The sequence below is a fragment of the Myripristis murdjan genome, chromosome 7 (genome assembly GCF_902150065.1).
Source record: "Myripristis murdjan chromosome 7, fMyrMur1.1, whole genome shotgun sequence".
Classification (NCBI taxonomy): Eukaryota; Metazoa; Chordata; class Actinopteri; order Holocentriformes; family Holocentridae; genus Myripristis; species Myripristis murdjan.
In genome coordinates, this window is record NC_043986.1 from 32288388 (window position 1) to 32865103 (window position 576716).

The window sequence follows — 576716 nt, forward strand, 5'->3', positions numbered from 1 at the left end:
ATAACATTGCATTACCTTCTGATAGACCTACTACTACTACAATACTACTACTATTACTACTGCTTATTATTATTATGATTATTATGATTATTATCACTATTATGTACATTTATGTTTTATAAAAAAATAAAATAAATAAATAAAGATAAAATAAATAAAAATAAAAATAAAATAAATGCAGAAATACAGAAACATAAAAAGTGCCTCTGTTTTTCCCAGCAAACAGTGTGATGGAGCAGAACTTGTCATTGTGTTGGCCTGGATGCTTTGATTCATCAGGTGTCTGTGTGTGTCCCTGTGTGTCTCTGTGTGGGGCTGTCCCGCTGTGCAGAGCCCTCCTCCTCCTCCTCCTCCTCCTCCTCCTCCTCCTCCTCTTCCTGTTCCTGGAGAGGATGTTGGTGCTGAAGTGCTGAGTCATCGGCCAAAGCCCTCTGTAAGACAATTAGGACTAAGAAGTGGCACACAGCAGCATTTAGGTGGAGGCAGCACGGCTCCCCAGCCGCACCGCCACCCCGCTGCCCACTCCAGCCCAGCACTGTGTGTTTCTACACAGCACTGGTTCTCAAAGTGAGGGCCGGGGACCCTCGGTGGTCCTTGAGGTACTTCCAGGCCAAATGGGGTCATTTTATTGTAGTTTTATCCCTTGAAACCTGTTTTTCCTTCTTTTCAAAAATCTATATTTTAAAAATTGCTCCTTTGGCCAGTGAAGATACATTTATTTATTTATGTATTTTTATTTATTCATTTACTTATTTGGGTCAGACAGTAGACTATAACAACACTATTTACCCCTACTTTTTACTTTTCTCTTCTTTTTTGTAAAAATTGTTTTATATGTTTAGTCATTTTCATTTCTCTATATTTTGTCATGGAGATATTATTTATATTATTTCTTTCTTACTTTGTCCCAAAATTAAAATAAAATAATAATAATTAAAAAAAAACTGTACAAGGTAACTGCAAGAAAATCACCATAAAAATGCCACAAAATTACCAAAAAAAAAAAAGCTTGAACTTGAAAAAAATGATCAAAAAAATTTAGAAATAATATAAGATAGTAACCTGAAAAATGACAAATATTATTTGTTGTAGACAAGACTCTCCAGACCACCCATGGGCTCCAGTGTTGGAGGTGCAGCATGTAGAACATTAATAAATCACTGGCATGTTCATTTTGGATTGGGTGTGGGAGGTTTCCAGGTAGGAAAAGGTCAGGAGGGCGCTGCTCCTCTGAGGCTGAAGCTCTCCGAGCCGTCAGGATGGAGGGAAAGGCTGATGGAAAGAACACTTCCTTCCACTGATCCTCTTTAGTAAAGCTGGAGAGTCCGGGCAAGGAGGCGCGGGGGGTGAAATGTGCTCTTCACTTTGACAAACAGCAACATTAACATAAAGGCTGCTGCTGGTCTCCAGCCTGCAAGCAGTAGTCACCCAGATATATGGACATATAGATCTATATGCTGATGTTTATCCCTTTGAAACCTGCACAAATTCACTGATTGATTAAAAAAATAATTACCACAAAATCAGCCTAAAAAAGTAAAAATTACAAAACATTGTCATAAAATGCCACCAAATTTCTAAAAAATGAAAACAATTTGCAAGAAAATTAATAATTAAAATGAATGACTCAAAATGAACAATTAATGAAAAAGTAACAAAAAAAAAAACATAAAAATGCCATAAAATTTTGAAAAAAAAATCTTTAAAATTATATTTATAATTAAGAAAAAAGTAAAATAAAGTAACCAAAAAAATGACTGGAATGTTATTTTAAAAATCTTTTTAAAATCATATTCAAAAAATTAAGAAAAAAGTAAAGACAGTAACCAAAAAATGGATACAATATTATTTTAACAAAAATCTTAAAACTTATTATTAGAAGTATTAGTATTAGTAGAAGTATTAGAAAAACAAAAAAAATGACCACAATTATCTATCTATCTATATATATATACACACATATACACACACACACACATATATATATATATACACACACATTATTAGTAAGAGCTGGAACTGCAGGCGAACAAATGAGATGACAATTATTGAGCATAAGAGAACATTTGAGCATGAAAAACACTCGACAGCAAGTCATTAGAAAATGGTTCCATATTTATTGCAAAATATTTTGTACAGAATACAACTGAAAAAAAAAAAAAAACATCAACAGAGGAGAAATGGACAGTAAGGCCAACATCAGAACTCCGAGAGCTGGACTGTACAAACACCAATAGTAACATTTGCTGCTCTGTTGCTTTAATAGTGTTTCTATACATAACCCCCCCACCCCCACCCCCTCTGGCCCCGGCCCTCATTGCAACCTTCCAGGGAAAAAGAAAAAAAAATATTCCCAATTTTTCTAAATGTTATTGCCTTTGCCTGTGAAGCCGCCAACACAGAACACCAACAATCTTTAAAACCTTGTAATTTCTGTCTGAAATTTGTCCTTTGATAGTGTTTCATATATATAGATAGATATATATATCTGTATTTGGAACCAAGTGTAGTGTCAGCTCTCATTCCAGAGAAGAGCAGATTCAGGGCACTACAGCTATAGGACAAAGTTATGAAGCTAATCTTATCACATTGTCGTACAAGCTCCACATCTCAAACCAGGAATGTGCTGCTGTGATGTCTTGGTTGAGCGGACGCCGCTCAGAGACCTTAAACGTCACATCAGCCTGGCTGGCTTGAGCGTACGGTATCTAGAGGAACTAGGGCGCGCACTCCCATGCACCTCCTCATGCGATTTGGCACTGATGTAGTTTCCTCAAAGTAAACCTCGTGGTAAAAACAACATCTCTTTTTCTCCGTCTCCTTCTCTTTAAACATCTTTACAACCTTTGCGCATAAAAAGGCAGAGTGAGACAGGATAAATTTTTCTCCCCACCCCGTGACATTCAAATGTACATTGTAACATTGGCTCTCCCAAAATTTGGGATCTACAGTGGAAAAAAAAAAAACAAAAAAAAAAAAAAAACTTCTGTCTCTGGAAGTTTTTATTATAGAAAAAAATTAAATTAAGATTAAAATAGATAGGATTTTTTTTTTCTTATATGCATAAGCCCTTCAAGAAAACACACCGAAACATTACAAAGGATGAAGATGATTTACAATCCAGAATGGTTGCTGTAACTCCAGACAAGGAAAAGGGGGGCGTCTCCTAAACGGACTTGACTAGGATGGTCGACGGCTAGCTACAGATGCGACACGACAAGTTTTTGCCCTTCTAATTCAACATCTTACAATACATTTGAGGATAAATAACAGAATGCGAGCATCTTCCATTAAACTGATGAGTCCAGTGTCAGTTTTCGCCTCCAGATGAGTTTGAAGGTCGACGGTGCGAGGTTTTCAGCGAAAAAGAGGCAGGTCACCGTCCGACTTTCTGCACAAATTCAACACAACGCTGACTGACCAGGGCTGTCCGGGTCAAGGAACATTTTTACTTTTTTTTTTTTTTTATTTTCAGCTGCAGAAACGGCTTTGAAAGCGCGATGACTCCTTTGAAGAAACATTCATTTCAGAGATGACAATTAGATTTGCGGGCTAAAAGCGCATCGAGTGTTTCTTCTGTTGTCTTGATCTGTTATCGATGACCTTCCCTTTTCAGTGAGCGCACACCAAAAACGGTCTGTTACAGCTCTAAAACGCTGGGTGTGAGGGCTCTTCAATCTTTTGTGGATATCACAAGTGCTTTTAAATGATTTGATACCCTGAGTAGAGGACATAGGCTTGGGGTGAATTTCAGTAGAAACAATTTTTTTTTTTTTTTTTGCCAAGCAAACATCAAATGGAAAAAAAAAAGACATTACTAAGTAATAACACCTTTCACACATAAATAAAAATCTGTACTAATTACCGGTACATTAAAAACCACAAATGTAACCAAAAAGAAACAAAAAACCAAACAAAAAAAGAATAAATCACCCATGACAACACAGTCTTTTTCAGCTTTACAATATGCATATACTCATGCATATATAGTGTGTATTTCCCCTTGCATACAGACGAGTGGTGGGGGACTATATAGAGAGCCTGTAGTTATACCAACACCCTCTCCAGAGACTAACACTGATTACAAAGAGATTGATACAAATGATAGAGCAAATATAATTCACAGCGGGTCGGGGGGTGGGACTGTTTTCTCTGCAGCCTTGTAAACGGGGAGGCAAGACAGGCAGAAAGGATGGGGGAGTGGGGGGGTGGGGGTAACAGACATCCACTTAAAGCAGCAAAGAGAGGGAGGATTGTAAGAAGGGGCGGGGCGTGGAGCGGGGGCAGCCCCCCCCCCCCATTATTAAGCTTCTGTTTCCAAATACTTTCCCCTGGCTCGCCATTTAGAGTTTAGCAAGGCGGCGGTGTCGTGCGCTCATCCGCCATCCGTCCTCGCCGCTTCGCCTCACCTTCTTCCTGTCGGGCTGGAAATGAGACATCAAGAGGAACGTAAACATGATTTTCCCGCCCTGCGCTGCCAGGGAGGGAGACGACTCACACTGGAACGACACTCTCTCTGCGGTGTAACTGTAGCACGGCGTCATGTAGTGAAGCGATCGATAGGTCAGGTGATGTGGGGGGAAAAATAAGCGGGAGGGTGTCGGGGGTCAGTGTCACACGGCGCCCCCCCCCACCCCGCCCCTCCCAGCCTTCTCTCCCTCCAGAGCCCTCCGGGATCCTCTTGGTGGAGCTGTCATCCGAGACGAGGGGCGGCTCACACGAAGAGCTGGATGCGCTCGCGGATGGTCTGCCGGCAGATGGGGCAGGTTTTGAGTGCGGCGCTGCAGTCGATGCAGGAGGCGTGTCCGCACTGGAAGACCAGCTTGATGTGGTTGTCGATGCAGATGGGGCAGGTGATCCGCTCCTCCATCTGACGGTAGCGCGACTGCAGCTGCTCCAGCAGGTTGTGCTGCTCCGAGTTCTCGGTGCCGGGGCTGCAGTCCACCTCCGTTTGGTCTGGGGAGGAGAAATCAGGCGCATGAGAGCAATGAAGCAAAGGAATGAATGAATGAATCCACCTTACACTCCTCCACTTTGTGCTGTTATCTGGCTTTTGGATCTGCCTCCAAACATTTATTAAACTCCTAAAAACTAATCATCTCTGCTCATCAATATTACGTAGAGGTTCTTCTAGGAAAAAAATATCCCTTAGTTCCTTGAATGTAACTCTAACCATTGCCCTCATTAAATGTGCAGATCTCTGAATATGCAAATAGATATTAGGGTCATGCACACAGTAGATTGTGAAAACACCTGTCTAGTGACAAACGTGGCACAGATACAAGTCAGTATAGTCAAAGTCAGACATTTTAGGAGACAGAAACAAAAGAAAAACATATTTTTGACTGGAGGGGGGCTTTCACTTGTTGAGATTGGGGTAGAGTCTTGTACAAATTGTCGCTAGACCAGGCCCCCTTCCTTTCACCATTAGAGGTCAGGCTGCACAAAGATTTGGGTTTGGTCTTTAGTTCCTCTTTAAGGTCAATTTCAACCAGCAGTAACAGCAACAGTCACGTCAAACACTTAATACAAAGTTACAAAGTAACACTAAACCATTGAAACAGTGCATGTAGATCATAAATGCTTATGTTTTTCTCAGTTCAAAAGTTCAGTGAATCTAGAAATAAAAGCTATTAAGCTACTATTAGTTTCATCATGGCTATTCAATGCATTGCAGATATTCTAGTGATTCTTTTGAACCTGTGAGTGAGAGTACACTCAAATAGAACCAAACTGTGGTTATGGGGGGGTCAATAACATCAACAGACCCTTTTTAACAAATAAACAAATAAATAAATACATACATACGTACATAAATAAAGACCCGCCTGTTGCCTTGTCGAGGCCAATTGACCCCAAAAGCCCCTGCTAGACATTTCATCTCCTGAGTGAAGGTATTAACAATCAGAACACCAACAACAATATTACTACTACAACAAATGTTAATAAAGGGTTACCTTGTCTGATCTTCTTGGTAATTGTGACCTGGCATTTGATGCATTTCTTCATTCGATGGGCACACTCTGTCAGGACAAGGATCAAGTCAGTAAACACACACCGGACACACACTTCCTTCCACAGCAGTGCAGCGTGGCAGCACACAGACCAAACACACATCAATAAAAAGCACAGCAGGCTTTCATGTGCCTGTATAAACTTGACAGTCAGGCACCTCCACACATACAGAAAAGGAAAACACTTGCACATTGTGTAACACCCCATGAAGAGATAAAAAAAGGCAACGTTTTTGTCACAGCTTTATTTTCGGAGCAAAGTAAAAACTTAAAGCTGCAGGAAAGGTGTAGAAATTTTTAACTAATTTATTACCTGACTTAGTATTAATGGGGAGCAGTGAGCTAGGTGTACGAGTGTTGATCAACTTTCAGCTTTCAGGGTCTAGTCTTTTCTGTAGCTCCATCTTTATTTTTGGCATGTATTAAAAATGTATTTAAAAAACATCATTGTTCCCCATTTGTTCCAATCCATATGCTGGATGCTACACGGTGTGTATTTTCTTTCTGGATGACACGCAGAAAAAAGGATTTCATCTGCCGACTGTAAACAGTGCAGCCTGTTCTACCCTTGGACAACCTGAATCCCACCCCGGGAAAACAAAGAGCCCTGTGCTCTCAGTTGTCATGTCCCCACCCACCTTCACAGGCCACGCTGTGCTGGCAGGGGCAGAAGAGAACGAGCAAAGCCAGCTCCGAGCAGATGAGGCATTCGCTGGGCCCCGGCGGGGTGGGAAGAACCAGGTTGGTCATGGTGTTCGGCGTTGTGTGCACCCGCCGCAGGCTGGCGCTGCTGAGACCCTGCCCACACGTGATGGCCTGCAGACGCTGCAATCTGAGGGACACCAAACACACATAATGACCCACCAAACAAAGACATGGACAGCATCTACTGAGGATGGGAAAGGTGCTCAGGAGGGGGAACGAAAGATCTAAAACACTATTCTGCCTTTTTAAAGGGATAGCTGACCCATTTCGAAAAATCTGATATGGCTTTCAGGCGCCTGCCAGCTACCATTGTCACTGCTGACAAGAGCGTAGACCAACACAAGTCTACCACTGATTTTTTTTTTTTTTGTTTAAACTGTCAACATTTTTTTTAATGCCATTACAGGCTGTAAAAATTCTGCTACACATCATCAGACTCAAACTTTGAGCGTTAGCCGGGGGAACTCACACATAACTCAAACAAATATCTCAACAACACAGTACAGTCGACATACTGACTCTTTACAATCAAAGAAAACTACAACCAACTTCTCTCCTCTTCCTTGTTTAAGCTATGTATGCCCATGTAGCATCACATCACACTTCTTCCATATGATCTCCTCTACAAAGCTGTGTTTAATTTAAAAAAAAAAAAAAAAAAGATGTGTCTGAAAATATACACAGCTTTAGAACTCTACGTTTTTGGTTTACCACAATAAAATGATTAGCAATAATTTCTGAAGGCATCCCTGAAACTGACGAGAGAAAATACTATCAGTTTGAGATACTGCCTTTGTGACCAAGTACCTGTGCTTCTCGGAGAAGCTCTTGATGAGCTGCAACACGGCGCTGTCCGCCACAAGGTCCAGGGGACTCTTGCCCTTGTGGTTGGCGTAGTTAATGTCAGCCCCTTCCTGCGCTAGAAAACAGGCGATGGCCGAACCGACGCTCAGCTCGGTATTCCCCAGGAGACCTGTGCCACTCAGCTGTAGGTGCAGAGTGATGGAGAGAGAGCATGGGAAAGATGAAGAAAGAGAGATTAAGTCGGAGTTAGAGCAAACAAGATTACTAGGGAGCGTTGTACTACAATCACCTCTGATCCCACTGACGGGAAAACAACATGGCAGTGGTACCTGGAATAACCATTAATTCTGTGACTCGACTATCGTTAAAGCTAAGGACCAATCCTTCCATGGAAATGGTAGTTCAGGATACCTTGTTGGAGTCAAGGACACCGTCGCTGGTAAACAACCAAAAGATAATTGAACTTAACCCTGTGCACTGTGCTTCAGGCTCATGTACAAAACCAAATCTAATCAGCACTGCAGAACTCCCCCAGTAACCCATCTGCAGACACTGGCCAAAACAGACTTTAGCACTTAAGTCTGGCCACGTCCATGGGTGCATGTGCCTGGCTTGGCAGGTGCCCATGCTGTTGAGGGGAGCTGCAGACTTTGCGGTCATGTCGGCTCTAAAGGACGCTCTTCAGCAGTGCCATCACATCGGCACCGACCGCAGAAGAATCACACGTAACAGTAATCAAACTGCTCGTAAAGCAGAGAGTCAAGGCCTGTTCATGAGGAAAATTGAATTTTGTGTTGCCTGGCTCATTGAGAGGCAGGAGTGTATAAGTGTGAATCTGACTTAATTGGCCCCGGGAGAAAGAGATGTTGTGGCATTTTGAATTTTAATCTGTTAATTTCCTCGCTAGGTGTTTTGCTACACTTAAAAGTCATATTTATTCTTCAGCTATTCTAAAATGGTTTGGTGAGCAGTTTTAGCATTCATTAAAATTCATTAAAATAATGAATGCTGCAAGGTAAAACCCCGCTCATTGTCAGTGCCCATTTCTTTACGTGATGAATGCCAACAATGCTGCGTTTTGGTTGGCTGAGGTGCCAATATGTGATCTTTTCCTCCAGAAAATGGGAGGTGCTTTTAACAGAAAAACTAATTTCAAAAAGTCAGCATGTCCCTTTATGGTATCAGTATACAGGGAAGACTGGTAGCTCAACCCTCTTTGGATTAACCCTACATGACTTCTTTCAGAATACTTGACCTAATGTAGGGTGGCCCAATCAAAATCGTCAAGATTACCATGCTGCAAGACATCCTCTGGGGAAAAAATATGTGTGCATTTACACAAAATTGCTACATTTATCACGGACAGGGATCATCTTTTCCAAATCCTTTTCCCTTTCCCCTTCTCCTTCATTTCTTCGTCACACTCTCTTTCCATTCACTATACCATCATCCTCAATCTCTTGCTCGTGCTCCCTCATAAAGCCGCAATATGCGATTAAAGGCGAAAAAAGATCCAGTAATCTTTGGCCGTTAGAATATAAATCCTAATTGTTGAGAAATGATCTTAGAGCTCAGCTAAAATCCAGAAATTCATGCCGGCTGTATAATACTTTTTTAATAGTTTTCTGCAGAGGACGTCATTGCAACTGTAATCTGCGCTTTATCTTTCTTCTCTGCTGCCCCAACTCAACATCTCCTCATTTAACCCCTTTTGAACCCCATCTGTCTTGGACTATCTTCACAGTGAAGACCAGTTCTTTCTCCTCAGATACCCTCTCACTCTGCGTAATCACCTCCAGCTTTATTTACTACTTCCCTTTCACGTTCATCTGATCCTTTCTATGGCAAAGGATCAGGCCACCACCCCTCCTCTCCTCAATTAACCCCCTCACTATACCCAAACGCCTTTATGTTTACTTGAAATACAGCCAACTTCTTTCTCCTCAATTAACCCCCTTCACTATATACACCTGCACGTTCACATGGAATAAGGCCAAGTCCTTTCTCCTCAACTAACCCTGCCACTTTAAAAGACACCTGTATGTTTATTTGAAAAAAAAAAAAGCCAAGTCCTTTCTCCTCAGTTAACCACCTGTTACAATACCCTAACACCTTTACGTCTACATGCCCTGCCCTCTCTTCTGCTTTCCTCCTGCTTCCCCTTTCCCTCCTCATTAATTCTTCCTTTGACCTGTTTTTACCCCAATGTCCAACATTCATTTTATACTTCACCCTGTCTCCAGAATTATTTTGCAATCTTTCTCTTACTATTAATTTAACTGTCCCTATTCAGTCGACACTGACCTCATCCCTCTGACTTAACTCATCAGTTTTTCTTTACACTTCTTTCCCACATTCAGTCTCTCGTGACCCTTAAATTTCAATTTAATCAACTATTTTAGTTGACTTTTTCCAACCATAACAGTTCTGGTTCTTGAGCTAGTTCCACTTGAATTCTTGGAACCGAGGTGCTAACTAGCGAACCGGCCCACATTTGCACCAATTTGGTGTGGAACCACGGTGACAGAGGTGCCACCAGGTCTCTGGCCACTGCCTCATGAAATGTTGTGGCTGAATTCAGCCCATCCACTGGTTTGCTGCTCCAGTATGCCATTTAGGAGTTCATAATACTTGCCCACTGTCTAGTGCCACTTTTCACTGAGTCCTTTTTGGAGTCTATGTACTCCTCCTTCAGTTTTTTTTTTTTTTTTTTTTTTTTTAATTTAATCCTGGGTCCTATCGAAACAACCTTCACCAACCCTTCGATATACAATTAATTTTATAAATACAATTTATTTTCTCTAGTACTCCTTTACATCTTTTCCTGAAATTCAGTAAATGTCAAAATTGAAAGCAGCAGTTTTGCTTCTTTGGCAAGCCACTGCACACTCTTCACCTTCTCCATCATCTCCATCTTTCCCTGTAGAATAATACATGCTCACTCTTGTCATAATAGTTCCCACTAGGGTTGTACTATTTCTTGGTTCCAGCTGGGAACCAACTTTTCAGGTTCCAAATCAATCTATTTTTGAAAGAAAGAAAAAATTAATTTGTGTATCAAGCCCTGTAAATTCAGACTGATACTGAATCATCCAAAAACCTTAGGGATAGTGAAGTTGCTCTTCTAGAGGTATTGCAGGTGCCAATACAGAGAAACAAATATTACAGATATTACTGTTTCTGAGTAACGAGTCACCACCATCCCTCCCTCCCTCCCTCCCTGCCTGGCTCTCCGTGCTCACCCTGCAGTAGAGTGATGAGGGAGAGGAGGAGGATCCCTCGCCCCCTTCCTCGGTGCTGCTGGTTCCCACGGCAGGGCTGAGCATGGTGTTGGCTAGCTGAGGGCGGCTGAGAGCCACGTGCATGGCCGTGTCACCGTCCTCGTCCTCCATGTTGACGTCGGCGCCCTCGGCCACAAGCAGCTGCACCAGGTCGCCGTGGCCCTGCGTCACTGCCAGCTGCAGCGGCGTCTGGTTGCGGTTGTTGCGGATGTTGATGTCACAGCGTCCCTGAGGGAGAGGAGGGCAAAGCGAGAAAACAATAGGAGAAACGACGCTGTTACATGGAGTGTCTGAAACCTCTGGAATCACAGGGATGGGTACAACTCTGTATGTTTTTCTTGTTGTTGTTCTCTAAAACAATGGAGAGTTGGGGAAAGCTGGTGAGAAAGCTGGCTTGGATCCTAAAGTTTGCTTCCTGGTGCAACATGAAGTGCCCAGTTTATTCTAGGAATAGAAAAAAAATCCACATCACTGATCATATGTGTAATTAATTTGTGTATTCTCTTTCAACGATCAAACTTCAATCAACAAGGCTTTAGAATAAAAACTGGAAGACACGCCCTGTTGTCTAAGGCAAATGCAAATGAAGCTGTGCCAATTAGCTTGTTTCATACACAGATCTGTTTGATGGATCATTTGTCATTTGGTAAATTGACCCTCAACTACTAGGCGTAAATTCCTTTCAAAATCAGGGTGGCAGTCAGACAGTGAGGAGACTGGATGCTATTGAAATGACAGGAAATCAGTCTACAGCCAAAGTTAAGATTTCAAGACTTTATTAATGCTATCTGACCAACTTAAAAGCCAAACAAAGCTGGAAAATCCATCCAATTTATAAGTGAAGCGAGATGAAATTAGATTGTAACGAAGCCCCTTAACTACAAAATGGCAATATGAGAAAAAGATCAACTTCAGATGATGAAGTCAGTCGACTGTGTAAGAGAGAATGAGGCATATTGTACCACTACCAATGCTGTTGTGAATTAATCTTCAAGCGGACATGCAGTGGAAGGAAACCGGTCATTGCATGGTGAAATAAAAAAAATCCAAAACCTTTAATGGCTGCCATTTATTACATGCTAATGCCTTTTAACAAGCTGTTGGTGCTCTGATTTCATCCTGTCCTCAGCTCACCTCCTTGATGAGGATCTCGGCGACGTCACGGTGGTTGTTGAGGGCGGCCAAATGCAGCGCAGAGAAGCCGTCCTCCTTCTTAACATCGACTAGCTGCCGCGCCCTGGCCAGGATCTTCTCTGTGGCCCTGCGAGGGGACAAGCAGCACAGAACACAGTGTGATCAACACTAGATAAAGAATAACTATCTATGATCATTAACCGCAGGCTTTTATCTGTGCAACATCTCACCCTGTTGCAGGCTGCTGAATACAGCCTGATATGCAGCATAACCAAATGTGAAGAACACTAAACATATAAATTCTTGTACCTTCTCATGTAAGATTGAGACAGAATCATTTTCTGTGGGCTGATAAGTGACATTTTTAGACAGAAACTGGCAGCAGATCTTCTGTGCTGATATTTGTCTTTAAATGTGATCACTGTCAAAATGTGTGACAAAGCATCCCAGCAAAAATGACACCATCATCATTTTAATAGCTTTTTCAGTGAAAATGCAAATTAGAATGCAAAAATGATCAGTCCTATTAAAATCGTGACTCATACTGCAATCTCTGCAAAATTAATTGCAATATTATTTTTTTTTATCATATCATCGAGCCCTGGTTGACACACCATAATGTAATTTACCCAAATAACAAAGCACACAGTGTAAAATGAGCAAAGCCAGGGAAGGCACATGGAAAGTAGCTAGTAGCTCTGGTGCAAAGCAGTTTTTCCTCCTTATTTGAGATCACATATAGCAACACAGTACGATCCCTGTGCCATTTTTTTCCCTGTGTCATGTTGCACAGAAGCTTTATGTGCTGCTATACAGCTGCTGGAACAAGAGAGAAGACGCCTGGCTACAACATGGCAGGCCAGCGCTGTGCCATTAGCCACCCTCAAGCTTTTACCAACAACTAACCTTGATATTGGCCTAACAGATGTATCGATGTTGGCGTATATACTTATTACTTACTAACATCAGTGCGCTTGTGTCATTTTGGATATTAAAGTTTACTGCTGAACTGTAAAATATCCTGTCTCCATTACATATGTGTTTAAAAGTTTAAAAAAAATGTGTGTTTAAGTATGTATCAGCTGATAAATTGATATCGGAATTTTTTTACTCCCCCTAGTATTGATGTTGCTCTAATGCCAGCCTAACCTACATTAAAGGATTGGCCCTTGATTTTACATCCCCTCACCCCCTTCATGGTGTTATACATTACTGCATTCTCAAACCCTCCACAATCATAAATCACTATAATCCATGCAGCATGGCCACTTTAATGCGGCTCGAGCTCCTCTTCCTACATATGATACTGGGCCAAAAAGGGATACTGCAATTGCTGCACAGGTTATGACACTATTCAGAATAGATCAAGCTCAAAAATTTCAGCCAGCCTCTCTTGCATCTATCTAATTTTGTTATACTACAAGACGTCAGCTCTGATTTGAAGAGAAGATGTCCAGTTGCAGGATGAGGTCATTTCTATGAAATCAGACTAACAGAACTTTTTTTTTTAGGCTGATACTGTGGTACGGGGCTGGGCTGCACAGTCGAGCTGTCCTCTGCGCCGTGACCAGGCCTGCTTTATGATGTGTGAAATTGAGGCCGACAGCCTTAGTGAGCGCCCGGGAAGCTGCATGTCACTGAGGAAGGTTTTGGTGCGAAGTGACCCAAGCCGTTCGATGGCTGTTAGCCAGACTAATGTTGATGTTAGCTCTGCTGTATTTCACCTTTTGGAAAACTGCTGGATGCTTGTGTCCCTTGTGGAGCTGGGTGCCAAACAAGGGATGCATACAATGCTTTGCTGTAGCTTCTCCCTCGACATTCAGTTTTTGTCTTAAGCCATAATCACAACGAAATGAAAAATAACATTCCACCGTTTGCTCATTCATACCAAAACATCACGATTCATGATCTCTGCCACCAGACAGAAAGAGAGAGCACATCAGCACTGGCTCCCTGTGTCTTTTAGGACTGATTTTAAAGTTCTTCTACTTGTGTATAAGGCTCTCAATGGGTTAAGACCGGACTACATTGCTAATTCTTTGCCATTTTATAATCCTTCATGGTCTCTTAGATCAAACTATCATATAAATAAGAAAATCAGCAGTTCAGCCTTTTTTAATTATGCACCAAAATTATGGAATTCCCTCCCTGAGGCAATAAGAGATTCAGACTGTGAACATTTTAAAAGACAACTGAAAACTTATTTATTAAACACTGCTGTTAACCAACGCTTCCTTTGTTTTATTCTTTTATTTTGTTCTTTTACATATTTTATTGTTTTTATGTCCTCCTTTGTTTTACATTTTTGTCTTCCTTTGTTTCTACCTATTTTACTGTTTCTATATCTTAATTTACATCATTTCCAATTTCCAATTCTCTACATTTTATGTATCTTGTATGTAACATGTAATGGCATTTGTTTTGCTGTCTCTACTCTTTGTTTTTCAAATGATCGCCTGGTTTTATTGCGCAGTATTTGCACTTGTTTTAAATTGCCTGTTTTATGCTCTAGTTTTTTCACTTCATTGTAAAGCACTTTGAGCTACACCCCCCATATGAAAGGTGCTATATAAATAAACTATTATTAGTAGTATTATTATTTTCTTCAGCTATCAAACAAATTAAAACACCACTGATAAGACTTAAGTTTGTTATGCACTGTCAATATGAATTATGAACCATCTTTAGTTATTTACACGCCAGTTCTCTTATTTCCTCCATCTAGCTGCTGTTTACCTTGTTTCTCAGTGTAAAAGCTCCTTGTACTGTGGCGCCAAGTGGAGCGATGCAATTATTTCTGCATGCGAGCAACACGGTTCGCTTTCATTTATGACAGCAAACAAATTACAGAGTTCACAGGCTCATTAGCAGCACCTTTCAGATGCATTACTGGGGCACAGGCTGGCGAGAGTATAGGATGCTGTGTTACATGTGTGTTCACATATGATCAGGATGCCCTCTAGGCTGCCTTGTTAAGGATGAATGCTGTTGGGGAGACATGGAGGTCATTAGTACCTGCAATGCAGCTGACTTGGGAGAACACTTGTGTGTGAGTGAGTGTGTGTTTCATGTCTTTTTAATTACAACTGCGTCACCCAAACGCCTCCTCCATAGCCTATATACCCCGCCCTCTTCGGTCTGATGTAGCTCCAGTGATTGGATTAGAACTCTGCTAGTTTTCACTTACCTCTGTCTCCCACTTTGCCTCACGTCCCACAATAATTTCCATAATTGCTACTCCTGCGTGTTCATAAATATTCAAACCTGCGCTGACGTTTCCGAGGCGGCCCTGTGCTAACAAGTCTTCCTACATAACAGCTTCAGGGCATCTGGGGTGAGCTGCTGATGACTTTTGCTGGAGACCGAATTTATCATTTGGTTATTTCTGGGATGTCGAGTCATTCCTTTTTTTGGAACTTATGTCTTAATTAAAGCTTCATAAAGGCAAAAGAAACAGTGCCGCGACTGAGAGTAATTTTCACTTTGAAAATGAAAGTGAGAGAAGTGCTTTTTGAGAAATCGTATAATTAGCTCTGTGTGTGTGTGTGTGTGTGTGTGTGTGTGTGCTGCAAGGTCTAGTTGGTGTGTGTCAGTTAGGCCTTTGGCTGGTAGCCTGGGGGAGTTGGGCTGTTTACATTATACAAGGAGGACAGAGTCACAGACACAATGTGACCCACAGAGGGAAAGAGGAAATAAGGAGAGGAGGAGGAGGAGGTTGCCAGAAAAAAAAAACAACCTGGTTAAAGAAAGAAACCACGGAAAAGAGCAGGCAATATGATGGCAAAGACAGAGAAATATGGCCATGGGCATGTAGTTTTCATTCTATGCTAGTAAATAACAATCGAACTTGCCACCCTCTTCAGCTGCTTGTCTATTCCATCAAGCAGAAAATTCCAGAAGAAAATTGGCCATCTGCCTTGCCTCCCCCTCCTCCTTCCCAGGATAGTTGGTGAGCTCGGCCTAGAGCCCTCTTTTTCCATTTCCTCACAAACTAAATAAATACCCTAATAAACAAAACAGGCTCATCTTTCTATCACAAAAAACAAAGGAATGCAGTGGCTGGAGAGGAATTCCAAACACAAGCAAACTAAGAATCCACTTTTATGGATGCAAACTAATTTCAGGGCTACACACAGAAAACCCCCCCTAGCTGTTGTGTAGGACAGTAGTGGTGCTCTCTTCCTCTCATTGTTACTGAGTGCTGGATACTGGCTGGATGCTCCAAATGCTAACTGTTAGCCTCCTGCCATTGAGTTGGACTTCCCCCCAGCTAACACTCTACTCAAAAAAGGTTTAACATAACTTGACAAGTGTCGCTTTCCTAAACTAAAATGCATATATGACTATTGAGTGCATATAGATAACAGTACTGCATAAAACAGTTTTGTTGCTGTTGTTGTTTTTATCCGGTTATCAACATCCAGAAAGATCACACAACCTCTGCACTTCCTGTCTCACTCCATGTCAGAGCAGCAGCAGCTACTGAAGAGAGGGAAGCTTGAGTCTGCCATCGCTCTTCTTCATTTAACACATGCAGTACAAAAAGTACTATAAGATAGCTGACAAGTAATGTTGTGGCTAGCCTCTTGTTCTCCTCTGCTCCCCCCATCACATGTTTCATGTACTTTTCAGGCACATGATGTCCAAAAAACAAAAAATAACTTATAACACTTAACACTTAAAAACTGACACTGGTAAGGTTTAGGCCAGGTTTAAAATGTGGGAAAAAACAATTCCACAAATAAAATGAAGGCTAAACTGAGAATTTTCCTGCACTACATCCCTTGGTTTGTATTAAAAAAAAAAAAAAAAAAAAAAAAAAAAAGTCCTGGTGGCTGGATTGTATCAATGTACTAAGGGCCTGCTGGTGATATATGAGTGAACTGGTGAACTGAACTAATCTTGAACACTGTTAATCTTCAGTGTTACTGCCTTCGGTGCAGCGGCGATGTCAGGCTAAATGAATGCTGGGGAGAGCTGCCTGAACTCTCAGCACTGCACATATGACGCTTGCCAGAACAGATCTGCCATTTATTAAATGACTGTCTGCTGCAGTCCCAACTACCCTTCTTTTTCCTCTCTCTTGTGCTGTATTACTTGTCGACTGTATGCTCTCTGTGCTCAGTCAACACTCACACCCATAAACCATACGAGTAAGGGACTATCAATGTGTGGAGAATGATTTATTTTTTAATTTTTTTCTTTCTTTTTTTTTTGGCGGGTAGCTACAATTTGAGCGAGTCCCTACATCCGTGAGAAAGGGGATCGTTGTGGTGATGAGCAAATATAAGTCACTTTTATAAGAAAGCTGGATAGGGAGGGACTAAATAAGTTCTGAACTTTGAGGCGTTTCTATCAGGAGAAAGATATAGCTCACTTATGGTTACGCATGGAAATTTTTAGCTTTCAGTCAAAATTGTGAGTGAAAATCTTAAGGAGATGATGGAGATTTCAGGCAAACAACGCTGTAGTAACAGGGCTTAAAATCCTCAACTTCAGGCTATGGTAATCTACTCTTCTCTGATGGTAATAACAGGGCTCCACACTCCAAGGAATAGAATTTTCCAGGATATTATCCATCTAATTACATAAGACACTTGACCTGAAAAGTCTCTCCCTGAAAACTGAATGAAATGGAATCGTTCCAAGGTAGAAAGTTACTGTGAGGTTGGCATTTTTCAGCGACCATTTTCCTTTACATGGTTTTGGTGTTACAGTTTGAGAATGGATAATTGAAATGGTTCGTTCATATGGGGATATAAAACCTGTGCATGAAGACACAGGATTATTGCCACTAGATTTGGTGGACAGCAAAAAAATATATATCTTACCATATCTATATCCAGATAGCACACACACATTGCCCGATGTAGTCTATAGGTCTAAGACTGTAAACTGGCTGAGAGTTGTAAAAGGCATCATGTCACAGTAGGTCCGATGTATAGGCCTTCCACTGGGATTATTACCACGGAGGCCCGGCATTGAAATGCTCTCCAGACTACATCAGAATAATGCAGGGAAGACGTCAGAAGCTGATACATCAATTTGACAGTGGGCTGACTATTGTTTCTAGAGAATGCATAAAGGAAACTGCACTAGAAACATGAGGCACAATCTTACCAAACTGGCTGAATTTTTCACTTTATCCAACTGGTTAAGTTTTCAGCTCTTAATATTAGTATGTTTCCATTTAAATGGTTTTCTGAGGGCATTGTAAGACAGCAAAGGACTTTGAAAATTATGTCTCAGCACATATGCACAACAGTACAGATTGGTTTAAAGTCATGGATAAATGATACCAAATGGACCAAAAGTAATATTTTTCTTAAAATATTTGGATTTCTTTTTTTTTTTTTTTTTTACAAAAATGTTACAAGTTATGCTTATTATTAATATATAATTATCTACATATTTTGTGAATAATTTCTGTTGAATGTTTACAGCATGAATACACTTTATAATACAAGTAATATGTGTAGTAATATAGAATTATATATAGGATGATGTATATATTTAATTGCTTCTAAGTAGAACCTGTATCCATTTGATTTTTTCATTCTGTATTTTCTTGCTTTCCTTATCAAACACTAAAACATTTCTCTGTAACTTTCCAGGCATTTCAGGACATGTGGGAATGTGGGATGATGTGATGCAACACGGACAGAGGACGACAGTGGCATACCAAAAAGGGGCCACAGATAACAGTCACATTTTAAGGATGAAACCTTATCATCATGAGAACATTCGGCCATGTGCTGCTTGTGTTGCTGTCCTGGTCACTGCCCAGTCAGGGCTCAGCTGGTGATTAAGTGCCTCCAGTGTCACCTAGCCTCAGCACCCAGTCAGAAGAGACTGGAGCCTTTGTGACAAGCGTCAGTCAGGCTGCCGAGATATGTGGCCTCCGGCGCTTCATTAGACACCAAAACAAACTAACCTATCTTCCACTTGCTCAAAGGGTTTCAATGAGGAGCACCTACAACAATACAAAAGGCTATAATAACCTGCAAATTTTCATATAAATAAATGTCTGTCTGCTACTCTCAATCACCACTTGCTATAACACAATAGTGACTCAATGCAGGCTATATCCAGTTCATGAACGCTGGTCCATTTGTAAATCTTTGATGAGACAAATGCTACGGCATACAGAAAAAGGGCTTGGAATTAACATTGTCCTGGTGTGCCATGGATGAAAAAATGATTTCGGGATGCAGTGAATTATCACACCAGCCATTTTCAGAAATATAAGACTGCGGTCTGCTGGTGTTAAGCAAACTTTGCACTAATTTATCTGACATCAAAAATCATTAGAGGCTAATTACAAAAATGTTCCTCACCTTGAGTACACATTTCCTTGTCTTGGCTCTATTCTTCAATGATTAATGAGACAGGGTATGTTTGTTGTCTGTGTGAAAGTGGCATTGTGGCAGTTGTTGATAGGTTGATGAATGTTGGACCTACTGATGAATTTACAAATGAAAAATGAAAAAAACTGCAGTGGCTCACTAGGGCAGTGATACGTTCATATCTTTTATGTTTGTTTGAAATAAACAAAATAAGAACTGGTTAGTTAGCATGGTGGTATCTGGAACGTGTAACACTCATTGTGATGATAAAACCTGCTAAGTCTTGAAAATGAAAAATACGTAGAACAAATTACTCCTCTAAAGGTATTGTCAACAACTGGTGTCAGGAAAAAAATTATTTATGTCCCCCTCATGAATCAAAAAGTGGAGATTTTTCTTGGTCATCTACTGCATCTATTGCAGTTTTGGGAAAACGGTCAAAAGACAAATCAATGTGTAGGAAGAGAGAACGAGGGAGAGAGATGACTGACATGGTGTTCCTGACTGTTTTAAGATACCAGACTCCTGACAGCAGAAGCTGTGTGGGACATGAGCTCTTAACTGTTGACCTTGCAGTCCTCATTCTAGCACATGGGGGAGTTTCTTACACACTCAAAACAGTCATTTCCAGCAAACACATACTCAGACACACGCACGTCAACTCTCAAAAAGCACTTCTCGATGGCTGGGGACACACTACGCAACTGCACAGGGTGTGAAAAGAGTGGAAAGAGTGAAAAGACACACTTCAGCCACTTGCTTTTGCAGATTCCTGTCTTGCATCGTCGAGGCACAGACACTTGACAAGCTGTTGGGTTTTGTGGAACACGCCTCTCACGACCAGCTGGATTTGGGGAACGCACACTTGGCAACCATGCCTACTGCCAGTCTCTGCTCAGATCGAGTGGCTGACCGGCTCAAGTTCAAACTCATCCAGATTTGAGTGATAAAATTTGAGCATGTTTCAAATCAGTGTAATGTCTCTAAAGCTGAATCTGTACTCACAGTTTGTTCCCTTTGAGGGCGGCATGATGCAGTAAGTTGAAGCCACGGTTGTTCTGCTGGGTGAAGTCGATGTTGGGCACCACAGCCAGGATCTCAATGATGTTGCGAAAGTCTTTGGCAATGGCGTCATGGAGCGGCGTGTCCCCATACGAGTCCTAATGGGGTGAAGGAGAAAGAAAGGGGTTTATGCTACAACAGTTTACTAAAATGTGCTACAAAGTAAGGCAGCATAGATTATCAAGTTGCAAACTTGTTACATGGGTTTCTGGGCTGTGTCTTGAGGTGCACTAAGATATGATGCAGCAAAATTCACAAGATCCTGAGCAATTAATGACTGCAATTGTATGAGCCAAGTCAGAGCATGCTGGTGCAGGAGAAGCAGTGGTTCCTTTTTCATGTGATATTTAATGAATCTAGAGTAAGTACACTGACTTTAGACCAATTGTCAAAGTATGATGGATGTAATAGTGATGGTGGTGATGTATGGTCAAGATCAACACACAAAAACCAACATCACAGAAAAAAAAATCTCTATGCTTCCATTCCATCTCAGTTGAGTAACCACACTGGTCAAGCAGAAAAAAAATGTTAGTGCATTTATGGCCCAGTTGGAGGCAAGTTCGTCAGTTTGGAAAATGCCCTGAAAGAGGTACTAAATCGTATTTATGAGGCCAAGAGCCGAATTCAAATAGGCAGAAGCCTTGGTCAAAACACTATTTAAGAATTTGTGTGTTTGTGTCTGTGTATGTGTGTTTAGTACTGCTTGTAAGAAAGTGTGGGACTTGTGTATGATGTGTGTATGGCAAATGACAGTGAATTAGGCTGATGTTTGATGTACAAGTCAATGATTTTGGCCCAAATGGCTGGAGAAAAGACTTGTATGCTTATATTTTGCACCAGTATTTATATTTCTTTCTTTAAGTCTGTCTCTTGTCGTCTCCCCAGAATTAATAGGATTCCCATGGATTTGTATTCTTGTCTAGGTGGAAAAGCCTCTGAAACAACATTTAGACCATCATAGCTCTAAACTCTATTGTGGGTGGTTTAGCAGTTTCTTAAAACTGAATGAGACAGGTGTCATAACAGGTTTTACACAATGACATTCACAAAGCTGTGGAAGACATCCTCTCATCACACCGAGTGCCTCTATTAAAAAGGAGTTACTGCATCATACCGTATTTTCAAGAAAATGCACACATCAGACCAATAAATAGGCCCAACACTAGGCCTCTCACCTGAAGGTTGACGTCGGCAGAGTGCTCGGACAGCACCCGCACCACATCTGTGAAGCCCTTGTTAACGGCAATGTGGAGTGCCGTGCACATGGAGTTGTTCAGCAGGTTGACACTGGCCCCCTTACTCAACAGCAGCCGCGCGATCTCTGCCTGATTGCTAAACCCAAACACAACCCAAACACACAAAGACAAACACAAACGTGTACATTTAGCATTTTCATTTCTGCTGTTTGAACATCCAGGTGATTCACCTCATTCTTAACAGCATGTGTTTTGAAATAAGCTCATTTAAATCGGTATATAAAATGCACCAAAACCTTTTGTGAACCTTTTTTTGTGAAAAAAAGAAAACTTCTGGTGGGAACTACACATAACTACAGTTGCATGGCAACAACACAGTCATGGAAAACTTTTATTTTCATTAATATACAATGAATCTTGTTCCCAGGCTATCTCCTCCGTCGAGAATAGAAAGCTTGAAAGGGGGTCCCTAATTATTGTGGAAAATGGGCGGGAACAAGTGTAAGACCCAACCACCATCCTCTTATTGGTCTCTTGAGTTGTCCAATCTGAACTTGAACCAGAAAGCACAACTTCTTAATCATCCCAGTGATTGGTAGGTCCCTCTCCAATAGCAGGAATGAAGATAGCCTCTGAGAGATTCATATTTCACTCATTTTTCATCTTCACTCTTCCCCTGAGGCAATATATTTGGCAGTGTGGGCAGAAGCAGTAATGGAAACCCAAAATCTCTCTCCATACAGTAAAACCACAAGTCAATAAAACAGGGACGCTTCATCAAAGCTAATCTAAAGCCAATCAGATCAACAGGAGTGAGAAATACATCACTGTAGCATGGTAGTAGTCACTCTAGCACTGCGGAGGAACTTTGTCTACCTGAGATATAAACAGGGATGAAGTGGAAGGTAAACCCATCTAAACTAAAATCTGTCCCACTCATTTTCAGAATAGAGTTTACCGATGTCCCAGTTTCTTTGTATGTTTTATGTTAAGTGGTATCAATCTAAGTTACACATGGACAGCTTCTCTAAAGATAAATTATATCATAAAGTCATGCTTTTCTGAAAATTGGTGGCTGTTCATAATGATCACCAACTGGAGATCATGGATTACCCACTTTTTTTTTTTTTTTTTTTTTACCACTACATCATGAATTCAAGTGTATGTTAGTTCTGTATCTCTGTAAGCTCAAATATGTATGTGGCCAACATTTGTCTCACCCAAAGGCAGTGTAGTGCAGCGCCGTGTCTCCATCCTCATCCTTCACCTCAATGGAGCTGTTGGCCTGCAGCAGTGCTTTCACTACCTCCATGTGTCCTTGGTGAGCTGCAACCTGCAGTGCCGTCTTGCCTTGGTTCTTGATATCCACCTGCCGATAACACGAACATGGCCACTAATACATACGAGGGCAGCAGTGGCACAACCCTTAGACATGCTGTAATCGAACTGCTTGGAATGAATCTAGGTAAGGGAGAGGAACTACTGCCATCATATCCTTGAGCAATCTACTTCACCAGAAATTGCACGGCTCCATATGTACAATGTAGCATAATACAATTTAATCTTTGTAATATAATCTAATAGAAAACAATTTAAGAACACAAAACACTACTTTTCTTAATAATGTTTGAGAAGGAAAAAAAAAGTCAGGACATTTTTTTTAATCATACATAGCAGTCAATAAAATAATCAGGTAATACTTCTAGCAATAGTGTGTAACCAGCCATATTAGGCCATATTTAGCTATAAATTACATTAAATTTTAAATTTAAGAATTTAGTAAAGTGAAAAAGAACAGGTTAATTGTATACACCGGATGCTTCAGAATAATTCATGACTAATCTGAGCAGGTTTACTTAAGTTAGTATGATTGATATTAACTTAATTTAAATTAATTTCAAACATGCTTATTCTTAAAACACCTGCGTTCTTTTCAGATTCTGGTTCTGGCTTTGACTTTCATCTTTGGTTTTTCGGATGATCAGACACTCCCACTCCCCCATCATCCTTCAAATTTCTGATCTGAATAGTAAAAACCCGGATCCAGATTTGCATTTAAATGCTTAGATCTCATGCCAACTGCACGCTAAATGACAAAAGCCTATTTTGATGCAGTCCTTGATTGGAAACTCCAAATTGTTTTCCTCCCATTAACAAATTCAAATTCAGAATCCTCAGTGAAACAGAAACGCCTAGAAACCAAACCAGTTTGTCACTAGTGAAATTAGAAAAACGTGGTGAAAAACCTCATCAAGAGACAATATTCCATAGTTAGCCAGGTAACTGAAAAAGAACGATATGATATGATACCATACAAATGATTTTGAGAATAATTTGTCTAATTTTATTTGGACACAGGTTTACACCATGGTTTTGCTTGTGTTATGACATCCTGGTTGGAAAAAATATTATCAGTCTAAATCTCTGAATTGAGGAATTGAGGAATTATAATTCCTGCTCCACCCTGATATTGCTGATCATAATGTTGACTGATGACAGAAACATTTTAGAACAGTTAACTTTTATTAATGCTCATTATTTTTGGGCTAATAGTGAGGTCAATACTGTGCACAACTGGCTGCTTTCCTTTGACTTTTTATAATGTTGGCCTGTCAGGCTTTTATGTCCTTCATCTCTTTGGTTTTGTGTTGTAGTTGTGTTTTCCCAGAGATCTGGGAGTTTGTAGAGTGAGAACTCAGATAATGCGTTACCTCTGTCTTGACCTTGTCTTCGGTGTGTGATCGCCAAAATTTGCTGATATTGCTCATTAAGTCTGTGATGTTCAGTGTTCTCATAGTCTGTTCAGCTATGTAGTGTGTACCCAGTCTTATCTGGCTAAGTCAAGGCATTCTACCTCTTGAACCCCCACCCCCCTGTTGTTCTCCTGGTGGAAAGAGCTCTTGGAACAGACAGCAGACTGCAGCAAAGGAAAGGAGTGCCGCACTAACCTTGTCGGGATACTTCTGCACCAACTCCCGCACTTTGCTGGCACTGCCGTGAGCTGCCTCAATGACCAACCGGCTGGGGTTGTCCTGTTCTGTGGACTGAGCCAGCAGCTTCTCTAGCACTGAAATGACAGTACCTGGACAGAGAGACAGAGCGAGAAATAAAAAAGAGAGGGGGAAAGGACAAAAGGTAAAAGAAAATTAGTTCTAGACATTCTGACTTGAAAATCATGCTTGGGAATGGTGTTGCAGAGACTTCCAAAGGGCCCACACAGCATCACAAACAAAGACATGCTGGTTAATTGGTTTGTTGAAGCCTAGCTTAATGCAAAACCAGTGGAATGAGTCAAAATGTCCCTCCATGCAGTTCAACCAAACCACACGCACATGCACGCAAACACACAGTCATCATTCCCTTATCAATCTTCCATCCACTGAGGTGAAATGCATGCATAGAATGGGTTTAGTCATGAGAGAGAGATTGGTGAGAACTTTGGACATGATGACAAATGCCTGATGTGCAGCCAAAGCGTCCCACTGCCAGCATGCAAGATCACAACATACTAAGGGAAAGAACATTTCAACAGAGTGAAATGGACAACCTGTCCACATGCTGCTGGAAAGACCAACAAAACAAAAAAGCCTCTGCGTTTGCTTATGCCACATTCACAACCTGTACGTAATGTGCATACATGACAGAGAGAGAAGCTGGAATAATGGCAGACGAGAATGAACGACAGAAACAGTGGAGGGGAAAATGGAGCTGGCTGGCTTGACTGTTAGAGATGAGCCCCCTCGTCCTGGCAGAGGCCTTACTTCCGGATTCGTTGGGGTTCTCGGCCGTCATGAGGTTGGCGTCCACCTCCACAGGCTGGGCCGAGAGGCATGCTGGATTGAACGTCCATGTCTGGCCTCCAAATGCCACCCGTAGGTCACCGTCCGCATACACTTTCAACACCTTCCCAACCTGGCCAAGGGCCTGGGGACAAAAGAGGAACAACAGAAGTAAGTAAGTAAGTAAGTAAGTGAGAACCAGAGGGGCAAACAAAACAAGGTAGAATGTTGATAGAGGCATATGAAGAAATGGTTGAATGGCAAAACTAATTTAACAGTTGTAGTCTTAAAGGGATGGTGAACCTAGTAAAAATCTACCTACACCTGAGCATTTCTGAAAGTCAACAATAAGGATGGACATTCTCCTAAGGGTATGCCCGTCCTTTGGTAGGAGACTTTGGTAGGAGCCACAGAAAGTTCATAATTGACAGATCTTTTTCTCACATTTACCTCTACTGATACAATCCTTGGCGTGCTCTGCTAACATGCTGCTGTTACTGTCTCAACCATTTGTTGAAGCTAAAGGGGCACAGTAGGAGTAGCTGAACGCTGTCAATCAACCAAGGGCGAGAGGAATAATAACTGAGGTCGTCTTCTGATTGAACTGCCCACACTCCTATGTGTGAAGGTAATTTTTAGTCCCTCACCTACAAAGCTGCTCATTTGAGTCAGGAGAAATCAACTAATAGGCCTCTTGTGGCATAGAGAGGACTTATGATTCTCTGTTTCATAATTTTAACAGCCAATGATGACAATAAAAACATTTTAATGAAAAACTGCATAGCTTAGCTTACCAACCCTTTAAGTAACAAGGATGTATTCGTGGTTTATACATGACAAAACTCCTGTCTCTTCAATTACAGGTAAATAGTCAGAGCATATCCAAGGAAACAGCTCTAAGATGGATTACTTCCTTGTGTTAAGGGTGTTTTTTCACTTTTAATTCAGTGGGATGTCTGCTAAATTAAGGCTTTAATACAGTGGGGCAAATGACACAAAAGAAAAGATGACAACCTTAAGTTGCATGAGCTCAGATGCAACTAGCACCAAGCTAAATGACTGATACCATGTAGTTAGCATCATCAGGCTACCAGTTAGGCTAAATGAGCATACAGGAGCCATGCTGTCTGTCCACTCTCCATGGCCAGCCTGAAGTCTCTTGACACTTTCGATGTCCTCCAGCACTCGTACTAGTTCGCCCACTCCAAAAGTGTTCACCTAGGGGAAAAAAGATGACAGACTGAATGTTTTGAAGAGCTCCCATTAGCAATATACAATGATAGTATGAAGCTGTTAATTATAAATCTCTGGTTATAGTATTAAAAAATTAGCTAGAGACCATGCTAACACACCAGTTGCACTAATGTTGAGCTTAAAAAAGTTCTGTCCTTCCTGGTGCAGTGAGTTACTGGTAACTCAGTACCTTGGTGAGGGCCCCAGGGTGAAAAGTCCAGCGGATGTTGTTGCTGTACTGGACTCTGACATCGCCCCGGTCAGTGATTCTGTGGACAGTCCCGATCCGACAGATGTACTGCAAACACAAAGAGGTTGTTTCAGCCTGGGTCACTCTCTGCATGGCTGTGACCTTAATGTTCCCTTTAGCAGCTGTAATTTGAAAGTAATATGCTCTGTTTCCTTTCGCTCTGTTGCACGCCAGTGTCCATCTGAGCCAGTTACATAAATCTACTGTATGCCAGGTTTGAGAGAAAATATTGCTAGGACGAGTGTGTGTTTATTCTGAGACCGTGTTTGTCAAAAGCATGAGCAATGTACGCATCACTCCTAGTGCCAAAATTGTACATAGTAACTCATTATGGTGGAAGAAACAAGAGAAAGTTATTTGGGACAATTGTATGAAGCTCTGCCTCTTATAAATATGGCTGCTGTCCATCCATCTGGAATACCTCTGCCATTTTGGGGTTCCACCCTCCGTGGCCCTCCTGCATTTGTCGGAGAATGTCCACCTCCAAGAGACACTTGACCTTATCGCCCTGTTGGAAGGAGTGGCCATCAGCACTCTCCTGGCGCTGCAGCTCTGCATGCTCTCCTGTACAGATGGGAATCAAACATATATAAACATCAACAACTAGAAGACAAAAGCTAATATGGGTTTTCAATGCAAATGACAACAACAATACACCAGTGGTTTGTGTTTATATTCAATGTCCTCAAATGTAGCCATGTCAGTGCTTCCCCAAGGGCTGTCAGAAAGTCTGAAGCCTCTGAAAGTTCAATTTCATATTGTAGTTTAATGAAGGGAAACCTATGGTATTGGAGTTCTAAAATACGACTGCTTGTTTTGGGCAAATATTAGCAGAAAAGCATATACATTTTATAGATACTGTGGAAGTCTTCCTATTATTGTTCCATTAAGGCTGGTTCATACTTCATGTAACCCAAGCAAAGAAAAGCATGTGTTTAAAATCTCAGAATTGTGACCAAAACAGCAAGATGCAACTGGAGTTGCATGTGATATTGTGCACCAGCTTAAATTTGAGACAATGTGGACAGCTGGTGACGAGCACCATTAGCTTTCAAGTGTGTGGTCGTCATGAGATGCTGCAAGAAGCATAAACACCGCGGTAGACAAACGGCACCTCTGCAGCTCCCACACGTAATGCCATGCATGAAGCAAGAACCAGCTTTTAGTTGGTCACTCCCACACTACAGGGAATTATTTCTATAGTGGATTTGAGGTGGAGGGGTGGTCTCCATTATATTGTTATGACATGACAAGTCAAAATCTAATTTTTTAGACCAGGCCAAAATTGACCCATTACATTGCAACTTGATCTGATGACCTGAGAAAGTAATGACATATAGCAGATTTTTCTGGAAATTCCACAACTGTGTCAAAACTAAGGAATGGAATGCATGTCTAAGGAATGCATGTTTTGAAACTCCTCTTACCGAGCTTTGGTAGGTGGTCTTTGTAGTAGAAGCCTCCTTGGACGTCGGACACATATTTGAGGTCTACTTTGCCCTTGTGGCCCATTCGGTAGACATTGGTAGTGCCGTTGGACCAGGTGACACTAGCCACGCTGCGGCCAGACTCTGTGTCCCAGCCACGAATGTCCACTACCTTCCCAACCTTACCCTCCCCGCCTACACACATGAGTGCACACAAACACACACAAATATGCAAAAGATCAAAATGCAACAGAGCAAAAGAAAAATCGGCTTACTAAGGAAAAGAGAAAGTATTATTTCAAGGTGGATTGGTTATGAACAAGTCAGAAATGTCTTGATCAGAAAACATGAAAATATTCAAAGGAGAATGAATAAAGATCATCCGTTGTGAAAATTCCTCATGCATAAGATCCAAAAGCCTGCTATGAATGGAAGGTGGTGAATATGAGATATGTTAGACAGGGAAGAGGAAAGAAACAGAAGTGTGTGAGAAAGGAAAAGTTTTCCCCATTGGCACATAAGCTGCAAAGTGTCAAAGTCATGATCCAATTACATTTTCTAGAGCTAGTTAAGAATCAAATTCTCTCCAAATTCAATTTTGAAACCAAGACAAAAAATAAACACTGACACAACTCTGTAGCCTCTATACAGAGCAGACAGATGCACATATAAGTTTGTTATTGACTTCATCAGTAAAAGGTCCTATGGAAAGTATGCCTCCATCCACCACATTTCTGTATACGTCAAACACCAGACAAAATTCCACTTTTGTGCTGAACAACAAAAATCAAAACTACAAAATAAACATCACTGGTCAAAAATAAACATTCACAAGCCACCTTACTAATGTGCAAATCCCAAGATTTGCGGTTAATTTCTTTCACCTTGGAAAACCTGTGTTAACCCTTGCATCAAAAGATTACTAAGTCATCAGCTTGCCTAATGCCTGGCCACAGCAACTACATCAGCGACCTACAAGAGTAGGGGGTAGGCAGTAATGAGCATGCCTGTTACTGTGTGCACTTACCGCATACACCATTCAAGCCTGATGAGTGACTTAACCAAACCCCAGGGCCTTGATTTCAAAGACACCAAAAGGACATTTTGACTCATTCTCTCTAGCCCAGAAAAGGGAGTGATACTATTCTCAGAGACAAAGATGACCCCAGACCAGGAAACAACAAAGAGCTAATAACATTTTATCCTTCCCTTAAGGAAAACATTTAAGGGGTTTAATTTAGCCCACAGATGTGACAAACTGTTTTCAACATCTATTGAAATGTATTGAAGCACCAACCAGGGAATGCTATTTATATCTGACAGAAAGGGCATTTTTCAGATCAGCAAAACAAAAAACAAAAATGCACTGCTGTTTAGTTCTTAATGGTTTTCAACAGTGAAACACATTCCCTGGACCCCCTCGTTTATAACGTAATATGAACCTGCAGACATTAAAGGCATGGTAGCCACAAAAACCCAGATCAAATTAGTAGGTAACCCACAAAGACTGCCATTCTCTCCATCCTCAACAGCTGCAGCACAGACAACAGGGCTGCACAACATAGACAAAATCAAAAATCACAGTATGTTTAAGTGAATACCTCGATATCAATATTATATATGATGACCAAGCAGGTAGAGGCACATAATAGAACAGCTGCAACAGTCTGTAATGCAGCCTCTCAAACCAGGAAAAAACACTTATGCCATATGACAATATTACAATATCTATAGTCCCAGACGATATCCAGTGTTATATTAAGATATCAACATAAAAACAATATATTGCCCAACCCTAATAGACAACATTTTGAGTAATCTTATATCTCTGTATATTCCGCTACATGTGACTGGAGGAAGAACAACAAAAAAAGTAAATGTTGACCCAGGTCTCTAAACACAGGAACATCTGTGAAACAGACTACAGAGTGCAACATAAGTGCATGCAGACACATCAGTTATCACAAAGACATTTCATGGGTTAATGAGATGTGAGGTTAGAGTGTTATTACAGATTGTAAGTGGTAACACTTTGAAGAGGTACAGCTCCATGCTGAAGAGCGCAGGGGGGGCCTGCTGAGTTGGCAGTGCCAGGTTAGTGTTATGAACAGTCCCAGGGATGTAGGTTCACTCACACCGCTCCCCACTCACCATCTTGGTTGCCCCAGTCCCAGTCAGGTCCACGAACCACTTTAACCCCCTGGAAGATTCCTTTGAGGATGATCCGCGGGAGGTTCTGTCTTGGTGCCAAGCTCACTCTGTGACGGGAAAAACGTAGTATAACAGCATGGAAACAGAGCCTGACAAACAGCCCTACGGACCATCTTATAATGAAACCAATGTTGACACTGAGTATGGAATCTAAGACTGTCTGTGGAACATCTTTTATGTATATTACACAAAGACTAACGACTGAAAAAAATATACAAAATATCTAATTAGTGCATAAAATGCTAATTAGTGCAGAAAAGTTGATGTGAATTCTTCTCTAGAAAAGCAAGAGAAAAAACTAAAACTTGAGGATTGAATTGGTAAACAAACAGCCTGGCCTACATAATAAACCCATTAAGCAGCACACAGCAGAGCATGTCACACTTAACATCTTTAGCTCTGAGACATGCAAAGCCACACATAGGCCCCATAGGTCAGAGCAATTTGATTGTATATCAAATTAAGACAAGATTTCAGGACTATGGTATGATAAACTGAAAACATAGGGAGGAAATCTATACTATACATTCTAATCTCAAATACAACATCCAACCCTCAAGACCGCAATGACAGCGTCATTCTTAAAAGCTGACGTACCTTATGGTAAAGATTTGATCAGATCTTGGTGCAAAGGAGCTGCCTATTCCCATACTTTCTTGATGAGGTCACACACTAGCTTCCATTTCGACTAAACCACTTTTCTGAATAGAGTCAAATTCGTGCCAAATCCAGAGTGATCAAAAGTAACAGCCTTGTGTGGGCAGTCTTCCTCTGAGAGCCTCGGGGAGGCTTTGCTACTTCTACACGTCTCTCTAACACCGTGGCTTTGCCTTGCTGTCCATAAATGCTTGAAGCTATCCCCGGTTATCATCCCCTGTCATCGGTCAGGGTTTTCAGGTTCCTGGGTCCCACCAGAAGAACTGCTAGTATCCTTGGGTCTTGGATGCCTTACTGCCGACTAACAGTAGATCTTACTGTGGCACCGTCTGAGCTGGGCAGAGACTGTGCCGAGGTCAGGTGCGTGTCTAAAAACAGGTCTTCAGGTTTAATCCCTGGAGAGCAGAGCAATCAGAAAGCAGGCCATCAGAGGGCAAAGCTAAGTGAATGTGTGTGGGTGTCACTCCCTGCTGGTCTACCTGATCACAGGCCAAAACATATGTCCTCAGTTGCCTGCATCTTGTCCCGCGAGGATATGGGTATGTACTTATGCCTACACACAGACATACGTGTATGCCTACAGTCAATATAGTGTTGCTTCAATGCATTTGTTGTGCAATCATGAAACGTTCTAGAGCTTTTCAGAGAATCCAGGAAAAAAGATGGTGAGGCTCTGATAAGGCAAGCTCAAACAATGACAGCCAACAGATTTCCTGACCTGGTGAATTGGGACTTGCGGTGAGAATGTATCAAACTGTGCCAATAACAGTAACACAGGACAGATTTAACACAAAGTATTTTTCCATGCAGCTTGGAAAATACTTCAGAAAGAAAAAGAACAATACTTAAACCGTAACGTGACAATATTTTATAAGTAAGAGGGATGTCAAGTACAGTGGATTTCCTGAAAAAAGCATGGCTTCAGTTTTTGACTTCTTGTTGCTCAGTCAAGCTACTTTGGACATCCAAGAGAAAACAACTCTTTAAGGGATCAAGATTTCTAATCCTGCCAGACCAAATGTCATCTCTCCTCCCAGACCAGATAAGGGTCAGAGACTTGGACCTGTTGACATTATGACAGGGTTCACAGTCACCCAAGGGTAAAGTGTACACTTCTAAACTACTGGATCAAAGGTCACGGACCACACAGAACCGCAATTTGTTAAAGATATTAAATGCATCCACAAAGTCACACATTCTCTATGAGCAACAATGGCTAGGAAAATACACCAAATCCATATATCTAATGACAGTGGCAATATTCTTTTTCCACTCAAAATTATATACAAATATTCTGTAAACTCTGATTTGTAAAGTAAACCACAGTTTTTCATGTCTCAGAATTCATGGAAAGGCATAACATAAAACTTGCTCATTAAAAACATTTCCCTCTAGGTGACTATTCAACTGACTTTTATGGTATTAAGTGTTAAAATGCAAATCCAGACAAGAGCTAAGTCTATCTCAACATGCTGCTGTCTGCCTGTTAGGTTTGCGAGCAAGTGGGAGATGAGGAAGCAAGACAGTCTCTGGTGGTTCAGCTCCAGATATTTCAGGAAAAAAATGCCCAGAGAAATTCCAATTAGCCTACCAGAATCTAATCTGAGCTGAAATTCCAGGAAATTGTGCCTAGAAGAGAGGAAATGAGAGCAGACGTGTCCTGGCAGCTAGAGGGCGGTGGTGGTGGTGGATTTGGAATGGCTGTGCCTTAAACGTGACTGCCAGGTGAGGAGTGGAGGAGGTCAGGTGGAGCTGGGTAACCCAATGTGCGAGGGAAGGATTAGGCACTGAGTCAATCTGATTGGCTCCCTGAAACTACTTGTGTGCGTTTGTGTGTGTTGGGGAGCCGATTAACCAACCACGAACCAAGCCTCCCTCCCGTAAACATATGGTACACGCATATGCTGTCCTAAGCACTGTCAGCATGCCGTTACCTACACACGTCTTGATGCACAACAACATGAGAGACTTAACTACATGCAAGTCATTATAAGCCATTCAGAACAATGAGCATGGTACAATAACAGCAATCTCATAAGACAACAATTGCATCACCAAAGTAATTGAATCAAAGCTGTATCCTGGGTGTTCATAGCAGAAAATGCCTTTCATTTAGTGTTCAACAAAAACTGATTGTTTGATAGTCACTTCCGCAAAGCTACAATGGGAATATTTACATTTGCAGGCAGAGATGACATAACTCGTAGCACATCTTTTGCACCTCAATTTGTTCCACATGCCACCACTAATTACCTAGTACAGCTCTTCTAGGAAGCTGAAAATGCTAACATGCTAATCCGCACAGGTAGCGTGCTAATCCAGTTAAGTCTGTTGTAATTGTAATGGAAAACCTCTGGACTGTACATCCAGCTCAGACGCCTCTGACCCCATGTTTGTGATGGTGCTGCTTGAGTATCAACTAACTGTCCAGTGTTTATGGGGCTGATAACTTCCCACTTTCTCCTGAGGATACCAGCAGTTTCCTTCAATCTTTCTCTGCACATTAAAAATTGCCATCTAGCTTGGTTAACTCTGTTGTTGGGAAAACATCATCATGTTTGGTCCTCATGAAATGAACTCTGCTGGCTATGATGAGTCTAGACTCCATCTTTTCACACAATGCTATAATACCAGTGTAGACCCCTCTGACTGAGAAAGCATGCTAAATCTGCGTTTAAATGCAAATATCAGTTTGCCCCGTCTGACCTTTTATAAATGATCAGAATAGGGGTAAATGAAGTCTGGAGATAGAGCAGTGCTGTGTGCTTGGCACCGTGTATAATCAGCATAAAGCCACTGATAGAGGACATGACTTCCATGTGATGCTTTCCTTTTTGCGCACTGTCCCAGGGCTGGGCAAAAATCACAACTTCATTTTGGCTCAGATTATGGTTCTTTGATAAAAGAATGATGGGAAGGCAATCTCTGATGGTTATGAAAGGATAATATCAGTTAAGTGTTACAGATGAGACGTGTTCCTATAGACCATCACTGCTTTTGTATTAATAAAAATCTCTTACTTACTTAACTAACATAATCTGCATTCCCTTGTTTCAGGTTCTCATTATTGCTAGGCTTTATCAATGCTGATTAAATACTGACACAAAAGTTCTTAAGAGTAGCATATGTTTTAAATTGCTACATAATTTAGAATGGATGTAGCATTACAAGGTGTGCATCCTGGAAAATTTTCAAACCCAAATATGGTCCAAAACCCAGATAAATTCATGATCATCAAAATACTGAGATCTCTTGAGCGTTTCTAAAGACCAGCAACACAATGTACAATGTGCTGGAGAAAACCTGTTTTGTCAAGCAATGATGTCACCATGATGGAAATTTCAATACAACTCAAAATGAAAAAGATTAAACTTAATATTGAGAATATTATTATATTTGGTTATACATTTTTAAATTAGATATTGGATTCTCCAATGATAGACTTCAATACTTTCACTAAAGGTGTTTTGCAAAATTTCCTTAGGATTGCTAAATGACTTGGAAAAGTTAAAAGATAAGTTTCCATAGACAAAATGCAGTTGGTATCAGCATCTAACAGTGCACCAGGTCTTGAAATGAATTCCACTTCACCTAAACTGGTTGTAAAATTGGTACCAGGAACCAACAGAACTATTTTACTTCAGTTTTTTTACTTCAAAGATGACCTAACCAAACTTGATTGATGGTTTTCCTTGTTTGTAATGTAGTATGACCAAATTTAGATACCAAAATTAGTAGTATACTGAAGCTTAAGTTCTGGCTGTGTGACAGAACTAGTCTCAGTTGATAAAAGACCAATATTTGAAAGATAGTGAACTGGGTGTTCTCCTGGTACCATCTAGAATTCTCCATTATTATGTGTCCTCTTCAGCCAAGGCCAGAGATGTCTAAAGGCTCCATTCACATCATTGCTGGCTGACTGATTTCAGCTGAGTCACAGTCTCTTATGCCCCTTTTAGAAGTCAATATTCCATTCATGCTTCAGATGTCTCTGAAAAAATAATCTCCCTGAGACTCATAAGGAAGTTATGTCCAATGTGTTTTCAGCGTGACGTGGATCCATTCAGAGGTAATGGAAAACAATTATTGGCATGTCTTTGTTGTAGAGGGCAATACTCCTCCCTTTATAGCAGACTTGCATCAGCCTTTTGAAATGTCCCCACTATTTACATTTTATTTCTGTTTTTTGCCCCCAATTTTCTCTGTAGAGGCAACTTTTGGGGTAAAAGTACATATATTTAGGTCCGTAAGTATTTAGACAATGGCGCAATATTTATAATTCTGCCCTTGTACACCACCATTGGATCAGAAATGGAGTAATCAAGACATGATTTAAGTGCAGATTTTCAGTTTTAATTTAAGGGGTTGAACAAAAATATGGCATGTACCGTTTAGGAATTACAGCCAGTTTTATACATTGTCACCCCATCTTCAGAGGCGCTAAAGTAATTGGACACTTGGTGTCACAACTGGTGTCACTCAAGAACAGCAAGGCCAGATTAGACTTTGCAAGAAAACATATCTATCTATCTATCTATCTATATATCTATCTATGTTCTGCAGACGAGCGAATACTTTTGGCAATATAGTGTATATATATAGATAGATAGATAGATACAGATATAGATATAGATATATTTATTTATTTATTTATCGCTTTTTGAGCCTAATAATGGCCTCCTTCACCTGCATGGACACTTCTTTGGATTGTATGTTGAGGGTTCTGATAAACATTTAGTCAAGTGTCCAATGACTTCTGAGCCTCTGAAAATGGGGTGACTTTGTATAAAACTGGCTGTAATTCCTAAATGGTTAATGTCATATTTTTGTTCAACCCCTTAAATTAAAGCTGAAAGTCTGCACTTAAATTACATTTTGATTACTCTATTTTAAATCCAATGTGATAGTGTACAAGAGCAAATTCTGAATATTGTGTCACTGTCCAAAAACTTATGGACTTAACTGTATATTCAATCTGTAATGAGTGAAGGAATGAAGTTACAAAGTGGCTGTCTAAGCAATCTGTTTCAAACTAGTTTGTGCTTTCCAAAAAATAAAGAAAATGCACTGAGTAGCTGCAATTTGAGCTACATTTTCCCTCTCAGTTTACTGTGTCCTCTTTGAATGTCACAGCCAAACAATCTCACCTGTAAAATGATTCCCAAGGTATAAAACAGCCAAGCGACAGCAAGTTGTAAGAGAACCTTCAGGGAACCATGCTACAACATTCTTGCACATCTCATTTTTCACAGGTCTTGATGACCATGGCAAGTTTGTGGCCTTTTTCTGCTGTTTTTATTCAGCCTTGGTTTTGCTATTTTACATTTAGATTAAGGATTGATCCATTAGAAAATATTGTGGCTGGGGTGTATGTAGCATAATAACAGACTGCTTAAAACTGCAATTTTAAATGCAGTGAATCATATAAAATTGTCTCAAACTTAAATCACTGGTGGGGAATCTCCGCTGAGTATATTTTAATTTCTACCAGTGGGGAAGCTCTGATGAGTCTAATTAAGTTTTTACAATTTTTTGTTCATCTCACTTAGTTGTTCAGTCATACAGGATTGTAACCAATCTCTAAATAAATCGAGGATTAGAGGATTGACTGTTAATAGCAGTGCTCCTGGACAAATTAATCAATTAGGAAAGGCGCTTAAGTGTTACAACAATATCTGTCGTACCTCAGGTCAGTACTGATCAACCAAATTACATCTTCATTTTTCAGTGCATCAAGGAATTTATTTATTCCAGGAATACTAAAATGAAATTATAGATTTTACAATATTGGAAGTTATTATTATTCCTATTACCATGTCTGACCATCTTTTCCCCAATTCAATATGATGACAAATGAAGCCTGACAGTGAGAATGTAGTGGTGATTTTCTGAGTGTCTGTTGACAGAGGTGAGTGATTTATCCACAGGACATTTTGAAGGGTCATAGAAAGGTGTTTGTTCCGCCAAAAGCCACTGGCTTAATGAAGGACATTGCTGAGCCAAACAACATTCCGACCCCAATGAGAAATCAATACCAGTGAAGAGAAACTGAGGTGGGAGACGAGGCGAGACAAGGGTCCAACCCCTGCCAGAGCGCTGAATGATAACTGCACTATTTGGCCTCAGTGGAACTGGCCAGGTCAGGTTTCACTTAATACACAGCTTTCTCATGTGTTGTGCAAAAATGTACACATAAAACTCATCCTACAGGCCAAGAGAAACTCCAAAAATCAACCCCCAAAGCACCCCAAATATTGTCTTGTTCAACATATTAATGCTAACTTTGTAATGAAGCCTATTAACAGCTATATTTAATAGGAAAATAACACTACAAAGCCAGCTAACTGACTAAAAGTTATCCATCATGGCCAAGAAGATTTGCAACACTCATTACAAAACGTCTGTGCAAATAGACGGAACTGTGAAGAACCAGGACAGATCTAAAATACAGAAGAATCCTCTGTTCTTTTTAGTGTGTCACACTTATCACCCCACTATAAAAATGGGAACAGGCTGGCCAGCTGACATTCAGACAGTGCCTGAAGCGGCTGGGAGCTTTACTGTGAACTGATGCAGAAGAGTGGATTCTGAAGGGAGGAGTAACTCTAGTAAATATGGATACATTCGACACTTGGAATCAGCTCAAAGGCCATTCATCCACAGCAGGGCCAAGTGTGGTTTACCAAAGCCGACTCAAAATGTTCACACGCATAATCGTCGGCACATTTCGCTTATTAGAGTCCCTGTAAAACTCCCTAATGGGTCCTGCTCTTACTTTGGGAACAGATTCATTTGGAAATGTGTGTCTAATTGTTCAATGTACTGTACTTGCACATTTATTGTAATTATATTCACACAGACGAATGTTGCAATGTTCAATGGAGTTAGACTGGAGAGGTTGCTGAGGACACAAATTATTCTAAATTAAGATACATGGTTGATTTCCTGTGATGCTGTATTTTTTCCCCTCAGAAAATATGAAGTAAAGTATGAAATGCATGGTGGGAACTGGACAGTGTATTTCCATTGGTCATTTACAATTCACATCAAGGCAACAAGTTGCATCCTAGGTCATGTTTGAGGAAATGTATCTATCTTTATCTCAATTAATGAGTGTAAGACAACGCGTACTCTAGCATGTGTATTAAAGCACACTGCTCTTTCACCAAATTCTCTTTCTGTGTATTTCATGTTGTAAACTGTGTGCTGATAGTTAAACATTAACTAGCCCTAATGTTACTTAGTTCTACACTGAAGAGAGGGAGGCAGCTAATCAACTGGTGAATAGGAGCTGAGATCACATTCAAATAAACTGATAAATAATTAATATCATGAGTAATGGTCATGCTTATGTTTTCAAACAATAAATTTTAATTTAAGCATGGAAATGCTTGTTGTCAGTATGCAAAGTGGATGGGGAAGAGCATCTACAGCCAGTAATTCTGCAGTAATTTGGCTCTAACATGCACCCAGATCAAGCACCAAAATATTTTTTTTATTTATTGACTGGTTGTGTTATCAAAGTATAGTTTTGCACAGTTAGTCCCAAAGATATATAGAGATATGTAAATATTCATATGTTTCTTGAGGTGTATCAGACATAGTTCAAGTACACAATTATAATGTAAATGGACAAAAACATCCTCTGTTATTACTTTTTAAAGCTTAGGCTACGTCTGTCTTTCTGTTACCTGACCCCTTGCTTTTCAGTTCCTCAACTTTATTTTTTTTCCTCAAATCACAATCAGCTGTATATTTTAAGGGTCCTATCCTACAGCACTGTGAAGGCTCCTTGTTTTCTTATAGCAACAATGTTTTTACCTGGCTAGCCATCCAACAGAAACCATACTAATCACAGATAACTACAAGACACGACACTAACAAGATTATCTTTTCTAAGAATCGAGTGGATTCAAACTGAGCAAGCAAGTCATATTAAAGACATTCATATGAAAGAGAGCACAATTAGAAGTGATTCACATGAGGATGGGAAGTGGCGGTATAGTAGTACTCACGGCTGGGAGTGTGCCGTCTCGTAACGCTCAAAAGCGTGGCTCAAGTCATGCTTGTTGTTCATGTAACACTGGGTACACAGGTCATAGTCGAAGCACACCTTGCACTTCCAGCGCATTCCCATGATGCCGTGCTTCTTGCAGCTGTCACAGATGATGTTGGAGTGACGCACCCCTGGGTGGGCAAGGAGAGGTGGATGGATGATCAAGAACAGGCCCGGAGAAAAATGACCAAGGTCATAAATTCAACAAGCCTACCACAGCAGCTTCATATTTCAGCTCCTAGAGGGAAATGACACACTGTACTCGCTAAAAAACACTAATATTACTATGAACAGCTTGTCAAAAACCTAGCATGGAGAATAAAATAATAACATATGAGCCAACAGGGCTAGAAATTAGGACTAGCCACCTGCTAAACGCTGGCTAGTTTTGGCTGTGGAAAGCCAATGTGGCAGTTATTTCGCCTGTGGTGAATCAGTCGTTTCTATTTTAAAATCTATTTTCATTGCTACTAAAGTGAAGTTGGTGAAAGTTTAATTTGCATTACACTAATATGTAAATATTATACTACTGTGCACTAATAATATAATAGCTAATGTCATTGGATGTGGAGGAATTGAGGCGCAAACAACGAATGACAAAAAGACCCCCCTCACCCACCCACCCCTTAGCTCTTCATCCCCTCCTCTGTCCTTCTATTCTTTCGCTCCATTAATTGAAGGCCAAGCTTCTGAGGCAGAAAAATGTCGCTTTTAATGGAGCAAAATGAAAATGAATCCTGCATTAGACTGTGTGTCATTCAAGCCCAAGACATTGTGAGATGACTGATGGGTGAGAGTTGGCTGATACTGTGTCATGGTTACTAAAATGGGCATTGGAAAGGCTGCTTGAGCCTCCACAAAAACAAACCAAAAATAATTATAAAAAATAAAAAACAAGATTAAATATGTAAGATAAACAGGTAGACACAGATTTCCACCGGAACACCTCACCTCCTAACCTTCAGCACAGCTGATTATTATAATGAAAATTGTGAAATGTGTTATTTCACTTGGTGGTGCTCTCTTCCTCTCATTGTTACTGAGTGCTGGATACTGGCTGGATGCTCCAAATGTTAACTGTTAGCCTCCTGCCATTGAGCTAGACTTCCCCCCAGCTAACATTCTGAAACATAACCATCTTAATCAGCTGAAAGAAGGTTCAACACCACTTAGTTAGCATTTGGAGCATCCAGCCACTTAGCACCTCTACTGTCCTATAGAACAGCAAGGGGGAGGTGAAATAATATCACATTTTTCAAAAGGGGTGAACTGTCCCTTTAACCTGATTAATTAATTAACTGAACTAGACTGGACGGAATCAAAAATCCAAAACAAAATCCAAACTGCACTGGCCGCATGTATCAGTCTAGCACGTGGACAGGGGTGCTCACCGACTTGAGCGTTGTCATAGAGCAGCAGGTCGTAGGCACCCTGGTAGCCTGTGCGGTAGTTGGTTCGAGTGCCGCTGTCCCATTGCACCACTACCGTTTTGTCTGGCGTGGTGGTACTGCCTTGCCGCCCGATCTCCACTACGGTGCCCACATGGCCCTCGCCATCGTCTTGGTTCCCCCATTTCCAGTCAAGGCCGCGCACCACACGCATGCCCACCTCCATGCTGCCTCTGCTTGGGCCCGGCCCAGATGCTGAGCGCGACAGCCGGGGCCTGGCGGCGCTGTCGCTGCTGCTCCGCCTCCGGGGCCTCTGAGGAGCAGGACCGGCCCGCCCCGATGACAGGGAGGGCAGAGACGGCAGCAGGGGCGTCTCCGGGAACAGATCAGGGGTAACTGAAGGAAAGAGAAGATTAAAACTTTAATGACACCTGTGCCACTGCAGCAGCAAAATGGGTAATTTTTTTCTCTTACTGCAGCCAAACAATAAGAAAATCTGACTAGGAAAGGATAAAAGTAGAGTACTCAAATAAAAATGACATGAAAAGTGACATTTTCACCTTATTTACCAATTTTCTATATATCATAATATACACTTTTTTAACAATGATGTCAAATAATATAATATATTTCTATTTTCTCATACATTTTGTGACAAAATCCCCACACTTTAGTGGCTACTTCATGGCATACCAGCAGCCAAACATAAAAATTCTTATCAATGACACAATCAGATTTCTGTAAGCAAGAGACCATCAAAATACTACTCCCTAAGACTTTAAACATAATGCAACATCAACATCAATTCCAATGTGTCAAGTAGAGATGCATGAAAAGTATGGGGAAAATGTGACTGAACAATAGCTGCTGAACAGACTGACAGAAAAAACATGAAAATACATGTTTGTTTTGCGAATACTCCAAAACCTGAAATATGTGCAGTATGAGATAACTGAGTGACTAGAAAAATAACAATATGCAATATGTGACAAATGAGAAAGAACATGTATATGAAGAACAGCATACAGGATATACAGGATGTGCTAACTGGAGATACCTGGAGAGTGGAAAACAAAGCACACGACTGATCAATATCTTTTATACCTAACATTTAAAAAATGTTGTCCAACTGCCCCAAAGGTTTTTGCCGGTGTGTGTGTGAAAAACTTGCACTTCTGTATTTTCTTTGTGCCAACAAAGTCACACAACCTGTGTGTTGTCCGACTACATGGCTGCATGAAGCAGCACACCTCATGTCTCACTGACTTCAGAGCAGCGTTTTTCTCTCTGCTGCTGGATCATCCATTGGAAGCCTTGCTGTGTGTTGTGGCACACTTCTGGGGGGAGCAGCTGGACGCCACCGCTACGCCCCACTGCGCTAATCAAGCCCTGACCTGACACACACACACACACACACACACACACACACACACACACACTCACTCTTGAATCGATATGAGGACAATACACTGACTTCATCATTCCCTAAATATTAAATGTAACCCAAACCTAATCATATTTCTAACTTTAACAACTAAAACTATGTCATGATGTTAAAATAAATGCATTGGTAACTTACATGAATACTTCACCCATTTTGAAAAATGCTTTATTATTTTACTTCCCCCCCCCAGCTGTTCTGTAGGACAGTATTGGTGCTCTCTTCCTCTCATTGTTACTGAGTGCTGGATACTGGCTGGATGCTCCAAATGCTAACTGTTAGCCTCCTGTCACCAGCTGTTAGCCACCACAGAGACGACAGTAGATTGTTTGAGTTTGCTAACATTTCCAAAGATAGCTGGCAGGTAATGTTGTGGCTAGCTTCTTTTTTCCTCCACTTCTCACTATCACACGTTTCACATACCTGTCAGGCACCTGCCAGCCACCACTGTAACTGAGAATCAACACAGAGAGCTTAGACCACACAAGAAAGTAGTTCTACCATTGAAAAACAATTTTGTATTTGTATTTTTTATGCATTTTTGGGCTGTAAAAATTCTGTGACACATCAAATTCAAACTATCCCTTGAAGATTTCCTTTTGGTGGGCATCTAAAAAACACTATCACTGATATAAAGAGAAGAGAAATTAATTCTACAGTTATAAAAGCATTCATTTACGCTTTTCCCTTATATTCTCATGTAATTAACTTTTAAAATATGACATAATCCTAATTTTAATCTTGACCCTAAATCCAAGCACTATCCATAAACTAGACCCCAACAAGAAGTGAGAACTGGCCAAAAGGTCATCACTTCAAAGTTCTAACCACAAAACCGGTTCTCACAAGGATGTGAATATGACAATACAGACACACACACACACACACACACACACAGCCTTGACTGGTGATTGGCATTTTGAATTCAAGCTGCCACTAGAAACAAGAACAAACACAGGAAACAATGTTGGTGTCGAGGTCTGAGTCAGCAAAACAGACAGGAACCATTGCAGGGCAGCTGGCCAATCAGACTGCATGAATGGCAAACATCAGTGGCATGCGATTTGATGGGAAATATTCAGCTTGTGTTGGTGTCGATCCAACACAAAAGTACAACAACGACAAGACCGGTCTAGGTAAGGCTGCAGAGAGGAAAACCTGCAGGCTTGTGAAACTGGAGGGCAGTATATCAAGTCTGTCTATATGTACTGCCAACCTCACAACTGCAGCCTTTACGTAACAGCCTACAGAATGCACAATGTGTGTGTGTGTGTGTGTTTGGTTACAGGTCTCAGGTCTGAGAGGGCAGACAGAGCTCTGACACACTACATGAGAGAAGTAAAAGATGTGAAATAATCACTCAGCTAAGTGCTGTTAAAACCAACCAAGCTGTACTTGGTCCTTCAAGAGACAAACACACACACACACACCCTAAATGTTAGTGCTTTTCACTTCAAAGCCATGTTCACACTCACAGGCCAAAAACCCAGTGAGAACCTGCAGCTTATTAGCAGCCCATACACACACGACTTAGGAGGGCTCACACTTATGCAAAACATTCATCCATTTGAACCCAGTGTGATTCTGCCAACTGCCAACTCACATGCAGAGTTCACCCATTTTTGAAAAATTTGATGTTATTTCATGTCCCCCCTAACTGTTAGGTAGAACAGCAAAAAATTGAATTGTTAAATAAATAAAGTTTGAGTTTGATGACGCATAGCTGAATTTTACCGTCTGAATTGGCATAACAAATGCTGACTGTTTTCTGAAAATGTATAAATAAATAAAACAAAGACAGAACTATTTTCTTGTGTGGTCTAAGCTCTCTGTGGTGGTCCTCGGTTACAACAGTGAAAGGTTTGTGAAACGTGTGATAGAGGAAAGCGGAGGGAAAAAAAAAAAAAGAAGCCAGCCACATTACCTGCCAGCTATCTTTGGAAATGTTAGCAAACTCTACTGTAGGGGGGGAAGGGAAATAAATAATATCAAATTTTGCAAAATGGGTGAGCTTTACCTATTAGCTTGCAAGATACCTTTCCATCTATTTGGTCATTTTCATATAATTTGTTTTTAATTCAATCTGATATTCAGCCATGGAGTTTACTTAATAACGGGTCAGACCGACGTCTGTAGTGTGGCTGAGATCTGAGATGACACTTGCATGCTTGTCAAGATTAAAAAGTCATTTTAGTATGAAAGGCATCTGCTGCAGCATGAAAACATATGGGACACAAGGAATCAAAAGTGGGAAAGCAGACTGCTAATAGCCTACTCCATTTTCTGGCTAAAATGACAGCTTAGTCTCTTTATGCTGGATTAATAACCCAGCCAGTCAAGTGACATTTCAGCATGCAAACTCTGGGTGTGAGTGTTAGGGTTTGTGTGTCTGTGATACCATTAAGAAAAGCTGAATTACGCCTGAGTGGTAGGCCATACTAAATATGCACTGATGCTGATTATGATTATCAATCTCTCACCTGGTCTCTGTCTACCTACTGGCAGTTAATGACGCGTGGGATTGGAATTAAAGAACCCAGTCACAGAATATCATGGATGTATGACCAAAAAAAAAAGAAAGAAAAGAAAAGAAAAACACCTGATTAGCATTTGCATTGTTATTTGTGAAAATTAAATGCTGCAGACCATTAATTTTCAAAACATTGCTTTTTGCTCATTTTCAGCATCAACTTAGCAGCTGAACATTTAGACAAATAGCTTTAGTTCTCCGATGTGCGATAAGCAGAAACGGTTGGATAGCTGTTCATTTCCTTGCACTGTCTGGAACACAATTACAGGACTCAAGTGGTAAATGTTCATGTGTTCATGTGGTTTTGTAGTACCACTGGCCAGCCCTATGCTCACTCCATCTCCAATTACTGAGGCGTATAAAGTGTGTGTGCTTTGGGGTACAGCTATTTTTGAACTCAATAACAAATATAAGCTATAAAAATCTGCTACGGTCATTGAAAATTTTAAATTGGCTTTTTAAATTGATTCACATTTCATTTTAGGGAATTTGGACATTTTGCATTTACTTGCATATGGCCAGCAAGGGACCCCCTGCATAACATGGGAAAAAATATCTAGGCAGCCCATTTAATAGGCCTACCCTTAGCCTTACCTTTGCTAATTTTTGACTTATTCAGTATTAACTGACAAAATGGTATAAACTGACAAAATGGTATATGTCTATTTTCTACACTGACCAAATGGACTAATAGAGTAGGATGCTGTGAATTTCTGGGCATTCATTGATTCACTGATTACATTGTTTACACCAATATTCTGAACCCTATTTTCCTCTCAAAACTTGGATCATGGCTTCAAAAACAGGTTCACATTTGCCCGGTTAGGCTGAAAAAACATCCACGCTTTGTAGGAGTGGATCACTGGCCTGTGCCACATGCAGCTCTTTTTGTATTGTCATGTTTACCTGAGCAGATGCAGGCAAACACAGCCATGACACAAATAACAACTGGGACTTCTGGGACCTCCATAAATAACAGCCAATCTCCCCATGCAGAGCTCAAAAACCCTTGAGAGGCTCCCAGCTAATATTTGTTGAAATGAAAGGCTCTCCCTCAGAGATCTCCAGCACATCAGTCAACTTGCAATGTTATGATGGGTAGAGAGACCAAGGCCATCTTTGCGTTCAGCAGATGTTCTAGATGTGAAAAGAGGAAACAGTGACACACTAATGATTACATAAAGACTTTCTTTTGCTCGCTCAAAAGAATATATATATATTTTTTTATGTGTGAATGGATCAAGGCCCAAACACATTGCCCAAACACAATGCAACTTTTTCACACACCTCAGTTGATGCTTCTATGGAGCACCGCAAGCAAGCACATTTTACCTAAGCAATGGGTAATGTAATTTATCATAACATAAATTCTATCAACTGGTATTTCATTGCACCGATGCTGCATTTGTATCAGGGCTCAAAGCAGGCTAAAAGTACTCCTGGCCTTGGTGCAGTGACCTGATGCCAGCAGATCAGACCTTGGAGGTTGTGCGAGCCGGGGCCATGTGTATTTAAAATGTTTTAAGTACCAAAATGTCAGAACAATTCAATCTAATTGAGACCACAAAGTGCGTGTTTGGCCCTTGAAGACAACTGGTGCTTTTTGAAAAACACACATCTGACACTTCCAGGGCATTTGTGGCGTTAAGCACAGCCGTTACATTGAAAAGCAGAGCCTGCTTCGAACATTCTTTTATGAGAAACCTTCCTGAAGACATGGAAAGAAGAAACTAGCCTACCACCCACATTGAAAACTGTCCTGACTGCCCACACATACACCCCCCACCCCCACGCTGTGCGTTCCACTGGGATTTCAGCCTGAGCACACTGATATCTTATCAGTATTAAAGGGCTACAACTGGCTGTGCCAAGTAGAGTCACAGCATGGGGGATTCAGGGGCCGACTCTACCTACACAACAGGCTCTTATCCCAGATTTACAGGGACATCATTCTTGTCTGTGAGCTTTATCTCGGGCCAGTGCGATATACTTGCAATGCAAAAACATTTACATATTCATTATGCACTGGTTACAACAATGAAAGCGTGAACAGGCAGCAAAAGCTCCGCTAGGCAAGATTTTTATGTAAAAAATACACCAATTTTATTAGCCTAAATCCCAAACTGTGGCTTCAACAGAGAGGACCATGCCATGCACTCCATGTAGGCACCACAGATTCACCTTATTTGCCAATTAATTTTATTATTTTGGTATGGGCACTGGCAGGAAATCTCCTGGAGGTGACAAATCAAAACTAAAGTGTGTAATTACTAAGTGTCTCCTAAGAATGAGCAAGCAAGAGCTCCAGACACAAAACTTCTAAACTTCTGCACATCTAAAACAACCACCATTCCTGATGTTGACACCTTTACATGACCTCTAGGTGCTGAAATTCTTAAAATTCAAACCACTCCCTCTCGTTGACATTTGGGGCCACCATTGTGCAACACTGACTAATGCACGTTGAAAGAAAGATCGTCAAAAATCAGATGAGAAGATTTGTAGGTGCCAGGTAAAACAGTTATCAAACTGTAGGAGTCCGAAAATAAAAATAAGAATGTAATTGTAACATCAAACTAGCATGGCCGTACTATAGCCCTTTCTTTGCTCCATTTCTGACTTCATTATGAAAATAACAAGGCACAAAGACATTGTTAGATAATATATTATCCATAAAAAGGTATATGTCAAATCTTGTGGTTACTGAAAAAGGTGCATCCTGATTTCAGATTTTACATTCATGTCTGTTTATTTGGGCATTTCCATATCTTCGTAATGCTAGCTGCAGTGGCCACCAGGCCAAACTGCAGGTCCGTGACATGGAGTGCTGTGCCAAATACCATTATTTGGGTCCACAGCGGGTCTTGGAAGCTACTAGACCGACTAGGCTTAATTTTTTGTGCAGTTACGTCTCTCTCTCTCAGGTCCCTCATTGCATTTCACTTTATAACTCGCTCAACCACACAACTCTCTTCCCCCTCTGTTTTCTCAAACTACTGGCTCGCTATGTTGCTTTCTTACCTCATTCACTGTCTAGCTTGCTTGGTTTTTATATCCTATTGTGGTCGTGCTTGCTCCAATCGTGGATGAGAAAAACCTGACGTGTGTTTAGTTGTTTGGGCAAGTTTACCCACTGCAAGTCAACAGCAGATCTGACATTAGAGGAACACTACACTGTAAAAAAAAAATTCAGAGGCTGACATTTCACCACTGTGAAAAATGACAAGTAAAGTGGGGCGCCCCGCTGGCTTACCATGTAAAACTGAGATGAAACCACAGAGGCCTGGGTCGAATCCGGCCCAGACCCTTTGCTGCATGACATCCCCTCTCTCTGCCCTGTCTTTCCTGTCTCTCTCCACTGTGACTGTCTAATAAAGTAGAAATGCCCAAAAATATGAATATTCAAATCCCAAAATTGAAAACTGAATACCTACCCAATGAAAGAATATCCAAAGACTGTAAGTAACAAAAACATGAAAATAGTAAAAATAGCAAAATTCCAAACAGCAAATACAGTAATAATTTAAAAAAAAAAAAAAAAAAAAAACAGACTTGGACTTCACTCTCAACTGGCTTAGGTCAGTCCTTGATTGCAGTGGCAGCCAATGTAGTGAAGCTATAGTGGGGGTAATATATGGTCTCCTCTTAGTTTCTGCTGGGAGTCTGCATGCATCATTTTGGACGAATCATAATCTAAATATAATTTGCAGGTCAATACGGCAGTAAAAGAGAGCAGATAAACCTTTTAAAAAGTAATAATAATAACAATTATAATAATAATAATAATAATAATAAATTCTAATTTTATTATTATTATTATTATTGTTGTTATTATTATTATTATTATTATCATTGCTATAATTATTAATAATGATGATGATGATGATGATGATGATGATTATTATTATTATTATTATTATTATTATTATTATTTAAAACATACGTTTTTCAATATAAATCAAGTTTGTGGTGACTTGCCACATGTCATGGGAATAGGATTAAGGCTAAATATCATTAGTCTACTTAATCATATGCAGAACAGAGGTGCTACTGTTTTGCAGAAAATACATGAGACAGCCAATCAGGAGCGCATTTGACACAGAACCATTTTGCTTTGATTTGATTGTCTGAAAGTCAGAGAGTATAAGGTGCTCAGCAGTGACACAGTTTAAAGACAGGCAAAGTTCACTTTGGTGGGTGACTTTTACTGCTTTATCCAACAAAAACAGATCTTACTATAATTTAGAAATTGGCACTTGATCATTTCAGACTCTGAATTCTAACCCACTATAATCTGGATATGCTCTGCTGGGTTAGATGACTGCACAAAGTAAAAGCTGGGATTACAGTTCCCAGGATGATTAAAAGAGGAAATCTAATTTTGGAATCGCTACTGAGTAAGTATGGACTTACAACGGCAATATTTCCTGTGGGGTCAGGTGTCTATCTGTTTAAGCAGCATAGGTTCTGCTGCTCCAGGGGTTGTGGCTGTCCAGGGCCAGTATGCATTTGTTCTACTTTCCTAGGAGGGGCGGTTCATGGGGTGGAGGGGTGGAGGCAGCCCTGGCCAGGCCACCTGTGTTGTTGAAATGTCGCTGCCAATCTGTGTCTGAGGTCTAAGACAGCCAGGATAAGCAGCTCTCTTCCTCCAACAACAGATGGGCTGGCTTCCGTCATACACAGTGCTGAGGGCCAATCTGGGAGGCCAACGTCAACCTCCTTCTCTCTCTCACACACACACACACACACACACGCGCGCGCGCACACACACACAACCAGACAGACGCGTGGCCGTTACACACACAAACAACCACATACATGCAAATACACACACTTGTGTAGGAACATGGAGAGTAGCCTTTCATGAAGATTTCTTAGGTGTTACATGTATTTTTAAACATCAGTATGTCATTACCATATTACCATAGAGTAGTCACTAGTAGAGATGACTGGTAGCTCACACCAGTGGCACTGTTGCTGGAATGGTTTCTCTCAATTAAGACCCCATTCTCCAGACACAATGGTGCTTCCTGTCACAAATAGGCCTTTTCAACCAACAAGGAAATAGTTCAGTTCCAGTTCACAAACCTATTTTTGTAGTTTTGAGCATTTCAACCAAAAATAAACTGGTCTGGAACCCAGAAAGTTGATTCCCAGCCGGAAACAAATAACAGTAGGACCTGACGACAACAAGAGTGGGCATGTATCATTCTAGAGGGAAAAATGAGGACAGCAGAAAAACTAAAGAGCATGCAATGGTCTGCCGAAGAAACAAAAGTACAGGTTTCAATTTGGACAACTGCTGAATTTCAGGAAAAAGATGGAAGGGGGTATTAGGAAAACTAAATTGTGAATTGCTGAAGACTTGGCCCCCAAATTATCAACAAGATGAACAAAAAAAAAATTATGCTAGATAGGGTAATAAGGGGGAGAGTTTCAAACTCCATGTCATGCTGGGTCACCGACCAGTACACCAGCAGACTGGGACGCTGAATTCAGCCACAACAAAGCTGAGTCAGTGGCCAAGGACCTGGCAACACCAAACTGGTGCAAACACGGGACAGTTTGCTAGTTAGCCCCTTGATTCCAAGAGCCCAAACACAACAGGTTCAAGAGCAAGAACTGTTTTGGTCAAAAAGATGATACAGAGGATGGTGCCTCTGCTAGAAAGAGATGTGGTATGTGGTAAAGAAAAACCCTTCGTGCTGTAAAGTAATACAGCAGATTTCCTGCCAAATCAACCTGGACTTGCATAATGTGAAATGCAGTGTACAGGCTAATAAAGGCTGCCAATTTTCACAGGGATGGTCTCATCTCATGTCTCACAATTAATGTAGCAAAGGTTTATTGATATTCAAACATTTCACATGACACCTTTAACCTAACACTTTAACATACAGTCTCACTTTACAGTTGTCCCTGCTTTGAGTCTAAAAACCAGTGTTACATAAGACTAACAGGCCTGGACCAATGATATACAACATATAAACAGACACTGATGGTTTCACTAAGCACATATGGCATATTTCTAATTCCAAGCCAACCAACAGAAAAAGGCAGCTCCACGCTGAGCAATTTCAAAATGAAAAATATGAGTCATTAGTATTATTGTGGGCAGACACAGTGACTGTGTGTGAGGTAACTATGGCCTACCTGGGCAGCATGACACGTGATCTGACTTGCCTATGCTCATCATAATGTCAAAATAGCATAAGCCTGTTCGTTAGTGATGGGTTTTGTTTTTAACACTGTATGATTTACAGTCTGCACACATAGGCACTTTGCCTCAAGGTCTGTGGCGTTTCATCGGGTTTCACAGCGGCCAGTATCAGAAGTGAGTAACAGCCTGCTGGAACTGGTGTATGTCAGAAACATCTGGTGGTCAAAGGATTTTCGAAAATCAATATGGATTCTGAGTAAACAGCACATTTGCAAAGATTTCACCAGAGAGTGCAAAAGGTCTCAGACAAGACCCTCCATTCTTGGATTTCTATTTCAGGATTCTGAATAGCCAAGGTTCTTTTGATGAATCTCACTCAGACAACTGCTATCTGCTTATTTAGACCCTTGAACTAAACTATTATGCATTTACAAAATACGAAGCCAGCACCACGTAAAAAGACAAACAACCCAGAGCCACTCAAAATCCAACAATACTGTCCATGTACACTGACAGGGACACTGCAATTACTTTTTGAAAGAACCAAATTTCAGCATTTTAACATCCTCAGATACTTCTTATACTGGCAACTGTTTCTTGATGCTCGCAGAACTGTTCATCATCACCATCAGCAAACTTTCTCCCTGCACAGAACCGCTTCCAAAAACGACTACAGCAAACCAGGATCCCTAAGACGGCTTCAAGGTTCGAATTACAGCGGCGATGCACATGATTACTGAACTCCTTTATTGATCAGTGTCATCAGGATACGACACTGTCTCAATTAAACCACTTGCATCCAAATTGTTATACTCACTCCCGATGATCTTCAGCCCACTTTTGAACATGTTTGGCAGTTGGATTCCAGTGTGCCTTGCACTGCTGTTATCCCCAGCTGGTCAGCAGGACCATCTGAGATCCTGAGCCTGAGACGTCATCCTGCTAACAGGGGAGTGAACCCTTTCCGGCACTTTCTCAGTATTTGTTCCCCTGTGAACTTTGCTCTTTGTTTTGGAACGAGCAGGATTTTTTTCACTCTACTTTTTGCTCTTTTTTTTTTTACCTCTAACAGATGTTGCTCAAGGACTGGATGTGCCTGACGCTTTATCTTTGACTGAAAAAAAAAAACAAAAAAAAAACAAGCTGGCTTCATAATGTTAAGAAATAACTGACAAGAGAGCTGTGCTGATCCGACAAAAGCTGACTGTTACAGGTAAATACATTTAAACTTTGAGTAATGGGGGATGATCATGTTATGTAATAAGTGCTAAGGGAGAGCTTTGATCATTCGCTGAGTGTTTGCAAAGCTTGACTCTTAAAAGAATGGGCCACAGTCACACAACTTAAAGTCAAAGCTGTTAAGTCTATAACTCAACATTTCAAATGTCAATAGTGGGTCACATGTTGCTGCTTGTGTGTAAGGGTTAGTTCTCTAACCCACGTTGCACTAACTTCACCAGAACAAACAGAAGATACAGTCGTATCTAAGCTGTGTGTTAATCAAGATAAAATGTCATTCAGTGCGTGAATGATGACGGTCGCCAATATCTTGGGAGCACAATCACCCTCCCTAAATTAATCATATTCCTTCCCTGCACAGTAAACAACTGTTCAACTCTGATCCTCTCACTAGCTTTGAGCTTTATAATATATGTAATTCAGCACCTACTTGATCTTGTTTTAGCTGCTTCGACTGACTCAAAAATAAATAAATAAATAAAACTCCTGTGTATCAAACAGGAGGCTATCAAGCTGCCTGCATCCAAAAATCCAAACCCAAACAATTAAAACCCTGAATTACACCAGCACAATTTGAAAGCCATTATTGACAGGCAGTTTCTGCAGCTCCAAAGCAAAATGTGCCGGTGTTTAATCGTCACCAGCCTGTTACACAACAACTGTAGCAGCCAGCCGAGCCGGATGCCTGCCTGCCTGCCTGCCTAGCATGTCTGCTGGCTTTACTACAGTTTGCAATGACATGTGGCACAATTGTAGTTGCGTAGCCATGGTTGCAAGCTGAATCATGCTAATTTTACTGATCTGGGACATAAACGTAGAAAACAGGTCATTTATAAATTAATACAGCCTCAAGAATATACAAGCAGCTATATTTTATTCAAAACGGAGAGATGTTGTATGATTCACAGATATCTTTCTTCTGAGAGGCCGACCTTATTTACAATGGGTTAAAACTGATAATGAAGAATACGCACTGCCACTGTGATTAAATAAAATGATGAGATGGCACCAGTGCACAGATAGCACTGGCTTACATAAACAGCAAGATGTCTGTAATTCTACCTTACTTCTATTAAAACAGGCATGAGTGATACTGGCTCACTGCATAAACAAACCATGTCTTGCTTAGGAGGTTTACCTGTTGGATTAGCGACGTGCAGCAGGGTGACTGGAGACCAACAAAGAGACAGAAAAGGGAATGAGAGGAATCAGGTCCTGAAATGGTGAAAGAACACAAGCGACCAGCGGTCACACCAGCTTCTAGCAAGAGGAAAAAAAAAAAAACACCTCCTGCGGGCTGAAGGATGGAGCCCTGATCTGATGCACTCCTTGAATGAACCAGTCGAGGAGGAGGAGAAGGAAGAGGAGGAGAAAGAGGGGGAGGAGGAAGGCAGTCAGGCCGGAATTCCAGCGATGTGGTATATAGTAGCAAGCGGTGATACAGCAACGGCGTCCTGCTGCACAGGCTGGCAACCTGGCTGTGGAGGATCAGAGCTGGAGGAGAGGGAGGAGAAAGCCGCGCTGCCGCTTCTGCTTCTGCTGCTGCTGCTGCTGCTGGAGGATGCAACCAGCATTTAGTCCTTTGTGCGCCGTGTCAGCAAGGATTACCACCAGGGAGGAGGAGACGGAGGAGGAGGAGGAGGATGGCAGGGAAAGCGGCTGCCTGATGAGGGCTGCATTCAGGTCGACGTTCCTTCCTCTTGTATAAAAACAGGCCAGCGGGCTTCGGTCTACCTCCTCGGATGCTATTTTCCATCACTGGGAAGGGGGGGGGGGGGGGCGGTGATGTGTGTGAAGCTGTCGCGCCGCTGTGTTTACTGGTCGATATGTACAAACACACAACCACATGAGTATCAAGCTCCACATATACGACCGCACAGCATCCCTTTTTCATAGCCTGCAGGGACTCCATTTGTTCTGCTGCCAATGAACAGGCGAGCAAAGGACGGAGGGAGGAGGGGGGAGGGGCGATGTGTTTAGGGGGGAGGGTCTGGGTGTTTTGAGGGTGGGCAGGTGGGGGTGTGATCCTCAACGAGAAGAAAAGGGGTGTGGATGGAGGAAATATTTGATGAATGGGCACCTGCCACGATTCCTCTTTTCAAGCAGTTTGTGCTTGGTGAGCTGGCAAAACCAACCTACAATCTCCTCCCGGTTCACACCAAAAAAAAAAAAAAAAAAAAAAAAAAAAGGGTTCAGACAGGGTAGTTTGTGTGTGTATTTTCCATAGCCTAGGTCCTCTTTAATGTGGCCACAGCTGTGGGAGACATGAACAATATGGTTCCCAGCCAGCCAAAACAGCATTCTGTTGATGATGGCACACACATATGAATGTACAGCTGGCATCGCCGGGCCCTGAATGGCCAATGAAACAACGGTGAATGATTGAGGGTGGGGGGGCGGCGGGGGGGCAGCACAGACAGACTCTTATAGTGAAGTCTGCTGCCTGCTTTCCTCATAAACAAAGCCAGTTCTGTCCATGTGATGCACTCAGCCGTCCAGATGCTATAGAAAAGAAGCTTTCATTCACACTGCTCTTCCTCTGGAGGATGCTGATGTACAGACATAACCATGGACTCATCAGACTGGAGGTGTCTGCTGAAATATGGGCTTGTTGCAGCCCAGCTGGGAAACACCCTCATAGATGCTGGCTTTTGTACGAGCCGCTGAGGCAGCCAACCAAACGTCAATTCAAAGCTGTGGTCTATTCTGAAAGCGTTTTCCTGGCAAAATGCTGGAAATTTTTATGACTGTGGGCAAGTTGCAAAATCATCAAATTACAAAGTGGGAAGTCCTTTCATGGGAAGGAAAACTGTGCACCGTTAGCTACTTGCCACAATCCTACCACTGTCAAAGAAAGCAATTCCTCAATTCTATTCTAGTCCAGTGGAGACTGACTTGAGCAAGGCATATTCGTGACTCAGTAGAGTCAAGTGCATACTATATTTTGGCTGTAGAGTCAGATCTGACGACTACTCATAGTGGCCTGTCGTCTCTCATCTCTCACATATGTATAATCTATCACCACTGTAGAACGCAAGGAGACAGAAATGCACTGATATTAAATCTTGGAGGGAAAAAGCCCAGTGTGAACCATGCTCCTTTACCTGGACCTACTGCTACAGTCCATTCTCTTGCAAACTAGTGCCATGAGCACTGAGTTTTCCCATGGAAATAATAATAAAAAAAAAGTTTATCTATCTAGTTCTCTTAGCATCCCATAATGGTCTCGGTGTTGCTTCAGATGCTTCTCCAAAAATTCTTGGGGAAATCCCAACAGTTATACCCCACATGTGAATGTCACACAAGATTAAGTGTCAACTACACAAATTAGACAAAATTAAGATTAACTAAAGATTAATACAAGATTATGATTTCTCTATTACTCTGCTGCCAGTTAACTCCAGTTCTATAAGGCACCCCTGATAAAACTGCACCTTGTGAGTCAGCGTATGACAGCTAGCATTGCCTTGGTTTTTATTTGTTTCTAATGTGTTATTCTTTTATTTAGCATGCACTTGTCACATGGTGTGACATAAGTTTCAAAGTAGCTCCTGACAGCCACTAGCTGGCTTGTTAACTTCCATCCAGTGGCCAAAAGTAAATAATAATAATAATAATAATACTGTCCCGTAATGTCCCATAATGTGGCAAGTACCTGTGAAATGCCACAACAGAATATTCCTCATAGAAAAACGTGCCTTTGTGCCTTAAAATGTTTAAGGAAAACTAATAAATGAGTTTGATAAATGAGTCTGTACAGACACCCAAGCATTAAAATGCAAAGATAATATCAAACAGACAAACAAACAAACAAAAACACCATCACCAAATAGGCTACTTCTGATAAAACTGCCCTAAAACAGCCAACAAGGAGCAATTTCTCCCATAACTTTAAAATATCTTACCTTCAGAATTTCTGCACTGTAACTTCCCCATTCGGTCTCAAATGCAATGCAGTGATCATTAGGCAAGTTTGTTCTTTTTTTTTCCCTCGCTAACAACTAATCAAGACGATGACTTCACCAGGGCCTTTGGACAGCCAGACGTCCCATTGTTGGGCTTTACATTTATTGAGCCAAAATAGGATAAAGACAAAGAAACACTGAAACTTTGCTCCCAACTTCCCGAGTAGGTGTGGCTGACAGCAGTCCTCACCATGTATCTCCTGTTGCAGCGACAGTATGTGACAGCTGCACATGGAATCTTTAGCTCTTGATCCCCAACAAATGATCAGAAAGACGACAGGTGTGCATGGATTGGTGTCATGCACTAAATTCAAAATGCTATGATCCCAGCAGCCACAGCCTGTCCAGTGCACGGTCTCAACAGTGCGAGTTAGGGGGGATTCATAATGCCCTGATGGCCACCGCTATTTCAAAGTAAACACGCAATGTTCAGAGTAAGTGGGTCATTATTTTGACCAGTTCTTTTCATGCCTTAAAGGGTTCACTAGCCTTCACAGTATATGAATGCTGTCTGTTACTGCTACCCGACACAATTACCAATGCAAAGTAATGACTTGGATAACCAGTGCTGACAGAAACTACTGACAACACAACCCATTAGCAAGCTAGCCCGACGTTAGCTCCAAACGCCAGCTAATTGCCCCGATACTGTTTATTGTACCACACTGCATTAACATTCTGGCAATTTAACACTGCCTTAAGTATCAGGCAAAATACCTTTGTTATAAACAAGAGTGAAAACCCTTAACGAGTTACTCAGGCAAAAGTCGTAAATTCGGAATTCAGCTAAGCCTCCAAGCAGCATTTATTATAATAATATGTAATTCGTTTAGAGTTGGTTCTGCTCGCCTTGCTCCACCGCTTTTTGTCTTGACAGGAACAGCTCGGAGATTTAACAGGCAAGTCAAATATAAAGATGATTGCATGTCTTAGATATGCACTGTTTCGCGAATCATATGTATGCCGAATTTATCATAAGCCACTGAGAAATCTGAAAAGGTCTTAGGTTATTTTTTCTGAAGTATGTAACGTCATATATCATCACGGTCATGTTAATTTAGCAGATTTTTTTTTTTTAAAAAGACTTTCTGAGTATCATTCTCCACAAATAGATCATTGGGTGGCTGCTAATTTATCCAACGTTAGCTAGCTAACTGATGCTTGGCCAACCTTGACTCGTAAAAAAAAAAAAAAAAACATTTCTGTCACGGCGTGGCGACTTACCGGACCAGTTTGCGGAGAAGTTCACACTTTGTACTTGAAATTATGTCCATGTCGCTGTAGCCCACCGCCGGTGACATGTAATGTGAAACGTTTGTTTTGAGATAGAAAGTATTTAGTAAACTGCTAGGGGTTTTGCAGCCCGCAGCCATGACAGACACGCCCATGCATTGCGTCACTGCTGTGGTGCTTTCAAGTGCTACTCGTTTAGCACCTTTATCTTGTGTGACTGAAACCACTGGCAAGATATCCCCCATCAGGAGAACTACTGATGCAAAGTACTGGCGTGAAACTTACCTTTTGATACAAAAAGCAACAGATTCATATAGCATATGATGCAAACTTCCTTGATATAATGTGACCCTTTCAGTGAAGAAAAATAAACATTTACATATAATGTTACTTTTTCTGTTCAGTGTTCAATTTTGACAAGAGCAGTTACACATGATGACACTTTATTCATGCAATTCTAAAATGACAAGACAACACAACCCAGAATTCAGCCTTAATACTTAACATCACGGCCACCCATAATGGGGGAAGATGGGAAAGCTTTGTGGGGCCCAGCCGTTGGGGGGGCCCATGGGAGATGACCCCTTTTTCCTCACACAGCTGACAAGCAGGTCTTGGTCACCTGGGGATTTGAACCCTGAACCTCTGTATCCCCAGAGAAGGTGACTCGCTGACTGTACCACCAGGGAGACAGGGTTTTTTCACACAACTTCTTACAACTGGGGTATTTTGTCTGTTTAAACTTAAAAGGTTTACAACAATCAAATGTTGGTGATAACATTCTAAAAATATACTGAATTTATATGTATATCTTTCCTATTATTCTGCTGGTTTCAGGCATATTGTCAAATAAATGGGTCAAGTTTGATACAACACTAGGTGAAAAAGATATGTATGTTGTGTATACAGTACAAATTACAGACAGATATTGAATATGCAGACTCACTGATTGACAGACCTGAACACCGTCTGAAACACTTGATATGTAGCATGTACAAAATCTGTGTCAGTTTTGGTGGCATTTGAATGAAAACTTTTCAAGATATAGATGTTAATTGATTTTGCAAATTTAAAAAATATATAGAGTGACAGACTTGTGAATTGACCATAGGCTGCAGTGTAGCAAATTTTTCTTACATTTGAGTGGACGTGCTGGAAAAATCAGCCCTCTAGAACCTATGGGGTACTTTAAATGGCTTTTTGAAATTTGGAGTGTGAAATGTTTCAAAAACAATACTCGCTGTTATAAGCCAAACCCATTTTCATCAGTCATAACTAGATGTGTTACATTGACTGAGATGTGAACCTAGATCGTGTCTGTCAAATTTTGTATGAATCCATGAAGCCATTTGCATGATATAAACTTTTCACTTTTGTAGCGCCCCCTAGTGATGAAAGACCACACAGTTGGATACAGGGGTTCAGTAAACACTTCTGAATGGGCATCTCAAATTTCAGATTGATAACTTCATGTGCTCATGAGTTACATTTCTAATATAGTTGTACAGGGCATGCTTGGAATCCACATAGTGGTTCCCATTGGCAGCTCATCGAGCTTGAGTTTTATAGAATAGAGTATAAACAAGGTTAGGGATATATATCAATACTAGGTTTCCCCATAGGGCATTTGTACAGCAGCTTATAGTTACAGTTTAAAGTTAAGCGACCTCTAGTGGTCCTGTAAATAATGACACTGTGGTGCAGTGTTAAGGGAGCAACAGAACCTGCGTAAGGAGGATGGAGGGATGGTGGATGATGGATGTTGGATTTCAACATGCCCTTCACTCAGCCACCCCAAGTTCAGTCCAAGCTAGAACAGTTTGAATCCAAGTGACAGCCGTGTTCATTTTTAGGTGGCTTAAGTTTTGTAAACCTTAACAGTGACCTTTTCCTAACCTTAACCATAACAACAAACCTTTCCATAACCTTAACAATATCCTTACCCTAAACCTAACCAAGTGTTTCTAGTGACTAACAAGCAGGGTTTAGGATTAACGAAATACATGCCAATAACGGTGTAGCGCTCTCTCTGTCTCACTCGCTCAGCCACACACATTACACATGCACATTACACATTGCCCTGTTCTGAAAAGCCTACTCTTGTAACAAGTGCCCAGAAAAAATTCACTTTTGTGTACTTGCACTGTTTCTCTGAAGCCAGTAAGAAAGTGTTATTTCGACTGACTCCAAAGTATAATCCAAAGTATTTAGAATATGTTACTGAACTTGAGTAGTGTAATGGAACAAGTTACATTTTACAGCATGTATTCAGTGACCTGTAGTGAAACACGTTTCAAAAGAAACTCTCCCAACACTGCATTAGTGGGTTAATTGCCATGTCTTGGTCTCTGTTGGCTTGTGAGCAGAGCCTGTTTTAGTTGAATTGTGAATCACCTCATCCTGTAACCCCCACTGAGCAGCCAGCCACTAGCGCATGGCACAGCAATGATGAGATCTGAAAAATATGACCTCATTTTAAGAGTCTGGTTAAACGCAGAGTCCCCTTTACCTGCCGGGTATATCTACACATTTTACAAATAAAGGCCAGTCTCAGTTAGAGGCCAGGTCTGAATTAAGTGTTTTTGCAGTTACCACAGATGTAGTTTTGTTTTTTTTTTTCTTATCATAATTTGCAACTGATGAATTGATATGTTATTAGGTAGCCTAATTTTTATACAGTTTAATATTCATACTTACTGGTTCATCATACTCATTTGATAGTATTTCCAATCTTTTGCTGAGCAAGGGTTTTGTCCTAAAGGCATTACAGGCAGATCTGTCCCATATGTATGCCGGTTGTATTCAGACTGCAGTGAATAAATGTTAAATGAAGTCAGCCAGAACACAAGGCACAACTATTCTTCTGAAAACTGTCGTAAAAGGCATATAGCTCTCTCATACATTCACAATGCCTAATTTTTGCATGTGATGTAAGGCACGACTAAGAGGCAGCAGTGAAAACGGCTTTCATCATGTCCAAAATGGTTCATATTTCAGCAGCATGGACAGAGAGCCGAGGACTAATCAACAGTAGACATTTGTTTAAATTCCAAAGAAATTAAAAAAAAAAAAAAATGCATTGAATTTCACACTAATTTCTGGCAGGGAACCAAGGACTGTTCAAAACAAAGCAAAACAAAATGTAAATTTGGCACAAAATAAGCAAATTTACTGTAGTTTCATAGAACAAAGGTCCCACCATGCAGGCTGATTTCAGTCTTCAATATTTGCAATAATTCCCTTCAAGAAGAAACACACAACATTGCAGACATTATTTGTGCTGTTGGCTGTTAGGCTCTTATCTAAAGCAGCTGGGGAAAATGCTTCCAGAGCACACTGTCAAAAATCATGGAGGAACATTCAAGTTCACCAACTGACAATCATTCACTATCAGAGTGCCCACCAGAGGTCTATTTTTTCCTCGTAGCCAGTGTATACTGAGTGTATGAGTGTATGAGTGTGTATAATGAGTGTGTGTATAAACCTGATTCCAAGGCATGGCAGCTGCCATGCCTTGCCATACCTAACTGACACCTGCAGAGGCTGCTGAGCCCCCTGAAGGACTGACTCAGCGGTAGACTGCCACCTGCTGGCACATAACAAAACACACAGCCCTGTTTGTTGACATTTGAGTCCACAGAAAGGACAGTTATTGTTCAGTTAAGTGAATTTTGAATTTGAATTTGAGATGCACTGAGTAATTAGTGACCTCTATTGACCTCCATCGGCAACAAGTGAATTGTGCAAAGAAAAAAAACAGATGGAGTTTGTCTGAAGTTCATATCTACACCAGGTTTCCAAAAAGAAAAAAAAATGAACACATTGTTTCCACAAAAGAATGTAACCTATAACCTTAATATTCCATTTTCATCATGATATGACTCTAAGATGAGACAAATGTAGAATACCATTTCAACAGTGTTTATGTCTAACCACACAATTGCTGTTTATTTCACACACACAACTGAATGTGATAAAGCTTCTAGTTATACAGAGATAAAATATTGGACAGTGTTGTATTTTTTTGAATTTGTATTTTTTTTTTTTTTATTGGGTGGAGGGAGGGTGGGGGGTGTTGGGGTGGTGGGTTGGAGATGAAGGTGTCTCAGGAGGAAACAGAAGAACTTAGAGTCCTTTTGGCATTGGAACTCGTTCTACTTCTGCTTGGTCTCCTTGTCGTGTTTTTTGCTGGCCCTGAAGGGCCGTGTGATCCTCTTCCATAGCGAGGACTTTTTAGCCACATGCTGGCTTTTCTCTTTCTCCAGCTCGGCTATCCTGTCCTGCAGGCTGGCCTCTCTCTCAGCCCACTCGCTCTCTTTCTTCTCCAGGGTTTGCTCCAGGTCAGCTGTGGTTTGGAGAAGGGAGATCTTCTCTTTGTTGTGCTGGATCTGCAGCTCCTCACATTTGATGTGGTGTTCAGCACCTGCGCCCTGCTGATTCTGGTGATCTGCCTTGAGCTTTTCCTGCATCTCCTGTCTGTCACGCCTCAGGTTTTTGAGGGTATCCTGCAGCTGTGTGGCTTTGAGTGTAGCTTCTCTCTCACTGAGGTCCTTCTTCATGAGCTCCATCTGAAGCTCCTGGATTTTTTCCTGAGTTTTGGCCGCATTCCCACTGTTGGTGGCCTGCTGCTTGAGGACAGATCCTTTCAGCTCTATCACTTTTTGATGAAGAGCTGCTGTCTGTTCCTCAAATGCCTTGATCGTTGTGGTTTGCTGGTCAACAACACTGAGAGCTTTCTGCAGGTCAAGCTGGAGCTCTTTAACGCCTTTCTTTCCAGCCTGGCTCTTCTGGCAGAGCTTGTCCTCCTGAGTGGTCTTCACCTTCTCAGCTGTGTCAGTGGGTTTCAGCTGAGAGGGAGCCGTCTGGAGGTCAGGCTGGAGCTCTTCAAGGCATGTTCCTGCAGCCTGGCTCTTCTGGTGGAGCTTGTCCTCCTCAGCAGCGTTTACCTTCTCAGCTGTTTCACTGGGATTCAGCTGAGGGGGAGCTGTCTGGGGGTCAGGCTGGAGCTCTTTGGTGCATTTTTCTTCAGCCTGGCTCTTCTGGCAGAGCTTGTCCTCCTCGGCAGCATCTACCTTCTCAGCTGTTTCACTGGGATTCAGCTGAGGGGGAGCTGTCTGGGGGTCAGACTGGAGCTCTTTGGTGCATGTCCCTGCAGCCTGGCTCTTCTGGGAAAGTTTGCCTTCCTGAGAGCTGTTCAGTTTCTTAGCTGTTCTAATGCTCTTCAGTGTCACATCTCTCAGCGCCTTCGCAAAGATAGACACAGATTTTTTCTGGATGTGCACGTTGTCATAGAGATGACTGATCAGCACCTCGGGGTGATCGACAACATGCACTCTTGGCATGTCTTTGCTGTATTTGAGGATTCTCTCATTGACTGCTTTTATGGTCTGTGGGTCAGCATCCAACCTTGGTAGTATGGTAGAGATCACAATTTGAGAGGCAGGAAAGGTGTCGTAAGCCTTCTCAATGACCCATATCAGAGCTGATGCCACCTGCAGCCCTTGTGCACGCAGGTCATCTGTGCCTGTGTGTATCACAATGTGGCTGGGTGATCCCAGGCTAGCCTCGGTCAGCATGTCCAAGGCTGCCTGTATATTTGGACACAACAGCTTTGCAACCTTGTGCCCAGGAAGGAGTTCTTCCTCCTGGATGTATTTCCCGTTTGCATCCAGAAGCAGAACAATGTCTGCCATGGATGGCGGGACTGCTGTTGTGTCTTTCTTTGTGACCCTGCAGTCTGTCTGCCCGGCAGCGTGCTGGGCCCCGGCGTTCTGCTCTGGGGCCTCAGCTTTTGCCGAGGCTTTGGACTTTGAGGTCTTTTTTTCTTGTGACTGTGGGCCAGCCGCCTTCGCCGCCGGCTGGTGGGAGCCAGTCGCCTTTGAGGCGGCCTTGTCTGTGAACTTGCCTAGTTTGTCTTTTTTCTTAGACATGTTGTAGGTTGTGTTTGTGGTTGTGAGGGGGAAAGTTGTAGGGGGCACCTGAAGAGGCCTGCTGCAGTCGATTTATGCAACTACAACCACGTCATCAAACACGACAGGTGACGTCACGATCGGACCTTACATCAAATTCCATGTCGGGGAAGTCCCCTGGGAGACAAACAGTTGATGACGTCATCGGCTTGGTGTCAAATCGGAATCCGGTTCGCATGCTTGCGCGTGCGTCCGTTTGAAGAGGCTTCCCTCGTGCTGTGGCTGACTGCTGTGAGCCCTGCAGCAGGTCGCCACAGCAGCGAACACTGAGAGACAGCGCAGGTCCAACAGGACGATAAATGTCTTGTTGTTTTCTGAGCTTCACGGCATGGAGACTGCAGCAGCAACGTCGGAGAGGTTTTTGCCTAACTCGAGCACACAGGGCTTTCAAGAAATCTGACTGCATGAAGATTTTTGGCTTTTCAGTTTGAAGCCTGTCGGCTTGTTTCTGCTCCCCCTGGCTCTTCCAGAAACTCTGTAGTGTCAGGAAACAGCTGAATTTGAAGGGAAGTTTTCTCTTATGACTCACCTGCTTTCTCCAGGCTTTGTCAGGTGAGTGATCTGAGCCCTTCCAAGAATTTTAGTTAAGGTAGACAGAAAAATGGCAATTACACAGTCAAATCAAATTCTTAAAGTATTAGACCATCTTTTATCGAATATCAATTACACTCAGTGCTTCATTTGTTCCTAAAAAACATATCAAAAATAGATGTCAAAATATATCAAATTATCGTTTGTTTTGTTCACAAATAAAAATTCAGCAGTATGAAAACTCCTGTTAGTTATTCCACTAACAATAGCAAATTACACTGCCAGACAATCTCAATTTCAATCAAGTTTTGTTGTCCTTCGGTTATGAATAGTTGACTTTATTGTTGTCCAACAGCGCCCTCTTCTGACAACCCAAGTGCGCAAATCCCGTGATCCCTGCATTATCAATTGCGTGTCCAGAGGCCCGTTGAAAAATATGACATTTTCATATTGTCTTGCTTATCGTGAAACGCACACACTCTAAATAGAGGGTCTATTTAGAGTTGATAGGGTGCAGTCTTTAATCCGGCGTACATATAACCCACTAAAAAGTATTTCAGCATTAAGTATATCAGTACTATTCCTATTTAAAGAACTTTACCCTTCACTCCAACAGTCTTCATTGGAAGGACACCATGGATGGCAGTAGGCAACTCAGCAGCCTGAACCAATTCTATATTGCTTTTGCACTAGAGGCTCATTTCCAATATTCTTCCATATTTATCCAAAAGCAAAATATAAAAGTTAATCCACATAGATTTAAAATGAGATTTTTCCCTCATGTAAATACATTGTCAGCTGGGCCGCAAGGTCTCTTTGTCATGGAAACATTTTATATTACAGATGAACTGCTAACATAATTGCCATGAACTCCCTCTCAATTATTCATCATATATTACATCATTTAAAGAAATCTGAAATAAAGATAGCCAATGAAGTTCAATGAGTTTTATTAGAATCCAATGAATACATTGCGGCTCTCCCAATTAATCAAAAATGACGCACAAAAAAAAAAAAAAAAAAAAAATTCACATTGTGTGAGAGAGTACAATGTTAAAACTTGGTTTCTTGATATTCCAGGTATCAGTGTGTTGTGTCTTGAGGAGCTAAGAATATGGCAACTGTTCCTTTATTGTCTGTCCATATATAATGAAAACATTAGGCTTACCTCTATTTTTAACAAAATGACACTGACACCTCTGTCTTAAACCTGCGCACATTAATGTGGGCGTGATACTGAAAAAAACCCTTTGATTGTATCTTCAGTGTGGCAGAAGAGGAACTAAACTAACAAATTTTGTTCAACGTATAAATTAGACAATAAATTAAAGCCAGTGAAACTGCTCAGATAATCTGGTTCAAATACAAAGACATACATAAACTAGTCTGTATTAAAACAAGAACTAAAAAGGAGAAAAAAAAGAAGATAAAACACAGCTATTGAATCACAGGTAGGGCAACTTGTCACGAGGCGCCAGGATGATGCCGAAGACGTAGAAAAGTCCCATGAGAAGGTTGAGCTTGGCCGTCTTCTGCGGGATCTTGGCGTAGTATCGGCTGCGGAACTGCTTCTCCAGGGGGAAGGCCATGGGCAGACTGAGCAGAGGCAGGGCCATGCTGATGGTGTAATGCGTGGCCAGGATGCAAAAGAGCACGTAGGGGACAAAGAGCAGGAGGTTGTAGAGCACGTAGGACAGCGTGGGCCCTATGAGGATGGCCAGCGTGACGATGCCCGCCTGCTTGTCAGAGTCCATGTCTCTGGTGTTGTTGCTGTGCAGGATGGCCTCCGTGTTGAGGGCCAGCGGGACGGCGTACACCAGCGGCAGCACCGACAGGTAGCCCACCTGCACCGCATGGGCGAACATGACCGCCAGCGGGCCGAAAGTGATCAGGATGACCACGTCACCCAGGGCCACATACTTCAGCCCGATGCCTGGAGGGGGACAGAGAGAGCAGTGGGCACACACCAGCTTTGGTATAGCAAGATCTAACAGTCACAATATCACAAACTGAATCCGAATCAAGTAAAACCTACACGATTCAAAGTCACTTCTTCAACTTAAGATTCAAATGTCCAACACACTACAAACAGGGATTTAGGAGGAGCAGCGGAGCACAGATTCAACTTATTCTCATTTCAGCCTATCAGTACAACATACTGCTACTGCCATGCTGTACGATGTTACCATCACCAAAATCCTAACTGCCAACTGGCTGAAATCAAGATCAATCTGAATTAATTGGATTTGTGTTAATGTGTATAATGCTTATTTTTTGGCTCCACAGTTTTCAGATTCAAATTATGAAATTTAGCTTATCAAAGGCCTATCTGTATTGGATTTAAGAACATGAAATTATTTCTAAATGTGACAAAAAAAAATCAAATGTATGAAATTTAACATGTTTATTTGATCAAGTTTATATGACGACAATAAATTTAGTCTAAGTGTAATTCCAGTGACTTGCACTACTGGTCACAGTTTGTCTGCAGGCAAAGCACTGCATTTTGAAATTTGTTTTGTTTTGGTGAGTATTTAACATTTATTTTATTATCACATATATTTATGTATTTTTTATTTTTGCTTTTACTGGGAGATCTCTGGAAAAAAAAAAAAAAAAAAGTTAATTAAACATTTGTTAACTCAAAGCAAAGTTTCTGTTGACATTTGCAATAATGTACATTTTGACACAGCACTTTTCACATTTACTGCCAGTGAATGCAAAGCCAAAGTTTTTCCAGGGACTATTTCCATTCAACAGTTTCAAGTCCTCAAAACCCAACAGTGCTGCTGCTTTTAGGAAAACTAATGTCAACGGCATTATTATGGTGATGTACTGTTGTGAAGAAAGTCTGAAGTCTGTTCATTTTCATATCACAGTGGAAAAAAGAATAATTTTCTAAGACTGGACCATGAACTATGTCAAATCAACCATTTAAGATGCAACCAACTATTATACCAATTATTGATTAATCTGTTGATTATTTTTTTGATTCATCAATTAGTTGTTTGGTCCATAAAATGTCAAAAAAATGGTGAAAAATGTTCATCACAAGCACAAGGTGATGTCCTCAAATGTCCTTTTTGTCCCAGCTCTCCACAACCCAAAGATATTTAGTTTATAGTCAAATACTCACATCTGAGAAGCTGCAATCACAGAATTTGGAAATATTCTTCTTAAAAATGGCTCAAAACGATTCATTTAATAGTTGGCAACTAACTGATTATTATTATTATAATTATATATTATTATAATTATGAACCGTTGCAGCTCTACACTGAATGTGGATATAATCTGCCACTCCAACAGGTGAGATGAAATCCACATATACTTGACTCTAAATTCAACGTTACTCAGTGTAAATAAGTGGTTTGCATCATATCTCTGTTAGTGCAGCATTAAAAGTGAAACAGTCTCATAGAGCAGTGAGCGAGTACCGTCCAGAGAAAAGCTAGACTCATCATTGCACTTCTCTCATCCCTTTGGTATATCAGTGTAATCATGAGCATGCTTTGTGCTAATTACTGATGGTTTGTGATGTGATTTCTAGGTACTGAAGTTCAAATTTTTCAAGCAGTTACTTGTTGTGATGTGGTGATGCCAAAGTTGCCAGGTGCAGCAATAAAGTAAGGCATTGTGTGTGTTTTTGTATTTTTGGTCACTGCCAGTACTGATAATTAGTTCCACTGCAGTCCAAGAGAATGAAGTTAATATTTCACCCACCTCCGGTGTATAGAAAGGAGCTGGAAAGGCCCCCAAAGTAAATAAGGGCGAGGTGCTCCAGCCTCAGCGTGGACAGAAAGTACAGCAGAGTGGCACACAAGCACCCTAAAGAATATAACACTGCTCCAAACATAACCACGTCCTGTGGCGCCAGGATTTCATCCACAAGAGTCCTATCATCACTCTTCTTATGGTCGATTCCTTTGGAGAAATCATAGTAGGTGTTCACGAGGTTTCCCGCCCCGTGAACTACCAGGACGGCCACTGCACACACCATTAGTATGACCAAGTCCACAGAACCATCCTGTTTGTAGGCCAGAGCACTGCCCAGAGCCACCGGCGTGAGCGATGTGCTGAAGCTCCATGGCCTCAGCGCCAGCACGTAGGCGGCGCACTTTTGCCTCATGTCAGACGTGACCCGGGCCATCCTCGACATGTGGTGGCTGCCCGGGTGGTTGTTCTGCACCATGCTATTCAAACCTGTCTGCCATTGCTGGCCACTGTGACCGTTAGACCCCGCCACAACAAATGTGTCCGCCCGGCTTGGCTTCTGCTCTTTGGCCATTCCTCTGCAAGGGCTGCACGGTGCCAGCAATGCTCCCAAACGCCACAGGTGTCTGGGTGTCCCTGTATCAATAAAAATAGATCAGCAAAATGGCAAGCGACACAGTTGGCAGAGCACAGAAGTCCTACAGACGCAATACACTACTCACAAAAAGTTAGGGATATTTGGCTTTTGGGTGAAATTTATGGAAAATGTAAAATGTTCACGCTACAGTGATATTATATCATGAAAGTAGGGCATTTAAGTAGAAGCATACACTGGTGATTTCCTCATCTCAAACAATTTCTTGAAACAAAAGCCAACAACAGTGGTGGATATACCACAACAAAAAATGTCAATGTCTCAATAACTTGTCATGTGCCCTTGAGCATCAATTACAGCTTGACAGTGACGTCTCATGCTGTTCACAAGTCGACTTATTGTCTGCTGAGGCATGGCATCCCACTCTTCTTGAAGGGCGGCCCTCAGGACATTGAGGTTCTGGGGTACAGAGCTCCGAGCCTCTACACGGCGACTCAGCTGATCCCATAGGTTTTCTATGGGATTCAGGTCTGGAGAAAGTGCAGGCCACTCCATCTGAGGTACCCCAGTCTCCAGCAGCCGTTCCCTAATGATACGACCTCGATGAGCTGGAGCATCAAACACCTGATGTGAATTTTGCCGTTAAACTCCTTGTTAGAGAACAGCAACTTGTGCAAAAAGTACTGAAACATTGAACAGTTGGACATGTGCATTCAAAAGTTTACAGAAGGTCACATTAAGGTCACCTGTAAAGGTTATAATGCATTTTAGGTTCATCCTGAAATTTCACCCGAAAGCCAAATATCCCTAACTTTTTGTGAGTAGTGTATATGGAGAGAACATCCCACCAAACTCCACTCAAAAAAATCGGTCAGTTGGATGCTGCAGGGCTATGTTTTAACCCCTTTCACAAACAGTTAAGGCCTTCGGGAAAAATTGACACACAAATGATCCACAAGGCATGGGCTCATTTCAATATAATCCACAGGTTTGGATGTTTCACAGTCCTTGCTTCCACTGGGCTCTATTTATTTTGGTGGAGGGTGACAGTGGGAATATGAAGCTATAAACACTGAGCATAGCTCTTAAAGGATGTTCTGCCAACATCTGTCTATAAAAAAAAAGGCAAAATAGTCAGATTTTAATGGAATGGAATTGGCGTGAGGTTCTCCCCATGTGAGAGACAAGGACTTATCAAGGCTACCAAAGTAATATTGCATAATTTCAACAGTTCTGGCTAAGAGTATAAAGCACTTCCATAGGGCAATGGATATAGTCAAGAATCTTAGTGGCGAAATAGAGACAATAACACGGCTTCAGATGGAGCTAACTGTGTTGCAGGCGGTTACATAAGGCAGTGCTGCAGCTCGCTAACTTTGACTTCACATTGGCAAGGCTGGATTTGAACCTGAAATTAACACTCGCTAGCTCCTCGGTTAGCCCACAAACATGGCATTTCTCCCGCAGAACAGCCAGCCACACGTTATGGGAAGATAGTTTGTGTGTGTGAACCCCAGACAAGTCCCCACTAACCGCTGAGGTGAGACAAATAACAAGCTAACTACAGACTGAGATTATGGGATTAAAGCTAACTGGCTAGCTAGCAGGCTAACGCTCAGTGTGGCAGAGGGGGTGAAATGTCCGACAGCAGCTCATACCTCTTATGTCTTTGTTTTCCAAGATAAACTATTTTTCACGCCGTGTAAGAGCATATTTCTGTGAGCGCCGCCGACACGCCACGGTGAGCTCGGTCCGGTGAGAGGGCAGTTAGGCTACGTGTCAGTTTCCAGGGTCTTTCACTGGTTGGCCACTATGAACTCTGCTGCACCTGACGGGCGCCATTTCCTCTGACTACCAGAAGTGCAACACCGCGTAGAGGTCGGGGGAAACGCGCATCATACGAAAAGTTCCACCGTTTACTTTTAAATAAGTTATTTTTTAAATTTATTTTATTTATTTATTTTTAAACATATATTTCTGAACGTGCGTGTCCTCTACAATTCTTGTCGAGAACACATACAAACAATGCATCACAAGATTAACGTTAATTAAAAAAAATAATAAACTAAATGAAGATAAAGAAGAATGAATGAAGTATGGGGGTTTATACACAAAATATATGCAAAAATGTCTAATTGGCGGAGTTAAAAAAAAAAAAAATTTTGCAGGAGCAAAAACTTCACAAAATAGGCATGAATCAAAATAACAAGAATATCCCCACAAATCTCTCTTGCTTTTTTTTTTTTTTTTTTTTAATTATTATTATTATTTACAAGAGAACATTTTTAAGTGAAAAGAAAAAATAATTTGAAATCATTTATAAACCAAGCAAGCTATTCCTCCACTTACTACAATGAATATGATATTTACCCATAAGAAGGTTTATATTAATCATGTAAGAAACTGTAATTCATGTTTTTTCTAGCATTGGATTGTCAAAATTGAGACTGATCTTTTTCCAACACGGCACTACATAACAAAACAACCAGCTCCAATGAAACTTACATTAATAAATGAATAAAAGCACCCTATGCCCGGCAGATTTATTTGCACTGAATAACAGAATGGGCCCAGTAACCAGGGGTTAAGGTCAAAGGTTGTAGGGGGTGGGAGAGCATCATCCTCAGGGAGAACATTTCTTGAATTTCATGCATTAAAGCAAAATTGTACTTTGGGAGATAGTTGGTGGTGAAATCTCCTCATCAGTTGCTCTGTGCTCCACTGGGCTACTTTCCTGTTCAAAATAACAAGGAAAAAAGACATTTGATTTCCTTTAAAATGGGTAGCAAGAGGAAATGTAGTCAAAATGTTGTTGGAGAAAACACAAATCACATCTTAAAATCCCTTGAAATTGCAGGGAACTAGGTCTGTCTTGGCTAATTTTAACAAATGAAGAATACAAAAAACAAGATATAAGTGCAAATAAAAATGTATTACCTGAATATCTGCAGAACTGTCACTTTGTACAAGTACAAATGCAAACATGGTATTGTCAGTGTTAAAGAAACTCTGACTGAAGAAAGGAACATCCCAAGTGGACAAGTGGGTGTAATTTCCTCAAAGACTGGAAGTTTAAAAATGGGAAAATCAGTTTTGCAGCATCAGTGAACCTGTGAGCAGCAGCAGAGCTCTGTGGATGTGTACAAGACAATGTGTTATCATAAATGCTAAATAAATCATGTTAGAAAGCATGGTTTGCACCCTCTTTGGGAAGACAAGTTCAGGACTGTATTGTGAGTTTCCCAGTTTCCTGCGGCCAAAAGCAGCAGGCTGTGGAGGCCTGTGCTGAGGTCACTGTAGTGCTCCTTGTTCACTGACTGCAGGTGTAGCTGTACACTCACAATAATGACTGAGACAAAGCAGGGGCTGGCCACTGCTAACAGTATTTCCAACAGCACTTGAAGGCAGCAACTTAACAGGACCAAAATAACTTCTAGCCAATAAAATGTGGCTTGAGTCTCTATCAGTAAGGTAATCCACCTATCTTTCATCTGTGTTTAGTCCCAAAAACTAATTTTTAAAAATTGCACAGGAATTAGTTGTCTGCTAATTGAGAAAAACTGAAAATTTGCAAGTTTTATCTATGAAGACAGCAAATTGTTTTGTAACATTCAGATTGGACATCATGGAGGCTTTAGTGTCAGTCTACAGTGGCAGCATCAGGTACATTTACATTTTCATGCACTGTGGACTCAGTTGTTGATGCAGTGAAATTTTTTGATTAAACGAAAAACCTCACAATTGTGTAGGTCTGAGGATGTTCTGTAGTGATTTCTGTGAGATTTGTGAAAACTATGGGGAGTAGTTAGACTTAATTATTTCAAGAGTTTTGAATAAAAACCTAATAAAGGACTTCATAATTAAATACACGTACCAGGGTATGAAGGTTTCCTCCTGTCTGGCCCAACAATCTTGATGAATAAACAAACAAACACACAAAATCAAATAAAAATGTATAAAATCAGATCTGCAATGATTTTTTTTTTTTTTTTTTTTGTTTTGTTTTGTTTTAAACTTTACACCCCTGCTATAGCGCTTCCATCAGGGGTACTTGCCCCAAACATGTGCATGCATCAGTTTTAGGAAGAAAGAAAGAAAGAAAGAAAGAATAATACATGGAAACAAGGGGTACTGGCAGCCCCTATTAATATCAGTAACACAGCATGCGTACTTTGAAATCAAATCAAAATGTCTAAGCAGTGCAAGCTGTCGTGAGCAGGGCTGACCTGAGGATCCAGCCTCCCATCAGATCAGATTACAGGTGTAGACGACTTAAGTCCATCAGTGAGGCAGCAGGTAAGTAGGTTTAGTAAGGAAGTTGAAGTAAGTATAAGTCAGTAAAGTAATTACAGTAACCCACTATGACGACAACCAGCAGGCTGCATGACAGCCAGTGGCCATTCATATTAGGTGTCACAAATTCTGTGACACGGGTTTATATACACTGATATACTGGCCTTATATACTGGTCTTATCTTCTATTTTCAGAAAAAATAGGTCTGTACCATCTGAGAGCTGGGGCAGATCATGTCCCATCTGGTGGGCAGCCATGTTTCCCATGTGACCTGAATGCAGCATTATAGACTAACCATTCACAAAGGCTTGTGTGGCATGCAATGTAATTAGCCCTGATCTTCAGTTCTGATTGTCTAAGTCACACTGCAAACTGTGTAAATTATCAAATAAATGCATGCGCTGCATCGCACATGATCCAAATACTGAGATCAGGATATGACCCTGTGATTGTGCAACACTTAGTTTAAATTTTAAAAAGTGCTGTTTTGCAGTGGCAGTTTGATCATTACTGACTGAAAAAAAAAAAAAAGGTTTGGCTGTACTATATGTGGAGCACAAAGTATACATTTGGATGTAAGCCATTAGCCACAGTTCTGATACATGCACAGTGGCCCTTCCCAACCACCATACACTGGAGAGCAGAGAGCAGACAGTGTACAAAAAATGCATTTGGAAACCATTAAACATCCAATAGGTCGCCTATCAAATCCTCAGCACGTATATCATTGTCGTGAGGGACCCAGACCCCTGGTGTTGCCTTTTTGACTTTTATGATAGGTTAGGCTAATTGTTGTCTTTTGAGTGTTTACACTTGTCCCCGTGTGATTATTGTGGCAGAGACTGAAATAAAATAGATGAGATGTGATTATTGAAAGAAAAGTCATTCTGGCGTAAAATCTAACTTTTTGTTCAGTTTCATTGGGTTGGGTTGTGTGTGGGTCCTTGAACAGCCACTGCTTAAAACATTTTCTTTGCCATTAATCGTTATTCTAGTTTGTCTAAATATAATCTTGGTTTTGGTGGCGCAGGGCCAAGCAGTCTCCAGATGGAGGGACTTGGTCAGAGTGGTTTTGTGGAGTGACACTCCTCACGTATTCTAGGTTATCCTTTTTTTCCCCAGCCGCCTCTCCTCAAACTTTGAAAATTCGTCTCGAAATAAGCCAGCCAGTTGTTGCATTAACCGAGAGCCGGAGGCTGCACCGCAGCTGATGGACAGAGTAAGCTTGGTTTTCATTAAATTGTCTCGACTCTGACCCCATGCCCCATCCAAAGTAATGTGAAACCGAGCCTGTGCAGAGTGCAGACGCACTGTGCGGAAGAGAGCCGAGCGGAGCTGCACACTTGGATGCATTGTGCAGCGCGTCCACAACCCGGTCCGCAGGCTGCACTGCGCTGCCGCAAAGCGCCAGAGCAGCAGCAGTTAGTAGCAGCAGACCCGCGGAAGATGCAATGGACAAGCATTGATGCTAAATCTGTCTAGTATTTCGCTGAGGGATTGTTTTTGTTTTCCTGGAGGTGTGATATCGCAGCAATGGTGTGCTATCAGACTGCCAGAGGTTTCCAGAGAGGCGACTGGGGCTCCGCTGCGCTGCTCGCTGCAGCGCTGCTCGGCTGTCTGCTTTCTGCAGGGATGCACCAAACCACAGCGTTTTCCACCTGGAGATTAGAGGTATGCTGTGACTGCAGCCTTGCACACCATCATGTTGTCTGTTATGTGATAATTAACTGCTATAAATGGACTTGCTACGATATGCTGTCCTGTCTTAGAAAGAACTTCATATAAAACTCCACTCAAAGTTGTGGTAGTTGCGCACCGGTAAATATTTGACTTAAAACCGCGTCTTGATCCTCAAAAGCCACTTTTCTATTTGGCTTATATTCCATTAACGAAACTGCACTTATTATTGTAATAAAATGTCAACTTTTCATGTGGCTCAACCGCAATCCCACAGTGTCCCTAAATACACAGTGGAGGACTGCAGCGAACACTGCGAGCTGATTTTAAAGTTTAGTTTGAAGAAATAAAGTGCTGCATACTAGATCATATAATTGACTTTATATGCCGCATTTACTTGAAGACCCCAGTGATCAAGAATCCGTCTTACTTTGTGCTCTACTACGTGCGCACATTAGCTTAAGAACAAGGCAACGTGAAATTGTGAGATATTTGAATGGAGTTTGGTGTGTGCGGACCAGAACTTTTGTGGGCAGAATGAATGACCTCTGTTCCGTTAATTTTACAGTTTTACCTTTCAGTAATTAGTATGCTGACAATCCCACCTTGACACATGGGGAGTATTGGTCCATGCAAATTCAGTAATCTCTTTGGCTTCTGAAAACCTCATTAACTTGACATAATCCAATAAAACTACCAACAGTTATAGCCTGGTGTTCTTATGCATATGTTTTGGAATATAAAGTTAGGTTACTTAAGACAGTTTAGATTATCCATAAAGCTATAGCACAGCTCCCCGTACAATGATGCCTTCAGTGGACTGGATACTTGTGTCTCCTGCCTCCCACCCACAGTGCTCCAGAGCGGGATGGATGGTTTTATGTCATTTCCGTTGACACACACACTTATTATACGTCATTCAAGAAGACTAGGTGGTGGGGATTACATAACTGCTCAGCTAAGCTCTTGTAAGAGGATTAAATATAGTTTATACATAAAATAACTCAATCATGAAACTAGAACATAAACTGGTTCATCTGGTTATAGTTTCTCAATCAGTATGGTGAGATAATATTACATATTAAGTGTATTCCTTTTTGCTCATACTGCAGAAACATACATGCAGAGTTCATATGTATATTTAGAGATCAAAATACCTGAAAATAGACAAAAGGTATTTGTGTGAGTAGATGACAGCTATGCAATATAGATTTTGGGCACTGGAAAAAAAATGTTATGTTGATGGCATACATGGTATATCTGATATATTCATGATATATTCTAAGAATATTCAGAATATTCAGAATATTCTCTTTTTCCATCATTGCAAAAGGATGTTCATCTCAAGTGACATAAATACACTCTAAAAGTAGTTCTTCAATCCTGTTTTAAATTCCGTTTCATGAAGCATTCCTGAGAGGTAATTAAAGTAAAAATGAAATTAATCTTTTATACCTCCATACATCTTAAAGGCCACGATTAGCTCGTGTACACTATTTGCATGAATCAGTTTGAGGATGAAATAGTTTGTTTTGTTACTCTGTGACTTATAAATGGCTACAACCACAATTTGAGCCTTAAACCTTTGTGAAAGTAACAAAATATAAAAATCCTTCACTCTGTTAAAAGTTCCTAGGCATGAGATTTCGAAAGCATTATTCTTGACCTAAGCGTGACCCTAGACTCCCTTTAGGATCCTCGGGGATGTTTCATCCTGGTTTCACCCTTTGAGTCAGAGCGCACCATTGCATTTTGTCTAGCCTGCTTGTTTCGGCTGCATGATTCAAGGCTCATCTTTATTTGTGCCAAGAGTGAGACTTGATTTGCAGTGAATTTAGCAAGACATGACACATAATGAACTGTGCTGGACCTTCAACATCAAGCACCTCATACATCTTTGAGCACAAGAATCCAGTGCGTCGTCTGGGGTCAGAGAAGCAAGCGTTGTGCAAAACATTGTATAATGCAACACAGAGACATTATCATTACCATCAGCACCGGAATCAAGCCGCATACGTAGAGCAGTCTGCCTGTCTAGACGCCTTGCTCTCAGTAAAGAAATCAAAGGAAGGAAATTCTGTCTTGACTGGGAGTATCAGAGGCAGGAAGCAGAGGTTAAGGTGTGGAATACAGAATGTAGGGACTGGCTTTGATTTGTGCTTTCCATCCTTGGTAGTCTTCCCCAATAAGAAAGTACAGTTGCACGCTGCTAAGGCTGAAACTTTAAAGAATCTGTAAAGAAATCAAAATGCGTGCAGTGTGGGTAGATGTTCATGAAGCTTCAGCAGTGTCTGCTCCAGTATCAACAGTCTCCTCTATGCTTCCTTAAATCACTTATCAGTAAAGAACAGGAAGTCTTCATTCTCTCGACAAAGAATGTGCCTCTTTTTTTCTCTCCTTATTTTCTGGAAGTATTTCATTAGTGTTTTTGTTTGATATCAGCCAAGGTCAGAATCATCAGCCAACTGCAAGTGTCGGAAAGTGCATTTATCACTTAAACCCATTTCCATAAAAAAGTATATATTTTATAAACTGGTGCAATCGCTAGTATGAAACATCTCAGCCAAAGCAAACCAAAACTTCGATTTAACTCGCGCAGCCACAGCGTATTTATGATAGCACTAAAATGCAAAGCACCCATAGATGGCCTTTCAAAGCTATAAAAAGTAGAGTAGAATCCAGGTGTTATTATTTGGAGTCTTATTTGCCCCTCCCCGAAGGGACATCAGACACAACCTATCTGTGAAATGTATCATACTTAACGTTTGGAGAGCACTTTTACTGCTGACCACTTCCTTTTTCCATGAGATGGAATGCCCCTCGCATGAAAATGCAATACGTAACATTCACATGCAAGACACTGAAATAACCGCAGAGTTATGTGCAGTAGTAACTGTAAAATCACAACAGTTTAATGTCCACAGCTAGAAATGTCCAAAACGTTCTCCCGTCTGCAGTATACATGTATACTTTTGCTGAAATCCTGTGGAACTCTAACCGGGGATGAGGTATGCAGTCAAATGGTATTGCCTTTCGACTGAAACCTAAGCATGGCCTCTTAGGCTTCAAGGAACAAGCCATTCACCATCCACTGGACAAAAGCTGTTAGAGTTATCAAGTCTCTCTTGTAGCTGTCCAATTGACAGGGTGAATCCAATGTAAGGTGGTTAATCAAAGGTTTTTATTTGTCCAAGGAAGAAGCTCACACCAGTGTGTTGCTCATTGGGATCCGCAAAGATGCCCGCTCGCAAGTGCTTCACCTCTCCAGGAACAAGCGCTACACCCTCACCCCGGAGATGCTCAAATGGGACAAGTTCAAGCTGACATACAAGTAATATTATTCAATTCTTATCCTGGTAAACTGAAAGATCTGTCTTTGTTTTGAAGTTGAATCATTGTGTACTAAAATGGGAAAAAAGGCAAACAAATCCTGATGAAACCATGGATCGTTAATCGTCAATACTGAGATGAGGGTTAGACTGATATGGGCTTTTGAATGCTGACATTTTTGAAGTTCCCAATAGCTGATTTTGCCTGCATGAAAGACCTTAAGCAGCTCCTTAAAGGAATAGTTGATAAAATGAAAATTCAGTCATGATAGATTATGACCTCCCTGCCAGTGGAAACTCAACTGAGGTTACCAAACGTTAAGAAGTTACCACCTGTGGTTCCATCTATGCCCCCTACCAAACTATTGAAGTTAATGGGACCACCTGGCAAAGGTTGTTGCTGTTGATGCAGTGCAGACCAAAGCGTGGCCAGCAGGAAAATCAAGGATATAAAAGGGTAAATGCTATAATTTTGGACCCCACAGTGCAATCGTTTGGCTTTGAAACACTTGGATTGTGCTGCATAAGCTGTTTGGAGAAATTTGATGGACACTTTATACTTTTTTGGAGCTGTAAAAAGACAGTCCTGCCAACTTCAGCTGAGTTTTCACTGACATGGCGGTGAGGAGATAATGGCTGAATTTTCAGTTTGCGGTGAACTGTTCTTTTAAGTCTGGATAAGGCAGGTTTGACTGCACATTGTACGGACCTGCCATCCCTGAAGCTGTTGCAGGCCTATCCTCGCCTCCATCATACTGACTCTGGATGATATCTGATTTTTTTGTTTTCCAAGGCCAACATGAGCTCAATGTATCAGCAAACCGATATGGATCTAAGCTGAGATAGCAGAATACCAAGTCTCAGAAATGTAGCTTGTATTGCTTGTGGGACTTCTGGTCTGTCTGAACAGTAGCCATTGTTTCTTGGCAGGCTTTTCTTCTGCTCTAGAAAAATGTGTGTAGACACCAGTATTAACTACATGATGGTATTGTTTCTGAGCAGGTTGCTTTCCTTTCCAACAAATTTGATAAATGCCAGTGACACACGTAGAGGCATTGCCAAGGCTTTTGGCATGTGGAGCGACGTCTCACCATTCAGCTTCAGAGAGGTGCCAGCTGACCAAGAGGCAGACATTAAGATAGGTGGGCACTCTGCATGCGGATCTATCAATCCCAAACAGATGTTCCTTAGCTCAGAGCTCTAGCCCTGTACTTTGTCGTTGCTGTTTTTCTCTCTGCGCTGTCATCACTGAAATGCCTTTGCCTCCAACCTCGTTAAATCACAGCACCGTGACTATATTACTAAGCTTATATTCAGCATGATTCATACTTCTGTTTGTATGAAAAAGAAAATGCTTAACAACTTCCATACATGTCAGCCCATGGTGAAGCGACCTAAATTATGCTTTATCTGTCCCTTTGGGTGCAAGCTCCAGGGTCCTGCATAAATTCTCAGTGACAGTGAGAAAAATGGTTGTCATCCTGTGGGTTGAAGGCTGGAAGAAAAAGTCCTGTTCTTTGTAATTAATCATCTCCAGGCTGTACTGTACACAGAGTAGAAATCCTGGAGAGAGGGGGTCCCCTCCTCGCCTCTGAGGTATGTGTCTCTCTCTGTATTGGCAGGCTTCTATCCCATCAACCACACGGACTGCCTGCAATCCCACTTGCACCATTGTTTCGACGGCATCACCGGAGAACTGGCCCATGCTTTCTTCCCACCTACAGGCGAGATCCACTTTGACGACCATGAGTACTGGATTCTGGGAAATATGCGCTTCAGCTGGAAAAAAGGCATGTGTATCTATCATGTTTGTTGAAACTGTTAATATTTAATCGGTAGTGTGATGGATGCAGTAGACGCCGAATTGGACCGCTGGAGAAGCTGAAATATAAAGTAATCAATAGTATCTTTCTGCAGGGGTTTGGCTGACGGACCTGGTCCACGTGGCAGCTCATGAGATCGGCCATGTCCTGGGACTCATGCACTCCCTGAACCCCAAGGCAATAATGCACCTGAATGCAACTCTGACAGGGCGCAAGCTCATCACACAAGATGAGGTGTGGGGTTTGCACCGACTCTATGGTACGATCACAATCTTTATTCTGTCACAGAGATGTATAACAGGGCTTGACAGAATGTAAAACGTCTTAGCCCAGGACTCAGTTGAGAATTCTCTCCTCCTGGTCTAGGACCCACACTGATTTAGCTTCTTTACACACGGAGAACCAACATTAAGACAGCGAGATGTAGAACATACTTTAGGTCTGCGACAATTTGCCAACCAATTCTGAAAGCCAACGTGGCATTAATGAATATTGTAGAAACTCTACTCATGACTCATCATTAGTGTGTGTTATGGTGAGTCATTCTCATTGGAACTAAAAGCAGATCAGTGGTCCAAATTCCTTTGCAGCAGACAGAAAAAGTTGCTCTCTGATCCTCTTCCTCCTCACTCCATCTCCCTTTTTTCCTCCAGGATGTTTGGACCGATTATTTATCTGTCCAGCCTGGGCTCGGAAAGGCTATTGCGACAGCAAACGCAAGCTGATGCAGAAGCACTGCCCCTCCAGCTGTGATTTTTGTTACGGTAAGACAGAGCAGTAGTCCAGAGGAAAAAGATTTCTCTCAATTGAGCGGTGCAGGGAGCTGCTGTGAACCGTTTGCCAATGGAGCAACGGGAGCCAACAGGTCCAGCCATGCAGAACTGTGATGGGGGTTTTCAAACATCTGATTTTAAGGGAGATTAGCGCTTACTGCTGGAGGAGACGTCTTGAATTATTTAGTCCTGGGGAACTACAGTCCCCAGGGAAGGCAATTTGTGCTTCAGCACAGAGCAGAAAAGGTACCTGTTGATGGCTGCTCCTGGATAAGCGCTGCTCCACCAATCAAGTACCAATTATGTTTCAGCACTCAGTCAGCCTGGCTTGTCTTTAAGATCTATAGTAGGAGACACTAGTGCTGAGGTCTGCAGTTGCACAACAGGAAATGGCTCCTCCTCACCATCACAGCACATAGATTGTTGTGGGTTTCTGAGATTTTTGTCCGCAACAAGGGACAGTGTGGAGAAAGGCAAGAGGATACGAGTCCTGGCTCACAGTAATCTGTTCCTCATTGCTGATTGGGAGACGTTGTACGGCTGTGGAAAATTCCTGAGTGACTCCAAACCGCTGGAATTTCAGACTGTGGCTTGAGGGTTAGAGACACACAAGGTCAATTTGGATTTTTGCGGCATTAACGAGAGCGACTGTTTCTTAAGCAGACTTTCAGCTGATCACGAGGCGCCCTGTTGTGTTTGTCAAAAAACAGATGTTAAAGATTACACTGATAAGACGAGCGTACGGCGCCGGCAGCAGGTCAGGGGTTATAATAAGCTCAGTAAGTGTCTGACATGTGATAACATTTGTATCAAATATTTTGGAGATCATCAAAAAAAAAAAGTCTGGCAAGGCGCTTGTGAGGAAAAGTTGTGACAGCTCTAAAAAGCTTTAAGACAGCAGGATTATGAAACAGCAAACAAAATGTATTGTTTGACAAAATAATCTCCTCTGTCTCTTTCCTTGGCTCTTACTCGATTTCTTGTCCTAGCTCTTGGCTCTTACAAAACTGCTTGATGGTTGTAGGAATGTTTCAAGACCGCCATGATCTTTGCACTCTTCGATTTTGGTTATTTGTCATCCTAAAGGTTGGAGGGTATTCGTGCTTATTGTAAGTATTTCTGAATAGGTGCATCAACTGAATGCCAAAATCTAAATGTGGCCCTTCTTTTTTTCTCTTTAGAATTTCCTTTCCCCACGGTGGCCCCCACCCCAACCCCCCCAAGAACCAAACACAAGCTGGTAGCCGAGGGCAAGAAGCTCACTTTCCGGTGTGGGAAGAAAATTGCATCCAAGAAAGGCAAAGTTTAGTAAGTATAGCTTTTTTTTTTTTTTTAAATTATACCACCTAATTTTGATGACATTTTCATTGAGAACTCCCATTTCAGCTGGTACAAGGACGGGGAGCTGCTGGAGTTCTCGCGCCCGGGCTACATCTCCCTGACAGATGACCACATCAGTATAGTGGCAAACGCCATCAACGAAGGCACATATACCTGCATTGTGAGGAAAAAAAACAAAGTCCTCACCAACTACTCCTGGAGGGTACGTGTGCGCTTCTGAAGGCCATATCAGCCCCCTGCACACTGGCTAGTCAAACAGGACACACACACACACACACATACACACACACGGTCAAAAGGAGACCTCATTCACCAGGGCACATATTTCTACATAATTTTTGTTTTTCTTGAACTTCCAACTGTCTTCCAACAGCTGTCTTATTGTTCATTATGTGTTGTTTTGTAAATCCATTTTCATATGTGCAAAAAATAAACGTTTCGTGACTAGTAGTAGTATTTTTGCGAAAATACTACCTGGGTGTGAAAAGCTGTTTGTTAAAGAACCTTGCATTTTTATTTTGAGCTGAGTTGGTCTCGGATAAGTGGGCTTCACCGATTGCCTGTCTGACCTGTTTGGCATAATAATGACTACTCTGGAAACATTAAGTCTAGAATTTTTCCAAAGGGACCCGTCTTTAATTTTGTTGACTAAAACTAGGACAAAAGTATTCAACAACACTTTTTCCAGGGCGAAGCAGAGACAAAAACTAAACAAAAAGTAAGCTTTGTTGACAGTGACTATGATTCGGAAGGGCATTAGTCATTAGTTTGCAAGAAGCACAAAGGTGCTGGCCACTGGGTAATATTTGCAGATCTGTCTATATGTAAATATCATGAATAAATAATTGAATGAGTAACTGATAGAGGGGAAAACATGTGGAAGGTGAGTCGGTTTAGACAAACTTGTCTTTTTCTTCAACAGAATCTAGACTAAAACCACCTCAAATCAAATTGACTAAAATGAATTTGAGTTAAAAACACTAAAACTAAATCAGAATTGGCCGTCAAGATTAACCCTAGACTTGAAGGGGTGTTTGAGAAAGGAGGATAGTTTGATTCCATCATAATTTAACCGAAGAGTTAGAGATTGTTGAAGAATTTCACTCATCTCTGTTATCTCCGTACCACGTGCAGAGGAACTGAAGACTATTACACAATTCAGCATTGGACCAGTGACAGTAAATCTTCCCATATGGGTCCCTGGGAAAAATGTTACCCAGTGATGGTCCATGGCCCTAATGGCTTTCTGTTTGGGCGTCTGTGACATGAACAAGTTCGAGAAACCTTTGCTCTAATGCAGGCCGTTTCAGTGATTTACACACTGACCAAACTGAGCGACTAAGGCCAGAATAAGCAATGTTGTCTACAGTCCTTGTTGGAACTGTTTGGACCTTTATCCACATATGGAACACCTCAGACGTCGAGCTTACTTTACTAGCCTCGCAGTGAGGCCAACACTCTGCCTCCGGAGACTGAGCAGTCAGTTCCACTACCAGCTCTCTTTCCAAGCTTATTCAACACATCAGGTGTAATAATCCACAGAAGGGCTTAGGAGGGGGGAGGAGGGGAGAGAGGAGGGAAGTGGGAGGAGGGGGGGCATAGATAAAACTGATTAATGCACATTTCCATTTTACACTGCTCCTAAAGAGTCCCGAGACGAGAGAACTTTTCTGTGCCCCGTTCCAGTGAAAGCAGCGAGCTGTCTATGCAGGCATGAAACTATACTGTTTGTTTTTTTGTCGGCTAAAAATCAAAGAATTTATTGGTTTAATTCTGAAGTTGCGGAACCACTTTAACAACAAAGACAGAGCAAAGTCTGGGCCTCTTTTCCCTGAAAGAACAAAGTACTGAGACAAAGTGTGCAGTGCAAAGAATGACATCACTTTTGGACAGCTACTGCCGAGCTGGGTTCAAGGCCGGATTTTTTTTTTTTTTTTTTTTAAGGCTTGACTTCCCTTCATTTTTTTTCCTCTGGCAGTGTGTGGCTGTGTTTGCATAGCTTGGACAGAGTTTATAAATACGGTGAAAATGGCAGACAAAATAAAGTTTCAAACTTTATTTCTAGCAAAAACTTTGTCCCCTGTCAGCAGGTAAGCTGACAGCGCTTAAGTAAATATTCATACATTATGCTGGATGGAAAACGCAGCCAATGCTACATCATTATACAGTAGCCCCAGCAGTCAGGAAATACCAACCATTTATAAAATCTGGTCCTCTCTCATGTAGTAGAAAAAGGAAAATTTAACACAAAAAAAAAAAACCATGAGAACAAAACTACAAACAGACAGGAGGACCTACGGTTGCTCTTCTCATTTAAGAGCTAAAATTTCTGCACTTGTGAAATGGCTTCAAAATAATACCGGTACAGTTGAGAAACAGCCATGTAACACAGGGCGTAAAACAAAATGAAAAATCTGTCAATTCAAACACCGTCAAGCCACCAAACCTTGTGTGACAGTCTTGACCATTTGGTAGCAGTTGTAATTTTACCCAGCGATGTCGCGGGACAGTCTTACAACAAGTCCAGTTCTGAGAGAGCGACAAATCCCATGATTCTTTGCTCTCTTGCTTTCAGTTAACCAGTTTTGTGTCCTTCAGTTTGCTCCAGTTCCGCCTCAGAATTTGAGGCTGAATCCTGGACCGACTGCTGAAGCTCCCTGGTTGCTGGTTGTCAGGTGGAAGCCGGTGTCCTTTAGGTCATCATCGCCCTAGATAGACAATGACAAAATGTTAACTTAAGTCGATTAGAAAACCACTTTCACAAAGACAAGGCTTAAGTATTGGGTCACTATATTAAAAATGCAAATATCTTGGGTTTCAGTGGAGAGTGTTAGAGTCCTGTTCTCTAAATGCTGTTTGAGGAATTCCTATCTTCAAAAGAATAAAACAATAAATAAATAGTTGCAGTTTAATGGAAAACTCGAGCATAGGAATAGTCAAATTTAAAAATATTGAAAACCAGCACAAACTATTGTCAGCCTCCATCTAAAACTATCAGTAGGGGCTTGCAAAAAGCTGCATTGGTCATTCAGAGTGGGGAGATACACTGCTGAAAACATCAGGACCTAAAGGGTGTTCATCATGGAAAACACAAGGAGGAAGTAACCGGACACAAAGCAGAAGCCTGTAGGTCTGTAATCTATTTAACACAGACAGCATTCGGAAAGCCTGGTAGCTGTATGTAATGGAGAAAATGGAGCCTAATGTCCTTACCAGCTGACTGTAGCCCAGGCCTCCCTCGGGGGGACGAGGACTGGTGCCTCTCTTCACCCTCTGCTGCTCGCTCTTGGCTGGCCAGGTGGGGAACATGGATGGATCGATGGGCAACGGCGTTTCACGGAAGTATTCGTGCTTTAGCGCCTCGTCCGATATGATCCTCTTACTGGGGCAGTAGGTGAGGAACCTGGGGAAACGGCCGAAGACGTAATTTGTGAGGAAACAGAAAAGAACTTGAACGCACAGATTCAACAAAGAGGTGCACGCATATCAAACAGCAGGCGGCTCTTGGGAATCTCCAAGTGAGTGTCAGTTACAATTCCATGCTGTAAAATACAACGGGGGACAATCAATTTGAAGCAGTTTCTATTAAAAACAGCCAACTAGAGAGCTTGTGCAAGAGACACACTGAATATAGATATTTTGTCAGACTTTTACTAATCAATCAGCTACTTATGGATGGGAAACAAGCCATTTTAAGTTTAGTGTTAATTGGAAAGGATGCAAATTTTACCACACCAAGTGCCATGTGTCGCAACTTGTTTGGGCCAGGGAAAGAAAATGTTTTGAATGTGTGGATACTAGACGCACTTTTTATATCAATGTGATCCAACTAACCCATATCGAGACACAATCTGGATACAAAACATGCCTGGTATGAAGGGTCAGGGGGTTTACACAAGCAATCCTAATTGTATATGACAGGATCAACAGAGCATAGTGGAGTGCACCTCAATTGTGATAATTGGCTTACTGACCTCGTCTGATTTGAAACCTCCATGTCCATGAAGGCAACGAGTGAACACAGTGTGACCTTGTAATTGGTCCTTGTTAGGTAAAGCAGGTAGAGGAAGCCCTGGCAAACTTTACTAAGTGTGGTTATGCCATTACATTGGTTTGCACTGGGGTATTTCATTCAAAATCAGATATTGGCCACTCAATGTCGCTCACCTCCTAAATATGGTGGTTATGATGTAGTTTGTGATCATGGCTGCTAAAACCGATTGCAGTTATATGAAACATCCTTTATAAGACCTGTGACTAAATTTTAATTTCTTTGCACATTACTCATTTGACTATGCAATGTTTTGGAAATCATTTTGTCCATTTCAAGCCCTAATGTGAGTTTTGCCTTCTATGGATAGTACTAACATGATAGGTGAGGTGGGTTGGGTCACCCTACAACAGGAGACTAGGGAAAAACTGAAAAGGCCCTATAAGTGGGCCAAAGGAAATGGACAAAAATCAGATATCCTGATATTGTTGATGGAATCCTTTGATTTTGCTATTGTAACAATATTGTAGGGATGAGCACTGGTGCTTTCAAAATATTTGCACAATGTTTTTCTAATAAACAATCAATAGTAATGTGGATGAGATGACCAAGTAGGTAAATGTTAAAAAAAGAAGAGCTAGGACAGTCTAATAAGTGAAGAAAATTGCACCCCTGTAACGTCTACAGCCTTTAAAACCGAGAAAAACAACACTTCTGCCATACCACAATATTATGACAGCCAAAATCCCAGATGATGTATCACGAAAATGATACAATATCAAAATATTGCCCAGCCCTAAGGTGCAATCCTGTTATTCCAATGCCAACTGCTGAAAGGAGTAAATGAAGTGGCTTGAGAAATCGCTTGCATGTCCTAGGCTCTCCACAGGTTGAGCACTGAAGGCCTTGACCTTCAAACATTCTCTTGGACACAGCAGTGTGATATTCCAAACAGCTGTGATATTTGTCAAATTACACGTCTTGAATTCTACTATGCTGCACTGATTGGACGGTTGAACGCAGCATTTCTCTAAGCACTGACCTCCTGCGGTCTGAACCGGTCCCAGGGTCAACGCCTCACTGTGTCTTATGATTGCTGTAAAGTTTCACAGAGCTGGACAGGCACCACAGCTCCAGTGAGGCGCGATCCCTTGGGCAGCACAGCGGACACTGTTACCACCCACTGCAGCTGTGCGGTAACTCAGCAGTATGGTTTTGTCATTCACAGGTGGAGGCAAAAACTCTGTGGGTGGGTAAAGATCTGAGAGAGGAGGGCTGTGAAGTGGCTGCTCGGCTTGGCTCCTCACAGCCGCAAAACAATGCTCGCCTTAGGAATGCGCGAGAAAAAATTATGGAGCCATTACTCGTTGTGTGTGAAAATGATTTTCCATATTAAATGTGTTTTCTCAAAACTCTCCCTGTAGTTTGGAGCATCACCATGGTGAGTATGTCTGTGAAACTGAACACAGGGATGGAACGGAGCTGCTACTGAGGCACTTTGATGAATTACCAGTCCGCTACCGTTGTCATGTTTTAAGTCCGCTTGCCAGAAATGCACTGACTGAATCAAAAGACCTGGAAAGCAGAACAGCATTTGACAGGGCAGCAGTGTGTTCATCCAAGTATGACAATTTCCACTGAAGGAGTCATGTTCATTGTTAGTGGTATTAGTGGCTGATATTCACCTTTCAGTGACATCAAGATTAGCGTAAACAGATTTTAACACAGTGACTTCATGGTTAATCCCAAAATATATCAAATCATGTTGACTAATATGTTACCACAAGAATAAATCATTCTTGGCAGATGTACTGAGTCCTGGTAATTTTTTCCTCCAAATATTTAAACAAGGACCTAACAATTCTGTATTGGTCATGCCTTCATAGCTATAGTGGTCTGTAAAGTGTCCACACACGCTCAGACACTGCGATGCATCTGCATGGTCACATGCAAACACAGATTTGGTAAAATGTCAAAGTAAGGCTGGTTGTGTTAGTTGAGCAAATATGCAGTGCAGAGTGTGAAGTCTAATGCTGCGTCTTGTGTGTGGAGTCAGTCAGTCTCCAAGAGTCTTACTTGTTCATGAGGTCAAAGCCTTGGTCTGAGAGCAGCGCTCCAAAGCGTTTTCGCAGGTTGTTGTAGGGATACTCTGTGAAAGTCATCTTCTTCACAGCAGGGAGTTCGCTGTAGCCGGGCCAAATCTTCTCACTTGGAGACCCCAAATCCTGGAGTCAACACACAGAAGTCGACAGACATATAGAACTGTTAAGTGGAGAGAGATGGGTATGAGATTTTCCCACTTTGGCTGATGTATTTCATCAGCTGGAGACAAGAGGCATTACAGAGATCCAAAATATATTTCAATACTTGAATTCATCATTGTTATGTAACTGGCTGCTGGTAAAGACAGCCATGTTTGGCTATGGGAGCATGTGCGTGAGAAATGTCTCATGGTCATTCCCATCCCAGTATATCCCAAAGAAGAATCCTGGTTCAGAGAACTTTTTCTAAACTGGAAATAGTAAACACTGAATGAGTGCCATCACACTACACATGGCTGGCATGCTTTAAGCTACAGTGAATATTAGAATCAGGCAACGTTAGTGAGATAATGAGTTTCAAACTAACAGCACCAGCTGGACTAACTTTGACCAACTCTTCCACCCTGTGGCGCAATACAGAACTGCATTCAGACATACTCTGGCACACCAGGATTTATGGGCTATAAACAGAAGGGTTTTACCCTTTTACTGCAAGAAATTACTTCATTTTATAGGGGCAGATGAGGGCATTTACCTTAAAAATCTTGTTAATTTGGTCAATTTCAGATTTTCCAGGGAAAAGAGGTTTCTGGGTGAGGAGCTCGCCAAATATGCAGCCCACTGACCACATGTCCACAGCTGTGGAGTACTCCTGCGGAGAGAAGAACAAACACCGTGGTCACTCCCCAGAAAAATAAAGTACACAGTCTGCCTGGCATGTTTCTAGCTTCAAGTCTGTCTTGTATCTGAATGTGGATGTGTGTTGACTGAGTGCTGGGCCTGTGCCATCTAGCTGTGGAGCCAATATAAAACTAAAACAGTGTTTCAGATTTAGTTTAGAAGTGTTAAAGAACAAATGCTGCATAGATTTCTCTTGAAAATGTATTTTTGTTTAGCAATGTCTCAGATGCAGATGTTCTAACCAGCTCTATGAAGGTACATCACCAAGAATTTTTTGTTTTGTGTCTGCATCCTATGATATGTGATGTAATGTGTGCTGTGAAACTGTACGTTGAGTTGTGAGCTGGACTCCCACCTTGGCTCCCAGTAGCAGCTCTGGAGAACGGTACCACAGGGTCACCACTACAGGCGTGTAAGGCTTCAGAGGAGAACCATATTCACGGGCCAAACCAAAGTCGCCAATCTGTGGTATGACAAGAAAGAAAGGAGCATGCTTTTCAAATTTGGCCTACAGAAAGACTTTACACTCTGCAAAACTTTTTGGGGGGCAAATAAACACTGCTTTGACCTGAAAACTTTCTAAGAGTGTTCACTACATGATGCCATGACCTTCCAGGTGACCATGTTCTTAGCACTGGCACAGTGTTATTTTCAGCTTGTGTAAAATTCACACTCACTGAGATAAATCCCTCAAGTTTCCACATATTAAGTTTGTCTTACATTTTACCCAAAAATCATGATCCACATGACTTAAAGTAACCATGTGCTCTGTTTGTGCAACTGTGCTGTTTGGCTGCTTGTATGCAAGAGAAGGGAAAGTTGTGCGTCAGCTAAATGTTCAACACAGAAATCACTTTTTGGAGGTTCTGTTGCCCTTGTTTAAACCAATAACAAATGGATTTTTGAGAGTAAATAACATTTTCTTTACATTTAATTTTTTATCATATCTTTATTGTATCATAGTATTAAGTAAGAATCAAAACTATGTTTCCAGTCTTGATCTTTTGATTACCCTAGCATGTCATGTGATTACCATGTGCCTTAATCAACACACATTGCAGTCTGGTCTACTGAGGCCACCTCCAGTGGAGATGCAAAAATTTCTAAATTTATCTTTTTGCACAGATATCATCCATCAAAAATGGGGAATCTAGAAAGAAGCCCTTGCTCTTTCATTGTGAAGGACACACCAGGGTCCCCTGGGTCAAGTTCACTAAAGGAAAGATTTTAACTGATGATGGGTTAACGCCAAATTATCAACACAGTATGTGGGGAGAAGGCAGTGAGAGCAAAACCTGTGATAACGATTCTAGAGTCATTCCTAATGAATTCCAGTTGAATTCAACTATTTCTCATTTTCTATTTCTCTCATGAGACCCTGGACACCACTTTAAGAGCCACAGTCCGAACATACCTTGAGGATTCCCTTGTGGCTAAGCAGCAGATTGGACGTCTTCAGGTCGCGGTGAAGGATCCAGTTATCGTGGAGATGGCGGACACCTCTCAGCAGCTGAATCATCAGAGTCTTTACTTCGCCTATGCAGGATGAAATTGTAACAGAGGAAAAACAGAAATTGTGCATGTTGTGGGGCACAGAGGACACACATTCACTGCCAAGGCCAGGCTATCCTGTTGAATGAGGCATATAAACCCACTGTGGCAGCATTACTGCTACAGAAAAATCTTAGCTTGGGAAAATGAAGACAAATTGCTCAGTAATTTCTTTCTAGTAGAAACAGGAGGCGTTTTTCCCAAATTACTTATTATACAGAGAGAAATGGACCAAAGCCAAACATCATATTGCATTACCTGGCAAGAAGGGCTGCTTCATGGTCTCCATCAAACTCTTCAGGTCATGTTCTACATAGTTCATCACAATATAAATCTTGTCCATATTGCTTCCAACAACAATTTCCTAAGACAGTGAAAAGGGAAAAGAATTAGATTCCTCTAACGTGCTTTAGCGGGACACAATTTCCAGCAGAGTTCTTTAGTTCTCTCACCCTGACTGTGACAATGTTCGGGTGCTGAGCTTTCAGAATTGTATTGATTTCTCTTAGAGAGGTGATAGGGAAGCCCTCCTTCTCCTTCTCCATCTTCAGCCTTTTCAAGGCCACAATCTCATCTGTAATACCAAGTCAAGAGTTAGGCCTTCAAAATTATAAAGGTCTCAGAAGCAAACAATGAAAGGATGTGCTGTATATTTTCTTTAGTACCTGTCTTTTTGTCCTTGGCTCTGTACACCACACCGTAGGTACCCTCCTCTATCCGGTTTAGACACTGAAATTCCTCTACACTTCGACAACCCTGAAAAAAAAATATGCAGCCGTTTGACTCAAGTGTTGTGGGTACCTGCAGCTTTAAATATATGACAATAGTCAAAGTATTTAACATGTTTGACTATTGGACACAGTTACTAGCACAACTCAAAACTGACCCACCTCTTTAACTATTTTCTAGCCAATTACATTTTTAGAATAAAGAAAGCTATTTTGAGTGGTTACTTGGAGCAGTGCAGAAACCTGCCATCAAATGCCACTACTCGGTTTACTGGCACAGTAAACACAGAAGTTTTACACCACATTAAGTGAAAATAAGTGGACATGTATGAATAAAGCATAATATCACTAAAGTATGAGTTACAGTATTTTGCCAAACATACCAGTGATACATGCATGCGACACATGCAATGAATACAAATTACAGAGATATTGGAGTTTTAAAAAAAATTGAATGTACACCAAATGTTGGTACTAACCTGCAGAGCAGGGAGATATTTGGGCAGCTCCTTCTTCAACTCCACAGGTGAGATGGGCGGGGAGTCAGGGATGTAGTTCTCTTCAGGAGTGGGAGAGCGAGAATGAGTCTGAGAATGAGGCGTAGGGTCGGCATCGCCTGCCTCCTCCTCCTCCTCCTCTTCCTCGTCCTCCATATCTTCACCACTCTCCTCAGTGTCGTGGTCGAAACGTGACTCTGGCACTGAGAGGCAGAGGTTGCTGTTTGTTAAGCATCGCTAACAAGGTTACGCTGATGTATTTGGCTGGTAGACGAAAGTTATTAAAAACACCCTGTGATTCTGAGGTACACAACTGACGATGTGTCCCGGGGGTAAAGCCCTATAGCAGCCGTCTCTCAAGACTCCCCATGGAATCAGAAGTGGTGCAAACACTAGGGATTGTAACATCTAGTCCTTTCATCAAATCTTGCATGTATCAATAACACACCAGTAATTCCATGAAACATTCTGATCAGATTCAACACAAGAATGCATAAATATCTTTCAATTATTTCAATGAAGAGTTAAGTGTCCTGTGGTCTACATGCTGCTTTTTCAGCTGGACAAAATGTCATTCTAGGCAATGAACTCAATTTTTGGGGAAAAAAAAAGGTCATATTTAAAGATAATGAATAAACACTAAAGATCAGTTATAGGCAACTTTATTCCAAAAATACTTGGATCAGCCCTCTTAAAATCCATTACCTGATGATGACACTGACTAGAAATAACAGTCATAACCATAAAAACATTTATCATTTTAAGTGACAACTAATTAAGTCTTTTTATCCCTGTCTTTCCCTCTCAGCTTCCATTCACACAAACCATACATCTCTCTCTCTCTCTCTGTCTCTCTCTCACTCACTCTCACACACACACACACACAGGATCATCCTAAGAAGCATTCCGCCAAGACTCTTGGCAATGCATTTTATCAACATTCATTTTCATGAGGTGAGGTATGAATAAAAGCTCCAGATGTTCAGAAGAAACAGCCAAACTTTTTCTGATCCCAATACAATTCTTCACCCTGCTCTTCCAGCTAAAATAACCTCCAAATGAAAACAAGTAACTTCAATATTAAAATCATCAGTCACATTCTCACTAATACATGTCAGAGAGACCAAGAATCAACAGCAGTATGACAGATTTTAAAATCATAGAAGTAATTGATTTTGATGTACATTCCACGTAAAACATGTCAAGAAAACATCCAGCTAGTAATGTAAACAAATGTGTGAGCAAAATGGTCTATTAACACTGAATTGTTGCGATAATTGTGACAATCAGAGCTACCGGTATTTAATCAATTTTTCTTGAGTTCAAGGCCTGGAGATTACACTGGTCCTGTATGTGTACATTGACCAGTCGCATTTCCAGCAAGTTAAGGCTACATCAAATGCTACTGGGAATGTAAATCATGTAATAATTTACACATTCAATTGTATCAGAACAGCTAGGAAAATACTAGGGATGCAGTGATACCAATTCTGATGTCAGTGGTGATTCAGATGTAATTCACTGATAATGGACTGATGTTCCTGATCAAAATACCAATATATGATAGATGCACACACACAATGCCACCTCTAGCATTTCTATAATATTTCTGTAGTTAATCTACCCATACTGTCTCCACAACAGACTGTTAGCCTGGCTGTAGCTAGTGAACACAGGGCTTTTCTTCTTCTTCAGCAGTGCCTTCTCAGATGCACTGTGCTGATTACAGTATAGTGCCGTAGTGGTGTGTGTAGGTATTGTAGTGAAATTAGAAAATAATATTAATTCTATTGTGAGCCAAATCTACTTAATAGTTGATGATAATGCACAAGGAGCTGCCACAGCAATTTGCAATCCTACACTTGTAATTTAAATTTAATGCATTTTTGTATCATTTGCTCTCATAATTGGATGGTTTATGACAGCTTCATGTAACCTTGTACATAACACTAACGACAACAGCAGTAATGATGATGATGATAACAATAATAACAACAATAATGGCAGTAAAAGATAACAATAGTAATAATTTTGATAAAATTGTCAGCGTAATGCCCACCTGTGGGGATGTGATTTCCATTTTCCCTCTCTTCTTCAAACTCTTCCTCCGACTGCTCATCTTCACTTACATCCTCTAAAACACAGAAAGCCAATGTGTGTCTACATGTATAGTTGTAACATAGTTATACTCTAACTGAAAAGCCACGGTGACATGAATCATAGTGGTACAGCAGTTTCAAACAGTTCTACCTGCGCTCTGCTCAGACCTTCCCGAGCCTGAGCCGGACTCCTCCTCCTCCTCTTCTTCTTCCTCTCCCTCACTTTGGCTGCTGGACTCCTCTTCCTCCTCCTCCCCTTCCGAGCCTGATCCTGAGGCTGGACAAGAGAGTTTTGCCCAAAGAAAGGAATTCTTTAAAAGCAATCCAAAAGATATGCAACAGCAATACAAATGTCCAAACTACTGTTAAAGCAGATCACAAGTCTAGTATGATGTAACTTGACAGATTATAGACTAAACTGAAAATCCAAAGCCTTTCCAGTCAGTGTTAGCACCCTTCCTGCCATTGTTATGATACATCTATATCTGACTTAGGTTCAATGCTACTATCATCACATATGAGCCAAATGGAGTACTTCTTGGAAACAGTGAATTTGAGGACCATGATACCAGTGAGTTTGAATGTTTGGCCCATTTACTCCAATTTCCCCATTGTCCACTGCAACAAACCATTTTGCAAATCCTGTGGGCATACTAAAGATTGCATAACATATAATCGGAATCCCTCAACTTTTAATTCCAAAATTTGAATTTTTGGCTGAGATGCCCATGCCTTGTGAAGCTGGTGAATTCTCATCCTGTGAGACGCGGGTTTCATCAGTAAAGAAATGAGGGTGACTTCTGAGAGCCCTTATGTTAGTTGGGATTAAGACAAATGGTTCATTATCATAACTTGTTGGAACCACAGGGAAAGTAAGATTATGTCTTAGACAAGAATTAAAAGTGGGTTTTAAGATACGGAGGGCACTTGACGTTTTTGGCTAAAAGATAAATTTGCAAACTTTTACTATACGTGTTGTATATCCAGTTCTAACAGGCTGGTACGATAGCATCTTCTCCTGAGTCTCCATTCCCTGACTATCAAAGGAAATGTGTTCCTTCTCAAAAAACTTTCACTGTGGAAGGACAGTACATTGCTATCTCCATTCATTTCTGCCCATGCTCTTTAGAGCCGTCTGTATGTCTATAGAAGTTGAGTGTCCAGTACTAGGAGGTGTTCATCATTTTTGTTTGGCGTGGCGTACAGTTTAAACATAACTACGACTCAACTTATGATTGCCACAAATCATTGCTTGCATCATCCTGGGAGTTCCACAGGGTGGCGATAAAGCATTGCACAAACAACACTGCAGAGTGGTTTTTGAAATTCCCTCCACTCCATTGCTTATTCCGTGCTCCAGCTTTAACCAGCAGGTAAATGACCGTGACTGACAAAAAACTATAATCCGTTTGTTAAGATAATGAGACGATTGTGTGGAAAAAGGAAGCTCAGCAGACGAAATATGCAAACAAAAAAGTAGAAAATGAGCCACTTGGAGGCTGAGTTAAGCCCCCTACTTGTTCAGCTACAGAAACTGGTACCCGAAGACAGTCTTCTACTTTGAGGGACAGGAGATTAAGATCCTCGCTCATGGACTCAACAGACCTTATTTCACAGCAGTCATTTTGACATGAAATGACATTAATTAAGATTCTCTTCCAACATGGAAAGGAACCTAATTGGTGTCATTAGTGACACCTGTGTTTACCTGCTATTTCATGTCAAACAGCTGCTGTGAAAAGGGTCAATATACCACTCTAATATTTTCCACTACATCTGATAATTGGCCTATGACTGCTTGATAGCTGGTCAGTGATAGTTTCAAATTGGCTTTTGCTAAAAGCTGTACATATAGTCATATGTTCAAAAGACAGTTTTAGTTAATTTCACTGTGCCACTCATGGTGTTTGTATGTACTGTCTACTGGTTGGGTTGTGTGTAAGTTGTAATACCATCCATTACCCATAGAGGACTCTGCTGTACTGGTCTTCCTTTCACTGTCACTGATGTCTTGGAGGTCTGCAAGCAGGTCCTTGTCCTCAGGCTTCTCTTCCTTTGATGCTGAAAAGACACATTAGTTAATATAAGAAACTGGGTCTTTTCAAAAGCACATAATAATGGGGTACAGCAAAGAAAATAAATATAAATGTCAGTTAAGTAAATGGGGATTATTTAAACATAAAGCAAGTTAAAATTTCAACCCAAAAGTGAGTGGTACAAAATGTTTGTTGACGATCACCACGTGTGATGTCATGGTAAACTAACTTGCAGTTTTTCGTGGTTCACTGTGGTCTGATCTGTCCCGTGGAAGCCGGGCTGGACTGCGGCTGCGGTGACTTTGTTTTGGTTTGTCGTCATACTCGTCTGGTAGCGCTCGATGGTGGGATGGCACTGTTGACAGCAAAGTCTGTTATTAATGTATCAGTGTAGCGGATTTAGCTTCACACACCACAAGCAGATCTAACCACTGGAGGAGAACCAGGATCTGAATGCAATGATTTGATTTCAGGGGGATAATATTCTCTGCAGGCTGTGGTCTGAAAATAGGGTGAATCTCTGGCTTATAAATTAGTCTTCTGCAGTTCTACTGCAGCCTATTTTTGTACTTTAGGTTAATAAGACTTTTTTTTCTTTTACAAAGCGACACCCAAAACATTACATTTATCCACTCAGTTACTGAAACTGATACTGAGAGCTAAAGCATGGTGCCTGTTTTTTATCTGCCTAACATCAGCAGTTTATATTGATTATACTGATTATATTGCTGACCTTCTCGTCGAACGTCTCGCTCTTTGCGTCGCTCCTCAGCTCTCCTCTCCCGCTCCTTCAGCTCCCGCTGTTCCTTCTGTTGCTGTTCACGGATTTTACGGTCCCGTTCCCGCTGGCGCTCTAGCTGCTCCAGCCGATCTCTATAATCCAAAAACACAGGGAACCAGTCAATTGTCCAACTCTGATATGGTCAAATTTTAAGATATTGGATTTCAGTACAAAATATCAAATATCAATATCAGAAGCTTAAAAAATATTGGCCTCAGCCTTAAGGAAACACATACATCAAATCCAGTTATTATACTACCATCAATAATCACATAGAATGACTTTCATGTCAACTTTGCTTTCCCGCTATTCTTACAAGGTCTTTGTGGGCTGAACATAGTTACAGAGTACAATAGTTAATAGATGGTTTAGAAGATTGTGTGTCTGTGTTACTGTATGGTTATGGGTTGTCTGTGTCTCTCTGGAGCTAGAGGCCACCTCTCTCGGCGTGAATGGGCTCTGGCCTGCTCCCTTCTCTTCTGCCTCTCCCAGTCTCGCCGGGCTTTGTCTTCTTCCCACTGTCGCTTCCTGCGGTCACTCTCTCGCTCTTTCTCTTTATCTTTGGCCCGTGCATGTTTCCCTGCTGTAAAGGCAAAAACGTGAGTACTTGCAAAGAAGCAAATACCTGTAGTACACAGCTGTAAAACACAAAATTGTATCTAAGTTGCGTTTAACAAAGCTCTGCAGACAAAAGCATCTATCGGGTAGCAGACCCACACCTCCTTCTGCAGAGTGACTGCGATGGCGCCTTTTATCTTTTCTCTTCTCCTCCTTTCTGTGGTGAGATTTGTCTTTCCTCGCCATTTGCTGAGGAGGCTTGATTGCTAGTGATTCATCTTCCTCTCCCCTGCATAAATGAACAGCAAATATTGTCATCAGTAACAACGATTTGAACAGACACTGATATACACTCCTCCCCCCTTTCTCTCTTTTTGAGGAGAGAACATGACATCAAACTACATGTCAGAGCTCCAGACAAAACAAAATCTTTAGAAGTCACTGGTACCTAGACCCCAAGTATTTAAAATCCAAATAATTTTTTCAGAAACCAAAATGTGTGTAGGATTGCAAATTGCTGTGTCAAACATGAAATGAATGTACTGCCCTTATAAGAAATTACAACAGTAGAAATAAATAACATATAGAAATATGAATAATGATATTGATTTAAAGTAAAGATGTTAGTATGAAAGTCCTATGAAACTAGACGACTGTAGGAATTCGTTGGTACCAAGCATGCCATGCTAGGTTGTCGGCAAGGGGACTAAATACCACTCCAAAGTTAGGCTTAATTTTGGCAAGGGAAAAACTATCCTTTTCAATGGGATGCCTTGACCTCTGACCTCCAGATCTGAATGAAAATGGGTTCTTTGGGCAGCCACGGCTCTCCCCTTTGCAGACATGCCCACCTCATGCTAATTCCATGCAGTTTGGGCCACAAACCCTGCAGTCCACATGTGTTCTTTTGGCCAGACTGGGGCCTAAACAACCTTTGAGTTGCATCAGTTGACTGGAAAGCTGAGACAGTATCATGATAGTATTCAATTGTGAGATAAACATATCATCCCAGCCTAACTAAAAGTAACAATAAGAGAAGGGACGCTCAGCTGAAGTCAGCGGTCTCTATTGAGCGTTCTCTATCTCAGTCATTCCAATTTGTCATTTTCTAACTGATAGGCAAATATTTTTACTGTTACTTGTTGCTTCTGTGCATCCAGGTAGGCTTCTGTCACTATGGACAGAGCAGGACAGTACAGGAGTGCATGGGATAGCGTTTCAAGGCAGGCAGACACAGAAGATGAGGGAGTTCAGCACAGAATTAAAGCCTGTTGCTGTGCATGTCTTTACAATTATTATTAATAGTTGTTGTTTTTTTTGCCTGCTGGGGACGGTCACCATTGGCGACTGTCTCTGGACAAGTAGTCACCAAACAAGTTTGGCGCACTGGTGACCATTTCAGCTGACATGTAGAGCCCTGCATGTTGCACTCTGTTAGAACATGACTTCAGACCTTTTCCAAAATGTTATGATCCAAGTGCAGTGCGATACTGACTCACCTAAAACAGCTACCTGCACACTGAAAACACACATATTCAGTGATATTTCCCATAATCCAACTACCTGTCTTCTGTAGAGTCTTCCCGGGTGTACGGGGAATTCCGAATTGTTATTTCCATCCTTTGATCCCGTAGTTCTCCTTCCTCCGGAGTGTCTCGTTTGGCTTCCCGATCATCCGCCTGTGGAACAGGACACGGTGTGAACTGTCAAAAACAAGAGGTGGAGAGGAGAACATGATTAAAGCTAAAGAAAAATGTTCAGTCAGTCAGTGTAGTCTAGAGGAGGGACAAGTGAAAGCCCCAGACTTCCATACAAGGGTTTGCTTGCACAAAAGGTTTCACAACAGTATACAGAGTAGTGTAAAGCTTATATAGCTAGCAATGTCCCAAGTAAATGTGTAGAAGCACTGAAACAGAAAATCAATAAAAACAAATTTAATTTATCACAGATTACAGCTCAACTGAGACAGGGTTTTGGAAGCTATTACTCCAGTGTTTAACTGAAGTTTCCATTATACATTATCTATGAACTTAACCATTCCTTTAATTAAAAAATAGCAGTATTCAGTGTTTCCCTCAGAACTGTGTTCCTGTCAGGAGAGGAAAGACTCTGACACACCATTTACACCATGGGACACTAGAACTCCATTTAAACTAGGGATGATGATGATGATAATAAAAGCAACATTTTTATTATCAGCAACATTAAAATAGCATGAGTTGCTATTACAATTTGAACATAACTAAAAATTAACTATGCCTACTTTAGACCTAATTTTAGTCTATACTATGTTTCAGCTATTTAGTATACAAATTACCATGCAGTGTTTCCTCTGTATTCATTTAGCAGTGGTGCACCACGACGGCAAGGAATTACCACCACTGCAAGACAAAATGTGAAATTAAAATAAATAATTTAGTCTAACCCGTACAATTATCTAAAACTAAAGTAAGTGTAATCCATATGTTTTAGAGGTAATGACTATATTATGATTTTAAAAAAACATGCTGAGCCCTACTCAACTTAGACCTAAACAGCAACAGATACAGAACATCATCACAGAGGAAACACTGTACCATGATAAGGTTGGATGAAAAGATTCTTAAAGGAATGAAAGTGATAGCTAGAATCAGAGCTAGCAACGAACAATTATATAATCAGTTGTAACACAGTATCAACAATTTATTTGATGCCTTGGGGCTCTTATAGAAGATATGAGATACATTACATTTTTCTGGCGCTGGGGCTCTGTCCTCTCCTCTAATTCTCTTCTGCGTTTTTTCTCTAGTAGAATTTCATCAAGGGTTTTCACTTTCCAGGTCTCCTTTTCGTCCCCCATCAGCGCCCACTCACCACCGGCTGCAACAGAAACACACACACACACACACACACACACACACACACAAAAGCATGCCAGCCTTTATTAAGTATCACATGATTTCAGCTTGATTTCATCATCAAGAATATCATGTAAGAGGGAACTATCATCTACACTGTCTGATAATATGAATGCCTAGTTAGGACAAAACAAGAACATGCATTCCTCTTCAGAATATACTTACACAGACACAATAGGCAGGTTACTTAAAACACGAAGAGGAACACTGATATGTACCTAAGACAGAGAAGGTCTCATCTTTTACCAATATTATTAGGCATGCACAATAATATCTGCATGACATTGGTATCGGCCCATACCGGCTTTAGAAATTAAACATCGACATTGGCCCGAAACAAAGATTTCTGACAGTATGACATGCCAGTAAGTGAAAAGGGTCAAATCTGCCCTTGTTGTGTCTGTTGTCATCATTTTCTCAGGGAGAGCATCATCCAACAATTTGCTTAGTTATTGTGATTTTTTTTTAGGATCTTTTCAATCAATTTTTTGACTCATGGATCAATGTCATGCTACATTGCTGGCAATGGGGCAAAATATTACTCCAAAATTAAGTTTTGGCAAGGGAAAATCTGGCATGTCTTTTTTCAGCGGGGTCCCTTGACCTCTGACCTCTAGATATCTGAATGAAAATGGGTTATCTAGGCAGCCACTGCTCTCCCCTTTGCAAACAGGATTCAATGAGCCACATTTGATTCATGTATAATGTTAGCCCCCAGAGGAGTTATTTCATTGTAGTCAGACATATACTGGCAATAATGGAGAGTTTTGGAGAGCAGAAGGGAAAAAAAGCAAAACAAAAACACGCATTAAATCGTAATGCGGAATCGCGATACTTATAGAATCAAGTACCGTTTTAGTATTGAACTGGGAGATAAGCATATCGTCCCAGCTCTAATGTCTAGCTAATGAAGCCTATTATTGATCAGAACAGACCGATCACTGTCTAAGGCTGCATTAAAATACATGTTAAAATTTTTAAATCAAACGTTTTGCTGCAATCTCTATTTCAACACAACGCTTCAACAATATTTTGGGTGCAGCAACGGTGAAATCTGAGCATTCTTAAGTCAAACAAACAAAAACAGCATAGTAAATGGCACCATCAATTGCAAAACAAAATAAGTGATTATCCCCTCTCACATCGGCAGTAATACACACACAGCAGCACTCGGATTAAGGCTGTTATATATTGTTTTTTGAGAATTCGCTGGTCATTTCGTCATGTACCAAACAGACTAAAGGTTACAGTAAATACGAACCAATAAAACTTCAACAACCTTTAGATTTCATTCAATATATGAGCCTACATTACACACGGCGTGAAACAAATCTGGAAACTGAAGTAAAGTGCCGCTAAGCGGAAGACAGCGGAAGACTGAAATCAAATTTGACGTTAGCAGCGGATCGATGCTATGCTAATGTTGAACTGATCTGCTCAGGCCAGGCGGCGAGACGCACGCTGTGGTCAGTCCTCCTGTTATATTTCACTGAGCTCTGCCTCTCAGCTGGACACGCCGGGTGAAGTGCCAAGTGACAGCATATGACAAGCTGTCAAGCACAACAACGGCCGATGTATTAGCGACTTCCTCGCTGTTGTTGTGGATAAAATGCTGGCTATAGCTAGCTCAATAGCTAGCTAAAACGTTTTGCTTACGCGCCAACTAGCACGAGCGAATGCTGCTAAACAACTTTTGTATAAATTATAAAATACGTTGTAAGAATACCTAAGGAATTTGAATTGTGACTGTTAGTCTTGCTGAGGAAAAATGCGTATTAATTTATGAACACTGACTATCAGACAGTTTTAATGGTTAAACACACCTGAAATATGCTGCTCCGCGGTATTATGGAACACCGGAAGTCTGACCCAGAACGCACCAGTTTCACTCACTTCCGGTGTCAAACAATTGCTTCCTGCAGGAGATACGCGCAAACATGGAAATAATAGAATGCTATTTATTTATTAAATCTTTATTTCAAGTAATGACCAAAGAAGATAACAACATTGCTTACAACTAGATTAGTATTAGTATAGTATTGCAAAAGAGAGGGATACCGCAAAACGAAACAAACTTAACAAAATTTTGGTACTAAAAAATGAATAAACAAGCAAACAAAAAAACAAACTTGAGTGTATGACAATAAACTCACTTACAGACATTGAAAATATTGCAGATATTAATTGTTTTTATGATACTTTAGTACTGACCATTGACAGTAACCCTGAAAAAGTCTGATTAGTCATTTCACAGGGCGGGGATCCAAAGTAATTTTTTTGGACAATTCTGTGTTTCAGATTCATAATACAAAACAGACAATCGGTGTTAATCATTTAAGAATCTGACAATTATTACATTGCAAATGAGTAACATCAAAAACGTAGGCTACAAGAAAAAATGTCAAGGAGTTGTAGGAGAAACAAAAGAGCTCAGTGTTACATGAATTAAACAAAACCAGCCCCTCATTTATACTGATGATTTTGCTGAAAGTAGAAAAAATAGCAGCCAACTACAGGGTCGTACTGCACAGAAGCTTTTATCATGTGCCCTCCTACTTCTAATTAGTAATTCTAATTAAATCTGCCAATTTTAATAACAACTTCTTCATACCTACATAAATTATCTTGAGTGTCCATTAAGTCACATACAAACACAATGCCTTTGTCAGCCCATGCCTTCAGAAAGAATTTGTTCCTGTGCTCTGGTCATTCCATTTAACACAGGTGTGAGGTGAAACATCATGTTTAAAAGCCTCTGTAGCTTCTTTGTAGAAATCTGCTAATTGAAGGGAGAGTTTGCTATAATTGAAATGGCAAGATAATAAAAAACCTAGACTGACACATTTCTCAAAAATTTGCTTGGGTCAGTATAACCTGGGAGCATCCTGTTCACACAGATAATAGCTAATCAAAGAAATTTTAAAGATAGTGGTCAAATCAAGCAGACTAAATCCACCATCTGCTTATTTTCTTATAGGCTAGAGGTTTTCCTTTTCACCAACTCTGTTTTATTCTTCCAGATAAACTTGAGTAGGAGTCAGTCAGTGGATGTACTTTTTTGTGTGTGTCAACATATGAAGATGAGGTGGGGTATAGTATTGAAATACTCCCAGCTTTCTCGAGCAGAACAACCACCTTAAATGGTAAGATCCCTTTGTGTCATGTCCTCTGCTTCTACACAGCAGGGGCCTCCCTCTCTCTCTCTCTCTCTCTCTCTCTCTCTCTCTCTCTCTCTCTCTCTCTCTCTCCCTCTCTCTCTCTCTCCCTCTCTCTCCCTCTCTCTCTCTGTGTATGTGTTTGTGTTTGATTACATACAGGTGTGGGATCAGGTGTGCAGGAGTTGGGTGGGAGCTGCTGATCATCATCTACTCAGCTATAGAAATCAGGCCTACCTCCATCACGCTGCCAGATCGGCTCACCCCCTCTGCAAAAAACTTTAAGTATCATTACAATAAATTCCTTTCTCGCACCTGTTCCCTGTCTCAGTGTTCTGTGTTCTGCAATTGGGTTCAAATTCAGTGCTCATGCCAAACACTTTGAGGCTAGCAATGAAAGATTTTTAGCTTTTTTCAACTCTGATTATATATCATAGTGCGTAAAAGTGGCCAATGCTCTGCTGACTCAATAACTACAGAGCTCCAAACCTCCTCTGGCATCAACATCAACACAGAAACTGAGTGCCGGGAGCTTCATGGCTGAGCTGCCATATGCAAGCCTTACATCACCAAGCACAACGCCAAGTGTCAGATGAAGTGGGGTAAAGCACGCCACCACTGGACTCTGTAGCGGTGAAAATGTGTTCTGTGGAGCGACCAATCACGCTTCTCAATGTGGCGGTCTGATGGACAAGTCTGGGTTTGGTGAACACCAGGAGAACTTTCCCTGCAAGCTCCATAAAGGCATGGCTGGCTGAGTTTGGTGTGGAAGAACTTGACTGGCCCGCACAGAGCCCTGACCTCAACCCCATCCAACACCTTTGGGATCAACTAGAACAGAGACTGAGAGCCAGGTCCTCTCATCCAACACCAGAGTCTGACCCCACAAATGCTTTTCTGGATGAATGGATAAAATTTCCACAGACACACTCCAAAATCTGGTAGAAAGCCTTCCCAGAAGAGTGGAAGCTGTTGTAGCTGCAAAGGGGGACCAACTCCATATTAATGTCTATGGATTTAGAATGGGAGGTCAGAAAAGCTCCTGCAGGTGGACCAATACTTTTGTCCATATCGTGTACATCCAATAAAATTTTAAATGGGTGAATTATCATTATGTCAAATAAGGACAAGAATTTCTCACATGATAAAGTTTCATTATGTTGACCAATTTGGCAATGTGATGACAGCATGTTAAAGATATGTCATTTTTAGATGTATGTAATGTTGATGTAAGATGTGCCATAACCCTCACCAGGTTTTCAGCAACTTGGTTACCCATGAGGGGGCAGCAGTGCGGAAGAGAAAAACTTCATGGGCTGCAAGCCACCAGCTGCCACTGGCATTTACAGCCTCAAGGCAGCAATCATGGAGACAGTGCTTACCACAGCTGCTTGGTCTCCTGGACTTTTTGTCTCCCGCTGGCCTCTTTGATCTGACCTCTAAACTCTTGGAAAAATTTCAGAGGTCCAGACCCAATCATATTTTTATGCAGAAAAGGAAAAACTGACAATAAATCACAAAAGTACTTGTAAATTGTTAAATTAGTTCAGTTCATTTTATCTGAAAAGTTGAGATGTGGAGCAATTGTGCTTGAGAATAAACACCAATAAAAGAGACTGTGTCACTCTGACTCTTGTGGCCTTGGAGAGATGTGATTTCACTGGATGCACAGAACTGGCTGTCTACTATCTGCACAGGATCTGTTGAAACCGGAAACTAACTTTGCACCGAGAGCTTAAATTGCCCTTTATCACCAAGAAAGAGTCATATAAGGAAGTTTCCTTGAAGAGCAGGAATACAACCGACCGGTGGATTTATGACATGCTGACCTCCGTGAACCTCCGGACTATGTCCCTTCATAATGGGCAAGAGGCATGGCTCTCAGCCACACTTTGTCTTTAAACCGCTGGAGAACACAACACTCTTGGCAGGTCGTTTGGTTCCAGACTGATACTGGTGAGCACATATTCATTAGAGTATAATGATATAAACTAAACATTGCTTTTTGACTAAGTGGCATTCCATAAATCACTGCTATATTAACTTGATTATTCTCGAATCGATTAACTAAAGCAAACACAAGTGATACTGAAACATTCATTTGCATAATTTTTTTTAATGTCGTCTGTATCGAGAGAAGAAAAAGTAAAACCCCTTAAACTGCACTGTGATGCATTACCAACAGATTATATGCCAATTAGAGGCTAGGTTAACTTTTCTTACAAACTAATCATTTGACAAATATCAGACAATTACATTCGTCATTGTCAACTACATAGTTACCTCCTAAACTATTTAACCTCATACATTTTTGTACATTTTCCATTATGTCATGCTTTGATTAAATTTAAGCAAGTTCTAATCCATGAGCACCACTTGAAGTTATGTGTGACCTGATATTTTGCAGTACATTTACAAATATCGAAATTGAAATATATCATATTGCACAACCACACCCCCAGCCTGCAGGCCTACACCAGAAGGAGTGAGTGAAAGGTGATTACTGAAGACAAACTCTGTTAAGAAAGGAGGGAATTCCAAATGGAATCCAACGGTGACGGCAGGGTGCAGTATGATCGTTGGAATGAGGACAACATCAACATGGATGTGGCTGCATCACAATCTGGTACTATGGGGTAAGAGAAAACAAATGAAACTAAAAGATTTCTGTCTTTTTCTCAGGCTATGACTTCATCCTCTTGAGGTTATTAAGAGCTGTCTATAGAGGTGTAGGCAGATATATGAGCTATAGAAATTGAATTGAATTCTATATGCTACTTCAGGGGCTTTCCATCCTGTCAAGGATAAAATGCTTGGGGAAACACGGAATACTTTCCAGTCTTGGAATGGTTTGGTATGAAAACTGTCAAATTTCAGTGAAAATATCAGTATCAGTCATCAAAAACCTAGATCTGTACAAAAAAAGGGCATTTGCAGATCTTATAGTCAGTTTTCAACACTAGCAGTCTATACTGACAGATGTTCTAGCAAAGTGAAACTGAGACATTAATGTTATTGGTCTGTTATAAAGATGTTTTGCCTGACTCGATTTCCCCTGTTTTTGCATTCAAAGGCTCTACAACAGAGTGTGCACCGGCAACACTGGAATAGTGGTGAAGGTGGCAGGAGCTTTGGCTGCACTGGTGTCCATTTACATCATAGGATACGTCACTGGATACTACGTCCATAGGTGTTGACTGTGGAGCCCAGCTAAGACGGAAAAAGCTTGCATCTGGACATTTTGAATGAGCCAAAATCAAAAGGTAGCTTGTCATAACATTCACCACAAAGAGCCATGAATGTAACACCTGAAGAGAACATCATTTTAGAAGTCAGGTGGGCAATTTACGTCTTATGAGAAATTGTTAAGTTATTGCAAGGACCGCAAGATCTACTGTTCAGCATTGTTTAGTCAGACTATTTCAACAATTTTGATACAAGACTATAGCATAATTATGTTTGTAAGAGCTTGTAAATAATGTCCCTGTACTCTGTACTCACCACATAAATGGAATCATTCAATTACACTGAATCATTTAACAATTCTACGTCTGCGTGTACTCTGTGTTTAATCTCTGTTGTTACAATAAAGCTTGACTATTGCAATGTCAAAGAGCAAAGGTACCAAAAGTAATTAAACCAGTATTTCTCAACCTGAGGTCTGGGGACCCCCAGGGTTCCTTGATGGAGTTCCAAGGGGGCCCTAGATAAATAGGGATTCTTTTAATTTCACTATTATTTCATTGACTAGAAATTAGTTCAAGAGAGAGAAGAAGAGAAGATTGACTATTCGGTTAATAAGTTTCACTCTTCACTGTTAATCTGCCAATATATAGACAGTTCTGGAACAACTAACTGTTATCAGATGGGGATCCCTGAGACTACATCTTATCAAATAGGCATGATGTTGGTCTATTTAGGGGTCCTTGACACTAAACAGGTTGAGAATCAGTGACTTAAAGTATCCTAACAACCACAGGTGCCCTTGAAGACCAGGGACAGTACTTAAAAGAAGTAATTATTATTACCATTAATATGCTTGTAGATCATGAAAAATCTATAAAGCCTTTTCTTGGAGAAGGCCATGACATTAAACACCTATCTATGTTGCAACACTCGCATGAAAACGTAGGTGGGGTATGTGTTTTTAAGTCCTTGGACTAATTAACACCAAGAGCCTTTTTTATTTTCAATCCAACACAAGTGCCTGAGCTTAAGCATTTTTATGATATGATAGCACATTTGAGATCACGTTTCTTTTCTTTCTTTCCAGTGACTAGCTTAGACTGTAGATTAATACACATACTGTAATTTATACTTGCAATCTGTATTACGTTTGGATGATGTGATGCACTCAAAAATGCAACAGCAAAAACAATACTCATTTATTGAATCAATCTCCATCGTAGACAATCTTAATGGTGGCCACATCTTGCTCCTCTGCGGGATTTGAGCTAATCAGTTTATCATTTGATGTAGAGAAGAGAGTGGAGTTCACTTCCAGGACCCATTCTGTGATCCTCTGATCCGTGTAGTACTCATTGTCCTCGTCAAAGCAAAGTGGGGTCCTGCCAGTCTTTGGGCGACCTTTATCTTCAGAGCACTGAGATTCTGTTTCAATAGCTGAGTCATCAGAGCAGAAATCTCTTTGTTGCCTTGCTCCGCAGAGACTGGCGTCATGTTTAAACCTGACTGGCATCATCACACCGCTGTCATTGGCACTGGGATCACTGGAGACATTCTTCGTTTGCCTTAGTGTAGGGTCCAATGGAGCTGGAGTCAATGTCACAGCTGGCTGGGAATCAAAAGTCCTTTTTATAGGTCTGGGACAAGTTTCTGAATTCTGCTGGACTGCTTTATTTCGTGCTGCAAGATTGCTTTTATTGATTTTATTTGACATTTGAAGTCCTTTCCAACAATTGGCAACCACCTCAAGGAAAACTGTATTTTCATCCATCGCTCTAGAAACTGAAAGTTGGGCATTGCTTCCATTTCGTAGAGTTGATCCCTTCATGTGCAGTGGTACAGAAGTGTGTCCTGCCTTCCCAGAGATGATTCTTGATCCACTGATAGGTGGTAAAAGGATGTCGCGGTGGACCACAGCTGTAGCTTGTCTCAGTTTCGTCTGAACCATGTAGCGTCTTGATTGAGTCTGGAGGTGCGCAGGGCTTGCTGGCTTTGCAGCTGATTCAAAGTTTGTGGGTGTTCGTGCAGTCTTGATAGCTGTAGCACTCGGCTTTTCAATCCGTCGGGCATTAATCTCTAAGCACTGACTCTTCCTCTCAGTAATGCTCAATCCCCATCGGCCAAACCTTCTATTCCTGTTTGAGTCTGACAATGCCTGTTTATTCTGAAGTACTCCACGCGTACTTTTCATGGTTTCGACAGCTTTTTAATTGAAAATCTGTATCTTTTGTCCGGCAAACTCATCCATCTCTGATGCACATGAACACACCTGCCTGTCAACTTTCTTTTATACTGTCTTTCTCCTCAAGACGCCTCCCACACACACGAACACACACATACGTGCACATGCATACACACAGACCCGGCGCAGTCACTTGATCTGTAACAGTACCCATACGCTTTCTACTTTACCTGTGAATACCCAAGCTCTTTCACAGTTGACAGAGAGCCATGCTTCCTGGATCACGACCGCCAAATGAAACCTTTGAAAAGTCATGTCAGCATTTACATACTAATGCATTTAATTTATCAAATAAATATGTGCCAGTTTTGCTATGGTCTTTCTGGCTGATGTAATACAGCAGTGACAAAACCTGTATCCACTTTATCACAGCTCCTCCATTTTCGGCTCTCAACAACTGGTATCTGGCTGGTGTTTTCCTGGGAAAAATTCTCTAGCACACAGGAAGTGATGGGTAGCTAGGCAGTCAACATGAACAGCACTAATCACCATGGTTTACAGCAAAATTGAACTTTGGTAGAGTGTTGGGTTGTAGAGTTACCCAGATATGATATGAGTCCACATGTGGTGAAATATCCTCATTAGCTGCTCTGTGCTAACCTGGACTGCTAGTCCTCAACACTGTATTTCTATCTCTCCATTCATTTTTATAGTGCAGCAAAACTGATCCCAAAATGACACTTGGAGCACATGAATGAGCACACACAAATCAGATTATGCCAATATAAAATACAGTATCCTGGATTTGCAGCCTAGAGGAGCATGAAGCAACTAATAAGGATATTTCACCACCCTGTGGACTGTATCACCTCCAGGTAACTATATAACCTAATACTCTACCAAAGTTCAGTTTTTCTTTAATAGACAAAAGAGTACTGGCTACAGAAACTAATAGAAAACAGTAGGAAAAGGACACCATTGCACCAGATCACACTGGTTGCCTGATGAATTGGCAAATTAACTAAATAGGTAACAGTAAATAAACACCACAGTAATGAATGCTTAGTAATACAAATGTAGTTAAAAAAAAAAAAAAAAAAAAAAAGGTACTGAAGAATTCGCATTTTTGGAAATTCACATTTGAGAATAAATAAGAAGCACTGTATGTGTTGTATAAAAAAATGACAAATGAAAACTACCTGTACATCTGGCCTTTTGGAGGAAATTTTATTTTTGAGACTCAGGTTTCATCATTGTGGCCATCAGGATAAATGAAAATACTCTGAGATTACAAACCATAAGTTTGTCATACAAATTCTCCACTACTTTATATTAGTGCCCAGTCCATGTCATACTTCATGTCAAATAATAATAATAAAAAAAAAAGACAAACTAGTCAAAACATGAGTTGCCTTCAGTTTGGAAGTAATACAAAAATAATTGTACAAAAAAAAAAAAAATCCTAGTTTGTGTGTACTATATAAATGTTTAATCCGTGTAATCTTAAGTATCTTAGTAGTTCTAAGGAAGTGCCAACAGGATCCAAACTGTCAAACTATTACCCTACACAGGCCTGTATGTGGCAAATTAATTACAGTTTAACATTTGTTAGCAGTAAGCACCTACTAACATTTACCAAAATCAAAACTTTGCAATATGTTGCATAAATCACACAAACAATCTCAGGGTCAGATTTTCTTAGTTCCCTCAAGTGAACAGAGTTCCTCATTTCTGGATGATGTCAAATAGTTTTACCAATAGTCAAATAATTTTTCTAATGCATGTCAACAATCATTAGATGTCATGTATTAGTAAAACTATTTGACAGCCATAAATACCCAAAATGTCATTTGGGACCTGTCTAGGATATAGCACATGAATGAGTGTAAACATCAGAGGTTAGCAGTTACAGCTACCAGATGACTGTTAGGTTACTGATGTCTTTGGAGAGGTCGGTCTTTGATGGGTAGACAACCTTGAGGTTCCCGTCTTGGTCGACGGTTCGAATTTGCTGGATGATCAGTTCGCTTGATGTCTCGCTGGCAGTCTCGCCGTCGGCAGCCGGTTCAGGAGGGGTGTCTCCTTCCCCGTCTGACCCAACCTCCTCCTTGTGCTCTGCTGTGAATTTGTTCAACTCCACCATTTTCTGTCACGAAAAAGGGAAAAGCCTGTCAAATGTCTGTGTGTGATTTTCCCGGTGTTTGAAACAATCTCTGAGCTCCGAAGTTGGAAAGGATTCTCCCAACCATCCTCAAGACAAAATACATTCGTATGCCTGTGATCATTAGATTATGGCTTCTGAGTTATCAGAACAGCAACAGGTGAGACTAACAACACTTAGAATAGCCTTAGGCTGATATAGGTGTTTAAAGGCTGACATGATACAGTATTTTTGGACTGAAGCTTCCAATACATGATATTCAGTAGCTTCACATTTGAAGCAAAGGATAAACATAGGTTACCATTACTGTGTGGAATATGACCAAAATGTCCTAAGAATAAGGTCAGGTTAAGGGGTTCCCACAGAACAAGTATAGAGTTCATCAAGTGTAGAATAAATACATAATCAAAAGTACATCATACCGATAATGCTAGATATGCCAGAGATGGATGACACTGAGTGGACCATATCTGATACATTGTATAACTCTATATGACAAAAAACGGTTCCAGATGAGTCCTTATGTTTAGTGTGCTGATCAAATATTCAGCAGCAGGGTACCTGATCCACCTCTGAGATTGCGTTAAAATGCGACAAGTTCTTGAGGAGGAAATTAGTTGTGAGTCCTGCAACCCAAAACCCGAGGTTGCGATTTCAAGTCACGTTCTCTGCTTAAGAGCTCCTCAGCCACTCTGTCTAATTTCACTTCCTGGTAATTAAATTAAAGCGCTATTCAATTGGGACAAGCTATTAAGACGGCATTAGTTAAACTGCTTCCTCAGTGCTGCCTGAAGTCATTGTTGTCACTGTACTTAAATCAGTGACTTAAGGCTGGGGGTAATTTGAGGTTTCCTCCAGCTTAAACTGGCTAGATAAAAAGAAACAAACAAACAAAAGAAAAAGTTAAATTACATCTAGATAATAAGCCACAAAATGTCACCGGTTTCAACAAAAGAATCCCCCAAACTTTAAAGAGACGTTGGTGCATCCTGGTCATTTTCGGACTTCCAACCAAACCAAAGTGATTGCTATTTAGTCCAGGTAATATCGCTCTCCTTCTCTTTGTTTAGACGTATACATGTCACCCTAACACGTCAACAGTATGTGCAACAATGCACCGGACGGCTGGCTGCAGCTCTAGAGTTGCAGTGAACGTATTGTGAGCTGTGTGTTTCAGTCGGTGACACAGTACACCGCTGGGACGGCTTGGCCTGCCGTGGTGAGCTCATTTCTTCCACTGACAGGAGCAGTGGTGTGTGTACTTGTGTGTGGTCATGTGAAAATCCTTTTGCAAGGATTCTGAATTGGTGTGTTTCTAAAATTAAGAAGGATGTTCGGGTTAGAGTGATGTGACAGGGAATTTTGGATTCAAACTGATGATAGTGGCTATTCAGATCTTTGAGTCAATCCAAAAAAGTACATAAAAAATTTCAAGTATGAAGTGTTTTTATGTGATTATTTTTTATTTTATTTTGATTTTGTTTTTTAAAATGTGTTTGAACTCCTAATTAGGCTTTATGTTATTTATTTATTTACTTTTTCCATTTACATAATTTCTATGTACTTTTTATTTACTTATTTATTCACTTTTTTTTTTTTTTTTTTTCTTTCTAACCGAGACTGTTGTGTTATTGTGGGGTTATGGGATGTTTCTTTGTTAATGTTTGTTTTGTCTATATAAAATGAACAAAAGCCAATAAACATAATATTGAAAAAAAAAAAAAAAAGTATGAAGTGTTTTACAGAATTTTGTTCTTGTCAGTGTGGACAAGCCACTGTAACAGCAGTCAGACAGTAAAACACTACACTGAAACACAGGGTAGCAATACTACTACAACAACTACTACAATGAAGAAACCCGTTCATGTAGGCTACAATACAATCAATTCAGGTTAAGGGATACAGACATCCATAAATATGCAATCACTCAAAGTGCATCATATCAGTGGTGGACCCCACCACTGACCAGATCTGATTTAATGAGAAGCCATTATCAACCGCTCTATTGGTTTGAATCCAATGCCAATGAAGTCATTCATCAGGTGTTACTAATGACATTAATTACAGTTCAGTTGCATTCAGATCTTACAGAGCCAGAGCCCTGCTATTTTTCATGCTGGCTCACTGGAAACACTCTGCGACCCTTAAATGGAACAGGCCATGCCATTACTAACACCTGTGTTTACCTGCTATTTCATGTCAAAATGGCTGCTGTGAAAAAGCTCCACTGCTCTAATTGAGTCTCCAGGTATGTCCCGATCACAGATCAGGTGTCCTTGTGAGCAGAGAAAAATTGACGCTTACCAGAATGAGAGCATCCATGACGTCTTTACAGGTCTGCAGGCTGGTGGAGCTCGTCACCTCCAAGAACAGCTCTTTGGTTGTCTTCCTTATCTACAGAGCACAATCAGCTTATCATGTCAATATGTGATCACAGAAATGACTTGGGTTACAATACCCCCAATGCATTATCAGAAGAAGAAACACTGACTTGCATGTTTGTTGTTGGTTTTGTCCACATCAGCTCAACTGTATCCTGTTCAAATCTCTATGCCAACACTTAAATTGACATCCCCTCTTATCTGAGCAAGCAATTATGATAAGTAGGAAGGAAGCATGATTCCTGTATAGCAATAAAAATAATATGTACGTTTGCTACCGGTGTAAATCACTGAGTGGACAAAGCCCTATTATAAAAAACAAAGTCTATCAGCCAAAAGTCAGTGGGGTGTATTGATATTTTTGGATGTCATTATGCATGGCCTGCTTTAGATAGTGTTGTCTCAAAAACAGATGCAGTTCCAGATTTGGCTGCTGAATTGTTGAGAATGACTTAAGCAGTGACCTGTGACAAAGACAACTGTCTGTGGTCAGATTAACATCAAACAGATCAAACAAACACACACACACACACACACACCTTTGTCTTCTCACTGTTGGTGATTGGTGGAAATGAGATCACATTTCCATCTGCATCCAGCAGGCAGGGGTAGAGTGCTTTTCCATCCAGGAGCTGCAGATACCTGCAGCACAAAAAGTACAAGAACACTGACTGTTGATGTTGCTGTCATTGTGCATTTTATTTATATGGCAATTATCCAACAGTGGAATTTACACAATGCTTCACAAAAAAAAAAATCAAACATGATATACTAAAATATAACAACTGATAACAATTGAGAATCACATTCAAAAACAACTGGTACATAAATACATAAATAAATGAGTAAAGTAAATGAAGGAAAACTGAGTAACAAAACAATATTAAAGGTGGGAGAAATTAAAAATATGATACAGATGATGATAATTAAATAGTTCCTCAAGCAGGAGTTCCACAGTCTGGGAGCCCTGGAGCCAAAGTCCGACCTCCGACCTCTTAAGTCTGTTACGTAGCTTTACTGTACCTAGACTAACTTTATACACCATTGGTAAAAGTAACTCAAAATCTAACTGAGAGCCAGTATGACGATGCTAAAATTAGGGATATCCACTCTCTTCATATGTGATATTCATGTGTATGTTCATGTGTAAGCAAAGACTGGGATTTATCAATTTATACCTATACTAAGCAACTGAAAAGTAATAACCAGGAGAAACAAAGTTGAATGAATATGCTCCTTCATAATTAACATAGACACCGTTTGCCTACAGCAATTGAGAATAAGATTGCAAATTATAAACAAGTTGGACTGTGTATACTATCCAGCTTTATCTGCCATTTACACATGATAACTTAACATGACTAATTGACATTGCTCCATTAATTCTGCATGGAGGAGGCTTTTCAGAGAGCACACCAGCTTTATAAGAGACTGACAAATGGCTACTCCGAATATTTTGTTTTCCACTGCCTATTTTATTGGACCTCTGCTCTATTCTTCCCCCTCATCCTGGAGATGCAGATGGATTGCTTTGATTAATGTAGCTTTTGCAACATTTGCATACAGCAGACATAAAGAAATTCAAATGCTAATTATTTGTCGATACAAGAGGCAAGAGGTTGGTCCAAAGTGGCTGCTCCACATTTGACAGGCTCTCTTGGTTAACAATTATTCTTTTCTTTGGGCAAATACCTGCAGACTTTTTCTTTCTGCCACCGCTCAGCATGTAAATGAAACAGTATTAATTGCAGATCCAGTGACTGCCAAACCTGTTTTTTTTTGTTTGTTTGTTTGTTTGTTTGTTTGTTTGTTTGTTTTTGTTTATGTCTTTGCCTGATCAATAATCAGCACATTTCATGTTTCAAGTTACTGAGTGGGTGTGCACAAGAATGATGGTGGTTTAGAAAGTCTAATATTTATCAAGACAGATTACTAACACTTGTGTGCACACATTTGATACATGCCACCTGCAAATAAATACATGCAGTACATGCAAATATTCTTCATTATATTTGTAAGAGAAAATTTATAACCATTTCCACGCATTGATTGCATGGAGCCCTCAGTATGTGAGACTTCTGAATGGGAAAAACGAATCTAAATCTAATCTAAACCAGATTTGCCATTCTCTGGAAGATAAAACGGCTTAGGAAAAAGCGTTCAATGGCAAGACTAACCTTTGAGAAATGAAAGGAGTGAGCATTCAGCTGTAAACCAAAATGAGGTTGTCTTGATTTGCAGTGTGTGTAGAATGACAACAGCCTGTCAAAGAGTCCCTTTAACCGCATTCATCTTTGGTTCATTTTGTTGAACTGGCAGGACCTCAAAAAACATCAGCAGCACCTTACGTCAAGTACACTGTGATGCATTACAAGCAGATTGGGAAAGTATTACGAGTATAGATTCATTTCTCCTGCAATAAGATCAACACTGGCAGATTATTTTCAAAAGACCTTTTTCATAGCAGCATTTTGACATGCAATAGCAGGATAAACACAGGTGCTACTAATGACATTAATGAAGGTTGTGTTTCACTGAAGTGTAGCAGAGTGTTTCCAGTGAGCCAGCATGAACAAAAACAGCTCTCTTTGTCAGACCTAAATGGAGCAGAACCTCCATTAATGTCATCACTAACACCTGTGTTTATCCCACTGGTTCCTGTCAGAACGGCTGTGGTGAAAAAGATCGATTGGAAATCATGTCATTAACCACATAGCGGGCCAAGTCCGTATTCGGCCTCAATTTTTGCATTTTAGGTGTATGAAATCATACTCTCAATTATATAATAATCATGCATTCACAATGTGCTTTTAGCTATCTTTGTGAAGTTGAATCTCAAAGGTTCATAAATAGTGACAGATGATGTGACAGCAGGGGGCCCAACCACACTAACATATTACAAATGAAGGTAAAACTAAGTATGACTAACTGTAACTCCAGCTGCTGTGGCATCTTTGTATTTACAAAGTGTAACACTGCCCTCATGTGTTTAAGGCCAAAAGAACATCCTGCTTAGGACACAAGCTGCTGCCTGGTGTTTTCAAAGTGGGGTCCAGGAACCCCCAGGGATCCTTGATGGGCTTCCAGGGGGTCCCCAGTAAAATGTTGATGTGAATTTAACTTTCTCACTGGAAACTGTTACAGTGTAGAAAATGTATGAGTGATCATTTTCACATTTTGTGTCTTTCTTCAAAAAAACAAATACAGGAACATGAGGGAAAAATAGGGAAATGGTTACCAGAAAACAAACAAACTAACTAACAAGAAAACTATAATTATTAAAATGATATATTTCACGGTCAGGTTCATGATGCTGGATTTACGTCACATTTCTTGTGTGGAAATGCTTGTGAGCATTTACACAAGCCTCACCCTTCAGCTGTTTGTAGTGAGTATTGAGGCTTTTTAACACTTAATTCAAGGACTTGTGAATTATTTTAGGGCAGTTAATGTCAAGTCATAGCAATCACCTCTCATACATTTATAAAATATACACATTGGAGTTATACACTAGACTGATTAACATGATGCGGCGTACCTATAAAGCATCATGTAAACAATGCTTTATAACATTGACATTTACATGACATTGAATAAAGCTTCATTAATAATTTTAGTGTCTATATATTTACAGATTTTTGAAGTGGGTTGATGTCAGGACTCAATACATGGGGATAATACAACAGGAATATTATAGACATTGTACAAGATTGCAAACATTACAATTAACAGGCTTAGCTCACAAAAGTCATTTTCAGTTTAAGATATTTATTAAACATGTAATTCTTACAAGAGTTGCATTGTGTGGCTCTGTTCTGATCCATAGTTTTGTTAAGGCTCCCCGAGTAAGCATTAGGATTGCTTTACTATAACAAAGACTATATAAAATCACTTCAAAAGGCATCCCCTGATGTCGTGGATAATTAGGTATTTTTCCCCAGTTCTCATTATTACATGATAATTTAGGGCACTGTGTCATTTCTAGGCTAAGGAAAAATAACTGCAATATCCCGGTATTATTCCGAAGGGGACTTAAAGTGTCTGCATGGCACCTAGTAAGATTATAGTTATCTTACCCTTTTTAATACTGTAATGAAAAGGTACCTAATTTAATCTCCAGGAGTGTCATTAGACTATTATAATACCACTACAGGATCTTCGGTCGGCTGTTAGCCTAGTGAGTTTACGGCCTAAGTACTTATTAATAATATGTTTTATCTGTATAACACTCCAATGAGGCCTCGTTGTATGCCTGCAGTTCATCTTTGTTGTTGCTCTGTGACACAAAATCCAGGTTTTTTTTTCTAGAACCACATCTAGACACAAGGTGTGCATTGGGTGGAGAGTGGTGACCAGATATGATCAGAGAAATATCAAAAATCAGATTAAATTTAATATCATGCCATTGACTATAAAGCTTCCCCATGTGGAATCCATCCTTTTATCATGCTCTGAATATCATAATTATCACACACTTTCAGTGTGCCTTTAATGCAACTGTTTCACCTCAAGTTAAGGGTTAGCAGTTTGTTTTGACCTTTGTGGATATATTGTATCGGTGTTGCTTTTCATAATTTCATTGACAACACTTTCTGCAACTCTTTGATGGAATAATTTATCATCGTGATCCCTGCCTACATTAAACAACAGCTTTCAAAGTTTACAGAGACCTTTTCCCCCCCAACACAATGAGATAAAATGACTGTTATACTGAGAGCTGTGTGTTGTACTGACTTGTGCAGGCCTGAGACGTTTTGCCTCTTCTTCTGCTTCCTCTGCTCGTCGGCCTCCAGCTGAAGCTGCCTCATCAGCTCCACGGCCGTCACCTCCTTGCGGCCCAGTGGCACGATCTAACACACAGTTTAATCAAATTAGATTTGAAGGCATTTTAAGCATTTTTCAGTGGCAATTTGAATGAAACCTACATCAACATTCAGCAAAAATGAAAACAACTCTAGTCCCATTAGAATATGTCAGGCTTGATATGGCTGATGTCTTACTCGAAATACAGCGCACAACAAAACACGACATTTAACAGATCTAAAACCTTGCTATATCTAATGTAATCAGTACTTTTAATACTAAAAAAGCCAGGCGTGGTTGGTTGACAGCTGTTTTGAATTTTAGAATTCTATTTTAAATTGTGCAAAATGATTTGAGAATATTCTATAATACACGATGACTGTAATAAATATAATATTACATTAGGGGTGTAGCATTGCATTCTAGTATATTCTTATCAATCATTTTACACACACACACACACACATGCACACAAATATCTATATAGGCTACACTGTATGGACAAAAGTATTAGTCCACCTCCAGATTCCACCTGCAGGACCTTTTCTGACCTCCCATTCTAAATCCATAGGCATTAATATGAAGTTGGTCCCCCTTTGCAGCGACAACAGCTTCCACTCTTCTGGGAAGGCTTTCTACCAGATGTTGGAGTATGTCTGTGGGATTTTTTGCCCATTCATCCAGAAGAGCATTTGTGAGGTCAAACACTGATGTTGGACCAGAGGGCCTGGCTCTCAGTCTCTGTTCTAGTTGATCCCAAAGGTGTTGGATGGGGTTGAGGTCAGGGCTCTGTGTGAGCCGGTCAGGTTCTTCCACACCAAACTCACCCTAACCCTAGCCCTTATGGGGCTTGCTTTGTGCACTGGTTATTAGTCATGCTGGAACCAACCAAAACCTCTACCAGGTGATTTCACTATGTGATGAGTTCCTCCTCTCTGCTTGAAGGTGAGCTAATCAGTGAAATCACCTGGTGTAATGTTTGGTTGGAATGAAAACGTGCAGCCTCTTGGCCCTCCATGGCACATGGTTTGACACCCCTGGTGTCTGTCTGTCTATCTGTCTACCTATCTATCTATCTATCTATCTATCTATGCACACACACACAGATATTTTGCAGCTATATTTCATTATACATATAAACTAAGCAAAGATTTGAAGGTATTGAAGGTGAAAGGTTTACTGATATTCTTATATGTATTTTGGTATATTTTATTTTTTTTACTCTTATAGGGTATTCAAATGCATTTTCTTATATTCTTTACATTGAACTACTTTATTTATTTTATTATTTTGTTATAGTGTTGAGAGTTATATTTTGTGCAGTCTACTATTGTTCCTGTGCAACATCTAGGTAACCTGCTGCTGGAACACCAATTTGTCAATTTGGGGTCAATAAAGAACATCTATTTATCTATAAGTCACCTGGGAGGATATGTAATGTCCTTCTACCAACACTGATAAAACAGTAAACCAGTGTATCACGATGTGTCATATTTGGTTGCATGCGTCTTAAAACCAACATAACTATGAACAGCAACAATCTGTGAGACACCAAGGCACGTTATTTTGCAAAGCTTTAAAAAGTGATTTAAAGTGATTTAAGAAACAAACAAAAAACTACCTGAGATTCTCCTGACTGAATCTTAAGTACACTGCTGTTAGACGAGGCTGCAGATACCTTTAGCTGAGCCGGGGGTTTGGCGCCATACACCAAGGGACCTTTGAGAAACTGCGTGTCATGAGTTGCGATGGTTGCCGTGGTCCTTTTCCCACATAAATCCTCGTGAAGCTTGGTCTAGAAAAACAACAGCAGAGTGTTACTGACATCACTGAGGCGGTTATTTTTCAGAATATTAGCTGGGGGGAGGTCCAGCTCAATACTAGGAAGCTAACAGTTAGCATTCGGAGCATCCAGCCAGTATCCAGCACAATGAGAGGAAGATAGAGCCACTACTGTCCTATAGAACAACTTTGGGGAAAATGAAATAATATCACATTTTTCAAAATGAGTGAACTATCTCTTTAAGATATTCATGATCAATAGAGAAAGTAAAAATGGAGCAGTGTGAAGATTGTGACTTTACCTGGGCCATCAGAAACCTCTTGAGGGCGTTCCCAGGCTTCAGGTTCATGCCCCTGACCATGCAACACACCAAGTACGGCCGAATGTCCTTCATCTCCTCGCTTACTTTGACCGTGAGCGCTGTGGGGGCGTCGGAAACATGGAGAACCCTCACCACCATCTTATCTAATTCCTCTACCTCATCCTCTTCGTCCACCTTTTTCTTCTTCTTCCTCTGTTGCTGCCTCTTCCTCTTGTCTGCATTTCGTCCTCCCGCCTCAGCATCATCTCCATCCTCCCCTTGTTTTCCCTTTCCTTTCCCTCTGCTGCCGGCACGAATGTAGTCCAGAATGGACTTGGTCTGGCAGCCGTTGACCATCTTCTCCAGACGCTTGTCTTTGAATTTGTTGCCTCGGAGGTTGATCTCTTTGAGCTTGGAGCAGTCACTCAGATCTGAGGGAATCTCGCTCAGCATGTTGTTGGACAGATCCAGCATCTGAGGGGACAGACATAAGGACAACTAAACCATGGCCATTGGGTACAGCATGGTAAAGCACACTTGTTTTTATCAACATTCAAACTGTAAGCGAAGACAAAGCAAAAATTCCAAGTCTATACAGAAGCCATATTTTTAAAAATTACAACTGGGGAGCTTTCAGGACCAGGTTGGGGTCAGTGCTATGATGGTCTGCTGACCTGTGGCTACACTCACATCCACCTACCTACCTACATGTGCTTTGGCACACTGATCAAACAGAAATATCTTGTCAGCTATGAGTTGCTACACTTTAATCTGTCGATACTGACAGGTTGTTAAGTTTTCTTGTGTAATAACAGGTATTTTGCCATAACTTAGGGTTTAGCCAAGCAACACCCCGAACTAAATTATCTGCATGCATTATCTAATACTTATAATGTGGGAAGAAGGCGTATTTATCATCATCATCAGGTGGGTGTAAGTCTCCATTGGAGTGCTGGCCTCATATTTCCACTTCTCAAGTTTGGAGGGAAAAGCAAAACTTCCATAATATGACTGTGTAATGTAGTTTTGTGCATGTGAAAACATATGAATATATACTTTAAGACATTTAAATCAACAGACCAACAGATTGCTCCTTGACACCTAATAAAATAATGATTATTAAATCTCCATCTCTATAATCAATATGAATATATTAATCAGATGAGATTCTTATTGAAATCAGGAACCAAATGTGATTACATGACAATAACAACGATCAGTGAAAGTACATTTGCATATTCAGTAAGAACATACTGATCAGGTCAGATCAATAAAGAGTATATAGTTATGTCATGACATAAGAAGCCTAATAATGAATTCTTGCCAGCACATAGGCCTACATCTCTAGGCCTATGGCCTAAAATGACGTCATGAAGACCTGGTTCGCCACTGCCCTCGGTCAAGAAGTTAAAACTGTAATAAACTGTATTTGAAACTGTTACTTGGTTTATTAGCTGTGAGCCGAATTTAAGAGGAGGTCGTATCTGTTCAGAAAAAGCACTGAATGGTGTTCTATGTGGTGTACATATGTGCCGAAACTTGCCAAAGCAAAGCGCCGCCAGATATTTGAACGGAGTCTGGTAAGAGTTCGGCCTACCTTCAGAGCTGACAACTTGTGCACATCGGCACTCAGCTCCTGGATGGAGTTGTCAGAAGCTATCACGGTGCTGAGCAGATCCAGCCGCTCTGAGTAGAAGTCATCGGGGAAGGCGGTGATGTGATTCTTGGAGATGTTGATGGTAGAGAGCTTGGTGCACTGGCTCAGCCCTTCCGGCAGAGCCTCCAGGCTGTTGCAGCTCACATTCAGCGTGTTGAGCTCCGCCAGCCGAGTGATCTCCTCCGGCAAAACCCTGAGGTTGTTAACCGAGAGGTCCAGGACCTTCACGGAGCCCAGACCACCGATGGCTCGCGGGATGGAGACAAGCTTATTCCTGCAAAGGATGAGGCTCTGGAGGTTTGTCAGATGTTTGATGTCGTCGTGGATCTCTGTCAAGCTCGGACACTGGCTGATTTCCAGATAATTCAGCAGTGTGAGGGAATAGATGGCAGGGTTGAGTCCTCCATTAGAGGAAATTCTCTTGTCGACCGCTGCGCCTTGTAAAACCAGCTCACGTCTCCTCTCTTTTCCTGCTTTTTCTACCTCTGGCCATTCCTTGCTGTCATCCATGCTGCCCAACAACAACACCTGACAACTGCTTCCGCTTCCTCTTCTTCGTTGTTTTACCGGCGGATGGCAAACCAACTTTAGGGTGCATATCGCCACCTGCTGTATTGGAGTGTATAATATCGCACCAAATTATTACGAGGCATAAAACCCACAGTTCGGTTTGAATGGCAGTTTTGGGGGTCACGATTTCGGTTTCGGTTTCGGTTTCGGGTTTTTTTTTTTTTTTTTTTTTTTTTTTTGATTGTGGAGAAAAAAAATAGAACAATTCTTAATTACCTCTGACCTTTGCACATTATAATAACTTCTACCCTTCCTATATTTATCCCACATGTTCTGGCAGATCTCTGTCCACTTATTTTTGATCAGCGCCTTTCCTTCCCCCTTTCTGAAAGTAAGTGGCATTGCTTCTTTTTGAAGAGCTTCTTTTTATCTGCATATTCATTCCCTCTTATTCCCTCATCCATCAACAGGGGACATCTACACCTCTTCTATTGATTCTCAAATGTAATCAACATCAACTGCATCACAAAGTATTGAAGTGAAACAAACAAATCAATAAATGTATTGAAAGTGTTTATGAATGGATGACTTGATGGATGATATATTCATAGCAATACATGCCTGTGAAAGGGCTGCAGAATTAAAGCAAGGAATCAGTCATAAAAACCAAGCAAGTCTTTCATATAGAAATATCATGCCCCATTGCATTTACTTCTTATTTGCTGTAATTTGTAACATACTCTTCAACACACACTCACACTCGCACTCACACACACACACACACACACACACACACACACACACACACACACACACACACACACACACACATATGTGTGTGTGTGTGTGTGTGTGTGTGTGTGTGTGTGTGTGTGTGTATACATATATGTGTGTGTGAGTGCGAGTGTGAGTGTGTGTCTGTGCTCAAACACATATGCATGTGGGGTTCTGGGAGAGGAGTGTGTTGAAGGGTAATGCCTTTTCTAGCAATTTTCTTGCAAACACAAATAAAAAATAAAAAACTGATGTCAATCCAACATCACTCATCTGACCTTTAAATAAAGAACTTTCATAATTTTAAATATAGTTTTCTTGTATTTTTTTTATTTTACGTTGATTTTTCAGGATGTTTTTTTCAGATTTTCTCTTTTTTCATTCTCTCTCTCTCTCTCTCTCTTTCTCTCTCTCTCTCTCTCTCTCTCTCTCTCTTTCTCTGTCTGTCGGTATCTCTAAACTGACATTCTGATCATTTTGTTGGCTTTTTCCCATCTTCCTGTCACGTTTTTTCTTGTGTATGAAAGAAATGAAGTGAATTTGCTCTGGTATCAAAGGTTTAAATTGTTTATGTCATACTTGACCACTGACAAATCACGGCGAGATTAAACCAGAGAGGACGAATTTTGAAATGCTCCCTCATACATTTTCTGTGTTTTAACAGTCTGTACTGAACCTAAACATATCTCTAATTTTGCTGAGGTGGTCCTACAAGCCCCGGCCCGAGCCCTGTTCTTAGCACCCCTGCAATACCAACATCCCCTGCTGGGATTCACCAGTCAATATTTATTTTTAGCGACGTTCTTATTTTGAAGAAAATCGTCTAACTTCTGGTAGTATCTTCGCTTGCTCCACCAGACCACTAGGAAGACGTAGTTAAAACACATATAAACGTATTTTTGTGAACCTCACTGATTCGGGTATTTGTATGCAATGTCACACAAAATTATAATGCAGCCAAAAGAAGCTCTTATTGTGAAATGTCTGTTGGCACACATTGGCACACTAAGAAAACTCCATTGACCACAAACACTTGCAGCTGCCGACGAGACCGCCAGTGAGCATGCGCGCGCTGGTTGTTGTCAGCGGTGGTTATGGAGATAGGATGGCGTCGCGAGCTGTCAGCCTCTCGGTGATATTAGAGGTGAGAGAATGAACTCGAGACACACGCAGGTAAACTTTCTGTCGGTTTCAGCCGCCGACCAGTGACACTTTGTTATAATGCATGTTATTTTGTCGGGACATTTAGTGGAGTTCAGGTGCTCCACAAAACACCTCTCGAGTACAAGTTGAGAAGCAGCTAGCTGTCGGGCGGAGGGGTTAGCTAATGCCGCGGTGTGTCATCCTCAGTCCAGCCGGGGCTGCGGGCTCCTGCTGCGACATGTGCTCTTCCGTACGGTAACAACACACAGCTGCTCGGTACTTCTCATTTAGTCTCTCTTATCCGCCGGCATACGCCCCTCAATTATCATGACATGACGTGAGAACTTTTACACATCGTCAAGACCCTCCCACACACACACACACACACACACACACACACACACACACACACACACACACACACACACACACACCAGGCTAGTTGTTTCAGTCTGGCTTTAATGTTAAAGCCATAGCTTTTCAGTGTAATCACTGGTTTTCATATTTAGGACCCTCGCCTCTCTGGTTATTTTTACTCTTGTGCTTATTTAGTTTTTTTTTTTTTTTTTTAAATTAATTAATTAATTAATTAATTAATTAATTAATTAATTAATTTTGTGTTGGCCTTTATTTATTTGTTTTTAACATTTTAACATTTTAAAGTGTTTATTGTTTATTTTACTGTTTATTTAAGTTTTTAGTCTAGCAGACTTTTTATTGTTTACATTTAAATGAACAGCGAGCAGCAGTGCGACCCAGGTTCTAAAAGCTGACTTAAATTGGTAACACTTTGCTAATTTGTAACAATTTGCCAAATTAGATTGTTACAGCACAGGCCCTCTGATTGGTAAAGACAAGGCAAGGCAAGCTTGTCTCTGTAGCACCATTCATACGCAAATTCAAAGTGTTACAGAGGCATAGAAACACATTAAGAAAACTAACACAGTGAAAAAACATGAAAGGCTAAAATTAATCAAAGCAGAAAAAAATAAAGCAAGAAAAGTGTAAACAACGATGAAAGCAGAAACCCAACCAGAATAAGCAAAAACTACTTCATGACTAGAAGTTGGTAGTGTATGTGTTTTATTGGTAAATATCAAGCCTATGACTTTGACATACCAACTTAAGGTATGAACATCTACAACAGGGCTACTCAACTTAAGATGGCTCAGGGGCCACTCAGCAAAATTCAGATGTGTCCAAGGGCCGCAAGCTAAAAATGTCTGTCCTATTTTAAACATTTCAACAATAATTTTGTCACAGGCTACATGACTAGTCTAAAAATTAATGAAACATACAGGAAACAGGAAATTTCCATCCAAGGCCAAACTTCACTGAATAAAAGATTGTCATGCAATTATTAATGATGAAATGATCAAGTTACAACAAAATGAGGCTTTATTCCCAAAATGTGAACAGAATGGGCAGCTTGCCTAGAGGTTAATATTGAACAGGCTTCATTCACAAAATGTTAGTGATAGAAATGAATTGTCCACAGACTGAAAGTCAGTAATTAGATGGAATAGTATTTTTATTATATGACAGTGGCGGGCTGCATAAAAATGGTTGAGTAGCCTTGATCTACGGCCCTGATCAACAAACTGCTTTGGCAGTGTCGAAGTTGACTTGTCATGATGTTTGATAGTGGGGAGTCAGCCATATCCAGCCTGTAGTAAGATAAATGTTCATTTTTGTGGTGAAATCTTCATTAAAACAAGTGTAGTGATGTAATATGGCCTGGAAAATAATCTCGAAATAAACGGTGGGTGTCATCCAACAGCATCTTGTAACAGATCCCTCGTGATGGAAAATAAACGAGATTCCTGTCAACTCTCAGAGTGAAGGAGATCTCAGGAGACTGCGATCTTATGCAAAAGATGTTTATTAATGTTCAGCTGAGGAGGAGAGAGTATGAGCACGGCGAGTGTGAACAGTGTGTAGTACCACAACAATTCTGGGGGTTGCTCACTGGCATGCCTTATTTTTAAGGAGAATTCTTATCTAAGTATGTTAGATGTCAACAGCCCTGTGGTCATGAAAGGCACCAGTCTGCCTGGCCTTGTCTTAGTAGCCTATATCTTGTATGGCGTGCCCCAGACTTATGGCCTTGGTGGTGTGGAGACAGTACGTCTTATCAATGCAGCTCAAAAGCCAGTTACAGAGAAAATCCCTTCACAATCCTGTAACACTTAGAGTATGTGGCTGGTGAATGGTGCTGTCCTGTAAATCCTGCAGATTTACAATAAATATAATAATAATTATAACAATAATAATACTACTGCTAATGATAATACTTCATTTATATAACACCTTTCATACAAGCAGTGTTGCCCAAAGTGCTTAACAATATAAAAAAAAAAAACAAGACTAAAATAAAAACAGGCAGTTTAAAACCTTTTAATACTGCAAATACTGTGCGATAAAACCAGGTGATCAGTTGAAAAACAAACAGAGGCAGCAAAAACAAATGTCAATAAGATAAAAATAAAAATATGGAGATAAACAAAAAGAAGATAGAAACAGTAAAATATTTAGAAACAAAAGAAGTCAAAACAATAAAATACACTGGACATTTTATGTGGAGCTTGAATCTTTCAACCAGTTATTTTCCCAAGAGTTCTGTATATTTATAGTGACAAATGTGTAAGGTAACATCCTTTTTGATAGACGCCTAATTTCTATTCCAACGTAGGAAAAAAGGTATATATAATGTCACAAAATTGTAAATTAATGCATGGATCAAGTGAAAAGAATACACCCTTCTCATTTGTCTGTGTTGTGTCAGTGTCGACCAGAGGGATGACCAGAAAGATTGGATTCATCGTGGTCAGCTCTTCTGGACACGAGGACAACTTCAGTGCCACAGAACTGATGGTCCATGCACCTTCTGTCAGTGGCTGGAGATCCACCAGGTACTTCAACATTGTGCTTTATTTTGAAGTCGACATTAGCTGTATTATTTCGACAAGAATATACACATTCTCCAACTCTCTAGTGGACTCTGAACTGCTTGATTTAAAACAGCCTTTTCCATTGCCATTTCCAAATCACAGCAGGATGCATCTTTTTTTGGCCATGGGAAATGTCTTGCAGTGGTGTTTTGGTGCTAGTTGGTATTCTTGACCTTTAAGCCACAATGTCCCTCATGAAATTTAAACCATGAGCTTTTAATCAAAAGCTGTGTCTTGCATAGCGAGTCATATTACAGTTCTAATTTTCAGCCTGAAATTTCATTTCATCTGATATGCTGCAAGGTCATTTGCCAGTGGCTAAAATAAATCAGAGTGATTCCATTTCACGTTTTAAGTACTGAACAGGCTTATTATTGTTTTGTAAGAACAATGATCTTGTTTAATCCTTTCTGAAAATCAGAATACAGATGTAACTGGAGGCTTAATGAATTTACAGCACTCCACAAGGTCAACCAAGAGGTGAAGCCACTGGTTTCCCTTCTTGATAGGCACATCCAGTACTAAAGGACAAAATTCACAAATAGCCTAATACTAATTTGCCACTGTCTGGGGAAATTGAGTTAAATGAAACATGAGCTACTAATTACATCAGAAACATATTTAAACAATCTCATTGTACAATTGCAAATTCGATCCTACAATTACAAATCCAAACATATATTTGCTATTGCCTGTCCCAGCATGCATTCGCAGGAAAGCAATGAGACAATGAGAGGTGTACCAGAGCCAGGGTCCTGTTATTGTTCATTCTGGCTCACTGGAAAGGCTCTGGTGCACTTAAATAGAACAGAACCTTCATTAATATAATTTGAAACACCTGTGTTTACCTGCTATTGGTACTGCTATGTGTCAAAAATGAGTGCTCTGAATTTGCATGATCTGCATGCCTTTGGACTGTGGGCAGAGACCAGAGCACCTGGAGGAAAACCCACGCAAATATAGGGAGAAAATGCAAACCCCACACAACAGTACACAACAGTGATATTTGTGTCTTCCATAGGTTATGCTCCTACCCTCAGCAGATCACCATTCAGCTGGTGGAGCGCTGCAGGGTGAGGAAGCTGCAGCTGCTGGCCCACCAGTACCTCATCCCAACCAAGGTGGAGTTCCACATCGGAGACACCCTCCCTGATGCCAGCACCCCGGGGCTCGCTGGGCATTTCCGCAGACTGGGGTGAGACTGCAGATCAGCCTGTGGACAGTTTTGATTTGCAGCTCTTTGCATCTTTTAATCAGTAATATGAATTTAGGTTAAGATAACATGAAACTTCAGTGATCCATCTGGGGAAATTAGGTTATTGCAGCAGAATGCTATTGGAAACAGCAATGAAGAGCATGTATTAAATAAACAGAGGATATTAAACACCAAAAATCTGCTGCTCTAGACCTAACTGCTGACTGACAGAGTGACTGCTGAGTCTGAAGTGGAGCAAACATGCCAGTGGAAGGCAAAAATTAACACAATCCACGCTCCATCCTGTTTTTAAAATCCTGATTGCCTCCAAACTGTTGTAGTTATTTCTGAGCAGCTAACATTGGCACAACATTAACATCAAACCATTAAGCCTAGCTGAGCCATTTTTGTGTAGATTTTTTTTTTTTTTGGCATTCCTGCTTAATTTGACAGTCACGGTAGAGAGAGACAGGATGGGCAGGGGAGAAAGAGGGTATGACATGCTGTAAGGTGCCTGAGGTTGGATTTGAACCCAGGACATTGCGATCGGACTGTGATACAGAATCAGTTACAAAGTGGCTTCTTGATTATTACTACGATGGTGTTGGGATTACATAGTATATTGTCAGGGATGGTGCATTTTCATGCTTTGCTTCATTTTTTGCTGTGTGGCTACAAGTTTTTGTGATTTTATGTACTTTGAATTTTTTTTATTTTCGGTTTTCCTTCTGCTTCTTGACAAGCAAGTTTAGATTATGTAAATATGTTGCTTATATTGTTTAATAAACTCAAACTTATTGTACCCACTTTTAAAGTACTTTTGTAACTTTTGTTTAATAAAAGTATACAAGTAAAGATCATATATGATTACTTTTACCACAGGTATGTCTGTTTATCGGACAATGAGAAGACAGGCTTCAAAGCCCGGGAGCTGAAGTCCATCCACGTAGATGCCATCGGATTGTACTTGAGAATAACCTTCCACAGAAACCATGTCAACCGCTACAACCTCTACAATCAGGTACTCTGTAGGATAAGCTTTATTTGAAAAACAGTGTTCACAAAGTACTTTACTCAGAATAAAAGACACAGAGACAGCAACCTAAAGTACTACAATTAAATCAAACCAATTAAGACAAAAGTATGGAGAATGAATTGAAGAAAAGTAGTAGAAGAAACCAACCAACAGCCATGAGTTGCATAACTGGGGAGAATTTCGCAAAGCTGGATTAACAAGTTAGCTAGATATCTGTGTAAAAGGATTATGCCATCCTGGTGATACTGACTCTATAAAGCAGAGGCTGAATCTATAAAGCAGAAGCTGAATAGTTGCTTTTGGAATATGGTTAAATCATGCATGTTGATGATGCTAGTAATAAACAAAATTTCAGAAGATGTTGCATAACATTTTTTTTTTTTACAGTTATCCGGCTTACTTGCTAATCCTGCTTTCTGAAATACCCTCCTGGACACCCAGAGCACATGTTCACCCATTAGCCACCAATGAACATGCTGCACAAGTAAACAGTCAGCTTTCTTTCTTTCACTGCACGTCCAGAAGAACATCCACAGCAGACTTCCATACTCAAGCCCCACATCGCTCAAATGTGGGTGCGCGTACCTCTAGTGGTACTTTGAGCCACCATAGGGGTATGTGGGAGAAGTCTGAAAATAGAAAAATATAAGAATAAATCATAAATATATTACAGTACTTTAAAAGTATACATTTTCTACGACAGCATACAAGGGTCGCTGTAGGGACAAAAAAAATTGCTTGATTGATGCGTGATTTGAGCCCAGAATCACAATATTTTCATCAGCATCCAAACTTTGAAGAGATGTTGCTGTGACTTGGGCCTGTTCAGAAGAAAACAACATACTGTTACTGACTGCAAAGTAGAATTTGATGAGGTCACCAGCTGCAGGCCTGATACACAGCGAGCAGCAGCGTCTGCAGCGTGTGGCTGATTCAACCTCGCAAAGTCAAGCCATGTGCTTTCTTTATAAGTGTAAGAAAGATAAGTAGAACAAAAAGTATTTTCCCCAGTTTTTTTCTTGTAAATTTGTGACTTTACAATCTCAGAATTTTTAAGCATTTTTCTCACAAATTTATGATTTTTTTCTTGTGAATTTACCACTTGAAACTCAGAGGATATCCAAGGTTTTTTCTTGTAAATTTACAACTTTAATCTAAAAAATTCTGAGTATAACCCCCCTCCCCAGGCTGTGTAATTTTTTTTCTCCCTACAGTGACTAGGACTCCTTTGGAATTTTCAGATAATAATAGTAAGATTAAAACATGAAACAGAACTATACTTATAAGAAAAAAAATACTATTTTTTGAATGTTGTGGCAAGCAGTGCAGAAGACATCAGAAGTGCACTTTAGCCATTTGAACTTGAAGGCTAGCTAGCAATGAAGTCAGTAAAAGATGAAGTGGCTCTTAAAATGAGAACCTCCTGCAAACAACCCAGAAGAACCAGTTCAAAAGAAAATACCTTAACCTTGAGTTACTGAAATGTTATGGCCACAGTTTTCAAATAAACCTGCTCAGGAGGCACTAATTACAAGTCTTTCACCCCATTTCTTATTTGAAATGTTATATTCTTCAAAAAGTGGGTTAATTTTCATTCATTGAAAGACAGCTATGGTTTTCTGTTGCAGTTTTCTAAGCAAAGTATTGAAGTCAGGTAAAGGGGATACTTGGATTGAGAAATCAAGGAAAGGGGGTACTGAAGCCAAAAACGTTTGAGAACCACTGCGCTAGCCACTCTGCACATCTGTGATCTTTAAGAAGTGATCTGCAAATAGAAATAGTCTGATTTTGTCAGCTTTCTGTCTTTATATTGGTTGTCAAATTTATCTGAAATTCCAGATCGTTGTAAAACAGGCAACTGCAATTTGCTAGTTGTGATATGGTGAAAGGGAGGCCACACATTTAATAATCCACCTTTCATATGCATTGATTTTTACTTTTCCACTTTCACTCACACTTCTGTTTCATTCAGCCACCTCACCAACATCTGTTTATAATTTCAGGTTGCTTTGGTTGCCATCAATGTTCTGGGAGATTCTTTGGATGGCAATGCTTTTAACACAATTGTAAGTGAGCACTCTTGAACGTTTGTCCCTTATGTCTGGTTCATCTGTATTTTGACACCCATTGCTGAACTTGCATTTGCACAACAGCAGGTGGTGCTGTTGTGTTGTGATTCTGTGAAGAAACGTCCCTGTCATGAGTCACTTTTGAATTGAGTTGACTTTATTCCCACAAGTTTTTAGCTTTCACCATCATAAAATGTGAAACATGCTAAATGAAGGTTAATTATATGATGCACTGTCATGTGGCGTAGCATAATTTTATAAAAGCCAGAGTCACATGTGATTTAGTCCATCAATGTATTGTCTCATAACACCAGAAATGGAGTTTCTTGGAGAGAAAAATGGTGTAATGATATTATCATTTGTAGTTTAAATGTATGTCTAAGACCACACAAAATCCCCAAATATACTTCTGAGTAGAATCAACACTTGACCAAAGCACAGGACATTTCCTTGTGATTGCCCAGCCATTTTTTTGCTTCCAACTGGATTCGAAAGAGCCTGTTTTCCTCTTGGGGCACTTTTTGGTCCTTACAAAAAATGTGAAAAGAGTTTCAAAAAGTTCAGTACCAATAATGATACTATTATTTACATTTATCTGCGGTAATCCAGAGATACAACATAAGCATGCATACGTGCACGTGTGTTTACCTTGACTGTGTGTGTGTGTGTGTGTGTGTGAGTGTGTGCATGTGTGAGGAATGTAGTAATGAGACAGAGAGGGAAGGCAGTGTGTAATCGCACAGGAGGCCTTTAGTTAGCTGGTGTAATCAGATAGACCTGCAGACGGACAGCTCCTGGAGGAAAGAGAGCACCTTAAAGCAAACACACACACAACACACACACACACACAGACATACAAAGACACATACACACACTCTCACACAGATTCCAGTGAACAAGCTGTGCATTGTTGTTCTGTTAATCTGACTGTGAGCACCTCGACCACAGCAGTGATCCTGCCCAGTGGGTTGGTTACATCTTGTTCTCTTATGTCTGCTCTATGGATGGAAGTCGGGTTCACTGTGACACTGAGTCTTATGGAGGGACACTGAGTCGCTTCAAAAGGCACTGGATAAGATATGCATGCAAGGGGCAGGCCTTTTGGTGACGACACACTTTCCATAACTGTGTGATGGTTTAAAACACACACACACACACACTCTCACACACACAATGACCCTAATGAGTCAGTTCCATTTTCAGTTCAAAGGTGCTTTATTGGCTCAACAACCAGAACTCCACATGTTTCCACTTTCAGTTACCAGTGAAAATGTGACAATACTTTCACTACAAATTATTGTTATTATTATTGTTGTTGTTATTAGTATTATTTGTATAGCACATTTCCAAACATACTTATACAGTGCGTCACAACAGCAAAATAAAATACAGAATTTGATAAAATGACAATAGAAACTACTGAAGAGGATTAGAGCCACACAAAATAAAAAAACATTTAAAAAAGCGTTCTTAAGTTAATCTCAGAATTCTGAAAATAACCTCAGAATGCATTTTTAAATCTCAGAATTTTGAGAATAAAGGTTTCTTACTTTAATCTCAAAATTCTCAAAATTCAAAATAAATTTTTTTTCCCCTCAGAATTCAGATTAATCTCAACAGAATTATTCTCATTTTTTGTGTGGCCCTAACCCTCTTCCATAATACCAGACTAACAATAACAGAAGAATAAATTAAAATAAAGTATATGATAAGAAATAAAATGATTTAAGGAGATTATTCTTTTAGACATAAAAAGTGCAAATTGTAGACACGTAGGAATTAATTTAGGTAAAAGCGCATTTAAAATCTTTTCCTGATTTTCCTGAATATTAATAGCATCAAAAATTCTACCCATGAACCAAAAGATATGTTTATTTAACGACATAAAATCAGCATTCACAACATTTATTTCTTCATTGTACCAGTCAGAAATTGTGGCAGGTTAATACATATTTTTCTACCTTTTCTCTTCCACAGTATTTCATAGGTTTTACTTTGATGAGGAGTCTTTTTAAAATGACTACATCTAATTTTGATTTCAGGAAAATGTCTTTTTTCATACTTCCCTCTTTCTAGTTGTTAATGGGCTGGCAAAGGTGGCGCTATGCCCCCTCCAGGATGTTTGTTTCTCATAATTTCAAATGTATTTTTAAGCTTGGTGCTTTCTAGGTAATGTCAGCATGACATCATCAACATGTGCCATTTTTTGTTCTCATTACCTGGTGATTCTTTACGTTCTCATGATTGTGGTTTCCACAGTAATTGACAGATATCAGCATATGGCTGTAGCCAGGGGGTGTTGAGATAGGTATAACAGTGTGTGTGGCTGTGTGTGAGTGAGGAAGTGGGATTGTACTACCATTGTGAGGAGCAGTTTGACATAAAGCCATTTTGCCACTTTTAAAAAGGGCTGTTTTATGGATAGTGTTAAGTTAAGGCTGGGTTGTGGGTGAGGTCAATGAATAGCTGATGTTATAATGTTAAGAAATAAGTGCAGTTAATGGAAGGTCGCTTTTAAGACAGCATACAAGTATATATGTGTGTGTGTGTGTGTGTGTGTGTGTGTGTAATTTGTCCATCTGTTTACCCCCAGCCAAGCAGAGAGCAGCTGATCGAGCACTACCTCAACACTACCCAGCTGGATGCGACCTTGGACACGACCTACATGGGGTGAGGCTCGGCCATTGAACCCCAGTTTCTTTGTCTTGTGACAATAACATTGTTCAGCAAAGCCATTTAGTCTGGAAGCTAACCAATAAGGCACTCAAGGTCACTTGCATTTTTAAGTCAAAGCAGGTGGCGGCCAAAGGAGCCCATGCAAAGAGGAAAACACATTTCGAAATAGTTGTTATTTATTTTAATCAGAGGGACATTTCACCTCAGGGTTTCACTCCCGGGGTTGGTCCGTGTTTTTCCTCTCAGATCTGTAATTGCACAACACCTAGCCTGGATCTTACCCATTTATTCGATAATGAGGCATGCATTTCTATACCTGCATCTAAACCTAAAGCACTATCTCATTAAATTAGAGTCTTTTTTAATCATTTACTTCAGTTTTCTCAAATTCTACACTGCAGCAAGCCATTTTGCAAATGATAGCATATAATCAAATCCCCTGATTTTCAATTTTGAATTTTTGATTGAAACAGCCACCTTATAATCTGTGGCAACCAAGGTCATCGCTATTATTAAACACAGAACTGATAATTGGCTGTGTAAAAACAAACATTTTCCCAGTGACTATTTTCTGGTGGAGGAACCATTTCACTCCGTCCCATTTCATCGCAAAACATCAAAACACAACAGTGGAAAACTAATGTGGATGACTTTATTACAGTGATGGAATACTGGTGTGTGTGTGAGGTCTAAAATACCTCGCTTTGGGAAAATGTTAGCGGAAATATTAGCAGAAACGTGGAGTATGCACATTTTGTAGATATTAAACTAAACATGCAAAATGATATGGTATGGCTTTTATTTTTAAAGGTTTCATTTCAACCTGTGAGCCATCACTTTCTTTCTTTCTTTCTTTCTTTTTTGTAGTTTTTTGGGGGGGTGGGGTTTGTTATGAAATTGTAAGTTTTTTCTTTTTTGATTTTGTTTTTTTTTTGTCATTTTCATGTTGCTGTTTTTTGTGCTAATTTATTTATTTATTTTACAAATTTGCTCATCACCTTTTCCCCATGTTTGTGAAAGAAATCAAGTTAATTTGCTCAGCTTTCAAAGGGTTAAAATGTATCTGATTGAGTCAGTTAATGGCCACTATGGATTTTAGGCACCAGATTGTGTTTTTTATATTTAACGTAATAATTGTCACAAACTCAGACCTCATGTTATCCCTTTGTACAAATGATCACTGTAGTGCATGTGTATAAATTGAATTATACTTAAAGCCAAGCTAAGACAGAATTTTAAGATTTTTCAGAAGGGAAAACACAGTGGAAAACATCCACCCTACTTAAAATGAGGTAACCCTGAATCTGCCCCCCCCCCATCCCAGTAAGTGTGAGTCCATCTCTCCCCTGGACGACCTGGCCTTTGACATGTACCAGGATCCTGAAGTTGCCCACATCATCCGGCTTCTGGACCAGAGGAAGCAGGACATGGTTCGCCAAGAAAAATTTGAGCTGGCCAAGAGTCTGAAGCAGGCCATTGCCGACCTACAGAAGGTAAGCAGTATGTGCTACAAATACCAGTGTCTCCCCGAGGATTTTTTTTAGTAGCAGTGGCACGATGGAAAAGTTTCAATCAGTGAATCCCTGCAAACTCTTAAAAACTCTTATTTAAATGTAAGGATATGAAAAAGATTTAGATATGTTACAGCGTATTTAGTGTATAAAATCATTTTCACTGAGTGTAATTCATGTGCTTTTTAATCAAGAAGACATGTGAAACCTGTGAAATATCTTTGCATCTGCTTTAATACACACAGTTGGACGTCATACCTGTGAACACTGTCCTGTCCATTTTCTTAAACTATACTTTGATAGTTTCAAAACTGCAAATGGGATGTTTTTGCCAGTTTTTTGTTTCTTTCTCTTGGTTGTTAAGTTGGTCATAAATTCCAGGTAGCATTAATAAGGACTTTAAAAGTCATAAAAAGTCTTATATTTGACCCTAACCTGCAGATGTGCTGATTTTGATTTTTGGTCTGAAACCCTGTTTTCAGATCCAGTATGGTTCTTTTTTTGGATTACACTCTGCTAATACTGACTACTGCTTAACAGTGACTCTGCATTCAGTAGCAATGAATAATACCTTGTATATTTCTAGCAGTGGGAGCTAATTTGCAGCACTGAAGAGGCTCTACTCCTGACTAGCACAGTGTATAGCATTTTAACATCAATAAATTATTGGCAAATTGATTTTGAGACATTTGTATAATTGCTGTGTGAGTATTGCCAAGAATACTGGCAGCCTCTGTGGCCTCTACATTGCGGATTTCAGTGTGCACCAACTATATTCTATATTCACAAGTATCATAACTGCACTTTCAACTTCATGTTCGCTTACCTGGTCAGAATGCATATTGGCTGTTAGAAAGAGCCGTTATTGGTACTTGTTTTTCTCTCTGCTTCAAAACAAACAGAGAATTGCCATCAGGAATAGTGTAAACAAGCTGCAGCAGCATCTTTGAAACTGGAAACAATGCAGATTATGGAAAGGTGGTCCTCATTTTTAGAAAGGCGCTATGTATGGTACTTTTTAATGTCAGGGCAGGACTGAACTAGTTGCCTGAATAACATTACTTCCAGAATGACTTATTCCCAACCCCCCTTTGTATGTAGTTTACCACATTACAAACTACAAATATTCCCGTACAGTCTTGGATTATGCTTGTAGGTAGATAAAGTAGAATTGTTTGCATTTGATGAGTTAAATAAATAGGAAGCTTTATATAGACTATAAAATCTATGATTGATGTTTAATTTGGTTAAAGAAATTGTTTAGTTCGAGACATCACTGCAAACCAGTAGCCCCCGCTACTAATATTAATATATCTTTTGCAAATCTCACCTTTGTAAAGGCTTAGTTTTTTTGTTACTGTTCTCCACTGTCTCCAGTTGTTGTAACTGTAGTCTTTAAACATTGCTCAGATTCCTGTTACCAACCACCTTTGTATAGACCGTTACCATGCTGACCATGAATTCTTAATAAGCTCAACAGCTGCAGTGGTGGCCTTAGAGTAGTCGCTTTCCCTTTGTTACCTCCAACCACGAACGTCCCTGTAACCAAATAATGAGCAAATGTACACACACACACACACACACACACACAATAACACCTTGTTACCGTGGGAAATTATCATGTCAGACAAAGCAGTTGCCAAGGTGGTCATGCTGAAAATCCCTTGTCATTGCACATTAGGATTATGTCAAAGGATCATTTATGGTGTTATATGTCCTTTGGAAATACCCGACTGATAGAGAAGACTGAGAAAAGGTCAGAGTGGATTTCTTGCACTGAATTTAGTCTTAGAGGAAGCTGAGAGGCTCAACGAGATGGTATCACAGATCAGAATGTGCTGCATTTGGGAGTTCAATTGCGAGATTGAGAGAGAGAGTAGGGAATCACGCGGCATTATCCAAAATCATTCAGTCACATTATTTGCAACTGCATTGCTTGGCATCAAGTTAACAACTGAATTCAGCTTAATGGAATTTCCCCATAAAGAAATGACCTGTCTGACTTACTGGAAGTTGCAGTCAGATTTCCAGCCTGTAAATGATTCACTCTGTGGCATAGGATTATGTTGAACAGGAGCTGCCTTTTTCCACACAGAGCTTACGTTACTGTGCGGAGCTGTAAGTCAAGCCCAAGTCTATTCCAAAATCATGCCCAACAGAGTTCAAGACAAGACCAGGTTAAAAGAGGTTGTCGAGACCAAGGACAGAACAAATCAAGTTAATTTCAGGAAGAGAATGAGCAATAAACATCTCTTTCCAAATGAAAAAAAGCAATGATTGTAGATTTTCTTGAGGATTTACTACGGTTAGATCGAGGTATAGATCTGTGTGCAGCAGCTCTGCTACACACAACTAATCAATGCATAGTGGACAATCCCTTTTTTACTCAGGTGGAATCTGTAAAACTTGAAATTTAATGAATTAATGAAAGTAGAACAGGTGGAGAAAAATGCAACATTGAAAATGTTTGGACAGGCAGGAAAAAGTAAACATTCAGTCGCAGGGGGAACCAAGAGTTTTAATCAAAACGGGCAGATGACAGAAACAAGTCCAAGATGTCCAAAAAGTGGCCTTGAAACCACTCTCAATACTGACAGGTATTGAGTGTGGTTTGATTACAACAGCCCTGCTTCCATGTTCACTTCTACTCGTCTGTCTGTCATTGTTCTTGACTCTTTCAGGTCGGGGAGCATTTGGCTCGCTATGATGTGGAGAAGCGCTGTGCCATAGAGAAGGAAGACTATGACCTGGCCAAGAGGAAGAAGGAGCAGATGGAGGAGTACAGGAAGACAGTTTATCAGCAGCTGGAGGTCCACAACCTGCTGGACATGGCAACAGTCAGTCACTGGCCACTGATGGCATTTCTTAACCCTTGGAATGCCAGTTGGACTGTTGTGTCAATAGGGGTGCTGACGGTTGATGGTGATACTAATATTTTCAGATTGAGGCTGTCAGTAGCAGATATTTTGTACTGATCTTCAGTATTGTTAAATACATATATGAAGTTTTATTCCTAAAAAGTCCATAAAAATACAGTTTAAAGGTTTCTGCAGAATTTTTTTCTTCTCACAATGGAAAAGTCTCTCAAATGGCATTTAGACCATTTATGGGACACTAAAATGCTCCATTGAAAGACACGCTAATAAAATTCTTTTAGTTGAGTTATCTGCTCCTTAAGGCAGGGTGAGGCAGGTTTCACTGCAGGTTTTACAGACTGTTGACTAACATCCTCCCACACCACACCGGAGTGATTCCTGTAGTCAGCCATCTGATTAAAAATAGCATTCATAAAAACATTTGCTGCTTGCAGCCAGGGACAAGCTTCCATTATGTGAGAGGTGGAGGACACTGAGTGGCCTATAGGGCAGCTGCTTTATTTGTCTAATATATTAATTTGACTCTAGCTGAAACCCTTGACATCAAGGACAAGAACTGTATGTTCATTGCAAATCCTCTTTTTTTTCCCCACCACATCAACAGATCACCAAGACAGCAGAATCTTCCTCAACCAAGGACCCTCCATCCCTCCTGCCTTCTCCAGGCCACCATTCAGTCGTCACCAAGCCCCATATTTCCTCAGAAACCAACAGGAGAGGGAGGAAATCAAACCTTCCACAGGAACCAGTACCTGAGCCAGTCACTGTTACCCCCAAACCTACCAACCAGTCAGCAACACCCTGTTCCCACGCAGCTCTACCCAGGATAGATGTTAGTACAACCCCATCAAATGTGCATTAAGATGCACAAGTCGCACAAAAATAGCTCAGATTTGATGGATGATAGGGAATCATACCAGGAAAGCACTTGCTGTGGTGTTGACCTCTGGGCAGCAGCTTGCATTTATATTTTGAAAGGGAGCAAGAGGGACCTGTATTTGAATCTTTATTTCACAGGAACTAGTCAAAAAAAAACAAGAGCCGACTCTCACCAAAAGTTTGCTATGCTGTCATGAGGCAGAAAAGGTTGTTCTTGATTTAAAAAAGTGATAAAAAATAAATAAATAAATAAATAAAAAATAACACAATCGCAACATATCTGTGGAATAAGTAATGGTCATGAGTAGCTGACCATTAGTTGCATTATGTGCATTTGTTTGTTTTGATTTTATATACCAGGCATGAAACATGGCCAGTACTGGCTGACACTAAAGAAAAGTAACACCTTGCTTAATTAAAGGACCATACCAGTGATTTTGAATGTTTGACACAAATAATACAGTTTACCCACATTTTACATTGGAACAAACCATTATGCAAATCATGCGGGCATACGAAAGATCTCACAACATGTAATCAAAATCAAATTAATTAATTAAAATAAAATTACAATTTTTGGTTGAAGCACACACCTTAACATGTTCTGCTCCTATGGCTAACAAAATCATCACCTTTTAGAAACGATGGGACTTATTATGGCCTGTGTAAAACAAATGTTTCTGCAGGGACTTTTTTTCTGGTGGGGTAAGCGTTTCACTCTGCCAATTTCAGGTCATCAAAACACAACAGTGCTGCTGCTTTTAGCAAAACTAATATGGATGACTTTATTATGGTGATGGAATACTGGTGGGAAGAAAGTTTGAAGTCTCTGAAAGTTCATTTTCTTATCATAGTGGAATGAATGGAAACCAGGGCCTGGATAGAAGGTAGAAGAAATGATTTTGAGTTTATACATTTTATTAATATTAACACTAAACATGCAAATTCACTGGTATCACTTCAACTCACCTGATGGAAATACAGTTTACATATTTTGTATGTGTGTGTTTTTTTTTGTTTTTTTTTTACATTTCACTGTAAGTTTATTTTAATTTTATATGACAGTTGTATTGGCAGTCTTTGATGAGAAACCCAGCAAAGTGTGAAGAAAGATATTGCATTACCTGTAGCTTGTAGTGCTCGCACAAATCATGTTATCGTTTGAGAAATAATCCAGCCCACTGTAGCAACTTGGGAACACATGTCCCCTGCATTAATCCTCTGTGGTGTTGGAGCATAGAGCACATAGGGAGATTATGACCAGCAGGGGCTTTTATACTATACTCACCACCCAGTGAGACCAGCCCTACTACAGGTTTGGGTTTCACTATTTAATTAAAAGCGTGCAACAGTTGGCTGACTCTAGCGGCTGCCAACCTGGCCTGAAGGCAGGGCTTTGAGCCTTGTAAGTCAGCAGGGTGCCAGTTGGCCCAGGGACACAGGAGACTGAGCTGGGTGAAGGGAGCATGGGTTTGCATAGAGGGGTTAAATGTTCATAGCCATCATGATGTTAAATGATCAGCCTATTCAGTCCTAAAATGCCAGTTACGAGTAGTTACCAGTTCACCAATTTTTTATTCATCTCACATAAGGGACTGACACCCTGACATTAAGCTTGAAAGTATAGATCATTTATTTTCTAGCCTTTTAACTAAGGGAGTATCTGTGTTGTTGAAATGATATTTGTTTTTCTGTTGAAATGTAGACCTATAATGTAAAAAGCTGTATTGACAACAGCATACAGTAGAAAATCTATTTCCAAAAATATCAAATTTTGTTTACTAATGCCCAGTGCTTTCAGGTCAACAGTGTGCCTTATGATGAGAGGCCACTACCAACCCTCCAGAGGAAAGACCGGCCAGAGGAGGCCACCCCCAGCCCTGCTGAGGAGCACTCTGATACCCAAGGGAGTCCATACAGCTCCAGGACACCTGGAGAGCTGGAGCCTCTGACAGAGAAGGCCCAGAGAGAGGCTAGTCTTCCTATAGAGGTGTATGGAGATGGCCTGGTAAGATATGATGCAAAAAGGTGTCTTAAGGCATAATTGAACTTTGGTAGAGTGCTGGGTTGTATGGTTACCTGGGTGTGATATGAGGCGACATGGCAGTGAAATGTCTTCATTAGTTGTTCCATCCTCCCCTGGGCTTTAATACAGAATACTATGCTTGTGTCTCTCCATTCACTTCCATAGCGCATGAAAACTAGTCACAAAACAATACTTTTAACACATAAAAAATGCAAACAGATTATGCTAATATAAAAAGAATAAAATCTCAGTACCATTTTTGAAGATATTAAACAGCTCCTTTTGTTGTTGTTTTCCTTTTTGAACTGAAAAGTAGATCTGGAAGGTATTGTCTGGAGGAACCTTTTGTATAGTAGCCTTGTACCAGGAAGAAGCAGTTGGATAGTTTTGACAAATAATCATAATTACACACAAAGAAAAAATAATAAATAAAAAAATTCCTTGACTTGGTGTTTTTTATATTGGCATAATCTGCTTTGGGGGCATTTATTTATACACTGAAAGTGTTATTTTTGGAGCTGTTTTGCTGTGAAAGTCAATGGAGAGCAACCCAGGGGACCACAGAGCAACTAATGAGGCAATTTCACCACCATGTGGATTTGTATCACATCCAGGTAACTACACAACCCAGCACTCTACCAAAGTTCAGCTTTACGTTAATACAAATGTATTGCTTTGAGACCTTCCATCTGAGAATCTAGCCAAAATAGCAAAGAATTCAAACCAGTTAAGGATGTATTGTATTTCTGCTGATAATTCTCAGAAAACATGACCAGCTATGCTTTTTTTTTGTCTGCTACACCAACTGTTAACATAACCAGGAAGCCAGTTAGCTGACTTTTTGGATATCTGATACTTTTTCTATGCAAATTATTTTCAGTTTTCAGATAGCATGCACGCAAACAGTTGCATAAAAGCTTCACTATCCTTGAGGACATTATTTAGTTTGATTGAGTACTTTGGTGCTGCTGATACATACCTGTAAGCTGACAAATCTATTCTTTCTACAGCCACACCTCTGTCCTACTTTGCTGAGGTGTAATATCAAAATTGATATGCATGGTATCACATCCTGCCCCTTGTCTATTTTCCGTCCTGCCACCTAGAAAGGAACAGAATGGGAAGCAGCAGACAAAGGACAGGTATGTGATATCATGCATATCAATTTAGATATTACACCTCAGCAGAGTTGGGCTGCCACACTTCTACTGAGCTGTAATATCTAAATTGATATGCATCATATCACAGCGTGTTCCTTTTCTGCTGCTTCCCATACTGTTCCTTTCAAGGTGGCCGGGGCTTATTCGAAATCCTGGTCCCACAGAGAAGATGCCCTGCTGGCTGTTTACAAGAAGCTAATGGAGGTATTACCCGCTACTCCCAAAGAAGAGCTGAGAAAAATTATAAGAGCTGCGGTCTTCCTGGTTAAGAGGGGACTCCCGGATAAAGTGTCATCTGTGAGTAGTTTTCTGTAGTTGACTGTCTTGAGGAGGTGACACTATGAAAGATGTAATGGCTTAACTGAAAAGAAGTGGCAAACAGTAATGCACCCCAGTCAAAGCCAACAGATATGCCGACCTATATGTGTCAGAGTCAGAGTCATTTGTCAGTCATGTTATCTAGAATCCTGTTACCACAGAAATAACATTCATACACACAACCCACACTCACACCTACACAGAAACCATTTACAATGATCCTGCTGTCCCATGCGCAGTCCCAGCTCTCTCTCTCTCTCACAGCCGGCTCCCTTAAACAAACAGTTTTGACAAGGATGGCCTTGTAACACTTCCCTGAAAGTTTTATACAGCTTGTATGGTAATGAAAAAAAGGTAGTCCGGCAGTAATTACATGATTTATTTTCTTAGCCACACTGATATGAGGTTCTATTAAGTTTTTAACTGGTTGATTTGTTGTTCCATTAAAGTGTCTCAATTGAGTTCATGTTAAATATACTCTCCTAATTGCTTGATATGTTAGAACCACGTCAGCAACAGTAACACTTATATTTCGCTGTGTAAGCCATACAGGTTGTTATTTTGTGGATTTCATTAGACTGGTCAATGCTTTCTAGTCAGCACCAAATAAAAGGGAAGCCTCATTCTCAAGTCCTGTTTGCTGCCATCACTCTACATTTGCATTTCCTGACCAGCTCCATAGCACTCAAACCAAATGTTGCCAGATCTTACCCCCCTGCTAATTGACTTCACCCTAGTGTGAGCTTTTCCTGGAAAGTCTGTTGCGTGTCCAACAAATTCTCCCCACTCTAACCCCCCACTCTCAGGTTTTCCAGGCCTCTTTGAAGCTGTTGCGTCTGCTGCTGAGCCAGCTGATCCCAGGCCTGGGGCTGGGACGGGCTGAGGTGGCCCACTGCCTGGAACAGACCTGGCCTAATCTGTTGGCCAGGACTGGAGACTCATCCAGCCGCATCAGGGCAACAGCAACTGCCTTTATACAGGTATTTTGCTACACTGGAGTGGCCTGTTGGTGATGTAATAAATTGAAGGTGCTGCTTGTGTTATTTTCTAAACTCAGTAAATTATTCTGAAAAATATTGTATGGTATAATTTTGGGAGCAAATGAGTCCACAGCTGAGGAGACTGGTGGGCTCTGTCTTATTAATTTGTCATTAATTATGTTTACTTGCACTCCAGAAACCAGTAATTGCTCAAAATCTGCCCAAATTGATAAAAAAAAAGCCTAAGTATCTTGAATAATAAACAACACAAATTGATTCAGAAACAATAGCAGCAGTGTCATGGCATAATATAACAACAATATTACAAACACCACCGCAAGAGTGAGCAGAATCCCTGCTCACCTTCACCAAATCTTAGAACCAGTGGCAGTGGCGTCATGAGTTTTATGCTGTTAATTTGGTGTCAGTGGAGCTGAAGATAACGTTTGATCAAGAAAGAATATAGCAGTGAACTGAGATAGGGTAATTAAAATTTAGGGATCACACTTTTAATTTCGTTGTACATTGTACAGTGACAATAAAGACATTCTATTCTATTCTATTCTATTCTATTCTAAAGTGGCAGCAATGAACCTGTTCAAATATTGTGCATACTTGGATATGTTCTTATACGCTATGTGCAGCAGGCTTTTGGACATGTTAAAATGTGCGTATTTGCATTCAGTCTTGTGTAATGTGCAATGTGTAACAGGCTTTTGCATAATATCTGGCAAAGCTGGCCTAGTGACACTGTTGTGTTACATGGAATTCTTCTGCTTCCAGACATCAACATGCTATGTAAAATCACGTACTAGGGCAGCATCATGCCGCCTTAGGACAGCTCTTTCAGCAGTATTGCAGAATTGCAGAATCTCTGTGTAAAAAAGGCTTTTGATTATGGCTGTGTCCCATTACCTAGTGCTGTATATCTGCTGTGTATATAATCTGGTGCTCCCAGATTGTAAACTTCAACATAAACAACAAGCAGCCTGGATCACGTTGAGGCAGGGATAGTTACAGATGTTAGTTATAGAAATGAATCTGTTTTGAATAATTCCTGTTGATATGTTTGCTAATGCCTCTACCATTGCTTATACTGCTGCTGCTATTCAAATATTCCTCTTTGCCTACTCTTGATGTCACATCCAGATTCAGTGTAATGTGCAAAAAATATCTCTGGACTGAATATACAGTAAATCTGACTGCACCATTTGGCAAGCATGTGTTGCATTACTCTGATTACTCAAAAACCCTGTTTGCAAGTGCTAGGTCAATAATCATGTCCCCCACCCACTCCTGACGTTCCCTGGACTGTTTTTTATTGCTGACTTGGGAGGAGCATATAAACTCACATGAGAAGACGTTCAGAAATCTGAGTGAAGGTCTACATGGGCCAGTAAATGGGTTTCTCTAGAACAAATCTAGCTGTAGTAACCAGGTTTCTCTTAAACTGTTAACCTGATTTTGGAAACAGAGTTTCTGTTTTTCATGGCATTTCAGAATCGGATACGTATTGTATGTGAGGAATAACCCAATCATTAAAATGCATGTAAACATGCTTATTGTTCGTTATTGTTTGTTAATGCTATTATTTTTGAAAATGAGAATATATGCCTCTTAAACCACTTTGCTTTCTGCAAACTTCAACTTAGTATTAACTTCAACCTAACCCTATCACTAACCTTAAAGTGATAATTTGGATTCTTATCCATGTAGTGGTATTTGCTACTTCATGCAAGAGTAATAGATCCTCCAATTTTGACCTGTCAGCTGCTTCCCTCTTGTGAGAACAAGCAAGTCTCACTGGGAGTATCCAAAATGAATGATATCACATTGGTAGAAAATTAAGTATTTATATTTACTCAGTTGTGGAACTCAGTTTCTACAAAGGTAATACTAAGCTGAATATTACCTTTGGACAGTCCAAATAAAGTATTACCAAAACCTTTTCATGTGACTACACGAAGATGGTTTGAATAGAGCAGTATGTATCGAGGAGAGAACAGGTAGGTCTTTGATGTAGATCAGGTTTAAGGGCCTATGAATAGAGTTCTGCCAGACGCCAAGGTATTGTCAGCAATAACATCAGTGGCTTTGTTCCCATTAGGTTGATCAAACCTCACTAAAGAAGGGCTCATTTTATATTATTTGAGGTAAAGACATCTAAAGACTCAACTACACTGAGAGGATAAAATTCAAAGGGTAAGGCCGAGACCATCTTCCAACAAATTTCAACCCTAACCTGCAGATGCCTTTTTGTTGTTTTAAGGCTGAGCAGTTACTTTCACTGTTGTTTTGGTACAGTTAGTCTTCACTGAACTAGCAAACCACTTAATACGCACATGTGGCTGTTGTTAAACTAAGGCTTCAGTTATCCAGCAGTTTGTGTGCATATATTAGTGGTGTGTATACACACACACACACACACCACATATTATAATAGCTGATTTTGGATCAGCTCAACAGATACCACTTTTATGTTAATTGTTTTCAAATGTAAGTTGTCTCCTTGTTCTCCCAACATATTAGATGCCACATTTAGTACATGCAAGAGAGTAGACAACATAACTGGAGCTGCATGTTGTGGCGTTGTCCAGACGTCCTTGGCAGATGGGGGTTTTGTGTGTCTGCATACACCAGTGTCTCACCAGCATTCTTTGTTCTAGAAAAAGTGAAAAGTGGAGTTGAAGATCTCTTTGCCAATTTTGCCAACAGATAAAATGTTCCAGTGTTTTTTCATAGCATTACATACCTCCGGTCAAGTTGCAAACAGGTAGTATTGAATACATAAGATAATGTTTTTTGCTTTTTGGGTTTAAATTTGATGGGCTCATTTCTGTTTTTCTCATAACCCTTTGCAAATGCCTGATCTAGGACATCTTGTGGATATCCTCTCATCAGAAACTGATCAATGAGTTCGTGGGCTTCTGTTTGGAAATCATCATCCATTGTGCAGATGTTTGGCCCTAAGGAACTGACTAGGGGGCAAACATTTTTTTTTTTTTTAAAGATTTCTGCTTTACTTGACAGTCACAGTGGAGATAGACAGGAAAGGCAGGGGAGAGAGAGGGAATGACGTGCAGCAACGGACCTGAGGTCGGATTCGAATCCCAGTCGCTGCAATCGGGACTAAGCCCTGGTACATGGTGCGCGCTCCCAACCAGTGAGCCACCGGGGCGCCCCCGGGGCAAACATTTTTTGAGGGTGATTTCATGATAGCTTTAATTGTGCAAAAGACTACTTCTGTCTTTGGGTTTGGTGAAGAGCGTGGTGTAAATGTCTCACATTGTAGGTAACCCACTTTTCTTAAAAAAACTACTTGGTCACTGTACATTCACATTCAAAACTGTTCTGCCCCCTTTATCAGCAGGTTTCATATTTTAACATCAGCGTTCTTAGATAGGGAAGATGAAGTGGCCAGTTCATCTGCCTTACAGTTGAGTCTCAAACAGGGTTTAGGCATCTGCAAAAGTTCTCCTACATCCTTTTAAACTAGCTTACAGAATGTTTCGTTGCTAGCACAATTAACCCAACGTTTCTAGCATCAACTTTGGCCTCTTCTCCTTGTCTTTGATGTTTTTGTGTCTGATGGGCTGACCTCTAAAATAAACGTACTTACCAAATTTCATGGAAATCTGCCCAATAGGTGTTTAGAAATTGTGTACGAGCCACATTTCTGCCTGATGTTGTCATGGGGTGCAAAGAGGCTTGAAGTCCAAAACTGACAGGGTTCATCCTCTAGGGAGTGCATCCTTTGAGTATGCTCACCAAACTTCATGGCAATCCACCCCATGGATTTTGAGATATGTTGCCTTGGAGTAAAGTGTTGAACAGACGGACATATTGACAGAGCTTTACGAGCTTCAGTGTTCCTAGTTATGCTTCAATTCTCAGACAAACTAATATTCATTATAATTCATTTTGTATGACTTATGAAAGTATGTAAGGTTAATTGATGTGAGAAAATTCACCAAAATCTAAATACAATCTTATCATTATCAGTATGAAAGCTAAAGAGAGCAGTGTCTATGTCTTAGAAAGACAGAAAAAGTCTTAAATGATCTCAATTACAGACCTGAATGATTCTGATGTCTTAAGTAATTTTTAATGGTGTGTTTTTCACCATGAAAAAACATAATACAGTGGTGAAAAAAAGTTTTCGGACACCCTTAAAATTTTACACAATCTCAAATATTATCATGAAATATTTGTGGAAAAATCTTTTTTGTGTTTCACAAGGTGTGGCTGCATTAGACAGATACAAACAAATACAAATTATATTTTTTTTTGTTTATTGTTTATAAGAAAAACTAACAAAACTAAATTCTTGACAAATTCTTCTGACCACAGAATCTTCTTCCAGTTCCTGGCTGTCCAGTTCTTGTGTGCCTGGGCCCAATGACGCCGGGCTAGCCTCTGTCTCTTATTGATCAGGGGCTTCTTGATAGCCTTGTAGGACCTTAAGCCATGATCTAAAAGTCGGCCACGTACAGTGCGGGTGGAACACTGGACACCAGTTTGGTTTGACCACTGCTGCTGAAGCTCCTGTGATGTAATTCGGCGGTTTTGCCTGCACATGCGGATCAGGATGCGGTCATTTCTTGCTGAAGAAACCCTTGAACGCCCAGATGTTGGTTTGTCTTCCAAGCTGTTGGTTCGTCTGTATTTCTGCAGAGTGGATCCAACTGCTGAAGGACTGCATCTGCACTTCCTGGCTATCTGGCGGCAGCTGTACCCTTCCTGGCTGAGAATCTATATCTTCAGGCGTGTTTCCTGCGTCAGGTTCCTTGTTTTAGCCATTTTTGTGTCTGAAGAACTTTCAGATGTGCTGGCTTTATATAGACACGAAGCTTGGCAACAAAAATTGTGTCTTTTAATAAAAAGAACAACCTTCATCACTGGTACCAAAATGACCCAATACTCAAAATTTCTAATGTATTTTTATGGAACCAATCAATTTTTAAGTTTTTAATGACTTTTTTAGGATTTGTTTAATATTTTGGCTGTGACTGTACTAAAAGAAATTACACTTGAAGACCTAAGAGTGATTCTTAATGCAATATTTCACAAATGCATGGGGTGTCCGAAAACTTTTTTCCACCACTGTATATTGCACTTCATGTTCACACTTCCATTTATCCAGAACAGAAGCCCTTTTTTAGTTTGACAACTTTCATATGTTCAGTCAAGTTGGGTTGGGTTTTTGATTTTGTTTTGTGTTGTTTTGCTTTGTTTCGTTTTGTTTTTAAATCGGTAGCATTATGAAGGATTTGAAAAATCTCCTATTTGGCACACCCTGGGTAATATGAGATTGATTCAGTGACTCTGTAAGACTTCAGCTGCAGTGTGAGTGTGCCATACTGCAGCTAGAACTATAGAAGGTGAGTTAGGAGGTGTCTGACGTGTTGTCATGCTCTGCCCCAGCCCTTCAACAAGCCCCATGTTGTAGTCACCCTGGGCTGTTTGGACTGCCTCCGCTGAGCCTGTTAATGGAACACAGCCATTGGTGTGTGAAACAGCAAAGCCTGTGTGTGTGTTGCTTGCACATAGTACCTGAGTGTGACCCTTCAACATGTATAGGCGAGTGAGACTGGAAAGTGTTGTCTGGGCTGGTGGATGAAGTGATGAAGAATGTATGAGGGTACAATACGTTGCTTGCTTACTTGTGTCTGCGCTCATGCATGGGTGTGTATTTTGTGTTGATGTCAGAAAGGAGGATGTGTTTTTGTGCTAGAGTTGCTGCTGATTCAATGGCAAAGTTAGGCCAGAAATGTGTTAGCCTTTTCCAAGGGAACTTGGCCCTCGTAAATCAATGCCCATCCCCTCTGGACTTTTTAAGGGCTACGATTAACTGTCCAAAGCACTGAATGAATGGCCCTTTGTATTTGAAGGCCAAATTACATTTGATCATCACACATGAAAATATTTCTTCTCTCCAACCATTCAGTGATTTAAGAAAAGGGAAGAAAGACCTTCAGCATAAATGTTTTTATTTATTACTTCTTTGGTTTGTTTTTTTGTTGTTTCCCATTTTCCCAGCACACATTTCACTCACCTCGTGTGACTAAAATGGCAAATGGCTGAGAGAAGATTTTCCCTCTCGGCCTCACTTGAATTGCTCACTTGTAACACTCTTTGTCATGACTTGTCTCTCTGCCCCGTGCTCATGTTGAATGACAAATCACCATGTATAGCATAAGACCGATTTGGCTGACAGGTGATAGGCATGTTGCTTAGATTAATGGTACATAATTCTGTGTTGGTTGGACTAACAACAAAGACAATGCAGCATCTAACCTCAGTTTTTGTCAAATACTGTTTATTTTTTGGCTCACTGAAGTAAATGATTTTAAAGGCATTGTATCCCTGATGTTTCTCATTTAGGAAATTGCTGCTTTGAAGGAGGTGCGGGTCTTGCAAGTAATCCCCAGTGAGTTGGTCAAGCCCTTCAAATCAAACTTCCCCACCCGGCTGGCCCAGAGCCGGACTGAACTGCTGGAGAAGTTGCTTGCTGATCTGGGCACAGAAAGCTCTGGCTTTACTCTGGACAATGTCATGACGGTAAAAGACCTAGCATCGTGCTACCTATGTCTATCCATTCTTTTCAGTGACATGAATTTCTTTTATTTGTGGAAGGCAGGTGTATTGTTAAAATCAAATATGAACAGATACAATTACTATACTGTAAAATACAGTAGTATTACTACTAATATGTGTATTAGCATTAATATTACTATTAGCTTGGATTTCAATGAAGAGTTTGAAAAACACTGAAAAACTTTTTTTTCTGTCTTGAAAATGGTGAAATGTAAAGATAACTAGAAAATGTACCCAGTAGAGTGCAGATCTCCTCCAGGTTAGTCTGGTGGCATGTGGGTAGTGAACAGGAACTGCAGGGTCGGCTGTTGATCATGTTGACCAAAAAATTGCCCAGTGTATTGCCACCATAAGTGATAAGTTAACTGACAAAGGCATATCAGCAGCTGGCAGACATTATTGATTTTTTTTCCTAAATGGCCGCAATGCTGTAATTTCTGTTTGAATGAATACAAGCCACAGTGTTTTTTTAACTGGGCGTGCACAACTGGACAGGAACAATTACAAATTGACTAGCAATGTAAAATGTCAACAAAAAAATCCAGAAGCTTTTGAATGTCTTGCAAGAAGACACAATAATAATCATGTTTGAATCTGTGGCATTAAGACATGATTGGTTGTCCTTAGGGTAAAGAATTGACAGAGAAAAAAAAAAGATTTGAACCTGAAGCAATTGTTGATCACCGGTTAAGAGTAGTGAGGAGTGAGCACTCATTTGTGGTATAAAACAGGTTTTTCAAAGGTTTTGAATCACCACAACCATGAGAGGCTCTTGATCATACAGTCATAGCTATGCACAAAAATGTAAGGTTGATAGGCCTAGTATTCTGTGAGATTAGTGGCAGACAGACACTCACGACTGAATGCTTGATTCCCTCCCGGCTACTGCCTGGTGGAGATCATTAACACTGGCACGAAATATCAACTGTTTGCATGGTGTCAAATCTTTATTTCAGTATTGGTATCAGCCTTCAAAACACCTATGTCAGTCCAACTGGGGTCCTTTAAAGGGATAGTTCACCCATAACATTCTTTTTAAGACTGTTATCTTGGGGGAAGTCCAGCTCAACGGCAGTAGGCTAACAGTTAGAATTTGGAGCATCCAGACAGTATCCAGCACTCAGTAACATTTTTGGTAATAATACCAAAAATACATAATACCAAATTTCAAAATGGATGAACTCCCATTTTTCTATAGCATAATATGCCTTTCCATTATCCACAGGAAGTACTGTGATCATACACAAGATGTTTGAATTGATAATTTGTGTTCCACATCAGCATCTGTGGTACTCAAGCCGTTCATGTGACCTGACCCTCCTGAGTCTGACAAATCCATCTTGACAGCTGATCCCTCACAGTATTACCAACAGGATTGAGAAAGAACATTTTACAGTGCGTGGCATTCCTCTTAAATAGATGTATAGAGTAATGCTGGTGGCAAACACCCTGGCGATCGCTTTTTGGCAAAGCGCCATCTTCACTCGCCAGTAGTACCGTTTCCACTCTGTCATAATTCATCAGTTATAATTATTCAGTCATAATTATCACAAACCACCTGTGGCTGGGTAGGACATGCCATACAGATACATAAAATTATAGCTGTATTATTCCATTTTCCAGGTGGGCATCTGTCATGAATAATAGCAGTTTGTTTGAGATGTAACAGAAAGGGATGCAGTCAGCATTCAGTTTACCCAAACAGGCTGTCAGTAGTCTCCAGACAGCTGAGTCAATGTTGTCACCATTGGCACCCACTCTGCATCTCCTTTACTCCTCTGGCTTCCAACAGTGACCTAGTATCTACGTGCAAACTATCCACTGTTGACAGGGCTGGGCAGGCCATCGAGCTGTCCTTTCCTCCCTCTGTAGTTTATGACAGGCCCTCCACCCGTACATCTATTCAGCCCTCCTCTTGGCTCTGCACAGCCCTCGGGAGTGAGGACAAATTGTTAGGTTTGCCCTCTGAGTTCCCCACCTCTCTGAAGCTGAAACCACACAGGTGGAATTGGGTGGCCCATGTTTGCATGTTTGTGCATGCTTGCTAGCCTTGGCCCCTTTGTGTCGGCTGCCTCTCATGTTTGCTTGGGAAACATTTTCAGTCTGGATTGAGAAGTGACACTAGGGCTCTGCTTTGTTCCATAGCCCCGGCTTCTCTCCTGGCTGTCACATTAGTTTAACAGCTCAATTAGAAACCAGAGAGAATTCCACGACTTGAAATTAAAAGTAGTCTTGAAGTAAAAATGACTCTCATTTAAGAATGAAGAAAGACTTATTCAATAACTATTTTCTCTTTTTCTGTTCTTTTTAATTACTTTGTTTTTGATGTACTGTATTTAATTTAATTCAAGACATTATGTGCATCTTCTTGCCCTGTATTATACAGTATATTTGAGCAACTGTAACAGAAATGCAAAGTTACAAATACAAAGACTGTCTACTGTCTCTAAACATGTCACAGATTCTCATTTTCTCCTACTCTATTTCAACCCCTTAAGGAGGTGGTTCGGTTTGATCTAATCTTGGCATAGCAGTATGACTATAAAGATATGCTCCATCTTGCAAGTGAAAATGGAATGTGTTTTTGTGTGTGTGTGTGTGTGTGTGTTTTGTTTTGTTTGGTTTGTTTGTTTGTTTGTTTTTTAACTTCTGTGGTAAACAAGGTCTGTTCCAAAATCTGAAGTGAGGTCTCAAACAGGATTACATGCTGCCACATGTAGTTACGTGCTAACAAACAATACTTCTCTCAATGACTCTAATAGGCACAAACACATAATTACAGGGTCTGCGTTCTAACATCAGAGTAAAAGCCTGTAGTCTAAGCCTGGTGCCATTTAAATAAAACATCCATTGGTATGTGTCATCTGTTTTCTTGTTAGCTTATTTGGATAGATCTTTTGATAGCTCTGGAGTGTTTGCCTAGCTATGGCTTGTACATTTTTCCTTTTCCCTCCTCTGTTACCTGGGTGATTTGCTGGGAGGCGGGAGCCAGAGTAAAAGAAGGGTGATTGAATTTCCTGTAATTAAAATGAGGAGCGGTCAGTGGAGACAACAGAGAATAATGGCTGCCTGTCCCCCGGTCTGCTGAGTGAGGGATGGGTGCCCTTTGTACACAGTTTACCTCAGGATGTTAACGCTCTCCATTTCTAGGATGGTCATTGTACTGTTCCTCTTTTCACAGAGATTACATTGCATAATAGTCTCTTCATACATCATGATGTGTTTGGCTCTCAAGGGACTTCCTCCATAATGTCACGTTTGTGTACATGGCAGTCAGTTAACAGCCAGGACAAAATATTAGGCTTCTTGATGAACTGTTACCTTTAATGTGCAATTGAAGAACGTGTATCCCTCTGAAATCTGAGCAAATTCCCTGATTTCATTCAAGAACATTGGGAGAAAAGGCAAGTAGCATATTACCAAAAAATTAAAGAAACATAAGTAAAAAAAAAAAAAAAAAAAAGGAAACAAAATTTCAAGAAAAAGTATATATTTAAATGTCCTATGAGTGATGCTGTATTGATATCAGATTTCTTGTGTTTAGATGCTTGCAGCTATCACTAGCATTTAAACCATTGAAAGCAACAAATTTTATATATATATTTATGCAAAAACAAAACAGATTTTTTAAACACTACAAAATTATGAATCATTATATTATAGTTAATAAATATATGTAATATGAGATATAATATATACATAAAATTCAGATATGAGAAAATGAGCATGAAATTACCAAAAAAAAATCAATCAAATATACAAGAAAACTATGAAAAACAGAACCCAAGAATTAGAAATAAAAAGAAATAAGAAAATTTTGTTTCAAATTGTAATATTTAATCTCAATACTTGTAATACTTTCAATACTTAAGCGCTTAAATATTAAAATACTTTTTTGGAGGGGATCAGCTACTCTTCCTGAGGTCCACATTTATTGATTTACATTGTGTTGTAAATATGACTCATGATGGTCACATGATAATGGGACACCTGTTTTCCTGTCAGTTCTGTACAGGGGCACTGGAGCACAATGCATCGGTGGTTAGAGAGCTGGCAGTCCGCATTGTCTTATCCATGTACCAGCAGCACAGAAACGCTGTCCTCAGCTTCCTTCCAGCCAATGATGCTGCAACACGGAAGAACATCCTCTACAAAAATCTTTTCGATAGCTTTGCCAGGATCGACGGGAGGCTGGTGGAGACCCAGGCAAGAAGCATTTTTGTCTTTGTTGCAGCTGGACAGCTCACTAATATTTCACTTTTTCATGTTCTTCACTTATACAAGGGGACTTTCAAATTAGTTCAAGCATTCCCTCAACTACCTAAACGCCTTAAACTTCCTGTTGATGCGATATTAGTTGGTTGAAATTTTGCCAGGTTAACAACATGTCCACATTATTCAGCTTTTTTTTACAAAACTAGGTGTTGTTTTTTGTGTGTTACATTTAAAGCTAATTTAAAGGAATAACACTGATGTGGATGGAGAAAGTATTGCAACTTGTTTTGTTTTTAGGTAGATGGGAGCACTTCCTAAAGTTGAGAAAAGTGCAGCTTTTTAGATGAGCTCACATGATGTCAACTCAAACACCCAAAAAGACCAGTGAGACATGGAACATGCATGCATGTTTTTTTTTTATTGGTTTAAATAACATAGATAACATTGTATTCTCAAAATCAACACAATACTTACATTTATTGTGTTTCACATCATCATTACAGAATGTGAATGTGAATGTGTAAATGTGAATACACCCTACTGCAGCCAGCAAGAAAGTCAGGCAATGTACCAAAGCCTGGTGCTGGCATATTTATTGAATTAATTAATTTTTGAGTGCGGTGTTTTTCTGAATCATCCAGTGATGACCAGCCTCATTTCTCACAGGCATTTTAAAGGTCTGGCCTTCCACTTAGGTAATGCCTGTGCTGTTGAGTGGAACTCAACACTCATAACGTCTGGTCATGCTCTCATCTGGTTGAGATTTTGCCACACCACACCACACTACTGAAATCTGCAGAACTTTATAATTCATGCACCTTTAAAAGAAAAGAAGAGAGGAAGATGAGAAAAATTTGATGAGCAAACAACAAACATGATGCTGAAATGGCAGTAACAATTAGTGAGAGTTGGACAAAAGAATTGGACAAAGAGAGAGGAAAGGCAGAGCAGAGAGGGAACAATTGAATAGTGATGTTGATTATGGTGCTAACATCTTGCCACAATGTATCGATTAATGCAGACTCAGAAGAAGAGAGATGGCCAGCAAGATGGACAACAGGAAAAGGAGGAGATCCGATCTCTGCAGGAGCAGCTGGCTGCTTTGAAGGAGATCAGTGTAGGTGGAGCTGTCAACGCCAGTGCCATTACATCATCCCAACATGTCCACATAGACTTTGTGGAATTTATACTCTGGAGATGTTCACAAACTAGCTTGTTCAAATACAGTACACAGGAACACAGGTTCCATTACTAAGTTACAGTTGTATGTCTAAGTCACTTTAAAAGTTGTTAAGGGCTTTCCTTGTGTGAATGCATCTGTCTTGCAATCTGTACCTCCTGACATAGATTTGTACTTCTCTGTTTCCTTATAAAGGAAAAGGGCAATGAAAGGACCAAAGCACAAACACGGGGGAAAGAAGCTCCCATGGTTGAGAAAGAGTCTCCTAAGGCTGGCAAAACAGGTATACTGTACATGGATGTTCAAAAATGAATGAGCAGAAAAAAGCACTTCAGTGCCTCTCATGCTTAGTAAGGCACTCTTTGATACCTGCTAAAACAGGACCCATCTTAAAGTGACAAACTAAAAAGCATCTTGTATTTATATGACAGCACACCTGTGCAGCAGCAAGATATCAGTTTTAAGGACAGAAGAAATATATACCAAATAATCCTGAGCTTCATCATCTTGATTACATCATGTATACTTGAAATATGTACGCAATTATATCTCGACTAGACCATCACAAAAATTGCACACAAACTCACAGGTTTTTCTGTGGCCACACCTGCACCTAATTATTTCTGATTACCTGTGGTCGTCAGTCCTATAAATACATGTGTATTTAAATACTTGTGTATTTGTGTCTTCAAAACCCTGAAGACTCTAAAATGTTACTCGTTGTTTAAAATAAACCCAAGTGAGTTGCAGTGTGCGGCTTTCTTAGTGGCTGAGTTGTATCTGCTTTATGGCCTGCGCCATTCTCTCCCTTCATTTTTGTTTTATGAAAAATTGCCCCTGAAGTTCCAGCAGGAACTTTGGGCTTCCTTTGTGCCTCCCACTGCGTATCCTACATACACCAGCAACACCAGCAGATAGTCCCTGGAGCATTCAGTCACCCTAATTAAAATGCAAAATATATTGCCAAAATACCGATTTACTAGACAATTTTACTATTTTAAAGATCTACATTTATGGTCACACATCATCTAAGTCATTAGGCAACTTCCATCCCAAAGCACCGCAAGTAACAGTTACAAATAACCCTAAAATAACACTGACTCATAAAACATCTTGACCCCAAGGTCCAAGCACGGAATCCTTTGAGTAAGAATATTTGGATTTTACCACATCATTTGACGAGGTAAATTCTGGGCAAATTCCAGGAAGTGTTTTGTGCCTATACTGTCTGTCAGAACAGTCGCTCTTCAGCGGGACGCAGGTGGTTGGCCTTAACTGAGATATGTAATGTGAGACATTATGCTTATTTAAGTGTTTATGATTTTGTGACCCTAAAACCCAGACGTACTCACAACATTAAACATGTTGTGAGGTTACAAAGCCATAGGGTTACCATGCAATTGAACCCTAGCGGAACACTGATGCAAATAATGTGTTGGTGCATTGCATTAGTGTGTACCTTTGTTTTTACCTACAGGTCAGCATGAGAGCTACTACCTAGTTGGCACACTATCAAATGCGTATATTTAAAGTTTTACCATGACCATATTGTTTTTCTCTCTGTGCAAACATGCTTTCATTATACTTGGAAGGTACTGACAAGGCTGGTCATGCAATGCCTCTTATTTGTGCAGTAGAGTGACAATAAGTTCTCCCTTTTTGATGTCCAGGTGTCACTCAGGAATGTGAAAGCAAGTTATCAGCTACAGAATATGACCAGCCATCAGTTGTCAACTATCTGGACAAGTAAGTAACTCCCAACCAATTGGGAGGAACTTAAGAACATGGGAATAAAGTGAAGATGCAAAACAAAGAATTCTTTGTAAATGAATAAGCGGATGACTGCAGACATTGCCTCAACTTTCATTTTGGCACTATGTTAACATGTGTTTTCAGCAGTGGTGCCCTATCAACTGCCTTGTTGAACACCAAATCTTTTCTGGGTAGTTTACAGACTTTTACTTCTTTCTCAGTTAAGTATTTGTTACGTTATCGTTTATTATGTTAATCTAATTTCAGTTTACAAAATTTTATGCTTCAGTTGTTAGGCCACCGAGTGTGGGTAGGATCTGATGTCTGGAGAATGTGTGTAGTGGTATGTTGATGGTAGTTCAAGGCCCTGTGAGTACTAGAAAATTTATGTTTCTGTTGCTATACAGTCGGTATATCTTTCAATGCTCTATTTGCACTCTGTATTTTTCTGTATTTTAGTTTGTGCATATTCTGCGGTAAAAAGGATGAGTCATTCACAGAGGATGGATTGGACCTTCACTATTGGAAGCATTGTCCAATGCTCCGACGCTGCGACGAATGTAGACAGGTACCTTGTTAGATAAGGGGTTAGTACATTATTATTAGTACATCTGTGGACTATGAAACAAGAGCACAACACTGTTTCAGAAAACAAGTATGTGACTCTTCTTATCCCTGGCATACAGTGCACTTTCTCTGCTGTACTTAACAACAGTTAACCAATGACAATGTGACGTCACTGTGTGGGGATGGGTTTTGAAGACAGGGGTACATTACGGAGATAAAAGCATGACTCTACTCTGCGATGTTTGTTGCCAAAATCCATGGTGGACTCAAGCTCCTCCCGCTTCCCCTATAGTTAATAAGTGATCTTCCCCTCCCATTGCTGGAAATTCGTCATGGTGAAACCATGCAAGTGAGCACAACAAACAAGGAAAGCGGTGGCACAAAACCAAAAAGGCCGCTTTAAGAGTCAGAAAGATAAGACATTTAACAAAATACGTCACAGAGCTTATCAAAGTTTGTCCTTGGTTGGGCTCTGTATTGTCTGATATATCCTTTTTAAGGCGGGGGTAAGTCAATGCAGGACATTGAAAGGAGTGGCTTTGTCCAGAGTTTATATACAAAGTTGCTGCTGCTGCTTTTGGTATCCTTAAGGCCCATTTATGCTCCCTTAAGTACGAAAATGTATAGTCCGTTTCAAACGATGTTACCGTCACTGCCCACATACTTCCATGCATCCTTTACGTTGGCATGGATGTTAACCAATATATCCACCAGGGAGCAGACCTCCACTTCTCTTTCGCTACCGCCCAACTCACATTTAATTCCCTTCCAGTCTCCTCCCAGCTGTTCTGTATCATTTGTTTATCCCAGTGTAAGAAGTAACATCGTAGAGATGTTTATAGTTTCTAACCAACTCGCACAGCCTTTCCTCAAAAAGTTCCGCCATCCTTATTTCTTCTTTGTGTCTCACTAGAGCTACGTATCGGATAGTGACAGCAACACTGCCCCCACGGTTTCCGGTGGTACTGCTCTGTTTGGCCCGTATCCGTAAGCTTTATGGAATCGTGCAGAAATCGGACGAAATGAATGCGGAGCACGGACAGAAGGCTCCGTCCGTATCCGGATCCGTATTTAATGTTGAGAATAAATGGGCCTTAAGTGGTCAGATGAAATCGAATGGTGCACATTAACGTGAGATCCTGGAGAAGCGGAGGCAGGAAATGAGCAGAGGGTATCTTCCACCAATGGACCATCACCTTTGGTTCGTAAGAAAACGCTGGGGGGATACAAGGGCCACTCATAGTGTCCCACTGAGGGCAGCTTTCTCCACCCAAGGCTGCAGTATGAGAGCTGACCTCGGCAGGAGGCTCCAATTCCCCAGCGAGATCACCAGCTCAAATCTGTGCCCAGACATAGTGATGTGGTCCAGCAGCTCCAGGACTGTGGTCCTCATTGAGCTAACCATTCCATGGGAGGCAGGATTAAAAGCGGCTTCGGAAAGGAAGAGGCTGAAGTATGCGGACCTCACTGCTGAGTGCAGAGTGGTCGGGTTGGAGAACCATCAGCTACCTGGGGGGATGGGGTGCCACGGCTTTGTCAAAACATCAACTGTTTGCCTCATGAGGGACATGGGGGTGGAGCAAACCAATGAAAAGTCCTCAAAGACCTTGCTGAAGAGGCTGAGAGTGGCAGCTTTTGGCTCTGGTTAAAGGCTAGTGTCAGCTAGTGTCAAATGCTGAAAATTTGAGGAAACTACTCAAAATCCATACTTTGAACCTTTGGATTTATCTAGGGAACAACAACTAATCAAATATGCTCTTTTCGGGGCGCCCCGGTGGCTCACTGGTAAAGTGCGTGCACCATGTACCAGGGCTTAGTCCCGATCGCAGCGACCGGGGTTCGAATCCAACCTCAAGTCCTTTGCTGCATGTCATCCCCTCTCTCTCCCCTGCCTTTCCTGTCTATCTCTACTGTGAGCCCCAACTTGTTCTATATTGCCATGTGTGAACACATTCACAGCTTGGACCTGTCCAGCACACAAACTATCACTGTGGTAACAATGAATTGGCCATCTTGCAACAACAAGCCCACCTCTTTTAACTCAAGACCACTTTCACCTCAATAAATATAAATAAATGATTAAACAAAGGACAATTATCTTGATAAATTTCTCTTTGGAGCTTAAAGTATTTGTGTGTTGTGTACTCAGGTAGTTGAGATTGCCAGCCTCACAGAGCACCTACTGGGTGAGTGTGAGAGCAGGTCCAAGTTCAGCCAATGCCCACGATGTTCAGAAGCTGTGGCCACTGATGACCTGGCACGTCACACGCAGGGACCTGCCTGCAACCGTAAGTCTCCAGCTGTTTTCTCCTAATTAGTGCTAACCCCATCCTAGCACTGAAGTCATGTCACATGGTAACAAGCCTCACAACAACTTGACAGCACAAAATGACGTTGAAGTGTCCTTGGAAGCCATCAAGCTGCCAGTAAAGTTTTTTGTAGGCTGTAGTGGCTCCCGATAAACTTAATGATGATACATGTGAGTTCATGTTTTTGAACAAATGAACCATTGCAGTGTCAACCACAAATCAATCAATCCTATATGCAGCTGTGTACTGCCATGGTATTTTAAACTCACGAAATGGCTTTTGTGATAAATATCCTTAATTTCGTGCAGTTTGTTTTGTAAATGAATATAATTTTTTTCCTATGCTTTGTGTATTTCCTTTTTGGTGATGTTAGAATTCAGGAAATGGAAGAAACCAGGATTCATCATGATGTTTACCATCTGAAAGCTGAGTTTAATGGACCATACCAGTGATTTTGAATGTTTGGCCCATTAACTAGAATTTACCTACATTTAAATTCGTATGGTCGTTAAAGTCCTTTAGGTAGTATTATGTAGAAGGGAGCTTGCATCTACAATCTTTCCATGGAAGATAAATGCATCATAAATACTAAAACAGTACACTGCCAGCTCCTGACCACTGAACGATTGAGACTAACTGGTTAAATGCCAGTTACACTGATACTGAGAGGGCCGACTGCTTTCAGTGCTAACTCTTTGTAGAGTTTGGGATGCTAACTTTCAAATCACCAGCCATATGCTTGCATGAATAACACATGAGTCTTTTGTATCACCGTAAAGTACTATTCTCTCTTACCTCTACCTTTTGAAACCTGCAGTAGATAGATTAGTAAACAGACACACCAGTGAAATACAGTACTTATTGTAGATTTGTTTGTGGTTACTTTAATTTCATCACTCTTCAGTGGCATATTTTTACATTTAAACCCACTCTTTTTCAGTAGTGTCATTTTGTCATTTTCTGGGGAGCATTTAATGGACCACGGCAGCTTAAAGGTGTCATGTTTCTGTCTCTTTCAGCCCCTGTCTCGGGTAAAGGCTCCAACCACTGTCCTTTGTGTCACAACAACTTCAGGCCTGGAGAGGAGGTGAAATTCTGTACATGCAACTTATATAACCAGACCCATCTATACTGGTTTTGTAATGTCCTTAAGCTATGCTTAGCTATGTGATATATGCAACACTAGCAAGGTGCGAAGTTGCTGGAATAATATGTCAGCACTGGAAAAACATCTGTCCCTTCAATTAGATTTGGCAATTTTGGCAAGTTTGAATATTCTTAAAGCTGAATTTAGCTGTAAAACGTCCCTTCCATTTAGTCAGTGAATTAGCTTTTTACATGAAGCACACACTGTTTTATGGACATTGCCCTCCTAGACTACCTGTACATTTTACAGGAACGGCCTTCTAGCTGAGAAAGTCACCTTAATGAGATGGGGTAAAAATACAAGGTGGAAGAAGTTAGGGTTTGGGATGTGTTAAAGCTTTTATGGCCTTGGGACAAAAACTTGTTGTACCGTGCTTTTTGCTTCCTCCTTTGTCTCATCAGAGAACTTATATTATATAACTAATATCAGGCTTGCCCAGCAAACAGGTGTGGGCAAACACTATTCTTGGCTATTAAACACTTCAAAAGAGGAGAGGCATATGTGCGTACTGGACCTTTTCATGTAGCTCAAAACAAAGAAAATATGATCACAGTCCTTAGATGCGGAATAGTTTAAAGGAACGAAAGAAGACATTTTTAGATTGTTGGACAGTTTATAGCTAAGACCAATGTAGATGTTTGACCCAAACCAAGCTTTGATTGTATTCTAGTTTTGACTGATCAAGTGTGGGTTCCAGTCGCAGAACTTGAATTGAGTAGAATGGACATCAGATGGCTTGCTGTGGCCTTTTGGCTAGTTCAGAATAAAATGGCATTTGTGTCATTTGCTATGGTAACAATGCACCTATAGGCCATTAAAGTGTGACACTAATAGTCTGACTTTAAAATATCAGCAAGCCTGCTATCTGAATGGAATGTGAGTATTGAATATAACTTGAATATTATATAACTCGCCCACAGGGATGAGTAAAGTCTCATCTTATCTTACATAAACCACGTCCATCCTCCTGCTCCTGATCGCATATCAGCAGCCTTTAGAAATCAAGACTTTGGAGCTGCTCATTCATTACTAATCCGTCGGATCTGTTCACTTGTGGTTGAAAAGGTCAAAATGGATGTGTGATATGCATAGTTCTCTGCCCTACTTAGAAATGTAACAATGGTGTCACCTTCTGCTTTCTGGCATTTCTGTGACTTCTGTCTAATCAATCAAGCAGGTCAACTTTCAGACAGCCATTCCTCCCAGTGCTGGGATCAGCCTTACCACTGTTTCACCTGCCCTACTTAGCTACACCACTTTGGAAATGAGACTTCAGCCAACATCAGCAATCAAGAATCTGAGCAAGCATTTGAACTCTTATATTAGATAAGCCTTGCTGAGCTTACCAGTGCATTCCTTCTTTTTCAGGATATACCAAATCATTGATTTGGCTACTCCTCAAGTTGTTGCTATCTGTCTGATAGATTTTTTTCTTTTTGAGCCTAATAACGGCCTCCTTCACCTGCATAGACACCTCTTTGGATCACATGTCGAGGATTCCGATAAACAGCTACCAAATGCAAATGCAAACAACTCCAGACCTTTGATTTTCTTAATTTGTCATGGAATAACGAGGAGAAAGGCCACACCTGGCCATGAAACTGCTTTTTAGTCAAGTGTCCAATTACTTTTGAGCCTCTGATAAAGGGGGTGACAATGTATAAAACTGGCTGTAATTCCTAATGCCATGTTTTTGTTCAACCCCTTAAATTAAAGCGTAAAGTTTGCACTTGAATCACATCTTGATGGCTCCATTTTAAATCCACTGTGGTTGTGTACAAGGGCAAAATTAGGAACATTGTGTCACTGTCCAAATACTTGTGGACCTAACTGTACATGGAGCTAATGCTTCTGACATACCCGTGTCATTTACCTGTAAGGTTTGTTTACTGCCCCACAGGATTAGGTCAGTGGAGTTGTTGGTTAACACCGGTGACCAACAAGTACTTTGCCAAGGGCTTTTAAACCTCACCATCTATTGTGAAATGGACACTTGTGTCTCAATTACTGGACACTATAGCTAAGGGGGGTGGGGGACAGATGGAGAGAACAGGGACTTTCAGGGGAAATGAGTTCAGCTGATGTTATACAACTTATGTTGCTCACTGGTAGATTCATTAGGTACCTTTACCATGTTGACACGTTTAATACCACTAGTTGTGGTTGTCTAAGTCACAGAGGAAGCAAATATGTGGAATATCATGCACTAACCAGAAAGTATCATTCCAGCTGCTACTTACCACTTAAGCAGTCATGTTGTTTGACCAATAGCTGCATCGGACAAGCTATTTGACATCCACTTAGCTCTTATGTCGCACAGTAGTGGTGCTATCTTCTCTCATTGTTATTGAGTGCTGGATACAGGCTAGATGAAGAAGTCCACCTCAGTGGCAGGAGGCTAACAGTTAGCATTTGGAGCATCCAGCCAGTATCCAGCACTCAGTAACAATGAGAGGAAGAGAGCACCACTACTGTCCTACAGAACAGCTAAGGGGGAAGTGAAATAATATCACATTTTTAAAAATGGGTGATGTATCCTTTTAATAATTAATGCTAATAACATAGGACAAAAAGTAAAGGAGTTCTCAAATACAGTACATTTTATTGCAATGGTTTGTTGCCTCATAGTTTTTATAAATCACCATTAACTACTTGAACAACGTCAGTTATAACTCCTCTGTGCCGTCCCTATTAAAAACACTGTTGGACATTTCAGATCTACTGTGTGCAGCACTCCCTCCCTCTCTCTCACCTCACACACACTTCATAACTTCAGCTAGGGAAAACTCACACTCTCAAGGCCAGAGCTCTCAGCACAGACCAAATGAAAGACTACAGTGTTAGTGGGAGGGAGGGCAGCCATTCGGGCCCTGACTGGGACTATAGTCGCCTCTGGTTCTCCCTGTCGAGAAGAAACTGAGAGAGGAACTGACTTACTGAGCTACTTTGTCCTTCTCTCAGGCCTGGAAGGCTCACCTCATGGGCAGGGAGGGCTGTAAACAAAACTCACGGAGGACTGCGGTGTGCCAGAGAACCCAGCCAGCACAAGGTAAAGCATTCATTCACTCTCTGCTTACCACCACCTCTCCCAAGCCCCATGCTTGTTGGTCAAATTCAAGCTGCAGCTTTTCCACTACAGTGTCCTGGCTTGCAACACACAGTGGTTCACACAGAAGTAGTGACAGATTTCGAACTCAGTCTCGTGTATATTTATGAATTTATTAGGAATGATGTCTCAAGATCATAACACCGGTTTTCGTTTCATTGCTCATTTTTGTTAAACCTGATGCTGCATTCATCAGAAGAAAAAGAATGGGTTGCTACGATGTGGAAGCACTCACATGTTTAACTTGTTGGAACACCCACATCCCAGATGACTCTTTGAAGGTCAACTGCTGGTGTCAGCAAATTAACTTTAAAATCAAGCACAAATGAGCTGCGACAGATATGTTTTTTGTAAATATTATATTAGTGTGAAGATAATTTTTTAGATTTTTATTACTTCTCAGTTGGCAGTTTGCATTCTCGCGTGAATGTGACATCGTTCATTTTAATATCAAAGGACATCAACACTTCTCAGCAAGAAGCTGCGTCACCACTTACTGACACTTCCCTGTTTACACTGACATCACCGATAATGCAGGCTGCTTTGTTTAGTTGTAATCAACACACAAAATCACTCAGTTCTCCACGACGTAAAAGTGCTTATGGTTACAGTACTTCAAGGTCATTCTCTGTGTGCTTGTGTCCAGGTAAAGCCGTTGGCGGAGCGAGGTTGAAGCAGGCCTGGTCGGTGGGGGCCAGAGCCAAGCCCTTGGGCAGAGGCAGTCGTATCCCGGCCCTTGCACCACGGGCTAGCAGGCACACCCCAGGCAAGCACTGAGGCTGCCTTGAGGCACCTCGGGGACCCGTACCCACCCAGAGGAGGAGCCCAGCGGCTTTATAGAGCAACATTTCCTGCATATACTGTAGGCACTGCTTTAAAAAAACTGATAGATTTGGAGATATTTGCCCCAAGATTCTTAAATGAAAAGCTGACCAAAACCTTCACAGTGGGCAAGAACCACCCCTCCCACTACCCCAAAACAAACAGGCAAACATGCAAATAAATCAATGAATAACCCCAAATGATAGCTTAAATAACAAAATGGAACTAGAGCAGAGAAGGGCATCCCAGCCCCACAAATTTCCTACTGCATTTTTAATCTAATGCCAAAGGGCATGAGCACGCTACGGGCATGGAAGTGATGTCATATTGTGGAGAGGGTTGAATTAGGGACCACAGACCCTCAGATAGCCCGCATCTTTATTGATAAAATAAAGAGGAACACAACCGAGTTTGGGAAATCAGAGAAACCAAATCTTAATCATGATGTCGAGAGGAGACACCGTGACAACAGTGGAGAAACATTTGATCAGTGGAGAAAGGTGAAGCTAGAGGAAGCATTTTATAGTGCTTACTCAGCTGGTAAGTTAGCTTGCTAGTGAGTCTAGGTGTGTTATTTGTAGTAAATGATGTGGCAGTGGTGAAGTGGTTGGTATAGTCACCTAAAATGCCGCCAACTTACAGGATTTTTTCATTGTCACTTTTGGCTAGGCTGAGTCAAACCGTGCCGCGCTGATTTGCATTTCCATACCAGTTTAAGCATGTCGAGTTGGCACACCCGAGATGGACCATCTCCAAAGTAGGGCCAACTACCGAGTCAAACTGAGCCAGGCCAGCACGTGTGTATGGAAAAATAGCATTAGGCTGCCAATCAAACAAAGGAGTAGGAATACTAAAAGCACACTGCCCCCATGCGCACTGCGGACTGGGCCTTTAACTGCGTGTTGTTCCGTGCACTTTGATGCACATAGATCAAATCAAATCAAATCAAACTTAATTTGTAGAGCACTTTTCATACATGCAATGTAGCACAAAGTGCTTTACATGTTTAAAAACACCCCTCGCCCCCCCTCCCCACCCCAACGATGAGGCCTAAGACTTTACAGATGTCTTTGAAGGCAAAAAAATGTATGTATGAGTGAAATGAGGAACGCATCCACAGTGTTTACATGGAAAACGCCATTGTTCATTTTTTAGGTTGGGTATTGGGTATGATTTCTGGGAAATCTCCCTCACACAGGAAGTGATGAATTTAAGCAGAAAACAAAACAAAACAAAAAAACAACAGAATAAAATCTCCTCAACAGTAGCGAGTGAGCGCTCTGTCCAGAGAAAGCCGGGCTCACCAACATTAGATGGTTTGGTGTAAAGCATCCCAGACCAGCCAAGCTGGTAACACGAGTTACAGACAGACCTGACACCTGACACAATTTCTCAGGTAGCTTTCACGGAGTTACACCTGGTGCATGGAGCTACATGTGTACCTTGTGTAGTTGTTTCCATTGGCTGAACGAATCGCTGCCCTTTAACTTGTGGGTGGAGTAACAGAAGGTTTTAGGTTTTAGGTTTTGGCTTATAGAAGAGCATGCACGTGTACCAGAAAAGGTGCTGGGAAGGCATGCATCAAAACATGAAGGCAAACAGTACCTGCACACATCAGCCAGTCCTGCTAGCGGAACTCCACTCCATTCTCCAGGACACAGCCAAGAGCCCGGCTTTCTGGGTTGTCTGGCTCATTTTCTGGGTTCTCATGCCAAAATATTAGAGGTGTCTGGCGTTTACTCTTGAATTTAAAAATTTGCAGGTTAGATGAATTGCTCAATGTGCATTTAGACCATGCCACACTAAAACTTTGTATGAAACCTTTGATAGTAATAACACTAAATTAGAATTGTATGGAATCAAATCAAAACATCTCAGAAGAATCATTACAGGGTAAGGACTACCCATAAGAAATCCGAGTACTGATCAGTTGTGCAATCTAACTAACTCCATCTCCAGGAGTGGGGGATGGTGACTATCACACACCTGATTTTTGATTAAAGCATCACTCCTAATCACTGATACCTACAATCACGCCTTCACATTCATAAGGGGAGGGGAGGGATGAAGGGGACTGCCAGTAGCTGTCAGAAACTTTCCACCCTTGGAAAACATTTCAGCAGGCAACAACTTCCTGAATGCACAGAGGAAAAGAGGGACGCTGAACGCTTCTCTAAAGCCATCAACAAACTGAGTGTAGCTTTACTGTGAGCTTGATGCTTCGCAACCTGTTTACATTGTTCTGTTCTTTTTATTGATCTTATTTCCTGCTATTGTGAATACTGCAGTCTGTAATTCAGAAGGCATAAGGTAGCACTTTGCCAAAGTGATGATGCTTCACTGCTGATTTGTCATACACACACACACACACACACATATACGTACATATATACATATATGTGTGTGTGTGTGTGTGTGTGTGTGTGTGTGTGTGTATACATATATACAACAGACTGCATTAGATGGCAGTTTCTTTATGCACTAGTCCGGTGAAAGAAACAGAGCACATTTTGTTTAACAAAGTTATATGTATGAAAAAGAGTGAGAGAATAGACTTTAATGGAGAGGAACATATAAAATTGACATAGCCCCTATTTTTCCTGCAAATGTTAGTTTTAGCATTGTTCCAGCAAAGCATTTCAAGCACTTCAGACACTTTCAATTCTGCCTCGGATCAACACAAAATAAATCATTTATATGGTAATGCATCTGCTTTTATTGTGCTACACAGTGTTATAGACTTTGATCCTAATAAATTGTGAGTCATCTTTAAAACATATTTTTATACATCTCTGCATTTAACAGCTTCTTTTAATAGAAGCATCTAGAAAACAGTCCTCTCCTTTCATTATTAAATATCCTTATGTAGATTTGAATGTTATTAGGATGAGACCATTAATAATGAGTATGTGATTGTACTCAGTGTGGCCTTTATTAATGGATACTGTGTAAACATTGCCACATTTTAGTGAAGAAACAATTTGGCTGTTCTTATAAATTACTATAGTGATCAATATATAAAGAAGATATGACTTGGCCTCTAATTTTGTTCTTGGAATCTCCGTATGTGTAGACTTTGGAACAGTAAATTTTTCATTGTGCTTTTGTAAGTCCGCATTTTCTGTACATTCATTTTGAAACCAAAATGATTCAGCTATTTTGTCTTTGCAATTGCTTCTATATTTGCTTAAATAAAGCTTAAATAAGCTGTGTATTGCAGGTGTTGCTGTGTTTGTGTTTTTGTGTAACAAAGAGGGTTCCTGTTACAGTTCATACCAGTAGCAATAACTGTTGAGGTTCTCACATGTCAGCACCCCCATCAGCCCTCTACTCAGCAATGAGGTCAAGTCAAATACCATATAAAGACACATTTATTGAAAATCTGCTGAACAAAATAGCCTCTTTTATTGTATTGCAGAACTTGACACATATTTTCTGTAATCTGATTCTCTGAATTCCTGGTGAATATGTGCTGCTCTATTAATTTTATCGCTAGTCACACACTGATATGAAGCGGAAGCACATTATTATGCGTAACAAACTGAAACTGCCTTTCCTTGCCAAATGGTGCAGTATTCATTATTTACAAAGTTGACAGAGAGGTCCTGTTTTATTTACACTATCATACATACATCTACAATATTTAGCTCTTTAGCTTCTTTGGTTTTTGACCTGCCTCTGCAAATCACATTGTATACAAACAATTAAAACTAAAAAAATATATTAAATTAAAAAACAACAACCAAAAAAAAAAAAAAAAAAAAGCCACCACATAACATTTTTTACTGTTTCAACCCCCTACAAAAACACCATCTAAATAAGAATTAATCTGTTTTCTTCTATGCAATGTAACTTCACAGGTATGTGCAGTGAGTTCCTGCTGCAGCTCCTTTTGACAGTCATGCAGAGGTTCTGAAATGAAATCCAAAAAATCAACTGTGCTGAAAATCAACTGTGAAAGGGGACCACTGGGATGTTAGAACTCCAGTATTGCCAGTGATCTTGCATCGAGGCACTAGGGAAAACTTGTCCTTTTCTCATTGACAACCATGAAATGACTAGGCTGTTTAGAATGGCATCATTGCTGATCTGTCTAGACCACAGGGACATAAAGCCTTTTTTACCTGTTAGCTCTTGGACATCCATCTGAAAAACATGCTGTCTGTTTCTGTGTAGAAGTTTAATCAGCTTTTGTAATGAGCAACTATCTCCCAGATGTCTTACATGTTCTTATATGATTTTATTTCTCAGGGAGTGTTAATGGAATTCCGTCATAAAGTTGACTGACCTTCAATATAATAACAATAAAAACTACTTGAACTTGAACTTGATTAGGAAACTAGAGAACTAAGGCTCTTCTCTTCTCCTGAAATGTCATCAGGATGAACAGTCGGGCAGAGGGGCAACACAGAATCATGTTTCTTTCGAGTTTTTAGCAATGACTAAATAATAATTACCAACATTTTTAAGACCGAGCCACAGAAACCTTCCCTTGGTGCTAGCTAGTCACTTTTTTTCTGACATTACCCCTCTCCATGGAGCTGTATACTTGTGATTTCATGAAATAGGAACGTTCTGTGGCAATACATTACCCTTGAGTGTAGGAAAAACACCTTTTGGCTTTCAGTAGCACCAGGGGTGGAGTGGGCACTCCTAAACTTAATGACCCACCTTACATTTTGGAGAAAATAGTGTATGAAAACACACTTTCAAGGACCATTTCAGTGATTTTGAATGTTTGTCCCATTTCCGGCAATTTCTCTGTATTTTTCACTGCAACAAACTATTTTGTAAATCTTGCAGGGGTCCTCAAGATTTCACCACATATAATCACAATCCCTTGCTATTCAAATTTGAATTTTTAGTTAAAAAAAAAAAGCCGCCTTATAATGTACTGCTTCTGCAACTAACAAAGTTGTCACCATTCATAAACCACAGAACTGAGAATTGGCTGTGGAAAGCAAAAGTTTCCCCAGGGACTGTTTTCCCTGATGGATGGAGCCAAATTTCAAGTCAGTGCTGCTGCTTTTAGGAAAATTAATGTGGACAACTTTATTACAATGATGGAACACCGGTGTAAAGAAAGTTTGAAGTCTCTGAAAGTTCATTTTCATCATAGTGGAATGAATGGAAACCAATGGCTGGATAAAAAGGAGGAAAATGATATCAGAGTTCTAAAATATGACTGCTTGCTTTGGGAAAAGATTAGCCTAGAAAAGTTACATTTTGTAGGTACAATGCTAAACATGCAGAATCACTGGTATGGTCCTTTAATATACTATTATTGTTATTTCTATTGCCTGATGATGAAGGCCAGCTCAGGTCAGCCCATTTCCCATCACATCACTGAACATGTTGCCAAGAGTTTCTGGTGATTTATCTTTAGTTTTGCACATGATCATCACAGTGAGGTCCTTTTTGCGCACACTAGGTCCTCGTTTTGCACCACACTCCACATCCTGAGCAGCTCCTGTGCGCTCAGCTTGTGCACCACGATGAGGTTTTTATAAAAGCATGGCTCACTGTTCATGGGGCTCACCCTGCGCCTGGTGATGCCGAAGGTCCTGAAGCCCGGGTGCATCTCCGGGGCCAGGTGGAGCCTCTGCAGGCACATCCCCAAAAACACATCGTCGATGGGGTACAACTCCAAGTCCTCCGAGACCACGAACAGCCTCCTGGCCAGCTGGGAGGACATGAGAAACCCCCCGCCCCCGACATACGGCGGATATGGCTTATCATACAACTCTTTGGGAATGTAGTATTTGCTCTGGCGGTTTCTGATGGGGATCGCCTTGGAGATGGTGTCGCCCACAAACAAGTCGGCTACTTTGCGCTCCTCTACCTTGAACCCAATGAGATCCAGGAGGTTGTTGGTATTCACAAACACATCATCATCCCCCTTGAATATGAACTGCACGCCGGCGCAGTAGATGTCGAACCATTTGAGAAAGTTGACCTCCTTCAAAGTCAGGTTGAAGAAAGTGTCCATGAAGTCCCACTGCAGGATGTCCCCGTAGATCATGTCCTCGTACTCGATCAGCTTCTGGAGGTTCTTGGTGTCTTTGCCATTCGTCGGGCTTCCAAGCAGAAATAAAGTTTTGATTTTCTTCCCGTCCACGGTGTGCTCCCTGCCCCAGGTTTTGCGCACCGCCTCCCGCCGGTCGTGCTGTTCTATGACGGACTTGACCACCATGAGGAGGTGCGCCTCGCCGTCCCTGCATTTCTCCGGGTGGTTGATGAGCATCGGGAAATACCTGCAGTGTCTGTGCAACACAAACTGGTGAAATCTGGAGTCCAAACGCCGGAACCAGTCCTTGGTCCTCACCGTCGAGTCTTCGCTGCAGTTGAGAACCTGCGCGTCCCATGTAGCCGGAGTCCCGTTGGAGACGCGCGCCCGTTGCGCATCCGATTCGTCGCCAAGCACCGGAGAGGACGAGCTCCCCAAACTACTTTTCACGACTCCCTTCTTGAATGAAAAACAGTCTGACCCACACCAGCTGGTATCCCTCACATGTTTAACTCCCACGTCGTCCTTATCTGCCACTTTCAGTTTATGGATCATGACAAAAGACGCAAAGACGAGACACAAACTCAGCAGGGTTTTCAGCAGACCGACCCGCTTCCTTCTGAAAAAATGTTCCATGTTTTCGCAGCGCAGAGGGACCCTCAGATGTTGGACCTTTTGCCGTCATTGCGCTTCATATTTGTGTGTACAAGTGGAAACCAGCGCCGCCGTCCCTCTGCGTTTGGACACCCAAGGGTGCGTCGTCGGCTACATGAGAGCGTCGATACTAAAGTGGCCCCAGGGCCCAGTTTTGCCATAGTGGCGTTCAGTGGAGCCGCACGGCTCCTCTGTGTGCGGGAGAAAGCTGTGTGATGTGCAGCATGGCCCCTGTCCTCCTCGGTCCTCTGTCTCTCAGCAGACTGACTGCAGGAGTGCTGGACGCCTCTCTCCTAGTCCTCCCGCCTCCCCTCCCCTCCCTTCCCCTCCAGCCCCTGAACTGATCTGGGAGCAGGAGGTTTCTCCTTTCTCACACACACATCAGCCAGACGTCCACCATATCACAACGCACATCAGGCCGAAAGCTAGAATTTGATATTTGTGGCATTCTGTTAAGTGATCATAATGAAGGCTAAGGTTGAGAGCTCAGGCAATACACTTTAATAAGGAATATGGGAATGAATTTTAACATTGAATAAGGGAATTCATTTTATTATTATTTCAAAAAATGAAAAGATAGCCTTATTACTTTCAACTAGGCCTTCGCAGATTGTTAAATATTATTTTCATCTGTATAAACCCCCATATAACGAATAAATCCCAGCAAACTTAATAATGCCAAACACCACACCGTAATAGGCCTTCGAAAATGAACAAACAAAAAGATTTAGTCTTATAAAATGTATACTCCCGAATGTTTAAAAATGTGTTTCAGTCTATAGGCTTAAATAATTAACCTTCAATAATAAACCAAAACAAAATGTGTTTGCATATCTACACACACTAATATTGACCATTTTTTGACCATGGAAACATATTTCCCTTCTACGTGTTTTTGTTGCTAACACTTAACTAATGCCATCATCATTAATGCCGTCAAAAATGTGCATTTACATTTTACATGTAGATACAGTGTGAAGTTCTGTGACATGTACTGAGTTTCTGGACAGGACTGCGCATGGTGAGGAGCAGAAGCATGAGGTGGCCTGTAGCACCGCCTTGTGGACATTTCCTGGAAGTGCAAATATGTGGCAGCACAGCACTCGGCCAACTAACTGCAAAAATTATTCCACTACCCAAGAATTCTACTGTATCTTTTTGTGGCTCGAACAGTAGACCAATAAGCTTGTTGCCTGCTCTTAGTAAAATCATGGAGAAAATCGCGTTTAAACAAGTACAGCACTATTTTGCATCTAATGATTTGAGCACTGATTATCAACATACATACAGGGAAGAGCACTCCACTGTCACTGCTCTTACTCAAATGGTGGATGAGTGGCTATATGAAATTGACAATAAACATCTAGTAGGAGCAGTATTATTGGATTTCAGTGCTGCCTTCGATGTCATTGATCACAATTTGTTGTTGCAGAAATTAGCATGTTACAGTTTTAGTTGGACTGCAAACCGATGGCTAGAAAGTTACTTGAAAAACAGAAAACAAACAGTCTTATTTAATGGAAGTTTGTCTGAAGCAAAAGTAATTAACTGTGGAGTCCCACAGGGAAGTAGTCTAGGTCCATTGTTATATTCAATATTTACCAATGATCTACCACTGACCCTAAAGAACGCTAAAATTTCGATGTATGCAGATGATTCCACAGTATACACAGCAAAACCCACAATGGATGAACTAAGTGGTGTTTTAAATCAGGAACTTCAAGCAGTAGTAGAATGGATAACTAACAATAAACTGGTTCTTAATATCTCTAAAACAAATTGCATTATGTTTGGGTCAAAAAATATGCTAATGAATGAACCGAAACTAAAGCTATATGTAAATGATGTGGCGGTAGAACAAGTGCAAGAAACCAAACTTCTAGGAATACTATTTGATAGTAAGTTAACATGGTCTAAACACATAGAGAAAGTAATAAATAAAATGGGCAGAAGTCTTGCAACAATAAGGAGATGCTGTGATTTTTTTACCTTTAAATTTAAGGAGAAGTGTCATTAAAAGTCTTGTTTTATCACACTTAGACTATTGCTCAGAGGATTGGTCGTGCGCTGCCACATCATCGATAAAGAAACTGCAAATTGCTCAGAATAAAGCAGCACGATGTTTACTTCAATGTCCATATTGAACAAATGTCAGGGCAATGCATAACGGTCTTGCTTGGTTGAATGTAAAGAACAGATTTATTGCCTCATTACTTACTTTTATTTGGAAAATATCAGTGACTAAATTGCCAAGAGTTCTATATAAACGTCTGTCTTTTAGTTCTGATGAACATGTATATAACACCAGGCATGCTACTGAAGGTAGATTTACTCTACCTAAAGTGAAAACAAACAAGATGAAAAGTACAGTAATGTTAAGAGCTATGGTGATATGGAATGCTCTGCCGGGACGTATCATTCAAGAAAAAAACAAATATAGATTTAGAGAATTATTGAAAGAGTATTTATTAGCAAAACAGTTCTCGGGGGTTTGCTGATGTTTAGTTGTGGCTACTGAGTACAAGTAATTAGTGTCAGTTTGATGAGCTTTATGAAATCCAAATTACGTTTTATGTAAATGCAATATAATGGAATCACACCTAAAGTAGGTTGATATATACCTGACCATCTGACCATTTATGATTTAGGTTAACAGCTACACTTCAGAGGTACAGTTAATGTGAACTAGGTCCTGTACTGTATATATGGTTTTTGTTGTTGTTGTTGTTGTTGTTGTTGTTTTTGTAGATTGGTGTGAGTTGTTTTTGGTTGTTGTTTGTGTCTTGTTGTGTGGTGTGTTTATTGTAATATACTGTAATGTAAAGATAATTGTGTTGGGTGTGGACTCCAGGAAGAATAGCAATGGCCTTAGCCAAAGCTAATGGAGATCCAAATAAAGATAAAGATAAAGATAAACTAACTAACTAACCAAATAAATAAATGAATAAATAAAGCTTATTATTTTAGCTCATTTCACATAAAGGATGCAGCTCAAAGAGCTTTACAGTAAAATCGAATGCTCTATATTAAATTTCGTCCATAACATGCAATATTTTTCATTGTTAAAGATTGATTACAGCTCAGCACCTTGCTAGTTGCCGACTGGGCTACTGCTTCTCTATCTACTCATCCTGAGATCAGAGTCTCTGTGCTCACATGAATGAAGGTTTGCTGTGAGAGATATGCCTAAAGAAGGATATGGTATGATATGTGAAATGATTGCTCCTATTGTCTAACAGTCTTACAACCCTTTGTGCAGCTTGGTGGGGCCTCTCCAACGTTGCTGCTGCACTCTCCCTGCCGTGAAGCTCAGAAAACAGCAAGACATTTATCGTCCTGTTGCTCCTGCGCTGTCTCTCAGTGTTCGCTGCTGTGGCGACCTGCTGCAGGGCTCACGGCAGTCAGCCACAGCACGAGGGAAGCCTCTTCAAACGGAGCGCACGCGTAAGCATGCGCACCAGATTCCGATTCTGGTGCGCATGCTTGCGCACCCCTGTCTCCCAGGGGACTTCCCCGGGAGACAAACAGTTGATGACGTCATCGGATCGGTGTCGAATCGTGACGTCATCAACTGTTTGTCTCCCAGGGGACTTCCCCGGGAATCTGTCGCAAGGTCCGATTGTGACGTCACATGACGTGTTTGATGACGTAGTTGTAGTTTTGCATAAATTGACTGCAGCAGGCCTCTTCAGGTGCCCCCTACAACTTTCCCCCTCACAACCACAAACACAACCTACAACATGTCTAAGAAAAAAGACAAACTAGGCAAGTTCACAGACAAGGCCGCCTCAAAGGCGACTGGCTCCCACCAGCCGGCGGCGAAGGCGGCTGGCCCTAAACAGTCACAAGAAAAAAAGACCTCAAAGTCCAAAGCCTCGGCAAAAGCTGAGGCCCCAGAGCAGAACGACGGGGCCCAGCAGGCTGCCAGGCAGACAGACTGCAGGGTCACAAAGAAAGACACAACAGCAGTCCCGCCATCCATGGCAGACATTGTTCTGCTTCTGGATGCAAACGGGAAATACATCCAGGAGGAAGAACTCCTTCCTGGGCACAAGGTTGCAAAGCTGTTGTGTCCAAATATACAGGCAGCCTTGGACACGCTGACCGAGGCTAGCCTGGGATCACCCAGCCACATTGTGATACACACAGGCACAGATGACCTGCGTGCACAAGGGCTGCAGGTGGCATCAGCTCTGATATGGGTCATTGAGAAGGCTTACGACACCTTTCCTGCCTCTCAAATTGTGATCTCTACCATACTACCAAGGTTGGATGCTGACCCACAGACCATAAAAGCAGTCAATGAGAGAATCCTCAAATACTGCAAAGACATGCCAAGAGTGCATGTTGTCGATCACCCCGAGGTGCTGATCAGTCATCTCTATGACAACGTGCACATCCAGAAAAAATCTGTTTCTATCTTTGCGAAGGCGCTGAGAGATGTGACACTGAAGAGCATTAGAACAGCTAAGAAACTGAACAGCTCTCAGGAAGGCAAACTTTCCCAGAAGAGCCAGGCTGCAGGGACATGCACCAAAGAGCTCCAGCCTGACCCCCAGACAGCTCCCCCTCAGCTGAATCCCAGTGAAACAGCTGAGAAGGTAGATGCTGCTGAGGAGGACAAGCTCTGCCAGAAGAACCAGGCTGAAGAAAAATGCACCAAAGAGCTCCAGCCTGACCCCCAGACAGCCCCCCCTCAGCTGAATCCCAGTGAAACAGCTGAGAAGGTAAACGCTGCTGAGGAGGACAAGCTCCACCAGAAGAGCCAGGCTGCAGGAACATGCCTTGAAGAGCTCCAGCCTGACCTCCAGACGGCTCCCTCTCAGCTGAAACCCACTGACACAGCTGAGAAGGTGAAGACCACTCAGGAGGACAAGCTCTGCCAGAAGAGCCAGGCTGGAAAGAAAGGCGTTCAAGAGCTCCAGCTTGACCTGCAGAAAGCTCTCAGTGTTGTTGACCAGCAAACCGCAACGATCAAGGCATTTGAGGAACAGACAGCAGCACTTCATCAAAAAGTGATAGAGCTGAAAGGATCTGTCCTCAAGCAGCAGGCCACCAACAGTGGGAATGCAGCCAAAACTCAGAAAATCCAGGAGCTTCAGATGGAGCTCATGAAGAAGGACCTCAGTGAGAGAGAAGCTACGCTCAAAGCCACACAGCTGCAGGATACCCTCAAAAACCTGAGGCGTGACAGACAGGAGATGCAGGAAAAGCTCAAGGCAGATCACCAGAATCAGCAGGGCGCAGGTGCTGAACACCACATCAAATGTGAGGAGCTGCAGATCCAGCACAACAAAGAGAAGATCTCCCTTCTCCAAACCACAGCTGACCTGGAGCAAGCCCTGGAGAAGAAAGAGAGCGAGTGGGCTGAGAGAGAGGCCAGCCTGCAGGACAGGATAGCCGAGCTGGAGAAAGAGAAAAGCCAGCATGTGGCTAAAAAGTCCTCGCTATGGAAGAGGATCACACGCCCCTTCAGAGCCAGCAAAAAACACGACAAGGAGACCAAGCAGAAGTAGAACGAGTTCCAATGCCAAAAGGACTCTAAGTTCTTCTGTTTCCTCCTGAGACACCTTCATCTCCAACCCACCACCCCCACCACCCCTCCCCACCCTCTTTCCACCCAATAAAAAAAAAAAAAAATCAAAAAAATACAACACTGTCCAATATTTTATCTCTGTATAACTAGAAGCTTTATCACATTCAGTTGTGTGTGTGAAATAAACAGCAATTGTGTGGTTAGACATAAACACTGTTGAAATGGTTTGTCTCATCTTAGAGTCATATCATGATGAAAATGGAATATTAAGGTTATAGGTTACATTCTTTTGTGGAAACAATGTGTTCATTTTTTTTTTCTTTTTGGAAACCTGGTGTAGATATGAACTTCAGACAAACTACCACCATTATTACCAAAAATTATTATTACCAATATATAACAACAACAACAACAATAATAAAAGTATTATTATCATTATTATTATTATTGTTGTTGTTGTTGTAGTAATAATAATAATAATAATAATAAATAATAAATAATATAATTATGGAAGTTTTTTTTTTTAATCATGCCAATTCTATCAAAACAGGTACACCCCATCTATCATTACAGCATTCAGTCTAAAAAACTGAGATATGGAAAGAAATCCTAGTTCTTAAATAGTTCTACAGATGATTTATAACACTGTGCAATATAACAGGATAATGTTGCTGTGTTGTGTTGATGAACTGTTATGTGATGTGTTGTTGTGATGTGTCGTGCTGTTGTTGTTGTGGTGGTGGTGTCGTGTTGCAGGGCTGTGTGTCCTCGCGAGCAGGCCCTCTAGCGGCGCGCAGCCTCAAAGCCGAGCCGACCTCTGTGTGAACCTCACGGCTTCATTTTACGAGGCGGGCAGGAAACACCGCGGCGGCTCGACTCGAGCAGACGCGACGACGCCACATCGGAAACTTAGTTGTTTGTCGGATACACACATTTATATTGTAGCCTAATCGCGCAGAAAACAACCGAAAGTCCCCGGTTCATCTTGGGGCCAGTGAGGGAGAAAACGGGAAATGAGACACAAGGTGAGTGCTGCTTCAACTCGCTGACAGTCTGGCCAGCTAACTAGTCGACCGTCTGTGGCTAGCTAAGTAGCTAGCTTAATTAGCTAATCGCCAGCGTTTCGAGGTCTATTATCGGACGCAGATTTGTTAGCGCTGGTTTGAACCTCGCATAAAACCGCATCCAAGTAGTGCTGCCGTTGTTGCCAGCTGTGTGCATGTGGCTGGTATATGTTACCTGTGTGTGTCTTTTATGTGGCGGATACCGACGCCGCGTATAAAACTTGACAGGACGGACAGGTAACATGAAACCAGACCGCGGTCAATGCCCCACAGCATTTGGGCCTTTACATATATTGTTGACAGTTTGTCTCACCGCTAGCCTATTTGTAGGCGTAAGGCTACAGACACTGATACAAAGCATAGGCAGCCTCGCAAACATACGAAACCACTTGGTGCAGATTCACCCAGAGACTCCCCTTGGCCTTGGTTGGAGTTTTGCTAAAACTCATTAAACATCTCGCACTTTAATGTTGCCTGCACGCAAGCACCTAAACTTCGCAAACCGTGTCTTAACACCTTACACGAATAACCAGTGTTCACACTAAAGTTCGGCATATAAAATAATCTACCAAGCAACAATTTCTTGAAGAAATTCTCAACTTTTAGCCATAGTTAGAGAGTTATTCCTTAGAGTTTCCGTCATCAAAACAACAGCTCGGAGGGCGTTAACAGCGCCAGTCACCCTCTTTTACCGCTGATAGTTTTGGTCAAAATAGATTTTAGTCAAAGCGACACTTTATGAATCAACAATACACCAAATTCTCAATAACTTTGAAGTTATTGTTTATAAGATGTGTCTGGCAAAGACGCATCTTGGCAAGATTGTAAGGATTTTTATGACATTCCACAAACTAGGGATCTGTAGTGCACACAGGAGAGAGAGAGAGAGAGAGACTCAGTATTTCGTGTGTTCACAGTTTATCTTAATCCCAGATTGCACTCTGTGTCTGGTATTGATTCTGAATTATTCTGGCTGTCTTTGAGAGCTTTGTGTTGTGTGATGTTAGTATATGTTTCTCATTTTCCCCTTGTCAAATGTTTCCTAAGACACTGAGTGGTTTTTCTGCTCTGTTGCATTAACCTCTCAAGTAGCCATCTCTTCACATACACTCTCAAATCACAACTGAACAGTTTTAAAAATTTGATTAAACTGTAGGTTAGACTTTCCTCCTGTCTTAAACAGTGGAATTTTGTGTTGTTCGGTCTGTGTTAAGTTGAAGAAGTGGTTTGCAACTTCTCCCTGTTAGGAGTGCAGCTTGCCAGTTGTCTGTTGACTGTACTGCTTTGTAGCTTGGATGTTTTTCTGACCCATGAAGATGTGAGCTTGATATACTGGTCTTCACAGGTCTGCCCGCTCTTAGTTGGATGAAAAAGGAGGATGAAAATCTGTCTAGCATTTGCTGCACTTTCTTCTTAGAAACTCTTTTTAGCTGTAATTTGATGCTGGGATTGTTTTCCAGCTATGAGTGACAGTAACTCTCAGAGGACCATATTCAGTCATTATCTGGTAATAGTTGTCAAAAGGCCAAAGCTTTTCCCGCAGTGCATTAGGGGAATGCGTGTGTGAATTTGGAGCATGCATGTGTTAATAGTCTTAATAGGCATTGAGTTTATTAACCTAAAAATAAGGACTTAAATGGTGTTAAAATGTCTTAAATCAATCTTTCGAAAGTCTTGTAAAATGCTAAGACGTGGGAAAGTAGGATTTATGAATGTTTTATTACTTTATTTGATATCGTAAATAATGTTTTCTTGACGAAGCATTACGTGTGAATGGGTAAAAAAGATGTTTTTGAAGAAACAATTCTTGTTAGTGGACTTTTATAGTTCATTTTCTGCAGCCTATATTTAAAAAACGCATCAACGCGTCTGGTGCAGTATGACATGAACATATAGGTGTAAATGAAGCAACATGATAAACACTGAACAGCAGTGTGCACAGGCTAATATCATGTGATGTCTGTCGCGTCTGCTGCTCTCTCTTCTCCTTCAGAAGTCTTCTCTTGCCTGCTCTCATTTCTCTCCTCTCCATCTCTTCATCTATATACTCTTCTTTTTTTGTTGCTCAGTTCAGGTTATTGAAAACAAACAGATATAAATGAATATATAAAACTTTGAAGTCTACACTATGTGCTCATCACTCCTCAACTGTTTCTTTATTGTAAAAACAGTAAATCTAATCCTAATCCTGTGGGTTATAGGCCCATTTAACTGAAAGTTGTTTAACCAACTCTGGCTATATTACAAATTAATAGTAAACTACACTACAGTAAGCTACAGTCTGTAGAGCTGCAGTAATTTGCTGAATAATCCATCTGTTGCTAACTATTAAACGAATAGCTAATTCATTAATTGAGTAATTTTTAGAGGGCAACTCAACACCAGCAGAAAACCTCTGCTGTGCTGCCATCTAGGGGTTGAAACTTTGAGCCATGTTGCACTTCTGGCCACACCCAATCAGCGATGGAGCTGCAGCTACTTGGCTGCTAGAAATACCTGCTGCCACATCACTGATCGGCTGTGGTCAGAAGTGTGACACACCTGAAGGTTTCAACCTCTAGACAGCAGTGCAGCAAAAAAAAAAAATTCTGCTGGTGTTGAGTCACTCTCTCATTCCAGATTGTCAAATGTGAATATTTTCTAGTTTCTTTAATCCTCTGTGACAGTAAACTAAATATCCTTGGATTGTTGACTGTGGACAAAACAAGACATTTTAGGATGACATCTTGGGCTGTGGGAAATTTTGATAAACATTTCTCACCATTTTCAACAACTAAGTGATTAATCAAGAAAATAATCGATACATGAAGTGACAAGGAAAATAATCATTGGTTGCAGCTCCACTGGTCTGTTTATTTGAGAAGGAAACTTAATGTTAACCATGAGTTATTTAAAGATGCAAATGACTTCACCTGTTATCTACCTCCGTTGATATGAAGTGATATGTTTTCCATGCTACATGATTTTGCTGTAGAAACACATAACATTATTATTATTATGTTGTTTTTTTTTTGCAGATGCCCGGTCAGCTTCGCAACTTGAAGCGCAGAAAGGGGAAGAGCGGCTCTGAGACCAAAAGTTCCAGTAAGGTTAGTATGGAACAGAATACAGCAACCTGTACACAGCACAAGCAGTAGCCCCCCCCCAAAAAAAGGAAGAAAAAAAAGACAATAATAAATCTTTAGGGAATTGATGTTGTTGTTGACCAGTATCAGTGACTGAACCGTTACTTCAGCAGCTGGTGAGATTTATAGCTCACGAAGCTTATTTACCTCTGTCCATCTTTTTATACTTACTTTTTACTTCTACTGTACGTGTACAACAGAGTACACAACCTACTGGAGTTTGAAGATGTTTTTGTGAGCAAGGTAGTGGGGTTGGGGGTGATAGGGGTATGGCTGTAGACCTGAGTAGGAAGACATACAGGGTTCCTGCAGATCCTTAAACAGTCTTATTAGGTATTGAACTTATTAATCAAATTAATTAAAATAAGGACTTAAATGATATTTAACACGTCTCAAATCAAGCTTTCAAAAGTCGTGAAAATGGTAAGGCATGGGAAGTAGGTTTTTATTAATGTTTTTTCTGGCATTGCAATTTAGAATGTCAAAATCATCTATTTTTAAAAATAATAATTAAAAAGTCTTAAATCTAACTTGCGTTAAGCTATGGAAACCCTGGACATAAGTTTTAACTATGTGGTTGGACTTCCTACTGGTCGTTGATAAAGGTCGATGCCCCTTTAAGGTTGCTGTTGGTTTATGAAGCAGTGCATGGTCTTCGGAGTGTTTCTGAACTTGGGTGTGTGTTTTACTTGGATTAGAATGATGGGCCATTTCTGATATACCAGTATAACCTTAGCCTTCGCTCTCCAACACAGGCCTCTGCTACAAAGAGAAAAGATATCAAAAGACCAAAGACAGACCCAGCAGCTGGCTTTCAGAAGAGGAACTCAGCGGTGTGTGGTTACAGCACACCAGCCAGTCCTCTGGAGAGGTTTTCTCACATCACCTGCGAGTGCCACCAGGTTCCTGACAGAAAACGATGCCTGGCTTCACCACAACTGGAAGAGCAGGAGGGTAAAGAGAACGAGGTGAGGATGAGGTTGGAGTTAGACGGCTGCAGAGCGTACGGTTTCCTGGACACCGAGGAGGCTGAGTACATGGATTATGCAAGCTCCGGCAAGAGCATCTTCCCCGATGACGACAGCAACCAGATTCTTCCTGTGGAGCAGTTCTTTGGAAACTTGGACACTGTACAGGTGAGGTGCTTTGGCAGACTGCCATACTTTGGACAAAATCTGACTGTAGGTAGATTATGCAAGAGATAGTGTAAAGAGAGGTGGTTATTATCACAAAAAAACCCTAACAGGGTAACGAAGACCATAAGGAGAGGCAGATGGGTCCTGATCTCTATATTGTCCCACTGTACATGTACAGTACAGTGCTGCTTACTATACTGCTACTTAAGAAAGCAGGCAAACATTTGGTACAGAATCTAATTTTTTAAAAGATTTTGCTAGCCTTCAAGACTTCAATACAACAGATAGTCCACAGATTCTTCTTTTATCCAAACGAATTAGTAACTCTGCAGCTACTCTGCTCCATCTTTGTTTTGTACAGGTTTTCTTTTCCGGCGATAGTTCAGCCTGCTTCAAGAAAGAGAAAAGAACAGTATCTTACAAAGATCAAAAATGTAACCAAAAAACAAAGCCATATTTTATTGTTCAGACACCGTTTTTAATTCTAAAGAACTAGTTAATAATATTATTTTATCATTCTAGTACCTGATTAAAAAGTTGTCTTAAAGGCTACTAATTCAGATTGATCTCCAGTATCTGCATCAGTGCATGAGAAACCTTCATTTGAGGGCATCTTTATTTTATGGAAAGGTGTTTTAACCATGTCATGTTTATGGGCCATACAGCCTTTTCAAGTGACCTATTGATCTGGAAGTGAAAGTTTTTCTAATGACTTCTGTGGGAACAAATATGAAGAAATGTAAACATGTTATATGTTCTCAGCCCAGGCCAGTTTTATTCTTTTAATAGCTTCTCATAGTAATAGTGTTTTAAACTTACTTCATTCCTAATTTAAAACAGGCCTAGATTGATAGATAGATACTTTATTCATCCCGAAGGAAATTCGCATGTATAAACTGGCTGGATGAATGGTCTGAAAGCTACTAGGCTGAAGTGTTAGCATGTTTTTTGACATGGCCAGAATAAGTTTTTGAAACTGACATTAATCTCCTTTCTTCCTGAAGATCTGTTGTTATTCAGTGCTGACCTGTATAAAGTATTTTTTAAATTTACCTGGTTTAGTAATGTGTACAAACGTCTGAGGGAAGGAACTCTACAACAGAAGCCTTAAAAATTCTGATTTGTGATCATACTGAACTGACTGGAGGGGGGAAACAAGCACACGCTTTGTTGAAATACTGCAGAAACCAGCAAACAGTCTTCTAACTGGATGAACGTGATGTTATTGCACATTGCCCATAACCATTTCAGCCTTGAGTGATGTAACCAGTTCTAATCTGATTTAAAACTTGAAAGCAATTGGGATTTTCTTGCCTGTATAAGCAAGAAAACCTTCTCCCGAGCGGCAGCAGCTTTCCCCATGGAGTGGTGAGCCCACCTGGTCGCCGCCTTTAATGATTGTCCCTTTTGCCTCTATCCATACAGGATTTTCCTCAAAGATCAGCAACATCGTCCATCTGGGTCCACAGGGAGAGCAGGAGGCGACATTTCTACGCCAAAGAGGACAGTGATGAGGAGGAGGCAGGTTACACCGACATGCAGCAAGATGACAGAGGGGGCAGTTAGTGAATAGTAACCACACCGATGGCTCCGTGGAACTGTACAGTAATTTGCGCCTCTGGAGGGGCATAAAACCTCTTTATGCTTTGGCAAGAAGAAGCCAAGTGAAACTGGCAAGAGCTAGTCCAAGAAAAAAGCCACATGCCAAGTTGTTTTCGCCCCATTAAAGCATCACTGGGTCTGACCCAGGAACATTTTTTCATATTGTAAACGCTTGTCATTTTTTAAAAGAGTGATGGTTACATTTATGGGGTTAAGGAACGCTATAGCTCTGTTTATGCTTGTACTGCTTCTAGTTTTGTCTTAACTGATGTTATTTGAAGGGTGTTTACACTATCACACCCGGCAACGATTCCTGTGTTTGACAGATCTAGACTTTTGCTGAGTCATGCTAGGGTTTGTTATGATTGGATTCTGTCATGGATCATGAAGCATACTTTTCCAGTAAAGCCACTTTAAATACCCATTTTGCAACATGCTCTAATAGCTTTATGCTCTTAAGACAATGAAAGCAATCATGCAAAATATGCCTCTAGTGTGAGAAAACACAGGGGTGATCATAAGAGAATTTGAAAGATTAACAGGGATGAGATAGAAATGATGGCAAGATCAGTCATTCGACATGACATATTGGCTCAAACAGGTTTTTGTTATTTTAGGCACGAGGTCAGATTAAATATTCTTTAATGAAGATTACATTACATAACAGAGACCAGTGCCATGATTTGCTGAAAGCGGTAATGAATAAATAGCATTTTGTGGCTTTGCAACAGCTTTGAATCATAAACCGTTATGAATGACATGATAACCAGTTACAGTAAATGCATAAGGAAAAAAACTCACTTTATAAAATTGTATAAAGATGATGACTGTTGGGAGGGTGCGTACACACCAAAGGGCAGTTTCAAAAATTAAGATCACAGCTTTCTCTTTACTTGGTTTTTGAGATGAATTGTATGCACAGACATTTTGCATGTTGCTTAATATCCACAGTGTCTTCATGTTCCTCCTTAAAACAAAATCAAACTGTGTGAGTGTTGGATTGTATGTTACCTGGATATTTTAGGAGTCCACATGGTGGTGAAATCTCCTCATTAGTTGCTCTGTGCTCCTCTGGGCTGCTAACCACAATACTGGATTTCTGTTTCCATTCACTTCCATAGTAAAACAGTTGCCAAATGACACTTTTAGCACAGAAACATAAGGTAGATTGTGCCAGTTTAAAAAAATAACCCTGGTACCCATCATTTTCTGTGTAATTACCGTTATTTGTTAAAGTACCATCAGGTTGGTCCTTCTTAGCACAAGGTTACTGTGTGGAAGTTTCCTGCAGACGTTACTTGCCAGATCTACTTTCCAAGTCATGTGTACATGTTCATTTATGTGCTGAACGTGTTATCTGTGGAGCTGCTTTGCTATGGAAGTGAATGAAGAAACCCAACTCCAGTATTGTGGATTAGCAGCTCAGAGGAACACAGAGCAACCGATGAAGATATTTCACCACCATGTGGACCCAAAACACCAAGGTAACTATAGAACCCAACAAGCTACCAAAGTTCAATTTTGTTTGAACATCTTTCAGTGTTGCTCGACTCACAGCAGCCACATACACCATGTCTGTCTACATGTCAGTGCAGCTCATTTATCCTACTGAATTAAATATTGTGTACATTTTTAACACCATATAAAAATGTTGTACGATAAGACATGGACTAAAAGTAAATCTGAAACTGTTCTCAGTGTGAATTGACTGAGGATGATTTAAGTGATTGCTTGTAAAAAAATCAAACCATTATGTACCTTTTTACCCACTGAGATTGAAAATAATTGCACTAACAAAATGCTCAGTTCATATCTGCAGTAATCTTGTATATTTTGTTGACTGTACTGATCAGATGTTATATTTTGATTTTTCATTATGCTGCCTGTTAACTCATGCCTTATTTATGCACAGTGGTTTTCATATTTTTCTATGCAACTGCTTGACTGAATGAACGACTCATTAATCCAGCAATCATTGTAGTCAAATGATGAATTTTATATTACCGTGCCAACACAAGAACAAATAAATGTTTTCTTGATTTCAGGGCTTTGTTTATTTAAAGCTGTTTGCATCTCAATCATATTTTCAGTGTGGTAAAAGAATAATGTCAACTTGGCGTTTTCCTGTCACAACTTCTGAGCTCCAAGGACATCAACCTGTCCTTGAAATATTTATTTTTATACTCTTCATGACAGCTTTATAATTTGTAGTTCAGCCTACATACATTTATACAAATACTGACTTATAAAAGTAAAAATAATAATACAAAAAACATAAAATTCATGATCTACAAAGCCGCTTTGCTTTGGCATTTTTTTCTGCCTTGCCTGTGTATAAGACTCGTTTGAATATCTTTTTGTTATCACAAACAAGATTGTGAGCTCCTTTCTTATGGCACACAATGTGAACCAGTTTCAAGTTTTCCCTGGTGAACAGCAGCTGGTAGAAATAATTCAGGTTGATGTCGCTGCTCTTGTGATTTTGTACAGCCTCCAGCAGGGCAGGAATGACCGTCCTCTTCTTCTCAATCCTGGACACAAGTCAGGTAGAACAGGGAGCATGGATTATGGTATATGGTTATGTGCATTTTCTGAAAAGGGTACTGAAACTGACTTGGTGTGGATGAATATAGACAATTTACACATGAACTGACACAGTAATCCTTATGTTCCAACTGGTACATGTGCATAATCCTAACTTTAATTTGAGTTTTAATGCAGTTCAATACGTTTACCCAGAGACAATGTGAGTGAAGATACAAAAGTTAAGGCTATGATTGAGAAATCACAAAAAGGAAGACAGGAAATCTCATTTAGATGCAGAGGTGTATATCCAGGGTATCTGCAGGTTTCACCTAATAAAATTTAAGACTTTTTAAGACCTTTAAGACCATTATGAATGAAATTTAATATCTATGTCACGACATAAAAAACATAATAAATGCAGAGTCACAAAATTACTTGAAAACAAAATAAAATAAAAATTTGATTTTCTAATTTAAGACTTTTTTTTAGACTTTTTAAGACACCCTGATATCAAAAATCTATTTTGAAATAAATAACTAAGATTAGTTTTGCATTTGTGCATTTAAATATATAACCAGGCTTGTCTCACTGTTTTGCGACAATAGAAACGCCTTGACTTGAATAAAGCCTCTAACCTGTGGTCCAGATTCCATGTGCTGAAGACCACCCTGCTCTCTCGGTTGCCATAGGGGTTGATGGAGTGCAGAGATGAGCACAGGTCCTGGTCAAATGCTCCCTGAGGTAGAAGAGGCAGCAAAGAGGAAGAGTCATGAACAGGGACAACACCAGCATGCTGTTTTTGAAAAGGGGAGGGCTTACAGACTTAAGCAGCTGTCCTGTGGGACTGTTGGAGCCCAGTGAGGAGATGCAGTGCAGTTCCTCAATACTAAAATGAGCGGCGAAGTGGTGCTCTCTGCCATTCTAATTGAAGCCAGACATGGTTTTAATGAGGTCTGGCTTCAAAGAAAACAAACATATCCCTTAAGGAGCTGTTGCCTTGGAAACGAGTTGGGCTCCATTTTGAGTTTGCTTCAAGGAACAGAAAATTCTCAGCTGATGTCAAATTGTCAACAAAATCATCCAGCTAAGTCATGAACAAGGAATGGCTCTCTGCTGGCACAGGATGTAAAATGCAGCTCAGAGGCTGCCAAGTGCCTAGGTGACCGTCATTTGTCTATGGTAATTATATTATGGAAAAAAAAAAAAAAAAAAGACTTGTAATGATGCAAAATGGTCGGTGTAATCCAGTGTATCTGTAAATAAATCATCTACCACATATATTTATCAAGCATTGTGGTTCAGGAGTGCCCGAGCCCTAATAACTGCCTGTATAACTGAGTGAGTGTGTGGCACCTGGCAGGTGAACCAGCCTTCGGGGGTACACAGGCGATTTGCCTCCTTTTCCGTCCTGTCGAAGTAACAGCCGTTGTAATTGGCTGATTTCAACATGTCCATCAGGCACTTCTTCGTTTTCACAAACTCCGCCATGACTTTGGGTTTCTGTATGCTTTTGGTGACGCCGTCCACCTGAGAACAGAGACAGAAAATTGTGGCAGACGTCTGTTCGAGGAGCATTATTCAAGTGTTAAATCATACTTCAACTTTGGTCTTGGGTGGTATAGCTACCTTGGTCCACATTGTGGTGAAATCTCATTAGCTGCTCTGTGCTCCCCTGGGCTGCTAATCCACAATACTGGACTTGTGTCTCTCCATTCACTTCCGTAACAAAACACTTCAAAATAAAAATAACACTTGTAGCGCATAAAAGAACACGTACAAAGCTTATTATGCTACTATTAAAAAAAGAAGAACCAGTACCCATTTTTTGAAGACACTGAACATCCCTATTCTTGTTTTTCCCTGTTTTAAATGGAATGTAGATCCAGTGTCTGCAGGAGGTAACCTTGCCCGAGAAAGAAACGACCTCATAGTACTTACATAATTGTAATGGCATGAAAAAGGGGTACTGGGATTTGCTGTTTTTAATATTGGCATAATCTGCTTTGTCTGTTTTTGTTTATATGCTAAAACTGTTATTTGGGGAGCTGTATTTGCTGCACTATGGAAGTTAATGGAGAGACACAAATTCAACATTGTGGATTAGCAGCCCAGGGGAGCACAGAACAACTAATGAGGAGATTTCACCACCATGTGGACTCATATCGCACCCGGGTAATCATACAACCCAACACTCTACCAAAGATCAATTTTGCCTTAAATACCAGCAGGCTTGCTAAATGTTACCTCCTTGACGTAGCCTCGTATCCTGTTTTCACAGTTGTACCTCATGTAGGCAGACTTCGTCTTGAATCGAGTATCAACACCTGGGATGAAAAAGGACTTAACAGTGAACCCAGTGACAGATTAATCTAAACTGTCATGAAGTGATTAGTGGAGCAAGTCTGATGAATCACACTCTTGCACAAAAGTCAAACTTTGTCCCACTGCTTAGAGATTTGCAAGGCTGGATTTTATCCTTTTAGTTTTAAAATGTACCCAATGCAGTTTGTGGCCACCAGTGACGCTGTAATGCTCACAACCAAATCACCGTATTCACATATGTTCTTCCAGCAGGCCAGCAGTATGGGGGCCACAAAGTAACTTTAAAAATATTCACTGTGCACCTTTAAACATGAGTGGCAGTCTGGCAGAGTGAGGTATGGATGCTTGCCATGCCTCAGCCTAAGTGAGCCTAAACCCCAGTGTCTAATAATTTATCACACTGTCCAAGGAGATAGAATTTTGTTAGTTATCAGTCACTGTTCCTTTTCGTTTTCAGGAAACACATTTTGGACATTTTCGATGGGAAACAGTGAGAGATACATGTGCTGTGCCACAAATTGACACTCAAAACTGTGTGTTCACATAGTTGGGAACAAGATCAACAAGTCACTGGAAATCCAATCATTTCCTACACTAGTTATCAACAGTCAATCTTGTTGCAAAGCTTCCAGATGTAATTCGGTTCCAAGAAAAATATCTCTACCAGGCAAAAAAGCAGTATCAGATGAATGACTGAAATATAGGTATACACATCTCAGAACACATTCCTGGAGAACTGTCGCATCCATCTTTGATATCAATGGCAAATTGTAAAGTCAAAGGAGTTTTTTTTCTTGTTATTTGAAGTAATGCTTCCTAATTACTGCTTGCCTGCTAGGTTAACACATTAAAAACTATGTTATCACAAGCACCACCAGTGCAATGCAATGAAAACTGTGTAACTGCAGACACTAGTGTAGCCTCTCAAACTTCCCACAGTCATTCAGAGTACAGCCATCCATCAACCAAGACACACAGTATGGAGGCCCTGTGCACCTTTGAACCAGTCTTCATCGTCCTCCCTGCTCTCCAGCTCAGAGCTGTCCTCCAGGCTCAGCAGCAGGTCAGCCAGCAGTTTCCGTCTTTTGGGAGACTGCTCATCAGAGAGGAGACCCTTGGCTGCTTGAATGAGTTGATCAGAGTGCCGGTCTGCACTCAGTACCAGGTCAATGTCACACACAACTGAAAACACAGGAACAGGAGATTATAAAGGTGAGAAACACACACTCATCCTAATCTTAACATGATCGTGATATGAAAAAACTGTTGTCAACTGTATGTTTTGTGTGGACAGGGCCTGGTCCCGCACCCTCACTGCCATTACAAATACTCAACACTGTGAGGCTGAAATGAATATAGTACACTATACCAAACCACCTAGTGTAAGACAAGAAGTCAGGAAATACTGCCTCTAAAATACAAGTGTAAAATTTGCCGGTGTTAAAAAGAATGGAGTATTGTAGTGGTCACAATAATATGATTAAAAATACATAAATCAAATAAATAATAATGAAATACATTTTTCATATACACTGATGTCAGTAACATCCCCAAATTAAACACTTCCTTTTGCCGCCTTTCAACCAAGGTTATTACAGCAAACAAAAACTAAAAGTAGGTATGGGGAAAAAACACTTTAGTGAACTGAAATTAAACACAAACAAACTGAAACTTTAGTGAACTGAAATTAAAAACAAACAAACAAACAAACAACAGTATTGTGCACTTACAAAACTAACTAAAATAAAATAAAAATCTAAAGAATCACTGTTTAATTTGAGTGTTTGTCAGTTTGGTCAAAAGTGTGAGCACATGGGTTTCAACCTAGTTGTCTGCCCCTGACCAAATCTGACAGCTGGCATCTCAAAGTGGCTTTTGCTGAGACATTTGAATTATTTGCCTTGTGAAACCAAACCGAGCCAAATGAACAGTACAACACAGTAAACAGAACACAGGTGTGACACACAGTCCTCTTCAGAAACATCCTTGGCTTTCATTTTGGTACTTGGCACAGGTCAAAATGGACTGCAAAAGTTAATCAGTTAGGCTTTTGTTTAGAAAGTTTTGAACGGAAGTGTGATGTTTAGTCTGCGTGCCTTGCTGGGTCTGTAGCGCCCCCCAGCGGACGAGTTTCACCCACCTCCGCTCCATGTCTGCGGTCCGGACAGCAGCACCAGCTCGGTGTTGTCCGGCAGAGCGTGGAAGTACTCCTCTGTCACCTCCGTCCCGTCCGCATACACACACACACGGGAGCCACCGAGCGGCACCTGCGACAAACACACACTGGCGCTTACTTTGTGGTTCACTCGCCGCAAACACACAGGACTGCGTATTTCTGACATAAAATTACGACGTCGGTTTGATTCAGATACAATTTGGGAGGCATATAAACCCAAAATGCACGCTCGAGGACATAAAACAACACTGGCAGCCACCGGTACAGCTAGCTTACAAAACGTCAACACAGTCCATTCCAACTTTGGACTATTTAAACCTGCCTTTGTTTTCAGTAAGTGAAGACACCTCAGTCTCCAAGCCGCCGAGAGAGTCACCAAACCAGGGCTAGGCAACCATGTGCCGTAGTGAGCCGAGAGACTGCAGGTTGTTATTCCCACCAAAACCTCCAGGTGAGTTCGCTGATTAGCTCACCTTCAATTAGAGAGGAGAAGCTAACCCGAGAAATCACCTGGTGGAGGTTTCGGTTGGAGTGGAAAAGTTGAACAATAAAGGCAACACGACTTTCGGTTTCCTGCGTGAGGAAGGTGACAGCGTGTACGTCTGCTGCCGCGACATTTCACATTAGGCTTACCGATTTAGGTGAAAGACAAGTCTCTAATGTCAAATGTCACGGCAGCAGACATATACACTGCCGTACAGAACTCCTTTAATTCAATATGAGTAATTTCAGTATTTAAACAGGACCCGCGGAAACTGGGCGCACAGAGAATGGACTGTACTGTAAACATCCGTAAGACAGGAAGAAAGTGAAAGAAACATTCTTACTTTTAATAATTTGCAGCCTTTTTTCAGCAACTCTGCCAGGTTTTTGGCAGCAATTCCGTACTTTTTTGTTTCATTAAGACCCCTAAGTTTCACAGGCTTACTTTTCTTGAATAGCCCAGACATTGCACTACTATTGATGCCGCTTCCGCTGTAGAGTATCAAATTGTGGAAACTAACATTGTCAAACTGGTCAGAATGACTTCCTGCTCTTAACTTTCAAAATAAAACATTGTATTATTATTATTATTATTATTATTATTATTATTATTATTATCATCATCATCATCATCATTATTATTATTGTATTTTTGTTGTAATGACAATAATAAAGTGGAGTCACAGGGTGGCATCAGTTGCTGTGGCCGTTATTTCCTTCAGACACTGCTCTCCTTCAATAAAAAAGTTTGATTTTTTTTTTTTGCAATGGGGCAGCAGAAGTTAAATTCATTTAATTATTAAATTAAATTATTAAAATTAAAAATTAAAATAAAAACATAAAATAGATAAACACACCAATTTTAAAAATCAATAAAAATAAAAAAATAAAGCATGCATTCAATGGGGAATCGGTAGTAAATGAAAATATGATTGATGTTTTTTGTAAGCATAACAATAACAAAGTGGAGTCAGAGGGGGGCGTTACTTGCTGTGGTCGTTACTTCCTCCAGACGCTGAAATCTTTCAGTTAAAAAAAAAAAAAGTTGAGACGCTGCATAGCAACCAATAGCAACGTGACCATAACCATAGCAACTGATGCAACGCGATGGGACAGACCATTTGTGAGGGGTCGGAGATTTTGGGTTACAACTGCAACGTTAATTTATAATCTCAATTGTTGTTTATAACAATACGAAACAAAAAATATAAAATCATTTTTCCTGTTTGTTTGCTAAATTTGATCTGTAATTATAAACTCTGTTAAAGAAATAATCATGTTTTTCTTCCGGTACCTGTTTACAAAGTAGTGGAATCAGACTTCAATATGGCGGCCGCGGGTTTGAAAGTCTGAGTAGAGGCAAAAAGCAGTTTTTCAGATTAACTGCTGTTGGTTTAGAAAACTTTTGGGAACTTTTTGTAATGTTACGTTAATTTATCGTGAATATACGTGGAAAGAAGACATGAGCTCCGTGACGGCCGGCTGGAGAGCAGTGTTTGAGAGAGGCCGGCTGGTCCCCCCGCACAGCCACACAGTCCGACTGGCTGCAGACACACACCTGAGTCAGTCACACGGCCTGCAGCTCAGCCTCAGCCGGCTGACCGCGCCTCACCTCCAGCAGGTGACTGTCCACCCCCAGCCGCTTTTAGCTCGCCATTAAAGTCAGCAAAGACTGGGGCGAAACCCAGCCTGCTATAGCTAGCTGTGGTGTAATATAAGCTGTACTGTAGAGGATATTTATTCATCTCACCCAACTTCAGTGTCAGTGCCCCGGTCCTGTTAATATGTTTACCCAACACTGTGTTGAGATAAAGATGTACATTGTACACCAAGGCTTAAAACCTTTTAAAAATCTTTAGGACTGTGTGGGCATTTCGGCATAGGGTTACCTAACCAAATAGCGCTTCACTTTTTAAAATGTTAGCTTTTAAAAGTGGTTTGCGCTGTATGCTTCCTCCACCCATTGCTGATTTTAGTTAGTGTATGAAAATTAGAGACTAAACAACACCAAATTCCCTCCAAAAGTCTGCCAGTTTAATTTGACCTTGCTCATTACCAAGCGTGCACATATTGTAGATGGAGACATAAGAATTTATAAGAACCAAATAGTGCTTTTTTTTTTTTTTTTTTTTAAAGATGTCAGAATGAAAAAGTGTTTCACCCTGTATGCTGCCTCCATCCATTGCTGATTTTGGTGAGATTGTGAAAATAAGCAAAACAATTGACATTCTATTTAAACAGCTTGTTGGGTTTCCTAGATATATGCTGAATTTAGGAGTCAATACTATTCTTTTATTAAGGTCTTAAGGTTACATTCTATTAATTATGCATCGGGCAACATTAAATTGCCAGATATTTGAAAGTTAGATTTTACTGTTTCGACAAGTCATTAGAGTGAAGGACATCTATCAAGGCCAATGTATTTTCTGATCTGGGTGCCTCTCCTTTTTGCACACAGGAGACTTCAGAGGGGGAACACGGTGTGACATATCAGCTGCGAGTAACTCTTTTTGATAGGAATCACCAGCACTTTTTTGGAAAAACATGGAAGAGCACACCCCAGAGGATGAAAGCCAACCACAAGATACTGTTCAACGAGGTATGTGCAGATGATGCAGTGGTGGTCAAACCATTGCTTTACCTGTGATATCTGTTTGTTAAACTCTGTTGCATAAATGTACAATGATGTAGGTTGGCTATTTAAGTAGAGTCAAGTCACAAGCAACACCAGTCAGTGTTTTGAATTAGTAGTCACAGTTTAACTTAATTGAACAGGCAGTTCTAAATGATAGCAGCCTGATTTGTGAAAAATGCCATTTGCATCAAAACTCCCATATATACAGGTGTTTTTAGCTCCTTTTCCTGCCCTGCAAGCTGCTGTAGAACCCAATATTATGTAAACCAACAATGTAACTGCACCTTCATTTTATCTGCAAATTGTATCCCGACCACCAGTCACTAAATTTATATTTTCATCAAACATTTTTTTTCACACACCCTCTAAAAACCCTGCTTTCCAAATCAACATGCAGTAGGTACAAGGATTTAGCATATAACTGTAATTCTGGATGTTATTCTTCTCAAAATGTTCCCACAGTTACAACTCATTAATTCTTGGATCAACTGTACAGGTGAACAATAAACAAACACTTTGCCAGCTCGCTGTCCTGCTGGGGTCAAGTCCCTCATCCAGGTCAGCAGTCCTGCTAAGAACTCAGTATCAGTGTGTTAGCAGCAGGGGTGCAAAAACCTTCGATAAGCCCAATGAATTCAAAAGGGATCATTTGGCTTAATTGCCTCCATCAATCACCTTAAACGTCACAACTAACCTTGTGTGGGGCATTTTTCCATGCTGTCTTTCTGCTGTCGGCTGGATTGCACCGTACCGCATTTAGGCAGGCATCCCAATAAAACGCTTCAATTTGTTCACTTAAAAAGCAAAGAATTTCAATGGTTTCCCACCATCAGTTGGAAACAACAGGTGACAGATGTGGGCTCTGTTTCCACCAGGCATAAAAAAGGGACTTTGGTGGTCTGATCACAGGTGGACAGCTCTCAGTACGTCCGTTAACATCTGGCGTTAGAATGTGTCTCCACATGCGGCTCACTAGTGTCAAATTTTATTGTCATATGCCAGTAAAACAGGTGGTTACAACTTAAAATGATTTTTTTTTACTTTACTAGTTCTCCGTCCATGCAAAAAATAAAAAAGTAAAAATAAAATGGCATTTAAGAGGCAACAGGCATTTAACAAAAAGAGACATCCTTGCTCACTCCAGCCTCATTTTAATGTGCTGTAAATTACAAATTTTACGTCCGTAAGTAAGCTGACTGGGCTGGACCAGAGCTTAAAACAGGGGATATCCGGTGAGATTGCGGTCCTTCAATGTGTCCTGGGACACAAGATCTCAAAATGTGTTGAGGATGCATTGGGTGCCTGTAATTAGCGCTGTCCACCTGTGATCAGCCAGAACAATGGCCATGCCAGGTAGAAACAGGGCTTTTCAGTGTCCACTCTTTATCTCAGCTTCTATGTAATGCCACTCCAGTCGCTATGCAATCCATTTACATGTACATTTTTGGCACTCAGCAGGCACGCCTGTTTAGAATGATGTTGGACAGCTGACATACAGCTGACATGACTGAATGCACTTAGCCACAGCCATAATACAGTGGCAATACCATGAAATGTCCAGTGCACCGGTGGCACACATCATCCTGGGATCTCTGTTGTGTTCCCTGAGGAATGTAGGCTCTTTAGACGGTGTAATCAAAATACACTGATTGAATAAAATGGCTGCCATTCTATTATCAGTCCTGCTGTGATTAGTCTCCTTCTTCTTCTTCTCCTTCTTCTCCTTCTTCTTCCTCTTATTATTATTATTATCGCTGTTAATATTACCATACATCTCTATGTGGAACTTGCCTTGTACTGTGTTCTGCATTGTACTCCTTCCTCCTGCTTTCTCTCTCTTTACCCTTCTGGTCAAGGCAGATGGCTGCCCACCCAGAGCCAGGTTCTGCTTGAGGTTTTTTCCCCATTAAAAAGGCTTTTTCCTCGCCACTGTCGCCATGTGCTTGTTCATGGTGGAGATTTTGGTTTGTGGGATGAGCCAAAATCTGTTGGGTCTTTGTAAACCACCTTGAGATAACTTCTGTTATGATTTGGTGCTATACAAATAAAATTGAAATGAATTGAACTGAATTGAATATGCGAGCTCAGGACATATTTGTGTAAGATAGCCTGCTTTTAGATGCTTGGAACAACTGTGATGTTTGACAGTGGCTTTCAACCAAGGTTTTTGTGTTGGCTTTGACTTGCATGAATAATCTGCAAAGTTTTTCACCTTGCTTTGATGTTGAGAGCAGGAAAAATACAGTTATAAACAGTGATTTGAGCACAACTGTTGCATGGGTTCACTCAGTAAATGGATGTATAATGTAGTTTGGGAAAGCAACACTTGTAAAGTGATGCTAGCTGGGGAAGTTCATCTCAATGTCATGAGGCTAACAGTTAGCATAATGTGGAGCATCCAGCCAGTATCCAGCACTCAGTAACAATGAGAGGAAGATAGCACCACTACTGTCCTACAGAACAGCTAGGCTTTAAAAGGCTAGACACTTTGTCACATGATGAATGTGAGATAGTTATCAGTCTATTCATCGATCAGGCATCCACATTTCATCTCAGAGAAGTTAGGATAACATTTATGCTAAGTCAAGGGTTACTGTGGATTTTTTTTTCTTTTTCTGGTTTTCTTTTCTTGTGTTTTTATGTAGCTGTCAATTTTTATTTTAATTTCAGTTTTGTTTCAGTTTGTTTGCTGTCTGAGTTTTGTGGTATTACTTTTGTTTTAATTAGAAAAAATGTTGAGTGTTCCATGTAATTTCAGTCATGGATAAAGTTTTCATATTTGTAGGTACTATGTAACACAAACAATCAATCAGGAATGTTTTTGAAAAAATAACTAATTTAAAGTGGGGACCACTTGGTCTGATACTGCACAAATGACTCTCAAACAATAGATCCATTAGCTCTCAATATCCCTTAACAGGACTTGGCATATTTTCAATAGAATTGGTAACACTGACAGTTCAGCTAGAGATGCAAATTATTTGCCTAAAATTTAGTGTCTCTCTTTTTATACTATCCTTATCCTATACATAAAGATAAACAAAAAGCAAACAAACAAATTAACAAATAAACAAAAAACAACTAAACAGTAAATTTAGATATTTGCATATATATTAGGCTATATTTATTGGTAATTTGGTCATTTTTCATTGGCATTCATTTCATGGCATTTATGGCAGATATGATGTGTCTCTGCAAGACCTTTTAAAATGAATGAAAACCTACAGAGTTTCAATATTGAGTATGCTGATTATAATTTTAGTGAAGGAAATATCCTTTTCTTCTGATGGGAGAAGTTGAGTCTGTCTTTAATCCTTATAGCACGATCAGTCAGTCAGGACACTTCACAACAAAGCAGCGTTTCCTCTGAGGCTTAGTGGTAATTTTAGTTTTGTTTTCTCATTTGCCCATTTTCTAGCCCATGTTAGGATTCATGGCTTAAAGCATTGTTCTTTTGATGCCTCACCATTAAAAAAAAAAAAAAAAAAAAACTCCCAACATTATTATACTTTGTAGTTTAGAGAGACATTTGGCAAAAAATGATATGTGCTTTATTTTGGAGTGGTGTTCATATTTTTGCTGTGGTGGAGCTCCATGGCTGAATGTCTCCAGAGAAAAGGCTGAAGACTTATGAAGTGATTTTGTCTGTTTTCTTAGTGCAGTTTAGTCACCACTGAGGCCAGTTTCAGTGATATATGCAATAACCAATGACTGTGTGTTGAAAGTCAGCAAATAAACCACGTTATAGGTCTGGGGATTGGAATCGTAATGCGCTTTATCTACTGAATCCGTGTGGATAAGATTGGCCTGCAGTTTAGGCCTAATGTGGTTTGGAGCTCAGCGCTGCACAAAAAGCCTGCTGGCATATTCTGTTGTATTTTTTTCCCATGTCTTCACTATGCCACATGTTGTTCTTTTGTTCTTTTGTCCTCTCCAACCGTTAGTAGATAGAAGAGGCAAAAAAAGTAACATTTTTTTGATGTCAAAATGTGTGATGTTACTCTCAGATATGTGCTTTGATGATGAAATTTCCAATTATGTCTTGAAAAACCAAAAGAGAATGTCATATCCTCGCAGGACATGAGACACAAAAGACAAATTTGAGACACTGGTGTTGAAATGTGCCGCAAGTCACACTGTCTTTGTGGTATCAAGTGGACTTTAAAGGAATTTGTTGTTTGGGTACTTTACATTGTGACAGTTTGGGGCAGTTTGGGGTTTGATGGCTTTTGTTTGCTATCTGAAAAGCTAGACACCCCTGGACAACTGTATGCTGTAACTGTGCAATCTACTGCTTTTCAAAGGATATCTCAATGGCTGCACTTACAGCAGAGCACCACCAGTCAGTTAAAGCAATGCATATTATTTCCATGGTCTTCCCTAGGCCATCCAATAAATAGCTGCAATTATGAGCAACTCTCTTAAAGCCATAAAATGAATCTATAGTGAATGAATCAGTAGCCAGTCAATTTAAGGTATTAAGAATTTTCAAGAAGGTATATTGTTACTGGCCATTGATTGCCTGGAAAATCCATGCTTTTTCTCAGACTGAAGTGTAGCTGATAAGGTGTACTATAGATATGCCAATTCTGTACCTCAGTAGCATTTGTGTGTGAAATTAGTTTGATAAAACACTACAGTGCTAAATTCTTCTGCAATTGCAATGACAATATATATCCATGACAAACAGGTTGCTCTTGTGATCATTATTTATTTATTTATTAAAGCTGTTGGCTTAGTCAGTTACCTTGCTTTTCTTGCTACATAGAGCACTGATAATGTTCCATTTCCATTTGCTACAATGCTGACTGAACATTGATGAAGCATTTGGACCATTTTAATTAGATTGAACCTGCAGCAACAGCTTTTAATTGAGATTTAATATCATATTTAAAATCAGAATTGACAGTTTGCTGCCGGCCAGTTAGGATGTAAGATGTGTTGTGATGTAAGATGGATAAAAGTGAGAGAAGACGGAGTTTTCAGTGAGGATGTTTCTGTATGTTGAACCTCGCCAGTGTGAATTTTGTGCCAAAGTGAGAGGTAGTGTTAAACGACATGGTCATATGGATGACATCAAATGTTATATCTTTGACCCAACCCTGATACCTTGATATAGATGTTGTGATGATACTGCAGGAATGACTGTTGGTGCCTTTGTAACATGGTGAATAATGGAACAGCTACAACAGTCTAATAAATCCAGGATATTGCATCCCTTTTCTATTAATTCAGCCTGTAAAAACATGCAAAAGACAACATTTAGCTGATGATGCTCCCCTGGGCTGCTATTCCACAATACTGTATTTCTATCTCTGTATTAACTTCCATAGCAAAACCCAAAATGACACTTTTAGCACATAAACAAAAGCAAACAAAGCAGAATATGCCCATGCCCAGTACACATTTTTGGGGGAAATAAAACTGCTCTTTTGTTATTATTCTCCTATTTGAATTGGAAAGTAGAGCTGGCACATAGTGTACTTAGTGTAGGAAATGTCTGCAACATAGCCTTGTGCCAGGAAGAAACAACCTGATAGTGTTTTCACAAGTTATTGTAATCACACAAAAATATGGGTACCAGGACTTGTTGTTTTTAGATTTTCATAATCCACTTTGTTCATGCTTGTTTATGTGTTAAAATTGTTAATTTGGCAGCTGTTTTGTCACACTGTGGAAGTGAATGGAGGGACACAAATACAGTTTTCTAGATTATCAGCCCAGCGGAGCACAAAGCAACTAATGAGAATATTTCACCACCATGTGGACTCATCAAGTCAAAGGAGCTGAAAAACCCAACACTCTACCAAAGCTCAATTTTGCTTTAAGACTTACAATGATATTATGACATCCAAAATTCCACATGGTATCTAGTCTCATATAACAATATTGATAAAATATTGTATAAATTGCCCAGTGCTAGTAATGTTATAATGTAAGCAGTAGGAGTATCTTAGCCAATACATGGCTTGAACTTGATAGTTTCGCCTGTCAGAGAATTTTCTGCAGATAAGGGGACATTATTATGTGTAAACCTGAAAACTGAGTATTATTCTCCATGTTTTCCCAAATCATTCTCCATTATTTTTTTTAACAAACATTTGGCTTAGAGTTTTCTCTTTCTGTGTGTCTATGTGTGAGACATTTGGCGAGTTTTTCTGTGGCTTTCAACGTCAGACCCATCGGACACTTAACAGTGCGAGATACCGTACATGATGTAATGACGAGTGCTTGTCACTGAAAGTATACATTGAGCAAAGAAGGGGGTTAGTAAATGCAGAGTGTTATACAACCCCTAGTCTTTTTAAGGAGACTCCAGTGAGTCACAGCTATGGTAGATTCGAATTTTCAGTTTTGTCGCATCTGTTTTCTCCCCTTTTCTCTGTTTGATGTTCTTTTGATCAGACCATCTTTCACTGTGTATGGTCTTACTTTGATCCACCATAATAGTCGGAGCCTATATAAAAACCTACTTGGTATCCCAATAAGCATCCAAATCCCATTAGCCATCCAGGGTAATAATATAAACCACATCATATCCTATCAGGATGATAAAGTGGGCCTGGCCTGCTCTGTGTCGTGCCGCAAGAGCTGCACCAGCTTTTTTATTGGATTTGGCCCGATGCACTCGTATTCATGCTGGTGTTTATGAGTGGCAAATTGCTGTTTGATATCCAAATAATGTCGGAGGGGGGATTCTCCCCTGAGTAACGGGAGTGCGGTGAAAATTGCGAGCCCCCCCCATCAGCCATGATGGATTGGTTTTAATATCGAGTGAAAAGGAGAGATGCACAAAAACAACCAGGGTGATTAAAGAGCGAAAGAGAGAGGTCTTACTAAATCTGTTTTCTCGCTTTGTCTCCGCGTCTCTCTCTTCCCAGGCGGAGGAAGGATGTCTTGACAATGAGGATGCCTGCCGCCTTTTGAGCCATTTATTTTATGAGTTGTTTTTGAGTTGTCAAGTTTAACTTATGAAGCCTCATAAGATGTCGTAAGTAGAGAGTGCTTTTTGAGGCCAGTTTGATTGTTTGGCAATGCTTTAACGACTTCCACATGTTTTGAAAGCTTTTTGCTTTTTTAAATGACATGTGGCATTCACAGCCCACCAATGAAAAATTAACACACAGGATTCTTGTTTTTAGTTTGCTGCTTGCTTGCAGGCACGAAAGGATATTTCAGTTATTTGGCAATGATGGGGTTTTGATTATTGGATAAGACACAGTCCTTTTGTCATGCCATGCGTTGGCACCTCTGTGTCAACGCTCATCAGCTCTCTAATTTGTGCTTTTAAATATGACTCCCCAAAGTAAAACTCTAGGCCTATTTCACCAATGTTAGTTATTTTCTCTTTCTTTTTTTTCTTCTCACATAACATATTGATGTGTTCAACAGCTGTTATAATAATTCCTAGTTTGTACAGTAGCTCTCTCGACAACCCTTCAGTCTGTGCCAGTGCAAGCTACAGACAGCAGAGGGCAATATTGTGCCACAGGAAGCCCACATGGAAGAGCTGTGAGACTGTGGAGGAGGCAGAGAGAAATGTGCATCTATCTACATTGTCTCTCACTGTGATCACTCCATTTTAACTCCCTGCCTACACAGGGAGCCAGTGGTTTGTTCTCATATGCATGTGCAGCGCTATCAGGCAGACAGCTGGGCTTTAGAAAAAAGGCCAAGTTATGTTTTTGTGTTGGTGCAACCTCTGTTTTTCCAGGTCTCCGAACACTGCTTCATGTGATGTTGGTAGTGTTGCACAGAATAAGCTAGGGGGTAACACACACACACAGACACACACGCACATACGTGCACGCACACAGAGCCTTATTACATGACTTCAAAGCAGTGAACAGCATGAGAAGACAGCGCCTCACCAATGGGAAAACATTTGAACATCAGTCGTACAATTCCTCTGCTTTTGTTTCTTGAACAGTTGCTCTCCGAAGAGCAGACTGGTTTCACAGGGAAGAATCCCATCTGGCTCAAACTTGGGCTCAGAGTAGTGAATGTGTGGCAGCAGACATCAAACTCACTCCTCAAAGCATAAGTTGCTCCTTAAAGGTTAGGTTGCAAAATATAAGTTGTGAGTGGTATGAAGAAACCACAGTTAAAGCCTCTGTTAAGGCGGACACATCCTCCAGAAAGGCTTGGTTCAGCTGGAAAAAAAGAAAGTTCACAACTTCTTTTTGGACTTCTTTTTTGATGTGTTTGTTGTTGTATGCTGTGCAAAAGTTTGTTGCAGCCTACCTCCCCTGACTGCACCAGTGATTCACATCTACTCAAGCATGTTCATAAACAGACGCTTGACAAATTAAAGGAAAAAGCAACACAGAGTGTGTTAGGAAGGTGCTGGCCTACCATGGACTACAAGAACAGCTTCAATGCACCTTGCCATAGTTTCTCTCAGTCTCTGGAACTCCACCAGAGGAATGGAGCTCCATTCTTTTAAAAGATCCTGTACATCAATAAGGATATCATAGTAGGGCTGTAATGCATAAAGCTCCCATTACAAGGACAAATGCACATTTGAGAGTTGAGTGAAACTGGCCTACAGAGATGTGGAAAAAACTGATGTGGTCAGATGATCATCCTTCACAATATTCTGGACAAGTGGACGAGTCCACCAAGACAACACTACAGGCCCAAATGCAGGGTCCCTACAGTGATGGGGTCCGCAGGCTCTGTCATGCTGTGGGGGGCATTTTCCATGTGTCCCCTAAGAGGAAGACTCATTACAAATCAATAAAAAGTTATTAGTGATCATCTTAGTGATCATCTTTACCCGGTGATGAAACATTTCTAAGTGATGGGTGTGGTCTGGTCTCTTCCAGCATGACAAAGGCCCCATCCACAGGACTCGAGGGCTCACTGAATGGTTTGATGCGGATGAAAATGATGTAAATCATTTGCTATGGCCCTTGTACTCAAGACATATGGTATATCTTGGACCGATGTGTTAGACAGCGCCTACCATGACCACCATCAAAACACCAAGTGAGAGAATATCTTTTTGAAGAGTTCCAGAGACTGAATGTGTTCTGGTTCTGGTGGTTCATGATGGCCAACACCTTGCTTAGACAATTTATGTTGGTTTTTCCTTTATTTTGTTACCCTGCAGCTGTCATGTAAGATGAACCGTTCTATTGTTTAACTATGTCCATTTCTGTAGTGATTAGAATAATGTGAGGTGTGCAAAAATCATGGCGTGTAGACTTCTTGTGCAAAACAATTATAGACAGCAGACTGTGTCCCTCCCTGTTGCTCCTGGTGGATGAGTCGTGGTCCTGATTAAAGTAAACATCTGTGATTGGAAGGGCCCACTTAATAACCACAATGACACTTACACTAGTTACAATTGGTGGTTTGTAAATGGAGCTGTCCTGTAAGGCAGCCATTCCCAAACTTCAGTAACTGCTAAATAGATGCACTTTAGTCCCATGGACACATCCGTGAAAGCACCCCTATTGCAGGATATTTTTGTTTGTAGAGATGACCTCATGTCTTACATACCTATGCACATGTAGTTTGGTTAGGGAGCTAAGAATAGAGTGGGAAAGTTATAAACAAAAGAGTCATTATTCTACTTAATTATGCTAAATATGTGCTGGAACCCCCTGGAACACTCATGGACCCCTGGTGGTCCCCTGACCCCACTTTGAGAAGCTTTGCTCAACAGTAACCACGTCAGGGTTGATAAATTCCTAATTCTTTGTTCTGATCATGGGTTCTTTCTTTGTTTCGTTCCATTTTTGTTTTGCTGGTCAGCATGGTTTATGAGATTTAAGTATTCCAGACGAGCAGATAATGGACACATTTTAAATAAGCTAGAATAAATTCAAACAGCAAAATAGTGCAAACCAAATGTCATCCAGCAAATGCATTTTTTTTAATAGTTGAGACACACTTATGAATTTGAAGTATGAACTTTTTGTGTATTCAACAACTTTTTATGTATTCAAACTTTTCAGCCAAATATATCAACACTGACCCTGGAACAAAAGTAGTTTCTCTGAGTACTTTAGAAATCAAGTATGCAGATTTCCTCTGTGCTGTAACAGCAATTTGCATCAGTTGTGTAACTGATATTTCAATAATATGTTTATTGGCCTAAAGATGTTGTTATATACTGTGTGTGTAACAGGTGAAAGTTCAAGGATAAGTAATATGTTTTTGAAGTTAGGCTGTATTTTTTACTTCTCTGTCATGATGATATTTAACTACAATTTTGCTGATTACACTATTAATAAGAAACTTACCGCAAAATACTGGGTTCCAGTTTAACTATATGGGGGAATTTAGGCCTCCTCAAAATGAAAAACACGCACAGATCTCCTTTTTGGATTCAAAACCTCCAGTCTCTAGTCCAGTAGCCTTGCTGCTACAGGTTGTCTCTCCTCTGTTTCTCTCTCCTTGCTCTGTCCTCGTCCATCTGTTGCCGTTCCGAGTCGTTGTACTCCAGTTCACGGAGCCTAGATAAGGTCGGCCAAGAAAAATCAAACCAGTCCTTGTCATTTTCAAAATTTGGAACATAGGTAGATGTTATAACATGTGATGTGATTATAGTAGGGTGCTCGTTGCATTGAAAAATGCCTGGCGTCTGTAGACTAGGGCAAACTTTTTTTTTATCATTATTTTGGTAAAACAGCTGATAATGGCTACCTTCCAGATTTTGATTGATTTTTTAATCGATTTTTAAGACTATTTTTATTTATTTATTTATTTTGGCTGGTCCTACTGAGGCTGCATGAACCTGAGTACAGTGATTAGGAAATACAACAGATGGACAAGGACAGAACAAGGAGAGAGAAGCAGAGGAGACCCAATCTATAACAGTAAGGTTATTAGACTAAAGGCTCAATGTTTTGAATCTACGGCCACTTCTTCTTGTGCATGAGCCATGGTAAAGAAGTCAGAAATATAGCCTAATATAGCCAAAAATGCTGAAATTGTCCTTACAAAAAACAAGAATATCACATCATGGCATCATGGGCAAAATGTGAAATAAACTTTCCCATTTGTATTTACTACTTTAATGGGGGAGTTCAAGCATGTTCTGCATTTGACAGCAGCATCTATTCGCTACTGTAGTGGTGGTCTGGCACGTCACACAACAAGTGCAGAAAATCAAGAAAAGTAATACAATTTTTGGACTTGCAGCGCAGTTGTTTGACTTGGATTATGCAGCACAAAGTGAAATTTTATGATCATTTTGCCTCCTCATTTAATGCTAGGATTCCTTTACACGGATAACTCATACCAACATAAAACTGAAAAAAACAAACAAAACAAAACAAAAAACAAACAAGACGATTAAAAGCAAAAATGATGATGATTTATTGAGTGTAAAATAAAGCTGGAGAAATGCAGGTGCAAATGCCATGATACTCATTATACCCCATTAAAAACTGTCTATGAGAATTACCTTGTAACCTGCTGACCCACCTCGTGACCAGGAGAAACATCTGACCCAAACCTAGCTGGAGAATGCCTGCACAGATGCCGTGGTAACCATGGTAGCCTTTTTTGCCAGCAAGTACATAGACAGGTCACGCAACACCATTTAAATTGATCATTTTGTTTGTCATATTTTCTGCCGAACATTCTAGCAGCCAGTATTTTTATTTGTCAGACAGCTGTATATTTTACCAGCCAAAAGCTGACATATGCCAGCTAACGGAAAGTGTGATTCAGATCCCCATTAGCTGACACCTGGCCACAAGTATTCATAGGTATATGCAATTTAATTCAGAAAGGGCCTGAAATTGAATGGGCATCCTCCTTTCTGTGAGGCAACAGTGCTAACCACTGAGTCACTGTGCTGTACTATGTCATTTTTAGCCCATAGTAAATCTGCAATAGATAGGAGCTGCAATAGATAACAGCAACTCATCCCTACCAAGACGCTGTACATTCACCCTATTTGCCTTAATTCATTTCTGGTGTCGCATCTTCCACTTCACCTTAAAGTTAGCTTTGCCCCTGCACTGCCACCAGAAGTAAGTAAGAGTGTGCAATAATGCAATAAAAAGCTTCCTCTCATCTTGACGATGAGAGAAGGATAGCATTACTCCTGTCCTACATAACAGCTGAGTGCAAGTGAAATAATATAATTGTTTTCAAAATAGATGACCTACCCCTTTAATGTGTTTATCAGAACAGTAGGAGCCCATGAATTCCTAGATGAGGGTCAAACTCACAGTGCAATAGATACCAGTTGCTTTTGACTGTGGCAAAGAACTCATTGGATTTAGGCTTTCCATGGGCAGTAATGACAGTAGGAAAAATCTGAAATTACAGCAGTTTTACCAGTTTTGTGTCAGCTGGGCTCCTGTATGAATGCTCACCCAGGATTATAGCCTTAATGTCCCATAATGTGTATTTTAAACTCTCAGATGAACGACACATCAATAAAAAGCAAGCCTAGTTCACATCTTGCCATGTGTCTGTCCTCCATTTCTCCATCTTCATTTGCCACGTATGGCTTTCCCCACTTCCCACTGTAAATGTAGTTGGCCTGTGAAACCCTGCTGTGTGAAAAGCTGTGTGATTGATGGACAAAGGAGCTGCCATGGCAGTGCAGACAGGCCCTCAGTTTTACCTCGGTGCTTAATTCCTTCTCCCAACTGGCATGCCACACTAAGAGATATATACTTCAATTATATATGGGGACAGTGGGGGTGCAGGCTGCGCTGCCTTGCCTGGGAACTGATCAATATTTCAGCTCCAGGGGGACCAAACATCTAGCAGAGCAGCTGCTGCTTAACAGCTTTACACACTGGAGTGCCGCACCCTGTAACACACAACCATATATGGTATGTGTGTGTGTATGTGTGTGATCGAGGGAATTCAAGAGCCATAAGAGCCAAGGTGACAGTGGGAAGAGATCAGAGTGTGTGGGTGGGCGTGTCTGTTGTGTGTGTGTGTTGACCTGTTTCCTGTGTGTGTGTGTGTGTGTGTGTGTTGATTCATGTCTTGTGTGTGTCGTGTGTATTGACTTGTTTCTCACTTGACTCGTTTCTTCCTCCATCCCTCTCTCATTTCTCTTTCCCTGTCTTTTCTGCCTGTTATGGTTCACACAAGTGTGCGTGCTCACACACACACACACACACACACACACACACACACAGTGATCTCGTCCTTATAATTCTGCTATCACTTCTCCCTGGGAGATGCCCTGCCTATGTGTGGGGAAAGCGAAAGAGAAGGGAGAGGGACATAGTATAGAGCTAGAAGAGAGAGAGGGAAGAGAGAGAGAGAAATACTCATTTTCTGTCTGTTACTATCACTCCAAATGTGTCTTTTTCTCCAGCTTTGACATGTCGCTTCCAACTCTACCTCTCTTGAATCTGAAGATTGACACACAGTAACACCTCCAATCCTCCCATCCTCTCATGTTCCCCCTCTATTCCTCCGCTTTTTTTATGCATCTCTAGCATCCACATAAGTGCCCCCCAGTTTGTCTGCAAGGCATTTCAAACAGGATTTAGAAAATGTCAGGAGACCAAAACCTGGGTGACACACTAACGCCTCACCCAACCAGCGCTCAGGTGCATTGTTGGCAGAGAGGAGTGTTGGATTCTCTTGGAGTCAGGGACAAGGCAGCAAACGCCACAGGTACTTAAGTTAAAAGAGAAAAGAAAAAGCTATGGGAGCTGTGCTGATTAGGAGGTTTTCCTTGAGTGAAGGCGTGTTTTATGGGGGCTGTTGAGTTGGCGTTGATGCTGACAATAGGTTTAGACCGTCACTGAAGCGAGTTTAGCTTGAAGGAAAATGTCATGAGCCGCATTTTCCTCTCATCTTGTTAATTTCTCAGCTGCTTCAGACTGGCCTTGACTGTGGTTCAGGGCATATAGCCTGTCAGGAGACATGTAATTCAAAGTCAGCTTGCCTTCTGCTTATAGGATCGCAGTCAGTTTTGAACTTCATCAGTTGTCCTCGAGTCAGTTTGAGGCCATGATCCATCTTTCTCAATGTCTGTCTTCCCCACATTGTATAGATGGAGAAATAGCTTCCTTGTTCCTTTCAGGTAAGAACTGACAGCAAGTTTCCAGATGAGTAGTGTTTGGATTAAAATTTAGAGAACAGCAACATAGCTGGAATTGTGATCTTCAAAATTTCGCTCTAGTCATATTAACAATACAAAGTGCAGTGTGTGCGCCTTGGTTTTTGCACATTGCTATTTGACCTGATATTAAAGGCCACTAAAAGGAGTGCTAACTGGCAATAATTTAGCTCAAATTACTGTTCATACTTGTATTTTTTAGCTGGCAAATAATGTTGTGGCTAGCTTCTTCTTGAGGAGTGAAGTAATATATTTCTCAAATGGGTGAATTTTCCCTTTAAATGCAAAGCCATGAATTGGGGCATGATGCATATTAAATTTAAGAGGTGTAATGTATAAAGGAAATGACCAAAATGGTAAACAAGTGCAAATATACACAGTATTGTGTGACTTGATGTGTGATCGATGTTGCAGTGTAACAAGATAGTGATTCATGACAGTAACCATAGAGCCAATGTAGCAAAATAGCAATCTGTCACTGCTGCAGTCCATCCAGCCAGGAGCAGTAACAATTAGAACTCAGGCATTTTGTGTTAGGCATAGGCGTAGGCATTGCTCCTTAAAAGTGGAAATTTTTGGAGTTTAGTTTGTGTACATTATTTAAATGGACATTTTGAATACCTCACAAACCTTTTTCCCCGAGCACTCAGGCTATTAGTTATAAATGGAATGTGGCTTATCTAATAATAGTTGGCTTCATTCCATCATTATATTATGGTGGAGGACAGAGTCTGAATACTCTCACGCTGGAAATCATTTACCTGTCACAGCTCATCATTTCTGCATTTGCACGAATTTCACGACGTTCACGGCAGCCCAGGTAACCTGCACAGAGTAAAATGCTTCGTTCCCTCTCTTCTGCCTGTCACGTGTGTGTGTGTGTGTGTGGCAGTGTTGTTGCTGTGTATGTGTCTGCATTCCTAGTGAGTCATGCATGCCAACGCCCTCCAAATCAAGGGAAGTCATTTTTATGCAGTGCATTAAACAGGGCCATGATCTTATGCCAGGCCCTGGACCGCTGGCAATTTCAGAACATTAATAAAGGAAACCAGACCCCAGATGAGGGGATGTGACTTTGATTAGGAAGCATAGGGCACTTTAGCAAATCCTCCCCCTGCTCATGTATCAGGATAGCCCAGGCTAATTGGTTAGGGTTCAACAACATATTGGATTTCCAATGAATATGGCTATGACTATTTATTAAAAAGCAGAAACTGGTTAGTCAATATCATCCACCTCTGATGTGATGGAAGTTCCTGTGACAACAGCTTGCCAATGTGGTTTTATTTTTATATTTATATATCAGATGGCTGACCAGAAAAATCATTCCAGTATAGTGTGGGAGGAATTCCTCAACAACTACATGGCCTTAAGTTAATGTTTCTTGATGGTCTGAATGCTGTTTTGAATATATTACCACCCTGCAAGCAATAAAACACTAAGGCTGCTTCTGTAATGAGACGAATTTTTTAAAAACACAACTTTTTCTTTCCATTTTGGTCTTCTGTCCACATGAAAATGGTATTTCTGCGCACCAAAAATGCAACTTTTGGAATTTTTTTGAAAATGCTGTTCTCCTTTTGTCATGTGAACAATGAAAACAAAACAATTCGAAAACACTGATGTCAGCGGTGCTGCTTCTTTGCACTTGCTCACAGTGGGATACTGACCTCCCACAGGAATTACTTTGATCAAGCATTTATATTCAACAGCTTGTAGACATTTGTGACTTTTAGGACAAGCTTGACCTCCTCCTCTGTCCATAAAGCCTTGTTTTTATCATGCAAATTCATTATCTGTAGACATTTTAGACATCAGTCAAGGCAGCAGTATGTTTCTGTGAGCTGCTTCTGTGAGTCATTTTAACAGTATTTGCACTAGAATTTGTAGCTAACTCTGGGGTATGAACAAATTACAGCAGTCACGTCTTTGCACATGCTCATATTGTGCTCATGTAGCATTCTCATGTGTACAAAGGAATTTTTGAAGGTGCTTCTGTGTTGACAGTTTGCAAAATCACTGGCATGGTCCTTTTAGTCCTTGTCTTTCTTTAAAAATGGTGACTATAGCAGCCTCAGTCCAAAAATGTCTGTGCCTTCATTGGTCTTCAAAAACACGTGTGGCTGGACTCTAATCTGGCTTATGTGTTGATTGGCCAGCATTTATTTGTTATTTTCCTCTCATGTCAAGAGTTCTGATTAGGCTGTGCCTGAACGTCCATTGACTCATCTGTGTTCACTGCTGAAAGTCTACTCAAATCAACACTCCACATCACACACGTGGCTACACAGGCCCGCCTTTCCCCAGCTATTACACAGTGACATTATCGCCCATAAGGATATCTGGAGCCGTCATATCCTCCATCCCTGTGATTTTCTCTGCCTCTCTATCCACACTGCCATCTCCCCTATGCAAGTGACAGCCGCAGAATTTCACACCGAGAGGATTTGTGGCGCTGATACCCGCTGGTTCTGTGTCTGTCAAATGACTTATCTCCCCCCACCCCTCCCCACCCCCGCCGCCACCCCAAAGGTGTTGGCTATGCTGCCAAAACTAGTATCAAAACATTACAGCCAAGCATTTGCCTGAGTGCATGTGCTTGCTTGGCTTCACAGGATTAAACGCGCTGCGCTGTGACTTTGCCTTTAAGTTGTTGCCTGTAACGACAAAGTCCCAGGGAGAAGGCGCATAGCATGTGGCAAACACACACACACACACACACACACACACACACACCAGTTAGAAGAGCAGTTGCATAATGTTTACCAATACATTTCCAGCCATGCTGCCGTCAAAATGCAATCCTGATTGCGTATCGGGGCGTTTCATAGGACTGCAGCGTATCCACTTGCTCATTCAGGTCACAATGCCGGTGTTTTATTGCTTTTAATGTTCAGAACAGCATGTGAACAGATGATACCTGACCCCATTTTAATCATCGTTCATGCACCCATGCGTGCTTACAGGTACATGCATACATATCAATAGTAATACACGCATGCAAACATGTGGAGCTGGGCTATCATCTTCATCCCACGTAGCTCACACTGGTGCTCCCAGCATCCCAAGCCAGTGTGTTCACTGAATGGAAATGGCCTGTTCGTCTTTCTTTCGGGAAGCCTCGGGGGGCCTAACAACAAGGCTCTGCCAATTACACCCCAGTTGCTCTGGAGCTCACTGTGCACAACCACAGCTCATTTGCAGCCTTTTGGTTTCCTACAATGCCCTGATTCCCCCCACTAGCGCTTGCCCAGGCGCACACAAGTCGAGCATTTGAATGACCACCTCAAGGGTGTACGAAGAATTAGCCTCGCCTTTTTGCACTGACACCAGTATGAGTGGTTCATAATTGCTTCTTTAGGACAAGCAGCCATCAATGGTAGGCCCAAAGAAATGTATAAACTGTTTAACTGTGAAGGAATTTTTTGTTCATATTTTCCAGAGATAGGTTATGCATACATATTTAAAGGACCAGTGATTTCGCATATTAAGCATTATATCTACAAAATGTATAAATTTCACGTTTCTGCAAATCTTTTCCCAAAGCAACCAGTCGTATTTAGAATTCAGATATCACTTTCCTACCTTGTATACAGGCATCGGTTTCCATTCATTCCACTACTACATGAACATGGACTTTCAGAGACTTAATTATTTTTCACACCAGCATTCCATCACTGTAATAAAATGGTCCATGTTTTCCTAAAAGCAGCAGCACTGTTGTGAAACTGGGTGCAGTGAAATGGTCTCTCTGCCAGAAAACAGTTCCCGGGGAAACGTTTGCTTTACAGAGCCAATTATCAGTTACACAGTTTATGAATGGTGACAACTTTGTTAGCCGCAGAAGCAGAATATTATAAGGTGGGTGTTTCAATCTTTAGTACCCCCGCATGATTTGAAAAATCATTTTTTGCAATGTAAAATGTGGCTAATTGTAGTAAATGCAGCAAATATTTAAAATCACTGATATGGTCCTTTGCGTCTTCTCACTTTTGCTGAACAACACCTGCTATCCAAGTTTTGTCATCCTAACATCTTCCTGTAGACAAATTTATTTTTCAGTATTTATTCTTTTTGATGACTGTTAGGACTGATGCAATGGAGATGAGCTTAAATCAGAAGTTGGTGAATAAGAACTTAAGCAAAACATTTCATGCATCAGAAACAGCAGATTCAATGTTTAACATCAAAATTGCACAAACACACACAGTCGTCATGCAGAAAGCCTCCAATCCACAGCACTGCTCAGAACTTAAGGTGAAAATGACTACAGTGATCAAGCTCTTCATAGCCCTACTATAGAAAATACAGGTGCCTATAACCTACTTTTTTTGACCATTAACTTCATGTATGGAAAAACACAGTTACATAACAATACATAAACCTATATGGTCTGGCTGCGCTTTTGTGCGCTCATGAAAATGGAAATTTCCTGGAGAAAATCATCCTGTAACAAACCCACATGGAATTTGAGATGTGCACACAGCAACCTAGAAAGACCACACTGCTCCATAAACATGTGACTGCCATAGATACACCTGCCAGTTTATATTTCTGTGATGAAAATATACAATATAAATATCTTGACATTTTTGAGCTTGCAACTGCAAGTTTCTGTCATTAACAAGAAAAAAAGATTAATTCACATATTAATCTTTGAACCTTACTTAATGTTTATTTGGTGTTATTTTTTAAAACAGCATTTTAAGATTGAAGATGAAAAAGATAAGTGTATCTATCTCAGAATATGCACTTTGGCCCAATAAGTTTGCATTTCCAATCCAATAACAGCATAAGGCTGTTCCACTTTTTCATTATAATGACAGGGTAAGTGAGGGTTTTGGGTCTAATCAAAGGTAATTGCAGGTGTAACACTCTCTTTTAGATGTCCTAGTTAGCACTCCATAGCAAAGTGTCGTTACAAAGCCTAATATCAAATGGCCTTGAACCATTTTTTTGTTACTTCTCTTTCTATATGGATGAATGTAGGTTTCATATTTAACCCTAACCATATCCCGTCCAGTCCCAGTTTATGTGCCAAAACAGTATTGCTTTGGCACGTAAAATGCTTACTGATTGGGTGTTGAATGAATATTCTTCCGCAAAGCACTGTGTGAAGATGTTTAGATTATATATTGAGTTTGTATTTGTAATGACAGGTTGAGAGAGCAGCACAGGCGAGTGAGACAGAGAACAGAGGAGCGGTGAGAAAGACTGAAGCAGATTAACAGGAGAATGTCAGAGAGGAGTGAGACATATGAACAGAGAGCAGCAACCACATCCAGTTAATGGAGGAACAAGGGAGAAACAAAGACAAAGAGTTTCTGGGATCCGAGGGGGAAAAAGACCATGAAGAGGATGGCCAATCCATCCTCATTGAATTCTGTAAGATACAAACAACAGTGTTCTGCGACTCCTGCAAAATAATGCCCAGAAAATGAGATTATCTTACTCTGGAGCACTCTCACACAACTCTCACACAGACAGTGGCATGCTGATATACTGAATATGTTAGCATATCATTAATTATTACAGATGTTGCAAATTGTTTTAATATTTTAATGTTCAAAGCATTGTGTGTTATTCAAGAGCATAAAGCAAGTGTGTCACTGAAAGCAAAATTGAACTTTGTTAGGTTGTTGTCACCTGGATGTGATATGAGTTCACATAGTGGTGAAATATCCTCATTAGTTGCTCGGTGTCTCCTTGGCAGGTAGTCTAGAATACAGTATTTCTCTCTATTCACTTCCATAGTGTGTCAAAACAGTTCCCAAAATAATAACTCTCACAAAGCAGAATATGCGATTATTACCAAAGTATTGGTACAGTTATCATTTGCAGTTGTTTTATTAGCCTGCAAAATTTTGCCAACAAGAAAATAGTTGATATCATTAATTTATGGAGCTGAAAACATAATAAAAATGTCACTAGGATGGGCGGTGCAGTCTTGTTTATGTTTCAGCCAAGTAGAATACGTCACACCAACCCTGTTTCATAAAAATTGCATTCTCATACAACTACACTGCACACTCAACAGTTACGTTCTGAGGGAAACGTATTTTCTTGTGGATTGTGTTGACTCATAATGTGTCACAAATGCATTTCGAATCAACACATTTTCTATATCTTGTCAGGCCGCATATTTCAGGAGGCTTCAGGTATCTTTTGTTACCTTTAGCCATCAAAACTACTTGGTTAATGTTAGGAAAATGTCATGGTTAATATTAGGAAAAGGTCAAGGCTAAGGTTAAGAAGTTTTACCGTTCAGTTTAACGTTCACAAACTTTAGCAAGCTAAAAATGAATACCACTCTCACTTAACTTTGGAGTCAAACTCTGCTCTCTTGAGTGAACGTCATATCTTTGTTTGACCCATCCACCTTCCCACCTTCCTCCTAACACAGACTTTATCGGACGGTTGTAATATGTTGATTACAAACCTATTTGTCATATTTCACAAACAAATGCAAAATATGTTTACCTTGAAACGTAATTGAGAATGCAGTTTAGTTTCATGTGAACATCAGTTTCAGGAGACCAGGCTGGACAGGCAGGCAGCTAGCTAGGAGAGGCCCTAATTTGCTGTTGTCGAGTCTCGCCAGTTAGCTACTGAACTGCACTGACTTTTTTCTATTCAGAAATAACAGACTGCATAATGCCTTGATTAATCAGAATCCAGTATTCAACATACTGTAGCTGTGTAATAATTCAGATATTTAAAACTATTCCTGAGTTTTGTCTTAATGTGCTTGAAAATGGACTAAATCATATTCAGAGTTTCCAAACAAAACTGGAATTACCTCATAGAACCAAAGCCAAAATCATCTTAAAAAAATTCAATTTGTAATTGTACTATAGGATTTTGATATTTGACATTCAAAGTACAATTAGGAAGAGGGCCTTGTTGAGCCACAAACATAATTTTCACTGTATCCAGTCCAACAGATACTATGGATCATTACATGTTCTCTGCATCTGTAGATATTTTCTTGTGAATTCTCCCGAGGCTATTGACTGATTCTTTCAGCATCTGTATGGACAAGCATTGTGGTTAGGCCACAACATTGATTTTACCATGGCAACAGTATAGCCTGAATAGTGTATTGTAGTTTTGTGTTGAAAACTATATCTCGACAGACTAGAAAAGTGGTTCTCAAATGAGGGTACATGTACCCCTAGGGTTACGTTGGACTACTGCAGGGGATATTGGGATATTTTTTGAAAAATTTTATTTAAAAAATATCAGTCATATATAATTCCCAAAATAATTACCCTATGCTATAACAAGTTAAATTAAAAATGTACACATGTAAATGTGGGTTATCAGTCTTGATAAACCACATTTTATATTGAGAAAGAAGTGAAAAAGAGGCAAAAACAGAGCCGACAAAATATCCTCAGTATCAGGTTATTGTTTCAGATGCTGATGGAGCTGACCTGGACATCTTTATACAGGTTTTTTAATTTTTTTTTTTATTATTTTTTTTTTTTACCTTTTTTTGCTCTTGGCTGAAAAACTATTTCAAAAGGGGTGCATTATTGAAGTTTGGGAAGCACTGATCTAGAAGTCACAATTTGATTTTTATTAATTAATTTATTTATTTACTTTTTGGCTACATGTCCACCTTCTCACCTTTGCTGAGATATAATTTGGCTAAATCTCCTGGGTGTTAAAAATTTGGATGAAAACTACTTTGGCGAAAGCTCGGAAATTCATCCAGGGAATACAGCCACACGCTCGTGATTGACAGAATATTCTACTTTCATGAGTTTTGCCAGCTGGGATGTCAAAACCTTTAATTTTCCACCCAATATCCCAGAACTACACTCTACCCAGAGAGAATCTTATTATTCTAAGGTTACAGTTTCTCGAACAATTTCCCAAGGCCTTGTTATTTGGTGGCCCTCCATTTTTAAAACCCACATTCTGTGATTTCCTCTGATTTCCCCAAAGTGAAACTGTTGTGGCCTTACAGCACTACCAAGAGCCAAAATGGGCTGGTAGATATCATTATATACCAACGACACTGTCACTTCCTACTGAAGAGATCCAACAATTTAATGTCCTTTGATCTCAAAGAATTTCTATGTCGCAGTTTTCATTAAGTCGAATATCTTCCAAATGTCAACAACAAGGTACGCTGACGAAATGGTGTCAACCCAGCCTCAAGGAGTCAAGCTGAGGATTTATTCTGTCCTAAAGCTCCCATTTACTGCGTTGACAGATGCCACACACCATCGTCCTACACAGCCATAAAAACCACTGGGGTTGTTTAACTCCTGCAGGGACACTCGATGATACGTGCTCAATGTTGTATACCAGACAGTCTCCACTTGGTTTATTGTTCTTCCTCTATCTTTCTGGCCTTTTGCATCCCACAGCCTTGATGCCTCACTCTTTTGTTAGTCCCCCCTCTCCTGATTTGAACACAGCTGATTTATCTTACACCCACAAAGGAGTCCCACATATGATCCCTACAGTAGAGCAGCTGACAGTTTGCTTGCTGCTAGCCACAGTAACTCCAGGTTGCATGCTTCTGCTCTGATGATGTTTTAATGTTGCCCCATTGTGGCTCTCTTTTGTTGTTACAGGGTGAAATATTTACCCCGCGACAATCGATTGGTGTTTTGTTGACAGTCGCTGCGGAGAATAACCTCTCATTAGGTCCAACATATGTTGCGCCCGGCTTTGCAAGCTGTTTTCTCATTGACATCCCCTTGTGCTCCTGTGGTGTCGGGAAAGAGCAAAATGTCAGAACAGAGTTTTTAGATAAAGCTGTGTTGATCTTACTGCTTGAAATTTCAAGTTGTGTTGCGGCAAACTGAGATAGGAAATGCTGAATCCAGTGAGCCCCCTAACAAAAACTGAAACAGAAGGGAATATGTGATAAAGAGCGAGAGCACTCCCCTCAAAAAATGCAGTTTAAATGTAGTTAGCTAAAAATAGTCATTGAGAAGGCTATTTATCCTTGCTTTTTCTGCTCTAAAATATTTATAACTGATTGTAAGCGTTTTTACATCCTCCTGTAAATCTTTATTGCAAATTAAGGGAGATGTTTTTTTCTTTGTCTTTTTTCTCCTTTTTTTTATTTATTTTTTTTTTTGCAAGAGATTGGAACAGAATCAATTTGGAGGTGTATCAAAGTAGTGAGGCAGACAAAGAAGGAAGCCTACTTTTGAATTGGAAATCCATCATGAACAATGTCCACGTCTGGATTGCTCTGAGACTGAGGGACTATGTCTTCGACCACAATGCAAATTCTGTATTATTGCATGGGGAAGAAACTTGGGTGAGCATGACAGAAAATGTGGATCGCCCCTATCCCTTGTTTATTCAGCTTGGGAGAGGTTCAAGAGAAGTTCACTTGAACACGAGGCTTTGATTTCAGAGTTTAGGTGGTGGTGGGAAAATAAATAAATAAACTCTGAGAGTAAAGTTTTCAGTCTATGAATATTGAATGACATGCATTTTGGGATGGAGGGTATTTTTTTTCTCAAAGCCAGTGTTTGCTGCTACCAGAACAGCTGAGTTACAGCTCAACGCACACAGAGTAAATACTCAATACTTTGAGAGAAGCTGTGTGTTACCATTACTGAAAAATGAGTCAGAGGTCAGATTAGACCTGGGAAAATATCCATCTAAATGTATTTAGTTTCCCTGAAACATTTTTCCCTCAAAGTTTCACCACAGAAACCTCAGTGATGAAGCTTTTCTCAGTAATTCAGAGCTTCTATGTTCAAATACCAGGCATTGTCACTCATTCCGTCTCTACTCGGCCCCCGTTGACAAGGTCATGCGCATGAATTTGTTAATGCTGAATCACTTCCAGGAGGAGACTTTCATCTTTCATCAAACACACCTGTTTGCCAGGCCTGTTTTGTGAATAGCAGCATCCTTGTCAGCATGGCAACGTCCCACACACATAAAAAAAAAAAAAAAAAACAGTAAGAAACTGAAAAAACTAAGGCTAGTTGAGTCTCTCTGCCTCCTGCCTCTTCCATTTGTATTCAGCGGCGTTTTCATTTTGAAAACTTTGGGGTAGTAATTGAAACACACCGTGCGCCAAGATAAAAGACTGATGTGGCCAAAATGGGAATGCCTCAAAGGTTTTGAATTTGAATATATGGCTCTGTGGAGGCTGATAGTCAGGTATAGAGATGAACAGGCCCTGCCACACTGGGCTGGGAGAAATTGGCTCTGTATTTCAAGGTAGCTCATGTCAGCTCATGCCTTTTTTTCTGTTGACACCGTCATGTTTTTTTTTTATATTGAAAAAAAAAACCAAAAAGGCTTTGTTGTGCTCAGGGACCTATAGATCATAGAGAATTTGTTGGTCTCTTTATCATATTCAGCCCTTTGTGCATGTAAATCAGTGTAGCCCCGCTGCAGATATGGTATTATTTCCAATTTGAATGGCAGAGCAGAGTCTGTAAACAATTGTACTTACCTGGCATGGACTGCAAACAGGCTCCCAGACGGCCTGGCTGTCTTTCTCTGAACTTGAGTAAGAATAGCAAGGCCAACCCCCCCCACACACATAATCCTAAAGCTCTCCTCACCAGGGGACATACCTGCCTCTTGAATGTGAGATGTGTATTTGATGTCCACATCCTCGCCATTCAAGGGATCTTGTCAACCCTGGCTTTTGGCTCTTTGCTTTGAGAGACTGGCAATATGGAGATCGACACCACTGGGCTTGGCATGACCACAGACAATCTCAAGCAACAGGACAATTGGAGGAAAAAAGAGGTTTTTGTATTTACTTCTGAAAAAACAAAAACAAATAAACAGAAGAAAATCACGTTTGCTAAGCCTCTGTTGTTTTGTGGAAAATGGTTCCTCAGTAATAAAAGCTTAAACAATTTACAGAGTTTCAGAAATATATATATGTATATATATATATATATATATATATATATATATATGCAACTCTTGGGAAACGCTAATTAAACATTTAGGCAAACAGGCTACCGTGTTTTGACTCTGAAAGCAAAACTGAACTTTGGTAGAGTGTTGTTTAGTTCCCTGGGCATGATAGTTCACATGGTGGTGAAATCTCCTCATTAGTTGCTCCGTGCTCCCTCGGGCTTCTAATACACAGTACAGTATTTGTATCTCTTCATTCACTTCCATAGCAAAACAGCTCCCAAAATAACACTTCTATCACATAAATGAACATAAACAAAGTGGATTATGCCAATATAAGAAGCAACAATTCCCGGTACCCATTTTTTAAGGAAATTAACCATTTCTTTGCTTGTTATTTTCCTATTTGAACTGGAATGTAGATCCGTCAGGCATCTCATTTCTGTATTGTAGACAATATAATGTGCTTTCTCAAATAATTGTCATCATACAAAGAAAAAAAAAAAGAGTACCGGGACTTGTTCTTTTTTGTATTAGCATAATCCACTTTGTGTTTGTTGATGTGCTAAAAGTGATATTTTGGGTACTTGTTTAATGCGCTATCGAAGTGAATGTGGAAATAGAAATACAGTCTTCTGTATTAGCAGCCCCAGGGTGCATGGAGTAACTATTGAAGAAATTTAGCCACCATGTGAAATCAAATCACATCAAGGTAACAACTTTTGGTTTTCTTTAATAACGTGTCTATTCCTATTCACAAATACATGAGTGAATAATGTGTTTCTCCTGATTATTCCAGGACTGCAGTAAATTCAACGACAGCAACAATTGATGGGTTTGTGATTATGATTATCATAGTTGTTTATGCCATGTACGCATCTTGACCTCAGTACATGTTGACATGGATTTATGTTTAATTTTCAGTTGTTAAAATATTGACTTTTTCTACATGCTTTGGTTGGCCCTTGATAGTCAGTATATCCCAGCTTGCTCCTGTCATTACAGGATATAACTCTCCGCTAGATTGGTCAAGTCATTTCTAGTTGGAGTTCTTCGAATAATCACCTCTACTGGGAAACAGATATGGTAATATAGGACATTAAAATCTCCTGCATGTCATAATGTTCTCCCTGACCTTGTTTATTCATCATTGCCTTCTCCTGTGTGCACATGTGATCTGCTTCTTTGTGGAGTTTTGTTTTCACCCCTTCTGTTGTGTGGTGCACGAAAGCACATACATTTTTAAAACGCATACTTTAAAAGCGGAATTTACAAAGTACTTTTCAAAAAAAAAAAAAAAAAAAAAGGCATGAAATTAAGGAATAGCAAAATACATTACAAACTGGGATATGCATTCAAAGGAGAGGTGATTAAAAATAAACATAAAAGCATTAAGAAGAAGACTAAATGAAGTGGGCATTACATAAAATCAGCTCTAAAAGTGTGTTTAATTAGCAGTTTGAGATCCTCAGACAGACCTTCCACAATGTAGGAAATCACCTTTTAGTCTTGAGTCCAGACAGAGGACAGTCAGAATCAATCACATTCAGACAGAGGGGCTCATAAGGAAATAAAAGGCAGGCTTTAGAGGTGAATTTATAATATATTAAAACTAATCTAACTGGTGACAGCAACTAAATAAACTGTAGTTTGTCTGTATTGTATTTGACAACATAATTTGTATTAGCAAAGTTGTGTGCTAATTAAGGCTGCAAGCAATGCACAATGCAAATGTCTTGGTTTTGACTGGCATGAAAAAATATTTTGATTCTTTCATCGCTTTGCAATGTCATGGATGTCACACAGATTGGCCTCATTTAAAATAAATGCATAGAACAATTTTGGATTTTTTTTTCCAGGTTTTTCCACTTAAGGGTCGTGTCCATGTGGCTGGCCTAAACAATAAAGTGCTGCAGGAGGCCGATCTCTCTGTTGGCACCAGATAAAATCCAACCCACAGTGTTCTGTGCTAACTGGAGACAAAAGAGCAGTATTGCCGTCTTCACACCATGTGTTATGTGACCTCTCCAGGTCCTGTACTTCCATACGTCTCTCCGGTTGCCCAGCATGATGGCGGTTCTGGAGCTGGTGGCATTGTCAGTCAGGCCAGACGGCACCCAGCAGGCCCTGGGGCGAGGCTTCACCATCCTGGAGCTTTTCCCCAACAAGCCAGAAGCTCGGGCCACTGACGGGGACAGAAGGTGATTAGCTGTTTCTTAATTACACCAGTCAGGGGTTAATGAGGTTTCTCATGAAGAGACAGGTGAAGGACAGGTATGGTCACAACAAATGGGTGACTGACAGAAACGCAGGGGTTTTCAGTTTGTGGCAGTCGCTGTTTGCGTGCTTGTTTCTTTGGCAAGGTCTTTTCAATATAGAAGTTATTGGGCCTGGTATGTTAGTTATATGGTTAAGAGACACTTGAGTTTTTGTTGCTATGTATTAATCTCACTCTACAAAATAATGTTACCTGCAGTTTTAATGTGGACAGATGCAGGTAGATTCATTGTGGGGGACTTCTACAATACCTACCACCATATATGTACTAATGCAGAAAAAAGGTGTCACAAATACATGAAGGAGGACCCCTATAAATGCTACCAATGGACGCATATAGTAGAAATGCAGGATAAATGCTTTAGAGAGCTCTTCTGCAGTGGCTTCCACTGTATACATTTTGGATGTAAGATAGATGCAGGATATACACATGAAGGGAGACTTTTAAGTTAGGAAAATTACATGAATTTTTGATTGAGTAAAGTCTTGAAATGTATCATAACTATAAACTCTTAGTTCTGTAAATAAACATTCATAGCATTTCCACCCATTTGGTCATTCATTTTGGTTTCAATTTGTTTTCCAGGCTGAATCTGCACAATGGATCACCGAGGAGCCTTCTCCATCCTCTGCTGAAGGATTCTGTTGAATGTAAGCATTAAATTACCTATCCTTTGTATAATCTTTTTGGCTACCTCCTTTTTGATTATTTTTCTCTTTACTGAGGCAACAGAGGAGATGAGAGGGTCAAAGTGTTGAAGTTTCTTTTTATTTGAGATTTCCTCCCAGACCACTAAGATTACATGTGCTTCTAGAGATGATGATCTTGACAACTACACCCTCTCTGGGCTCACCTGAGGATAACGTTAAAATCAGCCACAAAATGATGCAATGCCATTCCTTGGTCCTATTACTTGGCATGTCATAACATACTGAGCTACTTCACTGTGCCATACCACGGTGGAATACCATGAAGGGTTTCACTAACACTTCACACAGTTTTACAGGATTATGTAATCAAAAGAAACTTTTGGAGATACTAAACCATGGGGGTGTGGACCTCCACTATTGTCAACTTGAGAATTACCAGTTGCCTGCATGAAAATGAGCAAAAATGTTTAGGGAAACTATTTACTTTTAATCGAATACCCTTCTTTAATAAGCTACTCTAATTACTCAAAAAAAAAAAAATCTTGATAAGATATCCAAGGAACCGTGCCATGAGAACAGCAGTAATTTTTTTTTATCTTTGTCTCCATAAACTTTGATTGAAGTTTCAAAATTGGCTTTTAGACACCACATTCATGTTGTCAAGGCTTGAATGAAAAAAGCCCTTATTGAGAGGAAGCCGTAAACTGAAGCACCTGAACTCTGCCAAGCAACACTGGAACTATAATTGGAATTGTTGTGTTGTGAATTGTTGCGTGATGAAACCAAATTGAACATGTTGGCTGTGCACACCATCAGGGTGTTTGGTGATAAAAGATGACTGCATAGAAGGAAAGGCACCTGATACCCGCAGAAAGACAGGTTGGTGGCTCATTGATGCTTTGAGCTGTTCTGCTGCTCGTTGCTCAGGGGCTCTTGTTAAGATTGATGACATAATGAATTTCACCAAGTGCCACGATATTATTGCCCAAAATGCAGTTGCCTCTGCCGGGGGGTTGGGACTTGGCTGTAGATAGGCTTTTCAAGAAGTCAATTAGCTCAAACTTCAGATGCCTCCTGTGACCCCCAAAACTCCATCCCAGTCTCTGCTTGTAAACCCTATTTAAAACCTGTGGTCTTTGAAGACCACACCTGCATGTAAGAATATTGAGGGAGGTGTCCAGTCTTATCAGACATTACAGGCTGAGTGCTGCTCTTCTCTCCATGTGAAGCTTCATCCAGTATTCATGGTATGGGTGTCAGTACCTTTGAAAACTATGTCTATATAGTATCTAATATATAGCATTTAATACATCTTTTTATGTTTGAAAAATGATTGTGTTGAAATAAAAGTATTTGGTTCCTACATATATTTGAGCCCATTATCTGGTTCATTGTATTGAGTTTTTGCTCATTTTCAAGTGTGCCAGGTCTCGAGATGACAATATGGTGACTGTAATTGCACCAGGTTTTTGTGTTTATCTGCAACTTGCAATAAAGACAGGAGAGGGTAAAAGTGCAAGTCATGATGTTCAAAAGGTGGATATCTCATTTTGGAACAATGTTTTTTTTTTTTTTTTGTATGCTGTTCCCAGGCCAGGGGCCTAAACAGAGAAATTCCACTTTTAAGAAATCATACGGTCTCATACAGTCCCTTCAGTATCTGTGAACATCTCTTCCTCCCAGTTCCAACCACCAGACAACTAAATCTCTCACTTGTCATGTAAAAAGATGTTTAATCTGGAGCAGTTTCATAGACAGAGAGTGGGGGAGAGTGGTTGTAGGTGAGTTTTTATGCTTAAATGAGCTTCATCCTTTTGTGGTGAAGAAGAACTAATCCAGAAAATGTACCCATAAACCCTTAAAGTCCTGTCGGTTCTCGCCATCACATTTACCATCTTTATTGTCTATGTAATATGTCCAGATTTTACATGCTAATGAGGTCACAGGATTAAGTGTTTGTTCTGTGGTCGCTAGCTTGGGTGAGTTAATTGAATTTATAAATTTTATTATCCTTGACCATAGGAATAATTTCTATTTTGCATATGAGAGCAAGTTAATTATTGAATTGCATACTAAATGTCTGTGTTGGTGATATGTCTTCACTTGGCCTAAAACCAAGGCTATGAATTACAAAATAGAGTAGCGCCTCACAGTATGAATAACACAGTGCCCAGCGAGAGCCAGAGTTCCTGTCTTGGCTATCATGTCACATGAATATTAGAAAACCTTCTCTCAAACGAACTCTTACGCCTGCTGAATTATTAACCTTATGCCTGTTGTTTAGTGGGATGTTGCTTTTCTGTTTTCTGGGCCATATTGCTTCTACTCATGCTGTTACACTCTTTTGTTCAAAATCGTTTTTTCCCTCTCTCAGTATAAATGTAACAAAGTTACATTGTGACAGCAGAACCACTCAATCCTTGAATCTATTTATAGAAGTAAACCATGATAATTTATGCAGTGAAGTAACTTGTTTCTCTGTCAGTGCATAGTCTTTGCACAGCAATGAGAAAGACTTCCTCGTCGTGGCCAATATAGGTTTCTGAGAATAATTGTAATGAGAATAAATAGAGGCTATCTCTAGAGACTCTGACAATTTTTCTATCCTTCATTCATTAAAGGCCCCAAATTATGCAATTTTCTTCTACTTTTTTTTCCAAACCTGCCATGGTTTCAAACCATAATAACACTTATGATGTTCTGCAAATAAATGTAGTATCAATGCAGATTTGAAGACTATTGTCTGGAGGCCCCTATGGCCACCATTTTCAGGTGGTGGTGAGTATCACTGACAGCCGTCAGCACAATGGAGCAAAAAAAATCAGACTTTAGAATGTAACTACATTTTTATGAATTCTGGATGACTGCCAGAAGCACTGTTTAATAATAGAAAAACATGTATGTGTAGGTCAGGAAATTCTAAGAAGGTCTGAGGAACTTGGGGCAAGACCCAGTTGAGAAGTTGCCAAGTACCCAGTAGGGATTGGCTTGGTACTGGAGCTCCCATGGTGGATTATGTGATGTGAGGTCAGGCAACACTGTTGAGGTGTTGCTTAATCTTGCCAGAATGTGTTTGGCCCTCTCAGGAATGGAAAGAAATGTTGCTTAGCTCCAGGACTTCAGGGTGTTCCAGGCTTTCCTTGGCATCCTAGTGCCTGGTCACTGATCTGTGTTGTCATACAGCTTCCCAACACCAAAGTGATGTCAGTGGTGACCACCTTCTGGTAAAGCATGAGATATTCTTTCTCATCTCACTGCTCTAGATAGAGGAGTCACTATTATGTCCCCTTCAGACCAAACCTGGTTCAACCAAACCTGTAAAGGTTGGATGGCCAGAAGGTCCAGCAGAATGACTGGAGTGGCAGCAACCAGTTTAGCTGTAGGGCAACTTCCTGCACAACTGAAGGATTTTGCAACCTTCGTTTGGAATAATTTTGAATTTACAATATTGCCAGCTGTGGGAATTTTGCTGTAGACAGAGTGATCCATATTATCCCAAATAAATCCATCTGGTCGGGTGCAAGGACCCTCTCCTCAAAGTTGACTTTGACGCCGAGCCAGATATATGGGATATGATGACGGACTCTTCCTGAGTTGCATGATTGTGCAAAGGGGAAAGACCCAGCCCATTATCCAAATATGAGTTCCCCTGCTTGTAGAATCCGTGAATCTGGTATAGAACTTTGTTGTGAGGGAGTCAGCAAAGGGAAAAACCCTAAAACGGAGGAGCTTGGCCTTTAAAAGAAAAGAGAAGGAACCATCTGTATTTGGGGACCACCAGAACATGAAAATTGTGATGACCCATTACACACGACCTGAGCTATAATGATTCTCCTCCTCTTAATACTTTTGTTGTCATCCTGGAATAGAGACAACAGATCAGCCAAAGAAACAGACATGGTGGCTAGCAAGCCAAGTATTTTTTGTAGCTCAGCAATGAGCTAGAATGATTCTAGTTGTAATTTGTTGGGACAAAGCCACTTACACAACAGCCAGCCATGTGTTAAATGTACAACACATTGTTAGTTTTTTGTTAACAAAATAATGATTTGGATGGAAAAGCGGGAGCAAAATCTAGTCCCACTTAAGAGAGCAGATAAAACGGTTAAGTTTTAAAAACAATCTTAAATCACAGACAGGATGATTACATGAAAACCCAATGGATTTTCCCTTAGAGAAAATGGTTGGATGCCGAATTCCATATTTGGGCAAAGGCTTATAGTCAATGTTATGTCTGACTTCTTTGTCCTCTCTCTTGACTGTAAAGATTTGTAACCCTGCCAACAAAATAATTGACAGCAAAGACTGTGCAAACTACCTAGTTTGATACACTGCTACTTTGATCGCTGTGGTTGCTCAGTGGTAGGCTATTGGTAAACCCTGCCTGCTGCTCCTCAGTTTTTCACTCCCTCTATAATAAAACAAGGTTTAGAGAGCAAACCCTCTCAGTGTCTGGTAGAGGTGGAGGTGGTGCAGAGGTTGAGCCATTGTTGGTGAGTCCAAATCTTTTCTGGACCGACCACTCACTTGCTGCTGTTTAGATGACACTTTTGAATTTAGCTCCTATGTTTTGATTTTTCTCTTTTTGTGTGCAGAGATTTCACAGCAGTGGTCATACTTAGCACCAGACTACTTTGTGATGTTGGCTAAGATGTACGTTGTTTGTACATTTAAAAATGGTCTACTTGCTGCTTTAGATTAATACTGTAATACTGTAACATTTGTGACGCTGAATTGATTCTCAAAACCACTGATAACATATGGATTCATTACTACAATGATGTAACCCAAAATGTTGGCATCTGTTGCCTGGGCCACTGTGAATTCTATTCTTTATTCACACACCACATGCACACATACATATACATAAACACGTACTGTATGTGCACACGAACATATATGGACCATGTAATGCTGTTGTTCTCTGGTGCGCTGGGATAAGAAAGGCAAACAAAGCTGAGTTCCATCCATTTTCACAATGGGGCTTATTTTCTGTTCCAAAGCCAGTAATTGTACTCTGTCCTCTGGAGTACACAGGTAGGTCAGAATTCTGTCCACTGTTTGCAGGGCAAATTGTAGTGTTTGTCTTTACACTCCACTGAGAGTTGTGTTTACTGCATGAGGACATCCAAAAAAAAAAAAGCAAAGTGAAGAAAGAGACAACAGAGAGGAGACTCTATGGTGGCATTGGCATCACATTTTTCCCCTTGCATACTCTTTGTGGTCAACAGACCGGAGGGTATAATCTCATGTTATTTTTTGTCTCAACATGCCTGTTCACTGGGCACCCCTCACACTAGAAATAAAGATAAATGGAAACAATGTGTCTGTCTTTGTAGCTGTGCAAATAGGCATTTTCCCTTGAAGGCAAAAGTAACAACCCTTTCTGCTCAGTGTTAGTTTGTTCCTATGAACACATCGCCAGCCAACCAAGAAGTAAAAAAACAGTTTTTTAGTCTAAATGTTGGAATTGCAGCTCAGGCATCAGTGAACTCAAGAAGGCTGCACCTCATGGCACCAACCACTCATGCTTCTTTACCACAGCGTTTCCCATTTAGCCTTAGAGAAATAAATTACTTGGCAAGGTATACTGGAGTTGTGAATGTTTTGTATATAAAAAATACACATTTTCCACAGTTATGTCAATGTGTTTTGGCTCTATGGGAGTTAGAGGACGTTGTGTTCTTTTGCAGACTCTAAATGTCTACCTGGAAATCGTGCTTTGTCACTGCGGAAACCTTTAAACTGAAGTGCTTTGGTTGAAGAAAACTTTCACATTTTGAAGAGTACATTCTGAATGCTGTCTGCTCGCTGTGTATAATGTCAACTGTCTAACAGTAAAGTAAGCAAGGGCGTTAAGTTTGTATGGAAAACGTGGCATTGTCGGACTTCTTTTCGACTCACCTCCTAGGTAAAGTGAATACAAATATGATTTTGTTACTTCTCATCATTATTATTCTTGTGCGCTCACATGGGCAGCATCTTTGTCATTAAGTTACCATTTGTCATTGATTTAAAGAATAGCTTAACCCCAAACCCAAATCTCTTTGATGCCTGATCTCTAATGGTGAAAAGTAGGGTGCCTGATCTTTGGTGGCAGGTGATGTGTCACCACCCATAGAGAACAACAAGTACTAATATCACCTGCCACCAAAGACCTAGCACCTTATTTTTCACCATTAGAGGTCAGGCTTCAGACAGGTTAGGGTTTGGGATTTAGTTACTCTTTAAAATAGAGGTGGGAGACTCTGGGTGACAGAAGGTGTGGTGACATCTGGTGGCAAGATCTCATCAACTACATGACACAGAAAAGAAAAACTGAGCAACTTTCAAATTTATGCAAATGTGAAGTGATGTGGTATAGCAAGTGCCCTACAGAAGATAGATGTGTTCATCGTATGATCCCTCTGTAAAACTGGCCACCTATAGAGGACTTTTGAGGGCATCCCATCTAAACAGCCCAGTAAATAGTGAATAGTACTATAATCGTTGCCTGCTAGCTATGTTGGGGCTTCTCAAGTGTGGGTTTACTAAGCCTAACATTACCTAAACTGCTAATGCAATTAACTTTACAGAAGTGTAGAAATGCAAAAGGCAGACTATGACAAAAGAAACCACAACGAAAATTCGGGACTAAATGGAAGTAGGAGCTCAAGTGACACATCTAAGAACGTGGTGTTTCTATGTTTTTTTGGGCGGGCATTTCAGCTTTATTTGACAGTCACAGTAGAGAGAGGGACAGGAAAGGCAGGAGACAGAGAAGGGAATGACATGCAGCAAATGGCCTGAGGTCTGATTTGAACCCAGGACGCAGCGATCAGGACTCAGCCTTAACAAGCTGTACGCACTCTACCAGGTGAGCAACTGGGGTGCCCTACCGTGGTGTGTGTGCCGGCAGTTTCCTCAACTAGCTGAGACCAGCTTGGTTTTCATCGGAAACAGTGCCTTCGGAAAACACCATGTCCACACTTACGATGCATAGCTGCGCATATTGCGGTTACATTACCTGAAAATAAACCCATGGAGAGACAAATGCATCAGCTGGAGAGTGGACAGCAGGAGAAAATGATTAAGATCAACTACTACTACCGGGCCACCAAGTTTAGGGGTTTGGTGGCCCATGGGAACAGTACTTAAAAATATCAGCGTCTATCCCAGAGTAGTGATTAGAACTCGGATATTTTTATGCTGTGAGTTAAAAATTCACATCTCGGGATTGTTGAGGACCAAGAATCCAGCATTCATTCTCTCTAAGCTCTCATTATCATATTAAACAAGTATGCTGTCATTCAGCAGTCAATGCCTCATTTTGTTCTGGGGAGTTTATATTTGTTGAGCGGAAGCAGGGCTGTTGATGAACCAATGAATTAAGGTCTGATATACACATCCCACCCACCCATGACACCAGTCTTAAAACATGAAATGAGGAAAAACTGATGACTCAAGTCACAAAGGGTTTGTGCAAGTGAGTTAGTGGCTTAGGATTGTTGTTAATATATGAATTTGCAAAACAAAAATTTGAGACTCAGTACACTCAGTAAACAGCTCACCAATTGCTTTTTTTCTCAGTTAAAAATTGAGTTATTGGGGATGCTGGCAGTAGATTCTTTTTGTGATTCAGTAATGTGCCTTTGCAGTGTGAAACAGAAGCTTGCAGTTATATTGTGCAGAAGACAAAAGCCCACAAACCTCACCATCAAAGTACCCACTGGTTGTTTAGCAATACCCATTCTTTGGGCTGTAATACCTGTTCTTTGGGTTGTACAATTTTGATTATAATTTCACTTCATACTCATGCCAGCCTGCAGAGAAGTGCTGCTGCCAGTGTGTGTGTGTGTGTGTGTGTGTGTGTGTGTGTGTCTGTCTATGTGTTTCTATGTGTGTGTCTGTGTGTGTGTGTGTAGTGGCGATGCAACTCTGTGCCAGGAGGAGGAGCAGGGACAGGCAGGGTATCGGTGGCTGCCAGCACTATCTGTTTCTATGTTCTGCTGCCCAGCCAGGTCCTCTCCCACTGGCCAATCACAGCTACAACCACCCCCCTACACCTGCCCCCCACCCTCTTGTAAGACTGACCTAGAGGCAAAGAGATGTACGAGTGGGTGGGATGCATGGTCGTACAGGATATCCCTGCAAAGAAACCCTCATAACTCAAATTTTGAGGATTAAATTTAGGACTGGATGGTCTTCTCTTTTTTAAGAAAATCCCTACAACTTTGGGCTGATGAAATACTTTCATAAACCCCAACAGATAAGCTCAAAAATCCACAGTGGTCAAACCTAAAACAAGCAGCAGCAAATATGGGTAAGATTGCATCTTATGTTAAACACCCCCTTTTTTTAAACTTTGGGACTACAACCAGGACTAGATAGATGTAGAAAAACTGAATGAGGAAGCATCAAATGGGGGGTGGGGGGTGTAACTATGTTTGGCAAAAACAGTAGCGATGGCAGAGAAGTAAAAACTTTCCTGAACAGGAGTTTGGGTCAGGAGGGAAGAATGAAAAGGAGAGACGATAGTGGAGAGACAGTTGCCTTGGGGCTTCCTAAAGTCTTTTAAAGAGAGGGAAGGTGAAAAGAAGAGGAGGGAACTAGGAGGAAGGGAGGCAGTAAGCTCATGGGCTTGATCTAAGCTTCTCCTCAATGAGCTGGAAATGGAGGGGAAAAAACAGAGTGAGGGAAAAAGGCGATGAGGGAGACAGAGGGCTGCTCAGGGGCCCACTTAGGGTGATGAGAGGACAAACAGATGGAACATTGTGTTCACATTAGCATGTTTTGATCTGAAGCAGCACCGCTATGCATCAATTTATCATGTGTATGTTTGCGTATGTGAGACAGAACGATAGTGTGAGCAAATTTTCTATTGTCAGTATATCAGAAAAATCACTGTGATTTAAGAAAAGGTCCATTGAAAGTGTATCTCCAATTTTATGATTTTAATGATTGATTTTTATGTTCTGACTTGATTTGAGTGCTTACATGCTCCCTTATGGTTTCAGAAAGTTCTACAACCCTTGGGGTTATGAAGCCTTGACCAAACTACTTATATAAACTGAAAAAAAATTACAGCTGTGAAGCTAAACGCAGGACTTTTTTTTGAAAAGCTGGCATCATGTAGGTACATGGTTTTCATTGGACAGCAGCAATTTGCTGTTCCAAATACCTGCTGTTGAATATGTCTTTCTTGGAAAAATCTCACACATAAAGGAAGTGATGTGGTTTAAAGCTACATTAAGCAATATTAACATAGTTTTTTAAACAGTAAAATGATCCCTTGCAATGTGAGGGACATTACTGTGGGTGTTTGCTCCACCGTGCAGTTTACAGATAGTCTGTTGTTATTGGCTGGTTTGAGCTTTCTAAATTTCTGTAGCGGCCTAAGAATAAGCTCCTCCTCTGCCCTCCTCCACCCATTCGCCATGTCAACTTCATTCAAAGCATCTGTGAAACGAAAATCAATTGTGCGAGTGCCTACATTGCTGCAGTCAGCAATGTAGGTATTGCTGCCTACATTGCCTACATTGCTGCAGTCAGCAATGTAGGCACTCACTGAAAATCTGCAGCTTCACCAGATTTTCAAATTAGAGGTCAGAGACAAAATAATCCAGGTAATTCCACAGCCTCGTGGGAATGAAATTTCCATCTCAAAAAATAAATTTTCCCCCTTTTGGTTTTGCACAAGCGATTTACCATGAACTGATGTGAGCAGGACTGACTCTACTGACAAACAGTTTGAGCTCTCAGCACCCTCTCGTAGTCAGAAATCACTTTGTGTAGCTGTAAAATCTTGTTAAATAACTCTGCAGTTTGCTGTGATAGCCACCATGGCTGAACAGATAAAGAGCAATACTGGCCTTACTGCTTGATTGACAAGCAATCTCTGGAAAGTGCAGTGCAAAATACCACATTAATGTCTACTTAATGCACAAGATGGAGACAAAAGAACATTGCAAAACACCACTTTTAAGTCCCATCACTTTTACGTAACTTGGCTATAAACCTCTCTTTTCAAATTCACCCCATCTGTATTCATCTTCATTATGGTCTTATTTCCCACTCAGCCTTCTCCCAAATCCGTATGATGCTGAGCCACTTTTTGCACCCCCCCCCCCCACCCCCCTTCTTTCTCGGTTTCACATCTCTTGCCAAGTCGCTGCTCACCCGACTCTGAGGTACCATGCTACTGCTGGAAGGAAATTTTTGCGGTACTTTTCTAATCCATGCACAGCATCTGAAACCCAAGCTTGATGCATAATGAATAACAAGAAATAAATGATGAAAAAGTTACTGACACCTGGGCACCATCTGTGTCACGCAAGTTGCATGAATGTTTGATTCCCCCCCTCTTACTTCTCCCCCCCTGCTCCCGTGCTCCCCATCCTACATTTTTCTGTGTTTCATGGTGAAACACCTTGTCAGTGAAAGCTGGCACTGCTACTGAAAAGGGGCTGTGCTGCAACCTCAGAGATTTCCTCAAACCATGTTCCCATTTGACTTTGGTGCATTTCAGTGCTCAGTGAGGTAAGCAGGTATCATTAATTAATTAATTAATTAATTTATTGAGGGAGGGGGTTTAGCAAGGTAACTGTTGTAGGGTTTGGATGGGATGAGTCATTGACAGGGAGGGGAGCAGAATGGAGGGATACACTCTGAGTCTGACTCTCCTGTCTTTGGCTTTGAAGGTAAAAGCACTGGCTACGGCTTGCAAATGGGCAAAAAGCTCAATCAGTCAATCAGACTTTACTTGTCTACCACTTTTCATATAGACAAATATAACCCAAAGGAATTCACACCATAAAACAGATCATAATATAAACAGAGGAAACTGTAGTGAATCACCCAATAAAACAGGAACATAATAAAACATGAAACACTGTAATAAATCACAATTAGAACTGAAGAAACACTACAGGCAAGATTAAGAATAATAAAAAGTAGATAACAGCTTAAAATAGCAAAATATAAAATGGGTGAAGTATGACAAAACTGTAAAAAGTAGGAAAAAAGTTTTTTAAAAAGTGTCAAAATTATATAAAAAATTAAAATGAAAGATGAAAGACAAAATGGTGAAACCAACCACAATAAATAAATGGAAATTAGGTCAATAAATAAAGTATATTTTAATCAAAAGCCAGATGAAAAAGGCAGGTCTTCAGGTTGCTTTTAACATTAACATCAACATTCTCATCTGCCCTGGCTTGAGGTAGATGCTACATACATATTATGATCTGATTACCCTTTTCTATTATTACAGGCGCTCCAATCCTTTTTTAGTTTTTGGTTTTAGGTTTGTCTTCATCTTCTTCTGAAAAAGGTCTTAACCTCAGAGACCACAAGTCCTAGGGCATTCATTCTGGTGGATTGGCTGGCAAATCTCCCCACTACTCAGGCCAAAACTCAGCAACAACAGCAATAACAACCATTAGGACTCAGATTAAAAATAATTTCCACAGATTTTTTTGGCTCTATAGGCAAATGTGTTGCATATACTTGTTTTCCTTTCCATTGTGATAGTTTTTCTGCTATTTCTGCCAGAAAAAAAAAAAAAAAACATTCAGTGAGATGGGAAAAGGTGTCAATGTGTCAATCAGCCAGTGTGGGGGCATTTCGTTGCTGATGCTCAACACCCACGGGAACGTTTCCATTCTGCTCCAGAGTTGAAGGCAAACCATTTTAGAGTAGTGTGACAGTCTACATTTTTGCACACTTCGCAGCGCCACCATAAGGCTATCCTTGAAACAGAACCTTTATTCAGTTTTTCCTAAATCTCTACTTCAATTGAAGCCTATTTTTATACACAGTGTATTTCAGCTGCCTGCACTATCTTTGCATTGTAGAGTTTTGATACTTGTAGCCATCAAAAGAAGTTTGACCTTACACAGAAAGGCAGAGATGCATAATTCCTTAATGCATAAATGTTCAAGCATCCAAATTTTCACACAACTGTTTGTCAAGGTCCTTAAAACTGTGGCAGACTCCAGTGGTTGTGTTTTCTCTTTTCCCCATGAGGCCAGAATTTGTGTTTTTTCACATGGCAAAATGTCAGGCACCATTTCAAGCAGTTTCAATTTATTATTTGAAAGGAAAAAACAACAAAAAACTTCCATACCTAAAATGGAGAGAATGGGATACCAACTGTGATGGAACAAAGCACCGGAGCAAAGAGAAGAAAAGAAAAGAAAAATGGAAAAACTAACACTGCCAGAAAGCATCATCTGAGCAGAATCAAAGCCTGCATGGCCATCAGGTCCTTTTCTCCCTTCTAACATTTCCCATATTATACAATACGTACAGCACTAAGACAGACCGAACACATAATTCATTTTCTTTCAAACTGTTTAATTTAGCAGATGACAAAGTGATCCACTTGTTCCCAAACTTCCTGGCTTTTATTGTAATGTTGAAAAATCCTGAGAGTCTCTTTCATTGCAGACATTCTGGGTTTCTTGTTCCGTAAAATGCTTTGAAACTGTAATAGTGATTACAGGCTCAAAATAAACCTGAACATGTTGTTAAAATAAACCAACAGGATAAGAAAAAAGGCACTCATTTGCACATAGACCTTCGCCATGGTTGTAGCTGGAAGTTAAGACCCTGTTTGTGCTAAATCATGCCTCATACTTGAAAAGTCATGTCCACTGGAGGGGAAACAATCAGTGCAGCCAAATGTGAAACAGCTACCAAAATACCTGTAGCTGCGAGTTTCAGGCAGTAGAAAAATTATTTGGCACGCTATGTCCACTAGAGAGGATAATTTATTTATAAAAGTTCAATACTGTTGGTCTCATATCCAGTGAAAGAGAGGAAACCTTAATAACTGAAATGATGAGTCTGTTTAAATTCCACAGATGTTTCAGTAACCTTAAGGGTTACTTTTGACTCAAGCAGCTCAAATGGGACCCACCTGAGATTCAGCACCTAGTCCAAGATTTCAAGGAGACATGGTCGCACAATATAAAGTCAATGGAGAACGTCAGAACACTTTCCCGTCATTGGTGCATTGACTTATTTGTGCACTGTCTCCATGCTGTTACCATAGGACACGCCGTTTCTGGTCAAACAGCAGTCAAATTTGGCCAGTGCCACCGACCGATGCCCAACCTCGCCACTGGGTTTCAGGATGTTCCAGTGCTTGGATGCATTTAGAATCCACAGCCCTGTTTGTGCTAAACCCCACCTGTTGCCAACCAACCCTTCTTCCTACAAACCCCTCAGACTGATTGGTCTGAAAAGTTAACCACTTCTTTGCTGGCTCATGACCAAACTTCTCCCCAAGTTTGGTGCAACTATGTCCATTACGTTTTGAGTTATCAGGCGGATGGACAGATGAATGGCAGGGGTGAGCTTATAACCCTCTTCTGGGGGTTTCACCGCCTTGGTGGGTGTAATTTTAGGTATGGATTTGCCAGCTGTCTATACACCTCTACCATTAAGTCTATCAAACAATTTTTTTCATGTCATATACTTTTTCTAACTGAATCGAGAGGGAAATTACCATATACCTCACCAAATTGTTTTTTCCATATACAGAGTTTGTAAGCAATCGGAACTGGATGAAATGCACTGATGTATCAAAAGTTACATCCCACATTTCCTCTTATGTGGGATGTCATGTGGGATGATTACCAACTTTATTGACTCTAAATAGAAATGTGGCACACTTTTTTATGTTTTCAGGCAGATATATTTTTCAATATGAGGTTGACAAAACCATATCCTTCTCTTATGACTCACAGTTTCCTTTTTTCTTTTAGAGGTTATTGCTGCTGTAATTTGATTGAAACTCTACTGGGAACAGTTCTGCAAATCCGGCTCTAAGAGTATCACTTATCTTCACTATGTTTCTCATAAGTTTAAAGCAATTTCAAAGTCTGTCCTTGAAAATGTAGTTTTATTTTTGGACTCTGCATCCCAACAAGTGGACACACTGTGCTCTGGGGATCGGTGAAAATGATAATATTAATGCACAGAGTTAGTTGTAACTCTGTACTAGTGCTGCTTGTTTTGATGACTGTCAAAGATTTCTTTGTTTTGTTGCCATGCCAAATCAAGTCAAATTTATTCATAAAACGCTTTTTGACAAAATAGGTTTTCACAGTGATTTACAATAGAGATCAGAGGTCAAGTTTAAAAAAGAGAGAACAAACATGACAAATTTTAAGATATGACACCAGATGTTTTTCTTTTGTGTTTGTGTGTGTAGGTTTCTGTTTGAGGATTGAAGCTACAATGAACTGTCTTCACTTCTCTGTGCCCCTACAGTAATTATAAATCCAAACATATCTATCATTTAACCCTCTGTCACATGGCCACGATGTCACTCCCCTACAATGTCTTCTCCTCAGATTCATCTCACTCTGATGAAAGAGTCTGTGAGACTGAAAGGAGCTTCCTGCAATGACTGTCACTGTTGGTTTTGAAGGTGTAATTATTAAACCTGTCAAAATGAATGATTGTTCCTCTGCTCAGGTCTGGACGAAGCCAACATGTATAGTGCATCAAACACCATTTTACTTGGCATCCAAATACTCCCCTTCCCTTGTGTTGATGACAGGAATTGCGGGTCGACACCTGTCATTGGATGACCTGTTTGAACGATGACCGTGTCCCCCTCATTGCTCACACTGCGCCTCATACAGCACAGCACTCTGCTGTAGCAGCGTGTTTTCCGACTTGAACGGTTGTCATTTTGGTTCAGGCCTGGAAAACGACACTCCCAGCGTAATGGAACATTGCACCTAGGTTGCCGACAGCTAAATGGAATATTGAAAGATGGAAGTGTCTGTGTGTTGTGTGTCATGCTGCCGAGTGACACACTGCTTTCATGGAAATATTAGCCGACAGCACACCAGGTAGATGGATGACATGTTTGGTAAGGTCGAGGACAGTGGAATACCAAGTCCTCCACATCCAGGCCGTTTGCCTCAATATGCCTCTGATATAGAGAGGCAGGTGAGATAATGACGTAATAATTGTAATGCAGTATGCCGTGCTTTATTTTTTGTAGATGACAGCGTCCTGAAGACGATTGATGGAGCTCATTTGGACTGTGTGATAAAAGGCCACCCTGCACTGGTTTCAATGATGCATCTCCTTCCAGAGAACGTCCTCGTGTCTGGGGATGAAAACATTCCTGGGCTGGCTGCTTCTCCAACAGGTAAAAATACGTTATAGCCACTAAGCCTTGGTCTAGGCATCTGTTCAAATCCCAGTCTGGCTGTGACAAAGCAGAAAGAGAGAGTAACATTCTCACTTTTAACAAGTGTTAAAGGGACAGTAGAGTGGTGCTTCCTCTCATTGTTACTGAGAGCTGGATACTTGGCTGGATGCTCCAAACTCTAACTGTTAGCCTCCTGCCATTGAAGTGACTTCCCCCTGGTTAACATTCTTCAAATTAATACCTTATCCACTCAAAGAATGTTTAACGTCACTTTACAAGTGTTGCTATCTGAAACTAAAATGCACACAGGATCACAGAGTGCACACAGGCAATGATTTTGCTCAAATTACTGTTCATAACTGTATTTTTCCTGTTATCAAGATCCAGAAAGATGAGGTAGCTTCTGCACTTCCTGTGTTACTCATTGGCCTATTTTTCAGGCACCTGCCAGCCACCCTTGTAACCGATGACCAGCACAGAGAGCGTAGACCACAGTTCTACCGGAAGGCACTAATTTTTAAGAATGTTAGCTGGGGGGAAGTCCACCTCAATGACAGGAGGCTAACAGTTAGCATTTGGAGTATCCAGCCAGTATCCAGCACGAGAGGAAGATAGCACCACCACTGTCTTACAGAACAAAAAATGGGTGAACTATCCCTTTAAGATGCTCATAAATATGATATTTAACACCCTATTATCTCAGTGGATTTCTTTTATTGATTTACCACAGTAGAAGGTCTGTATAACTCCTAGGTGTGAATGTGTGAAACTGAATGTGAGGCAGGCAAGGGCTGGAAAAGAACGCCTGTGTTCATCAATCATGCTCTCCTCAGTCGGTTGATGAATAGATGGATGCAATAGATAGATAGATAGATAGATAGATTTACTTTATTGATCCCAAACTGGGGAATTCTTATGTTACAGTAGCATCAATAGAAACATAAAATAAAATTAAATAGAATGAATGCAGAAATATATACAATAAAGACTATATACGGTAAAAAATATAAACATCTAACAATATGAGATATGAGATATGCAGATGGAAAAGTGTGTGAGCGTCAGTGGGAAACAGAAGACTGCACCACTAAATAAGGATAAAGAAAAATGACAAAAGGTAAAATAAATAAATTTTTTTAAAAAATTACAGACAATGACAACAATAATACAAGCAAAGATGAAACAGCATTTACTGAAAGCATCATCCCACAAGTATAATCTAGGTCAATTGGCTTAGCATTAAGATGTTTTTAGGCAGTTATGAGATTATGTGCATGGCCTACACGTTATAGCTCCTATTCCTCTATCTTGCAGAATTTCTTTTGTTGTGACAAACATGGATAATGTGGATCACAATGGTTGCCTTCTGGACCAGACAAGAGCATTTTTTAATGCTTGACACTCACATATTTCCTCTGACCCTTTCCACTTAGCAGCCCCTTGCCTACTGACTGTGTGCATCTATTTATGCAGTGCAGTCTTTCTAAATGTGTTGTTATGTGGGTGAAAAGACAGTTCACTTCACTGTTAAACATCCTTTGATTTTGATTTTGTTTTAATTTAATGCACAGATAGGTCTGGGTTGAGTGTGTATGTGTGTTTTTCTTAATATTGTGCAACATACAAGGCAAGGTTTTGCTTGTGGGATTTTGAAATGTAATGCAATATGCCATCCCACATTGATAGGAGTGTCTAACTGAGAGGCAACATCACCTCAGGGGCTATTGAAAAATCCCATAGTGCAGTCTGGAGCTAATCCTCTCTTCTTCTGCTTGGCTTTGCGGCACTGCTCATCTTGCAATTGAAAACAAATTAGAATGGGTTTGCTAATGTAAACATGTAAGGGAATCAGCTGCATTCATTTGTGTGTTAATTGAAAGCGACAGTATCCAAGGGAATTTATTTTATATGCTGTTTTCCCTCCTGATTTCTTATAGTAGGCCGATATTTTATAAGGATTTAAAATGTACCTTTATGGGCATTCTGGTGGCCCATTGATTTATCTGCATACCAGAAGAACCACTCATTTAACCACACAGCTAACCCAATTAACAGTCATACTGCCCAATATGTGTATATTATAAAACAAGGAACAATATGCATTGAAAATTGTATAGCTATTATCCATCAAATAAATAAACAAACTACAACTGCTACTAACAATTTTATGTTGGCTCACCTACCAATGTCAAGCTAACCGGAGTATTTATTTATTTATTTATTTAAGGTTTATTTGATAGGGACAGGTACATTTCATAAATATTCTGCTGCCATGTATCATAAAATTTATAGCTCAAATGACCATATCTGTAATTTTGCATGTTTAGCATAATATCTACAACATTTTTATTCTTGATGTTTCAGCTAATCTTTTCCCTGAACAAGCAGTCATATTTTAGAATTATTTTTCCTCCCTTTTATCCAGCCATCGGTTTCCATTCATTCCACCACGATATGAAAATGAACTTTCAGAGACTTCAAACTTTCTTCACACCAGTACTCACACATCACTGTAATAAAGTCGTTCACATTAGTTTTCCTAAAAGCAGCAGCACTGTTGTGTTTTGATGACTTGAAATTAGGCGGAATGAAACGCTTCCTCCGCCCTGGCAAATAGTCCGTGGAGAAACATTGGCTTTCCAAAGCCAATCATCAGTTCCATGGTTTATGAATGTGGACAACTTTGTTTGCTGCAGAAGCAGAACAAAAATTCAAATTTGAAAATTGAGGGATTTTGATTTTAAGTTGTGAGATCATTAATATGCTTGCATGATTTGCAAAAACATTCAGAGTCACTTGTAAGGTCCTTTTAAGAAAAAAATGCTGAGCTGTAAAAATAAAAGAAAATACCACTCTTGTCATCAAACTATCAGAATAAAGTTCATGTTGATGATCAAACTAAGTGAATATCTATAGGGTGAATCTAGACAATTAAAATATTTTTTAGTTTGTCATAGACAATTTTTTTTTTTTTTTACTGTGGAAGGCAGAAACGCTTCATGTCAGTGTTATTCTGTCTCTTCTGGCTTGCAGTCGCTCATGCTTGGCTGCTTCCGCTCTCCTCCTCTCTCAACACTGGCAGACACCTTAACTTGGCACAGATGGCACTTTGCTTCACTGAGATCAAAGAGTCGCCTCACTGCAGATATTTTTCCTCAGTCCTGAAAAGTATTTTATTTCGCCAAAGTGCAGCTCATTAAAGTATCACCATCAGGGCACCTTCAGTTGCTGATCCGAGTACAAATACTGGGGAGCTGGATCGACACCAATTCTAATACTACAGATACTACTAATGCACCTTTTTTGTCTTGGTCCAAATGTCCAGCAAATTTGAATCCACAGCAAATTTTTCAAAATGTTGCAAAAAGTAAAACCCAAGTTAGATGCATTTCCAACAGAAAGACTGAACTAAATGACTGGGTTTGCTGAATGTGGGATAGAGCTACTGCATGTCTGAATAAAACACATCCACGAGAAAAAGGGGAAGTCATTGTGTTGTGTCAATTATTCAACAAATACCACATGTTTCTGTCACCATTTATTGCCTCACTTCTTTGGTGAGAAAAAGTAATTCTGCCTGAAGCAGTGTGTTAAAGTATTTCAAATACCGAGGGAACTTTATCCATGTCTGCCATTTCTATTCACGGATCATAATTCTTTATGTGACAATACACAGAAATCCTTGAATGGAGACCCAGTTGCTGTGATCTTTTATGTCAGCTTGATCAAACTGTTTTATCACTGCACATGCCTTCAGACATGCTACCTTTGATGTATTTTGGGTGATTCTGTACAAAGACATGCTCTTTTTTTAGCCTTCGTGGAGACTTTGAAAAACATAATATAAGGGTAAACTTTAAAGGGATAGTGCAGCCATTTTGTAAAATCTGATATGATATCACATCCCCTCTAGTTATAATGTAGAGCAGTAATGGTGCTATGTTCCTATCATCATTACTTAGTGCTGGATGCACCAAATGCTACCTGTTAGCCTCCTGCTATTGACGTGGACTTCCCCCCGGTTAATATTAAAGAAAAAAAAATCACTCAAATCCACTCAGATTGTTAAATAGACATAGTTTGAGTTTGATGGTGTCAGCAGCAGCAGCAGAATTTTAAAGCCTGAAATAGTATAACAAATGTTGACCATTTTCGCAAATAAGGAAATAAAAAATATCAACAGTAGAACTACTTTCTTGTGCAGTATAAGCTCTCTGTGCTGCTCCTCAGTTACAATGGTAGCTGAGAGTTGTCTGAAATGTGAAATGTGTGTGCCACAACTAGGGATGCGCATTTAGATTAATTTTATAACCGAGTAACCTAGCCTGGGCCTACTCGAGTACCCGAGTAATTAGGTTAAATGGGGACACATAAAATCGTTCATATACAGCGCATCAATATACCCCTGTTTAATCGAGGAGAAAACTTTTTTCACAGTCATTGTTATCTTGGTGGTAGACTGCTTTCATGTTTTATCCATGTCCGAGTAGGCTAAATAAAATAAACATGTATAAATGCTCCCTGGTGTGCGTGGTTGAATCCATTTATTAAATAAATCGGTCTCAACCAGTGTTCACGAAGCTGACGGAATAAGTAGTCTTCGGTGTGGATGCGCATAGCTAAGTAGGTACCCTCTCTCTGAAAATTGAAAATGTATATCTATCTAGATGTTAGACTAAATTATTTATTTGCTAGCTCAATCATGTTGTTACTATAGAATATCCGCTGGAATTTTTTTTTTTTCATGGACCGATAGTTATAGCCTACTTCTGCCGACTTCTCAGTCATTTTTAATCTAACAGGTGCCGTGACAGCGACACAGCTGATCTTTATCTACAACCAACTTATATTAACAGTTATATTTAAATACAGGCTACTGCTTTCCAGTGTCAGCACCACAACAAACATCTGTCTTTTCATAAACTCACCGGCCGATGTTTTATTTCAGCTGGGGCTGCGTTACTCCAATTTAACGTCAGCTCCGATTAATGTGGCTAAGCAGCAAAAGTAACAGTAAGCAGTCACATTAAGGCTGAACAGAGTTATATAATTTCAACCCCACCTTTCGGAGGCTTTTGCTAATTACCTTTTCAGGCTGTTATCAATTTACCTCTGAAATAAAGACGACAGTTTTCTCAGATGTGTCGATTTATTAAATGTTCACGTCAGTGTACAGATGCAAACGAATTGACAAATTAATTAAATCAATGGTCTTGGCAACTCATAAAGACTAAACAAATTAATAACGATTAGTAGGCTGATTAATAACTGATTACATTAGCACATTAATAACAAGAAAAAAGTTATAGCCGCACATCTCCGTGGAAAATCTTACAGGTAGCCTACTGTCCGTGGTGCTGACTCCGCATTTCATTCTCTATTATAGCCTAGAAATTAAAGCTCCATAAAATTCACGGAGGATCTGGTTTAGCTCTTCTTTCTTTACAGGTGAGAAATCAGCTGTTTGCCCGGTGTTTGTCAGGTAGTCTTGTAGACATTTGACGGCCCAAGACGTTGACCGGGCCGTACCGGCTTCATTTCCTGACCTCTCCAGCTGATCCAGCTCTTCACTCGTCACTCTCGCGTATCTCTCCTTTTTCTCTTCTGTCTTTTCTTCCTCGCTCAGCCGTTTATCCAAACTTAGGTCGCCAAACAAATCAAAATTGACAACCAAACGGTCCAATATGCAGGCGAACAAAGCTGACAGCGGCTTTTGATGCGGGTTTCAGTGAAACGTTTTGCGTTGCCATGGAAACCACACAGACTCAGGAAATAGCTAATATTGCGGGAGGAGTAATATGTTCAGTGATTAGGTTTTTTTTTTTTTCCATTTAAGCACGGCTAGCCGTACTCAATTGCTCATTTGAGCACATTCTAAACGTCTGATTGACCAATCAGATTGCTCGGTCGGATCTACCTGTTGTATAAATGTAGTTTGATCCTAAGCTGGACTGGGCACTTTTATATGCCGCGGATAACCGAGTAGTAATTTGTAACCGAGTAGCAAATTCTCCCCTCGGATAGTCGGGTACCCGGTTAACCCCGCCCATCCCTAGCCACAACCTTATTGTCGGCTATCTTTTACATGTTATTTTTCCCTCCAACATGCATACATGTGTTCAAAGCTTAAGTACTGGATCTCTCCGGAGGTTGATAATAGGAGAAATATATTTTTAAACAGTAATTTGAGCAACACTGTTGTTGGTGTGTACTCAGTAATTATATGTACATTTTAGATTGGGAAAAGAACACTGGTAAGGTGATGTCAAACTTTCTGTGAGTAGACTGAGGTGATTATTTTTGAGAATGTTAGCTGGGGGGAAGTCCACCTCAATGGCAGGAGGCTAACAGTTAGCATTTGGAGCATCCAGCCAGTATCCAGCACTCAGTAACAATGAGAGGAAGATAGCACCACTACTGTGCTACAGAAAAGCTACGGGGGAAGTGAAATAATATTACACTATTCAAAATAAGTGAACTATCCCTTTAATTAGACTTGCTTCACTATACACTTTTTCTGGGACACAACATGATGAGGTATTTCTTATAGAAGACGGATCACCATGATACTCACTTTTCTCTCCCTAGTTGTTCAAATTAAAAATATACAGGGCGTTCAATATTGGTTGGCCTTTTTGGGGAGGGGCTTAGGTGTATCAGAAGTTGAAATGTCTGCAGTACTTAGGAAGTAAGTTTCTAAGGGGGATGTAATGAAGTCTGACAGAGCAGAGCCATAATCATTGGGAGTCAGTGGGAGGTACGGTAGCGGGCTAATCCTCTTCATGTTCTGGGGCTGTGAGCAGCAGAGACCTAAGCTGCCTTTTAAGACCACAGTCACTGGCTTGATATTCACACTGCATTCAGAGCAGACCAACTCTGCTCCAGAGACAAGGGCCGCAATGAAACGCTTGATAGCTGCATTACTCTATAAGAGATTACAATCACACTGGCTATTTTCTCTCTGTTGTGTCTGAAAGGGTTTGATTGTGGGCTTTCAGTGGGCCCCGCTTCACAGGCCATCCCGCTTCATCCGCTGGCAGGGGTACTCTCTGAATCGATTCTGATTTAATTTACGGCAAGTATCTAAATGGAAACTGTTTTTTGGGTTGTTTGACACAAGTGCTTGTATCTCCCCCTGTCTTATAAATATTTCAGTGAAAGGCTTTGGGCAGTGCACCATAAATCAGTGGAGCAAAGATTCGGATTGACTTGCTGTGTCTCACTGTAACTCTGAGTGGCACAAATTCTGTTTAAAAACATTCATGATGAAAATGAGCTAGGGTTGGTCCACTAAACATTTGAAGCCATCCAACTCTTAAAGGAAGCCGTGTGAAAGTTGATTATTGATTATTGAATATGAAAATGAATGTTTGATGGAGCATCAATCTTTTGTGTGAGGGTTAAAAATATTAAAATGAATAGTTTGAGCAAGACATTTGCATTTTGTCAAGAGAACCAGAGAAATAATGATAGCTTCACTTCAGTATAATTTTTTTTTTTTTTTCAACTGGTGATACACAAATGTTGGTATTAGCTGTTTTTATTTGTTACTCATTCTGGCCGAGATTTGCTGAAAACAATAGAGGGTTCTAAAATATTTTCAGTGTTGAGCATTAAGATGAGCATTTTGACAGTCAGGGGTTGTGTTGGCTTTGCACACACAAAAGGTTTTTATGCTCATTTAAGTCTTTAGTAAATTTTGGCCACTGTGTAATTATTGGAGCAGTACTGTTTTGTGGTCCTTTTAAAAGGTAGGTTTGCCTGTTTAGAATTATAAAACAAAGAATTGAATACACTCTCCAGCTACAGAACAATCAGCTCGAGAATTATTGGCACCCTTCATGAAATTGAGCAAAAATATCTGCCAAAAAGAACATACATACAGTACATGAGTCATATTTGGGCTCAGATATATAGTTTATTGCAATCATTTTTCAAACACAAAAAACTTTCATTGAATATTTCATTTTTTTTTCCTGCAAAAAAGTTTCAAACTCTTGGCACTTGTACAATTAATATTTGGTGAAGCCTCACGGAGAAGAAAACAACACTGAGCCTCTTCCTATAATGTCTGACGAGGTTGGGAAACACTTTTGGACAGATTTTTGATTGCTCCTCCATGCAGAAAATTTTGGGATCTTTCATAGTCTTAGATTGGCTCTTGTGCTCTGCCCTCTTCAATTCAGACCACAGCTTTTCAGTAGGTTTCAAGAGTGGAGACTGAGATGTCACTGCAAAACATTGATGCTGTGTTCGCAAAACCATTTGTGTTGATTTTGATATATGTTCGGAGTCATTGTCTTGTTGAAAAGTCCATTTATAGCCGAGTCACAGCCTCCTGGCAGAGGAAAAACAGTTTTGGGGCTAAAATATCGTGGCACTTGGTGGAATTCATCATGCCATCAATCTTAACAAGAAACAAAAGCCCCTGAGCAACGAGCAGTAGAACAGCTCAAAGCAACAATGAGCCACCACTTTTTTTTTTTTTTTTTTTAGTGGCTAGAAGGTGCTTTTCATTTTTGTCGCCAAAAAGTTCAATTTGGTTTCATCGGAACACAACAATTCCAATCACAGTTCCAGTGATGCTTGTCAGAGTTCAGGTGCATATTAATGTGAAATTAAGTGGTTTCTTTAAATGTTTGAGCAGGAAATTAGAATCATTATGTGTATTATTTTATGAAATCACTTTTGCTCATTTACAAAAAACTTGCCAATAATTCTCCAGTTGACTGATGGAATTTGTCTTGCCTGTGGAGTCCAGGGTGAGGTAAACATGCTGATGTGGCATGAGTAAAACTGATGTAGCAGTGTGAAACAGTGAGTGTTTTGGGAAACTAGCCCTTTGGCACTGAGTCAACACTGTTGTCTTACTGATATCGAAATGTTGAGAAATTCAGCTCATATTTCAAGGTAAATAAGAATCTGCTGTGTGCGGTGTGAAGCAATGTTACATTAAGCTTACTACAGCAGGAGTGAGTGGTTTGCTACACACACACACACACACACACACACACACACACACACACACACACACACACACACACAGATACAGCGAAATAAAACAACTGCACTGTTACATATCAAAAAGTGCATTTTTGTCTTTACCTGTTTTTCAGGACTCATCCTGGCCATGTCTTTTCTGGAATATCATGATAGAATCTTTAGGGAAGTAAGGGAATTTTACAATTGGGTCACTTCATGGTAATAAACCAGCATGTATTTTTCAACTTGTTTCACACATTCATCGCATTAGACGGCAGTTTTCAGCTGTTTTTCTCCTCAGCAATCCCAATAGTTGTGGAAGCAGACTGTTTACCCCTTTAGAACTTCTCCGAGCTGAAAGAACAACATTAACAAACCAGGGGGAATCCGATTTTAGGTCATGGGAGCGTTCCAACTTAGTTCCAAAAAGTAATGGAATTTTATATTTTACAGGGGCTTCAGCAGGAACCCTGTTTTTTTTCTCTTTAATTTGATGTTGTGTTGATTTTGTCTCCAGGAGATGCGCTGTTGAGGCCTCAGCTGCTCAATATGCTGCCCTACACCCTGGACAGACTGACCGTCTCCCTCCAGCCGTCCCTGGAGAAGTTTGAGAGCCAGCTACTGCAGCTGATCAATGCTGACTGCCACAACACGGTAAGGCTGGGCTCCCATAACTGACTGACAATCCCGACAGCCCACTGAGATAAAACCTGTGGCACGATGACAGAGCCCGCTGTGAGAGATCTGCATCACAAGGAAAGGCAAGGCCTCCGAGCCACGCCTAGGCTTTTGCAAGTGCATTCCTGATCCATACTTCTCACACGGGGGTCTGAAATGTGAGCATTTTGTGGTAAAAAGAGGTGGATATTTTAGGAAATAGAAAGGCATACATATACATGAGGTACCAAATTGTCTAGTTTATATGTAGAATTTTTTTTTATTTTATTTTTTATTTGAATAGGGACAGAATAGGTTTGTGCAGCAACATTATTTTGGTGGATGTAGCTGATGTTCTCCATGTAGAGATTGTTAGTGCAAGATTTCAACCCCCATTCTCAGTTGAACTTTTAAGAAAGCGCATTAAAAAAGAGTGGAATGGTAGAATAACATGGCAAAATAAATATTCCAGCACATAGACACTAAGGGTGCAAAACAGAACCGTAAAAAAACGAACTATTCAATACCCAATAGACCCTACAAAGTGCAGAATTATGAGCACAGCCACTGTATGAGAGCTGTCTGACCACACACTGAGCTGATGAATTAATCAGTTTACTGAAAGTATTTTTATGTTTGTTTGAAATAGTTTAAGTAGATTTGTTGGGGTCATATTATTATCCCAAATCTCTCAGTTAAAAAAGCTATTTTTGCAAGACAAAATACAGAGAACATTAGAAATGGTAGTTTTGTCTCTGATGTACAAAACAAACCAAGCCCAAAAAGTGACCCAAAAACTGCAATACAAACCAAATCATAGGCTAATAGACACATAATGAATCAATAATGCAGTGTATCGTAATGCTTCCTCTTGTGAGATGTTATTGATACACTTACCAAGTTTGGATATTTGAGTTTCAAGTCAGTTATGCACGATGCACATTTGACCCTAACCCTATGTCTGTGTGCAGATGTGCAGATTAAAACACTGAAAAAAATGATTGATTCCTGCTTATTTAAAAATTTAAAAATTATTTTAAAAAATATTATTTATTATTTTTCCTTTTCCAGGGTATTTTATCCTCTTCAGCTCTAGATATTGTGATTTGCCATAGCTGATTATTTTACAATACATTGCAAAATCGTCTGTATCGTGATACCATCGTTAGCTTTGGTAAAATATTGTGATAGTATCATATCACAAGTTAACCGGTAATTCCCACTCTTAATATGCATGTGTGCGCGCACACACACACACACAAATATTTATAGATCATAATATAGAAAAATACACAGCTGTTAAATATTTAGCCTTGTATGCATTTACTTAAACATTAAATTCATTCATTCCTTACTCTTAAAGACACAGGAAGCAAACATTTTTTACACAATTTGCAAAAAACATTGAGAACCAAGCAATGCAAAGTGTATGCACTTCTAAAACTTTATAAAGTTCTGCTTTTGTTTCAGCATCATTTGGCCTGTGAGTTAGTGTTTCATATCCTTACTTAATTTTATCTCCATTGGCAATAAATTCCACAGATGAGATGAGCTGCACTGTCTACTATGTGATCCTGTTACTATTCTACCTACTGATTAATTTACTTAATATATGTGAAGCTAGACATTTTACGCTTTTAAAAACAGGTTTCAAGCAAGAAAACTGTGAAACTTTCAAATAAATAAATTATAGTATTTTAATATATGACAGTGGTGCCATTGCATAGGTAGTTTTTAATTTATTATTCTTAAGGCTTGGTTATACAACTATGCAAATGGTTTAATAGCATTACAGGCTTGACTCCACACTGTGATGCAGTAAGATATATGGGAAAATCATTGCAGGAATGTATAGTTGTGCAGATTTTTTAGGAATATAGTATCTCTATTTGAAAAATATTTAAATTAGTTTTTACTGTCTTTGATATCTTTTTACATATTTATCCAATTTAATATCCAGTGTTGGCATGATTCATGATTCTTAAGAAAAAAAAATCACTGCACACTTTTGTGATATACAGTCTAATGCTAGGCAGTGATGACAGAGTAGTTTTGTTTTGTTTTTTGGGATCACTTTACACTTAAGACACAATCCTGATAGCGTTTCATCCCCTTTGAGGCAGTTGTTTGCTTTACTCTTCAAACTATAGATGGCCAAGCAGCAGGCCATCCTTGGCAATGATCGCTTTGACACACCTCTGCCAAGATTATTTTCCCCAGCCTGATATTTTCCTTTATCTCACTTTCCGTTACTTCGGCCCAGTCTGCAAGCACAAGCTCCTTTACAGCTGCCACTGCAACTTAAGGCACACTGCCTCCCAAACTAAATGGAGCTTATCTATTCTTTCTCCTTTTCTCGTCTAAGGAGACCCAAACGGTTAACCATATTTGACAGGTGCTGGCAATTATTTGTACAGTGGTATTGCATGGGCTCTCTCTAGTCACTTCAGCCTGTGCAAGATTTTTCTGCAGAAGGTATGAGAGTTGATATGGCGTCGCTGTAACTGCTTATCTGTGTCCCACTGCTCTTTGATACTACTGGGCTGGGTCGTCTAACTTAAACTCAGGGGATTGATTGAGTTTATTAAAGCTGTAACCAGGCGACCTCCTGAGTCTGGCTGTGGTAATGTTTTCTCTGCCTCAAAGACGACGAACCACTTATTAACCCCCTCCGTGGATGGCACAGAGAAGACAAATGTGTGCATAAGAGGTGATTTGAGAGTGTCATGCTGCAAAATGAATAATGTAGTTGGAATCAGCTTGTGTAATGAGGTGAGTTATTCCACCCCCCCGACATGTTCAGCGGGAGCCAATTTCAGGTCAGTCGGTCGATCAGTCAGTCAGACTGTCGTCTTTCCCCTCATATTAAAGGGATAGTTCACCCATTTTGAAAGATTTGATATTTTTTCATGTGAGGCAATTATTTTTCAGGGTGTTAGCTGGGCGGAAGTCCAGCTCAATGGCAGGAGGCTAACAGTTAGCATTTGGAGCATCCAGCCAGTATCCAGCACTCAGTAATAATGAGAGGAAGATAATACCACTACTGTCCTATAGAACAATGAGGGAAGAAGTGAAATAATGTCAAATTTTTCAAAATGTGTTGAGTGTTACCTTAATTCTATGGTTTATTAGTCTTTGCTTGAACCTAAGGTGTTTTATCCTTCCTCAGCTTCATCCTTAACATTAGTAAACAAAGTGTTGTGCCCTCCCATTTCAAACTGCATAGTCTATCCCTTTAAGTGATGCTTGCAGTATTCAGTGCGGTGTTACTGCACTGAAATCACACTTTGGGTGCACTGTTGAGGAGCATAAAGCTGTAAAGTGAAGAGAGTGCTGAAAGATTCAACACAATCAATCATCATGATGGCAATAACTAGAAAAATAAAGCCTAGACTGAAAACAGCCCTATTATGCCTATTATCTTTTAAATTAGCCCAGTGCCAATGAAATGGTGCTCTCTCTCACCATGTATTGAGTCAGTGCTTGCTTGCTCAGAGTTTGTATCACTGTTTTTATGTTTGTAACTGTGGCAGCTAATCTGCATGTGGCAATGGTAAACTCACACCAGTAAAAAGGCCCTGGCATGACAGTGTCCTCAATCAAAAAGAGTAGAATAGCCACACACACACAGTCAAATTCCATCATTTAATGAATCAATGTTTCGACCAAGAGGTCTTCTTCAAGATTGATTGTCCAGTCAAGCACAAAGTTAGGCAGTTGGATACATAGACATTATCTGGGGGAAATCAGTAATTTGTGACACCATCAATTGAAACATTAGTATATATGTAGGAAATCTATCCTGCTTCAATAAACAAATGCATACACAATCATCGTATGAAACAGCATAATTAAGCAATATCACACTGGGGGGAGTGCTGTTATGTAGAATATCAGCATGGATGTGATTTGGTGCTGAAGATAATCGCACTCCCTGATGACCGAGAAGGGCATTTCAAAGTGAGCTCTTTCCCTTTTGGTGATCCCTTTGCCAAAAGTCAGTCCATATTTTGCACCAAATCATTCTTTACAACAACAAAATATACACACAGACAGCATCTCAAAGCATAAACCAAGATGGTCTAATTTTTCTAAAGTCATACTATGCTATTAAAATAGACTTGAGAATGATATAAAAAATCTACACATAAGTGCTTTAAACAGGGAATATGTATGGGCCCCATACTCTATCCACTTGATAAGGTTTACAGCAAGAATCCATAAGATGGAGGAACTGCTTAAAAGTGTTCTTTCATGCACTGCAGGTGGCTTTCCCCTGGCTTCTGGATGGGCTTACATTGTAAATTTTCCCTGAGTGTGATTGGGATGGAAGAGTGAAGAATCTCAAGGCATATCTTTATGACATTTCTGCTTTACTGGACAGTACACTTGAGACAGACAGGAAAATGGAAAGAGACAGGGAAATGACCCAAGATAAATGTCCCAGGCTGATTCAAATCTAGGATGTTGTTGTCATATGTTATGTGTTAAAGCCTGAAGAGCCACCAGGTTGCCCAGGATACTTATGTGCTTTTTGTAAGGGCAAGACATAATTGCCTAAGGTGCTCAGCAAAAATAGTGCAAATGAGCATATGCAGAGAAAGATCTGGTTTAAGAAAAGTGCGTCTAGTGTCTTCGCTTTCATACTTTAGGCCAGAAGTATGTTACATGACCAAATGTTGCAGGACATCTCACATTTGCCAAACTATCAAGCAAACAAATCCTATCTTTCATCAAAACGACGTGCATGCTTTGAGGATGTGGTAACAACAATGCACATTACAAGAATTTGCACATTACAAGACTGAATGATTGAGTGTTTCTTCAGAGCTGATGAGACATTGAGGTATTGTAGGTCTGGCCTTGCGGGATTAGACCCCACAAGTCAGAGTGCTAACTGGCTCATTAGTGTAGATGTTTGCAAGTTAGTGACCAATAAAGACAACAACAACTGGCTGCAAAACAAATCCAACAATAAAGATACTTGATAGCTAAAGGCATGTCCTCTTTGATTCCATTGGAATTTACACACTTGGAATCTGCATCTTGTCTCTTAACAGTGAGGGTCAGCAGTGTTGAAACAACATGACACAAATACAGGAAGTGACTTGAAGCTTAGGTCCACAGTCTCTGATGATGACTTTTGGGGATTTGCATGATCAGGTCAACTGGAATGGCGTCAGAGTGGCAACCCTTCACTTTGTTACACAATCCATGTCTGTGCGCTGCTGCAGTCTGGAAATCCTCTTTGCCTTTGCCAGACATACGTTCATATTCCACACAAAACAGCATTTCATTCAAATTGTCAAATTCTGCAATATTCCGTGTTAAAAACAGATTCCATTTTATTTGGCTAATTCCGCGATTCTGCCCGTGATTCTGTGATCGTGGAAATTATAGGGCCCTACCACTGTTATAAAAAATAGCGGCGCAACTTGGTGGGCGTTATCCTGGTAATTTCTCTTTGTGAGAAATACAAGGTGTGGCGTGTGAGCGTGTGAACGGGTTGAAATGCGTCCCAAGTCTCACGCCCATTGCGTGAGACTTGAGAGCCCTGGTGTTACATTGCGTTGTTTAATGTGGTTTTAGATAGATAGATAGATAGATAGATAGATAGATTTACTTTATTGATCCCAAACTGGGAAATTCCCACTACATGGCAACACCAGACATGAATTGTACACACGGTAGTATTTTTGTATAGCTATATCAATTTAAATGCCTCAAATACAATACATTTGGTTCCACAATAAAAACACTTCCACCATACAGATACATTGTCATCTACTAGTTTGCCCATGAAATCACTGTTAGCAGAATGAAATGATGGAGTTGCTGCAGTTCCTAGCCATGATCATCTTGCAGTCTCCCGCCCGACGCATCTGCGCGCTGCACGTATCGTCTGCGCATGCATCAGTGCGTATGACGAAATCACGTTGGGGCAAGCCCTCCCAGGGCCCACAGAAAAGAATTGTAGGGTCCAAAATGTGAAAAAAAAATCTCAACATGTAAGTCTATGAGAGTGCCTAGGTCGATTTTCAATCTGACTGAGATCGCCCCAAGCGGGTGGGGCTGCTGGTTGGAAAGTGACATTCAGGCTGCTGATGTCACAGCGATATACGGGCTGCTGATTGGACAATAATATTAAGACCTAGACCGGCAAAATAAACTCTTTTTTCTCTCTTTTTTTCGTTTGGCTTAAGGAGGGTGATGCACTATCGCCCACTATGGGCCAGCCGCCCCTGAGGGGTAGTAGATGATATTGATTTAAAAGATGTGGCAATTAAAATTTTTTGCAGAGAATTTTACATAACATAACAAATTCTTTGTTGTAGCTACTTACTGACCTCAAAAGCTCAGGGGTATAAATTCCCAGTGATCACTGTAACCTTACACTTAATTCATCTCAATTAGATGACAAAGTATCATTTGAGCTCTGGTGGTGTCACTCAATAAACACCTCCTGGGTGTGCGTGCTACATTGCTTTGAACCTGTCAAAAAGACTTCAGCCAGGGATGTCTGAGGAAAATCAAAGGATTACTGCGTTTGGTATAAGTGTAATTCATGGGAACTGAACCACATGAATACGCTCCACAGTAGCTGCCAATGTGTCATTCCATTCTTCTATTGTAGTCCAGCTGCCATACCGTGGTGGTCAACATGAATCAAAAGACATGGGTAGATTTTTCATTGATGTCCCTTGAGGGCTGCCGCCTTGCTAACTATTGTTGCACAAATGACACACACAGGAATGCCTTTGGAAAGGTTAACATGCATAATAACAAGATTGATTGGACATTCACTTGGGACTGTAGTGCCTGTGGGTGGTTGTATTAATTTTATTACCTGTTGTGTTGACCTGCTGATTTCATTATACATGTGCACAAGTCTAATTATGTACAAACAGGCTTGTTTTTTTTTTTTTTTTTTTTAAAAGCAGTAGTGGATTTAGACATGTTTTGGATTGAATTTTTAAAAACTTGGAGCAAAAGTAGTGGCCTACTTTTGCTTCCTTTCCTGTTGTGAGGTAGGTGACATGTTAGCATGAATCACTTTTCTCATTTTTGGAGTTCACACTTTTTTTTTGGCAGAATGTGCTTTGAAGGTCTTCACAACCAGCCCAAGATGTGTGGATTAGTTAAGTCTTCCAGATTGACTGAATGTCTCCTGTGTAACTTCAGGGGTATGACGACATTCTCACGTCTGTCAGAGGTGTTAATACATGCAGCAGTCTGCTTGATTGCAACTTTTAATTAAAGTGCATGCGTGTGTGTTACAGAGAGAGAAGACGCAGAAAAAGACAGCGAGCGTGTGATTTGTGTGTGACCTTTAAAAGTGTGACTACAGCTGGATTGTCATCAAGCTTTCTCTGAAGTGATGCTGACACCACAGCTGACACCTCAGCCACACGTGTGTATTTGTGTGTGCACATGCTTGCAAGCGTGCATGAATGTGTCTGTGGATACATACTAGTGAGTCTCAAACAGGTTTAGAGGCAGATGTGGAGTGATAAAGAGTAAGACGAATGAAGTAGCAGATGAATGTACAGTGCAGCACGAGAAGAATCTTTTATTCTGGCTGCAAGTCTGACATACGTCTTCACATAATCTCCCCATGAGTATGTCTATTTTTAGCTCCACAAACTATCACAGAATATAGGCTTCTTTTGACAGTCCCGTTTTCCATATATTATACAGGCAGTGCCCTAGTTGGTACACTTTTCATGTGAACCACTGTAGCTACTTTCCATAGTTTTAGAGTATGCTTTAATGAGCACTAAGCCAATTTGGAGAGTGGTCTTGAAGCACTTCAAATCAGCCCTGACCTCAAGTTTAAAAACGTAAAACCATTTAACCTCAGGGTTTTCTACAGCTGCTTGAACATACCCGCCTTCCCCCCAGTTTGAGTGAAGGCAGAAGCCACATCGACTTCAGTGACCCTTTGCAACCCTTCACATACATCTTAAATGAATTTTACTACTGGTTGATGAAAGGGCCCGGAATGTTGTTGTCAGAAATTATGTAACATCTTGGCTCACGATCAAAAGATGAGGGAGAAAAAAAGAATAAGAGGAGGAGCAGATCAGGCACAGGACCAACGCCATGCCGCAGGCAGAACAGCATGCCTTAGGCTGATTTAATGAATGGAAAAAGACTTCAGCAACAAAAGCTCGTGGAAGTTTTCATTTGTCCTAAAAGAAGGAAGCTCACTCAAAGTAGGACTGCCCCTACGGACGTGGTACAATATAACCGACAAAGGAGGTTGAACATTTTTGGAATAGGCAGCATCTCTCACATTGCTCTCTAAGGATAGTGGCTGCACCTCCACATGTTCTTCTTATCATAATTAGGCCTGCCACCAGTGTAGCCAATGTGGTGCGAAGGAGTGTGATTTGATGCACTTTACTCGCATCACATATTCATGAAATGCAGGTCTTCACACTGATTGACGATCAAATGATTAGGCGAGTGAAGTTCTGAGTGCAAGTGTAGTTATAGAGCCTATAAGTCACACTTGACGGAGAGAATGTTCAGCAGCTGAATGAGGAAAGATAGATCCATAATCTTGAGAAGCTCAAGTTTTTTTGTTTTTTTTTTACTCCTCTGATGTACTTCCCCTGAGGTAATAACGTATAATGAGAGTTTTAACAAACTGAACAAAGTGACCTTCAGAGAAACTTTGAAAAGCTTCATCAGTGCATTGCAAGCTTTAATTGCATACAAAGGCCTGACAGGGTCCTTACATTATCAGAAGCTCGCTGCCAAATATTAAAATATCTGCTTTATCATTACATCACATACCTAGTTGTGCTGTGTATTGTGTACTTTGTTAAAGTGGATTGCTGCTGGATTGCACCTCTTGAGGCTGAAAATTTAAGAAATGTTTACTCAGGACCTCATTTTGCAAATGTAATCACAGGATAAGGGCTGAAAACATAGTAATAAATCTGTGTATTTCATAATTTAAATGTATTTTTTGTTTTCCATAAATCATGAATAATGTTTCAAATTCCCAGGTGAAGAACCTTAGACCTCAGAAAGGTCAGTCTGGGGAAGGGAAGCACTGCCAAAACATAAAACTTGCTGGAATGTAAGAGACAATTTTTTTTTTTTTTTTTTTGGGATACTCCTTTATATTCACAAACTAGTTATTTGGACTGTCCTACCTCGGTTATATGAAGGACATATTCAGTGAAGTTCACACAAAAACTGCAAGAGACTGCCACCTTTAATTTGTGCTATGCCTTATTGAATCTTCTCTCCATATCATACTAATTTAATATTTACTATCATACTTTTTGCATAGGGTCCTGCAATTTTAGGGTGCTCAAAAGTACAAATGAATCAAGATAAGCTTCATATTCACAGTTGGCCAACTTAATTAATGTGCAGATCTTCAGGTAAGTCAGGAGATATGCAGAGAAAGCTTTTCTTATTCAGACTATGGCTTTTATGCCTGGTTACCTTTGTTTTTGGCAGCCCTTGTAAAATATTGAAATCAGCCATTTGCAGCATCTGTCACCTGTATTGCCAAGTTTTTGTCAGAGGATTTGTTGGGGGATGGGGGTGGAGGCAATAGTCTTTTGATTGTCTTCTCTATGCCCTTAACTCTAAGGGAGTGAATGGCTGCGGGCCGCTGGCATTGCCCAGACAAATTAGAATGTAGATTTCATTGAAAAAGATGAGCCACATCTGAATGTTTGGCTACACAGGCAGTGCTGTGTGTGCAGTATGGCTGTCCTAATGTTCATGTGTAATTATATCCCTGAAACAAAGGTGTCGGGGATGTTATAGATTTACCCCAACCACTGTTGTGTCCCCTGCCTCAGATCCTGGCAGTGAATGTGATTACTCAATACCATTCATTGTAATCTTTTCAAATTTGCTGTGCACATTCATGACCCCCAGTGGAAGAACTCAATTGATTTTGGTGACCCCAAGGCCAGCTCTCTAGCAATGCCGTGAAGCCAAACAGGTCATTTAGGGTGTCATTGCTGTCATTCACTGACAGCACATGTCTTGTTTCTAACTGTAGTCAATTTCCTTGGCTTTGGACTACTGGGGATTAATGGGTGCAGTGTTTTGTTTTGTTTTTTGAGATTATCTCTAACCCATCGAGGGACATTGAACATCACAACTGAGACTATAGGAGGCTTTGATAGGTATCGAGGCCAAGTTTTATCTATTGGCTTGCCTTGCTTGTTTCAGTTCAGTACAAAGACAGGCCAATACATTTGATCTGTCTCTATTGGCAGTAATTTCCTTACACCAACCACTTGTTTGGATACAGTAGCTTTACACTATTAGCCATTGCTGGATGATAATTATATCTAAATATAACTTTCTTTTATACAGGCAGGAATCTACACCAGAGCAATGGATTGACGTTAGTATAACTGATGACTATAATCATCACAAATCAACCAAATTGGTCTATCCACACAGTCACGGTAGGCATGGTTGTTTTACAATAGGACCAATAATCACTAAAAAAGCAGCACTAATTGCCTTTCATTTACAAACTTCGTCCTCTCTCAGAAGCATATGTTATTGGACATCCAAAAAGAACTGAGATGCTCAGTGGCTGGCTAGTACAAAAGTTGCTGCAAGTGAAGGCTAAATGCCAGTGGATGAAGTTTCAGTATTGAACACTCACTGTGTGGACTTTGAACTGCAAACAAAACATTTGCCTTTAGCAAGCAGCCAGACATTGTTTTGTGCAGTGGAGACTGCAGTATAAATACCACCAAAAATATCCTCTTTCTAGACAGTGATTAGTTTGAAATTGCACTGTGGCAGTATGGGATACCTGGTTGGTTGAATCAGTATAAATCAGGGTCTTAGCTCTGAAATCATCTCATTGTCATGCTTCTATTATAAAAATTATAGATACTAATTTGCTAATTTCTTCATGTAGTTCCATGAAGAAATTTGCAGGAAAAAAACCCCAATACATTCACGTTTGTCCTTAAGTTTTTCTGCATGATAATGTCACTTTTGATAAATAAACACTTTGCTCACTTATTTATTTAGCCTGCCATGTACTACATACTGCCTCTGAGTAATTTGGAGCCAAGCATAATTGCAGCTGAATTTTTAGATACAATAAAATGCAAAAACAAAACAAGCAACACACAGCTGCAGCTGATAATGGCTGAAAATATTCTTAGAATAAAGACTGTATTTGAACAGTTGTCATTGTGTGATTAGACCTGCAAAGTGGTAACAGCATGCAGCCAAAACGTCAAACAATTTCCGGCTGTTGAAATGTGTTTGACATTTACTGGAAGGATACTCTTCATTTAAGCGTACATGAAAGCTTTTGTTGGGTTGAGTTTTGATTTGTTTTATCTGATAGAGTAAGTGTGCTGTCCAAACTAATACAATTCTGGAGACAAAAAAGATGTTTATATGCATGCAGTATCTGTGAGTTGAAATGTCAAGGTTCCTGAACCAAAAATACGCTGCATATCAGCATTTAGTCAATGTGGTTGAGCGTGAGTGAATGTGACATGACTGTTAATGTTCACGCATGCACAAATGCTAACTAACATTAGCTTGTTAGTTATTCAAGCCACTTTCTTTTGCTTTTTTAGCCTCCAAAAGAACTTGGTTGAGGTTAGGAAAATGTTTGTCTTCATAGTTAAAGGTTAGGAAAAGTGTTTGAAAAGTCATGTTTAACATTATAAAACATTAGCTAACGCTAACATTTGCTAATATATTCTAGCAAATGGTAGCTAACTAATGTTAGCTAAAAATGCACATGGCTTTCACTTGAAATGGTACTTGAACCCCAGTCTGCAGCAGCAAAGTCCTGTTGATTGTGCCATCCACCACTCCACATACCTCCTATCACAAAATTTCAAAACAAAACTCCTTACTTTGCAGAAACATAAAATGCCAACACATCCTGGCCACTGGGCTTCCAAAATAACACTTTTATCACATAAGAAAACATAAACAAAGTACATTATGCCAATAGAAAAAAAATAAGTCAGTACCAGTACCATTTTTTCTGTTTAATCATAATCATTTGTGAAAGTATTATCTGGTTGTTTCTTCCTGGCATAAGGTTACTTTATAGAGGGTACCTGCAGACGCTACCTGCCGAATCTAGTTTCCAGTACAAATAGTAAAATAACACAAAAAGAGCCATTTCATTTCCTTAAAAAATGGGTACCAGGACTTGTTGTTTATATTGGCATATAAAGTGGTTTTTTGGAGTTGTTTTGCTGTGCTGTAGAAGTGAATGGAGAGATACAAATACAATATTGGACTAGAAGCCCAGGGGAGCACAGAGCAACTAATGAGGATATTTCACCAGTATGTGGACTCTCATCAAGGCCAGGTAACTATGCAACCCTACACTGTACCAAGGTTCAACTTTGCTTTAAGGGTCTGGTGTAATGAAAATTACATTTTGTAGTCTCATTGTGTTGTTTAACAAAAGGAAGTAAGATACTCAAAACAATGTAACTATTAATGGAAATTTAATGACTGCCCTTTTGGTTGCCAAAAGAATAAAAGCCTCAAACTTAATTTGACATGATTAATTTTGACATGCTTTCATGATGCCAAGAACGTCTTTCTGCTATTAAACTCAACTTGGAGATGTGTACAGTTTGTATACAGCAAACATTTTTGTTGCTGTAATTCATTAGAGGTGTCAGTCCCATTGGAGCCACTTGTGCTAAATACATGTATGTACTCATAGGGCTGTAAAATGCGCTTCAGATACAAGTGGTCACTGGTTGGCGTGAGTTATGTTTAGTGAAAACTGCTATGAAATGGTAAAGGGAATGTTTTAAAGTCGACAATATCAGTCTGTGTTTGACTTAATATTTTTGGCTGTGAATTGTGGGAGTGTTTCACCAGCAGAGCAACAGAGATTTATCAGCGGAAGCGCTGTGCCTGTTAAAATCTGTTAAGGAGTAGGGGAGTGGGAGGATGAGAGCGGCATGCTAATGATGCTGCCACTGTTTCCTGCTATGGATGACTCACTCTCAATATGGGGGAGCTAACATCCACTGTGTGGGCAGCAACACACACACACACACACACACACACACACACACACACACACACACACACACAAACACACTTGAAGACATGGATGCACACTAACAAAATTCAGGCACATATGTGACTTAACTCCAACACTGAAACATGCTGTCCTCTCTTTCAAACACACAAACATTTTCTGTCATACAGACACTCACACACACCCAGGTATGCATACAGCCGCTCTCAGACTCATGAATGCACTCACACACATTTGAGCACAAGACCCCACAAACACAAGCACAGATAATCAGCAGTGAAAGAGAGTCTCCCATTGTTTTGTCAAGATAAGTGAGGAAAAAATAATTAGCCTCAGAGTCACAGGAGCAATTAAATTATTTTGCTGATTACACATTTCAGCCGAACTCTGCTCTGCCGTCTGTGAGCACTGCTCAGCCTTCACATGAACGCCGAATAAATGATGAGATCACACTGATAACACTTTCATTCATGTATGTTACAGCCAAATGTTTTGATCCCATATTTATTATTCCTTTTCAGGTTTTTCCTTTTTATCTTACTCTGTGCTATCTTACATCAGATATAAGAATTGCGGTTTGGCTGAAATAATAGGCCGTTGGACTTTTATTGCTCAGAATCAGTATTGCAGTTTACTTTTTTAATGTGCCTGCTTTCCCTCAAGCTGACTCATCTATATCTATTGAAGTTTTTGACTCTGTACATTTCCTAAAATAACTTTTGGCAACCTTCAGAGAAAGGGTATAAACTGCTCGCTTTCAAACAAAGGTGGGCATTTGGGTCCATTGACAATAAGTGTTTTCATGTGATTTCCCTGTAGTGGTGACACAATTCTTTAAATTCATTTATTGGTATATCAGTTAGTTTTTTTTTTTTTTTTTTTTTTAATCAAGTAAACATAGCAAATATTTTCTGGTTACAGCTTTGCAAATGCTGAGATTTGCTTGCCCTTCCTCTTTAAGACTTTTTGCTCACTATAGTCTGCTCATCATGGTAAACAGTTTTAGGAATCTATTTTGGCCTGGTAACTTGTGATGGGCATTTCTTGATACTGACCTCTGATAGTGGAAATGATTCATTGTTAAATTAAAAAAAGGAGAATTGACAGTAAGAATAATTGCTAGCTGCAGCCCCATTTTTCTTGAAGGAGCTGCCACCTCAAAGAACTTCTGTCAAAAGCTCTACTGCAGTGTGTTTGCATGCACTTTAGTAATTGGGCTGAGCTCTGATTGGTTGTCACATTTATCAATCATCCTGTTTCTATCGCGTCAAGAGTGTGCATGATTGAAAAGACTGCAGAGGCATAATCATTAACTGCCCAATCCACATTTATTACATTTCCTATTGAACAGAACCAGAGGCTGAAGCAGGGAAAATTCCTGCTTCACTGAGGTTCTGTTTTTATCCCCAGAAGGTGGTGCTGTTTCACACAAGAACTTGACCGACATGTGTTTAAACCCCAACTCCTTTGCTTATTTGTTGGCAGTTGAAACATTTACTTTGATGATATCTGACATATTATGATATACTAAAACATATTATATAATGGAAATAAAGAAAAATCTTTTCTTTTCCCTCCGTTTTTTGGCGATGCACTGCTGCTTTGGTGAAAACCCTTACACAGGTTTGTAATCTTCATTTGTGCATGAAAATGGTCAAATATATAGCTATTGAATATTCACATAAAATTGACAATTAGCAGCTTCAGTACAAAAATCTTTCATCAGTCACTATTAGAAAGTCCCCTCATGACCGCCGTGCTGACCTCCCACCCAGTGATTATAGAGTCGAGACCCATCTGCTGTCTCCAAGCTCCCCACTGGCGTGATTAAACAGAGCTTGCACTCTCACTTCATCTCCCGCCCTTTGAGCACAAAGAAATAACCTTCAGAAACCAATTTATCCCCTTCTAAAAATCTACCCTCATTTTGCTCAAAACCGGATCGCACAATGAGGCGGCTGCCGCCTCCTCTCTGTTTCTCTCCCCCAGCTGCTATTATTTCTAAATTTGGTCTAAATGACTTTCTTTTTTCACCAATTCCATGTTGTTCAACTGACAATGTTCCCAGCAAAATCGATTTTGTTTACCGATACACCCACCACCCTGCCCTTCAAACCCACACACATTTCCTACCTTAACAGTTACACTGGTAAATGGAATCCCAGTGAATCTATGTCGCTAATGTGCGACAATGATAACGCCATTTTCAGGTGCTGAGGAAATAATCCTCCACGGTGTGTTCCAAATCCTCTTTTTTCTCTTTGTGGATTGTAATTCAGAAGAAAAAAACCTGCACAGACTCCTTCCTCCATGCTGCGTCCGAGGTAATACTATTCACATGGTGTGGAATCTAATACAAACCTCTTCAGCAAACATTATGCACTACAGCCCTCAACAAAAATTTACTGCCAGGGTTTTCCCTTCCAGTGAGAGATCTTTTTCCCAGCAGAGATATTTTCGACTTGTTGCAGCGCACTTAAACCCAACACTGATTTCAAAGGAATATACTCTTTCCTCTCCTTGCGATTGCAGACACTTTAGAAATGTGGATTTTGCAGTGTTAAGAAGCATTCCCATTGAGCCCTCAAGGCCATATCAGCATAAGGTCAGCTTTGGCTCGCTCTTTATGGACTGCAGCTCGGCAGCCATGTGAAAAACCCTTGCAAATAATATATTTTCCCCTTGTTGAACTTAGTTTCTACTTTCTTTTAACAGGAAATGGATGGTTAAGCAGAACGTTTAATTTCCATTTTACAACACCCACACTAGGGCGACTCCTCTAATTGGGAGGCAAAAACAAAAAAATATTAAAAAAAAAAAAACCCGACTCCTCTCTTGCAACGCCTCTCTTTTGTTTACCCTGTTCACAAAGCTGCCTCCCCCTCCTTTTCTTTTAATGAGCCAAATAGCATTTTTAATGACGAGGACGTTCTCTGAAGAACTTCCGCTCTGGCTCACTCAGGTGTCAAGTGTACAGTAAGCGACCTTGGAACGGCCTCTTGGTTAAATGATTCACAAAGTAAGATCATGTGGAATATCACAAGTGTGACATGAAAGCAGGGTAAAGGGTGTGTGTGTGTGTGTGTGTGTGTGTGTGTGTCAGAGAAAGAGAGAGCGAGACATGCCCACGTGGCCCCTGCGCGCTCATCACTCAGACAAGTCCCTCTTCTGTGACACTGGAAATGGAGTATAATTTAACTTGGGGGCCATTTCATTGTTCCCTTTAAGCTTCTTAGCTCTAAAATATTCATATTTCAGGCGAGGGAGGAAGAAATCTGTGACGGCAATAGACAGAAGCGAGAGAGAGAGGGAGAAGAAAGAGGATAGTGAGCAAAAGAGGTGGAGAGAGAAACTGATGGAGTGAGAAAAAGGGGTAAAAGGCATAAATGAAAGTGAAAGTTGGAGGGTGGGGGGGGGGGTTGTGTGCAAGGAGAGAGATGCAGAGAACAGAGAGCACTGCTTCAAACTGATGTTCCTCTTTTAGAAACACCCAAACAGCATAACAGCATGCGCTCTCTCTCTCTCTCTGTCTCTCTCTCTTTTTCTCTCCTTTTCCCCTCTCTCCTTCTCAATTACTTCATTACAGGCCTGTCCTAACAAGAGACAATGCTGTGCTGCAGTTGGGGGTGCGGGGTGTGGGGGCTGGCACAATCCATAGTTAAAAAAAAAAAAAAGGTACAATTGTAATTATAATCTGGATGTTACTGAAAGCAATTATTTGTCTCACTTTCCACCGCTACTGCCACTCCGCCCCAAAAGCGATATGAAAGAGTCACAAGGCTTCTCTTGAGGCGAGGCACCAAAGGCAGAAATGGTGATTTTGGATGGATCGGTCAATTTATTCAAATACTTTCTGGAGATTGGAGCTGTTAGAATATTTTGCTACTATAATCTCATAAAATAAGCTGTGCCTGATTGGCATATTTATTTTTTCATGAAATACTGGATACTGGTTTTGGGTATTTGTTAATACTTTGAAATAGGGATGCACAATATTGTTTTTATATATCCAATTTCTGATATGCTGATATTTTCCAGCTCTTTTGCTAACGCCGATACCGCTATATGCACATGTTATTTTTCCACCTTATTACAGAGAACATCAAGTCTCTCCTGTACTGGAGTTAACATTTTATTATGCCTACTCCTTTTGTGAAGGCCCACTGGCAGATGCAGACATAAAATACAGTGCTTTTCAAAATGCACACATTTCACTGGGCAAAATAAGAAAACTACTTCAACTTAGGTAAAACATGTCATATTTACTTTTAATGTAACATTTTCTTTCAAACACAGCTGTAAGATTCATCCAGCTGAAACAGGCTTGGATGATGCTCCTCCTGAGATGACCCTGATAACAGCCACAACCAGGGCAGATTTGACCTGTTTCACATGTTATACTGGCAAAAATTTTCATTTTGGGCCAATACCAATATTTATTTTAAAGCTGATATCGTCTGATACCGATTACATGCTGATATTATTGTGCATTCGTACTTTGACTGGTCGGCGCAGGCATACAACTAGGAGGCAGCATTGCTAGTTTTTCCAGTATCTAAAATTTTGTTTTGCTGGAATGAAAGTATTTTTTCCATATGCACCTGTGGTACCTCATGTTAACCACTTAAGCCAAGGTAAGATGATGGATGGATGTGGGATGGACGTTGTTTGCGCTGCACATTGAGCCACTAGCCAGGCATGTTGATGGATGTTGTGCGTTTTTCATCATTTTCTCTGGTAATTGATTATTATGCTGGTAATGATGCACACGCGGTACATCCAGTGCAGTCTAGGATTGAGATGCGTGATGGATATTTCTGTCCTGTAAGTCTTTGCGCCGAGGCACCGAACGTAACCGCATGGACCGCTAGCCCGTGAGATCCAGCTGGAAGGCAGTTATGTAACGCTTCCGAGCCAAATGAGACCCGACGGAAAATTCTCACACATTTACATTCCTGACTTCCCACAACATCCTCCTATATACAGTAACTAGAAAACTTTCATAATCCACATCACAGTGGCCCTATAGAATACACCTGCTGGGTCTTAATTATGAAAACTCCACATATCAACTTTTCTTTTCTTTTCTTTCCTTTTCTTTTCTCTCCCTCTTTTATTTTTTTAATGTTGCCAGTGTTGTACAAGCCTGTGGTTCTTGCACCAGCCAAATCCTCCCAGGGGAGACACTCTCAGGTCTTAAGTGGAGCGCTTTCAGATGTTTAACATGGCTGTTTTCCCACAGAGGACAAACACCCATCTGAAAACACTTGAGATGAGAGCAGAGGCTTTGCTGGAGATATGTTTACTGTTTGAGGGGGACGGCGCGGGGAGGGGAACATTTGGGGGAATACAAAGAGAGATTGGAGGGGTTAGGAAACAAAGGAGGGAAGAGAAAAGGAAAAAAGAGAAACTGTATGGGTACAACAGCATATAGTGGCTGTTGCTTGTAAGTGAGAGAATGAACGACAATGATTACAAGAGGAGTGTAGATAGTAGACATTAGCCAGAGGAAGAGAGAGGGATTGTCAGTCAGCAGAGAGAAGACATAAAATGAGGAGAATAGCAGCAATGGTGTATGTGGGCTGTACAGTAACCAGGCAGGTTGGGCTGCTGCTGCATTTAAAAAAACCAAAGCTCAATTGATATGCTAATTGGATTGAGAAGAAGTGGGTGGATACGGAGACGGGTTTAAACGGTTAGAGGGACTGAAAGAGAGAATGGCGGAGGAAGAGAGACAGAAAGGGAGAGTGGGAGTGAGAGATGTGAAAGGAGGGAATGGGCAGATAGGTATAGGAGGGGGAAAAGATTGGAACGAGACGAGAGGTGAGCTCAGCATGGCCCAGTGCTCAGGGTTAGCGGGTTTGCAGTCAATCATGGAGCACTTGTCAAAGAACAGCACATTAGGCGGCAGCTGCCTGGGAAACAGCAGTCACTGTGCTGCAGCGTGCTCTCAGAGAGGGCCCATTGCCTCATGAAACACTTGTTTCCAATTTGCTTATTGCATTAGAGTGTGGATCAGACACATAAATAAATAACTATATATATATATATATATATATATATATATCACTGGCTGGAAAAGGCTGTACTGAAAGACAGCACACAAGCACTGATCATGGCAGCACAAGATCAGGCACAAGATCCATAGGGTCCAGGTTCTACCATACCAGGCAGGATCCCAGGTGCAGGCTGTGATGCCCCTGAGACAGAACAGTACATCACAGCAGGGTGCAAGATGCTGGCAGGTACAGCGTTCATGGAGCACCATAACCAAGTGACTGCCATAGCGTACAGGAACATCTGCTTGGAATTGGGGCTGGAAGTCCCAGGGTCAAGACCCTGTGGGACTTCCAGATCCAGACGGATAAGCTGGAGGTGGCTGATCATTCAGACGTCGTGCTGGTCGACAAACAGCAGAAGAAGAGAGTAGTGATAGATATAGCAATCCCGAACGACAGCGGCATCAGGAAGAAGGAACACGAGAAGCTCAAAAACATACCAAGGGCTGAGAGAGGAGCTAGAGGAGATGTGGGGAGTGAAGGCAGCAGTGGTGCCGGTGGTAATCAGAGCTCCTGGGGCTGTGACCCCCAAACTGGGAGAGTGGCTCCAGCAGATTCCAGGAACAAGATGTGAGATCTCTGTCCAGAGGAACGCAGTCCTCAGAACAGCCAAGATACTGAGCAGAACCCTCAGGCTCCCAGGCCTCTGGGAGAGGACCCGAGCTTGAAGGAGACACAACCATATGTACATTTTTTTGGCATTTCTACTTTATTTGACAGTCACAGTACCGAGAGACAGGAAAGGGGAGAGAGAGGGGATGACATGCAGCAAAGTGTCCTGAAGTTGGATTCAGGACTCAGCCTTAACAAGTGGTTCACACTCTTATCCAGTGAGCTTCCAGGGCGTGGGCTGCATACTTTTGTCCGAACCCGAACACGACAAACATTCTGCTTTTTGTGTCCAAACCTGACCCGAGCCTGAGATTTTTTTCATCCTCCATAGCTAGGTTACGTTTACCGCATGAAATAGCCTCTGTGTTTTACTTCAGTGTTGTCACGTAAACTCCAGCATTATACAGAAAGTTGCCCAGTACAGACAGTAGGTCCATCATTTTTATTTATTTACACTAGAATTTCACAAAAATAACCCAGATATGAGCCAACCCGACCAGAACTCAAGCATAATTTCTAACTTTTTCTATTTTTTTCCCTCTGTTTTTGAAGTATATTTGAGGAGGTGTATTTGCTCATGGTTGATATACAATGTATGGCTATAAATATGACTATCTTTATGCTAGAAGGGAAAAACCAGCATCAATAACAGACTAATATCAACCCGTCTGATGCATCGCTCCAGCTTTGTGGTTTTTGCACAGAAAATCTCTTAGGAAGGTGTCCAGGCTTGTCATCTTGTCTTAAGTGGCTATAAGCGCCAGAATAGCATGGAAAGTAGTGCAAGAGCTGTGGAAGAGTGCCACTTGACCACTGATTGTCAGTCAGTCTCATCAGGGTGCAGGACTGCGGGAGGAGGAGGAGATGCTGGAGCCAGGAGAAAGGCATCCCATGAAGCCACACTGCTGGTGTCCTGGGGTTAGTGTGAAGGGATAATTGGGACGAGCTGCCACTGAGTCTCTGAGAGCCTCATAAAAGATCCATATAGGAGATGCACTCATTTTTTTTTTTACTAAAATATGTATCTTGGTATTTCATTTTAGGAATCGGGTAATAGAGCAAGGGATAAGGTGTTAAAAACACTTCCAGTGGGCATCGTAGAGCACTAAAACTGGGCTAAACAGTGGAATGAACAGTGGTCAATGGGACTAAATATTGGGCCGGGCAACAATGACAGTAATAGTCCAGTTAATGCTAAATGGGGCTAAACGCTAAATCATTTAGGTAAATCATTGACAGCCATATACTCCACTCTGTTTAAAGTTTTTTTTTTTTGGCATTTCTGCTGTATTTGACAGTCACAGTAGAGATAGACAGGAAAGGCAGGGGAGAGAGAGGGAATGACGTGTAGCAAAGGACCTGAGGTCGGATTCGAACCCCGGTCGCTGCGATCGGGACTAAAGGCCGGATTATGCTTCTGCGTAAGCAGAGCGTACGGGGTTTGTGCGAAGCTTACAGGGGTTGTGCGACCACCACAGAGCCTTGCCGCGCACCTCCGAAAAATTGTAACTACGCAGACCCCATGTAGCCCCCAACGCAGGCCCCACACTTACAACAAGAGCTGTGATTGGTCCGCCGAGCTACAGCATTTCCGGCATTTCGCCCCTCCGGAGTCACGTCCTATTGTTGTGCCGGCAGCGTCATTTTTAAAAGAACTGCTGTTGTGATTGCATCTCGACTCGTCGGTTGATTTCAATTTGTTTGGAAAGTTTGGATCATGCTGGATCTGGATCTACTGCTGCTCCTTTTAAAAATGGCGCTGCCGGCACAACAACAGGAAGAGCAGCGACCATACGCCACAGGGTCTAGTAGGTCTACAGAAAAAAAACGCACCCCATAGAGTTGTGGCGGAGAATTGCTTAGCATTTAATGCAGAGGTATGTGGACATGGTGGACATGGAGCGTGCTCATGGTGCGCGCTCTTAACCGGTGAGCCACCAGGGTGCCCCTACGCCACTCTGTTTATCAAGTGCTCATTACTGCCCCTGATGGACAAAACTCTGTACTGCAGTCTTTTTCTGTCAGACAGCAGCCAGTGGCCGTGGCTCAGCTGTCTCTCTCTACATTCTTTGGTAGAGCCTATTTATTACAAAAAATGGATTTGGTAGTTTCAGTGTCATACAAACTGCTTTGATGGATGTGATGTACACTTCAGATTTCGAGTTCCTTTGTCATTGTTGTAAAATGAAATTGTGTTTGCAATTCCTGAGATGCTTGAAAAACAAAAATGAATAGAAACAGATAATACATTATATCCTAAGCAATATAGATGTGTTATACTTGAAGTGAGCAACAAAATAATGTCTAATTTGCATTGTCTGATGTAATTTAAGTGATTGCACATTGTTTGTACAGTGGGTAACACTGGTTATCAATGGGATTGACTTGAATTGATTCTAATGTTTATTATTATTTTTGTTGTTGTTTTTGTCAGTTTTAATAATAATAATAATGATGATAATTATTATCATTTTTTTGTCCCTTCATTTTTTCTTGTTTCTTTTCTTCTCCATTCAGGGCCATTGTGGCTACGAGTAGTTAGGCAGGACCTATTAACATATGGGTCATATTCATCCACCAAGCCTCGCTCCATCTCCTCCATGTCTAAGCCTGTGGTGCACATCGCTTTGGTTTATTAATAGAAAACAATGAGCACGCTGCATGATTGCTACATATCCATTGTCTCTCCGACTTTGATGTCTCACTTGCCTGCGTCTTACATCATGCAAGAACACATTCTGGACTGAAATCTTCCTCTCTGGAGTCCATGTGTCTCTGACAGTGTTAGAGTGCCTCGACACAGAGGTTATATGAAGTTTGTCTTTATTTTTGGTCCACATGATCTACAGTGAAATACCACATCCTGCCTGCGTTGGCATAGCATTTTGAGATGGATGAAACTCCAAATAATCGCTTAATTATTAGGTTATTGCAGCAGCAAAATAATAGGATGCAGCAGTTACAAAATCTGAATAGGAAATAGGTAGAATACAGACAAGAGTATAGCAAATTTAAAATTTTAACGGGATGAAAAGTTTGATATTATTTTACTTTGAACCTGTTCTGTAGGACAGTAGTGGTGCTCTCTTCCTCTCATTGTTACTGAGTGCTGGATACTGGCTGGATGCTCCAAATGCTAACTGTTAGCCTCCTGCCATTGAGCTGGACTTCCCCTCAGCTAACAGTCTTCAAAATGTCGGCCTTCCGGTAGCACTGTTTTCTTGTGTGGTCTTATCTCTCTGTGTTGTTCCTTAGCTGCAGTGGTGTCTGGCAGGTGCCTGAAAGATAAGTCTATGTGAAACATGGTAAATTGTTACATAATCAGTGCTTCTGTTTGATGATGTCTACCACAATTTTTACTGTCAAAATGCCATAAAAATTTTGACCATAAAAAACACTGAGGCCATTTTTTTTGGTGCATCCAACCAGTATCCAGCAGTCTGAGCAGTCACAACTGATATAATATCAAGTTTTTCAAAATGGGTGATATATCCCTTTAAAAACACATGTAGCTTGCAATCTTAATCACAATGGGAATCTGAAGAAAGCAGCTGTGCTTTGAATGATATTTCATGTTTGAGTGGTAACTCTCAAATCATTTCCTTCTCACTGATCTCCAGAAGCAGCCAGGATCAGAGGGCACAGCGAGGACGGTTGTCATCCAGGAAAGGAGGCTCCATGTCGGGATCCACAACGGCTGGTGTTTCCTGGAGAAGCCCCAGGTGGTGGTGCTGGAGCCCGAGGCCTCGGGGTTCAGGGCCCGGTCAGGAAGCACCTCCAACAAAAGCAGGCTAGCCAAGGACAGGTGAGTAGAGCACATTTGCGTGTAAACAGTGTGGGCATTAGACTTTGGATTGCACCAGAGCTGGTGAGGCTTAACTCTGTTGACAGATGGAAAAAAAAACCCAAAAAAAAACATCTGCAAAAAGTTTCTCAAGAATGCTTATTTTCATGGTATTTCATCACCGTCTCCAGGCATTGGTCCTTTTGCTGATAGGCAAGCGACTGAAAGTTTAGCCAGTAAAGTCAGCAAAAACAGTGTTCTTTAAAAAGCCGGTTGGGTATGGATTTCATTTATGTATCATATTTATTGGGAGATATCTGGACAAAGTGAAATATGCAGACTGGCATTTTTTCTTTGCTTTCTATTCTCTCTCTTTCAGCTTCACTCTCTCCTACTCATCACGATTTCTGAATATATTCTGTGCCCTCTGTCCTTTGCCCTCGCCATCACACTCAGTTGGTTTAGAGCAGTTATGTATAAAACTGGCTGTAATTCCTAAATGGTTAGTGCCATATTTTTGTTCAACCCCTTAAACTAAAGCTGAAAGTCTGCACTTCAGTCACGTGTTGATTACTCCATTTCAAATCCACTGTGGTGGTGCACAATGGCAAAATCAGGAATATTGTGTCACTGTCCAAATACGTATGGGCACAAACTGTGTGTACAAGAATGTAAACAAGAAGTTTTCCTTTTTCTTTCTGTTTCTTCCTGATGTGGATGTCAGCACTCTTGCTTTCTGTCAACACACAGGTCAAGTGCAACCAGCACACCAGTACAGAACAAAATCCTATGACCTGCAATATCACAATGGGAAAAAAAAAAATGTCTTTATTACATTCAGCTGTCTCAATAAAGAACTAATGGAGCATGGGTTAGACTGTAATACAGTCTTTTATTAAAAATTGGATTTTGTACAGTCAGTGTCATCCATCTGAGCTATAATGGATATCATGTGGTTATGATGGAAGGTAGACCTTTTCTCTTGTCTGTTCTTTCCTCATGGGCTGGATGTCAGCAGTGTTAATTTAAGTCAACACACGGGTCAGGTGTAATTGTTACACCACAGCAGAACAAAAACCTTTCACCTGTAATAGTGGTCTACATTTTTAGCAAAGTAGTATGTGGTGTGAATTATATCTTGGCGACCATTTGTTGTTACAGGGCGTGTCGACATCTAATAAAACGTCCAGTCCAGGCAGGTCAATTAATTAACAACGACTTTAAAGGGGTACTTCACCCATTTTGAAAAATGTCATGTTATGTTTCTCACTCGCCGGCCCCGCAGTTTCCTCAATGTCATCCAACACAACTAAAAGAAATTTGTGTAAAATGTTGATATTTCTTATGTTTTAATCAGCTAAAAAAACAGCCTGAGGTCCCCAAAGAAACGCAGATGCATACAAAATGTGTCCAAGATATTGAAAACATATCATAATATTTGAGATGTTAAACACTGAATAGCGTTACTTTGACTCCAGAGGTAAGAGGGTTAAAAACAATCGCCTTAATCTGTTCAAATTGTTCAAAAATAAAGTTTGAGTTTGATGATGTGTAGCAGAAGACAAATGTTGACCATATTCAAAAATAGCTGGCAAGAGGAAGATAGCACCACTGCTGCCCTACATGACAGCAAGGGGAAGTGAAGTAATATAACATTTTTCAGAATGGGTGAACCATCCCTTTAATTTGTGCAAATGACAAAGTCACAAGGATGTTGGAGGACAGCAGAGAATCATGGACTGAATTAAAGAACACAACCAAGCAACTTCAAAACAAGACACATAATTATAGCTATGGCTTTTGCTTTTGTATAATCTGGCAAACTGAGTATGACTCTCCTATTCCAACTGCAAATAAAGTCTATGAACTAGAAGGCACTCGGTAGAGAGCAAGAAAGAGGATATGAAAACACAGACTTCTCCCGGTTCGCCATAGGAGGTAAACACACATTTACATTTAATATGGTGCAACCTTGCGTTTACATTTTTTACATCTCTTTTGGAGCATCCCATTGACCTTGCTCAAAGAACAAATATGTCAGATAACGCCCCCCACACCCCAACCTCATAATTTACACAGCATCCCCCAGCCTGTGCTTTACAAACCTGTCCTCATAAACCAGCCTTGCTATTGCGATGTGTGTTTTTACTTCATAGCCAATCAAGGAGATATGGCTCCTGCTGCCTTTGCCCCTGGGTTTTATTGAAAACACTGTGACACCCAGCGTTAACCCTGTCAAACTGAATCTGCTCATGTGCGGTCAGCAGACTCTCTGCCTTAGATCAGCAGTAAAAGCATGGATTGGATGACTTTAGCACATCAAAAGCGAGGCAGACAGTATGTCAAGCAAAGGCAGGTTTTTGGCGTGAATGGGTTGTAGGGTATGAGGGGCTTTGGGAGGCGAGGTCACTGCTTGGCCCGGGGATGCTTCAGTGAGGCTGTGTGGATAAACCTGGAGGTACAGTGGGAGCAGTTTACAAGACAGATAGGTTTTTGGTACATTTTATACTAGTGTATCTATATGTTATAATTTAGTCAATAATAAAGCTAATACCAAAATCATGTGAGCAAAGTAAGTTGCCTTTCTGCATTTATCACAAAAGTTTACCTCTGGGAAGTTTACCTATCAGCCCCTTAAACCAGACATTTCAGCTAGAAAGCTGTTCTCCAACCAAAAAAAAGCAAAATGACAAAGCGATAATGTTTTTTCCAGTGTTCAGCATGGTGATTTATTACCTCTATACCAGACGTTTGTCTTGGATCTCTGCTCTCATTAGCTAGCTTACTCAACTATTGCAAAAGTGGGACTTAATTGTTTGTGTCAATTCCTGGCCACAGGATCTCAAAGTATGTGTGTCTCTTTGGGAGAGGATACTTTCTGCCAACTTTTTTGCAGTTCCTACTGGTTTCTACTTTATGCTGCCAATACATGACAAAGATGAATTTATACCCCTTTAAGTGATCTGCATCTGCAAAGTGGTATCTGTATCAATAAGCATAACTTAGGCCAAGTCCATAGCTTGGAACAGTCACAAAGTCAAACTAATTTGACTCACAAAACAGGTCTGACCAAAAAATGATTGGAGCAATCAGTGTCTATTGAGGGACTACAGGCATGGTTTAGGTGATGCCCACTTGGGAAGCCAAAGTGCACTGAAGTGAGAAACACAAACAACAGGACAGCAACGCAGACTTTCTGTACAGCGACAGTAAGAAACATATACCAACAAGCTGGCATAATGCTTGCCAGTTTGTTTGTCCACTTTCACTGTAACAGTTGCTGAGTTGCTGCCGTGTGCTGTATGACGTTTGTTGGATTGGTAATTGGTCATGATTGACAGATGGTTGATCCAATCGCCTGCCACGTATTTTTGTAAATGCCTGTTGCTGCCACTCCTTTCTCCTAGTGGTTTGAATCCGGCAGTGCCCAGACTGTGTTTCATGTAGACAACAGCGTTAATGAAATCATACTAATCTGGAGAAATTTGAAAATGGTGGCTTCATGTCAAATTGTTTTCTATCCATTCTAGCATTTTAGTGTTTCATGTTCAAGTTTTTGAAAAGTTGGCCATCCACACCAAAAATACTTCAATTTCTTCAATAGACATGTACAGAGTAATACTTGTATTACTTCCTCCACCGTATCAACTGTTTTGGTTCCAGCCAGGATCACATGACAATCATAATTTATACATCATACACCACTAACCCCTCCATTTTACCTGTTTTTGCTGCTACACCACAATGCCAAACTGGCATTTTCAAATTAGTCCACTTGGGAGAACGTTTTGGAAAAGCTCAATTTTTGGTGGACAGAAGCACTGTTCTGATGTGGACGGAAGGGCAAAACTGAGAAATAAAGAAGCGTCTTCAGATTTCTCAGGATTAGTGTGGACTTTGCATTCATTTTCTTGAACCTCAGGCCTCAAACACAGACAATCACCACTACAAGCTGACCTGAGGTCAACAGGACCTGGTTCATTGTCTAATAAAGACGTTGGGCTGGGTAGCTTTTTCAGGCAAAAATACACAGTGTGCATGTAGGCTGTGTATTTTATTTCTGACATAAGCCTAAGTATATGCACCTACACAGTGGGGGCTGCAGAGTGCTCCTTTTTAAGCTACTTGAACTGAACAAGTGTCAGCTTAGGGTCAGGTTCAGCTAGGCCTTTACAGGGCTCTAATTACCACAGTTTTCATGACTGCAATTGTGAAACATACTCAGTTGACTGAGTGTATTTCTTCATAGATTAAGTAAAACTACAAATACAATAAAAGAAACCCATGCAGAGCATATATGTATGCAGGCATGTGCACACCACATATTTTAAGCTTTAGTCCACATTCTAATACATTACAATGTTCTGCAGATGTCTCTTCCCTTAATGATGTCCATCCCCTGGGGTTTGGAGAATTGTGGTTGTGCTGGACTGCTACCTGCAAAATACATAATTGGTTGAAAGCATAATGGCCTGCATAGACTGAGGACTTCCACAGTAGTTGGCACCAGTGACATGTGTTTTATATTCTTCCACAGATCCGTAATTGACAGGCTGTCTGCATGTCCTTAAAAAGTTTAAAAATGTCTTAGATTCAGTTTTGTAAATATTAGTCCTTAAAAGTCATTGAGTAGTTTAAAATTTCTATTTATGTGTTGTTTTCTAACTTAACATCTTATCAGATTTCATTTATCCATCTTTTATTTTCTTTTGGTCCAAATTAGCAAAAGCCTACAGCCTCAAAGTCAACATTTCTGATGTTACAAAACTCTAGACCTAGCACTGAGCCTTATACTGTTTTTATGCTGACGTGCTGCACTTAATCTGTTGTTGCCTGTTGTAGATTAACCTAACACACTTTTCCACTCTCACATGCTACATTTACATGCACACAAGAAACTTTAGCATCTGACAAAAAAAAAAAAAAAAAAAATCCACCAAACTCTTTGGACTTACCTGTCCCAAGTTTTGTTTAAAAAAAAAAAAAAAAAAAAAACAATCCTGCATTTATTCCAGCAGCAGCTTGCTATATTATTGCAACATATTCTCATTCCCAGGTTGTTCAACCCTGCAGCTTTGTCACGCCTCTTTCATGCCTGATATCAACGCCTAAGGCACCCTTTAGTGTCAAGATGAGATGTGTCAGGCGTTTTCACCAAATATGATCACTTTCTTGTAATTTAGTTTGAAGTATATTATGTTTTTGTCAAAGTTGGTGTTGAAAAGGTATTTAAAAGCATTCAAGTTAACTCTCTAGACGCCCTGAATTCAGTCAGTCTGCTAGTTGATATACTTTGCCGTTTATACTGAGAGGTGCCATTCTTGTCAGTGCAAGGGCAAGCAGGGTCACATACACTGTAGCTGATTGACTGGGATGTTTTTGCTTGTTTGCTGTACAGTCGCATACAGTAGCTCTGTGGAGGACCTCTGAGTTACAGGAATAGTCATATCAAACTCCAAACGCCTACTTGCGAACAAATGGGAGACAGATGACAACTGATCCCTCTTGTCAGCGCGCATCTGAATTGAAGTGTGCAGCGTTTGCCACTTGTGTGAGATGCTACCACATATGGTAATTATGTTTGCGATTATGTAGGCGTGTTGAAAACAAGCTTGAAAACATGCACACACACACACACACATTAACCAACGATCAGAACACCTCCGCGCTCAATTACCATATTATATGAATAACCATAATCATCATCCAAATAATACCTAACATTATATTGCCTGTGGTTGGTTAAGCATCTGAGAGCTTCGGAAAAACGCAGCCTGGTATGATGACATATGTGTAGGCAATAATTATGCTCTTTGCCTGCTTTTGGTTGGTGCTGGTGAAAGCCGACAGCCTGTCTTGCTTGTGCTGCGCTTGGTGTTTTTTTTTTTTTTTTTTTCAGACAGCAGAGAGAGGAAGAGAGAGAAAATGGAAAAAAAAAAAAAAAAAAAAAAAAAAAACAACTGAAGTGCTCGCTTGTGCCATTCTCCAGGGGGAGTCCGTGAAGCGAAAAAAGAAAAGGCACTCGGGCCGACCTTGTGACACGCCAGCGCTCCACAGTATGCTCCCGCCTATGGTGTATGCAAACTGTGAATGACGAATACCAAGTGTGCTGTTGCATTGCTCACACAGGAGGCCAGCGCTCGCCAGGGAAGATTTAGCAATCGAGTGCAAATCCTCCAACACACTCTGGATCACACTGGCACAGACATACAGTAGTGTTTTGTTTTGGGTTTTTTTCTTTGCTTCTCAGAAAAGCCACTAAAATAGGAAAGAAGGTGATCGGGTACTTCTTAGTGCAGTAAAGGTGCTACACTTGAGGGAGACGGACTGCTTGTAGGTATTTCTGGAACGGAGACTTTGGGTTGCAAAACTTTTCTTCCCCTCCAACATTGTCTGAGATTTGTTCACTCTACTTTTGTGTTTTATCTTACTTTTGTGTACTCCCCAGCTGCTTCGCCTCCTATTTTGCTTATTTCCTCCTGTCCTCGTCTCCAGCTCAGTGTAGCAGTGCAAAAAACACTATAGAACTGTATTGTTGCATAATGCATTGTTATTGATTGTCGAGTATTGTTGTTTGTTGCAATACTGTACTGATTCAGCAGCACTTTGTGGTGATATGTAGCATTTCTACACTACATTTATATATATATGATCTATATTTTAGTGCATTGTGCTTATTCTGTTTTAACAAATTGGAATGGGAATTTTGAATTAACTCTGAGACTGTTTTATTTCACCCTCTGAACAAAATTTACTTTTTTTTTTTTTTTTTTTTTTTTTTTTTTTTTTACTTTTGTTTTCTTTGTTATTTATACTATTTTAGTAGACTAAATGATGGGCAATACACCAACAATCCTATTAGACTCAATGGGAAAACAAACTGAACAACAATGAACCGGGGTTAGACAACAGTCCATTGTCCCAGGGCATGCTGGGTAGCTCCGTCCATCTATCCCCAACCCACTACAAAAATATACATTTCCAACTGCTCTAATTTCATAAATTCAACAATATAACCATGCTATATTCAACATTTTCCTGTCACTGCGGCTGTCTCAGTCAAACTGTATTTTGGAGTAACGTAAGTGCCACAAGATGGCGGTGGTCATTTTCCACAACACAGTCCTGCAAATATTTCGCAGTAAAGGTCTTGTTAATAAAAGAAGGGATTCTTGTCACAAAAATGCCATCTTTTAATTTGGAACAGATGCAGGAAGTGTTGAGTTTGTATTAATGGCATATGGAAGCGGGTCAGAAAAAAGGAGTTTTGTACTAACATATAAGCAAATATACTTATCAGATGCAGAGAATTAGAGAAAAGGGCCTCTCTCAAATAAAAGCCTGCCTCCAATAAAGGCTGGTGCCCTCTGCAGTTGAGATAAATAAAGGCCCTGACCACTATTTTAGGAAATATGGTAATTTTGTGGTAGTTTTCTTGTAATTAAATTTTACATATAATTGTAATAATTATAAATTTAGCTTTCATGCATTTCTTTTACTTTTTCCTAAACCTTTATTGATTTGGGTTTGCAGTTCAGTTTATCAATGAGTTTATTGGGGTAACTGGTTATGAGAAACAGTGTTGCCAAAGCAAAATAACAAATGTACATATTCAGAAAAACTGTGGTGAGATGATCAGTTGTTTGACTTAAAACAGCCATACAATAGCACATAATCATCAGTATCATCAGAGTGTTTGCCCTCTCTTAGCTTCTTTCTTGTGTTCCTCTTTCTTGGCACACCCCTCATTCCTCCTGTGTGTGTGTGTGCATGCATGTGTTTGTGTGTGTGTGTGTGTGTGTGTGTGTGTTTCCTTAGCCTGGCAGTGGCATCCCTCCCTCAGGTCTTGGGGCTTCGCAGCAGCCTGGAGCTGAGGTTGACCAATGACAAGGCTTTGGCCATTATCTTCCAGCTGGAGTACGTCTTCTCTGCTCCGATTGGCCGAGAGACCACAGTAAGAGAGACACACACACAAACACACACACATACACATGCGCCAAACCTCAACCCTAAACTAACCTTAAATATCTTTACATGTAAGCATTTTTATACCACAAACTCCACTGAAATCCAGGATGATAAAAATAATATAATAAATGCATCCTTGTGCTGAGTCCAAAATGTTTACGCAGAAACAGATTAAAAGTGAAACAGAAATTTAGCAAAACCTGCGCCCATTCTAGTACATCTGGTTCACTGGATTTACTTTCTAGATCCTCCAGATCACCGGATCTACTTTCTCATTCAAATGGTTATATTATGAAAATTCAGCAGTCAGAGCTCAAAAACAGTTAGACCACCGCTTCCTTATTTGAAACTCTTTGAGTTAGATTTGTATATTTGTAGTTAGAACTATGTTTTTTTAGAGCCACACAATACCACACACACAATATCTTTGTTTAAAATATGTATTTACAATATGCAGTATTTTTTTCCATATAAAATTTGGTGGTGGCCGCCTTAGTTAAATTTTGTGCCATGAAATTCACAATTAAACACATTACTATAGGAATACTATAGAAATATACTTTAGAAATATTACAGGCAAACATCTATGTGAATGTCTACATTTTAGTTGTTTTGTATCCATGAGCTGTAACTGAAAATTGCTGCATATGGAACAAGGAGACCTGCAAAAAGTGAATGAGTCTTTCTTGTCCGCGTCCAAGCTTGTTTGCAGATGGTTTGCACATGTGTGTTAGGGCTGATTGAAATCAAACTTGACAGCTAACAAAACAAGCTTAAAGGAGGGGAAAAAATACAATAGTAGCATTAGAGATCAGAGTATGTGGGAGGCACACTGAGAATATTTAAACAGAAATTCTACCTTTAGACCTTTGGTTATTCTTGCACTGAAATGCATCATCGATCGGTGATGTTCAGTGCGTTTTGCGGAGTTGGTTTTGTGTTGGCATTTTCTACATTTCCCAGAATGCCTTTCAAAAACGTGCCTGAAGTTTTTGCCTTTGGTCTGTGCAGAGGTGGATCTAGACAAATATTCATGGGGGGGCCTAAAGGGTGGTATGGACATTTTACAGGGTAGATAGATAGACAGACAGATAAAGAAAGAGAGAAGGAAATAAAGAAGCCATCATTTTTGCTAATGAGCAAACACCAGAAACTGTTGGAATCCAGACCCACTAACCTGACACAGTTGTGATTATTCTAAGCTCCTCAGAGTGTAAAAGTCAAAATGAGTGTATTCTGGTTGTATCAGTGTTTATCTTTCTATCACTGGTGAAATCGCTCTGAAAAATGGGAGGAATGGGACCTGCTGCTGTGGTTATGCCACATTCACCTGCACTCAGACAGTGGATTTTCAGTCTTGTAAATATTCAACCAGCAACAACCTGCCCCTGGGCCTGTGGGCTTTACCTGTAGCTGGATAGAGCAAAAGTGAAAACAGATTCACAGATAGCCACAGATGCCGAACAGTATAAGGTGGCTGTTTCAACCAAAAAATTCAAATATGAACCTGGAGGGATGTGGGAAATATGTTGTGAAATTTTGAATCTTGTGAAAACACCCCCTCATGATCTGCAAAATGTGTTGTTGCCATGTAGTTAAATTGTCACAGGAGAACAACTTGTGGATTGTTGAACTGGAAACATTTGAAGGCTTTTTGAGGACTTGCAGACTTGGTGGTGCCGTGTTGGGAGCTTTGTGTGCGCATAAACACAAGAGGCCACGCTGTAGGCGTCGATGAGCCTCCATATGGCCAAACGTGTAGGTAAGCTGTAAGAAGCAAGCTGCAAGGCCATCTCAATACGCCCAGACTGATTCTGTTCTCCGCTTCTGTCCTCCAAACCCACACTTCCATCCTGCCATCCATTCTCTGCTCAGCATTGTTTGCTTGCAGAGGTTGTCTGGCCAAGGATGGCTTCTGTAATTTCCTCAGGGAGACAAAGGCAGGAGATGGAGTGAGTGATACTCTGAGGACAAGGAACATGTGGGTGAGGGGACAGAGGTGGGATGGAGGGAGGATGGCAGTGCAGGTGTGTGCATTTGAGAGGGTGTGTGTTTGTCATTCTTCCTCTGTCCTTCCATCTCCAAGGCGTTGGTTGAGTGTCAAGATTTAATGTGGACATGGGTTGAGTTGAACTGTTGGAGACCCTGGAGTCTATGATCGTCTCAATAATATTAATATTAATAATATTCTTTTTTTTAATTAGGGAATTATTTTGTCAATTTCTTTTAATTTTCCTGCAGTTTTATTCTGCTTTAGTTGTAAGTTATATTTAAATAATAATTAATTAATGTATATTAATTATATATGTAATGTAACATAACTTTCTCAATTTTGTTTTGTTATTTTTATTCATTTTTCCCATGGTCCTTTTTACTAATTATGTCCTGATTTTGTCTTTTAATACTTTTTTAAAATCCTTTTTTGTAATTTCCTTGGATTTTTTTAGGGTCATTTATTGACCTTTTTTTAAAAAAAAAAAAAAAAAAAAAGTTACAATTTTTATTGTAATTTAGTGGTAATTTTCTGGTCGTTCATTATTTCTTGTCACAATAAATCTGATTTCTATCCAGCATCACTGATTTGATATTAAATTTTAATAATAATATATTTTTAGATTTTTTTACCATATTTTTTGCTAATTATATCATAATTTTCTTTGTTTTTTCTTTGTTTTTTCTAGTGTTAAAGTAATTTTTTTTTGGCAAATTGTTCATCAACTTTTTCTCCAGTTTTTTTTTTTTTTTTTTTTTGGAAAGAAATCAAGTGAATTTCCTCAGGTTTCAAAGGCTTAATTTTGAGCTTTGCAGCTTCAATCCAAAAAAAAAAAAAAGAAAAAAATCCCACAGTTGAGCTCTAACGACGTCCTCTAATGCCTTACCTCTATACGTATCAGTCACATACACAAGTCGCTGGCAGTTGTAGCCAAGCTGTGAAACGACCCGAGCCAAATGTCAGCATTTCCACAGCTTGATAAGGAAGGCAGTCCTCTGGGGACGCAATCAAAAGTGATAAAACACTAATACGCACACTTAATTAAATTCAAACCTTTTTTTCATTCCAAGGTTCCCAAAGTAAAAGGGTGGGAGTGCTTTGCATGCAAGAAAAGGACATTCTTTACAACACGGGCATAAATATAGAAAGAAGGGCTTTTAATGCGAGAAAATGGCAGAGGAAGAGAGATACAAGCCGGCAGAATCAACACATCCCCGGGGAAGACATTTTCCAAATTCAACCTGCACCACTTACAGCCAGCGATGGCACGGTAAAGAGCAGAAACATCTCACTAATTATGTGTGTGGGCAGGCCTTCGCCACTTAACGTATGCCGAGGCTGGAGCGGCTTTGCGTGCCTGTGTGTTGTCCCTTTTCCACAAGAAGGGGTTACAAGATCACTAATTAAAAGCAGCAGAAAACAAGCAGCCACAGGGTCATCATGCTCCATGGACCATTTGCGTTTTGTGTGCTAATTCATTCATTCTTACCAATCCAACTGTTACTGTAAATAGCTGTTTTGTTGTTTTGCTTTTTCACTAAAACAACACTGATTATTCTACATGATTTGCAAAGAAAAATTGGAACTCTGTGTTGAATTTGATACCAATTTAGACTTTGTCGTTTGACTTAAGCTTACTGCATTTCAGTCTTAGTTACATTTTAGTCATTTTATTAGTTTTACTCTAATTTTTGGCCACAAAACTTAAATGGTTTTCGCTGATGCAAACAATATTCTACTAACTTACTTTCACATTTTCTTCTCTGTAAATCCATCATTATATTATTTGCCAGTGACCTTCATACACAGATCGATCTGCTTTCCTCATTATAGCTTGGTGTGTTTTGTATCTTGCTTTTGTTTTTGTACTTAATACCAAATGTAAAGTTTGTCCAGATATCTCTTCCCTTCCAAACTGAGGTCAGGAGCTGTTTCCATTCATCTGTTCCTATCATTTTTACCTAATTTATTTGTTGTTTTATTTGTTTATTTGTTTATTTATTGATTAATACTTTTGACGTAGTTTTAGTCAGCAAAATTAACACAAGTGAATATGATGGAGAAAATGATTGGTGTAGGTAATTGATCAGTTTTTTTTACAAAATAAATGGATCCCATTTTACATCATATCTCACTTGAGTGACAGCTCAACCTTGTGGGTAATTTTCATCATGATCATTTAATTTTAGATATATAATTATAATATTCTGAATATACTTTTCTTGTATTTTTTATTTTAATTTTATTTTTTCCCCCTTAATTTTACAATCATTTCTTGCTATTGTCATTTTCTTTATTATCATTATTATTATTATTTTTAAACAAATTTCCTGGTATTTTTTTTGCTGATCAGCTTATCGACTTTTTGCTATGTTTTTGCTCAAAATACAGTGACTGAAATCTGACAGCTGTTAAATCGGTGACTGCATCATCCCAGTTCAAAAACTATGAGAGTAACCAAAGAAAAAGAAAAAGGAAAAAAAAAAAGACCACACCCCACTTCATCACCTTTGCCTTCTCTGGCATGAAGGTTTGATTAGGCGAGAGTAATTTTGCAGGTGGGAAGTGAGACACTAATTGCTGTCTGTGTGTGCGCATGTGTTTGTGTGTGTGTGTAGAGGGTATATTTAGAGCTTGGTGAAGCAGGGTGTCATGATGTGTCTTGCGTATTGAGTAATGAGGGTTAGAGGAGGATGCTGCCTCCTGTGGACCACCCAGCCAGCCACCTATCACAGCCCGGGCAGGCCTGCATGCTGGAGAAGAAGCCTCTGTGTCTGGGGCTATCCAGGAGGAGGAAGGGAGCAAAGGGGGCGTCGTACTCCTCTTTTCACCGTGTCAGAGCTGTCAAAGATGTGATGCTTTTGAGGTGTTATGTCTGTGTTGTGCTGAGGTGTGCCTTCAGGGCAGGCAGCTGTACACTGTCAACAGTACTTCACACCCCTTGACATTCTTCCCCCGTGATCCACAAACGTGAAGGTTTCGTGTCTCATCGCTGCCGCACCCACTTCCAAGGCATTTTATCCCCTGAAGAACAACAGAGTGACGCCAGCGCCATCACTTAACCCTGCTAAAATCAATCCAGTTGCATTGACTGGAATTTGACCCACTGCTTTTGCTGCAGTTTAATAGCGCTTCTGGCACTTGTTTTAACAGGGTTCCCATGCATCCTGGAAAACATGGAAAATCATAGGCTGGTTTTACAGTCATAAAGAACACCTGGAAAATCTGAAAAACTGATAAAATGCCCTGGATATATTAGTGAGATCCTAAGATTACATATTGCAACCTTTTCCTCAGTGCGCATTGCACATATTTAGCCACCGATGCCCAGGCTCAGCACCCGTTCATACCTAGCTATCAATGTCACATATATGGAAACCTAAATGGGCCAAAAACACATGAAACCAACATGTGTTGTTGATGTGTTCATTCTTTTTACACAGAAACATGTTGTACAATAAACCAGCGGATCTCAGCCTGAGGTCGGGGGACCCTTGAGAAGGTTACCTTGGGGCCCCCAGAAAAATGGGGAATATTTTAATTTCTAAAAGGTAGATTGCCCTGCACAGCTCAGAACTTCACATTGGTGCTGGTGGTGTCAGGAAAGAAGTCCATAATAGAAAGAAGGGTTTCCACCGCTAATACTCTACTAATATTTTAATTTCTCCATTATTTCAATGACCAGATGTTATCCCAGTGAGAGAATGTGTAAAAATAAATATTCTATTCATAGATTTCACACTCTTCACTGTTAACATGCCAGTCTACAGTATACTCTGCTCTGGAATAACTAAATCTTACCAGACAGGGATGCCTGGGACTACATCTGATCAAATACAGGTTTGCCTGATGTGTATCAATTTGGGTGTCCTTGAAACCAAAAGGGTTGAGAACTACTGCGATAAACAAATATTGTGATCACAATTTCTAATTTGAGATGTTAATTTTGGAGCTATTAGGCCACTTGGTCCAATTTTGAATCAGTCTAAGATGACTATCTGTGAGCAGCAGCTAATATGGACATGCATGTGTCTTTGAAAAATCCTGGAAAATGATTTCCTGAAATGGGTCGGATACCTGTTCAACTTTTGAGCTCTGCATCTGTTCCGGTGCCTTTCATTCAAAAAAAACTGGTTTGAATGCCACTTTTGACATATCAGTTCCTCTGCAACAAGCAACGTGTACATTGTGAAGAAAAACCTTGAAGGCTCTCACTACAGTGGGGACAATGGCATTGGGGTCCCACATGAAAAGTCAAAAACATGTCATTTGCCAAAATGTGACAATGTAAAGACACTTTTTACAAGTTGCATGTTAAACCAACTCACACTCTTGCGAATGAATACTCTTTCTATCAAGAGCTCTTATTGTCAACAAATTTGTTTATTTAAAACAGTTCCCTTGTTTGACCATGTGGCTTTGTGAAGTCCTGTGAAATCAGAATTAAATGATATTCTAACTGGTATTGAATAGGTCTTAGAAAGTCTTAATTACAGATACCCTGTATGTGGAATAATAGTATATCACTAGCCTATATTATTATTATTGTTTTTTTATCTTTGTCTCATGGGGGTGTTTTGTGTTAATTTATTACTTCACAGAATAGATCATTCCTCTGGGAACTGCTTCATGCATCTTTGAAAAAAAAAATAGTAATGACAAACCAGACTTAAGTATTAGGATTTTTGTGTTAAATAGCAAAGGATGGAGACTTTGATGCCCTAAAATAGCGGAGCTCTCATCAACCTGCCTTGCTTTTTCATCATGCCCTTTTGGCTGAGTGCCTACAGCGCCACTAGATGGTGCTGTGTAGTGCAGCTTGAGGCACTTCTTTATAAGGGCTGTGCTTGCAGGGGTGGAGGGCAAGTATATGCAATCTGACTTGCTGTTGTTCTTTCCTCTGATTAAATAGAATTATGTCTTTTGATGTATTCTGAGGGGGCTAAGGTGGGTGAAAAGGAGTAAAACAATTTTGCTGAAATCCCTTCACTCTCAAAACATTAACACCGCAAGATCCAGAGCCAAGCACTCGGTGCTCTGAGACTGCCTACATCTCTCATCGTCTGTATTGAAAAGCCAGCCTGCCTCTCACTGTAAGAGAAAGAAAGAAAGAAAGATGACCTCCTTTTTATAAAATTGCATCGCCCTCATTGCTTTTACTTACGAAGAAAGAGAATTGTGCAGCTCCGTTGATGTACTTTTTATTTTTTATTGCAGTTATGGGTTGCTCTTTCTGTCTTTTGTCTCTCTCTGTGGAGTGTGGACTTGCTCTCTGAGAGCATTTGAGCTTTTGATCTTCGTCTCCACCAGCAGTCAGAGTGCATGGAGATAGGATTCAAGTGAAGGAGGCGAGGGAGAGGAGAGGAACTGAGAGTTAAATGTGATTGGCTCTTCTTCCGGGGTGGCTGGGGTTGACGAACTTAAAACAACCAACTTTGCCTGCAGTCAAATAGATCAAATGCCCACTCTCTGCCGCTCCCTCTCTTCCTCTGTCTCATATTCCTTCCTTCGTCCATTTTTCATTTCTTTCTTTTGCTCTCCGTCTCTCTCCCCACCATCATCAAGGAGGGAAGCCGCGGTCTTACTCAGCATTCCTCTTAAGTGCCTGGGCCTTGATGGGCTTTACACGCAAGGGAACTGTGTCCTTCCTCCATGTCTACTCCACCCCCACCCCCCCTTCGCCACATTTCTTCTCTGCCTATCGAAGAAGAAACCCCGAGAACCCAAATAAGGAAAAGAAAGGCAAGGTGAAAGTACATTTGAGAGCTGCAATGATTCTCCCCATACACTGGCATGCTCGGTAATTAAAGAAGCCCAAAATATTAAGACGATTGTAGACTTAATTTGTGCTTCTGCCACCATATTATCAGTATAATTGCTCCTTTAACTAGTCTAGTGTTTTGTGATATGAAATACTGCAGTCATTGGCCATGATAGGGTAATGAGGTGACCAGATGTTTGGGACCAAATGACAGTGATTTGCTGATAAATACTAAACACAGTAGATTTTCCAGACAGAAATGATACTCCCTAGTAACCCAGGAGCCTGTGGACAGCATTTTGAAGTGCTCTGTTTCACCCTCTGAACCCAATTTCTTCTCTTTTTTCTTTTTCTCTCTTTTTGGCAGGGAATTTTGTTGGTAATTATGTTTTTTGGATGAGGCTGGGGTAATGTTATTATTTATTTATTTATTTATGTATTTATTTGTTAATTTTTGAGCTAAGTTTTTGCTTTTTTGTACTTCATTGCTAATACCAGTGCAGAGGTGGGGTCCTAGGGACATTCCAGTTGGGACAAAGCATCAAATCAGGGGACTGTCCACTGAAAATGGGGATGTCTGGTCATCCTATGAAGTATAATATTACAGTTTGAGACATAAATATGGCTCAGTCCTCACTGAATATTAAGCTTTTTTAAAAAAGCATTTTAATGTTGAATTCTACTCATATCATACTGCAGCACAGTAATGACCCATTCTTTATAAAAGTCAGTGCTCTTATCAACAGCATGGATGAGAATAAACAATTCTGTGGAAGAAACATTTTAACTGTTTCAACTGTTCATCTTCCAGCTGCTCTAAGCATTCTTATCTCTTTCATGTGAAGTGAAAAAATGATATCCCTCGTAGCGCATCATGCTGTCAGTTACCCACTCAAAGGTAGAAGTAGACACTATCTACAGTACATGATTTACTCACCGTGAAAATACTTGGGTCACTGACAACTTACGCGAGGCAGCGACGGCTCCCCTAATTGTGGTCTGTCAACACCAATTTAGCTTGGCTGTAACTCCATCCGAGACATCTTTGCCCCAGCTCTTGCTTTGCGATCGCTTTTTTTTTTTTTTTTTTTTTTTAACCACTGTTAGTCGGGCGCAGTTTATCAATTGAGCCATGTAATACATTCACATAAAGCTTAATGCAAGTAGATGGGGCTTATTGTTGTCTGCCTTCCTCTGCTGACAAGCACTAGCTCATCCCTAATGGAGGGGCTGATCTAGGGGAAATCAAGGCAGGAGGCACCGCCGGCCCATGTGTCTTTTGTCCTTTCGCCAGGAAACAATTTGTTGGAAGGCGTGACAGCTGCAGTCATCCAAAACACTGACACTGGGAATGAGTGACTGCTCATGGGTCACAACCTTGGAAGGAGAGAAGCAGGGGAGATAGATGGGTAGGAGTGAGGAGAAGTAAGGAAAGATACTGTGTTCCATCCAGTCACAAGACCACCGTTACACTCCGGAGAGGGTCTCAGAAGTAAATCCTCGGAACAGTAATTAGCGACTCGCCCGAGCTGTTGCGTGACAGTAAACTTGGCATTGGGGGAAGAGAACGCTGACAGTTTTGACACATGTCCTGCACTGAAATGGCGTCTCCTGTTTGAGAAATGGGGTCAAAGCATGAGCTGTAATGAATGCGTCATCCGCATGGCGCCTTGATTTCACATCACCTTTGACCCTGGCTGGGCTTGGTTGACTGGCACGCTTGATTACTGAGTGTCTGAGGGAGTGGAACTATTAATGCATGACCTTTCTCATTTCCTCCGTAAGCGATTTAAACATATGCACTGATTTGCCCTTTAAAGAGCTTTCATCTGGGTATATGCACACACTGGGCTGAATTTGGCTGCATGCCTATATAAAGCATTCATCTAGATTGAAGAAAACGTGGTCACCCGTTACCAACAATGTCATAGATGTTATACAGGGTATAGTAATATTCTAAAATGTCCCAGCCTACAGTAATATTGTTATCCAGCGCAGTGGTTTTCAAAGTGGGTCCTTGAGGAGCTTCCAGGGGGCCTTCAGCAAAATGAGGAATAGTTTAATTTCCTGTTATTTAATTCACTAGAAGCTGTTACAGTGCAGAAAATGTATGAGGGATCATGTTAACATTTTCTTCTTTCAGATTTAATGTCACCATTTGTCATTGTTCACGCATGACATCTAAACAGTTTACGGCTTTGAAGCTTGAATAGTTTCACTTGATTTTTATGAAAAACATGGCAAGAAGGTGATAAACAGCCAAAAAACACTGCAATTTTTTTTTCAAAAAATAAAGAAAAACAACAAACAAATCAACAAAAATAAACAAACAAGAAAATCACCAGAAATTTTTCAAAATATTATCAGAAAATTCACATAAAAATACATAAGTTAATACATTGGAAATGACCAAAAAAAAAAAAACAAAACAAAAAAAAAACAACAAGAAAACTGTATGTCTAATTATCAATGTGAAGGCATTTATCATTTATAATAGGGCTAGCTGGGGGAAGTCCAGCTCAGTGGCAGGAGGCTAACAGTTAGCATTTGGAGCATCCAGCCAGTATCCAGCACTCAGTAACACTGAGAGGAAGAGAGCACCACTGTCCTACAGAACAGCTAGAAGAGAAGAGGGAAGAGAAGTAATATAAAATTTTTCAAAATGGGTGAACCGTCCCTTTAATTACATTTCAAACAGCCTGAATGCCTACACATGCATTCACTGTTTTAGTTGAGATATTTAGCAATTTTGCTTTCTTAATTGTGTATTTTTTCCTTCCCCTGCCTTAGATTTCATCGCCAAGGGATATAAGATAAGCAGTTTGCAGAATAGAAGCCAATGACATGGCTGGTGACTTGGTTTATTGAAGGTTTGCAGCGTCTGTTCTGTGTCACAGAGACTCTTGTTTGGATTTTAATTGGCTCACAAACAAGAACATGGTGCAAAGATTGGTGTGTGTTTTCTTTGACTTCCTGTAAGTGTGTGTTTTTGTGTAGCTATGTAGAGTACGTGTCTGTGTGGTTGCCCAGTTACTGTGAGCCCCTGTAGGTTTTAATGATGTTTGCTGATTGAAAAGCATCTTGCAATCTTGCAACTCCCCATTCACTTGCTCATTAAAACTGTCTCTCAACTATGACACCCTCCCCTGTACTTGCGTCCCACTCCCTCACTCTTGGTCTCTCTGCTTGCATTATGACGTGCAATAAAATGTCCTCCCATTTCTGTGGGCCTCATCCTCAAAGAAACAAGTTATATTTTTGTTTTGTTCTGATCTGAAATGTCACACAAATGTTAATTAAATGTTAATCAAACATCTTAAGCATAGTAATGTCATCAGGATTGGGAAGTGATATATTTAGCTGATTTGTGGCCTATTCTGGAGGTCATTTCTCCCCGGAGGTCCTTCTCCTTTCTCATGACGAGAAGAGAAGTTGAGGATAAGGCAGAAAGGCTACATGCCGCAGAGACAATATTTCGTTCGCCTAATTAAAATGAATGTCAGCTCTTCCCCCACTGAGAAGTGCATCAATCTCCCCCTGCGATGGGCCCAGAGTGAGTCTTACCCTGTCAGTGCCTGCCAGCAGTGCCATCCTTCTCCAGACGGATGCATCGCCTTGGCAGGGAGAGGGGGAGTGGAGATGATGTTTGCACATCTAATGGTTGCCATGTGGCTGGGCACCTCAGACTGAGGCCCTGCTGCCATTATAGAAGAGGTGCAACCCTGTCTGGAATGTTTCTCAAGTCAAACAGCAGTTGCATGAAGTGGTCAGTGCCCTTTGGAGCCATTTGCTGCCCGAGCAGCTGTAGAAAATTCAGTTTTAGTTTTACATTTTCAGAAACCGACTGCCCTTTTATTACATCCAAATACAGAGCAGGGAATACCCACACACACACACACAACAGAGACATAAAAAATGAAAAATAAGTGAATCAATGACTAATACACATGCCAAAAACAAAAGTATACAGAGACAAAATTGCTTTGTTTCAATTTGCATCACAGTCAGCATCTAATATTGGTTGTGCCTTTTTTAATATCCAGTACCCTGTAAAAAATACTTTGTCATTTGCCTTTTGGTAGCAGCACAGTCCTCTCTGCCCTTGAACGTCTGCTATATCCAAACGAGAGCAGTGCAACTTAAAAGGTTTGCATTTCAGGCCTCAAGACAGTAAAAACTAGACCATTTAGTACAGTTCAGAACTTGTTTAATTGAAAGAATTTAATTTAAAGAATTTAATTTAAGTTTAATTAAAAGTTTAATTGAACGCATAAAATAAAACCTTTTGATATCCATGTATATATATGGTGAGTTTCTTTGTATTCACCCAGGAACTGGTTCCTACCTACTTTCTTGTTGCCTCTTAGGCCATGTCTGATGCTGTTTTGGCCTTCCATCCACAATGGACCCCACTAGTGTTTTACAGGTTTCCAAAAGCCCACCATCCACACTGAAGCACCAGACAATGCACAATGTCCCCTACTGCACATGCATGGGCTTTCGCAATTCCGTCCCTATAAAACCTCTGCTCAAGGCAACCAGGGAGATTATAAAGATCTTTCTGTGTTCCTGGAACACAACATGGCAGCTTTCGTAAACTCCAACTCCAGCTTTTTCAAATTTACCCTGCTGCTTAATGTGGACATAGCATTAGCCTACACCTAGGTTTTAAATTGAATCAGACATTATATTGTATCTCAAGTGTGATTTTGTATGGACCAGGTAAACAGCTTGCAAACTCCCAAGTGTGACAGATCCTTTTGATGAAATCGCTTAATGCATCAAAAATGAAAATACTGTCCCAAGATTAATTTGAGAATATACTGACACAGTGCCAAGTTGAACATTTATTTATTTTATTTTTTTTAGCAGAAAAAGGCATTCCTTGCTGCACAGATCACATCTACACATGCTTCCCTTTATGTACATCATCAGATTTGACAGTTATTTGTCATTACTTGTCTTTATCCCCAGCTGATTTTTAGTTTGATCTCAGGAGGTGTGCATTCCCTGCAGCAGCGATGATGGGGAATGATAAACATACCACATGCTTTATATTCCTACAGTCAGATAAATGTATCCCTTCAAATAAGATTGATTTTAAATGAGAGTAATAGTGGTGACGTTCCCCTTCACCAGGCTTTAAGCTGTGCTGATTTCATTATGTGTTCGTTTAAAGGTGCATCTATCATCTTGTTTTTGGTAGCACAGCCCGACGCACATTCATTAGACATCATCAAGAAACAATACCCAACCTCAGACAGCCACCGTGGCTGTGAACATCTCCTGTCTGCATTCATCTTGAGGTGAATATGCGATTTGCTTAATTTGTTAGAAGAATAAGAGCACCTGACTCCTGATATGTAAGGTTCGCATTCGTGGTAAATTGGCTTGAGCTGTGCACATGCCTTTCATGAGCATCTCCTTGAAGATTTGCAATCAACGAAGGCTAGATCTGAGACTGAACACAATTCTCCCGAAGCCTTATTTGGCCTTGGTTAGCTGAATGGAACACAGTAGCCTGCTGGGTTCATTTGGACTACTTGTGCAGATGGATGAAAATGTGAGTGGTTTAGTGCTCTTAAGTTAATGATCTCGGTGCATGTTCCCTCACTTCCTCCAGGCTTCTCATTGTGGAGAATAAGTAGCAAGAGCTGTGGGCCGGTGCCTGTCACAGGGTCTTGGCTGAAATAATGACTTGAACAGCCCAACAGACTGCAGTAATAGTAATAACTGTCAGACTCCGTCTCCCATCAATGCTTACATCCCCTTAATTTAGGATTAATTCCTGCCATACTCTAAAAAGCCCTGAGTTGCTGAAAGTCTTGCCTTTTCCTTTTAGCTTCCCCCAAAACTATGTTCCTGCAAACAGCTTTATCTCAAGTTCTCACAAATTTTGGCTTTCGTATATGCTGGCAAATTGGGAATAACTCTGAACTGGCCACTGTTTCTTAACTTACTGGTGTTTAAACTTTATGTATAAAGGAAAATGTCTCTACTACAGTTTTCGTTGTCAACTTTGGTAAGTTTTGAGATGGCATGGGCTTTGGTTCCTTTCTTCCACCGGGAAACGGAGTGTCAGTGTTTTTTGATGTGAAACACTCACAACACTGTCACACAATGCTTGTCACCTTTTGGCATATCTGCATTTCAAGTTGACGCAGATAATTTGGTGTTTTTCCCTCCTTTTTACCCAACTCTCCTTAGTGTCCCCTAAAGTTTGATGATTACTTTTGTTGCTCCAGGTTACAGACATGAGATCTTTATTTCCACCCAATTGTATATTTGACACTGAAATACTTTTTTTTTGTCTGGAGATGCTGCAGCATTACTTCTAAACAAGGTTGATGGATTCTTCCCTTAGAAAATGCTTTGCCAGTTGGAGCAATTATGTGTGCAGTGACATTGCCTGTTATTGTTTTCTGTACAACTTGATGAAAAAAGTTTCCTGCTTCCTTGTTTTTGCCTCAGGCAAATATTATTCTGTTTCTGTGTTTTTTTTTTCACCCAACTGCACCATTGTAACAATAGCTTAGTTGTACTCCCAAGTGCAAGGTACAGTAATTGCATCTATTTTAAAGGACCATACCTGTGATTTTGCATGTTAACCATAATATCTACAAAATCTATACACTTCACATTTCTTTTCTCAAAGCAAGCCGTATTTTAGAACTTTTTTCCTGCGTGTCATCCAGCCATTAGTTTCCATTTATTCCACTACTACATGAAAATGAACTTCAGAGACTGCAAACTTTCTTCACACCAGTATTCCATCACCGTAAGTGCTCCAATGTTTTGGGCAAAACACCCTTTTTCTGACTTATCCACCTGATTCGACTGTTATCACACTGTTGGATGGACATTATCAGTCATAATCCCCCCGCAGGTATGGGTCAGTAGGTCCCCACTGTATCTTCTAGTTGCTCAGAGGCTGTTATCATCTCTTCCTATCCTGTCAGTCTGTCTTCACCGGTCAATTGGGACCCTGGAGCCAGACGTACCGTGACGTAGCATTAAAGACAGATGAAGTCGGTCACAGACGGAGGTATGTGGATGGGTCAGTTACACAAATGTCACTCCAGAGCCTCCAGAGTGTTAATTTTCTTAACCTTAGCCATTACCTTTTCCTAAACGTCCTAAACCATCACGACAAAGCCTTTCCTAACCATTACCAAATGGTAACAAAAGCGGCTAACGTGAATATTTGACTGGATACGAGTGACTGACAATAGGGATGGATGATTACAGCTTTCTGACCTACTACTGGGTAACAATTTGGGTAAGACAGATAACCGATAGGAATACATATTAACAGCCTTCTTCAGCAACCTTCGGTGCTGTAGGGCCTAATAACCCATACTCTGTGGGGGTGATTACGACTAATAACATCCATTCAATGCTGTGATAACAGTCGGATCAGGTGACTTACCCAGACTGACACATGATGTTTGATACCATTTTCACTTCTGTACGTCCACTGGTTCGGTTCCTATGGGTATCATTTTGTGTTAGCTTAGCATAAAGACTTGAGCTGAGTTCCGATCCACAGTGTACTGCGACAGAGCTCCCTACTCTCTACTCCCTGCACAGGTAATGTCGGCTTAGGGAACTTCACTTCACGAATGTACTCCAGTCGGAACACCCTGCAACGCCACAGCTGTTTCCGGCCGAGTTTCCAAAACACGCCCAGGTGAAATGTCTTGTGAAATGTTATTTCATTCATTCACATTACCGCTGTCATTTGCAAGATGTACGGTTGTCATTCCTAAATAACTGTCACGTCTCGTGCATCCCGTTCTTGTCAGCGTAATCAACTTAGCTTAACAAGCAAAAACTTATAAATAAATGTGATTTCATTGCAAGATGTACAGTGTCATTCCTGAAGAGATTCGTATCACATCATTTACAAATTGTGTGTCATATTATATGCTGATCACTGACAGATTATTTTAAAATCCTTAATAATGACGGTGGTGAGAGAAATAACCGCTGCGTCTCGAGCACCCGGTTGTTGTTGCCATAAACAACGAGTTAACAGTTGGTTCGACTCGCCGGCGTGCAATGACTGATGGGTAATATCCGTTGGCAAACTGAGCGAAGTGAGCAACCGTTGTTCACTTGTTCCCTGCACAGTTCACAGTGCCCTTCGAACTGCTCCCTGTGGTTTGGAATCACACTGAACATGGCGGCACACCCTGTGTAGTCCACTGCGCAGGGAACTACAGGGCGATTGCAACGCACCTTTGAAGTCTAGGAGTAATTAGCCTAGCTTTGTCAAAGTGAAATAACTCTGAAACAACTCTGAAGCTGTCTTATTTACACAGTGCATTGTGAATTTGAAATACATGTCTTGGAATTTTTTTTTTTTTTTTTAAACGTGTTGTTTAGGAGAAGTTCAATGGTTGGAACTATGAACTCTGCAAACAGATTTTTGGTTTGGTTTTGGTTCTGGAACATTGTCTGTCCAGAGAAAATCAGACCTGTATTTCAAATACCCATGAACACAAAATGCTGTCTTTATGCACTGAACCAGTGGACCTACAGAGGTGAAAATGCTATTGAACATCCCCTTTAATACTCTTTTAATAAAGTCATCCACATTCATTTTCCCTAAAAGCAGCCTCACTATTATCTGGGCAGAGTGAAACAGTCTCTCCTAAGATAATCACACAGCAAATTATGCAGTCATGGTTAATGAATGGGGACAACTTTGTTAGCAACATAAGCAGAACATTACAAGTTGGCTGTGTCACCCAAAAATTTAAAAAATTAAGGGATTTTGATTATATGTTGTGAAATCTTTAGCACTCCTGCATAATTTTCAAAATGGCTTGTTCAAATGTAAAATCTAAATGCCCCAAACATTCAAAATTACTGGTATGGTCCTTAGTAAATAAAACCTTTAATACTCAAGGAACAGGTTAATCACGCTTTGAGGAAATTGGCTATTGATCACTCTGCCTTGTCCTACATAATAACTATAGCAAACACTTCTACAAACAACTTTTAGTGCAAGTTGCTTGATTAGGCCACATTTTTCCTCAGATGTAAAGAGTAATGTAGCATTTTCCCTGAAATATAATGCCATTGATTGGATGTCGCTCGGCTGTCACCGCCAGGCTTTACAATTGATCAAGACTCACTGAATTACAACACTGTAGTGCTCAGAGTGAGTCGATATGTCTGACCCTCAAGGCATTACCAGCGTTTTCTCACTGGAGGTCTTCAGCGCATACGTCAGCTAACTACCTCCTACAGTACCGTCTCCTTAAGGCAAAACAATTAAGCCGCCTACACAACCAGGCTCATGTATCACTGATCTTCACTGTCATATAAATAAGGCAAAACCCAGTTCTTAAGCTCATGTTTACCTCGGAATGTTGCGGACTGTTTGTATACAGTGTGCTTATGTACAAGGATTACCTGCATAATGTGAATTTTCCACACGGCTTCGAATGAAACTATTATCCCTGTTTGTTTACTCAAATCACAACTGAAGAGCCACGTTGAGATTCCCTGCAATCCTATTGTTTGCCAGCCCAAGCTGTCAGCGCGCTGTGCAGTTCATATGTAGATCACACTGCTTTGAAAGCACTTTGAAGTGCTCTAAAACCACCACATTGAAATCATGTCTGTGATTCAGGTCGCTATCAGCTTTATTGTCTTTCAAAGGGAATTACTTTTTTTTTTGTTTGGTGTGCGTGGTTTAAGGTGCAAGTGCCAAATTGCACTTTCTTGAAATCTCTTTGAAAGAGCTCTCATTATGGCAGTTAATAATTGTGTTATTACTCGTATCATCGCAATCATGAATGTTCCAGTAATCTGTTTGGAGATAGCTGTTGAGAGACATGCTATGTTTCAATGAGTCATTCGCCTACAGCTTTTGCCTTCCTTTTTTTATTCTTGCTAACAGTTATGCGGTGCAATTTTGAATACAGAGTGGTTCTTAGTTTTCTATGATTTGAAGACTTTGAAAGTGTGTGATAAGCGCTGAGTGTTGGACAGATAAAAGCTTTCTCTAGGCTGTAGGCGTCCCTGTAGAAAAGGCCCCGGATTGGTCCTTTGTCTCTCTCACGTTCTCTCAGAGCTCAGCCAGCGTTTCTGCTCTCTGATCATCCCTGCACCCACATATATTCATTAAACATTACAAGAACGGAGTGTTCGGCCATGTGGTAGACACTCATTTTGCTCCTTCTCTCTTACTCTGTAAGAGAGCACAGACATGGGAGAGAGAGCACTTGAAAAAAGAGACACATTAGATAAATTGTCCTATATTTTTTTTACTGGCCACTCCCCCCAGTGCCATAAAATGATCTTTCTCTAGTTAGATCATTTTCACAAAATCATCACTTTAAAAATGGACTTACTTGATTTAACATTTCATATGAAGCATCTTATTAATTCGACCCCATAAGATGGAAAAACAGGCAATGCCGCTGAGGGATTATACTGCTATCTGTTTTACGGCTGCCATATATTTCGTGGAGTTACAATTCAAAGAAATAGCAGTTAATGTCTGCTCTAGTTGGGGGATAAAAATATAGTCCTCAACAAACTCCCTCTTGAGAGGAATGGAATATTGATCTGGGTCTGGGGCAGTCCTGCAAGGCTTGTCTGGGAGGTGAAATGTGTGAAGCTTAGGCAAGATCCTCTGAGATCAACATAATAGACATATAATGATAATATTTATTGCTCCACTCCTTGTCCACCCTACCCTCTGTCTTCAACGCAGGCAATAGCAATACAGTTTATCTGATCGCCCCATATATTGAGGCTTTGCAGTTATGGTACAAATCCACAAGCAACCATGGCTTTTCTTTACTTTACCAGTGATCAATTCTGGACACACAAACTGTGATATCTATTTTTTATTCCAAGTTGAAGTTGAACTTCATGTTTATTTAGAGACCAAATCACTGTCTACAGTGTCAAACGGCTTTGCTGGCCCACATGTTTACAAGTAACAAAACAAGACAACACCCCCTGACTTAATCCTCATAGTGGGAAAGAAAAGACTCCCCAAAAAACTCACAGATGAAGAGCACAAAACGGAGGAAATCTTGAGGAGTACACCACAAAGACAGGGGACCCCATCCTGGCCAGTCAGGTGCGCAATAGGTGCCGACCAGGTGGGTAATTTATCAAATCAAATTAGCTGATTACACCACCAAATCGGGGAAAAAAAAAACAAAAAACAAATCAATGTGCAAAAATTACTAAATTTAATTTCCTAAATTATGCCTGATTTCATGTCACTTCTCTTTTTGCAGAAAACTCTCAAAAAAGGGCACTAAAACAATATAAACTTCATCAAATAGTGTTTGTATTCAGCATTGCCCACTGGTTACTTGTCTAACCACATATAGTTTGCTAGCTGCTAGCTGCAGCAAGATAACATTACCTTAAAACAAAAACCTTGATGTGTCAGTAATCAAATTATCACTTCTCAGTCAAAAATAGTACAGACTCCAACTGTGTTTATGCAGAACTGTTGAGATGGCTAAATTCTATGTTTACAAATTCAACAGTGACGTGTAAATATTAACTAGCTTGCTGGTATTCACTTTGGTATTCACTTTTGCAGTATTTTTGATTACATACATATAACATTTTCTTCCCAATATCCTCAGAGAGTCAAATCGGGTCTGTGTGTTCACTGGAAAACTGTGAGAGCTCCTGCAAGGTGTTGTTGCATAGTGCATATATATACATGACACGCTGTAATAACCAGCGTAGTTTGGAAGATGATCAAAGCGACAGTCTTGCAAAATGCTTCAGTCCAGACAGATGCCGCATGACATTTATGAGAGGGAAGATATTTACATGAACGATGACCTATTAAATTATGGTGTTACAAGTTGAAAGCCCTCTCAGGGGGATTGTAACCACTGAATGGACCATTATAATGCTCTATTTTCTCTTGAAATGATGTGGACAGACAAGGTCCTTGTGTATTTGGTACTGTCCTGCCGATGATTGATTACTATAGTCTGAGCCTGACCGGCTTATTAATCGATTCAGCTGAACCCACAAGTCCCCTGGGATGATAAATTAAAGCAAGAGGCGGTTTTACTTTTCCTAGGATGGCTGAAATAGAGGTGCCATGGGACTGATTATAAATCATGTTTAAGCACAACAAATCTGTCCCTAAACTGTACGTGTGACCTGGTATTTACACCCCTATTTTATAGACCATACATACTGTATGTACCATACTGCTGTAGAGATCTATGTATATCATTATACCATTGTTTTCATTACCATTTCCTACAATTTAAAACCCACACTTTGTTTTATCACGTGTCTTTGGTGATCTGATAACAAGTGCACAGTTGTAAATACCAGTGTGAACGGGTTGCAGTGCTTCTTGGGGAAGAATGCCAAGAGTGTGCAAAGCAGTAATCAGAGCAAAGGGTGGCTATTTTGAAGAAACTAGAATATAAAACATGTTTTCAGTTATTTCACCTTTTTTTGTTAAGTACATAACTCCACATGTGTTCATTCATAGTTTTGATTCCTTCAGTTAGAATCTACAATGTAAATAGTCATGAAAATAAAGAAAACGCATTGAATGAGAAGGTGTGTCCAAACTTTTGGCCTGTACTGTATATGTAATTTTCACTGAAAAAGCTACTGAAATGATGATGGAGTGATTTTTGCTGGGGTCTTTACTAAACAGAGAGAGCAGCAGAGATCATTCTAACAGCTGATATGCAATTCCACCATAGAAACCATTGCATTTAGGAGAAATTGACTTTAAACAGCTGTCCACTGTAGTGACCGCTATGCGCCAAAGGGTTCATTTACAAAAATGTTTTGGAACATATTTTGCATTCATTAAAAAATTGCAGACTCCTTTATTTGGATATTTCACTCGGCTGTATTGCAATTTTGATAAAGTTTCATGTAATTGTTTAGCCTTAGTGATTAGAGACGCATTTCACCACGCAGAATTTGTAATGTGTATGTTAATGCATTCTAATGCATCTCCAACAACTCTGGATGGCTGTCTATTAGGCAGCCTTCTGGTGGATATGAACAGAATCAAATATGACAATATCTTTGACAGAATTCCTTGATATTGATATTATGACGATATTGTAGCATTTGCTTTATACAGCCAATCACCACTTCTGTGGTTTATGAATGGCAATGACTTTGTTTTGTTGCAGATGCAGAACATTATAAGGTAGCTTTTTCAATTGAAAATTCAAATTTGAATATATATTTTTTTGAATATATGCTGTGAAATCTTTAGTGCATGTGCATGATTTGCCAAATGGTTTGTTGCCATGTAAAATGTGGGGAAGTTGTAGTAAATGGGCCAAACATTCAAAATCACTCATATGGTCCTTTAAGCTTCTTTCTAAGTAACAACATGAGAGAGCTGTAGAGCTGGTGTTCTTTCAAGAGGTGGAGTTGACAGTTGACAGTTCAGTTATAAAATACCATGGCTTCATTAGGCTTTCTGATGATGCCGTAAGAAAATACAGACAAACATCTTTAACAGTCTGTCTTTATTATTGTTCTACTTTTTTTTTTTTTTGGCAAGACGTTTTACTGGCATTGTGATGATCCTAATTATAGTCTGGTTATAGCCTTTGGCACTAAGGTTGTTATCATCACTGATTGTATGTGTGTGTGTGTGTGTGTGTGTGTGTGTGTGTGTGTGTTTTGTTGTGATGCTTTTTTTAATGAAAGTTTGCACATCAAAGTAAATGAAGACTTAACATTTCAGAGGCATAAATGTCATAAAACATCACCTTTGCCGGACCAAAAAGGCAATAAAAACTATAAACAATAACAAAACATTTTTCATCCTCCAGTAGAAGCTTCCCATAAATATTTCTGCCACTATAGGCATATTAGGGCAGCATGGTGGCCAGAATATGAGAACAGAAAATGAGAATCAAGTCTGTGTGTGGCTTTGCTCTTTATTTATGACTTGGAAATCTTGCAGCAGCAAGTGCTGCTCTCTCATGTCCCCAGTAGCCACTACCCCTGTAATTTAAAGAAATGTGGTTCAAAAACATCAAGATTGATTTTGAAATACTAAAGGTTGTTTTGTGGTATAAACCATCACAGATATATTTGCAGGAAACAGTTATCGAGAAAATGTTATGTGGGTGTTAATCAGAGATGTTTTGCCAGCTGAGAAAAGATTTAAATGATCATTTCAGTCTCCAAATGGCCTTTACCCTCAAATATTTTTCCATTACACAGTTGTCGGTCACCTCAACATCCCGTGCGGCCTTCATGCAGTGCCTTCGCTGGGGCATTTGGTGCCCCTTCCAGGGGTCTGCTGACTGGAGAGGTGAAGAGATTCAGCTTGCCCTGCATGGAGGTGCAATGCCAAACCCTCATGGAGTCATGGTCTATAGCACAGAAATGTCTACAAAAGCTCAGAGTCCTGTGCCACAGTCGACTCCCAGCACAGCCCAGGTAACACAGCAGTTGGAGAGGAATGTTTCTCAGCCAGAGCTGTTTCCCTGAAGACAAAAACTTCAATTGATATTCAGCATTATCTTAACTGTCATTTTGTGTGAAGTAGTACATTTCTAGCAACGTCTTAGCAAAATGTCTTGCTGTCCTTCATGCCTAAAGAGGACTTCTCAATGATAATGGAGTATTTTTTAAATGCAAAAAGATATGCTATCTTTTTGCCATCCAGTGTCATCTAAAATCAAGTTCAGGTCAGTTAGTCATGCTGAAACGTCTCTATAGCTGTACACTCTCAAAGTACATCACTCCTTTATCACTTCTGGACACTAACCTCAAACCTCAGTATCTAATGAATAACAAGATGTAAAAAGTTGTAACATTGTGAAAACTTTGACAAAATCTTCACACTTAAGCTGTGAATTTTCACACAGCTACTTGGAAAGAACCACAGTCATCGCTAGAAATGTCCTTATGGTGTGTGCCTTCCCATTTATTCCGGTGGCGAACTTGTTCATCCTCAAATTAAGAATTGTCTTACATGATAATGAAACCTTACACTTATTCCGTTTGTGGGCGACTTTCAGGAGAGAGATGCGATAAGGTTTCACCTGTGGTCCAGTCTGGAGAAGAAGGCGTCCAGCCCAAAGGCATCTCTGAAGACCAAGCAGGAGGATCTATCGCGGCAGAGAAGACCCCCCTTATCACCCTTGCAAGGTAAATATCTTAGGTATCATATCTTTATCTGCCACTGGAGCAAAGGGACCTATCTCCTTTTTCAAACCTCACTTCAAAACTTTTCACACAAAAGTTTGAATGAAGGTTTGAATAAAGAAAGTGTTCCTTAAAGGTCAATCTTTGTACTTCATATTTGATACTGAAGCCATTTTTTAAATGGACCCAAGTCTTTGTTTCCCTACCAAAGAGGTGTTATTTACTGGACCAGAACAAGAGTGGTCTGTTTCTGCGAACGGCTTTGGCGAGCATACCTCAAGTGTGCACTAGCACCCAGGAGAAAGCAGCCAAAGTTCTAAGCAACAGCCATCAAACTCAGGCTGTCCTCCGTGCATAATGCAGCCCCCACCTCTGCAGTGTTATCTCAATGGCACCACCTGCTCTCTGCATGATTAGAATGCTCCATGATTGGAGTCTGGGGGGATAAAGGGATAAACTCAAAGTGGTACGAATGTCTGGAGAAGACTTTGGCCGGCCGTTATGGCCCCTTGATCTTGAGGAATCCTTACATTGCTATCTCGTGCTAGCTTCTGCTCTGAAAGAGGAATTGTAGCCTGAACACAGACAGCTACATACAATATTTGCTATTTGTTGCAGAGACATATTTCCAACTTCTACCCTGTATGAACGAGGGTTTGGCTGAAATGGGTTTTTAAAGCCGTTAGTGATCTGTTTAGACTGAGGGCATCCATGGCTGGAATTTCCTAACAATTCCCCAAAATATCTTCAATTTTGACTATTTTTGTACCAAAAATGAAAAGCACTCATTGTTTCCCCAAAAACATCTCTGAAACAGAATTTAGACCACCGTGTGGAAGAAAGACTCACCAAGTGCAGTAGCGTACGGAAACTCTCTTACATTAAAATGAAAACAGTGAAAACTTATTCACATGACTGAATAATTTTACTGAGAAAAATATGTTCAAAGAAAAGTACATTTCTTATAGCTGTGTTGACGATGTAACTTCCCTTATATTGGCAGCCGATGACACTGACTGTCCAAACTCTGATATTTAAAGCTGTGCTAAGTGATTTCTGACCACTAGGGGGCGTTGAGTGCACAAACACACAAAGCCATGCCTCCCCCTGTGGGATTGCTTGTAGAAACTAAAGTAAGAAAGTAAAGAAAAAATGTCTTTTTTGATGGACATGAGGAACGCATTTTACTCTTGCAATGCTCCTCACAGTGCAGTTTCAGAGAAGCTTTGAATGATATTGACAGAAGTGGGGGGGTGAAGAGGAAGGCAGAGGAGCAGCTTGGCGTCAGGCTGATACAGTAATTTAGAAAGTTCAAACCAGGAAATATCTACCGGCTATAAATTGTATGCTGGAGAGAGATATGCAATGATGACTCTCAAATAGCAGCAATCATTTTACCCGGAAAAGAATGCTGATGGTTTGCTTAATGTCACTATAATAAAAGGTAATTATGATTGAACACTGATATGTATAGAAGTGCTGCTGGCCAGGTGTTTCTCCCAAATACAGAGACATTTTAGATTTCAGTATTTTACCACAGTCTATTCCATAGTCACCCAAAAACAATAGATTTACTATTTGCCACTGCTTTCTGTGATAATAAGTTTTTCACAGTGGGGGAAGCTTCAAGATGCTTCCCAGTGAAACAAAGTTTTGATTAAATATGCCACATCCTGCAAGCAGCCAGAGATAAATGATGTGCCACAGTGTGCATCTCTTATTGAAACCCAAACTGCTGATTTGTTCTGTGTCTGTCATTGAATTGATTAAAAGCGTAGTAAACACTACACACAAGCCACTCAATCCCATCGACAGCAGAAATAACTTGAGTGGACCCTCGCCGTATACTTGATGATTTCCATCCTAATGATGCTGTTAACTTATCTTTTGAGAGGAGAATGGTGTTGATCAGGGCCTGCTTCATGGGTGGGTAGGGACCGCTTTTGACAAAGTCTATTAATGACATTTCAATCAGTGCTGAAGCATCCTAAAAGGACTGCCCAAAGTAGCCCAGATGATTTCAAGGGCTTGTGTTTAAAGTAGAATGATATCATGGATCTCTGTCACTCTTTTGTTTTAGTTGCTTAATCATTCTTGACTCCCTGTTTTTTCCAAGATTGTGTGTGCACGAGGGGGGGGGGGCACACTGCTTGTGAAAGTGTTTCTCTCCGAGGCAGATAGACACATCGGCTCATTTACAAGCGTAAATGTGTAATGCATGTCTTTAATTCCCATGGCTACATTTGTATGAGCAAAGGATCAAACGTGGAAGAGGCTCTTTGCATCCCTTAACCCTTGAGTCAGTTATTTCTCAGCAGGAAAGTAAGACACAGTTTCTCCATTTTCAGAATGAACCCATAATTTATTTATGATGGACACTGGCATGACTTCCAGTAAAGAGGCGGATATTCTCATCAAGTCTATACATTTTAATAAATCAAGGCTATATCCACAGAATCTCATTGCTGTTTATGTCACCATCATTGCTTTCTGCTGGCATAAATAAGTAGAGAGACGGAAAACATGGACGAAATCTTGCTGTGTCGACATAGATGCTCAGTAATTTATTTTAATGAGACATATTTACCTATTTGAGTGTATTCCTCCCAAATCCCCAGCGTCTTGTGAGTGTATACCGTGCACTCACACTGCTACTTTCCTCAGCTGTCAAGAGGCACCTCAGTGATCACAGACAGCAGCCAATTGCATTCCAGTCCACTTAATGAGGCAAAACATATATTCTGCCAGCTCAAGAGTAAAAAACGGAGAAAGCAGAAAGTCTGAAAACAAAATGGCTGCCAGGGGGGATGCCAGAGCACATTTGTGACAGAGAGCCAGCCAGTCCTGCACCATGTCCAGTCTATGTGCATGTAGCTTGAGCAGATGGGAGCTACAGTAAGACACCCCAGGCAACTGAGGCAATTTCCAAAAGGCCAGTCAAGCCCAGCACAGAGAGCAAGAAAGAGTGGGAGAGAGGGACAAAGAGATGTTGGAAAGCCTTTCATTTCAGTATCACCATGGCTACCAACCAGCCAGCTTAGGCAGCATTACATTAGGCTCTAAATTCACTGTAGCTCTGCCTAATTCCAACAATGTCTCATATTCTGTGTGAAATAAAAGATTTTCTGCTAAATATTTTTAGTATCACAGTGTTTGTGCAAAGTTGAGTCATGAACTTTGCTGAAATAATTCAGGCCACACAATTATACTGTCTGCAGCTCAGGTTGTCACCTGACTCCAAATTAAATCAACAGCAAGGCAATTGAAATGCACAGCAAATTTTACAGTTAACTTTCTCTCCTTGAAGCTGGCTAATATTCCATTATATGTGTAACCTGGCTGTGAAATGAACGGTGCCCCCGGGTGTACAGACCACTGGGAAGATGCGACAATGTTGTTAACTGTGTTTGGAAGGAAATAATGCGCAGGAATTGTGTGTATACAGCCAAGTGAATGGCAGATCAGAACCAGAAAAAGAACAATAGAGGGAGAAATAAAAGGGACAGTCTTACATGCTGCTGTTTTGTCATTCCTTCACTTTCTCTTGTCTTATTTTTGTTTTTCAGATCAGAAACACACTCCACTAGCTTCTCCTCCAGGATCACCACGAGGCCCAGGGGTAAGACTGTCTCACACCTTGTGACCTATTCAACCATACAGCTGATTGAAAGAGGCGCAACAACAAGCACTGACCCAAACAACTAGTGCCATATGACAAAAAGGTTCTGTCTGATGGTCCAACTAAGGCAGGGTCAAATAAGTTAAAATAACATGCTATTTGATTGTCATTTTGCATTTCTATTGAACTCAAAACAAGTGTGTAGAGCGCCAACAAAAGTTTAGAGGAGGAAATAAACAACATAGATATTACATTCTGCACTCTAAATGTAGAATGCATGTTCCTGACACTGGTAATGGCCTAGTGCAAAAGCATTTGTCTGTTCTGCTGGTCTCCCCTGAATGATTAAAGAACGGGAAGAAGGAACATGCATCCTGTTTTTGAGTGCAGACCAGTTCTTTAATTAACTTATGCTCTGGCAAACTTAACAGAAGTAATGGGAAACCTGGGATTTGCAGTTTTAAAAAGCGCGACTAGATCAAGTCTTGGTCAGTCACTATGGTGACTTACAGTCTGAAGCTAACCAGTTCGCTCCCAATTTTATGACCTAACCTCCAGTTTTTGGTCAGGAAACCCATCCAGCGTGCAGCGTACCACCTGGCAGATAGTTGTTGGACATGGCGTGCTGGTTTCTTGTCGGGCCCTTCCACACTGAAGCCCAAATTATTCACAGTAACCAGTTTCTTAGTGGAAAATTGTTATTAAGTCTGGCTGTGTTACTTGGCCAGAAAGTGACAACTCTGGTGTTTCCAAGGAATTAGAGAATAATTTTTGATTAGCTTTGCTGTTGAAATAGCTTTTCATACTTTCCTCTGTGGACCCTTTTGTGAGTCTGCAATAAAGTTTTGAATTTTAGTTTGATTAATTTCATCTCTCATTTTGTTTATTCCTCTGGCATATTAATACATATTAATCCTCTTTCCCCATGTTTTATCTGCCTGGTCTTTCTCTCTTTATGGAGAAAAAGGAGGACAGTTGAGACAGTCCTCTTCTACACAGAGAGTCAAAGGCGCCCCTTTTTGCTAAATCCTGTGCACCAACACTTGCATTTAGCGAGCGTCCGATTCAAAAGGCGTGGAATATGACACTCTGGTTTTGTTGTTGGTTTCCATGGGGAATTCTTTTTGTTGTATTTTTGTGATTTCTTTCATTGACACTGCCTTTCTATTTTCACCGTGAACATGCCTCAATCAGCTTTAACCAACTCTTAGTTGACTGAACACATTGGAATGAACCGCTCTGAGATCGAAAACCTGGGGTATGCCATGTTGGGTTTGTTCAACTTGGACTTCAGAGTTACGTCTAGGGCTCTTGAACCATGTTTCTGTAATACACCCCTATCTTGAATCACCTAAACTTGAGTATACTATGACTTACTGCAGATACTGGTGCTCACCTGTACCTTTCATGGTAAAATCATACTAACTGACTCCAGGTTCCTTGTACTGGTTCTTGTCTGGATGAGAGGACCGGGGAGACCCAGTTGAAGCACCCACTACATTGACATTCACTTTCTATGTTGAATTAGTGCCAGGATTATGTTGACCATAACAGGAAAAAAATCCATTGTCAGTACCACAGTCTCTTTTGTTTTTTACCTCTTGACAAAATATGACTGTGAAGCATAATTCTGCCATCTTTGCAAAGAAACATTCAGAGGCAAGTACGGACACCATTTTATGTGAGCTTGATGAGATTCCAGAAAGATTGGATCTATCAAAATATCCTCTGGCAATAGTTTTGCAGAATATGTATGCAGCTGGCTTGGCAAGGGTAAAATGGGAATTTGTGTATGTGTGTCTTTTTTTTTTTTGTCTGAATCAAACTGTGTATGCAAGCATTTGCATTCATGTTGGTTGTTTATGCTAGGGTTTGACCCATGTGGGGTTTTCAAGACTGATATTGACATCTTTTAATTGAAGCAGACAATATTTGGGGCGCATTTACAATTTCTTTATTTTGAGTATCTTCATACCACAAAATTAATATCCTGTGTGTTTGCCTGAAAATGTTATGAAAATATTGCCGTTGTGAGAAAACCTTTGATACACCATTTAGACCATCACACTACAACTCTTCTTTAAAACCCAAATAATCCCTTTTTTGGTAAAAGGCCAACATGCATACATGAAGCAAGTTAGACACATCGAGAGAGCCACTGAGCACAGGAGTAGAGATATGCTGTTTTAGGGTTGTTTTTTCTTTTTGGCTATAATGAGTCATGCATTGCAGCCTCATTTTGAATAAGCCAACAGAGGATGTGAGCTGTTTGAGCACTGGGAGCAGTGGACCCATGAACTCAACAAATCAGCCCTTTTTCTGATAAAACAGTGAGGGTGGTGGTACCTAGTGGGCAGTTCCTAAAGTGGTCAATAGTAAAACGCTGCTGTGCAGCTGTATGAGTGTGACATGTGACATTAAAGGGATGGGAAATAAATATCTCATTGAAACAAATTTTATTGGGTCATCATTGCGTGTAGAAAACCATCATAAAACAAGAGTCTCAGAAAACGAGAGTCTCAGAATCAGAACACAGTCTTAGTCTTGTGTTTTGCACTGTTCCAGTTTTACCAATCTCACTGAAAAGGTGCCTGCTAGCAAAGTGTTTCAAGTGTTTTTAGTAAGTGAGCTCTACAGCAATGTTAGCTCAAAAAAATATTTGCTAACATATTGGCCTTGTTCCCACCTGGCATTAGCAACCTGAGAAATGCATATACAACCTGACACCTAGTACAGGTGTAAACAGCAGAAATGCATCGTAAAGCATCCTTAGTGATCGGATCTCAAGACGCATTCAGAGGCGGCCTGCTTGTGTCTGCATCGCATTAGAGGTGTAAACAGATGTGTGTCCCAGGATGGAGTTCCCATAAGAACGTGATGCAAGAAATGTAATCTAATTCTAGATGCAATAGAGTGACTATAGGAATACTCCATAAATATTATAGCCGGCTGTGCATTGCGCGTTGCAGGTACTACAGGTTGATTTATCCACGTAAGCAGAGAAGCCTCTAAAACCTGCTGGAATAATTAAATAATCTGAGCCTGAAAGTGACCTGGTCAAGCCTGTAGCAGATGAAATGCGTCTTAAGTAATTGGGAGCACATGAAAATGAGGCTGGAGTGAGCAAGGATGACTCTCTCTCTCTCTCTCTCTCTCTCTCTCTCTCTCTCTCTCTCTCTCTCTCTCTCTCTCTCGCGCTCTCTCTCTCTCTCTCTCTGAAATGATGCGTGTTTATTTGCATATAGAGCGGGAAAGTGAGATCCGCTCACAAGTGGGACTGACAGGTGTCCACTTATATTTGGATTACCATAGATGCATTTTAATACCCGGTGGGAACAGAGCCATTGTTGCAGCGCTAAGACCCACAGCTATTTGAGTTCCAACAAGCAGGATATTTTCACTTTGCTAGAGAGTTGGTTGGTCTTTATTCATGTATTTATATTCATTTAATCTTTATTTTACCAGGTAAGTCTAATTGAGGATCTCTTTTGCAAAAGAGACCTGCACAACGCAGCAGGTATTCGGCATTAAAAACAGCATTACCAGTAACACATCCAAACACTCTAAGCATATTCACACAGCAAAGAAAAAAACCATCATGTCTGATTTTTTTTTTTTTTTTTTTTTTTTTTTTTTTAAAGCAAATGTATTGACATTGGGATTTAGAGATACAGCACTTTAGGCACTTCAATAGATTGTTTCCAAATCTTTTAAAATGTTGGTTGAGATGATCTCACTACAGGCAAGACTCACCTATTGTAGAAAGAGCAGTTTTTGAAATATAGATAAATAGATAAATAAATAAATAAATAAATAAATAAATAAATGAATAAATATTGGAAATGAATGAAAAACCTGAAAAAGAAAATACCTTGTTTAAGCCCTTTTTTGTGTTGTCACAACAAACTGGACCATAAAGAGTGTTCCTGCATTCATTCCATATTTCCAAGGTTAACAGGTTTTATAACACATAAACACGGCCGACTTGGTGAACATGTGTATATAATAAACATCAGTGAATTTTGCATTCCCTCATACAGCAGTACTCCAGAGAGGTTTATGTAAGTGAATGTTCTACTGTACTGTTCTGTAAAGCAGCTGTCATTAGTGCCCTTGCCCAACTAAGTGAGCCCTGGTGTCCATGTCTATCTGATGGCAATCCAGGAATCTAGGTACAAAAATGAAACAGAAAAAAAAAAAAATCGTTGTGAAGCCATGCCACGGGTGTTGGCAATCACCGTAATTCATCACAGCGCCAACACTGCTGCAAAATACCTCAAGTGTGGTCTCCATTGCTCTCCCGTGCCCTTTCAAATCCACCATTATCAACATACACTCTTACTTTATTCCAAAATTGTTCTCCCTGTTCAACAATGTTTCCCTTTCCTCTTCTCTATTACTGTCAAGTCCTCTTTAATCAATGGCACCCTTCTCTGAAATAGCTCTGTAAACAAGCTGTACGCTCCAGCTCTGTCTGTAGGCATTGTTGGATCTGACAACTTTCTCTTGCACGCATAAATTATTGATCCATGACACTTTTGGTTCGCTGCAGTGCAGAATGCTAAGGATCTTGTGATATTTATAGCCGGCGTTTTGGGAGAGCAGCTGAGTTTGTTTGCCTATGTTGATGACGATTTCTGGCATCGGGCTGTGGTCGTGTTTCAGGGTCGTGTTTGTGTTCTATTGACCCAGTTGCTCTTATACTCGGCGGGTTGGAGGTGAGGCCATGTTTCAGTTTGTTGCTGGCAAAGGGCTTTTTTGGCAGCTGATACTGGGTCAATCAGCCCACATTTTTGCACCCGTCTTCTCACAGTTTGCCAGCAGGCCACTGCACACAGACTGGTCGGTCCATTATCCTTGCATCAAATATCTATTCAAAAGGAGACACTTGAAGACAAGGTTATTTTTGAGCACTGTGTATTTTGTGATGGAAAAAAAATGTTCAGCACTCCAGCCTTTTTGTTGTCTGGTGATAAGAGGTGTACTTTCACTAGAAAGGACTGTATATTTTTCAAGGTAGTAAATAAGTCATGTCAAACGTATATGTATATGTGTGTGTGTGTGTGTGTGTGTGTGTGTGTGTGTGTGTGTGTGTGTGTGTGTTGGATACATGTAGAGGATGTGAGCGAGCTGGCTCTGCCACAGACAGAAGACCAGCTAAGCACCGAGTTAAGACAGTGTCTCCCCCTCCTGCCTTAAAGCCTGTATTGACCAACGAACTCCAGTTAGTTGGTCAATACATCTCTGTGCAGATATTTAACAGATCCGTGGAGTGTGTGTGTGCTTCACTATCATTCTGGTGCCCAATAAACCCTCAATCACAGGCCCGAATGACTACAGGTCTGTTGCTCTGACGTTTGTGGCCATGAAGTCCTTTGAACAGCTGGTGTGGGCCCACCTGAAGAACATGACACGACACCTGCTGGACCCACTGCAGTTTTCCTACTGGGTACACAGGTCAATGAATCACACAGTCAACATGGGACTGCACTGCATCTTGCAACACCTTGGGGGTCTGCATATTGGCCAAGACTGAATGGCTGCTGCTCTGGTGCAGTGACAAACATTGGAGCTTAACAGGCATAAGACGATAGTGGATTTTAGGAAACACCCCTTAGCACTGCTTCCCCTCACAATATCCAACAGCCCTGTTGGAAACACCATTTCCCAAGACCTGAAGTGGGAGACCAACATCAGCGCCATCCTCAAAGAAACCCAGCAGAGCATGTACTCTCTATGTCAATTGAGGACATTTGGTCTTCCACAGCAGCTGTTGAGTCAGTTCTACACCACAGTGATTGAATCCCTGCACCTGTAACTCCATCACGGTCTGGTTTAGAATGGCCACAAAACAGGGTAGGAACAGATGGCAGCGAACAGTAAGGACAGCTGAAAAAAATCATTGGTGATCCCCTGCCCTCCCTGCAGGATGTCAGAAATGGGCGGGCAGAATCATCACAGACCCTACATACCCAGCACTCCGTCTGTTTGAACTACTCTCTAGCAAATGCTGCAGAGCAGTGTGCACCAAAACCACCAGGCACAGGAACTTTGTTTTCCCTACAGGCCATCTCTCCCTCATGAATATTTAACAGCATGGTGCAATAATGGACACTTGTTATATAAACGTGACACTTTGTAAATAGCCCCCTCTCCCTTATGTAGTGTTATTATAGATAGCCTTGTGTCCCAGCCTAGGGGAACAGACTGTCAGTAACCCCCACCACCACCCACCCTCCCTCCCACCCACTATCTTAACACTTCGATACCTCATATGTAGAATATCATGCACACTTAAACTTGTAGCCCACTACCATGAGACTGTCCTCTCTCGCTTGCGTATCTGTGATGTGCACTACCTCTTGTCAAATCAGATATGCAGTATAACCATACTTACCTGCTGTGTTCTATTTATTATTCCTCTTTAATTCGGTTTCTTTTTTGGTGCCCTCTTTTTTGTTCTTATTTGTATCTTAATGTCAGTACTTAAAGCTACTGTAAACTGGAGTTAAAATCCATGTATCCATAATCACAATGATTCAGATTCTCATTGGGTCTTTTACTTATTTAGGTCTTTTCCATGCTATTGATGGCTTTCTTTATGATGATCATAGCCACTATATTATCTCCTTAATTTATTATAGTAGTTATTTCCTTGTGAGATTAAAAAAAATGTCAATGGTTTGTGCAGAAACAGAAAATAGGAAAAATCAGGCAGACTGAGATATTTGAATTCCAAAATTAAATGCAGAAGTCAGTTGACTGTGGCCTTTTTAGTGTTGAACTGAGTGTTTGTATGTCACATATTCCAGTCAAATCTTTGTCATATCAGGTGGGTTACATTAATACATGTTAATTGTGTGCACGACTAATTATATAGTCAGAAATTAAGTATAAGTCTATATAACATTTTAAATAGACACTAGAGATCAGTATGCTATTTATACTCAGTGCTGACTTCATTACGTACACATTCATCTTTTCATCAGCTCACTCCTTCAGACACCGAATCAAGTAGCTATGATTCAGTATGTAAACCTTGCAGAGAAGGTCAAGAGGTTCAGCGATTGTTTGACTAAGTTGAGATGACTTGTGCAGCTCCGAACATGATTTCAACATTGGTACCAGACACAAGAGTTCCAGCATCACAGAATCAGCTGCCCTCCTGGGATTCTGGCGCTACCAAGTCTACACTTGGAACGGATAAAAGCAAATACATCATTGAAATAAAGCAAGCAAATTAAACAATGCAAAAATGAAATTGACAGAAATCAAATTAACAATAAAACAGAGGACTGCATCAGTAGAGGACCACGTCTGTTTCCACTCCTGTCAAACGGGTAAGGAGATGAAGCTGTAGTGATCGCCATGCCAGATGACTGGAGAGTGGAAAAACATCATCTGATCTGACAAATCCCTGTTTCTGCTGCGATGTGCTGCGAGCAGGCTCAGAATTTGGCATGAAGAACATGTATCCATGGATATCAGCAGTACAGCTGGTGGTAGATGACAGGGGTGTGGAGTATTTTTTGACCCTCAGTACAAACTGAGCTGTTTTTGGACACCGCAGTGCACTTAAATGTTGTGGGCCTCTGCTTCTCCTCATGCTCCCTACACACATAGAGGTCAACGCAACATGTGTTTTTTTCTGCCTTAATCTACAATCACCTGCACCGAAACAGTGATTTTCTTATTTAGTGTTATTCTTGAGTGCTGTCTTCACCATCCATCAAGATTTTAGAGTTCCTAAAAGTCACTAACTGTAATAAAATTAACTTTTAGGGGCTGGATTTTCAATTGTAATCATTAACTCCTTTTCACTGCAGCCATGAATAGCAGGGTAAACACAGGCGTCACTAATGACATTAATCAAGGTCCTGTCCCAATTAGATCTAATGGAGCCAGGGTCTTGGGATTGTTCATACTGACTCACTGGAAAGGTTCTGGTACTCTTCATTGGAACAGAGTTTATTAATGTCATTAGTAACACCTGTCTTTGTCTACTATTTCATGTCAGAATCTCTGATGTGAAAAAGGTATATTCAGCCGGGCTGGGTAGTCCTTCCCCTGGGGAAAAAAATATTGTCATGACCTTGGTCAGACCAATTGGTCAGTGAACCAACTGATGTGAGTATGTCCTGCTTGTTGGAACTGAAGTAGCTACAGGTCTTACAGTATGTTGTCAAATATTTTCCTAGCTGACACTGCTGAAAACTTTGGAGGCTTTTAGTAGTAGAATTGATGTGAGAGGTCCATGCCTGGTACCTTTGCTAGCTAAAGCTCCATATTTACATCGAAGCCTTGTGTCTTCTGATATAACGTTGCACTGGTTGGATTTTCCTCAGCATGCCATGCTAACAAGCTAACAGCCAGTGTTACTGTAGCCCGGCGGGGGATAACACCTGTGGTTGAAGAGTCAATCAAACAGGGGCGGGGTGAAGAAAAACTTGCGGTCGTGTTCTGATTGGATCGCTTTGCTTTTATGTGTGAAAGTAACTTTTAATCCTCAGCAAAACAGATGGTTTGATCTCACAGAAATCAGCGGATAGGCCTCTCTCTGTATGCAAAGAACTTTGGATTCTCACATTTTTCTTTTTTTTTTTTCATTAACAAGTTGAGCAGATGACGCACTTCACATCTGCTTCAACAGGTTTGCTCTAAATATAACAATTGAAAACAGGTGCATTAATTGCCATTTAATGCAATGAAATGAAGACTTTTTAGTGTACTGTTAATTTAGTACTTGTGGATATTACTCATTCCCATTTGCTGAATTTACATACTGCACACTGAACAGTATCCCACAGATCGTAAAGTTTCATATTACACTCATCAAAAACCTCCTTATCTTCTCCTTTTTTGCTTCTTTTGTCTTTCATTCCCAAGCTAGATTTTCCTAACTACTGTAACCCTAAATTTTACCCCCCTCACACCCCAGTAGTTGACAGTTAACCTTGGTTCCCCCCTTCCTCGTGCATCTCTAATTTTTTCCACTCATCCATCACACTCATCCACCTTTTCTTCTCAGTATTTCATTCCAATAATCTCTCTTTTTTCACTGGATCTGACTCTTTATCCACCACACCCCTCCTCCACTCTTATACCATCCCTGTCTGTCACCATCTTTCTGGGAGACATATGAGGGGCTTAACTCCATCACACACATGCACACACACCAGCATGTGATCTCACATCGAGTCACCACAGCCAGCCTGCTATAAGTGGGTGCGAAAGACACCAGACTCACTCTGCATGTGAGGATCACACACACACACACACACACACGCACACACACACACAAACATGCACAGAGACGCACAAACTAGGAGAATATGCAGAGCAAAGCAATTAGTAGTGTCGCTGTGACTGCCAACGTTCTGAACTCAGCCTGTTTGCCCTGACAGCCAAGCAGATCATCTGTTCACACACTGGCTTCATCTGATGTGTGTCCGTGTGTGTGTGTGTTTGACTGTACACGTTTGTGTTCATGTGACATTCTCCTGTCAGTGTGAGTATGCGTCTGTGTGAATGGTCAGTTGGCTGCTGTCTGTTTGTGTGTGCACGTGTGTGTGTGTTTGTGTGAATGTTTGCCCATTTGGCTGTTGCCCAGTTGTACGTGTATACGTCTGTGTGTCTATGGGTGGGTCTGTTTTCTAAAGAACTGGTAAAAACTTGATGTGTATGAGTGCATGACTCCTTCCTGATTGTGTGTGTGCATGCACATGTGTGTGTGTGTCTGTGTGACCATTCAAGTGTTTCTCCACAGATCAATGAGGAATTTGACATCTCCCCTTTCACTGTTTGATGTGGTTCAATACAGTATCTTCATTGTCTCCCAGAGGGCCATTTGTTTTGAGCAGAGCAAATTCAATAATGCTCACAAACAGACTGCTAGATGAGGCCAGTTGGAAGACACGCCTTGAGTCACTGAGGCAGATTGGCGCAATCCACCAGAGTCCAGTGATATTGTTTTTACCATTGTTCCCTTTGTTGCTTTGCTTCCTATCAGAGTTTAACCCATTTGCTACAGTTTCTCCACATTTTACATTCCAGCAAACCACTTTGCAAATCTTATGGGGTTACTAAAGATTTCACAACATAGCATGAAAATCCATTGATTTTCAAATTTGCATTTTTGGTTGAAACAGCCACCTTAGCTTGTGCGGCTAACAAAGATCTCACCATACATAAACCACAAAACTGGTAACTGTCTTTGTAAAGCAAATAGGACTATTTTGTGGCGGAGAGACTGTTTCACTCCACCTAATTTCACGTCATCAAAACACAACAGTGCTGCTGGTTTTAGGAAAACTAATGTCAACGACTTTATTATGATGATGGAATACACGTGTGAAGAAAGTTTATCTTGCAAGGTTACTATTTATATCACAGTGGAATGAATGGAAATCAATGGCTGGATAAAAGGTGGGAAATATGTTGTGAGAGTTTCATAAATACGAGTACTTGATTTGTGAAAAGCAACCTTATAAATGTTTAGTATATACGTTTTGTAGATATTGCACTAAACATGCAGGATCACTGGTATGGTTGTTTAAAAAAATCTTAAAATGTCTAAAATTAAATTTTACAAATATTACGTCTTACCTACCACTGTCATTTGGGGCAGCAACGTGTTTTCAAAAGGCGTGGAATCATAGGGAAACCACCAGCTAAACAAGTGTGAAAACTGCTGGTCAGCATCGGATCAGACTGAGCACTTCCAAGATCAAAGGAATTCACAGGTGAAAATTCCGCTTCAGGGGAAGACTTACGCTTTTAAGTCAAAGATTGAAGGTGACATTAGGTAGACATATTTTAATACATTTGCAGCTAGCATTTTGCAGGTGTCTCATCATGTCACGATAGTCATAAAAAGCAAGTGCATCTGTCACATCACAAGTTAGTCGTGTTTAGAGACAGGTTTTTGAAGTCCAATACTTTTTTGATTGGGCTGCTAGTAGCTGTAGATGTTTTGTGATGATATTCAGTATTCTCCCACAAAAATCCTCACAAATTGCAAGGATTCAATGTTTCTTGCAAAAGTGATTTCTTGCCATGGTGGAAGAAGATGGTGACACATCATTTGATGACAGCATATAAAGGACTTTCTAACAATGTTGTGATATGGCCCAAACTCAGTCGAGTCAGTCCACAAACCCCTGGCTCATTTTAGACAGATGTTACAGCTGTGACAGACTCTGACCAATTCTTTTTCTCTCTGTTTTGCCCTTAATTTCAGTCTGTTCCTCCTCAATCTGGCAAATTAACACCACTCAGCACTCAACATTTTGGCTTTTTTTTTTTTTTTTTTTTTAAAGAACCGATTTAAAGTCTTTGAGGTCTTCATTATATTGTCCTTGAAGAGCACAAATTCAGTTAAAATTAATGAAACAATCTTTAATATGACCTTTCACAGTTTTTCTTCAAAAAATTGTTTTTGCAAAAAATAAGTTTCAGAAGTCTTTTTAACCTGCTATACAGCAACCTACACCCACAAATTTCTCCTTTAAACAAACGGAGCCCATTTAATCACAGTTTTGTGCCAAAAACAAAATTTTGCAAGACTACATTTGAACACAGCCTGATAACATAATAATATATCTTTGCTCGATTGTCATTTTTACTGAATACAACATGACTCCATGCAACCTTTAATAATAACAAGAAGCCGACAGGAGAGAGCTGAGACTCGGGTCTGTGGAAATTGTGACCCTGTTCTGCCTTGGACTCAAATATCGATCCTTATCCCTCCTCAGTCCTGACGTGTAGGATGACTCAGATCTGAAGATGCAATTCCCTGGTATTGGTCGCTTGGTTTGTGTTTCACTTTCAACTGCGGCAGTGCCTTTTCTCTCTCTCTAAATAGTGCAACATGTTTGTTTCGCTTGACAGGGGTAATGGTCAGTGCTCCAGGAACATTTTGAAATCATCATTTTTTTCACAGGTCTCACACCTCAGTCAACTAAGGGGACAGCCAGTGATTACCCACAGCAACAGAAAGAGATGCTCAGTTGTAGTCAGCGTCCGATAGTGGGACACATCAACCGTGGTCACTATAGATGTGCAGTTGATCCAATTTATTACCTTCAAAGTAATAAATTCTAATTCTAAAAATCTGCAAAAATCCCCTTTAGTCCCCTTTAGGCATCCTTTGGAAGATGTTTGTCCATTCCAAACAGATTTTTTTTTCATTAAGGGAGAAGTCTTAAGCCCTAGAAAAAATGGATGGATACATATCAGCCACTGCCATTGATTAATGCTGTCTTATTGGTCGATAGGCCAATGGCAGTCAACAAGGCCAGTATTGGCCAGGACCAATATACAACCAATGAACTGATGCATCCCTGCTTTTCAGTCAGCAGTTAATGCTAACTTTATGTTGTACCTTTTGTGTGACTGCATATGACTACATAACAGTTTAATAACCTTGGTGTGTCAGTGTTGACAATTGTGCCCATCTTATTTGACTTTAACAAAAACATGTCCTGTTTACCGGGAAATCTCTTGGTGGGAGGCTCTTTAAAAATATTTTTCAGTGCTCTCCAGAGAATCTGTCATGAATCAAGGCTGAACTCAAATGCAGACACCAGGCAAGCATGTAAGGTGACAAAGGCTTTTCATTGTTCAGACAGGCAGGGAGGGAGAGATGGTGGCTGGCTGGTGTTTGGGCAGAGGTTAGGGGGCTTGATCCGGGTGGAGGCTTGGCAGAGGTCAGGAGTGAGAGGGGAATCCAGGGCGAAGGAGAGAACAGAGGGAATGGAAATGACGAGCAGGTGAATGAGGATGGCACAACAACCTGGCGGGGACTGGCTGCTGGTGCAGGGTTCTCATAGGGAGGTGGTGATGGCTTGATGGCAGGCAGGTGTGCTGATTCAGGATGATGGGCAGGTGTGCAGGGAGGGAGGCAGAGGACAGTCAGGGAAAGGGGAACAGACAGAGAGAGGCCAAACCAAAACACACCAAGCATACATCACTCATACTAAACACGCTCTCAACAGGCAGGCAAGTGTCCCAGAGGAGGGGTCGTGACCGAATCAAACTGGAAATAGATTCAACTGAGTGGAACCAGCAATAACAACCAAAACTAATGTTGCAGTAGCTGAAACGAGCAATCTAAATAATTGGTGGTTGTGGGTTATAATTGAGCTGAACTACTTGAAGCTACATAAAGAAACTTGTTTAAAACGGCCAATGGTATAATTTAAAGTGACAGTTATTTAGAAATTTTTGATATTATTTCACTTAACCCCCTTAAAATTCTTAAAAATCAGCATCTTAAGTAGTAGCATTATTTTTTCAGTGTTAGCTGGGGGGAAGTCCAGCTCAATGGCAGGAGGCTAACAGTTAGCATTTGGAGCATCCAGCCAGTATCCAGCACTCAGTAACAATGAGAGGAAGAGAGCACCACTACTGTCCTACACAACAGCTGGGGGTGAAGTGAAATAATATTTTTTTTTCAAAATGTGTGACTCTGTCCCTTTAACACTAACTCTTCTGTTGAAGTGATATACGTGGTGAGGGCAGTGGACGCATTACAAGCCGTCTGATTATATCCCTCCCTGGTAAATATTCAGCACACATCTCACAGCAACTATTGGCTGTGGCACGGCTTGCAAGTCAGGCCGGAACAAGACTGAATCTTGTGTCTAGGGCCTGTGTGGGACGTCAAGGTGAGCGTCCACTCTGCTCGGCTGTGTGTGAAGAGTTCAGCCATCGCATTGACCACACAGGTTAAACCCTTGAACTCTGATTTTCCCTTAAAATTTCCCTTTCATACTTCAAATACTTTTTTTTTTTTTTTTGCATCCATATTCTGTATTTCTTGGCTGCAGTGCTTCATTGAACCTACATCACACTTTATTTCACATTTAGTGAAATATTCAAACACAACATACCATTGTTTTATGGCTACAACATGACATCAAACAGAAAATATCTACATGTTGTGTGCATCATTTTATTTCAACATTTCCCTGTAATTCAGCAGGACATGTTTGATACCTTTGGAAACCTTGGGATTGCCAATAGAGTTTAAAATAAATTTCTGAGGTTTTGAACCTGCCAGACAGCAATGATGAATCCACTGATACGACCAGCAGGGATTTAAGGAAATAGCCTGGCAGAGGAACCAATATATTGTCTAGTAACATTACATGGGAAACACTGTACAACAAATGTATAGAAATGAATCCGTCTACAAGAATTTATGGTTTCACCTTCAGGGGGCAATAGCAAGTGCTAAAAACTCGGCTAAACAGAGTCAAATGACCAGTGGTCAGCGGTTTTCTAAAAAAAAAAAAAAAAAAAAGCTCTCTAAATGCCTTTTTTTTCTGCACAGTGGTGAAAATGACCAGATGCTGGATAAGAAGATACCCATTTCTGTATGCTTAGATGCATAAAATCTTGAACCCGCTAGCTATGCACATACCCTCAATGCTAGTGGAAATTGTATGAACTTGTCAAAATTTTACAAGCATCAGTTTTCCAGCAGTCAGATGTAGTGATCATTTTATATACTTTAGTGCCACTGACCACCGTTTAGTCTGCTTTGTTTCGGAAGTGCTCAGCACTTCCCCTGATGGACAACAGACTGTACTGCACTCTTTTATTCTGTATTGGGATCCAATGGCCGTGGTTCGTCTTTCTCTCTCTACAGGCTCTACAGACTGGTTCTAAGCTGACTTTTTTTAAAAGGAGGCCAGTATGTGCCTCATGTATCTGTTTGTCTCCCTCGCTTAGCCCTTCTAACACTCAAGAGGAAGAACAACAACTCTGAAACTGGAGTCTCCATTGCGATGTTTCCAGTCAAATGTAGCTCATAAGGAGGAAGGGAGCAGGCGAACTGTTTGGAATCAAACCCACCGGGGGATGATGGCGGTGGGGGGGTGGAGGGTTTGTGCCACAGCCGTGTGATGAGCGAATGTTTAAAATGAAACAGGCCTGTCATCTGAGACAGCGCGTGTGTTTCAGCGGTGGAACGCTTATTCCTGCGCACTGTTGTTCATAATAATAAGGATAACAATAATAATAATCCCGTTGATTCATTTGCATTGTTTCTCTGCAGCTCTCACTGTCTCAGCTGGCAGCTACTTCACGCTACCCGACCATCAGCCACTCCAGCTCCGCGTTGCCGTGGCAACAGCCGTTTTCCTCTCTGCTCCATCCTTCCCCGTTGGCATCGGCCCACCAGCTGTCACATGTCGTAAGATTTCCACCCCTGTACCTTCACCCACACAACACACACACACACATACACACACATACATACACACACTTAGACACACACACACACACACACACACACACACACACACACACACACACACACATACTGTACATACCAAGGATAATAAACAAGTGGAAACAAGGGAAGATATAGATGTGTGTATGTGTATACAAAGACAGAAATGTGAATAGATGCACACACACACACACACACACACACACACACACACACACACACACACACAAACATAAACCAAGCAAAACATGGTAAGTAAGTGGTCATATATTCTCAAGGATTTACAGACAGTCATTGACTGTTCAAAGACCCACTCACCGTCAGCCTCTTACCCATGGAGACACATATACATGCACACACGCACACACATACACACACAGCCTCAAAAGTGAACTCCAACCCTGCACGCTCATTGTCTTTGGAGCTGCAGGAGGTGTTGTAGCAGCTCCTTTTCATCTTCATAATCAAAAGAAACATTATTCTTTGACTTGGCTTTTCAAATCTTTGTACAAAGGCTGCTTCAATTTTCTTAAGGTATCCAGTATTCTCTGTAACCCTGTGTTTTGCCTTCTGGGAGAGCGTTTAATCAGCCTTGTTGAGGGGTGTTTTTATGAACCCTTTTTTGGCCCTTTTTTTCCACATGTAGCTGTCTCGTTTCAGTATCAGTCCCGGTTGTAAAGTTCAAGATAACATGTGGATCACAGCCCCAGCCATTTATCAGTTGGTGAAGTAGTAGTTGCTTCTAAATGCTAGAGTTTGTTTTGAGCTTGCCACAGACGACAATGCAGTGATCACAAAAAGATTTTAGCAAGGTTTTTGAAAAACAGGTTTTTCTTTTCTGTGACTGAAACCCTGCCCATTTGCTACTCCAAGGAGGTCACAAGTAATGCAAATTAGCAAATGTTGTTTCATCCCGTTCTGTGTGTGTAATGTGATTGAAACTGTTATTTGTACAGCACAATACATATGGTACAGTGATAATAGAGATATTAAAAGGGAGACGTATGTATATATTTTCCTATTCGTGTTGTGCTTGTGAACAAGCTTTTTGCATCTTGAACAAAATCCTTTTGTTGGAGCCAGGGGATAACAGAAGTGAGGAAGTCAGCTATACTGTGCTGGTTTTAATAGCTCTGCTGAATAATTTCCTGAAATGACGCGAGGGTAACCTGCTCCCTGCAGTTGTGGGTGTTTGCTGCTGAGAGGCAGCAGGCGTAGTCATTTTGCCATAGAAAGCTGCCTTGTGTTTGCTAATTTAGACCATTTGCACCCACAAGGATGCATACATTTGGGAACCAGCATGCTCCACAAAAGAAACAATGTAGAAACTAGATGGAATGAAGTTATTCTGCTGTAATCTTGGGATTTTCCCCCCAAACCTTTTTCATGCTTCTTTGAATCTGTTTGCACCTACACATACAGTCTGTGTTCTGATATGTCTCTTTGATTTAGACACAGCATCACAACAGCAGGAGCAGGGAGTTTAGCACTCCTAATTCTAAACATGGCTGCGGTGGAAACCTTATCTAAAGGGATCTGTTGGCCAGTCGGTGTGACACATTTAATCCAAAGCAGCTCACATCCTCTCGAAGTGGCCGACAAATTTGCCCATCAGTTGTACTCACTTATTACACAGTGGTATGATTGTTTTGGGGCTGAGCAACATAGAAAAAATGCAATATCATGATATTTTATCATATCAATATGGTGATGATATTATGGAACAAACTCTTGGTACTTTTACAAAATATTTACACAGTGAAATTTTTGACATAATCATCAGTCATGCCCATGCAAGTGCGTAAAGGCAAACAATAGAACAGTTCAGGAAATTACATCACTTTACTGTAGTGCAGCCTTCAAAACAAGGAAAAGACAACAGTTATGTTATATCATGATATTATTATTTAAAGCAAACATTTATTGTGTGGTATTTGGTTTTCAGTTATTTTCGGTCACTTTTGATATCAGAGTGGGTATTGGGGCCTTTTCAGTGCTGTCCAGGCCAAACCTCCTACTTGCACACCTCAGCTGCATGCAGAGGAGTCTACACATGTTCCAAAAGCATAGCAGTAGCTATAAAAAAAAAATTTCTCACAAATTTTAATGCTCCAAATCCAGATATCTGAGGCTGTGAATCATAGTTTAGCAGTAATCTGTGAATTGCTGATCAGGCTTACTGGAGATCACAATAAAAACAGAAACACAATATGGCTGGAAAGAGGTGCAATTCAATTTGCTATTGAAACACTGACTAGGTCATGGAGCTGAAAAACTGTCAGAACAGCTTTATCTGATGGAGATGTCTGTAGCTGCATCTGCTCATGTTTAAACGTTGCCTTTATCAGGATTTGGAGGATTTATTTCCACATGTATAGCACATTTAATTCCACATTTGGCAACGCTCTGTCATATTAGATCCCTCAGTCAGATAGTGGGTTTCAGGCCTAGAGCCGTGGCCACAATATAGACTGGTATTTTTACTTCTTTGCACTTTTCCCATATGACATTATAACCTTAGATATGATCATTGTTCATAATATAACATGGATTTGGTTGTAAAGTCATAGTACATTTATAATAGTGTTAGTTTGACACACTATCATTTTAGAGTATCACAGTTTAACTTATTTTATTATGAAGCAATTTGTAGTTTGACAAACTAGTTTCCCCAAAAATGAGAGTTGCACAACACAGACCTGCTGTATCCACTAAACCAAAAGCCAGGAATATCAGCACCTGGCCAAGTAAACACTGAGTCATTGGTATTGATCAACTACCCTGTCAATCCCCTGCAGATGCTTTATATTATGGGCATTTTTTGCTGTGCAGCAGGAAAAAAATCATACCTAATGTACATTGAAATGCTTAAAACCTGCAGTATTGCAGCGTTGTTTGTTTCAGCGTCATCTAAGACGACTTCAGTTAAATCCAGTCAATTCTAAGCAGTTTCATTGTTCTGCACTGAGGTAGCTGACTGTAATATGAGACAGCAGATCAGGAGTTGAAACAAAATTTAACTTCGGTAGAGTGTTGGGTTGTCTTGTTCCCTGGGTGTGATATGAGTCCACATGGTGGCGAAATCTCCTCATTAGTTGCTCTGCGCCCCCCTGGGCTGCTAATCCACAACATTGTATTTCTGTTTTTCCATTCACTTCCATAGTGCAGCAAAAACAGCTCCCATAATAATATTTTTAGCACACAAACCAATACCAATAAAGCTGATTATGTCAATGTAAAAAACAAGTCCCAGTACCCATTTTTTAAGGAAATTAAGTAGCCCTTTTCTTGCTATTTTCCTGTTTGAACTGGAAAATAGGTCCGGCACATAGTGTCTATAAGAAACTTCTGCATAGTAGTCTTGCGCCTGGTAGAAATGAGCTAATACTTTCACAAATAATTGTAATCACACACGCAAAAAAGGGTACCGTGACTTGTTGTTTTTTTTATATTGGCATAATCCACTTTGTTTGCATTCTTTTATGCACTAAAAGTGCTATTTTTGGAACCTGCTTTACCGCTATATTGAGGTGAATGGAGATTCACAAATCCAGTATTGTGGATTAGCAGCCCAGGGGAGCACAGAGCAACTAATGAGCATATTTCACAACCATGTGGACTCATATGAAGTCCAGGGAACTGTACACCTTCCATCACACACTCTACAACCCTAAACCAAAGTTCAATTTTGCTTTAATCTGCAGAATTTAGTAGTTCCAGTAATGTTGGTGGCAGAGTAACATAGTTTTTCTGCTACAAGGTTGTGTTGTGCAGTGCCACGGAATTCACATGAATTCTATTACCCCCGCCTGCTTGGGATCCAGGTCCCAATCATGAAATATTTCATCCCAGTTTGATATCTGGCATTGGCCCGTTTAGAACGGGGCTGTGTGGGTGGGCTGTTGTGTTGTCACTAAGCACAGAGTAACATCATCAATATTTAACAGTTTTTCAGAGACGGGCCAGCTTTGATATATTGTTAAAACAGGCAAAACAAACATACTTAAATACATACATAAATAGAGCAGCTGACAGCTGATACCAGCGTCCCAGCAGTGCTGTCTTAGCAACGCCATAGCAACAAACAGAGCTCATCTCATGTGTAGTGGAAACGCATTCAGGCCTAACTGGGCTTTACTGCGCTCACATGGCATGGCCTCTCACAGCACAGACCTGACAGTGACAATTAAATAACACTGTTAAACTCTGCAAAGGAGTTCAATCTTTATTGTTCCTTTAATTCTGAAATCTGTAGGCATTTTTGATTTGTTGCATTGCCTTATTCTATAGTTGTCACAGCGAACTGCTTAGAAATCAGTAGTGTCAACACAGCGAGTCATGATTAGTTACAGTATGCTATACCCTGTAACATGCACAGCTGCCAATCATTTTGTTCCCTGAAGTTTCCAACACAATGTAAACCAATTACTTTCAGTCCTTTAAACATGCTAGTGCCTCTACACATTGCCGTGGCATCATGACTCACCAGATTATCATATCACAGTTTATTTTATCACAAGAGGAACCTTGTATGTTGTAGCCATGTTCCAGCATGACTTTGGCTGAGGTTATTACCCGTTTGTTTGATGGAAGGCCATGCAATGTAATGCACAGCCTTGCATCTGCACTGATAGGCCACTGCCAACTGAACCAAGCCCACACATCAAAGAGCAGGGGAAACACTCGACTACCAAATGATATTTTGAGCTCTTCTCAACTAATTATCTGTGCTAATACCCCCCAGCCGTGCATATGTCAGCGACAACAAAGAGGGGATTAAGGTTTGCCAAAAAAAAAAGTTAAATTGATCCATAATCAGATTATTATTGCCATTATTATCCTTTCCTTTTCTTTGCTTTCCCCCCTTTCTAAGTTGCCTGTTTTGTGAGGAAAGCTATTTTTCCTTTATGTAAGAGCTCTGTACATAGAAACAACAACCTTTGACAAGCAGTAATTATTGATACTGTTTAACAGCATAATGTGAATAACAGAATTACGGGTGAAACACGAGGATGCCCCAAAGTTAAAACACAAACATGAAGTCATGTCTCGCATCACTTAGGATGAACATTGTGGAGGTTAACTCAATCCTGCTGCAATAAACAAAATCAAAATGAGAAACAGGCTGTGAAGGAGATGCTGATTTTGAAAGTTATTATAGTTCATTGTCTGTCATTCATTCAAGGCAGGGCCACTGTATAGTTTCAGAAAATCACATGTCCTTCACATTGCAAAATGAAATATTTCAAATGCTAGTTCAAGTTCATTTTTAAGCACCCTGGTATCAAACTATAAAAAGCGGACGGCCTTCACCCTGCTGGGCTAGGATCCCTTACTTTAGTTTAGGAACAGTGGTAGCAGCTTGAGACAGGCATGACACATAGCCTTAAAGCAAGCAGCCTGCTAGGCATATACTTAATGAGGGTTTGATGTCTGGCAGTTCAGATAGCATAGTATATCAGATTTAGATTGGGTCCCTCCCCTGCTGCACTGTTAATTATACTCCTAGTACGGTTAAGCTCAATCAGAATAATCTAACATTCAGTTACTCAACCAACAGCAGCCGTAACCAGACTTGTGATGTCCTAAAAAAAAAAGCCAAAACAAAACATTAACATGGAACACAAATGCAGACTATCTAATATGTACTTATGTTTAGACCCTTCCTTCATTTTTTATCCCTCCGTTCCTCCTTTCAAGCTACTTCTACATTTAAGCTGTTCCCATAAAGTTAATTTTTGCTTTAAAGTCAGCAGTATGTCACTTACCCCGTAAAACTATGATGGAAATAAATAATATTCATGCTGTTTACAAAACAACTAAAGTTTGCCATTGTTTGGCCCTACAGCTGGCAGCACATATACAGGGACAATGATCTTTTTGGTCATTTATCTCACACTTCCATCTTACAATGTGTAGTTTTAAAGTTATTTGTTACCAAAATATATTGTGTGTGTCCTTGAGGTGGAATAAACACACTGAATGCATTTCCAACATCAAAAAACATTTGCAAAGCCTTATTTTGGAATAATATGAAAGTTGCATAACAACAAACATTAAGTTTCTATTCCATGCATTAGCAAATATTACTTAAAAACCCTTCCTCTGTCAGATTCCTACACTGTGCTTTGGTTACTGCAAACAATTTTGTAACATTTTTAATCACACGATTAGAGATGTGATTATTAGTATGCCTCACAACGTACTGCCCCTGATATTAGGACCCCCACTGCTGAAAGTCATTAAATCTTCACACTCTGTTGGCACTGTGCCCTCCACCTTTAAAGCAGTCATGATTAAACCTTTGCCTAAAAACTCTGTCGGTAATAATTGTAGACCAATTTCAAATCGTTCCTTTCTTTCTGAAGTTCTGAAAAGAATAGCAGCTCTCCAATTAGATCTCCAGTAACGGCTGTTTGAACTGTTTCAATCTGGGCTCAGTTTGTTTCATACAGCACTGAGGCTGCAGTCACCAAGGTGGTGAATAAACTACTGCTCCGATTCTGATTCTTCCTTTTAGTTCTGCTTGATTTGAGCTCAGCCTTTGATACAACAGTCTATCACAATTTTAATGATAGTCAAAATTGCCTTGCAAGCTACATTAGTATTCAAGGCTCTGCGTGTTTCAGGTTTAAGTCTTATCTGTCAGATGGAACACTCAGTGTACCTCACAACAGCAGCTTTAAATGCTCCAAAGTTTTCTAAAAAAGAATTGCTACTCAAGTAGAAGTTTTGTTGCTTTACTGACATTTTACTTAAATAGCGGTATATGTGAGTTACTTTTACAAAGTTACTGTTAGAAACAGTAGCTTTGTTAGATGACGCCTTTTTTCATTGAGGCACTCTAAAGGTGTACAAAGTTTGTTTTAAATTCTTTTAATTGGAAATTTGGAAATTCCAAAGAAGAAATCTTCCAACAAAGGAAAGCCAGATTGTTCGTCTCAAGTCAATTTTTCAATTTATGATTCAGTATTTATAGAGAACAAACCAAATTTGTGCTGTGTAATGGATGGGATTTAAAATTTACATAAGGTAAGACTAACTTTAAAAAATAATCAAGAACATGCAGATACACAAACAAGCTACTCAGTTACACTAACATGAGTAAATGTAATTAGCTACTTTCATCCCTGTATTTGACCAACCATAACTGTTAACTGGACCGGGGCTCACAGTTTCTTCTTTTAGTGTAGACCGCATTAATATAGGAACCAGGCAGTGGGAGCCCAAACTAGCATGCTGTTTGGTCTGTCTGCATCATTTCCCAGCCTGTCTGTCTGCTCTCTGTATGAGTGTATATGTTGCTGAATCGGCCTCCTCTCAGTGTGTAGGTTGTGCTTAGCACAGCCGTGTGGTTGCAGCTCTCTGTTTCTCTTTTCCCACATTCAGGCACCTTTCACACACAGTGCCTTTACCTGGCAGTCAACAGCAGCAGCTGACTGAAAACCCATCTTGCAGTGATTTCACTTGGCAGTGGACAGGGGTGCTGGCACTGCCCTGGCTGCCAAACTCCCACCACTCCACTTTGTCATATTTCTCTCTTAAATATTGTCTTATTTGCTTTGTTGTCTGCTTATATTGTTTCATCCCGCCGCTTATTACACGCTTAGCCATCCTGGTGGGGGATCCCTTTTTGGTTTGGCTCACTATAGGTTTCTCCCATTGTTTTTCTAATATTTTATTGGAATTTTTTGTCTTTTGTTTGTCTTTGTCTGTCCTCACTTTGGTTTAAGATTGTTTCTGTTGGGTAGGCTAAACTACAACTACCTATTGTGTTTCTTGTTTTTTTTTTGTTTCCTTGTGTTTTACAAGAAACATGTAAAGAAGGAAGGGACAATATGTCACAGCGACAGCGTTCCAAATTTGCACTGGTGCCTGGTTTTGATATTGAAGTCACTTACACGGGTCTGGAAAATCCCACTATAACCCACTAGACCTACATTGTTTGACTCTTCATGCTGCATAAAGTCCAGCATGAAGCTCAGTTTTTGCTAAATAATGCTGATGTTAGCCACATACAAGATAAAAATGTACAATACCATACATCAGATATAATTTGGACCCGTGGCTGGGTGCTAACCTGTTAAATGCGGCATAAACAGAGGGGCAGCAAAGCCATCTAAACAATACAAACTGCACCAACATTTTTCTACACTCGGCACTTTGGACTTGCGCTACTCAGTGACGTACTGTCCTTGGTGTTTTATATAGGTTTGTGCTATGTATCATCATCATTTTGTTTTGCGAGAGACTCTCTATTACGTAGATTTGGAAGGGCTTATTATTTGTCAAGTACTTTAAAATGCACTTTTGATAAAGAGAACAAACTAGCATAATTAATCAAACATAGAGGATCTGATGTGACTGTACCTTGTGCTATTTTGCACTAGGACCTACTGTATGTAAAAAGCTGGCTCGGGTGTCAGGGGGAAAAAAGATGTGAGCAGGTATGTCACTTTGAATTAGACCCACAACACCTGCAGAAAGACCAACAGGAAGTCTCAGAGGACACAAGCATAGCCCACACTCTATATTCTTTATTCCAGAGTATTTTTTTCCCTCCACTCCCAACTAAACTTATTCCTCTCTACACCCAGCTACACTGTCCCTGCTTAGCTTGAGAAACTGCACCGGCACACATTGCCACTTCCTCCTGGCAATCTACTGGCTCCAAGTCAACAAGTCAAGTTTAGTATTTATGGAATACCTTTAACAAACATGTTTGTCACAGAGGTGTTTACTGAAAGCTAGGGACACAAAAAGAGATAAAAACAATTATAGTAGGATAGCAGCAGTAGAATAGTACAACAGAATCGCTGAGAAATAGGACCAAGGCTTGTGTATCTGTGTATCTGTGTGTGTGTGTGTGTGTGTGTACGTGCGTGCGTGCGTGCGTGCGTGCGTGCGTGCGTGCGTGCGTGTGTGTGTGGACCTTGCTGTGCCATACCAGGACAGTGAAGGAGGTGAGTGACAGACTGCAGCTGGGAGCTGCAATAAGGTAGATTGGAAGTGGTGCTGAATAAATTGTTCTTGAGTCTGGAGTTAAATACTGAGACTGTGTCTGATTGCCTGATAATGTCAAGAGACTTGTTCTAGAAGAAGGGGGCATTATTAAGGCGATGGCCAGACTAGGGAATAGTGAGGGATCTTTGAGGAGGACAGTTCAACCGGGCTCATAGGGAGTACACAAATCAGTGATACATTGAAGGACAAGGTCACACTAGGCCTTGTAAGTTAAAAATAGGCTCTTAGAAAAATATAAGTGCATTTAATACTTTGACACCTGAGCAAATTCACTAAATTTCATTCAAAAACATGGGAAAAAGGTCATGAGCAAAAGAGCAAAAAGTAGATTACAACCAAATTCATAAAACATTACCAGAAAGTTAGCAAAAACTTACCAAATTACAAGAAAACGGTTTATTAGAAATGCATATTTAAAATTAAATGCTGAGAAAGTTACTGTAAAATCACCACTAAATTCACCCAACAAATTAGAAAATAAAAAGAAATACAGTGAATTTTGTTTAAGGGGGTGAAATAAAATAAGACCAAAAATGGCATGATTGGTATATTTTTATATTTTCTGGTTTGCATAAGCCTTTGGGCTGCAAAATTTTGATAAAGTAGTATAAATAAGTCTGGAGTTGGAAAAGCTAAATTATTAATGCATTGTAGGAATCCAATTTGGAGGACATAAATCCACCACTACCTTTTCCAGCTGTGTTGCTTTGTTCTATGCAGATTTTCTTGATGGAACAAAGGCTGCCTTCATGACACTACTGCACTTGCCATATAATATCCGTGTCCAATTGGCAATTATGCTTGATGCACCGCTTCTTTAGAGTCCCTTTCTACCCATTTGCTTGTGTAGACACTACACTTCATACTGTTACATCTTCGTACCCAGTGCCCACACTAATATGTTGGCAATTTGTAATTTTCCACAAGCATTATAAAACCTTGGCTCAGTGCCATAAATATACACATATGCACTGAGGAGGGCTTTTGCTAATGTTTTTTTGAACAAGTTGTAGTATGGAGTACTGCCATTCCCGTGCTTTCCGTGGATTTATTGGGTGTCTTTGGACCCTGTTCTGTCTTACTTTTGCACATCTGAACTCCTTTGTTAACATAATATGCATATTTCATACACCATCAATTGTGATTTTCGAGCTTGCCTGGTAAAACCAACCTGTCTAAGCGCAATAAACCTTTTATCACTGCCCTGTCTAATCCCTGACATTGCTTTCTTTGCCTGTAAGAGTTAGTGTTAAACCAGCTGTCTAAAGCTGTGACACCTTCAATATTGTTGGAATTGCATCTTCATTAATATTAAATCTTTTGTCTGACAGTTTCCCCCTTAACAGTGGAGCTAATTTCATCCTAGCCCATTTTAGGTTATCATTGAACTTGCCAGGCAATGTGCTGCTTTTGTCACACTGCACATATGTAAATCCCTCTGTGCCACCTTTCCCCACCCACCATACATTTTAATTAAAACTAACAATAGTTATAACAACAACAGTAGATTAATATGTATTCGTAAATGGCGTTGAGGGTTCTCTTTGTAGCATTTTATCACCAGCAAATCATTAAGCACATTAATCAATTTTAAGCCATTTGTATAATTACTGTAAACAAACAAGGCCATAACTGAGAAGCATGTCAGCGGCTGCCAACCTCTACATTGCATTTTACATCTGGTGCCACCAGTTTGGATGTGCTGGGAAGTCTGATGCAGTGTTTTACACACACAGGGGTTGCACAAAACAAGAATTTCTGTCAAGTAATAGACAGTTTTACTTAGAATTTGAACTGAGCAAGTCTTTCGCATTCAAATCAACATACCAGGATGGTAAGAGTGCCAGCCATTTCTCAGTGCACTGGGCTAGACTCCACGTCAAAACTAAAGCAGTGGAAAGACATCTTGCTTTTTAGCTGGTGGCCATTAGCCATCTAACATTAACACACGTTTCTATTCCGCTAAAATGCGGCTAAACTAGTTATATTAGATAAAAGGTACATTATATGTACAAAAGTACTGGGGCACACCTCTTAATCATTGAATTCAGGTGTTTCATTCAGTCCCTTTGCCACAGGTGTATAAACTCCAGCAGCTAGCCATGCAGTCTGCCTTTACAAACATTTGTGAAAGAACGTCTGGTTCTAAAGAGCTCACTAAGTTCCAGCGTACTGCTGTAATAGTGATGTATTAGGATGCCACCGCTGCAACAAGTCACCTGGTGAAGTTTCTTCCCTCCTAGATATTCCACCATCAGCTGGAAGTGGGATTATTGCGAAGTGGAAGTGTTTAGAACAACAGCAACACAGCCACCAGGGGGCAGCACCACATAAAGTTACAGAGCGGGGTTGCAGAGCGCTGTGGCTCATAATGCGTAAAAGTGACCAACGCTCTGTTGCCTCAGTAATTGCAGAGCTCCAAACCTTTAACCGCTAATGTCAGACTTAAGTCAGGTTTTGACAGTTCTTTAAGTACTTATGTAATGCAGCAAGACACAAGACATCAATTGTTGGCAATTCTTGGAGTCATTTCTGCTTTCAGGCTATAGCTGCAGAACAACCTATCTGCACAGTCCACCAAAGCAATGAACTATAATCACCATTTTATTCTGTATCAGCCAAAAGACCCTGGCAGACAATACAATGACTGTTCTACTCCATTCAAGTTCTCTGGTTTTATTGCAGTGCCACTATTATAACTGTCGTTTCAACTTGATGTGAGCTTACCTGATCAGAATGCATTGTGACTGTTATTCAGTCCCATCCTTCTTCATGCTCTTCAAAACAAATGGGGCAGGACAGCTGACAAGTAACATCTTTGCAGGAAACAACAGAGTTTATTCGATATGTGATTTGAATTTTAGATGTGCAAACTTATTTTTCATTTAACTGTTAGGAAGGCCTCACTTGATTTACAAGATCTCTTCTACAATAGGGACCTGGCTAAGAATAGCAGCATAAAGGTGACAAACTTACAACATCCAGCAATATAAATTATAAAATAATAAGGTTAACAAGTTAGGAGTAACAGAAGAAATCTGTTGAAGTCTGTAAAGTCCTTGTGAAAAATAAGTCCAAACCAAGGCATTTGGTCACGCATACCGGCAGCAATGTCTTATAGAGTCAGCCTCTAAGCCTCTCAACAGTTTTAAATTCTCCCACAGAGAGATCAGATCACGTAAATCAAAATCAAACTGCAAAGAGTTCCAGGTAGGGGGAGCACAATATTTAAAGGATTTTTACCTAATTCTGGCAGCACATTAGAGATAGACAGCAAATCACTAGAATGTAAAATGTAACTCCCAACTTTCCATTTTAGTGTCCTGTTCTTGCTCTTTTGGCACATAAAGCACCTTTAAAACACAGTTCCTGTCACTCCCACTGTTTCACTGGGATATGGATATTACAGTATTGTAAAAATGATGTGCAACTGGATGATAATGTTCTTTATCAACCTCTTTTGCTCCAGGCATGCTCAGCTGCCAGCAACATTGCCCATCTGGAGATGAGCTTTCAGCGGGACGGGAATGTGTCACCTACAGTTCAAGATGATGGTGACCAACTCCAGGAGCTGCCGTTCACCCCTGTCCATGCCCCTGTCATAACTTTGGGGATGAACGTACCCAGGTAAGATTCAAACTAAATACACCGCCTGTTGATTTCACTGATTTGTTCACCCCCAATCAAGAGGAGGAACTAATCAGTCTACTTGATGTAGTGTTTGTTTGGAATGAAAACCTGTAGACTCTCAGCCCTCCATGGCACTTGATTGAAAATCCCTGGTTTACTGCTTTCACCCTCCAGTCTCCAGCGCTGGCTTAAGCTGTCTTTGCAGAGTCCCTAACATTACTGCCATGAAAAAACTAACAAAAACAACAACAACAAAAAATTAATTAATTAATTTTTGACTCATACCAATGAATAAAGGGATGCATTAAAACATACATATATTTTGTATTATTTTAACAAAACTCTTGATAAAAAAAAATCCTCAATTTCTGAAGTGTCTCCACGAAGCTGAATGTTCAAAGCCCCCTGAGTTGATCATTCTGTGTATGTAATCAACAGGATGCATTATAAGCTGATCATTAGAAAATCAAATCAGAGCAGTCAGAATAAATCAAAACAGTATTTCCCTATTCATTTCCCTGTTTCCCTTGTGGTGACATTAAGATCCCCATCGATTACAATGTACGGATGTTTTTGAAAAAGCTATAAATCTTTCATATGATATTTCTACATGTGTAAGTAATATAATATGTAATGTTTACTTTATACACACTTTAAAAGCAAACTATGTACTTTAGCAATATGATCAACAAATGAAGTTGTACCTTAGGTAAAAGTGGTTGTGGCTCTACCGCAGTCCACTTTAGATGATGCAGAGCACTGTGATTGGCTAGATTTTCTTTGTAAACTCGGGCGGAGTCAGATGACAATAATCATAGATATAGACATAACTAGAAAAATGATGTCCATGGAAATGGACAGAAGTTCTGAATGGGTTAAATAGGAACATTGACTCAAGATCTGTTCATCTGTCTTGACTATTTTCCTAAATCAGGTCCTGACCCTAATTACCATGGTTACCAGACCGTTAAGATAGGATTTGCAAGTCATGAAGTCTTTATAATATGACACATCTGTGTACGACACAGCTTTAGAACTTTAATTAGCTGTTTTTCCAATTTATCTTAAAGCCAGTTTCCAGAAGCATGAAACGTCCTTGGATAGTCATTTTGAAACCTGCGTATGTCCTGATACTGTACCACACACAAGGAACACCAATCAATGTCACTGATAAATTCCATTGTTCCAGTAAATTCCATGGTTCCTGTTTTGTTTTCAGATTTTAGAGCTAGGTTCCCTTGTTGTTTAAGGCCACTGGCTGCTTACTAACTTGAGTGGATTGGTTGTTTAACATTTACAACTGACACCACTGTTACTCATGTGATTAAAAGCACTATTGAATGCAGAAGCGTTAAACATGCGTTTAACATGTTTTTTTTTTGTTTTTTTTTACCCGGGCTGGTATCTCAGTGCAAAGCCTTGTGCAGTCTTCCATTACCATGGTTGTTCACTGTCTGGCTATTTACCAAAGGATCGATCTGCTGAGTAATTGGCAGCATGTGCACTGGGCAGTATCGTGGCGTAGTCAATAGGTTAGAAAATTCAGCAAAGAGCTGAAGAGACTTAAAGAAATCTTTTTCCTGCTGTCATATTTCACTTTGAATAATGGTCTTATAATTGGTTGTTACTGTAAAAATCCACTCTTAAATTCATCTGTAAGCAATGCCTCTTGGAGCAGAATGCAGCGGAATGAATTGACAGTTTACATCCCAGCTGATAATGAGGTTTAGATACAGTATCCTAATAGTAGTGGCGGCGCAGGCAGGTTGTTGACGTGGGACACTAAATAAGATAGCATACCGTGCAAATAACGGGTGCGTTGACTCAGAAACAAGAGATTACATTAGTACAGAGAATCTGTAAAAAAAGTGGCTGGCAAGGAAACTGTTTCCCAATCCCAGAGTTTGGATCCAGACGCGATGCTGTTCAGTTCATTGGTCTGAAACATCTCTGCCTCTTCACTTGGAGCCAAAACAGAGACGATTTTTGATGCTTTTGGTGTGGAATGACCCACTTAACTGAGAAGAACAATGAAGTCTACAGAACTTCAATTTAATTTAAGTTGCAGTGCATATCTGATGGAACCCCTTTTGAAATTAAAATGATGGCTTGAATATTAATCGAGTGGGGCTCAATTAAGATATAACTTTCAGCGAGGGAGAGGGAAGCATGAAATTGACACAGCCACAGCGGAAAACTCACTTAGTCAATAATGGCGTCTTTGCTATTGTTGCCTTAAAAAGCCCAAACTCTAATTAGTTTGATGAAGGCTTAATTCTTTCTCAAGTATAACATTTGGGGGCTAGTCTGTTTACCAATTGGACATTGTCATTATTGGTATTAGCGTAAGCACAAACATTTCTGCTCATTTTCCTGTGCTTGCACTTTAGTCAGCCATCTGCGCATGGTATTTATCATGCAAAAGTATTTGGTTTCGGCTTTGAAAGTATAAGTTATGGATGTTACCATGGTTTCAGAAAACAGGTGGCCACTATGATTAGAGATAACTGCCAATTATGCTAGAAAATCCTGAGGGAGTGATTTGGCACTCGTTCTCTCCCCCCATAAGCATTCTCTCCCTGCCACTGCTTGACAGATACTGCAGACATCCTTATGCTATCCTAATTATTGTTTCACCAGATTTTGAAAAGTCCATCCATATATTGGAATGCCTGTTCAGTTCAACAGGATGAAGTGAAAAAATTGTTATCTCCCCGAATGTAAACATCTTGAGCTCGAGTGGATTTGATCCAAAGTAGACTGAGCTGGGCATGAGTGCATTCCTATCACAGCAGTTCTTGTCTCTCACTTGCATTCACATATTATGTGTTGTCAGTGTACCATGGACTTGGACACAAGAAGTCATGAATTGTATTTATGTTATGCTTAAAGGGATGGTTTACCCATATTGAAAACTTTAATGTTATTTCACTCCCCCCCAGCTGTTCTGTAGGACAGTAGTGGTGCTATCTTCCTCTCATTGTTACTGAGTGCTGGATACTGGCTGGATGCTCCAAATGCTAACTGTTAGCTCTCTGACATTGAGGTGGACTACTCCCCAGCTAGCAATCTCAGTCTCAATCTTGCACTCAATAAGAATAGAATGAGAGGAAGATAGCTCTGCTACTGTCCTACATAACAGCTGTGGTGGGAAACAGAACAAATATCTTTTTTTTTTCAAAATGGGTGAACTATCCCTTTAACATATTACCTTGTTTTGCTCCTAAAACATTACCAACCGCAGTCACTGAAGTCTTTTAAGCTTACTAAAAAAGTGATGTGTTTGTGTGACTGTGGAACATGCCTCTGCCTTACTATCCACTGGATTCTCCTCCAGCTCTTGCTCAGTCAGCTCCAGGAGCTCCCTGGCCCACCTGTATTCTGCCGGCTTCCCAGACATCTTGGACTGTAGCGGGCAAGTGGCTGAAGTACTGGACCCCACGGAGCCCATGCACTTTGACCCCCAGCGTGAGGAGGCCGAACTCCTGCAGGGTAACCTGCTGGTGTTCCAGTTCCTGGCATTTTCCAGGTTAGCCCACAAAGCCAGGTTACATTAAGCTTCAGTGTTGTTGCTGCCTTCCCTGTGTTGGTATTGATCGAAAGCATACAAAGGACGGAGCTTTGGCCATGTTATTTAGATGAGAATATATTTGGCTTACATAGCAAGTAGAAATGTCAGGTTATGATCTCAAAAGGTATGACTGTAAATATATTTATTGGTGGCTTGAGAAATGTCATGCATGTTGTGTCGCCAAAAGACAGCAGTCTTAAATTTGACAGCAGTGTGCCCACATCTTATTTTACACTGAGCCAAGTGTCCATTTAACTGTATGCAGGAATAGCTATATCCTTTGTGCAGCTTGGTTGACAGCCAAGGACACTGCCCTTCCTTGATTTTTTCCCCTTTCTTTTTCTTTTTGACACAAAGCCAAGACTTCAATGCACTTACACTAGCCATAAAGTCCTGCCAGTCATTCTTTACGTGCATGTCAAGTACATATCCATACACAGCGCACATAGAAAAACTCACAATTGCAGACTAACACATCCACACATTTCCCATCTCCACACACTGAATAGCACCCCTGTCAGCAACCCATCACAAAAACCCTGGAGCCGCCGTCCCCTCTGTCAAAGCCTGACACCAGAGGGGTCTGCTGAAGAATAGATAGATGCACTCCCTTTTTCTGTCCCTCCATCTTGTCATCAGTACTGTCAGAAATTTGATAAAACCAGCTCACATATGTCATGTTCATCATAGACTCATAGACCACCGTGCTGACAAGTTCCTGTGCGCAAAACTCAGCCATTTTTGTTGCGATAACCACAGTATTTGATGGACTGTGTATTTATGACGCACTTTTCATGTTTTACAGAACTGGATATATCTATGTTTGTTTCCCATAAGAGAAAAAATGGGAAATTAGAGCAGTTTAATGGCCATGCCAATCATTTTGTATGTTTAACGTAACATCTACAAAATATGTGTAATTCATGTTCCTGCCAATTTTTCCCTAAAGCAAGCAGTTGAATTTTGATACTTGATCTTTGATATCATCTTTCCTACCTTTGATCCAGTCACTGATTTCCACTCATTTCAGTACAATATGAAAATGAACTTTCAGAGACTTCAAACTTTCTTCACACCAGTATTCCATCACTGTAATAAAGTCGTCCACATTAGTTTTCCTTAAAGCAGCAGCACTGACCTTGACCTTGTTAATTGTGATAGTAGAACATTATTGGGTCGGTGTTTCATCTAAAAATTCAAATTTGAAAATCAAGGCAATTTTATTGTATGTTGTGGAATGTTTTGAACCCCCGCATCATTGGCAAAATGGTTTGTTGCCAAGGTGGTTTGTTGAGCTGCATAGAGGTCGACTCACTTTAAAGCTAAAGGTTTGAAGTTCTCAGGTGATCTATTTTAGATTCATGAAATTATCAATTGTATCCTCTGGACACAGGTGATGGATACGATGGATTTCAATCATCATGTGTCCACCTCATCTGTTGAGATTTTCTTATGAATATACCTAAGGCTACAATTATTGACCAGTTCTTTCATTCAATATTTGTTAAAGGACATTGGTTGCAGTCGGGCATTAACATCTATTGATTTACATTGCCATGTATACAGTATTACCTGAATAGAGTGCAGTTTTGTGCTGAAGACAATAATGATGTACGCTCTAGCAGTCACAATTTTTTTTGGCCAAATGTCAGCATAAATATGGCAAAAACTCCAAGGTGTTAAGAATTTTGTCAAAAAATACTTTTGCAAAAACTATTTTTTCCTGAAATTATTTGTGGAATACACTAAAGCTTTCGTGAGTGACCGAACATTCTAGTGGAATGCAATGTATACATTTCCTTCTGAACAACTTTTCAGGCTGAGAAAATTTCCTTTCCTTAAGCCCTGATAATTAGTCATTCACTGGTGATTGCCTAATCCTAGACTGACTCAGTATCATGTTAGCATAGACATTTGGACAAATATTTGTTGCCTAGAATATTTGTTGGCCGAGAAAACTCTTAACAGAGGAAATTTCTGTTTGTTTGCCTTATCACTGCAAGTTGTTGTACTTCCTGACAGCATTTGGTTACTCATTGGTTTCTCTTCAAAGCTGCCTCAAAGTAACTCAAAGTACAACCTCAGATTATATACTACACCACAAATTGGGCAACACTGGGATGTCAGGGGGAAAATTTGGACAGAATTACCCAATAAACATGACTAACAGGTATGGTGGGCAGGGGTTGCAGCAGTGGCAATGGCACTTATGGCAAGCAGGGAGCCCTTGGATCAGCAGTGTAATTTCTGCCTCTCACCCGGGCGCCATAATTATCAATCTTGTCTGTTTACAGAATGAATATTAATGCAGGCTCCTCTGTGAAGATGGAACACGGCAGCGTCTTTAACAGTGGAATATCAGAGCGTGTGACTGACTGGGAGGTCACACTCTGCTCTTATTAGATTCCACTTTGAAATCTCTGGCTCTGTCGACGTGTTGATGCTGCAGAGGACTCCCAGTAGTCTCTGTTTGTCTTCAGATGCCTTTTCCTCCTCTCCTTATCGAATACTCACTGATTGATTGCTGATCTATTCATCAGAGGGAAATGGAGGGGGAAAATTAGGTGTTCTCATCCTTAAACTTTCTCAGTGTTTAATTTATGCTGTACTGAATTTAGGGCTGGCTGGCTCACTGAGAATTTTTTTTGGGCCAACCTCAGTTTGAAGTGAGTGCATTTTGATCTGTGTGTGTGTGTGTGTGTGTGTGTGTGTGTGTGTGTGTGTGTGTGTGTGAAATCACACTCAGAAGGTGGTGTTTATGTGAAAAGCAATACACACCACCAGGAGGCTATTCTTTTTTCTCTCCATAGGAGTCCTAGTCAACAAATATTCCAATGTGATTCTCATTGTGTACAAAGATCATGTGGGACACAAATACAGTTATGCTCCTTTGCCACATAAACAGAATTGGATATCCTGTCTGCCACAGATTTAGTGACAGGGTTTCATGCCGTCTTTAATTTTTAATAAGAACCCAAGCTAACCACTTATGATGAATCAAAGGTGTAATGCTGAGTTAGCACCTTCTTAATCAGCTGCCTGATGCATCGCTTAAAACGTGATTTACCTGCTTAGATCGTAAAATCCATTTTTATTATTGGTTTATTGCTCTTACGTAGCTGTAAAACTGACTTACTGGCCTGGGTGTGATGTGCAAAGACATACACATTTAATTTTTTTGTTTCTTGGAATTGTCAAAGCCGAATCATTGACTGAATTTACCCTCCCTGATTTTTAAGGACATTGTCAGCCTTCCATTTTGACTACGCTTGCCACTTTTCATCTCACATAGATTTTGTAATAAAAGCATCACACTTAGCATCTCAACAATAACATTCAGAGTAATAAATCTCGCTCCTCATTTATTTTATGTGGCGTGTTGCACTTGCTGTGTGTCTGATGGAAGCGCGGTGTGAAGGGTCTGACATCTTGTCAGTGCATCTTGAGAAACAACATTAAAAGTGTCACCCGCAGCAGCAATTCAGTTGGAAAACAGCCTTTGTTTCTTCTGAATTTTGCACCATGTGAAGTCATTTCACTGTGAATAATCACTGATCTCTGTGTTTTGACAGGATCCCAACAGCGGGAGTTAGTCCTGATTGGCCTGATAACATCTACTTCACCTTCCAGTTCTATCGCTTCCCACCGGTCACGTCTCAGCAGCTCAAACTACTGACCAGTGACAAGGTCCAGCAGAAAGCCAGTGATCCACTTCCCTGTGTCCTGGCCTCAATCAACAAGGACGGCACTGTCAACTCAGGTAAGGACAGCCTGCTGGACATCATGCTGTTCATTTCTCCCCTGATAGAAAGGGAGAGTCATTGCTCAAACTGGCAGCCGCATATCACCCATGTGAGCACTAAATATCGTTGGCAGATGACACTGTCCTCTCTGTTAACTCTAACGTTACTAATGTCTTCCACAGATTGATGGAGGCATGTATGTGATATTGTTTTTGGACTGTTTCGGGTCCTGCATATAGCTGAACTGCTCATTGCATTCAAATGTAGGATTAACAATCAATCAAAATATTATCAAAGCTGCAGTAAGTGCAACATCCAAATCGCAGGAGCTGCTATTTTTTGATAAAGGTAAAATGTATTTCTTTTACGAGATGCCCTGGCCTACCAATTGCACTCTCCAGCCAGAAGAAAAATTATATCATCATTTTAATAGTAAGAGTAATAATTTTAGCATAATAATTTTATTTCTTTTTTAGTTAATCACTTCATTTATGAAATGTTTGAAAATATTTTTGTAATCATTTATAGAGTGGAGGTAGTCCCACACACTGCTAGAACTTGCAAAACTTTCTGCTTTTATTCACAAAAGACCTGCAACATTTCAGTGACCTTTGTCAGGCAAACATGGAATAAGACTGACCCAATGATAAATGCGACATGGCATACCCAATCAAAAAATCATACATGGACACAAGACAATACGTCATTTACCTTGCAAAAGCTGATGTTATAACAGCTGATCATTTGCATGGTAAATAACATGTTGCAAATTCTTTTCGATATTTGATCTATTTGGTTCCTATACACCTGAATAAATGACTGAGGTGTGAAAAAAATGTTTTTTTCCAGTTTGTAATGCTATGAAACTGAGAAGAGCAAGTCATTCTTAGCATTTGTGAAACGATAACCAGCAAACATTTGATTTACTCAATAAATTGCATAATGATTTATTTATTTTCAAAATTAAAATCACGTAATTTTCTGTTGATCAACTGTTGACTAATTGTTTCAGCTTTTAATTCCCACTAAAAATCACAAATCACATTGCAATTGCATTAACTGTCAAAACAATTATATTGTTCAGGCTATATATAATTTGTGAAACTTGTTATCATTAATTGATTCATTTTTTGCTAATAGCAGTAACTGTAGTAGTAATAATTACAATAATATAAAAGTAGTAGTACCAGTAGCAATTGTAGTTGTAGTGATATTTGTTGTAATTGTAGTAGTAATAGTAGAATCAATTTGTTGATTTTTCTCAGGGTCAAAACTAAAAACGGGGAGGCAATGTTCTTTTATTATGCTATTCAAAACTTAAAACTTACATGTTGTATGATTGTATGTCCTCTCCTTTTTCTGTCTTAACGTAAAACACTTTGTATTGCATTGTGTATAAAAGGTGCTATTCACATAAAAGTGCTTGCTTGCTACTACCAGTGTGTTGCACTTAAGCCAAGATAAGCTCCAAACAGCAGTGGGCATCAAACGCATATTTACCAAGCGGCTGGTTTCTACACTCACAGCAATGATGAGATTTTTTTAAGACATTTCAATAATATTGATAATCAAGATAGAGAAAATATCTTACACTGCTAGTATGGGATCAGTTACAGATTCTGCATGCAAGGCGGGCTGTGATTGACTTTGTTCGCCTCCACATTAATATTGCGCAATCAGTAGCTACAAACTGCGGGCCTGTTCCATAATGCTCCATGATTTTCCATGACACTGAGGCATTTCTCTTTCAATCAACCGAGCGGGCACTGATTGATGCCAAGTCGATTCATGTAGCAGTTAATGAAATGGAAGAGATATTACAGCTTTTGACGGAGCGTGATATTGAACACACAAATACCCCCTCCTCCATCTCTATGCCTGCCCATACCCTCCATCCCTCAACACACTCCTTTGTCTAACCCTGTCTATATTTCTCTGTCTGTCTCAGTTTCCTTCTCACTCTGTATCAGCCCATATGCGCTTCCAGTAAACCCACCCACATACAGAAGCCCCCATATATTTCATGTCTCAGAGCCTTTCTGTGTCTTTACTGACAAGTGCTAAAGCTGCCCCTGCTCATTTGACAGCTCATCTTACCTGTTCTGAGCTTTTCCCCGATGTTTTCCAAGGTAATTGTTGCCTCAGATATCTTTTGGACACACCTTTGTTGGTGAAAACCCCTGTGGTTTCACAGTCTCATTTTTTGTGTGTGCTCTAATCACTGAACCCCAAAGTTATGTTTCTGTACATCAGAGCTGCAATACGACAGGCCATTTTGTGGTGATGTTATTATAGAGCATCATTAAAATTACAACACAATTACAACACACTGTTTGCTCACTGTTTCCTGCAACACACTGTTTTCTCACTGTTTCCTACAATGCACTGTTTTCAGCAGCAGCAGAACTGATGACTCACAAGGAGACATCAGTTCCGCTGCTGCTGACTTAACCGATGTTGGTTGTAGCTTTGCGATTTTGGTGGCTGATTGATTATTTATGATTGACAAAGAATATCTTTCACCTGCAAATATTGGCTATTCAGTGACGCCTGGTTAGTTCTCAAAAGCCAGCACTCAGTAACACTGAGAGGAAGACAGCACCACTACTGTCCTACAGAACAGAATGAATGAACTATCCCATTAACTACAACCTTCCATAGTACAGTATAATGTGTGAATACTGAGGAGCCTATAGCCAGTGATTGTCCGAACTTATGGAAAAGTGGATTTGCTTGAAACAACACTGCCATGCATGTAGTATCGTTACTAGTGCTGTTACTAGTGCCAGTTCAAAGTCGATTCAACTTGCGAACCTTTTAAGAATCGTTTTGCTTTTCCATGACCTAGAGCTGGCTAGAGCCATGTCATTAAGTCACTGTGTATGAAGGAGGCACAATCTCCTCACGTGCTGGGAGAGCTGCCCACTGTGCTTTCATGAGAAAAACACTGTAAAAAGTGTCAGAGGCTGATGTAATCTTTCAACATTTAGCAATTATTATTTAGCAATTGCATGGAAAAAGTAGAGGCTACTTTTGTGAAGGTTTTCAGGGATGCTGAACTTGCCAGTCTTGGTCCCGCATTTCTGCAACCTTTCAGTTTGGGAATATTAAAAAAAAAAAAAATTACATTGGTCATTACCAAAGTCAAACTCAGAGTAAAAAGATGGGGCTGTCATGCACAGGTAGTTAACCAGTCTGGCCCATGTGTAACAGAAAGAAAGTTTCAGTCTTTATCTCTTTACTGTGTTTTTTAATATGGAGCAGTGTTTCAGCATGGTTAGGGTTAATGAAGGCATTTGTGTTAATGTGTTAATGTAAAGAATTTTTGACTTCTTAGACTTGTTGATTGAGGAAGTCTATATATATATATACATATATCTATATATATATATGTATATGTGTGTGTGTATATATATATATGTATATGTGTGTGTGTGTGTGTGTGTGTGTGTGTGTGTGTGTGTGTGTGTGTGTGTGTGTGTGTGTGTATATATATATATATATATGTAGACTTTTTCTTCTTAACACCAACAATGAATGTATAAAATTTTTAAATTGAACACCTTATTTCCAGAGTGGGGTGACTTGGAGAAAAAGAGAGAACTGGACAAGATCTTTCAACTATTCAGGGTTCGTACGGGTGCTTGAAAACCTTGAAAATGCTTGGATTTTAATGTTATGTTTTCAAGGTTTGAAAAATGCTTGAATTTTGGGTAACGTGCTTGTAAATGCTTGAATGCTTGAAATTGTTACCATATTTCTGGTCTGACTAAATGGACCACTTATTAAATGGAGAGAAATAAAATAAGTCGGATTAAAAATGACGCCTTCACAGCTCACGCTCTGATGGGTTTCACAAGAGCTGGATTGATTGTCATGTGTCACGCCCCCAACAAGAGGGCAGTGCAGCAGCATGCGACCAACGTGCCGGGAGGTTGCCGTTTTAATGAACGTTGGCTGGGTAATGAAAAGCAGAAACAGTGGATAAAACGTGGACCAAATCCACGTGTAGCATGCTGCAAAATATGCAAAAAGAAGCTTCAACTTTTCGCTATGGGAGAGTCAGCACTCTCGAGTCATGAAAAGTAAGTCACAGAGATGACTAGCCCTACATGTGTGATTTGTTGGCTAACCAGTGGTGTAGTCTACGTGATACGCAGGTATACTGCGTATACCCACTAGAAAAGGTCCCGCATTTCCGTATAACCACTTAAAAATGCGCAAAGATACGTATCAGTATGTTTTTTTGACATAACGTTCACTTTCCCGTTCATAAAGTCGCCTTCTCTGTGTTACGAAGCGGCTCTTTTTGACCATTTTTCGGGGGACACTACAGCTGGAGCTAACGTTAACATTTCAGAAAGGGAGCCTGTGTGTGTGTGCGTGCGCGCGTGCGCGCGCGTGCGCGTGCGCGTATACCCACTAGAATAAACTAGACTACACCACTGTGGCTAACCATTAGCTGCATGCTAGACCTAAATCTAGAAGCACTATGTGATGTGTCTGAATGGCAGTATCAATTAGTGACAATTATTAAGGGCTAAGTTAAGAACAAAGCCTGCGTTTCTCAACAGTAAACTGCAGGAACTTCCCACAACTTAAAATTGAAGCACAGCTGATGTTAGCCCATAAGATGATAGACATAAGAGTAGACACCGCTTGGCTACTGGAGCGCAAGACGTATACCAAAGCAGCAAGCTCTCTCTCTCTCTCTCTCTCTCTCTCTCTCTCTCTCTCTCTCTCTCTCTCTCTCTCTCTCTCTCTCTCTCTCTCTCTCTCTATTTTTATGCTATCTATGAACCATATTGATACAGTATATTAATAATATATATGAATTATATTGACATATTTATTATTATTATTATTATTATTATATAATATTCTTAGATGGTTTTCTTGTTCATTTAATGTAATCTATTTTTTTAATCTTATTTTACTTATGCAATTGTTATGTCAATTTTGAATTTTCCCTTAGGGGGATCTACCTATACCCTACATCTACTGTATAAGGAGAGGGCAGACTAAATACTTCTAGCTGTAGAAGCTGTTTTCTTTTTTCCCTCTGTTTTTTTTTTTCTGTTTTTCTGATTTTTAATACTGCATACCTGTATTTCCTGTATGCAGTATTAAAAAAAAAACCAGTAGGATATATATATACCGGATTTCTCCTTTAATGGTACTGGAAAACCTGAAAAAATTTACCTTGAAAGTCCTTGAAAAGTGCTTGAATTTGACCATGAAAAAAGTGTACGAACCCTGACTATTGTATAGACTCCATGATCCAGTTGCCCCGAGGTTTTTTCCTGGCTCAAAAAGAGGCTTAGGTGGTGCCTCAGCATGGCTGGCCCAGCTTTGTCATCACAACTCATCTAACAACCAGACCTCTCTATTCCAATTTTACATTTTTACTGTTTAGACATCACTTTTTCCATAGATGAACAGTACACTGTCATTGTCGAGCAGTTCTTTAGCTTTTTAAGTCCAATTCACATTTCCCTGGCACATCTGGCACACATGTTCCAGTATTAATTCACTTCACTGAGTCTTAACGGGGATTTGAGGAAATAGCTGGGATCTCTTGCTTTAATCTGATGAAAGACAATTGCCTTTGCCATCACAATTTATGTTACAAATGAATTGCCCAGTTTGTTATTGTTATGATTTTCCCCCCAATTGAATCAGATGTCATTATGGCATTGTAAGCCAAATTAATAAAATGAAATTGAATAAATTTTCTCCCCCCCAAATGTTAGATTTTTATTTCAAAAACAATAAATATATAATAATTGAAGAAAGTCATTCGTGTGATTAGTGCAAGCAGTACACAAATTACCCAGCTGTGTACCTAGAAAATACAACAGACAACAGATTCCTCAGGTGTTGGGTACATGTTCATCAAGCAGTGTCAAGTGGTTCTCCTCATTATCCTTGTGATGAACACATCAATCATATGAAAAATAAATAAGAGCAACAGAATCGGTTATTTTCAGGCCACCTTGTATTTGTTGTGTGTTAGTTTGCTCAGTTTATTGTCTCTTGACTGCTTAGTTTGTCATAGTGCTCATAAGAGAGTCTACACACGAGAAAGATCCCTTTGCACCACATTGTAAACGTTTATTGGACACGAGAAGTCATGAATTGTATGTATGTTATGCTTAAAGTGATAGTTCACCCATTTTGAAAAATTTGATATTATTTCATTATTTCTCCCTTTAATACAGCTGATACTTTGACCTGTGCCCTGTGTGAGCAGAAGACAGAAAGTGTCTCCTGTTTCAATTCAGTTTATTCAATGTTACTTCTGCATCTCATAATTATGTTTCAGTGTCTCGCGTAATGTTGTGCAATTCAGAAAAAACCTTGGCTCTCTGTGGTCATTCAGAATGTATGTCTCTGTGTGTGTGGGGAGGGGGGGCAGCGTTGGTGTATATCCATGAGAGCAAGTGAGAAAAAGAGTTTATATAGAAACTGGCTTTCAGCTTCACCCCTGCTCAGTCGTTCAGTGTTATGTGCTATGTTTCTGCGGCCTGCTGTGTGGAGGCTCTCCAGAAGCCCATTGAATTCCTGAAGACTATTTAGGCAGTGGGTGGACAGCTTACTCATGTCTGTTCATGCACTCCTTAGTTCTCACTAGCTATATTTCTATCAACTGTCATGTGAATTTTTAAGCTACACTAGACAAGGATTTTTGGTTTAAAAAATGTACCCAAGTCAAGTTAAGATGTTATAGATTTGTGCTTTTTGCCCAAATTAACCTCTGGTCTTGGGTAAGGTCATGTGCAGGAAATCTTCTTTGCCCATATGATGTAACCAATCAAAATGTAAAAGCAAAATCCAAAACTGTCCTTTATACAGCAGCAAGCTCAGCTGTCTCTGAGCACTTACTCACACAGTGTGTGAAGTTTACTTAAATAACAAAACTCACACAGTTACATTTTGCTGCCATTGAACACCACCCATGTGAATTTGCATTGTGCTGCTTTTTGGAATGTTTCCAAAAAGCAGACCCCACACATCTGCTGGGATGCAGCAACAAAGGAATTCTGAATTTAGAAAAATAGGGGAAAAAACAACAGAAGTCTTCCAAGAAATGGCTAATCTTGAAAATACAACTATAGTGGGGACCTTATAAACACGAGTGAGAGCAGATAATGCCTTCTGGGTGGACCTTCATTTTACAGTCTTTCCAAAATATTCTTTCAGTTGTTTACAACATCCACCATTTCCATTCACCTTTTCCAATCCAATACATTATGCTTAGCATTAAAATAGTTAGATGGAAAGCCAGCTACATACAGTGGAACCAAATGCTTTGTATGTACAATTCAGTGAAACATTTATATGTAAAAAAAAAAAAATAAAAAAAATACATCCAATTTCCAACATTTTAAGTCTTGGACTCCTGTGCAGAAACATATTATGCCATGAAACTGCATTTGATTTTTTTCTCAGGCACACCCAGCTGAGAGCAGTTATGCCTCTTAGATTTGATTTAGTGGACAATCCCACAACTGTTTATCTACATGTTAATCTTGTGGCATAGAATATAATAATTCCAAGCATGTGGGTTTGAAAATTCAAGAGCTGTTAATTTACAAAGGCTAAGACATTAAAAAAAAAAAAAAATAGGTGTGTTGGCCTATGCCTTCTTCATATTGGGACTATAACAGTGGAGATACTGCTGAAATCAAAATATTTCTAATTTTGACGGAAACCTTCTGAAATCCCCTCAAGGACACCCGGAGGCCCCTGCAAGCCATTTTGTGAACCACGGAGTTAAAGGAGAAAACTGATTATCCAGACCTTGAACTTCTGAAGCAAGCACCATACCCAACAGGGCTGATGATCAAAAATATATTACATCCATACTGGTGAAATGTTGCTACCTGAAATTCATCAGTTAGTTTTTCAAAAGCATTGATGATTTTATTCAGAAACTGTGATTACTGAGCTCTTGCAATGACTCACAGCCTCAATTAGATCCATAGAAATCTGGAATGTGTCATTTCTCTGCGCCCCACAAGTCACACGCACAACAGTTTGCACACAACATGAGGTGTGGACTGTTGCCCAAATATGGATTTCCATGTCAAATGCATTTTCTCTACAGGGAAAATCCATGGGGTGTCCACATAATCATCCCTTTCACAATCTGTGATTTGAAATGACATTTCAAATTTTTAAGTTATCTGCGTGTTTCTCTCGTCCATGGACTGGATTCACTGGATTCTGCTTCCGTTTTCCAAAGGAAATGCTAATGAAAAGCTATCACTGCTGCACTTATTACACACATCATAAAATTTTATATTACAGTGTTTCTTGCTCACTATTGAGACATAAAAATAACTGCTCTATAGGTATATAAAATGGTAAACGTATCGAGCAATATAAAATGACACTAACAGGTGGATTTATATGCTGCTGGATGTGCCCAGTGTGTGGCATCAGAATTGCTCCATGGTCATCACAGATGGCTAACCTCGTATCCATTAGCAATTTGGTTTTTAAAATTATACCGATCACCCGATTATAAAAGAATGGGACAAAGTCTTTACTTTTTCACATAGAAACAAATATCCACATGTTCTAAATTATTTTAAAGGCTCTGGGAAAACTGCATTCATTTCTCTGGTAGATAACAGCTGTTATAATCTGGAAGTCTTAAATATTAATAAATCAGATACAGATGACAGCAGGACTTCTGAGGCCTGTAAAGCTGAGATAGAAAATTAAAATCTCTTTCTTCAGCTCATCCTGAATATAACACCTGGCCTTTGTTTTGCCTTATTTACCTCATGGGTGACTGCTCCTGCCATGTTTTAAATAGAGTTCAAATTAGAGGTGAAAACTAGCGCACCCCCTCATGTTAACAGAGCAAATCCATTGTTTCAACAACATCATGATTTATTTTTCTATCAAGAATATCCGTGAAGAATTGTTTTTCATGTCGGTATGCCCGAATAGGGAATAAATAACAGCGAATACTGTAATTCTACGCCCGCCCCGGCCAGCTTCACACCCTTCAGGTTCCTCTCCAAAAAAAAAAAAAAAAAAGAGTCTAGATCCAGTGAACGTCTCTCTGCTCTTTCAAACCTTGCCAGATTTCAAGAAAAAAATATTCTTTGACATGACAGGAAAATGAAGCCTATTTAATTCTACTTTCCCAGGACTTTGCTGTCATAATTTGCTTTACTTCCATACCAACATTGATTTTGTGAGAGAGTCGGATTAATGTATGCCATTGATCATGGACAGATGTTTTATTTGTGAAAAAAGTATGTGACTTACTTACTAACAAAGTTCTACATATCATGAAATAGAGGTTGCAATTTTCTAATAGCCTGGAATATGTTCATTTAACAGAAATTCATAATGATAGATAGATATGATATGCTTTTCCTAAATCTGTCAGCACTCTTTCAGTTTGATATCAGTTCCTCTTTCTATAAATCTGTTGTCCAAAGCTGACACGGATTAATCCGCCTGTTTTTCTGTGCTTGCTCTGCGTCCTGTATATGGTGAGCTGGTCGAGTAGCATCAACCCAACTGGAGATGGAGTGAACCTGCATATTGCGAGCATGAAATAAGAGTCCATCCATATACTGTCCATGAGTTCTCAGCTGTGTGTGTGGGTGCCTGTGTGTGTCTGTGATGATTTATGTAAAAGAGAAACACTGTGATGAGACTCCAGGACCGTTTGCTTTGATCCTCAGTTAAGCTGTTGCTGTGTACAGATGGATCTTTCAATACGGTCTACCATCAGCACAGCAGAAATCAGATTTTCTCACCTTCCTCGTCAGTATAATACGTCAGTGGTCGGAAATGCAACACTGAATACTTGCCTCCGGTGGGCGAGCCTGTCCTTGAAATGTATAGACAGAAATATATGAATATTGAGCAAATTCACTTAACACATATGGCACTTAAACTGCTGTTTATGTAACTAGGCTGGGAGTTTTGAAACTTTTTCACGGTCTGGATATTCATGAGGTCTTGATTTTGATGTTGCCCTGATTTTGATGTTGCCCTGAGGATCCTGAAGTGTAACAGTAATTTGCTTTGACAAAACAGAACTTTGACAAATTCAAAGTAGTGAGACTAAAACCAAAATGTTAAAATACCACAAATGTTTATCTATCTATCTATCTATCTATCTATCTATCTAGTATCCTAACTATTTCTAGTAAATTAAATTATAGTGAAATGAAAACTGCACATGCAAAAAATGGTTTGATTTAACATCCTTTAGTCTCAACTAAAAAAATAATAATTTTTCCAGTGAGAACCTTGTTTTTGCATGCCTATTCCATGTTTTTTTTTTTTTTTTGTCACTGAAGTCTGAAGGGTCTTCACTTAAATAAACCCTCAATTAATTTGCATATAGTGCACTGTTTGACTGGTCTTTTTATGCTGATGTCAACACCCTTCCCACCTGCAAGGCCCCTAGGGAAGACCGGACCCCTCTTTGAAATCCACTGTACTCAGAAAAATGTCATCATGCTTGACAAAACCTGACTCTACTACCATTTCCTCATGTTTTTTTTTCTCAGTGTGTTTTCCATAAGAGTATCCATGCAGGGTGTGGGCAATATGGAGACAACTGCTAATGTGATCATTTATTGATTTCTGCAAAGAAATTCTCTTTCACGTATCCCACCCACCAGGGAGGTCAGAGGTCAGCCTTATAAAACAGCACCCCTGGAGCTGGTTTTTAGTGTCCTGCACACTAAAAATACAGTTCAGCAGGCTGGATACTTGCAGATCCTCTAGTAAAAGTGGATTATCACGATATAAAAACAAGTCATGCCCCCCCCCCCCCCCCCCCCCTTTTTTTTTTTTTTTTTTAAATTTATTTATGTAATTACAGTTATTTTTGAAAGTACTATCAGGCCATTTCTTCCAGGTGCAAGGTGCAAGTTTCCCTTGCACATTACCTGCCAGATCTACTTTCCAATTTAAATAGGAAGATGGAAAACAGGTTCTGAAATAACACTTAATGCAAATAAACAAACACAAACAAAGCATATTATGTGAACATAAAAAACTACAAGCCCCGGTACGCATTTTTTGAGGGTATTGAATGGCTCTTCTCTTGTTATTCTCCTACTGTTACCTCTACAGTTGAAGGACTGCCTCTCCATCAACAAGCCTACCTTGCAATCAGGGATGTGCTACTCACCCAATATGGGTTCTGGAGGTCAATAGCAACATTTTGTGTGGGATTCATTTAAAAGGTTGCCTTAAAGTAAAAATGAACTTTGGTAGAGTGTTGGGTTGCTAAATATCCTCATTAGCTGCTCTGTGCTCCCCTGGGCTGCTAATCCAGAATATTGTATTTGTGTCTCTCCATTCACTTCCATAGCAATATAGCTCCCAAAATATCACTTTTGATACATTAATGAATGCAAATAAAGGTGTATTATGCCAATTTAAAAAAACAAGTTCTGGTACTCATTTTTGGCCGTAATTACAATTATTTGTGAAACTCCTGCAGATGCTACCTGCTGAATCTACTTTCCTATATTTAAAAAGAGACATTTCATTTCCTCAAAAAATGGATTAAAATGGAAGAAAATGGTCACCAGGTCTCGTTGTTTTTTTATGTTGGTATAATCCTCTTTTTTCGCATTTGCTTATCCACCAGAAGTGTTATTTTGCAGGCTGTTTTGCTCTGGAAGTGAATGGAGAGACATAAATACAGTATCATGGATTAGCAGTGCAGGGGATCACAAAGCAGCTAATGAGGACATGATACTCATAATTTTGCTTTAATTTTCAATCATTTTTTCAATCAATTTTGCTTAAAAGTTTTTTTTTTTTTCAGCCTTACAATTATACCCATATTTTGGAACTGAAGCGGCTGATAACTGATATTTTGTGCTGATATGAAATACTCGACCATTTATATACCCCAAGATTGCAAGCATTCATTGTTTCTTTCTAGTTTTACAGCTTTGTCAGGGTGGAAAAGCCTGAGAAACAGAATTTAAACCATCAGAAGACACTACAAGACTCTATTAAAACCGACTGAAGCCAATAAATGATAAATGGTCTGAATCAAAATGTTGCTGCAACCTGTGTTGTTGCGCTGCGGAAATGAATGGAAAGATAGAAATTCAGTGATGAAGATTAGCAGCCCAGGGAAGCACAGAGCAGCAAATGAGATTTCACCACTTCATACAACCCAACACGCTACCAGTTTCTACTCATATACTTTCAAATGAGTTCAGGTTAAAGTATTTGTTTGTTTGTTTGTTTGTTTAGTCTCTATCTTCAGTGCTTAGCACTCAGTGCTGTGCTGCTTCTGCACTGCATTTCCCACAGATCACAGCGTGGGTGGTCCTTGACATCTTTTTTCTTGGATGTTTTCATGATGACAATTGAGTTTCTATCACCAGCAAACGGAAATTATTACTTTAAATGGCTTTTCCGCAAGCAACCATCATCGCTTTCATGCAATACACAACACCTTATCTAACAAACTGCATCATATCTCTCATATTGCCAAATTCCTGCCATCTATCTGCAGCCAATATCTGATTTTCAATAAAAGGACAGTTTTGTTCTGATATATTGGCAAATGTAGCCCCAGTCTAATGTGGCGTTAGTGTTTCATCACTCTCTACCACCTATCTATACTCTTTGCATCCTTGGTGCTTTTCTTTTTCTTTCTTTTTGCCTGCAGCCTCCTCGGTGTTGTTGAGAGTTGTTGATCCCCAGCAGGATTTTCAGCCTGCCTGGCCCGCTGTGTACACACCAGGCTAGCCATCCAGGTTAGAGGGGAGTCTGCTGGATACCGCTCCCTGTCTGCCGACCTTGCTACACACACACACACACACACACACAAACACACACACACATGCATGCATGTGCACACACAACATATATACCCATACAACCCCGGGGCCAGATTTGTCAGCTCTTCCCTACTAGCAAGCACAAACACACACACCATATTCTCTCTCCTTCCCTCCCTCTCTCTCTCTCTCTCTCAGTCTCTCTCTCTCTCTTTTTCTCTGTCTCCCTCTGTGCTCTCATTGCCACCCGCCCACTGCACATAGGCCCAAAGCATGCTGGGAGAATTAATGGGCCAAGCGGAGAGAGTCGGCGGGTGGTTAGGGAGAAAGGAAGGAGGGAGGGAGGTGAAAGAGTGTGCAGAGGGTAGGTTAAAGAAAAAGGAGTTCTGAAGCAGCACGGAGATATCAAGACTGCTTTGGTCTTTCTGTCTTTCTCTCTTTTTTTCCCTCTTTCTCCGTCAATACTTTGAGTCTCTCCCCTGCTTCCCCATGCCAATGTCCCATTCGTCAGAAGCTCTTAGGTGTAATAATGATGCACCGTATAGCAAGGCAGTTATATCAAAGATGTCCATATTTGCCTTCTGTTAAAAGTCTTATATCATCCGGTCCACCTCCGATATGACGGAGGCTCCTGCATGACCACAGCCAGTGAATAGGTTTTATTATTATTTTTATATCTGATGTCTTACCAAAGAAATCATTCCAGTGTGGTGTGGGAGGATTTTACTGAACAGTCTGTAAAATCTGCAATGAAACCTGCCTCACACTGCTTTAGGGAGCTGCTAACCCACCAAAAAAACATTCATTTAAAGCTGATTTATTGTTCTGCATTGAAGCAGTTGCTGTGCTATACCATAGTTGTCTAGGGTGGTGAATGCATATTTCTGCGTGGGTGGGTCTGTGTAGACCACGGAAGTGCTAGACAATGTCAGGTTTTTATTGATGTGTTAATAAAGCACAGATAGAAACTAAAGCAATCAGGTTTACATTTTCTGAAAAATTCTCTGTCGAACATATTGGACATGTACAAACTGATGATTTGGAGCATTTTTCACCATAGATTTAGCCATAATCTTTGTAATTTGGGGATGAGGTTTTGTAAAAATGAGTATATGTGCAAACTCCCTCAGCTCATCTCTATAAAGCCAGCTCTGTGTTGATGTTTTTACTGTGAGTGGAAATCAACCTGGAACACCAACCAAGTTCAAAGCAGCTGTGGGTGGACCAATCACAGTTCTGATGCAGTTACACTTTGTTGGAGATGTGGGATTTGAGCAGCTTCCTTTAGGAACCAGGAACCACAGACACCCACTGTGTAGCCACAGCAACATTTTGATGCAGACCATCTATCATTTATTGGCTTCTGTCTGTTTTAATAGAGTCTTGTAGTGTCCTCTGAGGGGCTAAATTCTGTTGCTTTTCCAACCTGATGAAGATGAAAATCTCAGTGGAAACAAGTCATGCTTGCAATTTTGGGGTACAAAAATGGTCAAATATTTCATATCTGCACAAAATATCAGTTTTCCGCAGCTTCAGTCCCAAAATACAAGTATAATTATTAGTCTGAAAAAACCTTTAAAGTGATTTTTTTTTTTTTTTTAAATTAAAGCAAAATTAGTGAGTTTGAGTTTGAGTCCACATGGTGGTTAAATATCATCATTAGTTGCTCTGTGCTCCTCTGGGCTGCTAATCCACGATTCTGGATTCCTGTTTCTGCATTCACTTCCCTAGTGCAGCAAAACAGCTCCCCAAGTAACACTTTTGGTGGATAAGCAAACACTAACAAAGAAGATTATGCCAATGTAAAAAAAAGTCCCGGTACCCATTTTTGAGGAAGTCAAAAAGCTCTGTTTTTGTTATTTTCCTATTTGAATTGGAAAGTAGATCCAGCAGGTAGCATCTGTAGGACATTCCCACATAATAACCTTGTGCCAGGGGGGAAAAAAACTTGATAGCATTTTCACAAATAATTGTAATTACACAAAAAAGTGGGTACCAGGACTTGCTTTTTGCATTGGCATAATCCACTTTGTTGGCATTCGTTTATGTGCTAAAAGTGATATTTTGCCACCTGTTTTGCCACGCTATGCAAGTAAATGGAGAGACACAAATACAATATTGTGAATTGGCAGTCCAGGGGAGGACAGAGCAGCTAATCAGGAGATTCCACCTCCATGTAGACGCATAACACCCAGGGCACTATACAGGCTAGAGGCCCTATCTTGTGCCACCTGCTACCCGTTGCTGCTACCCGTGAATTGCGCATTTAGCAGCTTCCGCTATCCCTAAATGGTATCTTGCAGCCACACTACCCGCTATACATTATGCCAACTCCGTTATTTGCATCTGGAGGTGTGTCCATAGGCGTGTTTTATGCGCTTTCCCAACAATTGCTATCTTGAGCACACACTTTAGGGAAAGCGGATAGCGGGTGCTCAGGATATATATATATGTATATATATATATATATATATATATATATATATGTATATAAAAATATTAAGCCAACTTGCTTTAGCCGCTGTCAAACCCCTGAGAAAATCTACCTTCCTCTCTCCATCACGGGTTTCGGTTTGCGGTTTTGGGATAGTGCAGCCTGCTCTAAAAGGTAATGGCAGCTGGCACAGTGATTGGTTTAACTGGCGTAACGCCCAAACCACACCTATGCATAATATAACGGGTAGCGCAGGTGTTTTACGGATAACGGCAGGTGCGCAAGATAGCAACTTTTGCGGGGGAACGCCTCTTGCGCAATGCTAAATCCCCAAATAATGGGTTTAGGGAGTCTGGCACAAGATAGGGCCCTAACACTCCTAAGTTCAATTATGCTTCAGGCCTAATGGTTGAACCTTACGAAAATTTAGCTGGCAGCACTGGTAGCACTGACTGGGGCAGTACAGTCCATCTAAGGACATGCATCATGAGAATATTGTGAGGCTGTATGCTCAGCAGAAACAGAGAGAAAAACTGGACTGTAATTACATATGGGTGTGCATAAAAAAAGAGACAAAATTGTCTGCATTTTGAGTGTTGAGGGGGGGTGGGTGGTTGGACATAGCAGGACTGTCACCAAAGGTCCTCATTACTTCACTTCTATCCAGCTTGCTGCTTCTCTGCACATTCAACTTGTGGGAATAAAAACACCGTGGGGACTTGAACTCGGAGGTGGAGGGATGCTGTGGAGGGATTTCTGGGACTCTTGCCTTTAGTGCACACATGCATACACAATAACACCCCAGAATGCTTTTAAGGGTTAGGTTTGCTTTGCAGCTGATTTTGCTGCATGCAGACTCACGCAGTGTACCCACTCACTAGCTTAGTTGTATCACAGATAGCGCTGATTTTGCTTCAGCAGAGGATGAGCCAGTCAAATCCATACATTTCAAGGTCCTCATCAGAGAATCATTTGGCAGTTGTTTTACATTCTCACACTGAATCCGGGCTCTGTCACCTTTGCTTGACTGAACACATTGTGAGCAAGCGAATATAGGGGTGACATGAAAAAACAAATAGAAACCATTAGTTTCAGTGGAGATGTCCAAAGTTGCAGTAAGCATCATTAAGTGAGGCTGCAGTGAACGTCCATGAGTTCCTGGTGGAAGATGGATGATCTTTACAATAAAAAAAAAAGTGTCTGCCTCTCTATGTTGTTTCCAGCACAAGTTGTGAGGACCTGAACAAAAGATGAGTGGAAACTGTAAAAAATTTAAATTCAAGTGAATAATGCTACTCACCATAAATAGGTGCTCACTCATTTTTGTCAGAAAAAGGTGGGAAAAGTACACAAAATAAGAAAACTCCCACTCTCGAAAGTAATTGGTTGCTGTTGGATCCTATCAGGACGCTTCCCAAGACAATGTCATCAGCTCACTTGCTTTTGGTGTGGAAAAAGTGTTACTTAATGCTCCTTCAAAAAACGACTCCTGAGTTTTTTAAAATGTAGGGCTGCATTATTATCTTGGAATACAGGACCAGCGTTCACACCCTGGGGTGCTCCTGATCTTGCTGTATGTAAGCTCCTGTACTACCATGCAGAACAGTCATCAGACTTAATGACTCCCAGTAGATAGCTGCCATACCAGTACATCTACTACCATGTTGAACAGATGGCAGCAGTCACTGTGGGTTGAAGGATTTCTTTGTCTTAAATACATAAACCCGTCTGGACGGATGAAAAATGTTGAAAGACATGTTATCACAAAATCATCACACCAGATTACTTTTTCTGTTGTTCAGCGCTCCAGGTTTGTGCTCCTTGCACCAGGTTATACATCTTTGTGTCTTTGCCATGGATACAAATGGTTTGTGAACAGCAAGCCTGCCATAAAAATGAGCTTTGTGAGCTGCACAACATGGAGTTTTTGTTAAGGCTGTGTTACAAATGGGTCATTTCTGTGGTTTGAGGTTGTACATTTGTGGTGCTCCAGTTTTGCTGCTATCCTGATAAGTGTCTGTCTAACTCTGGTGGTTCAGTTTTGCTATTGCTGTTACTCTTTGCCAACTCTGTCTGTCATGTTTGGTATGTACTGTCACGGTTTTCCAGACTGTTCCTCTTGACGCATGAGTTTTGCAGTTTTCTGTCCAATACTCCAACAAGTCAGACACTTTCTATTTGTCCTTTTTGAAAAACATATTTGCCTCATGTTTCTTTAAAATTATAGAAGTGATGATTGGTGATTGAAGCTGACACTAACAGCTAATTATTATTCACATGTGTGGCTGTAACTGACTTAAGTCAAAGTTAAAGTTCTTTCTCGTGTTGATTCTGTTGTTTTGGTCACTCTGTGTAGACTGATGTGCACGTTTGTGCCATCACTCGGATTGATGTGTGTGTGTGTGCATGCTCTCCATTCCTCCATGCTGATTTCCTTCCTCTCATCACTCAGGCTCCCCAGGGCTACAGATTCAGTTCAGGGTGGATGAGGGTTTCCTTCGGCCAGGTGAGAAGCGGTGGTTCCTGCGCTACCTGGCCCTCCATAGCATGCAGATTGACATCTGGGACAGCGACTCACTGCTCCTTATTGGATCCACTGCCATCGAGCTCAAGGTAAAATCCTCATATTCCCCACAGTATATATTTTCTAGTGTTTCTAGTGTTCTAGTGCCACCATACTGTAGACTTGAACTGATGGAGCTTTCCACTGAACCTGGAAACAGGTTAATCTGACTTCCTACATGGAAAAGTGCAAGGATCACAAGTTAAGTCAGAATTATGGAGAAGATATGAAAGTTCAGAGTTTGCCAAAATACGTATTTTGTTGACATCACAACAAAATGGCGCACAAAACAGTCAACATTAAAAACTTCTTTCCTGACTGAATTTTTATTTGAAAACACATTCAACTTCCATTTAGTGTTTGCTCTAGTCTTTATTTTATAATGTTTATTAATATTATGATGAATCTATGAATTGTTTTACTTTGATGAATGGATCCAGCACTCGCATTGAGGATGACTAACTGTAGTTAGCCTAGCTAATGTTGGTGTCTAGTTATCGTCATTGACTCTCGTGAGCGTCATTTGCTATCAATGGACCAGTCCATGTTCTCTGATATCTTGTGGGCATCCATGTCTATTTCAATGGAATGCGTTCGACATGGAGGTGGAAATTTCAATTTGTGAGTTGCAACATCCGATAGTCAGTGGAAAGCCCCATGAATCCATAAAGCATCTCTGCTGCTGCTGACTGTTTGCTCACATCAGCACATTGAACCAGTGATTCAAATATGTTGAGATAAAAGTAATTAAATGTAGCTATTGTTTAGAAAATTAAAAGTCAAACTTCTGATGTAAATCTGAAAGTTTGCAGACAGTCCAGCTCTTGTACTGGACTACATTATATTGAGAGCTCTTTCTATTTTTTTGTCCTCCCGTATTTATATACATAAGGGGGACAGAATATTAGAAACAGCTGTCAATAAAATAAATGCAGTCCAGTCCAACAGCAGCACTAACTATGAGCTCAGTGCCAAACATAGAAGTGTATGAACACCTCTATTACTGTGACAACAAGAAAACCTGAGCATTATAGGCAGCAGAAAAGGAAACTTTATTGCACAACAGTTGGATTGGATTGGATTGGATTAGATTATACAGGTGGAGCTGATAAAGTGGCCACTGAGTGTACATACTGGAGAGTAGATTGACTCAGGACTGCAGGAGCTGTGTGTGGCAGACTTGTCCAGTCATCTGCTTCAGTGTGGCTGTCCATGGTGCTGAACAGCCTCTCTGCAGCCAGCAGCATATCTGTTTTATGGCTCAATCTCCACACACTACCCAAAGCAGAGGAGTTTTACTGCTACAAGATGCAGCGGAGCCATAACAGGAAGAGATGCAGAACCAAACCAATATGATTTTATGTTTTAGAAACATACAAATATTGTGGTGGGTTTCCCAAAGAAAAAAAAATGAATGCATTAAAATGTAAAACAAACAGCCCTGGAGAGAAACTCATGATTCCAGCCAGCACATTTGGTGTTTTTTCACATGTTGTAACCCTTGACCAAGGATAAAGTTGAAAGATTTCCTCCTATTTTAACCTCTTCACAAACACAAGACAGAGATTAAAGGCTTTTTAATTTTAGTCTTCTCAACTGCTTTTTATTGATTGGAAAGAAACCATCTTCACCAGCCTTGATGCGGCATTGATTTTAGCACAACTTCAATTTGTGAAATTTGTAAAGCCTTTAATGAGAAAAAAAAGTAAGGGAATAGTTTTCAACAGGGCACATCTGTGTTTAACTTGACCTTCCTTCTTGATGCTGTTCATTTAGCAGCAACCCCCCCACCCCCCACCCCCAACTGAGCCACAGACACTTGTATTTTGTTTTTATGTTACCCTATCTTGCCTTTGTTTTAGCCTTTCACATTTTCTTCTTCATTTCTTCACATTTCCTTTGCTTGTCTTTTGGGTGTTTTTGTGGATGCTCATATCCATTTTTGGTTTCCCCAGTATATGCTGCGTCAGGGTCGATCAGCTGTGCAGGCCCTCCATGAGGTGGAGGTGCTAACCACTGACTACGTAGGAGAGGACACCCTGCTGACGAGCACTGAAGCGGGCAGACGCTCGGCCTCTTCTTCTATGATCGTCCACACAATCCTCAGGGGCAGGTTGCACGTACGCACCGGCAATATCGGTAAGCACAGGAAGCACTTTCCTTAGCACTATGAATGGCTTCAACTGCCACTTTGCTTATCAAATGCTGGAGACACACAGCAGCCATTAGTCAAATTATAGCCACAATTTAACCATCACAACTATGTTTGAAGATTTGAGTGAGCGATCACTGGTGGTGCACATTTGGCGCAGCTGTACATGATCTTGTAGTATGTGGGAGTTTAGGACTTAAGTCTCTTGCCTACTGATCTAAAAGGGGGGGCGACAAAGCCTTGAGTTGCCCAGGATTCAAATAACTTTTTGAGGTGCAGTTTATATAATGAAGGACGATGTAGACAGTAGTCTCATTTATTATTTTCTTCTCTGTTTTATTTATTACTTGTCAAATGCTTGTGTGCTTGTTTTGTGCTTAATGCATGCATTTAATATTGTGCACATTGATTCTTTGGGCTGATGACTGAGCTTAATATGTTGTATGTTTAATACACTCGAATGGAAAGCTGACAGTCAATCAGCCAGATTGTTATGCAGTGCTTTTTTGTGGTTTATTTATTGTGCAGTCAAACAGAGTAGATTAATCAAAAAAACAGATCTGAGAGCCAAACTATTGACACTGCAGTCAAAAAGTGTTTCATTGCAAATAAACTTAATTTGTGATGAAAATGTGAGACAAAAAAGACACTCCCTAGCTTGTTGCCTCATAAGTTAACACCTCCATTTCAAGGACAGCAAAGTTATGTACCAGAGCTGGAGCTGTCCCACACTGGGACACAGAGGATGGTGGAAAGTAGATGCAAGGAATGAAACGTGAATGTATAAACACACAAAACTGTATTCCCTAAACATGAAACTATATGTTCAAATGCACGTTAAACCTGAAAAAAAAAAAAAAGCTTGCATTTTACGTAGCTTTCAGTGATACTTCACTTGTGTGGATGATTTTCTTTTCTTTTCTTTTTTTTTTTTTTTTTTTAACACACATAGCTCTTCAATAGCTCAAAGAAAACCCACATATATAACGGCTTCTAAAACCTTTGCAAACAAGAAACAGTAGCTTCATGACTGATGACTTGATTTGGTGCAACAGATCATGAAGAAATGTTGTCTGTTTGCAGCTAGTGATGCCGGGAGTCAGGGAATGACAGTGAATCCCCAAGGTTGCTAATGTTACAAGTTGCCAGTTATTTTGAGGAGTGTCTCTCTGTGTGTGTGTGTGTGTGTGTGTGTGTGTGTGTGTGTGTGTGTGTGAAAAGCAAACGCTGTGCCAAAGTGATATATCTCGATATGATAGTTCTACTCCCTCTAAACAAGTGAGCATCCTCTCCTCTTGCCTTGCAGTCATCCAATTTGGGCCTGGTGTGCCCTACGGTGCAATAACAGCTGTCGATAGCCTCCTCGCCATTAATAAACCGCAGAAACGATACTCCCTCTCATAAACAATGCATCATTCTCCAGGCCTCCACAAATCTACCGAGTGCCTTTGTTTGAGCTAAATATGCCAGCACTTTCTCATTGCACTTATCGCTCAAAGCGGGTTGAGAGTGCAGTGAGTTATTGGCTGTGCTAGTGTATGTGTGTGTGCGTGCCTTGCAGGGAGGGTTCTGGCATGTAAATTCCAATCAAGACTCAGATATCCATCAGGCACCCCAGCTGACAGTCAGAATCAATTTGCCTGTGGAGGGAAGACTCGCAAGCACTTTTTGTTTCTGTCTCCGTCTGTCGCTGCCTTTCTCAAATTCACCCTCGCTTGCAGCTCTCTCCTTCTGCCTCTTTATCACTCTCTCTGTTCTCTCCTATTCCTCCAATTTTTTCCTCCCCCCCTCCTGTTCTCACGCTCTGTCTTTCAACCTGTCTTTGCCTGTTTATTTCAATCTCTCACCTTCCCTACGTTTTCTCGGCTGCTCCCCTCTCTGTCTCTGTCATCAAGCTGTAATGAATCGGTGCTCTTATTGGGCGGGGTGGTAAAGGACGTGAAGGATGGTCATCAGTGTTTTGGTGAAGGAGGGCATCGAGAATCAGACGCAGTCAGACAGATGGATATATGAAGTCTCTGACGGGGATTTGTGGGATGGACACGCACGCACACACATGTATATCAAATCACTTGCACATGCCAACCACGAATGCACTCATGCATACACACATATAGACAGACAGACAGGTCTAGCCAAGCGTGGACAGATTGTGTGATGAAAAAGAGGCAGAAGACTGGATGGATGGCAGATAGGAGAGGTAGGCTGAATCACTGTCGTCAACTAAAAACCACGTAACTCCCGGGCTGGGAAAATTCCACAACCTCTACACTCCCTGTTGGATAGACGCACATGTTGACAAGTTAAACTGAACTATTTTTCTTAGATGAAATTTTGGAGATACATTATGGCTGGGTTGCACCAACAAAGATGAATTGGTCACTCTATTTTCGGGTTAGCCCTAAACTATAGATATTCAGCATAACATTAATTGATGTATAAGTTAAATACTAACAAGAGTTCAGTAGAATATCAGTCAGCCACAAATTACATTTCAACAACATATTGACATATCCATTGACGTTCTGTTGAATGTGTTTTCTGAATTTTAACAAACACAGATGCTTCGTTGACATTGCTGGACCCTCCACTGCATTACTATGAAACTCGCCAGAGTTCTGGGCACAATCTGCCCTCTTGGTCAAGGTGAGGGCCAGGTTGTCACAATACCAGAAATTCAGTAGTCGATACCAATACCAGTGAATTTCCATGATTCTCAATACCCGTTTTGATACCACGGTAAGAAGAAACAAACAAAAAAACACCTTAAAGTATCTAAAACAAACAATAAGTCAACTATGCTTAAGTAACAACTTTTTAGATTGCACAGAATTTCAATTGCAGTATCCAGCAGAGACATGAGAAGAATATGGAAATAATAAGTAGGTTTATACATAATTAGGAAAAGAAAGAGCTATTAAACAACCGTTTGCATATTTTGTTTTTTGAATTTATTATTAATCGTACGTCTACTGCCACTGTCAGTTCCGGGGGAATATGTTACGGCCCGCTGAGGGCTAAATCTAAATAACTACTAAGTCTAATTAAATTCATCCGGCACCTACGGTTCCTACAGTGCCATAGAAAACGAGTAGCGTCGTATTTTTGGAGTATTGGCATCAACATGATACCTGGTTTAGTAAATCCATGTTTAGTCTTTTAAATTGATATTAAATACTTAAAGTAAAAAAAAACAAAAAAAAAACACTTTTCCTTAGTCCATTTCACCTCCTCCAGTCAAGTACAAAGTTAATTTCACATCATAATTTAAATTGGACTTCAAAGTTGTGGTGCAGCTGGATTAGATTAGATTAAATTTGATATTATATTTAATTAGATTTATAGATAAACAGATCTAAATAGCTTCAAATTTAATCCTTCCTAATTTTAAACCAGTTTAAAAGTTTGCTGCAACACAGTTTAATGGTAAACCATGATTTAATCTTGTTTAAAAATGCATCCTTGTTGGTGCAACCTGGGCAATGAGTTGTTCAGGTTGAGAGCTGGAGGAAGAGAAAGGGATGATGAGAAAGATGAGAAGAAGCAGGGTGGTAGAAAGAGAGGGCCACTTACATGTAAACAGCATGAGCAGTAGGTTTCAGTTATGGCTGGAATTACATTTCAGTATTGCAGATAGTGTTTATTGTCAGCAGTGTATTATCACATGATTGGGATAATAACTACTCTTAAGTGCAGTTTTATACCATCCTGCTGTAGTTTATTCTAAATGCCTACTTCCCCCTGTGCCATTGTAATTCACCAGTAATGCAGGACCGGCTACCTACGGCTCTCTCCCTTTTCTAATTTTATGTGTTTCAGTCATGCGTGCTATTAATCATGTCTTTACTTTGCCCCGTTGGGAATTCATCAGAATTAGCCTTTATTGGAAACAGTGAGTGGCAGATTGTCATTTCCAAATGAAAAAGAGTGAAACACCAAATGATATCCTTTTTAATTATCACAAGGTGGGATTGACAAGTAATTAATTAAATGGTAATGATATATGCTGTCAGGCCCATTCAATCATTTTATAAAGCTGCTTTTATTAATAGCCTGAAAGGCCAAAAGGAAGCAGCTTCGTCAGAATAATAGAGAGTTGTGGGATTGCAGATGGAACGAGGCTAGTTGAGCTGTGCTGTGGTATGAGGTCTGCTCAAAGGAGAAAACCACTCAGCTTAAGAATTCCCATACACAAAACAGTAGGAGTGGATGAGGAGTTTATAAACCATGACGACCACCTGCTCTTTCCACGAAACTGATTGACTGGTGAATCCAGGGGAAAGCTATGATGCTTTACTGATTTCATCTATTAAATCCACATGAGCCATGAAGGGAAGATGAAGATGTAATAGATGGAAGACATCCGTTAAAAAAGAGACAACTGAGGGCTGTGCAAAGGAGGATTGCAGTTCAGTATCTGGAATCCTTTGGCCCAGTGGAGCCTAATAATCAGTATTTGTGGACATGAGCGAAAGCCCCAAAGCTAGAAAACAGAGATCAATGAATCTAATCTGTGTAATCCATGATGTCATCAAGATATAAAACCTGGAGCTTTTTCAGGGACTGATATTGTGGACTAATAAATTGCTTGTGGAGCTCTTACTCCCAAATGATCTTTAGTTCATTATTGTGTCACGGTAACTGACCTGAACCGTAAACCTTTTTATTTTGCTTTAAACCTGTAACGTTCCAACGGCCCGCCAGTGAGCCCGGCCGACTTACTGTCTTGTAGGGGATATAAGTGGTTTTAAAGCTACAGTGAAGATACTGGTATCAAATGAAACCAGGTGACCTAAGGAATCAGTTGATGTCAAGCATGTCCTGCTAGGGTGCTGGCAAGGAGGCTAAGTATTGCTGCAGAGTTGGGCTAAATTTTGGCACGGGAAAATCTGGCATGGCTATTTTCAGCCGGGTCCCTTGACCTCTGACCTCCAGATGTCTGAATGAAAATGGATTCTCTGGGCAGCCACGGCTCTCCCCTTTGCAGACATGCCCACCTTCTGCTAATCCCATGCAGTTCGGGCCACAAACCCTGCAGTCCACATGTGTTCTTGTGGCCTGTTGTAAAATGGTGTGTTTGTGCAGACTGGGGCCTAAACAGTCTTGGAGCTGCATCAGTTGGCTTTGACTGGAAAGCTGAGACTCTTGTGGATTCAATTGAGCCACATTTGATTCATGTGTGATGATGCTGGCCCCCATAGCAGCCATTTCACTGCAGTCAGAGCATTTTTTCAGTGACTTGACGTCACTGTATAAAATGACCTATAGTGACCTCTAGGATGATCACAGTCTCATCAAACTTTACAGCCACAAACTAGAGACTGAGGCTGTTCAGAGGATATGTGGCTTTCCTATGTGTAATGACAGTAAGAGGGAGTTTCTGAGCAATGTCCAGATCAGAATGCTCACTGAAAAATGCAATAATTACAGAAATATCCAAATGTCAAACATTTTGGATACCAAATCAAAACATGAATTTTTCTATGGTGTTCCTCAAGGTTTTGGTGTCTCAGTGTGGGATTTTGGAGGGATTTTTAAACCATTTTTATTTACTCTTGAGTGATCAAAAATGTTCAAATCTTGCACCACATACTGTATGTATAAGAAATCATATCAACATAAAAACTGCTCCAACAGCTTATGACAATGCTTATGCTCCTATCATAATGTCCTAACCCTTATACACTCTAAATAAATAAATAAATAAATAGGCACCTCACCAAAACAGTGTTTGTTACAGATTTACAGAATAACTTCACACACAGAGCTGAGCTGCATCTCAAACTAATCTTCACGTTCCCAGCTTTCAGATGTTTACCACTTCTACTGTGGACCTTTTATTTCCCCCTTTCTTTAGAGCCTAAAATGGATCTAATCTAAAGAATGGTAAGGGGTTAATGGCTAATGTGATACCAAGAGGTAGATGTTGACTAACACTAGCATGCTGTAATCAACAGTAATATTGATTACTGTGCACCACCATAAAATGGACTGTTTTCAGTATAGTCTTTTACATATTTGCCAGGTTTAATGACGATTAGACAAACTGTCATTTTGTCATGAGCTGTAAATGCAACAGTGACACTTTAATTGATTAATAACAGCCAGGTAAAATACTGATACTGTCATTGTTTTAGAAATGACAGAATGAAAGAAGCCTATAAACAACTATTTAAAAAAACTAAAAAATGGCAGAAAATCAACTAATGCTAATTAACACAATCTAAAACTGCTGTGTAATAATTGATTTCAAATTAGAATTTAATGTAAAAATTTGTATCATAGTATGTCTATTTAATAGATATTTATTAAAGAAAATCAAGAAAATCATCTTCTAGGGGAAAAAAAAGTTGAACATTTATCCTTTTGCATTGCAGGTCCTGAAACCACAAGTCATCTGTTTTGGTCCATGAAAAGCAGCTGATGCATTTGAAATCCTTCATGTGTTAGGCTTATTGCGCATTTCTGGCTTAACAAATCATGGCTCGATCAGGTGATAAATGTTGAATTGAAAGTGTACCTAACTAGCCAAAGTTCTCTTACATTAAATGTGTTTTGTTTTCTTTGCTTTTACGTGTTTGCCGATGATTGCTCTTGTCAATGCTGCTGTCTTTCCCAGATTTCTATTGTACAAGAAAAGTTGTATCCCAAGAGACTTTCTGGTCAAACAAGTCAAATGAATATAAAAATTTCAAATGAAAGACACTTTAACACAAACATCTTGGCATCTCTTGTTTTGGCTAGAATGAACTCCATAACGCAAGATTGACTTATTCCCTGACTACATGACTGGAGCCAAATGGCTGGGGCTATGGAGACCTTGCACAGTGTGTCATACTTGAAAAGCCACGCCCATTAGAGGGGAAGACAATCCATGCCGATGCATGAATGCAACCAAATTATCATTGTTGGGCAAATTTCCTTTTTATATCTTTTATCTTATTCTTTAAGTAATTGCAACACTAGATTCTCCAGTTGGATTCATTTAATTCTTTCAAAAGTGCCGTCAGGTATCAGTAAGACTGCCTTTTCTCTACATGAACCTTGGGTTTGGAATGAACTGCAAAATAAAATGAAATAAAAGGAAATTTGCTCCTCTCTCAGATAGCCCTGGCCTGGCACTGCCTTGATGTGATGTGTTATGGACTTTGATAATACCCTTGACACCCTCTCCATTGTTTTGTGTAAGTGAATGTATTTTTCCAATGTGTGACTTCGAGCTCTGTGTTGACCAGGACTCTTTGGAAGAAGAGATATTGTGTCTCAGTGGGACCCTCCTGGCTAAATAAAGGATGAATAAAATGTGAAACTGCTATCAAAATACCAGTAGCGAGCTAGTTTCAGCATGACTAGGGATTATTTTGGCATTCGAGAGGAAGAGGTGTTTAGAAAAGCTCAATGTTGTTGGTCTCACACTGACTAAAAGAAAGGAAACCGGACCTAAAATGATACAGCCTGGTTCAATTCCAATATTTTTCTCAGTAACCTCCAGGGTTACTGTTGCCACACCGCAGCAGTGAGGAAAAACTACATTTACTCACCTCTGTGCCATGTTTAAATCACTGAATTAACTGTTAAAGCTCCGCTATAATGGTCTTCTCAGATGGTAAGTGACACGCCGCCTGCGTACCCGCTCGAATCAACGGGGTCTCAGTGCACTCCTCATGTGAACAGACAGGCAGACAAGCGTTCTGCGAGTAAATGCCAGGCGCTCTACATGTTGTAACCATGGAAACGGCCTCTGTGCACTGCTGTATCCCCACCGGTACAACTATATTGTCTTTAGTAACATATTAGTAACATACCATCTTTCAAGTTATTCAGTGAACTTAGGAGCTGAGTTGAGTTAGTTAGTTCTCTGCCTGGTGTTTAGACTAGCGGTGTTGAAGAGTGCTGCTCTCACAAGGCAAGGAGTCCATTTTGTGGGGTGACACTGCACGTCACATAGAGAAAAGTTCAAAACAATTCAACTCTGGCAGCGGGTGGGTGTGTGTGTGTGAAACGAGCATGACCACAACAGTTTCACGGGATTGCGCCCGCCTGTCGCTCTGTCTGACAGATTGCCTGCGTCTCCCTACCTGCCCGCTCACCTCTCATTGAAAATGAATTACTTAGGTGCGTCAATATAGCTCCCCGTCTGCAAAGACCATAAAAATAGTATTTCAAGAGTTGTACTGAATGACTCACTATCACGCTACCATAATTTCAAAGCCAGTATTAAAAGACTTCAAATGTGTTTATCCATCATGGTTCTCATGATAGAAAATGAGTGGAGGCAAGTGGCTGCTCTGCTGTTCGACTTTCATTCATTCGAAAGCAATTAAAGATTTTTAAGAAAACAGGAATGTTTTATTGCAGCTACTGAGATGATTTCCAGCTGTGACTGTGAATAATATGTATTTTCTAGCAGAGTTTTAACGTTGGAGTCAATGGCACTACTGCATCAAATCCCCCTCATGACGTCGTTTAATCAAACATGGCGCTGAGGTGCATAAGGCCAGTAGTCACATGAAGTCAGTGTGCTGTCGATAACGTTAATTAGCTAATGAGCTGGGGTGAGTGTTAATGGGACAGGCTACCATTAGGCAATGTCTAAGTAAGCTAACTTTCAGATAATCACATTATACTACAACACCAGTTTTGAGACAATATACGTACTATTTTTCTAAGTAAAACTGACAATTGGATATCTGACTTACCAGTGAAAAAATGCTGCTACATTATGCTTATTTGTGCACTGTCTATATGCTAGTACAGTTTGTATGATGGCTTCTGCCTCACTGTCAAACAGTCTCTTGAAGTTTATACTTCCTGGCCAAGGGCTTCAGTTTAGCTTCATAGCAATAGCTACATTGCCAAAACATGCTGTGTGCTCTTTTATTATCCACTTGGCATCTAAAATATGTCATTCATATTATTTTGCTGACAGTAACAGGAACCATAGATGAGAGACGTGAAGGTCAGCTTATGCTAACTAAACTGAGTTAGGGCATTGTTAGAGTATAAGAACAATTTTACAGCTAAGGTTCCAAGGGCTAAATTCTGCTGATTGGGGTTGTGTCTGTATCCTTTCTCTTCCTTTCCTCTAGCTCTCTTCTCTGTTCTTTCTCTTTCCCTTGCCCCCTTTTTCTCTATCAACACAAACACACACACAGACATGCACATGCAAACATGTCATACCTGCCAACACGCATGCCTTGCATGTGGAAAATCCACACAAAGACACCATCAAGTGCACATAATGTGCACACAAACATATTCACACATATCCACAAATGCACAGCCGTACACATGCTTTCTTTTTCACACGCACACACATCCACACAGAAAACATGTATCTGGTCCAGCCCGGTAGAGAAGACAGATTAGGGCCTTCTCCAAACCTCACAGTGCTCCTCATCTGCAGCGGCCTGATAAGCCCTGGAGAGACTGACAGTTGCAGCAGGAGAAAGAGGAAACTCCTGCTTAAACCTGCATCAACTGGAGCAAAATATCAGCAAAATTTATCTAACAATTAGGTGAATTAAGCTTGTTTTGTGCTGTCCCCGAAGGACGCGTGCATGCAGTACATCTCAGTCCTTAAAAGCACTTGCTGTCAATAGCCCGGACTTCATCAAGCCTCGCTTCTACCCCCGAGGTGAGAGAGAATCTGCTTATTTGGAAAGGTCGGTGGCCTGGAACAGGAAGGCTGGAGAAATCGAATATCCTAAGACTAGATTTTGAAACCCCCTTGGTGCTTGCTCCCATTTGTTCTGGGGGCAGTAAATCAGCAGTTTGTTGTGGCCTTAACCTTAAGAACTGCCGGCGGAGCAGAGAGGGCCAGCAGGTTGGGGTTGTGCAGGGTGGGGTTATTGTCATGCAATGTGTGCGAGGTACTCAATAAATCTGATAGAGTTCAGCCCCCCTGGCACTTTCTTCACAATTAGTCTCCTCTCCGCAGACAGCTTAGAGCACCAAATGCTGCGCTGGGTTTCCTTTCCGCAACCCAAACCCAGAGTATTAGCTCCCATTTCAGCAGGGAGGATCATCGGCCTTGTCTTGCTAATCTGTCAGCGTGATCGAGACAGTTCGAGAGTGATATATGACCGAGAGCAAAGCACCCACGTCAACCTGGATTATCGCTATAGTAGATATTATCTGATGACTCTAATAATGATTCTAGTGATAGCAGATTAATTAAAGTGATTGAATAATAAAGCCAATCAGGTCATATGTGCGTTCATCAATAGGCCATTTGTTTACTTGTGGGTGCGTAGCAGCGGGTGTTCATCTTATCACGTCCTTGCAGGCTTATTGTATGAATCAATCATCAAAGTATTTTTCTGTCCAAAGAAAAAAGGCTGAACAGCTCATCATGAAGCAGTGGGAATGAGATCTCCATGGCTTTGTTATCGACTGGAGATGTTTATACGGTGGCAGAAGTAATGCCTTCACAGTAATATTGGGGAAGTATAACTCAAACAAATGTGACGTTTATATTTGGCTGAATTCAGTGGCCGGGGATGGGTGATGGATGAGGAGGGAAATGCATAGGGAAGGCAGACACCTCACCCATTAATCTGCAGAACTGCGCTGTCTGTGTCTGTTTGCATGGCAACACCAGCTCCCCATTACTCATTGAGCTGCCGCCTATTATCAGTTTGTTGATGAAGGAGTTTGCCTCTAAAAGATGTGGAGGGTTCTTTTGGCTCCCCTTCTCAAACTCCCACAAGCCTGCATAGGTGTCACTTCTGCGCAATAAAGCCACTTAATTGCTGCACTTACAATATTTCACACGAAAATATCCCTTATGAAGTATTTTAAAGCCTCTCGGAAAATGCTAAAACTTCTTACACTGCAATTAAGCGCCTCGATTTTCTATGCTGAGATTTTCCAAAAGCCCAGAAAGCTTAATGAACTTGGAGCATTGTGGCAGAGTGCAATGTGTTTTGTAACCTTTTGTTTTAATTACCACTTCAGTCATCGGTTGAAAATTCTATCTAAAGTCTGCCAAGTGCTGGCCTCTATATACCCGTAAATTACAAAAACAGGTCTGTTTGACCTCTGGTATTTGAAAATGCATTTGCGACGATAGGTGGGAATCTGCAAGCCCAGGCTCTGGTAGTAACTCTCTGTGAGCAATTATCTCTGTCACACTTCCATTACCAGGTGTTTTGTGTGTGTACTGCATTACTCAGCAGTGCAAGCAAGCCTCTCCCACTACGCAGCTACTGTAGGGGCTCCGCATTGAATGAATTAATGTTAGTTCGCCGGCAGAGAGGAAAACCTGGTATCGATCATCATTCACATTCTTAGCGCAAGCACACCCTGGAGTGTTTACTCATCCACTTGCCTGTAAAACGGAGAGGAAACAAATGATGATTCTGCTATTTAGGAACAGAAATAGGAGACAAAAGAGGTTGAAAGCCAATAGCAGTCTGGTTGCCAAGAGGCCGGTTTTTGCCAGATAAGCCGTAAACTGACAGCTTGTCTCCTCAAACGATGACACAAAGCGTCTGTGATAGGAGGATAAGTGACGTGTAGTACGTTTCAAAAATCAAATTGATAATTTGCAAGAGGGACCTCCAGTGAGATGCTGTCAATGTAGATATGTGACTCAAAGTATCTAACATGCTTGTTTCTGATGTGCTCAAACTGATCTACAGAATTAATGCCAGTCAACCAAGCCATATTTAGCAGCTTCTTATTGAATTGACTTTCAGTGTCTTCGATACCCAGAACACAAACTCCAACTATCAATCAGCCTGACATTCAGCATGTCGCCAGCTGTCTGTGTCCAGACCTTTCTGGCACTTTCAGGCCGCTAATTAATAGCTGTAGGCTTGGCTGCATAGATTGATCCTGTCCAGTGTCTTTGAAGCCATTGCTTAACCTGGACGTTGTTGATTTTGGCGCTGTCTACAGTGAAAAATGTATCTTTTCACATCTGGCTTCAAAGAAGGCTTTAGCCAAAAAGAGATTTTTTTTTTTTTTATTGGCAAACTGGCAGAATCTAGCTTCAGATCTCCCTTTGGCATGTGGCTTCCCTCAGGAGGTGGCAGATCCTGAAGTCTCAAGCCAGTGGTAGAGTTACACAGGCTTGGCCTTTATACAGAAATGAAATCAATGGTTATAGAGATAACTGTGGTTCTGTGAATTATAATCCTGATCTGGGAGGCAAATGTACCTTTTGCTTAACATTACTGATTCAGTGCCAGCTTACTATGCAGCAAAAGCACTCAACAGTAAACTAGGCTAGTATCACTATCAAAATAAGAACAAAGGCAGCAACAGTTGGATTTGCGTGCAGGGCCAAAAGCACTTTGTACTGAAGCCCTTGAAATAAGACGAGTTTGATTTTTTAAATTAGCAACAAAAAAAAAAAAAAAAAAAAAAAACAACAACAACAACAACTGAAAATTAGCACAAGAGATACAGATTTTCAACAGATGTACTCAGCTTTTAACTTTAGTACCTCTATTTGGAAAGAATTAGACCAGAAATTAGTCATTTGTCATGTCAAAACATGCCCAAAACATCATTGGCACCCATCTACCAATATTGGGGAGGTGAGGTGCCTGACCTTTGGAAGCTGACCTTTGTTTATCTGAATTGAAACATGAACATGAACATTGACCATGCATAAAACACACCAAACCTTTTTGGGGGAAAAAAAATATTTAATTAAATGTATTATTAACGTGTTTCTGTACACTTTAGTGGAACGATTAGCCTTTAAACCACACAGAAAACATGTAGGCCTGGCAGTAGAATTACAGTTGTCTGTAAACACTGTGGGACAACAGCAGCACCAAAGAAATCACTTATGGCTGCACTGTATACATACACATACATGCAGGAAAAAACTGTCCAGTGAATAATACACTCATTTACCCAACAAATCCTCCAACCCATACAACCTCATAGGTCGTTTGTTTCAACCCTCTAATACGACCAACAGAAGCGTTTCCTAAAGTAGTCGCACATAAGACCCACAGTAGCGTCTGTAATGCAACCCAAAGACGCCTTTCTTGTTGATTGACCCATCCACCACCCCACCAGCCTCCTAATGTGGACACTGTGGACCACAGTGTCTTTATTTAAGAGGACCACTAGAGCTCACTAAGTTTAAAATGCTACTGTAGGTTGTCATAAGATGCTGCACAAATGACCTATGGGGTTGGTTTTTTTTTGCAGTCTCCATTTACTGGGGAACAAAAACCAGCCTTTAAACCAACACAGACATTAGGCCCAACAGAACAGCTATGCAGGCCTGTCAGGCATTCTTTTTTGTGTAATTATGTGCTTGCCTTGAAAAGACAACACATCTTAATCTTGTGCATATTTCTTCTTTTTATTATTATTCTGCAATGTTTTTGGCACACTACTACTACTAGCTTTCGTTTTAAGCCCACACAGTGAATTAGAGAAATGTGCGGCCCGATTTGGAGAAGTGTGCTATTACTTTTATAAGCATTCCGACTCACGAAATTCTCGAAATTCCAATTTTACGGAAATTTTCGGCCATCCGCAGTGAATGGCCAAAACTTCCCAAGGCTTCAGGGCACAGAGCTTTTGACCTGAGTGCATGCACCAAATACGAAAAACGTGCGTCTTGTGTATGAAGGATGAAAAACGACAAAACAATAAATAAATAAATAAATACACATATCAATATATAAATGCATAAATAATTAAATTAATAAATATTTCTGCATGTATTTATTTAATTATTTATGTTTTTATTTATGCATTTATTTATTTGTGTATTTATACATTTATTTATTTATGTATTTATTTATTTCTACATTTATTTATTCATTTGTGTATTTATATATTTATTTTTACATTTATTTATTTGTATTTTTATTTATTTCTACATTTATTCATTTATTTATTCTACATTTACATTTATTCTACATTTATTTATTTATTCCTACATTTATTGTATTGTACGTATTGCTACATTTCCACATTTATTTATTTCTGTATTTCTGTGTAGTATGTTAATGAGGTGGGCGGTTCTTACATTAGTCTTAAGCACGACTGGTTTGTGTGTGTGATCCTATCCACTACTACTGCCTGGACTGGAGTCAGTGGCGGTCCTATATTGCCGCCCTAGGCGAAATTACTGCCTTGCACCATTCCATGTTACTACTCCTACCCCCGGTAAAAGTAGTAACGGCCGGTACTGGCACCGGTACCGGCGCCCCTCTGGCCGCTAGAGACGCCCCTCCCAGAGCCGGCCATGCTGTGCACGGCACCTTTTCAGCAAGCTGGGGCGCCTGCAGCTGCATAGATAATAGAAAACCGCTTCGCTGACTGGAGTGGTACATGGAGTGGTACATGTCATTAGACCTTCCGCTCTAGCTAGCTACTGTGTAATACACAATGGAAGTCCTCATGGGCTACTAGAGCGTGGTTCTTATCAGAGCTTCATGCATCCATGCATGAATCGTTCGCTTCTGTCTGATTCGCCCAGTTGACCAGTCGTGCTTAAGACTAATGTAAGAACCGCTTTATAGAGTGTGCTTTATAGAGCTTTATTTATGTCTCAGACCACACGAGCCCCAATGGGACCGTGGTTAGTGTCTCTTCCTGCAATTCAGGAGACCAGGGTTCAACTCCCCACCTGGGCAATAGCGATAACACTACACAACCTACAAATTGCATAGGGCTGGTGGTTTACCACATGGCCAGGCGGTTGCAAGGGTGGCAAGCACATTCAAAGTTTCTTCAGAAACTTTACAAAGTCCAGTTTCTAAATATTGTTCTGATATTGTCTGTCGAAATACCACAAATGCACGACTCCAGAGTCTTCATGTAGTTTCAAACAGCCTTTGCATACTTGATGAAAGATGCCGGCGCCAAACCAATATGTTTGATGCAGTGAACTGGCCTCCTTTCAACATTTTCATTTGGCTGTAATTCATCTTTTAAGTGTATCCATTTAAATGTCCTTATTATTTAAAGTGTCTTTTGTACCTTCAGTATACACAGTTATACACAGATCAATATACGCTGTTAGACATTCAGATCAGCTTTTCTTTTCTGCTCTAAAAATTTCCAAAAAAATTTGTACATGAGCATTTATTTTTAAGGCTCCTTCAGATTGGAATACCAGATAATCTGCAATCTATAATGTTTGGTTTATTTAAAATGATTTTTTTCCCCATTAAAACTAACTACTCACAGTATTCTCATTTATACCTGAACTTTTTATTACTTGTTGTATGTCTCCTTTTCTCTTTCTCTTTAAATTTATGTATTGTGTATATTTACACAATCATTTTTCATTTGGACTCCAAGAGCATTGATTTTTTTATAATACATGCATACAGATTTTTGTTGCTGTTGGGCACAAACCCCTCACTTCCAAATTTTGTGCCTTTGTGTGTATTCTAAATTGATTATGTATATTACATGCTTTTCAAACCAGTACAATATGCTCCAAAATGCACACACACAGCCTCAGGGGTATTGACTGGTTGGTGTGGAAATTGAATGCTTTTTCATTTTTACTATTTCACGGGTTTGTCTTTGTAAATGATTTTTATTGTTGTTGTTTTGAATTGATATGTTTTCTATTTTTGCTGTTGATGCTATGAACATCATTTTCTTGTTTGTTATAATCAGCTATTTTTTGTATTACCTTTGTATTGCAAGACCCACTCAAGAACACCATGTTTCATTTGATCTCTACTGAAACATATACTTTATTAATAAGTGTCTGTTGCAAAACTGATGCAGATATTCTCTTCATTTTTTCACTGTCGTATTGCACAAAGTGAAAGTCATCAAAAAGCTACTTTTGTTCAAAAAGCTACTTTGTTGTGGTTATTTTTGATTTAAAAAAAAAATTCAATACAGGATGAGCTACACTTACAAAGTACATCTGAGACTTGCTGTGTTGCTGTCTTAACACTGGACATGACTGATGGACCAGTTGCCTTCCATTGCATCCTTGACAATGTTAATAGTGCAGAGGTGCATATCATGGTGATGACATGGTAACAATATATCATTCAGCCCTGCCCCAATCTTTCAGAAGCCTCAGAAATAGACTGGATGACTTTTATATAGGGCGTGTTCCTGCCTGACACCACACAAAGTCACATGACTTTCTTGTTATAAATGGTGGACCGAACAGTAAATAAAAACAATTCAGCCAGAATTCTTCACCAGGCATAAGTCACAGAGTGGGAAAAGTTTTCTACAACAGTTGCTAACACTAAAATCTGTTTGATATAGCATTGTTATAATTTGTTATTGCAACTGCTGTTGGCAAGTGAGCTCATTGGCTTACAGTTAGCACTGTAGCCATAGGTTTGATACAAACAAGCATGCATGTCAGTCAATTGAACATGGTGTCCATGGATCCTTAAAAAGTCTCAATGTCTTTTATCTAAAAAAAAAGTGTTTAATTGGCATAAAAATGTCTTAATTCCATTTCCCAGTGGCCTTAAAAATGCCACAGACATGGAAAATAAGCTTTTAGATTTATTCACTTCTGTTGCACAGTGAAATTTCACAAAAGACTGGGTAACTTTTGGGAGCTGTTTTGATTTTGGTAGCATCATGTGGAGTGGAATGAATGGAACTAACAGCAATGACATTTCCTGGGAGCGTTCAGAGGACATAGAAAAAAAATAGATGCTTTCACTAGCTTACAGGTTTTACTAACAACTGTTACTTGTACTCTAAAACAACAACTTAGCGTTAATTTGATTGACAAGTAGTGTAGTCAAGGGGAAATGCAAATTCAATGAAAATTGGTTGGATAACCAATGTGATTGAATCCTGTTCAAGGCAATGAATATGCAAGAGTCTTTTAGACTTGGTACAATAGGAATCAGAGCTTATGCAGTCACCTTCATGTTTCCTTAACATGTCAGAAGTATCTGGTGTCGTGTGCTCCTTGCAAATTTTGTTAATTATACTGGTCTTAAATTTCATTGTGAGTAGCATTTAAAAAGTATTAAAACTAACTTGTTTAAACGTGTAGATACCCTGCAGATACTGAAGTGTTAATAGAAAACATTTTTTCCTCATTTTAACAAGGTCCTCTTTGGAAAAAAAAGACTAGATGTGAAATTAGCTGGATATGTCTTTGAAAACTGTTGGCTGTTCCTTCAGGATGTGCAGCGGATCCCAAACACAGCTCGGCAGGGGAACTTAAGCCATCGCACTCCCATATCATCAGACCTCGAGTGGGCATTGGTGGCTTCAGAGGGGGCAGTCTGTCCTCCAGCAACATCCTCCAATTTAATGGTAAGAACTTGACCTCACATCCCACTGATTTCATTTTGGTATTTTTATATTCTAATTGCCTTAAAGGGATGTAAACCCAGTAAAAAACATGTGCCTTAGCATTATTCTACAGTGATCATCCACCAAGATTTGAGAGTTCCTAAAAGTTAATAACTAATAAAATGGATTTTCAGGGTCTGCATTTTCTGCACTAATCCATTCCAGCAGGGCTTGGTGGGCTTCGGTTCCCCTTGTAGGGTAACAATGTTGTTTTGACCCTGGTAAGACCAACCAAAGACAAACCAAAGTGAAAATGTCCCACTTGTTGGAGCTGAAAGTGCTACAGCTCTTAGCAGCACTGAAACAATATGTTAGCTAATATTTTCTCGGCAAACATTGCTGCAGAGCTCAGCTGCTAAAAACTTAGAGTTGATGTGAGAGAGGCCATCCTTAGCTAAAGAGAGCACCGTTTCATCTATCAGATTGAAGCACTTTGCTGACCCACACATTTTCTGATATAACGCTAACTTGGTAAAATAGTCCTTAGTAACTGGTTCACTCCACTCTTTTTTTTTTTTTTTTAGTCCTCAGCAAAACTGCTAGTTTGGCCTGAAGAGAAATCAGGCCTCTCTCTCCATAGAAAGGATTGTTTTCTGCATCCAGTGATGACACTGAAAACCTTTAAATGAGAAATGACATATTTTGGTTTCCTGTTCTTTAACCCTCCTGAACAGTCCGGTTGCTTTTCTGTACTCACATCTCAGTGCATGTGTCTGCACATGCTTATGTGTGTGTTTTTTTGTGTCAAGGAGCTGTCACTGTCTTTCTTTTGGGGTGATCATGCTTTTGCCTTTATCATTCCAGCCAGATCCATTTCACATTCTGTGTGCTGGCTCCAGCATTGAACCACTCAATTTGCAGTCTAATTGAGCCTGCAGAAGCATCTCTAGTGGCTGGCCCCAGCCCTGTTTGGATTTTGTGTGTGCATGTGTGTGTGTGTGTGTGTGTGTGTGTGTGTGTGGACGTGTGCGCGCGCATGTGTGCACACGTCCAATAAGACGCATACACACAAACCCACCCAGTCAGAGATGTCAACACCCTCACGTACTGCCTGAAGAAAGAATGGCTGGAAGACACAAATAACTGCTTGTAATGATATTGTTAAGTAGGTCTGGCTGGTCCAGAATTACACTCCACTCTGTGGGGCAGTGCACATAAACAAACCTTAGCAACTGCACATTGATCATGCATATGAACACACCAGCATGTACATGCACATTAAAAACCTCGTAGAAACACATTTACAAATGTGTGCACACACAAATTGCTTTCCTGAAACGCTGCAGTAATTTAGTAACAGTTGCAAATCTTGTTGCTGTGCAAATCTCCTAACCCCCCCAGCCTCCGCTGCACCACCAGCCTGCCACCAAAACTCCTCTGTTTTTGCCCTTCTCTTACACATAATAGATTAAACCCCCTCCCTGTGCAACCCCACCCTCCATGCCAGTTCAACACACAGTAGACTAATTGCTTTCAGTGGTCATGATAATAAGGAATGCCTAACAGAATGGCTAGGCTGTGTCCTTTACAGATGGGAAAAAAAATGAAAGAGACTGCAAAGACTGCAAGACAGACTTTAAATCAAATGTCTGGCAGAACTTTGGCTAATTGTTACATATGAATATATATAGATATATATATAGATATAGATATCTATCTATCTATATATATACATATATGTGTGTGTGTGTGTGTGTGTGTGTGTGGTATATATATATATATATATATATATATTTATATTTATTTATTTATTTATTTTTTCTATATGTAGGCCAGTAAGATGTGTTAAAGGTGAAAAGTAAATTAAACTGACATGCCACTCATAATTGTCTTTGGAATCTGTTTTCCATAGTCTAAGTGTTTAAAAAAAAAAAAAAAAAGTAATCCAAAATCATACAATATCATAGTTTTGAATTGCAGTACTTAAAGAGTCATTTCTTCAGATTACATAAAATCAGCACCCAAGTATCATGAATCATATCGCATTGGGGGATCCTCCTGATTCCTATTCTTTTTGTTGTTTGTGTGTGTGTGTGCGTGTGTGTGTACACCATTGTGCCCAGTTCCCTCAACTACTCTACTCCCACTCCAGTCTGCCAGTGGCTTTGTAGGAAGCAGTGCTCCCAGACGCTATCTGGTTAGGTGACTGGCAGTCGACCCAATGCCTCTTTGATAAGGAGGCATGGAAAAATGTCCAGGGATAAAGAGCGCTACTGGGAGAGGAAGGGAGGGAGAATCAGCGAGAGAGGGTGGGCGGCGGGTAGGATTTAGGGGTGAGGGAATGCCCCTGTGTATATGTGCGTTCACAAGCAGGGAGAAATCCATTCCGCCTGGTTGGTTATCACTGAGGAGCAACAGAGTCAAGCAATATTCCAGCAAGGTCTTTAGATGAAAGAGGCTACTTGACATGAAGCTCATGTCCCTGCCTCTCTCTCTCTCTCTTCCTCTCTTTTTCTCCTCTCTCCATCTCTGTCTGTCTCTATCGGTTCATGTACCACTCACTTTATTTCTCTACATTGCACTGATTACTATATATGTGGCTACTTCCAGCTTATTTTCCTCTTGATTTAAGCCTTTTGCCAGCACATTCATCACATGTCAGTAAATTGAGTGAGGGAAAATTTCTCATTGTATTAGATAACAGTAATATGATTTTTGTGACTCTCAGTTCTAAGTTGAATGTTTGAGTGTTGTTTAAAGTGCAAGATTATTCAAATTTGAAAAGCCTTTAAAGAAATTTGCATGATCCAGTCCAAATGAGGAGGGATTATTAGATGACTAGTAGATGAATCAGGTATTTTAATCAGGTATTTCAGAGTTGGCAGAGGATATGTAGCCATGGAGTGGAGAGATAATCTGGGAGTGTTATAGAAGTAGTCTGTCTTCCAGCAGTCAGGGTTTTGCCCAGTTGTCATGAAGCCAGTTGTTTGACTGGACTTCAGTCTGTGTACAAGCTGTTGCTTCTTGTACTCCAACAATACTTAATCCGTCAGGCCCAATCCCTTGGACATTTGGTGGGCTTTGAGAGCATATGGTCAAAATGGCAAAGAGATTAGATTCTACTGTGTTCTGTAAATCTATTCATGGTTATGGGCTGTTTTTCCCTTGCAGAGAGGAACATAGCGCGAGCAAAGCGACTGGAGATGGACAGGGATCTTGTGGCATTGTTCAGGAACAAAATCAAAGCTGACGCCCCCATGCCCGACGGGCGCAACCCAGACGAGCCCAACGACAGCCGCCAGCACAAACTCAACCGAATGGCTGCCGTGCATCAGCGGGAAGGCAAGGAAGCTGCAGAGAGCCAAGCGAAAGTGACGAAGGTAACGGTGAGGTCGAACTCCACTTGTGAGCCAATGGGAAGTCAAGCATGGCCTATCTCCAAAGCACAACCGCCATAGTCCGTGTCTCCACTCAAATCTTGAATGGATAACTGAGGCAATGCCATAGCTTTCATTCCGGCTCAGCATGCTGTGAAATATGTCTTGAGAGCTCTTTAGTGGTGGAGTGTCTCCCAGCTAGACTGGCAGAGGTACAATGCTCGTGGCGACATGCCCTTCAACCCTCTGTGTTTTAGCGGCTATATAAGGAGGTGTTAATTGTTCCTCTACCTGGGGGCACATTTTGTGCTTTCACCCATGGATGCACATGCTAAATGTGATTTTGGCTTTGGTGCATGTGTGTGTCAGATGCGATACACTTCCATTGTTGAGACCTGTGATTTATGCATTTCTCATTGCTATCAGCACTACATGGAATGCAGCTGGTTTGCAAGACTATATTGAGCACAAAAAGAGGACTTCAGAGCAGACGTCTGTGCAGTGCAGGTCATGCGAGACCCCCTACAGATGGTGGTGGTGTGCTCATTTGCTTGTTTGTCTTGTTTTAATTGGTGGTGTGCATAATTGATGTCACTTGTTTGGCTCCCAATGATTAATACTCCTTCTAAGGTCAGAGACATAATATAAAGCAATGATCTGAAAAAATGTTTGACCAATAGAAAGACCCATATTCTTATTTTTGACCCATAAGAATATTTTACATCTTTCACATGCTAAAAAAAAAAACGTGGGGTCTTTGCTGTTTATACAGCTTAATGATTCATGTTTTTCTCAAAGTCAGTGATATAATATATAGCAAGCATATACCAAATCATTTGGCCAGTAAAAATATGCTGTCTTTTTTCAAGATGCTATAAAAAGCAATATATTCAATTCTCAGTATATATATATATATTAGTGTTACAGTGGATTCTTATATGACATCACCAAGATTTATAATTTTCAAACATTACATGCTCCACAGAGATCAACAATACACAAAATTTGGTAAATCTCATCATATCTGGTGTCTTTGTCACACTAAAGCAGCATGTATGAAAATCCTAAGGCTGCTCAGTTAGGACTCATGATGGTCACTGGCAAAGAGTACGGCTTGCCGCCTGGCGGGTGGTCTTGGTAGAATGACTTGTGGGCGAGTGCGACAGAAAATGGTGAGGGTGCGCATGGTTGCAGCACAAAAGGCAGTGGGAGCAGGCAGGAGAGGCCTGTGCAGACCTCTACTTTAAACTGCTGTGCAATCCAAATTGGATTTCACTTTTAAGAGCTGATAGTTGTGAGCTTGTAGCTTAAAACTTCCGTTTTTTGTCAGACTTTCTTTAACCACCCTGAACTTGAGAATAAGGCACTTAATATTCTCAAAAACAATGTGGCATCAAATGCCATTATGGCATTATGCTTGTTTGAACTGTATCGCATGACATTTATTAATACACTGGCTATGATGTTACCCTAGTAACCTAATGAATTCAGATTCATTTGCAGCACAGACTTGAAAACATTTGACAATACATAGAGTTTTTGATTAGACATACTTATGCAAATAGTTCCACCAAGTAATTTACAGGGTAATTACAAATGAAAGTAATAATAAAAACAAACATGAAAGTTGAGAATCTTACCCAGATAGTTGTACTGGTGCCTCCGTCTGAACACACACAGTCCTTTAACATCTTCCCTGTCACAAGAAAAGGAGCTTCAGAGGGCGTTTACTCCTCCAAAATGAATGATGTAGATACAGGCTGGAAAACAATAACAACGGTGGCACAAAACAGAAAAATTGATTTGAAGTATGCACAGCAACCCACATTTGTTTTGGCGTCACTTTCAACACTCTTTTCAGCCCCTTGCTTCCAAAATGCCTGAAATATTTTCTGCCATAGCACTTCTGCTGTATCACCATGCAGCAGTGATGCAGTCCAATTTAGAGATAAAATTATTCTGTCTAGCTAATATGCAAACACATTAATATAAGCAGTACAAAAAAACAAAATGTCAGTGACAACGTATTGTGTCACTACCCAACAAGCATTCAACAGATGGTGACATGCAGGAAGATGACAAAGTCCCAACACCTTATCACAGCTTTGGAAACTGTTCTGAGCTGAAATGTCCAAGTGTTTGCTGGATATGTGTTGATACTGACATATGCTGGCATACCATATTTGTTGAAAAATATCTCTAACTACACAGCAAAGCTTCTGACGTTTAATACATACCAAATTCTCCAAAGCTGTTTTGTTTGTACTTTTTGCCATTCTATAATGTAATGTTACATTTACATTTTGTGCTCACTTTGGACCAACATTGAACCTGCAGGTAGTATAAACCTAAGGGGTTGGAGGTGGTGATCTTCTACCCAATACGGAACCCTTTTACAGCCTCCTCTCTTATAGTTTTGTTGAAAGTGCACCACAACTGAAAAAGAAAGGAAAGAGCTACATTCACAAAAAGTGGGAGGATTACATCGTCCCACTGTGAAAGGATTACATGCGGGAGAAATGACTAGCAACAGGCAGTCGTTTGACATTAAAACAGTGATGGAAAGGAAGACTGTGGAGGTCAGCACGCTGGATGCATAAATATACAGTCCCCTCCAGAACTGTTCGAACACAGGCCAATTCCTTTATTTTTGCTGTAAACTGAGAACATTTGGGTTTGACATCAAAAGATGAATATGAGACAAGCGATCAGTATTTCAGATTCTGTTTCCAGGTATTTAAATCTAGATTTGTTAAAAAAAAAATCTTAGAAGATACACTATATTACCAAAAGTATTCGCTCACCTGCCTTTACTCATACTATGAACTGAAGTGCCATCCCATTCCTAACCCATAGAGTTCAATATGATGTCGGTCCACCTTTTGCAGCTATTACAGCTTCAACTCTTCTGGGAAGACTGTCCACAAGGTTGAGGAGAGTGTTTATAGGAATTTTTGACCATTCTTCCAAAAGCGCATTGGTGAGGTCACACACTGATGTTGGTCGAGAAGGCCTGGCTCTCAGTCTCCGCTCTAATTCATCCCAAAGGTGTTCTATCGGGTTCAGGTCAGGACTCTGTGCAGGCCAGTCAAGTTCATCCACACCAGACTCTGTCATCCATGTCTTTATGGACCTTGCTTTGTGCACTGGTGCACAGTCATGTTGGAAGAGGAAGGGGCCCGCTCCAAACTGTTCCCACAAGGTTGGGAGCATGGAATTGTCCAAAATGTTTTGGTATCCTGAAGCATTCAAAGTTCCTTTCACTGGAACTAAGGGGCCAAGCCCAGCTCCTGAAAAACAACCCCACACCATAATTCCTCCTCCACCAAATTTCACAGTCGGCACAATGCAGTCTGAAATGTACCGTTCTCCTGGCAACCTCCAAACCCAGACTCGTCCATCAGATTGCCAGATGGAAAAGCGTGATTCATCACTCCAGAGAACGCGTCTCCACTGCTCTAGAGGCCAGTGGCGGCGTGCTTTACACCATTGCATCCGACGCTTTGCATTGCACTTGGTGATGTGTGGCTTGGCTGCAGCTGCTCGGCCATGGAAACCCATTCCATGAAGCTCTCTGCGTACTGTACTTGGGCTAATCTGAAGGTCACATGAAGTTTGTAGCTCTGTAGCAATTGACTGTGCAGAAAGTCGGCGACCTCTTTGCACTATGCGCTTCAGCATCCGCTGACCCCTCTCCGTCACTTTAGGTGGCCTACCACTTCGTGGCTGAGTTGCTGTTGTTCCCAAACGCTTCCATTTTGTTATAATAGAGCTGACAGTTGACTGTGGAATATTTAGGAGCGAGGAAATTTCACGACTGGATTTGTTGCACAGGTGGCATCCTATGACAGTTCCACGCTGGAATTCACTGAGCTCCTGAGAGCGGCCCATTCTTTCACAAATGTCTTGTTTCACAGTCTGCATGCCTGAGTGCTTGATTTTATACACCTGTGGCCAGGCCAAGTGATTAGGACACCTGATTCTGATCATTTGAATGGGTGAGCGAATACTTTTGGTAATATAGTGTAGCATCATTTGTAACGGAACACCACATTTTTAGGTGAGCAAAATATAGGAACAGATAGACCAAAAATATATTCCTTGGTTGTTTCTGCAGTGTGTTGTAGGTCGTTGTCTTGCTGCATGATGATTTCCCGATCAGTTAGGATTAGGGTTAGGGTTGCATCTTTCTTTAAATTGGCAGACCTTTTCTTTACAGTTCTCACAATGTTTCTGTCATCAACTGCTGATGTTTTCCTTGGTCTACCGGTTTGATGTCTGTTGCTCACTCAACAGTGGTTTCTTTCTTCTTCAGGACATTCCAAATTGTTGTACTGGCTATGGCCAATGTTTGTGCCAAGGGTCTGGTTGATTTTCCATCTTCTCTCAGCTTCAAAATTGCTTGCTTTTCTCCCATAGACAGCTCTCTGGTCTTCATGTCGGTTACACTTTTTTAACTATAAATGCAGTCTGCACAGGCAAAACCCAAAGTTGAAACTCAGAGTAGACATTCAGTACTATTTATTGTTTGAACAATCAATGTAATGGGACACACCTGGACAGCAAAAAACACCTGGCAGTCACATGTTCCAATAATTATGCGCACTTAGAAAATGGGTGGGTGCAAACAAAAGGTACTTTCTTCAAAGTTTTTTTTAGCAGATCTAAACATTGCACAAAAAGTAAGGAAATTTGTGTTTGGTAGATTATTTCTTTGTTTGTGACAATGCTTCTTGGCAATAAATCTTATACTGTTGGAAAGCCTGTTTATTTCCCTTTTAAATTGTGGCACATTTGTAAGGAACATGCATTTGTGGGATGAGGAGCAGAGCTGAGTATATGGGTTGCGCCCAGGGGTTAAAGTGGGTTGGAGCCCTCCGGAGCTGAGCTCCACCACCTCAGAGCTCAGCTCCACCACCTCGGAGCTCAGCTCCGCCACCTTAGTCAAATAAATAAATTATTCAATTCAAACTGGCAGTAGTGCCACGGACTACAGGTCATTTTCGCATGCACAGTCTGCATGGCTCTCTCATGAGCGCCGAGATGCTCAGCAAATCAGAGCGCAACATCACCCTCTTGCTGAAAAGGTGCCGTGCACAGCACGGCCGACTCTGGGAGGGGCGCCTGTAATGGCGGGAGGGGCGCCGGTGCCAAATCTTCTCTGCCAATGCCTAACAGCTTATTGTGTTGTTGCTATTGACTCTTGTTTTGAGCTTCTGGTACCCCTAGGTGCTGCCAATCAGGTGCCTGATTGGCACCTGATTGAGAGAGATATTGAGATGAGATTCTGCAACCGGTGGCAATCCCATATCTCCACAGTCTGGGACCGAACTCTGTCCTCCAAGATGATAACACTCGCCCCCACAGAGCGGGTTTATCAGAGACTACCTCCAGAATTTGGGAGTGGAGAGGATGGAATGGCCTGCCAGCAGTCCTGACCTCAACCCCACTGAACACATGTGGGATCAGCTTGGGTGTGCTGTCCATGCCAGAGTGACCAACACAACCACGTTGGCTGACTTGCCACAAATGCTGGTTGAAGAATGGGATGCCATCCCACAGCAGTGTGGCCAGGCTGGTGACCAGCATGAGGAGGAGGTGCCAGGCTGTTGTGGCTGTGTATGGTTCTTCCACACGCTACTGAGGCTCCTGTTTGTTAAATGAATAAATTGTTAAATTGCCAATGTGTCTTGTTTCTTCAAACATCAATCATTCAATCCACCAAACACCAGACAAAAGTCAGTCGCAGAATAAGCTGTTTGGCATTGGCAGAGATCCCACATCCTTAATTTTTGTGTGATGTTCAGATGTAAATACCAGGACATAGAAGCTGAAATACTGATTTATTGTCTCATATTCATCTTTTGATGTCAAACCCAAATGTTTTCAGTGTGCAGCAAAAATAAAGGAATTGGCCTCACTGGTTCTGATGACCTAGGTTAATTTCCCAACTAACACTTTTGCTGAGTGAGTTTTCATTTTCAGTAAATCATTTTCATTTAACCATGATCAAAATGCTGCCCTAACTAATCCAAATTTTGATTTGCCTAACCTTAACCAAAGTTGTTCTACTCATCTAATGTACAGTAAATGTAAAAGCCAAATTTTTCACATGATGAACATGAGAAAATGGCACACCTAATTTCTAATTTGTTTTTACAGCATTTTGGAATGTCTTTTTAACCCTTTGCCATCTTTTGGGGTGTTAGGGTCAGAGGAAGGAGCAAGCCCAGTTAGCCAGAGAGCTGCATCAAATCAAGCCCTACCAGGAGCGAAACAAGGCAGAGGGCATCGCCAACATGCTGAGCCAGGCCATCACTACTCAGCATCTGGTGTACGCCAGCCTGGGCTCAGCTGAGTACATGGAGTTTGTCCTTAAAAACCCCTTCAATGTACCACAGACAGTCACCATCCACAGCGAAGACCCTGATCTCAGGTAAGGCCAGAGGCACATTACATGATTATATGTTGCAGGACATCTCATATTTGCCAAACTACCAAATCCCATCTTGTATCAAAGTACTGCAAAAACTTTGGGATGAGGCAACAATACGAGTTTGTGCACAGTAAGGGATTTCTTAATAAGGGATTGCATAACCTTAACTGGGCCAGAGTGTTTTTGACTTCCTTAGACGTTGTGAATGGGTTTCTCTTCACCATGGTCGTCCAGGCCTTTTGGTGTTGCTGAGCTTACCAGTACATTCCTTCTTTTTCAGGATATACCAAACCGTTGATTTGGCTACTCCTAAAGTTGTTGCTCTCTGTCTGATTATTATTATTATTATTATTTTTGCTTTTTGAGCCTAATGTTGGCCTCCTTCACCTGCGACCTTTTTGGATCGCATGTTGAGGGTTCTGATAAACAACACCAAGCGCAAATACAAACACCCTGGAATGAACTCCAGCCCTTTGATTTTCTTATTTTGTCATGGAAAAACGAGGGAAGCTACACCTGCCCATGTAACTGCTTAAAAAAATCAGAGTCGGGTTATATCATTCCATTAAATTCATTATTTTTTTTAAAAAATGTAAAGATTATGCCACCACAACAAACCAGCCAAGAAAAGACCGCCCACCAAAATTCATGGACCACACAAGGAGAGACAACAGAGGCCTTGTTCAGACTGCCAGGCCAAATCCATTTTTTTTTTTTTTTTTTTCGGATTGTATCAAGATTTATTTTATAAAGTCTAGACAGCAAAACAAAACAAAACAAAAAAACACATGGAATGTGATTTTTGCAAATCACATCCAAACTACATCTAGAGGTGGTTGCGATTCCAAGCTCCATAGGCGAGACTAGAGTATGAGTCCATCGGTCCACTTTAAGCCTCAGACTCCACAGACCTAAGCTCCTAGTTTTAATTTCTTATTTGTTTCACAATAAAAAAAATAATTTGCATGTTCAAACTGGTAGGCATGTTGTATAAATCAAATGATACAAGACCCCCAAAAGTACATTCTAATTCCAGGTTTTACAGCAACAAAACAGGGAAAACGCCACAGGGGTGAATACTTTTTTAAGCCACTGCAGCTTAACACTTGCCAACATGCTTGCTCATTTTCATCATAACAGTTGGTGCTGTTTGTTTAACTTCGGCACTCTTGTACTATGTAGTATGATTCATCTGTATGATTGGACGAGTAAACTACTGATAGACAGATGGTTGTTCCAATCACTGTTGTTCTGTCAACCGGTTTGAATCCAAGAGGCCAGATTTTGTTTTGTGAAGTGAATGTTGGAAACAAAATAAGCGTATGGCTGTGCCAGGCTACCAGGTTCCTGCAGGTTCCTGAATAACTCCCACTGCATGTGTAGTGCGTGGGGCTCATATTCCACCAAAATGGGTTTACAATGAGGAGCGTGTTGTTTTGACTGGTGTCAGGTTGGTGATTAGCGGCTCAGACATCAGCAGCAGGATAATCTCTGCTGCATTGTTAAGTGATAGTCCGTCCCTGCCTAATCGTCTAGTGTGAGCATATTTACCACTGAGAGACAGAAAAGCTGAGAATTATGTGTTTTCAAGGTCAGCTAGGATTTTATAAGTCGCCGTGTTCCCTTCTGTGTGCTTGTGCTGTAATGTGAAAAGATGGCCAAGCCCGATTTATTTATACAGCATATTTCATGCTACTCAAAGTGCTTTGCAAACATGATGAGGGAAAAAACATCAGAGACAGAAAAACAGCTAAAAATATAAAACAGAATATTATAATATTACAAGATGATGGGATCAAAGATTTTTATGTCTGAAAGTGTGTGTTTTTTATTCAGTTTGTGGGAGTCTGATTAACAGTTTGAACACTATTCTCATATGATGCATGTATGTATGGGAGTGTGCAAGTGTGTGTTTGTGTGTGCCTTATTTTATTGCCTTATTTTTATATTTTGAGGCAGAATATATGTAAAACACATTTCCACTACATGTCAACAAAGATCCAGTCTAGCTCCTGCAGCACCACAATCAATTGTACTTGACATACTAGATGCAAGCAATGCTGGTGAAATGCTAAATACCCCCTTTAATGCACACATAGCCACCGTTACGGCTAAAGTAGCCAGGATGACCCGTTCCTCTTTTCCATTCAGTGTTTGTTTCCCTCAGTTAGCACCAACACTAATCTTCTCCCATAGTCCTCTGTTATGGATTCCACTCATGCCTGAGGTTTGGATTAACATACATCATGTTGATCATCAAAGGCTGGAGTGTGCTTTGGATGAATAATTATGGCATTAGCTCGGCCACCAGGCCTACCAGGTCTAATTGAGGATCAGCAATCGCGACATCTGTCCGATCGCCGGTTCGCCTCACTGGGCTTTTATTTTCTGATGAGGCGACGTGACGCTTTTTCCACCAAACCGTCTGCTGCCTCTTCCGAGAGCCAAGGGAGGTGTAAATAAACGAGAAACCTCCCGCCCTTTCACCACGGTGCTGGGGTTTTCAATAGCCAAATTTAGGTCAGTCAATCAGAGTAAGTGACTTCATTCAACACCTGGACCAGGGAAATGAACATCCACCACCCAAAACTCAGGTCATACAGGTGAATGGTGTGGTTATCATGAATATTGCAGGATTGTAGTAACTTACAATTACATCAACAGTTGATGCTGCACACCTACATAGGAGCTGTGGGACCAGACAGCGTCTGCACTCGCTGTGATTTAGTTTCTGTACAAACAAGCAGAACCATTCAGAGTCTTACTTCTGTTTCAGTTTAGGCTCTGTCTTTCTGCCATAAGTCAATAATACCCAAGGACAAACAGAGTAAACATACTGCAGAGAGCAGCACAGAATGGAATAAACCAATTTTCACAGCACAGAACAGAATTAACCATTTTCACCATGATTTCTCCTTTACCCATAGTTACTTTAATACACTGTCTGAACTTTTTGACAGTTATATATTGAGGTAAATATTCTACACTTATGAGCTTTAATTAGTAGGTGTCTTGTAATGAAAATTTTGCTTTAACAATAAATCTTAATGTCTGAGGTGGGGTACCTGAAAAAACATTGACATTCCGAGATCCTGCTAATGTTACATCAGACATCACAAATTGATCTAAAAAAGGTTCCTGGAAATCACTACTTGTTCCAAAGCATGTCCAAATCATTTTAAAATGATTGATAGATAAAAGTTTTAACTAAAGAACTAAATTATATGTAATCAATAAACGAAACAATCTCGGTGTCAGTGATTAACAGGATTTGAGCTTGTGCCACTAGAGGCAAGGCAGTCTTTTCTCTGTTACTGTCATAGCCTTACCAAACGTTATGCCGATGAACAGATCTTCAAACTGGATGTTAGGCAGTGGATATGTTAGGCAGATGTCACTTTCTTTAAAAAAAAAAAAAAAAAATCTAAACTTTATAAAAAGCTTTCTAAGATGTGGCTGTGGTTTGAACTGATTGATTGTCATGCAACACATGACTGCCAGTAAGTGGCATGACACACACAGAGTGGGGATTGTGAAGGTGGGTCTTCTTCTCATGTGAGGACTGGCTGGTGGACGCCTTAATCATGCAGCCAAACTGTCCAACTTCAGTTTGGCCCTTTGCCTAATATCATTGAACCATTTCCTACACTGCAGCAATGGGTCTCCTAGCACAGAGAGCAATGAAGCAACCAAATGGGCTATTTCCTCCCAAGCTCATATAATTTGTGCCTTGTATTTGCTTGTGGGTATTCTGCACCTACTTACTAAGGGCATGAGTTTTCTCTTGGGAACAGTTTCTGTTCTCCCTAGCAAAAAAAAAAAAACTGTCTGTGCCCTGTGGTGCAGAGCATACTGCCTTTAAGGAAAAGAGGTGACTTGCTTGGTCCTGATGATTCCAACCTTTACCACACGTATTGATTATGTTCCTCCTAACCTCACCTGTTTCCATCCGTGCTTCTGGTGTGCTGGACACCTCTGGCCATAAAAATTCCAAACATCAGGCACCCTGGTCCTTCTCCATGTAGGCATCAGACGTCACACACATCATAGAGCGCAAACTGTTGCTCAAATATGTCAAATTCATGTTCTCTACAGGGAAAATCCATGGGGTTTTCAAACAGTCGTGTCACAGTCTGTGATTTAAGCTGGTTTAAAACGTGGACATTTGTATCTGCCTGTCTTAAATGTGACTGGATTCACTGAATTCTGCTGCCGTTGTCCAACTGAAGACATCCTTTTGCTAACAAACAGCTGACATGACCACGCACATCACATATGTCACAGCTAGGTGAGCTCTAATGGACATTGCTTTGCCAGCTAAATTTTAGAATACAGTAATTGTAGCTGCTACTGAGGCATAAGATACCTGGTTACAAGTATATATACACGTACAAAATGGTGTAAGTATAAAGCAATATAAAATTACACTAAGGAGTAAATTTATTTGTACAAACGTCACTTGATATTTCCTGTGTGTGAGGTTGTAATTGTGTGGCCGGGCATTGCGGGTTGCTAACCACTTTGGTTTTTAAAATTACATGGATCGCTTTCAGATAGGAACAGGCAATATATCGAATATACTCAACGTATCGTGGCTTGTCCTACGTATGATATAGTAAATGACTATGTTGTTAACATCAGATACAAACTGTCACGTAATTTTTGTAAGCTGCTGGCATGAGACTTGCTTTGGCATTTCGCTTCTGTCACTCTCTTCTCTCACTATCTCTATTTTTGCTTGCACTGCTGGCTTTCATTGATGTATATTTCATTGCTACTAACTATTTTCTTTATTGTTTTGTATATGGTTTGGTGGAGCTATGTTCCTTCTGTTTTTTAATTATTTGTCAGACATGACTCCTGGCAAGAGAAACCACTAATGAATATAAACAAGAATGTTTTAATGCACTGACTTATGTTGCAGGGGCTACAAGGCTATAAGAAAAAATCTTTTGTGACATAGAAACAAACATCCAAATGTTAAAAAAATATTTTTAAGGCACTGGTAAAGCTGCGCTCATTTCTTTCATAGTTGATTGATTTTATGGTCTGGATATCTTGAAAATGCTAACAAATCCGACACAGATGCTGACAGGACTTCTGAAGCCTATGCATCCTTGACTGCACTTTGTGGCATGTGCCATCGATTCACGAGTTAGTTCAAGGTAGAGCCCTATGTGTCATCACTGTGACTGTGCCATGAGAATGTACGGAATCCACTGAGGTGACATGACTTTTGTCACACCACACTGTCTGCTTCTTCCTCCAAGAGCTGTGGAAGGTGTAAACAAACAGGAAGCCTTCATTTGATGTGCTCACCCTGTTCCTCTGTTGTGGTGGCGTGCCTGAACTCCGGCTAGATCAGTGCACAGAGACTCTGCAAGGCTGTTAGCTCCTCATCAATATTTCAGCCAGTGTTTGACAAGAACTTTTATTGAGAACGCAAATAAGACCCCCAGTTACCCCTATCTCCTACACAAGCAACCTGGAAAAAGATTGAAGCACAACCTGAAATACAGTCAGACTTTGAGCGGAGAATACTTGGAGAAAGACTCAAAGCTAGAAAGAGAGTTCTAGCTTTGATGTTTATTTTTTGTTTTGTTTTGTTTTGTTTTTCTTTTCTTTGAGCCCGAAAGCTCTTCTTGACGGGGAGAACACGTCTGCTACCTGTTGCCATCCATTTTGCATGGCTATGTTTTACGCTTGGCCTGAGCAGGGCCCATGCCAGCCATGGCTGCTGGCTACCAAAGGGGAAGCTGGGATAACTCAGTAGTTCCACAGCTGCTTTTGTTCAAAGGTTCCTCTTTCTCTCTTGTTATGTCTCTCTTATTCATTTAGTTTTCCATCCTGATGTAGGGGAGACCGGGGATGATAGTAACACTTTTTGTTTGAGCAAGTGTAACTCAGTGGTTCTTTGTGCTAGAGATCTCAAATTTTGATTTACCCATATTTGTCTGCTATAAATGACATACACTTGGACTTCTACTACACCATCACAGATTATGTAAATTAATGTCAAATACAAAGAGGTATGTTGTTACAACCTACCCCAGTACCGGGGTGAGTTGTAACACTACTTGGGGATGGTTGTAACAATTAAATTATTATGCTTAAAAAAGATCCACACTAATAAATGTATGGACGCACATTAATTAATGATAAAGAAGGGACCATAAACTTGTAACACTACAAAAATAATAATAATAAAATAATTAAAAGTATAAGTTAAATACAATAAAATATATATATATATATATATATATATATATATATATATATATATATATATATATACATACATATAAAATAAAGAATAATATAAAATAAAGAATAATAAAGTATAAACTGGTGTGTGTTGTGTGTGTGTTTTGTAGCCTGAAACAGGTTAATGTGAAAAAGCATTTGAACACTTGGAGATCTGTGGAACAATCAACAAACCACTTTTGAACAGTGTTTATAAGGTGCAGAAGTACTTAGTAATAAGTAACTATTAACTAAGTAACTATTAGCTAGGCAAACTGCCTAAGGCATAATACATATGTTTAATTAGATAGGTGAAGAACTGTTACAACCCTCCCCATGCCAGGCAGACATTAAAAAGCTAATCGTTTTTAGCATTTAGCTTCAAAGCTAGCACTAATGCAACACATCAAATTAAACTAGTTGAACTACTACTTGAGCTTATGTAAGTGAAACAATTGTATCTACAACACAATGGACACTGCAAAAAATATTTGCAAAGAAAATTTTTACTTTCTTACCTGAAAAATCATTTTTGGCTCCAGAATAGACAGTTTTCAACTCAGAGACATGAGGCTTCACCAGTGAGCTAAATTTGTAAGTGGGCATGAACTGTATTGATGACATCACCACAGCTCGTTTCTGATTGGTCAAACTGAAAGTGTTAGAACTATCTCTTTGTTACAACCATCCCCGGTCTCCCCTACTTTTAATCATTTTCCCAATTTTTGTCCTCCTTACTCATTTAGCTTTATGTCTGGTTCTGTCTGCCCGCTTGCCTTCCAACATATTTATATTTTCTTTCCTTTTAGATGCAGCATCTCATATTGTTCCATTTGAGCTACCTCCCTACTGTTGAAGGAGATACCCCCAAACCCGCAGTCTCTGTTCTCATGATAAGCTTACATGCAATGTGGTTTGATCCAAATAGACAGGTGAGAACCTCCATATAAGGTTCATTGAATGGACTTTGGAGTCTCAACCTTAATGTTAGTAAGGTGGGGCCCTGAAAAATTCATAAATTCTCCATCTCCTATTGAGAGAAATTCCCCCCTCCATGCCCATGGGGCGGAACCTTTGAAGTTTAAAGCAGCACTTCCCTTTATGCATTTGTGTGTGAAATTTTTGCACTCAAAGAAAGGGGAAAGAGTGAGGACGAGGGGAAAAAATGACTTCCTTCTGTTAGAATGTGTTATCTTTTCCTGTTGCTTTCTTCCAGTAAATCCATTTGATGGGGATTGAGAGAGCTTACATTGACCTCTTTACCCTTTTATGAAATGTGCTGTCGGTAATTGAAATCCAAGCATTTTGTTCTGTCTATTGACTGCAGTTCTTCAGAGGATTGCTGCTATTTTTGGCCATACAGTTACAGTGTGCGGTGCATTGCAGGAAATTGCTGCTTGTTTTCTGGAAAAACCATGTTGTGAGAATGGTAATTATTACAATGTGCAGTATAATTTGTCCATACTTAAGTAAAAAAAAATGAATGTTTTATGCTTGGAAAGGTTAGATTTGCATTCAGAAAGCATTTGGCGATGTTTAAATAGCCAGAAGAAAGATCAAGGTTCCTCTCTCTACTGTACATATCATACCAATGTGCAGCTCTATTGACAAGAATTAAAAAGTATTTCTGAGACTAAGGAGGTCTAGTTCAATGAATGCCATTTTTTAGACTGACTGAAGTAATCAGTCTAAAAAATATATATTAGTAGTGCTGCTAATGTTGCACTAGTATTAGTAGTGCTGCTCCCCTGTCCCTACCAGTCCATTATGGTGAAAGAACATTGTGGGATTAAGAGGGGAAGCAGTTATAAAAGTGTAAATTTTATTAAAATAAGGGCCACTTAGAACTGCCAAAAGTTGTAATTGGAGCTTTATGTGATCTTTTCTCCCCTAAGGTGGAAAAAAGCAAATTTCAAATTGAGTTCAACTAGCTTCTTTTGTAATGTTATAACTGTGTTCCAATTCAAACCAAGAACAAAACCCTCCCAGCGCTTGCACAGTGCAAATGTTAATCTATCCTCATTCACTCTTTACATTCACTCCTTGTTTTACTTCATGTGCAACTCATTGATAATGACTCGTAACCCTGGACAGGTTGTGTTCAAAAAGGTAGTTTAAATGCTCCTGCAGTAACCTGCTCTTGAATATTCATCGTCCATGTTAGTCCATGGAAGTATTATTATATGGTGTGGTTGTAGAGTAAAGTTTGGCCTGAGCCACGCTGACTTTCCATGTGTCTCAGAATGGCATAGAAAAGTCCAAGAAATGACAGTGTGAGCTTCCAGTCCTGGACGTTAATTTGTGTGTGGTGGACTTCATGTCGTTTAGCTTTGGATCTAAACTTGCTACTTTACTACAGTATTAGATCTGTAGATTAAAGGTGCACTATGCATAACTGACTGTTGATTGGAGGGAGGTCCATTAAATCTGCACTAAATGATTTCAGAAGCTGAAACTAACCTGAGAGTTTTGTTCCTTTGCTTATATAAACCAAGTCGCTATGCCCAGACATTTTACTGTTTTATACCTTTCTCTTTTTGCTGTCAAATTACATGTATTCAAATGTAGCTCCACCTACTCCCTCCCGTACAGTATAAAACCAACGGACTCCCCCTCCCACATCACCCCTCACCTCTTTAGCCTCATTAAAGTGTCTCTGAGGCGTCACATTCTGCAGATAAATGGATCCAAATTTCAGATCAGCTGCACACGTGCCTCTGTCACTGCAGTCAGCACCGTGGCCACAGAAAAAGTTCATGCAAAGCAGTTGTCTTATTAAGAAAAGGTGTCATTACAGTCAGATCAGCTCAGTCTTCTGTACACACATGCATATGCACACACACACACACACACACACACAAGGAAGTTTTCCCATTGCCTCAGAAAAAATGGATTCAAGTCTCAGCACTGATTTCTGTTTAATTCCATGCCCCTAAGCTTTTCATTTACTTTGTACATATTTAAACATAATGTGACATTAACCTTGAAACTCAAAAACAAAAATCGGATATACACATGCAATTAAATAAATTAATTAAATAAAAAAACAAATATATGCATGAATTGAAATAGCATGTATGATTAAACATTATAGACAAAAGGCTGCAAGGTTGTTGTTTGGTAGTTTTCAGTTGTACTTTTAGTATAAGGCTGTATGGGGATGTGGAAAGTTAGATAATTCTAAATAATAATAAAAAAAAAAAAAGTGTTTTGTTGAAACAAAATGAAAGAAGCCACCTGTTCAGCCTCAGTCCTCTCCTGTTGTCCGCAGTGATCACAGTGGTGCAGACAGTCTTTGCTTTGCAGCAGGTGTTCATTGACAATTGTCTGCTGTTAGCTGTTTGGGACCTGACAGCCACATTGTGCTGACAAGCTGTAATGAGCCTGCACAAATATATAACCAGCTTATTCCTCTAATATGCACGTAAGATCAACATTGTTACAGGGCGGAGAAACTATTGCCAAACAAATCCTGAAGTGCATGTAAGTTACTTTGTGTGTGTGTGTGTGAGAGAGAGAGAGGGAGAGAGACAGAGAGGGGGGGGGTGAGACCACGGCTGAGACTTGGAAACTTTCTTTTGCAGCCGAGAGAATCCAAGCTCGAATGGTGTAGTCAGCCTCATCTAACCAATCAGCACTCTCATGGCGTTGGCCAGTGAGGTTAACACTCAACTTGTTGACACTTATTAATGAGGCCCAAGGTGATAAATAGCATTAAGTATGGTAGGAAGTCCAGTTAACTCCACCTCACTAGCATTAATCCAGCTGTCAGAAAATTAAATGTAAATTAAGTCTAAAACAAATGCCCAAGGATGGGAACACAGGCTAAGCAATTTAGTAAGTGATGATGATGATGATGATGATGATGATGATGATGATGATGATGATAATAATAATAATAATAATAATAATAATAATAATGATAATAACAAATTTGATTTGTGTTGCACCTTTCAAAACATAGTTACAAAGTGCTTCACAACAGCAAAATTAATCAAAGAATCCAGTAAAATGACAATAAAATAATAGAAATAAAAGTATTATGAAAGAATTGAAGTAAGAATAAAATAAAGTATACAATAAGATAAAATAATCAACTGCAACAGCTATATGAACAATACATTGTGTCTCATAACTAATGCTTCATGTTTCAGGGAGATTCAGGGGAACTTCAACAGATACGACACTTGTTACATTGTTGCTTCAATGGAGTTGGATTTTAGGAGGCATTTAGGCATTCACCATACCTCTCGGTCTGACACAGAAAGGCATGAGTGCCCCTTGCTACCTTGCTTTATTAGTGAGTAGAGGCTTTAGATAAGAAACAGCAGTAAGTATGAAGTATTCCCGCTACTTGGCTGTTATCCACTAAATGCACATGAACACTAGGTGTAATGAAATGTATTTGATCCATGATCCATATGGATCACCCCCCACAATTCAGCATGCATGTGAACTGCTGATTACTTAGCGAAATTTAATTGTCATGGGGAAAAAATATATCTACCACTGTTAGTTTTTTAAGTGTTAATTTCCTAAATCTCAATGCAGAGTTGCAGTGAAAAGACAAACTATATGGTCACATGAAGAAAGTATGCTGCTGTCCATATTGCAAACGCAGTCAGTGCTAGCAGTGGTGAGAACTCCTGCACCACAAAGCAGTTCTCTGTTTTAACCTGACTGATGCACATTGTGTCAAAACCACACCACATGGCACAGAGTGTGTAAACTTTGGGACCTATAGTGGCTACAACCAGTGTTTTCCACTACTAGGTGCCGATTACAACTGAGGGTCTCTTCTCTTGTTGTTACTGTGAGTAATCACTGGCTGTCCCCTTCGTTGACTGAGGTGCAACACTGTGAAAAAATGTAATGACTCTGAAAAGTTCCCATGGTAGCAATCATTTCGCCAGTCACGCCAGCAATAATACCTGTTGTACTATTTAAAGAGAGTAACAGAGGCCCTGATGCACAAAGCGACCACCAACACAACGGAGCTGCATCTTAGCCGAATCGGCCTACGAGTCAGGGCAGAACAGGGATGAGGATTGTAACCGGCTTCCAGTTGGAACAGGGTCACAATTTCCTGAGATCCAGGTCTCACTGAGCTGCTGTGGGCTCTTCATTAGAAGCTGCATTGACTTACATATTGATGTGTTCAAACTCTACTCAGTAAAAATGAGTATCGAGCAAAGATACTTATTTTATCATGATGGGCTCAAATGTATTCTCGTAAAATTTAGCTTTGGTGAGAAACTTGAACAAATCCAGTTATTTGAAGGAGAAATTTGCTCATGTTTGACTGATAAAATATTAGTAGCTGTTTAAGTCCTTAACACTAATTCTAACTCATAGCTTATAATACAACTGCGTTTGTTTGTAAATATAATTTTATGTAGTGTAATTGTAATTGTTCATTTTACGAAACCTGGCCTATTTTTTGTATGTTGTATACACAATGGTATTTCTTATCTGATTAATTAATGGGATAGATTCGATCGGTTGACTGCTCGATTACTAAAATAATCAATAGCTGCAACCCTACAGACAGACATAAACACAGCCATGAAGAGTTCACTAGCCTGAGCAAATGAGGTTGAGGGTGTTTCCATCTGTTGAAGTGCCTATCAACGTATCTGAAAACATATAAAAATCTCCTTTAATTTTGATAATCTGGCCTCACAATCATCAAGTTTCAAGACCATTAGACCATATCAAAAATTTTTAACCAGTGCTGGTCTCTTTACTATGGCAACATCATGTAATGAGGAAGCCCAAGAGAAGCAAAGGACAATGGGAAATTGATTATTTTTCAATCTCTGACAACAGAAAGTAAGAAACTCACAAATACAAGAGAAACAAACATTTTACAACAGGGAGAGTTATGCCAAAGACATTTGTTGTCATCATTTTACATTGACATCATTCATTACATGCCCTATAATGGCATTTTTGGGTAGCCTCATTTGTCATGAAAAAAGCAATATGTGGCATGCCTGGCTGAACTGGCTGAGACGTGTATTGACTATGGCATAAGTCTAGGAATACAGGAACTGAAAACCAGCCAAACTGGCCTAGGGTTGTAAGAGACCCCTCATCAACACTATTAGATTTCCTGACTCTTCACCGAAGAGTTAACTGACTGAAATTGATCCTGATGTTTGAAGATAAGAATATAATTGCTAGTGTTGTCAAAAGTAATAACGTAACACATTACTACAACACGGGCATAATAAGTAAGGTAATGGTATTACTTTTGAAATAGCTAATGAATAGTGTGAGTCATATCTCACTAGTGTGGTAACGAGCCCAGCCCCAATCCTGGATGGAGACTTTAAAAGTACACATGAGCCTGCCTTCATTTCTCTCACATTGTTTGGATCTTTCCACCCAGTGTCGTCACCAACACAGAAGAATGGCGGTACTTCAAGACACTTACCAATACACCTACCCCGCTGGAGGAGAATATGTTTCACCTGGAGGAGGGCAGCCCAGGACCCAGGGTCTACCTCCGACCAAAGGAGAGTATCCATATCCCCCTAAAATACCAGACCTTCCTCTGCGACCACACCATAGCCCTTCAGGTACAGTAGTAAGCGGCACAGAACGAACTAGTGGAGAATGGGGCTGATTGATGTTGGCTTTTGAGGGCCGATGCTAAAGTTTTTAAACTCTTCCTGAATTTTTTTACAACTCTAACATGGGTGATGCTTTGCCCATGTCCAATCTCTTGAAATATGCCACAAGATGTCTCAAAAAATTTTAAATCCTCCAGAATCTCATTCTTGTCAGAGTTAAAAAGCTTCATTGAGATCATTTGGAGATACTAAAAGCTAATTCATGCTTCTTACAGTCTGCGCAGTCTATGTAGCATCAGCAGCGGTTTTATGTCATTGTGGAATATGCAACTTTACACGGAGGGTCCTCAAAGGGTCTCTGCAAAGTCGCGCACCTCTTGATTTTTGGAGCGCCACGGACACTGTTACATTTGGCTGAATCGCTCCTCTCAAAACATATGCCAGAGGTTAATGGTGCTGCATCACTATGGAGCTCAAACAGCTCAAACTCCATTCTCTTAAGCCACTTTGACCGCAAGAACGGTGAACTGACCGACATCTGCAGAGACTAAGCACACTCTCTGCACCGTAAATACCTCAAATCCTCAAGAGAAGTATGAATTGGCCTTATGACTCCCTGCTGAAACTCAGACTAATGAAATACTTTCAGGGTTAGCAGCTACTCAAGGCAGGGTGACCCCAACACTTGTAAAGCTGGCTAAACACGTGCAGCTGTGGTTCAACAAGTGATTTTGCCTGTATTAATCACCAATCCAACTTGATTCTGTTGTTAATTAGACAATTTTTATTAAGATGCACATGGTCTAAACTTTATTAGCATCACATGACTACCCAGCTCTATTCAGTGTTAGAGGAAGCCCTTGGATACATTGTTGCCTTTACGTTAAGAATTAATTAACATAAACATCGGTGAACTATTAAGTTAAAAAGAAAAATATGCAAGGAAAATATTTCATTCTAGGTTTACCACCATGTGGACCATGGATAACGCTGACACTGTTGTAATAAGCCATTTTGTAAGAATGGTAATTATTGTAGCATGTGGTATGTTTTGTGGATAGCATTGTTTTTTTAGCAATCAGATGTTATTCTTGAACCCATGGAGAGGTTAGACTTGCTTTAATTAACAATTACCACTGGGTTCCATAGCCAGAGATGAAAGATCAAGGTAACAACTTCCTTCTAATTTCGGACAGTACACCAATACACAGCTCCATTGAGAACTGACTGGAAATTATTTTTGGGAATAAGGGAGACATATTCAGTGAAATGTTGTGTTTTTTTTTTTTTTTTTGCCCTTTTGTCTACTACCTTTAATGGTGTGTTTTGGTGTAAGAAAATTGTGGGTGTAAGAGGTGAAGCTGTGATTAAAGTTGAAATTTGTTCAAGGATAGCAGGGTAATTTCCATAAACCTTAAGGATTATTAGCTTATCTATCCCAAGGGCAAATTATGCACATGTGCCAAATGTGCCAGCAGTGATAGGGACCATAAAGACGGCTCAAGATAAATGTCATTTACATAGGCTTTGCTCTTATCTGCTGTAGATGACCACGTTTTTCTTTTTTTTCTTTTCTTTTCTTTTTTTTTTTTTTTTGCCCTTTGGTTGCTGCTGTTTGCTGTCATTTACATTTGTCTTCCAGTTGTCTTGACTGATGCTCATATAGCTTGTATTTTCTTTGGAAGCTTTAGTTTTTGATAGATGTTCAAGTTTGATAACAGTTTGGTTTCTTATCAAAATCTTACAGGGACCAAGTTTCCTGCCCACAGGCAGAAGTTCTCAGGTGGCCAAGAAGAATCCATCCAATATTGTGCTGGCCAAGATGATCAAGGTACAGAGTGCTGCTTCTGCTTTATCTACTATTTTCTGTGCACAGCATCATCTTAACCTCCTTCTCTACTGTTCTGGTGCTCAGTCCCTGGTTTGTTTGTCTCCAGGCTGGAATTATAGTAAGATATGGATCTGGGTTGCAATGACGATATAGTTTTCCCTCCTACAATGAGAACCTCCCACAACCGCTATCATAGTTCGTCTCAGATTTTGTGTTTTATTCATTCAGATGGAAAGAAGCATTATCCGTCTGCTTTTTCTGTTAAATTATGCAAGGAGAAAACTTTCAATCGATTTAACTCCATTGGAATTGCTCATTGTTTGAATGTAGAACGAAGCATCCAAAATAGTCCTTTCTAAAAAAATGTCTGCTGCTCCTGTAACAGTCTGTGGCAAGGATCTGTTGCTGGGGGAGTGCAGAACAGCCAAACAAAAAATAATATCTTATAGGAAAGCAAGTCCAAGGCACTGTTCATGAGAAATTATGGAAGCCTTTAATCTATGGGCTGATTTAGAGAACAGGGTTAAAAACTTCTAAACTTCAAAAAATTCGAACATGGCCCTCATCAGAGAGCACAGCAGAGCATTCGCCCTCGCTTTGTATACTCAAATGTCTCGACCTTGTTTCTATCCACATTAGTCCATGTTAATTTTCCTAAAAGCAGCAGCACTCTTTTGTTTTGATGACATGAAATTGAATGAAGTGAACCAGTCTCTTGCCAGGAAATAGTACTCAGGAAACCTTTGCTTTACACAGCCAATTATCAGGTCTGTGGTGTATGAATGATGTTGTCAGCCACACAAGTAGAGCATTATAAAACAATTCAAATTTGAAAATCATGGGATTTTGATTATATGCTGTGAAATCTTTAGTACCCCCACATGAAATCACTTGTATGGCTCTTTAAGCAAGAAGAATAACCAGTAATGTGGGAGTAAATAAAAAGATGAGGAAATTATGACCTCTCTTCGGTGACCATCAATAAGGCGAGCAACCAGTTATTGCAAACAGAAGACAATTGTCATGTCTGAAAAGAATTATTTTTTTTTCTCCTTTAAAAGACTAGTCTTATATCATTTTGGTACCGCTACGATGTATACTCTGAATTTACCTCTTTTGTGTCTGCCTTTAAAGGAAGGCAGGCTATTCTGCAAATAAAAAGACTCATAAATGGAAGTTAGGTGGGTTTATCCTCCACTACATGCCTGAGTCTAACAACATCTAGTATAAACACTCACACACAGCCCTCTGAGGAGTGGCAGTGCGCCGCCTCCTCCCTCCTCTCTCTCCCACACAGTCACAGCTCAGACACAAAGAACGCTTTGAAGTGTCAACTATTTTAAAAGTTACACTAGCAGGACAAGTTTGTCAAGCAAAATTATATGCTGAAAATCACTTTTATCTTACTCAACATTATTTGTCTTGTCCAACTGGCAAATGTCAAGCTTGAGAGTTAAACTATCTCCATTTGGAGAACAGCTCTGCATGTCTCGCTAATCTACTTTAAATGAACCATGCATACATTACTATGAAGTTATTTTTCCATTTTATGCACTTGATCATCCGTTCATAATATGATACTGGAAGCACAGAGGAGGGAGAAACAATGTAAATGTGCTTGTTTGGATGTGCTGGAGATGAGACAGTAGTGCTCCACATTTCCCTTAGATGAAGCAATACATTTTGCAGCGCCTGTGTCTTACAGCTGTCATCAAAATTAACTTCTGTTCTTTATGACTCCAATCAAATTGAAATGTCTGCTCTCCCTTTACGGACATGAGCTTGAATCTAGGTTAGCATCGTTGGCACATGCCTTTTCGTTGCTAAAAACAAGACATACAGCAGTGTTTCACTTAAAATCCTGCCACACTAACCCACCTTGCTATAATCCTGCTGTTCATGTCAAGTACAATACCCTGAAGCTGCCTTCGTTGCATGGGATGATGAAATATTTGCCAATCTGCCAAGTTGGTGTCTCTGCCTACTGTATGGGTATGTTTGTGTGTCAGTCTCAGCAGTGCTGCTCTGAGCAGGAATCCTGTCAGGAGGTCAAAGAGGTCAGGTCTGGATCAAATTCGTGTCCCGCTAAAACTGACAAGCCCCAACAGCAAAGCTGTCAGGATGCCAGCGCTGGCACTGCTGTCAGTCAGCAGACATCACCAGAGCCAGATATCGGCCGCTCCTGCAGGTCAGCACGGGCCTGTAAATCTGCCGCATCGCGGATTTGTTTGTCAGGTCTCCGCTTTTGAGAGTTCTGTGAGTCAACGTCCAAGATTGGGAAGGTTACCTTCAAAATATAGCCCATTACAGATGACTGAGTACTTGCTTAGAAACTGAGGCAGTGAAATAACCAAACTCTGCAAAGTAATCTGATTGCTTTCAGTTGCTATTGTCTATAGAATACACAGTTAAACGAAAAAGATGCTCCAGTTTACTGACTGTAATAGGAATTCATCTACATCATAAAGTGGACATGATGATTTTTTAAATTGTCTCATTGTCTGGGTACACAGTTTAAATGGCCTCTTTTCAAACATGGCTTCAAATCCAGTTGGTCAACAAGTAGCAATGCTTTTAGGGGGGGTGGAGTTGGGGTGGTCGGACTATAAATCAGAGTGCATCTATTTGTCACACACAAAACATAACTTCCAAATAACTTTACCTTGAGCTTAGACTTCCACCAAATGTGGTGGGATTTGGAAGTGCCTGACTGCCACGCCCCCCTTGGCCAAAAGGGGGCATGGCAGTGGGTGTGTCATTACTGCAAAAAGTAGCTTGACATCCTAACAGAGTATTATAACACAGCAAAATTGCTGATGTCTTGGGGCTAAATGACAATATATTAATTTCTCACGCTGATTGCACCACACCCACTTCCTCCCAGGCCACGCCCACTACAGCTGTTTTGGGGTTTTTTTGCTCAAAGATGGTCCCGTGGAGTGTCCTTTGACTCGGCCTGTAGCTGCCACTAAATTGGTTGACACATGGCCACGCCCACTTCTGGTTGTAGGGGGTGGGCTGTGTGGGTGTTTTAATTCAGATTACAGTAAATCAGTCACATAAAACCTGTTCCCCTCAGCCGTGGCGATGGTTATGTCACGTATCATGTCACATCAATCAGCACTGGTTTAAGATTTATGACAGCGCGTGAGTGGGTGAGCAGTTATCATGTGTTAGCATACGTTGATGTGTGTATAAACAGACTGTCATATGTAACGATGTAATTAGTGCATATGTACGAATACATTTGTGCTCAGTTACACAGATCCTGGGGGCTATTTTAATGCAGCAGACTTCAAAGTGTATTCAGTGGGTCTGTGGGGGTTTCATTCGTGGGATTGAAGCCAACTTTTATATCCTACTGCACAGCGTGCTCCACCATACTCTCTAGTGAATTTTTAAGTAAAACTCAACTTCTTAAAGGTTGCTTTTGCAAAACCTATATATGTAGTTTTAGGGCTGAAAGGCCTAAGAGGAAAAACTGCTAATATATTTCACTAAAGAGAGTTCTGGAATTAGTATTTAGGTATTCTATAAATATCTTGAACTTCCCATAGCCACAGGCTCCAGTGTTCTTTGAAGGTCTCATACACATACACATACACACGCACACACACACACACACACACACACACACACACATACAACTGATGTATTACTGTTTTTATATCAGATGTCTGAACAAACAAATCATTTCAGGGTGGTGTGGGAGGATTTTTCTCAACAGTCTGTAAAACCTGCAGTGAACCCTTCCTCACTCTGCTTTAAGGAGTTATTAATCAGCCTAAAAGAATTTCATTAGTCTGTTTAGAGTTTTATGGCCCTTTCACACTTACTGTGTTTGGTCCAGACTTTCTGACTTTTCAGTTTGACACAAACTGAGAGAGGGAGGATATGAAAGGACGGAAGCCACCTGAAGATACAGAATATTATGACTGTGGCAACGACATGAATCTCTTGATTTATTTTTCTCCATTAAGTTAAACGGCGATAGCAGGCTGAATTGACAACAAGCTGACATGAGACAATAATATGACAAACCAGTAAATATCAAGTATAGGGAGACAGCATGCGTAGGTGATGAGTTCAATAGTGCGCTTGAATAATTGCAATATGAAACCAAAACTAACCGGATCAAATTTATTCAATGTTACAAAAATATGAACCTTGGTTCAGACCTTGTTTGGGACTCTCAGGTGTGAAAAGACCCTTAGTGTCTTGAATGGTGTTTCAGAGGCTTTTCCATCCTGCCAAGATGAAAACTAGGTGAAAAATTGTGAGTATCTCCTCAGTCCAAAAATGAAATATTTGTCTTGGTCTTCACAAGGGTGTATCAGTATAAGCCTGTCATAAAACCCTACGTAACCTGGAGGACAAGTTGATGAATTTATGCATTCTTGCATACCTATGTACCGATGTTGTGAAGTAACATCTGATGTTGATCATCTGCCTGCCTCCATCACTGTCTATTGTCTGAGAATCTTCAAAGTGCTTTCTTCCTGATACTTGGTTTGACAGAGCCCCAAACCAACCAATGACTCTACAGTTAGCTCTCAAAACCGTCTCCCTGAGGGCTCTCAGGCTGCTGTCAAACGGCATTACTAACTTGCATCATTAACCATGCATACTGTTGACCAGTCGGCGCATGTTGACCAGTAATTGATTCAAATCTTGCTATGTGTGACATTTACAGTGTCATTTACACTGTGATGTAGACGGGTATCTAAAATGTTCTGTTGATCACCAGAGATTTCCTCAAAGGGCACTGGCCAAACAGTCTCTTATACTTCCAGTAATTTTGGAAATTTTACATCAACAACGACTTCATCTTTTTTCTTTTCCTTTGATGATCAGCAGTCATTTTTGTGACTATTTTTTTGCACAGCACTTCCCAGAGATCACTTGTCAGTTATGTATGGCCAGAATGATGACATTTTTTTCCCTTGGATTTTGTGCTGAAGGAGTTTGTGTGTCTGTAGGTGCCCCTGTTTTCTGTCTGTTCAACCATGGCTGCTAGCACTGCTCATGCTAACGACCCAGTTCTTCTCCTATTTACCTCAAGCAAGCTGCTGTTTCTGCTGCCAGAAACATAAAATGCATCACTTCCTGCGTGCCTGAGTGTTTTTCCCATGAAAGTGTTCAGAACAGGAAAGGTAAAAGCTTTCATGAGGTGACAATAGGCTTAGACACTATTGTGTTGTGTGCAGGGTTGCAAAATGATATTTATTCATATGAAAATGTGACAGGACTACTTCTTTAAACATCATCATCATGAGATTGGGATATTGCACTGCAGTTTTAATAGCATGCAGTGGAGTGGCTCGATGCTCGCAGTGCTGACCTTTGATTCCGGCTTTGCAGGTTGTGTTCAAAGCAGAAGACGGCAAGCCGATGGCCATCTGCCAGGTAAACGTGGAGCCGACACCCCACGTCGTGGACCAGGCTTTTCGTCTTTACCACCCCGAGCTCTGCTTCCTTAAGAAGGCCATCCGCCTGCCACCATGGCACAGCTCCTCAGGTGACGCCAGTTACCCCAGTTGCCCCCCATCACCTGGTACTACCTGTCAAACAGCTCCCAGTCATCTCCCACTGTGTCTAGACTGGAGTGGGGGGGTATGAGAGACAGAAACAGATTCAAGTGTTTAGTCAGAGTGTTGGGGATTAGTTTGAGCATGATGTAGGGTTCTAAGGAATTGGTTTTCTGAGGTTTTGTGAGAATTTCTGAGGTAGGTGTCTATAATGTCTGAATGCTGCCTGAAACCTGCAGCCTGAAACCACATTCAATTGATTTCTCTCACAAATATGCTGAAAAAACAAAACAAAACAAAGTGATGAGCGAATTGAAATGACAAGCAGATTAGTAAACATTTTATAATATCCTCCTTAAAATTAAAAATGAAAAGAAATAAAGTAAATTTTGTTTAGAGGGTGTGATAAAGGTGCAAAGGGCAAAACAAGGTTGGGCTGGGTTGGAGGTTGCCCATGATGTGCTGCACCTTATGTTAAAGAAACAATTTTAAGTACCGTTTCAATCACAGTATTCTGAAATGGAATAGGAACAGTGTGTCATTCTATGAAATCCATATTTTTCTTTTGTTTAGAGTATATATATATATATATATATGTATGTGTGTGTGTGTGTGCATAAAGTTACAAGACTGCTCTCTTTGCGTCTCTTACAACACTGACGGGCTTGTGTTGCCAAGCTTTAAACTGTAAGACAGTCCGTTGTCCATAATTCTCCTATAATGTGCTTCGCAATTATCATCCAATTAAATCTGCCTTCTCTGTCTTTCTTGCCAACGGCTTAACCAGTCGGAGACCCAGATGCCAGGGCTCACATTTCCGTGCGCTGCAGTGACCCCAATGTCATCTGCCAGACAAGGATGTTGGTGAGAACAGCACTATTTTTCTGAAGTTTTCGCCTCCCTGCTAAAAATTACCCAGGCTGCAAAATGGCAGGGGATTAATTACTGACCCGATTGCCTAAAGAGCAACTTCTGTTGAGCGGAAAAAAAAAACCTTTATTGTAGCAGTCTGTGTCATGAATTGAGATGAAATGAAAAAAAAAAACCTCAGCTTTTTGATACACAAAAGACTTGCCCTTGCACCGTGCCATACACTTTGAAAGTGGTAATGGGAGGTTTCCATCATTTTTTCACCGTCTTTCTGCCTTTGATTTTCTTTTTTCTGTCTAGGCACCAGGGGAGCCTCAGGATGTATACTTGAAAGTGCCAGGGAGTCCCAGTCCACATATAAAAATGTTCTTTGTCATGGTTTTCACGTATGTACTATTTCCTAGATCTGCATACTTCACACAGTAAACGCACACAAATAAACACACAACTCTGCTTGAGGAAGCAGTCTTTTTTAGGGCTAATTAAATTGTTCATGCAGCCTTAATTTAATTAACTAATCAGATAGGGGATAGGCGGCCTGATTGCAGAGAGCCTGTCCTCTGTTCTTTAAGAACTTCATTAGGGTGGGACCGATATATGGATTTGTTGATATATGACACCAATACTGGCCTTTTCTTCAAATTAGACAGCTGATCCAGTCAGTGTCATCCACCTGTGATAAAATGGACATGATGCAGTTTGATTGATTACATATTTATTATACTATTGGGTTTCAGCAAAGAGTTTTAGTGGCCCATGATGGTCTAAATGTTGTTTCAGTGGCAATGCCACCCTGACCATAATAAACCTCTGATAGAAACAATGAGTCTTTATTGGCTGGCTATATTTTGGTACACAAAAACTCTATGCTTTCCAATTGCAAATAAAATAAAATAAATAAAAAATAAAAAATCTCCCTTCTAAGCCAAAGTAGCATTTTTTAATATATTTTTTTAAAGGAAATACAGGGACTTTTGTCCATACAGTTTCAAAATAATAAGTACTTAATTTATCCAAGACTAAGGTAAACATCTTTTAAAATACTGAATCTCAGTGTAGTACATCAGCTATTGACAGCGTCAATACAAATAAATCAGTATTGAACTAGCCTTCAAAAGCCCATAGCTCTGTGTGTGAGTGCTATTGTCTTACAGGAGGCTGAATAGGTCATTTCACTGCCTCCTGCTTCCAGCTGTCAGAGTCAACTAGGACGCCTGAGACTGATTTTCCCTTAGCGTCAAAAGTGAGGTGATGATGATGGCTGGCGCTTTTGTGGCGGCACTGCCACAGCTGTAGATCAACCCTCATCATCTGCGACCCCGTCGACTCGCCACTGAGACTTGAGGGGGGCCTCAGCTTAATTGTTCCTGATGATGTTTTCTCCATAGTGATAAGTGGATGGCAGCGCCCTCCCAGATCTGGCAGATTTACGTGCACTTCCTGGAGCGGGTGGATGTCAGCTGTGTGACTGGCCAGCGGAGCTGTCAATCACTGGTGCTGAGGGGCAAGCAAGCTGTTCGCAAGGTCAAATGCTTCTCGTCACACCCGCAAGAGATCGAGGTACAGCCCCTGATGGTGAAATAGTTTAACTTTTGAGTAATTCACTTCTGCATGGCATTTTATCTGAGTTTTTTCATTTGGGCAAATGCAGAACTCACAAAATACAGGGGCACAGTACATGGTGAGCAACATTAACAAGACGTATTTAGAAGGTCTCAAGCATACAGGGAATAGGGAAAAGTAGATTTGTCACAACTCACATTACATCAAATGATAGTCTTGTACATCTCATGAGTTTTTTCCAAGCCTCAACAGCACAACATCTATTCTCCATCCATCCATCCATTTTCTGCCGCTTATCCAGAACCGGGTCATGGTGGCAGCAGGCTGATGAGGTCGGCCCAGATGGTCTTTTCCTTGGCCACATCCACCAGCTCTTCCTTGGGGATCCCAAGGCGTTCCTAGACCAGCCGGGAGACCCCACAGCGTGTCCAGGGTCTGCCCTAGGGGCCTCTTCCTAAGTGGACGTGCCCAGAGCACCTCCACTGGGAGGCGGCCAGGAGGTATTCTGACTAGATGCCCGAACCACCTCAGCTGGCTCCTTTCAATGCAGAGGAGCAGCGGCTCTACTCCGAGCTCCTCACAGATGTCCGAGCTCCTCACCCTATCCCTAAGGGTGCTCCTGCCCACCCTGCAGAGGAAAGCCATTTCCACCGCTTGTATGCGCGACCTTGTTCTTTCACTCACTGAGGGGAGGGTTAAAACAAAGATCGAAAGCCTCGCCTCCTGGCTTAGCTCCTTCTTCACCACGGCGGTCCACTAAAGCGACCGCCCAACTGCTGCTCTCCCAATCCGCCTGTCAATCTCCTCCTCCACTCTACCCTCACTCATGAACAAGACCCCGAAATACTTGAACTCCTCCACTTGAGGCAGTACCTCACTCCCCACTCGGAGAAGCCAAACCACCTTTTTCTGGCAGAGAACCATGGCCTCAGACTTAAAAGTACTGATCCTCAGACTTAAAAGTACTGATCCTTAGACTTACAGCTTTGCACTCAGCTGCAAACAACCCCAGTGACTGCTGAAGGTCACAGCCTGATGAGGCCAGCAGGACCACATCATCTGCAAAAAGCAGGGAAGCAATCCTGTGGGCACCAAACTGGACTCCCTTCATACCCCGACCACCTCATACCACCTTGAAATCGTGTCCATGAAGATCATGAACAGAATTGGAGACAAGGGGCAGCCCTGGTGGAGTCAAACACCCACCGGGAACAAGCTCGACCTAGTACCAAGATTGTGGACACAACTCTCACTGCGGTTATACAGGGACTGGATGGCCTGCAGCAGCATACTCTGTACCCCAGCAGCACCACCCTCAGGCCTCCTGGGGGACACGGTCGTAAGCCTTCTCCAAATCCACAAAGCACACGTAGACTGGATGGTCAAACTCCGATGATCCCTCCAGTATTCATGCGAGGGTGAAGAGCTGCTCCACTGTTCCATGGCCAGGAGGGAATCCAAATTGTTCCTCTTGAATCTGAGGTTTGACAGTCGGCCATAGTCTCCTTTCCAGCACAACACTGAATGGAACTTGAATGGGGTAGAATGGTCTTTCCCATTCAACTCAGCATGCCAGGATGGCTCAAGTGGCAGACATTTTTATGCTGTACCATTGCCATCATACATTTTGAATTTAAAGTTAACAAACTTTTTTCTTCTCTGTTAAATTGGGCTAAACCACAACAGTCCTTTTAAAAGGTTATAACAGGTAACAGGTATGCTTGATGTAGCTGACTAGCTAGGTTTACTAGTTTGCAGATGTTGACTGGTTGCTAATGCTATGCTAACCCTGTGTAACACAGCAGGACACAGATTCGAATGCTCCCAGTTATTTTTGTAATGAGTAGGGAGGACCAGTTCCTGTCATTAATCAAGTTTTAATGTTTTAGGCTAGATTTTTCTTTAACAATGCACAAATTGTAACACAATCCAAAATATTAACAATCATTGCGCCCCTTAGAGTATGTATTAAAAAACTGTTAAAAAATGGAGATTGCCCTACATTTTTAATAGATATGTTCTTATTCATAACTGGGCACCAGACCAGAGGAAGACTTTGACAATGTTTCTCACTGAGAACTGAAAGGGCATTGCATATTACTCACTCATACCCGAAAAAGTGAAGGACTGTCACAGCTGCTATGGGCGCATACCATCCAAACGTGTTTTCCCTGAAGAAATAGGGTATTGGCTGAAAAGTCGACAGATGTATTTTTAAAAGATTTCACCGTATGCATCAGCAGACGCTTTGATCTGACTCTCGGCAGGTTAGCTCACAGTGGAATGCATCGGAAGAGTCTTATAAAACAGGATAAAGCTCACTGCCGGAGAATAGCTTTGCTTTTCTCAACAGATTGAAAAGGAACCGCACAGTAAATCTCATTCTCTCATCCCTCTGTCTCCCTGTCACTTTCTCCCACCACATTCTCTCACACACTTTTCATTGTCTGCCCCCTCTCTTTGCCTTTCTCGCCATACCTCATTCACCCTTCCTTTCACCCCCTCTCTTCTCTTGCAACCTGCATACCTTCTCTATTTCCTCTGAACTACTATTTCCCATTGCATTCCACGGCCCTTTCTTTCCCTTTTTACCTCTCCATATAACATTTCTCTCTTCCCTTCTATACTCTGTCACACTCTATTTCTCGCTCTTTTTCTCTCTGCCTTTCTCATAAACCTTCGTTTCTCTCTCTTCCATCTCGCCAACCCACCCCTGCTCACCTCACCCCCACACCGCACCCAATCAAACACCCGTACTTGCTCTACAAAATCAACCTCCACCTCACCTGATCAACCTGACACCCATCCTTGCATCTCCTCGACAGGTGGACCCGACGGGCGTGTTTGTTTTGCCCCCTGCAGCGGTGCAGGAGCTCCAGCTGAAGGTGCAGCCTTGGCGAGCGGGCAGCCGCTTCTTGTATGTGAACGCAGTAGATGTGGAGCACCGTCGGCTGCTCACCACCTGGCTGCTCTGCCTCAATGTACACCGGCCTGTGTTGTCCAAGGTACTTTGATTTTTTGCTTTCTTTGTGAGAAATGATAATCCGTGGCAACATCTTTAGTGGTAAGCATTCAGTGGCCATATTGACACGCCGGCCATTACATTTTTACATCATGCTCAGGGTGGAAAGGGTGAAATTCTTGGTTGCACTTTTTTCAAACATGATTTGACAAAATACTATCATGTCTCCACTTCCCTATTAAAGAAAAGCAAATAATAATAATAATGATAATGATTCTAGGGAAAATCTGGAGGGACATTAGGCCACATTTCAAGGTAAAACAGCATAGCCACCTGTTAGACAACAGCTAACGTACACATTTAGATAGCATCACACCCTAACTACTGTACATCAGTGTTATTTAGGATATGAAAGAAAAGGCAAAGTCAAAGTAACTTTACGTAACAAGCTTGCAATGTCACCAGAACACGTCTGAGGTAAGGTGAAAAAAAGAGCTTGAAAATGAAATTGCAAGCTTGATGGTAAAATTTAGCCCTGCTAAAAGTTAGCTAAAAGTGTTGTATCCCGTGCATTTGTCTTCTAAGCTTTACTAAACTTAAGAAAAATCAGTGTGCCCAGGATGCATGTCGATATTTCATGTTTAAATCACACCTTTCCTGTCAAATCTTACGTAACACTATGATACAGTATTTAGGATGAGGTGAGCAAGGTGTTGTGAAGGATGCAGTGAATAAATAAGGTAAGTGTGAAAAATGTGGAAAGGTAAGGTAAGGTTTTCTGAAGGGCCTGTTGATGTGTGGGCCAACAATGAGTCCAGCACAAAAGAGAGAGAGAGAGTGCAAACACGTCCCACCTACCCCAATGTGGCTCTCCACTGACTTTCCTCTGACTGATGATGTTAATTAGGAGCTAAAACAATGCCCCAAAGCTGCTGCCTGGTGGGAAACACTGAAAACAAGGTCAAGAGTCCAGAGGGAAGTTTTTATAATATTCCAAACGGAAAAAACAAGCTTTTAAGAAGTGAAAACTGGATACAGGCAATAAGACTTGACACAACCCTGACACTCAGTGTAGTGAAATGTGGATAAGTATAGTCACAAGTTAGCTTGTTTGCACATTGCGTAATGTTAGAGTGTAACACCTAGCTAACTCACCCCGCGTCATTACCCTTTAATGGCCGGACCAAGACCAAAACATGAGAAAATTATTTCCTTGCATATTTTAGTTATTTGGGACACAAATAACAAAAAAACATGTTTATTTTAAAAATTGACCACATAGTTTTATTTTTACAAGCCTCTACCAAATGGTTGAGTTGGCCTTTAAGGGTAACAGTGCATGTAGTTCACAAAAAATCAAAGTCATGTGAAATGTTTATTTATTGACAATTTATTGACACATTTAAAAAGACATCGTGATCTACCATACTAAAGTAGCCTGACAACAAAGAATAGGCCTTTAAAACTTCTAAAAACTGGTATAAAAACACATTTTTCATGTTCGTAATCATTTCCGTATTTGTGTCACATTCATTTCTAGCTATATTCATTTCCTTTAATTAATTTATCCATTTCTGTATATAATCTCTGTAGTCATCCATTTCTGTATTTATTTTCATTCTATCCATTTCGGTATATAGCCTAATCTCTGTAGTCATCCAGCTGGCTAGCTAATGTCTATAAAAGTGTCACAAATCACATTGGTATGATGATAATTTCACTGAATATGTAATGTTTATCATTAATTGTATCATAAACAACAGTGGATGCATAAAAAGATGTATTTTTTATAGTAATAATCAATTTGAATCATATTCAGTCATTATTACCACTTGAACCTTTAAAGGCCAAATCAACCATTTGGTAGACCATGTTTTTGAAAAATTATTATTGAGCTTGTTATAATTTTTTTTCTGCATCAAGTTACATAATTGTGTTCAGTAGGCACTCTGAAACCATAATATGGCAAAAATAATATTCCTACCTTTGAAAAGTTGACAAAAAATGTCCCATAAGTGAGGAGTGATTTTGCAGACTCTAGCTTCTTGGCGGGAAGCTCACTAAAAAGGCATTCTCTTAAAAAAAACAGCGCCACCTAGTATTATTTTTGTCCATAGCATATGCAAACCAAGTGTTAGAGATGGCTCAATGAGGTGGACTAACTTTCTAAGATATTTTCCAACATTTAATCAAACTCAAAGTTTGCTCTACCAAACGGTAGAGCTGGCCATTAACGTGAGGTGAGACAGCCCTGGCGCTCAGTATGTTCATATACAGCCGCATTTTGTCACTGGTTAGGCAAATATCCAGTTGTCAGTTTTAGCTAAGATAAAGTTCAGTATACTGTCGTAAACAAAATAATCCTCAGCGTCTAAAACTGGTGTTGTAGTGAAATGTGGGTAAGTGTACTGGCTAGTTAGCTTGCATGTACATTTCCTAACGTTAGCTTGTGACACCTAGCTAATTCACCACGGGTCATTCGCTAATTAACGTTATCAGCAGCTCACAGACTGTTTATAGCTCTGTTGTGGCTGTGAATGTCGTCTTTGTTGGTTAACCCTGGAGGTTGTCAAAAACGATTGGAATTTAAACAGACTGCATCGTTTCAGTTCGGGTTCCCTTGCTTTCACTCAGTGTTCGATCAACCATATTGAGGTTTTCTAAATTCCTCCTCCTCAACCTTTAGGCATGCTCAAACTAGCTAGCTGCAGGTATTTTGATAAATGTTTCATATTTTGTTGCAGAGTCCACCTAACTAATGAACACTGCAGTGCATTCAAGGTGCCGTCAGAATACCAAAATTACGACTTAAGTCTGCATGAATGATATAAACAAAGTGGTAAAAATGACAGGGAAAGTGTGTTTTTTTCTGTGATTCCCAAGTTACCGACATGTGACGTGACAGGTTCACTTGCTCTCAGCACAAATCAGCCTCATTAAACACTTTCCTCAATCATGTGCTCTACTGCACTCATCTGACAAGTTTATTTCTAGTGAAACTGCGTTGGAAATAAGTGGAATTGTTGCATCCCACTGGCAGAATTACATTTGTTACAAGGGAAAGAAATGTTTGTTCTGTCTTTTTTTTCTTTGTTTCCCATCTTAAAATAAGCATGTACTTATAAATGTACAGATGTAACGTGTGCTTTCAAATGAAATGATTATGTCAAGACACTTTGAATGTATACATTGTTTTTTGTTGCCTTTTTGAACATTTACATTCCTCCACTGCTTTGGCAATATTGTTTGTGACAGTTTTGACAGTGAAGTAACTGAACTGAGCTACAGAGAGAAGGAGAGCTAAACGAGAGGCAGCCAAAGAAGTTGTGTACTAAGGGCGCTGTGTGAAGCCATGCTCTTAAAGCTTGGTTCCAGAGGATGGGATTATGATTTTCCTAGTATTCAGACAGGCCTGTGCTAGAAAAACACAGGGTGGCGCGCTGCAGTCAGAAACACCTGCGCAATGCAGTCTCGCCCATTTCCTCCAAATTATGTACTTCACACTCAAAAATGACTCTGCAGCTCATTACAATGATGGTTTTCTCTCCATTTACGGCCACCCCCATATCGTTAATGGACAAACCTTTTTCAATGAGATCTTTCAGAGACTTGGCAATCAAAGAATCCCCGCATGTTAGGGGAGTCTGATATTTCATGTGTTATGCAATGGGGTTTGGCTCATAGAGTTTTATTTTATCTCACTTCATCATCAATTTGGGGCCCTCAATTGAGTCAAAGTGTTCTTTGGTTATTGCCAACTTGATTTTATATTTGACTCGCATAATGGCTCTCAGCTCCCTCCTCTCGAGGACAGTGATGTGATGAATATCCTTAAAAGGTCTGTTTCAGTCAAGGCCATCGGTGACTTGGAAATGCTTACTGGGCCATCCTGATGGCTCAGCAGGTTGGGATGGACTCTCCATACTCGCCCTGTCGGGTTTGGAACCAGTTCACAACTCAGAAGTCATCCTTGCTCTCATCAGAATCTTTAAAAACTGAATTGGGTCAAATCGCAAAGCTACATGCTTTAAAGAGTTTGGTTATACTGAGAAGCATCAGGACATGGGGGGAAAAAATACATTTCTATATTGTCTTGTTGCCATTCACCTATCATTTGAATAATGTCTGGGCACCTTGAGAAGCACTGTGCCATTCATTTTAAAGGGTAGCTCAACACTAAATTGCACGAGGCAGAAAACCTCTGCTGTGCTGCCCTCTAGGGGTGAAACTGTCAGGCGTGTTGCACTTCTGGCCACACCCAGTCAGTGATGTAGCAGCAGGAATTTTTAGCAACAAAGTGCCTGCGTGATATTGTCCCATCAAAATATCACAATATTAAGTATTATCTCGATATTTCAGCAGGGTGAGTCATACTGCTGAAATGTTTGAAACATTTTAAAAAAATCAATTTATTTAATTTAATTTTACTTTTGTTCAGTTTCTTTACTTTATATTTTATTCAAAATTCTGCTGCTACAAGTATCTAAATTAAATGTTTTATGTACAGAAATTACACGTCAGTTAATTGCCACAAGCTGCAGTGCCATCTTTTCAACAAACTTTTAAGTTAAATAAAAGATTTCTGGAGAAAAAAATCAATATTAAATCAAAGAAACACTTTCATACAAAGACTGTTGCGGGATGTTTAAGAATTGCACCCACTAATTACAAATATTAAACTGAAACACCTTTCAGAAATAATGTCATCAAAATAACTAGGCTCGATACTTAAGGCAGTGGTGCAGTTCTGATTTCCTTTTTCCCCTCACACGACTCAAATCTTATATTTTCCAATCAGTGTGCACAGCAAAAAGCATCACAGAGAGTCACATTTCCTTCATGTTGTATCGGCACCACATGTACATGTGGTCCAGATGGAACATAAGAGCTTGTTGCTGTTGCCGTGACAGTAAGCAGCTCATCCAGCATTCAGCTGAGGCAGCGGGCGTCACCTTGGCATCACCAGCAGCTTGGCCTCTGTCCTGGACCTGTGGCTCTCCTCTCAGAGGTGGCAGTAGCAAATTTTCTGCCCACGTCATCATCTGCTGATGAAGTCATTGCTGGCTTTGAATTTTCAGAGCATCCCAATAACAGCTTCAGAAGTTTATTTGGTATTTTTCTTAATTACTATGCATGCTTGTTTTTTTTAATTGTTGGTATTATATATACGGTTTTCAAACTTTTTCATGTTCTGGACCCCCAAGCTGACTCTCATTTAGCTACAGACCCCCCCTTGAACACCTGGAGTGATTTTATCCAAGGAACCCTGATATAAAAAAGAAGACATTTTAGTTTGTATTAAATTGATTAGCCCTTTGAAACTTGATTTGTCTCAAAACCATGGGGAAAAATCTGACAAATGATGTGTAAATCAGCAAAAAAAAGGAAAATTAGTCAAAAATGAATGAAGAAAATTACCAGAAAATTAGCCAAAAAAAAAAAAAAGAAAACTATATTTGTAATTAGTATATAGTATAGTACAATACATACACTAGTTTGGAATACCCATCAACAGTCATCAAACAAAAAGATCATAAGTTTCAGCTTAGCCTGTGTGTGTGTGTGTGTGTGTGTGTGTGTGTTTGCAGGCGTTTGAAGTGTGTGTCCCAGTCGGTGGTGGTCGGGGCAGCTCCAAGAGGATCACCTACACCAACCCTTACACCGGCAGCCGGGTGTTCGTGCTTCGCTCCGACCATCCAGACCTGCTCCAATTTAAGGAGGACAAATTCCAGGTGAGACACCTCACCACATGTTAATTTAGACAAAAACCTGCCATTATGATGGGAGTTTGCTCCCTGATGTTGAAGAAAATAAAGTTCTTTGTCACTTGTGGTAGTTTCACAGGATGAGCCTGTTCCTGACAGCACATAGCACCTGCCCTTGATTTAAACTCATGAGGTAGGGAGTGGGAGAATGAGTCATCACTCATCTAAAATAAGGTCATTAGAATGGGTTTCAGTAGGAAGTGGTAAAATTGCTGTGTCACAGCCATTTAAAAAAAAAAAAAAAAAAAATCTTGACAAGAACGCATTTCTGGGGGAAGCAAAAGATACTTGAAATTTTTTGCCATGAGATTTGTCATATTTAAAGATGGTGAGTACTGGGACAGCATAGTAGATACAGAGCTGCAATACAACAGTATCAGCACTGGTATCAGCTTTCAAAAATGTGTTGGTGCAACCTTTGTTATGCTTTGGTTTCGGTCTATAAAAAGGCCTTTTGAGGATAGGAAATACTACATCAGGATGTTTTTTTTTTTTTTTGTTCCCCAGCATTTTGTGGTCAGGTGCTCGGAGACACCACAACTCATTATCAGCATTCATAATGTCACAAACCTGGGGGGGTGAAATTAGCTGCATAATGGTAGCAAATGATTGCACATCAGCAAGGAAACACTTAGTACTAACTAGAGCTGACATGTCTTTCCTGGTCAAGGAAGATATGCAAGATTTTTTTTTTTTCTGTCTTCAGGGGAAATCAATGTCCTGTGAATTTGATTTCTGGCCTCCTGTGCCAGCTGGCTCCGTCGGCTGCTGAACGAGAGAAAGATTTACTCCTTGTTAGCTTATGTAACGGAATAGCAGGAATATAATGAAGCCATTACTGATGTTGTTTTATTTCTATGTTAAGTCATCAGACTCCGTGTCACTAATAGAAGATTCATTCACGCGGAAACCAGCCCATAAACATGCAGACATTAACTAGTGATGGGCATCCTTCCCTTTCATTTGCTTCAGTGTGACACAATGGCAAAACAAATGGATATTAAATTAACAGAAATAAATGAGCTGCAGTAGGACGCTGTGTCCAAATAAACTGTTAAGGACTTGCTCCTGTCCACAAGACCTAATAGACAGAGGAGGGTGGGGAGAGGGATAAAGCAACCCGCTGTATTTTCCATCTTGTCAGCATGGCTCCAGGTGTCCCATAAAGAATTTACTGGGCCTGTAGCATTAAGGAAATGTGGAAACGCTTTTTTTTTTCTTCTTCTTTTTTTGAAAGAGCTACCTTGCCATGAAAAAAATAGCTGTGCGGAAGGAAAACAAAGGGGAGATCAATACTCCTATGCTTTTGTGGAAGATTACAACATAAATCCCCCAAATTGACCCATATATCCTTTCCTGGCTATTAAAGAAACTACAGCAGGAGAGTTAAGCCTTTATTGAAATGCTGGCGAAAAACAAACAAAATAGCCAAATAAAGACATTTTGCACATTGTGAGCATTGTTAGTGCCCTTCATTAGAGAAGAAGAATAATCAAAGTTGCACTCTGGCTGGAGATAATTTGAATGCAGAAAACAAAATGTGTAGTGTCAAGAGGTTAAGCACAATTAAAAATGCAAGCCGTCAGTGTGTTTTGTCATGTAATTATTTCCGTGTTTCAGCCAACTCTCATTAAATTTGGCAATTAGAAGCAGGCCACAATGTGGCTACAAGGTTAGAGATAAAGCCTTTGCTGTCACTCCACCACATGTTCCCTGTAGATGTATTACATTACCATTACAAACATAACCAGCTGACCACTCCAGTTTTGTAATGCCAGTGCAAAGCAAATTCTGGCATTTTGATGGACTATCTGTATTTTCAGATGTCTCCAACAGCAGTGGTGGCTGACCGACAGAGGGGGTATGGGCAACACCTCAGCTTGATTTGCAGTGGAACAAAAAAGGTTTCACTGCTCATTTTAAGCATATTCTGCTGTGATTCCTTTTTTAGGTGAGGGAAAACAAACAGAAAGGCCATTGCAGCACTGCTTTAGAGAGTGTGAGGAAGGAAAATTCTGTTAAGTCAACTGAAACAGACACTGTTGGACAAGACATTGGCAGATAAGCTACCAGTGAAAGAGCTCGGACATGACTGACCGGGCAGTGCAAAAATCAGCTTAAGGAAAATTCAATAAGAGCTTCCTATGGAACACCATAACCCCAGATAGTCTCAGCATACTGTACAAACTTGTAGAATAACAAGATCTTCTGCTGTCAGAAATTGTGTTCTCCCCTGTAGATCCACCACATTTGGCTTGATTGCTTTCTCTACAAAGGCAACTAAAAACTGGAACTCTTTACCCTCTGATATCAGGATGACCTCCGACCTCCGCACTTCCACACTCAGCGATGCTAAAAGCTAGCTAAAAGGAAACAGTTACAGTGTCAATAATAAAGGGTAGTGTTTGGAGATGAAATATAGATGTGTCAAAAGTAGCTCTATAATTTTCAATAATAAAAATGAAAAAACAAAGCTGTCATAAAAAAAAAAAAATCAAACTTTAATTCAAGCATATCCATAACACTACAGGTTTTACTTCTACATTGCTGATTGTATAAATATATCAATAAGACTTCTTATACTTTTACAGAATTTTTCATAATGTTTACATAAAACATGATCCTTACCTTAAACTAAGTTGCTCAAAAACACACTGTAGTCAAGCATTAGTACTACAGCGGTTTTATTATTTATTTATTTATTTATTTATTTATTTAGTTTGGTTTGTTTGTTTCAAAGGGCCTAGAGCGGCAGAGGTATATTGTGGCAAATTCTACAGGAGACAAAACAAACAAAAAAAAAAATCTAACTTTGATCAAAAGTCATAACTAACTTTTGATATTGCTGTTGTCATCATATACACAGATAAATAAAGCGATGCTTGTCAAACAATGGTATATATATATAAAAAAAAGTTCATGACACCAACATCTGCTGACTGCTTTTTAAGTTTGTTAAGGAAGGGTGCTGACAGAGGCTTTTCAAGCACTGAATGTTTTTGGTTCAGGCAAAGTATGACTGCTTTCTGTCAACAGGGATTTGTACTTGGCCCAGGGTCGATGCAGATTTCATGGTGTTCAGGACATCAGCTATCTTATTCTCTCTCCAACACTTTGACAACAATATTCTTGTGCCCATAGTTGCAAGTTTGTGGCATTATACTGAGGGTGAGATTGTGGTCCAACAATAAGAGATGGACCATTGTTGCATCAGTGGCCCAAATAAAAGTCTGAAAAGACAATACTGGTAAGATTATGGTAACTACATATTTCATAATTACTGATATACAAGATAATTTAACTCAGTGGTTGAAATATGATGTTCTACATAGCCAAGGTGAAAGATGGCTGTATTACAGAATAGGGCTGGGTGATATGGACAAAATCAAATATCACAATTTCTTTGACCAAATACCTTGATATTGTGACAACACTGTAGGAATAACTACTGGTAGCTGGTATATAGATATTTACATATGACATTTTTGATAAACAATCATTAATAATTTTTATATTATGACCAAGCAGCTTGAGGAACATATTAGAGTGTGATTTCAGAAAACTGCATCCCTTTTCTGTAATGCAGCCTTTAAAACCAAGAAAAGACAACAGTTATGCCAGATCACAGTATTACAATATCTAAATAAATGAAATACTAGATGATATCTAGTCTGAAATCACAATACCTAGATAATATCGATATATTGCCCAGGCCTGTTACAGGATTAGATCTAGGGTTATTTTAGATCTAGTATCCGCTTAACTTGCACATAAGACACTGTGAATCAGAAACCAACACCAGCCTTGCGATTCTGTCCTCATAGTGATTGATGATTTCCCTAAAAAAAAAAAAAAAAAAAAAAGCCATGGTCCCTTGAAGGGAAAGTTTGTCCATTTTGAAAAAAGTGATATTACTTCACTTCCCCCCAGCTCTTCTGTAGGACAGTAGTGGTGCTCTCTTCCTCTCATTGTTACTGAGTGCTGGATACTGGCTGGATGCTCCAAATGCTAACTGTTAGCTCTCTGACATTGAGGTGGACTTCCCCCCAGCTAGCATTCTGAAAAATAGCTGCCTTAATCCACCCATAGAAGGTTTAACATCACTGTACAAGAAACCAAAATGCACATATGACTACTAAGTGCAAAGACTGCTTGAGGGTGGCATTGTTTGTTGTCTTCACTGAATACATGTACGCATGGTGGAGGACATAAATAACAACTTTCTCAAGAGTGCTAAAAGACAGCTGGCAAGTAATGTTGTCGCTAGCTTCTTCTTGTCCCCAACTGTCACTCTATCTCAGGTTTCACGTACCTTTCTGGCTCCTGCCAGCCACCAGTGTAACTGAGGACCAGCAGAGAGAGAGCTTAGAAGAAGACGACAGTTATACTGTTAATTTTTATTTTATTTTATTTTTTTTTTTTTTTTGAAAATGCCATTTTTTGCCATTTCAGGCTATAAAAATTCTGCTGCACATCACCAAACTAACAGGTAGCATTTGGAGCATCCAGCCAGTATCCAGCACTCAGTAACAATGAGAGGAAGAGAGCACCACTACTGTGCTACAGAGCCGTTTGGCAGAAAGTGAAATAATATCAAATTTGTCAAAACAGGTGACAGCGCACTTGTTGAAAATATTTGCCTGACCCCTGCTAGCATGGCGAAGGCTTAGAAAGTTGAATGTTACTTACTGACTTACTGACATTTTCAGAACAAACTTACTGGAGCCTCCTAGTGGTGACAACTAAACATTGCTAGGGACAGGGTCCAACAAGCCCGACTGTTCTAGTTTTCAAAATGAGTGCAATACACTTGCAAATGACACAATCTGTGTGATTTTGACTCTAACAATATTTGAAGGGGACCTGCTCCTTGCACTGTCTGGAGCCAGTGGGGTGTAAGTGGGCCTACATGGATATGGTCACATTTGTTTAGTGCTGCTGGCTGAACAAGAGGTGTTCAGCAGACACGGAACAGGGCGCAGAAAAGAGGGCGACACAGAAAACACATTAACACAACCACTAGCATTAATATTGAAATCATGAACAACGTTTGTTGCATTTGCTGTTTGTTCAGATCGGTGGAGGAGAGAGTTACACCATTGGACTACGATTCGCCCCCAGTCAGAGTTCTGGCTCAGTCGAGATCCTCATCTACGTCAACAACCTGGAGGAGAAGACCGAGGAGACGTTCTGTGTGAAAGTCAACTACTCATGACACCCCCTGTTGGACATGTTGAATACAGTTTTAAATCATTATCTCGGTGCATCAAATGAATGTACAGACAAGCTATAATTTTGCTATTTGATGCGTGTAACTTATTTTTATAAACAATGGAATGGTTCTTACCAACGTTTGAATTTCAGGTGCCCAAATAGCTAGAGCAGCCCAATGTCAGCCTTCTTCAAAAGTAAACTAAAGTCACAAGGAGTTGGTCCTTCAAGTTCCAAAAAGGGCAAAAAATAATCTCCAACTTGTTCAAACATAATAAGTGTTTTGCAGCCAACTGATAGCGCTGTGATTTCAAAAGTCCAATATTTACTTCATCTTTTATCTCCTAGATTTTCCCCACTCAAACAGCCAGCTGGTGGAAGAATCTTCCTAATAATCTCTTACTTCCATGTTTAACAGCTGTAAATACAACTTTTTCTGTTTGTTCAAGTCATTTTTGGCCAGAAATAACAAAAGAAACAAACCCTGTAACAAAATTAGATTTTTGGAGATTATTTCACAAGCCAAGTGGTGCACAGCTTCTTTAAGCGGCAACGCCAGGATCAAGAGGCTAATAGTTGCATCAGTTTTGTACGGGATGTTTTCAGAAGTTTATAGACCTTTTTCTCAGCAACCATTTGACCCAGACAGCAGGAGAACACAGGTGTTACCAATGACATTAATGAAGGTTCTGTTGCATTCAGGTCTACCAGAGCCAGGCTCCTGCTATTGTTCATGCTGGCTACCTGGAAAGACTCTGCTACACTGTGAAATGGAACAGAAACCTAATTACCTGCTATTTCATGTCAATATGGCAGCTGTTAAAACTTGACTTTCCCATTTATCTTTGCCACATGTTTAGGTCACTGAAACATTTTCCAATCATATATTTTGGCAGCATTTTTGGCAGCATCTGCTTGATCCTGTTGTGGCTGTGCGTTTTGCAGAACAAATCACTGGCAGTATGGAAAATCCAGGCAATGATGAGGTAAATATTGGACTTTTGCACTCACAGTGTAATTGTTTGACTTGGGAATGCTGATTATGCTGTGCGAGCTGTTTGGAGAATTGTTATGGTAATGTTTCTCTCTCTCTCTTCTGAAACTGTTTGCATGTCTGCAGACATGCAAACTTCACTGGTGTTTTGACTAAGTAGATAACAGTCAAATTTTCATTTATTTAGTAGACTGTTCCTTTAAAACAGAAATCAAGTCCTGTTTTTATCAAACACATGGACTCCTTCCATGGTGAGGTACTGTACTGTAGGTAGAAGCAATAAGAGGAAAAGTCCTTTCCTGTTAGTCTAGATGAGCTTCAAGTGAAATAAGGTTATGCTTCAAGAGGCAAACCTATTGAGTGCAGGAGGAGAAGGCCTTGTAGGCAATAGTGCTTTCTCTAAAAACCTTTGAACACAGACACCCCCGCACAACAGTTATTATGCTAATTCCAACAAGAATGTAAAAACTAAAACTGAGTAGATCTGTCCGTAAAAGCTTAATATACGCAAAATAAACTCCCAAAAGAACAAATTGTCCTCAAAACGAACCTGAATTCAAATGAACATAGACTAATTATTTTCTCTTCAGCCTTATGACTAGCAAAGCGGCACAAAAGAAATTTCAAATCGTCAGTGTTAACATGAAATCCTAATAGTGATGTGTCCTGCGCTGAGATGTCCAGCAAATATCCGACAGTTCATCCCCAGCCAGTCCAAAGGTGCTCCGAGGTGAAAGCAATAACATTTTTATCGACCGTAATTACCCAGCAAACCCGCTTGAATGCCACTTGATGGTTAAGTTTTAATCTGAGGCAAGCCAGGGGTCCACTCTCGACATCCCCTCACCGCCCAAACAACCTATCCTCATCACCGGCATTATTAGACACGGTGCAGTAATGAGGTATGATTTTCCAGCAAGGCACACATCTCTTCAGATCGCCCTCATTAACACCAGCACCCTTTTAAACCCTCTCTCCTCTCTTTCTTGCTTGCTCTCCCTCTCTATTCTGCATGTCTCTCTATGTGAGCCACAGAGAGAGAGAGAGAGAGAGAGAGAGAAGGCCCTTGCACATTTTGCCAACAAGCCTTGTCTTATGTAACACAGCGTTACACAACCCCCCCACCCCAGCTCTCTCTCCTCGCGCTCTCTCATTAGAATGCAGGCTGTAAAAAGCCTCAGCACAGCAGCAAAGACTAATAAATAGAAGGTAGCAACCCAGCCAGATACACTTCATCTTTACCTTCTCTAACATCTTTTTTTTTTCTGGACATCCAATATATGAAGCAGTTTATCGTGTATGCCTCTTGTTTTCTTCTCTAGTTTATGGCATGTGTTAAACAGCTCTCACAAATATACATGAAAGCCTGTCTTACTCAATAATTTGCGCCTGTTATCTCATTTATACCAAAAGCTGCATTAAGCAGCTTGGTCACACTTTCTTTGGATATTCCCCTATAGATATTCAACAGAATGTCAATTGATGTATCAGTTAAAAAATTAAGTTCAGTAGAATATCAATAAGCCATAAATTGCATTTCAACAACATGTCTGTAAATATTCAAACAGACAGTTTGAATCTTTCAGTTTCTAGGCCTTTCCCCCCTATAGCTGGAATGAGTTCTGGGCAAGACACGCTCACCAGCACTGTGATTGGCCAGAAAATTTGTTGGCCTGTTGTCCATTCGCTAAAACAGGCTTAACATAACTCCTCACTCAACCATAACATTACCTTAACCCTAGCGTGTTTCATAATAACAGAGAGTCCAGTAATAAATTCATCTAGGCCTCCATGTTTGTTAAAATTCAGCAGTTCATACAACAGAATGTCAATAGATATGTTGTTGAAATGATATTTTATGGCTTATTGATAATCTGCTGGACTCTTGTTGATATTTAACTTAATGCATTCAGTGACATTCTGTTCAGTGTCCATACGGGACTATCTTAAGACAGTGTGACCGGCAGCATCGTGCACTGGCGGCCTCAAATGGCAGCGGGAGGTAACGTTGAATTTTGAAGCCTCTTCTCGGACCTTCTGCTAAATTGTCGGTTGGAGGTGCAGAGGTTCATTCACTGCTGGTGAGATCGACATTCTCTGGACAGAGTGCTCGCTCGCCGCTTTTTAGGTCAAAGTTTTGCCTTTGTCACCTTTTTGTACACAGAAAGGATTTCACCCCCAACACCAAACATTAATGTGGACAAATCAGGTGAATTCACAGCTTCTCTGTCAAAGGACATGGGACACTTTTCTCTGTTGCAGCCCCCACATCGTGATTTAGGTTAATAACATGGACGTATTTCCATATTTTTGTTTCAACATATTTAAAAAAAAAAAAAATAGTGCAGCTTGAATATCCAAATCCTGACCAAGGCAGCAGTCCTGAACATGAACGGCTGCACAGTTGTTCTCCTGGCGAGGGCCAGAGCAGCACTGACATCTTATTAGCAGTGCCAGTCCAGTTGTTGTTGGTTCCTCCTGACGGAGCACTGACACCCAACACAACAGCTCACACTGTCTGCGCACCTTGTTAGTGGGGATCGACGGCTGCTGTCTAGTCAGTGGAGAGGCAGCCTAGATATGTTTCTGGTGGAGGGATGCCTGTTATTCCCCTGCAACTAAGCGAACCAGGATGGTCTGGTGTGTACTGTATCTGTGTGTGTGTGTGTTTATGTTAGTAGATTGGCCTGAGCCATATGAGTGGGTGCGTGTCTATGAGAGCACACAGGGAAGCAAATATCAAAGAGCTAGCTGGAGGAATATGCAACCTAGCAACCAGCCCTCCTCCTCCTCAGGTACACCGCTGGCCTGGAACTACACTGCAGTGGTGGGAATAAAGTGGGTGTGTGTGTGACAGAGACAGAGACAGAGAGAGAGAGAGAGAGAGAGTTTTTCTAATTCCATCCCTGTGAGAAACAGTTTACGTTTTAGACCTTTTCAGGCCTGTCCTGTTTTCTACATCAGGTTAAGGTTAGCCATGTAGTGGTGAAGGTTAACGATCAGGTTGTAGGAATTAACAACATTAGTGGAAAGCCCTTTTTAAGTATGGGTGAGTGAGTGTGTGTGTCTGTGTGTGCTGCAATAAAAGACATGAGACTAAGCAAAAGAGCTCCAAATAATAAGAGATATGCTGTGTTCTGACAAAAAGATTTTTAAGAGAAACAGATTGACAGAAGAGGAGAGGTAAAGCGAAAGCGTCATCTGGAGGAGGGGTCAGAGTAAACCAACATTTGTGAGAAGGAGCTCTTAACAAACAGAAATTCAAACATACTTCACTGAAACCTCCCAAGTACAAAGAAGAATGTGTTCAAGCTCAGGGAGCACCACTTGTTCCTCTTGCCACAAAACACACATGGCAGCCACTATATTGTGAATACAGTTCTCAGTAGATGGCAGCCTTACACATTGAGCAAACCCTCTGGCTCTCTCCACTCGGCCTCCTCGGTGATGTGGTGGCAAAGAAAAAGGTGGGAAAACTGTGACCTATGTCAAATATAACCAATAATCAAATCAAAATCAAAAATCTTCCTTTTGTTCCATGCTGTTTCCCTATACCTTTTACATCATTTAGCCACATATTGCAACGTCATATTGCAAAGATTTATGCCAGCCTGAAAAAAAGATGAGTAAACTCTGTTCTAAAAATAAAATGGTGTGTACACTGAGATCAGATGGATTTACCCTCCACTACATCCCTGACCCTCCCTCCCTCTCCTCTCTCCCTCCTTGATCTCACTGTTTGGGTTGATGTTGCTTGTTTTCACCTCCCTGGTGGCTCAGGCACATCTTCTTGTATATTGCAGTGAGTCTGCAAAGCTTGAATTGAATGTAGCCACTGTGCTTTGTTTATTTTCAGTTGTACCACACATTGTAACTAGATTTTTCTCTCTCTTTTTTTGTATTTGTAATATATTTATGTACTTTCAGGCCCTGCTGCAAGGCAGAATAAAATTGTTTCCAACCGAGTGTCTGGATGTGTATGATCACTACATACCGTAGCAGCTTAGTTTTGCAGTAGCTACTGGGCAACAACTCAGTTGTAGTTGGATTTCCTCATGGGCTGCAGAGGCAAGACATGTAACTGACATATACAGGGTATTTTTGCAATGTCCATGGTGAAGTCAGACATTTTCATACTCTGAAACTTCGACTCTGGATCAGTCTGGAGCAGACTGATCCCTTGGACGATTGCAGGAGGCCCACCGGCCGAGGGGAGGTTTGCATGGTGTCTGCCCAGCAAGAGGAGCTGCAGTGCGGGCTTGTAGGCCTGTCTGCAGGGCCTATAGTCTGCTGGGTTTGAAAAAGAACAAAGTTGTTAACATGACTGTAAAGGCTGCTGCCAGGACAGAAAGACATGCATCAGAGCGCCACGGTAGCCCTGTAGTCTGAGACACTGAACTCGTACCTGCACAAGTCAAAGAAGCCAATAGAGATAGCCGGTATGGTAGGTTGGGGTTACTATCCAGGCACACAGGGAACCAGACCACCAGGAGCCTGCAATCCCCAGAGGCCAGGGTCATCCATTGTCTGGTTATATTGTTAGCTTGTGAAGACTGAAAATGACATCAGATCCCCCCGGAGAGAACATTCTGAAGAGCTTCGAAGGTCTAGAGGGCAGAAAAAGGGCTACAAAGACGACATCAATACCCAGCCTCAGAAAGCTCCACATCAACTCCGACCAGGGGTGGACTGGGACAAAAAATTGGCCCGGGCATTTTGGACCAGACCGGCCCACCACATTCGATAACGCACACTTTTCCGGTCTTTTTGCTCTCTTAAATGTGTATAACAACTGTGCAACTCTTTAAAGCCATAATGCAATGCAATTAGTTAGCTGTCATCAGCAGTGTTGGGCACGTTACTTTGAAAAAGTAATTAATTATAGTTACTAGTTACTTCTGCTAAAAAGTAATTAATTACCAGGAAAAGTAACTATGACGTTACTTTTTAAAAAATTGTTCAAATATGTCAAATTACTTGGCTGCCCCAATCATACTGGCCTATAGTACTATAGTGGAACAATAAAATACAATAGATGAATAGGAATTGAACTTTTTTATTCTATTGAACAGGCCACAACTGGCCAACACCTTTTGGGCATCTATTTCAGATCAGTAAGTGCAGGTGCCTATCAACATGAATGGAGAATGAGCCCAAACTGCACATAGGAAGGTCATGGCAACAAACAAAGTATATCACACAAATCCTTGTTTAAATCTGAATCTGATTCGATTGGTATATATATCTCCCCATAAAGTTAGAACAAGGCATTAAAAAAGGCAAAACAACAACAACAACAACAAAAAACAAAACAAAACAAGGCAAAATAATAATAATAATAATAATAATAATAATGATAATAATAATTTAGCACCTGGGTTACAAATTCACAAAAAGAGTACAGAAATGAAAATTACAGAAACCCTAAATGCCACTGTGTGTGTCATCTAGCCAGTGACAGGCAGAATGATAAGAATCACTTCACTGTCATGGTTAACAACAAAGTGAGGTAATAAAGTAAAAACTGACTTTTATCCGGGTGGGGAATTGAACCGAAGATCTCCTGCACGGCAGACGTGGGCACTATCCGCTCTACCATCGGGAATTGTGTTTCTCAGGTATTGTTTGGGCTTGTTCTTCATTCATATTGATAAATTACGAAAAAGCGAAAAAGTCCGATCGGTTTGAAAATTGACAGCCGCTTTTTTTCTCGCAGTTTCTCTGCGCCACTTTTGCGTTTTCTCTCCATCTCAGTAGATCCTATGAGATAACGTTCGACCCGCGTTGCACTGCACACCGGCGCACCGAGCCACAGGCTCGTGATATGATTGGGCCAGCCCCGTGTCAGTGAAGAAAAATAACCAATGGGCCGCAGAGCAGCGTGTCTCAGGGGCCGGCCCGGTGCTGAGTAAACAAACTCTTGCAATGACTTTATTTGCAGAAATCATTATGCAGGCGGGACCAAACTACGCAAAAAGGGGTTGTTTAGCAATGTGATTGGGCCAGCCCAGTGTCAATCGGGCCGCTGATCTACCGATCTTACGGTCAGCTATTTCAATAATAATAATTAAAAAAAAAAAAAAAAAAAAAGTGTCGGGGGACTGTCGGCCCACTTAGCACATCGGCCCACCGGGCAAATGCCCGGTGTGCCCGATGGCCAGTCCACCCCTGACTCCGACCACTGGGAAGACGTGGCACAGGACAGAAACACTTGGAGGAGCAGAATTCTTGACACTCCATGAAGGCACTGTCTGACAGGCCACAAATGACAAGTGCCAGCAACCAAGACAATCCTTTCTTCTTTCCACCATGACCACTACTCACCAATGTCCACATTGCAGCAGTCTGGGGTTTCTGGATCAGCTTCTTCAGCCTTGTCAAGACCCACAGAAAGGACCCTGTAGGAGGTTATATAAAGCTTGCATGCCGAATCGACTAAAACAATAAGTAGGTCCAGACCAATCTTCTTTGTGATCTTATTACGCCCCCAGAAACAGTTCATCATCTCTTCAATCTCTTTAAAATGTAGGGCATTCCCTCAGTATGTGGGCCATACCTGGGTGGTACTGTTACTATAGAATGGAGAGCTAATGTGAAAATGTAAAAAAACAGGTAAATATCAAAGAACTGTCTCATCATAGCTGTGGCTATATAAATGACTTGGTTAAGGTTAGGCGAGCAATTGTTCTAGAAATTTTCCAAAGTCTTTGTGCTTTGTTATCTTAACTCCTTGAACTCTGATTTTCCCTTAAATTCACTTAAAGTAGCTTCAAAGTTATTAACAAAACAAAACATTTTTTCCATTGTTTACTACAACATCACATCCATATGTTGGATCATATCAAACAGAAAATATCTACATATCTGGTGCATTTTTTAAACATTGCCCTGTAATGCAGCACCACATATTTGGTATCTTTGGAAACCTTGGATTCTCCGCTAGTACTTAAAGTTCTGGGGTTGACCCAAAGCTTGGCCATGCAACAATGACAAATCGACAGATGAGCCTGGGGGAGCTGAAGATGTAAATGTTCAGCATGAAGGAACAAGTACTATTTCATTTATAATGCTGCCAAAATCCATGACTTTATATAGAAATTATAGCCATTTGGGATGACTTTTAAGATTTTAGCAAAGAAGAGTCAATAAAGGTCTGCTCCATTAAAAAAAATTCCATGCATTGTATACAGGATAGATTTTTGTCTTTTAGGTATGTTTCATTCAGTGCCAGCATGGTGGAGGGGGACCTGTGATCTGGCCCTGATGATGGGAATTAAGGTAGACTGAAAGCTAAATAAACTGATCTCAGTTTTAAAGTTTGTTTCTGTTGGTGAAAGCTGCGTCCCCGACTCTTTTCCTCCAGATGCTAAGTTTAACTCCAAGACCTGCATATTTTGAACAGGGAGGTCATGGAGGTTTATGGGACAGTAAGTCATTCATATATTATGGGGCAATGCCATTTAAAGTTTCAAGGATTTTATGATGCATGCGGCGGTATATACTTTCACAGGGAGAGAGCGAACATGACCAAATTTTCTAGTTGGCGTGCATATTCCGGTCGCAGAGTTTTGAATATGTTTATTTTTACGGGGGTGGAGATGGGACAGCCTCAGTATAGTGCACTGCAGTCTTCCGTTCTTGTGAAATAGAAGCACAGGTCAGTTTTTCTACATCAGAAAAGGGAGAGAGGAAGCTCCAAATCCTGGAGATTTTTCTGAGGTGAAAATATGCTGTTTGGGATATTGCCTTGATGTGCTTGTTAAAGGAGCAGTCTGGATCAAAGGTAACACCAAGATTTTAACAGACTCCTTTAGGGTAACTGTACAGCCACTGAAATTAAGTCAGAGGTGTGATACAGATGAGTGAGTTCCTTGCTGCCAGAGAGGGGAAAAATTAGCGTTTCAGCTTTGCCACACAAGAGAAGAACATTTTTGTCATCTACAGTACCTTTTGATGACGCATAGGAGTGAAAGAGCATCATTTTTACAGATATTACCAAAGCTACCCTTTCAAAGGCTGCAACGTAAATCAAAGAGAAGCAGAAATGGTACAGTGTGGAACAAGAGGAGTGATCTTGAACTCCGCATGCTGCTTGGATGTAATCCAGACCTTGATCAATCCCAGTGAGGTTGCCGGGTGAGGGCCTCTGATCTTAAGAACGAGAAAACCCAATAACCTCCAGTTCCATCACTGATGTCATGTCCAGCCGAGTTAGGAGGCCAGGGAGGAGACTCGTCTTTGAAGTCAAGTGTAAAGAAAGTTATGAGGGACATGTGACAGTAGAGGCCGGAGCCAGTGGACGCTAATGTAAATCTAGTGGTGGTAATAGCAGGGATTTGTCAGTTCACTGCCTCGGCCGGGCGAGGGTATCTGGGTTGGGGGTGTTTCATTGTCTCAGATAATTGAATGGTTTCAAGTTGGGCAGCAGCGTAGAACATAATTCACTGCTTTTTACTGGAACGATATTGAACCACTGAATCTAACTTTAGTGTTAATGCATCACTTCTGCCTGCCTACGGGCTTGATGCAAATGTTGCTTGTGTTTGGTAGAGCTGATTATACAGGTTGTTAGGAGTCACATACCCAAAATGTCACAGATGGCACTGAACACTCTGCAGCAGAATGGCTGCAACAACTCTCAAGTAACAAAAAAAAAAATCATTTCAGGCTGCTCCTGGGAAGTGGAGGCTGCATTTATTTCTTGATATACTATCAGTGGTGAAAGTGCATCAAAGCAACTGCACACTCTGTGTAAACCGACCGTCATTTTGCACATTCCAAGAGGGTTTTTCCTGGCTCAAATTGAGGCAGAGGTGGTACCATCCTGATCACGCGCACATGAGCATGTATACCTCGTCTTCAACTGGCTCAAGCAAACACTTTTTACAAGCAACGTATTTTGTGTTTTAGGAGTCTAATATATAATTAAGAAAATGACAATTATCATGTTAAAGCATATTTTATTAAAAAATAAATACAAATAAGAAGGTGCCCTGTTCAACATTAAATTCACTGCAAAAATTTGAAATCTTACCAAGACTATTTCTTATTTCTAGTCCAAAAAAAAAAAAAAAAAACGTCATTACACTTCAAATAAGACAGTCGCCTAAAATGGAACTTGTTTTCAGACCACTTTTACTTGTTTCAAGATATTTTTTCCTTGTTCCATTGGCAGTTTTTTTTTTTTTTTTTTTAATTTTTAAAACACAAACAGCTAGCTAAGAGGATGGCTGGGAAAGTGGAAATTCGAGGGAGGTCGGTTGGTTTGACAAGATCCTTTAATTCACACGTGAGCGGGCAAATACTCCCCGCAAACACACACGCCGCACAGATTGGCAGTGTGTGTGAGCTCGTCGTATACCATCATATAGCAGTCAAACTAAGCTGCATTTTCACTTCCACTACCAGGATGCCGATTAACACACACACTAGCGAAGAAACCGAAACACAAAACAAAATTTATTTATTTATTTTGAACATGTTGTATAAATGGGCAACAGACAATGCAACAACAGGGCAACAGAAGAAAAGTACAAAATAAATAAATTCAACGCTATTTCCGACTTGCCAGCACATGTTCAAAAGGGAGTAGGAAGAAGTTAAAAACTTATAGATCCTACCCCTTGAGTTCCTATTTATTACATATATATTGTATTATACCTAAGTAATTATCATCAAGTTATATATTAATCTATGAAATATAGAATCTGTGTAATTAACATTGTATTACTAATATATCAAAATACAGAGAAATGTAAAGTCTAATTGTGAAGTAAAAATCCTCCAGGAAGGGAATTTCTTGGCTCTGTTCTTCCTCTTTGGCAGTTTTGGCAGCGACTTCCAGTGCACTCTTGTTGATACAGCGCCACCACATCGGCGCAATGCTGCAACTGCAGTTAAAATGACATCCATCTACCGCGGCGCTTGTCAGAAAATAACAGTTTTTTTGAGAGCCGGGGGCGGCACGAAATTAGGCTGAGGCGGCCGCCTCGTAATTTTATATGCAGGAAAAACCCTGACAGTATATAAACACTCTTCTCATAAACCACACCGCTTCCTGTCATGAAATAATTTTGGATACCTCTATCGCTCCTTTTATTTTTGGTGGTGTTCTTTCTTTTGAAGAGCAAGAGGAGGGATGAAAACCACTGTAAGTTCATTTCCACCGTCATGAGGGAAGTTACTGTGAACCTGAAATACATAAGAGCAGTGGAAAAGGAAGTTGTGTGTTACTTGTGAAGTAAAACATGTTCCTATTTTGTTCCATTCTACACACCTGCAGGTCTCCCTCCCAGTCCAGTCCAGCCGTGAGGCCCCTAATGTGAGATGCAGGATCGAGGCAGACCGAGGCTGCTGAGCTTTTCAGTTAAGGTCGCTTCACTGTTGTCTCAAATTTAATGCGGCACTGATTTATTGACCTTAAAATGATACATGTAGCATCTGTAAGTTAAAGTGATGGGGCAGCTCTCCTCCTTCTCTTTAATGAGCTTTGATTTAACTTCAGAGTGGCACAAATGCTCCATGCTGCTATACTGATTCATTATAAAGAATGAGTGCTATCATTTCCCGAGTCACAGTGAAAGCAATGCCTAATAGCAAGCGGAGTATTTCAGTGCCATAACATAAATCCAGATGAAATAATATACTTTTAAAATGCCAAATAGAACTTAAAATATTAAGTATTTAATGGAGCTTTCCATTGTAAATTCAAGTTGGACTTTTCGAGAAGATCTGAGAGTGGGGAGCTTGCCAGAATACCCATGTATGACATCAGTAAACAGTTTCACGATAAACCTTTCCTCTGACTGGATTATGAAAACTGGATTTTTATTCGAAAACATGTTCAACACATTATTGGTAGTGTGCATTTCACAGTGTTTTAGACGGTGTTATGTAACAGTGTATTCCTTTAATCTGATGAATGGACCTGGTGTGAGCTGTCAGTAGCCCAACTAACATTTCCGGCTCACGTTACCTCTCATTATTGACTCTCTTTAGCGAGTGGTTTGCGGTCAGGGCCGTCAGGTCAGTGTTCTTCTATCTTCTCGCAGGCCTCCATGTTAGCCGGAGTGGAACGCAGACAGCACGGAGGCAGAGGTGTCAGCGTGGAAGTCAGAACATTTGACAGTCAGTGGAAAGCTCCATTAGTCACAGTTAAAAACGCTGTTTCGTTGAATGTCAATTAGTGCTATGTGTCACATTTAAAACAGATAAGACAATCACCATTGTTATATGTTAGTAATACATGGCAGCTAAGAAAATAAAGAGCAGAGTGTTCATAAAAACAACACTGGGAGCTGGTATTTATGCCAGGCTCGGCTTTCAGAAATCACTTTATCAGGGCCAGCACACAGAGATGTGGAACCTGGTGACAGGAGCATGAAACCTGGCTTCATTTGGAGGCCTTTAACACGTATTAGCCCTTGCCATCTGTTCAGCCAGCCCAGTCTGTTCAGTCTGCGCACAAATAAAACAGCTTTTACTCTTTGAAATGACATGCAGCGCATACGCAAAAGTCCAACTTTACATGCAAGTGATGTGCTAATCCAAGCGGCAGTGACATCACACAGGATAAAGACACAGCTGAAGTTAGGAGGCGAGAGGACTGGTGGATGGGTTCACACAAATGGACCCCCCTGTGGGCGTTTGTATTGTATTATTTTGTATAAATTGCCTTGCAAGGCAGTCCACCGGTCTCAGGTGGTGGATTTGTACTAGCACGTTAGCCATCTACTGGGAGTCAGGATTATTGCTTATGATCGTAGAACAGCCATTTTCCCCTGATGTCTCCATATTCCAAGAGCACAGTGCCCCATGAACACTGAGAGGCTTCATCAGCAGCAGACTGAAGTCCTTCACCCTCCATCCAGCCCTAATCCAGGGTATCCGCGGGGTCTTGAAAAGTATTAAAAGGTGATAAATCAATTTTGGGAAAATTAAGACCCTTAAAAAGTATCAAAAAGTCTTATCACGACTTTATAAAGTCTTAAATTTCGAAAGTATTTTTTCTGAATTAGCTGTCCACGAGTTTGAGTCCCAAAAACTTCGTAAAAGTGTGTGAATTTATTCATTTTTATTAAAAAAACAAAGATGAACAGGTACATAAAAAACTAGGCTATTGTGGGTGCGTTCGTAAATTGTCTCTGAGAGCGGCAGAGTGAGCGGGCGGGTGGAAATTCAGAAGCACAAAGTACGCTCTGGCGCTCCCAGTGCATATTACGAACGCACTGAAATGTTACATGAATCCATGCATTCAACTTAACTAGGGCCGAATCGCGGACGGAATCGCGGAATTTGCCAAATAAAAAGGAATCTATTTTTAATGCGGAATCTGACATAATTTGAATGAAATGCTGTTTTTGTGTGGAATATGAACGTATGTCTGGGGAGAATTACATGGAGGGAAGCAAATCTGGGAGGCACAACCCCTCCAGTCGTTTCACCTGCACCACCAAGAAAAAACATTCCAACACCTGCACCTGCACCGCACGAGTCCAAAAGGCAGAGAAACTTTCCAGCGCTGACATAGATTGTGTAACAAAGCGAAGAGTCGCCACTGAATGAAATATTTTCACTGGCTAACAGCAGCACACTGGCTTAGCTTGTCTATTCAGAGAAGAGGTATCACTTCGGATTATTTTTCAATCTATGTTATCACAGGCATACTACTGCTCATTCACACAGGCATACTACTGCTCATGGTAGTTGAATTGTTAGGTCCGTTTGATAATGAATTTACATTTTTAAAACAAATAATAATTTAGCATCTACTCCTTCAAGATAATTTATTATGTTCTACAAGTCATAAACATACACTAACACTACATACCGAGTGTTTGAGCAACATATCTCCTCTGTGTTACAAAAGATCCGTGGTAAAAAGTACTCTGTTGTTGTGCGGTGAGGTATTAAAAAATATTGAAAGGGTCTTGAAAAAGTCTTAAAAAGGTATTAAAATTAACTTCAAGATTCCTGCATATACCCTGTAATCAGCAGAACGAAACCCAACTGAACCTTACCTCAAAGACGTTTTCCTTCTCCAACAAAGGTCCAGAGTCCACTTCACACAGGCCTGACCGACATGAATCCCGCGAAATCATGGCTTCAAGGATTCAGACACTGAGAGGCCTCTGCCTTTCAAGCCTTGTTTTTCTAAACCTTTTGAACATTTTGTGACACGTGGAGTGGGACAATGAGAGCAGGTCATTAACACTAATGGGGAATTAATATTTACAAAAGCAGCGTCCAATCTCTTGCGCAGGACTTTTTCAATTAGAATGAACTGGAAGGTCAGGCAAATTGAATTACAAGCAGTAATACATTATTGGACCTGATATTCTGATTGGCAAACCTTTTAAAGGGAAAATATTCACTAGGGTCCTCTGGCTGAGTCTAGAAATGAAATGGATTGATGCAGTTAAGGTGAAATTATTCAATCTGGTGCAGATATCAACTGCTCAAATGGTAGAAGTGATTTAAATTACTTAAGTGATGCCCTGTTATGAATTTTAAATGGGAAATCATGTCCTATTTCCTGGATTTAATCAAGTCTCTTTGAAAATCAGCCACCGGATTTCTGGTTTAATATACTGGCGTTGAGAAAGGAGAGAGGGGAAATGAAATGTGGAGTCCTGATTGGGCGTCACTGTGCGGCTTCCGTCTGTCAGCAGAACGGCCCGGCGTAATTAGGAAACGCAGCACAATGGAGGCGCCGTGTTCACCGCCAAGAGCCGCTCTCCCGCTCTTCCGCCGTTCATTTCTCGCTTTTGTTTTTTTTGTGTTTTGTTTTTTTCTTGTTTTCTCCCTTCACCCTATCGCACCTATTGAAGGCCTATCTCCTATCCGTCTTGCTTTTTCGACCGCCGCATGCCTCCACGGGCTCCAACGGCCGCCGGGGCCGAGACGCACAGAAACATTAGCATTCACATCGGAGGCAGGAACTACAAAGCTGCCTCGCCGCTTGTGCTCTTGTCTTTTTTTCATCCGCGCAATGCCTTCAATGTCAGTGTAGTGTTTCTCAGAGAGACGAGCCGGGCATACAAACAGATGGACGCAAACATCATTTTGGGATTATCTGCCAGCATACCTCTACTTGGATTCCCCTCTGATCGGCCAGAGCGAGAAAATTCAATTGAAGCGACGTGCTGAGGAAGTGAGACAAAAACCTCATCACAGTTATTAACCTATAGCTTCAACGCTGATTGCAAAGTATAGTTCAATTGACCCGACCGCCCTGCTTTAGAGCCATTATAAATATTCATGAACGAGCGGGAGGGCCGGGAGATAAAATGGCCTCTTTCCTATGTGTCAGTCTTATCGAGGGAAGGGTCAGGGCTCAGGTAATTTTGAACAGCAGCGAGGAGACACTTGGAAACCTTTCCTCCATGGAGCTGAGAAAGAGAAGCTGGTGCCTTACATCACCTCTCCATTCCCCCACTGTCAGCAGTGACTCATCAAAGCAAACTAAATTAGTCCCCTGGTGAATTTCACAGCCCCAGTGCTGACCCGGTCCTGCACAGAAAAAAAAAAAAAAAACATATCAGAGGCCTGTCAATAACTCCATTTGCTAAACTATTGGATTGCAATTTCTCCAATAGCTTTTTTTTTTTTTTTTTTTTTTTTTTTTTTACATCAGGCCAATACTTCACTACTACAACTAATTTTGTTCTGTGTGTTCACTGCAAACCAGGCCCTCTTATCCAGTCTTGATCTCGTCATGAGTCCTAAAATCCTCTGCTAACAAGGCAATGTGCCGGTGGCCTGAGGAAACTTTCCACAGCAGTTTGACCTGAACCAGCAAGATTCCACATGTCAATGACAATGTGTGGATTAAAGAGAGCAACAGAAGAAGAAGAACAGAAAACTTTTCTGAAACAAGCTCATTTGCATCTGGCAAGTAAAAGTATCTCACACCTCAGCCAGAGTTTTTTTCTCAATTCATTTAAAGGGAGAGTTCACCTATTTTGAAAAATGGGGTATTACTGTAAGGGAGACTCAGGTGGACTTCCCCCCAGCCAACTCTAAACTGGATGCTGATAATGAAAAACATGGTTTTCAACACTAATTTGAGCAAAACTATTGCATTTTAATTGCTGATAAGTGATCTTAACCCTTCTTTAAGTGGATTAAGGTGATTAGTGTGTTGTAGAGTGTTAGCTATCGGGAAGTCCACCTCAATGGCAGGAGGCTAACAGTTAGCATTTGGAGCATCCAGCCAGTATCCAGCACTCAGTAACAATGAGAGGAAGAGAGCACCACTACTGTCCTACAGAACAGCTCTGGGGGGGCTGAGGGCTTAGAGTTATGGTTGGGGTTAGGTTTGTAGTTCAACTTAAAGAAAAATACAATTTTAAGAGGTGGTTATTGTTTTGCAATGAACGGAGAGAGAAGTTGCACAGTTTCTCGTCTGAGATATTGAGAATAGTGTTTTTGCGTGTGTGTGCTTATAGAAGCATGCTATTTACCAGTGCTTCTTTTTTGTCTTAAGTTCTGTGATTAAATACCATCTGACATTTGCATTACATGGTAGATTTCAGGACCAGTCCAATGTGTGGAAGTACGTGGCATCTAACCAATGGTGAAATCAGCATGCTACAAATGACTGGGCAAAATACTTGTGGCACCAGGACAAAGTAATGCCTTCTTTGTGGATTTTACAGGCTATAGCCTAATGTGAATTATTTTAGCATTGCTGACTGTGTTGTCATCAGCTGTCCTTTTCCATTTGTGTTCGGCCTATTCTCCCGCCTGTGGACAAACTGCCATTTCCTTCAGAGTCTGGACCCGGTAATGACCTCTGATGTTTGCTTCTCCATCTCTTGCAAGCTTGCATCCACCACCTCTTGCAGTTAGGGCACAATGATCTTTCATGTTCCCATCCTGAATAGAGGTGAAAGGCAGTGTTTGATCCTCTGCTGCTGCAGACTTTTAACAGTACACTGCGGCGCTTCAGGTCACCCCAATGTTCATGTCCGGAACCCACAGGGACTGCATGCCCAGGCTCCGGGCAGAGGGCCAAGCATCACCATCCACAGCCCCCAGTCGGCCTCCAGAGCTGGGGGTCAGCGGAGGCTCATCTACCCTTCAGACAGAAAATGATCCGATGTGTGTGGACAAGCCCGCAGTTCATAAAACAGCATGCCTCCCCACCCTCATTGAATAATAGCACGGACTAATATATTTTTATGGGCTAATCCACAGCTTGTGTACTGTGCTGAGGCTCGTATATTCATTGCACTACACACACACCACACACATACTATCACTGGAGTTCAAGGAGTATGCTTGAAAAGGTTTTTTTTCTGTCATCGTTCTGGCTTCCAAAGGAATGTTTCATCTATCTTTGGAATTTTTTAGCGCAAAAAAAAAAACAAAAAATATATACCATCAGCAAAAAATACCATCTACTCCCAGCGTCTGTCTAGTGATAATCTAACTGCCTTCAAAAACCGACTACACCAAAAGGCCAGGAGTATAAATGGTGCTGTGAAAAAGTGAGCATCCACACAAGCTGTACACCGTGTGTACGCAGACTTTCAGGAGCCAGCTGAGCTGAGGGTGATATAGCAACGTGGGAAACACAATGATGATATCAAAGAGGGAATATGGGCTGTGTTTTATTTGGACCTTTAATCTTTCAGCAGTCCAGAGTGAACTGAACTGCTCTTCATACCCAAGTTGAGCCCCATTAAGCCCAGAGATTTTGCCCTCGTGATCCTGATACAGTGTGAAAAAAATATTTTGGTATGTGTTAATTGTGGAATTATCCACAATTGCATATATTGTATATAATGTTACACCATTAACAATATATTATTGTTATGTTAATCACTGATACACATTGTTTGTGTCATCCATAGCAATATTGAATAAACCCTTTAAAAGCATCCTGGGTTCAAATCCAACCTCAGGTTGCTGCATATCGTCCCCTCTCTCTCCCTTGTCCTTCCTGTCTCTCTCCACTGTGACCGTCAAATAAAGCAGAAATACCAAAAATAAATCTTTAAAAAAGGAAAAAAGATACTGGAACTAAAAAAAAATCACACAAAAATTACTAGAAAATTCACATAAACTGTGAAAGTAAAAAATTAAATTATTTTTAAAATTACTAAAATTATATACTTGAAGTCAGATCTGTGAAGCTGGATCAGATTATTTGTTTTGTTTTGTTTTTAGTGTGTAAATGCTGGTGAAAGGCTGCGTTCAGATGCCTTTCACCAGCATTTAAAGTATTGCTCATTTGCTGGGAGGACCCTCAGGGACCCCTCGGGGTCTCAGGACCCCACTTTGAAAACCCCTGACCTATTAGGTCTTAACAAAATTATAGATATGTGTGTGTTAACATTTTTTTTCCCCAAAAGCCTGTTTTTTTTATTCTAGCACTGGTAAATAGGTTTACATAACACTGTATCATGCAGTAATATGGTCATAAGAATAATGTGCCTATCAGATCATAAATTAGGCCTACTTGTGTAATCAATCAAAAGGCTATTATGGCTCACAGTATTAAACAGTGCATAATGGCTGTGTGTAATAATACAGTGGCTGCTTTGGCTGTTGGACGACACTGCCGGTGCCAGGACTAATGAATCCACTTACTTTATGGCTAATTGTGGGAGGCTCGTGCACATGTGCACAGATTCACAATTATGGAGATTAACGGAACAGAACAATATGTGAACACCGTTTAAGTGGGCGTTCATAAATCTGAGGAAATGATGATGTGTGCATGTTTTCAGTTTGGTGCATGTGCAGATTTGAAGTGGTGAGTCTGAGCTGTTCGCTGCGTACCCTCCAGGCCCCACGCAGCACAAACATGGACGCTCTCACACTTGGACCAAATAAAAGTCAATAAACTTGGAAAATACATCCAGCACGCATGTTTGCTTTCTGAAGGCTTGTTTTTCCTCTGACGGCTCTCTGTTGTTACGCTGCACCCAGGGGACCAGAGAGAGACCAAAGAAAACTTTTATTCTAACACTTTCCACCGCTCTGTTTGGAGCTTTAAAGGGATAGTTCACCCATTTTGAAAAATGTGATATTATTTCTCTCCCCCCCAGCTGTTCTGTAGGACAGTAGTAGTAGTTACTGAGTGCTGCTAACTGTTAGCCTCCTGCAACTCAGGTGGACTTCCCCCCAGCTAACATTTTGAAAAATAACCCCCTTAATCCAATCAAATTGTTAAATATACAAAGTTTGAGTTAAATAATAATATAAATTGTATACATTTTCAAAATGGGGGAACTGGGGTGCCACAGTAGCTCACCTGGTAGAGTGTGTACCACCTCTCTCCTCTGCCTTTCCTGTCTCCTTCTACTGCCACTATCAAATAAAACAGAAAAATCTCAAAAAAAAAAAAAAAAAAAAAAAGGGTGATCTACTCCTTTAAAGCATAAATCAGAGCAGTGGAAAGTGTGAATAAATAATAAAAGTTTTCTTTGGCCTTGTCCCTCGGGTGTAGAGTAACAACATGGAGATGTCAGTGGGAAAAAAAGCTTTCAGAAAGCAAACATGCGTAGTGGATGTATTTTTTATAAAGGCTTTTTTTTTTTTTTTTTCTTTACCAAGATTTTATTTCACAAAGGGTGGACTATCCCTTTAATAATTGTATAATTGGTATTAAGGACAGGGGACTGCTCTCCCTACCTCAGAATAGAGGGATAACTTTAACGTCATCACCTCCTGATGGTACAATGGGCAGGCAACAAAACTAACATTTGATTGTGTTTATTTTTTTCTTGGCATGCCTGACGCTGTTCTACATGGGAATAATCTGAGAAGAATTAGATTTGCTGCAGCTCATATACACTCCCTGAGCCTCCCAGAACATGAAGTTTCACTTCTCTGCCTTACAGCAGGCTCTTTCTGTGGTAATGCACACTATAAATAACACCAGGGCCAGAAAACACGAGACACGGAGGGCTTCCTGCCATCCAGCACAGTAACGAGCTGTGTTACAAGTCATTAAAGATATTTGTGTAATTAATGCAGCATATGGCAAGACACCTGTTTGGGAGACTTGATGGAGTTGCAGACCTGCTATAAGGTTTCATGCCTTTTTCTTTGATAAAGGTTGGCATGACTGAGGGATCTGTGTTGACTCCATTAACTGAGTCCACATGAAAAGAAACACAAGCCTCAGTCCAACGAGACAGATATTTATGTAGCTGCATCCATCACCAAGACCAACGATGCTTATATCTACACGACCTGACATCTGCACAACCTGCACAACATGCAGTTTGATTAGTTTACTACAAATGAGGTCTTTTTTTCATACATATTTGAAGAAAGAATAGAAGAGTAAAATCTGCTGTAATATCTCAAGATTTGTCCAAATTACACTATGTTCATTCTCCAAGGTTGTCACAGTATTTTTTATTTTTACATTTTTTAAAAAATATATATTTTTTTATTTTATTTTATCAACTCTGTTGACGAGTGAGTTAATTTAATTTAATTACAATTAATTTATTTTATTTTATTTCATTTATTTTTTATTTCTTTGTTTTATTTTATTCTATTTTTTGTCTCCACAATCAATATTTAACCAGGCACTCTGACCAAACCAAAGCATTTTCTTTTAAGCAGCGAGCTACATAATTATTACAAATGTAGTTTAACTTATCTCACAGAAGAAGAATGGATTTCCTGTCTCATTCATAAAGTAAAATATAAAAGACGGGGTGATGAATAACTTTGCCGTCTCTCCCCACTCATTTTCTGATCAGACTCTGCAGGGAAATGTGTAGTCTGCTGTGTTAATTTTGAAGCTCTGTTGCCAGAGCATAATGATTTGAGGCTGACTTGATTGGACTTGCATTTAACACAGCGCCCGACTGGAGCCACGACTGAATTGTAATCATTGTTACAAAGATGCAGTGAAATGCAATAAAAAAAAAAGGAAAAATCTCCACAAGTAGAAACTCAGGCCTGGTGATATTTATGGTTGGTAGATATCTAATAATCTCAGCCTGCTTAACTTGAGTTTTGGCACTGAGATATGGATCATAATGTATTAATGTACAAAAAAAGGTAGATCTTTAACTGGCCATTTGAAGTGGCTGAATACTCCTCCACAAGGAGCGTGAGGCTTAAATCATCATAGAGAGAGAGAGAGAGAGAGAGAGAGAGAGAGAGAGAGAGAGAGAGAGAGAGAGAGAGAGAGAGAGAGAGAGAGAGAGAGAGAGAGAGAGAGAGAGAGAGAGAGACAGACAGACAGACAGACAGACAGACAGATAGATAGATAGATATTTGTAAAAATTATATAGCTTTCTGCCTAAAAGAAAGTACACTGGTTTCATTCAAAGCACCTTGTTAAAAAATGAGTGTGGAGAAAAAAAAATAAATTAAATTAAATTAAATTAAATTAAATTGAATTAAATATTTAAACAATAAAAATAACAAAATATTTTAACAAAAATATGGAAAAACAACCAAACAACAGGAAAATCACCAAAACCACCACAAAAAAAGTTAAGAATAAAAAGAATAAAGTGAATTTTCCTCACAGGGTCAAATAAAACTTTTCAAGCCGACCCATGCACTTCAAAGGCTGAGCCACACAGTCACTGTGTCATGGAACTTGCATGGCACCAAAACAGAAGCGGTGCTGTCCCAGGACGTCTGGACGTGGCTCCTTAGAGCAGGACCGGGGAAAGAACGTGACGGGCATCATTTCACAGGGACTCAGTTTCTCATTTCTGTGCACAGACTAACCGAGGACTTTACACCAACATGACAGTATGTCAGGTCGCAGTTTTAGTTCTTTGTCGTGTGGCTTAAGAAAACAGTGGTTCATCTCCACAAATATTGATTGTGCTGTCGTGTAACTTGAGATTGAATTAAAGAATGGATTTTTGAATTCAGTGCTATTATACGGCTGGTACTTCAGCCACTGGCACATACCAGCAAGAGCAGCGCAATTCAATCTATTGAATCCAATTTTCGAAGCAGCCCAAAGTCACATTGTGATCCTTAACATGAATAACAATTTCATTTGTCTATAATAGAGGGAGGTAATGCCAGCAAGCTAGTTTCCTACATCTGACAAAGTGATGGTGTTAGTGAAACTGAAAAGTTTCCTATTTTCCGTGTGGCATTAATCAAATGTCCTCCTGAATAATGGATGAGAACACCACCTTTAAGGAAGACTGGAGAATGAAATTCTGTATCAATTTAGCTGTAATAGAAAAAAAAAAAAAAAACATCAACAGGACATCAAAACCCACACTCATGGTAATATGGATGACTAAATATCCTGCACAGCATTTACAGCCACTTGTGTTTCCAGTAAAGTGTGTGGACAAGTGTTCTGTGGCATGTTGTCATATGTGGTGAGGAGTCCAGCAGGATGCTCCTCAGCACACTGCAGCTCCTCCGGCTGCATGTGGCATCTCTGGAACCACAGAGCAACATGCCTGGATGGGCCCTCGTCAATCACCGCACCCACATTAATGATCACCTGCTGTCACTCCACTGAATGGACGTTACCGGTCGTACTCAGCCCACAGAGGACGGGTTTGCAGGTCGAAAGGTAAAAGGCCACTCGCAGTTAACCAGCTTTCGTTAGCAACTCGGTCAGTGTTAGGAAGCGGTTGTTGTTATGGTTAGCAAAGGGTTTGTCGTCATGGTGAAGTTTAGGAAAGGGTCATGGCTTAGGTCAGGAAAAGGCCATGGCTAAGTTCAGGAAAAAGTCATGGCTAAGGTTAAGAAAAGGTCATGGCTTAGGTTAGGAAAAGGTCATGGCTTAGGTTAGGAAAAGGTCATGGCTTAGGTTAGGAAAAGGCCATGGCTAAGTTCAGGGAAAGGTCATGGTTAAGTTCGGGAAAAGGTCGTGGTTAAGGTTAAGAAAAGGTCATGGCTAAGGTCAGGAAAAGGCCATGGCTAAGGTTAGGAAAAGGTTCACTGTCATGGTGAAGTTTAGGAAAGGGTAATGGCTAAAGTCAGGAAACTTAACACCATGTTTTAATGGGACAGTTCAGAAGACAGGTCAGAAGGCTGGTGTCATTTCTTGCCATCATCAGTCACTCTTAACCAATACGATAGCTTTATCCAGTTTTGTTAGCTTAGCTTTTGTTAGCTACTTGGTTAAGGTTAGGAAAAGGTCATAGTTAAGGTTAGCAAAGAGTTCATAATGTTTGCTAAGTCTTGGAAAGGCTAGGACATTTAACGCAATGTTTTCAAGGAATAGTTTGCCCATTTTGAAAATTAGAATATTATTTCACATCCCCTCAGCTGTGTTCTGACAGAGCAAGATCTCATTCACACACATGCTTCGCCAGCTTCGCTCTGTGTGTTCACTGCAAACCAGGCCCTCTTATCCAGTCTTGATCTCGTCATGAGTCCTAAAATCCTCTGCTAACAAGGAAATGTGCCGGTGGCCTGAGGAAACTTTCCACAGCAGTTTGACCTGAACCAGGAAGACTCCACATGTCAATGACAATGTGTGGATTAAAAAGAGCAACAGAAGAAGAAGAACAGAAAACTTTTCTGAAACAAGCTCATTTGCATCTGACAAGTAGAAGTATCTCAGTCCTCAGCCAGAGTTTTTTCTCAATTCATTTAAAGGGAGAGTTCACCTATTTTGAGAAATATGATTCACTCCCCCCCAGCTGTTCTGTAGCACAGTAGTGGTGCTCTCTTCCTCTCATTGTTACTGAGTGCTGGATACTGGCTGGATGCTCCAAATGCTAACTGTTAGCCTCCTGCCATTGAGCTGGACTTCCCCCCAGCTAACACTCTGAAAAATAACTGCCTTAATCTACTCAAAGGACTAATATCACTTTTCCAGTGTTACTTTCCAAAACTAAATTGCACAAGCCGTGCACATATAGAATATAGCTTTGCTCAAATTACTGTTTATAACTGTATTTTTCCTGTTATCAACATGTAGAAAGATCCGGTAACCTCTGCACGTCCTGTATCCCTCCGCAGCAGAGGAGCAGCAGCCACCACAGAGACAGCAGTAGACTGAGTTTGAGTTGTTTTGTCATTCCTCCAGCATGAAACTAAACTTGCAGAAAACACTTTGCCCATTGAAGTGTGGTATTAAATTAGAGAAACAACAGCACCACTGGTACGACATAGCTGTAAGCTTTTTACTGATAGCCCTGACACACTGACTGTGACTGTTTCCATTTTGTATCCGTTGTCTTTATGTAAATCCCTCTATGTTACACTGCAAAAAGTCAAAATCTTAGTGGAGCAAAGCAAATTTTTACTTGTGACACAAGTGAACAAGTAAAAATTTGCTTGTTCCATTGGCAGAATTTGTTTCTTGTTTCAAGCAAATTTTAACTTGTTTGAAGTAAATTTTCACTTGAAACAAGTGAAAATTGTCTAAAAACAAGTTATTTCTGAGCTGATCATGTCTTATTTTAAGTGTAATGAGATATTTTGACTAGAAATAAGACATTTTGACTTGAAATAAGACAAATAATCTTGGTAAGATTTGACTTTTTGCAGTGTAATTGTTGAAAAATGGTCATTGTTTTGCTGCCCTCTTGGCCTGGACACTCCTGTAAATAGATTTTTAATCCCAGTGAGGACTGTCTGGGTAAATAAAGGTTAAATCAATAATTGTAAAGATTGTGTATGATTCTTCATTTTGTGTTGATGATTGTGTGGCCAGGCGCTGTGCTCAAATTCCCCCGATGAAACCGCTTTGGGACGACAGTATGTTGTGCTGCTCTGTTATTTACAGTAATGAATCGCCTGCTGTTGTACGGGGAAAGTCATGCAAGGCTTACCCCAGGGTTTTGTGCATGCGAGCGCAAGCCTGAATGCTAAAGAGGCCCTAACTTCAAGCTACACTCCATGTGACTGCCGAATAGGATCACACAGCAACTCCTCGGTGTCTTCAGGCAGCCGGCGCGCTGTACACCAGGGCCTCCTTTCATTCACTTGTAACAACTGCACTGATGTACCATATCTGTTTTTTTTTTTCAACCTGTGATTGAGTCTCCTACTGTCTCGCAGCAGGTGTGTCCACGAATGTGTCAGCCACCCGTTGCCTCTGGCCCAGGGGCTAAAAAGCTGAATTGCTCCCCAGTTGAGCACACATTCGAGGCAGAAGTACAAAATATTTCACCCCCTTCAACCCACCTGCCCCCCTCCTCCAAGTTCTCCCGTGAAAGAGTAATGCCCTCAATAACAAGCCAGCTCCCTGCAACATTACAGGGTTGGCTTTCCTGCTTGTTTGAGTCCCTCAGCTGCCATTAGGGTTTCATCCAACTTCCTACTAGTAAGTGTTGAAGGCAGCACAGAGATGAGCTGCAAACACAGGGCCTAACTGATTTTATCATTTGTTTTTTTTGTTTTTTTATCATTGGACATTTCCCCAAACTTTGGGGCTTGGCTGCCAATAAATTCATCTTCCATCGCCAATGTTTTACTCAGTGTTTCTGAATTTTCATCTAGTCAGCAAGTCGGAAAATGAGCAATTGCAGATTGTGACACCGTGTTGTTTGCTCTCTGAGTTTGGCAGAATTGATCAGATTGCGTTGACGGTAAAGGCAACAGGCCGTTTGTTTGTACCTGGATGCATTTGACTGATGAAAAGTGACTATTATAGCAATTGCTGACAGCTCATTTGGCTCCTTCAGCTGCGTGAAAAGGTCTATACTTCTATTAGCAAACCAAATTCCGGGAATCAAGATTTGATGCTTACTGTAGATGACCAAATGGTTCACCGACGTCCTAGAATGCCGTGTAAAAGAAAATGTTAAAAGCCAGTCTCAGTGATTTTGAATGTTTGGCCCACTTGCTGCAATTTATCCACATTGTACATCGCAACAAACCATTTTGTAAATCATACAGGGGTACTACAGATTTCACACCATATAATCAAAATTCCTCTATTTTCAAATTTTCATTTTTGGCTGAATCAGCCACCTTATTATGTTCTGCTTCTGCACAGACCTGATAACTGGCTGCAAATGTTTCCCTGGGGACTATTTCTGGCTGAGAGATCCATTTTGCTCTGCCAAATTTCAAGTCATCAAAACACAACAGTGCTGCTGCTTTTAGGAAAAACAATGATAATAATGAGCGACTTTATTACAGTGATGGAATACTGGTGTTCATTTTCATATCGTAGTGAAAATGAATGGAAACCCATGGCTGGATAAAAGGCAGGAAAATTTGTATTCTCGAGCTCTAAAATGTCACTGCTTGCTTTGGGAGAGGATTAACAGAAACACTGCAAAAAGTCAAAATCTTACCAAGATTATTTGTCTTATTTCAAGTAAAAATGTCTTATTTCTAGTCAAAATATCTCATTACACTTAAAATAAGACATGATCAGCTCAGAAATTACTTGTCCACTGGCAATATTTGTTTCTTGTTTCAAGCTAATTTTCATTTTTTTTCAAGTAGATTTTCACTTGAAACAAGTGAAAATTGTCTGAAGACAAGTTATTTCTGAGGTGATCATGTCTTATTTTAAGTGTAATGAGATATTTTGACTAGAAATAAGACATTTTTACTTGAAATAAGACAAATAATCTTGGTAAGATTTGGACTTTTTGCAGTGAATGTGCAGTAAATTTACTAGATATTACACTAAACATGCAGAATCACTGGGATGCTCCTCTAAACACTGTAAAGGGGGTCCTATTTAGGTGGCCAATATATTCAAGTCACTGCACACGGTTTTGTCCCTTTGACCCATTCAAACACACTGCAGTTTGATAGACTAGCTCATCTGACACTGCAGAGGCCACCCCACGTTTCCACCGAGATGAGATTGGATTCCCACTGTGAATGACACGTATCACAAGGGCTCATTTTTGACAGCGCGACAGCAGTGAGCTCTTGTTGAGAATAAACAAATACCAAGAGAAATTATTGATCTCTGTCATGCCCCCCCCAAAAAAAACATTCATGACAGAATTGAAAAATCCAAATAGAACCACTAGTCACCGTCGGCGCCGAGCTGTGACGGCATTTTAATATTCATGTTGCACCTTGTTGTAATGAGGAAGTCAAGTCAAATGTCAGTGTTTCGCAGCAGAGGCAAAATCCCACCTGCAATGAGCATCCAAATGGGAGAACACAAACAAACATGAAAAGACATGTTTGTTATGTATGAGTTCCACGGACGGCTTATACTGGCACCCTCGGGAGCACAGGCAGTGGATAGAGACCCGACACAATAACCGCAGGCAGCGGGGAATCGGGTGAGACCCACAAAGGTTAGCATCAACAACATCATAAAAGTCACTCCATTTGCAGATCTTGTGGAGATATCTGGTCTCCTCTGTCTGCCTGCGAAAAGCCCATGAGCCCTTCTAATCCGCGAATAGGCTGCATTCTTGGCCTCCCCAGACGATCCCCTTTTTATTCTCTGTACCTTTCAATCATGTTACTTATTGAGTTACAGGACCGAATGGAAGCAGACGAAAAGTTGCTTCCCTTGCCTTTCGGATGCCAGAATACTAAAGAGGGTTTTTGGATCTGCTCCATCACAGCTGGGAGAGCAGGTGGTGGGAGGAAGCCCTGGGGAGTAGCCAGAGGAGAAGACCTGGCCCATAGGCAGCCTCAGGTACTGCCGCTGTGTCGCCCAAATGACAGGCACGCACCGTCTTTAGTCTCCCTCTGATGACTACACACTAAGATTACAGCGATACGCCAGTTTGCTGGTAATGACCTTTAAATAAAAGCCAGATATTGTCCATTCAGTGGTGCCCCTCTGCGCTATGATGCAGTTTGTTCATTTACTGTACATATTAACTGTAGATTTGGTCAATATTACATGAGTTGCCTATGAAACATGTTTATTGGTGTCTTGTAAGTATGCATGAAAATGTTAATTTCACGCATACTTGCTAAACTTTCAGTGGAGAGTCGTCTAAATGCTGGGTCCGAGTTTTTTTTGTTTTTTTTTTCTTTAACCATTTATAGGGCAAGTGACTATTTCTGGTCATTTCAAAAATTTTACATATCACACCCATTCCCTGTCTCAGTTAGTTCAATAATCATTTGGTCTTCACCCAGCCAATCAGCAAAGATCGCTCTACATCCCAGGTCACATGATTGTGGCATTTGACCAATCTCATTGGCTTTGATTTTCTATTACAAAATGAAAATTTTTGAAAACTTTTATGGAAGTAATAAAGTCCTGTCATGTTCTCTAATAACAGTCTAGGGTTGTTTTTTTGAATTTCAAAGTATTTCAAAGAGTGCCCTATAAAGGGTTAAAGGTGTGGATTGTTTTTGTCACAAAAATGGTCAACTTTAACTATCAGCACAACATAGTGTTGTTGTTTTAGTCTGACAAGTTCTGTCCTTCACAAACTGAATTTTTTTCTAGCATACGCTCCAGGCCACACATACAGCGCATACCTGTACTTATATACATTTGGACTACAAAAAAAGTCGATTGACTTGAAAAATAAAGAACATCCACACTATGTGTTGGCTTTCTGAAGGCTTGTCTTTCACTGACAGCTCTCCATTGTTACTTTGAACCCAAGGGAAAAGGCCAAAGAAAGCTTTTATCCGTGCACTCTCCACAGCTCCGCTCAGAGCTTTAACAACAGTTGTAATAACAACAAACTAGAGAAAAACTCTAATACCAATAATCATTCCAACTATATATAAAAAAAAAGCACGCATTCCTCCCTCAACCCTATGCAATTGTCAGGATATGCCAGATATGACATTTATAATGCTTTTTGAGGCCTAAAACATTTGCCTGCTTGGTCTGTGTACAAGGTTGGCAAGAGGCTGCAGCAAAGTGGTGAGTTTCTTGTCACGAAAGCAAGCACTGACTCGATGCTGTGTGCGATTATAACCAATGGGAATCAACATTTTTAATTTATATGGCCTCAGTCAAAAAAACACTGAACCCATACCAGCAGATGTAATTTTAACATCCTCACCTAAAGGAAAACACTTAAATGATCTTTTTTGGCATGAGGCTGAATATCAGCCCATCATAGCAGCTATAAGCAGCTTCGACCCAAGGATATCAGCATCAGTATCCACCTTAAAAAACCAGTATCAGCCATCAAATTGTGACAGATGATAACAGGCGACAGTGTGTCTACATTTCTGGTGTTCAGCTAATTGGCAAAGTATTGTAAGAAGCTTTACCATCTACATGTGTGATCGAAAATACAGCAAAGGTACATAGTGTTTTTCATTTTTTTCCCTCTATAGAAGGCACTCATCTCGTGTTGCACTGCTTAGGTGTATCTGTGTGTGTGTGTCGGCAATCAAAGACTCCTTGGCTGCCTTTCCTTCACAATAATCACAGCTGCCTGAGTGATTTCAGACATTTGTGTTGCGAGGAAAGCTCCGGCTCAAAGCCATACTGTACCTCATTGTGGATTCCAGTCACTTGAAGTAGAAAGTCCCCTTTATATCACAAGCAGAAATTTGAGACTGTAGACACACTGGCATTTGGACTGCTTTTACAGTAACACTTCACAATCTCAATTTTAATAAGCTAAATTTCTGTGCGTTTCACAGAGCTACTGCAAGTTCTTCTTTTCTCAGTGTTGAGGTACTTCAAACACTCAGCATTACGCCAGCCCAGAGGGTTAGAGTTAGGGTTAGGATTAGGGTGATCCCCATATCTCGACCCCACAGTCCTGATATCAAGCAGAACACCCCAGCATCCGGAGATACTGGAAATATATTAATTGGTCTCCCTGTTGGTCTGGTTTTCATTGCATCCTTCGGGCCTTGCTTTCCCAAATCAAACATGTCAATTAAACATAACCCCCGGCTCAATCAACACTACGATCAATCTGTACAACTGTCAGTCTTAATTAGCTGTGCTGGTTGTCATGACGGTGACTCAGCTGCACCTCAGTGGAGCGCACACTTCGCCGTGCCAAGCAGCATCCTCAACGACTCGTGCCAGCAACAAAGTGAAACACATGAGATCCGCTCCTGGTGCCAGCAAAATGCTTACAGTAAGGTAGGCCTATAAATTGGTGCGAGCAAAGCAGATGGCTGGCTAGGCCGAGCATCCCAAAGCAGATGCAGTCTGTAGTGCTGTAGCTGCAGGACATCATCAGGCAGCGCATAGTACAGTGCATATTGGCATGGACAAAATCAAGTGTGAAGCGTGTTGTAAATATTCATGGAAAAAAAAATGTAATCAGCTGCCAAACAGGGCAACATTGTTTTGGTGCCGTCTGAATAATTTATGAGAACGGTTATGGTTAATGCACATAAAACAGCACTCATAGGATATTGATTACATGGACTGTGATATTGTTTAAATATTTTCAAATATGATCTATTGTAAATGTGTATGAAAAAGCCCACGCACACACACACACAGAAAACAAAATACATTAACTAGTTTGCAACTTATGACCCCAAGTGCCCCAAAGAACCCAAAAGTACCTCAAAAAGTACCCCAAAGGTACTAAAACATTTACAAAGTTACCCAGATGTTACCCAAAAGTACATTAAGTTACTGAAAAGCACCCAAACAGTCACTCAAATCAGAATCAGAATCAGAATCAGAATACTTTATTGATCCCCAGGGGGAAATTACTTTTTGTTACAATAACAACTCCCACTCCAAGTGTAAAGTAAAAAGAGCAAATAGTCAAGAAAAATAAAGAAAGGAATATAAATATAAATATAAATATATAGAATAAAAAGAAAGAAAAAATATATGTACAAGTGCAAACATGGACAGGAGTTATTGCACTATAGGTTATTGCACCTAAGTATGGTATTGAATATGGATTATTGCACAGGTTATTGCACATAAGTATGGTATTGAATATGGATTATTGCACAGGTTATTGCACATAAGTATGGTATTGAATATGGATTATTGCACAGGTTATTGCACATAAGTATGGTATTGAATATGGATTATTGCACAGAGGGAATTTGCACAAGAGTTAGTTTATGGACACAAGAGTTAATTTATGGAAATGTACCAAAAGTATCCTAAGTGTAATTGTTATTTATTTACTCATTCATTCATTCATTCGATGTGTGATGTGTTGCTGCCTGAGACGTTGCTGCTCAAAGCTTGGTGACTTTCCGACCTGTGGGTGGTGCTGTTTTGGGCCAGTCAGTTTCATTTTGGGGGCACCGGGTGTCAGTAAGAGAATTCATCCCTCACCAAAGTCAGGTTTATCTTCAAAATGCTGGATCCCTGAGTCGAAATCCATCATTCCCCCAAAGTTGTGTCCAAAACAGGCCAGCAGAGAATCAAACTGCGTGTCACAGACAGACAGATGGACAGAGCCCAGGCCGTACTCCCTTCCCCGATCTTTAATCATGAGGGACAAAAATGAGGTCACCCTAACTCTCCTTCAACAAACCGTATGCCTCAGTCAGTGTTAGCATGAAGCACAAAAGCCAGAAATACATTCTTGTCAGTGAACAGAGACGTGGACCAATGGGACAGCGAGGCTCCTGTGAACTTAAACCAACTTTATTTTGTGTTGATTATAAGGCTGAGCAATTTTATCGATTCTGCGATATATATCGATATTTTGTTTCCCCAGAAAGTATCGATTTTTCAGCTGCGAGTATCGATACATTAAGCCCCATTCAAATCCCCCGTGTTCTGTCTGGCACTCTGCTTGCCGCCCATTTCCCTGGCTTAGCTTGTCTATTCAGAGAAGAGGTATCACTTCGGCCTATTTTTCAATCTATGTTATCACATGCATACCACTGCTCATTCATTGGTAGCTGAATTGTTAGGTCTGTTTGATAAATAATTTACCCTTTTAAAATAATAATAATAATTTAACATATTGTTAAATTATTGGAGTCAAGCCAAACTAATTTTCTCATCACGTCTTTGATTCATTTTGTCCAGTGTTTGCAAACTGTAGACTCTTTGTCCAGTCAGAGTCTGTCCCTTTAAAATCTTTCAGAAAATGATGTAAGTGTATCGAATCGTATCGAATCGTATCAAATCGTATCGTTGGCCGAATATCGTGATATATATCGTATCGTGAGCTGAATATCGTGTATCGTATCGTATCGTGAGATTAGTGTATCGCTACAGCCCTAGTTGATTATATGTTCATTTTAGCAATACAGTGAAAAAAAACATCCTTCAGTTACAAGATAAGCTTCTGAACATGAACAAGGCGAGGCGGGGGAAACGAGCACATGTGTGTGTGTGTGGAGCTCTACACACACACGCCTCGACCTCTAGCATCAGGCCTGTCAGACTTGATAGTGCCCTTGCCAAACATGTCATCTTCCTTGTACTCTGCCTCTGCTCTTTAGAAGCTGTTTGCGGATTATGTGTTATTTAGTCCTTAATATGACAGCACAACCTGTTCCTCATATGGAGGTGAAGTGAAACTAAATTCAGAGTGAAATATCCCCCCCACCCCCCACCCCCCTCTTTCTCTTTGGTGTCTCAAGTGTTCCCTCCAGCTCAGGCACATTCTGTTCGAGGGGTGAACACGGTGAGAATCATTGTTTCACAGTGTTGTTCACAGCAAAAGGCTTCTTTTTTAAACCGTTTCCCCGGTAACAAAGAAAAACGCATCTTTATGGAACATTTCATGAATTATTGCCTTGCTGTGCAATGAAACATGTGATTTGCCTTTTCTACGCTTGCTCATAATCAGCTTTGAAAGATCAAGTGCAGAGTTTGACATTATGAAAAAGCATTCATCTTTGTCATCACGACAATAAAGTTATTTCCAGCATTGTTTCTTTAGCGGCAGAGCTCAAATGTTCCACCGGCAACTCAGAAGATGTTATTTAAGGTAAGGATTAGAGACGCGCGATTAAACTCCTCATGCCGCACGCCGCTGTGGTCTTGTATGTGATCATTTTTGCTCTTACTGGTGCTTTCATTTTGCAGTGGCACCACCATTACTGACATAATTGCATCTTCAAACCGCCCAGAGATGCACCCTTGTTGCAAAATCCATTAGCATACTGCAACACTCCACCCCTGGGACGAAGATGGGGGCTTCCGACAAGGCTTGATATCACTCTGTGAGAGTGAATAAAACATGGATGCTTTCCTCTTCCTCGCCTTCATTGATTGGCTCACTGAGAGAGGGAAGAGGATGAGTCACTTCACAAGGCTTTGTAAAATGAAATATTTTGGGCGGGGTGGAGTGGGGGGGGTGTCTCAGTGATAAAAAAAAGTTTTGAGAACACATTTGCCAACTCAGAGGAACGAGACAATCTCTGATGTCTGCCTGTCGCAGGTTTTGAATAACAGTTATTGAAAGGGAGCTGATTTGAAACCCACAACCTCAGAGTATTGCTCCATATTCAGAACAGAATATACACTGTTCATTTCTCACCACACATTTTGCTTTCAATTATTTGATTCTCAAACAAACTGCTGAACCTCTCAATCCTCTCTCAAAACAATATGAAGAGCGTTTCTCTGTTTTTTTTTTTTCATGTGGGTCTCTAGAGAAAGCCACCGCTTTCTTTCTTGTTCTAGTCTTTTCCAGTTCCATCCCACACTGCCCTATATTGTCTGTTATGTAATGGTTACACACCACCTCAGGGCAACAGTTCTTACAGCGACAGGGGAAATCTCATACACAACCACTCTTATTTTTATTTTGTACAGAAAAAAAGTTTATATTAAATTATACTTTTACGTTCCATTTCAAAGTTGAGACGTGAGAGGAGAAACTTTATTGAGTGGGAAATGAGCTGTGGAATATTACAAAAGCCCAATATTTGAAAATTCTCCAATCAAATTAATTTGTAGTGTGTTCTGGGTGTTTCACATCTGTTGTAATTTTACAATATCCAGAATGTTACACCGGCTATTTTTCATGTTTGGCCACCCTCCTTCATACTTTACCGGGGGCCAAATCACATAAACATAAACTTAAAATCGTCCTTTCCACAAGTGCAGCACACTGATGCAGATGATATTCTTCTGTGCCGTCTTACTGATTATGGTCATTGGCTTTTAATTGGCCTGCCTGGTTTCTAAATGGTGGGGAGGCATGTGGGATGTGCATAATTCACATTTGGTGTTTACCCAAGAACTCAGTGCAAAGCCAAGTGGGTTTAAGTCGTAGGTTTGTGGCAAACTTGCAGCAAATTTGGAGCAAATTACATAGTGCTATGAAAACTGTTTACTCAAGAACAAATTATCACAAAAATTTGGCAATGGCATCAGGGCTTATGCAAATCTCCGGTGCCAGTTTATTGTAGCTAGAAATGTTTGCCGCTGATATGAACAATAATTAGATGAATAAATAATGTCTCTGCCTCTTTGCCTCTTGCAAACATCAGTCAAAGTGGCTGCATAATCAATGAAAAGAACTATTTGAATTGCAATACTGACTGTCATAATTTATGTTTTTCTCAAAGGTAGAAGTGTCTTCTTGTGCATTTGGGTCCACCTGCTCTGCCACATGTAACAGCATCATCTGACCAAACGTGGACCCAGAAGAGCGATGTCTTTTCTCTGAGAAGGTTTTGGACTTTGATTGGACTGTAGCAAGTCTCGCTGCCACGTCAGCATGCCCATCTCCTGAAGATGTCTGTGCAGCAGCAGTGGTTCAAGGAGACATCGTGGTTGAGTCATTTTGCTCATGAGAGACACTCCAGTCAGCACCAGCCAGCCTCCTGCACCTGCCAAGCCAGTGCCACCCTGCTGACCAGCGTCCCAGAGTCCTCGCCTTCCAAGTTTCACAGAGTCCTCGCTCCTCAGCTTCACCGCCGACCTCCAGAGGGGTTCCGCTTACACTGCCGGCCTCTCGGTCACCCTCCAGACCTGCTCCACCCTTCAGTTCTGCTCCCTGGTTACCCGTGCTTTGACTGCCCTCCTGGTTTTCCACACTCTGGTCGGCTGCTCAAACACCGTCTCCAGCTGTCCACCAGACTCCTGTCTGTGCCTGAACCGGACAGGGGAGTGGTTCCGTTTTGGCCTCCTCTTTTCCTTGTCTTGCAACAGCCATCTGTCCCCTTGGACATTTTGTGGGTTCCTCATCAGAGACTGGATCAACAAACTGACAAACTGATTGTGGACCTTTCCATAGTGAACAGTCAGCAGATGAGTTGTAATCTGCTCTGCTGCAATTCCCAAATATAACATCAAGAATCTAGACTGAACTTTATACTTTTTCAGGCTTCCTTTACCCTGAGTACATATTAGATGAGCTTTTTTTTTTTTTTTTTTTTTTTTACTTTAACAAGAACAATTTTATGGTAATAATTCTACTTTGATTTGAATAAATTGCCAGCACACAACCAATACTTAGACTTGAGCAGCAATCTCAAGTGCAGATTGCCAGCATTGTCTGTCTGCTTTTCCAGCACCTTTGTCAGATGCTCGTGAGCCCGGCCTCTGGCTGGATGACAGCTCATCAACATGAATGACAAGTGTTGGGGTGGGAACTTGCAAACTTACATATTGTAACTTTCACCTTGAACATGCAACCTTGCGGTGGCCTTTTCTTTTCAGCGCTGTGAAGCACACAGATTTGTCAGACAGTGTGAATTTGTGCGGTTTATGAATTCCAGTCAGCTGTCAGGCCACCGGTGGGCTTCCCATCTTTGATTGACCTCTGTCATGTGTCAAGTATTTGCAGCACTTTGGCTGCTCTGCGGCGTCATCTTCACCACTGGACTGGAGAATTCAATTAGCTGTGCTTCTCCTCGGCTGCTAACACCGGCTGCATCAGGAAAGAGTTCCCTTCTCCCTGCGAGTTTGCTATTTACAACCTGACGCATCTTATTTACAACCAAGGATATAGACAATGAATTCAGAATGTCAAGGAGGAATGCATCAGTATACCAAAACCCTTTTACCATTCCTGGCTCCCTGCAGTCCACTGCACTCTGCCATCCATACAGAATTAAATATACAACCAATTTACACTTGGCACCGTAATTTCTCTGTAGTTGCAGCGGAGCTCAGTTAGGAGAGGAGGTGGCAGTGCAATAGCAAGAGCTCAGGGGGACAGAGTTAAAAAGTTCCATTCAATGAGCAATTATATTGACTCAGGTGATTGTTCAGTCTCTGAGAATAAGAGTGCACTGACAAAGATAGGCTAACCAATTATTACAGGGCTCGAATGCACCAAAAACTCTGGGAAACTAATTACGATGCAGCACTGAGATGACATGATGACACCCGGATGGAGAGACAATACTTTGTCCTGATTATCATTCCATTGTTTCCCTAACAGCAACACGAGTTTATTTGTCCTGATAAAATGTAGGATAGAAATGAATGTGGCCTCTTAGCTGTTAAGTTAGAGTACACACACACACACACACACACACACACACTGTAAAACAGGTAGCTCTGTCTGCCTGACTGGGAGAACCCACCTCTCCAGGAACAGCTGTTCTGCACAGTCCCTCGGGGCCCGCCGCCAACCAAAGTGTGTGTATCAGCCGACTAACACACAAACCCAACCAGCATGGTGAGGCGTGCTCTGCACAAATGAGTAAATAAATGAAATAAAGAAGTGTATTCAACATTTAATCTGCCTCCCAAGAGCATAGCAGCTACCTGACTTTTAAAACATTTAATGGAGGGAATGCTGAAAGAGGGAGAGAGATGGGGGTTTGGGAGAGACCCTGTAGCTGGAGAAAATGGTGCCACTCTGAACATGGCTGAAAAACAAAGGATTATGAGGAAATGAGCTGCTTGCATGACAGCATAAATCAGCAGGGGGGCATTCTCCTCTAATGGAATGCTGGGGCCCATACTGAGGACCTTATCAATCATAGAGATAGAGCTGCCACCATATTGACTATGCACCAAACAAACAATATCTAGGATGAAGTCTAAGTGCTATTCCCAATACAGGCCATGTTGTAGATCATTCCATTGCCTCTGTCTCCTGGGAGTATATTCAATTATTAAGAATGCCTGTGTATACACGTACGTGAGTGCAAACATGGACGTTTTGAGAGGAGCAGGGAGCATTTCATAGTCGCTGGATTACTATAATAAAGGTTACATTCATTGAAAAAGTATCAGAGATTGGAACAATCTCTTAATGGAGTGTAATTCTGTGAAGCTATGCAATGTGTGAATATATGCGGGAATGAAATTTATATACCTCAAAAGCCTCCATTATAACCAGCGCACACTGGCTCACAGCCAAACGGCAGCTATGAAAATAAAGTGAGTGTGGAGTCGTTCATTTTTCTCCAGTGGGTTTCCTAAGACATTTTCATGGCTTCTCCATTAACTTGCAACTAAATTTAGCATGATTATACAGTACAATGACATATACATGAAAATTCTTATTCAAAATATAGTTTCTCTAGAGGATGGAAACCTATCCACCATATGAGGCCTCCTTAAAACCCACTTTGTGCCTGTTACATGGTCAGAAGTGTATCGATGTTCCCAGGATCCAAAGTTCCCAAAGTTCTATTTTCCCAGCTTAGTGTTCTGTTAACACACAGAAACCCTAACCCCAACCAGGGGCGGATCTAGACAAATATTCATGGGGTGGCAAGAGGGTGGCATGGAGACTTTAAGGGGTGGCAGAAATATATATGCTGATTTAATACCAAACGATCCCATATATCAGTATTTGCTTGGAAAACCCCCAAATGAGGATATTTTAACTCAAAAACATTCTATTATTGTGGTACATGAGTAAAGCATTGAATAGAAAACCAAAAGGTGACATTAGAAATATTTATTTATTTATTTATTTATTTATCAACCCCTTAAATAGTGGGAGTGTCATCTTTGGCTGCATTTACTTGCACTTGGACATTTGAGTCTCGTAACAGCGAGTTTCCGAACAGCCACAATTAAAAAATAAATAAATAAATTGTCTGAAATTGGGGTGGCAACTAGGGTGGCAAGGCATTTTTCTAGGGTGGCAGCTGCCACCCCCTGCCACCCCCTAGAACCGCCTATGACCCCAACCCTTTCAGGACATGGACCCATGCACTTTTTTCGCATATTATTCTATTTACCTACTAGGCATTTAGTATTATAAATATTTTAATTTTCTTTTTTTACTTGTTTACTTTTTACTTCCTCTTTTCCTAACTGTGTGTTGAGCGAGTGAGCAACTGTAACAAATCAGTTTCCCTCCAGGGGTCAATAAAGTTTTGAATCTGAAATGGAATACAGAGGATTCACTTGTCACCAGGGCACAAGCTCTATCTCTTCAACCTGGATACAGTCAGTGGTCCAGAATGATCTGTGCTGTCATGGCCTCCGCTCCTCATGCAGGCCGCTCACCACCACCCCGGCCGGGGCTCGTGCCTCTCGGCTCCCCAGTGAGGGGCCAGCTCAGTCTGCATGGTTTTCTGTTCAGTAGGTTTGCTTGATGCTCTGTTTTCTTCCTGGATGGCAGACTTTTTGCAACAGTGTGTTCTTTTTTTCCTTCCACCGACCGTGCAGTCACAATGTGGCCATACAAGTGTGTGTGTGTCCCAGCTCAAGACAGTATGAAGGAAAGCAAGGACCCGCACCCTGAATTTCCGATCCCTTATTTATCAGGTGACGTTTCAACTGGGTTGGTTCTTCCTCAGGCAAATACTGGCAGTGTGGAAAACAAGGTGTTTATACGCCTCATTTTCCACACTTCCAATAGGCAGTGTGGGAAGTGTGCAAGAGGCATGACACCTGACACAGGGCACAATCATCGGCAGAGAAAAATAGCCCCTCAAAAAGTCAACCACAATATGAAGTCACCAAGTACATAACATATACAGCACATTCCTCCAAATGTAAGTTCATACACAAATATGAAAATGGACAAAAAATATAAAAACTGTTTGCTGCCAACACTCTAAACTTCTGGCTACATAAAAAAATAGAGGACAGCAAGAAGGCAGATCTCCACATAATGTGCAAATGGGGAAGGATAATAAGAAAGGTTTGATATTCAAAGCCCTTGTTGAAGCCACAAGGCGATAAAGTATTAAATATGTAAATCCAAAAAGTCTCTCTTTGGAGCAATTTTTTGTTGGTCTATGCACCTTGGATGTTGTGGTCACTTTCAATTCCCAAGTATCACAGGGTAGAGCTGTCATAAGCCCAGTCCAAGAAAGTCAAGAAACACATCCCCCTTACTGGTGAATCTCTGCACCCCGATCAGGATCAGTCTCTTGCCCCAATCCTCATCCCTAACACGACCAAATAGAGAGATCTACACAGAACTAATGGTTACTCAGAGGGCTGTCATAACAACACCACTGGAACAACTAGAAACACAAGGTCCTCTTCCAAAAACTGTTCACCAGTCCAACTAGCAATGTACAGAAAGCGCCCACTTCAGAGGTGTTCACTGTGCCGTAAACATGTGGCCGAATGAAATGACAGTGACTGCAAAGTCAGTTTTTTAGACTGCACAAAATGATGTGAAAGAGAGCATTTCAAACAGCCACGGGACCAGCAAAAGAACGGCAAAGATGCAAGCTGTGGCTGAATAACAGGTCGCGGCAGCTGTGGGTGGGAAAATTGGTATCCCTGCTTCTTTTATGATGGACTTTTTCCTCTGTAATTGGTGAATGGAACCTTTGATACTGAGGAGCTGACATCAAAACCTGATGCTGGCCGCTGATGTTTTAGATCACTGAAATATTTAGTCAAACTACAATGAAAGTGGAATGGAAATAAAATTGGCCAGTTGGCATGGGAATAAGAAAAATACACCACTACATGAAAATGGAAGACACATTACCAGTAGCTGTTGGGGTGGACTTTTCCTTTAGGGCAAAGTAAAAAATTTAAATTAAAGGTACACTGCGCAAAAATGCCCAGGGTCAAATGAAGTGAGGACCACTCAACTGACAAAAATGTGGAATAAACATGTAATTTGACTGAGGCTGAGGACCCCTTTACAATTAGACATAATTTGCTGACAAATTATGTGCTTATTCCCTATTTTTTTGCCAGCTGAGTGTTAACAGTCCTCACTTAAATCTATCCTCAATTTTGCATAGTGCACCTTTAATACAATTTAAAACAATGGTTTTGAATCATATTAGGAATATATCTAGCTCCTACTTAAGGGAATTTAACCTTTTCTCTGACTTACACCTGCAATGGCTGATTGCGCTTTTGCAAACTAATCAACCTGTACCTCATTAAATAATCGGGAAAGCTGTGTCAGCATTAAAAGCTGCCCTTACAAACATCTAAAATATCACAGCCACCCTAAAAACTGGGAAGTGAGAACTCGGTAATTGTTTAACAGAAAGACAGAAACCTACAGGAGCCCGGTCCCCAGCTGCAACCAATCACGGCTCTCATAGACTTTGTCGGATATTGTCATTGGGTCATGAGGTTAATGATTTCGTGCTTTGGCAAATCAGATTTATTATCTGAGCATGGATTAATTTGTCAGTATTGTGCGGTCCATTAAGGCACCACCAAGCAAAGCCTTAATTAGCACAACGTTAATTGCAGTGATTATCAGCCTCCTCTTGAGGCGTTGTAAATGGGCGGAGGAGCAGAAATCGCCACCAACTTTTGGGAATGACGCAAATTAAGCGCGGGGCTCGGAGAAGTCACAGACTACAACAATATCTGAAGCCTCACGATCTCCACGTTTCCTCCAAGATGTGATTTCCTTAATCTTTTTGGATTGCCTGAGCAAAATTACCGAGTGATTGCTCAAGTGCTGTTCACATAGATAATGTTCTGTGTGTAAAATCGAAACAAATTAAATTATTCCTACTGAGGGAGTATTGTACTGTTAATGCTGGAAGCAAGTGCAGCTCCAGTCTCATGGAGGAGATACAAGACAATTCAAAAACACTGTCGGCTCCGCAGGCCGTGTGAAAGTCTGTCTGTTTTTCTGTGACACTGATGCACATAAGCAATCAGATGAAACACTACAGGAGTATTTTTGGACCATAGTTGCTCCAGGGTCAGTTCAAATACAACCGCCTGAAGCAAGTTGCCTTTGCTTAACATGGTCTCTCTGTGGATCCCATAGGAAAACGGATGTCTAAAACTGTAGCCACTAGTAAAGCTGAGACAATTCTCTACTGCAGACAGAATCTAGTGTCCTTATTAAGATGATGACTTTTCTCAGAGAGCTTGATGTGAAAATTTGTTGCATCCTGATAAACCTCTACAACAGAAAGCTTGTATCTACCTTCATAAATGTCAACAAAGAAGCACAAGCTTTCAAATGCAGACAGACGGGAATACCATGACCTGTGAGCCCTGACAATAGGTCATGAACTGAATTTTTTTTTTTTTAAAGCATATTGTGTTCTGCATCCTGATTGGCTAAGGGACTGTAGACCATTGTCAATCTATCTCCTCCGTGCCGTGTCTCCTGTACAGTACAGAATGCGTTCATTCTATAATACTGGACTTATTTTTCTGCGAAAGTTTGAACTTTGAGAGTTTAAACAAGAGAGAAAAGTGAGAAAATGTTAATGCCTGTCTGAGAAAAGTGTACAAAGTGTGTAGTGAGGGGTTTTACAGCCTTAAAACATCTAGAATAATTGTAAAAAATAAAGCTGACTACTTCGCGGATTTCGCCTATTGCGGGTTATTTTTAGAACGTAACTCCCGCGATAAACGAGGGACCACTGTATTTGTCAGTAGCACAAACTTGAGCATGCCAGTTTGTCATGTGAAAGGTTAGCAAACCATTAAGTTCAGGCAAGTTAAACAATTTCGGTTATTTGCATGTTTAGTGCAATACAGTATCTACAAAATAAAGCGCACAGTCATATTTAACAGTAATATCACTTTTCCTGCCTTTTATCCATCCATTGGTTTCTATTCATTCCACTACGATATGAAAATGAACTTGAAGAGACTTCAAACTTTCTTCACAGTAGTATTCCATCACTATAGTAAAGTTGTCCACATTAGTTTTCCTAAAAGCAGCAGCACTGTTGTGTTTTGATGACTTGAAATTGGGCAGAGTGAAACGGACTTGGAAAATAGTCTCCTTTGCTTAGCACAGACAAGTATAACTTCTGTGGTTTATGAGCGGCATTGACCTTATTAGCGACAGAGGCAGATTGTTTACAAAATGGTTTGTTTGTGGGTAAATTGTGGTAAGTGGGCCAAACATTCAAAATTACTGGCATGGCCTTTTAAATTAAAGTTAGTTTTGAATAGCCTGCTTCCAGACCTGTGAATCACAGTCACTGGCGTTCTCTGTGACGATCACGTGGCGAGAAAATACAACATGCAAGTTAAGAATGTTTCTTTTCCTCTAATGCACTCATCTTTCTGTACCAGCGCTGAGAGTTTAGACTGCACAAGAAAGTAGTTCTTGTTGATAACTGTTTTTGTTTTGTTTTGTTTTAAGAAGTGTCAGCATTTTTTAGGCGCTTTTGGGCTGTTTCGATTCTGCTCCATCAAACTCAAGCTTTTATTTAAAGATTTGAGTGGATTAAGGTGGGTTTAAGGTTCGCTGGGGGGAAGTCCAGCTCAATGGCAGGAGGCTAACAGTTAGCATTTGGAGCATTCAGCAAGTATCCAGCACTCAGTAACAATGAGAGGAAGAGAGCACCACTACTGGCCTACAGAACAGCTGGAGGGGAGTGAAATAATACCACATTTTTCAAAATGGGTGAACTATCCCTTTAAGGTACTGGCAAAGTTGTGCTATGAACAATTATAAATGATATAAATATATAAATGATGGGAATCAAAATATTAATACAACCTAGGTAGGAAATTACTTGAACCGATCTTTTAACACAGATAGTGTGTCTGCATTCAAATAATAGGATGCATGTTGCTTTATTGCACTTTAATTATTAAAGAGGAGAGCAGAGGAATAGACAAATGCTTTGGCACTAGGCCTTCATCAGTGTCAGATGAAAGATACTGTGTTGGCCATCCACTGCATACCTAAATAGATCAAACTGCAAGTCCAGACTGAAAATCTAACTTGAATAGATTTTTTCCCCCTTATTCCTCTGATGCTTTTCCCATAATGCCCAGGTAATTCTGTCATTGCTGCAGAATTCTCTTCCTTTACTAAAAGGTTTGCAGTGTCGGAGCTGTGGGCAGCCACAAACACACAAGGCCACACACAAAGGTTATATGCAAATGGAAACTTAAGCACTTTCCGCTACCTCTGTCGCACTCATCCCTCTCTTTCAGATCTTCCCTCACTGAACTTAAACTTTAAGCCAGTGTGCCGTGCATCCTTTGCATAGATAAAATCTGAATCGTCTTAGCCTTACCTTCAGACTGAAAATCCAACTTGAGGTGTTTTCTACTTTCTTTCCCATCATTTTATGTCTGCCTTTTGCTTTTAAGAGTTGCCGCAGCAAGTTGCCTCAAACAAACTGACCAATGTTATAAAATCAGGATCATTTGATTCAATTTGAGTTGAGGCCAGTTAATCTTTACCTTGATTCCTCAGCATGTGTGGGATACACATCGATCCTGGCCATGTGAAGCCATCCATCTTAAACTGATGGGCTTGGCTGCGCCTGGCGTTTGAGCTTGCTGCTTGTATTTAAGCAGTTGATAGCTATCGCATGAGATATAACTAATCGATTGTGGACACTGTTATGGAATGTAATTTATGGCTTTGGGCAACGCCGATAGTTAGACATAATTAAGCAGGCTTATTTGTAGATTGAAGTCTGGTACACTTGGGATCCAGAGATAAGTGGATATGGATGTGTGTGGGCAGGTGGGGGTATAGAGGACTAGGAGGTCAGTCTTTTCCTCTGTGGAAAACATGTCAGTTATGTTTAATTGACAGGCTGTGCGTTTGAGTGCAGACCCTCAGTTGCTTTTCCCCGATGTGCCATCTGTATGCATGTGTGCACAATATGTTAAGTATCTTCAAAATTATCCTTTTAACCAAACTTTTGCTTAAGTACAATGAAGTACCTTTAAATAGAAATGATTAAGTACAATAATCTCAAAATTATACTTGTGCACTTGAGTAGTACTTACAGCTGTACTTTAGTACTTGGTTAAAAACACTTATTTATTCTCCCACTCTGATTTTCTTGCAAAGAAATCTCATCCTATTTTCTCAAGCACCACTTGGCCAGTGAAGTAGTGCGAGATGCCTTTTGGTGCCATACATAAAATCAGTGCGGAGCACAGTGACAGGGTCAGTGATGTTGTGTTTAAAACATCGCATGCTGCAAGTTAATGAGTACCTGCCTGAAAATGTAATCTGTTGTTTAGACTTCAGGATTTCCAAGTCTGGTCATCTTCACATGGCTTTCATGATCACATTTCCAACACTGGGAGATTAATTCTAATTTAACAGACTGGTTATGAATAGCATGTTAAAAGGACCATACCAGTGACTCTGAGTGCTTGTCCTGGTTGTCCCTTAGTGCAGTTTATGCACCATTTTGCAAATAAAGTGACATTTCACAACATATAATCAAAATCTGTCAATTTTCAAATTTGAATTTTTGATTGAAACACCCACCTTATAGTTCTGCTTCTCTGGTTAACAAAGTTGTCATCATTCATAAATCATAGAACTGATAATAGCTGTGTGAAGCAAACATTTCTCCGGGGACTATTTTCTGATGCAGAGTGGCCATTTCACTCCACCAAATTTCAAGTCATCAAAACACAACAGCACATTACAGTCTTGTTTAGATCCATATTCTCACAATCAAGTTTAACCTTTTTCCCCTCAACATGTTTAGCATTATCCAATTCAGATAATAACATTCATTTCTCAAGCATATATTACCTGCTTTTCTTCCAGTAATAAATTACAATCAGTCTTCCAATCATCTTGCACTAGTTTTATTCATGTTTATGCAACCAATTTCTTTGAATCAGAAGCCAGTGAATTTTTGCATACAGGAGATAATGTACACTCAAGGACTTCCTAACGCATTCATACAGAAACAAAGGCTGCTCTTCGTGGCTCAGCAGTGAAAAAAACACTTTCACACCACCTTCCCAGACAACAGTTTCATTATAACAGTTCATCACTGCATCTCCACCAAAGCAATATACTATATACCTACTGTATAGTGTATACCTACTGTATTCTGTATACCTACTGTATACTGCATGCTGTAAATGTTTGATATACTCGTTACTTTGATGCTACACACAGTTCCTTCTTGAAGCATGACACTGCTTACTGTGAAGGCAACTTCTCATCACAAAGTGAGATATCTTGGACTGAAATCTGAATGAAAATGTGTGTCTTTCAGAACAGTAGCATGTTTTTCATTTGATTTTTAGTGTTTTTCTATTTGCTGTCCTTCATGCTTTTGCTGTTCTTGTTTTGTTCCTGGCACATCAACCTGTCAAGCCCAGTTCTGTGGAAGGAATCAGAGCCAAGTATTTAGTCCTGCTGTGTTGATATCTGCTAAACTGCAGGGTTACAATCATAGAGAAAGAGTTAGTGGGTTATCCAGGATGTTACCTGAGATATTTTAAGTCCTTTTCTGGCATTGACATACGATTTAGTTAAATTTAACAAATTCAACTGCTCTGCATGACATGTACTGGATAAATACTTTTCTGTTGCCATTTCAGATGGCATTATGCTGTGATTTTTTTTTTTTTTTTTTGGTATAAATTACCTTTAAATACAAACACAGGTAGGAAAAAGAGTGTGACTGAATGAGCTCAGGTGTCTGTAGCCAGCTAATACCAAGATGTACACAACAAAAAAGTGAAATAAAAACATACTACATCTCAAATCTACAGTGCAATCTGTCATATCCATGCTCAGCCCATATGCACCATATGCACATCATTTTTGATGATGACATTTCACGTGGGTTGCCAGGTACAGTGTGAGAAACATGAAGCATAATGTGTGAAGCAGATTAGACTGTCTCAATCTTATCTCACAACATATGTATTTCACACAAAACATTGGATTGGAAATGTGTGTCAGAAAACAAGAGATTAATGGGGGAAATGCCAAAACAGGAGAAGGATGGGAGCAACGGTAAAAAAAAAAAGAAGAAAAGGCCGATTCCTGGCAAAAACAGGAATACTGACAGATGCGCAAGTCTGATTTTTATTTATTTTTCTTAATTCTTAAAGGGATGGAAAATTAAAATGCGCTTCTTTAATTCTTTATGAAAATATTGTTTGTGGTCATCACTGGGTGTAGAAATCATCTTGTAACAGAGAATCCAGTCCATTCTGTGGCCTGTCAGTCACGCACTGATCAACACGACACTGGCACTGAACCAAATGATGGAGGTAAAATGAACAAAAGGAAATGTCTGGGATTCCAGCAAAGAAGAATGAGTGGGTCCACATTCTCCTCCTACTCTTCTTTGGATTTTTGTTCAAACATATTAATGCCACAATTGCACGGCTTCATTCTCGCTTGGCTTCACTGTTTACCACCGGAGTGGTGCACATGGATCACGTACGCTGATGAAGTTTTCCCTTACATTGACATGCACTGCAGCTTATAAGATTCAGTCGGTGTGATCACTGCACAGTCTACATACATCTAACTTGTTGTAACCAAGTGTATTAGATCCATAGTGTGTGGCTAGCAGACAAGAACACTGCAAAAACGCAAAATCTTACCAAAATTATTTGTCTTATTTCAAGTCAAAAATGTCTTATTTCTAGTCAAAATATCTCATTACACTTAAAATAAGACAAGTGAAAATTTGCTTGTTTCATTGGCAAAATTTGCCAGTGGAAAAAGTGAAAATTCACTTGAAATAAGTGAAAATTAGCTAGAAACAAGAAACAAATTTTGCCAATGAAACAAGCAAATTTTCACTTGAAACAAGAGACAATTGTCTATAAACAAGTTACTTCTGAGGTGATCATGTCTTATTTTAAGTGTAATGAGATATTTTGACTAGTAATAAGACATTTTTGACTTGAAATAAGACAAATAATCTTGGTAAGATTTTGAGTTTTTGCAGTGAAGACAAGGAGAGGCAAGGGCTAGCAAAGAATGCCATTGAAATACAAAGCTTTAGCAAGCAATGACATCAGTCACGGACCCTCTCACATTAGCTCCACAACTAAAAGCCTCCAAAATGTATGTTTTTAGCAAGAGAGCTCTACAGCAGAGTTACCTAGGAAGACATTAGTTAACATATTGTAACATTAATACCTCCAGCAAGTGAGGTATTTTCACTGTAGTTGGTTGATCTTACCAGCGTTGCGACAATAATGTTACTCTATGGCGACACAGTCACCAATAAAATCTGGCCTGTGACATAATAATTACTAAATAATTTTAAATATGATTTTCATATATAATGTGCGCGGCCGGGTACACAGCACCCTGCTGCACTGAAAACACAGGACATCAGCCATTAATGGTTGACAACAGGTGATGTTCCTCAGTTCCAGTTGCATTTTGATTGATCCAGTGACTTTAACACCAGCTCAGGTTCCCACCAGTTCAAACTGTCTGCGCTCCACTGGGATGTGCTGGTGTGCTGCATGTGTGCAGTGGAAAGCCCAAACAACCACACTTAGGAAGCTATGGCTCTGCAACCATCATTTACTCTAAATGTAGAGAATTTATAACATTGTGATTATTATAACTGAGGCTTTGAATGTATATCAATACCAAATTCACATTTTTTGTGTTTGCTCGAGATAGATAATAGGAGCAGTTTTAAACATACACTTTGTGGCCCTGTAGAATATGTCGCCTTTCAAACTGCTTTTGTGACTGTCAAGAATTCTCAATTCTTGGATAATGATGGAAATAGTAACTTAAGAATAACACTAAATAATAAAATCCCCATTTTTAACTGGGTCCACCATCTTCTTTAAGAAGATTTGTGAACTTTTGAACTGTTTCTGTGTGCATGGCCCCTCTGAGGAGCAGGCCTGCAGCCACATGGCTCAATGATAAAGGTGCTCATCTCCATTGTGAACTACAGTGGAGCAAAAGCATCGAGTGTTGACCCACCTTGAACATGAGATGAGTTGCTGGGCCTGTAAACATCTGACACAGCTTTTGTTTTGACGCCTGCTATTCCTTTCATGGGGTGTGGAGACGCCCTGATGTGTGTTCTGTCAGCTCGGCGGCTGCTTACCGTCTGTGCTGCTTTCGCCTGGGGAAAGACCAAACAGTAGTCTACAAAAGCACACTGTGGCAAACTGTCAGGGCTCAGGCTCGTCCTGCTAGCCTCCCTGCCGAATCAAAAAGCCTCGCTTCCCTCTTTGATGTGCCGGCATCTCGGCACTGCTGGGTATGATGCCCCTCGCCTTTTCTTCACATTCATTCCCCTGTCAGCCCGGCTGACATCAGTCAAGAGTCTGTGTAAATGAACGCTCTCCAGTCTCCATGAAATGGCTTTGTCACTCACGAGAACACCCAGCACTCCAAACTCAACGCCGCAACTCAGAGATTGCAGATGTTGTAGTGCATCTTTGTACTTGTGTATGCTTATTAAGCTTTGCTTTAAAATGATGAGGACTGTTCAACAAGCTGAGATATTGTTTTGTTTTTGAGGCCTGGCACATTTACTAGAATAACTCTTTCTGCACAGCTTTACGTCCATCTTGACACCTTATTTCTTTGAGTATTTGTGATTCATAAATACATTTTGATTCATTTTGTCACCCACCAGGTGAAATTGAAGCCGGGGGGGGTTCTATGAATTAATGTGTGTCTGTTCTTCTGTCTGCTCATCACAGTGGCACAACTTTCAAACCGATACTCAGGTTTATCATGGGCCAAGGAAGCAGCTATCTTTTCACACCCCTTGGCCAAAAGGGGGCGTGCTAGTGGGCATGGCATATTACAAAAATGTTCCCAACCTTTAAATGGATTCACACATCAACACAAAACTTTTACCAGGTAAGTGATGGACCACAGAAGACTTGATTGCTTTTCAGGCATTGCATACCACAAAACATCACATAACCTGAACAGAATAGAATACAATACAATAGCTTTATTGTCCTACTGGAGCAGGAAATTTGTCTTTGTCTCACTATACAAGGCAGATAAAAACACCATCAAAGTATGGACACACACACAACATGTTTGTGCATAATTATAGGGTATATCCATGAACCCAAGAAATGAATGCATTGTAAAAATGTATGAAGAAGTTGCTGTCAGTCCAGCCTGGAGATCAGTAGTTGGCACAAAGGATCCCTTATATATCTTTTTGTTACTCAGGGATGTTCTATAGCGTCGCCCAGAAGGTAATAACACAAACTCAGAGTGGAGGCGGTGTTCAGCGTGGATAATACACATGGCTTTCCTGTATACAGCAGCACTGTCAAGGATTTAACACCCCTCGCCAGCTTGTTTTCATTCCACAGTCAGGTTATCATACCATACTGTACACAATACTTTCTATAAGACCAACATAAACTCTTTCCAACACCTTCTGCCTGACTTCAAATCCTCTCAGTTTCCTGAGCAAAAACTGTTTCTGACTGGCTTTCCTACACACTGTATCAATATTTTCTGTGAAATTCAAGAGCTTCTCAGAGCTACTCAAGATTCAAGATTCAAGATTCAAGATTTATTCGTCACATGCATGAATGTACAGGTACAGCAGCAGTGAAATGTAATTGCAACAACTCCAGCACTGTGCAAGTAAAATAATAATAATAATAATAATAATAACAATAATAAAATAAAATAAAATAAAATAAAATAAAATAAAAAAATAAAAATAAAGATAAAATAAAGATAAAATAGAAAGAATATATGACATTCCTATATACAATGAACAAACTCAATACTAACATGATTTTTTTGTGAAATCACGTAAATGAAAGGGGTCTGATTTTCTGATTTCCAACTCAGCACACTGAAGCCTGCTGCTGTCGTCATCACCGAAGCCACGCCTGGAGTTCCTCAGACGCTGACTGGTCTGACTGTTTTATGGCTTCCAGTAACACTTCTACTGGAATATGGCCAGATGGTTTCAAAGGTCAAAAGAAAATGAACTTGCCAGAGACTGTGCTCATCAGTGAAATCAGTTTCCAAAGTAAGGTCCACAGACATGCAGGGATCCTTGAGGCGTTTGCAGGGGATCTTCAGCAAAATGAGGTTAAAATGCTTGTGAAAGGATGCCTTTCACAAGCATTGAAATACATTAACAAATTGGCTGTTTGCCAATCACCTTTTTCACGTTTTTGAAAGAAATCAAATGAATTTGCTCACGTTTCAAAGGGATAATTTGCTATTCATTTATGCATTTATGCATTTATTTGGATGCCCATTAGTCACAACCAAGGTAGCAACAACTCTTCCTGAGGTCCGCCCAAGTAAACATTACATCACAACACATCACAAAACATTAAATCCTAACGCCAAAAAATTAGGAAACAACTGCTTAAAAAGGTGGTGGTGGGGACTATGGCTGAGTGAAAGTGAGCTTGGGGAGTCCAGAAATACCAGAAATAGAGTGGGGATCAGGCCCCTGATTTTTGTTCAAATCCAACCCAAGATGGGAGCATAGTCAATGAGCCACACCCCACCCCACGGGCATTCTTGTTTTGTGTCCAAACCCAACCCGAGCCTTAGATTTTGCTTGTCCTCCATCGCTGGGTTACATTTCCTGCCTGAAACAGCTTGTTGCGTTCAGTGTTGTCATGTAAACTCCAGCACTAAGGCCATCATTTTCATTTATTTTACACAAGAACCCGACCTGAACCTAAACGTAATTTCTACATTTTTTTGAGAACCCGGCCTGAACTGTCAGGTCTCGATGGGTTCCGACAGGCTTGTCCACACGCTATCCAGGACATGGAAAGTTTTAAAATCCTATCCAAAACATCTTACACTGCCATGAGTGCAATGCATTTCAGCCTCTCTGGGATTCAAACCCCCAACCCCAGGAACCCAGGAAGAGTAGCTGCTGATCTTTTCAGCGGCTAGCCTAATGGGGATCTTAATAAACAATCAATCAACCTTGTTAGTGTTGGTGCTGTGCTCTCCCCACTGAGCCACACAGGCCAACATCACTTCCACAGCTATGGAGGATGCCGGCTGACACTATTTTGTGGGTGTAGGGATAATAGTTTGCATTTGGTCCATTTGAGGGCCAAAATATTTACTCATGGCAATCAAAAGTCAAGATGGCAGACTGGCTGTTTGGCTACAGCGACGTCATGTCTGACCAGGCACTCCCATTGAACTTGAATTAGCTGTGTGTGTATTTATCTGGCTGCTGCCTCACCTTGGGTTATCACCCGCAGGCTGTCATTCCTCTGATAACAACGGAGGATTGCTCCTAGATACCAAACAACGGCCACCCCTGTCTTCCTTAAATCCGCAGCTTGATTAGTGCCACAAGGTCAAGAGGGTTTTCCCTGCAAAGGTCACTTAACAAATCAGATGGATGATGATAGCGTATAAGACGGCTTCAAGAGGAAAAATCTTTAAATTTATTTATAAATGGATTCCAGGCTTGGAGAGGAATTAGCAGATTATCTACATATTAGTGAGATTAGGAGAGGATGCTCTCTTTTACACACCAACGGCAGATAAATGATCGCATGTGGCCACACATGGCTGTTAAGGCCAATGGCACGTGCATAGGGAAGCTGAAGGAAATAGCTCCTATGTATCTACATCAGTTATTAGCCTGGCTGCCCACCTAATTAAGTGGCTAGCACGGTAATCAATCACAGGCCAAATTGGATTTGCAGTTGCGGTCGTGGTCTCTGCAGTGAGCAACGGATTGGCCAGAGCTCGAGGTTTGACTTTGGCTATGACATTCCAAGTCAACTCATGCAGAATGTAGATAGTTGTAGTAGAGTGGTGAGGGTTTTCCAGAAGAGAAGTAGCTGCCTAATGGCATCAACGAGCATGTTTTCAAGCTTTAATTCTGCCAAATGTCTCCTGGAGCATTACCGCTAAATGCCAAATAACATGAGTCAGATTGTATCATTTTCGATGAAATTTTATCACTTTTTGTGTTACTATGATACACCACTTTGGCCACAGAATGGAAAGTAGGACCAAATTGCAAAGTAAGGGACATTTCTTGTAATAATATCTAAGCGAGCAATCCTTTTGCTATATCCTCCGTCAATATTATTTGCGGTTTTCAGAGCAGTCAGAATACCTTTATTGAAAACTGTTGTGCTGCTTGGCAAAGTTTATATATCTGATACACCAAAAACAGCTGGCTTTGAGCTCCGTTATTTCCCTTATAAAACATTATTATTTGAAGGAAAAGATGATTATGAAAGGTAGAGAGAAAGGCTCAGATATAAATAAATGGGAGATCCTGACAATATAAAAAATTTGGGATACAGAACTATGATTGTTCTATAATATAATAACTTAATAGTATCTGATTTCCCCCCCTTTTTCATTTCTTGCTAGAAATGAAGAAATGAACGATAGAATGGGGTATTTATTCTGAACAGGTGCAGAAATGATATAGTGCTTATCTTGTATGTACATGTACATATGTATATATGTGTGTGTGTGTGTGTGTGTGTGTATATATATATATATAATATGTATATATATATATATACACACACATACATACATATATATTTGTTGTAATTTGTGGGTATTCTTATGCAAGTTATATTGTTATCTGGTTTGTGTAAGTACTGTCAATGTATTTTGTGGACGTGTCTTTAATAAAAAAAAAAAAATAAATAAAAAAAAAAAACAAAGAAAAAAAAGGCGGGCACTAAATACCATTACATCTCCAAACCTCTGTATATACAAAATAAAGATCACAATTATTATGTATGGCAGGCTGGCGTAAGCAATCGATAGCTCGCTTTTAATAAGACTCAAGCAATTTCTCAACCACAGACAGCAACGACGATGGAGCATGATCGCTCCAAGTCTACAAAACCCTTCACAACGCCAACAGTAGGGCGTATTGATTTTTGGGTCTCTTTGCTAATAAGAGTCTATCAGATTTTAGTGGTGGGGAAAGGCGTTTGAGGTGCTTTATGAAATGAAAGACCCACACAACTGTGAAATACAGTCAGTGCCGCAAAATAAATCTCTGCAAGCCACCTTGTGTGAATTCCAGTTAACTGTGTTGCCCAAACTAATTGAATAAGCCTCAGTGGGCACAAATAACACAAGGTTATGTATGAGTCTTAAGTTCGCCTTCCATTAAAGAATGTCCTGCAAAACATCCTGGCAGCAAGCCTCCGTCCATCTGTCTCAACGTTAATATTCCCTGAGAAGGAGTACTGCTTAATTTGTTCCTCTCTGAAGCATCCGGTACCCCGACGGTGTATTAGGGGGGTAATATTCTGGGAAAAAAATTAACAATGTCCGAGACTAAAGTCGGAAATTTATGAGGAAAGAAACTCAGATATTCTCTGACATGAAAGTAAATTTATGAAAAAAGCACAAATTTACAAGAAAAAAAAAATTAAAGTGGATGGCTCTGTACATTTTTTTCTCCCTTCAATGGCCCTAATACACTGTTATAATTTCCCATGTTGCTATTACTGTTGCTGACTATTCTTATATACTGAGTCAAGATTTTTTTTTATTGCATTTTTAATTTTATTGATTATTATTTGTAGTTATTCATATTTTCCTTCCTACAGCTGTGAGGTGGGTGGGTCAGGTTGGGAATTAACACCACACATCTGTATTTCGTGTCACTCATGTTTGCATGTCACTCATTGATAAACCTGTGTGTAATTTCAGTAAAGAGACTGACATTAGAGTGTATATCACACACTGAGTTTCCAGGAGAAGAGAGGAAAGTAGTGATGGAGTCTCTGAAGGGGAGGTTTATCTTACAAAACACCTCAGACGTACACAAAACAATCTCTGCAATCTGTTTGAGATTGAAAGCAGAATATGAGGTATATTATTTGGACCAACAGCCTGCGGTTGGTGATGACTCCTTCCTTCCACTCTGTCTATTTTCTTGGAATGAAGCATCGGATAACATCAGCGCGGCAATAGAGGGAATATTGACTCACCTACGGTGCAGTGTGTCAGCCTCCATGCAGCGCTCAGGTTTCACATGTCACTCAGTAGGAATCCCCTCTCTTGGTTTTGATCCATATCTGTGACAGGCGTCAGTCAATATTCCTCTAATGCTTCCCAGGATTTCCTTTTTCATTTGCAGACTTTTTTTTTTATGCACTCATATTTCAAAGACTCTTGGCTACACTGATAACGGAGAAAAGACGGACTTTTTGGAGATGATTGGGGTTGTTTTACAGTGTTGAACCATTCGCAAAACATCTCAGGAAATGTTTTATGCCATTTTAGTTTCAGCTTGTATGTGCTGAGGATAGTGAGAAATGCTTTTCTAAAACCCACAGGCTAAGTGTTTGGCATGCAAAGTAAGCTTAGATGATATTAGTCATAGATTAAAACTAGGCTCTGCTCCAGTCAGTGTTGTCCATATCTGATATGGTGGATTCAGTGAAGCTAGTTTGATTACATAATTTATTGTGGAATTGATTAATAGTATACTTGTTGTGTACGGGGAGCCACTAACATTAATTGATTCCACACAATTATACATGAATAGGCTTTTGCAACCATGCCAAGGATGAGGGTCTGGAACAAATGCTTAATATCTGTAGTTTGGAATTATTTATTTATTTAGTTAGTTATTTAATGAAAATTGGCACAAAAAGTCTGCTATCGGCAGCTTCAGTCCAGAAAAATCTGTATTTAGTAGCCCTCAAAAAAGCTATTGGCAGAACCTTTGCATGACTCTATATAACTTCACTATCATTATTGTGTTTTGTCATTATTATGTATTTTAATTTTTGGCAACTGACCAAACATTATCCATAATTATTAATTATTTGTCCAGACAGTAGGGGCTCTTAGCAAGCCAGTCCCTGATGATGGGAGGTCTCCTAGCCTCATGTTGTGTATTTAAGTCCTAATCTGTTCACTGATTATATACATGCGGCGCTGTTTTAACACTATACCACAGTGTTGTTATTTACATGACCACTAGAGGTCGCTCAACTTGAAAATGTAACCACAGCTCATAATAAGCTGCTGTACAAACAACGTATGGGATCGTTTTTTGACAGGAGAGTCTCCTGTTTTCCTACGTGAAAACTCTGTTTTCCCACCTGGCCAGTGAATTCACTCCTGGTGGACAGGTGTGGCAAGGTAGCAGCTCCACCCACGAACCAGTCAGAGGCAGTGCAGCGCCTATGAGAGGGCATGCTGGGGGCAGGCATGCAGTGCTGACCTCTCTGCTGCCTTTGGTTCTTATTCCTGTGGTTTGTTTTGTTGTATCTCCTTGAGTCTTAGACTGGTTTTTAAATATTAATATGCGTCTTCTCTATGGGCAGCCCCCCTGTGTTTCCTGGCAGCGTAGACATCCAGTTGGGTAACGTTGTGGTTTGCTGAATTTAGTTCATCTGAGGTAATCAGGTTGGTCGTCGCAGGCCCAGGAGCAAGTAAGAGGTAAGTGGAGTGCTTTTCCACACCTGAGGTAAATTCTTCTTGGGTTACTGTGTCTGCAGGGCAACGTGTTAATCATGTCTGTCTTCAGTCGCTCCCTGGAGCTGCTGGTTTGCCTCATAGTAAAGTGATGTTAGGTATTCAGTTGATTATACTGTGTACCCTTTTGCTAGTGGGCTGTGTGCTTCCCACCTATAGAGGCATAAGTGGGGCTATATTACAGAAACCCTTCTTCAATGTGTTATTACCTGTTTTGCAGCCATTATGGAATTGGAATTGTTAACCACTGATATATCCATTTCCTCATTATTTAAGACTCTTTTAGAGACTCTTTCAGGCTGCAGTCGAGTGTATTGTGATTATAAAACATAACCACAATTAACCAAACCTAATAAAGAAAAGACCAAATTGAACAAAAAGATCTTTTTATACACTGAGAACGGTTTTGCCAGCGAAAATAGTGGAACATTTGGTAGGGATGGGTCAATTTTTTTTCCCCCCAATCACTTAGAAAAAAATTGGAGGAAAAAATACATTTTGAACAGAGGGAGGGACACAGCTTTTTATTTCAGAGCTCTCTAAAACCCTCCAGTGCCCCCTCATTCTAAATAATGTTCAGTCCCTAATAGCAATCTACTTCAAAAACAAGACCACAAGCTCGGATTCTATGGTTACAGCTTTGCAACAGCAAGCCTCTGCATGGCATGACCAAGCACTGAGAGATGAGAGGTGCCATCCTACAATTCAAGAGAAGGAAATAAACACAGACTTGTCTTGTCCTTCCATTTAAGGTTTTTCTCCAACGTTGTTAATAATAAAAAAAAAAAATAACCTTCAGAGGCTCTGTCCCATCAGCATGTGAATTTCAGCAAGGAGACGTACACAACAATTTCAGTTCTCACATAAGGACAATCCTCTGTCTCAAGGTTACCATGGTAAACATGTATTATCTTCGTTTTACCCTGGCATACTTTAAAAAGTGAATAAATCAACATTTGGGAGACATGTTAAGACAATACCAAAAGCAATAGGTATGTGAAAATGCATTATATTTATTCTGTTCAATTTCAGGTGTATTAAGCGCATTGTTACATCATAGCAAAGGCACTGTGAAACATGCACGTAAAGCAAAATTGATCTTTGGTGGAGTGTTGGGTTTTATAGTTCCCTGGGTGTGAAATGAAGCAGTGGTGGTGAAATATCCTCATTTGTTGCTCTGTGGGCTGCTAATCCACAATACTGGATTTGTATCACTTCATTTCACTTCCACAGTGCAACAAAACAGCCTCAGAAATAACACAACAAGTCCTGGTATTTGAGGCACTTAAATGCTTTGTTATTTTCCTATTTGAATTGGAAAGTAGATCCGGCAGGTAGCATCTACAGGAAACTTACCCATAGTAACCTTGCACCAGGAAGAAACAACCATATAGTTCTTACCACAGTAACTATAATTAAAGAAAAAATGGGTACCGGGACTTGTTTTTTTTTTTTTTTTTTTTATATTGGCACAATCTGTTGTGTTAATGTGCCAAAACTGTTATTCTGGTACCTACTTTGTCACTCTGGAGAAGTGAATGGAGGGACACAAATCCAGTATTGTGGATTAGCAGCTCAGAAGAGCATGGAGCAACTAATGAGGAGATTTCACCACCATGTGGACTCATCACACCCAGGAAACCCAACAACCCAACACAATGAACACAAGCTCACTTCTGACTGTGGGAATTATTTGAGAAAATGTTTTATAAATTTTGTTGGAGGAAGTTATACTTAAAGGCTTCTTCATTAAAGGGCCTGGTTGCACATAGCATTGTTGCTTACAATGTACACAGCTGCTGAGCTGGAACACTGTATTCAGCTGCACACAGTTTATTTAAAATAGGCATGTGCTTTATCCTCTTATCTGCCTATTACATACTCTACATGCAGTAAATTCCTTTATGGCATGCCATCAGCCAGGCTATGTAAAAAAAGAAAAAAAAGAAAAAAAAAGAAAAACAGGATCAGGGACAATGCAACAAAAATCCTGCTCCTCCGTATCTTTCTGCATTTTGTTCAACACCTCTGACAGAGAAAATGCTTAGAACAGGATTCAAGGGTGTGTTTGAAGAAATATTCTTTTTCCCCCGCAGCGAAGTTGACAACAACGATAAAATGTCACGCTTCAACACGTTGGCTTCAACAGTTTCGGGGACAAATCCCGGCACCGCGGCGGCGAGGACAACGGGCTGTTTGCATCACGCTCACTGGAACACAAAATTAATAGAATCTGGCAGCGTGATTACTGTATCGCTCCTCTCAGCCGATTCTATTCCCAACCAGGAGATAACAAGATAATGGATAGCACTGTCTTCCACACCGGGTCTACGGGCTGCGGGGCTTTGTTTTCCATTCACACACCAGAGATGTGGCCATCTTCAAACCTGTTATTTTTGCTGTCAGACATGAAAAGGGGACACACTTTGCACGCAGGGGATGTGGAGAGAGATGGAAAAGACTAATCCACAGCAAGAGAGTGAAGGAGGACATCATGTTATCATACTAAGACACAAAAAAACAGAGTTATTGTGCCAATGTGGCATAGATCATTCACCAAAGTAAACTTCACTACAACTTATGTTCAGGGTTTTTTTTTTGTCTTGTGACCAATGGAACAAATTAGTATCAATGTTTGGTCTCTTTTTCTTGAGGTTGTTTGTTACACATTCTGGCAAGATCTCACTTTGGGCGAACGAGCGGCACTGGTAGGGTTTAAGGCTGTGGAACTAGGTCTTAATAAAACAGACAACACTTTAGAGGCTGGTTTTGTTTCAGGCCGTCTCTAGCCTCAATCTGCATAGGCAACGGGGTTAATTAGGGAACCCACTTTACTGATGTGTTTCAAAGGATGAAATTAAAAATTAACCGCCAGCCCTTTCACGCCAGCGGGAAAGCATGGTGGATAAACAAGGAGAACACCCCGTCCCGGTTAAACACTCTCACAGAAAGTCTTCGGCTGTTCCCATGAAACAACGAGGAACAGAAGCAATACGGCACAGATGTTGTGATCAAAGTGAATTGTGTTCTCCCGCTGACGAACACTCTTTAGAAAATGCCTTGTGAAAAGTTTTGTGAAGTTTTCTGTTTGTTTGTTTGTTTGATGGCGGCGAGGGGACGTATGTACATCAAAAGTGGGGAAAGTAGTCAAACTGGAGTAAAGATGTAGTAAAGATGTTTCAAGGCGATGTACCCGGACTCTTTATGGCACGCCTGTCTACGTTACAATTTATACCACAATCAGGCCCAGGCTTTTGGAAAAGCTGGAAGACTTCCAGTCGGCGGACCTTTTTGTGTTTAAAATGATGTGTTTGGGTACGGGAGCTTTTAGTCCTCGTATTCATCACTGTGGCAGGTGTGAGGGGGGAAAAAGCAAAGAGATAGGGGAGAAGTTACAGGAAGAGATATTTTACCGCTGATCTAGAGATGTTGTTATAGATGTCAAAAAAAAAAAAAAAAGCAAAAACGAGGTGCAGATTGGAGGAAGCAGAGGCAGCCCTTTACATTCAAAACGCACTCCTTGATTTTAGTGACAGTTACTATTCCAGTGTTAATCTAATAAACTGAGCATGATTGTGGGTAATTGAAATGTAATGGCGTTATATAGCAGGCTGGCATCATGTAGAAGGCTGTGTAATGGAGTGTATGTTTCTGAATTATAATCCATTTGGTAGACATGCATCTGGGAAAAGGGAGAAACTGTGTGTTGAGGAACAGTCTGGCTCCAATGGCATGGAAGGTGGTCACTAGGCAGACTCAGCAGATTACTGCCCCGAGGTGAACATTTATTTACAGTGCTCTCCATTTCCATGCAAAGTTAAGCAGATTGGCAAACAGTACAAGCAATCAAAAGGCATGTGTTCATGGTCTCACCTCTCTAACCAAGAGGCAAACCCAGACTGGCGCTAGAGGGCGATCAATTCACACCATCCTCACTCATATAACCAAATGGCCTTGTATAAGGAGAATTCATTCTTAACATTACTTTGTGTTGTCTCAGGCCACAAACAAAACATTACAAAAAACAAAAAACAACTTCACTTTGTTTGGCCCAGTGATGTCAGCAATGACATCACCAGTACCATAGGAACGAGGAAATGCCGGTTCCCAAACGCTAGTCCTGCATGGTGGCCCTGAGCAAAGGAACAGACAATGGTAAGCACGAACAAAGGACCAAACCATAAAGGAATAAAGGAAAGAAATAAAGGTAACTGAAACTAACTTATGGTTATGTGCTTGCTTTAACTTATTCCTTTAACATATTACGTTAACTTAGCTTTGATGAAAACTGTAACCAAAATGCTAACACAAACAAACCAGAGTGAGTGAAGCAAAGTTACTTCCCCCCAGCTAACAAAAATTAACATTTTAATTGAGTCAAATAATGCTGTTGCTTTCTGACACTAAAACACACATGACTACAAAGTGCACATGGATGATAATTTTGCTCAGATTACTGTTAAAAACAGTATTTTTCCTGTTATCAGCATCTGGTTTTGTTGTGTGCATTTCAGTGTTGGAGAGCTACACTTTTGAGTAGTTTTCTTGTATTTTTTTATTTTTTATTTTTTTCTGCAATTTTTTATTTTTTGCTAATGTTCCTAATTTTTTCCAATGTCTGATAATTTCTTGCTTATTTACTAACCAACCCTTCCCCCATGCTTTTGAAAGAAATTTAGAAAACTGGCACCCACCACAGTGAAATCATTTTTATTTTATTTATTTATTTATTTATTTATTTATTTTCAAAATTGGTGAACTATCCCTTTAAACTGCCCAGTTCAACCAGAGAATCCAATGAGCCGCTCAACTGGAGTGATCACAGGGGCGAGGGGTGAGGTGTTTTTTACTGCCCCATAAAACAAATTGACCATAATAGAATGTGTACAGGGTTGTTGATCAGTATCAGTGACAGTAATCACCTCTGCTGCCCCTCCTGCCAAAACTGTTTACAAATGCCAAAACAATACAGCTATTCTAATAATTTGCATAATGGCCCTTTACCTCCTCACTATATGTGTCTGTTGACCCCTCTGTCCTCTGCAGCCAGCTCTTCTCTTTTGTCCAATTGTGACCGTCCTAACACGAGCCAATGATCCGTCCACATTGAGCACGTTTACATGTACACCTTATTCCTGTATTAACCGGAATATTCGCAATATTCCGGTTGCGCATGTGTCACGTAAACACGCACCGAACCCGATTAAGGTCATATTCCGGTTGGAGAGAATTCCGAATAAGACCCCTGGCATATGCCTGTTCCAACCGGAATATTGAGGCATGTAAACACCTTAGTTGGAAAATGCCCCGAACCGGAATATTCAGTCACAATTGCGCATGCTCGACTTGCAAGGAATTCTGTGGCGTCTTTGTTGCTATGGTTACTGCAAGCGGGGAAAACGGCATGGCGAACAGCAGCAAGAGCCAGGAGACTGCAGTCTGCCTTCAGCTAATGAAAGACTTAAATATCACGGAGGATATCGATGGGAGAAAACATAGAAACAGCGACAGAAGAAAAAGAAGAAGACTTCTGTATTTCCGGCAGACCATACGCCTATACACTGCAAAAAGTCCAAATCTTACCAAGATTATTTCTTATTTCAAGTAAAAATGTCTTATTTCTAGTCAAAATATCTCATCACACTTAAAATAAGACATGATCAGCTCAAATCTACTTGAAACAAGTGAAAATTAGCTTGAAACAAGAAACAAATTTTGCCAATGGAACAAGCAAATTTTTACTTGTGACACAAGTGAACAAGTAAAAATTTGCTTGTTCCATTGGCAAAATTTGTTTCTTGTTTCAAGTAAATTTTCACTTGAAACAGGTGAAAATTGTCTAAAGACAAGTTACTTCTGAGGTGATCATGTCTTATTTTAAGTGTAATGAGATATTTTGACTGGAAATAAGACATTTTTACTTGAAATAAGACAAATAATCTTGGTAAGATTTGGACTTTTTGCAGTGTACGCATACTGCTGCCCCCCGCAGGCTGAGTGTCGCATTACGTCAGAGAGTGGAATACGCCGAAACACGGGGGCATGCCAAGTAACATGTAAACGGAATATTCCAGTTGCCGCGGCGCAGTTACCTTAGCCGGAATATTGGAATTCACATGGCTTGATAACTCTCAAACACAACTTAACGCCTCTTTAAAAGCGCACTGCCTTGCTCAAAGACACTTCAGTCACTCTTCCCGTGAGCGCTCGCTTTGCCAGCCAACGCATCTTTTTCACAGCAGCCATTTTGACATGAAGTAGCAGGAGAGACACAGGTGTTGCTGATGGCGTTAATGAAGGCTGTGTTGGGTGGAGGTGTAGCGGAGCCAGGCGCCTGCTATTGTTCCTGCTGGCTCGCTGGAAGCAGCCCTGCTACACTCGCACGGAACACAACCTTCATTAGCGTCATTAGCAGCACCTGTGTTCCTCCTGCTCGTTCCCATCTACATGCCGCTGTGCAAAAGGAGCGCGGGCCTCCCCACGGAGTCTGTTTCAACCGCTGCCATTTCCCCGTCCCTCGTCTGTGACCCATCTGGCAAATCATGACAGATTTAGCATTTTGACCCAATGGGACTCTCTTCACTCTCTAAAACATCCAAAAGGGCTTCTAAAAAAATTAGCCATGCAGCTATCAATCTGTCATAGTTTCACCCTGAATCAATACTTTGACAGCAGGGAGGCATATTTCACTGGCCAGTGAAGGTTTTCTGGGAAGGAGTCAGGAGGTCGGCCAACTTGTTAGCTTGATGAGTTTTTTTGGAGCTAAATGCGGGAGGCTAAATAATTAACCATATACCCGTTTAGCTCTGGGTGCAGTTCACTGGAGACTCGTCCCCTCAATAATTCAGCTTGTTAAGCCTTTTATTAAGATCTCCATCAATTATTTATTTCACTGTGGGACCTCTTGCAACCTTCCTCCTTTTATGATCATGGCTATGGGCAGTTACGCTAACTGACAGCTGTTATTAGAATCCTTACGGCGCGCCCAGATCATGTCAGCTAATCACATGTAACACCTCCAGACCAGGGCGACCGCGAGGACCACATCCAATATGTACCTGTGCCCTGTTCCCATAATACTTGTCCCACCGCACACATCAGTGCCTGAGATTAATTTCAGTTACGCTGCGGTACATAAAATGAAATTAAGAGGGACATAGCAAAAAGTAATTCGACTTGTCAAATGTTCGGAGATTAAATGAGTAAGAGGAGGGAGTTTGGCGAGGACTTGGCAGCCGAGCACAGAGCATAAGGTGCCGCTGTGGATTTGAGGCTCTGCAGAGGACTCAGCCGCACTGTGTTTGTCACAGGGCAAACACTTCACTTACAGCAAATGCCCAGTGGAGCATTGCAGTATGTGTGGCCTCTCCAGTGAACCGGCCAAAATGTGATCACATGTACTAATGGTGTAGAGGAAGGACCATTTGTCTGCTTGCCAAAAGGAGCACAAAGACGAGGTAACTTCTCAGGTCGTGTACTGTACATGGAAATTGGTGCAGTTCTGTCTCTGGATGCCTGCTGATAACGTGTGGAACTCGATGAGTGCAGTCTACGGATTTTTCCATGGGGTGGCATGGAGTCGTGTCAGGGTGGCAGGCAGGTAGAGAGTGTGGCAGTCTTGAATGAAAGAGAGAGAATTTTTTTTAGGACTACTAAATTACTGCATGAATACTCAACTATAAAGTACACAGCTTACTGCTCCTTACTGAACAGTTCTACTCAAACAGCAGCCCGCTAAAGCAGATATCTATACCGCAGTATTTGATATTAGACAAAATATATAAAACAGCCAATAACAAAAAACAAAAACAAACAAAAAAAAAAAACATTGGACATGTGGAGATTTTCTGCCTCTCCTCACCTGTCTGTTGGTTTGTCTTTCTGTCCATCTGTCTCTCTGTCTTGCTCCCTCCCTCTGTCATTGTCTTGCTCTCTCCTTCTATCTTAAATCCCTTTCATCTCTCTCGCCCACCATCTCTCTCATTTTCACTTCCTTTAGCCTGTCATCCAAAAAAAAAAATTTTTTTTCCCTGAAAAAGCTAGAGATGTCTCCTCTTTTGTCCTTTGTCTTAACATTCATTCAGGCTCAGATTCAACACATAAAGGGTTTGTAGGGCTGAGTCAAAGCATTTGACTACACTGCAGACTAATGAGCATGACTAATGAGCTAATAAACTATTGCTGTTTTTTTTATAGAACATGCCAGGTTGCTGATTATCTTTAATTTCTATTTAATTAAAAGAGAAGCTATTTCTAGGTCTGGACCATTGGAAATACATAGCTGAAGTTTATTTTGAGCTCCAAGTCACAGTTTACAGTCTCAAAGGGCTTTTCAGACCCATATTTTATACTTACTGGAAACAAAACAGGATGAGAAAGAAAGAAATTCCCCACAAAATCTAAAGCCGATCAAGGGGAAAGGAAAGTCTTTATTAGGGTCAAATTCCAATTTTATTCCTAAATATAAAAACAAATGTCTAGAGACAAACTCTAGTTAGAAATAATGTTACAGACAGTTTAAATTAGCAAGTCCCTTAAATATTTTTATATATTTATCTACTTTTTACAGCCGTGAAGCAACAGGCTTTGAAACCTATTTTAACATTTTAACACCTGCTTGCTGACACACATGATATCAGCCTCTGACACTTTTTACAGTGTTTTTCTTCCATGTGTATGCTTTGTGTTCTGCTGACTTTTTTTTTTTTTTTTTTTAATAAACTCACCCAAACAGGGACGTTTTTGCTATGGGCAATGTGGGCAACCGCCCAGGGCACAATCTACTTGTACTCCAAAAAAAAAAAAAAAAAAAAGTGTGTCCTCAAAAAAAAAAAAAAAAATAATAATAAAAAAAAAAAAGACTACCATATTGACCCGCATAAAAGACGACCCTGATTTTAAGATGGCCCCTCTTTTTCAAGACCCTTTTTTGGAAAAATAGGCTACTTTTTATATGGACAAAATCTTGTTTGAATAAAAAAGCCACGGGCCTGCATCAGACGGGTGGCATCAGCCGAAAAAAGAGAGGGGATGAGAGCAGCAAAGGTCTAATGAGCTAGACAAGGAGTGGCGATAGTGACCATAGGCGGTTCTAGTGGGTGGCAGGGGGTGGCAGCTGGCACCCTAGAAAAATGCCTTGCCACCCTAGTTGCCACCCTAATTGTATGCAATGAAATATTATAAATATTGCTTTAAAAACGCTGATGATAAATGTTGTGGATATTTCTCTATAGATGATGTTTTACGCACCAGTTCAGAATTCACTCCTCCCTGCCACCCCTCTAAATAAAGAAAAACTGGTTGCGCCCACCATGCGAGAGAACCTCTGCCCCCCCAGCCAGAACGTCATGCCACCCTTTCACCACCCCAGGTAAAACCTGGTAGAACCGTCATTATTAGTGACCCAGTAGTATGCAGAGAGAGGGAGAGAAAGAGTGAGAGAGAGGCAATGGTCGAGTGAGCTAGAGGGGTGAATGAAGAGAGGGAGCTGAAGTAGAAAGAATAAACGTTTTTCAAAAAGTTTTGAATCACTGCGACCACAAGAGGCTCTTCATCATACACTCAGAACTGTGCACAAAAATTTTAGACTGATTGTAGTATGTAAGATTAGCCATGGACAAACACACACACACTCACACACACACACACACACACACACACACACACACACACAATCCCCTTCAGGCTCTCACCTGGCGGAGATAATTAAGAGAACCAGCATGACATTACCCCTGGGTTCAAGGGAAATGTCCCCTGCAGAATAGCTGATCAAGTTAACAGCAAAAAATGTACAGTGCCTCTGTTCATTCACAAGAGCAAACCCAGGAGAACATGGAGCAGACAGAAGAGAGCAGGAATCGAGCTAACCGCTGAGCCTCTGTGCCACCTTCCACTACTTGACGACAGTAAAGCATTACATTTATTCCCTCATCGAGTGCGCTCCCATTTACTCCAAGTGCAAATGAACCAAAAAAGTCATCTGCACCACATCAGTGAGATTTTCCTCATTTGGAGTAGCCAGTCGGTAGAACATTTCAGCAGAGCCAAACAGCATGCTAAAACCTCTTAATGCATTGGGCTTCCTAGTGGCCGCACGGGGCTCCCCGCCGCTTTAAGAGTGACCCTGAACTTGGACAATTACTCTCCGCTGACGTGTAGAGCCTCACAGACACATGCATGAGCAGGACGGCACACAGCGTGCAGCATCACGTAGAGAAACATAAGCCGGCACAATTATCTCTGTGTGGTTTCTATTGCAAACATGCCAATTACCAGCGCCGCCACCTGCACACAAATGAAGTCCCAGGGGAACAGAACACAACCCCTCTGAAAACCTTTCATAAACTCCACTTGCAAGTGTATTTAGGCTTAATTTTACAGTGGTACACCTGCTCCTGTGTGATTTTATATTATGTCCTCATGGACAAACTGGCCCTATTCAAGTACTCTAAAAATAACTGGCATTCTGTTGCACATAGTTAGAACAATTCACCAGTATGTTTTTTTTGCAAGGCAATGCTTTTGCTTTTGTGATATTTTCAGACTGAAGCTGCTGATTGCCAATATTTTGTGGCAATATTCAGTGCCATTAAATTTGTCTGTTTTCATCAAAAAACATATAATAAATAAATAAACAAAAAAGAATGGGTGTTCAGTATTTCTGCCTACTTTTATTGTTGTTAGGGAGGAAAAGCCTCTGAAACAGCATCATAGGACACTCTCCACTGAACACCATGCTACTAATTCTTTCAGGATTGTGAGCAGCTCCTTAAAGGACACCAGTGATTTTGAATGTTTGGCCCATTTACTACAATGTACACACATTTTATATGGCGGCAACCCATTTTGCAAATCATGTGGTGGTACTAAACAGTCCACAGCCTATAATCAAAATGCCATGATTTTTAAATATGAATTTTTGGTTGAAAAATCCAACTCATAAGTTTCTGCTTCTACAGCTTACAGAGTCATTGCCATTCATAAATTACAGAATTAATGACTGGCTGTGTAAAGCAAATACTTCCCTGGGGACTATTTCCTGGCAGAGAGATTGTATCACTCCATCCAGTTTCAAGTCATCAGCACACAACAGTGCTGCTGCTTTTAGGAAAACTAATGTGGACGACTTTATTATGGTGATGGAAAACTGATGTGAAGAAAGTTTGAAGTCTCTTAAAGTTCATTTTCATATCATAGAGGAATGGCTGGTTGTATCTTATTACATTTATGGTTAATTGTAGGGGTTGAAAAGAGGCTCCTGCACAATATGCCCATAAATTCTCAATGACTGAGTTTTATAAAAACAGAATGATGCATACGCACAGCTTCATGTTAATCTAACGCAAAGAATGCTTATGCATATTTCTGCCTTTGTCCGTACATAGTCATGATTGTAAAGAGAGTTTTATGCATCTGGCTCCTCGATGCGGCAGCGTGCTGTCAACAATCAGGGCTGACAAAAAAGTAAAGTAAGTTTTAGACCCGAATGCCCAGTCCTAGCGACGCCCAAGCTGACAGGACAACACAGCAGCAATGTGACCTCAGGAAATCACCACTATCTCACTGGCCTAGCAGCACCACTCATCAACATACAGTGTATGCACCGGAATGTGCTTCTCCGCACCGATAACGCTAGTCTGCGTGCTGCTGCGCTCTGATAATAGTGTGTAGGTGATAGCGCAGAAATATACTGTATGCTGTATATAAATGTCTTACTTGTGAGCTCTTTACTTTATAACTCTAAGCGGGTATGTGCCGCACGCTGTCTGGCTGCTGCACTGCCCTCCACTCTGCAGCCCGTCAGCATCACCTTATCTTTCCTTATCTATGCAATCATGTATATACTTAATTCCATCTGTATATTTCATTTCATATTCATTCATGTATATTTTTAGTTTTTAGTCTTTATAGTCTTTATTGTATATATTTAGCCTTTATTCTATTTTATTTGACTTTATTATATGTTTCTACTGTTGCTGATGGAACACAAGAATTTCCCTGGTTGGGATCAATAAAGTACACTGCAAAAAGTCAAAATCTTACCACGATTATTTGTCTTATTTCAAGTAAAAATGTCTTATTTCTAGTCAAAATATCTCATTACATTATTCAATCTACTTGAAACAAGTGAAAATTAGCTTGAAACAAGAAACAAATTTTGCCAATGGAACAAGCAAATTTTTACTTGTGACACAAGTGAACAAGTAAAAATTTGCTTGTTCCATTGGCAAAATTTGTTTCTTGTTTCAAGTAAATTTTCACTTGAAACAAGTGAAAATTGTCTAAAAACAAGTTATTTCTGAGCTGATCATGTCTTATTTTAAGTGTAATGAGATATTTTGACTAGAAATAAGACATTTTTACTTGAAATAAGACAAATAATCTTGGTAAGATTTTGACTTTTTGCAGTGTATATCTATCTATCTATCTATCTATCTATCTATCTATCTATCTATCTATCTATCTATCATGTTACGAATAACATAAATGATTTTTGTAGCTTTTGAACACACATACCCAGAGTGTCAGGAACACACCTGCCCAGTTTGAGGGTCGATCGGATGAACAGTTGCGGAGATAATCAAGACACACAGACACACATACAGACAGAGATTTCTCCATTTGTAGTAGTTAGATATATTTTGGCAAATCCATATATCTGTCTAACCCTAGCTGCAGCATGGAGAATTCTTCGACCTTCATTATGATGTAACGAGCAGTACAGTATGTCGCCTGTTTTGGCTTGCCATTCAGATCCCCCTCTATCTCATGTACTAATGTACCTCCTTCTCATGGTCTCACTTGGTGCTATCGCACTCCGAAAAGAAACACCAACCCACCTGGGAACAGCTGGGAGGGGGTGCAAGGAGAGAGGGAATATTGATTGTAATAAGCTTGGCAAATGACCTCTGGAGTATTTTTAGACCGCAGCCATATGACTTGGGAGGAAGCGAGTCATTTCCATGAATGAAGAATGAGGCGGTCGTTTCTCCGGCCCCCGCCATAATGGTGAAGAGTATGCAAAGCCCTCCCCTGAGGGACCGTTAATTATTCAACCCCCAGTATCCCCCGCCCTCCATCTCCTGTGCCCTCTATGAGAAACCGCCACTGGGTGATTGAATTGTTTGCTGATGGAACAATCCCCACATCTTTAACTTAAAAGCCACTTGCCATAAATCAAGGCAAAAATATCCGTTACCTGAATGCTATGATTAATGCAATTTAATATCCTTATGTAAATTTTTCCCAGTGCACCAGAGACACGTGTGGAAGTGACACACTGCAACAGGGTTACTTCACAGGATAAGGTCGGATTAAGAACTGGTGGTCTTACCACTTATCTAGAAAGTAGGAGAGTTTGCTCCCATTGCCCTTGTCAATCTGGTCGGATATTGTTCCATTACAACTGTGTAATTTCCTCTTTGATGAATTGGCTAAAGATTCCGACTCCTCTGTGTTTAAATGACATTTTGAAGATAAGCACCTTTGGCTAGGATGTAAAATGAGCTTTTTAGTGGGGGCATAACATGGCAAACAAAGCGGGCGATCTATCAATCTTTGCTTCGCACAGGGGGAGTTTTGAATACACTTGAATTTTCTCGGGGTACCTCCTAAGCCGTACTGTCTACCTTATGCAAAAAAAACAAAAAAAAGACTGTTAGATCATTCGTCACGAAACCTGAAAAGAAATCACAATGAGCAACCTGCAGCAGTGCTCAGAGAAAGCCGTCTTTCCCTCCTTATCTGGCAGCCTTCCTTCCTCTGTCACAGTTGTACGAGAGCACATTTCACTTTCCCTGACATGTGACGTGGATGTTTACACATTCCCGAGCTCTGCATCTTCGGAGCTAATTCCTCCAGCCCAAAATAGGTTGGCCGCCTCCTCCAGGGTGCAACCATCTCCCACCACGCAACACTGTAATTAGTGACAATAGATATCGAAAGCATGACAGGTTGGCCCAAACAGGGGGTTAATTTCTATACTCTGGCTGCTAAATCACGGTCTAATGTAACATTTGTCACATTGAGGGTGTGGGGGGGTGATTTGTGTCTCTTTCCCAGTCTTGCCCTACAGTCTCTATAGACCTGTAGGGAGTACTAGTTAATATCTTAGATAGTTACACACTTTCTTTCTCTTAACCCTACAAAGCCATTTGTATCATATATGATACACATTTTCAATTCCGTTTTTCGTTTTCAGTTGAATCAATACTTGACCAAAATACTGTTGTATACCTTTGAACACTTCCCCTGTTCACCCTGGACCATACCATTGGCACTTCAAGTACATATCATATATCATACACCAGAAAGGTTGTGTAATAACACATTTTTTAATTTTTTTTTTTTACATATATATTTTGTTATAGGACTAAATAAAGGGTTCAATTTAAAAAAAATGGAATTTTCTGCCAATTCTTTCATAGTTCAGGTTTTATAGGGTTAATATGAATAAAAATGAACACTAGACAAACAGAAATTAAAATGAATGAATAAATAGTTGGCTATAAAAAGAATCAGGGGAAATTGTCCATGATAGAAATGTAAAAATGTAATAATTTAGTAATTACAGGCCTGTTTTTTTCCCCAGTGGGTTAAAATGCAGAAAATATTTGTTCCTTCCTGTTATGTGGGGTCTCCATTGTCTTGAAGAAGCGAAGGCATCTAATGTCTGGCTAAACCACTTCTGATTATCTCAAATTAACCTCTAATATGTCGGGCTGAAAAGAGGTATTTACATCTTACTTCTGTGCTGTGTGTTGCATTTGTCGGTTTCTCACCACTCGCAATTTGTTTTCACGCAATCACTGCCAGAAGTGATTAGTCATGAATAATGCATTTCATTTTTAAAATTCAGCACTCAGGGTTTGATTTGCAGTTATGTTTTTTTTTTTTTTTTCCTCATCTCTCCTTCGCACATCCACAATACCCCGACCCCCGCCTCACCAATCCTGCATTCACTCTAAATAATTCAAATGGTGCAATAATCAAATGGAATGGATCCCGGAGTGTGTGTACTCACTCCACGTTAACTACTGTCCCTCTTCTCGGTGCACGAAAGCTGAAAAGGCTACCTCCTCGCAGTTTCTCTGTAGCAGGACGTGATGCCGGCAGGCCAAGGAGAGCACAGAGCTGTGGAACAAAATGATTCCTCCTGGCAAAAGGCACAGCGCTGCAAGAATCGGTCGTCAACCCCCCCCGCCCCGCATTATCAATCCACATATGCTGGGGAGAGAAACAGGGGAGCATGGTGGCTGAGGGTGGCAGGGGGCTCTGATGGGATTTCCTCCCCCGTGACACTGCAGCGTTCACTGCTTTCGTCAATAAAACCAGCTTAAACTGCTTAATTATATTATGTAAGCCGCGAGATCAAGGAGCATGTTGGAAGCTTCCCTCTGAAGCGCAGTGCAGTGTGTATATCTGTGTCGCAGGCCTTTAAAAACTCCTCTGCAGCCACCAGGTGCTACTCTGACAAACTGGCATGAAATGAACCTTGATATGTTCTGATGATTTCTGGAGACTAAAAGCCGGCTAGCCTATTGTCTGAGTGCTACTTTTCAATGATGCCTTATCAAGTTTTTAGATGGGCACCACTCTGCACCACTGCAATTGCAATTGGGAGCATGCTTTATCTCTCTGTAGTGTAAATTGGCGATAAATGAGTGTCTGTTTTTCCTGGCATTTTTTTTTTGCTGCTTAGGAGGGTTGTATTTTGAGCTCATTACTAATAAAACATGTATTTTGGAGTCCCTATGTGGTATGAGTCACATCCTTATCAGCTTAACGTAAGACCCTGAATCATTCCTAAAGCATTTGGTGGCTTCCAGAGGGAGATGAAACCGCTCGGGATGCGACACAGATGTTTGTTTGCATGATGTCTGGGGTTTGCACAGGAGGTTAAAACCTGACGACGTTACGGATGGCGCAGAGAATTGGCATGCTTTCCGTTTGCTCCTGTGAATTTCCAGTGATGAAATACATGTTTTTCCCTGTTGGAGAAGAAACAATGCTATTGTCACGGCATCGTCGGACAAGTGAATAGACTCCTGTAATTGGCTCTATCTGGAATGTTTACATGAAACGCGCTGACTGACAAAGCCATTGAAATTCCACAATGAAGTGTGTGCATATAGACTGCGCGTGTGTGTTGACAGCTGAATAGATTGCACTTTAAAATGCAGCAGGTGAAGGAACGGAATTGCTCGGTGTTTGAAAGCAGCAACAATGGGGAAGGCACTAAGAAGGTTTTTTCTTACAGTTACTCTGTGGAGGCCTGAACAATCATTTCTCCACTGCAGCCATATGGCTCCTAGAATTATAAAACTCAATATGAAACCAATGGGCCATGGTGAGGCACAAATTGTTGGGGAAGTCAGAGCTGTATAGACTGCAGTGCCATTAAAGGGAATATGTCAACTTTCCGCTCATTGCTGGGAAAATGAAAGCAGAAATATTGTGCAGGGGCTTATGATTGCTCAAGATTTCCATCCCTCTCTGATGTTGCACATTATATCTCCGTCCAACACAAGAGGCAGGTGAATTAATCCACTTTTCCTCTCCGCTGTGACAGCACGGTATACATTTTGGTAAAGGCGAACTGCATACCAGCCGTTTTCTGATGTGAGCCGTTAAAAATAACAACCAGGAATGGTCGATGAGGGAGATGCGTTCCCCGGGACTACGGGCCTTACAAGTTGACTGCACAGTAATTACATCTCCCGAGGATCCAGGGGAGGAAAGTTTTCAAAAGGAGAGGGAAAGCTGGCGAGGCAGGAGAACCTCATGCTCTGCGGGCGTCGCCATCTTCTCCTCCCTCTTGAAACAAAATAAGAATGCTAATATCTCATCAGCAAACAGACGTGGAGCACTGGAGATGCTTATTGCTGGTTCGCTCATCCCGTACTTCCTTTTGTCGTTTTGCAAGGCATCCAATTAAACGTGTTTGTTCGCACACTTGTGGGGGGTAAGGATGTCCAGTGTTTGAGGGAGATCGGGAAATCCTTGGAATGGATCTGCATGCTTACGGCGAGGTTCGGGAAAGAGAAGTGCACACTAAAAACTGCTGGGTTAAAAAAATAACCCAACTTTAACCCAACCCCTGGGTCAAAAAGGGTCCAACTACTTGCTGTGTTATTTTGACTCAAGAAACTGGGTTATGCATTTTGACCCATAATCTGGGTTAAATAAATAACCCAATTTTTCTTTTAACATGCCAGGATTGTAGTCAATATAACCCAACTTATAGGTCATATTCATTTAGCCCACTCAACCCACAACTTTCACACAGTATTCTTACTAATTAAGCACTTCCACATTTATGATTTTACTGCACGTTTCCACACAGTGTTACAGACGCTAACACACATAACGCTATCCAATTCTGAACAGGCAATGACACGCAAATGCGGTGTCAGCGGCTAATTCAATTGTACGCTCAGAGGTGGAGCCAAGCCCTGACTACAACCCAAGCCCGAAGACACACATCACTCACGGTTTTACACTGTTACATTATCAAGTTGTAAATTATTCAATAAATAGACAATAAATCGTCTGTATAAAATGTGCAAATACACTACTCACAAAAAGTTAGGGATATTTGGCTTTTGGGTGAAATTTATGGAAAATATAAAAAGTTCACGCTACAGTGATATTATATCATGAAAGTAGGGCATTTAAGTAGAAGCATGCACTGGTGATTTCCTCATCTCAAACAATTTCTTGAAACAAAAGCCAACAACAGTGGTGGGTATACCACAACAAAAAATGTCAGTGTCAATAACTTGTCATGTGCCCTTGAGCATCAATTACAGCTTGACAACGACGTCTCATGCTGTTCACAAGTCCACTTATTGTCTGCTGAGGCATGGCATCCCACTCTTCTTGAAGGGCGGCCCTCAGGACATTGAGGTTCTGGGGTACAGAGCTCCGAGCCTCTACACGGCGACTCAGCTGATCCCATAGGTTTTCTATGGGATTCAGGTCTGAGAAAGTGCAGGCCACTCCATCTGAGGTACCCCAGTCTCCAGCAGCCGTTCCCTAATGATACGACCTCAATGAGCTGGAGCATCAAACACCTGTTGTGAATTTTGCCGTTAAACTCCTTGTTAGAGAACAGCAACTTGTGCAAAAAGTACTGAAACACTGAACAGTTGGACATGTGCATTCAAAAGTTTACAGAAGGTCACATTAAGTTCACCTGTAAAGGTTAGAATGCATTTTAGGTTCATCCTGAAATTTCACCCAAAAGCCGAATATCCCTAACTTTTTGTGAGTAGTGTATGTAATGTGCAAAGATTTCTGTGCAAACCAATAATAAAGTGCAAATATTGCGACTAAAGTGCCAAGTGCCATTATTAAAGTGCATAGTTATGTTGTCTGTTTAAAGTGCATTTTCTACCCACCATGTTGTGCAATATTTACAAGCAAAGCTATCAGTCACTAGTAATGAAGTGCTCTTCGTTACACAAACTGTTTGTAAAGTACTCAATCAATCAATCAATAAGCAATCAATCAATCAAACACAAGTCTCTGACCCAACAATGGGTTACTCTCAGAAAAAATAACCCAGAAATATTACCCAACTGGAAAAACCCACAAATTGGGTCAAAATAAAATCCTTTTAACCCAAGAAATTGTTATGGCTCTGGAAAAATAACCCAGAAATGTAACCCAACACAAGTAACGCAGGAATTGGGTTAAAGAAATAACCCAAGTGTTTTTAGAGTGTGGCATCAGCTGCGATACACTGCTTCATCCCAGAATTGCAGCAAACTGAGGGGAATTTGGTTTTGTCGGCTGTACATGATGTTCCTGTTTATCAGTCCGCTGTCTGATTGAAGCTTTTTGGTCTCTATTTGGCCTATTAACAGGAACGGTGGCTGGCGAGAAGAGAATTCATTTAGAACGTTCCGTATGTGCTCATCTTGTTAACCAAACCTATTAACACAACATGAATGAAGTTAATACTCATCATCCCACATGTACTGATAGCATCGCTTGATCACATAGTGCCCGCTCCGTTTCTGCACCACACTGTGTGTTTGCGGCGGTTCGGCCCGGATGAAGAAGCTGCATGCAATCTCTGTATTTCCATAGAAAATATTTAATTAAACTAATCGCCTCAGCCAGGGGCGCTGTGCCATAACCTGTGACTTCATTTGCATTTAAATAGGAAAATACTGACCAAAACATTTGGCCGATGAGTGGGATGAATTTCCGTCCACCAGGTGCGCTGATGGGTAATTTACTGCTTTTGTAACATTTGATTGTGTGCGTAATGATCGCTGCCCCTCTTGCGTCCAGTTATGTTTGATTGTGTGATGAGATCTATTTCCTTTCCACCTTTCCTCCCAGGTAAACAAAGTTATGTTTGCAGTTACGAGACAGAAATTTCCCTCAAAACGCGCAAGGAGTCCTATATTTTTTTTATATTCCCAAGCTGGTGGAGCGGAACGTTCATTTCATTAACTGAACTGACAGTCACTGCATGAAATCAACCTCTTAAATTGTTTTGATTTATACTGAAGGCCTCTGTTGTCCCCATTTCTCTATGGCCATTATCACTGGCTTTGAAATGGTAATTAGATCTTGTTAATGAATATTTACAGTTGTGACTGATGTGACATGAACACACTCATTACATTCTCGGCGTCCATATACCGAGTGCATTTATTCAACATGACAATTTCGTTGATGAAGGCATGCCTGAATAGCAATATGAAGTCAATGTGCAATTTCTAAATGAAATTGAGATTTCGGTATGGAAATGTGTGAGCTGGGAGGGGGAGGCTGATGGTGGAGAGAGTGGCTCTAAAGTAGGTTACTAAAGTGGCACTGACGCTACACAGTGTTTGGAACAAAAACTGGTATATTGAGGGCATATTCACTCGCTACATATTCATCGAGTGTGATTGGAGAGATTTATTTGAACGGCGCCATTGAGCCATTTTGAAATGAAACAACAGATAAACACGGGCGCTACTAATGACATTAATTGAGGATCTGTTCCGTTTAAGTGTAGCAGAGTGTTTCCTGTGAGCCAGCATGAACAACACCAGGACCTCGGCTCTGTTAGACATACATGGAGCTAAACATTAATTAATTAATTGGTAAAACATCTGTTTACCCTGCTATTCATGTCAAAATGGCTGCTGCGTATTTGTTTTTTTAGTGGATAATGATAGGCCTCTGATCTTCGTAGGCTCAGGGTCTTCAGCCCAGGCAAGCCTGTGCATTAAGGCGGCCCTGAGTCTACATAACTTAGTATGTATATATTGTAGATTTTTTTCAGTAAGTGGCAAAAGCACTAAGCTTTGTAATAGGTTGTCAGCCACCTTGTCTCTTACCCCTTCCCTTTGTCATCAGGTCTCAGTGTAATGTAACTTAGCCAGAGTACAGAGTGCATGGTAGGGCACTCTGTACAAGAAATGAAATTATCTCTGCATTTATAAATTACTTGTATGACCAAAAGTCTAATCTGTACCCAAGAGTCCACAGGTCCAGACACCACAGGAGATGATTTCACTGACTTCTCTGGTTGAAGGGAAACTAGGCACGTTCACACCAAATATGACTGGAGTGATTTATTTGTACTCTGGTTTGGCTGACCAGGTGACAACAATAGCATTTGAGCTGTAGTGGCACAAAATAACCAAACCAACCATACCACGATGCCTGAAAATGTGTCCCAGTCCACTCTGGTGCAGTTTGTTAGGAATGAGATTATAATTCCATTGGAATAACCCTAAATGCAAGGGTTTGTAAGGTATAAGCAGATGGATGTTGCAATCTGATAGCCCACAGTTACTTATGCTTGGAAAGCCTGTAACAGAACCAAATGAAATGAGGGCAAATAACAGTCTGACATGAGCTGATGCTCACATTCAGCTTTTTCTCGATGTTGTCTTCACTGTAAACACCAGAGAAGGTAAATTACAAAGCAAAGAACCCAGACAAGTTCATTATATTTGGCTGACGTAACTGGATATGCATCACAATGGCTGCCAAAAGCTGGAACCTGGCAGGATGAGACTTTACCAAAACTCTGTCCAGTATCTATTTGTGAGTCCATGTAACTTTTGTTTACACGCCCTGGTTCAGTTGTAATAGAGCGGTGTGAACCTAAACAAATCAAATGAAAAAGGAATAAAGTAAACTTTTCCACTACAGTTCAGGTTTACTGTCAAATAGGTACAAGATGCTTGACTGCGGGCTTCCATTCAAGCCTATTCAAGCCTATTCTCTACATTTCACCTCAGCATGCACACGGAATCACAATTTTAGAGCTACACTAAGAAGATTTCTAAACTGCTTATGGGGCACTTTTTTCTCAACCTGACCACTGATAAGTTCCTACAATGGCCCTCTCTACTTAAGACCACATAGTTTGTTTGGCACAAAATCTCGCCTTAGAAAATGTGTTGGGATGGCCCTTATCATTACCATCCCTATCTTGCTTTGCTTTATCTTTCTCCTGTGCTGTGTTAATTCTGTAATCGGCCATATCTGTCAAAATACCCCCTCCAAACATTAAGCCTTTTTCTGTTCGGAAATGAATGGGGGAAGATAAAGGAACAAATGGTAGAGAGGCTCCTGTTTTAAGACCAGAGGTGCTGCATTAAGTGCACTTCATTGCCAATATAATGCTGAAAGAAGTGCAAGTGCGTGTCCATGCGTGTACCTTGAGTGCATGTGTGTGCATGTGTGGAGAGCTGTAATACCACTGATACATCATGAGAGTGAATATTGGACATCTCCTGTTTTATATTTCAGTACGAAAATGCTGGGCTGATTAAAAGAGTAGCCATGCAGAATAAAGCAGCAAGAACGACTGAAGCGTTCTTTATGCATTTTATAGTATATAGATTAGTAGACCAAGAATAATCTATAAGAGATTTAAAGTGCCATACCAGTGATTTTGCATGTTTAGCACAACTATTATAACTATTATAGAACTATTAGATTATCCCAAGAGTCAACCTTTTTCTTTCCTTGAGCTTCACATGAAAGCTTCACTTTCATTTTGAAATGTTCTATTTACCGTCTGAACAAAATTCCCTTTATTTTTCACCATTTTTTTTTTGTTTATTGGAAAGCATAGGTTGTTGTCTAGCAAAAATAAAAGAAAGAAAAAGAAAAATTATAAACCCTGTAGAGTCAAAACTAGCACACATTTTGTTGACGTTTGTGTCTTCTTTCAAAGATTCCATTTTTACTTTGTTATTATTATATTGTAGTTTTTTTCTTTTTCTTTTTTTCTTTTTCTTTTTTTTTTTCCCAACAAAACACATTTTCCAACCCCAAAAGTGTCTTCATAGGGGAAAGGTTTCAGAAGGTCAAAATGTATATTCCAAGAGCAGGAGTTTTTTTTTTTTTTGTTCAGTGCTGAATCTGCCAGCCTATGTATCTATTTTCGTATGTTGTTGTTGTTGTTTTTTTTTTAGGTTTATATTATTTTGTATTGCTTCAAGCATGTTTTTTTTTAATGTGGGAGTCAGGAGAATTTTGTGTATTTAGTAGGTCAGACAAACTGTGTTCTGCACGAGGCTCCTTGCTGGCTTGTTGATGCGGACCACGGGGTCATTCTGAGTGCATCGTCTCACAGCTAGCACCGGTGACACAAGGGGTTATTTATTAGCGCTTGCACGGAGTTCACAAGTGAGTGAACTGCTGAATCAACACTGGCGTTAGATCCCCAGATACCTTTCATGCTTATGAAATATTCACGCAAGCACATGTACTTGCACAAAGTGGTCGTATTTCATCTCAAACGTGCGGTTTATGCTTGTGTTTAATCCCTCTGATAGCCTCGTGCAGATTACCTGAAAGCCTATAGGTTGTATGTGAGGTCTCAATTCATTCCAGGGGAGAGGTATTGTTTGAGATGCAGCAGTTGTATTGACGCTGTTTTGCTTCTTCCTCTATTTCCCACATATATAATCTGAGCGCTGGATATACATTGTGGCCATAATCACTGCGGCTTGGAATTAAGTGCGACGCTGAAGGGCTTATAGAATCAATTGTCTGCTCCTTTCATTTGATTGGTCTCAGCTGAAAAGAGATCTACCAGCACTACAACCCCATTCTTCTATGAAAGCTGCTGTAAATACCTCGGTCATCAATATGAGAGTTTGCACACAGGATTTGAATACATTTCCTCAACACATGCCAATGCATACTCTTTCACATTGCTTGGTGCTTGTTCATGAGTTGTGTGGTTGCAAGTTTTAGGCCTTAGAGAGACAGTGTTTTTGGTATAATAAATCAAAGTATCTGTTAACATCAGCTCACATCAGTGCGTATGAAGATGTCTACAGCATCTGATTGCTCATTATCTATCCATTTTCTTTTTGTTTATCCGGGTCAGGGTTGCAGTGGCGACAGGACAAGCAGAGAGAGGCCGAGGCCGAGTCCTTTTTCCTTCAGGAACATCCTCCAGCTCCGCCTGAGGGCAGGAAAACTGCTAGAAAATTTCTACTACTTAGATTTTTGGGTTAAGAGTTCATGAGCATTCAACTGCCAACAATAGCTGCCCGTGGGATCCGTAATTGCCAACAAGAGTTGTTTTTTTTTTCACTCTCTGCTTACTTGCATGTTGTAGCAGTGACTCAAAAAGCTATCCATGTTGCCCTACTTTTTACATATGCTGGAAGTATAATTTCATCAACCGGAGTCTCAAATCCCATTTTTTTAATCTCACTTTTTAATATAAACATTCTCTGCAAGTATTGTAAGAGACTGTTGCTAAACTCTTAAACTACAGGAAAAGCAGAGATGAATTGGAGGGTAAGCGTGCCTACTGTTAACTTATTTCATTTGCAGAAAAGAGCATAGTTGTCATTTTGCTTATGTGTGGACAGGTTCACAGGCTGGGTATGTAGGGTTAGGGTTAGTCATATTAAAATGTTGAGTCCTATCCTTTATAACCAGTGTCGGGTGGGTTACTTTTAAATCGTATTCCACTATAAATCACTGAATACATGCCCTAAAATGTGTAACATCATTTGTAACGTAATCCATTACATTACTCAAGTTAAGTAACGTACTGTAAATACTTTGGATTACTTTTAGAATACATCTGCCCATTTGTCTGAGTCAGTAGTTAAGCCCTTGCTTTTTCAGAATGACTTTAGTCTTCAGAGAAGAAGTTATGACAGTACACAAAAGACAACTGCAGCTGATGCTGTTAAAGAAAATGGTGAGATTTTCTTGCCACTTGTTATAAGACTGGTCTTTTAACAATAGGGTAGAGTATGTGTGTGCATGATGTGTGTGGCTGAGTGAGTGAGAGAGAGCAGCACAAAGTGCTGGTGAATGCAAGCGGAGCAGAGGAGGGGCCTCGCAGTGAAGCTGTCAGTCTGACAGTAAATGTACAGTGTAGGCAGCAGGCCACTTGAGGGGGGATGTCACCCCCCTTCTTAGCATAAGCACCCACCTTCTTAACCTGAATTTATTCACCGTTGACAATCCACACATTTCGGCTGCTGTTGTCTAATGCTCACTTGAACTTGGACCTTTGAATTTCAATCTTGAAAATTTAACAAAATGACATTTGATAATGCATGTTTTTTTTGTCTTCCTCCTGACCAGGAAACTAAAGGTGTGTGTGTGTGTGTGTGTGTGTGTGTGTGTGTGTGTGAGTGGCGCTCATCATTCCTGCCCGCCTGCCAGCTATTTGGACTCAGTCACTGGAATGATCTCACTGGTGTGTTGCTTGGTGTCCTTCTCTATAGAAGCAGCCCAGAACAACAGGTAGCAGGGACAGCCTTATCCACATGAAGCACAGAGGAACAGTGGACTGATCTGGATGAATGGAATGGACATGTGCAATAAACTAACAATCTCTGAGAAACCAGCGTTTTAGGGGGATGCCAAAAGGTGGATCAGCCTGCAGCTGGAGAGGAGAGGACAGCAGAACTCCCTGAAGCTATAGTGGAGCTGCTGCCCCCATAATTCAAGGTCTGTCTAGGTGGGTGGAAATTGTCAGGAATATGGACCACAATTGGACAACTGTACTTTGTTCTTCTTACTAACCTACCTCTCTGTGTCTAGAGCCCATCAAACCCAGCTTGCAGTGTCCCTGGGCCCTTGAGTGCAGGCCTGAACCTCAGTTCCTGCATTTTGTCAATAATTGAGGCCTCAAAAGAAAATAAAGTGTTGTTCAGACTTTACCTCAGACTTGGTGTGCTGTATTCGTACCTGGTTACTCCTAGGACTCCTTTTATACTGCATAGCAAATAGCAAATACATACACATATGTATGTGTGTATATATATATATACACTACTCACAAAAAGTTAGGGATATTCGGCTTTCGGGTGAAATTTCAGGATGAATCTAAAATGCATTATAACCTTTACAGGTGAACTTAATGTGACCTTCTGTAAACTTTTGAATGCACATGTCCAACTGTTCAGTGTTTCAGTACTTTTTGCACAAGTTGCTGTTCTCTAACAAGGAGCTTAACGGCAAAATTCACATCAGGTGTTTGATGCTCCAGCTCATCGAGGTCGTATCATTAGGGAACGGCTGCTGGAGACTGGGGTACCTCAAATGGAGTGGCCTGCACTTTCTCAGACCTGAATCCCATAGAAAACCTATGGGATCAGCTGAGTCGCCGTGTAGAGGCTCGGAGCTCTGTACCCCAGAACCTCAATGTCCTGAGGGCCGCCCTTCAAGAAGAGTGGGATGCCATGCCTCAGCAGACAATAAGTCGACTTGTGAACAGCATGAGACGTCGTTGTCAAGCTGTAATTGATGCTCAAGGGCACATGACAAGTTATTGACACTGACATTTTTTGTTGTGGTATATCCACCACTGTTGTTGGCTTTTGTTTCAAGAAATTGTTTGAGATGAGGAAATCACCAGTGTATGCTTCTACTTAAATGCCCTACTTTCATGATATAATATCACTGTAGCGTGAACTTTTTCTTTTTTCCATAAATTTCACCCAAAAGCCAAATATCCCTAACTTTTTGTGAGTAGTGTATACAGTACAGGGCAAAAGTTTGGACACACCTTCTCATTCAATGCGTTTTCTTTATTTTCATGACTATTTACATTGTAGATTCTCACTGAAGGAATCAAAACTATGAATGAACACATGTGGAGTTATGTACTTAACAAAAAAAGGTGAAATAACTGAAAACATGTTTTATATTCTAGTTTCTTCAAAATAGCCACCCTTTGCTCTGATGACTGCTTTGCACACTCTTGGCATTCTCTCGATGAGCTTCAAGAGGTAGTCACCTGAAATGGTTTTCACTTCACAGGTGTCCCTTATCAGGGTTAATTAGTGGAATTTCTTGCTTTATCAATGGGGTTGGGACCATCAGCTGTGTTGTGCAGAAGTCAGGTTACTACACAGCCGACAGCCCTATTGGACAACTGTTAAAATTCATATTATGGCAAGAACCAATCAGCTAACTAAAGAAAAACGAGTGGCCATCATTACTTTAAGAAATGAAGGTCAGTCAGTCCGGAAAATTGCAAAAACTTTAAATGTGTCCCCAAGTGGAGTCGCAAAAACCATTAAGCGCTACAACGAAACTGGCACACATGAGGACCGACCCAGGAAAGGAAGACCAAGAGTCACCTCTGCTTCTGAGGATAAGTTCATCCGAGTCACCAGCCTCAGAAATCCCAAGTTAACAGCAGCTCAGATCAGAGAGCAGATAAATGCCACACAGAGTTCTAGCAGCAGACCCATCTCTAGAACAACTGTTAAGAGGAGACTGCGCCAATCAGGCCTTCATGGTCAAATAGCTGCTAGGAAACCACTGCTAAGGAGAGGCAACAAGCAGAAGAGATTTGTTTGGGCCAAGAAACACAAGGAATGGACATTAGACCAGTGGAAATCTGTGCTTTGGTCTGATGAGTCCAAATTTGAGATCTTTGGTTCCAACCGCCGTGTCTTTGTGAGACGCAGAAAAGGTGAACAAATACAGACAGACGAATACAGACAGAACGAATACGATCGAATTTAAATAATAGTTTGATGCGACGCCACATAACTGCGTAACTTTGTCTTGTAGCCCCTCAGAGTCAGAAGCAAGATCCAGCACCAGGCATGAGCCCACAAGTCCAGAGTGGGCAGGTACGATTACTCATTGACTCACTCACTCACTCACTCACTCACTCGCTCACTTTTATTTCATTTTTAAGGTTTGGATATCTGTGAACACTTATTTGAACAGAATATAGATTCTGATATTGTTGAAAAGGATGCGTTGTAAAGAATAATGTTGGAGATGTGCACTCATGTTGAAATAAATCTGCATTGTGAAGCAACCCTTACTTGCACTGAATTGGAAATATTTTAGAAAAATACACTGAATTACAAGGCTTTACAGAACAGTGCGCTATTGTAGACTTAACATGTGAGGTTATAATTACATGATTTTAATAATAATAGGTCGTAATCTAAAGTGGGCCGGTCTGAGGCATGAAACTCCAGAAACTCCACACGTCTTGCATAGATGAACTTCATACAAACATCCAGAGGCACAGAATACGACTTGTCACTGAAGGGTTAGCAGTGAGGCTGTGCTATGTACGGTTATAAATGATGGGTGTCAAAATTTTAATATACATGAAAAATGCTGAACCTATCTTTAAGAAATGATTTAAGCTTTTTTCTCCCTTATGATTCACACTGATGGAAGGTCATGCAGTAGTTTGCCCCATTTTTTATTTACCTACATGACTTGGCAAGTGTGCTACAGTGTGCAATGTTCTACAAAATTGAGGTATTGCTTCAAGGGGTATAAACCACTCAAGAATACCCTGTTCTCTTCCTCAGCCAAACAAACATTTCACCTTTCTGCTGTGAGCACGCACAATGTTAGCAGTAGCTGCAAATGAGCAGCTTGCCTGTTTGTCTGTCAAAACAGTGTTTCAGCATGTACTCGACCCTGGCGAGCTGCTGAGATGGGGAAAAAAAAATGACCGGTTGTGAAAGGTATCATGAAAGCGTAGAGGAGGGGCGATGGAGGAGAGCAAGCAATTTCTGAACTACTTTGTCAGCCAAGTTGACTTTTCTTGGCATGGCTAAGGTGGTTTGGAGCTCTCAGCACCATGTGTACTACAGCAGCCTGTAATGCAAAACACAGTCATTATTATCTAATTAGGCAGACTAATGACATGCCAGGGAGAGTCGCAAGGCCAAGATAGTCTCCTTCATGCCCGTCTGTCTTTTACTAAAGGCTACTCTCACAAAAGGCAGATATACCTTTAGCATTCTGTTCTCATGAATCAAGGCACAAGAGCAGGCAGTGGCACAAGTTCACAGCCCAAGCTCACTTGGCCATGACCAACACAGTTTTGGTATATTAATGAGCAGAGGTGCTGGCACAGCAGTTGCAAGCTGCAGCACAGCTGTAAAAGGGGTTGGAATAGGATGAAGAATATCTCAATAGGTGTCCTAAAGGGATACTTCACCTATTTTGAAAAGTGTGATATTACCCCCCCACCCTCACCCCACTCTGAAAAATAACTGCCTTCATCCACTCAAAGAAGGTTTAACATCACTTTACAAATCCACAACTAAAATGCATATGATTACTGATACAAATAGCTTAGACCATACAAGGAAATTTCTACCACAGATTTTTTTTTTTTTTTTTTTTTTTGTGGAACACAGTCAACATTTTTTTCACCATTTTGGGCTGTAAAAAATCAGCCACACATTGTCAAACTAAAATTGTATTTATTTACTTAACAATTTGAGTGAATTAAGGTGGTTATTTTTAAGGATGCTAGCATTTTTCAAAATGGGTGAACTATCCCTTTAAGGGCTGGAGCCGACCGTAGCCAATCAAATCAGCTCGTATCTATTAAAAGCAATTCACTCCAAAATGGTGCGCTGTTAGTTTCATAATGAAGAGGAGAGCTTCTCGCACGAAGAAACGGATATCCTCATTTGGGAGGTGCTGAGTTGCAACGTGTGAATATTATCACTCCCTAAATTTGCCACAAAGGACAGATGATGTCCTTTTTTACGCTGAATTCAGGTTGCTGGAGATAGTGAAATATGTAACAATGTCCACCTAGAGTTTGCCAGTGGAACATATTATGTCAGTTACAATTATACACAAAATATAGTTGATTTTTTTGTTTTGTTTTGGTTTGGTTTTTTGGTGATTTCAGTAGTCATATTTGGCTATGTTTATGCCCACAGTAAGGCCACTGTTTAGGCTGTGTAAATGACATTAACTGTATAGTGGTGACATTCATGCCACATTGCTATCCTGGCACTGCAGTGTTAGTAAGACAGGTTATGAAAATTGATGTAGATGTGCAGTAGATCCACAGGCTTGAGTTCCTGTCGAGTCTAAAAAACAAATCCAGAATGCCACTTATAACAGCCTATATTGGAGGATGACTCTTGCTGAATTTCCATGAAGGTACTTCCTGAAAAGTGAAGATACTGTATATTAACATCAGTCACTGAACTCTGAAATCCTCCAAAAGCGTTTGTGATTGGATCGGTGTAATGGTTAGAGAGACCCCTTCTGCCCTGCTGAAGTGTCCTTGAGCAAGACACTAAATCCCTGCCAGATCCAGAGGTGCTGTTCCGTGGATGACCCTAACCTCTGACCTCCTGGGAAAGAGAATTCCCTACAGGGATCAATAAAAAATCAGATTGGCCATAATGGTGAGAGCTGGAGTTGTTCACGTAGTGATGGTGTTGAGGACGGTTGTTGAATCAATATATTTAGAGTTCACTGCCATCATAATCAATGGCATTTGGAATTAAATATGGTGTTGTGGAGGCAGATTTCATGATAGGCTGCAAACAGAATAAATAAAAAATTTAATCTTTGAGAATGCTAATGCATCTGTAAAATTTAATCTGTCCTTAAAGCTTACTCATATGTCACCACTTGGTCATATCACACCTTTCATTCCTTAAGGCCTGAGAATGATCTCACCGTTGGATTTTTAGGTATAACATTTTGAAGGAAAAAATAAAAAATAAACATGGGAGGAACACCCACTATGTTTGAAGTACAGTCAACGTAGCGACAGGACTTAGCACCCAGTAACAATGAGAGGAAGATAGCACCACTACAGAACAGCTAAGGGGCGAGTGAAATAATGTTGATTTTTTTCCAAAATGGGTGAACTATCCCTTAAAGACAAAGACGTCCAAAAATGTCAGACTCTGACAGTTTCACCTCATTTTGCAGTGGAAGAACAGCGCCCTCTTGCTGTTTTGTGCTGTGAAGCAGTCCAGGTTTTTTGTCAGGTTTTACTCGGTGGCTCATTATGAAAAATAATATGGAGAGGCCAGTAGCGGCTGCCATTCAGTCCACTGATGGTCTTGTTTGTTTACGATGATTATCCTGATGTCTCAAAATAATGGGGTAATGAGTGATGTTAACATGCCAGACGTAGCACCTTTACTGACTAGAAAACTTTAACACTATGGAGTGCCTTTTACAGTTTCATTTTATGATCCTTTTCAGTAAAAACAACGTAATGTTTCTTTCTGATTTGGCAGTCAGTATAGGAATCCACTTTACTTCAGCCACTCTAATAGCTGAAAGCTACTTATTTGCCGCCGCCCATTGAAATGATTCATGCAGCAGAATAATTTTGCCCTGCTTGTGTGAGCGAGGTGTGTGTTGTTTATTTTTAGGTGGCAGGGATGACCAGCACCTTAAAGCTAACTGTCAAGAATTATTAGTGTGAATTATTATGGGGTCAGTGCAAAGCTAATGGATGAAAAAAAAGTGTACATTGCTTGACTTAGTAAAAGTCTATGTCAGCAGTGGAAGAAAAAATGACACTGCATTACATCCATTTGGTCCTTTTGACTGCTTCATAGGTTATGAAATGTGACCAGCAATGTGAACAGGGGAAATTAAAACCATTTTGAATTACATATTTCATGTTGAACTGTGTAATGAGCAATGATGTACACAACGCCCCCCTACCACGAGTATATATTTGCACAAAAGATGTCTTTATTCCCACAATTAACTTTTAAATGTCAAAGCAAATGTGTTCAGATTCAATAATTTGCTGCAGTGAACTATGGACATCAGACAGTTTGACAAAGGCACATACAAGACTCAACTCTACTGTAATTTTGCAAAAATTAGTAAATAATTCACTGTCTCTGCAAAGCTGCCACCAGACTTCATCAGGGGGAAAGCAAAAACACAACCGATCTCTCCTCTGCCTTTGTTTCTATAGTAACCATATGACAAAACTGGAGCAAAACTCAAAAGAGAGCAGCAACATAAATAATGATGTAAATATAAATCAACATAAGCCTGAGTGACAGCAACAAAGTCATCATGCTGCTTCCTGTGGTATAATTATTTTAACCATGACATCCTGGATTCTGCCCCTTGACAGTTCAAGGCAGGAAATGAGACAATTTTAAAGTGCCACATGCATACAAGCCGGGAAAATTGACTCGTATAAAATTCAGGACAGTGGCTGAGAATGCAAACAGACAAGCGAATAACCATCAAAGTGATTTGTCAAGGGGGATATCAGGAACGTGTGCGCTTGAATTTCCTGCATCTGACCTGCAGGCACAGCACCACACTATTCTGAGTTTATTTATTTGCATAAAAAAAAAAATTCCATACATACTGTGTATTCTCCAAATGTTTTAATTTGCTGGGTAGAGCAATGTGGTATTTGTTTAACTTCTCTTATCAAAGGCAGACCTGACTAAGTCAAGTATGCACATTATAGTTACAGAAAAAAATGAATTATTAATAAATCATCAAAGAGCTCCTGACTTATGAACATATAGGGGCAGCTGCCCATGGTAAACAAACTGTTATTGTTGGAATAAGGTCATTAAAGCAGTCTCCTCATCAGTGCTGGATCTTTGCCTCTTTCCCTTTACCACTATCCTTTGGTAACAAACATCACAGACTTGCAACATGGTTAAATAAGCATGCTGTGTGCAGTTTACTGACATCAAAATACATGATGTCTGGGTTCAAACAGTTTTCCAACAGTTACAGCTAATCATATATCATCATAAACAATTGACCAGTTGGCTGTCCATTACCTCGCTCATAATCTAAGCAATAATTTGATACTAAGCATCCATTTTGAAATGACTTCATTAGCCTTCAGGATTATGCCAGAAAACAGAATAAAATGGCAGTTGTAGGGCTTTTCTGTGGTGACGAGTCAGTGGGGCCGTAAAGTGCATCACATTTGAGAACTGGTGTGCTGTGGCAATAGTCTGAAAGCAGAAATTACTAGAAGAACTGTTACATTTTGAACCCATGTGTCTTTGCTATGAAGCCCATATTTGTACTGCAGCTTTAATAGCGTATGTGGGCAGATTAGTATTACACCCATTTGTTGCGTTTCTCACACATATCGATTGAAAACCCATGCGAACTACAGGAAAAGGACCTGTGAATTGGCACATACAATCAATAGTCTTTGACTGTGTCTGTATCCCACTGCCTGGTGCTGTATGATAAAACACTCCCACTCTATCTATCTATCTATCTATCTTTCTATATGTATGCAGTGACATAATGCCCTTTCATACCTTATTTTTAATATGGGACAGCTCCATTCTTATCATGCACACTGTTCAGGATTCGGGATGACAACAGGTCAAGGAGGACTGAAGCTGTTCTGAAGGCAAAGGGGGGGCCTGACTCCTTAGTATTCATATATTGTTAGCTATTTGTATTGTATTGTCCACCTCCTGTGTACACAACACACAATGTCCAGAAAAGCCTGCCATAATTACAACATCATCTCTTTAACATATGCCTCGGCATTCTGAAGTCAGCATTCCCCAGGTGAGACAAATTACCACAGCTGGTATCAAAAATGTTCCCTAACATGCACTGCTGAACTGCAACTATTGCTCCGTTTCCGCAATTGGGAATCGGCAAAGAAAGGATTAGTGGCCAAGATGAAGCGGCCGAGCAGAGAGAACCACAGGGAGAACTAATATGCCGCCTTAAGCCTCCCAGGGCCTTATTACAACAGAGCCCATAGATAGACATATGGAGCTGACAGTTGGAAACTGTTCCTGCTACCTCTGCTTTGTGATATGACACAGTCCAAACTAGGGTTCAAGGGTGATATTGGTTTTTGAGGGCCAGTAGTGATACCAGTGTAGCCTATTATGACTGAAGCTGCCAACAGCTGATATTTTGCACAAAAATGATTATCATTACATTTTACCATTGTCATACAAAAAGTTTCCAAATAAGTTTTAAATAATGAATCATTTCCTTCAGAAATGCATTCATGTTGGGATGGGAACGCCTCTGAATCAGCATTTAATCCCTTGGGACACTGAAACTCCATTGAAACCATGTTAATAAAACTATCACTATGACTAATAAAAGTATCATATTCACACATAATTGTGTGGAATCTGATAAAAAAAAAAAAAGAAATATTACAAATGACAGATCTTATTTTTGGCACATTCCCAGTCTATGGGGATCCCAGATTGAAAGCAGTTTATTTATTTTTTATGATGAAAGTTGAATTTTTGTCGTGTTGGGTCTTATGAGTCCACATGTTATTTAAATATCTGTATTGATTGCACTGTGCATCCAAGGCTGTTAATCCACAATACTGTATTTCTATCACTTTTAGCACATAAATGATTGCTAACAAAGCAAACTATGTCAACATAAAAAAAAAAAAAAAAAAAAAAAAACTAGTCACAATAGCCATTTTTGATGAGGTACTGATTTTTCATCAGTGTTGTATCCTGGAGTCACCGGGTGTTGTGGACCCTTGTCCTGGCGATCTGACCAAGGTTGAGCAATCCTTTGCCTGTGTCCAACTGGCATTCTGCTGAACCCACTGGTGATACCCACTTTCAGCCAAAGCCATCAAGACACCTTCTTTGCCACCTCCATGTTGTTGTCATTGATAGGTCTCCTCCTTGATCCCATAAGGCTTAGCATTCTGTAGGCATTTGCAGACCCCCAACCGCCCACCTCCTCTGGCATGCACATGGTTCTCCACCCATTCCCCCGACAGTCCTCTACCAGCTCCTGGTACGTAGCCCTCTTCCTCTTATGCGCCTCCTCTTCCCGCTTCTCCAAGGGCACAGTTAGTTCTGGTCTCAAAGAGGATTGGATGAATTTTCAGCGCTTCTCCAAGTTGTCTGTCATCACCCTGACTCCTGCTGTGGACATCAAACCAACAGAGCAGTTCTTGCATCTTTTCTGTGGCTGCTCTCCGTCCTTGACAAACATGATCATTCTGTCTGTAGCCTGGGCATATTAGCTGTCACTGATCTCCTTGCTGATTGCCTCAGCGATGGTCTTGAGGGCCTGGTCATGTCTACAGCAATAACGTTCCTCAGTGATTTGGAGCAGCTGCTCAGAATGTGTTCAAAGGGTCCCTGTCTTGGATCACAGGGGGCATGAGGGTGCTCCTAATTTATCCCATGGAAACAGGTTGGATGGGCTGGGAAGGACATTGTAGACCCATTTGAATCAAGAACTTCCATTCCAGGTGTCTTGCCAGGTCACGTTCCTCTCCAGATCTGATTCCCACGTCATCTAGGCACCTTGTTGACGCATTGCCACAGCTCTGTTTGCTTGCTCTTCCTCCACTGAAGCGCGCACCTCCTCTTGCACCAGATTTCGCCTCTCCTTCCTACTGGCAGCATCATATTGGGTCGATGTTGAGCTCCAAAGTTCATCCCTGTTCTGAAGTTCTGAAGATCTGAATGTACAATTGATATACTTTGATTTGATACTTTTATTTATATACATACTTAGATTTGTTATGCTGGTCAGTTTCACAGACAAAGCTGGTGACAAGCTTGAAACGGCATATATCAGTCTTTCAGTCCACACTGGTCATCTACCAAGTGAGTGCAAGTCAATTGCAAAGATACATTCATGACCCCAAACAAGACATCAGTGAACAAGCATTCCTGAGTTTACAGTGGCCAAATCCCTCATTTTTTTTTTAGTCATTATTTAGCATAAGAAGGAGTGGCAAATTTCTCTTGAACGGGCACACATGAGCTTTGCTGTCTCTAATTGGCTGGTAATAAGCGTGTAATGAGTTTCTGATGTACAGACTCTATATCTTGGGGATTTGAAGTATCGTTCCACAGGAATTTAGGCGTGACTAATGAAGTAATTGTTTTTGTGTTTCAGGGCATCTTAAACCACCATGAACCTCCCTACCAACTTAACCTCCATTTTGAGGCCCTTCAGCACAGTTTTGCGAGTCCCAGAATTCAGTTGTTGAATTCCCATTGACAATAAATGTTAATTACAAAGGCAAATAATATATGTTGCCTTTTTATCACTTGTTTTTATGACTATTGTAAATGAGCCTCATTTCAAAATACTTCTTTTTAGGCAAATATAGGCTGAATAGCGCTTATATGCATTCGTTCTTAAACAATGAAAAAAATCATTTAGCAGATCATTTGCGGCCCTCAGATAATCCTCCTTTGTAGATCCACAATATGGCAGGAATAATTATTAAATGTGACCAATTTTTACTAATTAACCATAATGCCATTGCGCCATATTAATTTACTTTAGGGTCCAGATTATGATGAATAAATGCCCAAGCTCAGTGGAATCGCTAAAAAGACTTAGTAGTAATAAATCTCTTTAATGTTGCCAATTGATTTGATTAGATTAAAAAAGAAATTACTGCTGGCAAGCAATCAGATGACGACAGATTCCCATCAGGATCCAATCAGCAGCTCGATGAGACTCAATTAGGATTGAAGCGAAGGAGAAAATCGGCTTACGCCATCAAAGTCTTTGGACATTCCCTCCTTGTAACCTGCTGAGCACACAGTGGAAAAGGCTGAAACTCACCAGCACTGAGCTTTAGTCAAACTCTAAGAAGTATTTTTTCATTCCAGGGTTAGAAAAGAAAGTTGGACATTGGTGGTTTGAATCCCTGACTGGGAAAACCTAAGCAGGGACAAGGATCTGTAACTGTCTCTCCTCCTTCAACAAGTCCTGTTGAGGTGTTGCACAGCAAGGCACACAGAATACATTGGCTCCAATGCAGCTGCCAACAGTGAAGAATGTGGCTGTGTGGGCTGTGCGGCTCATGTGTTTAAGTGTGTAAATGAGGCGAAGCGTGCAAGGCAGTTCAGCAACTCACAGTCCTTTCACCACCCCACATCCACCTGTGGGCTCTGCTTCTCTGTGGTGGCCCACGGGGAGTTGCATTGATCTCTCCCGGTTCTTGCTTGGTTGGCTTAAAATTAAGATTCGCAGGGAGCGATACGAGTCTTGACACAAAAACACAATGTATCATTTATTCTGATTAATGTTTCCTTTCAGAGTGTGAGTTGAATGATGGAACTGTGTGAATGTGAAGCAGGGCTAAAAAGCAGCATGCATGCCCAGAAAACCTATTCCCTGGATAAATAAAGATTTTAAAGCGGCACTGGGCAACGTCATATTTTGGCAGCTCCAAAAAGCCGAAAGAAGTAACTGTTTGAAAAGAGTTATCCGGAGATCATGTAGCTTGACAAAAGTAAACTGCACACAGCACACTCATGTTTACCAACCCAACTGGTCAGAGATCTCTTTATACCAAAGGATACTGAAGGGACAAGGAAGGCGCTAACATTGTGAAGAAGAACATTGTGAAGTTGGTGAATCCAGCTTTCTCTTGGAGGAGCAATTTTTATAGTTTGCACTTAATTTACTCACTTTGTGTGTCCATTCCTGACACTAAATTTTTGGAGGAAAATAGGGCAAATCTCAGAATAGGGGGTGCTTCTTTATTGAAGACCCACTTGATATAAGCTCATGAAACAGAAAAGAAAGTAGTGAAGAAAGATATTTCACTGTGTTCAATTGTGCTTGATCAAATGTTAGAATCATTTATTTAAAAATGATAAATTACACGATGCACATACACATACATTGGGGTATGTGAACAAATTAGGTGGAGCAACATATAAATATTTAACATCAAATATCAACTCAATAATGCTTATTAGAACTCTGTATTAGAACTCTGTAACATACCTTCACATGTTCTTTGCACATGACTTGCACACACCCAAACCAGGGGTATTCAATTAAAATTTCAAGAGGTCCAGTTATAGCCATCATATCTACCTTTTCTTGTGATTTGTAGGCCTATATGTATGTTGTATGGAGGGTCTATATGTGTATGAAATGTAATAAAGTACAATTCAAAAATAAGTGCCTTTCCCCACATTGTACAAGTAAGAAAAAATAAATAACAGGCCTGCTCACAAATTAAAATACCAAAATGAGTTTCCCTTAAAAATAGAAATGAAAATAAAATACTGCTCACTTCAGTCCTCATCTGAACAAGACTCATTCTTTATCCTGAGCCTTCATCAGTCACCAAACAGTGACATCAAGTGCAGAGCAATTAGGCAGAACAAAAACAAAAATGGATGTGATTTTGAACAGCTACGAATTAATCTTTAACACAACTTTGGCATTTTTCTTTTTCTCGCACTTTTGCTTCTTTCCCTCACTGAATACAAGCACTTGCTGCCATACAATTGCTGTCACTGGCTGAGATGGCTGAGTGATTTAAATGATGTATGAGATTGGACAAGACACAGAGAAACGGTAGCCACAACAAACCGTAACATTCTGAAAAGTTTGTGAATTGTCCAGGCAGACGCATCACTGGGTCCAAACCTCAGGTCCGTTTCACGAAGCAGGTTCAGTCAACTCCGAGTCTTACTCCGAACTCTGAGTTGATCTACTCTGAGACAGGAAACTCTGAGTTTTCGGTTCCAGAACAGCTGATTTGAGTTAGTTTGATCAACTTGGAGTAGTTTCACCTGGAGTTAAGCGCGTGCGCCACAGCCATAAAAAGACAGCGTCAATGGAGCCCCGATTTGACGAGTCACCATGGCAACGGGGAAGCGTCGTGCTGCGTTTTTCACCCCAGTTGAATTGGAAATCTTAATGCATTCATACAGCGAGTTTGAACAGTGGGTTGGTTGAGTTGGGCAATGCATATGTAGTCCATTGCAATCACAATAATATTACAGGGGAAAACTGCTTGAATGGTAGCCTATTAATTTATTTCATTTAGGTGCAATCCCGCGGGGGAGAAGCACACTTGGCAGTAGCTTAAGATGAAATATAAAAACATTGTTCTTATAACCATCTCCCGACGAATATTTCATGCTCTGCGCAGTAACACTGCACCTTCATCCACGGGATCGTTGTCGAAAGAACATGCCATGTTCGTGAAAAAAAGTCGCCACCTATCTAGTTATGGACTTCTAATAAAGGCCTACTGACTGTTTTTTTAATTATTATTATTTTTTAAAATAACAGACGGCAAAACTAATGCCACGCCAAAACTCACCTACTGACTGAATGAATGAGGAAGTTAAATTACCGTGTGTGGCTGCAAGAGGGCGGACACAGAAACTCAAGGTTTCATGAGAAAAACCTGGTCCCGACCAGGTTAGTTTCATGGAGTCTGTTACTGCGGTAACTGACCAAGAGCTTAAGTTACCTCCCTCTGTGAAACAGGCTAGAGTTACCCCTCTTTCTCTGCCTTGAGTTACCTCCTTTTGTGAAACGGAAAACTCAGAGTTTCCCTCATTTCGGGGTCAACAGACTCAGAGTTTTCACTAAACCTGTTTTGTGAAACGGACCCCTAGTCTGCTAATTGCTGCAGCCTGCCCTATACACACACACACCTAACCTTTTGGAAGTGCTATGCTCGGCAAACAGCTGAGCTCAAACGTAGCATGGTCATCTCTCTCTTCTTCCCCTCTTTATCTTCTCCTGCATTTCTGGCAAGTTACATGTCTTGCGCCACATTACTGCCTCTTGCAGGTCAGTCCAGTCAGTGACTTGTGGGGGGTCATTCTGGGGCAGTGGCAGTGCACTGTATTGTGTCTTTATTGGACGTTTAAGGGGATTTATAGTTGCCATTACTGAATGTGCCGATATGAGTGGCCATCAGGGGGCCATTTTCCCAAATTTTTTTTTGCGAGGTCCCAAACATTTGCTTCTCCTGTGTGTGTATTTGTGTATGTGTGTGTGTTTGTGTGTGTGTGTGTGTGTGTGTGTGTGTGTGTGTGTGTGTGGTGCTGCTGTTGCATAGTCCAGCATACTCATATACTGGAGAATATCTTAATTTGAGTAACATCTGTCATCTCTCTGATTTGGTCGTGCAACCATCAGTGAGGCTTGAGGGCTTCACAAAAATCCACTGTGAGGTGATTATCATTCTGAAGGAAAGTACATGTGCTCTTTGAATTTCAGCCAAGTGGTCGCCTGAGATCTTGATGGGCTCTCTTCACTGAAACGAAGAGTACTTCTGACATCTGGGGATACATTAAGTCGTTGGTGAAAAGTCCTTTTTTTATCCTTTTTTTCATCTTGCATGAAAGGAAAACAAGTGGCCGAAGAGAGAGAGAGAGAGAGAGAGAGAGAGAGAGAGAGAGAGAGAGAGAGAGAGAGAGAGAGAGAAATGTATCTTACCGGCAAGTGCTGGGGAATACTCAAGCACAGCTGCAATTGTCGTCAGACTTCCCTTTTGGGCAATGAAAAAAGTGAACATCATCACATCTGACAGAGAGATGACTGACGAATCCGTGGTTGCACTACTAAGAACCTCAGCCTTGGAGAAATGGATGACCTACCAATATTTCACTGGGCTTAAAAGGCACTTTGGCCCTGCAAGAATTTTTTAGGATCATAATGATTATGGACAACACTGTACATGATACAGTATGAAGTGTCAATTTCCAAAAGTATTTATCCATGTACAGAAGAGATTTTGACTTTAATTCAAGCGCAGATATCATAAGTATCCAGAATACTGTATTTCTATCTGTCCTGCCACTTCCATAGTGTGGAAAAATAGCTCCCAAAATAACACTTTTAGTGCATAAATGAGCATGAACAAAGCAGATTATGCCAGTGTAAAAAAAAAAGTACCAATACCCATTTTTTTTTCTTTTTTTGTGTGTGTAATTACAATTTGTGAAAACACAATCAGTTTGTTTCCTCCTGGCACAAGGTTAAAATGCGGACGTTTCCTGCAGATGCTACTTTCAGCAGATCTACTTTCCAATTCAAATTCGAAGATAACTAGAAAAAAATTTAATTTTCTTTTTTCTAACCATACAACCTAGTGCTCCACCAAACTTCAGTTTTGCTTTAGGTTGGCTAGTATTTTTGATACTAGACTGTGATGAGTTGGACTTTAATGTCAGGAAATCATGCAGTTATTTTTTTTTTAAATGGTGGATATCAGGATATCAGTTGAAAGGAAACTCTTGATCTTCATATTCTGTATTCATATGTGATAAAGTTACATAAACGTGTGATGTTTATCACAATGATTGCTCCATGGTTGGATTTGATGTACTGTATGTCTGAGCCTAACTTGAAGATAAATGTTGTTTTGAAACTAGTGCACGGACAGGCAGTGAGCTATACATCAGCAAATCTGAACTTTTCAAAACTTCTCCAACACTTATCTCTTCGAAGTCTGATATATCATTTGTCTGATGTTCTGCCTTCCCTCAGGCCCTGTAGTGCAACTGACAAAATCTATTACTGTAAACTGGTTCAATATGCCAAAGCTTTACAAGCTTTTTTAGGCCTCCATATTAACCCAAAAAGTTCTTTGAGGAAAACTCTTCATAACTTCATTACTTTCCATAACCTGATTCACATGATCTGCGGCAGAAGTTTACCTCTGTCTATGGTGAAAATGCTGACTTTCCAATAGCAGAAAGTTGGCTACCAGTAAAACTGTGGAAAGATGTCAGTGAAACTGATGGAGGCTATCACTGCTCATGCTAACCTTTGAAACCTGAACAAATTGACTTGATTTCTTTCAGAAAATAACAACAAAATGACCCCCCAAAATTGTAAAATTTCTACTATTCTTCAATATTCTGTTAATTTTTAGATCAATTTCTTGCAATTTCTATTTCTTATTTTTTATTCATTCATTTATTTATTTATTTTTACAATTATTCTTTATTTATTTAGGTTATTCTTTACATGTTTTGATGGCAATTTTGTGGCAATTTTCTTTTTTTATTTACGCTTTTTTAATATCTTACATGTTGATATTTAGTCTATTCTAGTCTTTTCACTGTATGTCATATGAAAGATGCTGTATGGAAATAGAGCTATTAGAATCATCAGAGGACAACATGATAATCTTTTAAAGCCTTTTAGTCTCATCTCAACAAGAGATCTGATAGTTTTGGAGGTCCATGTCTGTAGCTCAGCTGTGATAGTGACAAGAACAAAGATGATGTCTGTGACCAATGAAGCCTTCCCTGGGCTAAGTGGGTCACATTAGCTAAAAAGATGTCACATTGTTTGGACCTGTAATTGCTGTGTCCCCTTGAGCGAATCAGTGAAAGTTTGAACTCAGTGGTGAGATGCATTAAGTTTCATCCAAATCTTAGAACAAACAGAGGCAAGGGCGTAGGAGGCAGGAAAGACACAGGGGACACATCCTCTACAATATTTAAGAGGACTAAACTGCCCCCTGAAAAAAAATGAAAATTTTATTGCATGAATCAATTCAGAGGCAGTTGACCTTTGGTGGAACCCTCCTTATGTAACAGATTTGACCAAGTAAAGTACAAACACTAAATTAATACCTGAATTCAATTAATCATTGAATTCAGGTATTTCGTTCAGTCCAATTGCCACAGTTTTTATAAAATCAAGCAGCTAGCCATGCAGTCTGCCTTTACAAACATTTATGAGAGAAGGACTTGTTCTAAAGAGCTCACTCAGTTCCAGCCTGGTTCTGTAATAGTGATGTAATAGGAAGTTTCTTCCCTCCTAGATATTCCTCCATCTGCTGTAAGTGGGATTATTGCAAAGTGGAAGCGTTAAGGAACCACAGCAACGCAGCCACCAGGTGGCAGCACCACGTAAAGTTACAGAGCGGGGTCACCGAGCGCCGAGGCTCATAGTGCGTAAAAGTGGCAAATGCTCTGCTGACTCAATAACTGCAGAGCTCCAAACCTCCTCTGGCATTAACATCAGAACAAAAAATGAGCGCCGGGAGCTTCATGGCATGGGTTTCCATGGCCGAGCAGTTACCGCAAGCCTCACATCACCAAGCACAACACCAAGCGTCAGATGAAGCGATGTAAAGCACGCCGCTGCTGGACTGTGAAGTGGTGGAAACATGTTCTGTGGAGCGACCAATCACACTTCTCTATCTGGTGGTCTGATGGACGAGTCTGGGTTTGGTGATGCCAGGAGAACGTTCCCTGCCTGACTGCATTGTGCCGATGGTAAAGTTTGCTGGAGGAGGGCTAACGCTATGGGCTGGTTTTTCTGGGCTCGGCCTCGGCCCCTCAGTTCCAGTGAAGGGAAATCTTAATGCTTCAGCTCACTGAGACATTTTGGACAATTCTCTGCTTCCAGCTTTGTGGGACCAGTTTGGGGAAGACCCTTTTCTGTCCCAGCATGACTGATCCCAGTGCACAAAGCAGCTCCATAAAGGCATGACTGGCTGAGCTTGATGTGGAAGAACTTGACCGGCCCACACAGAGCCCTGACCTCAACCCCATCCAGCACCTTTGGGATCAACTAGAATGTAGACTGTGAGCCAGGTCCTCTCATCCAACACCAGAGTCTGACCTCACAAATGCTCTTCTGGATGAACAGACAAAATTCCCACAGACACACTCCAACATCTGGTAGAAAGCCTTCCCAGAAGAGTGGAAGCTGTTCTAGCTGCAAAGGGACCAACTCCATGTTAATGTCTATGGATTTAGAATGGGAGGTCAGAAAAGTTCCTGCATTTGGGATGTGGAGGTCGACTAATAATTTTGACCGTACAGTGTAGCTAACATAGAAAACCAGGAAAAACTGCTTTTGTGCTTTTGACAGTAAACTACAGTTAGAGTGGATGCAAAACATTTGGTATAGCCATCATTAACCAAGGCAGTGGCATAAGTCAGATTCTAGCAACACTGCCTGACCATCTGTATTTAACATTAACATCACTTTACGCTGGCTGCTCACATCTTCAGCTGTTGTTAAGATCTCCCCAGCGAAACGGAACTGAGATCTCCCACACTTTCTATTGTTCACGTCAGCTTTATCAGCCCGGCTGACGGCGATTGTGTGGTACAGCATGGACTCCAAGGCTACTTCCATCAACATTTATGGAAAAAAAATGTGCCTCCACACCAAAACATGAATGGCCTAAAGGTATTTTTTCTCTTATCAATAAAGGCATGGTACCTACTTTTTTTTCTACCATCTTTTTTTTTTTTTTTTTTTGCACTGCTCAGGGAGTCTTGGCTAAAATCATAATAACAATGCACCATGTGTATGTAACATTTCAACTCACTGAATTTGTATAAAGTTACATTAACATGAGCTGCATAAATCAGGTGCACTGTGGGCAGCAGCTCACTTGTTGAGTACATGGCCTCTTGCTCATTTTGAACTGTGTTTAACTGATATACTCTTTCATTGTTCCCACTTACCCTGGCCAAGCTCCATTCATCTGGCAATATTAGCTCAAATCATTTTTGATTGGTTCTCATGTTTGAATGTGCAACGCCCCTCTTCCTTGCAACAAAGCACCCGAAAGTTAACGACTAACGCATCATATTGGGAGCCTTGGTAACTAAAACGATGACTTACTCCCTGAAATAAATCAATGCAGAGGTGAAAAAGCACATGCGGGAACTTTGTTTTGAAGCATTCTTCACCTGCCAATCAAATAAATGCTCAGTGGCTCTCAACCTAGGTTATGATTATGATTGTGATTTGATGCTTTCAAATTGGGGATATCCACCCAGCGTCAGAGGCCATGGGCGCAGTCTCCTTATTATCTCCATAATAAGCTGGAAAGATCAAAAGAAACCTAGCCTCTAGAGCCTGGTGCTACCCAGACTACAACAACATGCTTTCTTAATTTATTCTCATGGTCACAACGCAATAAAAAATCAGTTCTCAATTTATGCAGAACACAGAAAGCCTCCGCAGCCCTGTTGAAACCACATTGCCAATGCCAATGTTTGTCCTCCAGGTCTCAAGTGTCCTTCTTACACCCTTGGACAGACGAATGATTATGGAGGACAAAAACATAGATGTGAAAGAGGGTGGGCTGGGTTGGCCAAATAATTCTGGATGGATTTAGCACAATGGTCAGTGGGAATTCCACCGGGAGGCTTTGCAACGAAGGAGAGGGAAAGAACAGGGCTAAGAGAGGAAAATTCATTATGTAGCACAGTGGCCATGTCATGGTCAGTGCCTCTGGGAAACAAAATCAGGACAGGAGGAACAGAAGCAGGACAGAAGAGGACAGAGGGCAGCCATGGGAAGGTATGCTCACATAACACAGGACAGCAGTTGGAGGGGGGTAACACTGCCACAGCTTAGTGTAATTAGTGGGGCGGCCCACTCAGAGGGGCTATCCATCTATCCAGGGATGAGAAAGCGACTCGAGGGACCCTTTTCTGCTCTTATCCCAGATCTGGGCATCTCTTCCTGTGTCGTGAAAGAGAAAGATGAGCCCCGTGGAGCGCCATATGGCTCGAGTCAGCCTGAAGTAGATCACTCACTGTAGATACGTGATACATATCCTTTGGCATTGAGTAGCAATTTCAGTTTCTTTTGTGAGCAAAAGGATTAGTAGCTTTATCTTTGCCACTGGGAAACATCCCCGTTCCCCATCCCTATTGCAACTTATTGGCTGAGTGCTCCCGATACTGGAGGTGATTTGAGCTTTGTGCATACTGGAAATGGGCTTTTCTGATCATCTTGTAGTTGAATAAAGCTTCACTGAGCAATGCAGTTTTGGGGATCATACCCAGGACATTGGCATTGTGGACCAAAAGCGTTTCGCCACATACCCAGAAGCCATTTGACAGCTTTTCCGGCTTGTTAAAAGAGCAAGGGTAAATAGTATAGAGATTGGAAATTAGAGATTGGGTATTATTGCGGCTAGAAGCAAAGGGGGGGGTCTAAAGCTTTGTCTGAAGTCCTGCTGCAGTCATCTTTCATCCTGGTGCTCTCAGCCTATGGCAAAATGGTCTAAACTGGTGTTTTTGACGTTGAAGTGCCGTTCGCATTTCTTCTCCAACACGCTGCAACTCGAATGACCAGACATCATCATTGCCACTGATGCACGCAATTTGACGGCCAGCTGTAAGATGTTAAGCTTCAGCCACTGAGGCATTTGATGTGCTTTTAAAACTAAGACATGATTAGTTAGAGGCAAGACAAGGCAGGATAAAAAAAAAACAAAAAAACAACAACTTTGGTGTAGCTTTTAGTGTGCTGCATGTATCAACATAAGATCCTTTTTCCTTTACATTTACAGTAAGCATACCAATTAGGATATCATGCAAACAAAACATAACAGCCTATTAAATGTTTTTTCCACATCCTATTAACACAGGGATTTTCCACGATTACCTCCCGCTTACATTGCCTTTGGGCTATTTATTTGTGCTGGATTATGAAATGATCCTGTTATAATTGATAACAGTAATGCGCCGCTGCAATGACCATCCGAAGTGGGGAGATAGGGAGCGGCGAGCCCACCTGCTGTTCCTCATATGTACACTAGTTATGTAAGAGCGCCGTGACACTGCTGCTCTCCATTCACCTTCTTTCCCCCATTTTATACAATCTCATAAAAAATGTATTTAAGCTCTTATCATTTGCTGCTGCGCTTCTGCAATGCTGGATGCTCTGTTGCCCTGGCAACCAAATTCACCTACCAGTATTAAGCGCCCGGGGCTTGGAGCTGGTACAATATTACTTCACTTCTTTTCTTTCCTACTCTTCTTTCATTTGTGAAATTGTTCTCTGAGCATGTACAGTAAGCCACAGCCTCCCACATTAGGCAGATATTATATGGTGTTTTTATTTCATTAATAAATCATACTGTTCCACATGATATGTATTGGTGAGCGCCTTGGCTGAGACGATATTTGGATCCTCAGCAACGGCAAGGTAAGGTCGCAGGTGCAAATCCTTCTACCGGCTGGAAAAACGTGGGCAGTGAATGATGTAAAGTGAATGAGTAATGCTCTCACTTCCCTTAGTTACTGAGGGCACTTAAAGGTACACTTCACCAAAAAAACAAACATATTTTGTATGGTTTACTCAGCCCAAATTGTCTTGCATGTCTGAATTGAAAAGGAGTTTAAACTGCATGTCTCACTGAGAGATGAAGATTCCAAAAACCAGCCACTTCTGTTGGCGTGAAGTCGATCAGCAACTTCAACAAACTGCAGCAAAAAGAATATGGAAACATCCATTTTAAATTCTCCAACTTTTGGTGTAGAATAATTCAAATCTTGATTGGTATGTTCACAAACCAATGTGCTTGTACTAAAAAAGTGCAAAATAAACCAAGTCAATGAAAACTAAGTTTAGTCCAATGCTGTTGTGTCATCATTGACATTTTTCCCTCATTAAATTGTTTTATTTATTTATTTTTTTTAAACGTAAATTATACGTATATAATTTATACAAAAAATACACACACACACACACACACGCACAAATGCACATACATCTATGTACACATATACATATGTACACAGAGATATACATACACACAAACACATACATAAATACACACACACACACACACACACACACACATACACATACACACAAACAGGAATCAGAAAAACATTTTAAAAAATGTAATTGTTCAATTAAATGTAATTATTCTGTCGTGACCTTAAGACATAGATTAATCTACATTCCTCATTACAGCTTCTTGTATTTTGTATCTAATTTGTTTTATACTGTGGTTAGTGTTCAAATTAAAGTTTGCCAATATGTCCCAATATGACAGACCATTAAGACAGACCATTTAGGTAATGCTCATGTTAGTTAGACATGTCTTCTGTTAGATCTGTTGCATTTTGGTCTTGTTTGAGTATGTCATGACATTTTGTCATTGCATTTGTCTGCAAAGGTTCCTTTTTGTTTACTTTGTCTCTCATTTTTGTTGGAAAACATTGTTGACATGTACTTTCCATCATACTTTTAGTGAACAAAATTAATTGTATGACTAAGGCTGAACTAGTGATTATATCCATTATTGATATTAATTTGAGTAATCAGTTGTCTTTAACATGTTTCAAGATAATGATAAAAGCAGTCACAAGTAAGCAGAGTCAAAGTGACATTTTAAAATATCGTCTGTATATCTGGGCAGCAGCCAAAGAAATCAAAACAAAACCCTGAAGTATTCATTTTATAATGACACAAAATGAAGAAAAGCAAGTAAACCTTAATATATGGAGCTATAACTAGCAACTGCTTGATAAATTTACTTCATAAATTACATAAATCATTTAATCAATATTCAGAATTATGATTCATTATTCTGCTGACTGACTAATAATTTCAGCACTACTGGCTATACTGACTAATCACACCTCAGTCACTAAGCTTAATGGATCAAAATGTATAGTTTTTGATTGAAGTATTCCTTTAAACTCCAGTGGCTCCAGCGGACAAATGCAGAGCACTGTGGCTGCACTGGGCAGCTTTGAGGTGTGAATACATGCAGCTGTACAGATGTGAGACGAGATATTGCTGGAAAAGAGCATGCTCCGTCGACTTTAAAAGGTTAAAAGAAATGAAAAAGGTCCAACTTTGTTCTCCGGGCCAGTCCCCTCGCAGCACTGACATCCCTAACATCGCAGCATGCTCTTATGCCTTAATTAGAGACAGTGTGTGACAGCGTGCTGGTCCTCAGAGACACAGCGGGAAAAACAAGCACCAACACACTCCCAGCCCCTCCACAGCCCCAAAGCCATCGGGACAACATGCACTCTCTGAGAACTTCTGCAGGACACTTAACACAGGCAGTGTAATCTAAAATGGCCTGTGACAAGCTCAAAGTGCAGACAGAAGGATGGCCGGATATGTTTGGGATTGGTTTGGGCGTTTGTGTTCCCTGGGAAAGCGGTGTAGTCGGGGAGAGAACATATTTAAGATTTACCAACCATGTGTCACTGTTCTCACAAGGCATCAGAAACAGCCGGTCCGCTATAGGCCTTTGCACAGTATCTACTCTGAGAACTGAAACTGCTTTACATAGCAAACAAATAAAATAAAATAAAATAAAATAAAATAAAATAAAATAAAATAAACATGGACAAGCCTGGCAAAGGGATTCATCTTGTATGCAGATTTTTCAAGAATATATTTAGTCAAATTATCTTCATTCACTGAATGATATCTTAAGATTTTTAAAGATTTTGAATTAGCTGACATCAGCACTTGGCAAACAAATGCTATATTGCAATAAAACCATTATTTGCTATTTTGACTTTAAAGGACCATTCCAGTGATGATGTTTGGCCCATTTCATACATTTGAATGAATTAAATTAAATATGATTTTTTTTTAGCTGAAACACCCATCTTATAATGTTCTACTTCTGCAGCTAACAAAATCATCAGCATTCATAAACCACACAACTGATTATTAGCTGTGGTAACGTTTCCTCAGGGACTATTTTCTGGCGGAGGAGCCCTTGCACTCAAACCAATTTCAAGTCATCAAAACACAACAGTGCTGCTGCTTGGAGGAAAACTAAAAGACTAACAGAGACATGATGTATATACATTTTGATGATGCATCCATGCATGCTCTTTATCAAGCAGCAGTGGAAACACAGTTTGCTGGCCATGTGAAGTGCATGTGCCATGTTTCCACAATGTATTTCTCTCCCCTTTGTGTTTACTGGTTATTTGAGTTCATTATTATAGGACCGTGTCATATCTATATTTTGTCTCTGCTGGCTACAGCTTCACTGAAGCTACATCACACTTATATTGAGGGAAATATTCAAACACAACATGCTGTTATTTTATGGCTGCAGCATTACATCAAACTGAAAATATCAAAATGTCAATGTGCAACCTCTTCTTTTCCTCTTCCTCTCTTCTTTTTATGCCACTTTTTTAAAAAAAGAAACTTTCAGGTGTTTGCGTTTTTCTTTTTTTTTTTGCCCATAATGTGTTTTTTTGGCCGCAGGCATCCCTCCAAAATGTAATGTAAACTGTCACTTCATCAACCAATAATTCAACTTCAGTGCCACCGTTTGTCTTGTCTTTTACTGACTAAACTGGTTGAGAGCTGCATGTAGAGCTCCACCATTCAAGTAGACACATTTTAATCCCTGCTCCAATCTGTGAGCAGAAGGCAGTCCAGGCGCTGACTGTGGAATTATCTGCTGCCTTAGTAAATCTGATGTTAATTCCACGCAGATTGTGATCAAAAATTGTCTGAAAGGTGCAGGGCAAAGTGTGCTGTGGCTTTCGGGTAGATGAATCTGACCTTTTTTTTTTTTTTTTTCTTTCTGATATTCCACCTTGGCGATCTCGCTTTGCTGCTACACTATGAACAGATGTCAAGAATCCAATCCAAAAGATGATGATTTATAGACGGGTTCAAGGCCAGCGTCATTAAAAAGATGCACGCATGTATTGCAACAGAAGTTTGGCTGTTTTATTATGGAGGCTAGTACAGGAGGCAGATGGTTGGTACATTCATATTTCAGTTTTTCAAACTTCTAGATCAGAAAATGACAGGTTGTTGTGTGTGCTGCTGCCAGAATTGGTATTCAACCCACAAAGATGTTAAGTTCTGCCGGATTCCATCAGGATCCTTTTCAAAGCAATGGGAGAAAACTGTGGCTGCAGGCGATAAAGAGGCTTGACTGGACAAAATGCATGCACAGCTCTCTACATCATCCTTACCAACTCTGAAGGGCTCTGCTGATAACTCACAGCCACCTTATAATGTTCTGCTTTTGTGGCTAACAAAGTCATCAATATTCATAAACCACACAACTGATAATTAGCTGTGGAAATCAAATGTTTCCCAGGGGACTATTTTCTGGTGAGAGACCGTGGTGGAAGCCAATGGCTGGATGAAAGGTAGGAAAAATGATATCAGAGTTCTAAAATACAGCTGTTTGCTTTTGGAAAATATTAGTAGATACATGAAATTATATTCAGTTTGCACAAAGGTGAAATTAGAATATGAGGCCAAACATGCAAAACCACTGGCATGGTCCTGTAAGTTACACTGAGGTTAGGATCTCCTAAATACAGAGCATGACCTGCATCATCCCCTCATGTGGATCAGCTGTTTGCACCTATGCTTACTAGAGCTGAAGCCAGCAATTAACTGTGACCGCTGCAGGGTTCCCAACACAGAACTGAAATGCCACATTAACCCCTTTTTACGGGGCTCAAGTCCCACATTGCAACAGGATTTGAGGTCGATCTAAAGCTGCACTAAGCGATTTCTGACCACTAGAGGGTGTTAAGAGCCTCCTCATTCACCACAGATCACTTGTAGAAAACTGCAAAACAAACAAACAAAAAAAACAAAGTGCTTTTTGGATGGAAATGGGGAATATATTTCACTTTCACAAGGCTCCTGTTGGATTACTTGGATTATTTTGTCTCTGACCTCCGCCTTAAAAATGTGGTGAAGCTGCAGACTTTCAGTGACAAAGTAAGCTGCTTTGAATGAACTTCTACTGTTGCCACATTGCTCATTGTAGCAACAAAGGCACTCGTGTGATTAATCTGATATTTGGATGCACTTTGAATGAAGTTGGTGGGGTGGTGGAGGAGGGCAGAGGAGGAGCTCATTCTCGGGCTGCGACAGAAATTTAGAAAGCTCCAACCAGACAATAACAACAGGCTGGCTGTAAATTGTATGGTGGAAAGAACACCCACAGTGATGACTCTCACTTTGCCAGGCGTCAATACTGTACAAAAAAAGCACGGAATTGCTTTATGTACCTTTCAGACAATTTGCCTTAACGAATGTCTCAAAACAAGTTGGATTATCCTAAAAAAAAAAACAACAACAACACAAAGTTACCTGTCAGTGCTGAGATCAAAATATCCTGAAGCAAGGTTGGTGAGTGTGGATACAAATTAAAAAACTTGCCAAGCTTGTCAGTATTTGCAGCGTACCACGACATTGGATACAGTGCTGCCGTGTTTGAAAAGGTGGAAAAGTCCATTATACTGCCTGTCAAGTACTGTATGTTCTCCCTGTTGAAGTGACCAAGCCTGACAAGCACTGATGGGATATCACTCCACAGAGGAAGCATGCTGTTATTTTGGAGGGAGATGCCTCTCTGCAATTAACTATTCATGACACAGAATCAATAATCCCTTCCCGTAGTGTGTTTGCTGCTGCTGGGTCTGAGGGATTATTTTTGAAAAGTGTTTTCTCTTACGTATATTTAACCAGACTCATAGAGTCAAGGAGAGAACAAACACACCTCTGCATTTGTTGTTTATCCTCTAGTGTAAAATGACAAAGCAGACTGTTGTTGACCAGCTTCACCCCGTGAAAAAGTAATCAAGTACAGACACCTTGTTCAAAAACAACTAAAGACAACTGAAAGTCACCCATTATAATACCAAGTTAGTAGTTACTTAAGTACAAGTCCTGAACTAGAGTTAAATGCACTTACACACAGAAAATGCAGGTAAATTGTAATAACCTAAAGGCTGAGGCCACTGGGTTACAGGATGGGTGGCTGTGAATTCACAAAATAGTGACCCCGGCTGTGTCCCAATTCAAAGGCTGTACGCTACCTAGGCCGTATTTGTAGGCTGCTTACGTCACGGTGGCGCGACGAGTGCTGTCCCGATTCAGTTTTACCGCGCGGGGTCCTGCAGAGGCAGCCGACAGATGCAGCCTATTTCTGACTAATTTGCAGGATACACCTTCACGATGCTTCGCGGCCAACACTACAGCCTACTTCCCAGGGTACCTTTCGGTCCAGTTGAATTTCTGGATCAGCCACCATAGCTAGAATTATTAAGCCTGTTTTAGACCGTCTTAATGTTTATATCATGACGTTTTGATAAGTTTTCGTGCCTATAATTACCACCATAGATTCGGTTTAGCTGTTAACTGTATCCCAACAACGCCTGGAAATGCAAGTTTAGTTAGATGAGTTAGATAGGCATTTTGCATGATGTTTCCATAGCAACCATCAGCGCGTCAGGTACGTTACAATGTAGCCATGTGTGCAATTACTTTAATTGGGATAGTCTGTTGCAATTGAGGTGAGGTGTAACAATTATCTTAATTTTCTGTGTCTTCACGAAGACAAAATAAAATAAAATACATAAAACTACAGAATCGATGTTGTCCATCTTGAGAGCGTTGAAGCTGCTTATCGTTTGGTTTCATGCACAGGTGTTCACTGACACACCTCCTTAACCTACTTCGGCATTTTACGCTGCATCACTCGAATGCGCTTCGGGAAGCCTCGATAATAATGACGTAGGAATCCTCCGCAGGCTGCACCGTCCCAATCCACTAAACTTTTAGTTCCGGTAAACCTGATATCGGCACCTACGTCGGACGCCTCCTACGTGGGCACCGTCTGCTGCGACCTAGTAGTCATCTAGCCCTTCGATTGAGACAGACCCCCAGTGTATCAGGTTGGAGATGTGACTGGAATTCTTTGCAATTCGCCATTTTCATGCAGATGGTCACCTGACCTGACCTTCAGCCCTCTTAGCTCCAGCATGTCATAGGAAACCACAAGATGGTACACATGGAACTAATTTAAATTCCACTGTGAATATGAACTGATAAAATACCATTAGCTTGCTGTATTATTAACCTTAGTTCACACTAGACAACAAGCTAAGCATTAGCGGCCGCTAGTGCCACACAGAAATCACTGCAGCTAAAGTTTGCGATGGCTAATCCTAGGTTATGCTAACAGTTAGAACGCTAGCAAGATATAAATAGCTTATAGCTTTTTTATCGTGAGCTATTTACAGGTAATTATAGCTGTTTACAACTATAGATACTAGGTGTTTCTCAATACCAAGTTCACCAAGTTCGGACTTGTGAACTTCTGAAGTTGGGACTTGGTGAGGTTGACTCGGGAGAACAGACGGTCGTTCTACAGTTGGAGCAGCAGAGAACTTGATGACTTCTCCATCTCAACTGTCTTGGCAATATTTAATATAATCAGATATCCTGTAGTGTTTATAATAAAAAAGAAAAATGATATAAACACTACTCTGCCTCCTCCATTTTCATAAATAAATTCCATATAATTTAGCTAATTTAATTGAAATAAATTACAGCCTACAGCTCAGAGAGGCACTATTATTTGATTTCCCTGATTTGATTTGATTGATTATATGTTATAATAATTACTACAACACCGCCTTATTCTTGTTTTCATGGGCTAATATATCAGTTTTACAGTTATGAGTTCTCTCTTCTGGTGTTGCCGCCATTGCCGCTGGTTGGTGCGAAATGCATGCTGGGATACCTGGCTGTTCACAAGTCCACACAAGTCACCAACCGATGCATCCTCGCTAAAAGGGGCGGAGCAAGAACCCATCCGGGAATTTGGACCGAACTTGGTTAGATGTGAACTTTGAATTGGAACGGAACTAATTAATTCGGAATTTCTATACTCTTTATGTATTGGAATGATCAATTAATTGATTGAAAAAATGTGACCAACTTGATTTTTTTGCTTGTAGCAACAAAAGAACTGCTGGGACATCCTGTGCTTGTTTCACTGTTGCATCATTTCATCACAGTTTAATTTCTTCAGCTCATTTTTAATGCAGAAGTCGATCAAAATAAAATAAGTAATTTTAACTGATAACACAGAATTTGTTGTGTTAAAGCTACCAAAAATTGGAATGAAAAATACAATTCAATGTAGTAGTTTTTATCCATTTTTGGGTAGAAAACATGACCCAGCATGTTGGGTGAAACCAGTAAAGCTTGTTGGGGGGAGCAGTAATAAAGGTATGTATTAGGTGCGGTAGTGAAACGTTTGTGCTTTGTTTCTTTCCACCAGTGGTTGTCAAAGTGGCTCCTCGAGGGCCCTCAAAGGCTCCTCAGCAAAATGAAGCATTCAGACTGCTGTTCAGATGCTGTTCACACATATTTCAGCAGTACAAAATCTGAGCCAGCTTCACTGATCAGACCATTAAATATATCATTTTGATAAGTAGAAATATAGGTTTCCTGTAAAAATACATATTATTTTATTGTTAATTTTCTGGTAACATTTTGCTAACTTTCTGGTCATTTTCTTGTAATTTGATGAATAAATAGAGATAAAAAATATAAGGGTCCTTCTTGGGTAAAAAGTCTTCCGCTGAGGGTCTGCTGGTGCAGGACGTGGGGACGTCTGCAGACCTCTGCTTTCCACCAGTGGCAGCAGCATCAGCTCAACTTGAACCTTTAGTTCCCTGAAGCAGGGCCATATTTGATATTCATATTGAGTATTTGATCACTCCTGAAGCAAGTTCTGCATGTTTCTCAGCTGAGTGAAATGATTCAGCTCATGGTGTTTTAATCCCACTTTAATTGACCATAATAACCAGACAATAAGTAAGTCTATGAAATATTCAGCTGAACATGGTGCTTAATAGTTTATGTGCACAATTCTTTGCCAAGCAGCAAGCTTTATATGTGGCTGCTGCTCTTAAATCTGGATCAGTGGTTGTTATTGCATCTGGATTTGCAGCTTAAATTGTTGGCTGAAAACAAGACCAGCGTGTCTGCATCGTGCTTTGTCTTTGCTCTCAAGTGCATTTCACTTTTGTTGGGGAATAAATTCAAAAGCCATAACACCTCAAGTACTCCCTCCGCTGCAATTTAGGCAAAGGTTACCTGGGAACAAAGGGTGTTTTGGGGATATGTTCATTTGTACATTGCATTTTGCGAGTTCCAAAGTATCATTTGGTTTTTCATTCCCCTGTAGTGTATTCCAGACTGTTGATGATGATACTGAAAAACAATAACACCTAAAGTGTTCCCTCCAATTAATTTCAGGAAAGGTTATCTGCTGCAAGAACCATGTTGCTTTGAGAAAAACATTTGCATAATAACTTGCACAACAGAGCTTGTAAAATTAGTGGGGTTATCCATTATTTCCTATTGAAAAAAAGAATATGGTATAAATGTTCCTCAGAGTTCTCTTTTCCATGTTGATACTACCAGAGGATGTGGACATTATTCTTCTTTTCATGTTAAGGGAACATAGAATGCTTTATGTGAATTTTTACATTGTATTTGTGGCTAAAATCCATGCTAATGCTAACACCAAATTTATTAATGTTTCTAATAACAAGACAATATAAATTGCAACTAGACCATTAAAACATTTCAGATATTTACTGAAGTTTTTATTTTTTATTTTTATTTATTTATTTATTTATTTTTTACTTTTCAACAAACTTTTAGAGGGCACTTATCTTGTAATTTGTGTTTTTGTTTGTTTGTATTTTAATTTTCAGGGGGGGAATTTTATGCTAACTTTGTTGCCCATTTTCTGAATAATTTTCAAGTATTCTGTTAATTTTAGGTAATTTTCTTATAATTGCTTACTTTTTTATTAATTACAAATTTCCCAGTAATCTTTTGGTAATGTTCCTATAATTGTGTTTTTACAATTTTTTGGGGGGTGAGGTGAATTTCTTCAGCCATAAATAAACTAATCTGAGCTAATCAGAGGATCAGAAACAGGTGGGCGGGCAGGGGAGCAGGCAGGGAGCTGATTGGCTGGGAGATGGCTGAAGTGCAGGTAGAGCAAGGGCGGGGCCAACAGGGCTGATGTGGAGCAGCTGAGCAGAAGGAAACAAACGGGACAAAACTATGGGATAACAAGAAGGACAAAAAGAGCACAGGCAATACCAAAACACAGAAACACAGAGAGCAAAGCAAACACAAACACTTAACAGGATAGACCATGTTCACACGGTGGCCATCTTCCTCTGCCGTCACACTCTGTGTGGGAAGCTCAAACCCTGTAGTTAAATTGCACTGCTGTGTTCCAGTGGTTTCTTTTTTAAACTGATCAAACTGACTGATCAGCTACTAAGAAAACAATGGAGAGTGAAAGTGTGGCGGGACATCGGGCCATATTTAAACAACATATTTGATCACCTGTTAGCAACTGTTAGCCAACAGCTAATGTTAGCACTCAACTAGTATCTAGCTAATATTACTGTTTAACAGAGTTAAATGATACAACAGGAAAGGCGTAAATAAATTCTGAAATATCAATGAACATTGTGGATATTTTTATTCAAGTCTGGGAGTGGAACCCGCTGGCTGTGCTGAAGCTTGCAGTGTACCATTCTATACTACACTGTCTATATTATATATAGGCTACATATTTATATATATACATATACTGTTTATATTTACGTAGGCTGTTTATATTTTTCTCTATATTTTTATATTTACTGCTCATATATATATTATATTTATTATTTATTATATATATACTACTTACTTATATATAGGCTGTTTATTTATACTTATTATATATATACTATTTATATTTTTATTTACATTTATTTACATATACTGTTTATACCCACACATACTGTTTATATATACTGTTTATACCTATATATATATATATATATATATTATATCTTCTGTTATATATCTTATATATCTTATATTTTATATTTACACTTATATTTACACTTCTTTTTCTGGTCTTTTTTCGGTGGGGGGGGGGGGGGGGGGGGGGGGGGGGGGGGGGGGGGGGGGGGTTTGGCTTATACCGGGACCTGAGTGCTAATTTCATACCACTAGCATGTAAGTGTGAACTGGTATGACAATAAAGTTCCTTGAATCCTTGAATCCTTGAATCCTTGAATCCTACCATTAGCTGTCCTGCTGGGTTTTCACCTCACAGATGTTCTGCTGGACTCAGGAATGTGCTGTCACGTTCTGCTCACTGGAACAACAACCTGTCCTGCAGGTTGTTGTTCCAGCTACTCTCACACGCCTGACCCAATTAAGGCCCATGCACCTTCATGCATGCCCTGTTCAGGTAGATCTGTTTCAACCAATCATCATGAAGCCGTTAATTGGATCAGGTGTGCAAGAGTAGAGCTGAAACAAAAACCTGCAGGACAGGGGGGCTTGAGGACTGAGTTGGAAACCACTGTTCTAATGGGTGATCAGATATGCTTTACCCTTAAAATATGGCCCCATGTCCCTCTGGATGTTCACTATCCATTGTTTATTGCTGCTCAACAAGGAAGCAGTGAAATGACAACAATTTGTCAGATTCCTTATTTTTATATAAGATACAACCTGGAGTACAGCAGTACAACATGATTAGAGAGTTTCAGCTTCTCACCCTGAGTGTGACGGCAGAGGAAAATCGCCACCGTGTGAATATGGGCTACTGTGATACATTCTGGGACTTTTTTCATTTTGGCAGTGTTATGATTGGTTAAAGATGCTCTCCATAGACCGCCACTGGATTTTTGACTAGGCAGGATGGACATGGGCTGGCCACATGAGGGCCAATAGCTAGGATACCACTTTCACCAAAAATCTTAGACTGAAAATCATTTTCAGACAAGCTGACTGATATTCTGGGACATGACACAATGTTATTAATTGATTTGATTACCATAGATGCAGTTATTGGAAGTCAGTTTACCTGCATGGTAGAGGAATGAAACCCATGAGCTCAGGGGCGGGCATTTATTTAACCTGCTGAAAGAAAAATCCCTGTATTACTTTCCAAAAATATTTTAAAAAATCCCACCTCAGCCCGTGAAGATGCATTTGTTTTTGTTGGAAATTCCTGTCTGTTGCCAAAAACAAAACAAAACAAAAACCATAACTTCATTTGTTTATTGACTTTTTGACTTTTTCTTTCTTTTGTGCTTTTCTTTTCCTTTTTTTGGATATGTTTTCATGCTTTTTGTGGGGTTAGGATTATGATTTTGAAATTTCTATTTATGTATGTTTTTTAGGTATTTACTTTATTTATACTTTATACTTTATTTAGGCAAAACTCTACACAGGCCAATGAAGCAATTTTTTGAAAATACTTTTGAAAAGAAATAAAAGGATTTTTAAAGAGGGGTAAATAACATATTTCAAAGTAAAGCTCATGGCTTTCAGAGGGTTAATTAGGGTGAAACTGTTTGCTGCTCAGATGAGTAGTATGAACATTCTGTATGTCAGCCTCAAATACAAAATCCATGTTCCAAACACTTACACACAGCTCTGTTTAGGAGTTGCTGGCATTTCCAAAAAAAAAACAAAAATAAAAAAAACAAAACCCTAAACCTCAACCAGCAGCTTGGTGAGGATCTCATTTGTCCCTTGTTGTTCCAAACAACAACAGCCGGACAAATCTTAGCAGAATGCAAAGTGTTGCCTAAGGACAGTACACTTGGCAGTGTAACCAAATGTCAAAGTCCCTGGAAGCAGCGATGCCGAGTAAACGAACAGAAATGAATGATTTAACTTGTGTGAGTGAGAGAGACAGACCTGGACATCTGGCTGCAAACATGAATGTGAAAGTTGGGAAACAATGATTGCTGTGAGCAGATGCAGTCAGGTTCTCATTTTTTAATTTTTTTTTTTAATGTTCCATGAAGAAATATCATCTACTAAAGAACCATTTTATTGTGTGCTCGCCTTTGGCAACACATCTTATTCTCTTGCATACTTCTTATTATAAATTATTTATTTATTGATTCCAGACAAACATCTGTGCTAGCAACCCCCCCAAACACCCAGGCAACCCCCTAGCAACCACCCCAAATACCATAGCAACTGCCTAGCAACACCTTAGCAAACATCAGGAACACCATAGCAAGACCCTAGCAACCACCAGGAACACCAGAGCAACCATCAGGAACACCAGAGCAACCATCAGGAGCACCAGAGCAACCACAAAGCAACACCCTAGCAGCCATTCAGAACACTGTAGCAACTGCATAGCAACACCCCCAGATGCCATAGCAACTGCCTAGAAACCAACTTGAACACTCTGACAGCTGCCTTGCAACTCCCTAGCAACCATCAGGAAAACCATGGCAACCACCCAGAACACCATAGCAACAACGGCCACACTTATAGCACAAAGGCAAGCACATTTAAAGTTTCTTGAGAAACTTGAGCCAGTTCCAGTGTGGTGTATTGTCCCTCATTGGGGAAGACCATGTGAAAAGGGTTCAATACTGAGCCACTGAAAAAGCTCTTCAGAACTTGTGTCAAAGTTATTAGAAGTCGTGAAAGGCTCTTTGTGGAATCAGAGATACTTCTCCTAATGCACCACTATGATAAACTATTTTCACTTCATGATGACACCTTTATTTTTTCTAGTTTTTGAAAACTAAAAATGAAAAAAGAAAATGATTTCCTTGTACCTTTTCTCTTCTGTCTTCTCAGAAGAACCTTTGCTGATTCCTATAACAACTGTTTTTATATATGGTGCCTATTTTCCTTCATGTCTTTTTAATCTTTATTGAAAAACTTTAAATATCCAAACAGCACAGACATGTACTCCACATTAAATCTGACACAAAGAAACAAGATTATGAATAGAAAATAAAAAAACTGAATTTGCATAATAGATAAATTTAAGAAAAAATAACTATTTTAAGTGTATGAAAAAGTGAATAAAAGTTATTCCTCTTTAAAAATTTCACAGTGCAAGTTTTACAGCTTTATTACTTTTTTGTGTGTGTGTTTATATTTCTGAGAGATTCAACATATTCCTTAAATTCACACAAAAACTATGTAAGATAACTTTTGTTATTTCACATTTATACGTATGGAATTTGCCAAATAGATTCAATAGGTTAAGTATAAATTCAGAGTTATGCATGTTCAAAATGTATTAGGACATTTTTGCACACAATATTATCATTCTAATTCGTTTTACATAATAGATAATCTTTCATTGCAGTCCAAAAAGCAACTGAATGTTAACAATAGTCAAATAAATGTCAAAATAAAAGTCAAAATAAATGAAAGATTGTGGTTTATCATTGCAAAAATTATCATTGTTTTCAATATCCAATATATATATTGTGTAAAATTTCAGTCTGTTCTCCTTTGGCAATTCAGAATTGATATGGTAATAGCCATGACCTCTGCCACTCAATTCCTGTATAAAATATTGTCTCAATAAGCTTCTGGGAGTAATTTTCCTTTTTCGATAGAATGTATTATGTTTATGTTTCTTGCTGCATTTAACATTCATAATGTCAGTACCCTTTATTATCAAGATGGGAAACAGTGCTGTTAAGAATCAAAGTTCTTTGTGGAGCCAGATAAGGGTGTCCCATGACCTCTCTCAATTTTCAGTTCCAGTTGGCATCTTTCTTTTTCTTTTTCTTTTGTTTAAGACTATTTTTGGCTTTAAATTTATGATTATATTTTTGGCATGCTTTATTTGACAGTCACAGTAGAGAAAGACAGGAAAAGACAGGGGAGAGAGAGGGGACAGCATGCAGCAAAATGGCCTGAGGTCGGATTCAAACCCAGTACACTGTGATCAGGACTCAGCCTTAATAAGCAGTATGTGCTCTTACCCAGTGAGCTGCTGGGGCACCCCAGCACCTCTGCATTTCTTTGTGTATGTGTGAACTTCCAGTCCCATCAGAGACAGCAACACCACACCTGATCTGTGCTGTGGGCCAGTCCTCAGTGGACTGCTTACTGCACTGGCTTCATGCCATAGGAAGCCACAGGAAGAGGCTGTACCTGAAATACACTAAGCTAACAGTGAGGTTGGAAAAGCAGCGTGCACCATGTGAAAATTAGTTGCTGTGCACTTGTGGCTACATTTACTATTAGTTAAGGATTCATGGCAAAGCCAGCCATAAACACAGCAGCTCCAGCTGGAAATAAAGGATCTAGTTTATCGCCAGAGTCAGGAGTTATATTTCATAATGATGGCATAGCCATAGCAGAAGTGGGTGGTCATATCGCCCTGGGCTCTTGGTAAAACTGTCTCACATATTAAGCTCGCTGTTTGTTGACACAGTTTGCTTTCTTAACTGCTGCTTCAGCCAGCGGGGTCAGCTGTCTCATTAGCGTATTGTTTATGAGAACAAAAGGGAAGCCAAAACTGGATGTCTGGGGGATGCAAGAACTTCCTGTTGGTCTTTTTGCAGGTCTGTGATGGACAGGGCCCCCTGGAACCCCCTAATGACATCGCTGCTCTAACCATCCTGTCTCTGGCCTGCATGAATGACATTCACCATGACCATGAGACTGTATTAAGAAAAAAATGATGTTAATCAGCTAACATGAATTAGAGTGCAGATCAGGCTGCATGTTTTTGTAATGCCCAACAGGCATTATTTTGTTGTGTCTGAACCTGATCTCATTGCTAGGTTACATTTACTGCCTGAAACAGCCTCAGTGTTGCCTTCAGTGTCATCACATAAACGAAAGCTCTATACAGTAAGCTGCCCTGACCAGACGATAGGTCCATCATTTTTATTTTTTTGACACTAAACCCCAACTCAAACATGAGTTCTAAATCTTAGTCTGAACCTGGCCTGATTGGTTGAGTCCCGACAAGTCCTGATGGGTCTTGACGGGCTCGGGGTGGGTATCCACACTCTAACGTAAAAAACTGTGAGATATCAGTTCTGTTGGCTTGGCAGACTACGGTTGTACTTGAACCAAGTCACTGTCAGGCAATACCAGACATAACCTATTCTGAAATGGAGCGGAGACTTGCCACTCTATACTTTTTATTACTTCTTTTATGATATCTTATATATGACCACTTTTTATTGTTTTGCTTTTTTCATTGCCCTCGGGAAGATGTTATAGAGCCACTGCAGCAACCAGGAACATTCACAAAAACTCTTTCATATTAAATGCAATAACTCTGCTAATCTCGTAAAGACCATTCACTATGGAACCACATCCTTTATTTTGGTCTGCATTTTGTGTTTTTATTACTGGATGTATTGTGATTTACTGTGGTGTGCTTTAACCTACTGTGAAGCTGAAGGCAAGTTTCCACATCTGTGAACAATAAAGATTATCTTAATCTTAACAATAGCAATAAATAACATATACAAGAAAACAGCTGATATTCTTAAAGTGTTGAATAATGAGTGCTCCCTTGGCACAGTCTGAATAAATGAATAAAAATGACAAGGTGTGAATGGCGATGCGTAGGTATAATGCTACTTCATGTGAATATGCAGCAATCAGACCAAAGTGTTTTGTAATTCCTAACAACCCCCAGATAGTGACAATGTTAATAATTTAATTTGTCTGCAATTTCTTTGATATAGTCCCCTGTGGGTATTCTATGGAATGTCAATTGATGTATAAGTTAATTATCAAGAGTTCAGTATAATATCAATAAGCCATAAAACACAGTAGCTTAGTTGACATTATTGTTGGGTGATAGCTTAATGTCAAGCCTATTTTAGGAAATGGGCAAGAGGCCAACAAATCTAATGACCAATCACAGTGCAGGTGGGTGTATCTTGCCCAGAACTCTGCTGGGATCCATAATAATGCACCCCACCAAGGGGGAAAGCCTCCAACAAAATATTTACAGACATGTTGTTCATGGCTTATTGATATTTAACTTACATATCAATTGACAGTGAATATCTATTGAATATCTATTGGGCAACTATGCAGATTAAGTGTTCCTTTATTATTTTTTTTTTTCCCACATAGGCCTACGTCACAAGCTACCTGGTTCTGACCGGTCAAGTGATTTGATATAGAAATCAACATGGACTTATGGTTTGTGACAGTATTACGACGCTCTAAGTGGCTCATAAATAGAAATTTTATGTGCATTTATTTAATTTTTATGTGCAATTTGGGTGCATATGGTAACATTTGCTCAAGTTGAAATTAAATGTCATGGTGTCTGATCTTGTTTACGATGGCTTGCTACCTGCCAAATCACTTCTGTGGAACTCACATCATGTTTCAAACTAGTTTTCCTATTTTAACACCAAACAACTAATCACTGATTCATGTAATATACATGAATCATACAATATTGTACAATATTGTACTTCAGCTAAATCCCAATAAAACAAAGGAACTGGTTATCTGTGTTAATCAGGATTTTGTAGCCTGTCATAATCTGTGATCAGCTCACTGAAACTGATGACAGTTAAATTAGGAATATTCTGGATATTAAATTGAGTTGTGTTAAAGGCTTTAAAAACTGAACTTAGTAGAACGTTGGACTGTAGAGCTAGCTGGGCGTTAGGCCATGTGTTGGTGACATATCCTCATTCGTTTGCTCCGTGCTCCCCTGGGCTGCTATTTCAGAATATTGTAGGACTATTTGTGTCTCTCCGTTCACTTCCACAAAGCAGCAACACAACTCCCAAAATAACACTTTTAGCACATGAACAAATGTGAACAAATCTGATTATGCCAGTGTAAAAATAAAGTCCCAGTACCCATTTTTGTGCACTTTTTTGTGTAATTTGTGAAAATACAATCAGGCTGGTTCTCCCAGGTGCAAGGCTACATTGTGGAGGCTTTCTGCAGACACTTCACGCTGGATTCCCTTTCTAATTTGAACAGGAAAAGAACAAGAAAAGAGACATTTAATTTCCTCAAAAAATGGGTACCGGAACTTTTTGTTTTTTATATTAGCATAATTCAGCCCTGGGGAAAAAAAATGTTGGCATTTTACATTTTTGCAAACCATGGATATGGTCAAATGTCATGTTTTCAAGTTCATTGTTAGCTGAAGTACACAGGCTAACATTCGCTAGCCAATGTTCACTAGCCAGCGGTCACTAGCTAATGTTTGCTGGCCAATGTTTGGTCAGGAATATTAGCAAAGCTTACGTTTTGTAACTTTTACCATGACTTTTTAAAAAGACAACAAAGCTGTTCCTTTACCAAGTAGCTAGCGTGGCTACTGAAGCTAATGACGCAAACAAAAGTGGCTAAAGTAGCTAATGAGCTAACATTAGCTAGTGCACATGCATATGCAAACATTAACAGTCACGTGACACTGATGCAGGCTCCACCACCACGGCTGCAAGTCTAAATGTTGATATGCAATGTGTTTTTGTTTCAGGAATGTTGACATTGCAGCGTATTTACCGTTGTCAGTGATAGTTTGGGGGCTTTTTGGCTGTGCTATAGAGATGAATGGAGAGATACAAATAATTATGCCAATATTTAAAAAAAAAAAAAAAAAAAAAAAGTCCTGCTACCCATTTTTTGAGGGTGCTTAAGTGTTTGAATTGGAAAGTAGATCTGGTAGGTACCATCTGTAGGACATTTCCACATGTAACCTTGCGCCAGGACAAAACAACTCGATGATACTTCCACAAGTGCTCTCATAATTGCAATTACACAATAAAGTGAGTACCAAGACTTGTTATTTTTATATGAAGATAATTGGCATGTGTTTATGAGCTAAAAGTGTTATTTTGCAACCTGTTTTGCTGCAGTATGGAAGTGAAGGGAGAGATACAAATCCAGTATTGTGGATGAGCGACCCAGTGGAGCACAGAGCAGCATGGTGGTGAATATTTCACCACCATGTGGACTCATCCTGCCCAGGTAACTACACAACCCAACACTCCTTCAAAGTTCAGTTTTGCTCCAACAGCTTTGAAGTGAACCAACACATTATAGAAGTATGATTCTATGTGTGATGTTGTACAGCATCACCATATGGTATGGGAATCTATGTAGTAAATACACAAGCAAGTTGGCAAGGGTCGTCAGCCAGTAAACTATTGGGAAGACCACAGAGTCAGCTGGGGGCTCTCTGGGAACAGATGGTGATGAGGAAAGCTGTGCGTACCACAGACAAACCCTCACACGCTCCTCTGCTCTCCAAGTTAGACGGTGAATGCTGCAGGATACGTTTGGCAACAAAGAACGTGTATAAGAAGCCATTTATCCCAACCACAGTTTGCCTGCTCGCTTTTTAGATGGGAAATTTTCAACTTTTTATTGCATCGCGTTGTTGACGCTGTCAGTGTCATGGCGATGCTTCGAGTAACAATCTGTTACTCTGTTCAAGGTTTTCTTGTCTATTGTATTTTGTCATAAAGTGCAGTGGTTCTCAAACTTTCAATAATGTCCTCTCCTTATATAATATAATTTTCAGCCAGCTTGTTTGCTTCCTTTTCACTCCTTTCTCCCTGTTTTGAGCTGTATCACTGCTACGTTTGAATCACTAATCCATGTCCTTGATTTCTGCCAGGCTTCTTTGTCATAGTGAACGGATGTAGTGGTGACAGTGAACAGATTAAAATCAGAAACACACACATTTGACACCTGTAGTTTATCAAACTTATATCTACAGTCTTTATTGAACTTATTGAAGCATAGGCTAACTATTTTAGCAATTGTGTATGACTACTATTTTTTAAATTAACATTTAAAAAAAAATCTCATGCACCCCATGCAGTACTCCAACCCTCATTTGGGAACCAGTGATGTGGTGTACTCCCTCTCAGTGTTGTGATGTTTTTCATGAACTAGCAGATGAGCCTTCTTTTCTATTCTATTCCGTTGTAAGGAATTAGATCACTACTTTTCCTGTGCATGTCTATGGTAACAATATGATGTGAACTTCTTGTTGGACAGTTGACTTGGTTGCACCATCATCTTTAAACTCACTTTTTGATAGTAAAATATTGTATGGTTTTTCTGCTCAGCCTATGCCTCCTATTGGGTATATACTGATAACAGCTGCAGGGTTCCCAGTGCTCTGGTGCTCTTAGCTGGCAGTGTAATCAAAACGACTAAACCCTTGGCCACTGGCAGTTAGGCCTGAGATGCCATAACATTGTGGAGCTATGGGCTGGTCCAACAAAGCTGGACAGTTCTTTGTTTTGGTGACTTTCTATGGACCCACAGCAGCAACGCATCCATTAATAACAACTCAGACAGGTTTAAAACTGCATATGAGAGTTTTTTTGTGTTGTTAAACACAATCTTCAGAGTGCTTTCTCTTTCATTGTGAAGTCTCTCTCGGTGTGTTGAAAGGACTGCTTGAGGCGCTTGGCTCTGGCAAGGGGAAAGGCCGGAGCTGTACTATTTCTCATTTGCCTGCGAGGGCTCTGTAGTCTGGTTGGGGAGAGACGATCATGTCGGGCGAGGTGAATTCATCTTCTCACTGAGCGAGGAAACACCTCCTCTCTTCTTTACCGTAGAGATGGAAGGTGGAGCAGAGGCCGAGATGATTTTTGATGCTCTAAGTTGCACTCATTCCAACTCCTGTTCCTTGTGGTGACCAGATTTTTGGGCACAAATCCAGGGACATTTGTGATTTGCTTACAAATATTAAACACAAGAGACATATTCCAGAACCCCCTTAAATTTAAATGCAAAAATTCTGAGGTTTATCCAGCATCACTGACTTGAAATTTAAACATAACATTATAAGTATAGTTTTCCTTTAAATTTGCTATTAAATTTCTTATGTTCATTTTTCTGCAATTTTTCTGGTTATGGTCTTGTAAGTTTTTTTTTTTATTTTCAGTTTTTTTTCCCCAATGTTCCGGTAATTTTTTGCTCGTTTTTGAAAGAAATTGAGTGAATTTGTCTGACGTCGACCCATTGTCACTGATCCGATGTGCAACATGTCTGAAGTCTGCAAGTTGAGACTCTGTCCTCCATTTTTGTGGCAGCCAGTGACAACCAAAAGGGAGAACTTCACACTTCCCAAACACAAGCTCTTAAAGCAGTCTGCCCTCATTTGCAAGCAGGACAGAATTCTTGTGGTCTTGACATAACAAACACAAATCAGAAGACGTTGACCAGTGCTGTCCAGAGACGGGGGACAAAAAAGGGGGACAGAGGGGATCCAGGGACCTAGCCGGAGACGGCTCCAGCCGGAGACCGAGCATCAAATCAGGGCATTGTCCCCTGAAAATGGGGACATCCCCCTACTGTTTGTGTCCCCTGGTGCATCCAACCAGAAGGACATGTAGAAAAATATTAGTTTTCTGTCTTGTTTTGCATAGTGCTGGCTGTATGCCACTCATTAATGCTACTTTATCATACTGCACTTGAATGTTACACCCATTTTAAAGAAGCCTATGGTGAAATCTAATTTACAATGAAAATCTCATCAAGAATTTGTGTCCTCAGAGTTTCATGAGATTCATGCAATGGAAATTGCTCTGTTTGTTTTTTTTTTTTTCTTCAATATTGGAAGGAACATGTCCCCTATGCCTCCCCCGCTTTCCTACACCCTTGTCTGGTGATGTAGCCAGACATCCCTGCCAGAAACCCCCCGTAGGCTAAAACAACCACAACCGCCTTTATTTCCTCTCTATATCTTCTTAAAATCTGCTTGGTATTGCTTCATTTCTTTGGTATTTCATAAAACAAACCTCACAGTAATATTTTGTTCCTCACCCAACCTGTGCTGTTGTTTTTTTTCAAAAGGCATTAAGAAAACAACAGGGCTGTTTAATCTAAATAAATTAGCCCCAGTTGGAGGCAGTAATAATGGAACGCAATAAGCAATAAGCTGCTGTCTCAAAACAAAATGAAGGCAGTAAATATCCTGTGTCTTCCAAGCTCGACTCCTCTGGTGTGGGGAGAAATGGGGTTCTCTTTCTCCGACCAAAAGCACTAAAACTAATTTAACACCACTAATATGAGTTTGAGAGGAAAATACCATTGGAGCGGCGCTGATTTCCTATTCCTGTACTCTGTGTTATTTCTTGGCAACCTAATTTTGCACAAGCCTTTGTTTTGTCAGATGACAAGCCTAATGACAGCCTCTGTTCCCAGTGTGGCACAATAACATGTCAACAACTACAGGCGATGACACCTTGTTATCTCCGAAAAACTCCAAGTCCTCTGCTATCTTCTGTAATTACGTGTGTTACTATGCAGAGATGCACCCTTTGCTTCCCACCTCTCATATACTACCAAAAGACAAGCATATTGGCTTTGCTCTCAGTATCCTTTAAACTGTGTGGCACATTTAGCTATTAGTGTAAGTAGTCCAGGCTGGCATAACTGCACCACTACTTGGTATTTTGTCTTCTGTTACTTTGCTGCACAGAGTTTGGGATTTAATTGGCCTCAAGAATATCACTATTTGAACATAGCTTTCCGCTGTCTCTCAGAAATTGGGGTTTACTTGCACCCAGGCAAGATAAATGCTTAATATTTTGAAAACTGAAATGCTGATAAACAACATAATAGCTGTTCTCTGCCATGGGGTGTTTGGGTTCTGTCTGCTGCACTGCAAGTTCTTTATGGCATGATGTTTTCTTGGAGATTTGTCGATAGAGCAGGTATACAGCATCAACAAAGAACTGACACAACATCCTGGGATGTGAAGTATATAATATCTCCTGATGCAAGGTAGGGCTTCTTGTCAGATTGGTCGATACCATCCATGACTAGACAGCGCTGTATTCAGTCAAGTGCAGCCACATAAGCGCTGCCTGCTCCTCTTGCAAGGGGAGGCCTGCACAGCAGCAACTCATACCTTGTCTGTCTCGCTGCTGTAACAATACAGCAGCACTCACTGAAGCTCAGGGGTGTGATATTCCCCTGCCGGAGATGCTATAAATGTTTTGCTCTCCTGGCAGGCGTCATGCAGGGCAAACGCAATTATTCAGCAGCGTTCGAAGCGGGGTTGTTTAGCTTGGATTGTTAAAAAATGAGAAATGTTTGGACACGGCCGGGCGGTGGGGTTTGTGTACACTCTGTCATCAGGGCAGCTGGATGCTTCTGTTAAAACAGGGATTTGGAGGATGCTCTTTCACCTAACCACATGTCACCAGTTGATACACAGTGTGCCTTGTAGAGCGTTCTTCTACCCTTCACGCTCCTGCACATTCAAACACAAAAAGGCAAACACAAATGTACATATGCACAGCCACACATATTCATATGCATCGAGTAAATTCATACACACACACGCACACACACACACACAGTTTGAGTCAAGTTCAGTCTGTTGTGAGCACACCAAGTGTAATAGTCACATCAGTCAACCATATTTACTGTTTAAGTCCTGATGCAAAGGACACAGCCTTGCAAGATCACAGTCATACAGTTTGAATGGAGTACAATGGTCTTTCTAGTTCAAATCAATAGGCTGTGCCCATTCTGATGTGTACTGTTGCCATGGTACCAGGCCAGTTTCCGTATAAACCATCTCCAGGCGAGTTGCAACTGGCTGAGGTGAGAGGTTTGGAATGGCATCTTGCATTTCAGCCATGTCTGTTAGCTGTTTAAAGTTTAAAAAAACACTTTTCTCCTACATTAAAGCTTTGGCTTCTTCCTCACATCGTGTTATTTGCTGCTCTATGTGAGTGTAATAGTATCCGCCAAGTCTGATCCATTAAATCCTTCCCTGTTGCAAGAACAAGAGCTTCAGCCGGAGAGTGCTGCTCCAGAATGAATGAAGTAGATATAGTTGCACCAGTTTGGAAGGCAGTGGGCACTGAAAGTGAAACCAAAACCAAAAGTGTGTTGTTGTGTGTCCCTCAAAACAGTTTTTCAGCTTTGTGTCGCCACTCCAAGACATGTTGTTTTCCAGTCAGGATCCACTTAATTCATTTTGGAGCTCTCGTTCTTATAGGGAAGCACTTAACAGACCATGGTATGGAGTAGCAAATACCACTATATAGGTAAGAATCCAAACTGTAACTTTTAGGAATTGCATTAAGTCAAATTTATGTTTCATGATGATGGGCCAGCTTGGTTTGCTAGTTTGCAGATGTTGACAGGAGGAGCTTTACAGTCCCATGCTGACTCGGGACAGTAGTTGCCATTTTATTCTGTACCAGCCAAATAACAACAGCAAACAATGATCATTCTACTCAGTTAATTCAAGTTTTGTGGGCACGGTGGACTGACATTTGCCATTATACCGCCTAATCAAAGTGAACACTCCATTAAATACACAATATAAACATGAGAAAAAAGTTTTTAAATTTGCTACCAAGTATCTGCTGTAGCCTCCAACAGGTGTGTACCAGGGTTTTATACTTATCTTTTTGTTTTGTGCTGATATTCAGTAGCTGTTACACACACACACACACACACACACACACACACACACACACACACACACACACACACACACACACTATTCATCAGTGGCTCCCAGTGAACTATGTTGAAAAGATCTCACCTCAAAACCTACACACCTCCAGTTGCTTCCAGGTGGATTTGTTGACAGTCTGGATGCAGAGCCAGCAGCGCGCTGCAGCGCGAGCTCTCAAAAACGCTAACAATAACAGCGGTTGGCTGTTTTCTTAGTGCAGTGTACCCAAGCCACAAACAGCGAGCATTTTATCATAATATGTATCTTGTATTGTCGTCTAGCTTGTCGCAGCCATTTTAATGCGATGGCTTCTTTGATAAATCACACCTGAAGCAGCCGTACAAATGCCCACTGTCTACAGCTAACTGGGAGAAACAAAAAGTGCATGCAGGGATTCTAAAATAGCTTGAGTGTAGCTTCAGGCCTCCCCGCTGTGTTTATTGTACAGTGCTGACAAACTGCCGTGCATGAGGTGCCAAATGCTGCAAATTGTTTGGCTGTTAGCACAAGATGAAGGACCTGATGGCACCTAAAACCTTTTTCTCTACTCCATCCGGCTCTTTGAATCAGTGATTGATGAGGAAGATTATGATTCCATCCATCACTGTTTGTCAGACATATCTAGGCATTATTTAGAATGAAAATATCAGAAGACAAATAATAATCTGTCATCAGTTTACCTCGTTGATGAAGATCTGTGCATAAGCCATACAGGGATGGTATATAACCATGCAATAAAAAATCTAAACTGAAAGCCTTTGCCACATTCTGGACTGAACTTAAAAATACTTCAAATTGAACACTTGAAGTTTTGATTCCTCTTCAGGTCTTTGGCTCCACTTCAAGAGGTGTTCCTGCAGGGAGCTACAAGGTTCCCTAAAGTAAAACCTCCTTTGGCAAGACAAGGTTTCTGTGCAGGAGATCAATATTGGGAATTATAGATACTTTACAGCTCAAAACTGACCATAACTGGGTCCAAACTCAAATTGAAACACTTTCTATACCCAGGCACACACACATTCTTAAATTTAAGTCTTTGTCCGATAGTTAGTTTTCCCATTTGTTTGGTTTCTATTATTCTTACTATACTTATTTATATCCTGTGCTCTGCATTTCTTATGCTGATTATGTTTTATGTATAACTGTTTTAATAATGGTGCAGCTAGGGACAAACATCGCAAATAAGCTCAAGCTATAAATGTTATGATCCATAGCATCAGAAATGTTTAATCTATATGGATCCGTCTGACAAAGCCTTAATCCAGAATAGATTCCGAATAGAGTCAGAATGGAGTCCTTGTTTAAATTTACAGGGATAAAATCCAACAGATACATTTTTCTTAGATTTTGCAACACCTTTGTTTAGAAGTGGTCATTGATTTGCAGTCTCTGCCTGCATTGTGTTAACACACTTGGTGTGAACTGTTGTCTCTTATATTTCCTCTCCTGTATCACATCTATTACAAATAAGTCACTGTTGTTGCTCCATAAACATAAACCATATCACTTTCATGAACTGGCTATAGCTTGAATGACATTTATTTATATAAAACGGTGGTATAATACTTTAATTTCAAAACCCAGTGATGCTCATAGAATCTAGATTGGGTCCAGAAAAGCCCAGAATTGTATGGCACTGGAGGAGAAACAGAGGATGGATGCAGTTTCTGCTTTGACAAACAGCAATAATCTGAAGTTCTGCCTCATAAAATATGAACACATAAAAGTTGCCAGCATTGTGCCATGTTACTAAGTTTCAACTGAATGTAGTTGCGCTGTAATGTGGCATCACCTCCTCCATCAGCCGGCACGGCACAGCAGATCGTCGGAGCCGTGCTAGAATTTCAGTGTTTAAACGCTCGCTGCCATCGCCATCATGCCGTTTCCAACTCTATAACCCCGCCAAGGAAGTTAGTGATTTTCAAAGCATTTTGCCCTGCAGAGATCATTAAAGTCCGTCAAGTTATTTTCTTCAGTACAAGACCGACAATCCTTTGTAACAATTCTATTCGCCAAACAACTGCATCAGAACCATTCACAAGCAGCGACTCAGGATCCAATGGGGCTCCGGTTCCAAACTTTGGTCGATGGGGCTGTGAGCACTTTAAAAACTAGGGGGCTTTAAGTGTGATGCCATGGTTTTTTTTTTTTTTTTTTTTTTTTTTGGTGTGTGTGTGTGTGTGTGTGGTGGGGGGGTTGCTATTGATCGGGTTGCATTTGGAGACAATAATCAGGGAGGCTGATGTCAGGCACACAGTGGATCTACCTCGGAAGAATTGATTGCTTTGAGCTGCCGGCCATTGGTATTCTTGTGCTCACAGACAATGGCAGACAGACAGAACAGGGCACTCTGTCTTTGAGGGTCAGCAGTGAGGGGAGAGACTCTCAGAGAGGTGGAGGACACAGAAAGAAAATGGGGAAGGTAATTGCGAATAGATAGAGAGGGAAGAAAGAAAGAGTGAGGTTGTGGGCAGAAAGTTGTGGAGAGAGGGAGGGAAAAGAGTGCCATCATCGGGTTTGACTTTTGACAGGCGTCTTCAAAAGACAAGGGGCGTTGCTGAAAGAATATATGTGGCGACACATTTTGCATACTTGACAGTCTTTAGAGTTGTAATCACACCTGACAGCATGGTGGGATTTAGGTGGTGATATGTTGATACTTTTGAATGGAAGTTAGGTAGGTAACATTAGGCCTCATTTTTCAATACATATGGAGATGTTTGTGAAAGTTTCCTCCTTGTAGCTCCTCTGTCTTTGGACCAGAACCAGAGCTTTATGACACTTGATGTTGTTGTTCTGTCCTGAATCGATCTTTGCTTTCAGTGTAAAAAAAAACCTCATATGTACGTCGTTTCAGATAAAAGCATCTACCAAAGGTGAATTGTTATTGCAATTAAAATATATGTGTACAAACTAAAAATTTGTGCTGCATTTCTCAATAGTTTGGAGCTGTGGCATTTCCCCCTTACCCACGTGCATATATGTCTTGTAAACTGGAAGTGCGTTTGTGCAATCTCAATTATCACACGTTACCATAATTTCCCCGCTGCTGAAACTCCATATAAGCAGAACACCCATTTACTGAAGTTCACTCAAGTAAGTGGCAGAGGGAAAATCTCTCTGAGGCAGAAGTAGTAGCAGAAGTACTGCCTTTTCTGCTCCACAAAAGCAATAAATCCGGCAGCAAATATCTGTTGAAGTCAAAAGGGTTTCATCTATGCAACGCAGCGTCTGGCTTTCCCCTGTGAGTATGTTGATGCCCTCCTGATGTAATAAGCAGCAGTCAGGTGTTGAAGGTAGGCTTGTTGTATCAGTATTGCTCTGGAGAACTGGAGTTGGCTTAACAGATACTCTGATCTCTCCAAAAAAAAAAAAAAGCCAGCCTGGCACAAGCTTGGATTCACTGTGTTTTGGCCCCTTACATTATGTCTGTGACCAATTAGCCAAATTTGGCAAATTAAGACAAAATGACAACAGCCCTTCTGGCTATTTGATAGAACTCACAGGCTTTCTGATGTCTTCCAAGTCAAGGGCAGAGCTTTTTGGGTGAGAAAGCTTTTGCTGCTGTCACATCAAAGCTGATTCAGCCAACAGGCAATAACCACAACAAGCTTTCTAACCAATCACGGGAGTATCTTGTCCATACCTGTATTGGGATTCAAATTGACACCAAAGTCATTTTAATAATGATAATATTCTATTATTAAGACAGACAAGACCATTTTATTTATAAAGCACAAGTTTAAACAACACAATACAAAATTAATAGATTATATAGATATATAGATTATAAAATCTTAGAAATAGAAATGAGATCATAAATAAATACTTACATACATTCATACATACAGATATACACAGATATAGGATAAAATAGTTTAAAAAAAAACAAAAAAAAAACCTTGCTTAGATTTTGCCCTTGGCACCACCAGCAGTTCACTCCCTAGTGATCTGAGAGGCTTCACAGAGTTATATTGCTCAAGCATATCTGTCGTATATTTACGACAAACTCCATGTAGAGATTTATGAATAAGTAATAAGACTTTAAAATCAATTCTGTGTCTAACTAGCAAGTCGTGTAGAGATTTAAGAAGAAGCTGGTCTTGCCGAAGTATGTGAAATGACTTTCTTAACAACACATTATGTGGTGGTGTCACAGAATGGCTAAATTAGTTTTTAATTAGTAAATTAGTAAATGAATCAATTAATTAGCCATGTTGGACGCACAAATTACCAGAGTATAAAGAGCAAAAAGTGTGTGTTAGGAGGTAGTTTAGCGACGGTCAACCAACATGATTTTCAGTGAGTCAGTTTGAATCCACTCCAACATGACACCAGTGTTTGTTTCTTGTTTACAACAACCTGCTAATGTGAGTTCGCTAACACCAACCATGACCTTTCCTTCACCCTAACCAAGCAGTTTTGGTGCCTGAGCCTGACCAAACTCCTGTGTATGTTAGCTTGATGTTTGTGCCCATGTGCAGTAGCAGTGTGTGGAGGCACCACTGTTTGTATTTGTATTTGTATTTGTGTTTGTGTTTGTTTAAGGGCAAAATAATTTGGATTCGGATTCGGGGGAAAAAATGGGTGTGGCTGGAAGTAATATATACTTTCTTTTTAATCGCTGGATTTGAACTACAAATAGATATAAAATGATTGAAATTCCTGCTTATTAAAACTGTATAGGTTTAGGAAACCCACTCTAACGACTATGTATTCTGCAAATCAAAAGAAATATAATATTATTCCCATTTTTTGGTGCACTGTGTCTATTCTTTTGGCCCATCTCCATCCACTATGCCAGATGAGAGGTAGCCTCTGGGTTAATGCTACTTCAAATTAAAGGCCTGGATGTCAAAGACAGCCAAAGCAGTGCTATACTTCACAAGTAAACCCAGAGTGTGAAGACACTGCATGTAGTATTTAAAGCCAAACTTTTAGTAAAATGTGTGGATGGGTGATTTATTCAGCAGAAAGCCATTATTTGTTACTTGTCGAATATTGATTTGGATATGGGTGCAGCCCTAATATGCAGGCTTTGGCACCACCACATACTGTGTTGTTAAGAAAGTCTAGTTCATTCCATTCTATTTCTGCGAGATCAGTTTGTATACCAATTGGGGCGATATGTTCTTATGCTCTGTACTTGTGATTTTGGTTAGTACCCTTGCAGTTTTATTTTGAATATGTTGCAGGTGTTCATTCTGAAGTACTGTCCCAGGTGGCTTGCAGTAATCAATTTTGCTGGATATAAAAGAATGAATCAGTTTTTTGCTAATCTTGTTGTGTCATGAGGTCCCTGACTTTGGCTACATGTTTAAGTAATAAAATGCTGTTAATGCTGATCAACCTGCTCTTTTGTTTTAGTGCCTTAATTATGATATATTTCATATGTGCTGTCTCTGGTAACACTGTGTGGTGATTTGAGACTTTCCCCAAGTGAATTTACTTCCCAGTTAAACAGAACAGAGCATTAAGGAGATAAAAAAAGAAAGAAAGAAAAAAAAAAGCCTGTAACTGATTATATTTCAGCCGCACAGGACCGACCTTCTATACCCACAGGTCTTCAAACTCTTAGAATTGCACAACAGGAACATACTTCAAATAAATAACTAAAAACATAAAGGAGAAAGAAAGAAAAAAGAAAAACAAGGAACAAATAGCCGGTCTTTTGAACAGCTCTCGAAAAAAGGAACAGAGCCACAAGAGCCAGTTTCCGTCAAAAACCCGCAATTCACATCAGGAGCGTTCAAAGACGCTTGGTTTGTCGAGACGTGTCTACTGAAGAATTCTGTTTTTGATGTACAGATGGTCAAAGGTGGTGTTACAAACCTTCTGCTGTGCGTACTATTTTTTTTTTTTAATGCTGATGTCTCTCTACATAAACCATCTGCTCTTGCAGCTAATGGTCAGTCAGCTGGTAAATTCTCAGTCGCCTTTGCTTAATTGAGTGAAAACAAAGCTAATAATCACACTTTGCATAGAAACAATTTAGCAACCCACTTTAATGACATCTGCACTTTTGATGCTTCTTTTACTCCATCTCCATGGTTGAATAGCCTACGATGAAAACAGCAAGGGAATGAAAAAAAAAACAAGATCATTACCTGCAAATGAAATAACTATTGATCTCATATAAGGCCATTATCAGATAGTTAAGTGTGTGAGTTGCTTATTTTTGTCTCTTAATTAGCACTTACCAGCACAACCACAACTTTCTCTTTTGCGCCATGGATGCTATTGTAAATTCCATTCCACTAGCTGTTCCTGGATTTTCAAATGAAGTCCTTGAAAAGCGTTGATTCCTTTTTGTTGCTAAAATTTTCTCAATCAGCGCCCACATTCCACCATGCACTCTCTGTAACAGTGCCAGCGTCTATCCTAGCTGTTCAGAGCTCATGTCCTATTTTGACCTGATATCTCTGCATGATTTAAAGGGTGCAATCCACAACTGATGGAACTGCACCCCCATTGACATTGCATCACCTCACTCCGTGCAGTGACGGGGGGTGTTGGGGCAGAGAGAGGAGCTGGATTAGAGACAGCTAAATTGAGCTTGGCAACTGACTCAAGCCAGTCAGACTCTGAATCTCAGACTACTGATCCTACATGTACAACTACAAAAAGGCTCCCAGAAAAGAAAACTTGTGCCTGACCTGTTCCCGACACTGAATCGATATTGTCTCAGTATTCATCAGATGAAGAACACTACAAATTCACAAGGAGTTTCCAGTGGTGAACATGGCCTCACCTTCTTAAAGTGATCAGAACTCTTGTGTTTTTGTTTTTTTTTTTTGCATTTGGATCTCTTGCCTTGTTCACAGGGTTTTCCCTCTTTGGACAGCATTAATATCACCAGAGGAGTGCTGATTAGTACTTTTTCCTTAGCACCAAAGGAATTTTAACCTGTCTGGATAGAGCTATTTTCATTCCAAAGGGGAGAATATTAGTTGACCAAACAAATAGTTAGGTAGTAGATAGGTCTACTAGTAGGTAGACTAGGTAGTAGGTAGGTAGACTAAGTGGTAGGTAGTAAGTAGGTCTACTAGTTTCCATGAAATGTCTGCATCCTCTGTCAATTCTCATATTACCCAAATCAGTGATTAATGCATTGCACATGCTTTCAATGGCAGCATGACATATTGTGGAACCTGACAGTTGTTTACAGGAGTAGTTAAGTACCACATACTCTATGCACCATCCAGATTGCTCCATAAAGTAAAGTAAGTAAGTAAGTACACTTTATTAATCTCACAAGGGGAAATTCCAATATAAGTTACATCCCGTCCAAGAGACACCAAAAAGACATGACAAATACAGGGTTACAGGATCAGCCACCAACATGCAGTCTACTGAATTACATCAACAAAATTACAGTGATAATATTCCTACAGTATTGAGATTGACAGAGACTGTGGTGCTGTGTTGTCAGTTTATAGTGACCTTATTTCATGCCAGCCCCTACTGGATCACTGAATAATGTGCCACCTTCACCAGCCTTTTGACCAGAGGCGATGGCACAGTACAGGTGCACTAGTCACAAAATCATGAAAAAGCTTCACATTTTTCATCATATTTTTTTCTAACTGATGTGGACACATCCCTACCATTTTTCTGCTTATGATTGAGTTTGTTTTTGATATTGAACTTTGCAGTGTGGGCTGTTTGGACCTTTGGGCCAGTGACCGTGCCACTGTTGCCAACTTGGCAACTTTGTTGCTCGACTAAATGACTTTTCAGACCCCCATGGTGGCTTCATTTCCACTTCATTAGCAACAAATTTTTCTAACCATGGGGAACAATGTTAATGTGTTGAATCTGAAAACATTTGGCGATAAGTTACGGTTGTTAATGGGATGGAACATACCGGAATAAGTGAATTTGTTCACTGAACACTTAAAATCTCAGAGCAGTAGCGGTGCTGGCACAATGTTTTGGTTCAGTTTTTTTTATTTTTATTTAGTTATTTATTTTTTGGCACCAAAGTTAATTGACAAATGTTTGGATCTTTGTACGAATCAAAGTGCTTAAAAACAAATAACTCCAGCCAACCAGGAAAGTGGACCATATTAAAATGCACAGACCATTTAATTTGAACATCAGAGCTACAAAGTTTTGCTGTGAAGATGTAGCAAAAGTAGGAACTATAAATGATCTTATTTTCATTCCAGTGTGAACAATAAAACAATGTGTTCAAGTGAGTGTAGCTCAGTTTCAGTGTGGTGCAACAGTTTATGAAGTGGTAAGGACGACTATGTCATCTGTGTATATCTGCAATCACCCCTGCAGCTGATGTGCATCATACGGAGCCCTAAAGGGACATGGGGGAGCAAAAAATGATTGAGCGGGTAACAATAAATCAATCAATAAATAAAATTAAACTCCTGCAAAACTTTTGCATTCTTTCGCAAAACTTTGTGTTCTCCTGAGAAACTTTGTTTTCAGTTGAGAATGTGTTGTAATTTCCTGAGAAATGTTTGAGGAAGGTTGGCAGGATCAAATGTCAAAGCCCCATTATCTTTACATGTTATGCCAAAGTAAAACTTTACAAGCCACTCCATTGTTTACAAGAAATGACATAAGTGACCCAGAAGTACTTTGAGATTTCTCCACATCTCCACAGCTTGTTTTTTTCTGTAATTATTTATAATTAACTAATAAACACAACAGACAATAAGACAATATTACTTAGTTAGTAATTAGTAGTTAATGGGTTATATTTTATTTTGTCATTTCATTTTTCCTGCAGCAGGAAGAAGTTGAACCAATTCTGAGAGAAGTCGCACAAAATATTAGTGAGACCAATCATTCAGATATAATACAGAGGCGATACAGATATAATACAGAGGTACTGTATGTTCAAAGATCTTAAGTTTGATGAATTTAAGATTCAAGTTAAGAGTTTAGTTATATGATCTAATTGGTTTCAAAGGATAAATAACAATAAAACAGCATCAGAAATTGTGTTTTGTTAGTAAAATTACTTAGAATATCCGGTTACCCTCAGGATTTTAGCCACATGTGTAATGTTGTACTTGCTATATTTTAGACCATTGAGGGTGATTGTTTAACCTTAAAATTAAATTGAAAATGTATTAAAATCAATCATTTTGGGGATTAACAAACTGTTAAGGAAGCATGAACTTGGGTCCTTAAAGAGGCTGGTAGTAGATGACATGATTTGAATGGAGATGGATCTGGCATCCACAGATGAGGTGTGTGAGCTAAATGATAGCCAAGAGAGAACACTTTCAAAGTTTTGCAGCTTACAAGTGATTGGCTAGAGCCAAATGTGTCAGGTCTGGATGAAGACAGGACTGAGCTGGTGGAGCTTGTGGTCCATGTCCACAGGAACAGCCATTTCTGCACTTCCCATTCATTGTCTATGTAAGCAGCTGTGCAATGTATCCTAGTGGCACTGTGTTTCGAGAGACGGGGCGTCATGATGGCATCTCCTCATTCGCATAAAGTTGATGTTTAGGCTACTTTGTGCAAATGACAGGCACCCAGTGTGCCTCACTGCCTCTGGAAAACTAACCACTGACGATCTAAAATGGAGACAGATTGAGCAGCTGCAGGGTTTATTTCGGTGAACTGTTTTACAATGTAACAGTAAGAACCTACAAAAAGAGATGCCATATTTGTCTGATTTGAAATCGGGGAGAGGACGGCCCATTAGTGAAGCGTTCGTCCAAGCAGGTGGAGCTAGGAAGTGTTATAGGAGAGAGCAGCTGTCAATCATCAGGAGTGGCCACACTCATCAAACATCCAGATGTGAGAAGCAGCACGGCACCTGGTGTCAAACACACACCCCTGTGGACAAATTACAGATAGCAGGAAACTACCTGTGTCTTATATCAATCAATCAAATTTTATTTATATAGCACCTTTCAAACAAATGCATGATATTCAAGGTGCTTTACATCTTGACTGACAAATAAGCATAAAATAAGAAGTGAAAGGACAAGGAGACTGATGCATGCTCATAAAATATGGTTAACAATATGGAACGATTTAAAACAATAAATACACAGCAATAATAAAATAACTCAAGAATAAGATACCGAATAAAAATATAAAAACAATATGAAATGATTTAAAACAGTAAAAACACAGCAATAATAAAATAACTCAAGAATAAGATACTGAATAAAGATATAAAAAAAACAATATGAAATGATTTAAAACAATAAAGACACAGCAATAATAAAATAACTCAAGAATAAGATACTGAATAAAATATAAAAAAACAAGATGAAAACAATAAAATAGAATGTAGAATATAATAGATAGAAACTGTCAATAAATAACAATAAAACAAATACAGATAAAATAATTAATAGTAAATAAGAAGTAGAGTACCTATAAAACTATAAAATTATAGGGATGCACAAGGAAATAGTCCTCCTGACCAAAGCTAAGCTTCATTAGTAGTAACAGTAGGCTTGTCACAATTATTACGTAATCGCCCGATCACAATTATTTGAGCTGACTGTGATCATTTTGCAGAACTATCAGATTTCACAGTCATGTTTTCATCCAAAGGTCTATGGGATTTGAGCCAAGAGACGTTGTTTAGTGTGCACGATACTGATCAGGTCGCAGGCTGCTTGTAGTAGTACTAGCATGAGTGATAGTGGTAATATTAATAGCAGTAGCTCTTAGTAGTAGCAGCAGTAGTAACAATAGCAGTTGCGGAAATAGTAGAGGCAGTAGTGGAGTAATCAGCATTCAGTGAAGAGATGCCAGAGCAATATTGTGATTTCTTCTGTTGGCCCTGTTAAAATCCTAGCTGTTGCATTTTGAATGAGCTGGAGACATGAGAGAGACCCGGTTGATGCAAGAGTGAAGACATTTGCAGTGGCACTTTTGTGAATTAATGTCACGTGATGGCAAATGCCCTAGTCACACTGAAACAGAAAAACACTGCCTGCTCCCCGCACACACACATTTTAAGTTTTCATCACTGAACGCCGTCTGAAGGAAAGGCTTTGGTGACGAGCGGCTGAAATCGGATGACTCATTTGTTATAAAAAGATGGCGGCTGTCTGCCACAGATCTGTCAAAGCCCATGATCAAAGAGGAAGCGAGCTAACGTTGCAGGAAGGAAGAACTTTTAATACGTTGGCACAGCGATCGGAAGCAAAGCCGCTGTTTATTTCCATTGAGCGCATGATGACAAGGCTGCGACAAAAAGCTAGTTATGTTTGCAGATGACTAAATAAGCATTAGTGCAGCACTGGAGGATGTGTCAATAGGTACTGAATCCTCATTTTCTCTGACGTTTCATTTCTTCCCTGGCCAGTTTGGATATTTGCAAGCATTTTCTCCGTTTTCTTTTTCTTTTTCTTTTTCTTTTTTTTTTTTTTTTTTGGTTTTGGCCAAGATATGGAGTTTAGTGTGCACAGTCCTGCTCAGGTTGCAGGCTCCTTGGTTCCATTTGACTGGCTAGACAGTGAAAGAGTTTTACAACTAAGCAGCAGCAGCTTTACACAATGCAGCACTCTTTCTGTCTGACTCTGCATTGATGATGATTTTTGTTGCTGCATTGTAAAGAGGGGATTCTTCTTGAAATAGATTATCATAGCTTGTCTCTATTACACAACCATGAACTAACCCTGCCCTCTCTGAATTAGTTTGTGTCTCTGTTCTGCCAGGTTTGGGAACTTCCCTTCCCCACATAGACTTTTGAAGAGTTTTGAAGTTTTTCCTCCATTGTTCAGCTTGGCTTTGGCAGGCGCTCGTCTTGAGTATAAACCCCTCACTCAGTTGGAGATATATGTAACAACCTACTTCTTGAGTGTAAGCAGGTAGCTCTCAACTGGTGGAGCCTCAGGCTGCACGCTTGTCATTAAATCACAGTCGACACAGGAAAGTTCAAGGCAGACTGTGTGGTTTCAAAGTGGAGGACACCCCACCCTGTTGTCATGTGGTAAAGAATGATGAATGCCACTCAATTCTCAAAAGCAGGAGATCAGGGCAACTCTTTCACCCCATCATAACCTGAAATATAACAGCATTTCAATCCATTGTTTATGTTTTTGTGTTAATTTGACATCAACACATTAAATTCAAGGCAGGTATTAAAAGTGTTACATTAATTCTGCTGGTTATTAGTCTTGGCATGAACCTGAGGCATTTCATCCTCCCTCAGCCTCATTGTTGACATTAGTATACAAAGTGGTGTGTCCTCCCATTTCACACTGCATAGTCTGCCTCTAACAGCCAATCATGATTTTGTAAATTGAAAAGTGCAGTAAACTGCAGTGCTTTCAGGCACTGTGGATCCTCTGCAAGCAACATGAAATTGCCTTCATTTCTTTCAAAATAAATAAGTACATACATAAATACATAAATTACTACTCTGGCCCACGAAATGAACTTTTTATTTGTCAGAAAGCACAGAGTCTCATCCAAACTAGTACACGCACTGAACACTGCACAGCTTAGTTTTTTCAACATATGGCTGTCTATATTTTTTGTGTTTGTCTATATTTTAAACATAGACATTAAACATTATTTTATTTTTATAAAATCTTTATATAATTTATTATTATTTACTTTTACTCACTTTTGTACCATCACTATTGTTTTTTTTAAATTATTTTTTAATTTTATTTTATTATATTTTTCTCTTTTTTCATTGTTTTTTATTTTTGTCAATTTCTTTTCAAATTTTTGAATTTTTGATTTTTTTTTCCATCTTTTTATTTTTTATTTTTTTATTTTTGTTTTTTGAGAAACTGTGTCCCCTTGTGGGCCATGACCCACCAGTTTAGGTCTGATGATGTCCATTTTGTCTCATATTTGCACTGGTTTGGAAGACGGTATCTTAAAAGGAAGATATCAGAACGTGGCCTGTACCAAGCGATGTGTCTCAGTTGAGGTTAATGACGATGAATGGATGGGTAACTCCCCATCTCTGTGTGACCATTACTTTTATTCAAGACCAGAGTGCCTATAAATGTTTGTGTACCAAACCAGGATGACTGAGGCTGTGCTAAACAACTCTGCATTTTGGCGGTGGCAGTGACACATGAGTTTGTGAATTCTGAAAGTCTGAGGGACTTCATTACCTACAAATCAGGCACTGTGGCATCAGCACACTGCACACTCTTCAGAGCTAAATTTCTTATTCTTTGGAGAGCTTGCTGCTGTTTAGGAGACTCTCTTGTGATGAATCTTAAGTCTGAGTTCCTGCCAGTGTCCTGAGGACCAAAACCACAATTTTGTTTGAGCAATTACGGCAAATCTACAGCATCTGAGCAAGTGGGGAAGAGAAATTCTATTGTTGCATCTCTGTGATTTACAGATATAGATAGTTAAAGAATTTTACTTCTTTTCCAGTTAAATGTTTGAGGAAACCTTTTTATAACCTCCCTCCTCACACACACACACACACACACACACACACACACACACACACCTATGAATCAGAAGATGCTGTCTCCAAACTCTAGATGTGTCAAGTTAAATGTGTCTCTTACCTCTATCCTTTGATTTGTTCTCATCTTGGGTGTCATGGTGCATGGGTGCTGCTGACAAAAAGCAGGAGGGGAGTGCATGTTAGAGAAATAAAAGAAACACAACAAGCATGTAAATCCTCCAGGTGATTGGGCTGGGAGATTCCTGCTCGGATTTTAATGAAGTAACTGCCAGAGAATTTGCTCCATTTCACTTCCTGCAATGTTTTCCTCGGTAGGGGGCACAGAGGAGCGAATGAAAATTCGAGGGTCCCTAGAGATACTGCTTTTTAGTTTTTCATCCCCTGGCTTTGTCATTTATTCCACATTTATATATTTCCTGGGAAAGGGAGAGGTTTAAGGTTGGCAGCAGAGGCACTCTGGCATCCAGACTGAGCTGCAACTGAATATATTTTTGGAGATATATATTTCATGCCAGCAATAATTCTGCATTGTAGCAATGCGTACTAGAGGCACTCTGTAAATTTCATTATGACAGAGGATTTCCATCCAGTATGCCAGTTGTATTAAGCAAAGCGTTGAGCAATATAAGCTTATTAGGAGCTGGTATTTGCAAAAAATAAATTGCTTTGCAGTAAAATCCTGCCCTTTACCTTCAGCCAAACTGAAGAAGCACTGCCATGCAATCCAATCCACTGCCTGGATCCAGTCTGTCATTGTAACTTTGCGTCCCACCATATGTTTTCTCCCCAGTTTACCTTTGCCATGACCTCTGCTCAGCCGCCATGTAGGACAGGTCAAATCACATCCCTAGAGCAAAAGTGTACCCAAAAATATTGCAATTGGTGGACCAGCATACATTTTGGCAAACAAAATGTAAGCACTTTTTAAGAATAAATAAAAACTTATAGGAAACATACACAACACAACACAAACAAAATGTCCGAATCATTGCCAATCTATGGTCTATTGGCCATTTAAGCCTCTGAACCCCAGCTGCCTGTGTGTGAGCTTTTATTTTGAAAAGTCATATTTCACACTCTGAACTAAATTCACTTTTTTTTTGTTTTCATTTTCATTATTATTATTATTTTGGGTTGTTTTGGGTGTTTTCTTTCTAACTTTTTTTCAGATTTTCTGGTAATTTTCTTTTAAACCTTATTTTTTGAAAGCTTATTAATTTGCCATTTTTACATTAACTAGTAATTTGTCTCTAATTTCTTTGAAAGAAATCATGTGAATTTGATCAGATTTCAAAGGGTTCAATCAGTCAGACCATTTATAGGTCTCTGGTCCAGAAAAAAAAACAACAAAAAAAACACACACACTGTGGACGTGTATGTAATGTAATGCAGCTATAATGCAACAGAAGGGGAAATGATTTGACCAGTGACCGACCATATATCACACAGGCTACAAAAACCTGAAAGACAGCCTGGCAGTCTGCAGCAGAGTCTAGAAAACATACAGCCATAATGTGATGCGAGCTCAAACCACAGGCTTATGCCTCCACTTTGTCAAACAGCAGATAGGAGGGGCCTCAACACATATATTGAAGCTTACTGCCAAAGCAGAGAACTAATAAGATTGTACACACCGTTCAGAGACTCCTGGAAGTGCATGACTGGGGTTTGGTCTTGAATGCTGTCCTAACATAGCCACAGTTCAACAGCTCTGTCAGTCATCTCTCAAATGAAAGCAGGGACAAATTGTTGAGTTGACCATTGAGCATGGATGTCCCTTTGTCTGTAAAACACATGGTTGTGGATGGTGTGATATTGGGGCAAAAGTGTTATTCTGTAAAGACAACATCAAATTTGTCTGTAAAATCGACCAAATGAATAATTCATTGTCTTGTCGTCTCCGGTCTTTTGGCTCTAGAAAACAAATTCTGCTCTTGTTTTTCACTTCTGTGGCTATGAGTGTTCTACTGTGTTACAGTGTCACATGGTAAAAAAGTTTGGCCACTATGTTCAAATCTAAAATGCTTCACCAAATGAAAATCTGTTCAAAGACTGCAAGACAACCTGAGAAACTGTATTAATCTGCCTAACATAACAACATGCTGAGGTTGGCCAACAACACTGTCTCTAACCCTAACCATGTCCCGAACAGTGAAGATGTCCAGCTGCCATCAAAGCGGAGATCCAGGGTACAGGGAAGAACGCAATCCCAGGTAGAATATCCGCTGAAACGCCCTGATATCTGCAAGTTTTGTCCTTAGTAGTTGTAATGTTATGTAAATGGATGCATTTTTTGTTTCTTCTCCTAATTTCTTTTTTGTTATGTGCTGTTACAAACGGTGCTGCCGTAGATGTACAAAAAATTTCAGCCCTTGCTCACAAAGTATCATCAATCAATGGAAAGTGAAAGGTTATGTTGGGAGAAATGTCCTTGCAACAGGAGTCAAGAACCTCAGTGAGTGAGTGATAGTTTAATTTGTTTAATTTGTCTTAGAAACCAGTTAATTCAGGATCCCCTGCTGAAACTCCATAAGGGACACTGGGTGTCTGTATCGCTGTCATCAGTCCAAATAAGTCCAGTCCTGGCAGGAGAGCAGCTGTGGCCTTCAAAATCCCATATGAATTGGTCTACGATCAGCTGTTGCACTCCCGAGTTGTCTGTCCAATATCTCATTAAATAATGTCTGTACGTCAGAGCTGCTTGTTATGGGTGCTGCTCTCCTCTCTGTAGATGCAACATGTGAGTCACCAAATCTGGCAGGCTGTCTCCTTTTTATGGATCTAGCAATGTCCCAGCTGCGTATAGCATCAAGTCATAGCGATCCTACTCATTTGATCAATCATCAGAACGAAAAACACTTCCTCATTGGTCGAAAAGGACTATGGGCGCCGCTGTTTTTGAATCTCCAAAAACCATACATACCTGTTAAAATAATGTGAAAGTTCACTATTTTCCAAAACTTTGGAGGCAGTGCAAATCACAAGGTTAAGACAGCGTGACGCACATTGGGGAAATGTCCTTTTCAGGAGACTTGCTCTTCTGCCAGACATCACAGACGCTCCATCAAAACCAAACTCTGCACACAAGGCAGGGTCGAGCCGGAATGGTTCTGACAATTCTAAAATCTTGACTGATATTCCACTCGATGTCACATCCCCAGTGGAGATAAAACCGACTGCTCTCTCTTTTAAAATAACATTTTGAAGGTATGGTATACAAACAGCCACCCCTTTTGAAAGGTCTTTGCATTTATCTGCCAAAATGGAATAATAAGAGTCTGGCTGCTCTTTCATCTTGCAGAGCAGTAGTGATGCCGTAGTTTCAAGCAGCTCATTCGAGATCCAGGGCCCATTTATGTGGCATTTTTTGGAAGTTCATCCAAGGCATCTTTTAATCTTAGGTCATACCCGCAAACCTGCATATTAGTTCAAAAATCTCCAGGTTCTGCTTGGTAAGTCTCTCTTGGTTTTCACGTTGGTTACCCCATAGAATGCCTTGTTTGGCAGAGGAAAGCACAATGTCAATGAAACCTTTGAGATGTGAGTGAGTTCTCTGAATAAAAACACAGGCGAGTGTTTAGCAGGTCTTTGCTAACCTGGTGCAGTATATCTGCTTTTACTGAGTATATGCATGTGTCTTTTTTACCAGTCTTATACTTTTTTTTTTTTTTATTTGTCCCTCTTTTATTTCAGTTTCTGACATTATTTTTCCTGTCCTTGTGTCCTTGTTCTTCCTGTGTTTGCACATTTGAATATTTTTTAATCACCATCTTGTTCTTGTGTCCTTCCTGTTAATAATAAACATATTTTTTGGGGGGCGGAAATGGGCATCTATAGATGAACTGAATATGCAGCAGAGCATGTGAGCAGAGTGGAGTGGGGGCAAAGTGACGAGTGGGATTTTATTAGATGCCACTCTGGCTCTGCTCCACCCAGAATGCCCTACTTCTCCAGACCACATGTAATTTACTGTATGCTGGCGTCAGGATCACAGATAAGCAGCTAACTGATGAATTCAAAAATGGAGTTTGCACAATATGTCACCAAAGCATCAGACCACTTCACAGATTCACAAGTCACAAGTACAAATTCACAATAACGAGGCTTGGAGCCGAAAAGGCCTGCTAGCGTGAATCAGAGTGGTTGAGCGAGTGGATGAGTGAGTTAGCCACAGTGCCGTGTTCGGAGGCCTGTGCCGTTGCTAATGGGGCTAAATAAGTTTGTAACAGTGGGAAGATGCTTACTCTACAGAAAATGATTCACAGCTAAACTATGTGAAAATTGTGCTTTCCTTATTTTACAGCGAACATATCATAGAGAGGTTGAGTCAGCTTTAGAGTGCAACTAAATCCTGCACCACTTTACTAAAATGATCTTGTCATTAAAACCCACTTTTTTTTCTTGTTGCCTACACAAAATTCTGGGCTGCTGCAGCTCTTCAGTAAGTTTAATGTGGAGTAAGTATGCTCTGTAAACTAAATGGAGGCTCAGCACATGAAACATAAAGTGTCTCTCAGCAAACACAACAGGTTACTAGATGAGGGCCCATGCATGTATGATAAGAAAAGCAAAAAACACATTTTCAGGTTCCCTAAATGAATTTTGGGAGTCAGTGTTTGTGTCAGTGTCAGTGTTCATCAACTTTAAGTGGCCTCTGGAAACACTTTCATCATCGTTTTTGTGGAATTGCAGCATGTTTTCTAAATGCTGCACGTGTGTTGTCAAATTGATGATGTTTTCTTACTTCTCTTGTGCTTTATCAGTATGCATTTTGTCTGAATTTGCAGCGTTTTCTAAATGCATGTGTTTTGCATGCGTTTTCTTAAGTTGCAGTGTGTTGAGCACTCGTGGACACTGTAGAAATCTCTTAATTCACCTAGATTTTCGCCCAATATTGCATTTTATTTGGTACGTGTATTCCGCTAGTTTCAGTTTTTCATATCTGTGCATGAGCATGAAAAGAGAGGATAAGGAAATTGACACAAACACTGTAGGAGGAATAAAAACGTAGCTGTCTGCTGTGCATGGACATTGAAGAATGATTTTTTAATAATTTCCTGTCAACGTTAGCACTGATGAAAATACAGTGGGAAAAAAAAAAACACATCTGCCACAGCCTGGTGCAACTACAAAGCTGTAAAAAAAAAAAAAACTATTCCTGCGGGGTCCACTATCAGGTCCTGTATCTCATTATTACAAGTTCTTGCATACCTGTACAAGGACGGCTTTAAATTGATACAATCATGTTATATTTATAGCCTGTAATTAAAAGAATGTCATCCTCAAAAACAGGCTATTATCACTGTTTGATTTAAGCAATTTATGCCAAACACAATTAGTCCAACTCAGGGCTTGGGCGGGGCAGAGGCTTTGGAGCGGGGTACCCATGGTTCCACCACAGCCCAAGATGTTGAGTGTGAGGGGTGAGGAGAAGGAGAGGAACGGGAAAAGAGATTGACAGCCTTTTAATCATGAGAGTCAAAGCAGCAGCCAAAGGCAAACACTTCTTCAGACGTCTAAATTGACCTCATTTACTGTACGGCTGTGACCTCAGGTGACGCCAACAATTGCAGCACATTACTAAGTGAAGATGGATCACATCGGGGCAGGGGAAAAGGTCAGTGAGCCAGCTTCGACCGAACGGGCCACAACCGGCGTGGATGACACAGCACAGCCTCTGCACTGACATCGCAAATAATATGAATATAAAAGTGAATTTGCCAGAAACAAGACAACGGAGAATCGTTTTTTGAAAAGTTTCGACTTGGAAAGTTTCTGAAGAGTGTTTGACTTCAAAAGGGTGCCAGACGGATCTTTCATCTCGGTGTTTCTGTGCTATAAAAATAAGTCAGCTTTTCATGCATATCTTAAGCTGCACAAACACAGCTTGCTCTATCCTCTCTCTTTCCCATACACACATGGATAAGGTCACTCTGTGGGTGGAAAAAGAACATCATCTATATGCATACACCTATCTGACCACTGAGTAAGGATTCTCACCAGTTGGCTTGTTAGTCTTGATCAGCAGAAAGCAAATGAAAATGGGAACTGAGGGGAGCATTAACTCAGTGCCTCTGACGAAAACAAAGAACCTAAGATGCATAATTAGGCGGCAGTCCAGACCATGAGCAGTAGCATGCCAGTTGGCAAACTAGGCACTTCGGCTCCTGCTGGGATGTCTATCTGGGATGCCTGGGCCTGAAAACACCAAAAACAGACACTATAGTGACGTTTTCTGAACATCACGTTCTGACGATTTGCAGATAGCTTTGCGACCCTGCAATACACACATTTAAGATGCCCTGCAAATATTGAATAGATGTCGATACAATGGCATAAAAATCAGTGCAAATACAGTGCAAAAATGAAAGTCTACACACAGTCCATTCTTGAAACCACTGTCCAGTGCTACTTTGTCTGATTTGTTTTTCCATACCATATAATGTCATTCTGTGAAAATGTGCTTGTTTGGATTGATGTTAAACTTGCCCCCCTCCTGCACTTTGCTGCCTATCAAATATTTGGGAGGTTACATCTTTAACCCAAAACCAAAAATGTTAAACTGACTGTCTTTTTGTCTGTGGAACAAATGAAGTTGCAGAGAGGCATAGCAGCAGCTGTCTCTTTTGTTATGAGAGCTGTTGCACTGTTTTCCAAAGAGTTTCAAAAGCTTTGCACAGCTGTCACTCAACCTAGATGTACAAAAGTCTTGAGGTGTTGTATTAGAAGGCAAGGGGTTTTTTCTTATTATTTTGCAAATACAGAAAAAAAAAAATGCTGCTTGGAATTAGGACTCTAAATGGAATGCAATATCTGCAAAATATGTATACTTCACATTTCTGTTTATTTTTTGTGAAAGCAAGCAGTCATGTTTCAGAACTCCAATGTCATTTTACCCATCTGTTATCCAGCCATTGGTTTCCATTCATTCTGCTATGACAGGCTTGTTCAACCCATGGCCTGGGGGCCAGATAAAGCCCTTTTTGATTTTTTTTTTTCCTGATTTTGAATAAATCAGGCTAGCATCTGTGATAGCCTGTGATAAATAAATGAATGTAGGCTAGCCTTCTTATGCTACTGTTAGTCTGATGGATAGTTTCATTGCATTTTCTGTCTTTATAGATGTGAACCTGTCAGAAAAACTCAATGGGCCCTATTTTCACAAACACCATTGCAAGCAGCGCTATGACCAGTTGGTACTGTGGTGACCTGGAAACACGCTTTGCCCATTCATCTGGTATTTCTGTGTGTGTGCACCAGGCCTGGCACAAGGGTGGGAGAGGTCCTTCACTGAAAAGGGTGGTTTGTTTAACTGCCGAAGCGCAAAGTGTGATATGGTATTTCAGTAAAACATTAAGTTATTGTGATAAGATGGAGACCTATTTAGGTTTCCATACAGGCAGTATTTAGGCTCATTACACCAGATATGATACCAACAGCTCAGCAGTGACGTAGATTCAACTATGTGTTGTCAAGGGCAATAACAGTATAGTGGAGTCAACATGTGGCATGCTGAAAAATGTGCTTTAGGTGCTCGGACACATCAGGTGGCACATTGCAGTGCCAGGCTCAGAAAGTCAGGGCATTCTTTTGTGGCATCCTGCACATGAGTGTTGCACATCCTGCAACATGACCGTTGAGAGGAGACATTACACAGAGTGAGGCAGAGAGAGGCTGAACTGATTGTGGAAGTGCATGTCTGTACTTTATTTATTCATTTATTCATCTGGCATAATGAATTCCATAACGATAGCAGTTGATCTCCAAACCGCTCTAATGTATTCCAGTACACCCAGCCCCGTTACACTTAGTGTTGCATTTGCTTTACACGCACATTATCAGTGCTGTGGTTTATGAATGGTGACGACTTTGTTAGCCACAGAATCAGAACATTACAAAGTGGATGTTTTAACCAAAAAAAATCTAATTTGAAAGTCAAGGGATTTTCATTGTTTGTTGTGAAACATTGATATCCTGCTTGATTTGTAAAATGGTTTGTGACATTAAAAGGTGGGTAAACTGTAGTGAATGAACCAAACATTGAAAATCATTGGTATGGTTCTTCAACAGTAAGGAGGCTAGGATGGACACCTGCACTGATGCCAAGGGCAACATCCAAAGGTATCAAGGAATTAGTGTCACTTGTTAATGTCTCCATCCAGCCTAAACAGCCTAAATGCCATGAAAGTATATGTTGTAAATCTGTTTAGAAATGTACTGTATCAGTGTGGCCACTTTTACTTGATGATTTCAAGGTCATAGATCTAATATATTTAGATTAACATAGTTCATGACAGAAAATAAAGTTTCAGTAATTTAACCTAAATAAAGTTTCATGCAGTCATTTATTTTTTGCTCTGTGATAAAAAAAAAAATGGAAGCAATGTCTTCATCATAGCAAATGATAGTGATAGTGTTCAATAACATACTTTAATGGCAGCAATCACAGTGTTAGTTTTCCAACACCTATATTAGAATGCATTTAAACAATGCTCACTGGATTATTAGTGTGCATGAATGGGATACTGATAGTAAAAAATAAATGTATCCATATGACGGCTTCTAAATGGCACCCGGAGCTGCACTTCTTGCTCATCTCCTGCAGACCATTTGGGGAGTGGTCAAAAGGTGATGAAAGTTCAAAGTTATCCAAAGTTGTTGGCATACTGCAGAAGAGGGCAGTTTAGACACAATTTGTGCAAAGGTAATGAGGCTGTCCAAAGCATCCAGCATATTCTGAGGCACTGGTTATGTCCAGTGTATTCTAAATGCAAAGCCAAAGGTGCTGTTCACAGTTCGTGGTCTATGCACGCAGCCGTAAATGCTTTCCACATGCCTTGAAATTACCCAGAAGTAGTATTTGGATTGGCCAATAACATTAAGCTGGCCTCAGTTCAGTATACATTCTGACCGAAGTACCACTGCTTCAAATATCATACTCAAAAGCAATGACCAGGCTCTTGGCCTCATAAAACTCTCATTTTCCCCAAAACCAGTCATTACTATGACCTGTTTTGAATAATATCTTACTGATGCACACATGCTATGGTATATGCTGAGGGCGAAGTGCTTTGCTCGCATCTAAAAGGAGAGCAAGTATCGCTTTAGGGGTGAATGGAAACTGAGAAATGAATGCATCAATCAAAATGCTGGGATTGGTTATGAGTCCCACGGGACAAATGAAACCAGCAACGGGGAGCTAAAAAAAAACAAAAAAACAAAACAAAGACAGTGTATAACCACACAATAATGCAACAATACATAGCAAATGATCAAATACATTTGATAAAGATTGCAATCTCCAAAGACTCCTCGGGCCATGACAAAAGATCTTGTTCAACAGCAGAGAACGGAACTGGGAAAAGAAGCGAGGTAATAGGACAATAAGCCTTGGCAGCAAAGCAGAACAACAAAGCAATAAAACAACTTTTGTGAAGTTGTAAATGCTAATGATATAATTTAACAGTTGTAGGTTGCTGTGCATTTCTGAGTCATTAAATTCCTTCTCGTTCCTAAGGGTATGTATATGTATGTAGTCATTTGCATCTGGGCCTCATTTACATGTGAAAACACTGGATCTTGATTGCCGCAGCTGATCGGCTCAGTGAATATTATTGGTTTTGCTTTTACAGTGATATGCTATGAGAGGTCATACTGTAAGGACCAAAAGTACTTCTTTATCCTTTCAACCTTACCCAATGTATTTTTTATTTTGGTGGGGTGGTGTCAGTGCACCTCCATACAGTTTTTATGCTCTAAGGGTTTGGATTGAGTTGGATTTGGAAAGTGGTGGATTCATAGCGTGCCAGCCTCCCAGCAGTTCTGCACTACTGAGACAGTGTCCACATTAAACCAGGTACATTTGAAAACAGCATAGTTAGCTAGGCTTTTTCCTGTCTTTCTACACAAGGTGGTTAAAAAAAAACCCTATCCACACACGTTCAAAAAAACAAAAATCATGACATGTACGTTGTTGTATGCCTGACCAGTGACATTTCTGCCAATAAACATATTTAGCCTGAGTATTTCTCGAAGAAGTTCTCTCTTTTTCCCATCCAACACTAGACCAGTGCATTAAAGTTATCCACTTTGAAGGGTTGAACACACCATATTAATGTGGGCAAGAACCTAAAAAAAAAAAAAAAAAATTGCATAGTATTTACAAGGTCCTCTGGCTACAAGTTGGGTTCTTACAGTATGACTTCTCATAGCCAAACTACATGTTTCAGCTTGGAATGTAATAACTTATTTATTTAGCACATTTAAATATGTGCTGCAGCGTGCTGCAAAATATTGCAAATAAAAACATTAGACAAAAATAAAACAAGTTAAAAATAAATTAGTGCATTAAAATTGAAACGATTCACACAGCATCACATAAGAATGAGGAGACTGGAACAAAATAAAACAAGCTAAAAACAAATTTAGCCATAAAAACTGAGCTTAAAAACAATATCAGTTATGGAATCAAATTCAAATTCAATTCATGCCACTGGAGAAGATTAATAAAAGTCATTAATACTGTCTTATTAATACTCTCTTATTGTTATCACTGGGTGTTGAAAACATGAATCTGAAGTCCTCTCTGTGCATAGACAGGCCTCAGTTGACTTCTTCTGAATCAAATGGTCAGTTTTGCTGAGGATTAAAAGCTACGTTCACACATTATAAGATTGCTCCAATCTTATAAGATTGGAGCAATCCAATCAGAGCACAGTTCCTGCCTGTCCCTGTGTAATTGACTCTTCAACTGCATTATCCTCTACTTGTAATAATGGCAACCGTTTGCTCAAATCAGATGACAATATTGTTACCCTACAAGGGGAAGTGAAGCCCACCCAGCCTGCTGGACTGGATTACTGTAGAAAATGCAGACACTCAAACCTGAAACTCTTTTATTGCAGTTATTTAGGAACGTTAAACCTTGGTGGAGGATGAAGATAGCACTTGAGAATAATACTAATTAAGAAAATATGCATTTTTAACTTGGTTTACCATTCCATTAATGTAAGGTGACCAGATTTTTGGGAGCAAATCTGGGGACATTTGTGATTTGCTGAAATATTAAACACAATAGACATATTTCAGAATCTGACAGTAATTATACTTCCCCTTAAATGCTTGTTAAAGCCTTTCACAAGCATGTAAACACAAGAAATTTGAGGCTGATCCTGCATCACTGACTTAATGTTTAAATATATTATTTTAAAAATTATATAATAATAATATTATAAATATCTTTTTCTTGTACTTTTTAAAAACAAATTGCAAATGCAAAAATCTATTTTTTTGACAAATGTCTGCTTATATTCTTGTAATTTTTTGCAGTTTGTTTGATAATGTTCTGGTTATTTTTTGCACCCTTTCCCAAGGTTTCAACTCAAACAAGTGAATTGGTGTGACGTCGACCCAGCATTACTGATGAGATGTGGAACTTGTCCTAAGTCTGCCAATTCAGGATCTGCCCTCCACTTTTGTGGCAGCCATTTACCAACAAATAGGAAAACTTGACACTTCCTGTAACACACACTCTGAAAGGAGTGTGCCCTCATTTCCAAGCAGGACAGAATTCTTGCGGTTTTGACATAAAAAAATATAAATCACTAGACTTCCCTTGGTGATACCTGTGCCGTCTGGAAAGCGGAGGGTCTGGGGGCATTTCCGGTGACGGCTCCAGCCACGGACAAAGCATCAAATCAGGGAAATGTACCCTGACACCAGGGACGTCTGGTCACCCGATTTTAATATGTAAGTACAAGCCACAAGCAGCATTAGGCCCTCACAGATCCATTAACTGGTGTGCTAATTCGATGTGTTTACAATAGGTGATAATTAACTGAGGAGACCTTTCTACTGGATGTTATTTAGACGGACTAGTTGTACATGTAGAAATTCAATCAGCTGCTCACAGCCATAACATGACACCTGAAAGATTTCTACACAAGTGGCAACGACGGCTGTGATATTATATGCTAATTGGTCATCTATAGCTGCAATTCAGCTTCATCAGACGTGTTGAGTGGCACAAATACCTGCACATTCACTGACAAGAGAGCATCACACATTGACTTGGACTTGCTATCTCTCTCCCCAGGCAGAGGCTATAGGCGGCTGTGGAAGGTGGGGTGACAGGTTCTCTGACCAGCCGAGCTTTGCTGGCCGTAATTGGGGTTCAGGAGGCAGTCGAGGCTGCTGGGTATAATTGGATGGCATCCAGGAACTTGTGGATGGTTGTCTAAGCCTCACTCCCCTCTTTGCTGGCCATCTCAATTACTCCCCTGGTGAAATGCTGCTCACTGCTGCGCCACTGAGACAGCATCCTCAATTCTTCTCCAAAACATTTAAGATATGTGTGTGAGTGTGTGTGGGGTGATGGTTCAGGGAGGGGGTTTGGGTTTAATGAGCCGGAATAATCAGCGGGACCATGGTGATTGTAGTGGGGAATGGCTAGTTTGGTTGGATCATTTGTGAGTAGATGGATGGATGTATATTCATTCATCTAAGTGGAATAATCCTACATTTATGAGTACATGCCAAAATCTGGCACAAATATTTCCCTGAATGCTCCCAAAAGACACGCACACACACACACACACACACACACACACACACACACACACACACACACACACTGCATATCTTCAGTGCTTGCCTAGTGAATGACAGTGAGACCAGCAGAGAAACTGATGATGGATGTACAAACACTTACATGCATGCACAAGCGCACGCACGCACACACAAACACACACACAGACACACACACACACACACACACACACACACACACACACACAAAATGAAGGCACAAACACAGAGTAGGATGACAGTAATTTGCCAGTGCTTGTTTGGCTTCCCATTCTTTAGCCTGGCAGGCCTTCATGTCATGGTGAATGCCCCCCTGCCTCTACTCACACATGCAACGCCCCTTCTCCAAATATAATTAAAACTGTTTTGAATTACAATGGCTAATAGTGACAGGGGGGGAAGAATGAGAGGCACGATGCAACCCCAGCCATTAACCATAAAAAATGACTAAGCAATGCACGTGTGGCTCAGTATTTTGGTTGCAGAAATCATTATAATTTTGGTTGACATGTAGCAATACGAGGCTCCCCAGCTTGGAAAATAGTGACAGTTAATGTAAACTGAGGCATTGTGTCGGCAAGATTTTGTACCACATGTGCCTTGCAGAGCTGTTGCAGTTGAATAAACTGAATAGGAGTGTATGGTGGCTGGGTGGTGAGCACTGTGGTGGGGTTCTCTCTGTATGGAGTCCACATGTTCCTGTGTGGGCTCCCTCCCACGCATATCAGTGAATCGGTTTATCTCTCTTATGTGTGGCTGGTGCTCTCTGTGTGGCTTGACATGTGAGACATCCTCATCAACAATTACATGCATTCTGCATTTCAGCTCGCGCATAACGAGAGAAAAACACAGGCAAGAGCATTTGTTTTACTAAACACACACACACACACACACACATCGATATATCACTATATATATATATATATATATATATATATATATATTTACACACATATATATATATGGCCCAGTATCAATACTGAAAGGTGGCAGTATAGGCCAAATACACTGTTAGTTTTTTTGTTTTTGGAAATGCCAGACAGGCGGGATTTGTATCAGTCATGTAATATGCACAATGTGCACAGAAGATAGAGAGATAGATAGATAGATAGATAGATAGATAGATAGATAGATAGATAGATATACTTTATTGATCCCAACCAGGGAAATTCTGGTGTTCCAGCAGCAACAGTAGAACATACAATAAAGTTAAATAAAATAGAATAAAGGCTAAATATATACAATAAAGACTATAAAGACTAAAAACTAAAATATACAATAAGGGCTAACCTTAGAAAAAGAGATATGAGATGTGAAATATACAGATGGTAATGAATATGACAATATACAGATGGAACTGAAGTATATACATCATTGTATAGATAAGGAGAGTTAGCATGAAACCACGAAACCAAAAAGGCCATTTAAGTTGAGTTCAGGTTAACTTACCAATGTATATGTATATTCATTCATCTAAGTGGAATAATCCTACATTTATGAGTACAAGCCAAAATCTGGCACAAATATTTCCCTGAATGCTCCCAGAGGACACAAGTTAAGTTTAAGTTAATTCACCAGTATAGAGCTTATAATAAATAGCTATTGAACTCCATTCTGTGTGAGACATGGTCAGTATTGTGTATCAGTGTGTGTCGTGGCGTGTATCATATTGTGGCCTCTGTACATGATACATGTTGTATCGTTTTTGCACTCCTCTTTGAGAACACACAGTATTCATGTTCGAATGTTTGAATGGAGAGTTTAGTGTGTTGGTGTGGGATGTGCTTACTGCGACACGTTAAAATAGAGGCATCACTGAGTCACAGCTCTAAAACACTGTCATGATGGGAATGTAGGTCACAGCTTTGAAGCATGATATTCCATAGTGTGAATGCAGGATCAAAGCTCAAATATTTAATTTCATAATATGTTCATTTCATTTGGGAGTGGTTTGAGATTGAGAGATACGTGCTACCAGTTGATAAATAGCAATTTACTGTAGTGGAGTTAAACCACAATAATTCATAACAAGTTAAACAGATTATAAAAAAGTTTTTTTTTTTTTTTTTTTTTTTGTAAAGATAAAAATTAGTTCTATACATTTTATTTCCATTATTGATTAAAAAAGACTAAAAGTCTGATTATGGTGTCTGGTTGCAAATTTTGTCTTGGGAAATATTCATTTCAACAATAAACCTCACTCCCACTTGGGAGAGCAACACTTCGAGTAAAATGAAGAATAAAATGTTGTTTAGATTTCTTCAAACCAACAAATCCACTGAAATGTCAGCGTTTCTGAACCAAAACATATGTTACTTATTAACATTTAGACCTGCGGCCTGAGTCAGTGTCACGTGACCCTTAA

General features: G+C 40.4%; 11 protein-coding genes across 23 annotated transcripts; 5 read left to right on the forward strand and 6 right to left on the reverse strand.

Moving 5' to 3' along the window:
* Nucleotides 1-2094: 2094 nt before the first annotated feature.
* On the reverse strand, nt 2095-57259 carry mib2 (MIB E3 ubiquitin protein ligase 2). Of its 4 annotated transcripts, none has more exons than XM_030055034.1 (19): nt 57106-57259; nt 40550-40942; nt 39118-39289; nt 30386-30492; nt 28235-28429; nt 27229-27371; nt 26748-26855; nt 26438-26542; nt 25307-25469; nt 24494-24627; nt 22766-22914; nt 21525-21681; nt 20290-20444; nt 11939-12065; nt 10766-11032; nt 7527-7705; nt 6653-6846; nt 5958-6023; nt 2095-4956 (listed from the first exon to the last, which is right to left on the reverse strand). In XM_030055034.1, exons 2-19 carry the CDS (start codon nt 40770-40772, stop codon nt 4715-4717), a joined length of 2886 nt encoding a protein of 961 aa, XP_029910894.1. In that variant the 5' UTR covers nt 40773-40942; nt 57106-57259; the 3' UTR covers nt 2095-4714. The 4 variants fall into 4 exon arrangements, with proteins under 4 accessions (XP_029910894.1, XP_029910892.1, XP_029910893.1 ...); XM_030055032.1 differs by lacking the exon at nt 57106-57259 and adding an exon at nt 55822-55894; XM_030055033.1 differs by lacking the exon at nt 57106-57259 and adding an exon at nt 53055-53473.
* Nucleotides 57260-63285: 6026 nt separating this feature from the next.
* mmp23ba (matrix metallopeptidase 23ba) lies at nt 63286-81597 on the forward strand. Its single transcript, XM_030055966.1, has 9 exons — nt 63286-63635; nt 73735-73888; nt 77089-77225; nt 78226-78365; nt 78846-79013; nt 79141-79305; nt 79700-79810; nt 81001-81127; nt 81206-81597. The coding sequence occupies exons 1-9, from the start codon at nt 63604-63606 to the stop codon at nt 81378-81380; spliced, it is 1209 nt and encodes a 402-aa protein (XP_029911826.1). The 5' UTR covers nt 63286-63603; the 3' UTR covers nt 81381-81597.
* Nucleotides 64549-69805, reverse strand: ubiad1 (UbiA prenyltransferase domain containing 1). Its single transcript, XM_030055967.1, has 3 exons — nt 69582-69805; nt 67338-67964; nt 64549-65547 (listed from the first exon to the last, which is right to left on the reverse strand). The coding sequence occupies exons 2-3, from the start codon at nt 67900-67902 to the stop codon at nt 65060-65062; spliced, it is 1053 nt and encodes a 350-aa protein (XP_029911827.1). The 5' UTR covers nt 67903-67964; nt 69582-69805; the 3' UTR covers nt 64549-65059.
* Nucleotides 81598-83074: 1477 nt separating the features above from the next.
* On the reverse strand, nt 83075-101160 carry cdk11b (cyclin dependent kinase 11B). 6 transcript variants are annotated; one of them, XM_030055078.1, is made up of 20 exons: nt 101064-101160; nt 99072-99202; nt 97907-98046; nt 96505-96632; nt 96224-96365; nt 95738-95877; nt 95234-95359; nt 94931-95029; nt 93120-93245; nt 92929-93003; nt 90852-91072; nt 90310-90400; nt 90097-90218; nt 89903-90008; nt 89508-89629; nt 88449-88556; nt 87948-88064; nt 87228-87376; nt 84374-84563; nt 83075-83868 (listed from the first exon to the last, which is right to left on the reverse strand). In XM_030055078.1, exons 2-20 carry the CDS (start codon nt 99180-99182, stop codon nt 83776-83778), a joined length of 2406 nt encoding a protein of 801 aa, XP_029910938.1. In that variant the 5' UTR covers nt 99183-99202; nt 101064-101160; the 3' UTR covers nt 83075-83775. The 6 variants fall into 6 exon arrangements, with proteins under 6 accessions (XP_029910938.1, XP_029910936.1, XP_029910937.1 ...); XM_030055076.1 differs by having other exon boundaries at nt 96179-96365; XM_030055077.1 differs by having other exon boundaries at nt 96224-96368.
* A 3119-nt stretch (nt 101161-104279) lies between these two features.
* smim1 (small integral membrane protein 1) lies at nt 104280-105764 on the forward strand. Its single transcript, XM_030055082.1, has 3 exons — nt 104280-104351; nt 104858-105031; nt 105469-105764. Exons 2-3 carry the CDS (start codon nt 104937-104939, stop codon nt 105590-105592), a joined length of 219 nt encoding a protein of 72 aa, XP_029910942.1. The 5' UTR covers nt 104280-104351; nt 104858-104936; the 3' UTR covers nt 105593-105764.
* Nucleotides 105765-108973: 3209 nt separating this feature from the next.
* On the reverse strand, nt 108974-121394 carry lrrc47 (leucine rich repeat containing 47). Its single transcript, XM_030055081.1, has 7 exons — nt 120790-121394; nt 119193-119666; nt 118787-118903; nt 117040-117155; nt 112845-112947; nt 112229-112318; nt 108974-109909 (listed from the first exon to the last, which is right to left on the reverse strand). Exons 1-7 carry the CDS (start codon nt 121357-121359, stop codon nt 109676-109678), a joined length of 1704 nt encoding a protein of 567 aa, XP_029910941.1. The 5' UTR covers nt 121360-121394; the 3' UTR covers nt 108974-109675.
* Nucleotides 121395-123183: 1789 nt separating this feature from the next.
* Nucleotides 123184-165888, forward strand: cep104 (centrosomal protein 104). Of its 4 annotated transcripts, XM_030055063.1 has the most exons (24): nt 123523-123526; nt 125057-125062; nt 125283-125292; nt 126062-126188; nt 127249-127422; nt 128305-128443; nt 130462-130524; nt 133121-133197; nt 134528-134696; nt 137396-137551; nt 138195-138422; nt 140262-140477; nt 141785-141952; nt 142780-142953; nt 149338-149514; nt 153556-153756; nt 154787-154882; nt 155141-155228; nt 156616-156691; nt 157157-157265; nt 159414-159552; nt 160593-160660; nt 163682-163769; nt 164473-165888. In XM_030055063.1, the coding sequence occupies exons 4-24, from the start codon at nt 126076-126078 to the stop codon at nt 164601-164603; spliced, it is 2850 nt and encodes a 949-aa protein (XP_029910923.1). In that variant the 5' UTR covers nt 123523-123526; nt 125057-125062; nt 125283-125292; nt 126062-126075; the 3' UTR covers nt 164604-165888. The 4 variants fall into 4 exon arrangements, with proteins under 4 accessions (XP_029910921.1, XP_029910924.1, XP_029910922.1 ...); XM_030055061.1 differs by lacking the exons at nt 123523-123526; nt 125057-125062; nt 125283-125292 and adding an exon at nt 123184-123277; XM_030055064.1 differs by lacking the exons at nt 123523-123526; nt 125057-125062; nt 125283-125292 and adding an exon at nt 123184-123277 and having other exon boundaries at nt 140271-140477.
* A 1966-nt stretch (nt 165889-167854) lies between these two features.
* Nucleotides 167855-171550, reverse strand: b3gnt7l (UDP-GlcNAc:betaGal beta-1,3-N-acetylglucosaminyltransferase 7, like). The gene has a single exon (XM_030055065.1). It carries the CDS (start codon nt 171289-171291, stop codon nt 170050-170052), a length of 1242 nt encoding a protein of 413 aa, XP_029910925.1. The 5' UTR covers nt 171292-171550; the 3' UTR covers nt 167855-170049.
* A 6115-nt stretch (nt 171551-177665) lies between these two features.
* c7h1orf174 (chromosome 7 C1orf174 homolog) lies at nt 177666-185816 on the forward strand. The gene is made up of 4 exons (XM_030054968.1): nt 177666-177870; nt 180927-180998; nt 181790-182170; nt 183596-185816. The coding sequence occupies exons 1-4, from the start codon at nt 177859-177861 to the stop codon at nt 183734-183736; spliced, it is 606 nt and encodes a 201-aa protein (XP_029910828.1). The 5' UTR covers nt 177666-177858; the 3' UTR covers nt 183737-185816.
* Nucleotides 185817-185831: 15 nt separating this feature from the next.
* On the reverse strand, nt 185832-193829 carry dffb (DNA fragmentation factor, beta polypeptide (caspase-activated DNase)). Of its 2 annotated transcripts, XM_030054967.1 has the most exons (9): nt 193824-193829; nt 193519-193520; nt 191624-191771; nt 190761-190887; nt 189617-189802; nt 188543-188622; nt 187652-187825; nt 186934-187034; nt 185832-186303 (listed from the first exon to the last, which is right to left on the reverse strand). In XM_030054967.1, exons 3-9 carry the CDS (start codon nt 191744-191746, stop codon nt 186054-186056), a joined length of 1041 nt encoding a protein of 346 aa, XP_029910827.1. In that variant the 5' UTR covers nt 191747-191771; nt 193519-193520; nt 193824-193829; the 3' UTR covers nt 185832-186053. The 2 variants fall into 2 exon arrangements, with proteins under 2 accessions (XP_029910827.1, XP_029910826.1); XM_030054966.1 differs by lacking the exons at nt 193519-193520; nt 193824-193829 and having other exon boundaries at nt 191624-191804.
* nphp4 (nephronophthisis 4) lies at nt 192434-428261 on the forward strand. The gene is made up of 29 exons (XM_030054965.1): nt 192434-192900; nt 193738-193878; nt 220871-221040; nt 221703-221767; nt 236772-236921; nt 246424-246560; nt 269897-270081; nt 277879-278014; nt 300006-300224; nt 300809-300938; nt 304502-304554; nt 319619-319756; nt 332289-332446; nt 335787-335978; nt 339593-339780; nt 357447-357607; nt 359513-359696; nt 376825-376959; nt 380110-380318; nt 386525-386751; nt 399389-399578; nt 401320-401403; nt 406765-406921; nt 407719-407795; nt 408102-408187; nt 409190-409361; nt 412190-412369; nt 417915-418058; nt 423166-428261. The coding sequence occupies exons 1-29, from the start codon at nt 192742-192744 to the stop codon at nt 423304-423306; spliced, it is 4368 nt and encodes a 1455-aa protein (XP_029910825.1). The 5' UTR covers nt 192434-192741; the 3' UTR covers nt 423307-428261.
* Nucleotides 428262-576716: the final 148455 nt, after the last annotated feature.

Excerpts from the sequence above, each read along its gene's own strand:
- c7h1orf174 (XM_030054968.1), top strand. Across the intron at positions 180,999-181,789 it reads AGACCAAAAGTTCCAGTAAG|GCCTCTGCTACAAAGAGAAA; the intron begins GTTAGTATGGAA and ends TCTCCAACACAG. Across the intron at positions 182,171-183,595 it reads GAAACTTGGACACTGTACAG|GATTTTCCTCAAAGATCAGC; the intron begins GTGAGGTGCTTT and ends CTATCCATACAG.
- mib2 (XM_030055032.1), bottom strand. The coding sequence starts at position 55,852 with ATGGGGAAGTTACAGTGCAGAAATTCTGAAG. Across the intron at positions 20,445-21,524 it reads CTGCCGACGTCAACCTTCAG|GACTCGTATGGGGACACGCC; the intron begins GTGAGAGGCCTA and ends TCACCCCATTAG. Across the intron at positions 7,706-10,765 it reads CCTCATCACTCTACTGCAGG|CTGAGTGGCACAGGTCTCCT; the intron begins GTGAGCACGGAG and ends CTGCACCTACAG.
- mmp23ba (XM_030055966.1), top strand. The coding sequence starts at position 63,604 with ATGACTCACCTGCTTTCTCCAGGCTTTGTCAG. Across the intron at positions 63,636-73,734 it reads CTTTCTCCAGGCTTTGTCAG|GTGTGATATCGCAGCAATGG; the intron begins GTGAGTGATCTG and ends GTTTTCCTGGAG. Across the intron at positions 79,306-79,699 it reads GGGTTTGCACCGACTCTATG|GATGTTTGGACCGATTATTT; the intron begins GTACGATCACAA and ends TTTTTCCTCCAG.
- dffb (XM_030054967.1), bottom strand. The coding sequence starts at position 191,746 with ATGTCTGGGCTATTCAAGAAAAGTAAGCCTGTGAAACTTAGGGGTCTT. Across the intron at positions 189,803-190,760 it reads ACCGCAGACATGGAGCGGAG|TTGTGTGTGACATTGACCTG; the intron begins GTGGGTGAAACT and ends CTGTGTTTTCAG. Across the intron at positions 188,623-189,616 it reads CGATGAAGACTGGTTCAAAG|GTGTTGATACTCGATTCAAG; the intron begins GTGCACAGGGCC and ends TTTTCATCCCAG.
- smim1 (XM_030055082.1), top strand. The coding sequence starts at position 104,937 with ATGGAATCCAACGGTGACGGCAGGGTGCAGTATGATCGTTGGAATGAG. Across the intron at positions 105,032-105,468 it reads TCACAATCTGGTACTATGGG|GCTCTACAACAGAGTGTGCA; the intron begins GTAAGAGAAAAC and ends TTGCATTCAAAG.
- b3gnt7l (XM_030055065.1), bottom strand. The coding sequence starts at position 171,291 with ATGGAACATTTTTTCAGAAGGAAGCGGGTCGGTCTGCTGAAAACCCTG.
- lrrc47 (XM_030055081.1), bottom strand. The coding sequence starts at position 121,359 with ATGGATGACAGCAAGGAATGGCCAGAGGTAGAAAAAGCAGGAAAAGAG. Across the intron at positions 117,156-118,786 it reads AACCCCCGGCTCAGCTAAAG|ATCGTGCCACTGGGCCGCAA; the intron begins GTATCTGCAGCC and ends ACTGTGTGTTAG. Across the intron at positions 109,910-112,228 it reads TCATGGATGCTCTCATTCTG|AAAATGGTGGAGTTGAACAA; the intron begins GTAAGCGTCAAT and ends TTTTCGTGACAG.
- nphp4 (XM_030054965.1), top strand. The coding sequence starts at position 192,742 with ATGAGCTCCGTGACGGCCGGCTGGAGAGCAGTGTTTGAGAGAGGCCGG. Across the intron at positions 193,879-220,870 it reads ACAAGATACTGTTCAACGAG|GTCCTGTACTTCCATACGTC; the intron begins GTATGTGCAGAT and ends TGACCTCTCCAG. Across the intron at positions 359,697-376,824 it reads CGTACGCACCGGCAATATCG|GATGTGCAGCGGATCCCAAA; the intron begins GTAAGCACAGGA and ends CTGTTCCTTCAG.
- cep104 (XM_030055061.1), top strand. The coding sequence starts at position 126,076 with ATGACCAGAAAGATTGGATTCATCGTGGTCAGCTCTTCTGGACACGAG. Across the intron at positions 141,953-142,779 it reads TCCCGGATAAAGTGTCATCT|GTTTTCCAGGCCTCTTTGAA; the intron begins GTGAGTAGTTTT and ends CCCCACTCTCAG. Across the intron at positions 159,553-160,592 it reads GCAGGGACCTGCCTGCAACC|CCCCTGTCTCGGGTAAAGGC; the intron begins GTAAGTCTCCAG and ends TGTCTCTTTCAG.
- cdk11b (XM_030055074.1), bottom strand. The coding sequence starts at position 99,182 with ATGGGGGACGAAAAGGAGACCTGGAAAGTGAAAACCCTTGATGAAATT. Across the intron at positions 98,047-99,071 it reads AGCCCCAGCGCCAGAAAAAT|TTCACACCGTGTCCTGTTCC; the intron begins GTAATGTATCTC and ends TGTTTTTGACAG. Across the intron at positions 88,557-89,507 it reads GCCACAAGGGAATCCTCAAG|ATTGGCGACTTTGGTTTGGC; the intron begins GTATGTTCGGAC and ends GTCATACCACAG.
- ubiad1 (XM_030055967.1), bottom strand. The coding sequence starts at position 67,902 with ATGGCCAAAGAGCAGAAGCCAAGCCGGGCGGACACATTTGTTGTGGCG. Across the intron at positions 65,548-67,337 it reads CTCCTTTCTATACACCGGAG|GCATCGGGCTGAAGTATGTG; the intron begins GTGGGTGAAATA and ends GTCCCCCTCCAG.